This window comes from Miniopterus schreibersii (genome assembly GCF_964146895.1).
Source record: "Miniopterus schreibersii genome assembly, chromosome: 1".
NCBI lineage: Eukaryota > Metazoa > Chordata > Mammalia > Chiroptera > Miniopteridae > Miniopterus > Miniopterus schreibersii.
The window spans coordinates 7,609,760-8,186,475 of NC_138101.1; the positions used below are offsets into that span (position 1 = coordinate 7,609,760).

The 576,716-nt window shown below is 44.0% G+C and overlaps 1 protein-coding gene across 11 annotated transcripts; it reads right to left on the reverse strand.

Moving 5' to 3' along the window:
• Positions 1-54,133: 54,133 nt before the first annotated feature.
• On the reverse strand, positions 54,134-361,365 carry LDB2 (LIM domain binding 2). 11 transcript variants are annotated; one of them, XM_081148004.1, is made up of 9 exons: positions 360,823-361,365; positions 241,976-242,078; positions 119,642-119,814; positions 112,211-112,333; positions 109,520-109,603; positions 64,403-64,526; positions 61,040-61,185; positions 58,344-58,486; positions 54,134-55,408 (listed from the first exon to the last, which is right to left on the reverse strand). In XM_081148004.1, exons 1-8 carry the CDS (start codon positions 360,952-360,954, stop codon positions 58,382-58,384), a joined length of 990 nt encoding a protein of 329 aa, XP_081004130.1. In that variant the 5' UTR covers positions 360,955-361,365; the 3' UTR covers positions 54,134-55,408; positions 58,344-58,381. The 11 variants fall into 11 exon arrangements, with proteins under 11 accessions (XP_081004130.1, XP_081004131.1, XP_081004129.1 ...); XM_081148005.1 differs by having other exon boundaries at positions 54,134-55,675; positions 360,823-361,137; XM_081148003.1 differs by having other exon boundaries at positions 54,134-55,675; positions 61,034-61,182; positions 360,823-361,123.
• Positions 361,366-576,716: the final 215,351 nt, after the last annotated feature.

Genomic DNA, 576,716 nt, shown 5'->3' on the forward strand with positions numbered 1-576,716 from the left:
TATAACCTCATTTCTGAGGTTTAGATGAAAATGTTTTAAAAGCCCATGTTAGGATAAAAAATATGTTATTAAAAACATTGTATCAGCAAAATTTGGTGAAAATAAACATTATTTTCTAACCCTCTCCAGGAGTATCAGATTAAATGGGGTTAGTTTAAGTGAAAAAATGACAGGTGTGATGAATAGTTAACCTTTCTTGAATAGATATATGATAAAGCCTCTTTATATTTTTCAGAAACTGAAAAAAATAAATACCTCAATTGACTGAAAAAGTTTCTACAGGTCAAATAGTTTACAATACTTTCAACCAAATTGAAAAAGTCTCTAAGCAAGTTGTCAGCTGATGGATTATTAAAAATAATTTTTGAAGATGCTAGGTTGCTAAGTGACTTTTTACGTAAAACTTAGAAATAATTCAAAGAATCTAACAATTTTTCCATAACAATGTTTCTTCCATTCACACTTTTAATATCAGTGGGAATATCACTCTGTCTGGAAACTTTCTGGAATGTCCAAAAAAGTGGTAGCAATTCTGAGAAACCTCTGTTGGTTGAAGCCCATTTTGCCAGTATTATCTGGGGAGCCTGGGCTAGGAGCCATCTGGAAACAACAGAACCCAACTTCCATCTATCTGTCCTGAAACAGGGTTGCCTACCATTTCATCACCTGGCTTTATTTTCTCCTTTACATCCCTCTCTGTCTCACTCTTACAGAGAGAACAGGACTCTGTGAAACAAAGAGCCAACTAGAATGGCTTTATATTTGAATTTGCATTGTCACAAAGTTTTACCATATTTACAGCATGACTTATATCACAGTCTTTGCAACCATTTAAACCTCTAGTGAAAAATTTTAAATGTTTACTTAAGAACATTTGAGGGAATATTAGCTTTTCAAAAGTATTTAAGGATTGAGTGGAAGCTACACTGACACTCTCCCAGGACCAAACTGGAACTACAACTAAAATATAGAAAAACCATCCTGAATAATGAACTGAAGACTAGCTGGAGAGCACCCTCATAACCAAGGATGTAAAGTGGAGAACACATAGAAACTGGTAGGAAGTGTGAAAGCCTGAGAGGGCTGGCTGGGCTCCCACAGGCAGCAGCTGAAGGTCTGGAGGAATACCTCAGCTGTGGGGGTTTCCAACTGAGAATTCTGGGGCTTAAACCCCAAGCTGGGATTCCCAGCCAAGAGCACCAGAACTGACAAAGGTGGCCACATAACATCTGGCTGTGAAAAGCGGTGGGGTTTTTGTCTGCCAGGGAGAGACAGACTGGAAATGCAGGCATCCTCTTAAAGGGCCAACACAGAAAGTTTTGTGTGCAGTCACTCACCTTGGGCTCCAGTTGAGGGAGGGAAGAGTGGACTAGAGCTGTGTGGGAGAATCCAGAGGTGCTGGCTTGGGGGTTGGAGCTCAGAGGGCAGCTATCTGGGTTCCTGTGCTGAGTCATTCCCCCATACAGCAGAGGACATCTTTCTCAGGCAGACGTTTACTGGCCAAGCAGCCTTTGCCTGGGGGGGCGGGGTAGGAAGCAATTGCCCCACCCATCGAAAACCACTCACCCCACCTTGAGGAGTTTCTACAGCCTGAGGATCATTAAGAGACTGAATAACAATAAGCCACCCCACCCTGTGGAGTTTTTGCAGCCTGAGGCTCATTAAGAGACTGAATAACAATCAGCCTCTGGGTGCTTTGAGCCTTTGCCTGATTTGCTTCTGGACTCAAGGCTTGGAAAAGCAGATCTTTTTGTAAATCTTGGTTCTTTCTAAACACACCCAGCCCCAGCAGAGGGAACCAGAAGCTGCGGAGTGCAGAAAGCTTCAAACGGTACTCAAGTCCAGTCACAAACAGCATCTGACATTGGTCTGCACCAGAGACCATCCAAAAGACTGGGAGTCCTAGCAGATCTACCTAATACAGAGAAACAAATCCAAACAGGCAGCCAAAATGGGGGGGGGGGGGGAGACAAAAAAACAAGCCCCAAGTGAAAAAACAAAAGAATTCTCCAGAAGCAGAGCTAAATGAAATGGAGATAAACAATCTCTCAGATAGAGTTCAGAATACTGATTATAAGGATGCTCAACAGCATGAAAAAAGATATGGAAACTATGAAAAATGACCAGTCAGAAATGAAGAATGACATAGCAGAAATAAAGATACATTGAAAGGAATAAACAGCAGATTAGAGGAAGCTGAGGATCAGCAAATTAGAAGACAGGGTAGAAAAAATCACTTAATCAGAGATCCAAAAAGAAAAAAACAATTAAAAAACAGGAGGACAGTCTAAGGGAGCTGTGGGACAACATGAAATGTAACAATATTTACATCACATCACAGGAATGCCAGAAGATCTAGAAAATAAGTAAGGGTTAGAGAACCTGTTTGAAGAAATAATAGCAGAAAACTTCCCTAACTTGGTGAAGGAAAAAGTCACACAAGTTCAGGAGGAAAGGAGAGTCCCAAGCAAGAACCCAAAGAGGCCCACGCCCAGACACATCACAATTAAAATGCCAAAAATTCAAGACAGAGAGAGAATCTTAAAGGCAGCAAGACAAAAGTAATCTGTTACCTACAAAGGAGCTCCCATAAGGCTGTCAGATGACTTCTTATGAGAAACTCTACAGGCCAGAAGGGAATGGCATAAAACAAGGATCTGAAACCAAGACTAATCTATCTAGCAAGGCTATCATTCAAAGTAGATGGTGAAATAAAGAGCTTCCCAGACAAAACAAGGCGAAAGGAGTTAATCACCACAAAACCAGCATTGCAAGAAATGTTAAAGGAACTACTGTAAAAAAAGTTGAAATAGATCCCGGCCGGGCGTGGCTCAGCGCTTGAGCATTGACCTAGAATCCAGGCGATCAGGGTTTGATTCCCTGTCAGGGCACATGCCGGGTTGTGGGCTCAATCCCCAGTCAAGGGCATGCAGGAGGCAGCCGATCAATGACTCTCTCATCATTTATGTTTCTATCTCTCTCTCTCCCTCTCCTTTCCTCCCTCTGAAATCAATAAATATATATTAAAAAAAAAGAAATTGAAATAGAGAGAAAGAAAACTGTAAAATAATTTCTTTATTTCTTGCCTATAAAGAAATAAAATGGCAATAAAGTACCTATCAATAATAACCTTAAATATAAATGGATTAAATGCTCCAATCAAAGGACTTAGGGTAGCTATGGATAAGAAAACATGACCCAAATATATGCTGTCTACAAGAGTCCCACCTCAGAACAAAACACTCACACAGGCTGATAAAAAATACAAAAAAACTTCTGGAGGACTTTAAAGGAGAGATCAATAGCAATAGTCATAGTAGGGGACTTAAAGACCCCACTGACTTCACTGGGTAGATCTTCCAGACAAAAAATCAACAAGGAAACAGTGACTTTAAATGACACTCTAGATCAGGTGGATTTAATTGACATTTACAGAACATTTCACCCCCAAATTGCAGAATATACATTCTCCTCAAGTGCACATGGGACATTCTCAAAGATAGACCGCATGTTAGGACAGAAAACAAGTCTCTACAAGTCCAAGAAGACTGAAATCATATGAAGCATCTCCTCAGACATTTACACTATGGAATACTATGCAGCTGTAAAAAAGAAAGACCCCTTACCCTTTGAGACAGCATGGTGGGACCTGGAGAGTATTATGCTAACTGAAATAAGCCAGTTAGAGAAAGACAAGTATCACATGATCTCACTTATATGTGGAATCTAATGAACAAAATAAACCGATGAACAAAATAGATCCAGAGACACAGAAGCATGGAACAGACCGAGGAATCTCAGAGGGTAAGTTGGGAGTGGGTGCGAGGGAGAGATTAACGTAAGAATTTATATGCATATATGCATAACCCATGGGCGCAGACAATAGTGTGGTGAAGGCCTGGGGCGGGTGCAGGGCGAAGGGGATCGATGTGGGGGGAGGGAAGGGAGATATTTGTAATACTTTCAACAATAAAGATAAATTTAAAACAATGTTTAGTAGAGAGGCAAAAAAATAAAATAAAAAGCCCGAGGAGCATTGCCCTCGGGAGATTCTTGCGAGCACTCCACAGGGCTCATAGAAAAACATCTTTTGTGGATAGTAGCAAAATGCTAGAGAAAATCAAATGCCCATTTACAATAGAGTTAAGAAATAATGCATGAGGCATTCAAACAATAGAATTCCATGCAGCAATGAAATTTAGGAAAAGAGAGTTATATTTATTATCATGGTTCTTAAAATTGGGTGAAAAGAGCAAGTTATAAAAGAATGCACACAGAATGGTTTCCTTTATCCAAAGTTCAAAAACGGGCAAAAAATAAGCATATTGTTTGGGGTTTCCCATGGCAGGGTCATTTAAAAAGCAAGAGAATGATTGACATTGTATTTAGGATAACAATTTTTATGAGGTGGTTAAGAGGGTGGGCAATGCATTTGACATGCACAGGGCTTCACAGGCATTGGCCACGTTATACTTGTTCAACTGCAAAGTGAATACTGGGTTCTGATCTTCTTTTTATTATTATTGAAATTATAAACATGTATTTTATCTTTATATGTAAACTATCCTCTAGTATGTATAACATTATTATAAAATACAGTATTTTATTACATTAAACTCATATTGTTTCAAAATACTGTTAATTATAAAATTATAATTTTATTAATTATAAATTAATTTAAAAATATTATATCACTATTATTATAATATAGTATTTTTAGAAGAAAGGGGAAAGGAAACAGGACTATCTGAGGCTCAAAGACCACTGTCAAGGGAAAAGAGTGGGAGGGAAGATGAAGCAGCCAACAGTCTTGCAGACTGTGTCCTTTCTTCTTGGGGTCTTCACCCCGGAACCTCCAGGCGGCTGGGATGTGGGAGTCGGGAGGGTAGCAATGTTCTTGTTCTGCAAGGTCTTCCCGTTTTAACACTACACCCTTTTTGGCAGCTGGGCACAGAAGCAAACTTAGGGTTGGTGAGAGGGTCTGGCAGGAAGGAGGCGGGTCATCCCTGCCCGTCTCAGGGAACGTGACAAGCTTACCAGGAGTCCAGCTGGAAGTGAAGGCAGACGCAGTGGTGACCAGGTGCGGCGGGCTTCAGGGGACAGAAGGTGATCGCCAGACAGCTGGGGTCCAGGACCAGGACAGCAAGAGCACTTCTGGCTGCCACCACACCCAGATGGCCTTGCTTAGAGCCTGCTCAGGACCTTGGCTGTCAGCATACACCCTGGCTTTCGAAGCAAGCTGACCTCTTCACTCGTTAAGGTCCCCGGTCCATCCTCAGCCGTGCCTTGGACCCAATTCTTTTTGCTCCCAGAATTCCTTTTGTTTTTGTTCCTTGCTCACTGTTAGTGGATATCCAGGCTTGGAACCATTGACTTTTTCTACTGTTTCTGCTCCTCAAACTTGAAAACTGGTATCTGAATAAGACACCTTAGTTTCACCTTGGCCCTGATAGAGTCTCACTCCATCTCTTTCTCCACTGGGAAGCTCCACCTGGGAACTGAAGGTGGGTACAATTTACTGCAGTGACCTGAGGGACCCTCCTTGTCGGCTTTGAAGGACACTGAGGAAGCAAAGATGGGAAATAAATCCACATTGTGCAGCATTTTTGTCATGATGCCTAAAGTGTGTACTATGAGGACAGCTGGGGGCTTCTAGAGAAACTGAGCAAAGAACACCGACCCGAGTCATCCTTGGTGAAAAGGGAAAGAGGGCCAGAAGGTATTCTCCAGGCTCTCCCAAGCGATCTGCATGGAAATCATTCCTCCCAAGGTGCCAGGCAAGTAGAGCACTGACCACTGAAGAGCCAGTCCTCCGCCTGGGAGGCCCTAAGGCAGAGCTATGCTTTAAAGACCCCGAGAAGTGTTGCAGTGAAGCTGTTTAATCCTGTGTTTACCAAACAGAAAGGGCCACGGGAACTCTTTCTTTCCATCTTCTCTCTCCTCCCCTCTCTCCCGCCCTCCTCCCCCCTTTCTTTTTTTATTTCTCCTACCGTCCCAGTGGATTCTTCTTGTTTAGAATACACTTTGGCTGATGTGGCTTTATCAACACGGCCCAGTGCGCAACAGCCAGCGAGAGGCGGGCCTCGCCCTGTGCACCGACCAGCCGCGGACCGCAAGCCCCGGTGCAGTCCGGGAGCAAATCAGCAGACTGCGTGACGTCACTGCAAAGAGCACGTGGGAAGGTCACCCCGACAGATGTTCCACATTATTAGTTGAGTTGGATGCACTCATTATCCCTAATGAGAATGAATTTATGTCATTTTATTGACATAAATTTACCAGTAAAAATGTAGATCTCAGTAATAGAATGGCCCCTTTGCACATAGTTCTACAATCTTTCAGCATATTTCCATGATAAATGGCTTCACTTAATTGGCACCTTCTGTCATTCTGGTGACATTTTGCCTGCTGATCATATAACCGGTTCCTGATTATCGACATGCCACAACTGAATCACAAGGTAGACATTCTAACACATTGCACGGCCTTTAAATCATTTATATGTAATTTTCCAGTGTGCTCGCTCCTTCTACAAACATTAGGAGCATACTGAGATCGTGGGCCTGTGTTAAGTCAGAGGAACAGAGGGTGGAACAAGACCAATTTCACTTCCTTAACAGAAATTTTGAGACGCGCGCCTTCCACATGCAAAGCTGTGACTTTCCCACTTCTTGGGCATTTATTTAGCCGGCATCATCATCTTCATTTTGCAAATGTGGAATCTGAGACTTTGGGACAGTAAACCCTTCCAGGGTCATTTGTTTGTGAAGTTAAATTTGAGGGGAAAATCTAGGCTTCACATTTACGTAAGGAGATTTTATATTGTTTGGATCAGCAAACCTTATAAATCATGGTGATGCCAACTGGTGACTTTAAATAAGTGAGGGATGCCCACACCTCCCTGCCGACCGATGTACGGATCCTCGACAATGTCCCATCTCAGCAGTGCTGTCACTGAAGAATTTCATGATCCCGGCCAGATAGTCTTTGTGGCCAAATTTAATCTTCTTTTGGCTGTCGAGAGCAGTGGTTTTCTATATTTTTAAAGTAAGCAGTACTTGAACCCTGTCTCTAATTGAAGTAGTGCACAGATGCCTAATTTATCAACAGCTCCAGGAGGGGGCTCTGAGCCCCTTCCCTTCAGCCTCTCCTTGCCCTTGGCAGTGGTGGCTCTATCATGTCACCTTAAAGGAGAATAGGACTGTTAATCTGATTGTAAAGGGGGGCCAGGGACCTGGTCTTAATCTATAATCAAATAACACAGTTTTATTAGATGTAGGTTATTTAGGCTTCTATTAGATATAGCTTATTATTATTACAGGTCATTATAAATTGTGTTATATTATATATAATGTAATTATATGTAACACATGTTATATTACAAGTTATAGATTATGATAAGCTTTTATTAAATATGGGTTATTATATAGGTTATTAGATACAGGTTAGATGTGGAATTTTATTAGACTATAAGTTTTGGGGGATCCTTGTGTCTGGGCTGACTTATTAGAATACAGGTGAGTTAATGGTCCCTTCACTAAGGCCCCCACTTGGTGCTTTGTCCCCAGCCCCTCCACAGAACCCTCTGCAGCCTGGCGGGCAGTTTGGACAGCCCCGGTCCAGGGAGAGAGCAAGGCACTCAGCATTTGAAGGGGACAATCCCGTGACCTTGGCCAGCCTCTCCCGCCCCCTGGACACATTCTCTGCAGGCACAGGAGGATTTGGTGTCTTGCCCCCAGTCGGTCCTGTCGCCCAGGATTTTCTGAAGATGAATGAAATCAAGTCCACAAAGCTTGCTTTGTTTCCTGGAGAACAGGGAGATGGAGGAAACAGACGGTTAAATGAAATTCCTAGGCCTGGCCACCCTGGGACAACATTCCTGCATCCAGCCCGTGGGTTCGAGCCTTCGGTTCTTATTTGCAAGAGGACTCAGAGCCTCCGCTGCCCTCTGCAGCAGGGAAGAACTGAAGGGGATTGACAGCTTTGCCTTTCTTCTTGCAGCTCGTGGAACCCCCAGCACCAACCCCCAGGGAGATCTTCCTGGGGCAGGAAGAGGGCAGCGGGAGGAGGCGCGGTCGTGTGACCCACAGCTGAGCTCCCATCCTTGACACAGGCTTAGGCCATGATCCGGCCTAAGACAGGGATTGGGGCCTTGCTGTAAAGCGAAAGCCTCCTCTAAATGTTCAGACTCCCTGGCTCTCACCGCAGGCTTGAAGGATTTGCCTGTGGATGCTTCAGGAATCCTCCCCTCCCTGTTCTCCATTAACCACTGAGATGACAGTGTGCATTTAACAAGTGGCCCCGTTCATTTTCCGCCTGCACGTCCCGCACCGCTGCACCCGCTCACGTTACCGTCGGGGATGCCAGGCCAGCCGCTGTGCACTTGGTAACCGCTCATTTGAGCGTATGGAGTGAACATAAATACTCCAATTTGTACTGTGTCGACTCTCTTTAAGTCAGTGGCCCCTGGCAAAGAAGTAAGTGCCCTGACAAAGAGTGCACAGGGCTCCAGGGAGGTGAGGCGGAGGAGTGTGTGGCTGCCCAGGATGGTGACGGAGGCTCCCGAGGCCATGACGTCTGAGATGAGGGCTGCCTTTTCTCGCCGGGGCTGCAGAGAGGGCCCTGCAGGCGGCAGAGGCGGAGGCTGGCGAGGTTTTGCTGGATGGGTAACCACGAGGCGTTCCGGGACTGCTCTCATCCACCAGGCCTCACTGGCCACTCTAAGGTTTCGCATGTGTGTGAGGGGCGGCGAGGACCGGCGGGGGGAGGTGATGCTGGGGAGGCGCGCAGGGACCTGAGCGAGTGGTGGCAGCCTTTTTGGTGCACAGGAGCAGAACTTTCCCTAAGGACACAGACAGGCACTGGAACATTTTAAGCAGAGGTTTGATGTGGTCTGATAGCCCCCAGGTTTTGAGACTTAAGGACCAATCCGGCTTTCCAAGTCTTTCACTCTGACCCATGTAAATGGCTCTAGTTTCTGTTTGGTGCTGGCTGCGTGCAAAATGGGCATTCCTCTGAGGCGACCCCATGTCCTTCATCCGTCCCTTTCCCATGATGCACAGAGATCTTCAAGGAGTTGGTGTTAAGATCAGGACAACTGCTAATTCATGACCTTGCTCTTCAGGGGTTGACGCAGCTAACAGACCTGTGGGACAGCATTGTCCTCTTGTGACTAGAAAACAAACCTATGGTGCCTCAGTCTCTGTAATACCTGCATGCAGATAATGAAGACATGGAAAACAGTCTCCAGATAGGATGTAGTTTCAGAAAACATTTGGAAAAGTTCCTGATTTACAAGTGGTGATTTTCTGCAATAACTTTCTGAGGTCTTGGAACCGAATATTAGGGGACTTCTGCAAGTGGAGCGATGCCGCTCTGGAATGCATTAGACTTCAGAGGCCAGAGCGAGTTTGTTATCCTTCTGATCCCGGGATTTATGACATTCTTAATCAGGAAGGAGGATCTGCACGATTTCTTCCAATTTCAAATGAAGGCAGAATTTATGTGCGGCTGGGTGAATGGGTCATCTCTTTCTAGAACAGGCCATTTCATTTCCAGCCTTTATTTAAAGTTGGGATTGATTTATCTCCCTGGTTAAAGGCCACACAGTCGGTCCTTAACCAAGGTGTCTGTGAGATGTTTATTAGACTGGAGCATGATCCTGAGGGTGTGCCTGCCCCAGCGGGTCCCACTGCCCCTGTTCCCCCACCAAACCACTGCCAGGCTGCCCAGAGGGGCACTCAAAGCAGTGCCAGTCCCAAGCCAGGAATAAGTGCAAAGTAATTTAACTTCTACCAGAGCCTGTCCAAAAATTCCAAAACGGACTTGACCTCACTCACAGTAAAATATTTTGGAACCTGCTTTTTCCATCTTTGCCATATAGATTTTACTGGCATATTTTACCCCAACCTCTGCTTCTCTGGGCTCCCCATAAACTCTCCCTAAATGGGAGCACAGCATGTTCTCCCTGTTTTCTCTCTCCCCCTTGCCTCTTTCAGCTTACCTCTTTATTAGGTCAGCCCAAATCGCCCCCCACCCCTCATTATCTGGACTGAGCCAGACAAAGAAGAGCCAGGAGTGAACTTCCCCAGATTCTTCCTCCTTACACAAGAGGGTGTCGGGGAGGCCGGGAGGAGTGCTGAGGTCTGAGCACAGGCCTCATCAGGCCTGTGGCTTCTGTGCTCTCTGAGAACTCTGTCACAGTCACAAGGGCAAGTCTGGAAGCCTGTGGGGGATGAGAGACTGCGGGAAGCACAAAAAAGTCACGGCCACTGCAGCCATTTTCCACCGGCCAGGCCCCTGCCTGCACACCAGCGGATCACAGACCATGGGTAAGCTCCGCAAAGGTAGACTGAGCCTGGTCCAGGTCAGCAGGACCTCCCAGCAAAGGTAGACTGAGCCTGGTCCAGGTCAGCAGGACCTCCCAGCAAAGGTAGACTGAGCCTGGTCCAGGTCAGCAGGACCTCCCAGCAAAGGTAGACTGAGCCTGGTCCAGGTCAGCAGGACCTCCCAGCAAAGGTAGACTGAGCCTGGTCCAGGTCAGCAGGACCTCCCAGCAAAGGTAGACTGAGCCTGGTACAGGTCAGCAGGACCTCCTAGCAAAGGTAGACTGAGCCTGGCCCAGGTCAGCAGGACCTCCCAGCTGTCCCACAGAATTGTGACAATCATACATGGTTGTTGTGTTAAATCACTGAGTTTTGCAGTGTATTTTTGTTATGCAGTAGTATTTTTTCGTTTTTAATCTTTTCCCAAGGATATTTTTTCCATTGCTTTTCAGAGAGAGTAGAAAGGAGAGAGAGAGACAGAAACATCGATGTGAGAGAGACACATCAATTGGTTGCCTCCCTCACGTGACCCCCAACCAGGGTTGAGGATGGAGCCTGCAACCGAGATACGTGCCCTTGGCTGGAATCGAACCTGGGACCCTTCAGTCTGCATGTTGACTCTAACCACTGAGCAAACCAGCTAAGGCCAGCAGGACCTCCCAGCAAAGGTAGACTGAGCCTGGTCTTATGCAGTGGTACTTTGGCAAGTGATAGCTGATGACAGCCGTCTACCATCTTGAATGCATCATAATTTGGGTCAAGGTCTAACTTCAATCTCACCTCATCCCAAGGGGATATCTTTGCCTCCCCCAGCCTGCCATGATTTTCCTCTCAGCCAAATTTCTTTATCATACAAGTGAGCATCCATCTTAGCTTTGTGTTGTGACTTTTCCTAATTTTTTTTTTTTTGGTACATAAGAGATTCTTTATTGTAGGGGTGGAAATTTTCCCTTCTTCTCTTCTAGGTTCTTTGGATGGTCTAATAATTAAATTGACATAAGACAGGTAATAGAAGAAATACAAATCTAATCTCATTTATATGAGAGCCCTGTAATAAATATGAGACCCAAAGAAGTGCCAAAGCAGGAAGCTTTTATACCTTGTAGACCAGAACAACGACCACAACCACCAAACAGCAAATTTGTGAAGATTTGTCAAGACAAAGGGGCTTGGGGTTGGGGTAGTGAATTAGTGAACAGGTAACGAGGTTTGTTTATTCGGCCTTTCCAGCCCTAAATTCTCTCTCTCCAGGGATGAGCTCACCTCTCCCCTCCTGGTACAGGGAGGGCGCCTTTCACCTGGGAGATTTGTCTCCTACCTTCAGTGGGGACAAAGGAGAGTCAGAGTGTCCTTCTTGCTCGGCTGTTTCTCAAATAATTTTGATTCAAAATAATATGCCTAAGTGGCATATTTTGGGGTGGCACATTCTGTGCCCCTTCACTATGTTATCTCACCACCCTGCCCCCACGAAAATCCGTCCCATTGCAGCATTTCGTGATGTAACATCATCATGACCCACAGGAAAAAAGAATTTTTGAGCTGTCTACACAAAATCAATAACATATGCAGTTTGTTCTGTGGCATTGTCAAGCTGTCAACGTTTTTGACAAGGCAAGAGAGAAACAAAGAGCAAAGAAAACCATTGAGTGCTACCCGAGCAGGGACCGGTCCACCAGGCTAGATGGCCCGAGTCCCTCCCCTCCCCCTCCCTTCGCTGTGTCCAGGAAATCTGATTTCCCCACTAGATCCCAAGCTCCCTGAGGCCAGCATCCTTGGTCTTTCTCTTGCATTCCTCTTCAGGAGCACCGAGAACTTGGGTAATCTTGGCCGACTGCTCAGTGGAGGCCTCACGTGGGGTAGAAGCGCCCCTCCTGCGCCCAGCCGATGGGGACACTTTGCGTCGCCTGCTCTGTCCCCTCTCCTCTCTTGCCCTTCATTACTGCCCGAAGGGCTCCTCTACCCCAGCCCCAGGGAGTTTATTTCATTTCCTAATGATTTTCCCTGCTGGGAACTTTCTTGTCTTGCTGCGTCTACCCCAGACTTCCCCCTCTGTAGCTTCAGGCCACTGCGCCTTGGTCTAAATCCTGTGAAAGAAAGACTAATTCCCTTGATTAATTTACATTGTAGTCTCGGAGCTGTTTATACATCACGATTTCTGCTTCCCCGGAGCCTCTTTCTGCTAGATTAGGGGGATAAGTTTTCTTTCTTCGTTTCTTCTCGGTACCTAAATTTTTGGTTTACAAATCTCTAAGGTCCCTCTAGGTACTTACTGTATTGTGACATTTTTCTTTCTGGACTGATGTATAATAATAGCTCACATTTATTGAATATTTACTACATTTGCTAGGCAGTGGAGTAAACATTTTTACACAAATCCTTTTGCTTGACTCTCAGAATGAGGTGAATGCTGTCATTAACCCCACTCAATCCATGAAGAAACTGAAGCCCAGAGAGGTTAAGTAATGTTCACAAGCTCACACAGCTGATTAGAGGCAGAGCCAGGGCTTGAACTCTGGTACTAGTCTTTTCCTTCTAAGTGTGAACTCTTAATAATCTATTTACATATGGCCATTGCACATGGTCTTCTCAATGGTTCTCATTAGGCTGTCTAAATGACACCATCGTCTAATTTTTAGTTATTTTGTTTTCACATGCTAACAGAAATAAGTGCTCTTAAAGAGTCAGTTGATGTGGGTTTGCATATCAGTTTGAGCACACACCGACATGATGACTTTGGGCAGGTTACTTGCTAATCCGTGAAATGGGAGAGTAATCATGCTTATTGTGGTGTCCAGGTGAGATGATATATGTGAAGTTTCAGTGTAAACTTTGAATCTCTATACCCATCAGAACAACTTGTTTTATTACCCTGAAGGGTTTATATTTCTACCATTAACCTGCTTGTATTACTATTATCATTAACTGTTGAAAGTGAGAAACTGAAGAATTGGGAGCTTGATAAATCACGTAGTATCGAAACAGTCCATGGCTGGAGGGTGCAGCCGCCTAATCTGGACTTGGCTGTGCCCTCCGTCTGAAATGCCCTCCTTCCCCGGCCTCTCCCCTCACCAGGTTGGCTCCTCCTGGTCCCTTAAGCTCCGCTTGGGTGTCTCTTCCCCAGCGAACACTCCGGATCTGCACGCAACCTCTGTCCCCACTGGGATGTGCCGGAACCTGCCTGGTTGTCCCTTACTATTCTCTCTGTAGTTGTCGCATTCTAAGTTTCTCTTCATCTGCCTCTGTCAGTTAGAATGAGGCCAACGCAAACTGGCTTCAACAGTGAGGAGCTACCTGGACCCTTGCTGCTGGGAGGGAGGAAGGGGATTGGCTTCCAGATCGACCGAATCTGGGGGCTTCTGCTCTGTTTCTCTGTGAGCCTTTGACCCTGATGTTCTCTAGGTGCCGGTTTCATTTTCCAGTTGGACACATGATGGCTGTCACGGTTTCGCTACATAGAGTGGCAGAGAGCGATAGCGACCCTCCCGTTTACCTCACTGACCTCTCTGAAGTCCAGCGTCTGCCTCTGAACCCGTCCCGCTCCCTGGGAAGGCCACGCGCTGCCGGGCTCGGGCCTGGGCTGCTGCAAGGCTCGCGGGCTTCCCTTCGCACCGCCACGGCCAGGCCTCAGGCCAGGGCTGGGGTCAGCTGGTCCTGGGGGCCGTGGGAAGCAGAGGGCAGGGAACTGAACAATGGCGGGGTCCGTTAGGAAGGATGAAGGAACCACAGGTGCCACACAGGCCATCAGCGATGTCTCGTGCTGCGCCCGGGTCCATGTTAGATGGAGCTCTTGGGGGACAGTGACCTGGCCCCTTTCATCTTTGTACCCCCAACACTGAGCTCAACGCTAACCCGTGGTGGGCATTCAGGAAAAGCCTGTTGAATGACTGAATGATAATGACATTAACATATAACTTAGGAGGAAGACAATCTTCAAAGAAAAGACACACTTTGGCCAAATGCAGAAAATCAGTGTATACTTCACAGCACTTACTCCACACCCACATAGCCGAGCTCGCCTTTGTTATTCCAGATGATGTATGTCCTCTCAATTATAGAAACGTCATTATTAATGGTTAAAATGAAGTAGGTACCTCGTGGACAAAGGTCCAAAGGGCAATGCGTGCCACTGAAAATGCAGACTGACGGACAGCTAATGGAAAGCAGATGGGCCATGGTCGCCACCTTCCGCTGGGTGCTACTGATGGCAGTCGCTCAGTTTAAACACTGAAGGCAGAAATCCACCCAGTTCAGAGGATATCCAAATGTTCTGAAGCTGTTGAGTGCACGCTTCCCAGGAACTTTAATCACTGCATTCCCAGTCCCCCAGGGGACACGAGCATTTAGACTTCATTAAGATTACTTCGGGCAGTCTGCATGGCGCCCTGGGCCTGCGGAGGCTGGTGGGAATCTGTGCCGATCCTCTGTAGTCAGTCACCTTGTTTGAGCTAGTTTTGCTTACAAGGGACAAGAACCTCACCAGCCTGAGATTCTGAAGCTGCTCTCAGAGTCCAAGGAAGTCCAGGCCTTGGGAAGGAAGGACCAATCTGGGCACCTCGGGAACTAGGCGAGGGTCTGAACCTCACTGAGATTCCTTCCCTCTCCCTCTCGCTTTCCTTCTCTCTGCCTTTGGGCATCACCTTTCCCATCATTTTCTATACAAGGCTGGCATCCTGGCATCTGCAGCTCTTTGCTTTGCCTCTTCTCAGCCTGGCCTCCAGAGGTTCACAGGCCCTCCGGAAGTATCTGAATGGTCCACACCTGGGTGATATCCACGCAATCTGGACCCATTAGTGGCTGTGGGCTAAGGCCCAATTATTGGGCCAGCTTGGATTAGAGATCTACCCTTAGACCACGTGCTGTGTCCAGGGTGCTAAGTTCATGAGCTTCCCTTTGCCTCGTTTGCTGGAGAGGCCATGTGAAGAGGTAAACACAGGTCCTGGAGCTATTTTTCAACTACATGACCTTGAACAAATTATTTAACCCTTTGTGCCCAATCTGTTACTTATCTAAAAATGGAGATGATAACAATATGGAGAGTATGATATATTATATGATACATGTAAGAATTAAACACTGTGTGTATGTACAATGTTCATTTGTTCTCATAATGTCATAATATCCATATTATTATCACGCACAATGCTTAGAACAGAGCCTGACACATGTAAGTGTTACATAAATGTGGTAGCTTGTTAGCTATGAGCTGAGGTGGGGCTGGGAGGAGTGGTTCTCAAAAGAAGTCAGGGATTTGGGTCGCTGCTTAACCTTGCCTGTTTCTCCTACTTGTATTTGCTGAAACTGTGACCCAGATGGGTAGCCCTGTCTCTCAGGCTCAGATGCCTGCTAGTGGATCCACTGACACTGGCTGGATTTCAGTGCAGGAAGACTCAGCTCTGGGTCATCTGAGCCACTCTACTAGGGCATGTTCAGTCCTTCTGACTGGAATCCGGTGTGTGGGGCTGCACGTGCATGGAAAGTTGAGTGTTCCCTCTATTCCTCACTTGTCAAGGAAGCTATTGGCTCAACGTTGCAGCCCTAGGTTAAAAAGAAGCTCTTCATTCTCCAAATGGTGCACCAATGTATAATGTGAAAGGCCTTCTTGCCTCCTGTCCCTTGCCTAAAGGGCCAGGATTAAGTATACCATAAAAATACCTCGTTTTGTGTAGTTTCTTATACTTGGGAATCATTGCAGTAGGGGTCACTGTGGTGAGGCTTCAGTCATACTCTTTACATGCACTATGGACAGAATTGGAAGGACATGTTGACTCAACAAGCACATCTATGACATACCATTAGTTGGTGGAGGTATCTGACACCCCCCATTTCTATTTTCCCAGAGCGAGTGGCCTTGGGAGTGAGTCTCCCAGCTCCAAGGACTGAGTAATCCTGAGTTTATATCATCTTCAGCGGTTCCCACAGCTCTTGGAATAAAATTTGCCTATAAGTCTTCTGATCTTCACTGTTCGATATGGTGGCCTCTAACTCCATGTCACTCTTTAATTTAATTTAATGTAAAACTGTAAGTTGAGTTCCTCAGTTGCACTGGCCTCGTTGTACATGCTGAATAGCCACATCTGTTTTGAACAGAGCGGTGACACAGCGTTGTCAATATCTCAGGAGGTTCTACTGGGTAGATGGCGGTGTTTGGTATAATCTAGCCCTGACTACCTCATAACCTCACTGTGGGACACTTTCTTATAGTTCAGAGCATTTTTAATTTTTTCCAATGTATTCAACTCATTTCCACCATCATTCACACTTCTCACCTCTCTCCTTTTTGCCTAACTCATCAGGTTTCAGGTAAATGTCTCTTCTTCAGAGAGTTCTTCCATGATCCCCGCCTCCAATCCACACTAGGTCAAACTATTAGTGCCTCGCATAGCAGCCTGCACTTTGCTATCATAGTACTTAGATTTATGTAGGCATTTAGGTATTTTCGTTGGCATTGCCTCACTTCCCCATTAAGCTGTAGATTCATGAGGTCAGCCAGGCGGTAGTACTTTAACCCCAGTGTCTAACACATAATAGGTGCTCAATAAATATTTGGTGAATGAATGTATAACTGCATGAGTTCTCCATGTGCCATCTTTACATGGCATATTCTTTTTAGTTTCCAGAGAAGACGACCTTAATTTTCTCTTCCATGTTCATCTTCTTCCTCCCCTTACTCTGCAGAGGGTCACCTTCGGATTCCCTTGGAGTTTGCTCTTCCAAACCAGCCTGCTAGAGTCCCTCTCTGTGGTATGTCTGTGCCATAATGACATTACTGGGATGTATGGTTTCCCTGGGAAGAAGGAAGGTAAGTTGACAGAGGAGACTAAACTTGTCCATTGTCTATGGCTTGTTTATTTTTTATAAAATAATTGGCAGGGTAAAATATTTTAATTTCCTATATCTACATAATTAATATGTCCACATTAGAAATAAATTATCCTGGATAATTACCATTGGTGCTATGGCTCATAAACTGAACACTAGTCTTGCTAACGAACTGAATGAGACATAATTTCTTGTTGTTCAAAGAGATGATCAACTCTAATCAGCAGTAAATTCAATCAAAACTTACTGACATCAATTGAAATCATATTAGAGTTTGTAAAAATAGGATAATTATGCTCATCTTGTAAGTTGCAGGTATTGTAACAACTCTAAAATGTGGGCCTATTTGAATAAACGCTTACGTCTGCTGGCTCTACACTAGCAGATGCAGAAACATATAATCTGCATAAATAAATCAGGAGGCTTTTTTCTCTTCATAGCTCTTTAGTTTTGTGGGATTCAATTAATTCAACTTTTTTTTTTTTTTTAATTTAACAAGCTCAGAATAACAGGCTAAGCAGGTGCTGATGTGGAGGGCACTTTGGCAGGACAGCCCATGGGGGATAATGGAACTATGGGATACATTTCATTTAATAAAACCCAGGCCAGCCTTGGGTTGAAAGGTTGTGAGAGCCCTTGGTAGGCCTGGAGAGATGTTGAAAGATGCAGGATCAAGTTAAATTCCCTGTAAGCTCCCATTGCAACTTCAGTTTCTTCCCTCCTTTCTCAATCCTTGGGGGATAACATTGCTTTTCTGCATGGGAAACTCTAGGGGAAGATTGTGTTTCTCGGTGGAGTTTAAAGAAGACTGGGGTCTAACTTTACCTTTGCTCTTATCTGCAGGCAACAATAGAGATTTTGCAAGCAGACCTGCCTATCTTTTCAGACTGTAACAGAAATCCATGGAAATCCCCAATACCACTACAGTACAGGAGTTTTAGCAGGCGCCTTGGGCCCCAAGACTTCATTGCTTGTGCTTGCTTAAGTAGAGAACCCCTTCACAGAATAGTCTGATTGCAGAGAGTTGACTTTCACTGAAGCAGTCCTTCCTTAGAACACACTATTAAAAAGAATGTTTTTAGGAAGAATGGGTTAAATGGTACTCATTCATTGGAAGAGAGATGAATGACCTCATGGGGACTCCGTTATCTTTTAGAAGGCCATGGCACCATGGCCATGCTTGCCATTTTATTGAGCACCTACTTTGAGCCAGAACTGTGTAAGGCCATTTGCATTCATTATTTTACTGAATCTTCAGCATACTCTGTGAATTAGGTATTATTGTTCTCATTTTACAGATAAAGAAACTGAGGCTCAGGGAGGTGATGACTTGCCTCAGGGCACATGGTGGGAGTGTAAGGCTTCAAACAAGGTCTGTCGACCTTCAGAGCCAGATCAGGACAGGAAGCAGGACAGGATGCATGCCTTCTCCCCTTCCAGATCTAAAATCAACACTACTGATTCTAATATGATTTAGAAAAACAAACTTTACGAACCACCTTCCACTGACACAGTTTGTCACATCACAGTTCTCCAATGGGCACGCGCTTGCTAAAATCAGGTAAAGAGAACCATGAGGGACCAGAGAAGGCAGACTCCTTAGCAGCCTTCCCGAAGGACCCTGTTGCTGGGAACAGACAAATGTCCAGGGAAATACTAAGCTCGCAAAGGCCAACCACTTGGACTCACGAGACCAGTGAGCCACGCCGTGGGATCTGTTGTCCTCCTAAGCTCCTCCAAAGAAAATGACCTTTCCATGTAGTCACCTGGCTCCATTTTTTCACCTGGTAATCTCATCCTTCAAGAAGCAGCTAAATTGTGCCTACTTCTATGGTGACTTTTTGTCTCTCTCCTCCCTCACCACTCTAGGAAGACTTTATCATTCCATTGCTAAGCTTCTATAACATGCCCATACTTTGTGGCCTGCCCTTGGAGCCAGGACATACCCAACAGAGCGATTTTTAGTTGTTAGGAAGCCCTGGTCCAAGGATTCAGAGCACATGTGGGAGGTCCCCCCTCCTACCAAATGTGAGGAGCATAACAGTAGAAAAGCATATAACTGAACAGCTTACTTTCTTCCTTCACCCCCTACTTCATTTGTTCTGCCCTATTAGATGGGACATTGTATTTCTAAATGATCAGTGTTCTCTCAATTCAGAAAATGAAAGACAAATTTTATTTTGCTAATGCTTTGAATTTTAGCTGAATGGATTTTGCGAAGGGCATAGAGGATTGGTGCGGGGCTGACGGGAGAGGCATGGCAGGTCTTTGAGGTTAGGAGATGCAAGGGCTGTAAGTAGAAGCCCAAATGGGAGTGGGCAACTGTCCTGTTTTCCCCTGTTGCTTCCTGTTGAGTTGCTGGGATTTTGTGTTGTAGAGATGGAAACGTGGCTAGAAAGAAAGAAGCCTGAGAGAGGAGAGGGAAATACAGTGAAGGAAAGGGCTGTGGGGCCTTGGACTTTGAACGCATTTGAACAGAGTGTTGGAGAATTTAGATATAGATCCAGGTGGGTGGGGCTTGGTCGTCATGGAGACTAGAGAGAAGAAGGGCAGATAACTTTAAGAAACATGGAAATAGACTGTGAATCTGATGATCTTCAACGTTTCTAAAGAGAAGGACGACTGGAATCCCACCTGGCTGCTTTTTGCAGCTGGCCCATTTATGCGTGGCGCTGAGAGCAGGCTGGACCCCAGGGGTCAGGCGGCCTCTCTAGGTTGTAGGAGGAAGACGATGGTCTATGAGTGTGAGGAAGACATGGTGCCCTGCCTCTGAGGGGAGCGGCAGGACGAAAAGGCATGACTGACAGAGAAGCCAAGAGGCGGTCCAGGCAGCCGCCCACTGGTTTGCTTTGTCAGTGTGGGGTTCTGATGGAATTGGTCTTCTAATTTAAAGGCGTTTGTCTTTCCATGATGTAAACCCATTCTCCACCTCCCTCTGGCTCCCCTCCAGATAATCACTCACTGGATAGTGGCTCACCTTAATCTGTAGGACTTCATCTCAACTCAATTATGTCTACAAACACCTGATTTCTAAATAAGATCACCTTCACAAGCGCTGGTGGTTAGGACTTGAACACAGCTATTTGGTGGATGCAAGTCCACACACCACAGAGTTTAAACAATATTTTTAATGGAGAAAAGCTAAACCACGTGTTCTTAAAACAAGTTACACCTCCTTGTAATTCAGTGGCAGCTTTGGGTGTGCAAGAGGACTCAAGGTACACTTCCAGTGTCCCATTCCTTCTCAAGAGAGGAGGCCTCCATCACCCCACCTAGTCTTCTTGGTACCTACAGTACTTCAATACACACAAAAACCACAAAATCTCACCTTCAAGCTTGGGAGGAATATTTAAGAGGAGCACCATAGGTAGATTTTTGCCTCTGGTTATGCTTTAGTAGCAAAAATAAAACAAAAATACAGATTAAGATGAGAGCTCTTTAATTTTGGAGGTGATCTGAGTTGAGAAGCCCTAGCTGGCTTCTGGTCTCTACATGGTGCATTTGAACAGTCTCCATCTTGCCAACCAAGGTGACATCGTCTTTCAGTGAACTCTGCATTACATTTTTGCTTCAAGACCAAGAACATTTATGCAATTAAAACAGGCTGATTAAAAAAATCTGTGTCAGGCATATACTTGGATTTATACTTCTGGGCACAAATGACGGGGGGACATTAAAAAACTGCAGACCTGAGCAAAACCCGTCTTTTTCAGCACCTATTTTGAAGAGGAATGAGGATCCGGCTTTCCCAGGACTCAGCAGCCTGGCTTCCCTCCTCATTAGTCCACCGCAGAGCCGGGGCTGCTCCCTCAGGCCCTAATCAGCTTACTCAGAGAGGCTGCAGAATCGATCTGACAGCTCATGAAAGGGAGTTTGGAGACCGAGGGGAGCGCAGGGAGGGCTAAGACTTTGGGAATATGGACTCTGTGTTTGCAAGGATATCACCATGTTTGCCTAAAGTCAAGGACTGTGACATTAGCAGGCTCCTCTGATATCTGGGCCACAAAATAATTGTGACAAGGACCCTACAATGTGTGTGTGTGGGCTTGGAAACACTTTTTCAAAATGTGGGGAAGAAAGTTCTCTTTGATTTAAGCCTGAATCCCTCTGGCATGAAGAATGAAGGCAATCAGCATTTGTTGATCACCTACTAAATGCTCAGTGTTTCCTTTTAATCACCATCATAACCCCTGAGGTTGGCATTATTACCTCCTTGTACAGATGAGGACACTGAGGCTTAAAGGCAAGAAGGATATTCCAGATGTTTAACAGCCAGAAAAGCAGAGGCATAGACCATTTAGAAGCATGCTGGCCATAGGCCTGGCATTTCTGGGAAAAGCGTTAGGGGCAGTGGGGGGGGTGTCCCCCAAGGAAGCTTGGGGCAGCAAGTACTTATAATAAGTGCAAAAGCATTTCAGTGACTGCCAGAGCTTTGCCAGGTAAGCTGGGTCTGTGGGGAGGAAAATCAGCTTTCTAACTTTCCCTAAGATGAACAGCTCGCAGTGCATGACCTGGGATTTGAACTCAGCTCTCTTCTCTCCGAGGCGACGCTCTTCCCGATGAGCCCCACTCTGGTCTGCTCGCTCCAGCCTCCCGGTGAGGGCAGCGCCTGCCGAACTGCCTCGAAGGGGTCAGTGATGTCAGAGCCTTTCCCGTGAATATCTTTGTCAAAGTGACGGGGACATTTTCTAACCACCTGAGAAAGTGGGACATGAACCACGAGGTCGGAGACAGTATTTCAAAACGGAGAAAGGCCCTCAAAAGCAGACCGGGTGACTGAGGACAAATACTGCCGACGTCTGTCATTTGCCCCGAGCCAACACTCCCTTCCCCGTGGGGAACACGCCGGCCCGTGACCCAGCATGTGCCTGGGGAAAGGAAGGTCCCGATGCACTGCCTTGAGAAAACACCATTCATGCCTTCAACGGCTACGCTAAGCATATTCGGAAAGCTTCAGTTAAGGTCCTGGTTCTCCCCACGCACAAAACTGAGTTGGGAATTTTGCCGATCGGTAGCATTCGGCCGCCTTGTCGTCGTGGGTGGATCCAGGTTGCACTGAGACCCTCTGCCCCTTGTCGCATCCTGCTGTGTACACAAAACACCGTCGGTCCTTTCAGCCGGCAGTCCCAAGCCACCAAAGAAAACGCGAGGGAAATGAAAGGAGGCTGCCCTCTCCATCTGCTTATAACAGAAGAGACTTGCCAAATCCTTTTATTATTATCATTTCTTCAAGTGAGGGGAAAAGCAGTATTTCTCTTCAAATACAAATGTAAATTTACTCACTGGCTCTGAAAAAACAGGCTCAGAATGAACACATCTGCCTCTGCGGGGGCCAGCTTAGCTTTTCCATCTCTATTTAGAAACCTCGGAACTTCTGCTTCTTGCTGTGCTCTTGCGGTTTTTAATTGTGTCGCTCTTGCTGCCCTGTGTTTTCCTCACTGGGCTGGTGCCACGTCTCCCTTCCTTCCGGCAGTCAGGCCTCTTCTGTGATAATCACAGAGTTGTAGCCGAGGAAGGCAATTCCCAAAGTGTGGTCTGCATGTCCTCGAGGTGAGCCCGATGACCGTAGGTGACAGAGGGACCATGACCTTTCCTTATTTCAGTAGTTATGTATTTATTTTAATGAGTATTAAAACATAGACCAGGAACATCAAGCTATGATTACATAGGTATTATTGCCTGGGACCAGGCTAAGCTTCAAAAGCGAATCTATTTACGGTCAATGAAAATGTGTTATGAGGAAAATGGTACGAATAGTGTGAGCTCAGCAAAGAGCATAAACTGTTTGGGAGGCGGTTCTCCCAAGGTCTGAAGCGGCGTTCCCCAGCCTCCACTCTATTCTCAGCAGGTGGACAGCCAGCCTCTGCCCATGACGAAAGGAGGTGACCGCAAGAGTGGAGAGTTGGCTGTTAGAAGAGCAAACGTCTCTCCTTCCACGTGGTCAGTCTGATGTGCTGGTCTCCAAAAGAACTCAAGAGCCTGCTCCCTCTCCTTGCCCACGTAAAGCTCAGATTTGAGACTTAGATCTCAAGAGCTCCTTCTGCCTTGGAGAAAGAGAAGAATACGCAAGGGCCCTGGGGCAGGTCCGAGGGGGGCCTGGGGCAGGCCTCTGTGCACCGGGTGTGCCCAGGCTGGGGGAGGAGCGCATGGGGCTGACCACAGGCAGGTGGGTGCTCCCCAAATGTGGGAAAAGAGGTAACAAAAGGTGGAAGAAAAAGAGAAGCGCTTAGCTGGCCATAAATCAGCTGCAGCTGCAGTGGGCAGTGTCCTGTTTATGAATGTAAATTGCGCGTATGCTTATCTCAGCTGTGCCTTTGAGGAAAGGAAGACGTACATTTGTTAAGGAGTGAATTTGCACTGCATATTTGGTGTCCTTAACAATGTACTACTTAACACTAAATCATTTAGACCTTGGAAAAGGTAGAGTGGACTGCTGTGCTTGTTTGGGCCTGACATGGAGTCTCTTCTTAGTGCTGGACACAGAACAGGGAGGGATATGGAATCAACTTGTTCAGGTGCATAGACTCCGGGCCCAGCATATAGCTGATGCCAGAACTTTCCTCTCTCAGGATCTTGCCTTTGGGAAAACCAGCTGGATAAATGAACTCTTAAACCCACCTCAGGATCCCTCCTCCATTGTTCTGCGGTATCTCCTCATCTGGACAACTCTTCACGTAAGTGCAACGTGAATTACATTTTTTGTCTAATCCACTGATGGTGACCTCTACGCTATGCACAAGTCCAGCTCAGTCTTTTCCGTAGAACAGCAAACCAGAAAAATGGAAGTGAAATTGAAGAAAAGGGAAGAAGTTTGGAGATGGTGCCCAACTCGGCGAGCCAGGAGCACGTGGCCGCGGAACCGCGCGGGAGAGGGACGTACCCAGCCTGCTCCGCAGCAGTCGCCGCTGAGCCTGTGGCAGCCGATTCCTGCTGGCCGAGCGGGGGGATCCCAGAGTAAACGCCGCTGCTCCAGACAGAGCGGCTGCACGGTCGCCGCTGGACGTGCCGTCATCCGGGGCACGTCCAGTGGGCTACGAGGACACATCAGGCTACACCCCAAGTTCAGAGGCTCACATGCCCTTACCCGCTGAATTAGGATCTCGGGTGCTAACAGTTTTCACATCTCTGTGGCTTTTGTAAAAAGCTGGAGGGTTTGTTCACATGGTAATAAATGGCTGATGGAAGCAGGTGAAATAGCAGGTGCTTAGTTTAGGTTGCTGGGCACTCGGAAAAGGGGCAGATGACGTCATCCTTCTGTTGGGGTTCGAATGCTGCCTTTGACAAGCAATACCTGTGCCAGCCTGCATGAGTTATTTCACCTTTCTCAGGTCAGTGTTTTTCAATTAGAAAATGGGTTTTAAAACAGTTGGTCCAGTGCTCAAGAAGTAGTAACTGTTTTAATTACTACTTTAATGCTGGGTCTCACTTAACCCTGCATTTTGAGTGCTGCATCAACAGCCCCATTTTATAGAGGATGAGACCAAGGCAACGGAGGCTTGGAGAGCATAAGTAAAATGCCCACAGCCACGAAGAGGTGGAGGTGGATTTTGAATGCATGTCCCCAGGCCAGTGACTGAGTCCACTAACCCACACGGTGTCTATGACTATTACTAAATTATATTCTAAAACCGACACAGACATGCTGGGTGTGTTCCTTTGAAAAGTTGTCAGCTGCTGTTTCATTCCAAGACAGTGACGAATTTAACATGTGTCTCTGCCCCCTTTAGAGGGGTGCCGTGTTGGGTCAAAATCCAACGACTACTTGAGCAGTTATCTGGGAGCAGAATCACATTTTCTCTCCTGGCTCAATGTCTTGCCTGATAAACAAGGTCAAGGGGGTTGACCTTGGAAGGATGACTTCCCAGTTCTAATGTTCTGTGGAAACTACAAGGTGGAGGGGCTCCATTGGGAGAGAAAAAAATCTGCTTGTTTGGATCAATAAAAATGAGTGACAGGAGCAGGAAAAGAGTTCGAGCTTGATATATGAGGAAACTTAAGTCGTAATGTGGGTGGGGAGGGAGAAGGAGCCCAGGATGGGAAGGGAGGACTGTTGGATACTTTATCTAGAAGATTCTCCACAATTCTCAGAAAGCTTAAATGGTTTTTGAATAAAGAGGAGTGAAATTATTTGACTCAGAAAAGTGAACAGGATTCTCGTGTGTGTGTGTGTGTGTGAGAGAGAGAGAGAGAGAGAGAGAGAGAGAGAGAGAGAAATGATGGGCAGTAAAAGCTATAAACAGGAATGAGTCTGGTCTCCTTACTACAACTGCTAGAAAACATGAGTCTATTATGAGTTTAGGATTCAAGAGTATAAATGGGATTTGGATGGAGATCCAGGGTGGGTGGGAGAACTGACGAGAATATAATAGATAACTTGTTTTTATGGGATCTGATATGAATAGCTTAAGCTGTAAAAGCAAGATACGAGTCAGTCTCATTTTCTGTGATTCCTCCGGTTGCCCCCAGAGGGGAGACGTGATGACTGGGTACATCTATTCCAATAAATAAATAAACACATACATGTTTTGCAATGATTGCTTTCTGCCAATATTTAATGTACCTCCCAAGTTGGAGCATGGCTCACATTCCCTCACACCTCGCCTGCTCTCGTCTCCGGAGCACCTCTCCTTCCAGGCTGACAGCTTCGTTAGTCAGCTGAGGCTGCCTCCCACGTTATAAAAATATCTCCTTTCCCTCTAAATGGCTCCTCATTCCCGATTGTACTAGTGGAGCCTTTGGGGCTTCACACAGGGAAACATTTTTTGTTTCAATGTTGATGGCCTCAGAGATATTGCAGAATCAGTGGGGAGCTGAGAAGTGAGGGAGAAGAAACCTTTTTTTTGCCAATTTACAAAGAATCAGGGTGGGAGGCAGTGAGGAGAGCCCACTGAACTGCTAAAACCCTTCAACTGGAGTGGAAGGGGAGGGTTACCCTTGTCAACCATCCAGACACGTTTCCACAAGCGTTGAGCATTTGGACTAAACCTGGATCTTGGATTCACTTTCCCTCCAAATGGCCAGGGAGAAGGGAATGCACATTGAGTCCAGAGCAGAGAAGACCTGGCCCCCTGCCTGGAATAAAGATTTTACGTTGCAGAGAAATGATGGAGGAAGACTGATGGGTGAAATGCGCATTTGTTCAAGCTGCTCTCCCAGGCCAGCCTCCCCTGGGCCCAGCCTGGCCGGGCCGAGCCGGCTCACGGGGCCGCCCCAAGGCCTCCTTAGACGGTTCCTAGAGGATTTCACTTTGAAGAGTTTCTAAGTAATTCTGCTAATGCAGGAGCTGCTCCTATTTGATGATCAGAAGGCATTTGAAATCTAGTCTTTAGAACAGCTAAGAGCTAAAAAAACCAACAACACACACGAAAAAGGGCATTGATAAAAGTTAATTGACTATATGTCAGACCCATTCTAAGTACTTTAAATATATTAACTCATTTAATCCTCACAACAAACAGCCTTTGGAGGTATGGGCATTTACAATCCCCATTTTTAGAGATGAGAAGAACGGTAAGTAATTTGCCTAAAGTCACAGAGCCAGTAAGTGATGGAGCCGGCATTTCATTCCAAGCTGTCTGACTCCAGAGTCCACACCCTTAAGCGAACCGCTCTGAGGAGTAACACCCACCCCCCAGGCTGTTCTGGAGATCTGGTGGAATCATCGGGAAGGGTGAGCTGTCCTCACCTGACAGAGGAGAGCTTCAGGTATCTGCTGGTGCTTCTGTTAATGCTGCTGACGCACAAATCACACTGCAGGAACTTCCTCCCCCTCCCTCCTCCCCCCTCCTCCCTCCCTCCCCCCTCCCCCCTCCCTCCTCCCTCCCTCCCTCCCTCCCTTCCTCCCTCCCTCCCTCCCCCCCTCCTCCCTCCTCCCTCCCCCCTCCCTCCCTCCCCCCTCCCCCCTCCCTCCCCCCCTCCCCCCTCCCCCCCTCCCTCCCTCCCTCCCTCCCTCCCTCCCTCCCTCCCTTCCTTCCTTCCTTCCTTCCTTCCTTCCTTCCTTCCTTCCTTCCTTCCTTCCTTCCTTCCTTCCTTCCTTCCATATTCCAAAAGGCTTCTCAGTGGGATCAAGTACCCAGGCACCTGTGGCAGCCAATGGAGAATGGAAGGCAGGGAAGGAGGGAGGAAGGAAGGAAAGGAAAAAGAAGGAAGGAAAAGAGAGAGCAAGACGGCTCTCTTTCCTTTCCTGTTTCTTTCCCCCTTCCCTCACTCTGCCTCCTGAGCTCACACTTCCACATAAATGCCTCACACATAACAGTTGTCTCACACTCTACTTTCAGAAGGACCCTCCCTTTCTTCCTTCCTGATTCTTTGTTGTTGTTTTTTCCACAGTGATATTGATTTGTTTTTACTTAGATAAAGGAACATTTTGATCTTATTGAAGCCATCTGGTTGGGAGACCAAGTTCAAATGTGGCAGATTTGGGGCCAGTATCCTCTTGGTATTATGTCAGAGCCCAACAGCCCAGCACATGACCTTGTGTTCAATAAATGATCATTTAAAATTGCTCTACAGTGTGGGTTCAAAACATAAAGTGTAGAGTATACTTTTATATTAGCAACGTTAGGAAGTTATGTTTTCTTTTTTTCTTGCTTTTCACAACAAAATTCATTAATCACGTTTGCTCCTCTCTGTGTCTCGCTTCACAGGTGGAATTCCAGTAATTCAAGAAGACAGGAAAGGGACGGGAAACACTTCATGAGACAGCAATTTTGTCATGCCAGAGCCTCTATTCTCCCTAGCCTTGCCTCTCAGATCACAGCCGGAGGCTCACTGGCCCACTGATGTTTCCATCCCTTTAAATTCTTGATCCAGACCAACAGCCTAGCATGAACCTTTACCAGGAGAGACTCAGTCAGGGGACTCGGAGACAGCAGGGCACAGGTAAGAACGGCCGGCAAGGCTCTCACAAGCACGCACCGTAGAATGAAACCTCCCACCAAGAGATTAGAGGGGCTACATCAAAAGCAAAAGATGGAGATTTGAACAGAAAAACAAGGTGACTCACTGGCCGAATAGTCCACTGTGATATTACTTCTCAATTCACACAAACATGTTCCTATTCATATCAGTGTCTTAAAGCTGTGGTAACAAATGACAACAAATTGGGTGGCTTAAAACAAAAGAATTGTATGCTCTCACAGCTCTGGAGGCTAGAAGTCCTAAGCCGGGCATCGGCAGGACCAAGCTCTCTCCGAAGGCCCCAGGAGGGGCTCTGTGCCGCGCCTCTCTTGGCTTTTGGTGGTTTGCTGGCAATCCTTGCATTCCTCGGCTTGTAGCTGCACCACTCCAGCCTTTGCCTCCACTTCTTTGAGAAGTGCTCCTGCGTTTCCCCTCTTCTCATAAGGACACAAGTCACCGGGTTAGGGCCCGCTCCAGTTCAGCATGACCTCTCAACTTGATTACATCTGCAAAGACCTTATTTCCAAATAATTCACACTCACGGGCTGTAGAGGCTAGGACTTGAATGTATCTTCTTTGGGAGATATCATTCAACCCATTACACATTCTTCTGAAGTTGAACATGTGTTATGATGTTTTTAACTTTTATACGTGCCACAACACTTAATGTCTTCATTCACTGAGCCTTTTCTATGTCTTGAATTTTCTTAGGATAGATTCTCAGAAGTGGAACTCCTGGGCCAAGGTGTGCGGATGAGCATTTTAAAGTTCTACAAATTGCTGTGCTTCTTTCCAAAGCCACCAGCTTAAATCACCATTAGGAATACAGGAGGGTGTCTGTTTCACTTCACTCTTGCCATTATCTGGCATTTTTCATTTATTTTTTAATGTGCGCTGAGGCTGAACATTTTCTCAGCTTTTGTTTGTTTTTTTCTTCTTGGTGAACTCTCTCCTTCCTTCCTTCGCCAACTTATCCATGGGCATCCTCATGCTTTTCTTATCTCTTTCTCACATACGTTGAATTATTTTTCTTAGTCTTCTGGTTATCATTACCTTTCTGGTTTTGCCCTGCAAAATTTTTAATTAACATGCAATTGCCTATAAGAGTGATTTCCAGAATGTAAACAACAAATATAGCTGAGGCACAGATCCATCAGCCCAGGTGCTGTACCAGGCACGACCTGTTCATCTGTCCATCTGCCCCTCTGCGAATTACTTTAGCATCCTGAGAACAGAAAACTTTCTCCCTCCAAAGCAAGGGAATTAAGCTGGATCCTCTTCTAATTTGTATTTTGTATCTGCCATATTCTCTAGTTAATCAGAAATGGCTTTTGGTGCATGGAATAAAGTCATTATTTAAATATATTATGTTCCAAATTGTTAGCTGATTGTCTTAATCTTGCTTATTTGAGAAACCCTAGCTTTCCTGGGAATTGACTTGGGTTGCATTCTTTATCATATATTAGAATATGATATATAATTAGGGTCATTTTTCTGGGATATTGTCCCTGCTGCTGTTTTTGTACCAGTGTCACATTATTTAAAACTCTATAGCTTTATGAAATAAAGCGCAGTTCCCCTTTAAAAATGTTCTTAAATATCCTGTTTGTTTTCATAGGTTGACCTTAGAATCCTTTTGTCAAGTTGGGATTTTTATTAAAATTGTAGCAAGTCACATATTAAGAAGAATTTAAACCTTCGCGATACTCAGCATCAAATGTGGTTTCTCCCCTCACATCGGGCCATCTTTTCCATCTCTCCTCAAAGTCTTGTAGCTTTCTTTACACAGGTCCCACAGCTTTGATCAAAATTATTTATGATATATCATTTTTGTTGCTATTGGAAATCAAATTTTAAAAATTATTTTATGCATTATTTTTGGTAATCTTTATTTGTTTACCTTGGATTCAAACTTCTACATTTATTACATTTGGGTAATTTCTGTCACATTCCTCTGGATTTTATAGGTCTATAAATACAAGACCTATAAAGAATAATTGTTTTTCTTTTAAAATATTTATCCTTGTTTTTTAAAATTTATTTTTCCTTTGGTAAGAATTTCTCAAACAATGTAAATATAGTGATAAAAAGCCTGAATTTTTTTGTTCTTGATTTCGATATTTTACGTTTAAGTGACTACCAACTATTATGGTGAAATATATTTTCTTTTCGTGGTAACCAGCTTTTCATATATTCCTGCTTGAATTTTTAAAAATTTATTTCATTGTAGCCCGGCCGGGCGTAGCTCAGCGGTTGAGTGTCAACCTGGGATCCAGGCGATCTGGGTTCTATTCCTGGTCAGGGCACATGCCTGGGTTGCGGGCTCTATCAATGACTCTCTCATCATTGATGTTTCTATCTCTCTCTCTCCCTCTCCTTTCCTCTCTCTGAAGTCAATAAAGATATATTTTTTTAAAAAAATTTATTTTATTGTAGAGAGTATTACAGATGTCCCCCATTTTCTTCGCTTCACCCCCCTCCCCCATCTCCCAGCCCGCCCCAGGCCTTCACCTGTCTGTTGTCTGTGTCCATGGGCCGTGCATATGTGCTTATAAGCTCTTTGGTTAATCTCTTCCCACCCCCCTTTCCCCTTTCCCTCTGAGATCTGTCTTTCTGTTTCATGCTTCCACATCTGTGGTCCTATCTTGTTTGTCAATTTATTTTGACTTTTAAAATAGAAATTGGTCACAAGTTTTATAAAGTGGCTTTGCACCATTTATTTAAAATGATATAATTTGTGTTGCCTTTGACCTATTGCTGTAATATATGATAATAATAGCTGTATTATTTGCAAACCATTGTAGAAGGCCTGCATTACATCCTGTACAGCCCTTGTCCTGGTGAACATTAAAAAAAATACAGTTGCGGGGAAGAGGCAGAAGTGGAGTGGAGGGTGTCAATGAGGGACAAAAAAGGGGACATCTATAATATTTTCAACAATAAAGATAAATTTAAAAATACTGTTGAATTGTGCTTAACATTTCATTCTGTTGATTCATAGTGGGCTTCTCCATCATTAATTATGAATAGAACATTAGCAACTGTTTATTTTTGTCACAAAGACCTTACCTCTGTGTCACACAGACCCAGAGAGTTGGCCTGGGAGAACCCCCCGGGGCCATTCCAAGATGAAGATATTATCCATTCATTTATTTATTCTTCAACTTGGGCACTCACAGCTTGGATGTAAATTCACAAACATTTTCTGAGCTGTTCTTAGGCTGGGCAGGAGTACAGGTTCCAAGCTCAGTCTCTGCCACCAGGAAGACTTGAGTTCACATCCTGGCTCTGTGTTTGATTGATTCTGTGAACCTGGACAAGTTACCTAACCTCCAGAAGCCTCCAGTTTGCTCATCCGCAAAGTGGGCATAGTAAATAGCACCCGCTTGAGGCTGCGCGTGCAAATAGCATCTGTAAAGCTGCCAGTGTCTGCCCAGGCGGTCCTCAGCACGCACTGTTATGCCGTTACTGTTACATCCTGAAGACAAAGACAACAGGGTCGGGGCCCTCTGCTGGGTGGCAGGGGTCATGTGCCAACCGCTGAGCATCCAGCCCTCTCCAGGCCTGCACTTTCCACCTTGCGTGTTTTTCAGGATCTCTGGGTTGGAGTTCGTTCCTCATTCTGCACCTCCGTTCCCATCCATTCCTCGCCGTCCACTCCTCTCTCCGCCCCCACGTCAAGTCTGCTGGGTAAGAAATAGACCCGTGGGAAGGTTATGGAGGAAGCCTAAGGCCCCTCGCTAGGCCGCCTGCGCCTGGGAGCTCTTGGTCAGGGAGTTGTGAATATATTTAGGACAGCTTGCTGTTCAGCGTCCTATCAGGTCAGTGCCCTGAGCACGCACGTCCAAGGGTGGTCTCTCTGGCTTTTCCAGCTGCAGGAAAGAGTCAGAAATCCAAATAGCTTCACTGTCCCCAATGCTGTCTTGATGTCCCCTTATACAAGCTCAGTTCCAGAGGTCTTGGCCTCAGTCGCCTTTAACAAGTACCCTCTGCATCGAACACGCTCCATCAGAATCACAAAGGATGGCCGGCTGCTATTTTCCCGGCGGTGGGGGTGATTCATATGTTCCTTGCAAAAGTGACTTATTGTTCTGACCTCTCTACCTTTGGAGAAGCTTAGCTATTGTCTTGTCACCTTCACCTCAGCTCCAACCCTCGATAATAAGTCACATTTCAGAAGGCCCGCCCCCCACCCTGCCTTCCCCATGGGTAATTGAGATTTCTCCAGCTGCTGAATTGTGTCAGCCTGGGAAACAAGAGGTTTCTTATGCATATTGTGTCAGCCGCAGACATAACTCACTAAACCACCCCAGACACAGGATGTCACCCAGTGACGCTTCAATTTACAGCCTCCCAGAGCTCCTGTTGGCAAATAGCTCTGAGTGGAAGGGGGTGGGGATTTCAGAAGCTTGGGGCATAGTTTTTAGGCCCTTGGTTCCCCTCCATGTGCCTCCTTCCCCTTCTCCTTCCCCTTTCCATATGTGCTGTGTGCTCCCAGAATTTCTATGGCCAATTAGCAAGTTAGAAACTGTCAAGGCTATTGATTGACCTGCAAAACCACAGTGTTTACTGTCACTGTAATTTCTCATAATATTGAAGCTGATACTGTCCATCTTCACAGCTTTGTTCAAAGCCTACCGGCAAGAAGGCCATGTATATATTGTAATCAGAATTCTGGAGCTGAACTATTTTTTAATTATGGCTTAGGTAGTGGAAGTTGAGCAGTTTGGGAAAGGAGGCCAGTTGGGGGTTAGCATCTCTTTGATCACAAGGCTGAATGATTTACTTTGATCCTAGAGACAACTGTTCATAAAAGAGCCTGGTCTCTTCCTGAAATTTGCAGGTAAACAGGGAGATCGTTTGAAGCGATTAGGGAATGAACAGTTCAGATCCCAGACAATGGTCTTCTTTGAACTGGACTTAGGGGCCTTTTGATTAACATAGCAAAGGGGATCGGATGGGTGAAAAAATGTGACTTTAGTCCCTGGGGAAGGTGCATCAAGAGGTCACCAGCTCAGTTCTCTGTGGTTGAACTTTCAGGTCTCCAGTGACCCCTTCCATGGAGCCTGCATGGTGCTCAAGTGAATTGGTATAAAGATGAACACCACGGTGACCTTGAAGGGGAGACGAGCTCATTAACAAGAAGGCGCTTGGAACAGTGGAAAGCTTGCAGGCTTTGGAGCCTGGGGAACCCACATAAAGTCCTTGCCTTTCCACTTATTATGTGTGGGTCTGGCACTAGTTGCCCAAACCCTTCAGCACCTAAGTATCTTTGCCTGTATAAACTGGAAGTAAATACTTTAGTGGTTATTTTTAGGGTTTAATGATGTGCCTTTTGAGAAAAGAGTCCTGCGAGGTGCCAGGCATTTGGAGGAAGAAGAGAATACCGAAGTGTCCTAGAGAAAAACTGGAGAATCCTCGCCCTCTGTCCCAAAGCCACCAGAGGAAGTTCTGTAATAGTTTCTCCCCATGCGATGATCACTTTAATAGAACATTGATTTTTCCAAGCAAATTGTTTTAAAGTGGTATTTTGAATTGTGTTTTGAACACTGATATGCAGGAAATTTAACTTGTTTAAATCAAAGTGTTGGAGCCTTTGGAGAGTTGTCGTGGGCACTGCCACATGGGGGAACCACATAACTGCTGGTCAGTTTTAGAAATATTAGCTGAGCAGGGATTACACTGGAAGCATTTCAGTTCTGTTGGTTGTGACTCCGGAGTGTGTGGTTTGGTTGGTTCCCCTGGCATGACCTCTTAGCACCAGCCAATTGCCATTTGACTGCAACATAAGTCATTGAGATCTGATAGTCACTGTGAAAAAGACATTGGTCCTAAATATACAAGTCTCCTTGGGTGGAAAGGCAAAGGCCCAATGTCCCCTCTTAAATACTGGTCTGCCTTGAGACCCCTCAGACACTTGGTTCCGAGGGAGAGAACACCAACGGAGAGTGGGCCATTACACTGCCTCTCCCATGCTCTGCTTTTGGCTACTCCTATTTTTGTGTCGTGGCCAATGGCCTTTCATGGGGAGGGTCAGGTCACGGAGGTGAGGGAAAGGTGGCCATGTGTGGAGGGGATACCTAAAAATTCCTGCTACACCAGAACCAGAGGATGCGGGGGGGGGGGGGGGTGAGTGAGGAACTCCAAGTGTTTAAGGGTTCCAGGTGTGCAACGCTCTTCCATGCATTTCAAGGAGTCATTACCAAACACACTGTATTCATTTGCTCAGCCTCCATAACAAAATACTTCTTATTGGCTCCCAGTTCTGGACACTAGAAGTCCAAGATCTAGGTGCCGGTGGGGTTGGTTCCTCCTGAGACCACTTTCCTTGGCTTGAAGATGGCCTCCTTCTCATTGGGTCTTCACATGGTCTTTCCTCTGTGTGTCTGTGTCCAAATTTTCTCCTCTTATAAGGACACCAGTCATACAGGATTAGGACCCACCTGACTTCATTTTACCTCGATTACCCCTTTAAAGACCCTATCACCAAATGCAGTCACATTCCGAGGTGCTGGGGGTTAGGACTTCAGCCTATGAATTTGGGGGGCACAGTTCAGCCCATTATGCCTACTGTGTGTCAGGTACTGTGTTAGCACCTGGGGTGTAGTGTAGAACAGGCCCACTTACTGTCACTGAGGTCCCAGTTTCAGCCATTCAGTGACACTGCCTGCTGAAAGTCAGACAAGCGTCTCCATGTCCCATAGCTCACTGTGCGCTTGAGTCTGACTTCTCCCTTTGGCTCCTTTAGGAAATGCCGAGTGGACCATTGTGTCAAAGCCTTGTCCTCTGGCTTCTGAGACACAGACCATTCAGTCCAGTTCTTCTTTTGCCCCTGTGGCCATTTCATCTCTGTGCCTTCATAAACCGGTTCCTATGACCAATCGTTAAACACTGGTGTTCCCACAGGTGTAAATCAACCACTGCTTTTTCTTTGAATGTTCTTCCTCGGGGCCTCAAACATTCTACTCCCTTGCTACTTAAAAGATGGTCTGCACACCAGCAGCATCAGCATCACCTGAGAGCTTGTTAAAAAATGCTGCACCTCAGGTGCCACCCTAGATCCACTGAATTGTTATCTAGACTTCTAGCAAGATCCCTAGCTGATTTAAGTGCCCATTAAACTATAGGAAGGATGTTCTACTGATGTTGGGTCCCACTGCCTACTGGCCACGTGCCAGACTCTTATCTCCAGTGTTCAGCCTTCCAACAACTTCCCACACATGTACATAGCTGCCTGTCGGCCATCTCCAAGATGGGCATGGCCAACTCGGCATGCCCCACTGGGCTCCGCATCCTGTCTTCCTCTGCTCTCACCTTCCTGCATTTCTCCTTTCATGGGGTGGGCCATTCAGCCCCCCTGCAGACATGCAAACGCCTCTGTGTCCTGCCCTTCTGCATCCAATCAATCAAGTCCCGCTGATGTTTTCTTTAAAAAAATATTTCTTATCTCTTGTCTCCCCTCTCCCTTCCACTGCACTTGCCCTAGCCTGGGCTTTCATCCTCTGTCCCCTGGACCAGTTACAGAGACTTCAAGTAGATTTATTGGCATGCAGCTTTTTCTCCTTGTGCCTCCAATGCCTCTGCCTGTAACCTCTCCTTCCTCCTGTTGCCTGGCAACACTCACCCATCCTTTAAGACTCAGCTCAGGAATCCTCTCCAGAACCCTTTCCTCACCCCACGCTCACCCCCAGGAATTCTTTTCTTTCTGTTTCCTTAGTAACTCTGGGCCTCAGTGTCGCTACCTGTGAGATGGAATATATGGAAATGTGTTCAGGAATAAATGAGTTAAGTTCTTGGAGCAGGACCTGACACAGACTATATGTATAATGACTGTTAGTTTAGCAACAATTTAAATTTCCCACAGGTGATATGGAAATGATCTTTTCTTCTACCTGGACCACAGTTTTTGAAAGCATAAGCGGGTGACCACTGGCACCAGAGCCATCGATGGTGGGAAGAATCGGAGATGGTCTCTGGTCTGAGAAGCCCAGCTTGGACACTGCCTCCTGGAAGCAGGGCCTGTGTCTAAGGTATCTGGGGACCCAGACCCACCTCTACTTGCACCCCATTGCAGGTGCTCCTCAGATAACGATGCCCACCAGGTGACAGCTGGACACTTTAGGTGGAAGAGGAGGCAGATGTTATCCAGAGTATAGTGTTTTTCAAATACTAGAAGCCACAAATGGCTTTGGGGGCATTTCCTAATTGAGGAAGCTGAGGAGGAGATTGCTGTCAGCTTGGCTGATTTATAGTTTTGAAGTTGTGCCCAGAAGCTGTTTGTAGAGACAGTATTTTTAGAAATGTGAAAATAAATACAATTAAATTAGAGAGATGTGTCAAGTATTTTTTTTCCCTTGAATTAAGACTGTCCTCTGATCATTACAGCTTAGGTAATGACAACTCTGAATAATAAAGCTGTATTTCCTAATTAAACAATCAAGGCTCTCTAATCATTGGTTTAGTGAAATAGGGGTCAAAAGACTAGAACCTAAAAGAAAAGCAATTTTAAATAGAAATGGTGATAAAAATGGAAATATTTTCACTTGACCCTTTCTGTATTGTATTAACTCCTCCTGGCATGAGTAGATGTCTATCTTCACATTTAAACATCTTTTTGCCACTTGTAAAAGTCAGCCCGTGAAAGAAAACACACACACACACACACACACACATTAGAGTCAGGCAGAACTGCCTGAGTTTGAATCCTCCCTTACTACATCCTTATAGTAATAAGTAAAAACAAAACAAAGCAAAATATCCAACAAAACCAAGACTTAGGACAGACAGCTTACTACCCTTTGTATAATTGGGGAGGGGGCAGGTAGAGGTGTTGTGGAGGCAGCTTGTACCAGTTTGTGAGGTTTGATTGTTAGATTATCAGAGAAATTTTTCCAACCAATTGACATCCTCATGGGAGCTTGATATTGGCAATGCTACAAATATTTACACCATGGAAACTGGCACATATTGTATTGAAAAGATAAAAACTAATACAAAATGGTTAACTATGATAGAGGACTAGAAGATTTCTCTAGATAGACCTTTTCATTGTTTTGACCTTTAAGTCATGAAAATACATTGCCATTAAATTTTTTTTTAACTCTTAAATTGAAAATAAACCAAAAAACCTAACCATATGTCAAGTTGGCTGCAAAGCTACACAGAGAACACATTTATTTCTTAGTGTTTAGGACACTAATCTTTATGGAAAATTTTCTAAGGATGAAAGTAGCTGCAGAGTTAATCAACTAAATAAAGATTTTTAAAAAATGACACCTGAATTATTTTAAAGCCATCATCCTAAAGAGGCTGATGGAGCTACTGAAAGAATGTTCTTAAAAGCCTTTTTAGTCCTTCAAACATCCATCCATCCACCCACCCACCCATTCATACACCCACCCATTCATACACCCACTCATCTACCCACCCATCCATCCATCTATCCACCCACCCATTCATCTACCCACCCATCCACCCACCCATCCACCCATCTACAACATCCACCTATCCATCCATCCGTCCGTCCGTCCATCCATCCACCCACCCACCCATCTATCCACCCATCCATCCACCCATCCATCCACCCACCCATCCATCCATTCATCCATCCATATTTTCACCATTCTCTCTCTCCTTTTTTTAAACCATTTTCTTATTTTCCCTGTGTTCTGTCCCAGGAGACGCTCTATGGACATCTGAAACTTACCATTTAAACCAATCCATGGACATGTTTATAGACTTAGAGAATAAAACATTTCGAAGCTAGAAAAATTGTGAGAATTTTAGTCCACATCTCTTAATTTCCTTATGAAGACAAGTTGAGTAACGTGGGCAACATTTCATGGGTTCATGGGAATTCTGCAGTAATTTACGTAGGCTCCCTTGGTCTTGAATGCGGCGAATGTAAAGAGATAAAGGATTTTTCCATACTTGTATTTTCTTCAGGGAGAGATGATGATGACGGCGGTAACGGCGCTGATGATAGCTGTAGGCCTTCTGTTCGGCCCCTCTCACGTGCCCGACACCGTACTTCAGGTGCTACCTTATTTTATCCCTCACGAAGCCCTTTGGGGCTTAGACTGTGACTGTATAGATGAGAAAATGGAAACTTAGAGAGGCTGAGCAATTTGCCTAAGGCGATGCAGGTCAGAATTAGAGGAACCAAGATTTGCACACCATTTTGCTCGAATTCAAATTTGTATCTTTAACCTGTGCCTTCTGCTGGTCTAACAAGGCCACACAACGGTGCTGATAACGATACCACCAAATGCTTATTGAGCATTTACTAGGTGCCAAGCACAATTGTAACATTGTGAGCATGCACTGACACATTTAACCCTCACACCAACCCAATGGAGCAGCACCATTGTTATCCCCCATTTTCAGATGTGGCTGCCAAGGCACAGGGAGGAAGTTAAGGAACTTCTCCCACAGGTGGAAAGTGGTCGACCAGAATCCCAACCCAGGCCTTTTGGTTTGAGCCCTCACTCCCAACCACTGCACAAGGGCAGCCAGTTTTGCAAAGGCCAGGAGTCTTGTAGGCTGGGCTGTGAAGTGGGATGGAAGCAAGGTAGCAGGGCAGTTCTCATAGGAAAGCAAGTGCCCATATCTGGCTCATGAGATCATATACGAAAAGGCCCTTTGTAAACTGAAGCGCAATTGCCGTCCTCAGCCTCGCCTATGACAGGCTCAAGAACAGTCCACCAGGTTAATCACCAGCCAGGAAGACGGACTGGTTGTCCCTGGGATGTGTAACCGGCCCTCTGAGAACTCATAACCAGGAGACTGCAGGCCCAAATGCCCACAGGGGCCAAGGAAACAATGTGATCGAGTGAAGGTGCTACTTGAGAAAAGTAGCTATTGATTATAGATTAAACCTGTAGGAATAGTCTCTACTATAGAAAAAAAATGGCCATTCACATTTTTCTTGACTCACAAAGTGAATTATTTCTTTTAATTGTCAACTTTTGGAAGAGAGAATATTGGAAACATCCCTTTCTTCATAATTCTACCAACAGTGGACTGATAAGTAACAACCTATTTGCTACCCAGCCTCAGAATTTGGGAGAGGTAGGAGCTGGAAGGAAAGGGGGAGGTCTGGACCCACCGGAGGGGCAGCTCTTACAGCGATTGTTGGTATAAGTGCTGTATTGCTCAGGATCTATCAAGAAAACTAGGTCCAGAGGAACAAGATGGCACCACAGGTAACAGCTGCACCCGCCGCCTCCGGCAACTGCATCAAAATTACAACTAAAGCACAGAACCACCATCACTCAGAGCCTCCTGAGATCTGGCTGCACAGATGCCCTACAACCAGGGACCTGAAGCAGCACCGAGAGGGTAGGAGGGGCAGAGATGTGGGCAGATAGGGCTGAATCGGGGCTGAATCGGAGACGGGCCCACACCCGGTGCTGTGGTTGAAACCCCGGAGGGAATCTCGGCGGTGGGGGTTTCCCGGAGGAGCGAGGGGTCCCAGCCCCACAGGAGGCCCCCAGCCCCGGGCTCCAGGGCCAGGAAGAGACGTCCCCACAACTCTGGGCTGTGAACCCAGCGGGACTGTCCCTGAGGGTCGTGGAGGCTGCAGGAGCCCCAGCAGCTCCTCTAAAGGGCCTGGTGCGGACTCACTCGGACGCTCCCTCTGAGCCCAGCGCCAGGGGCAGCCTGAAGGGACCCGGGACACTCGGGAGGAACTAACCTGCCTGAGATCCCGGCGAGAGGCGGAGGGCGGCTTCCTCCAGGCAGAAGGGCTGGCGGAGGCCGTGGCTCCTGTGGCGAGTCCTCCCCGCACAGCCGGCGGGCAGGCGCCATGTTTGAGTCGCCAGCACCTGACTCACCTCTGGCCCCGCCCCGTGATTCCCGGAGGCCCCGCCCCTCCCCACCTGCAGCTCATCCGGGCCATTCCCAGGGGCTTTTCTGTGCAAGTGGCCTCTCGAGCCTCATGCTTAGGACTTTCCTAAAGTCTCTCAAACAAGCAGCAGCTGCCCCATACGGCTTGATAAGCGGCCCCAGGCCTGGCACTAGCGGCAGCTGCACTGGCTCATAGCTCTCCCTCTCCTGGGCACCTCCAAGCCCAGCACAAGGAGCAGCCAACTACGGTTTGCTGCATAGCTCATGCTGGGGGGCCCTGGGCAAGGCGCTGGCACAGGCTGACTTTGCACCTCCAGGGAGGCCCCAGAGACAGTGCACCTGGTGGTCAGACTCGACCGTGCTGGATTACAACCCTACCACACCCACGAGTGACACTCAAGGGGCACTTGGTGAACACCAAAGCCCCACTGAAGTAAATCCTGCTCCATAGGGGTGTCACCAGCACAGCAGCTCTCTGGCTGTGGTTGCAGTTGGTCCTCACAGCTGATTGGCCTGGGGGTCAATTCCTCCCAGTGACGCCAACAGCAACCAAGGTTCAACTATAACAGGACAGTGCACACAGCCCACACAGGGAAGCACCTAGAAGGCCCAGCTCAGGTGACTGGGGAGGCTGAGCCACTGAACCCTACAGGATACCTACTACACAAAGCCACTCTACAAATTCCAGGAGACAGAGCAGCTCCTAATACATAGAAACAAACACCTGGAAGCAGCCAAAATGTGGAGGCAAAGAAACATGTCACAAAGGAAAGAACAGAAGAAATCTCTAGAAGAGGAACTAAATGAAATAGATCCAAGCAAGCTAACAGATACAGAGTTCAGAATTTTGTTTATAAGGATGTTTAAGCAGACTATTAGGGAAATAACTGAGAAAATCGATAACATAATAAAGTACCAATTTGAAATGAAGGCTACAGGAACTGAAATGAGGAATAATTTACAAGGAATCAACAGTAGAGTAGAGGACTCTGAGAATCAAATCAGCAATTTGGAACATGAGGAAACAAAAAGCACCCAGCCAGAAGAGCAAAAAGAAAAAAGAATCCAGAAATAAGAAAATAGTATAAGGAGCCTCTGGGACAATTTCAAGAGGCCCAACATTCGTATTATTGGGGTGCCAGAAAGGGAAGAAAGAGACCAAGGAATTGAAAACCTATTTGAAAAAATAATGACAGAAAACTTCCCCCATCTGGGGAAAGAAATAGACTTACAAGTCCAGGAAGCACAGAGGGTCCCAAACAAGAGGAACCCAGAGAGGCCCACAGCAAGACACATCATAATTAAAATGTCAAAGGTTAAAGACAAAGAGAGAATCTTAAAAGCAGCAAGAGAAAAGCAGTTAGTTACCTACAAGGGAGCACCCATACGACTGTCAGCTGATTTCTCAACAGAAACCTTGCAGGCCAGAAGGGAGTGGCAAGAAATATTCAAAGTGATGAAAAACGTGGAACCACAGCCAAGATTGCTCTACCCAGCAAAGCTATCATTTAGAACTGAAGATCAGATAAAGAGCTTCGCAGATAAGAAAAAGCTAAAGGAGTTCATCACCACCAGACCAGCACTACAGGAAATGTTGAAGGGTCTTCTTTAAGAAGAAACTAATGAACAAAAGAATCTAAATAGACCCAGAGACATTGACACAGGCAACAGAGGGAAGAGGGAAGGGGTTGGAGGGTGGGAAGAGATTAACCAAAGAAGTTATATGCATATATGCATAACCCATGGACACAGACAATAACGGGGTGAAGGCCTGGGAAGGGGGTGGGAGCAAAGTGGAGGGGATCAACTGGGGGGAAAAATGGGACACCTGTAATACTCTCAACAATAAAAATAAATTAAAAATAAAATAATAAAATAAAATAAAAAAAGAAAACTAAACACATCACTCATTTAAATGTGGAGAATGGTAAAGAATGGGTAAACGGAGACTAGAGGATGGAAATGGCATACGGAGGACACTGAGACGCGCTGAGCTGGCCATGCTGGAGGGGGCTACACTCCTAGTGAGGGCAACGGGGCAATGGAGAATGGGCTTCTCAGAACCAGAGCTGCAGCACCCCGTATGGCAGCCGCCACCCCCATCTGCCTTTTGAGCACTTAAAATGTAGCCAGTGTGAACTGCGAAAGCTGTAAGTGCAAGATACATTCTCCACCACACGCGAATCATCCTTCATGATTCCTCCTTTGCCTTAAGCACCGGGAAGTTCAGACCCCAAATGGTAAGGTGGTCCACTTAAGTGTTATAATTCACAGCAAAATGTAAATAAAATGCAAAAGGATTTTGATATGACTTTTCTACTTTTCTTACATAAAAAACTGATGGAATAACCAATTGTGAATAAAAGTACTCTCTTTATTTGCTCTGGTTGCAAATTCTCTTTATTTGTTGCTCAGGTGCTGCTGGTTCCCACCAGTTTGTCCCCTATAACTTTTGTCCTAGGTCAGTGGCCAGGGTGTGTGCTTTTCCTTGATTATTGACATAATGTGAGATTGCAGGACAAAATCTTGATTTCTGCATACTGTTGTTCAAAAATAAGATTTTAAATATAGGCACTTGAAAAATATTTCTCGAAAGGCATTGTCCCAGGAACGGGTGCCCTGCGCTGTCCCACGGGCCTGCCCGCCTCAGTCTCTGTCGGGCCCCCGTCCGCCTGTCTTCCTTTTGAGTCTGGTGGGCAGTGTGTTTCCCTTCCACTCCTCCTGGTGATAGGAGCAGCCCTTTGATTGGGATCTGATCTGAAAATGGATTCCTCCTTTGAGCAGAAACTCAGATGCTATTACATTGGCTGTAAAAATGATTAACCATGGTTCCTTCTTTCCCAAACATAGCAGCTGGAGTTTTATTGTTTAACCACTTGGCTCCCACTCTAATGGGCTTTACAGCTTCATCTCCCTGAGCCTCAGCTTTTTCATCCATGAGGAACCAAATAGAGCTCCTCTGGCCTCTGAGTCCCTTATTTCCCCTTGCTTTGTTTTTAAGTGAGTCAGATATCCATGGAAACAACTGAAGATTAATACTCAAAATAAATAATCATCCATTTCTCTCTGAACAATACAAGAAAAAGAAAGATTGTGTTAAGAACAATCTGAATTCTTACAACAAATTATGAGGTCCAGTTGCAGAAGAGAGGTGAAAGGGAAGAGGCCACTGCTCTAAACAATTTCATAAGCATCTGAATGTAAAAATTATGAAAAACAGAGGCAATGCATTTATGGAACAAGGAAGCACCAGGTTCCATGAGCACTAGATCCTGTCATTTAATGAATACCTCCTAGGATTGGGTTTTGCTGGGCTTTAATGGAACTGAGATGTCATCCATGTTTTTATGACCGAGGTGACCCAGGTCCAGCTGGTCCTACTGTGACCTCAGCCCCCTAGTTAGAGCAGCGGTAGCTGGGTCGTAGCCTGCTCTGCTGTTTTGTGTTCTTGGCGGCCTCCAACAGCATCTGAGATTTTTTACTTATTTTCTTCCCCCTCCCAACTAGATTTCCTGGGAGCAATATGAACGGTCTGTCTAGATCGCAAGCCACACCCTTGGCTGCAGACAGCACAACCTGCTTTGCAATATGCCAATATTTCATCCAAAAGAAAAATAGAGGAAATAGACCATAGTTACTAGAATAAAAGGGATTGGCTGCTGCAAGACTAGAAGATGATTCACGTCAATTATAGTGAGAGAGGGAGCACATGCAGATGCAGAAAGGCTGCATGGAGTCATGACATAGGGACACTGGTCAGGGTTAGGGTTAGGGTTAGGGTTAGGGTTAGGGTTAGGGTTAGGGTTAGGGTTAGGGTTAGGGTTAGGGTCGGGGTTAGGGTTAGGGTCCGGGTCAGGGTTTGTAGGAAGGGCCCTGGAGTTCCTCAGGCTCTAAAATTGGGAGATGGAGTCTAGTTAGATGACTGCACCTGATATCTGAGATACAGGTAGATGGCTGATGTCAGAATTTGTATTTCTTTGATTATCAGTGGGTTGAACATTTGTCATATATTTATTAATAATTCATAGTTGTACACTTTTTATCATATTCCATGCCCATTTTTCTCTAAGTTTTACTATTCTTACAATGAATAAATGTTTCTTATTTTAATAACAACGATAACCATTTGCCTAGTAGATTTGTGATACTTAATTTTCCTAACGATTTCATTTTGATTTTCATGTTATGAAGAAGTTTTATCTTTTTTATAATATAAAACCAAACAATTCTTTCCCCTGAAATTTCCTCTATCGCTTTATACTTGGGAAGTGAGTCAACATTTCCGGCTCAGACATGTAACAGGGCTATATTTTCTTCTTAAAAGCTTTGTTTTACACCTTAATTCCTTGCTCCATGTTGGGCTTGCTTTTTTCTCTTGTGAGTGCTCAGTTTACAACTGTGCCCTCCTCCCATAGTTAGCTAATTGCGTAAACATCATTTATCAAATAATTTCCCCTCGCCTCGGGATTTGCGACGCCATTTATGTCATAACTGAAATCCTTAAACACACTACAGTTTGTTTCTAAGCAATCTATTCTGGTTCAACACTCTGTCAACTGTCGTAAGTATCACACTCTTTGGATTATTGATGCTTTACAATGCACTAAAATAGGGAAAACAGTCCTCACCAAGTGCTCTTATTTTTTAAAAGACTTTTAGCAATTGTGCCTGATTATATTTCTTAAAGACATTTTGAATTGTATTTGTCACAGAAATTATTTTGGGATTTTGATTGAATATTTATGTGAATTCAAGATGAACTTACTTCTTTGTAGAAACATAATCCTAGCAAGACTTGGTGTCTAATGGATACTTTTGATGTTCCAAAAGTGCTACATAAATGTCATCTCTTTTAATTCCCAGAATAATCTCATCGGGAAGGTACTATTATGGGATTCATTTGACAAATGAGGCCTAGAGAAATGATATGTCTTCCCAACAGTTACACAGCTGGTTAGAGGCAGAGTCAGGGCTTAAACTCAGGTCTGCCTTGTGTATGAGACTCCTTCAATCACTCTGTTCTTCTTCTATATCTTAGAAGAGTCTTGTTGTTATACAGATTTTGTACTTTTAAAATTAAGATTATTCCTAGGTATTTTATGTTACTTTTGTTCATTCTATTTCTCTATGGTTATTTTTGACATATATGAAAGGTGTTACTTTTTAATCTATAGTGTACCTGCCCAACTTAGTGATCTGTTAAAAATGTTCTCAGGTGATTGTATTGGGTTTTCACCAGCAAAAAAATGATAATTCTGATATTGTTAAGATGGCAATTCTCCCCAAATTGACCAACAGATTTAGCACAATCTTCATAAAAATTCCGGCTGTTTTTTTCTTTTTCTTTTTTTTGGAAAAAAGATGACAAGCTGATTCTAAAATTTATATGTAAATGCAAAGGACCTAGAATAACCAAAACAACTGTGTAAAAGGAAAACAAAGTTGGGAAACTCATGTTTTCTAACTTCTAACCTTACTACAAAGCCACAGAAATCAAGACAGTGTGCTGCTGACAGAAAGGTAGACATACAGATCAATGGAATAGCATTGAGAGCCCCTTGACACAAACAAAAAAAAAACACATCTCTCACAGTTAGGGCCAATTGATTTCAACAACGATGCAAAAATAATTCAACGCAGAAAAACAGTCTCTTTAACAAATAGTGCTCAGACAACCAGATATCCACACGCAGAGGAATGCAATTGGGTGCCTACATTGTGCCACATACAACAGTTTATTCAAAATGAATCGTAGACCTAAATGTAAGAGCTAAAACTATAAAACTCTTAGAGGAAAACATAGGTATAGATCTTTGTGACCTTGGATTAGGTAATGGTTTCTATGAATGATCAATGAGGATGTAAATAGCTCAATTAGCCATCAGAGAAATGCAAATCAAAACCACAATAAGTTAGCACTTTACACTCACAAGGATGGTCATAATAAAATAGATATTAACAAGTGTTGGCAAAGATGTGGAGAAATTGGAACTCTCTTACACCGCTAGTGGGAGTGTTAAATGGCGCAGTCACTTTGGATAGCAATCTGGGAATTCTTCAAGGATTAAACATAAATCCCAATATGACCTATTGTTTCTACTCCTACATATATACCAAAGAGAAATTAAAACATATATTTATACAAAAATCTTGAACATGTATGGCTATAGCAGCATATTCACAATAGCCCAAAGTGGAAACAACCCAAATGTTGATCAACTAATGAATGAATGATATGTATATCCATAAAATGGAATATTATTTGGCAATAAAAAGGAATGATGCACTGATATGTACATCAATGGTACGATCTGAATAAACCTTGAAAACATTATGCTAAGTGAAAAAAGCCATTCACAAAAGACCACATATTGCATGATTCAATTTATATGAGATGTCCAGAATAGGCAAGTCTATAGAGATAGAAGGTGGATTACTGGTTACCTAGGGCTGGTGGCGAGGTGGTTGGGGTAAAAGGAAACTGACTGCTAATGGATGTGGGGTTTTTTAGAGTCATGATAAAAATATTCTAAAAATTGACTATAGTTATGGTTGCATAATTCTGTGAATTTACTAAAAATCATTGCATTATAGATTTTCAATGGGTGAATTCTATGCTATGTGAATTATATCTCAGTGAAGCTATTATAAAAATGATTATTCTCTATTCTTTCTAATAGGTGCAGCTGTCATTTTCTGTTTCATTATAAAAGGCCACAGACACAGCATGCATTCACGTGGACACATATGCTTTCAGGAACACGGATCTGGTCAACACTGAGTGCCTTCTAGGATCGGATCTTGCTGGACGTTAATGGAACTGGGGTGCCCTCATGTTGATTAGCCAAAACTTTAATGATGGATAAACTTACTGTATTTTATTATTTTACAACTATTTTCTTTTACTTGTATTGTTTCACTTAATTTCCAGTTATCCGCATTTTAATACGTAAGCAAATTTAAAATGTTGAATAAAAAAGGTAGGAAGCCTAATGGTGGGTGTGTTAATCCTTATAAAAATGTGAGTTTCAAACTGCATCATTAGGGAGCAACAAAGAATGAAAATTAAAAAGTCAAGGTTCTACTCAATGAATTTCAAAAACACAGTTCAATAAAGATAAGGAAAGTGAAATAGAAAACACTAAAAAAACCAACATATATTAATTAATTAACTTTCATACCAATTTGAAATAAACTCACACTTCTGAAGAAAAATCATACTAGTGCTTTCAAAAGCACTCGGGTCATATGGTTTTACCTAAACTGTATAAACTATGGAACCCAGAAAAGACAGGACACTTTCAGGTTCGTGATAGTATGATTCTGACGGCATAACAGGGCAGAAACAGAACAAAGGAAGAAAGCCATTGCTTAGCTCTCTCCTGCACACAGACTATGCAGCATAAATGAAGCAATAGCAAATATAATATAACAGCACATTAAAAGAATAATTTACCAAGTGAGTTTAACCAGCAAAGTTAGGAATGAAGTCAACAAAATATATCTCATTTAAAGCACAAATGAGAAAGTGTATTTGATGATCTCCTCAGTTGTTAAGATTTAACTCTCATCAGTGATTAAAGAAAATATTTTAAAAATCTCAGAACATCGTTTCCTTTACATATTATAGAATGGACAATATTATATTAAATGAAGAGGCACAGTAGAATCAATTTTATCAAAACCAGGAGTAATAAAAAAATGCCTGTTAGCACCACCACTATTTAACGTAGTTTAAATTTTAGCCAGTGCATTAAGCAAAGACATAAAAACAAAGATGTATCTATTGGAATGGCAGAGAGAAAACTATCAATATTTACAGACAAATTGATTACATACTTTACAGAGCACAAGAGAATGGAATGAGAAACTATTAGAATTCATGAGAGATTTCAATACAGTTGTCCAATTAAGACACTGGTGTGCAGAAGCCACGGCAATAACCAGAGAAGAGAATGGGGGGAAGTTCCACTGCTCTCACGAGCAATGGTTTCAATTTCCTTATTTTGAAATAGCATGTACATATTAATTTTATGTTTCCTTTGACTCCATAGTTATTTAGGAGGACATTTTAAATGTTTAAGTGGTTCAGAGTATTTCGTCTACGTTTCTGTTAAACATTTCTGTGTTATTGCATCGTGATCAAAGTAGGCCCAGGATGCGCAGGGGTAAGAGGACAGAGGTGCAAGGCAGCCACAGATGTTCCCAGCGGCTCCCTGGCCTGAGCAAAACCACAGGCGAGCCGTTAAGACGGGCCGGGGTGGCCTCTGGTACAACGGGAAGGGGGCTTTTCACCAGCCAAGTGGAATAACCCCTGCTGCCCACAGTGTGCTCCTGATGCCATTTGTCTGAACACTTTCTCATTAGCCAGCTTCAACAGCGCACGGTGACTTTTTCCGTCAGCCGGTGGAGTCCCCCTAAAACTGAGGGAGTGATGGTGTGAGAGGCAGGGGTGCACCTGGTTTGTACGACAGGAGGGACTCTGGTTCCTCGGGAACGTTCGGCTTCTCACGGTCACGGATGCTTGATTGGCCTCTCAGTCCGCTGGATGTATGCACTTGAATAAGAGTTCAGGGCATAGGAGAGAAATCACAGGCTGTGTAGCCAGGCACGCCTAGGCTTGGATCTCAGCTCTATTGCTAGTTATAGCTCGAGGTCCTCAGGCATCTTAATGGGTCTTTGCCTCGGTTTCCCTACCTATAAGATGATGACGTTAAGACCTCCCCCCAGGGTGGGTGTGCAATTTGTGGAAAGCACCTAGAATACAAAAGATGCTTGATAAGTGAGTAGTAGCTACCATGATTCTGGGTAAGTCTGTGTTGCTACATGTATGAGCAGCTTTGCCTGGGACGGAGGAGCTTCCCAGTTGAGGGACACTGGGTGTTAAAACTGGGACAGCCTCAGGAAAATGGGGTCAGTTACCAGTTACACTGTTGTGGGGAAACCATTGTGAGAATCCCATAGGCCTCTGCCTTTGAAATGCTGGCGATTTAGGGTCAAGACAGCAAATGCGAGGAGCCTGAGCCCCCGCCTCTGCTGCTCTGGATGGCAGGCACTGCCAACAGCTCACACGGTCTTCTCTCCCGGTGAGCTGCTCCTCAGAAGGCCCAACACAAAGTCCCAAGTTGCCACTGTTGCTCAGAACTGGCAGAAGTATCCTGGGTAGTGCCTAGGTTTTTCCAAAATTCCCTCCTCCTACAAAATTTAAGTGCTTACTGTCGTGACCCTGCACCGCGGCCAGGCCACAGGGGTTAAAGCGATCTCACACTCACTTGCAAACTCTCACAAATTTCCCCTAAAGCATGAACACGTTCATGAGAATACGACAGAAGAATCTGCAAGCCCTCAAAGAGTAAAGAACTACTTTAGCAAGAATTAGCAAAGAGAAGACGATCTATTATTGGAAAAAAGTCCAAGATGCAGTACGTCCGCTCTGGAAGAGATCCAAAGAACTTCTGAACAGGTTTGCTTAACTCGGGATAAACGCTTCCCGGAGATTCCTTGAAGGCCGCTGGAAACTGAGAAATGTTTCCTTTGTCCAGGATAGCGAAGCTCTGGGATGAATAGGACAGAGGAAAAAGCAGGGCTGGGCAGGGCCACAGAGATTGTTTCGCTAGTCCCTTAATTTATAGTTTTAATAACCTTTCAGTTTTAATAACCTTTTCCAGCTCCGTGGCTTCAAGTGCGGAAAGAAATGCCTTTATGTAAAACCAGCAACAGTGCTGATGCGTTAGGTTTTGTTCAAAATCCACATTTTTCAGTATGCCCGTTGACCAGACAATAGTGCAGACTAAAGAGGAGGTGAGGCCAGAGAACAAACTGAGAGAAGCTGCCAGACACTCAGGTGTGTACATGCGTCAAGGTGCCGCCCCAGCTCGCCCTGCCCGAAGTCCCTCCTGCCAGCGCTAACCACAGCGCCCCGCTTCCCCAGGGGCTTCCTGCGGCTGCCCAGGGAACGCACAGGCTCTGGGGGGGTGCTGATTCCAACTGGACCTCTAGACTCCTGGAGCCTTTACTCCCGACGCTTCACGGCGCCCTGAGTGTGTTTAGCCTTAGGGGCTTGGGTAGCATGTTACGCACTTACCCTTTCCCAGCTGCACTGCAGGCCCCTTGCGGCTGGGACGAGGTACGGAAATCCCTTGCAATGCTCGGCATGGTGCTGGGCATACGGCAAAATGCCCCCAAAGTGAATTTTGATTTAACAAACTTATCAACCTTTGACCAGATTATTAATGATTATGGAATTCTAATGGGATGTAAATAAGGGAGTTGACCAGCTATAAATAAGTGGTTTAATACATTATGGTGTATTCTATTAGTGGGTCATTATATGGAAATCAAAATCACGTTTTTAAAGAATAGTTAACGAAGTGGCTCATGACGCTTTCTATGAAGGGGCAGGATATGTAACTGTCTAGTCCGTATATTACCAACATAGAAGAAAATACAGGAGGGATACGTATCAGAGTCTTAGCAATGGCTACACCAGGGCGGCCGAGCTTATTTCCTCCTTGCTCCTGTCCACTCAAATGATTTACATTGAGCATGTGCTATTGAACGATTAGGAAAAAAACTTAGTAATTGCTTGTTTTTTTAATGGAAAAAAAGGAGGAGATATATAAAATAAATTTCCCATGGATGCTACCGATTCTGCTTTAGGGAAATTGAGATCTTGTTGGCCTTGCTCCCACGACGTCTGTCCCATGTAATACCAGTGTGGGCTGTGTTAACCTATTGCAGTAAATGTTCACCTCAAGGGCAAAGAGAAATGGAAAGAGAAGGGATTTCCTGCAGGGACTGGGTCACTTATTTAGAAATACCCTTGTCAGATGCCCTTGAGGTCTCAAGGTCCTAGGGGGGGTGGGTCTTCCTGCTCCATCCATTACCAGGTGAGTGGTACATCTTGATCTCTGAACTACTCTGTGATGCCCCTGAAAATACATAGTGAATGGCAAGTAGGTGGATGCCAGGACCCTCTTGCCCGTCAGAGAACACCAGCAAATACTCAGCCTGCAGACCACACACCTGACAGTGACTCTAATCAAGGGGGTCAGAGTCCAGGTGACACGATGGTGTCACTCATGAGCTCTGTGACCTTGGGTAAACTGTTTAACTGTTCTAAGTCCCATCTGCAATGTAGGGGATGATAACCTGACCTTGCCCACTGGGATACTGCAGAGATTCGCTGTGGTCCTACTTGCCACACTCCTAGCCTAACTCACAGAGGATAACCACCCTTGTGATACCTATTCAATCAGTGGTGTGGTAAAAGGAGTGCAGGGTTTGGCCCCGAGGACCCAGGCTCAAAGCCCACTCCACCACTTATTAGCTATGTGACAAATAGTGCCAATTAACCTGCTTGAGCATCAGTCTTCACATCTGTAAAATGGGGCCCATAATTCCAACCCAAATGCGGTTTTAAGAAGTAGAGAGCAAGTGTATAACAGATACAGTTGTCCACAGAAGCAGGCAGGGCAAGTGAGTGACATGGTTTGAGTGTGAGAAACTGGAGAACGTCTAAGCAGGCAACCATGACCCCGTGCCAGCCAGCTGTTACCTTTCATGGATCCAGGAATGTGAGTCAGTTGTGGGGTATATCTGAATTGTCTGTAAGAGAAGGGAGAAATTTCAATGTTTATAGGAAATGGATCCGTTTTTAAATGCTGGCAAACAATTAGAAGTTATGCAATCAAGCAACGTTATGTAGGTCACCGTGATAGGTCGCATTCCAAGATGTTTTCTCACACCTTCTGCTGCGCGACTTTGCCAGAGTGTATTTCTCGCCTCACTGACATTGGGCTTGTCCCTGTGACTTGCTCTGGCCAACGCATGCAACATAAGCAGGTGCACGGGTGTGACTTGACCTATCATCTTTCACTCCTCCCAGGATCTGCCAAGAGGAGAGCATGCCCTGCAGAGCCACTGGCCCAGAAAGACCTGAAGGGCAGACCTGAAGCATAGTTGTCCCAGGCGACCCAGAGTCCCATGGGAAAAATAAAATGTTCATTGTCATAGGTGACTGGGATTTAGAGTGTCACAAAGCAAAACCCAACTCATGTGCCGCCCTTGGGTTCCCAGTTTGAGATCACCCAGGTAAAGCACCTAGCACGTGAGAGATACATAGTGTGTACTTAATAAATGGCTGCCCTGAGGATTATTCTGGGCCTGGCACATCTCCTGGGGTTTCTATAATAGAAATTAGGCTTAGGCCAGTGCCTTGTAAGATGTTTGTTTTGTGCTGACTTCTGAGAAACTTGAATACATCCATCTCTACATCCATCACGAGCATTATTTACCTGCAGGGAGAAATGTCACCCTGCATTGTGCCAAAGCATCGCGGACTGTTTGAAATGTAACCGGATGATGGGTGCTAAACAGTGGTTTTGTGATTTCTCATTTGGGCTTTTCTCACTATATCTATTCCACCAACATGCACGACATGCATCTGGAAGAGGCAGTGGGAATGATTAGATTGTTCAGGCCGAGGAAAATCTGTTGGGACAGCGAAGGGGATTCAACCATAACCTGTAAGGAATGTGCTAAAGTGGAAGCAAGCACCGAGTGCTCTTGGGCCCCAGGGAACAGACTCTGACCAGAGCTGCGGAGGCACCTCAGGGGACGTGAGAATCAAGCGGGGACTTTAGATGAACAGCTTTGGTTCTGTAAGAAGGTGGGGTCGGCATTCCAAGAGGGGAAGCTCATGTAAAGACACATGTGACATGAACACTGGGTGTGTTCAGAAAATTGGGAGGAGTCTAGGTAGATGGTGAATCGGGTCCAAGGGGCTAAAGATGCAACTGCAGGTGAGCGCGGACCAGTTGTGGACTTTGTTGGATTCTGTAGCTGTTTATTTCCAAAGACTTCCGCCATCAATGCCTCCCCTCCGTAGGCACATGCCACCTGAACATGGAGGAGGAACTGATCAAAGAAAACCTAAAACAGTGAGGTTGGGTTGGGGATAACCTGGAAGCTCTCTCTGCAGTGGGGAAGCAGTGAGTAGCTGTTTCCCTGTAATTTCTCTGGCTCTGTTGCTATTATACTATACCTTTTCCTTAAAATGCTAATATTCTAAGGGAGCACTGTGATGTTCTAGAAAGAAGCCAGGCTTTGTTGTCAAGGGAAATCCAAATTAAAATCCAAACTGTGTCACCCACGAGGTATGAGATGGGGCAAGTCACTTAATGGGATGATAGACTGTGTCCTGCCCAGATGCCCTCTCTGTGATCAACTCCCATGTGAAGATGCTATGACTGTTGCCTTCTAGCTGGTCTCTCTGCAGAAATGCCCTTAGCTGACGGGACCCACACTGCTCTGAAGGTACAATCCCCCGCACGCCCCAGCTTGGCCCAGCCAGGGACTGACTGGTACAGGTTCACAAAGCCTGGTGGCCAGCTCAGGAGGCGACACCTTTGCAGTGAGGCCTATGCTCAGGCCCAGGCCCAGGCCCAGGCCCAGGCAGTAGCTCCCTGAGTCCACAGCTCTCCTAGGCTCTTTCCTCCTTTTATTCTGCTCCCTTCACTCCCTTAGAGATATTTCCCCCCTGAACACTCTCTCAGTAAACCTTGTATCCCGGAATCCTGCTCTGAGGCTCTGCTGCCGGAAGTCGCAGCCTAAGACAGGTGTCCTCCCTTCACTTTATTTTCAAACCTTGTCCCTCCCGCCACCTTTCCAGAATTGGCCAAGATGATAAATTCAAACTGCCGGGCACTCAATGCACACTCCACACGTGCTAACAGGTTCCCTCTCATCTTCCTCATTGGCACGAAGTGGGAAAAATATGAGGAAAGCTCTTTAAACCAGTAAGTCCAGTAAATTTTCCATACTGTCTGTAGAGCAAATCTTTTAGAAAAATAGGCAAGCGAGGCATTGATTTTGAAAAATGGGGATATTCGTGCCTACTTAGTGGAATGGTGAGGATTGGCTGAAATAGTTGTTTGCTTCAGGGTAAGTGCTCAGCGCGTGGAACCTGCTGCCCTTCCACTCAGCTGCCTCCAGGACAGTCCCTCCTGCCTCACGGTTGTGTCCTCAGGCAGCACAGGGCCCCACCCCACACGGGGGACACACGCCTGCTCCTGCGCAAGCAAACTGCAGTGGGCAGGCAAAGAAACCAGACTGGGTCCAAGGCGGCACGGGTTTTCTAATTCCACTGCGTGCGGAGCCTGGGCGGTGAATCCCAGTTTAGCCCTTCTCATGATCGTGGGCAGATTTCTCTGCCTGTGCTCAGAAACAGCCCGACTCATGGCTTTGGTCATTAACACAGTTTATTATTGGCACACTTATCAGTAAAGCATACGTAAAATACAGCTGTTTGATAACACACGGAGCCACTGTGTCTTTACATGTGTAGAGGAACATATTAATATGCAAATGGAAAAATTAGTTCTCTTATAAAGTTTCACATAAATACACTGGCATTGCCCCCAAAGGAAAAAAGAAATCCCCATAAAGGAACCAGGCGAGGGCTTTACAAAATATTATACAAGAAATATATGCTGAAAAGAAACAACAGTCAACTCAGATACAATAAAAAACACAAAGGGGTTTCAGATTTATTAAACTGCCCACAAAAGTAATGGATTACATGGCTTGGAAAATATTCGGATCAACAGCAATTTTACAAATGCATAAATTCCTCAAGGGGGCCGAGTGTCTTTCTTACATAAAAAAAAAAACCTGCCTGGGTGTCTTTGATGATAAAAAGACATTTCTTGTTTCAGCGCTCGGGCTCGACTGAACCAACTCGGGCTGGAGAACCGATTGACACCAGCTTGCCCATCCGTCATCCTGCTGGGCCCTCTTGGCTGTTACCCAATGAAAGAAAAGGTGAAGCAGGAAGGAAAAAAAAAGGTACATTTAAATTACTTTCCAAAAAGCTGATTTTTTTTTTCCCTTTTCTTTTTTTTACTGAAACAAGAAACTCTCAGATGCAAGTCAAAAAAAAAAAAAAAAGCAGAAAATATGTTACAATGTTACAAAGTCCTCCGCCGCCGGGCTGGGCGCGTGGTGGGGTCCTGAGCGCGGAGGGGGGACAGCGAGGGGCGCGTGGTCGATGCGGGGCCGGGAGAGGCGCGCGCTCGCTCTCGCTGCGGCCAGTGCAGGTGTCCGCGGGGCCTGTGCGGGCCTCCAGGGAGGGGGTCGCGGGGGCTTATCTGGAATGATCCTCTCCATCCAAAAAATAAAAATAAAAAAATAAAAAAAAAATAGCGAAAGGAAGGAGCTAAGATGGCTGCGGTTTGGAAGCAGGGATCTGCGTGGACACTTTGGCGCCTCCCCGCCCGTCCCGCGGCGCGTCACTGGGAGGCCTGCGGCGGCGCGGTCTCGGCCTTGGGCTCGGGCGCGGCGGGCTTGCTGCTCCAGGGGCCGCCGTCTCCCAGCGCGGGCGAGCTGCGGAAGTCCTCGTCGTCGTCCACGCCGTTGGCCGCATCGTACTGCGTGTTTTCTAATCTAGTGATTAGCCTCTCGTCCTCGTCCCCAAACTCACCTCCCATCAGAGTCGGCTCTCCTACCACCATCACGTCCTGCGAACAGCAGCCGACATCATTACAGGGAACCTGCAGGGGGCTCAGCCTAACGCTAGCGGGCGGCGGGGCGGCGGGGCGGGGAGGCGCGCGCCCGGGGCGCACAGCGCAGCGCAGCGCGCACGGCACGGCCGCGTCCCCGCGCCGGGGCCGAGGTGCCAATTGGGTTCTACAGGAAATAAACATCGCCTCCCGACGCGCACCGGCCACGCGCGGTTATGTCCTGAGTGCGCAGCCTGACACCGCAGGGCGAGCAAGGCTAGCAATCTGCAGAAATAAAAAAATGGATTTTTCAAAATTAAAAAAATCCACGCTTTTAACTTGCCGACACCGGGGACTTCTGGGAGGGCTGTGGGACCTTCTGCTGGGTCAGTGCCTCCGAAAATGCGCCCCTCTTTATTTAGGGCCTTTATGAGGGGCTTTGGGAACTGGCAGCGGACATGGGGGGGATGCGGCTCTGCAAGGTGCCCGCCACCCGTTCCAAGTGGCGCTTTCTCTGTCCTGAGGATGGTGTGTAGGCTAACAGAAGACAGAACCCCTCTTTCCTCCACTCAGCCAGGCCCTTTCATGCCGCCAATATCCTCGACATTCTGCTACTTAATTATGGTAATTAATTTGGGTAAAGTTTTCGATAAAAACAATGTTCACACTGATTTGACAATTTGCATAGCTAATTAAGTCATTAGCAAAAACCTGCTGATTGCCAACAAGCCCTGAATTTACCATCTGTTATTTCATGGTGCCTGTCACCTATCCCCACACAGGCAACCCCGCCACCAATCTGGGCGGTGAAGAGAACCGGCCTGTCCAGCTGGTGCGGTAAAAAGGAAGATGAAGAGCTAATTATAATTACGCTGATGAAGCTGGTAGTTGTCAGAAATGGACTCGTGAAAGAAGAATCCATCTAATCCCTCCTTTAAGTACACATCGTCCCTCCTTGCAAACAAGCAGGCCACCTATTGGAGTGTCCTGGGGGCCACCGCTTGAGAGGCACGAGTGTGGGGCAGAAGGACAGTATACACGGGTGGCAAAGCTCCAGCCTCTTTGCTCAAAGGGGACCCTATGGGGTTGCTGGGTGACCTGGGCATGGGACAGGATGCCTGTCAGGTGGAGGCTGATGGGCAGGCTCTGAGCAATAGTCTCCTTAAGAGCGCAGTGACTCCAGGAGAGTGCCAGCTGCTCTCAGCTTCCGAGAGGCCGGGCAAGGCAGGACCGGGCCAGATGCTTTTGAGATGTAAGGGTGCAATCCCCAGGAGGGAGGCAAATTTGATGAAATGCCTAGATGACTGGGCAAACATTCTCTTCACTGGAGCAAGAGAGGGCTTTCCTGGGCAGTAGAGTGGAATACTGCCTATGGTCAGGCCACAAGCAGGGCCAGAGGCACTCAGATCCTATCTAGGTGCCAATGGAACAAACCCCTTAATTACTCCTGGATTATTTTGGAATGGAAAACTTTGTTTGATTGATGGACTGATCTCCCAAGAATTATGGGGAGAAAAATCAATAGGTTTCCAAACTGTGTTTTCTGGCTAATCACTTGTTGTGATTTGATAAATGTTGATTTTTAAAGAGAAATGTCCCAGATGAAGTAAATGCCTAAAATGTAAACTAGGTACACACTTGCAATGAAAGTACTGGCAGGATAATCAGATGTGTTTTTCCAAGAACGTACTTATGATGCAGCAAAAAACCAGGCATGATGCTGACATGTTAGGAGACTCATGAGGACGCTTAGGGTGAGATGCGAAAGACACAGAACGTGATTGGCAAGAAAGCTGACATGGTTATAGACAGATGGTGGCCTCCACAGAGGTGCCAGTGTTATCTGGTTAGCTGGGGAAGCTGCCACATGACCCACTGGGGGGGTTGTTCAGGGTAAAAAAGTGCCGCTTGGTTACAGGCCATTAGGAGAAGGCGCTCATGATCAGGATAAAGGTAGGTGGAAAAATAGGGCAAGACCAGGCAGAGGATGACATGAGGGGTAACCTCACTGCATGACTTAACGTACAGCACGCGTTGAAGGGCTTGGAAAACGCATGCGTGGGGTGTCATTGGGCAGGAGAATGTTAGAACCCACCACGTGGGTGTGCGTTAGTATTGTGCATCTGAGGTTATCAAGAGAGGCTGGGAGAGTGCGAGGGAAGCATAACTGGAAAAAAGAGAAAAATAAGAGGCCAAGGTAAGTGTGATATTAGGAAAAAGTTCCCAACACTCCAGACGCCTTCATTGTATCAGAAAATAAGTCATTCAAGAAAAGTACTATGAAAATAGTGATTGGAATCACTTCCAATGGGCTGATACAGGCTCATAACACGTTTGGTGGATCTTTGTTCTAAGAACAGCTGTAAAAGATGTCCAGGCACAGATATTTTTAAGCAGTCCAAATTTCAGAGAGATGCCAGTGGCCTTACTGACTGTAAGAAATGTCCTTAGCCAGGTACATAATCGTGTGTATGTGTGTGCGTGATTCATAGATGGCAAGCTGTAGAAGAGACAGGTGCTGAGGACTTCATATGTACACAGATACCCGAGGCCATTTAGTAATTCGGCACACGTCTCACCCTGGGTTCCCTAAACCCCTAGAGTGGGACAGTGGTTCTCCGCTCAAGTGATCCCGATTAGTTATTCTCACGCAAAGTGAATGGAGACATCATGCATGTTCTGGGTGGCCTTGAACTAGGGATGTTGGCAACATTTTCCCCACCCCCACATGTTTAAAAATTCCCCCCGACATTCAACAAGAGTGCATTTCCTTCCCATCTCTGCCATCTGTGTGTCCCCAAGAGGCAATACTGGTCCAGCTGAGAGTAACCCATATGCCCTTGGCTCCCCACGAGGCAGACCTCTGCTCCTCGCTGGAGGCCTGGAGATGCCACCAGCTTTTGCCCATGTCACATCTTCTCACTAATCAATCCCCCGTGCAAGGACCACCAACCTCTGAGGAGGACTGGAAGTGACTCCTTTCAGGGCCCCTCAATGCTTCTCCTTAAATTGGCCAGAAGGGGTCACTGCTGTTGAATGACACAGGTCTCCATCCCTCCCAGGGTTGAGGCTGCAGTTCGGGATCGCTCCTAGCCCCTGCTCATGGAGTGAGAAGCAGAATCCAAGGATTAAACCCTAGTCCTCGCCAGACACGCCCACTGCTGCCACGACAGCCACGCGGACCACGGCTGTGGTCGTGGTGACACATCAAATCTGTTTATGACTTTGGACGAGGTAGCCACGTCTGCAGATCCCGTTTCTACTTAAGCAGTCAAACTGGTGGTAATTCGGTGGACAGGGTAACAAGATGTGGTCACCACTAGCCGAGGCTTATCCTTTAACATCTGTTCGATTAGAGTGCGCATGGAAGTTAGCACCTTTTCCTAACCTGGTTGCCTTCTCTGCCTCTCTTGACCATCTGTAAGTTTTACATAATTAAAAAATCTTTAATTGCAGAGTGTGGAGATAGTGCTGAAATTCTATCCTCACTTTCCAGCATGTGCCTTGTTCTCACAAAGTCCAAAGGGTTTCAACTTATTAAAAATCCTCTTGACACTGCTATCTTCCACTAAGATCCAGTTGTTGGAGTGGAGGTCAGGGGCAGGATGGAGCAAAATGAACTGGGAGCTCTTTAAAATAAAACTGAAATGATTCTGACCAGGCCAGGTGTGTCAAAATCCACACGTATGCTGCTGTTCTACACTTGTGACAGACATCGCTGATGGGTGGCCCACCAAACCTCGCCCAGGCCCCGGAATCCTTCTCGATCCTGTACCCTGGGAGCTGATACCACCAGGGGGCTGAGCTGGCAGGAGAGAGGGAACCTCTTTGCTGTCCCTTGGTTAGATGTTGAGCTCCTTGATTATTTTATTTAATTTTAATCTTGGTATTGCCAATACCTGGTATAGAGTGGGGCACATAGTAGAGCTCAGAAATCACTGGTCGAACTGATCTGAATTCTTGCAGCCACTGTGCCTTTAAGTAGCTACGTCAGAGTCCCAGAATTCTCTGGAATGCACTTTTCCCATTTCTTAGATGAAACTAACAAATGTTAGTTTCTAAAACTCCAGGATTAGGTGAATAAATTAACTACTTATGTGGACTTCAGGGGGGATTTATTTATACCAGGCATTTTCTCTATGAGTTTTCCAATGTAACCTGGAGTGAGAATAACTTATGGGTACCTTAATAAAAAGACTCAATTCAGTTTTTCTCCTCTGATATTTCCCCCCTGACTCTTCAGGGGTGATAGCCCAGTTAAACCCCAGAGGTGACTCTGGCATTACTTAAGGACTGTAAATCCTAGGGGTCTTAAAATGAAAGCGGTACCTTCCCTACAGGCTGGCCCCTGGATCCACCACCCCTTCCTTCCAATGAGTGCAAACCACACCCTCTGCCTGGGAAGGACGGCAGAGTCCCAGCGGCCCAGGGATCTCAGGTGCCGAGGGGGTTGCTGTTGGCCAAAGAGGACTGACCGGTGGGAGGTGAGTAAGGATGGGTGGGGACGGGTTTGAAAGAGACATTTAGAAGTGGAGAATCGCCATGAAAGAAAGGTCTCCTCTCTCATGGAGAGAGAGGGGGCAGAATCAGAACACGAGGAGTGTGATAGCAGACCAGGAGGGAAGGAGTGAGAGAGGGAAAGGTGCGCCCGCGGTGGCTGAGGGAGGCGATAAATAGGGCGCGTTGCCGAAGACACGGTATCCAGAGGATCTCCACAAAGTGCTGGAGATCCACTGACAGTGTTGGGACTCAAGTGACAGCCGAACACCTGCTGAAGGCGACGTGACAAAGGCGGCAGAGAAGGACAGCCCACACGTAATCGTGGTGCGGAGAAGGGACAACAGATGCTTAAAGGAACATAAACAATTTAAAAGCGATAAATGATCTAATACTAGGCTGAGGAATTCGGAAGAAATTAGGCAGAAGGGACAGAACTGGGAAAGAAATTACAGAGGATGGAGAAGGTTACTGTACAGTCTGCACTATGTGGGAACACCCCTCAGCTGTCAGCTTTGGAGTTCAAAGACGCCCCCTTCCGAAGGGCCCATTTCCTTTGTCAAGACCCAGAAATGAAAGAGAGGGGTCCAGAGGTCAAGAGAGTGGAGATCTAACCAGGGCTGACCCCCCTTAAGCTGGGGAAGTGGGCAAAGTGAAATTCACTAAGCTGCACTTTCAGTGGCCTAGTTAATTACAAAGGTCTCAAAATAAGAGGGGCACCCACGTCAGGGAGGCCCAGCCAAATTACAGTAAGAAGCCTGGGCGCCAGGGGCTGATTTCCAGGGGAGCACAGGTCTCACTGATGGTGCCGAGAGCCCCTTATATGCCACGAGGCATGCCGCTAAGTGATATTTTAATTAAACCTTAAGTGACATATCTCCTGTCTGTGACTCTGATGGCTTTTTAATTCAGGTCCCACTGCAGCACAGACTCGTAATGCTCCTTTCCAATTCCCAGTCCGCGGGGGAAGGTTTCCATGGCAGAGTTCCTCCCCACCCCCCACCCCAGCCCTGCCTTCCCCTCCCCTTTCCCCACCCCAACCAGCCCAGCATGTATTAGTAGCTAAAAGAGACTGGAATGTGGGCCCCTGGACTTGCAAGACAGGCAAAGGCAGGATTTCGGGCCTAAAAGGAAAGCGAGACTTACAGGTACCTGACTGGACAGACTCAGGTTGGCGGCCGGCGTCTTCTTCTTGCTTCCAGTGCTGTTGGCGGTGTTGCCGGCGCTGCTGTTGGACGTGCTGCTGGTGGAGTTTTTCCTTTTTCTCCGTTTCGTTGTCGGCTGCCTTGTGGGTTCTGCTGCAATAAGGAAAAGGGAAGAAGGATCGGGTCCAGGACAACCACCAGACACTACCCCTCTGCAGCTGTTTTTGTAAATGAAAAAAAGTAGACTCTTTACATTGTTTCCATTTCTTTTAACTTGACAAAAAATAAAGGGAGACAGCTGTTGGCTGTTTTTTAGCACAAAATGCATGCAACTCTTTTCCTCTCTAGCTAGATAAAATGATTTGTACTTAATTGTTATTTCTAATTTCATACATATGTCTTTAATCTATTAATATATTTTAGGGGTGAGCTATAAATACTACTTTCATAGTTGATTTAAAAGGATTATTACCATTACAAAATTTGGGAAAATATTTTTTTTTCTGGTTTACCTTTTTTGTTATAACAAAAGGAGGGTTCTGGGATCCCTAGGGGGCCTCCAAGGTGCGAGAGAAAGTAGAAACTTGGTTATATTAGTGAGCCAGTGTGTAAGAGCAGCACCTACTGGCCAACTGTTATATTGCATCTCAGCTCTATTACACCTTGAAACGCTCAACTAAAAAGAACAGGAAGTGCCAGCTCTATCAGCCATGAATGAAAAACTCAGGGCGTCCCAAGCTTAATGTGGTTCCCAACTTCCATGGTTTATACCCTAATATTTAAAGAATGCTACTAATTAAAAAATTCCTGGGGAAATAAAGGACTTAGTGTGCTACAGCCAGCATATTAATGAAGGGAAGCTAGACCTTTTCAAGAAAGGCCTGTTTAGAAACAGAAATATTTTACACCTGAAGAATGGGTAGCATCTTAATGAAAATATAGGAACTCATGGTAATATATGATAAGAGGAATATTATGTATTCATTTATTATGCATTGAGCATTACTCAGTGTTTCCATATTCTTATTTTCTATTTTTAAAGTGATCTATGTCATAACTATTTTATATTCATAGCACCTCTTATTAACTCGTTAATAGTATCATCTTTGTCTTGTAAATGATTAGTCTTCGAAAGCCTTTTCTAGGCAGTTACTAAATAAGTTGGAAACGGCAGGTAAGAGCATCCTTTTTGCTAACCCTGCTGGAGACTCAGCTCTGATGGAGGGAAGATAAGCCAGGGCCATTCTGAAACTACGTGCCTTGTAGCTTCTGATGGGGAGAAGCTCCTTTAAGGCTCATTTCAAAGGTCATTTAGTCTACTAAGTAGACTAAGGGGTAAAATGACTTTTGATGAAGATGAAGAGAATTATGTTCCTAATTATACACCATTTCTTCTTTCAGAAATATTTTCTCTCTTATGCTCAAGTATTTTCATCAAAGGGCCCAATATCCCTGTTCATAGAGAGCTATGGGTGCTTTTTCTGAAGGTTAAGGAAACAAGGGAATAGAATTGTTTTAGCTCAGGGGGTTACAGAAGAGTTGAGTAGCATATTCTAAAGTCAAGCAAATATCCAGGTTTCCCCTGACAAGCATCTTCTTCCTTTGACCTCAAGAATTGAAATCTGATACTTTTTTTTTATATCTATACTTTCTTCATGAAATTTGAGGGAGATATACCTAAATTGCATACTCTGGATTATGTCCATTGATAGTAGGTAGCTATGGTAACACAGTCATGAACTTGGGAGACATAAAATCTATTGTGACACAGGCCTCCTTCGTTGATTAGTTGTGAAACTGATTTTTGGCAAACTTAAACCTCAGGCCCCATAATGAACAATGGGAATAACAATAAATACCTCATAAGGTGATATTATGAGGAGTCAGTAAGAGAATGGAAGGTCTGTGAGGGCTGGGATGGTGACTTTTATTCAGTGTTGTGCCCCCAGTGGCTGGAGCAGTGCCGCCTGGCACCTAGTAGGGGCTCAATAAATAAGTGTTGAATAAATGTCTGAATTAATGAACGATATATGAGTTGTATATGCATATGTTGGAAAATATAGGTGCTCAAAGCACTGAGTGGAATATTTTTTTTCTGTAAAGGCTTATTGATACTGAGAGAATGAGGCCAACTTAAGCCCATGTTATATATTTGAAAAATAATGTTCTAGCCCAGCCGGCGTGGCTCCGTGGTTGAGCATTGACCTATGATCCAGGAGATTATGGTTTGATTCCCAGTCAGGGCACATGCCGGGGTTTTGGGCTTGATCCCCAGCAGGGGGGCGTGCAGGAGGCAGCCAATCAATGACTCTCATCATTGATGTTTCTATCTCTCTCCTTTTTCCTTCCTCTCTCTGATATCAATAAAAATATATTAAAAAAGTAATGTTCTAAATGTGTAAAATTCCCCTAAGATGGGGATGCAACTATTCTGTGTAAAATAATGCTCATTTTCTCAGCTTGCTAAATATGTATGTAGTTATATCTGCTATGTTCATTTTATAGAAAAGCCCTGGCCGATTACCAGGGGAAGGTGCCATTATATTTTGTGATTCAAAAAGCTATATGCCTTGTGCTAATAATTACTCTTTAAAAAATAATTTTTAGCGAATGGATACATTTTGCTTTTATGATCAACGAGGCTCAACACATGCCTGGGAGTGAAAATGTATTAGATTGAAAGACAATTAATGATAACTTGGAGCAGTAATTTCAGAACCCCAGCAGGAGACCATTATCTACACTGCATTCTAGGGATGCAAGGGGAATGGAGTCTTTTATGCATTCTCTTCGTGGCCAGAGTGCCCTTTGATATTATATATCTTAAAACAGAAACAAGATTTCCTCCCTCCCTCCCTCCCTCCCTCCCTCCCTCCCTCCCTCCCTCCCTCCCTCCCTCCCTCCCTCCCTCCCTCCCTCCCTTCCTTCCTTCCCTTGCTTCCTTCCCTCTTCCTCCCTCCATTTTTATCATTTCTATCATTTCATAAATAGTAACAACGTTAACAATTGGCCATGAGAAGCCAGCAGTCTTGTCCAGTGGGAAAACCACTGAACTGAGAGACAGAACACCTGGGATCTGATTTCAGCTTTGCCAACAACCTTCTTAGTAACATTAGATAAATCACTTTACCTGCCTGGGTCTCAGGTCCTAATCTGGCAAGCGAGGAGATGGGAGAGGACTCCTAATGTTTGCCTTCCACCAATCCAATGCCTCTACATCCAAAATCAGTCCAAAATCCCGGTCAGCGTGCCCCCGGTGAACTCCTTTTCCTGATAAATTTGTGATCACTTCCTTCCTCTTCACATCTCCCTGTCCCCAGAAGAAGGCCCAGAAAGTGAAGTTGGAACAGAGGGAAGAAAGTGGTCGTACCTGGAGGTGCCACCATCCGCTGCCACTTCTGAAACAGGCAGGTCTTCAGGCAGTCTCGGGGGCTGAGGTTGTACGTTTTATGTCTCGACATCAGTTCCTGCATTGGCTCCAGTATTACACACAACTGCAAGAAGTTCAAAGGCGCGGGCGTTTCACTACTTGATAATATTATTCGCAATAAACAATGGGAGCAGCTGGAATCAATTAGGAAGCTGAAGGGTGCTTTTCTCTTACTCCCCCTGGTTTTGATTTTCTCGATACAAGTTTGGAGGGAAAGAAATATTACCAGCATTTGATAAAAACCCACTTAATTTACTGTCATTTATAATATCACATTATAGCCGAATGCGATTTTCACACGCACGCACATGTGCTCGCACACGCACACACAGTCTGTCCAGACAGTTGGGTGGCCATGCAGCTCTATTCTGAAATGAAATGATTCTCTCTGGTTAAAGAAGAAAGCTCTCTGCCTGGGAGCACAGCATGCTCTGATTTCTACTCTGCTGTTGTTCCTGTTTGTAAAACCACCCACTGTGAGTTACAAAGCTGGTTTATGGAGATTATGTGGCAGTGAAAGCTGTCTTTGAAACTTGACAGAACAAAGTGGCAACTGCGGATACTTTCTGGATCCTAATTCTTACAAAGGCCCATGATGAACACGAATATTTTTATGTACTCGTTTGTGTTTTACACATGATGGTGATGCCAGTAATATACGCTGGCATTTGCTCGGCGTGGGAGCTTTTTCCGTGGTTCTGCATGCGGTCACCTTTGGATAGATTTTTCAGCTTTACTTTTAGTCCAGGATATCTGATGACAAAGATTAATGAGTGAAACAAGAAGGTAAATCCATTTCGGATGGCCTCGGACTTTCCGAATTCCTTCTCGGTTGGAAACTTATCAGAATGCCGCTGCACTGAGTGTCTAAGAGGACAAAGGCCATGGCTTGGGATGAGCATCCATGGCGGCCGCGATTAGAGGGACAGAAACAGTGGCACGCGCCCTCCGCGTGCAAGAACGTCGCGTTACGAAAGGCAGGCATGCAGTCGGCCCTTCCCGTCTGCCCTTCCTCACCCTGACCACTGCCCTAGAGGCCCCATTGCTTTTTGTCCGCTGGGTGCCCTCTACCTGGAATTCTCTGGCCCCCTCCCGGTTAATGGCCCCTTAGCCTTGCAGACAAAGTCACTTCTGCGCCACCCTCCGCCCCGTGCAGGCTGAGCTCGGTGCCCCTCTTCGGTTCTCCCACAGCACCCAGCCCTTGCTTCTCTATGAACTTACTCATTAAGCTTTGTAACCATCTGCTTCCAAGTCTACCGACATTTCCCACTTGACCTTGAACTCTTTGAATGCCAACACTGTGACTTTCATCCCTGTGTTCCTAGGTTCGGCTCAAATGAATGGGTGCATTTAAGGAGTGATTCTTAGAAAGACTGGAGGATCTTTCTTTGCCAGGGTTCCTCAACGTGTGCTCTTGGGAACATCTCCATAAAAACCCAATGAGCTGATTATTAAAAATGCAGATGTCCAGGCTCCGCCCTTTCTGTTTCACTGGATCTGGAGGTGGGGCCCTGACTTGCATTTAAAACACACACACACACACACACACACACACACACACACACACACTTCCAGCTAATTCTGGCAAATGCTACTAGAGCTTGAGGTCCACTGTCCTACACTTGCTGGGCTTTATGACAGATGAACATAGACAGCAAGACATGCACAAATACCACGGTTTTCAGCTCAGATTTCACTCTCTTCTTACTCCCCACCCTTTCCATGCCTCTCCTTTCCTCTCAAGTCTATCCATGATCATCAAGATTTCCTTCATCTAGAAAAACCCCTCAGCCCTTTTTACTTGTGGATGATCTAAACTTTGCCAGACCACTCGCTCCATTTCAGCGCCAACTGTAATCTCCTTCCATGTGCAGCTTCTCTGGAAGACGAGAGCAAGATTCCCAAGCCCGACCAACACAAGCACAAAGTGAGGCAGAGACAAAGCCGCCAACAGCAACCTGTGAACCAGGCTGTGCGGCCACGAGCTAAGATACATCTTCAATCTTGTCTGTCTCCCCACTCCCCTTGGACTCCTTTTTGAAACCTACATTGTTAATAAGGAAAAGCCTGTGAAAGTGGGTGGATTACCGTGGAGTTAACTCTATAAAGACTGTGTGTGTTTATCCCTCTATTAAGAATCCCTCGCTGGAATCAAAGTATGTGCAAGGTACAGGCCAGCTGCCGTCTTCCCCAGCCACCGACACTGGGACCAAACGGAGTGAAGGATTCCACAGTCGCCTCTACAAATCGAGCTAAGAATGGATTATCCATCCAAGAAGAACCACCCCTAGACTCAGACAGCGTCAGACGATGTTTACATTTAAGCTGGGAGAGTAAGCACAGCTTTCAGAGAAAGTCTAAGGACTAGGAAAACATACTTTTTGATGAAAAAAAGTTAAAAAGGTTTTCAAACCATTTCCTTTTGGTCTAGTCCCTGCTCTTGAGAAATGAGCTTATGATGGATGGAAAGCACCTGGGTGGAGTGGGATAAGCATGGACTTCGAAGCCCAGAGGCCTAGGTGTGGATTTTGACTGTCACTGGGTGTGTGTCTTTGGGTAAGCCACTTACTAGGGCTGGGTGTCAGTGTCACCTGCAAAACAGTACCTATCTCGATGTGGTTGTGAGAATTTGAGATAATATATCCAACAAACAGTGACATTATGATTATGCGTTTGCAAGCACAGCACTGATTGCAAAACAAACCTAGTTTTTATTACTTAGATCAAAAGCATTCATTGAACTTCCTCCTAAGCGTCCAGCACCCCCTGGGGGCTGGAGACCCAATGATGAGACTGATGCACAGTCTCTGTCTTCAGAAAGTGTCCAGGTCCCTTCCCAATGACGTGAGCACACTAAGCACCAGCCGTGTTTACACTTCACGAGTCTCAGGAAATCCCACCTGTGGACCTGGGAGCCTCGAGCACACTGGGAAACGGGAGAGTCGCATTTATTGTGAGAACCCAGGAGCTCACTCTTTCTTTTTCCCAGGGCCTTCCCTCTCTGGGTTTTGGGCAACACTTTTTTTCAGGTGCTAATCCCCAGGATTTATCCCAGCTCCTTTCATGTAAAGATCTCTTCCCATGGCTGTAAGGCAGCCCAAAGGAATTCACATCTCTGAATACTAATCAGGACTCCCCAGCCCTTTCGGCCCAGTGGAGGGCTCGGGCTGGGTGGGCAGCTCTCCCGCATTCACACTGCAGAGCCTTCAGCTTTCTGCTGCGGAGCCCGCGGCGTTGCTGGGCTGCGTGCTGTAGGTGGCAGAGCTCACTCAGACAAGAGCCTGCCTTCTCAGCAGCCAGCCAGGGCATCCTGGCAACAGCAAGCCTGGGGCATTATATGAAATGAGATCAGGAATGGCTGGGGGAGTGGGTTCGAGCAGTCAGTCGCCAAGTCCTTCTGGAGCCAGGATTCCTGGTCTCCCTCCCTTCAGTCCCCCTTGAGAATCTGGTAAAGGCTCTGCAGCATGTCTTTTCAATTTTGTGCAAAATATCTGGAGGTTTATAAACCCTCCTATACCTCCAGCCATTGACTCCTGGTAAAGAGTCCCTGGTTAGTGATAGGTATGGAACAGGCTACAATATACATGCCTTTCCCCCTAAGACACACACACACACACACACACACACACACACACACACAGCACTCAAACACATAAAAATGGAACTAAACATAAAAACACAGGGTTCTTTAATTTTGAAGAACAATTTTATCTGCAAAGTTGGGCCTGCTGCAAAGTTCCCAGTGGCCCAGTCCCTCTGCCTGAAAAGAAAGGCCACAGACATGTCGAGCGTCTACAGCAGCCTCCGTGCACGGCTGTGGCTCAGTTCTGCCTTCCCTGTGGTGGGTGGTGGATAAGAGGAAGAATCCCAGGGCACTGGGAGCCGGCAAGCCCTGAAGTCTTTGATATGAAGCCCCTAAATGAATAGCCCCTGCCGGATCTAGTTAGGAAATGCCCCCAAAGCCATGGCCCATCTTGGCGAAGCTCCCACGGTGCCTGTTTGCAGACTTCGCGTGTTTTAGGCTGACCTTGCTCCCCCTACGCTACTGATGTCTTTTTTTCTGGGATTCTGGCCTCAGCACTGACTCTTTGGGTGTGAGACCAAAATCTGTAACCACAGCAGTGACTTGCTGAGTGAGTGTGGATGGATGGACGGATAATAGATATATTGGCCAGATTAATAGCAAGGAGTCATTTGCTAATGGCAGACAAATTAGACATTGTCCTGTGGGCTTAGAAGTAATGAATTTGCCCATTTGATAAATAATTGATTGCCTCCTCTGTGCAGAATGCTTTGCACAAATGCACGTGTTTATACCCAATTACTCCATGTTCTGGGTAGGCAGGGGGAGCTTAGCTCAGCCCCAGGACGTGTGCCTTTTCATAGTAACAAAGGGCCTAGCAAATGGAGACAGGCAGCTTTGCTCTGCTTTGATTTTATCTGACAATTCTCCTGGAGAGCTTGGACTCTCCTTAGCTGTACACACACACTATTCTTGCGCACCTCCGTCCCTGAACCTCAGGATAGGTGGTGCCTGTCACAGTTGGCTCTGGCCTAAAATGTGATGCCCAGAGCTTGGCATTTGACTAAATCCCAAACCTAGGTCTAGTCTACCATCAAGATTTTATTTCTATCTTTTCAGAGTGATGGATTACGTCCCCTGAACTTGAACTGCCTACTCTTTGTATACAGGCTTGTCCAGGATTACTGTCAGTGGCTGTTCTTGTTTTTTTTTTTTTAAATTTGATCTACAATTTCATTATTATTTTTTGGTTAATCCTCACTTGAGGATATTTTTCCCATTGATTTTTAGAGAGAGGGAAGGAAGTGGAGAGAGAGGGAAACATCGATGTGAGAGAGACACATCCACTGGTTGCCTCCCGCATGTGCCTTGACCCGTCCAGGGATCTAATCTGCAATCCAGGTACATGCCCTTGGCTGGGAATCAAACCCACAACCCTTCGGTCCACAGGCCGATGCTCCAACCACTGAGCCAAACCAGCCAGGGCTGTTCTTCTTACCTAGAAGACTGTCTTTCCTCCTTCCCAGTCATCTTAACCAAGGGTTGGCAAGGAATGGCCTGTGAGCTACGTATGGCCTTGCTTAAGTATCATCAGTAGCTGCTCTTTCGTTATAACGCCAGAGTTAAATAGTTGCTACAGAGTCCACGTGACCCACAAACCCCCAAATTTTTACTATCTGGCCATTCACAGAAAGGTTGCTGACCTGTGTTCTAAACCAATGCTACTCAAAGGAGGTGGTCTGCAAACTACCCATTATGTTTCCATGGCAGGGTAAGGGGGCTGAGGCAGAATCTAACCCAGTTCACTGCTTCCTTCATTGAGAAAGTCTTATATCGAAAAACTGTCCGATGAACTAGACAACGTGTTCGACAATGTAGTTGATTTCCATTCCAGAGCAAGTCAGCAGACCACGTTTGAGTCTCACCAGTATGACCTTAAGGTCCTCCAAGGTCCAGCTCAAATCTCACATCTGTCTCTGACCATCTCCACCCACAGGGACTCTTGCTTTCATAGTACTTACTATTAATCTAAGTGCATCCTGTGTTTTTATTTGCATTGGGAATTTTCCTTTCTTGTGGACTCGTTTCATCTCCTTATCTATAGCAAGTCATATTTACTTTTCTCTCCCTTTTATTTAACACCGTATTAGGCATACTCAAATATTTGTTGAGTCATAATTTAATAATCACTTGGAATATCTAACCTACGTCTGCTTCTGGAGTGTGTACCTGACATATATTATTATATCATTAACCCTCACCACCTCCTGACTCAATTTTACAGGTAAGGAAACAAATGCAAAGCCATGAAGTCACCTAGAGCTGATATTAAAGAGTGTGATGCTTATCACGTATCCAAGGTTATACAGTTTTTCAAAGGGCAGAGAAGAGGTTCACAGCTAGGTTTGCCTGACTCCAGCCCTGTGCTCTTAACCCCTGACTGCTGTATTGTCTACCTCTCTGAATGTGAGTGGTTAAATAACTGCTGAGATGCCAAGTTCAAAGGCTCTCACTGTCTTTGTATTGCTCCTTGCGTGGTACTGATGTATACACACAGAGGTGTGTTCTTGGCCAAGATTTTCAGCCACTCTGAATCTCAGTTTCCTCATCTGTAAAATGGAGATAGTAATATTTATTTTTGATGGTTTAAAATAGCATATGGAAATCCTTAATACAATGCCTGGAAGAAGATCATGCTCAGATGATGGAATCTGGTATTATGATAAATAAATACTGGCTGCATCCATGGCCCAGGCCCACTGAACCAGGAGATCAATGTGTGATGTGATTAGTTAGCTACTCTGGGAAGTAAATCACTTGGTCTCCTTGAGACTTAGGGAATCACTAGATATAATGCTCCAAGGGAGGGTCATCAGGGCAATGGCTTATGGCATTTTAGTAGCTAGTGTCTCTGATAATACCATTTTTAGAATTCATGGATAAATACAAATATTTAAATCCACAAACCACTGTCCTTTCTTTTTTAGTGTTTCAAGTAACTCACTCCTGTGGCTAAATATGAATTAGAAAGAAATCAGAAGGTGAGAGTGAGTAAGAAACAAACTCTTATCTAAGGGTGGAGTCTCTCCTAATTAAGAAACGCAGCACCAAAGAGATCTTATATTAAAACAATAGAACAACATAACACAGAATCTAAAAGGAAAACACAATACAGCAAGTGGATGATCCCAAGTAGAAACAGATACCAATGAATGACAAGAGGAAAACCCACTCTGCCTCAGGGGATGAGATGAAAGTGAGTTCCCTTAGAAGCTCTGCAATTTCTACACATCAGATTATGATTTGGGTTTATTTCCTGATAGGATTAAAGGTAGATTGGTTGTCAAATTCAAAACATCCTCTTTTTTATCTGAAGATTCAACCAAGGGAGCCTTCGCCTTCTCTCAATTGTTTCGCAAATTGATTTGTTGGGAAAGTTATCACATCCAACGGGGAGAGGAGAGTGCAGCAGCTGCTACTCAGGTGTTGGGGGGACCTACCTCCTCCTAGAGCGAGCAGGCCACGCATGCGCATTTCATACCTATGTCTTGATCTCAATTTTGAGTCTGCCAGGAAGGACGCCTATACATGACTGGTGAGGTCACTGGCTGCTGTTCTGACCCATGGGGACCCCATCAGACTAGCCAACTTTAGGGTTTCTGCTGTATCAGTTGGTACTATTGTAATAAGCTGATTGTTAATTAATCACTGGAAAGGAGCAAAGGGAAGCTGCAATTTAGATGCATGCCCAGTAAGGTCTGGGTGACGTTGGAAGGTAATTGCCTGTCAGTCTCACCTGGGAGCGAGTCACTGGCCAGAATAGGCACAGTCACCGCAAGGGTGCGAAATCTGAGGTTCATGAGCTGCTGAGCAAAGGGAGCTCTCGCTCTTGCTCTCTTAGCTCTTGGCCGTCCTGGCTCTCTGGTGCTCCTGGCTCGTGGGCTCGCATGCTCTGCACTTGCCGACGTGGCCCACAGCCATGTGTGGGCTTCATACAACTGACTAATGGGCTTTAACTAGCCTTACACTACATCAGATCTAGCTCCACCATGTAGCGGGAACTCTGGACACTGGCTTTGCTTCCAGCTCTGCTGAAGCCCCAGCTGTACATCTTCCAGGACTGGATTAAGAGAAATGGGACTTTGGAAGCCGAGGAACATAATTCCACATAAATAAAAAGCATTCACTCTCTTTTGCGAGTCTCAGATAATTCTTTTTCTCGAGATATCTCAAGAACCCCCCACTCCCACTAGCAACGGAGGAACCCCACTCGTGCAATCCTTTGATAACAACAGTCAGGCCTATGAAGAGACTGCTCAAGGCTTCTGATGTTCATTCTTTTTCCTTCCAACCTCATGGACTTAATTCCCGGCCGTGTCATTTGGTATGGCACCCCTTCCACAGTGCTCTGGTTATTGCCAGCTTGCTCTTGGACCCTTCTTCCTAGCTCTGTATTGCAGGGGACAGAGATCCTCCCACACACACTATCACCCAACGGTTTTGGGTGAGGTTTGGAGGCACTAGGGAAGACTGGAGGAAAGTGGGTTGAGTTAGTTTGCTAGGGCTGCCAAAGCAAAATACCATAAATTGGGGATCCTAAAACAACAAAAGTGTATTTTCTCTCAGTTCTGGAGGCCAGACGTCTGAAATCAAGGTGCTGGCAGGGTCATGCTCCCTGAAAGCTTTAAGAAAGAGTCCTTCCTTGTCTCTTCCAGCCCTGGGTGGCACCAGCTGTCCCTGGTGTTCCTTGGCTTGTAGCGCATCACTCCAATTCTACCCCCACCTTCACATGACCTTGCCCCCTAGTCTCTGTGTTCTCTCTGTGTAAAGACACTAGTCATTGAATTTCCAAATAAGGCTGCATCCTTAGGTTCCAGGTGAATGTGAATTTTCAAGGGACACTATTCAACCTATTACATGGGTAAAGAAATAAATAAGGGTGCTTCTTGTCCTCTCTGTGGTTCAGGCGGCCCCTTCAACATCTGTCACTATAAATCCACTATGGTTCCGTCTTCTACCAGGTGGCCTGACAGTAACACCTCCTGCCTTTTACCCCCGGGAGTGGCAGTTGGGAATCTTAGGGTTGCCTCACCTTCCCCTGGTTGCTTTTCTAGCTCCAACACTTTTATAAGTACTTTGCCATATTAAATTTCCTCTATTCAATTACCTAGTGTGGGTTTTGTTTTCCTGGAGAGACTCTGATTGAAACTCTGATTTATGAGACTGTTAGGCTACATCTAAAGCATTAAGGACTTTGGGTGCATGGAGGCATCCTATGTAGTGGTTAAGCATGCAGATTTGGCTTGGGTTCAAATTCCAGCTACTTATTAACTGCCAGACCTTGGGCAAGTTGCTCAGTCTCTTGGTGTTTAAGTTTCTCCATCAGCAAAATTGAGATAAAAATAGTGCCTAACTAACTGGGTTGCTAAGAGAAACAAACATACAAAAATCTGCTTAAAGTATGCACCTAGGTCTTAACATATAGAAAGTGCTCCCTACGTATTTATTATGAGGGGGGTGCAACCAAGCCCAGGGGCAGGGGCTTCATGGAAGACGTTTTGAAACTCATGAGGATGTTCCTATTAAAATGTTACAGGTGCTCCCTGACTAAAAATTAGATTTTGGTGATATAATGGACATCTAAAATGTTTAGTCACTATGCCTTTCCTATAAACAACTTGTGACTACAGGGCCATTGCCACAAATAACCTTATCCCATGTCTTCTATCAAATATCTCTAAGTTCTAGGGCACAGTAGCTGAAATGTTTCCAAAGGAAGGAGGAAACATCTGCCTGGAAATACCTCAGAATCATTAATAAACATCTAAGGCGTACTGTCTGTCAGCTAGACGGCGCTGAGCAAATTTCAGATAAATTTTAAAAATTGACCAATTATTGCGCCTTCAGATGAGGCGGGCCCTGAAAACGAAGGCTGGTGGGTCAGAATTCCTGAGTGTCCTCTGGCAGACACTGCCTTTTCATTGTATGTCACTATATGTGTCAGGGCTCTCTAGAGACACAGAACCAACAGGACATGTATGTGTGTGTTATAAGCATGTTAAGGAACTGGCTCAGGTGACCGTATGAACCAGCAAGTCTGCTGTCCATGGAGCTACCATAGGCTGGAAACTCAGGTCGGACTCAATGCTGCAGACTTGAGGCAGAATTTCCTCTTCTCTGGACAACATCAGTTTTGTTATTAAGACCTTCGACTGACGGGATGAAGCCCACCCAACAGTCATATGTTTTTCTTAGAGTCAGTTGATTATAGATGATACGCACATCTAACAAAATACCTTCACAGAAAAGCCTGGATTAGCATTTGCTGAAATAACCGGTACTATAATTTTTCTGAACTGAACTGCAGTCCCCTCAAAATCAGACCCCCAATGGGACTGTATTTGGAGATCGGGCATTTAGGAGACCATCGAGGTTACAGAAGTCATAAGGGAAGGTCCTGGTCTGATAGCCTGGTGGCTCTGTAAGAGGAAGAGACGTCAGAGATCTCTCTCCCTCCACCTGAGGACACAGTGAGGAGGCAGCCGTCTGCAAGCCAGGAAGAGGGCTCTCACCAGGAACCAAATCAACCGGCACCTTGATGCCGAACTTCCTAGCCAACGGTGAGAAACAAATCTCTGTTGTTTAAGGCCCCCAGTCTATGGTATTTTGTTACGGCAGCCGGAGCTCACTAAGACCATAGCCTGGGTAACCTGTCACAGAGAACTATCATGGTCTCCCCACTAGATTATAAAGAACCGAAGAGCTAAGCTGTGTCCTATTGTTTTATTTTTAATATTACTCAGCACCAAGCAGTGGATCTAACGTTTGCGGAATGATCGAATGCTTGAATACATGAATATCACAGAACGGAAACAAAACCAAATAGGTGAGCAGACATCGGAAAATGGGCCACATTTAAATTATAATTTTAGTGACCTGGGTACCAGGGATGCGATGGTGACACGGTAGACACAGCCTCCCCCCCTTGAAGCTGACTGCCCAGGTGGGAGACAGGTGACAAACAAGAATTTCAAATGGCTGTGCGTTATAAAGGAGAAAGGTAAGAGGCGTCAGGAAAGGTTGCCAGGAGGAAGTCATATTTAAGCTGAGACCTAAAAGGCTGACTTAGGAGCCAGCCAGGTGAAGGAGAAGACGGCTGGGACAAAGGCTGGGATGGACATCCTGGGCAGAGGGAATGGGAGAGAATGTGGCATCGGAGACTGCTGGGGAGTCGGGTTAGAGAGCAAGCCAGGGCGGGGGGCGGCAGCTTCCGTCCCCTAGAATAGCTGAGAGGTGCAAGCGAGGCAGGTAGAAAAATTCTGTGCATGACGAACCCTCTGCAAACGCCATTAGGATAAGCGCTGAATGGTGACTATCATACTGGTTTTTTCTTTCATGTATGTTTCCTGTGCATGAGAAAAGCATCATTGGCATTTTGATGTGTTTGGCTAAACAAAAGCACCGGATATCCCAAAGACAAACACTGGCTGCTCAGAGTCTCCAAGCAATGGAGAACCCACCCACGCCGCCCCCCTGCACCCCTCGATGAGTGGTCAATCACAGCGCTGGGAACGGAGGCACTGGGCCATGGTGGTCTCACTGGAAACAGGTAGCTTTCGGAGTATGTCGGTTATTTCTCCCAGGGAACTGAGAGGCTGTGTTCTTGCAGCGAGGCAACATTTAAACACCAGCGTTTATAAATGGGCCTTATGATTTTACTATTGCGAGTGAGGGAATCTGGATACGGTCCTTGGGAGCTGTCAGGGACAGTTTCCAAGGAGCATGGATCTTGCTCGAGCCGTTGTAATCCCTCCTGAACATTAACTGAGTGGTTATGCCTGCCTCCTGCCCTGGTGTAAACACCCACAGACGATTAAAGACGCACTGTGTTCTGGGGTGCGGGCCAGCACCCCCATGGCCGCTGTTTGAGAGCATTTCTGAGCTATGGTCAGGGTGGGGATATGCACTTCTCCTTCTGGGCCCTGGGAGCCCAGGGCACAGCTGCGCTTGGAGTGCCTGCCGCCTGCCTTCTGGGAGCTTCTGCCCGGCAAGGGCCCCCCAGCTCCACACTGACTCAAAGGAGGGAGGGATTTCTCTGCAATGGGGCCTCAGCTGCTGCAGTCCTCCCGGCGGCCCCATCACTGCCTGCCTGTGGAGCTTTATGTCAGTAGCTGCTTCCCTTCCTGGGGATAAAAGTGAGATTGGATAGAGGAGAAAAGCAGGACTCGTGTTGACAACGGCAACGCTTTATGAGAACGGAGTTGGCAGGGACTGGGAATGATCTGTTCATTCACTCATCCATCCGACACGTATTAATTGAATGTGTACTGTGGGCCCCATGTTTGTTCTAGGTTCTGGGGATGCTGTAGAAAATCACTTCTCCTATGGAACTATGTTTTGCTAAAGGAGAGAGATAAGTAAATTAAATAACCATGAGATAATGTGTTAGTGATGAGTAATAAAGGGAAAAAAGGAAGCAGGGGAAGGAGATGGGAAATGTTGGGAGTTAAGGGGGTTGAAAGTCTGGATAATTTGGCTAAATTCAGTGTTAGGAAGAAGAATGGATCTGCATGGATGATGTCCTGATCCCTCGAATCTGTGACTAGGCCAGGTTACATGGCAAAGGGTTTAAAGTTGCCAATCAGCTGACTTGCAGATGGAGAGATTAGTCAGGATCACCCAGGTAGGTCCAGTAAAGTCACAAAGTCTTTAAAAATGGATGGGGAATCTGAAAGCAGAGTCAGGAAGATGGCAGCTGAGAAGGGCTTAGCCTAACATTGCTGGCTTTGAGGATGGGAGGCAGCCATGAGCCAAGGAACCTGGGTGGCCTCTAGAGTTGGAAAAGGCAAGGGAACAGGTTCTCCCCGACAGCCTCCAGAAAGGAACACAGCCCTGCCACACCTTGATTCTGACACAGTGAGACCCCTGTCAGATTTCTGATCTACTGTAAGATAATAAATTTGTGTTGTTTTAAGATACTAAGTTTATGGTAATTTATCTTTCCAGCACAGAAAACTAATGCAATCACCCAGAAGGTGACATTTGAGTAAAACCTCTGGTAAGGTCACCATATTTAGCAAATAAAAACACAGGAGGCCCAGTTATATTTGGACTTTATACAATAAATAATACTTTACTAAAGTAATTAGTAAATATTTTCTGGCAAACCTAATCTCGGAGGAAGTTAGGAAGTGAGGTATCTGGGGGTAAAACATTCCAGGTAGAAGGAACAGCATTCTGAGCAGAGGGAATAGCAAGGGCAGAAGCTTGGAGGCTTTGAGAAACGTCAAGGACAGAATGCAGTTGGGGGGAGGGTGAGAAGAAAAGGAGGTGACATAGGAGGTTGTAAGGAGCTGGAACATGAAGGTCATAAGGGGGACGCTGGGCTTTGGTCTGAGTGGGAGGGGGAGTCATGGAGGGTTTGGGGCAGACCAGTGCCAATGTCTGGGGTCTCCTGAGAATGGAGAGATGCTGACTGTTAGCAATTTGAGGACAGGGTCTATGTATTTTTGCATTTTCCTGGGCCTAGCACAGAGGTAGGTATTTAAGCACATAGTACTGGGAAGGCTGCAGGCCTTCTAACTGGCAGACCTCAATGCTGTGCCATCTGCCAGCAGAACCAGAGAGGTGTGGGCAGATGGATCATGGAGAAGAGAAGACTTTAAGGGAAAAATGAAGAGAAATCTGAAAGCTGTAAGGTGATCTATAAATGACAGGGGTAAACAACAGCTGCATGGGGGCCTCCTGAAGGCAAAGGCATTATGTACAAAGCCAAATTTTACTCTGCAACGCAGGGGTTAGGGAACCTGAGAAAGATAGTGTCATGATTACTGTCGACTCCAGTTAATTCAGAGCACTAGAGTCTAAACCAAGATTTGAGGAAGCCATGTGTCAACTCTTCAAAGACATCATGGTTCCCTTGAAAAAGTTGCAGGAGGGAAGGAAACTATGCTTCCAAAGCTCTTTCAGCAGCTTGTTAATGACTCATTTACTACCTCTAATGGTGACCAGGACTTGCTGTTTACTGGGCACCGGGCAACAGGCTCAGTGGTCTCCCTGGATTTTCTCACTTCATCTTCCCGGCACCGGATGAGGAAAGGGAAACCAGAGAGCTTGGGTAACTGGTCCAAGGTCACACAGCTCTCAGGGACTTGTTAGCTTTGACTTCCTTGAACTTAGCCCCCAGGCTGAGGCAGTTACACCCCCTGTTAATTTTTACGCCCATGCACGTGAACATACTTCTATCATCCTGCATTATAAAGAGCCGAATAGATGTCTGCTCCCCTAATGAGATTAGGATCCTGGTGTCAAGGAGAGGGATCCACTTTTATATCATTAGAAACTGGCACTTAATAGGCAGAAAAGGAAATTAACGTTGAACGAATGAACGAACGAACGAACGAATGAATGAGTGAGTGAGAGAGAGAAATGTCCTCTCTGAACCTCAGCTGTAGATATTTCAGTGCCAAAGGACTGCGAGGCCAGGCTTCAGGAAAAGCAGGGCCGTAATCCTTCATCCTCGGCAGAACCGAGTTTGGCACTGAGGAGCCAGCCCTTTGCTAATTTTCTCTGGGGTTACGCGAACGCTTGACTATGCATTGCTTCCAATTTCATTGTGCCTGTTTCCCTGCAGAATATTAAAAGTCTAGATAGTGATCACGTTAGAGCTCTTTCTAAAAATTTTTTGTCCATCAATGTACAGATCCTCGCACTGGAAGCTTTCCTTCCTTATCGTTCTCTGTGTTTATCTCATTGCTTTTCCTTGAGTGTTCTGTGTTCTGAGAGCATCCCGGGCCCTTCATAGAAGATGTGTATATGATGGTAGAAAATTCGTTCCTGTTCTAGCCATTAAGTTGACCCAAATGCAGGGGCTTCAGGCTCTTTTGTGGTGTGTGTGTGTGTGTGTGTGTGTGTGTGTGTGTGTGTAAGAGTTTTATGGCTGATGCCGCCTCACCCTGCCCTTTTATGGCACTGAATCCTTAGCTATGAGAAAGAATGGGTGCCTCAGGCCTCTGAGGACAGTAAGGAGCTCTGGGAGAGCATCTTCGTTGGGTCTAATCTGCAGAACTAACTTGGGCGCCTTCCATTAAGACAGGCAAGAAAACACAACCTCAAGGTAACTCTAGGCTACTACATTTGAGTGGAGTCTCAGATTCTCAAATTATTGATAAAGCAGCAAGCAGATATTGCAGGACTCCCCAAATTACAGAACTGTGAAAGCTAGACCACCCTTGGACATTCTTACAGCAGTGGAGACTGCAGCTCACGGGGTTTAAGCCACTCTGCCCTGGTCTCACTGCAGAGTTGAGGTCAGTCCCAGATCTGCGGTCTTCTCTCTCCTTGCCCAGGGTCTGTCCTCTCCACCACACTGTGACATCTGGTGAGGTGGTCCCCTCTCCAATTGGACATCTGCTTTCCATTGGGTCTAGTCTCAGTCCTCTCAGCTAATTTTTGAAAAATTCTTGCAACCTGTTACTCTCCTATGGAATCCAGGACTTCCTGTGTGCAATGCTGTTATGTTGGGGGGAATCTTAGTTTGGCCACTTGTAGAAGGTAAGTTTCCCAAGGGCACACTGTAAGTGAGGTCCATCTCTGCACCCTAGGTCCTGAAGAGGAGCCAGTCCATTTCTGGTCTAAAATACATATTCATTTAGTATGAACATAGGTAGACAAACTGGGGGTCATCATATCTCCATCTTTCTGGGATTTTTAGCACATGATTGGTACTGGTCTGAGCCAGCACAAGGGGTCCTAACAATGCCATCACTGTCTTGGAGGGCTGGCACACACCTGGTCGCTCTGTTGCCGCATTTAAATGTCACAGTAGCTCTATGGCAGGTATTATTATCCTCACTTTATGGATGAGCAATCTGAAGCTTAGAGAGATTTAGGTGACTCACCATTCATAAATTATCTCATTTTATCTTCAAAACAACATTATGGGTTAAGATTGATGATTCCCATTTTCAGAGGCTGTCTCCCAAGCACTTTGTCCCCAGACCCATAGCTAGAAAGTAATGGCGCCAGATTTGAGCATAACTCCTATTAATTCCATACTCAGAAAGGTCTCAGCAAATAGCAGGTGCTCAGTAAACATCTATTGAAGAAATGGGTTATTCCAAAGCCCCCATGCTTTTCACTACCCTCTACGACTGCAACGTTATCTCTTCCTCTAGCACATAGTTCTGAAATCAAAGCTGATTTTAAAAAAGTATTCTGCCAGGTCCTCTTTTCTCAGGTCAGCTTTGGGCTGCCCCTGGCTCTGTTTCCTCCCTGCCACCCTTTGCTCCCAGCGGTATCTTTCGGAAGCAGCCTAGGAAACGACAATTTCCCAGTCCCCCATCTCTCTCTGCTATCTTGTGTAAAGCTGCAGAATGACATTTCCTTCCTCTTAATTTCTCCGCAGGCAAACAATGCATTACTGAGGAGCTTTGCTTCAAGCCCCAACACCTGATGCATCTGATATGCAAACCGGTCCCTCTTCTATTTGCGCAGACGAGGCGTTATCGCTCTCACTTCTGTGATGAAATGCGCCCCATCACTCTCCACCGGTGTCCTTGGCAGCTCCATCGGGTTCACGTGGCTTCTCAAACGCTATTTGTCTTAAGTTTCTTTCTGGCTCCAAAATAATCACAGGTTTAGAGAAATCATCACTGTTTGTACCTGAGCTCCCGTGGCTGAGCAGACAAGTGGACATGCTCAAACCAGGGATGCGGTTCAGGAAAACCTTACTGTTGGAATAATTTTTACTGAGGAACGTTCTGTCCAAAAGCACCCAAAGGGATGCAATCTTACAAGGCATCATATAAGGAAAGATGTCAATCGGTAGTGTTTCCACGGACACCGTGCAGTCCAAACGGATGGGAAAGCCGACTAGGACCCGAGATGAGTTCAGCACAGTTTCGTTGAGGACGACAGGGCTCTAATAAAAGGCCATTTCTGAGGTTTTGCCCTAGCTTAGCATGATCATTCTGTGCACTTTTAGAAACAGATCATGCATAGCTGAGGCTCTGGGAAAATAAAATCTGCTCTCTCTTTATCTTTCTCTCCCTGCTTTCCCTTTACATTTTTTTTCTTTTAATTTTCAGTATGCCAAAAAATAAGGTTTTCAGGAGCATCACAAATTAAGGGTTTCGGGCATTACAGTATTTTCTGTAGGAACACACACACACACGCACGTCCATGTTCCTGCACCGGGGCTAAGGCGTGTACGCGGCCTTTTTCGCGGGGCCACTGCTATTTTGAGGCTCAATCACAGGAAACGCGGCGCGTTACTAAGCGGCGGGCAGCCGGGCTCGCGGGCGTGGGCACCTGCCCACGCAGAAGCCAGCTTGGCCCTCAGCCAGCGAGCTGTGGCTGGATGTCGCAGCAAAGCGGGTGAAACGCTGCTTACAAAGAAGTGATTAATCAGCTGACAAGCCGGGCATTTATTGCCGCTCCGTAGTGGCAGCTATATTAACACCAGCGCGTCTCCAACTCTATCAGGACGCCTCGCAGCCCGGCGCTCTGGTGTGTCCTGAAGCGCTTCCCACACCAGCGCAAATCATTCGGAGAGGGGCGCATGTGATAGACGTGGCTTCTCGGTCTGTCCTCCTAACAGACCAAGTCTGTGTCGGTGTTACTGTGACATCTTGCACTGAGCAATAACCATAATGTTTCCCCAAATGTGATGCTGGGGGAAATCTAGTCCAACAGGGGTGTTGGCATCTGGCGGTAACTGATCCACAGGACGCTGAGTGTGATGTCCTGAGTCATGTTTGTTTCAGCGAAGTCCTGTCCCTTGTGGTGGCAAACTGCTCCCAGCTTGTGCCCCTTTGACATTCCTTGGATGTCAACCACTTGCTGGGGAGGGAGCCAGTCGCTAGGCTCCAGTCCCCTTTCTGGGATAAACCCACGGTCTAGGTCGTCAGGAAAGGTGAAGTAAAATAAGGAATTAGGGAATGGAATTAGGGTGACCAACTTGTTCTGGTCTGCCCGGGACTGTCCCAGACTTTAAAACCAGACATTCCACATCTCCGGAAACTCCTCAGTCCATTCAAATGAGATGCTTGGCCACTCTGAGGGGAGAGTCACCTACATGTTCCTGTAGGAAGCAAGGAAGAGGCTTGGGCTTTGGAGTCGGACCCAGGTTCCGACCTCAGCTGGGCCCCATGAGCTGGGCCCCAACACCTCAGTGTTGTCCGAATTGGTTAGTACAGCCCTGTCCTAGGTTGTTACGAGGTTTAAATAGGGTGAGATATAAATCGTAGAACACAGCGCCTTTCCTCCCCCACCAGCGCAGCGTTTCTGCAGCCACAGAGCCATTCACCTGTGTGATCATGGAAATGACGCCAGCTACCCCACGAATCGGAGCAGACAGAGGAAATCATGTTGGAGAAGTGTCGGCACGTGCAAGAGACAGTAAACTCAGGGCCCAGCTCAGTGGGCTCCAGAGTGGTTTGCGATGGGCCCTCCGGAGCAGACTCTCAAACCAGGGCAGCAAATGACACAGTCACATCACATCCTCGATGGCCTTCCCTTCCTTTGACTCTGAGCAGGGATTTGTTTTTGTCCATAAGACTGAGACTTCTCCCCGTAGAGCAAGACTGACAGAGAGGGGAGCACCTTCAACATCTACCTATCGCCACCCTATGGGAACATCTAAAAAGACCTTGCCCTCCACTAAAATTCCAATTGGGGGGTGACAGAAAAACAACAATTGCTGGGAAGTCAAAAATTTTAATTAAACGTATTGAAAGGGAGTACAGATTCATGCCTCTAAGCAAGAAAGTATTTAAGGTTCACAGGCTAGCTCACGCCTGCTGGAGCAAAAATCTCACTGGCAGCGACGCTTTTAAGTATTGATATTTCCTGCATTAATAATGGTCTCAATCACACTCGTAACAACATAATTAGCAACACAACTCATACCACGCAGCACGCGAGGACCCTGAATTGTTAATTATGCCCCACAGCCTTCGTGTCAAGAGCCAGGCGCTAATTCCAGCTTTCAGGGTAGATGATCCTAAACTTGGGGGTGCAGAAGCCCTGCAGAGCACGACACCCCTCATCAAGTTCACGTCCCTCTGCTGATCACCAAATGACAATGAAGGCCCTGCCCGCGGTGCCTTCTGCCTTAAGGTCCAAGATCGTGTAAATTTGGCTGCATTTCCAAACTTTGTGTGGGGCAAAATATGATTAATGTCCTAGCAATTTTTATTCTATCTCAGGTCCTGGCTGGGTAGCTCAGTTGGTTGGAACATTGTCCTGCTACGCCACGGTTGTGGGTTCGATCCCCGGTCAGGGCCCATACAAGAATCAACCAACAAAGCATGAATAAGAGGAACTGAAGTCCCCCCACCTTTATCTCTCCCTCTCTTTCTAAAAAAGTCAATAAATGAATTTAAAAAAAAAATTCTTATGCTATCGCAGATTCTATCTTAACATACACGGGACATCATGATACTTTCATGTGGATGAGGGGGGTTGGGGAGCTGGGTGAAAAGGGTGAAGGCATTAAGCAACCCCCCCCCCCAAAACCCCAACTCTTAGACACAGACAACAAACAGCACGGTGATTCCCAGAGGGAAAGTGGGGTGGGGGAGGAAGAAGAGGGGGAAGGGGGGATGAATGGAGATGGAAGGAGACTTGACTTGGGGTGGTGAACACACAATATACAGATGATGTCTTATAGAAGAGTACACCTCTTCTATATTTTATTTATTATTTTAACCAATGTCACCCAAATACATTTTTAAAAAAATTTTAAAAAGTTGAAAGGAGCTCCAGGTCACAAAGAGTGAAAGTCTTCGCCACTAGAGGACAGCTGGCTCTCTCCCAGTCACTACCTCTGTCCCTTATTTTGGACACCAGGAGAGGTGTGGCAAATATGCAGGATGGTCCTGTGTTTTGTTTGTGTAGAAGCAGAAATAACAAGCATCACCTTCCCTCACTGGCTGGAGGTGACCCCGTGACAGAGCTGCGTTGGGGAGACACATTACCCATGCCTTGGGGTGGGTGTCCCACGGCTGTGGCTTCCCACCACTGCCCGGGGCAGCCGGTGCCTCAGGTGACACAGAAAACACTGACAGCAGGTGCCCCCATCAATCCTGGTAAAAGGGAATTTCTCACTTCCGTGGCTTTATTTCCTGAAATCATACTTATATCTCACCTTTTTAGAGATTTTTAAGAAAGTTTATATATTTTTTGACCGTCTATGTTTTGTTTTGAGAGGGGCTTTCTTTCCCATTAGGTTCGCCCTTACGCAAGTGGAAAGACTGTTGTAAGAACTTAGTCTGGGAAATGTCCGCTTTCGGGGGGGTGTGCGAGGCCCAAGCCAGAAAACTGGGGGAGCTGGGCTGGGAAAGGGAAAATATGGTTTAGGTTTTACTGAAATTATGGTTTAGGTTTTCCCTGATTTCCTTTCCTTCAGAAGGAAGTGGGAAGATTTCCTTAGTTTCTTCTTGGGCATGAAGGCCTCGGCATGGACTTACTGCTTCCAGAAGGGTAATTCAGGGAAAGAAAGCAAAACCACGCTTTGAGTCCACAGTAGCCGGGGGTCTCCCACTCTTCCCCTCGGCACGGATGAGACCCTAGCTTATGACAGAGCCCAGGAAGGTGGTGGGAACTTGGGGTAGCAGGGTCTGGGGTCAACTCTGCTGCTTTCTTACCTTTTTTATGGGTGTGACTAATAACAGTTTACAAAGAGCTTTCACAGAGGACAGTTTATGGTCCCCAATGTCCTTCTAACAATGTGGAGTGAAGGGTCAATGAGGGGCCCCCTTCCTTCCGTTATAGGAACCCAAAGCAAGGAGGGACCTTTACATGCAATGCCCGCTCCCTAGCTGGTCAGTGCTGGACAGGACTGGAATCTGGGGCCTCAGCTGTCTGTTCCTGGCTCCTACTGGTGTCTGAAGCCCCGGTTCCACTTAGTTGCCTACAGTAAAGGACAGGGCAGTCACTTATCACTTACAGGAGTCGCCACCAAGGGCAAGGCAGTGAGCCTAACTGTCCCGGGCGGCAGCTCCCTTTCATTTGTGTCATGTCACTTTGTCTCTTTAACCATCAGGGCTTGGACCAGGGACTTGGGCATGGGTGATCAGTCTTGTAGTGACCCAGGAGCCAGATTGTGAAACTGGCTCCGAGAGTGCGGACTCAGGGAGGTGGTGCTCGGGTCCCTCCTGTCTTTGTGAGTCACACCCAAATCAGGCACTTGTTTGCCTTGTGTCCTGGGACTCCTGATCCCCCCTCTTAATGCAGCACAAGAGGAGAGTGCCATCACCCTCTGGTGGACCTGGAACTAATTTGTAAATGACAAACCCTGTTCTGCTTTCTCCGGGCATCAGGAGGTTTGAGAATCAAGACTGACTTTGTGAGCTGGGCTGCTGAGCGGGGTGGGTAACCTGTGAAATGAAAAATCCCTGCTCTGAGCCCAGAGGCTTCCAGTCCTGCTGCACAGGCTGTTTTCCTTCGCTGTCTGTTGGAAGGAAACCAAAAATGTCTAACCAGCAAAAAAAGGAGAGAAAAAAATCCCAATAGTGAAGATTCAGCAGGAGACAAGGGGGGCTCTCCTGAGGCTTCATTCAACGCTGCATTTCCCTCCCTCCATTCTGAGCAGGTTCATCGATTCTGATGCTTATTTCACCCATTCGTTGAGCACCTGCCCTGTGCTACATACAGACAGCAGTTAAAGAAGGAGTTCTTAGAGTCTGCCAGCTCAAACTAGCTGTGTGACCCTGAGCAAATACCTCCCCAAAGCCTTAGTTTCCTTATCTGTGAAATACCGCCTCCTGAGAGGGAGCCAATTAATCACTCACCCACTGATTCATTTATTCCTTCACTCACCAAAAATTTACTGAGCACCTACTATGTCCTGGGCATTATTAGGAAGCACTCTGCATGTGTTTTTTATTTCATCATAATGACAGCCTTGAGGCAGTCCCTTTTTTTTTAATCCTCATGTTACAGATGAAAAAAAGACAGGCGAGATGACTTGTCCGGGTCACACAACCAGTAAGTGGTTGAGTGCAGGTTGGAATTCATGCCATCTCAGTCCTGAGCCGGCTCTGGCGAGTGAAGCCGAAGAGCCAGTCCCTGAGCTGAGGATGTTCACAGCCTAGTGGGGGGACAGACATGTCAATGGTTAGGTGATATGGAGGCAAAGTTTCGGAACAGAGATATGACATAGGGAGGAACCCCAAGCTGTCTTAGAGCTGAGGGCAAGGAGGTCTCTATAGATTGGGGGGTTTTGAGTTTAGCCTTGGGCATTTTTCTGGGTGAAGGAGGGGAGGGGAGGAGAGAGAAGACATTCCAAGCAGAGGGAGAAGGGATCACCAAGGCATAGGAAAGCTCAAGCATGCTTGGGAAGTTGTCAGGAGCTCAGCAAGGTTCAAGTGCAAGGTACTTAAGAGAAAGAGAAGAAAAATAAAGGTAGAAGGATAAATAGGGGCTTTACTTCCCTCCTGTCACATACACAGAGCAGGGCATTCTCTGCCCTCCTAAGCTTCGGTAACCATGGCAATGACAGTGGTAATGATAAGAATAGATTAGCTTTGCACAACACCTAGCAGTTTATGAAACATAATCACATACATTACAGTATATTATTTGATCCTGTGAGGAAGGCAAAGGCAAGGAGTATTTTTAGCCCCATGTTACACAAAAATAGTTTAACTTCCAATTGCTTACACAAATTTGTACCAAATTTACTCAGAGGCAATGATCAAACACGGTTTTTCTCATTTGGAGTCCAGGAGTCCATTGCTATTTCTCTTATCCAGTAAGAAAAAAAAAAATTGATCAGATTTCCTACCATTACTCTGGCAGTTAGTGTTCACCAAACGGCCGTGGGCTCTCATGCACGTCCCAGCCTCCCTGGCAGTCAAGTTGAAGTCACAACCATTTAGCTCTGACCAGTGGGCTGGGAATAAAAGTGAGGTGTCCCTCAGACCAAGGTAGCCAATTGCTTTCTCCTCATTGCTTTTCTCTGACACAGCAACCTTGGGCACCGTGTTTTCCTGAAAGTGTGGTTTCAAGATAGAGTAGGGTGGCCAACTCAAGCTGGACTTTCAAAGCAAGAAACGAGTCTTCATTGGGTTAAGCCAATTGCAATTTGGGGTCTTATATTTACTCCAACATAGCCTATCCTATCTTGACAACTATAGTTTTCAACACACTGGCATCTCTTCCTTTCTTTCCCTGAGTCTTTATCTCAGAATGACACACACCTTGTGGACAATATAGAGAAATAGAAATATTCCAGAAAACACCATAGAAAGCATGGTAGTGCTAAAGTTATATTCCTGAAGACCAGCTGATAGCACTTCTCTTTCTTGCTCAAAAGTCTTGAAAGACTCCACAGGTTCATCAGATTATTTCTGAATCACTGAGTCCAGTGTGTAAGACATTAAGTAATCTACCTGTCTTTGTATTTTATTTTCCACCAGCTCTCCCTCCCCAATTTCTTTTCCAGCCTCACTGGACCACCTAGGTTCCCTGGGGACATAGACCCTTCTGGGATTATTAACAAACAGTTCCTCCTTTTCTACCTGATTGGAAAAGTTCCTTGAGAGCAGAGATGTGGCAATTACTTGGAAAAAGAAATTATTTCACAGGAAGAGCCTGGCACACAAAAAAATGTGCATTGGACTGACTATCACTGAATAAAGATGGGTGAGAAAAAACCATTTTGCTTGGGATACTTTTAGAGTTTTCCTGATTTTGGTAATAATATCATTTGATGTCCGATAATTCTCTGGCTAGGTTTTTCACTCTTAGACAACTTTTATATCTTTAGCCCAAATTAAGAAAACACAAACGTTTACAGAGAAGTGCCTTATCTTTGTTTAACACGAGTTCTATGCTTTACCTGAGAGGCTGGGTAAGCTATAGACAAAACACAGTGATGCCCACCAGACTGGTAGCATGAGGATTGATTAAAATGATGACCTATTAAACGTGAAGCTGCTTACCGCACAGGAGAACCTGAATATTTGCAGGGTCTCATGTGGGGCAAGGAACTGGTGAAATCCAGATGATTACCAGGGGGTCCTGAATCTTTTCTTCCTCTTCTGTGACAGACATGATGGATGACAGTCAGGTGTGTGTCACCCTTCCTGGGGCATCCTGGGTAAGGGCTGGGCAGCGGGCAAGAAAGTCTGTGTGACATTTACAACTCCTAGCACAGCAGTTATCACCTCCCCCCTCAGCTCCGTACGAAAGCTCATCAGAATCCGATGGAAGAGAAACAGGCAGCAAGGGTGACTATAAAGCTCACCTGATATATAATATATGAGGCAAATGACGCCCAGAGTCGGGTGTTTGGCTACCACACGTGGCACCACTCTCAACTGACGGTGATGCATAGGAGGTGATGACCGCTGCTCCACAACGGTGGGGGAGCCTCTGTTCGAAAGGTTTTGTCCAAACGAATGAAGATTCAGCTCATCAGGTTTGCTGGGGGCCTGGGGGTGCTGTTGTTTCCTTTCCAAACTATTTTATGCCTCAGTCTTTTCTACTTCTGGGAGTACTTTCTGGTAAGAACTGTGGTCATTTTATCTGTTCCCCAGGTGCCCAGCTCAAGGCCATGCACAGAGCAGTGAATCTGTACATATTCATCATCTGTGATGACATCAGGGGAGGACAGGAGAACACAGGGAAGGTCAGTGTCCTAGGAGGCAGCCTTATTGACTCATTCACTGAGCAAATAATGACAGGACACCTGCCATGTGCAGGCAGAGATGTAGGCACTTGGCACAGAGTGAGAAAGACAGACAGAGAAGGCCCCTGCCCAAACTGAGCTCATAATCTAGAGGGAGAAGGCAGAAAAGGGGAGACGCAAACAACAGCCTTTGGATGCGGGTGACTGTCATGAAGATAATAGGACAGGGTTAGGTAACAGAAAGTGCTTAGAGAGGGGGACTGGGGGGCTGGTGAAAGTCTTCAGGGATGACATGTGAGAAGGGCCCAACCATGTCACGATCTGGGCAAAGAGCCTCCTAAGTAGGCGGGAGGGAAGAAGGGGTTTATTTATTAGAGGGAGGCCGAGTGGTGGCTGTTGTACGTGGAGAAAGGGCGAGAGAGGCAGGGCCCGGTGGCGGTTTTCCTTATAACCCACACCAAGGTGCCCGGATCTCACTCTCAGTGAAAGGGAAGCCGCTGGAGGGTCCCTTCTGATCAGGACAATCGGGTTGAACTCCGAAAGAGCATCCCTTTCATTTGTCTACCCTGGTTACTGAGTTTAGGTAATTTTCTAAACAGTATTTTTTTTTCCTCTTTTTCTTTCTCAGTCATTCTTTTCTTTCTCCTATGGATGACTCAGCACCCAGTCTGTAGCAGATACTGTGCTAGGCTTTGGGGACACAACAGTGCACAAAAATTAAATTTCTGCTCTCCTAGGTCCTATAATCTAGTGGAGAGAGATAAGCAATAGACAAGCGAACATATATAAGTGGGGTAGGAAATGTTAAGCTCCATGAGGGAAACACAGACGGTCACCAGGAGATGCGCGGGTTGGGTGCGTGCTGCTGTTCTTGAGAGGTGACCGGGGAGGACTTTCCTGATGGGTAACTGGGGGACAGGCTGGAAAGGCGAGAACCCTCTGACAACCCAGGGAAAAGCAGTCGGGGTGGGACCTGCAAGTTCAGGGGCCTGTGGCAGGGAGCATGCTCAATGCACCTGAGCAAGGGCAGGTGACCCGACCACGGAGGAGAGCGGTGGGGAAGGATTGTTGGGGCAGCTGAGTCCAGACCTTGAAAAGCCCTCACGGGCCAAGCAAGAACTTAGGATTTTGTTCTGAGAAGAGGAAACATCGCAGAGCATTGAGCAGAGGGGTCGCGACATTATTCAATAAGCTTAAAATGATAAATCTGGGTTGTGGGTGGAGACCAGGCCGAGTGGAAACGGGAGAAGCTGGGTTGGCCTGGCTGCGGGGGAGGGGAGGGCCATCGGATTCGAGTGTGACGGTGAGCCAGCAGCGTTTCCCAGCAGAACCCATGGGGCAGCGAGCTAAGAAGGGAGGCAGAGAAAACGCCCCCGATGCGGGTCTGCGGTGCGGTGCGTGGGAGGCGAGCAAGAGGATTTGACGCATCTGCTGGACCTCCACGTGGCGGTGTCGAGCAGTGAGATGTGGGGGCTGGAGCTTAAGGAGAGGTGGGGGGAGCACTTGTCAGCCTAGAGATTGAATTAAAAGGCATGGGGCTGAAGGAGACCTCCTAGGAAATGGGTACAAAAGGAGACCAAAAAAAATCTATGCAGCGTCCTGGGGCAAGAGACCGAGAAAGGCCAGCCAGTGCTGGGGGAGGAAAGCCAAGAGATGTAAGTCAAGCGAAAAAGGTTTTAGGGGGAAACATGAGCTGTATTAAGGAGGGTTACCCCCCAGTGCATGCAAAGGCATAGCAGATAAAGACACAATCGCATCTGAGTACACAATGCACCCCTTGCACGCCGTGATTATATTAATAGCACTGCTGGTACATTCCTTGCAACTTCTCCCAGCAGAAAACTGCAAAGGCAATCCACGTCGAGGTTCAGAACTCTCAAGCTATGTACACAGCAGCACACGTGTCTCGTTCTAGATGAATCCACCTCAATTATATGTTGAATTCAGCTGAGAGCTCCCCAAAGAAGGGTTGTTCTGTACTCACCAGCAGAAGTATTTCAGGTACCCTCACGGGGGCAATGATTTGCCAAAACTTCATGCAACCTTTTTTTATGTTAATGCAGGAAAACTTGAAGGTTATTAAGTTCCTGCTTCTGACAGCCGCTGCAGTTACAAAGAAGGCAGCTAATGCGAAGAAAAACTGCCCTTACCGCCCTATTCCCAGAGCCCCAGCCGTCTTTCTGCAAGAATGCCGTGACGAATGGTGCTTTTCACCTCCCGACCAGGCCCCTCTCCGATTATAGATTTAGATGGATAACATGACTACAGGAGTTAGGCCCTGGAGCAGATGATCGCCTCTGGCACCCGCCGTATGCAATTCGGGTGAAATTTTCAAGAGCCAAATGAAATAATTGCAACAGGGTGAGTCTAACTCTGCAAGTGAATTTATAAAAATTAAAAGGTCTGAGAGGTAATGCTCATGGACCCATTTGTCTCATTTGTCCTCATTAAGATTTAATTGAAATGAACTCTGGGAACTGTAAGAAAAGTTACATTCTTATTTTAGACTTGCAGATAAAAGAAGGTAATTTTTTAAGCATCCAAACTCTGCTCGGGATCAGCTCCGTGCACTGTTTTCTCCACTACCGATACCAGTGCAAGCACACCAGTGAAACAATATAAGAAATGTCATTTAGTGCTACCAGGAACAGAGCCGAGTTGTGACATTTCAGGAGCACGGCATCTATGCTCAAAGGCACAATTACAACAGCCTCTGAGCAAACTCGAAAATGTGAACTGGCCGCCTACCACGTAAAACTAATTTAAAGGAAATGGGAAGTCAAAATATTGTCATCGAAAATAATTACCTTCTATAGACAAAATCATTCATTTATCTGCACTTCAATGTATCGTAGGAGAGGGTGCTAATGCAAAACGCACTTATGAATGCCTGAGAGGATGAGGGCGGGGAAGGAGAGCAGAATGTCCGCATTTGGGGTTCTCTCGGCTGCTAATGTGTGTAATGCCACTTAACAGCGCGCAGGTGATGTGACAGCATTGGCTCCCAGGGAGTCCAGCTCCAGGCCGCTCCCTTTTTCCATCAGCACTGCCAAACTGGAAACACACACACGCACACACACACACACCCCAAAATACTGTTCTTGCCAAGGTCACACAGAACCACCTCTCTGCTAATCCACAGTTGTGTCCCACACTTCTCAAGAATATTTGACACTGTGGCCCACGCCATTCTTTGTATATAGACTACACTCCCCTTGGGTTTCTGGGTTTCTCTCTTACCTACCTCTTTCTATGGCTGATGACTTCTCTTTGCTCGCCTCTCAGGGTTCTTCATTCATCTCCCCAAATGTTGGTCTTCTCCCATTATCCTGCCCCCAGTATACTTGCCTCCTTGCTCAAGACCTTCTAGCACAAGCTCCTCCACTACAGCAGTTTAAATAATGTCACCCCAAAAGATCTAAGTCAGAAGGCCCAGAATCTGTACATGCAAACTATTTGGAAATAGGGTCCTTGCAGGTGTAATTAAGTTAAAGACCTGAAGGCGATACCACACTGAATTCAAGGTGGATCTTAGACCCAATGGCGAATGTTCCTATAAGAAAAGGGAAGGACACAGAGACACACAAGTGAAAAGTAGCCACATAAAGAGGGAGGCAGAGGCGAGAATGATGCTGCCACAAGCAAAGGACCTCCTGGGGCCACCAGAAGCTGGAGGAGACAAGGAAGCATTATTCCCTAAAAGCTTCCAAGTGAGCATGGCTTGCTGACTCTCTGATTGCAGACTTTTGGCCTCCAGAACTCCGAGAGAATACATTTCTGTTGGTTTAAGCCTTCATGTTTGCAGTAATTTGTTATAGCAGCTTTAGGAAACTAATACATTCAACTCATAATGAGACCTCAATGGCCACGTGGAACCTAATGACTCTCAGTTCCTTAGCTCTAGCCCAGACGGCTCTCCTGAGTTTCCGATGCTCGGAACCTCATCACCTGTCTGGGACGTTTTACGGACACCTCCCTCTCAAGACGCACCTCCATCACAGGGTCCTGCCTGCTCCTTATTTATCCAGCTGCTGAACTGGCGACCTGGGACCTGCATCATTACTCAAGGACTGACTATGCGACCAAGCGCACCCTGCTTCAGAGGCAGCAGCGAGAGGCAAGAGCCGACATCACGGGCCGGAGCCGAGCGCTGGCTTGCGTCCTTGTTTGGGCACTCACTCCTTGTTTCCGCTCAGGCGCGCTTTCTAGCGTGTTGCCTCAGTGTCCCACCTGTCACACCGGATGATAATAGTACTATCCTCCAATGGGCATTAAGAGGATTAACTTGATTGCAACCTGTAAAGTGCTTAGAACACTGCCCAGTGCACAGAAAGTACTCTTCGTTTATTTTCAAATGAGTAAAATTTGAAAACCATGCAGAACCTTCCTGGCTTTTGACTGAAACTGAGGGTGAACAGCAAGGGTTCGTTTCCGCCCAGGGAGGAAAACGCAGGCGGCTCCGCAGGGCGGCTCCGCGCCCATCCGTGTGGCGCACCAGGAGCCCGAGCCACAGTTGGTCCTTGGATTCAAACTTAGCCCCCTCCCTGCAGGTGGCTTGATAATAAGATTCGCCCAAGGCTTCTAACCAGGGATCCACTCCCCGCACCTGAAATGCTCCCCCTCCCCCTGCTCCTCCCCCTCCTCCCGCCTTGCCCCCCGGCTGCGCTGGGCTAGACGCTGGCCACAGCCTCTCCGGACACTCTCCCTTCCCTCATCCCGGGGCTGAGGCGAACGGTGCGCTTTGTAATTTGTCTCTTCCATTCGGCTGTCCGCTCTTTGAAAGCAGGAATCCTGCTTTATTCCAATCTGCGCCTCAGACACTTGGAACGCGGCCTGCATGCAATGGAGATGCGGGCATTTTTGTGAAATGAATAATCATTTGTTTAGCAGCTTCTGCGTTCCTCCAGGGAGTGGATGTCAGGGTAGGCCTGGAAAAGGGTCTCAGCTACCAAACTATAGCCCTAGAATGCTCTGTTGTAACAATTAGCTGGCGGCCTTTGGGGAAATGTAATAGTCACTCACTATTTAGGCTCCTACAAAGCACACAACACCCCCCAGCCCACTGACTGATTGTATGCGGAGTGTACTTACAAGGAACACAGCAAGGCATGCCGGGGGCAGCGCTGTGATGCTGCGGAGATTTAAGGCCAGGGAACCGGATTTCCAGAAGATTAAAGGCATGGAGCAAGTCCCAGAAACATGTGCCTGGAAGCACATGAAGACAGAAGCACAGCATCCTGCCCGGTTAGGAGGTATCAGAATCTCAAGGCCTTGGCGAGTCCTGAAACCAACTTCATTCATTGTGACTGAGAACTGACACAGGAATTAATTTACACTATTCTCTTGTTATAGCTTCTTCTACATATCATGGAACCAAGGAGAAAACAATTTCTAAGAGCATCATGCCAGTTTAGTGTCTTTTCAAAGTTTTTTCTAGTTTTGTCTAAATGCCCAGTGCACAGCTTTAAGGGAGCTCAGTGGTTTGGTGTGAATGACGAATCGATGGCGAAGGCCAGGCAGGGTCTCCACAGGAGAAGACCTGTAACTGTGTCAGGTGTCTGCTCCTAACAAGACCACCTCCGCTGGTCCTTTGGGCACTTTTCTGAGGAGGGAGTATGGAGACAGGAAGGGACTCCCCTCTTTCTTGTAAAACTCACATACCTCTATCAGGAAAACTATAGATTTAGTCTTTAAAATAGAACGAGAGGACCATCTCCACTGCTAGCACCCTGGTCCAGCTCCATCATCTTCTGTCTGGATTTTTAAAAATATCTGTTTTTATTGATTTCAGAGAGAGGAAGAGAGAGGGGGAGAGGGAGAGATAGAAACATCAATGATGAGAATCATGGATTGGCTGCCTCCCGCACGCTCCCTATTAGGGATCGAGCCCACAACCCGGGCATGCGCCCTGACCGGGAATCGAAGTGTGACCTGGTTCATGGGTTGGCACTCAGCCACTGAGCAATGTGGCCAGGCTTTTGTCTGGATTTTTGCAGTCTTTCTGACTGGTCTCCCTCTTTCCACCCTTCTCCACCTTCCATCTATTCTCAGCCCAGCAGCCAGTGTTCCTGCTGAAACTAAGGGAGACCACAGCTCTCCTTTGCTGAAGCCCTTCAAGGTCACCCTGAGTCAGACGCCCAAGTTCTCTCAGTCTACAGTGTCCTTTACAACCTGCCCCAGGGAAGGATTAGAAAATTTACTCCCTTATGGCCTCAGGGCCATTAAGCTCAGATCTGAAGTGGGGACGTGGCGGACTCGCTGACATAGCAGTCCCTCTCTATAACAATCACAAAATATTTTGCTGACAGGCAGCAAAAAATTAATGGCAGAAGGGCTGAAGCCAACTGAAAATTCAAATGACGCATAAGTCAGACCAGATATCTGGGTGAGTCATCTTTTTGAGTGAGTCAGGCTTTTTGCCCTTGTCAGAGCTTCCCCAACCTGCATTCATGGGGCTTTGGTACCAACAATGTGGTGTCCTTGAGTGTGTACTGGTGTTAGAGCCAGAGATCTAGCTTCCATTCCTTCCTTCACCACGTACTTCCCCAAGTTTGTGATTAAACTCTCTAGACCTCACATCCCTCACCTGTCAGAGGGAGAGTAACACTAACTTCAGGGGATCATACTCATTCGTCCCTGTTGATCTTGAGTTCTGTAGGAAGATCACCCTCTGCAGGAAGCCTGCTTAGGCCTCTGAGAGATTCAGTCTCCTCTTCTGCAATTTCCTTCTCTACTTACCTGTGGAGGCACCTGCACTGCTGGGTAGGGAGGAGTACGTCTTATTCATCTTTATACTCTCAGACAAATCGGTAACACTTGTTGGATGAATGAGTGAATGAGCTCTCGGGTGCAAATGCAGGGGACATTTCCAGTTGAAAATTAGGCATGATTTTGCATTTCCGAGAGATTTTTTTCTTTTCGTACCCTGGTAAGGGATATCAGTGTACTAGAAGAAAAGGGACCACTGTAGTGCGAAGAGAGAAGGAACACAACAATGAGAAAGTATTTCATGTTAGTGTGACTGGTGAAAATCCCAATACCAACAGGTGACAAGGAGGGAGTGATGGGAAGGAAGTCTTATGCACTGGGTGGGGGAGTGAATTGGTGGAGCCCATTTGAAAAGTAAAACTTCAGACGCACATGCATTTTACCAACAATTCTACTCCTGGATATACACCCTTGAGGAATTGTGCACACACAAACAAGGAAACTTATTCACAGTAGCTCAATTTGTAATAGTGGTAAAATTGGAAACTATCTCAAATGCTCATCAATAGCAAAACAGATGTGTAAATTATAGACTATTCTTACAACGCAACTCCTTACGACAGTTAAAATAAGTAAATGAGAGCTACATATATTTACATAAATAAATCTCATCATCATGTTGCTGAGAAAACAGTTGTAAAAGGATGTGTACTGTATACCATCTATATTAAGTTTAAAAACAGAAAGTAAAGTCTTATATTATTTTTGTATACAAACATAGATAATAAAGTATCAAATTGTGCCAGTAATGATAGACATCAAATTTTGCATGGTGGGTGATGGGACTAGTAAAACAGAGCTGAGGAGAGGTCTTCTAATATAACTGTAATGTCGTTATTTAAAAAATCAAAGACTCAGAGAAGTGGGGTCTCCTCCTTTACCGACAAGTCTGTCTAAAACGTGGCTTACAGGCTCTGTGTCATCTGCCACCAACCATTACCCTCTCCCCATTCTCCCTCCTCCAATCTAATCTCACTCCACTCTCCATCTCACTCCACTCTCCAGCCATGAGTCTCTTCCTCTTCTTGCCGTGGAGTCTTTGTCAAGATTGATCCCTGAATCTGCAGTGCACTTTGGCTGCTCCACCCTAATTAAAACCAACTCATTTTTGAAACTCGGTCCAAGCATCACCTTCTCAGGGAAGCCTTCTGAGGTCTTTCCTAGATTAGTGTGTTTCCTTTATTATTGTCACTTATAACATTATGTTTCTTTCCAAGGTGGTATTTAGCTAGTTAGAAATTATATGCACATTTGAGTGTGATTTTTTGGTAAATGCCACTTCACTCGTAAGAATATGAGACCAGGAATGTAAGTGCTCCTGCTCATCCTTATCTTTCAGGACCTAGCATTGTGCCTGGCACATTGTAGGCATCCTATAAACATTTGGTACAAGAATGAATGAATGCCTGGCACATAGTAAGTACTCAGTATGTCTTGATTATTATGTGCTGCTAAGCTTGGTGAGAGAAAACAGCACACCTTCATTTTTATAATCCCCAGGCTTTAGAATACAGTGTGCACTCAGTAAGAGATGGTTTTGTGTTTTATCAAAGCTAAGGACTATTCTGTTGACTTCATCTAATAATCAGCATTTAAAGTATATCAAAAGTATTTTTCTCCATCATAAAACCATGGACAATAAAGACTTTTATTCACACAGTCATTGCCACAGCTAGAAATTGCCTAAAGCCCCTGGGAAATTAATAAGGAAATAATGGTTTTCAGAGGGGTGAAGGACCTCTAATAAAAGAAAACCTCAGTGAACATATGTAGTTAAAAGTTGAATCAACTATATGTAAATATAGTTATAGAAAACATCGTTATAACTTTTATTTAAATGAGAAGTTTCTTTACCAATTTTAGTTAAACTTAATAAAGTTAGCCTACCAAACATTTTTTAAGAAGAAAGAAATAATGTAAGAACATTACTTAGACTCAAATTTGGCAAAAGGCAGATTCTAGAGTTTTCTGGACAACTCTATGTACAGAAAACCTAAGCTAATCTTTATTGAATAGAGTTTTAAAAAGTAACTCTATGTACGAATATTATCATATTAAGACATTATCCAGAGAGTCATATTAAAACTGTGCAAACATTCCCTCCCATTAAGAATTTGCAGGATTTTATAAGCAGACAAACCTCTCTCAGGATTCCAGCCATTGGCTTGTATATGTACCTCTGAACAATAAAACCCTTTTGTATTAAAAACTTACATGTCATGTTTCAAGAGGCTCTTTGGGTATATGTTCCAAATTACAAAATACAGTGTTATTAAAAACATTTAAAAACAGCCTCTCAGAGATTCTAAATAGCATCACAGAAAGACCAGAAGGTAGTCATATCTCTTTAGATCTGACCTGGGACAGCAAATGTGAGAGTCCCTGAAGTCCCCAAGTCAGAGCTGTTGTTCTGGAGAATCTCCAGATTGTTCCTCTTAGAATCCACAGAAACTCTGACAAGGCATCCCAATGGGTAGCAAAATAGACCAAACACTGAAATGATGGGATTGTCGAAGAATGAACACTCCAGCAGTCTTATGGCTGGGCCTCAGCTCTCTTCTCCTCTGTGTTTCTCCTTTCTTCCTGGGTTTCATCCTTAATAATGATCCTCAAGGTTTTAATTACCAGATATTCAGAAAAGGGAATCGTTGTACACTACTGGTGGAAATGTAAATTGTTACAGCCACAGTGGAAAACAGTATGGAGGTTCCTCAAAAAATTACAAATATAATTACCACATGATCCAGCAATCCCACTTCTGGGAATATGTGCGAAGAAAACGCAAACACTATATGAAAGAAATTTCTGCACCCCTATGTTCTTGCCAACATTATTTACAATAGCCAAGACATGGAAACAACCTAAGCACCCATAGATGGATAAATGGGCACAATAAAGAAATATTCATAAATACATATGAATATTATCAGCCATAAAAAAGAAAATTCTGCCATTTGCAACAAAACGGATGGACCTTGAGGGCATTGTGCTAAGTGAAATAAGTCAGACAGAGAAAGGCAAATACTCTGTGATCTCACTTATCCGTGGAATCTAAGGAAAACACAACACACCAAACTCATAGAAAAAGAGACTAGATTTACTGTCACCAGAGGTGGGGGGTGGGGAGTGGGGGGAATTAAATGAAGGTGATCAAAAGCTACAAACTTCCAGTCGTAAGATAAGTAAGTAGTAGGGATGTAATGTGCAACGTGACGGCTATAACTGACACTGCCAGATGACATACGACATGGAAGTTGTTAGGAGAGTAAATTCCAAGAGTTCTCATTACAGGAAAAAAATATATTTTTCTTTATTTTGTATCTGTATGAGATGATGGATGTTAGCTTACTGAGGTAATCATTCGTTATATACGTAAGTCAAATCATTACGCTGTACCCCTTAAACTCATACAGTGCTGCATGTCAACTATAGTTTCATAAAACTTAAAAGAATTTTTTTTTTGAAAACAGGGCCATTTAAATATACCAGTTACCTAGAATAAATAAAGAGAATTTATCAGGAAGCTACCTTCGACACACACACAAAAACCCCAGGCCCACATGGTTTCAAGGGGTCTTAATAAAGGTAGTTTCATAAGGAAATTCTAAAAAAAAACTACCCACAACAATAGAAAAATTCAGTGACATTCAAATTATTCTAACAAAAGAAAGAAGAAGAAAAAAAGAGAGAAATGTTTCCAAAATGTTCATGAGGAGCCAATAAGACTCAGGAGACCAATAAGACTCACACTGACAAAGCTATCATAAAAAAGAATTTTAGCTGAATTTTTCTTTTGAATACTGATGTGAAAATTATAAATAAATATGAGCAAATGGAATCTGTGACCCAATAAAAGGAGGATGCCCCCTGAACAAGTGGGGCCTGTCTGGGAATGAAGTGTTGGTTGGTTATCAAGAAATCTATCCAGATGAAACTGCCTGGTGTTTGTATTCAAGGAATGTGTCCAGTCCCAGCTCTGCCGCTTACTAGTTGTCTGATCTTGTTCAAATTACTTAATCTCTGTGAATATGAGTTTCCTTAAGATTGGAGTGAAAATACTAATACCACCAAGTTCTAGATTAGGCAAGAACTAAATGAGTTGATACGTGTAAAGAATTTAGACTACTGCCTTGAATATCAATTGCACCAAACAAGCATCAATTATTCTCAATATGCTTAATCACAGTAATAAAAAATGAAAAATAATACCATCTCTTGGACACCAAAAATACATTGGATAAAATTCATTATCGATTTTTTTTTTTTACTTTAAATAGCTCTTAATAAAATAAGAATAGATTGATGTTACCTTAACATGAGAATAACCATAAGGAATCATCCTGCTTAATGAAAAATCTAGAAGCATTCCCATTAAAGTCAGACACAAGATAAGGACATTAATTATCCTCACTATTATTTAACACTTCTCTGATGGTACTAGTCAATATAATTAGACAAAAGAATAAAATATAAAATTGGAAAAGACTTGGTAAAATCATCATTATTTGCAAATGATAAAACTTAGCTGGAACACCCAAGAGATTAAACTAAAAAAAAGAAGTCACTTGTCCACGGTTTTATAGCTACTGAGTAATAAGTCAGGTTTCAAACCTAGTTTGTCCGAATCTGAGCCCATGATCCTAACCACTGTGCTGCGTTCCCCCTTCCTTGAATCCAGAAGGTCTCCTTCACTAAACCGTGGCATCTGTGTTAGCAAAGAATTACCACTTTCTTAAAGCAAGAAGACCACGATCCTCTGCCCTGTCCCTTCTTATGAGACAGTGGGAAGGACAAATGCATATTACAATAAAAATAAGTTACCATTTTTTACCTATAATACTGGAAAATAGAAAAATTTGAGAACCTTCAGTCGTTAAAAAGTGTGGAAAATAATAATTTTATATGTTGTTGGGGAAACTGAAACCTGGTACAACCTCTATGTTGACCAGCTTGAGACTATTTACCAAAATTACAATGTACATGTCTTTTTACCTGGCAATTTTATTTGCAGGATTTTCTCCTACAAATTTAGGATTTTAATTGCTTCTGTGCAAAATCAAATGGGAAAAGATACTTGTGCATCATCATTAATAGTAGAAAAAGATTGGAAACAACCTAAACGTCCATCAATAAATCACTGGCAGAATGTTATGGTCTCTCTCTAGAGGAAAGTTTCCACGATGATCTGCGGCACTATGAACTGGAAGGGGGTCACTCCACCCCCACTTTATTTCACAAAGTTTGGGAAATAGGCAGGAAGAAAAGAGGGAGAAAGTAGCTGTCTCCTTGGGGCGATTTCCAGTCTTATGCTATGATTAGCATAGAAAAAATTTTAAGATCAGAGGCAATGTGTGAGATGCTCACGAGCCCAGAAATATTTAGTATCAATCAGGGAATCTCCTAGTTAGAGACCAGAGTAGATCCAGGGATACAGTAGATGCTCAGTAATTGCTTGCGGGTCGAATGGATGTGAATAAGCCCTATAAATGGCATGCCAAGGCAAAAAGAGAAATGGAACTCACTGCTACACTACTAACAGGTAGGTAGGCTTGGGCCAGCCTCCATCCAGCTGCAGAGCCTCTTGGTCTCAGTTTCCTCATTTCTGGCCTGGGGTTTATTAGCATTTTATTTGTGGTATTTGTTAATATTTTTATTTTGCATTCCTTCTTTTTAGAATGCTTAAATAGACGTCTTTAGAAGTCATTCTTCACTTTGTTTTACCGATGAGGAACATTGGTCAAATAAAGTTAATGACATCCCTCCCCTGCCACCACAGACAAGGTTTTTATGAACTGCAGAGAACACCAAATCCTTAGAGGAAAGTGCCACAGGTGTTCATCTGTGATGTCAAGGATGGTTAACAGCCTTTATAGAAGTGTACTCAAGTGTTCCAAGGCAACACTTGAATTTTGGGTTCTATAAATGGTTTGCTCTTTAAAACTTCCAACTTTTCAAGGAGCGCGTCTCAGGTGGAGTAGACTTTCAATGACTGACTCTCTGTTCACGGCATATAGGGAGAAGAGGCAAGATTCCTGCTCTCAACACATTTGCACTCCAGTGGCAGGCACAAGAGGCAGGGAAAAGGAAGGGTAAAGTATGATTACGCAGGAGAATTCAGCTGATGAAAATGCCACAAGGAAATAAGACAGGTAATGAGGTGTGACAGAAACGCCTGGGATGGTGAGGTCACTTTATACAGGCTGACCTCTCGGGGAGAATTTACACAGGGAAGACCTCTTGCAGGAGGCGATGTGTTTTGAGACCTGAATAATAATAACCAGCCACATAAAACCCTGGCCAGAGAACTTCAGGTAATGGAGATGATGGTGATGATGATGATGATGAAGAAGATAATGATGCTGAAATAGCAAATATGTATTTACTGTGGGTCAGGCTTTATTCTAAGCACATTACATTCTAAGTATCATTTCATTTAACCCTCTCAACAATTCCTTGAGGTGAGGGGCTTTTATCCCCATTTTACGGATGAGAAAATTGAGGCCTTGAAAGTGTAGACAATCGCCCAAAGTTCTATAGCTAGATTAGTGGTTCTGCTACAGCAAGGACAGAGGCGCTGCCATGGGGAGGAACTTGGCACGTTGGAAAAGCAACAATGAGACCCGGGGGCTAGAGGCTATAGTGAGATGAAGCTAGGAGGTCAGATCCCATAAGGTCTTGCAGGATTTCCACAGGATAGTTTTAAGCAGGGGGTTTTAAGGTCTGCCTCAGAGGAATGACATGATGTGATCCATGTTTTGAAAATACAGGTTTAGGCACTAGGAATAGTGGTCTAGAAATAAAAATCTGGGAGATGAGTAGAGGCCTTGAGGCCCAGAATTTTGGAAAAGTCAGGGATAAGTGGGGATATGAGAAACTGTGGGACAAGCCTAGTCAGGGATTTGACCCCCTTGTACTTGTGTTCACTGTTCTCCATCCACTGCATCGGCTGACAATTGCCTGTTGACAATCTGGCAAAACAGCCTGGTCATCTCAGTGGAAATGACGGACCTGGTCCAGGTCTTCAACCCAGCTCTTGTTAGGAGGTGACATTTCTGCAGCATGACCCAGTGGTGATGGGATCCAGTCCCAGCCTAGCAGTTTGCCCCTGGATGGCGTTAGATGAGTCCCAGAACCTTACGAGCGTCAGTTTCTTCTTTCGTAAAAGGAGGTCATGAACACCTTCCTCCCAAAATCATGAGGATTAACCAAAACCAAGTTGGTGCCTGACTATAGTGGGCGCACGACAATACCTGGCGAAGGGTTTACGTCTTGCTGGTTTCCCCGTCACCACGGGTCACAGTGAGAGCCACTCCGAGCTCATCATGGAGATCGAGACCCGAGGCTTTCACCACATTTGCCTTCCCTCCTTTCACGGATTCGCTTGCTATTTACTATGTTCCCTTGGGCTCTGCTAGGGGTAGGTGATGAGGCCACACAGTCTAACAACAGTCGCTGTCTTTAGAGACTTTGAGTTTTCCTTGGGTAGCAGGACGGTGCTGTGCGAAGTCAGAAAGCAGCCAGGTGTCGGACACAGAGGGAGGCCTGGGGCCTCATCACCAAGCAGGGACACCCGCTAGCCCCGTTCCTATTTCCAGATACATCCCTGCCTACGATCTAGACTAGATTAAATTAAATCCAAACTCTCTCCCTGCCCCCTTCCATGCATTTTCCTGATACACTTTTTTTTTTTTTCTTTAACCATTAGAAAGGCTATTTCTCAGAAGGATGAACTCTGGGCTCCATCTTGTACTTAACTTTGCAATCCCTCAGCTTTTTGTCCCCTGGGACTGCCAATTTCCCACCCGACCATCTACCTTGAATTTCAGTGTCATGTTAAATAACAATTTCTTTCTCTTTCTCTACTGTCCGAGACTGGGAAATTACTTTCTTTAATCCAGGCCTCATTTTTAGTTTTAAGGGTAAGAATTGTAGAAGCATCTGGGGCTGTGAAATTGTTTTCAGTTAGAGCTTCTCTGTTAAAATACTGTTTTTTGCTTGTTTATGTGTGTGAGTGTTTCTTTTAATGTTCTGATAGACATTAGAACATTAATGTCTATCAGAACATTAATGGCTAATTCCCTCTGGCTTGACTTTTAGAAACCACCGTTTTCTAGACACTGGTCTATCTGTATGGATGGTCTGTATGTATGTAACTTGCTTCTTTGAGTTAACTGCTTTAATCCCCTTATCATGTCGCAGTATGTACTTTTCCATCTCCAAATGCAATTAAAAGTACCCTTTGGGTGTTCCGAGTCTTAATCATTCCGTGCGTGGAGCCGGGCATTCCCATGGCTCGGCAGGCCTGTCTCTGCCTCCTCGGGGATGAAGGCTTTCTTTGAGGAGGAGGAGGTGTGGGGAGTCAGAATGAGGTGTGACAGCTTTGTTTCGGAGGGCACAGCCCTCATTTTTGAGTCACCGCCTGTCCTGCATGGGTCCACACCAAGGAGCCAGTTCTCTCCACCTGGAGTGCGGGGCAGGCTTGGGGGACAAGCTGCCCCGAGCCCGAGAAGCACTGCTGGCCTGGACCAGCCGTGTGACCTCAGGCACTGACGAATCTGTATCTGTCAAAGGGGGTAATAATGCCTATCTCATCTTATTGAGGGCATAGAGAATTTCTTCAACACCTAATGGTATTATGATGATAATTGTGATCCTCATGGTCCTTGGACAGGCTGGAGCTCATCTCTGAGTCAGATGCATGTCCCATGCCCTCTGCCAGTGCTCATCTCTCCCTGAACTGGCCACAATTTCATCAGTGGGCGAGCCCACTGGGTGACATGGATGAACCTGGACGTCCTGGCAATGCCCAATTGTCCCATAGTTTTAAAGTTCTTATTTTCATTTTCTGGATTCCTAACAGACTAGCAACCAACAGTTGGTGAACCTGCAGTGACCCCTGCATGACACTTTTGAGGTCTATAATGTGCGGGCACTGAGATGCACAGGGGATTTGCTGGTATGGTTCCTGCCGCCCTCCCCACCCCGACTTCAGTGCTTAGTACGGGTTTGTCGCTGATCCGTCTGGATGCGTGGACGGTGAATGGTCTGCTCAGACCCCAGCCCGTTCTGATGGCCAGGAACTACAGTTGGTCTCCGCCTCTGGCAGGGATTCCTGTTTCCTTCTCAGGCTTTGTATTTAGGTGGGAAAGGGGGTTGCATTGTAATCCCTTCTCATGCTTAAGACCAAGGAAAATATCTTGGCTGGTAGTCAAAACCTTACAAAAATAAAAAATGGAAACACCTCACAGGATTCCAAATGCCGACCCCAGCCACACTCATCCTCCCAGAGGCCACTTCACTTCATACGGGGGGTGGGGTGCATTTTCCACAGCTAATTGCCCAGGTCTTCCAGGCACTGGGTTATACGACTTTGCTCAGTGGGAGCTACGTGCAGGGACCAATGATCTTTAAAGTATAGCAATAACAACAACAACAAAAGTGTAGGAATAACAACAACAACAAAATCTTCCTTCACTTGGGAAATTAAAGGTACAGGATCAAAAAACATTACTGTGAAACCTAAATGTTTTCAAGCCCAATAGATGCTGCTGCTTACTTGAAGACCTGAACTTATTTAACAATAACAACAACAAAAAGCTTATGGATAATATTGAAAACACTCAGTGGTAATGATTCTACATTTATAATAGCATTTATGTTGGGAAAAGGTGTCAAATATACGCACGTGTCCCAGACTTCCTCCTGTTACCCTACTTGGCAGATCCCATTAATCACTGGCTTCTCTCTTTTCTGATCTATCACATGGCTTCAGCATCTCAGTGAAGAATCCAAGGCCATGACCAATGTATGACAAGTGAGATGAGACTGACTTGGCTTCCTGTTGTCACAATTTAGGCTTAAATGTGTTCTTCACATGCATTATCATTCTAACTTTCACATGTGATGCACTTACCACGATTCCCAATGCGCATAATCACTCGTATATGAAAAAACAGGGGCTCCAAGAAATTAAGGCAATTGATCAATATTATATAAGAAGTTGCGAAAGGGAGAGTTGAACTCTGATCTGCTCTCACACAGCACAGGAGTGGACTAGTAGTTAGCATGCTCCTTCTGTGTGCCAGGGTCTTATAAATTCTAACTCATCTCATCTTATAAATTGCTCCAACCTGTGGAACACCATTCCTCCCAATATTCAGATAAAGAGAGGGGGATTCAGAGAAGAAATGACTTGCTCAAGGCCCCTATGAATAGCAAGGAGGATTGGATTTGAATCCGCAATCCTCTGAGTCCACAGCACGCTAGTTATTTTCCTTAACACGTGCCCCAGAGCTCAGTGTCTGCTTGCAGAGGATACCGCCTGGGGCAGGACACGGCAAAGTGCTTAGAGGAAAGGGATTCATGACTGCGGCCAACTGAACATCACTTCAGCGCTCGACACTTAGAGAAAAGATTAAATAAACAGTCACAGCACCGCACTGGAATATTTTGCAGCTATTATAGATGGCTAATAGCATGGCTATGTAGAAACATGCAAAAGTGTTTACCAAATAACATTAAGAAAATGCATGTATACTGATTATATTAATGCGGATACTATGCATATGCAGGGTAAAGGGTAAGAGGGAGCACAGACAATGTCTTCTGGTTGGGATACAGGATAAGATGCTTTAAAGTCACGTTAAACATAATGCATAAAAACGTTTACATAGCCTGGCCAGCGTGGCTCAGCTGTTGAGCATCGACCTAGGATCCAGGAGATTGCAGTTTGATTCCAGGTGAGGGCACATGCCCGGGTTGTGGGCTCGATCCCCAGCCGGGGGCGTGCAGGAGGCAGCCGATCAATGACTCCCATCATTGATGTTTCTCTCTCTCTCCCTCTCCCTTCCTCTCTCTGAAATCAATAAAGACATATTTTTTTTTTAAAAAAAAGGTTATGTATCCCAGCATCAAGAAAATCTGGTTAAATAAAATAGACAAAAATAATCACCCACTAAGAAAGTTGTAGTTCTATTGCATTTTGTTTTGTTTTGCTTTGGTTTTTGGTCTCATTTAAAATCTAGTCTTCCATTTACAAACTCCACCCACCAGCCATCCGTTCAAGCGAGGTTTACTGGTGCTTATTGTGATCTGGACCTTGTGAGGCTCGAGAAATGTGAAGTTATCGATCTGTCCTCAGGTTGCTCCGAGTCAAGTGCAGGAGACAGGCGAGTGGAGTGACAATTCTTATAGAGGATCTACCAAGAGCTAAGCGTAGGCCCAGGAGCGCTGGGCTCAGAAGAGGTGATGGGCCAGGGGCCCGAAGGTTGGGAAGGAGGTAGCCTGGAAAAACCAGATGGCAAAGAAGGGGAGGAACCGTGTTCTAGGCAGAGTCTTACTGCACGAAGGCATGAAGCCAACAAAGCATGACAAGTCTGGGGAACTGCAAGGGGTCGTGTGGCCCTAGGATGACAGGTGAGATGGAGAAGGGATGTGGGGCGAGGCTGGGGAGCAGCAGAGGCTGGATCGGAGAGGACCTGGTGCCCTGGAAACCAGAAACAGTCCAATTTAAGTCACCCGCTGAGACCATGGGGTATCCTCTTGGATAATAGGAAAGGAGAAATTTCTGGGCGTAAGTCCCCAGCTGAGGCCGGACAGTGTGAACCGGAAGCAGACCTACTTGTAAGAACATCTTCGGCTCCTTGGGAAAGGGAAAACGCCTTATCCATTTTCATAAACACCCTGCTTTTGTGTGTGGCACAAAGTAGATGTGGCCAAAGTGTCTCTGGGTTAGAAGATTGACTTAAAATTTAAAATAAATCCAGACTACCCCAAATCCTCAAAGAGGCAGGCTGCTGTATGGGTCAGGGGTGCCCACAAAGAGTGTCGAGCACGCGAGGATTGGTTACCACTATTGCTGATGGGAGAGGGTGGAGCTGCACACTGTTCTCATGGCCATCCCGGAGGTTCGTGCAGGCTTCCTTTAAATGCTTAAGGACCTGATTTCCGCAGGGCCCACCCTCTCATCTTTATGGGATGTGACATGAAATAGTCAGCCATTATTTCTTTTCGATTTAAACATCTTATTATTTAAAGTCATTGAATGAAAAGTTACTGCAAACAGTCAACATTCACAGATGAAAACTGCAGACAAGAAATTGGAAGTGATGGCCATTTCAAACCTTGACTTGGAAAGGCTTTCACATTGGTGAAGTGAAGGTGAAAATTAAGAAGGGTCCTGTTCCTGGGTGTGCCGACCCATAGGCACCCTTCTCATAAGCTCTGAACACTGAGAAACCCAATGAGCCACTCAGTTCTACCCAGTGGCCCTTAGCAACAGAGAGGTGGGACCTTCCCATGTATTTATCTCACTAGAATCCAGTGAGAGGGTGTGTAATACCCCATTTCCCAGATAAGGAAGTTGAGGCTCAGAGAGGTCAAGTAACTTGTCCAGGGTCACGCAGCTAGCAAGTGGCTGTCCTCAGATATATACTCTCATTGGTCTGGCCCTGAAGTCAGGTCTGAATGCAGAGCCTACAGCTTTGGGAGAACATAGCCCCAGCTATCCAGGCTGGGAGCACTCACCCGCTGCCCCTCTCCCCTGGGCAGACTTTGGTTTCCCTCTGAGAGCAACCTGGTTTGCGTCTGTCAAAACCGCGAGGGTACTGAAGTGAGGTGGGGGGCGAAGCTGACTGGCTCCTGCCATGCTTGGGTTTGGCTCTGGGGCACCTGGGCTGGATAGCAAAGGTGTCCTCTCCCTCTACCCAGGAAGAGGACCCTGCCATCCTCATATTTAATCCTTTCAGAGGCTCCTAGCCCAGTAGCCCGACCAGCCAGTTGCTCCAAGACCTGACCCCCAACTAGCTCTCCTGCCTGTCCTGGCCTCTCACTTCATGTCCCAGCATCATGAAACTGCTTGGAACTCCAGCCCCAAATCCATGCTCCTTCGCTTCCCTCTGGTGGGAATGGCCTCCTGCCCTTTCCTCTGGTTTGCCTTTATTTATTCCTCCACACTCAGAACAGGCACCATCTCCTCCAGGAGGCCTTCTCTGGCTCTTCTGAGATGTCTGTTTTGTACTTCCACGATTCCATCTGGACACCTCTATCATGGTATTTACCATATTGTACAAATGTTCTCTGCTTATGAGTCTGACCTTCACGGGAGTGAGCTTCCTGACGGCCGAGGCCATGACCTTTGAGTCTTCAGCATCTAGCCTGGCACCTGGCACATGGCAACGAGTGCACGAGTTGAAACCATTTGTCAAAATCACTCTTAACTGGAAGAAAAGTCTGGCCAAACCATGCCAGCATTTCAACATAGGCAAAAATGATCGTGAATACAAAACACATCTCCTAACCTGTGGAGTGCTTAAGGGTGAAGAAGTGATAGCACAGGCTTCAGGGTGGGGTGGGTGCCCTGGGGAAATGAACGTTACACATGGTAATAAAGGAACTCGGCGCCTCAGACGCAGGGGAGTGTGGGCCACGGCCACTGCCTTCTGGTTCCTTCTAGGGGCCAATGCTTGCTTTATGAAGGAAACCAAATCCCCTTCCTACAAGGGGACAAGTGCAATCCACTAAACACCGCTGGGACGTATGTTACCCTGTTAGGTAGACCATATAAGGAGGCATAAGTATTATATACTTAGAGAAAGTTTGCCTAACAATTAATTTTTTTAAATAAAAACTGACTTTATATGCAAACCAGAAAATCTGTTACATGTCACACAGATGGTCCCTAAGAAGCCTTAGAAATGCGTGTCTGTGTTACAGCACTGGTTGGAATTTCTTCAGGGACCCTCTGGAGGGCACACCGAGTCTCCCCGGGGGTGACGGTTCCTGGGCAGAGACGCAGAAGCCGTGAACTCCACATTAGAAACTTGCGACAACCAAAAGGGACACAGTACCAAAGCGTTTGATGACAAACACTGCCAGCCCCTGAATAATTCATTCCAGGAATGATAGAAATGCACAGAGGAAGCTCAGCCCCGACGCAGTCTAGGTTTGGTGCTTGTTAATTAAGTTCCTTCCTCCGTTGATCACACACACACACACACACACACACACACACACACACACACACACAGTGCTATATTACCTCCGTCTACCTCCTTGGTTCAAGAGACATATCAACCTCTCGAGGACTTTTCAGACTCACCAGGAAATATAAGCATTGCATTGGTCTTACCCTGAGGTAGTTGAGGGTGAAATTTGTTAGCCCCATCCTGGTGATGTTTTTGGACAGCTGATCCAGGACCTGAGGATCTTGTGCCTAAACAGGGGGAAAAAAATCGTATATTTTATGCCTGCAAGAGGATCTCAAGAGAGTCTCAGACTGTCCTACAGCTGCTGAGAAATGCAATCTTGACACTGTCGATTTTCCTCAGAGGGCCAGGTTGCTGGAGATAATTTAATTTACATTTTAAGACACGTGCATGGAAGGCTCAAGGACACTTGTGGATCAATGGTGTGGGACCTGCGGCCAGGGAGAGTCAAACAGAGTCAGATGTGCTTTCAGTCCTTGGGAGAAACAACTCTGCTTGCTCCTCGAGAGGCCCCGAGTCTTCAGGAGGAGGGTGGTTAAGAGCTGCCAGGGCACCTCTAGGTCTCCGGCACCCATCAGAAAGGGTGCAGCCTCTGCCCTGGGGAGAGCCCTGCTTTAGGAGGAGCCTCTGTTTCCTGTTGTGATCGTGTTTTAACAGCGTGGAGCTGAGGACTACATTTGAAAACTTTGTAACTGCCATGGCTTACGTATAAAATAAATTTGTGTATAAAATAAATATACATATTTATATTTAAGAACTCGAACTCGAACTCTCCTCCCCATTCAGCTGAGGCTAGATTAGACGTCCTCGACAATGTCATCCCGCAGGACCGCAGGGTAAGCACGACTCTTCCCAAACTTCAGCCCCATTTAAAGAGGGATGTAACTAACCTTCACGGGCCACCTCAAATGTTCTGTTTGGTTAGAAAAAAAGGAAAATTCTTCCTGGATATCATTTTAAGATGAATCTCTTGGTTGATGCTTTTCTTTCTGTTTATCTTCCTTCTTTCTTAACTGGTCTGAGCGGAATGGTGCTAAACAGAGGGAGACTTAAGTAACTATCCCTTTATCTCCGTGTCTGATTCATGAGACTGTCTAGGTTATCCTAACACTTTAATTTAGTCTTTTCTGAAGACTTTCCTCACAGTGACAAAACCAATTGGCTCTCTGTATATAAATAAAAAGACAAAATGTAGGAGACAACAGAATGTGTCACTTTTCATATCGGTTTCTGGAAAGGGGGTCCTCTCAGGACATGCGGCCAGTATTTATTGAACCTCCCGCGTGCCAGTAAGAGCTGGCTCTATATAGAGATGCATCAGGTAGTTGTGCTCGACCTCAAGGAGCTTACACTATAGTTGGACAACAGGACAATAGTAAATAAGGGGAAGGATGTGGTAGCTGCTGCTGCTACAAGCCAATCGCCATACTTACAGAGGACCTACTATGTGCCAGGCACTGTTCTATGTTCTTTAGATGCGTGAACTCTTAGTTCTCAGACCAATCCTCTGAGGCAGGCTCTGTGACTACTGATTTTATAGATGAGGGACTGGAAGCACAGAGATGTCATGTCACTTGGCCAAGGTCGCACAGGAGCAGGGATACAAACCTATGTGGTCTCATTCCAGGGCCAGGTTCCCGACCACTACCCTCAGTCTCTTTTGAGAATAATAACAGTGGCTACTCTAGGCTGCTTCAAGGAGAGTAGAGGATGTGAACTGGGCTTTGAAAACTGAGAAACACTTGGGCCACGGAGAGGCAGAAGCAATGGAGCAGGAGAGTAGGGGTCTTAGAGTGGCCACAGAAGAAAGGCCAAGGGCAGAGACTGGGTTACGCTGTCTGGAGGAGAGGGTTGGAGACAAAAGCCAGGAGAGATGGCCTGGAGTGGGGTAGTTAGGAGACAGTTGGCTTATCAGTCTAGGTTTGGGAGTTGGAACCAGCTGAGCTGAAACCTTGATTTTGCCACTTTTAGACTGAAAATCATGGGGCAACTGATTGAACTCGGAGCCTCAGTCTCCTCACTTCTACAACAGGAATAATAAATGATAACTCAACTCTCTAAGTTACTCTGGGGATTAATTATAATGGTCATACACTGTTTAGCACAGGCCTGGCATAGGAAACACCCAACAAATGCCAGCTACTGTTATCTTATTCGCTTTTGATTATATTGGGTCTTAAAAATCAGGCTCATTAAGGCTCAGTTTGCTCCAAACATTTTTCAGGGACTGTACCTGCGTAGTTCCCATCGAGTCTTCCCTTTAAAACATATCTCTAGATTGGCACTGAATCCACCCTTGCATCTAGATGGTGTTCAGTTAATCTGATGTGATTTATGTCCAGTGGAAACCAAGGGAACCCCAAACATTCCAGCTCATTCCAACACTGGTCAGAAAGGGCCAACTCCTGTTGACAGATCTGAGGCCCATGTGCCCCTGTCTCCTCGGATGGTTCTAATCAAAACTGGAAACTGTTTTTCTTTCTTTTTGTTTGATTTCTTCCCCCAGTTACAAATAGGTTTATTGGCCCAGGCAGAGCAGTACTGGATAATGATTGAACGGAATTAAAGAAAAGTACAAACTGTTTCCTGGGGTAACCTCGATTTAGAGTTTCAAATAATAAAGTATCAAAATAAAAAAAGGCCCAGAATTCACCACACTCGAAACAAAGGAGGAGGAAGTGGGCCTGTGGATTATAATGGTGAGGGAGAGACTGGGCATTGGAGTTGATCATGCGGAGTGTGAAGGCTGCAGGAGCTCTTCGCAGGGAAGCTGAGCTTTGGCCCTGGATAGAGGGGGGAACAGGAGGGAGCGAAGGAGAAAGGACGGCGCTTACGTGCATGGCGAGGATGCTGCGTGGGACCAGCTCTCGGTACTGTCTAATGGTAAAGTGCCAGGTTTTTATTCTCATGAGATCGTCGAAGGTGAACTCCAGGATCAGTCTGCCTTCTGTACACACCTAGAAGCGACAAACGACACACTCATTGGTAGTGCACTTTGTGACTCACACGTCAGCTACTCAACACCGTCTCCTTTACTATCTGGGTGGCTCTGGATCTTGACAAAATGGGACGCAAGTGGCTTATCCACAGCATATGAGGCAGGTACAAGCTCAAGAGTCAGTGGGCTCCAAAGGCAGTGCAGCTGCTTACTGGCCAGGGTTTGTTAGTGACCCTGCTAGTTACTAATGAAACTCTGTGAGCCTCTATTTCTTCACTTGAAAATATGGGCACAAAACCCACCCTACAGCAAGATTAGGTCCTAAACGTGTGGCATAGAGTATGGACCCCACAAAACAGCATCCTCCTACCAACTTTTTTTCCATTTTCATGACCCTTTGATGATAGAAGCTTGAGTTATTGTTTTAATTTTAGTTAATCCTATTTTGGGAGAAAGTATCTAACAAAATTAATTCATGTTGAAGTGTGAGATACTATAAGATTACTCAACCAGAGGTTCTCACTTCCAAAGAGAAGTTCCAGAGGGCGATGCTTAACCCAAGGATGTGGGTACCAGTTACTGACGTGTGGAAGTTAGAGGCATATTTAGAGAATATTCCTTAAATCGCATCATATCAGCAATGACAAATTCTGCTTGCATAAGGGGCCAGCCTTTTGGGGGGGTGGGTGGCAAATTTATCTTTCTAAGGAAAATATATATGTATTATTAATAAAAAAGAATTTCTGAGGCTCTCTTCCTTGATAGACTGATTAGTTATAGGGGAACTTTGTAATCTTTTGAGATTCAAATCATTTTTTGCACGTAGTTCCTATTTTATTTACCTTTCTTTTCACTGTTAATGACTTTTAAATGGAAGAAAACACTAGGCACTCACACTACTCAGCCTATTTTGACTATAAGACAGGCAGTGGTGGTCGCACGTTGGTCCAGTTTAAATCATTACAACTCATCATCCAGTCCATGCTGGCCTCAGAGAAAGAGTACAGAATAGTGGATGGAGGCTTTGGCATCACAAAGTACTGGATTCGAGTCCTGACTCTATTTTTCACTCATTTTGAAACTTTGGGAATGTCAAATTCCCTAAGTTCCAGTTTCCTCATCTGTAAAATGAGAATAAAAGTATCTTCAGGCAGGGTTGCTGGAAAGATATATTAAAGGAAATTTTGTATGTAGGTTGCCTAGCATTGCACTGAGCACATAATAGGCTGACAGTACATTAACAGCTCCACAGATAAAAGAAACTCAAGTGAACAACACAGAATTGTAGAGCAGTTGTGTTACTTGAGACCTAAGGATTCAGTAGAGGTGTCTCGGGGGCTCTGCTGGGAAGAGCTTGGCCTCCACCTGGACTCTGAGGTCCCTTCCCACCTTCTAGATTCCGCCAGATCAACCTCAGTTCTATTTGTTTTAATACATTGGGCTTCTGACCAAGCTTTTTTGGAGAAAGGTTTCCTATGCTAAAAACAAACACAAAACTTTGGAAATCACTGTACTATATAATTTTAAAAAAACATAAATAACAATAAACTCAATAGGGGATATGATCATTTCTAAAACTATAGCCCATGAAGATAATTAGCAATTTTTATCAACCTTTTATGAAATATTAATACTCATTTTCCCTCTGGGAATTTAATACAAAAGGCCACCATATTGAGTTCCAATGATATCCTAGGCACTGGGTTAGGTGCTTTCTGTTGACTCTAATTTAATGCAGTGTTTTCTTTAAGCCAGCTACAGGGAGAATTAGTAACATGAGTGGATAGGGTGCTACTTAAGAAAGAAGCTATTAATGCCTGCCATTTTCATTTTATCAGAGGTCTCAGAAGCACTGTAAGATAATTATCGATAATCTGGGTGAAGACCTCTAACTCAAATCCAATTAGCAGAATCTGTGGGTAATTTCAGGCATGTGGGCACCTTGCCCCCACACTCCTCAGTTGAGTGATCTTCAGAGCCTTGCTCCTGATTTTGGCCATGACAGTGGAGCACCCGAAAATGGGGAAGACTTTAGTGTCCCCGAACCACTCCTCTAGAGCATCTTAGCATTGGAATTAATTTACCAAGGGTTTCCGAAGAGCTGCATGGAGATTAAGCCACATAATTCCCTCTGGGTGTTAGCATAACAGCAGCCACCTACAGTGAAGGTTTCCACAAAAGGGGGGTAACTACAGCCAACCAGTGACAGGGAAATACCTTGACAATACAGGACAGAAATATCTGGATGCTATAATCCTGTTTTGATTTCTTTTAAGAGAGAGGATTATTGGATGTTTAAATAAATATTAGCCCAGTTCAATGTCATGCTTCTAATTTATCTAATCTATTTGTTTTATAAACCAGAGACCCAGAGCAGAAGGAGGTTCTGGTTCACCTCGACTGGAATAGAATGGCATAATGGGGAGGCCTGGATGGGGTCCTTCAGATGACTGACTGGATTAGAGCATCTGTAAGGTCCAGTTAAACTGTGTCCTTTGTTTTCTGTGAGATGGCACACCGGTTGAGGACACTTCTTGCGGTCAAACTGTCTTGGGGGCTACAAAAGGGACAGTTGCATCGAGCCTTGGGCTCCTCCTTTCTCAGCCCAAACCAAGGAGCCAGCTTTACCCAGGGCAGCTCAGGAGCAGGAGCACAGTCCCTGGAACAGAATCTGAGTTGCCTGTGTTGGGCGTTTTTCTAAAGGAAAGGCTGGAGGCGAATTTGGTCACTGCTGGTCCTCCCCAGGAAAGTGTGCCCATGAAGCCACTCCGCCCCCGCCCTCATCTTGGAAGTTAAAAGAAATTGAAGTCTTCGTGGTTTATTTTATATGCAACCATCAGCAAATGGAACAGAGGCACTTAATACATAGGGTGTCTCAAAAAATGTATACACACTTTGGTTATTAATTCCAGTGGGTTAAACCTGAAAATAAAGAAACATCAATTGGGCTATCAGAAAAAAGTGTGTATACATTTTTGGGGGACTATATATATATTCCTTGTTTGGAAATGGTAAAAAATGGGCATAGCTTATACAGGGAAATAAACGTTTTCTCTCTTCAGAAAAATTCTCTGCATTCCTCTTAATCAATACAATTAATGTAGCTTTTATCTAAAGTTCCTTTTTTTTTTTTTTTTTGAAAACAGCCTTTCACTTGGAATCCAAAATCAAAAGGGTCCCCAATTAAGAAAACATTTTCTGTTGTGCTGAATTCATGTTACCGTACCATGAGCTCTGACATTTTGTTTCTGTGGTAACCAAAATCAGCTGATTAGTTGGCATGGCAACAGAAAAGATGTAATCCCAGCAGACACACTCTAATCAATGCCCCCAGCACAGATGGTCTCCAGAGGATCAACAAGAAAGGGGCTGGCAGGCATTCAGCGCCTCACGTGCCAGCGGGACTAGGCCAGGGACCAGGGACCGGCAGAGAGCGTTTCTCAAACTAACCGGCAGCTTTTTAACCCTTCGCTCTCTGACTAATTGTGAGGCACTATGGGCCATGTAGTTACATGTATAATACAGTTCTCACCGAGCTTTTATGAAATAAAATGTGTTTTTTAGGTGTGTTTGTTTAATTGTCTTGGTCTTTATGCCTGGAACAGAATGCATGAAATAGTGTTGCTATTATTATTATTATTATTATTATTATTATTTTAGTTACTAGATTACTAGCTTATTATAAAATGACACAATTCAGAAACAGCCAGATGGAAGGGATGCAGAGGGGGGACTATGTGGGAGGGGCGAGGAGTTTCCATGCCCTGAGAGCTCCACTCTCCCCAAATTTCTACAGGTTCACCTGGTGCTTTTAGATGAACAGTTGCATAGTGCTCATTGTATTTTCCTTAGAGATACTGTACATGTAAATGCATATCTATACATATATTAGAGCAATATGGTTGTTGGTCGTGCAATAATTTGGTTAGTTAGGACAAGAGTAGGAATAGCACGTGGTGTCACATGCTCAGGTGAGAGCGATGAGCTGTCAAAGACAAGAGTGAGCGCTCACATAGGAAACTGGCAGGTGCACTGCCACGATACCCGGCTATTGTAGTAAATCATTTCATCATAAATAATTGAGGCCAGAAAAAAAATAAACCTGTGTTTATAGAAGGGACAAAGGTGTCCGTTAGTGGCTGGGATTATTTTTCTAGTTTGTGATACCTAAAAGTCAGCCAACATGTACCCCAGGGAGGACTCATCTCGGCATCCACCAGTATTCCCACCCTCAAATACAATTTGAGAGTCTATGATACCAAAAACCTTGGTGATTGCTCCTCTGATTATGAAGCCTTGTTTTCTATTTGATTTGAAATTGAATATAGAAAAGAAAGGCTTCCTAATGTGTGTTTTAAAACTCTAATTACATATTTATCCATAATCTATAATGTTGCTAGGATCAGGAAATTGCAAAACATGTACTGTGCTCCTGAGGAATATTAAGTATTACGGTTGATTAGGACTGCGGCTGAGTTTTGATTCACCAGTTGACCAAATTTTCATAAAAGCGACTCAGAACCACTGGCTCAAATGCCAATTGGGGAATTCGAGTTTATTGATTGTCTAAATTAGAGCGATGTGCTAAGAAATGCCATGTACTAATAGCTGCCCACCCCCCTGGGAAACAAAGCATAGGTCTCAAACTATTTCTCTCTGTGACACTGAAAGTTCATTAACCCACTGTTTTATACTAAATAGCCTGATTACTTTCTTACACGGAGATGAGCTATTTTTAATTAATATAAGAACAAAAGAAAAATGGGAACGATTCTTTGGGTTGTATAATAATCACTAAGGAGCAAAAAAAGAGAACACTTTCAAATTTTCTAAAAATAAATGTGCATAATTAGCATCTGGACTAAGTCCACATAGCTAAGCTATATTTCCCAGAAAGTAATATTTTTCATCACAGTGTAGAAATATTCATTATGAGAGTTGGCAGACTGTATTGCCATGGAGGAGTCAGATGGGTGATCTAAAGAATTGGAGATGGCCCTGCTGGTGTGGCTCAGTTGGCTGAGCATCGTTCTGTGCACCGGGAGGTCACTGGTTCAATTCCTGGTGGGTTGTGGGCTCAGTCCTCAGTAGGGGATGTGCAGAAGGCAGCCAATTGGTATTTCTCTCACATCGATGTTTCTATCTCTCTCTCCCTCTCCCTTCCTTTCTCTGAATTCAATAAAACCATATTTTAAAAATAGAAAGAAAGAAAGGAAGAAAGAAAGAATTGAAGCTTGAGGCCAGAATGTGCAGCCTTCCTGGGGGGTGCCCTGGATGCCTGGACACTGACCCTGCCATCTGCGGCAGGGCATTCCCCAACGAGGAAGGATGCAATAGAGAAAACCCCAATTTCTTCACTGGAATAAAAAAAGCCCTTTATCAGTTCACCAGGAGAATGGGATTCTTTCCTATTTCAAACCAGCCCTGAGTAGACAGCACTACATCTTCAGAGCAACTGACTATTGTCATTTATACAATAGATGGTGTGAGAAAGAGATTGAGGAAATATATAAAGGGACAACCACAAGATACAGTTTCCTATCAACGGCCACAGGATTTGTAAGTAGCTCCTTCATTATGGCAAAAGTTTTATTTAATCACCATGGATTTTTTCCCCCTTAAAGCATAAGGAATTTGTGTGCTTTTCTTGAATTACCTAAAAGTAACACTAAGCCTTGACAATAATAATAATAATAATAATAATAATAATAATAATAATAATAATAAATAATGATGATGATAATGAAGCAGCAGAGACGGGCTTTCTCTGCAGAGCCCAGGCTTTGTAGCCCTAGAAATGGACTGTGTATCCATCTGATCTACAAGGGGATGGAAATGTGTTATGACTCCAAAATGAAATGAGACGCAGACAAATTAAATCATCATCCCAGCGATCATTCCTTTCCACAGAGCACAACTCCCTTCCCAGCACCAGCTTCTGCACCCGGGGGGGATTCTTTGTGTCCAAATAACAGCCTTCCTCTCTGCGCCGTTGTCAGAGGAAGAAAGAGAAAACCAGCTCCTGCCCCATGTTTAAAATGTCTCTTGACCGAGTCAAGAGACCATATCATTTGTGGCATTTCACGATGTGCCTTTGCATTTTATGACCTTTTCCTTTGCCTTTGTTTTTTTTTACACAATCGTGGGCAGCAGAGAGATTAAACTGCATCAACAAGATCAGAGACTTCTTTAAACAATAAACATCTTATTTGTATTTTTTCGGCATATTGTGCGCAAATAACAGACACGTCTTCGGTTTTATCATTTGGGCTTCTGCAGTTAACCCTGATAATTCAATTTCTCTTAACTATAAAGAGAGGGTTATCGCTTGTGTTTTCAACGAGAAGAGACAGCTACTATCATTAATACTACAAGTTAGTTTCACATTGAGTCTTAGTTAAAATGCAATGAAGAAGTGTTCATTGAAAAGAAGCTTCTGCTTGCCAGATTCTGTGACTATTTGCTCTTACTGGTTTTACTACTGTGGAGAAGACATAGAGGGACTATCTGTAATGTTCCAGAAAGGTCTTTGCCCAGAGGGAGTGCTCCATACGGCAGCTACCTCTGCATGGGACAGGCCATAGGTGAGGAATGTAGAGAAGATGGGCTTTCTCTTTTTCATTTTGAACTCTTCACAGGCCTTGAATCCCTCCTCAAAGGTTGATCTGCCCCCCCGCCCCCCGTGTTTCTCATGTTCTCTCTCATAGCCAACTTGCTGACTGACCAGTCGCAGAACTTCTTAGAATTTGGGGAAACCACCTTTAAGCTCCAAATTCCCTAACTTCTTTTATATTTTTATGTTCCTTAAAGGTCATGGTTAGTCGAGTTGTGGTTAGTTGGATTCTTCCCTTGTCCTGTTGGTTCACATTGAATTTAGCTTTTAAAAAGTGTTTAATTTTGGTAACATATAGAATTTCTTCAGCAGGTAATAGTATTCTGATGATAACTGTGATTCTGGGTGGTCTTTGGATAAACCTGAGCGTATCTCTGAATCAGATGACCAACACTGGGAGAACATTCTTTTAGCTGTAGAAGATCCTTTATATAAAAAGCAACATGCTGATTCAGAGACCTGAGTTTAATAGGCAGCCAAACCTCTTACCCTTAATTTGGGGGCTCTATCATGCTTGACTGTGCTCCATGTCATATGCACACAACTGAGAACAGTGTTCACCAAGAGTCTAGCCATGTCCCAAACCAAAAAGATCACCTGACGGTGCCGAAAGAGTCTGAGGTGTGAGATATCAGCTCCGAGTTCCAGGAGAAAGCTTCTCTTATTTCCCTTAAATACACCGAGAGAAAAAGCCATGGCGCAGATGCCCCTCACCTTGGTAAACATGGGCTTCCCGTGCTGGGTGACCATCGCACACTGGTCGCAGTCCACCGTGATGGATGAGTTGTGGTAGGACTCCTTCGAGTGCTTGAGGATGTAGTACAGGTCAGTCACCCCTCCCTCAAACACTGTGCTGAAGTAGCGGGGAATGAGGGTCCTGCCGATCGCTGGAGGGAAACAGAGCAGCAAAAAATCAATGAAAATATCCACTGGTCCCACCCTCCACACCATCGCCAGACGTGCAACTGGATAAAATCATCTCCAGAGACCATGCCAGGAGGCCAGTTTCTCCTTATAAACAGCCACAACCCTTCTGGGTTATAGTTTATAAAATAAAATCCTCAGCTATTCAGAAAAAAAGTGTATGGTCATCTCTCCAGATTTTGTGCCCCTTGAAAGTCAACAGTGAAAGGGGTAGTAGTCTTAAGAGAATGAAGACAAACACATTGACTACTTTGGACCTCATGTATGTTCTCTAAGGGAAAATATTTTCCAAAAATAAAACACATCCAGCCCACTCAGATTTCGTAATGGATTGTGTACAGGCTAGTTTTCAGTCATGCTTTAGTAGTAGTCGTCACAATAATATAAATTCTAATAATGTAGCGCTTTGTAGTGTGTGAAGGATTCTGGCATTCTCTCATTGGATCTTTAGAACAACCCCAACAGTGCGGGGGACCGCGACCCAAAAAGGTTATGAAAACAAAAAAGAAAAGAAAAGAAAAGAAAAGAAAAGAAAAGAAAAGAAAAGAAAAGAAAAGAAAAGAAAAGAAAAGAAAAGAAAAGAAAAGAAAAGAAAAGAAAAGAAAACGGTTGTTAGGAATGCTTTAAAGTCACATAACTTGTGAGTAGAAAATTAGGGTCTCTCACTCCAAATCTGCAAACACCCAGACACTCTTTCTAAATCTGTGTCTCAAACCGCCTTAATGAACGGAAATCTTTAAAAAGTGAACCATATCTGCACATACGGGGATCCATACCTAGTCAACGCTGACTACTCATCTGTCCGTTTCTGGGGTTGGATAGGGTATCTTTCTAGCATAAAAGGCCCATTTTAAGAGAACTTGGTACCGTCCCCTTGCTCTAAATTGGTCTCTTTTATTCCATGTGTCTGCCCTGCCCCCTTTCAATTGGAGCAATTGCTAAGTAGCTGGGTCTCTCTGATATATGACGCTTAGAAACAGCTAACAAGCCCTTGCTTCAGCAGAGATTTTAAATCCTCTTACACTGAAAAATCCAACTCATAATATCAGGAATTTTGCCTATGTGCAGATTTTGAGGCAAAATACTAAAGCACCCTCAAGGGATCCAAGGTTTTTAATAAATCTCTTACATTCACTATACAAGGCCTCCTGAAAGACAAAAATAATATTTAAAATAAATACATCACCAAAGAGAGCTTCAGTGGGAAAGATCATGCAATCTTCACTTGAATGTTTAAAAATATTTAATTTCAGTTTAATAGAATCAGTGTTAATCTATTCCATATGGATCTATATCTCTTTTGCACATGGATTGGGGGAAAAATAACTATGAAAAGAATATTCTGCCAAAGAGTTTTCTGAAACAATCTCCAAAGAATCCTGACATGGACGACTGGTCTCTGAATAATTTATAGAGTTGTTATTGCTTCATATTTACTGCAGTTAAAATCGATCAACAAGTGTGCTCTCCATATCCCAGGATCTTCGGCAATTCCATCTTAAATAATCCTTATACACACACTTCCTAAATCCTGCCTGATCCCCAATAGTGCATGTTCATTCACTAAATATAAAATTCAAAGGAGAGTAATTTGAGTCCACCATAAACATACGCATGGCTTATATTGTAAAGAAAACTTTGTCAATGTGCAAAATCTTATTGTACTTTGCTAAAGAGATAAAATTAATTTTATGCATTTCAAATATCCTAACTTAGAGCTAACTACCACAAAACAATGCTAGTAATTTGACATTTTGGGAGTCTGTACTTTGGAGAATAAATATAAACCACAAAAACGTAGATGTAGAGTGAAATATTTCACTGCTATATCCAAGGAATTGTCAGAGTAAAAGGTTCCTGCAAATAAACATTACTAGATTAGACACACTGCTATTTCTCCATCATGAATTCTGCACAATTTAATTCCTTTGCAGAAGTGTTTGCTATGTATTATCATTTTCATTCATAATGTAAGAGAAATTGAATGAGAAAAAGTTTGAGATTCCTTAACTTTAAACCTAAATTTTTAACTAGCTCTTTAAGTCTAGAAAATGTACAAACTATATGGTAAATATACTTAGAGGGAAAGGCAGTTTCGCTTCATGGACCACTCTCAAGCACTCTAGGAAATGGCTGCTATGGAGACCTGAGGTTGGTTCCAGCCCTTTTCCTTTGCGGGACTGTCCCTACCCTTTTCCCCATGGTCCCATTTGGGCCATCACTCAACACAGCTCCAGTATCCACTGTGGTAGAATCCTACCCTGGTCCCAGTGAACCATGACGCAGTCTCCTCTGCTCAGATACGGGCTGGGCCCTGCAATCTTTAATCAGTAGAATGTGGCACAAAAGACCGTGTCTAGACTAGAAGCTTCCACATTGTGCTTGGGGGCAAGTCAGTTCAAGTCAGTTGTGATGTACAAAGTTTAACTGCTGTGAGGCCATAGCCCGAGAAGCCCCACCTAGCCGCGCGGAGCAGTCACATAAAGAGAACTGTGTCTTCCAGCCGACAGCCAGCACCAACTTATTTGTGGGAGTGGGGCCCCCTCGGAAGTGAATCCTTGAGCTCCCTCTGCGCTGCCTCAAGCTGACGTCACCTGGAGCAGAGATGGGCTGTCTCCCGTATGCTTTGCCCAAATTGCAGAATCATGGGAAAATAAAGGCAATGTTTGTATTTTAAGCCAACAAGTTTTGGAGCATTCATTTTTAAATGTATCAATGAATAATCATAGTGCCCTTTCACAGTGCTAGGCTACAAAGATGGGTAAATCAGTATTTTTCCCTGAAAGAAAGAGGCAGTTTTTGCCACTAAAACACATGAATATAGAATACAGAAGCTCACATCCAGAGGAAAGCAGAGCAGAGAGACCGAGGGACTTTGTGGGCTGATTTGGGCCTCCTCTTAGCTGGGACCGAAGCCAACTTTAGTCCTCAGAGGTCCCATTTTGTGAGATGTGCCTGCCCCTCTCTTTTTAAAATTATTATTTTTTAAATTTTTGTTTGAGGCCCTGTCCTGGTAGCTCAGCTTGTTAGAGTCGCCCCAATACACCAAGGTTGTGGGTTCAAGAATGGTAGGGGGGGCCAGGCAAGCACGTACAAGAACCAACCAATGAATGCATAAATGGGTGGGGCAAGAAATCACTGTTTGTTTCTCTCTCTCAAATCAATAAAGAAAAACTTAAAAAAGGTTTTGTTTGAATGAGTTGGTATCAGCTTCCTGTCCTTTGCAAACAGAGGCACCCTGATCCACGCCCTGTTCCAGCGTGGACATAAAGTGAGGAGCATGGGAATCTGCAAAAGCCAGGACTGTGTCAGAAGCTGAAAGGGAGACAAGGGGGGGTCAGCGGCGGGAATAGTTTCCTAAGGCCACTGTAACAAAGGGTCACTAACCGGCGGCTTGAACTCTATTTATTCGTTTATTTGACACACTGTTCTGACAATCTGATGCGGGCCTTGCTGGGCTACGAGTGTCGGCGGGGCTGCCTTCCTCTCTAGAGGCTCCGGGGAGAACCCGCTTGCTGAATCTTTCAGCACCTAGGGGCTGCTGGCACCTCTCAGCTGTGGCCCTTCCTCCAGGGGCTGCTGGCACCTCTCAGCTGTGGCCCTTCCTCCAGGGGCTGCTGGCACCTCTCAGCTGTGGCCCTTCCTCCAGGGGCTGCTGGCACCTCTCAGCTGTGGCCCTGCCTCCAGGGGCTGCTGGCACCTCTCAGCTGTGGCCCTTCCTCCGGCCTCACAGCAGCGTGGTGATGGGATCCACGCAGGGCATCGCTCTCGCTTCCTCTGCTGCCTCCCTCTCCCGTGTTTAAGGACCCTTGGGACCGCCTTGGACCCACCCAAATAATCCAGGATCGCCTCCTATCTCAAGGTCCTTAACTTAATCAGGCCTGCAGAGGTCCTTTGCTCTGCGGGGAAACATAGGCACAGGCGGCCGGGATTAGCACTGGCCACCCCTGGGGCCACTGTTCTGCCTTCACAGAACAGCTTTGCCAGAGAGCTCCTGTTCTGCAAGGAGAAGAGTAAAAAATATAACGTGCACACGCGCGCGCACACAATGAGCAATAGCGTGCAGTGAATGGGACAGACACCCAGAAAGAACATCGCATGTGCTTGAGGGAGCCACTCTGCAGCTCATTCACTGATTTCCTCCGTAAACATTCACTGAGCCCAGAGTGGGTGCAAGGCTCCTGGGTGGGCGCTGGAAACACAGACAGATTTTTGCCCCATCTTTCAAACATGTCCAACAAGAGAGTTAATGAGTACCTAAGTATCTACAAAGCAATGTGATAATAAATTAGAAAAGGAATTTGTGATTTTGAACTCTTAGTTTCTTCTGACTCTTGAATTCAAGGTAAAATTGTATTATTTTTGAAGCACTGAGAAGGTTAAAGTGTCCTTTGAATTTCATAAATTGTGCAACCACACTGCGCAGCCTAATATAAATGACTTTAAATCAGTGGACATTTCAGATTTAGCTCTGGCGATCCCCTAAAACTCATCAGTCACACTAAATCTAAATCTATTTAAATGTTACATTGTCACATTCATATGCTAGATATACACTTTGCATTTATACTTTAATTCTTGGAATTAAAAATAATTTAAATATTGGTATAACTAAATCTACATTGTGTTTCCATGTAAAGAATTATATCTTACGAATATTCCTTAAGAGAGATTGAAGACTACAGTAGATTATAACAGAGATTCTACTTTTCTAATACATTTCATTCAACGCTCCAAAAGTTGGTAGGCTGATGGTGCTTTGGAGGCAAGATCTAACTTCTGTCTTTTCTCGTAGGCGTTACTTGTGGATGTTAGGAAATGTACAGGATACGCAGACATAGTAGCTGATTTCCCCCATTTAGAAACGAAATGGTGTACATTGGGAACTTAGTCATTGAGAAGATGTAAACTACTGTGCACCTGCCTTTTAGGACATTTCATTCTATTGTATCTTATCCGTTTTAGAACATTTCATCTCTATTTATTTCTATGTCACTAAGAAATGCTTTTCTTTAACTCTTAAGAATGTTTATAGGCAAGTCACATGAAAGGCATCACAAGTAGAAAATAATCTAATGGGGAAATGTTCAAATGAGTAATCAAAGTATAAATTAAAATAATAAAAAGATTAAAACATAAACCTGGTGATGCTGTGGTGAAACAGGCATACTCAAACACTTCCAGGGAAATCAATTATTATGCCTTATCTGGAGAATCTGTAATTCTAGTAGTTTATTAGGTGGGACTCCAATCTCTTTGTAAATGCTTTTGCCAAATTGTAATTCTAATGTTCAGATCACAAGTGCCCTGAAGTTCTTCACGTCTTAATGCTAAGACCTTTTCAAATGAGATTATCATTTACTATTCTAAATGCCTGTACTTTCTATCTGTCAAAGGCAATTCACTTCAAAAAGTAAAATAAAATAATAAAATAAAATAGTTTGAGAATTCTGACAAATGCAGAACAAGAGGAAGGCTTACAACTAACGATGTATTAGTACCACCACTTTACACGTGGCAACTATTTAACTAATGATTCTCCTCACTGACCAGAGAACACTCATAACCACATATTTTGTGTTTTTAATTTAATTTGGTGAAGTTAATTATAATAAAATAATTGATTAATATGGTTTTAAAAATTTTTTGTAAACATGATAACGGATAAATTGGTTATCTGAATCCAAGTAGTTTTATACAGTCATTCTAAAGTTGCAGGACTTCAGCAATCCAAATGGAAAGTCTACCACGGAGGTACTTAATAAACACAAAGATTCACTATGCTTTAGACTTATCAGTATTCAGAAATCAATGAATGCATTATGCTAACATGTAAATGGTGATAATGCTCCTAGGAGTGAAATAAACACTACTGATGATTTCATTTATGGTAAATAACCATCATAATTAGCCAAACAGTGGAAATAAATCTTGCTCAAACTCTGATGGGGGTGATATGGGCTCAAGGCACATTCCTTTGACTTGGTGAAGGCAGAGGAAGTCAAATAAACTTTATTTTCATGAATTGACATTATTTTCAATCTAACCTACCTTTTCCTCTTTTCTCAATCAAAGCAATTTGACTTCAATAATAACCTCTCTTGCTATTTCAAAGACTTGTTCATTGACTATATGCATCCTGGAGGTAAACAGCAGGCAAGTGGGGAGACTGGCCACCGTGGAAGGCTGTAGTGAGGAGGTGATGATGGAGATGATTTCTGATCGAACGTGGTCATGTGAATATCCAGGAGTGAAGAGGTCCAGGCCCAGGGAAAAGCAAGGGCAAAGTCCCCAAGACAGGAATGAGTTCGATCTGAATGACCTTGGTATGTCCCAGAGGGAAGGCAGTGTGGCAAGAGCAGTCAAGAGATGATAGATGAGCTCAGAGAAAGACAAGGACCGGATAATGTGGCTCTTCCTAGACCATGGCAGAGGCTTGCATTTCACTCCTGGTGCAATGAGATAGCAGTGGAAGGTTGAGCCAGTGATATGACCTGATGGACCTATTCTAGTCTTCTTAAATGTAGTATGCATCTGCCAACAGGGTCCCAAAACCCCACAACATTTTCTGATCCTCCTAGAAATCTACTAGACATGTTTTCTTCCATTTTCTACTTACCAAATTTTTAATAACTTGACTAAGACTTCAGCCACACCACCTTGCACTAGGTGGCAGCTAGAGACAATGATGACTGAGGCAGGCCCCATCCTGTGCTTAGGGAGCTTTCCACCAAACAATTCTTAGAGATATTAATTCATTAATTAAGGACAAGTGACATGTGTGCCATGGCTCCATCTGTTTATCCATTGCCTGACACAATAAGGATCCAATACATATTTGCTGAATGAGTCCATGCAAGCCATGAATGGGTTTACAGTTCCAAACTGTAGCAACTTGCATGTGAGCCTGTCTTGTTTCATCTCATTTAACCAGTGCTTTGGCATATTCAGATAATTCTGGATCCTGATTCTGTCAGCCATCCCACAGGCGATTTTCATGATGGACAACATTCCTTTTTCCCTTTGTCCAAGATACTGACAATAACATTGTGCAGGAGGGGTCCACAGCCAGGGCTGGACTCTACCCATGAATCAACAGCCTTTCGGTATGAAATTGAAATCCTTGACTAACTTCTGGAATAAGTCCAGGCTCTAATCCTTGATGCCTCATAGAAATAATGCAGGATCAATGGGGAGAGAGTGAGATGTTAGAAAAAGACCTAAGTGGAAAGATGAACAGACATCAATCAGGCACAGGTGACCAGGGGCAGAGAGTCGTCAGGCTGAGGGAAGAGCACGTTAGGGAGCACAGTGCGTTTTCCATGACTTGGGCTGCTGTCTTGACCGGCTCTTATGTATTTATGCCCTAGAGGAACTCACCTGGATGAACTACTCTGCTCCATAGAGCTTTCTCACTCTCTCTTTATGACAGTACAGTATGTTTCTTTTGTTATCCAAATCTTATAATGTAGTTCACACCTGGTAGAATTATTTCTGTCGCCTGTATTTTAACATTTTCTCAACTACTATATTTATTCTTCAAGATGAACCTTAATATAATATTTTCAAGTCCCTCCCTCCAAAAAAGTGGGAGGAGGTTGATTTAAATTTAATTTAATTTATTAAGAAAGAGTTGACAATGCTAAGATGCATAATCTTTCCATTCAAGAACATGAAATGCTTGTTCATTTGTTTGTCTTTATTTCTACATCAAAAAAATTCTGCCATTTTTTACATAGAGATACCTAACATTTCTGGTTAAGACAATCCTTTCATACTTCAGTAATGCTGAATGGTTAATACATTTTTAATTGTATTTCTAGTTGGAACCCAGACAATTAAAGTTTTTATTAATTTTAATAGTTTTTTTAGAATTTTTAAAAAGTTTTATAGATAAAGGAACCTATCATTCCCAAATATTGATAATTTTTTCTTTCTTTCCAATGTATTTGTATCATCAGTTTCGCATCTTATTGCAATGGTTAGAAGAGAACTTCCAGAAAAATAAGATTAAATAATGAGAGAAGTTACAGAACTTCTTTCCTTGGTATTTGTTTAGAAAATGCCTCCAAGATTAAGGAAATACTGTATGTTGATTTGACAGCATATTATTTATCATGGAAAGGAAAGCAAATAATTTTTCTAATCTTTGTTTTTGTGATTTTTTCTTTTTTATCCTGATGGATGTTTAATTTGATCAAATTCCTTTTTAGTAACTACTAATGATCTAATTTTCTTTAGAAAGCTATCTATTAACATATTTTCAATTACTGAACAATTTTTCTACTCAATATAAACCTCTCTCTTGTGCACACGTATACATTTTTGCATAAATTCAACTTATGCGTTCATTCCTTTAACACTACCCATGAAAACTGTGTTCTATATGAGGCGCTACCTTAGGTTCTAAATTCGAATGACAGTCAGAGAAGACCCCAAGTTCAGTCCAATGATTACCAAAGCATTCTGTAACCCCAGTGGGTTTCTGAAGATCTCAAAACACAGCCCTAGCTAGTTCTTATTTTTATTTTTTGTTGAATTTATTAGGGTGACATTGGTTAATAAAATCAGATAGGTTTCTGGCATACAATTCTATAATACATCATCTGTATATTGCATTATGTGATCACCACCCCAAGTTAAGTCTCCTTCCATCACCCCTTATCCCTTTTTTACCTTCTTCTACCTCCCTCTACCCCCCTTCTCCTCTGGGAATCACCATTCTATTGTCTGTGTCTATGAGATTTTTTTTCTTAATTCCTTCACCTTTTCACCCAGCCCCCAAACTCCCTCCCCTCTGATAGCTGTCAGCCTATTCTCTATATGTGAGTCTGTTTTTATTTTGTTTGTTAATTTTGTTCATTAGATTCCACATATAAGTGAAATCATATGGTTCCTGACCCCTAACTGGTTCTATACTTTTTAAAAGAATTGTTTAAAAAGGGACATGTTTAGCATGTTTCTCTGATTCGAGTAGGAATGATCTCAACTCATGGTACTACTGATTAGCTCCTGATTAGTGATTATGAATAGCACTTAACATATATAGAAAAATATAGTATAAAATACTAACAATTATTAATAAGTGCAATTAGGTTATCCATGATTATATTCAACACCCTCATTTTACAGGAGAAGAACCTGATGGCCAGAGAAGTAAAACTGCATAGCTACTTGGAGGCGTGGTGGTGTAACGCAGGACGCCTGTTGTTTTAATCAACCATCATTGGTTTATTTCTATGCCCAAATTTAATTTTTATTAATTTTTAAATTATGTAAGTAATACAAGTGCAAAACACGAATACATTACTGCCACAGAGACTCACTCCCGGTTCCCTAGATCTGACTCCTCATTCCAGGCATGGGCTGGACCTCACGTCCTCAACTGCCTTTCAGCGGATGCTGCCAGGTAATGGAGTTGTGACCAATGTCCAATGGACATGTGCATTGTTTTTATTTTTTCAACTAAGCAGACATCAAGAAGAAAAATTGACTGTCAGACATGATATTTTTTTTTTACCCCAAACCCACACATTTGGCTAAAGCAAGAAAAAACTGCTCCCAACTAGAGGAGCGAGAAAGTTCCACTCCTTGGTTTTTCAGAGGTGCCAACCTTCAAGAACGCTTATGAAATTATTTCAGTGTGATTTATTGGGGCTTCTCAAACTTAAAGCCATGGGAACACCACAATTCATTCCATTTTGTGTTTTAATATGAGTACAACTCAACTGGGTTAGCAAAACGTCACCAGAGAAACAGAAATATGCGTGTGATTTCAGACTTAATGGAAACCAGGACTCGGCACCCGCAGCCATGCCAAGCATGGTGAGTGAGCCGACTTCCCCTCTGGAGCAGAGGCAGACGTGGGTAAGACTGGGCCCTCCCCCAGGCCTGGGTGTTAAGTGGTCACTAAAACAGAAGCTAATAAAATATAACCCTTGGCAGTGGATTTTGAAGTCAAAGGAAAGGTTTATAGAATTAAAATAATCAGCTGGCTGCCCCACCACCCTTCTCACATCTCCATTTCTTTTTTTCTTTTTTTAAAAATATGTTTTTCTTGATTTTTGAGGGAGAAAGAGGGAGAGGGAGAGAAAGAAACACTGATGTGAGAGAGAAACATCAATTGGTGGCCTCCTGAACAGGAGTCGAGCGGGTGACCTTTTGGTGCACAGGATGATGCTCGCCTACTATGAGCAGGGCTCTCACCCCCATTTCAGTCTCACCCGCATCCTCAGTGTTTCCATGCACTGCGCTCCTCAAGACTTCTGCTCACGCAGCGCCCTCTGCCTGGGGGGTTCCAGTCCCACCTCGTGGGCTTCATCCCAAGCCTCAGCATCCTCAGATCTCAGCTACGGCACTATCCATCCCCTTGGCCGAGCATCACGCTTTTCCACTTCTTTCCTCTATAGGCAAAGTGATTATAATCTTGGGTGTTGCAGAGAAAGCCACAGATGCATGCACTGGCTGTGCATTTACTTACTCTGTGACCTGGATTGATGTTCTTTAAACCTGTTTCTTCAGCTGTCAAACGGGCATGGGATAGTCACTAATAACGAGCCGTTCCAAGTATTAATAAAATCCTGCGTGCGAAGTGCTTACACAGAGCCTGACTCCGCTGAGCTCTTAACGCACATCATTGCTCCCGTAACACCCTGCATATGTACAGGCCACGAGCCTTACCCCGCTGTATTGTAATAATCAGCTTTATTGTCTTTCCTTCAGTGACTGTCGTTCCCTGATGGCGGAGAACATCTCTCGATCATTTCAGTATCACAGCGCATCTGTGATGTAAATAGCTGCTTAAGAGATGTTTGGCAAATGGATGAAGGTGGACTTGGCACGTCTGTTTGGACAGCCTGCCAACTTCACACTGGTTATGCGTGCACGTGGGTTTATAACACAGAGCTCAAGCCACTCTCACAGTTCAGGGCCAGGGAACCAAGACCACAAGAACAGAAGGTTTCAGGGGCCCCATAACTTGGATTTCCAGAGCTGAAATTTCGAGTTCAGATCATTAAAAATTAAAGACTAATCATTTTGAAAGTTTCATCTTGGGATTCAAGTTAATTTTGATTTTTCCAAGTAAAAAAAGCATTCTATCCAAGACTCCTTAGTTTGAAGGGCTTCTCTCTTACTGTATCTGTGTGCATAATTCACACACACCCAAACTTCATAAAGAAAAGCATTCTTCTTTCAAAAGAAGAATGAAGGAAAGAGAGAAAGACTCTACATGCAGGCCAGGTCAGCATTCCGGAGGCACCTTGCTGGGAAGTAAAATCCCTGGAAATGAACAGCACTAAGAGGGTGAGGTTCTCATTCCCCAGGCGTCTATTGGGGGCTGTGAATCAGACCCTAGGCTCTGTCTACAGGAAAAGGAACCAGGGCTTCCTTTTCAATGTGAGTTCAATGTTTCCTAGGATTTCTAACAGCAGGTCCTCAGAGCCCAACTGAACCCACACAAGTGTGCTAAAAAATGTGTGGGTGCCAGTTGTTGGGGTGCCAGTTGTTGTCTGACATTCTGTGTGCAGATTTTCAGAAAAAAACCTGAGGATTTTGGCTGAAGAAGGCAGCCCCTGGGCCGTCTGGGGGTTTGGGGATGAGTCTGACTTGCGTGAGCCTTGCTCCCTGGTTACCAGTGCTTGCACATACCTGCTGACATGTCTTGTGGGTTGAACGATATAAATGCCCCTTCACTTTCCACCACTATCTGATAGTCCTTTCTGTGAAGCTGCCTCATGTCCTTTAAATGAGAGGACCATAGCTGCATTCTTCGAGATGAAAGGACATCCTGGCCTCTGTCTGCACTTCTCCAGGAGGACAAGTGACCCTCTTACTGGGAACACCAGACACCCACTGGACCACATGAACCAGGAGCAAGGTCACTGCTTCTGGATAGGTACTGCTTGGGACTCTCTGGCACCCCTCTTTCTCCTCTATCACTATTAAGAACTGATAAGAAGGTCCAGGAACCCTCCTGCCTTGCTCCTCCTAGGCCTCAGCAGGCTTGACTTCCTCCCAGGAGAGAGCGATTGGTTCGAGAGCATTGACCTGGGAGCCACCCTGCCTGGGCTTGAATCCCAGCTCTGTCCCATAGCAGTTGTGTAACCTTGGGCAAGTTACTCAATCATTCTGGCCTCCAGTTTTTCATCGGTTAAATGAGAGTGAGAACAGCACTAGCCTCAGAGGGATGTCACCCAGAGCACCTAAGACCATCCATGAACTGCTCTGACCTTGGCTAAACTCTATCCTGTACCCTAATTAAGGTTTCCTCATAACATTTGTCACTACCCATATTACGTTACAGTTGTATATTTTATCTGCTCCCCTAGAAAAATACAAACTCCAAGAAGGGAGCAAGTGTCTGTCAGCACCTGGCTATATTCTCAGGACCAAGGGCAATGTGGAGCATGCAATAGGCACTTGGTAAATATTTACTAAATGGCTACACTTTGTATTGGTGCACATCAAGGCATTGAAAACAGTTATTTTATTATTCTATCATTATTACTATTAGCTTCCCGTAATGATTAGACAGTATAGAATATACCTGGGCATTGAGTGTATGTTCAATACACAGTGAATAAAAACTAGAAAGAGAGAGAGAGAAAGAGAAAGGTGGGAGGGAGGGGGGGAGGGGGATGGGGGACGAATGGAAGGAAGGGAAGAAGGGAAGGCATACTGGCAAATAGAGGTGCTGAGAATATAATCAACTACTGTGGGGAGCCCATGAGGGAAAAGGGCGGTGTTAGGAGAGCGAGAAGATGGGCCAGGGCCCGTAAATCCTTGGCCAAACACCCGTCATGAATGAAGCTTGTAGGTCCAGGAGACAAGGCCACCGGGAGAAAGCTGGTTGGGTCTGAGTGACTGCTGCATGGGGGATCTAGAGGCGTCTCCTGTGCAAGAGACGGTACCTTTTGCTGGTTCCCAGGACTGCACACTCAGAGGAGGCCGAGCTGCCTGCTGGGGTGAGGGTCCCAGGCTCCCCCCAAAGCGAGTGGTGCTGTTCACCCTCCTCTTACTCGCTAGGTCAGCAGCGTGCAACCTGCTCCATCTCCTGGCACATAAGCTAATTACTAAAATTCTGACCAAAAAGTGGGTGTAACCTTGATTTAGTCACACCAGATGGCTACTGTTGCGTTGGCTGTCATCATTTATTTTTATTTGACAATCTAGGGGAAAAGACATCAATTCTTGCAGCACACCTGTTGAAAAGCCACTGTGCTAGGTGGCTGGAGAGGAACCAGCCTGGGTGGTGGGAGAAACGCAGGCTGTGGAGTCAGACAAGCAGGGCCAGACCCCTCTTCTGCCGCCACAGAGAGCCACAGAGAGCCACAGTGAGCCACAGAGAGCCACAGTGAGCCACAGAGAGCCACAGTGAGCCACAGAGAGCCACAGAGAGCCACAGTGAGCCACAGAGAGCCACAGAGAGCCACAGAGAGCCACAGTGAGCCACAGTGAACAGGAACGGGCTTCCTAGTCTTTTTAATCTGCAAAGCCCCCGCCCCGCATCAAGGCTAGTGATTATGAACCTAGGTGGCTGGCCATATGCTAGTTACGTGGGGATGCTACTCCCCTTTGTCTAGATGACCTTGAGGATTGACTGAAACAGAAAAAGCACACTGTGTGTCTAGCCAAGCTCTCAGGACACGCCAGAGCCCCAGCGGCTCCACTAGCCAGGGGTGCAGAGCTGGGGCCCTGCACACAGCAAGTGCTCAATAGCTGCCTCCTGAGGGCAGGAACAAAGGCAGAAACAGAACTGCGTCAAGGACCATCCAAACCATGCCTACACGCCACCGTCTACCCAGAAAAACAAGGTCATTGGAGGGGTTTTCATAGAGGAACCTGCAAGGTGGCCGCCTTGGAGCGTTCAGAGAGAACAGAGCCATCCCCACCCCGCTCCCTCCCTTCCTAGCAGACCCCAAACTTGTCCAAGCTCCCCAAGAATTAAAAACAGCAGGGCAGGGTAATCTAGGCACCTTTCTCCTGCTAGTCTGTTATTATTTTCTCAAACCTTTGAAAGGCTCTATATTCTTTTCACATTGCATTTGAATGAGGGCTGCTATGTAACTTGTTACTTTAATAACATCTCTTCAAAATTCTTCCTCCCTCCCTCCCTCTCTCCCTCTCTTTCTCCCGCTCTCTCTGTTTCTGCCTTCCTCCCAAGGCTTTTGTTCCCCAATCCCAGCCCCCCCTCAGAAGGAACATAAAGCAGCCTGGGTTTATGGCTCCCGTAAAGAAGAAAGTTTGAAAGGCAAAACCAGAGACGTGATCCCAGCTTTATAACAAACTCCTGTCAAAACATAACAAACCACAGGCAGACATGAGCCGCGGTGACAGAATGCAAGACCATAAAGATGATGGAGATCGGCCGGGACAGGCACTTTACAGAAACAAACACCTTCCTTGCAACAGACAGCGCGAGAGCAACACTGAAAAACCCTTCCTGGGGAAAGAAAGGAGCGCGGGCGCGAGAAATAAGGACAGAAGCATAAAATTCAAATGACAACGCGGCCCGAGGAGATAACCCAAGGCGGACAAAGAATCCAATTTTACTAAATCAAGCTGACACCTCCTCCTGACTTTAATTGACCTCAGAAAGCCGGATCCCGAACAAACATAGAATTAAGAAGGGGGCGCGCCCGGTGCAGGAACGGAGCGTGGGCGTAGCTGGCTCAGGTTGTGCTCTCTGCTCGGTCTCGGTTCTGCATGCGAAACGCGACATCACCCGCTGCACCGTCAGCGGCCACAGCACCTGGCGGGGGGCGGGATTCGCTGTCCCTGACTGTGCCGCTTGCACGCGAGGTTCCAGCCTGAGGGCAGGATCCTGCAATGCGTCCGAACACCAATGCAGGTTTCCCCGCAGGGTCATCACTGAAAAGCAGCGCAGGAAGCGAAGCAAACCACGCAGGCAGCGTATCTGGAAGCCGGGGACCCGTCTCCTGCCAACTGGAAGTGGCACAAACGGCGGGAGCGCCGCACTGGGCCCTATTTGCCGGACTCCCTTCCTTCCTAAGGGTGCTATGTTCGGAAAAACTTCCCCTTAATCTCGTGCTTTCCTCTCCTGGACACTCTCTCAGGCCCTTTCTCCTTCATTTCTTCTGAAGAACTTCTCTTTAGCTCCCAACTTGGGAACTGCTTCCTCCAGGGTGCCTTCTCTGATTCCCACAGGGTGAGCTGGTTGGGTGCCTCTCCTGCAAGTTCCACTGACAACCTACGTCTCTGTTACAGTATTTATCGCATCACAGTGGTTCTCAAACAGACTACAGTGGGGGAGCATGTAGAGATCAAGATTCCCAGGCCTCACCCCAAGTAGCATCTGTGTCAGTGGGACTGGGATGGGCCCGGGTCTGGCATTTTTAACAAGTATCCCAGGTGCTCTGGATGCAGGTGTCCCCCAGGCCATATTCAGAGACACGGCTCCACTTCAATTGTCTTTATGCCTTTTGAGTACACAGCTTCCAGAAAGTCACCATCTGCCTCGTTTCAGACCCAGCGCCAAGAACAGCCACCCCCATAGAGAGCACATGTACATATGCATGTAGGTGGGTGAGTATATATGTTCGTATGTGTGCATATTTTGCATGTATGTATAGTTGGTGTATATATTGGTGTGTACATGCATTTGTGTGTGTGCATTTGCCATTGACTGGACGTGACGTGGAGTGTGTTTGGTATGCTACAGAGTTTGCTCTGTCCAGCAGAGACGAGAATGATTGTGGCACAGAGCACTGGGGCGTCTCACAACCTCCAGCTGTCCCAGGTCTCCTCCACGGGGAGCGGCCAAGACAGTGGATGGGATTCTCAGAAAACAAAATAAAAGCAAAAACTCGTGTTTACTGTTAACTCGAGCCACACAGGTAGCTCGCTGCCGCCTCTCTCCCGCCAGGCTTACCCTGCTGATTACCCCAGGGCGCAGACTCTGATAAAGGAGCTCGATGCCACCAAGCAGGAACCTCCCCTAGTGGCTCTCTGCTGAGAGGCAATTTCAAACACCCAGGACTGCAGTGGGGCCACGTGGTGAGATAATTGAGGAACCAGATCTGAAAGGTGCAGTCTCTTTTCTAACATTCCTAACAGTTGTATTTCTAGACCACTGACACTCCACTTAACGTGTTAGAATACAATTGAGTGCTGAGCTTTACCCGAGGTTCATTATAGGGGACTTTGCACGATGAATTTGTTGAGACGAGGGATTTCTAACAATCCAAGCAGGTGATTCCCAGAGCCACCGGCCATTGTGAGCATGCACGACTTGATAACCAGGGCGATCATTCGTACACTATCAGGCCGTGGAGATAGGAACAGTATCTCGCTAGTGGATAATATCGGTTGTCAGGCATATGTTTTATGGACCCCAGAACTCCCTCTTGCTTTTACAAGCTGCTGGTGGATAGCTTTGATTTTTTTTTTTTTTTGGCTGCATAGAACTTTGGAAAGGTTTTATTCTCCCCACCTCCCTTTATTTACCAGAGAAGTTAATTATACAGAAAATTTAACAAGAAGAAAATCAAGATAGCAGATAAAACCATTATAAATAACCATTTCGGCAGCACTTTAAAAACCACTGGGACGATTCCAGATGCATATGTTAAGTATCTACAGCCAACTCAGGGAGGATTTTGCAGATTTCAGAGGCACCGCTTTCTCTGCCTGAAGAATTATCAGGCTTGGGCCCGGCTGGTGTGGCTCAGCGGTTGAGCATCGACCTAGGATTCAGGAGATCAAGGTTCAGTTCCCGGTCAGGGCACATGCCCAGCTTGAGAGCTTGATCCCCAGTTGGGGGCGTGCAGGAGGCAACCGATGAATGACTCTCTCATCATTGATGTTTCTCTCTCTCCCTCTCTCTGAAATCAATAATAAAGATATATTTTTTTAAAAAAGAATTATCAGGCTCAGGATGGAATCGTCTGCTCCATCCCTCTAGCCTCTGGTTGTCCAGAAGTCCCGTAAGGGAAGGGATCATATCCATCTCTATCACCTCTATATCTTGAATGTTCAAAACAGTGTCTGGTACAGTTGCACTTAATATTAGGAAAGCCTTTTGCCTAGATGTAAGCCATGTTCTCCAATAACTGTACCAGAATTACAGATGGTGTCTTTTATATCTGCCATGTTCTTTGTCTTATTTCCCAATCAGTTTAGAACATGGGTTAAAAAAATGTATCACTTACTGGAATTTTAATTCACCAACAAATAGTTGGCAGGTAGCAAACAAATTTCAACCTAATTCAACTTCACAAATGCTTTTCACATATCTCCTATGTGCTCAGCACCATGTTGCATGTCAGAATGATTACTGCAGCAGCCAAGACAAGATTTCAGGCCGGGTTACATATGTGACCTTCTAGGCTCCAGACAGAGGAGCATGTCTCTGATGTCATAACAACTGATTCACTGACCAAAGGTATCCACACTCTAATTAACCTGGGTCTTTCTGCAGCTCCAAATGCATCTGGTAACATGAGCTCCTTGAAGGCAAGAACTCTGCCTGAGTCTTAGTCCCAGGTCTAGAAAAAGGCATAGCACAGAGCCTCATGGGCTAGATGGTTGGCTGGCTGGCTGGCTGGGTGAGTCCTGCTGAACAGCAGATGTACATTAAGAAGACAGGAATCACCTCCACCTCAACTGATCAGAGTGACAGGTTAGAGGGGGTTTGAGCTCTCCTAAATAAATCCTGTAAATTCCTACATAAATTGTGTAAGTTTAGAAAAACGCTTTCAAAACTATGATAGTGGGAATTTTTCCTAGATTAGGAACCATCTTTCAACAGTTCGAGTGAAGGTGCTTTGAAATAAAGACAGATAATGGCTGCTGGGTGTGTGGATAACAAATCTGTACAAAGGGGCTCCTGTCTCCTCCTTCCTGAGTCTCCTTCTTCTCATGCAGCCAAGAGATGCACAGGGGAACAGTGAAACTTGCTTTCTGATAGGGAAGGCTGCTTTGATTTTCTAGATGAGTGGGCCAGTTATCAGTTGGAGAACCAACAGTGAATGCTTATTTAGGCTCAGAGAAACCACACATTGGATTATATATTTCTTGGGGAACAAATAAAGTGAAAAACAGGAACTATGAATGCCTGGTCCATCGGAGGCATTCAATAACTAATAGCTGAATGATATAAATGAATCAGACATGTGTTTAAAAAGAGAAAGCCAGACGGGTACAAGTCAAAAATCACTGAGATGAGGCAGTGGCTCAAGTTACGAGCAATAGCTTTTGTATAATTTTCCCTCCACACCCAAGATCCCTTGAGTTTCCAGGAGGCCTTGGGAATTAGAGAAAATATTTCAATAACAACAGCTATTGGCTAACTTTGTGTGACAGTTTTGAAAGGAAAGTTTAGAGTTTAGCTTTCACTCTGCACACAGACGTTATTAAAGGGGTTGAGCAAGGCAGGAGCAGGCGTGGATTTCAACATTTCTTAGCTTTAAATTTTTAAATTTGGGGGATACAGTCAGTTGTGCTTAGTTTTCTCTGTTAATATTTCTGTCGAGTCATTGAGAAACTAAAATGGAATTTTATAGATCTGGTATGGGGTGAATGCATGTGTTAAAGAAGAAAACCTACTTTAAATCTCTACGTGCAAAAAGAGTTATTTGTATAATTTTAGAGCCTCAATGAAAACCTCTACAAAAACACTGTCATACAAAAGCCATTGCCCTGAGGTCTATGACCCTGTTTAGTAGCCTACATTCTGATTACCTTATCGGTCTACTGATATCTGATTTTACCAGGTTTGTTTTTCTATACCTACCTCTAGACACTTTTAACCAGCTCTCAAAGATTGTCACTGTTCTGTTCAAAAGCCAAACCTGTGGCTAGGATGCAAGTCCCAAGAGGGAAGGCCCTTGTTTTGCTCATTTCTCTATCCCCAGCATCCAGCCTATTTTCTGGCGCAGAGCAGGCACTCGATACATATTTGTTGAATAAATAAGTAAATGATGACTGGCATGAATTTAGCAAAATAGCACTCATTGCGAGTAACTGGAGAAAAGTGAGAGGGGAACAGGACATGCAACATAAATAAAGAAGACAAAATGTTCTGCAAGGAAATGCTATTTTATGCCTTTTGAACATGCTCTTTAATATCCATGACTTTCTAGTGCTAACAATTGAAGTGATACTTGGAGATACTGGAATAAATCAATGCAGCCACCTTTATAATTGTCACATGGCATATATATGTGTGTATATATATATAGTGTGTATGTGTATGTGCATATATACATATATATATGTGTGTTTAATACCCCATATTTTCTCCCACCACTGGACTTTCCAGTATTCATCTGTGAAGCAAATTGTTTTTGGTTCCATTGAGAAAGAATTTCATACTAATTCAAATTACCATGATTTTGAATTTGAGATGTCCAAATATTAAAAACATTCTTACAACTGATAATGTCATGGCAGTAGCAGCCTCTCATTGCCTTTGCCCCAACCCTTTCTGCCAGCAAACTGCTACTCTACTACTAAGAATGAGGTGACTAGCTACCTGAATTTAAGTTCTTATCATGTGCCAGTCATTGGATTAAGTTTTTAATTTTTTTTTAACCTGTGCTATCTCCTCCAATGCTCTCAACAACTTTACACAATAGATATTATTATTATTCCAGTTTTACAGATAAAGGGACTGAGGCTGAGACAGATAAAGGTCACACATCTAGAGCATCAGACCCCAAGTTCCATCAATCAATAATGTATCGTGTGCAATCTTTTTTATTGCTAGGACAGTTATGTGTCCCTTGCATTTTTATTTAGCTTCATGCCCAATCGAAACCCCCACCATATCCAGCATAGTGTCATCCACCTAATAGACAATGAAAGTTTTGCTAGAATGTCGTTGTTGTATGAGTAAAAGCTTACAAAAGTACAACTGGTTATTTAAAAAATACTAAAAAGAATTGATTTTTGTGGATAGCATTTCAAAGAGAATATATAAGTATCTGTTTGGGATACTTTCAATATAGAGGGACCTTGAAGATCACCTAGTCTAACCATCTGCCAAAAGTATCTGGCCACGTTCAATAGTCTTTGAAATCTTTCAATGGCTGCCCCCGTTACCTTCAAGATGAAGTTTGGATTCTTTTTTTGATAATGTTTTAAAATTGATTTTAGAGAGAGAGGAAGGGAGAGTGAGAGAGAGGGGTTAAGCCCTCAACCCCTGCATGTGCCCCGGCAGAGAGTCACACCGGCTAACTCTCAGGGCACTGGACAAGGCCCAGCCAACTGAGCCACACCGGCCAGGGCAAGCCCAGGCTCTTTAATGTGACCTGCAAGAATCTTCTCTGACCTGGTCCCTGCCTATCTCTTTAATCTCATTGCTCTAACCGTTTCTCCTCACCCCCCTGGGTCCCTGTCACCCACCTCACGTCACAGATAGAAACACACCCTTGACTCTAACGGCACAGAGCTTCTTATAGCTCCTCGGACCCTGACAGCTCCCTCTTGTTCCGCATTTTAGTTCTCGAGGTTCCATGTGCTTGGAATGCCGTTCCCTTCCTCTGGCTAACTTGCCCTTTAAGAACCACCCCAGGACATTTGGAGAAAGTGTCTCTCAGCGGCACTTCTGCCATTCCTTCTGCTCTTTGTGACGCGGCACATCTCACCCTGGGGCGACAGAAAGCTTGACTCCCCCGAGATCGTTAGCTCTGACAGTAGGGACCCCCAGGCTGTGTCCCCACTGTACCCCCAGTGCCAGGGACAGAGTCGGCTGGGTATGTGTCCGGTGAGGAAATGAGTTAAACGCAGAAACCAGGATTTCTGATGCACACTGAGTGCTTTTCTAGGAACAATCGGCTTATCAAGCGGGGAAAGCACAGAAGCAGTCAGGTAGGCCCCTGTGCAGTCAGCCTTCTGAATACCGGCCAGAGCTCCCATGCGGGGAGCAGTGCCAGCCGCCCCGAAAACCCGCAGGGCTAAGCCGCAGCCCCGCAGCCTCCTAGCTCCCCTTCAGCAGCGGGAAGCGCTCCTCGGGGCGGGCCTGCTCTTGCCCCGGGGACAGCGGGGACAGCGCTGTCTCGGGCTCCCCAGGGAGGCAAGGCGCCCCACTCCCACAGCAGCTCAGGAGCCCTCGGCCCTCTGCCCCGTGCCAGGTGCCAGGTGCCAGGTGCCAGGTGGCTCAGTAGGAGGGTCTGTGGAGACCAGCCTGCCCAGCACTCCCTTCCTGAGGCAGGTTGCTGTAGGAAGGGGGACGGAAACCCTAAAAGCCCACCGGGGAGCAGGCACACACTGTGTTTTGGACCCAAGGTTTTGTGCATGATCTTAATTTATTCCCAGGGCACCTTATGAGGTAGGAACTGCCATTAAGCCATTCGTGCAAATGAGGGAGGCGAGGCTTAAAGATGACAGTGGCTTGTCCAAAGTCTAAAGGCTAAAACATCTGTGTTCTAGCTCCATCCACTACTCGGAACCACCGCGCTCCCGGCAGGGTCACATCAGTCACCAGACCACCCAGAGGAGGTGAGGCGCGCCCTTCCTCACCGGCTGGAGCCTGGGTCTCCATGTGCAGCACCTCACCTTTCCCTCACGTCCTGCAGTCGCACGTCGCCAGATGTCATTGTACTCATTCTCCATGCCCTGCCCTGGGAGACGTGTCATCAGAAAGCCGAGCGTACGAAATGGGTCAGGAGTGACCAGCATGTGTTGGCAACAACTTTGAAAAGACCTGATTCCTAATTCCTACTAGCTCTGCACTCTCACCCCACACACCCGAAACCTAGCCAGGTCCTCAGGGAGAAATCAGGCGGGCACAACATGTACCCTTTCTAGGGCTCTGCTCTCAGGGCAAAGCTTCATTTTATTGCAAGTCATCACAAGCATCTTTTCATTTACTAGCTGTTTGACCTTGGGTGAGTTGCTTATCCCTGATGTGCCTCAGTTTCCTCATCTATAAAATGGATTGATAATGGTGTCTAGCTCAAGTGGTTGTTGTGAGTTTTAGATGAGATGACTTATGTAATGTCCTCATAAGTGACTCTCAGTGAAGGTCACTCTCACCTGCATTTAACACACATGAGCCTCAATAAAATACCTTTCCTGCTCTCTTCGCTGAAGAGATGCCAACACCTGGGTGAAAATGCTGTAGAAAACTGGTCCACATGGATGGTGATACACTGAGACTTGGACTATGGATGGAATTCTCCAAGAACGGTGAGGAGACAGCTGGGGAGCTGCATCTTAGCTGTATTAAAGGCCGCTGCTATTTAAGGAAATCCTCCTGGGGAAGCTATATGAGGAGCACCCACTCTCTTCCCTCCTCCTTCCCCAGTGGCTGCACAGTCATAGTCAGGGCTTCTTGGCAGTGAGACGCTCCAAGCATGAGTCACATTGGGAGGCCAACGACTAAGGAATTATTCCCTTGAGTGTCATGCCTACCCCACCATAATTCCGCTTTCCATTCTCTACTTTATGTGCTGAAAAAGCTTCTGGAAAGGAAACAATAACTGAGGGTACCAGATATATTTGTGGCAGGTATTGGCCTGGTCCATACTTAGGGCAGGGAACTTCTATTCTTCAGCTTGATAGAAAGTGAATGCTACAGAAATTAAACTCACCTACCCAGTGCACCCTTCCATACAAATGACCACCCGCGCACATTGGCACCTTCCTCTACCTTCTGAAAAAGAGGAAAGGAGAGCTAAAGGTCATCTTATCATCATCATCATGATTACTTTGGGCTGTTATTTATTACATATCAGTCCTGTACATCACCTATCTCCACTTTATGGAGGAGAAATCAAGGCTCAAAGGGATTAGATTATTCCCCCCAATTCACACAGACAGTAAGGGACAAAGAGTTGGGGTGCCCAGTGTAGTAGGCAGCCTCCAAAAATGGCCCCAAATATTCTTGCCTCCTGGTGCTCATGCCCTGTGTAATCCCCTCCCCTTCAGTGTGGGCTGGATTTAGTGACTTGCTTTTAGCAATAAAATAGAATGTGGTGGAGGTGATAGGATATCACTTTCAAGATCAAGTTACAAAAAGACCGTGGCTTCCACTGTGGCTGCCCTGTGTCACCTGCTCATCCTGAGGAGAGCCAGTTGCCACGTTGTGAGCTGCACTATAGAACATGTTTCCAGTCTGCAGACTCCAAGGACCCAAGTCTGCTAACTGTCATGGGAATGAGCTTGGAAGCAGATCCCCCACTCCCATCAAGATTGAGATGAATACAGTCCCAGCTGACATCTTGATTACAACTTTGTGAGAGACGCTGACGCAGGGGCACCTAGCAAAGACATGCCTAGATTCCTAAACAGCAGAAATGGTGAGATAATAAATGTTTGCTCCTTAAACTATGACATTTTAGGGTAATTTGTTACATAGCAATAGTTAACTAATATATCAATTCATTTTGGTTGACTCCAAAGCCTCAGTGTTGGGCTCTCTCTAGCATGCTACATTGACCTTGGGACCCTCCATCTTTATCATGATGCTGCAAGACAATGTTCTGGGGACCCAACCCAAGTTTGCTCCTCCAACCTCATCGCAAAGATGGCCCACCATGGGGCATGATGCAACAGGGCTGGAGCTGGGAAGGAGAGAAGGGTGGAACAACATTGGTTCAGAAATCTCAAGGACTGCCCTTTCTATTCTGCACCACCGCTGGGCTCTGAAGAGGATCCCAGATGTGCACAGTCAAGAACTGAGAATGAATGTGTTTAGTAGGTAGTGTAACAGTTCTTTGAAGCTAGACTATAGCTAGGGAATCACATACAGTTGTATAGTTTTGGCACTGCACAAAGGAACCAGACTCCAATGGGCAAGAGTGAGCTGAAAGTGGCTGTGTACACCCAAAGAGGATACTTCCTAAGTCACACATGGGCTCGCAGTGGCCGTGGCTGCTGCTATGTCTTACTCATGACAGGTAGACTAGGCCAGACGTTGTCGAGCCTAGAAACAGCGCCAATTACAGTAGCACCAGGAAGCTGCACCGTGTCATTCAACTGGGGTTCTCGACATAGGTAGGCCTGAGAAATGTTGGTTGTCTGAGCACCCCTACAATTTCCACCCAAGGTTCTCACCCTACATCCTGGATCCACATCCAAGTCCCACTTTGGTTCTGAGCCTCTGAGCTTCCTTCACAGAATGGGCCCCACCAGCTGCTCAGAGCTCCATTTTGGTGCCTCCGAGTGGGCCGCAGGAGGCCCTGCATGACCTGGTCCAGCAATATCACCAAGGGTTCCCTGCTTCCTTAGGTTGCAGTGCATTACCTGTGCTGTACCTTCCACCAGGACTGCTCTCCCCCCCTTTTTTTTTAAATGTTTTTATTTATTTCAGAGAGAGTTAGAAACATAAATGATGAGAGTCATTGATTGGCTGCCTTCTGCACGTCCCCTACGGGGGATCGAACCTGAAACCCAGGCATGTGCCCTGACCAAGAATTGAACTGTGATCTCCTTGTTCATGGGTCGATGCTCAACCACTGAGCCGTGTCTGCCAGGCTGCTCTCTCTTTCCATCCCCCCTCTTCCTTCCCACAATTATTAACTTTCTGATGAACTCCTATACGTATTTCAAGACCCAGTTGACAGACTATTTCTTTCAGGAAGTCTTTCCTGAGATCTAGTGACCTACCTGCACCCTAGTATCCCAGGCTGGGTCACAGGAGCCAGCATGGTCCTCCCATAACGCCAGATATTCCCTCTCACATAACGTGCATTGCACTGCATCATAGTCATCTCTATCTACGACTTTTTCTCTATTAACTGAGAGAGCCTGAAGAGCAGGGCCTATAGCTTATAATTCTAATTCCCAAATGCACAGTGAAGGGGCTCAAAATATATTTGAAATGAATAAATAAATGTGAGAGAAGAGCATGGGAGAAGCAACCCCCTGTAGGAAGACAGAATGCTTTGCCCCTGGGACGTGGCTCCACAGGAGGCATGGTGCTCTCTGGCCCTCTCCGTAAATCACTACACATTCCATGGGGCGGAGGGAGAGGCTGACTCCTGCAGACTGGCCTGAACAGCCAGCCACTGCAGGCATGGAGGGCCAGCAGCTGACATGCAATAAACATGCACCAGCAGCTTATGAGCTGGACCCTGCCCCTTCCCACTGTGTATACAACAGGAGAGGAACACAGTCGATCCCTGTGTGGATAATACAAACCCAGAGAAGATTAGAAAGGTTTAAGAATGGGCCAGAAAGGCCCCGAGCTTTGGGTTAAACACAAGGAAAGGAAAGTAGACTGTTTCAAATGTCTTGGATTTAGTGGAACTGGACGCTACATCTTGCCTAGCACCTCTTCATCTAACTCCTAAACCCTCATAAATTCTATGTGAATCAGAAACATATGGGTTGTAGTCCTCTGACTTAATTCATCAAAGTATTGTTTTGTAAGGATTATGTGGATTCTGGGGAACCCTTGAAAATGGCATTCCTTTATCTCATGCCCACAAAGCTCCAAGTAGGATCCCTGCAATATGGGAGGGTGGCATTTGACTTAGAACCTTGCCAGGGGTGGCTCAACCTGCTGTTGGCTCCTTTGGAAGCCCTGGCCAGAAGTAAATGATTCTACCCCAACTTGATAGCCAGTGAGTGTGCCTCAGATCGATTTGCCACGCTCCATCGTCCTGGTGGTTTTAGGATGAGAAAAGTAACTTCAGGAAAGGATCCATCTCAACTTTCTTGCTGGAAGAAAATCCTACTCATCCTTCAATGAGTCACACCTTTTATACCAAATCTCCCATTAGAGAAAACCTCTTTTAAATGTGGTTGTTCATGTCCCTGTCCTTTTAAACAGACACCACTTACATGGAGATAGTCAATGGATTTCAGCTCATGGATTCAGCTGAAAAGGAGTGGTAGGCAGTGCCTGAGCACTGTGCTGAGAAAGATCTGGAGCCATTATCATCAATGAAAAGAGCATCAAGATTCATTTTCGATGTCTGCTTTGGACACGGGTGGAGGGAGTGATGGGACGCCACGCATTTGCCAGTCCTGGTTTGTGCTGTAATGCAGCCATGCCCTTAGGGCTACTGGACGGTGTGGGGATGCTTACTCCTATGCAAAACCATCACAGAGGTCATACTTTTGCATTCTTGTGTTGGGGAGAAGAAAGGGAAAGGAATAGAGCTGTGTCTCCTTTGTTGTATCAGTGTTGGTGTGCCAGCAGGAGCAGCCCACTCTCCTTTATCTGTTCTTTTTAGTCTCCCACCAATTAGCTAGCCAGGCAACCTAGCGTACTGGGAAGTGTGGAGAGAGTGCACGTGGCTGCATCGGGCTCACAGGCTCCGGCTGAGTGAATCCAAGAGCTCTGCTGCACAGCATTTATCACTCTTCTCTTGGAGGCTCTGGTCTTCATGTCCCACGTTCTCATTTCTCAGTCATGTTCCAGACGGGAGGAGGCGCTCACTAAGAAGTGGCCCCTGGGGACCGGAAGACGCATGACCATACAGGCGGCCAGCCATTGAGAAGTGCTGCAGGGTTTAGGACTGTTTCACATAACGGCATATGCAGCATAGAACATCATCACGAATTACGAAAGCCCCAGGTGACTTGCACTGAGGGTCAAAGCCGAAGGTCATGATGATGTAATTCCCACTCCACAGGGGAGAACACCAGGGCTCAGGGAGCCCTCCTGGGGGCAGAGCCGAGATCCCAGCCAGTCTGGTCCATGGGGAATGTCACGCTGATGTAAAAACACCTTATCGCTCTCCTCTGTCCCCGCAGCCCTGCGCTTGGTTGGCCCTCTTCTCCCAAAGCCATTAGACCAACTGGGACTGGAGAGGCACAGAGATCATACCTAACAGACCACAAACCCGAGGTGTCATGCCTGATGCCAGTCTGTGGGTGTCGGTGTGGCAGTCTAGGGGCTGCCCTGCTTCTGGTGGCGGTGTTTGGATCATTAGGGAGATAAGCTAATCCCCAGACAAGCAGACTCTGTAATTCACCTGAAGACTCTTCTAGCCGCATGACAACTTCCCTTTATGTACCTTGTTTTCAACCCTGCATCTTTCTTCTTTGAGGTTAATAACAGGAATCATTTTATTACGGCAAATCCTCTTACATTTGGATAAAGGGAAAGCAGGGGGAGGGGACAAGGGGGCAGCTTGAATTGGCGAGGAACCGAAACACATCATGATTTTAGAGAGACGCCATGGTTTTGAAATTTATAATTTATCTGCCAGCTAAAGCAACAAGAACAAAGAGTTCCAAAGCAGCTCGGGGTATTAAAGCTCCTATATGTCAAAGCAGGTCAAACAGGATTTGCAAGGAGAGCTGAGAAGCCAGTTATAAGGAAAAGCAGTGTAAGAGCCCAGGACTTTAGGAAGCTCTGTCTGTGCTGCAGGAAAGTTGACTCTGCAGTTGGCACTCCCTGAAAGCAAAGACTTTCCCGACCGAGGGGAGTGGAGCTGGCTCTGCTCTGACTGAAAGCGGAAGTCCCATCTGATCACAACAGTTTAGGTGCTGAGGTCCCTCAGGCCATTGCTCTAGGACAGCAAAAGCTCCTACTGTCTTGTGCTTGTAAATTACTGGCTTTGAAAACTCTTCAGCCCGGTCCAGCCCAGGCCAAATGTCCACAAGTCCTACATCTGTGGAGTCTGAATGAAGGAGGGTCAGTCACAAACCTGGGCTGTTTTTCTCAAGCTCACAGGGGAATCCCAATTCTCCGTGACAAAAGTCCAAACGCCCTACTGAAGCGCTTTTCTAGCTGATACCTCCCCCTTCCTTACAGGGAAGGTGGCTCTTGATTGAAAGAGCTGCTGCTCATGTAAACAATTCTGTGGGTGCTTAAATAATAAAATGTGATTGCTTTATAAAGTTAATGATGCCTTATTCATTAATTCCACAAATATTCATGGAGTGTGTACACCGAGCCCGCTGTGGGGCTAGCTACAACATCAACCAAAGGTCCCATCTGTCCTTGTGGAGTTTAAAATCTGCTCGACAATAACCAGATAGATGGTCACACAAACCCATGTGTAGAATACATTGTCATAAAAGCTATCAAGGGAAGCCCTGGGTGCACTGTGCGCTAATGGGGAGATTTAATTAAGATGGCGTGGGGGTCGGGGTGTCAGGAGAAGCCATAGAAAGAAGCCTGGAAATAAGGTAGTAGAGATAATAGCATGAAATGAATTATTCTTTAATATTTTAATTGCGGAGCTTTGGACTTCCATCCTTCTACTGAGAGCCAGCCAGGAAGCAGTCACCATGGCAGATGCTTGAGATAAAAGTTGAACAAGCTACGCCCTCTGTCAAAGAAGAGGGAGCAGAGCATCCTGGACTCTGGACCCTGGTGCAGGGTTCAAATCCTGACTCTGCTACTTACCAGCTGGACAGCTGGGGCCAGTGTGTTCAAGAATCTCTGTTTCATTTCCTCTTTTTAAAAATAAAATGTTAACAGCACCCCCTCCAGGGGATGATGGGCTTATAAGGATTAAATGAATTAATACACACTATGTGCTTAGAACAGTCCCTGGCACTTGAGAAGGGCTCCATGTTTGCAAACATATGTGGATTTTGCAGCCTGGAGGGAGGGACAGTGACATCAACCACTAGCTGAGGGAAAGGGCTTACATACCTGCAGCTCACGTGAGTGGATTCTGTTAGAAAATGTATCTATAAAAGGCTCAGTTTTGCAGAGAAAAATACATTACGCCACGCAAAGAGCTCTGTTCTTTGATGCTGCACCTCCTGACTTCCTCACAACCGCCTCAGACGCTGCGGCTGCTGCAGGTTACCCAGGGAGAGCTGTCGAGCAGGAGCACAAGGTGGCCTGCAGGAACGCCCCTGAGATATTTCTTGAGCGAACACAGAAGCAGAGCTCAGGAAGTCACCTTCCCCAGCTCAGCCGACTCCAGCTCAGGCTTGCTCAGGCAGCGGGAAACCCTGAGAAAGGGAAACCTCGGATTTCAAACAAAACGTAAAGAGCTCCCTAAATGAGGAGATGGGCTCCACTATGACGACAGCCATGTACCAACCTGTTCTCTTATTTTCAAATTATTTTCTATTGCTTCTGTGTTTTGCCAACCCTTCCATACTGCACTTTTAAAGTGTGCATCTCCCTTCATCTATTCATTCTTTGGCAAACACGTATCCAGTGAATTCTGCCTGCCAAGCACTGTGCTGGGCATCAGGGCCTCAGGGCCTCAGGGCCTCAGGGCCTCAGAGCATCAGGGCATCAGGGCATCAGGGCATCAGGGCAGACACCTTGCATTCCCCGCACACATGGTCGTCTCCAGTACTCGACACAGACAGGGAGGTTGTTCCTGTGGGACAGAGCATGTGCACTGTGACAGAAGCCAGCACAGGATTTTGGGGAGCACAGAGACAATCCCTGATTCCCAATCTGTAAGAATTTGTAACTATTAAATGCCTATTTCCTCAGGATGTGAAAGCACAGAGTAAACGCGGGCTTGGATTCTTCAATTTTGGAAAAAGGCGGTGATTTTCAACCTTTTCCATCTCACGGCACACAAAAACTAATTACTAAAATTCTGCAGCACACCAAAAAATAGGCTTTTGCCTATCTGACAAAAAATAGATATAATTTTGATTCACACCAGATGGCTATTGTTGTGTTGGGCTGTTGTCATTTTTTTATTTGGTAGTCTAAGGGAAAAGAGGCCAGTGCCCCTAAATAGTCAGGTATTGCATGTTTTAAAAATTCTTGCGGCACAGTGGTTGAAAAACACTGGAATAAAGTTTCAGAGAAGTGTTTGGGAGCTTTGAAAGAAATTGATAAAGTTTGCAGCAGGAGGAAAGAAAACTAAGGAAGAATTATCAGCCTTACTTGGTTTCAGATTTCTCCCTTTGAATAATTACATGTAGAATTAATTCTAGGCAAGGAGTTTCTGGCATTGTCTGGCCAGAAAAAAAAACCCCACACACAAAAACCTCCCAAATCTCTGTTGCCATGTGAAATAATTTAAAGGTTAAAAAGCTAATTGTGCTCAATGGGGTCTATAGAAATTTGGCTTGGGCATGACTTGGCTTCTGAGAGACTATAAAACAAAACCGAAGATAGGTGTAACATTCTAAACACAAACCCGGAGAAAATAAATCTTTTAATGAAAAAAGGATAACAATTATGATGAAAGAAAATAAATATAGAGGAAGGTGAAGTCAAAGAAATTATTTTTTCAGACACTGCGTGTAGATCGCATTTCACATTAAATTAATCCCTTCTACAAATATGGAACCAGGGATCTAGCTGTGCTAGGAGTGGGGGGGACAGAGGTAGCTCTGCCTCCAAGGCACTGGCACTCATGCAAAACCCCTTGGCAAAGAGAGACGACAACCAGCATCCATTATCCATCCATTTCCAAACGACTCCGCAGTGTCTCACTTTGTTGGGGTTGGTCAATCCCCAAACTTCTATCTGTCTATCCTTCTATCTATCAATCATCTATCTATCTATCTATCTATCTATCTATCTATCTATCTATCTATCTATCTATCATCTATCTATCATCTATCTATCTATCTATCTATCTATCTATCTATCTATCTATCTATCATCTATCTATCATCTATCTATCTATCTATCTATCTATCTATCTATCTATCTATCTATCTATCTATCATCTATCTATCATCTATCTATCATCTATCTATCATCTATCTATCTATCTATCTATCTATCTATCTATCTATCTATCTATCTATCTATCTATCATCTATCTATCTATCATCTATCTATCATCTATCTATCATCTATCTATCTATCTATCTATCTATCTATCTATCTATCTATCTATCTATCTATCTATCATCATCTATCATCTATCTATCTATCTATCTATCTATCTATCTATCTATCTATCTATCTATCTATCTATCTATCATCTATCTATCATCATCTATCTGTCTGTCTGTCTACCTATCTCTCTCTATCCATTCAATCATGAATTATTTGTTAAACATCTACCATGCGCCACCCTACTTCGTATATTTTTGTAGCACCCTAGATTCCTTCATGGTACTCATCTCAATGGGAACACACAGTGTATTAGTGTAATCACCCTTATTCTGTAAGGACCATGAGGGCGAGGATTCTAACTCAGGGGTCTGCAAAAAAAAAAAAATGCAGAATGAACAAAGAGATGAACTGAGAGACGAGTGAAGAAAGTGATGGGTAAATAGAGAATGGCAATATAGCCTAGTAAGTGCAACGACAGAAACTCTTTAGATGGTTAATGGGTTATAAATGGTCAACGGAAATGCAAAGGCCCTCCTAAGTGTGCCGGGCTGTCAGAGAGACGGCCCTGGCTCTCCAAGGAGAGGGAATAAGCCACGAGGAAATATTAGAAAGATATTCTCAACCCTCCCCCCTCCTTGTTTACAGATCCACCTGATAAAGGAAATAATCGTCACCGCTATTACTTACTAGCAGCATGCACCCTTAAAAGCACCTGTTATTTGCTAGTTAATTTAATCCTCAGCAGAGTTTAGAACAGAGAAGGTAAGGACAGCACAAAAATCCATGTCTAAGATGTATAAATAAATAAACAAAAATGTTCTGTAAAATCTCCATGATATAGGACAACCTGCTAGGAACATGAATTCACATAATCTAGTGGACTCAAGGGTTCGGGGTGGGCTGCTGGTTTTATGGCTCACCCTTAAGTTTTGCTCAGCAAGCAAGAGCCTCGCTCAGCTCACCCCACCCCTCTTCTGCTGTGCTCCACTCAGCTCACCCCCTCCTCTCCTGCTGTGCTCCACTCAGCTCACCCCACTCCTCTCCTGCTGTGTCCCACTCAGCCCACCCCTCTCCTGCTGTGCCCCTCAGCTCACCCCCTCCTCTCCTGCTGTGCCCACTCAGCTCACCCCCTCCTCTCCTGCTGTGCCCCACTCAGCTCACCCCCTCCTCTCCTGCTGTGCCCCACTCAACTCACCCCCTCCTCTCTTGCTGTGCTCCACTCAGCTCACCCCCTCCTCTCCTGCTGTGCCCCACTCAGCTCACCCCCTCCTCTCCTGCTGTGCTCCACTCAGCTCACCCCACTCCTCTCCTGCTGTGCCCCACTCAGCTCACCCCCTCCTCTCTTGCTGTGCTCCACTCAGCTCACCCCCTCCTCTCCTGCTGTGCCCCACTCAGCTCACCCCACTCCTCTCCTGCTGTGCCCCTCAGCTCACCCCACCCCTCTCCTGCTGTGCCCCACTCAGCTCACCCCACTCCTCTCCTGCTGTGCCCCACTCAGCTCACCCCACTCCTCTCCTGCTGTGCCCCACTCAGCTCACCCCACTCCTCTCCTGCTGTGCCCCTCAGCTCACCCCACCCCTCTCCTGCTGTGCCCCACTCAGCTCACCCCACTCCTCTCCTGCTGTGCCCCTCAGCTCACCCCACCCCTCTCCTGCTGTGCCCCACTCAGCTCACCCCACTCCTCTCCTGCTGTGCCCCACTCAGCTCACCCCACTCCTCTCCTGCTGTGCCCCTCAGCTCACCCCACCCCTCTCCTGCTGTGCCCCACTCAGCTCACCCCACTCCTCTCCTGCTGTGCCCCACTCAGCTCACCCCCTCCTCTCCTGCTGTGCCCCACTCAGCTCACCCCCTCCTCTCCTGCTGTGCCCCACACTCAGCTCACCCCCTCCTCTCCTGATGTGCCCCACTCAGCTCACCCCCTCCTCTCCTGCTGTGCCCCACTCAGCTCACCCCCTCCTCTCCTGCTGTGCCCCACTCAACCCACCCCACTCCTCTCCTGCTGTGCCCCACTCAGCCCACCCCATTCCTCTCCTGCTGTGCCCCACTCAGCCCACCCCATTCCTCTCCTGCTGTGCCCCACTCAGCCCACCCCATTCCTCTCCTGCTGTGTCCCTCAGCTCACCCCCTCCTCTCCTGCTGTGCCCCACTCAGCCCACCCCACTCCTCTCCTGCTGTGCCCCACTCAGCCCACCCCACTCCTATCCTGCTGTGCCCCACTGGAAGACAGTTTCATTCCAGAGAAGAAACTCTACTTGGGTTGTTCCAAGATGGCAGCAGATTAGGTGGAAGCTACACTCACTCATTCCAGGACCAAACTGGAATTGCAACTAAAGTATAGAAAAACCATCCTGAATAACCAACTGAAGACGAGCTGGAGAGAAGCCTTATAACCAAGGACTTACAGAGGAGGCCACATCGAGATTGGTAGGAAGTGTGGAGGCGCAAGAAGGCTGTCTGGGCACTCATGGGCAACAGCTGAAGGTCCGGAGGGATATCTCAGCTGCGGGGTTCCCCCTGACAAGTCTGGGCTCTAAACCCCAAGTTGACTTCCCAGCCCAGAGCGCTGGAGCCAGGAAAGGTGCCCACATAACACCTGGCTGTGAAAAGCAACGGGGTTTCTGTCCACCAGGGAGGGAGGAATAGAAATGCAGGTACCCCCTTAAAGGGCCAATGCAAAAAAATTTGCTTGCAACCATTCACTCTGGGCTCCAGTGGAGAGAGGACACTGTGGACTAGAGCTGCGTGAGGAGAGTCTGGAGTTGGTGGCTCTGGGGAGAGAGCTGAGAGGTCAGCTGCCAGGATCCCTGTGCTGAGTCACTCCCCCATACTGCAGAAGCCATCTTTCTCAGGCAGAGCATTCCCCTCCATACAGCATCAGCCTGGGAGGAAGCATTAGCCTCACCTGTTGGAATCTCTCTCACCCCAACCTGTGGAGCTTACACCCTGCAAAGTACAGCTGGAAGCTCTTTAAGTGACTGAGCCTAACAGACAGCCTGCAAGCAGAGGCAGATATCTGGATGATTTGAGACTTTTGCTGACCTGCCTCTCAACCAGTTGCTCCTAAAAGCAGACCTTGGTGCACAGCACCCAGGCCCAGCAGAGGGAGCCACAAGCTGTGGATCGTTGATAGCTCCAAAGAGGTTACCCAGGGCCAGTAACAGACAGCATCTGACATTGGCCTACACCAGAGTCTCTCCAAAGAGGCCAAGAACCAATGTACCCAGTGGCCAGCTTCAGACAGTAGAGCAGGATCCAATAAGCTTCACAAGCAGCATATCCACAGGGAGATCTCAGCAGGCACCAAACACAGCTGAGGCAAATTCTGCTTTGTGCTATCAGCACCTGCATAGCAGCTTGCACGATGTATTGACGGTTGAACCTTGCTGTCATCCAGCCTGAGGGTTGATCCCACGCACAAATGGGCCAATAGCAACTGAGACTCAGTTAAAACATGGGGGGCCCACATAACGTGCACAAGGGACATTCTTAGAGCACCCAGCTCAGGTGATCAGGGAGACTGTGCCACTGGGTCCTACAGGTCACCTGCTATATAAGGCCACATTCCCTAGACTGGGAGTTGTAGCTAATATACCTAATATATAGAAACAAGCACAAAATGAGGAGACAAAGAAACAGGCCCCAAATGAAAGAACAAGAGAATTCTCAAGTAATCTAAAAGCTTGGAGATAAGATGAGAAAATACCAGAAGGAGATAAATAAAAAATTTCCCCCCCAAAAGGAAGTCTAACAAAACACATTAAGGAATAAAGTAACAGTGTTGGGGAACTAATAATAATCCATTCAAAATTATTTTCTATGAACCCAGAGTCAGGGTCTGTTTCCTCCTCAATGCCAAGGACTCTCCTACAGTTGGCTATGGCCAACAATTTGCAGGTGGTTCTTGCAAGGAAACCCATGGACCTTTAGTCTATATTGTAATTACGTGTTTAATTATTGCACCACCTAGACTGTGAGCTCCCGGATGGAAGACATTCTCTTACTACTCGTTGCTTCCCCATGGATGAATACAAACACTGAGTAGACCGACAGTGAATACATGTTGAATGCATAGACGGGTAATTGGTATCAAGACAAATGCAGGGTTTCACTCAGGCTTAAGACTGAATAAAAAGGAAAAAATGGAGAGAGATGAGAAGAACTTTCTCCTCTTTATTTTTCTTGGGAACCGAGAATGTTCTGCTGCCTGAATTGGAGAACTGGTAAAGAGCCAGGCAGAGCCACCTCCAAGGGGCCACCTTTCATATCACATCATGGACGTCATAGACACTTATTCCAACAATGTCCCGGTAGATGGCAGTAAGCCGCCTCAGTCTATAGTTTATTACAACACCTTTCTAACAGATGGAGATAAAAGTACCTTGAGGGAGGGGTACCTTTTCTAATTCCCATGGAGACTCCATCTGGGCTGACTGCAGTGCCCAGGGCATGAATTCAGACATACCTATGCTCAAATCCTAATTCCACTGCTTACTAGCTGCATAGTCTGGAAAAAGTAATGTAAGTCCAAATTCAGATTCCTTATCTATAAAAAAAAGTTTGGTGAAAGTTCCCTCTCATAGAGAGGTCTTAAGAAGTCATTAAGACAATATAAGTAAAACATTCAGCATGGCTAATGGGGACAAAATAAAGCCTAAATGTTATTTGATATTGTTATTATTACCATTATTATTACTATTGTTAAATGGTGCTAAAACCCTGATTTCTTTGCATGTTCCAAACTAAGAAGGTAAATTATTCTCAAAATAAGTAGAGTATGCAGATCGTGCCTGAAAATATAATAATTATTTCAAACTAATGAGATACATTTCATATTTTAAGCGCTTCAGAGTATTTTGTGTATTCCAAGTATTTGCATATAGACATCTAAAAATAACTTCTATATTTTGGTCTTGGGTGAAGAGTAATTCGTGATTGTAAAAAAAAAATAGCTGTCCAGTAATTAATTGTACCTCACAAATAAGTTGTAACAAACAATACATTTATTATATCGTAGTATATGATATTACTTACTATCTTCTTTTCTTACATAGTCTTTTTTAAAAAAATATCTTTATTGATTTCAGAGAGAGGAAGGGAGAGAGAGATAGAAACATCAATGATGAGAGAATCATTGAACGGTCTCCTCCTGCACCCCTCCCCCCATTGGGGATCGAGCCCAAAACCTAGGCATGTGCCCTGGCCAGGAATCAAACCTCGATCTCCTGGATCCTAGGTCGATGCTCAACCACTGAGCCACGCCGGCCGGGCTCTTACAGATAGTCTTGAGGTGCACGCTGAGAAATAACATTTTAGTGCAGCGGCAAAAATAGCATCTAAGTTGCTCCTTCTCTGTTTCTTTGGTATCTCCTAAACAACAAACAACCTTTCCAAGAGCTGCTTCTTGAGTAATTGTTCTCTGTCAGTGTTTTGCCAACTTGTCAATTGCTCACACACAGCTCACGGACATTCTCACGGCGCAGCTGCCTGCGCTCCGACGGAGAAGCCCATCCCTCTGGAGTGCCGTTGAGCGTGGAGCCCATCTGAGTAAGCTCTGTTTAGGCCTGAGAAGAGAGAGAGCGTTCATGGGAGAATTACTGCAGCCCCTTTGGCAGGATTTCTTTGAATACAGAATGCTGACCAGTGTAGAGACCCAAACGAAGGGTGCCTTCATTAGTTCATCCCAAGCTCTAGGCGTTTCCTTAAGGAAGAGCTGATCTAAAGCCATCAGCTCCTACCCCACCTTTCACTAACAATCTCATCCTTAGGCCATGTCATGGAACTGACTTGCACTTTCCCATAAGGCTTTTCTCTTGTATACTTCCACCTTTTAGATTCCAACAGCCCTCTCCTGTTAAGCTGCATCTTTTCCGCTCACCTTCCCTATCAGATATTCAGGCTAATCAACCTTCCTTTCCGCTGCTTTTCCTTCCGTTCTCACCATCTCTCAGTTACCACCAGGTACCTTCTGATAATCTCATTTGCATCCGGTGGGCCACTGATATAAGAAGTACAAACACTTAATTTGGGAAAAGAAAAGAAAAAAAAAAAAATCCTAGCAATGTTGAAATGAACCAAAACAACTCTGCTCTATGTATCACCTGCATTCAATTTAGGCTGTGGCAAAAGGGAGAAGCACGGACAGCTAAAGGCCTTTGAAAAAGCTCCAAACCTTTCAGGCGATGGATTAAACCCCCGTGAGCCACACTCCACCAATTTAGGACCTAATTCACATGGTAGTTAACCTTTCCTTTTACAAATGCTGTGATTGAAAATAAGAAAGGGGGGAATGTTTTTCCTACTTCAAATTAAAGAAAAACTAGGAAGAATGAATAAAAGGAGGTAGATTCTGGTTAAAAGGGGCAGGTTCAGAATCAAAGCAACCAGGAATTTTTCTGTCTGGAAGCATCCAGGGTTGTCGCTGAGCACATGGGCTTTGGAGTCAGAGCTCCATGTTTAAAGCTCCAAGCAGCTGTGACTTTGGCCTTGATCTTCCTAAGACTCAGTTTCCTTGTTTGTACAATGGGATGGTAATGACATCTACATCAAGGGCTATCTTGAAAGTAAGTAGAACTTAAGTAATTCTTATGAGAACCACTCAGGATGGCTTGCACAAGACCACGCTGTCTCAGAAAGTGGACAACATCCAGTTTGGAGCCAGAGATTCTTTTAGCACTTTTTAGCGATTGTACAGATAGAATGAGATGTCCCTTAAGGTTCTTTCCATCCCCCAATTTCGTTATTCTATGAAGTAACAAAACATTTGAGGATTCGTTGAGCATTGAGCTGGGATATGTAAAATCAACAGGCTAATTACAAATACCTTCACCTTTTTAATGCAGTACATCTCTAAAGAATGGCTTCTAAGTTATTATGACCTCAAATTTTAATTTTTTAAAAAATATGCTATGATTTGAAAATCTTTCTTCCCTTTCTTTCATTTTATATACTTCCCTGCTTACCAACTTGATTTAGAAAAACTAGTTTAGAGTACTGTGAAGTCCATGTAGACTATAGAATTAGCTCATTCTTCCTAACTCTTGACTCTATCCCTGTAATAGAATTGGGTAAACACACACGTTGCTAATGTAACACTGAAGAACCTCCCCACCAAATAGAGCAAACTTCCCCATGCCATTGATTTTTGGACTTAGCTGTGACTTGCTTTGGCCAGAGGAATGTTGGTGGCTCGACACAGCCTCCTGTATGGCTGACAGCTGCCTGGGTAGCCACTGGTCCCTAAAGGAATGTGACTCGCAGACTGCAGTCAAACCCTTCCCATCCTAGCAGAGTGAGCCGAGTTACAGCTGACTTGTAGCCCTGAGAGCAAGGAATAAGTATTTGTTCTTGTGAGTCACAGAGATTTGGGGTTTGCTGTGCAGCATTATCTCAATCGTAACTAACCCTGGACTGTCAAACTAAAAAGAATGGAACTGAACTGCATGCCCTTCCCCTGGTTGTCTTCCCCAGTTCACACAGTTACAAGTAGTAGACAACACATCAGGCATTAGGCAAAAAAAAGGGGGGGGATGGTGCAGCCACTTTGGAAGAGTCTAACAGCTCCTCAAAAGGTTAAACAGTTACCATGTGATTCAGCGATACCACTACATCTACACGAGAAATTAAACCATATGTCCACACTCAATCTTATATATGAGTATTCTTAGCAGCATTATCAATAATAGCCAAAAAGTGGAAACAACCCAAATATCCATCAGTTGAGGAGTGGATAAAAGTGTCATATCCATACAATGGAATAATATTTGGTCCCCAAAAGGAAAAAATTACTACTGATGCATATTATAACATGGATGAACCTTGAAGACACTGCGCTAAGTGAAAGGAGTCAGTCACAAAAGCCCACAGTACGATTCCCTTTATGAAATGTCCAGAACAGGCAGATCTATAGAGACAGAAAATAGATAAATGGTTGCCAGGGGTGGGGGAAGAAAGTAAGAAAAATAACTGCTAATGGGTGTGGGGGGGGTGAAGAAAATGTTCTAAAATTGATTGTGGTGATGGTTGTACGGCTCAATGAATACAGTAAAACCACTGAATTGTGTCCTTTAAATAGGCACATTGTATGATACTTCAAGACAGCTGGCATATAAGAAAAACTAAAAAGGAAAAAATATACCTGAAGAGTGTGCACAGTAGGAGATACACAGCCCCTGGTAAGTGATCAGTTTTGCAGAACAATGGGTCCCAGGGTCCACACTGTGATGGCCCCCAGTGCCTGCACCAGAACTGATCCCACATCTCGCCTGCTTGGGGCCCTCAGGAGAGAGTTCATTTCCCTGAAAGGTGAGGTTCCCCTGCTGGGACTCAGTGCTTCAGCTCAACAATACCAGTCATTCCATTCTGAGTGCCCCCATGTCTTTGCTCATACCACTCCTTTCCCACACCCATCTGAGAGAATTCCAACTCAAATACGAACACTGCTCAGGTCCTCTCTGTGAGTCCTTCCCTGACCCTTAGGCCCACCCGGAGAAGAGAGGAATGCATCCAACCTTTAGTATATCTGCAGCCAGTAAACCTTACAGGCTTACTCAGCTTTCTCCTACACTAACCCTCTCCTCTACTCATAGTTCTATTGTTTCATTTCTTACTACAACTATTGCTCACTAGTCTGTCTTCTTTAGTCAAAGGTAAATTCCTTGAAGTAACTCTTGCTTATACCCTTAGCCCTTCACACTATATCACAACACATAGCAGGCATTCAACGTATGTCTGAAATTAAAGCAGCTGATTGCACAGCAACCATAGAAGGTAGATGTTTTCTTGCCTTATACATGAAGACCTTGAGTCTCTGAGAGGGCTGGCAATGCTGGAGCCCCATAGCCTAGTAAGTGTGACAACCAGGACTGAAGCTCAGAGCCGCAACCTCAAACCCCAGCTGCTCTCCACTCCTTCATCAGAGCTGAAGACATCTCAACCAGGTGTCCACAGCAGATGAAAGTGCTTCCCAGCTGTTCATGCCACAGACTTTTCTGAGAGGGACATATAGTCTAAGGTGTGCTCTTAGGCAAGCAGGCACTGCTCATTCATCTTTGTCACTCCCCGTCTCATCCTTCTCAGTTCCCCAGCTTGGTGAGTCTTCTTGCCAATTGGTACCAGGAAAAACTGTATCACCCATCATGTGGTCATCGCTTATGGTGATGAATGTCCACAGCCTCCCTTCACGTGTCTGTACGTCAAGTGAGAAAGATACTCAGAGTCTGGTAAACACTGTTCAGTTTTTTTCACTTTGACAGTAGAGCTTATAAATGGGTTTGCAGAATCTTAGGAATAAAGTCTATGTACCATGTGAGCCCAATATTTTCATGCAAAAAGACTATATTATATTTAATCGGTCCTTTCAACTTAACTTCTTTTTTCCTTCCTTAAAATTTCTCAATTTTTTTTTAAAACTGAAAACTCCAAGTTGCTCTAGTTTTTTTTTTGAACCCAGACATGGCTAGAGCAATTTCATTTATATTTATAGTTAAATTCCAACTGCATATACTCCGCACATGATTAATTCACAGATGAAGGGCTCTGAAGTTTGAATGTCTGAGTAAGTACAAAGCAGGGCAGAGTTTAAAAATGGTAGCTGAAGCCAATAATTTGAATTTATAAAAAAAAATCAGAACTCACAGTCTCTGGTTTAAAAATTTATGATCCCTTAGAAAACTAATTTTTTATGTAGAAAAGGAAAATATTAATCCTATGTTAACTAGATGGTGGCAAGAAGCCAAGTCTCAGCTTCAAACTTTACTTCTTTATGTCTTCTCTTGGCATAACCCTAGCAGGAAGGCTACTTAGAACCCTCTACTGTCAAGAGGTGACAGCAATATTTGGCCATTGGGGTCAGTGAGGTAAGAATGGCAGTTTTGGCTAGATTTATACTGAGAATGAAATGCTTCCATTCCTCGAGAGGAAGTATAACTTTGTCCAAAATGTTCTCTGTTAAAATACATGACCAAAGTCTAATTGCTCTAATGTGTTATAAACTTTTCACTTTCCTTAGGTTACTGAACACACAGACAGGTTGGCATGGATTTTTTTTTTAAAGTGCTTAACAGATTTGTTTTACACAAAGAGCAGCAAAACCATAACATACCTTCTACATTTTGTAGAGTTAGTCTAAATTGTACATTCTTTTACTCTGTCTTCATTGCACGTGCTTTAAGACCTACTGGGAATCATGGGAGCTGTTGTATATCCAGACTGCCTGGATGCCATCCACTAACTCTTAACTTCTGTGCCTCAGTTTTCTCATCTGCAAAATAGGCATGCCCATAATTGTGCCTAGTATGCAAATCTATGTAAGGGGCTTAGAACAGTGCATGCCATCTAGAAAACATGGAATCATATTAATTCTTCTTTTATTATTGCCAGAACTTAGAGCCTGGCACAAAATACTGAACATTAAACTAATAACGAATGCTGTACTTTCAAAGTACCTCAGAGGTGAGGTCTATTTGGAGCAGTATTTTAATGAATTTATAAAGCTGGTTGGTAGCTGTAACAGAAAAAAATTTTGTTTTAAAGAACATTTATATTTTCCCTTTACTCTGTGGATACCTGGGGATGGGGATGGGGCTCTCACTCTGCTCCCAGTTCTGCCCCCAAGGATGGTCCATTCCTGGCTCTTTTTGCGATTGCCCTTTAACAGAAGAAAATGAACTGTTCCCATGAGATAAAAGTTCTTTGGAATCTCACTCTCTGAAAACAACATGCCTAATTTCCAACCTTGGCACCACTATTGATAAGCTGTATGACCCTGAGCAAGTTTATTGACCTCTCTGTGCCAGGTTTCCTCATCTGTAAAATGGAGACAATGAATGATAGACCAGACTTGATGGAGCTATTCAAGGCCTCATTGAGTTAATGCATGAAAAAATTTAGAAATGGGCCTGCAGGACAGTAAACTCTCAACAGCGCATTTGCTATCATTATTACATACCTTCTCCAACTACATGTTGGGTTCTTGCTGTGTGTCAGGGTTACAAAGAGTCTAAATTCAGAACAACTTCTTAAGACAGATATATGTTCAGAAGGAGAGTGTTTTCCCCATATTTTTTTCTGTAGTCATTTATACAATTTATAAACAATATTTTCTGAAACTCTACACTTAATAACTGTAAACAGATCTGTGTCTTTGTTTTAAAATACCAAACCTGCAATGTGCAGCAACATTGGGCATCTTCCTTGGAGCTCTGCATTATGGCATCTCTCTACAAGTGGGCACATTGAAAGACACCCCGTGATTATCAGAGCCATCTCAGATATGGCTTCTCCTGAAATTTTAATTCAGATGTTCCTACAATATTGTGAAATAAATGTTTACTCTCCTTTCTCCTAGAAGAAACCACGCTTCAGTCTCAAGTCAAGATTCTACTTCGCAAACACAAATCTAAAAACTCTTCTAGAATTTCAGTCCTTCGTTCCCAGTATTTATCGGCTGTTATATTCATGGGCAATTCAGTTTTTTGCCAACTTGCCTCCCACTTTCTTCCTACATCTCTATATTCCCCAAAGTGTCATACATTCATTTTGTCAATGCAATTGAAATACAATCAAATTGTGTCTGAAGACTTTGGTGGGATTTTAATATTTGCATTGTCACATCATTTTAAGAATGACTATGTCGTCTAGGTTCTTTTTAACTCCCCACCAAGAACCAGTCATTCATTCACTCCAAGGTGTTTGGCATCACCTGTGAGCCAGGCACTTGTCTCATGCTGGTCCTGATGGGTCAGGTAAGGTTAGGGTTAGATACGACAGCACCTAAGACCGTTGTCAACTTTACTAGGACTCTGTTGCAGCTCCAGTGTTGGGACTAATCAGTTGTGTATTTCAAGGACAATTCTTTGATTTCACTTAAGTCATTAGTGCTCAGGAATAAATGAAAATGCTTTAGATTTTTCATAACGATTTTTATATGCCCCTCCAGGAAACAGATTTCAATGTTTGCCCTGAGAACCATGGTTGGAGAACACAGCAACTCCCAGAAGGAGCTTGCCCCACTCCCTCCGCGCATCCTCTTAGACCACGGGGTTGTTTTCATCGCCTTTGTCTTTTCTTTAATAATTTTTCTATAATAAAATATGAAAGCTGGAGATATTTACCCCAACTAATGGGATTTAGAATAAGGATGCCGTCTCCCTTGGCTCGGCCGTGGCTGGATCTAACCGTGGCCTGGTGTTCACTTTCTCTTGGCCGCGGGAGCTGTGTTCCCCAGTGCAAGTGCACACTAAGCCCTGACCAGACACTACCAGCAAAACACGTGCTTTTCTGGTGCGCCACAGTAGGGCACTTGCTTCCCCAGAAACCTCCTCATTAGCCACTCTGCCCAAAGAACGCTATAAGGGCTGTATTTTCTTTATTTCTCGAGTCAAAAAGAGTCATTTATTTTGCATGTTAGCAATACACCCTGGCTTCTGAAACTAATGAACCTTGAAGAAACAAAATACCCTCTTCAGATCTTAAAAGCCACTAACAGATTGATCTGCTCCAGCACCAAACACTGGAAAGTCAAGTTTGAGCTCGAAGACAGCGACTGGCTGCTGAGAGAGAAACCCTGAGCCATTCTGAACGCATGATGTCCAGGCTGGTGGACTTTTACCCAGGTCCTCACGGAGCCTCCTACCCTTCCTGGGGACTGAGGGGGCACCAGCCGGCACAGACACAGATCCAGAGGGAGATGCTGAGATGCAGTGGGCATCCAGCCAGACTTCAGGTCCCCAGCCAGACCTCGGGCACAACGTCCCCACAGCTTTAATGAAGCCACACCCCAAATCCAGCAGGTGTGAGGCCGGGAGCCTTGGGAACTCTAACTTCCAGGGAAACGGGCTACCTCGGTGGCACCTGATTATACTCAGCGATTCACACAGCTCCCGGAGGACAAGGTTTTGATTTTTAGAGGAGCCTCTGCTTGCTGCCTGTCGCAAAGGGAACACTCAGGAGGAGCTATTAGCAGTCACTTGTTTCAGTAAACATTGAATGTAACACATGCCTCTCAAGTAATGTGTATCCAAACATACAATTTACAAATAATTAACATCATGTTAATTAGTCACATTAATTTATGCCACTTTGTGGAGTTATTTCCTCGGAGTGTTTAGGAACGCTGCCAGGAGCTGGAGCCAAGCAGTGTGAAATGCGCTTGAAGTTAGCTGTCGTGAGTGCCTGTGAACACAGCTTGCGCAAGCTGTCGCCTTCGCTGGGCCCGCGGCCGGCGGGAGGCTGCCTGGCTCCCAGCTGCCCTGCCTCCTGAAACGCAGCCTCGCCGGCGGTCCCCTGTCCTGAGGCGCACCCCCCTTTCCAGTTTCGGGCTCCTGCCGAGTGTTGCTGGGGGCCTGCCCTTCCCACCACCAAACATCCGCGACCAGGGCCACGCAGGTGGGTACAGCCGGCGACCCGTGGTGAGACTTTCCACGCAGTGACAGTGTGCTGACAACTGGTGCTGGGTATTAAAAACAAATCAAAACAAACCCTGGGAATTATTTTCTGTAAACGAAGCTCTGAGAATGGGAAACGGTGCAAGTGGAGCGTCGGTGCTCCACATAGAGGGGCGTCCCTGCAAAGTCATCTGTCTCCGAAACGCTGGCCCCTCACGCGGATCGCCCCCCTCTGCTCAGGGCACTCGCACCAGGGATCGGGGCCCTGAGCCAGCCCAGCAGCCAGGCAATGAAGGGAAGACGGCAGAGAAAACAGGCCTCGGGGATGCTGCAGACTGAGTGCGAATTCAGCAGGGAAAAGAAACCACGCCAGGCAACAGCGTGAAGTCAGGGTAGCAGCCCGAATGGCGATGGGGCACCGGGCTCCTTTCGGTGGGTGAGTCCCAGTCGGGCGGGACAGCTCCGGCCCCGCCGCTCGGCCTCAGCTGAGGAGCCTGGGGCCTGCGCCAGGCTGCCCCCCCTCACAGCTGCTCCCCGCTCTCAGGGAGCCCAGAGCCGACCGGTGTAAGGGCTGTTTTGCTGGGTAACAAGCTGATCAGAGATGGAATTCAGAGCCCTCTTCTGAAGGCCACAGTATAAGTTCCAGAAACCCCCAGGCAAGCTGAGCGACCCCCTCACCACTGTTCTGAGCGTTTAATATTCCAAATGGGTCGACGCTCCTAAATGAAACACAGGCAGCGAGACTCAAGTCCTCGGACAGGTTCTACTCCCAAGGCCCAAGCACAGGCGCAAAGGGCCCGCGTGCAAATTTAAAGCAGACAAGCATCTGAGTGGGAGAACACTGACCAACACGAAGAAATTATGGGCAACAGAGGTAACAGGAACCCAGAAATGTCTCTCGGGACCGCACGTTAATGAAAACAAGGTTAGGGCTGGTGATCAACATGATAACTTCCCTCCAAACCCCTGTCTGATCCTTTTACCCGCACGACGGGTCGCCCCATCCGAATCCCGGGAAATTTAGGTTAAGTCAAGGGGCAAAATGATGAAGGCTCTAGAGGGTGATGGATGGAGGTGCCCTGTGAGGTGGTAACACCCAACATCAGCCCGCCCCCAGGGGCTTCAGTAATCTCATAGGAGAGAGAAGCGTGCGCATGAAAAACGGTACAAAAATGATACCAGTGCCAACAAAGGATGATATAAATGCCAAAAACGAGGCCCAAAAATGTGCTATGTGACCCAAAGGGAGTCATAATCCATTCAGAAAGGTAGAGGAATTTAGCCCAGAGAAAGTTCCTCTCCTGAGATCTCTTCCTAGCCATCGAAAGAGATCGAGCCCCAGCTTCATTTCCATGTGGCCACGTTCATACCTACAAGCGGAGGGCGTTTCTTTCCCCCTAAGAAACCCCTGGCTCATGGGCATGAGAATCACATTTAGTCTATCACTTCCCCCGAAGTCTTGATTAATAACAACACATTGTAAGTGTTGCTTTTAAATTTTATTTAGGGCCTATTTGATTCACTTTAACTATGATTCATTTCGGTTCTCTTTAATATTTATCCAACGGTGTTGCAGAATCCAAAAGATGTGCTACATGAAAGCTCTCCCCTAATGTCCAGGGGACCAGTGAGCATATGAAAGCAGAAAAAAGTCATCCCAGGGTTTAAGGACGTTCTGAAACTTCAAAAAGATTTGCATGAAATCTGCACCTATTTTGCCCAATCTGAAATTGGACTCGGCAGGAGGAGCGTTTCTCCCCGTGCAGGAGCCTGAAAATGCATTTGAAAAAAAATAGGTCCTTATTTTAATTAAAAGGGGCCATTCCAAGCCCAGCGTGTGGAAATGTGACATTAATATTTGTGACACTAGCCACGGGGGACGGGGGGCAAGGAGGGTCTCGCATCAGCAGTGGGAAGTCAGAGTTGAGCCTTGTTGAAACCCAGATTCTCACAGACATGAAGGGGTCTGCTTTTGCTTCAAAGTGCTACCCAAAGACACGGCACACGGATGGCGGGTCTAGAGGCTCATTGGGGGAGAAGGGGACGGCGGTGGGATCAAAGTTGAGGCAGGACAGTGCTTGTGGAGCACAAAAATGCTCGTGGATATAGACGAGCGCAGGACTGTGTGCCTGGGGGGGGGGGGGCAGCAATGATTCCGTGCCAATCACAAACACACATGAACAAATGTCAGTCCACAGTTACACAAATTTTTAAATCAGTATAATTTGCTCAACAGACTTCATATATGTTACAGTCTTTGAACACTAAGGCACTTATTGGCATTATTTGTTTGATGGAGGACAGCCCCATATTTGGCATTTAACAGAAACCCACATAGTCAGCCAACGTGTGACAGCAACTCCTCAGGGCCACAATGTGGGCACCGGCGGCCACAGCGGCTGCTAGCCAGTCCCGCTCGCCCAGTGCTGCTGGGGTAACGGGCATGTATATTTAAAATGTAACAGTTTAAAAAATCACGTTGGTGTGCGTGAGTCGATTTTTCTATGTTAAATGGGTCATTTCCTTCTCTTAAAGAAAATGCTCATTGTTCTGTGAGGAAAACGTCTTTTCAAATGTAATCTGGTTCCTAAGGGCTTGGTTTCTTATTGACATTCAGTTTGGTAACTGAAGCCATAAGCACGCCCTGATATTCAGTGTCGGGGACCAGGATGGAAGGGCAGGGAGTAAGCAGGAGAGGACGGCCTTCAGGGCTCCTGTCCTCCAGCCCCTTCTCTGCTCGGTGGGGACGCAGCCGGGAGAGGGCAGGGTGGGGCCGCTCAGCGGAGAATCTCCCTGGAGCTGCACCATCCCCTGGGGCAGCCACCAGCCACCAGCCACAGGTGGCTACTGAGCACCTGAAATGTGACCAGTGAGACAGGACCTGAATTTTAAATTGCATTTAATTTGAATTGAAGTAAAGTTAAATTTAAAAACTGAACCATTGCAAAATACTTTTCCATCAGTCACATTTATGATGTTGGTAGGATTAGCTTTCCAGGTAACTCTTGCCTCACAGAGGACAATGCTGCCCTTCTGTGGCGCGAGTGTTGGGCGTGGGCACCATGTCTACCATTACATGTAACCACACGGAGCAACACACGTGGGTCCCTGTCCACAGACTCATTCAGCCTGACTAGTTTTTTCTTTTGCACCACATAACCTTGTAATGTGTATACTTAAATATTTTATGCAGATAGCACAAGCTACACTGACTTGAATCATAATTGGGAATTAAATTAAAATGATTGTTCTAATTATAAATTATTAGTTTCTGGTTAAAACAAGTAAGAACAGACAGATTTTAAAATGTAAAATGATAGCACTGATGCAAAAGCGAGGGGTGAGTCACATTGTACAACGGAAGTTAAGAAAAAAGAGGTAAGAGGGAGCATCACAAGTTTCAGGAGGAACGTCTATTGCAATTTATGTAGCAGAATAAAACAAAGGTGTTTATTGTGTAAAACAAAATTAAAGATAATTAAGTGAACAATATAAAAAATATTATCAGCAAAGATCAGTATATTTGAAAAGAATCTGTTCCTCTCCCTGGCCGGTGTGGCTCAGGGGGTTGGGAGTCCTCCTGAGCTACAGAAGGTGCCGTTTCAAGTCCGTCCGGGCTGGATGCCCGGTAGGGGGGTGCGGGAGGCAGCCGATGGATGTCTCTCTACCATCAATGTTGCCCTCTCTCTCCCCTTCTCTCTCTAAAATCAATAAAAACATGTTTTTTTCAAAAAAAGAAGTTCCCCAACACGAAAACCAAAAATGTTGCTACTAGAAAATGTGGTTCCTGGAATGTGGTTGCTAGATAATTTATAATTACACATACTTGGCATTATAGATCAGTTGGACTGAGTCATGGTGCCAATAGATGCTCAGTCATTAAAATCTGTCCCAAATCGGCCCCCACCACCATTGTCACCCTATAGGTATCGCCAGTCACCTCTCACTTGCTCTAAGTAGGTCACCACCTAACTGGCCCCCTCACCGGTCACTCTTGCCTCCTTTTTTGTAACTCATCCTTCGCATAGTGGCCAGTGGGTTGCCACATCCCTGTGTATGTCAGGGCTCTCATTCCCACCACACTTAGAAAATACACAGAGCCTGCCACAAGGCCTGCACTACGGGCCCTGCAAAAACTGGCCCCCGCTGTCATTTCTAGTCATTTCCTCCCCCTCTCCCCGACCACACTGGACTTCCTTCTGAGATAGGAATACCCAGCTTATTCCTATCTCAGGGCCTTTGGACTCACTGTCCCCTGTTCCTGGGACCCTCTTTCCCCAGCTCCGTATATACCTGTTGATTAAATAAAGAAATGCATGTGGGGGGAGGGGTGGATTAGAGTAAATGTTGACATTTCACCCATCCATTCAATGTTTTACCATTTATCCATTTATATCAGTGAACAAACCTGACTTAGTTCCCACTACCTGCCAGGCATTAAGCTAGGAGTTGGGAAGCCAGGCTTGTTTTACAAGCCTTCTCTCCTTAGGAAATAAAAGGGAAAATGGTTTCTGTTTGTGTGTTTTGTTCTCTTAAATTTTAAAACTAAGTCTATCTACACATAAGTCATTGCAATGACTTTACGTTATCAGTATATAAAAAACAAACAAACACTAGGGCTCAACTTGTTGATGTTGTAAGCAGAATATAAAGCATTAATGGTGTTATGACTATCAACCTGGGTTGGAAACAGAAAACAGAAACTCCAATCCAATTGACAGGATAGAAGAGGTCAGCAGGCAGATTCCTCTTGGGCAGGGGCTGTATATGATTAAGTTTTGTATCCTCGGTGCCAGGTCCACACTAGGAATTCAATAAATTCCTGCTAAATTGAAATCATCACTTACAATGAGCCCTTAATAAGACTGAATTCCTTGAAGGCAGAGTCTATGGCTTTGGGTCTCTGTGTTCTTGAGTCCTCCTGTGTGACAGAGTCTCTGTAATCATTTGTGTGCATTGTGGCTAAAACTTTAAGCCCTAAACATGTCAGATACATGACATAATGTGTGAAGAAAGCCAGGTATTGAGACATCAGAGAGTGAGGGAGATGGTGCCCCATGTACAGGGGTCCAGCATTGACAGATCTTATGTTTTCCCCCCCAAAAGTCTGAAATTTAGATTTTTACTTGTAATATCCAATTTGTAAACACTGGTAATTAATTCAGAATGTTTAAAAGCACCTTGCATGACAAACACATATGCCGGCCACAGTGGGGCCACTGGGGGAGTCAGATTGTGGCCTTGATGGTAAGAGAACAGGAATAAAACCCTTCTAAGCCTCTATCCACATACTGAGCACTACACTGGGAGCTTCCCATTCTCCATCTCCTTGGATCTCCAGCCTCCCTGCGCAGTGGGTTAGCTCCATTCATAGAAAGGAACAGAGGGCTCCGAGGGTTGGGTGGTTTGCCCACGGTCACACAGCCAGTACGTTGGTGCGGTAGGGACTGAACGTCAAAACCATTCACTGATCCTCCCAATACATTGGACTACCTTTAATTACAGACAGCAGATCAATTCTTAAACAGAGCGAGAAGGCAAAACAGTTCTATATAATAAGAGACCCACGGATGGTCCTGAATTTTAGGATGGGGTCACCTGTGAAACATGAGCAGGAGCACCAGCTGGGAAATGCCCTCCAATGAAAGACACATTTTTACATACATCAAGGATCTGCTGTACTTTCTTCAAGCACGTGAAGACCAAGACTGCCTTTAAACGTGGATGTTGTATGTAAAGATAAAGCCTGAGATACACGGGGCAGTTAGGTCTTTTTGTCTTTGGCTTGCTAGGGCTCATTTTGCAGACATGTGTTTTTGCTTAGAAAGGCACAGAGGTGGATAAATCACTGAATCGGGTCCCCAGAGCCAGCTCCATTAACTTTCTTGGCATGATCTCATCACTTAAGTCAACATGACTTAAGAGTTTATATAACATTTTATTAGGCTTTAATTCCATACTTTCCCTGAATTTCAATGTTCATCTGTTGGGCAGAAAATAAAGGTTACTCGTGACTCAAAGTTCGAAGTTTGCTAACTTTAATTTGTTTTTAATTAATTTACTTAGCTAATTTTAATTTCATGTAGGCTGGCGGGAGGGATTTACGAACACTTCTGAAGGAAAAAAAGTATACATTTATATAAAATTATACATTTATATAAATATATAAAAAGTTATATATTTATATTATATATTATATATTTATATAAAAAAGCAGTGGTCAGGAGTTCAAAGTTTGGTATAAAAAGTGGGATTATTTTCCTGTGACTATGAGCCACGTGAATCTGGTGATTATATTGACTGGCATTGTCTTCTGACTTCTAACCTCTTGCTTAGTAATCCTACCAGACTACAAATAACTACATCGCTCAGTGTTCTCATTTTAAAAACAAGGAAAAAATAATACCACCAGGACGCAATTAATTGAAAATTAACTGTTCGGACAAAATCGTTAAAGTGGTAGGTCTCAAAAAGGGATGATTTTCCTTTCCAGGGGACAATTAGCAATGGCTGGTGACCTTTTTGGTTGTCATGATCTGGCAGAGGTGCTTCTGGTGTTTAGCGCATAAATGCCATGCTACAGTCCACGGGGAACACAGCCCACAGAGGACGACATAAGAGATGCCCTGAGGATAAAGAGCCATGTAGGCACCTTTCACCTCAGAGGGGAAAGCATCCTGTTCCTCTGATGCAGAATTGTTTTTGCAGTTGGACATTGACGATGCCTCCCACAGTTGTAGAGAAGGCACAGAATTTGGGAAGTCTGAGCCCAAGATTGTACAGGCCGCCAAATGGTCTTAGGCAAAGTCGAGGGCATTGAAACTCAATTTCCTTACTTATACACGGGCCGAAGATGATGAAGACGACTGTCCATCTGATCTCACACGATACTGAGACAATTAAATAAGATAATGTCTCTTAGAGTGTACACAGATGTTAGTTACCACCACCATCAAGACCACCATTTTATCCAGGAGAATTAAAAATATCCACATGGAAGTAACACACTTTCCTTTTTCATTCACTTATGTTTTTATTTCACTTATTTGGCAGACATTTACTGTGTATCTGCTGCATGCCAGGCATCCTGCTAAATTCTGGGGTTGTAAATATGAGCAAGATATCAACACCTTATCCCCTTACTCCATCAATTTCTACTGTTCATTGTCTTCTTAAAGTCACTGGATAGAACAACAGAAACCGATTTGGGAATAGATGACCCGGACGAGCCCTTGGTTTCTTATTTCAGAGGCCCTTTTATAACCAGTGACCCTCAGAGGACACAGGGAGATTAGGGATGGCTGGATACATGTGTTGGGCTGGAGCCTAAGAAACAGATTGCATAAGTCAGAGTTTGGCCCAGTTGGATCCAGGCACAGGCTCACCCTTTCCCAGAAGCACCAGGAAGACCGCTATTGTCCTACACGGGACCATGGAGAACACTTCCACGCGAGAGCAAGGTTCCCCGGGATGCTAATTTAATTCTCCTGAGGATCTGTAAATAGACTCCTGGTTTTAAAGCCAAATTATACCGTAACCTTTCCAATATTTCTCCCAACACCCAGAGAGAGTTACTCTGCCCACCTCCCAGCACTCTCAGTGCCCATCACCATGCCTTGAACGCGGCCCATCGCGTGGTGCATGGGGTGCAGGCGTGTACCCACGTTTGCATATTTAATGTGTCTGTCCCCACTGCTAGACGGTGAAACCAAGGGACAAAAGTAAAGCCAACAGCTCTGGACAAACAGCCTACCGTATGTCAGGTACTCTCAGCACACCCATGATTTTCAACTTGAGAGATACAACGAGGCCTTTCGGGAACCTTAACCGGAGCGTGGCAGCCGCCCTGCGCAGAGGCCAGGAAGCAGCTGAGTGGGCGGACGGCAGCTGTCACTTAAAGCTACGGGCGACCCTGGGCAAGTCCCTTAACCTCTCCACGAAGCAGTTTCCCCACCTTTGGGAGGGGGCGCTGAAGTTGCCTACATCACAGGGTCGCTGTGAGAGCTAAATGAAGCGATTTATACAGTAAGAAGGGAGCCTGACGTCGCCGGCGAGCTCGCTGTAGCAGCTGTTACTACCACAGCTGCTGCTCTAATCACTATCACTGTCGGGGTCACCACCTTTAAAGGCACCCCCAGCCCAGATGCATCCTATCAGTCTCGAGCAGCTAGGACCCAGGCAATAGCATTTTGAAAATGGTTGAAAGCCCCTGACTTAGTATGCAGTCGGCACTCCATAGTGGCTGGGGAATGAATGAGCCGTCGGATGACATGAAGACCGCACGCCCCAGAGGACACTCAGAGCAAAGCGAGTGAAGAAAGAACACGAGCCGGGGGACCTCTTGCTTGGAAGATGGCAGGCCCTGCGGGACCCTGGTGGAAGAGCTCTCAGCATCTTCTCCTCTGGGAACTTAATTAATGGGGCAGGTAACATTCGTTCTTGGAAGGCTCGCACACAGATCCTATCTGACCTTGAGCCAAAGTAAGCCCTTGTTGGTCTCCTTCCAGCCTTTCAATGATTTATTTCTCTTTTCTGTAAGACGCAGGTAGAAGGGGAGAAGGTACATGACTGCCAGAAAACCCTGGTTAATTCTATACAAGTTCTCTTCGTGAATATCTTCCATCTGCATTCACCCTGCAATAATTTGGTGGCCACGACACTCAGGACATTTACCACCACTGTGCCCATTCATTCAGTAAACACACATTGGTCTCTGGCCCTTCATACATTGCACCTACACCTGGGAATTAGTATCTTATTGACCTTTGCCCCAAACCCACCACATGAGACGCTCAGTAATCATTGTTGAAAGGTTAAGATAACCCAAGCAAAGCTAAGTGCAGACGGCAGCTCAAAAATAAGTATGGGACCTAAACTTCTGTATTCCCTGTCCTCCCTTTCCTGCTCTGTGTCAAGTCCACCACCTCCCACACAGTGCCCTGCATAAATCAATATGTGGTTCAAAATACATAGAATCCAATCATAACAAACAGTGTGGAATATTTTAAAATTATACTTTACACTTCATAGAACATTATAATAAAATGCAAAAAAAAGGAACTCCCTCCCTCCCCACGATCAGCTACTGACTTGCTGGACCCTGGGAAAGAAATTGAACCACTCTAAGCATTTGTTTTCTGGAGTCAAAGAATAAAGAAAATAAGGCTTATCTTTCAGTGATCTCAAAGCACTTCTTTGTGTATGCTCTCTCGGGTCCTCACACATTCCTTTAAAAGCATGTGTGGTTCTTCTTACTGAGACACAAGAGGTGCTAAATGGCTGCCTCTAAAGTGAACTACAAGTCAAAATGAAAGAAGAAAGCACTACTCTGACTTTGGTGGTATGCTGGTAAATGTGTAACAGCTGGCTCTCTGGAAACTAAAGAGGCCCAATTTGTAGTGTTCACCGATTACCATGGTGTAAATACTCCCACGGTGTAACTGAGGACAGAGCTAGGAGGAGAAGCTCATGATCGGCTGTTACAAACTGCTAGCAGTTGGCCCCAGCACACCACTCTCTGATTTCCCAGCCCAGCACCTCATCACTCTCAGAGATGTCAGAGGGTGGCGACTCCTACCTCCTCTGTATCACCTTAATGACATGTACAAATATAGCTCCTATATTTTGAAGGACAGTGCATCTTACCATGAAGCTCCTTAAAGGTAAGATGGCAGCCCTTTGTATCCACAGTGAAACTGGTCATGCCAGAAAAGTAATTATCATGCCAGCTTAGGTATGTTCTGATTGACTCTATTTCATCCTGATATATGATCCCAGAGTGTCAGGTTGATAGGAGTCAATTCTCAGGCAATTCCAAGGAGTAAAGTCCTTCCTTAGGGACTATACAATTTCTCAAGAGACAGCTATCATCCTGGGAAAGATAAGTCCAAGCAATGACCGCCACATTAGCACAGATGGATCGGAGCTATGAACAATGTTCTCCGAGCACCCTTGGCAGACTGGTGGGGCTGGAGGGGCAAAGCAATGTTAGGTTTTGATGAAAGAGGGAAAGGCAGTGGAACTTGGAAAAGATGTGGAACACTAAATTGAGGCAGGGGTGGGAGGGCGGGGGTGGTGGGATATTTGAATGAGTCAGGAACCAGGAAAAGAAGAGCTGGGTGGGAACCATGACCCTCATTGTTGATCTGAACTTGAAAAGAGTTCTTGAGCTTCCATTTCATCTGTTACCAGGGAGGTATTTTGTCTGTTTGTTTTCAATCAAGAAAGACCACCCAATACCTCATCATGTTCACAGATGTGATTTTTTAAAATTGCTACCATCCAAGTTTGCATTCCTGTGGTGACAGTCCTTCCACAAGGCATAAAACAATGGCCCATATTTAATTCTATTCTACCTTCCCCGACCTTCCAAGGGCCTTCATAGTAATGCATGCAGAAGAGACACACACCTGTACTTTCTATATGCTTCCAGAAACTCTAGACTGGGTGCTTTGCAGGGACTCCCAATCTACTGTGCTGTGACCTCCTTATTTTTGTTAGTGTAGGTGAAAATATTGGGAAGACTTCACTAAAAGAATGCTCTAAGCTAATGTATGTATCTCGGATAGGCTGTTCTTTTTACTGTTGCAACTTAGGGACTAATGCAAAAACTACATGGCAATGTGGGTGGGAGATGGTAGGACGAGGTATGTGCAGGGGACAGAGCTGCCAGAACAAAGAGATTAAACGGGACTGTGATTGTGGGCATAGGAAATTGGTAAAGAGATTTCTTTGGAGTGGGCTGCTGTCTTCATATGAGCCTTCACCCCTTTTGCAGGGCTTGGGGAGTTTACCACCTTTTGACCCTAAGCCCACAGAAGGAAGCTTCAGGGATATGGAGATATTTGAGGTATACTTCTGGCTGGCAGGTAGGAGACACAAAGGACTGCAGGATGTCCCACACCTGAGTGAGTTAGAGAGGATCAGGGATTGGAGTGTGCATGCTGAGAAGGGGCAGCCAGGAAAGGATGAGTGGTTAAACTGAGCCTGTATTCTGGAGGCTGTGGGGTAAGTGCCATGTGCATGCTCCCTGTAAGCCAGATGTGCAGAGAGAGAGTGAGAGCAGGTCTAATAAAGCCACTCTACAGGCATCAGCTGAATGCCAGGGCTTAGGACCAGATACACCCACCTGGTCAAGGGGACTACAGGAGAAAGGGCACCCATGGGAACACACAGGGACCCCAAAGTCTTTGTGAGAGAACACATCTGCTTTCCTCATTGGCTAGGCCTCTCCAGGGTCTGCCCTTTAAATATTTGTGGGGTCCAGATAACATGAGGCCACTCAGCCAAGTGTGAACAATCCTCACATGCCCACATCACCCCCCTTAGACCCTGAAAAAGAGTAAACGAGCAGGAATGAGGGGAAGGCAGGAGGAGGTGAGTGGAATAGAGCAGAAGACCAGTGCCTTCCTCTCCTCTGCAGTCTTCCGGTTTCAATCAGCTCCAAACTGCAGGAGACAGAGGATCTAACTCAAGTCCAAGCTTTGGCCGTTGTGACTCAGCATTAGATATTCTAACTACTAAACCGAGATCATGTTTGAAATGTAGAGTGGCTGAATCCAACCCAGAACGAGCAGAAAGGTGTGACCAGCATTCTCCAGGGATACGGAAGAAAAGCCCCTGCGGTGGGTTGAAAAGCAGCTCCCAAAAGCCACGTTCATTTGGTCTCTGGAAATGTGACCTTATAGGATCTCAACAGTGGATCATCTTGGTTTAGGGTGGGCTCTAAATCCAATGAGAAGTAAGAAGGGAAAGAAGCGGTGAGGAGGGAAGATAGCCACAGAAACACAGGGAAGGAGGCCGTGTGAGGACAGAGGCAGAGATTGGAGTGATGTGTCTACGACGCCAAGGACTGCTGGCCGCCACGAGGAGCCAGAAGAGGCAGGAGACAGACCCTCTGAGCCTCACCAACCCTGCAGCACCTTGATTACAGACTTCTGGCCTCAGGAATTGGGAGGGAGCACATGTCTGTTGTTTTGAGAGACTAGGTTTGCGGTAACATGGCAGAGTAGGTGCAGGAAACGAATCCCACCCGCCAGGAACTTGAAGAGATGATGGAAAACAAACTAAGGCCATGTGCTGTCCTGATCCTCAGGACCAGCCTGAGCTATACATGGATTGCAGGTGGCTCTGCTCTCCCTGCTGGGGCTCACATGGGACAGTCAATAAGAGATGAGGCCTCACCCAGCCCTACTGTGGCCCAGAAGGCCGCCCCAAGAGGAATCACAAGGCCAAGGACCGGGCTGAGGACAGGAAGCCTCGAGTGCCTGGAGCTGTCCCCCAAGCTGGAACCCCACCACAGGGTCCCTCCCCTAACCCTAACCCCACAGCAGGGTCCTGACTCTAACTCTAACCCCACCCCTACCCCTTACCTACTGTCAGGTGACAGTTTTATGGAGACAGGCCCTTTGGGAACAAATCCACAGTATTCTGCAAAATCTAAGGAGAGGACAGACTTGGGATTTCTCACAGCAACAGCTTGGATGTGCGCCAGCCCAAAGCAGCGCGGCTGTTTTGCCTCGACTCGCCTCCCACAGAACACGCAGCAGCTGCTTTCTGACAGAGCCTCACTGTGCTTTTAAAAACGGAGGGAAGGCAAAGAAAAGGACCTTATTCCACCCAAACTGGTAGCTCGGGACTCCCTTTTGAAAAGCGGGGAGGTCTGAGGGGTGGGCATATGCCGAGGCAGTTCATTAGTCCCCTGAGCTCAGATCATCACTCCAGGGTATCTGGGGACGTCAAGGTCACCCAACCCCATTTAATTCTGTTTGTAGAGGAGTAAAGTGAAGCCCAGAGAGGGTGAAGGATGTGCCAAATGCCACACAGAGATAGGGAGAGGACTTGTGTCACAGCTCAGCTCTTCCATCTCTAGGCTGGCCCTGCTGAGTGTTCTCAGGGTGACCTTGAACTAGCATCTCACAGAGCTAAGAAGAGGCATCTCCATCACACTGGAGGCGAGGTCTCCTGATTTTGGCTGAGCAGCAGTGGGGGGGGGGGGGGAGCATTAGCATTCCTGGAGCCCTGGCAGTGTGCCAGCCTTGGCCACATGCTGTACCTGGGGTGTCCACGCTGTCCTGACAAACCCAAAGGTTATCATTTTAGGGCTGAGGACACTGAGGTCTAGAGAGGAGGAACCATTTGGCTACTTTCCAGCAGACCCGGGATCTCCTGATTCTCCATTTGGTGCTGTTTCTGCGACACCTGCCCATCCTGTCCCTGCAACATGGATAGGAGGCAGGAGTAAAAGAATCATCGAGGGCTTTGGAATCAGGCAGAGCTGGGTTGCAGGCTGGACAGACTTTGACCTTGGGCACCCCCCAGAGCCTGGCTTCCTTCGTCTGCAAGGCTGACTCATGGGTGGCCAATGGGTTTCTTCATGGGGAGCAAGGGTCTAGAGAGGGCTTGAGAGGGATTCAGAGGCCACGTGCAGGCCTGGAGAAAGAGCAGGGTGGGGCCCATCAGCAGTGACTGCCTGGACGAGGTGGAGGGAGCACTGGTGACGGTCCCTCATACAGCTGTCCCCGACTGGCCTCAGGCTTCGCGTCCTGTGTGCACTTTTATATTGTGGAAGCACATTGCAGGTCACAGCCTGGCTTTTGAGGCCAGTTCCCCCCCCTCAGTGGGCCTCTTGGCCTTTTGCACCATCTGGGCCCATGCAGGATGACAGCCAGAGAACTGGTAGAAGACAAGGGTAGTTCAGTGCATCACTGAGGCTCACGTTCAGACATGCAGGGCAATAAACCCAGTGGGAGCCGCGGTGCTCTCGTAAGAAGCACCTGAGGCTCCAGGACATTGCCATCTCGTCACCCCCTAACTCCTCGCCTTCCTTACCTCTCTGCGTCTCTCCTTCTTACCCATCCTTAAAGGGTCTTGCACTTTGTGAAACCTTTCAAGGGAGTCCTGCCCTATCCCTTGCACCCGACAACCCATCCTATACCAACATGACATGTCTCATGTGTGGGCTATTTCAGACGCCCTCCAGGTGGGCTTCTGTACATGATATAGCAGAAGGGACTCTGTACTTAAACTTGGGAATGGATCTTGCCCTTTTAATTTATGAGCTCTGCAACCTGGGGGCATGTCTCGACCTCTGTGAGCTTGCTTTCCTCACCTATAAATGAGGTTGTGTATATGACTAAGCAAAAAGGTAGATGCGAAGAGCCTTGAATATTGCCTAGCACATAGTAGGTGCTCATAAATGTTATTCAGCAACAGTGCATCTGCATTAGATGGCGATCTCACAACACTGAAAATAAAAACAACAACAAAATCATGGTGATGAAATTATTACAGGGCAGATTCATGTGAAATATCTGCAGAGTGAAATATTCAGGGCAAGGAAGATTCGACTCATTTAAAGTACTCCTGAAATCAGGGAAGCCAGGAAGGTTCAGTGTGTGCTGGGTGGAAAGACCCAGAAAACCCGGGTTCTGACTCAGGTTCTGGGGCTTGGATATAAGGTTGGCAAGATGTTATCTTACTTAACCATGATTGCAGTACCTGGAAAGTGGGGACAACTGCACCTGCCTCTGAGAGGTCTGAACTAATTACGTGAAATAAATCGTATTTAGTGTCTGGGACAGAGCAAGCATTCAGTAAATTAAAGCTACAGGCGTTGCTAATTTTTTATGCTCTCTACTGGACAGTTTACTTTGTTAAGTAAACCTATTTTCTCATCCTTAAAGTGATAAACATGATATTTTTTCTATCTGATTCAAATGAGATACATCGGCATGCAAGTTTTTGGTGGAAATCAAATTCTGGACAAATCTGAACTAGTGTTATGAAATGTCTTCGTGTCCATCTGGTTTAATGTAAATTCCTCTTCTCACATTAGGGCCATGACTAGAATACAGTAAGAGACTGGCCAATCCATCTTTGCCAAATGTTGAATGAACAATAAAGATATTAACAGCTACCACTTGCAAAGTCTCTACAAAGAGCCTAAAACCATCTTCAAAACTGAATAGTCACCTTTCATTCAGTCTCCCAATGACCATACACCCTGTGCAAGCTGTGGATGATGTTTTCAATGCCCATTTAGCTGCTGAAGAAATAAATTAATATGCACCCAGCACTTACTGAAGGCTAGGCTCATGCCAAATATTTTACAGGTATTGTTTTACTCTCTGGCCCTAGGGTAGTGTCATGATTAACACGCAGATCCAGGAGCCAGTCACCCAGGGTTTGAATTCTGCTTCCTTCATCCCACTCTAGGCAAATTACTCAATGTTTGGGCCTTAATTTCTTCACCTATAAAATAGGGATAATAATAGTACTTACTTTATAGGGTTGTTATAAAGATCAAACAAGTTAATACAAGTAAAACTCTTAGGAAACTCCTGGCACATAGTAAAGGCACCATAAATGTTAGTTATTATTAAGATTATTGTCTTTCGATTAATAAAATATCCCATGAAAGCAACTGGTAACTAAGGGGCAAACTACATGAGTTCAAAAAACCTCACGAGCAGTCTCTAAAACCTGCTTCAGGACGAGCCTGAACTCACACCTCAGTGCCAGGACCCTGCACGCCGGGCACTGCGCTAAGTGTCTTACACATTCTATTGGGCTGCAGCCTTTAGTGCAAGTGACAGAAAGACAAGTCAAAAGGACTTGAGTAAAATAATCTATTTGCTCACGTGACTGAAAACCCAAAGGATTCAAGTGCAGCTCAATCCAAACAAAGTCGTTGTAACTCTGTTTCCTTTGTTTCTGTCCCCTCCACTTTGTTTTCTGTTGATCTTCAACAGGCTGACTTTGCACATGGCACTCCCAGCAGCTAGAGACCTGCATCCTAGCTGCCCTCTGGAGCAGGGAAGGAGAAATTCTCTCTTAAGAGCTCCAGGGGTAGTCCTGGGCATGGTTCTCATTGGCCTCGCTTGGGTCACATGCTCATCCCTATATCAGGAAATGGGGCCAATTCCACAGAATGTCATAGGCTGAGCTCAGACTTGGATGTGCTCAGAGAAAACCTAAGACAGGGAATAAATGTAGAGCAAAATAAAGCAAGAGCCACCTACAGGGTCCTCAAAATTCTGTAAGCAAGATGTTGTTCTTAGATGTGAAACTGAAGGTCAGGGTAGTTATGTAATTTGACTAAGATCTCATGGCCAAGAGGGGACAGAGCTGGGACCTAGTCCAGAACTCCTGGTTCTTGTCCTGCGCCCACTGCCGTGCTTCTTTGACTTCATTGATCTTCCAGTCCAGGATGGTCTAGCCTATGGACCACCAGGGCCCTTCATCTCCACTCCCCACCTCAAATATGCAGACGGATTTGCAGCTGCCTTGGAGGGACCAGACCACGTGGCTAGTTCATCCTGTGCTTTCTCAGTCAACTAAAATCTGGACAGACTTCAGTTTTTAATCAAGTCCTTCCAGCTTACACTCCTGTTGACTGCCTTCTCAAAGATACCTGGAGGAGTGAAAGAAGCCTGGCCGTTCAGCGGTGTTCTCTGAGCCAGTGATGAGGACAGGAGACGGCACCCCAAGCTCACTGCCGGGAACGCAAGAGTTAACAGAACGAGAACTGAGAACGGTGCCCTTGTTTACTCGTGTTCTAGTTTCTTTTTCCAACTGTACAATAGGGAAGGACTGCAAGACTTTCCTGCTGCTCATTAGCAGCTACAGCACAAAGGCGGAGGGATATATTACGAGCAAGAAGGAGCCACGCTGCAGGCAGGCCAACATCAACAGAGGCAGGGCTTGGCCTGGGCCTGTCAACAGGCCTCAGGGTCCCGCAGGAAACATCCTGCCTCTCCCAGGGTCAAAATAAGGAACAAGAACCTTTCTCATTCCCTTCGATAACAGGGGAGAGAACTTCCTTCAGGGGAAGAAAGGAGCTACTGCCTCGTTCTTCCCTCCCTCCCTCCCTCCCTCCCTCCCTCCCTCCCTCCCTCCCTCCCTCCCTCCCTCCCTCCCTTCCCAGATCATCCTCAAAAATTCTGGTTTGTGACCAAAGGAACTATGGGTCTGCAGGAGGGTAGTATTGCCACTTTCCCTTTTCAGGGACAAAATCATGAATCCGACTTCACAGGAGAAACCTTCGTTTAAAATCTATAAATGTAAAGTTGGTCGTTTTCTTTGTTTTTTTCCCCCCCGGTGTGATCTGCCTATAACACCAGACCGACTTCTTCCTTTGGGAGACGTCTAGGTCCCCAGGGCGGCAGGGTGCACAAAGCACTCGTTCCACTAAGAGAGCACATTGAAAGCCCTTGTGGATACTCAGTAGATAATTATTGAGTGAATAAGTAAATATTATAAGTAGGAGAACTCGGGAGTCCAGATTAGTCCTGTGCCCCGGGGTCTGCCCTTGGAGCTGGGACTGTGCACAGCTCTTAGAATAGGAAGCGGGGGCGAGGGCTTGGGTCTTCTCACAGCGCCCTCTCGTCACACACACCCTGTGTTTAAGGCTCAACTTTAGCTGGCTCTGAACACTGGTCCATTAGGTTCTTGGAACTGTCAGGACTTTGCGGAGTTTGGGATTCCTTATGCTACTGAGTGTGCTTTTTCTCTTTGCTGTTATTACACTAAGTAACTTCTGGAACATTCGGCAATGTCTGGAGACATTCTGGTTGCCACAGTGGTGGGGTGTAATGGCACCTAGGGGGGGGGGGGCAGGGATGCTGCTAAACATCCTGTAACACACAGGTAACCCCTCACCCCATCCTGCACCATAAAACCATCCACCCAGAATGCCCCAGGGCCGAGGGCGAGGAATGGGGTCACCTGACTGGAGGTTCTTATTGAAAAGGAGGGGAACCACAGATATTAAGTGAGAACATTCTTCCTCTTTTGCGTTTCCCCCCATTTTCTGGAGGCCCATTCAGTTCTGTGGGTTATCTGTGCCTGGGGCACAGAGAGAGCCCGGAGGGAAATTAGAGCAAAGATCAATAACAATAATAACAGTAACGACTCGCATGTGCAGATCACTCCGCTGTTTACCAAGCGCTCTCTCATACATGAACTCAACCAGAGCTTCGCCGGGAAGGACGCCCGAAAGATTTCCCTGAGAATATTTCCCACTTACGCATTTCCACAATTAACGGTTTCAAACAAGTTACAAACAGGTGAAGCGAACGACCTGTGGTCAAACAGAAAAGCAACTACCTGATGGGAAACTGTAGTCATCTATCAGCGGCATCCGCTCGCGCATCCCGGGCTGGCTCGTTCCTGCGGCACCTGCCAGGGGCGCGCCAGGGCAGAGAGGGGGCAGTGCCCTCCACCTCTGAGATGCCAAGGTAAGAGGGGTCCTCGTGCCGGAGGTGTCAGGAGAGGGACCCAGGTTTCCCCAGTGGTAATTCAGGGGAACCTTTCATTCACTGAGTACTCTCGGATTGGGCTGGGCTGGTCCTTGGGTGGGGGCTTACACACTGTGATTTCATTTCTGAGCACCATCTGCCAGGTAAGGATTGTCTCTCACCCGCACCTGATGGATAAGAAAGCTGAGAAGGAACACAACTGCCCCAGATCGCACCAGATTTGAACCCTGGCCTGTCTGCCCCCAGGGCATGCATCCTCTACGATGTCAGTGGAGATCTGCCAATGCTTGGTCCTTGGTACATAGAAGATACCAAATCTGCATTTGTTATTATTGTCATTTTCCTAAAGAAAATTAAAGAAGCAAAATCCCGAATATTTACACACACACACACACACACACACACACACACACACACACACACCCTTCTTGCTTCTTTGGTGAACTTGTCAATGGAAACAAAGTAGCACGTGGCTTCTGTTCCTATTCACCCCTATGATACCAAAATATCTGATTTATTAACCAGGAGCTGAAAAAAAAAACCCTCATTTGCTCTCATGTTTACATATGCGGGAGCTCTGCAAACAGTGGGATATTGACGTGACTAGCTTGTGTCCACAATTCTAAGTATTGTCACTGAACTTCCTCTGTGCCTTGGATGTACTCATTTTAAAAACTTTTTTATTTTGGAATAGCTGTAGGTTCACTTGCACATGTAAGAAATAATACAGGGAGACCCCAATTCCAAACATTCTTCACTCAGTTTTCCCCAATGGTGTCGTCTGGCACAACCCTAGGACAGTATGCCAACCAGGGGACTGTTGTTGCCATTGATACAGTTGCCTCGCCTTACTTGAATCTCACCGCTTTTATTATTTATTTATTTACTTACTTACTTACTTATTTATTTAAATCCTCTCCCGAGGGTACTTTTCCCCACTGCTTTTCAGAGAGAGTGGAAGGGAGGAGAGAGAGAGAGGGGAACATGATGTGAGAAAAACCCATCCACTGGTTGCCTCCTGCATGCGTCCTGACCAGGGCCAGGGATCGAGCCTGCAACAGAGATGCAAGTGCCATTGGCTGGAATCGAACCCAGGACCCTTCAGTCTGTGGGTCGATGCTCTAACCACTGAGCCAAACTGGCCAGGGTCAAATCTCACCACTTTTAAATGCACTCTGTGTGCATGTGTGTGCGCGTGTGCCTAGTTTATATAATTTCATCACACATGCACTCTTTAATTTTATCGCGTGATAAGTAGTACTCTTTTAACTTCAATATAAATCAAATAATAGTACTAAACGGTGATGAGGCACCTTTCTAATGCAGATAGAGTAATCCAACTGATTACTGAAGATATGCCAGGCACTTTTATAAAACAAAAAATACTACACAGGAAGAGAAAGAAAACCTGGCCCCTGCTGCCATGGAGATCGGGTCTCCTGGGAAAGGCAGGGATGCAGATAATCATAGGTGACTTCGAAATGAAAGAAGCCTTTTAATTAGCTGTAAAAATAATCAAGATGAATAGAGTTATATATTTTGGTGATTATAATATTGGCTTTGATCCCAAAGTCACTGAAACTCTTAACACTATATATGTCAATATATTAATAGCACTCATGCAACATATGTTCAACATTCTAAAATATTAGCTCTAATGATCTGTCAATATAGTGTCTGTGTATCTTTTCCCATTGTAACAATCCGATTCAATATGTTGAAACATAAAAATAAATCAACTCCAGATTTGAGTGATCCATGCATAGATTCCCCCTTCCTTCATCATAAGGTCATTTCAAATTCCATAAAATACATATATCTGCCTGTGCTTGATGAAACAAAGATGCTTGTCAGATGAGAAGAGAATGTTTGGCATATTGACAAGTGCCCTTTAAGCTTTTATAAATGATAAGAAGAACAGTATTTCATACCCACGCGAAAGCCCATACGGGGAGAAGCCGGAGGAAACGTGGTTTATCGCTGGGTAACCTCACGTCCACTGACCTGACGGTCAGGATCCCATGGCTGGGGAGGGGCGTGCTCAGCAGGGTGTGCATTTGTGTGTGAACCGGCCTCACCTACAACTGAATCCAAATGCATGTTTTTCTTTGTTGCTAAATCTAGCCCACTTTCTCCTGGAGCCCATTCCCAACTCAGTGCTCACGAGCCATGAGAAAACCCTGAAAGATGCTGATGCAGGAGAGCAGGACAAGACCGCAAAGCATTCCGTCTCCTCTACTCCGTCCCCATCGTTGCTAGAGAGCAGAGAGCGACTCCTGGGAAGGACCTGACATGCACGAAGGCGGAGCCTCCAGGCCAGGATCACAGCGCTGGCTGCTGACCTCTGAGCTGGAGCGTGTTCGTGGGCTCCTGCTTAGTGCCCGGCGCAGCAGCAGGTGCCATGGGCTTTCACGGAGGAACGCCTGTCCACCAGGGAGCGTTGCTCATGACCTCCTACTCACATGCCCAGGGCTGAGTTCCAGAGACACAGTCAGCTCTAAGGAATCAGCTCTACCTTAGAGAAGTTTACAGTCTAGTGAAGAAGCCAGAAATGAGCAGCATTTCAAAGGGGGAATAAGAATAACAAAATACCTGGCTTTTAAAAAGCATGTGGTCTAAGCTATAAACACTCTAAGAAAAACAAAAGGAAAGGAGGGGCCTGAGAGCCAAGTCAAGAAGGGGCTCTTGGCTATGGGGGAGTGTGCATTTAGTGCTGATGGCAGGAGGAGCCAGGCACCTGATTGAGAGGCCAGAATGGGGACCCTGCCTTTCGGTGTCTGAGTCAGACAAGCCGAGATCCGGCTCTTGGCCCCTCACTTACTAGCAGCGAGTTTGAGATCAGGATGACAACCAGCAGTGGACAGACAGAGCATACAGTGACTTCTGAGCACAGCCCCAGATCCGAGTCCCCAGGCAGGATGGCCGAGCCTGCGAAACAATGGCACCTGGAGCCCAACCCGTCGCCTCTTGGCTCTGTAGCTCTGTGGGGCACAGATACGAATTGTTGTGACATTCAGCTTCTCCACAGCAACACTGGAAAGGTTGCTGCAAGGGTTAACGTCTCTTGAGCAATTTTATGCCAAGCCTGCTAGGAAATTCTCTGTTTAACAGTAGAATGGAAGTATAATTGAATAAAGTGAACAGAACATATCACTGATTTGGGGGTGTTCTTACTCTCATTTGGTGATTAAGTGTCCAATCCATGCGTCCCCCAAACCTATGGTGTGCGCAGTGATGTTGGGCGCTGGTGGGGTTTCAGGGGTTCGGGGGCACCTCGCCCTGGCCTTCAGGTTTCCAAGTGGGATGAGCGTCGCTGGAGTCGGGCTCGGGCCTCTCTTGGGCCCCTCCCTCCCTCGGTCTCAGGGAACGTGGAATGGGCCACTTGGTAAATTCTGGAGGAGCCGGCGACTCATTTAACCCTCACAGCAATGCTGTAAGGTAGATACCACCGTGTGTCACGTCCATTTCAAAGGTGGGGAAGTGGGGCAAACAGAAGTTAGTGACCTGTTTGCAGTCACATCATGACCAGGGAGGATTAGGGGCAAGATGTCCATGTCCCTGGGCTGCCTTCAGCCCCTGTGCTCCGAACCTAAACACTCTACAGCCATTGCCAAGGGGTCGCTGAGAATGGGAGGCCAGGGAAGGAAGCGAGGAGATGGGTGGAGGAAGGCCGTGAGAATGTTCCAGAAAGAAGAGCTGGTGTGAATAAAGGGCCAGAGGCCGAGCAGCCAAAGGACTTCCCCCAGGGCCCCTGACAGCCAGCCTGGCCACAGCGGAGGCCTGTGCAGGGAGAGAAGGCACAGATTAACCCTTTTCTACTCAGAACATCTTTCTCTTCTTCCTTTCCCTCAATCAAAGCTAATTTCAACTTTCTCCTTCCTCTAGACTCGGTGAAATGAAAGGAGGGAAGTATACTCTGCTCCTGCCTTACCTTTCTTTTGCCAACTGCACTGAAAGACCACCTCTGGGAATGGGTACCAGTACTTGTCTTCCTAAAGCTTACAGAGCGAGCAATGAAAATAATCATCACCACTTACAGGATCCTTACAGCATGCAGGGAACCACAGCGAGGACTTTTCTCATTCACTGCCAGCAAAGATCGCCTAGGAAGGCACTGTCTCTCATTTAGAGGCAGGAAATGGGGCTCAGAAAGGCTAAGCAGCATGCCCGGTGCCACACGGCTAGCGAGTATAGAAGCAGGGACCTGAATCCTGGTCTATCCCACTGCGAGGCCATGTTCTCAGCCACTGTTGTATACTTGACTCTTCACTTTTTCAATGGGTAGCAGAGGGCACAGAACTGGGGAAAGGACTACTGCAAATGAAAACAAAAACAAAGGACCAGCCCTCATGCAATCCAACATATCTGCATTCTCTTACCTTACTATTTAGAATGAATGGTTCCTGATTCTTATACGGCCAAAAATGGCAGAAACATCTACACACAATTCAATCAAGTAGTAAACTTGGGACTTCACCATTAAGCTGAAAAGTCATAAGGAAATTGAACTGCGGTGGGCAGAATTCTAGGATGGCACAGCAAGACTCTAGCTATTGGCTATTCACTATAATAATAGTCTTGGTGCAGCTGTGGAGAGATTTGGCAGATGTAACTGAAGTCCCAGGTCGATTGTCCTAAAATAGGGAGATTATCCAAGTGGGCTTGGCCCAATCACATGAGCCCTTTAAAAGCAGAGAATTTTCTCTGGCTGATCATAGAAGAGGAAGTCAGAGAGGCCCAAAGTGTGAGAGAAATTTGAGGTGAAGGAAGGTATGATTTGGAGGGGATTCAAGTGGCCTCCAAAAGCTGAGAGCTGTTCCTGGCCAAAAGCACGCAAGAAAATGGAGACCTCAGTCCTACAACCACAAGAAACTGAATTCTCCCAACAACCTGAATGAGCCTGGAGCCCAACCCAGCTGATACCTTGACTTGAGCCTTATGAGACCCTAATGCTGAGCCCACCTGGATGTCTGACTTACAAAACAGAGAGAGAATGCATGTTAAAGTAAACCATTAAGTTCGTTGTAATTAGTTACACAGCAATAAAAACGAATACAAAAATTTCAGTGATAATGGGGATTGTTGAAATGTAATCTATCCCTCATTTTAATAAAATATATGCACCCCAGTTCTGCAAACTTTAGAGCTGGGGAAATCTACTTTCAGTGGCGTTAAGTTGAACTGCCTGGAGACATAGGAGATGGGTGCCTATTTATAAGTGAAGGATTACAGTCATATGCAGAACAGACTGTTTTCCCAGGCGACTATGTACCTTTTAAAAAGAGTTTTAATGTCATTTTGAACATTATTCATCAGGGTGTTTATTTTATAGAGACAGTGAGAAGACAATTGTGTAAGATAGTTGATGGGACTTAGTCTTAAATAAGTAAAGAGTGTATGTTCCCACATTATGATGTTTTGAATCCATTAGGAAAAAAGCAAAGCCACAGAAACGAGTCAGAATGTAACTTGACAAAGAAAAGACCCTAGTTTGGAGCCCACCAGCCCTGAAATGCAGGCTCTTTCATCTCTCTGGAGAATAAGAAATGAAGAAAATGGACAATAATGCTCACAGAAAGAAAAAGGGTGGCTGGGCTCTGCCAGCTGGCTCCTCCTTCAGTTTCAACCGAAAGCTCTGCCTCCTCACTTACCATTGAGCCTCATTACAAGATGGTATGAGGACAACCAATGTGTGTTGTAAAGCACTCAAAATAACGAAAAGTCTTGGTTGTTTCCCAATAAACATACATTCTTGCCCTCCCCTTGACTACCCACTGGTCAGTTAGGAATGCTGCTTCCTCCTCCTGATGTTTCTTTCCTGTGACAGCAGCTCGATTAATTTAAGACCCTTGGTGTGCTTGGCTCAGCTCCTCCCTTCCTCCTTCAAAAAGTCAGCTGTCCTTCCAGGGGCCAGCTCAGTCCCTAAGGAGGGGCCTACTGAAGGCCAGCTTTGCACCCAGTTCTGGGGTTCAAAATGAAAATCCCACCTGGGCAACAGACCTCACGCCAACTCCTCCAATAGGGTGATATTTCACCCGATCTTTAATGTTCTGTTTTAATTTTCTTCTTGTTCAAAACCAAGATGGGAAACAGAGTGCTGGTTACTGGAATTAGTCTTATGAGCTCCCAAGAACATGCCCAAGAATCAATAACGCATCTCCATTTTATTTTGAGGTACATGACTGAGCTACCAAAAGCAGACCCTCTGATCCTAGGACATGTCCCTTAGTGGATGTCCCTTCTTTTTTCAAATCCTCTGATAAATTACATGAAGTAGCTTTCTGCCTGACAAACTCACCCAACCCAGGAGCTCCCTATTCCAGAGATAAATGAGAAGGAAACTCAAATAAATGCTGATGGGGTCCAGAAGATAATAATGTCACTTTAAATAATCTATTACAAAGCCAAAAAGTGTATTTATCTCCAAATATATTTCTGTTTTGGAAAATTCCACTTGGAGATAACTGTGCAGCTGGAAAATCTCACAGAGGCCTACTTCCTGCCTTAATACTAATATTATGTTTTCCCCACCCCCAAGAGCTAACATCATTTCAAGTATAAACTAACACGGACTAAGACAAATGCCATGGTGATGTTCAGGAACACTCAAACTGAATTTGGGGGGAATTAAGACACCTGAGATGTAGAGCTAGTGCTGCCACTGATTAGCAATGGGGCCTGATCAAATCACTTGATGTCATTGATAAACTTTGGTTAACTAATCCGTAAAAGCAGTTGTTAGGACTGTAATCTACAGAGTTCCTTCCAGCTCTAAAATCATGTCCTTCAAAGTGCCAATTATCCAAGAACACAGGAGTAGAATTCATCAGAAAGGTGGGGAAGCATCCCCCCCGCAGAGGGTGAGTCCCACTGCCATCAGAAATTGTTCACATCAGGGAGGTGCCGTGATAGAAAAAAAGTAGAATGATGGGTTAAGTAACATTAGTATTAATTCAAGTAGCATTAGCTGCTGGAACAGATAAAACTCCCAAATCTCAGTGGTTTAGGACAACTGATGAACACCCTGGTGTGAGGGAGTTCGGCAGTGACTGAGGACCCCAGCCCCTCTGTCTTGTGGCCCTCATCACCCTTAGGGCCTCTAATGCTTCGATTCCATCCAGTGCAGAAACACAAGAAGGCACCTCTGCTTCTTAACCACTAAGCTCAAAAACAACACAGGTGACCTCTCTCATATTCTGTTGGCAGTAATGGGCCACAAGACTCGCCCAGACATAAGAGGGCAAGAAAGAAGATGTGGAACAGCAATGACTTTCCTCTATGGAGAATGGAAATCAGTCTTTGGGGAGCAATCGCCCCATCTTTCGGAGTTAACGTGATCTGCTCCTCATGGATACAAACTTTCTACTTTCTACTGTAACTTTCACATGAGCAACTGATCTTTGCCTTATCTGGTTTTAATTATGGGACACAAGTGTGCCAGATACAACAGCACCGTTCACGACTAAAATCAAGCTGACCTCAGCTGAAACCCAGGGCATGTTTTGCTCTGTGTACCTTTGCATTTGCGACGTGTGTGAGCAGAAACCCAAGCCAGAAGCTGCCAGAGGAGAAAACGTGACCGCAGTTCTTTCTGCCTAAATGTAATAAGGCATACGCACGAAGAATGGCTGGATTCAGACGGAATTCAACTCATCAAGAATATTCCACAAAATATGTATATATTCCTTGATTGCCCATTCATCATATTTTGGCTTATTGAGCTGTTGACAGAGTTATATTTCTTGTTTTTTGGGGGAGGGGAGGAAACACTTCGAAAAATTGTCATGTTATTATCTAGATAGCTGAACCTTGTTAAATTTGTTTTCTAAGGCACAGAAAAGTCTAGATTTAGTACATGTAGTTTTGAACTTGGTAGAAACATTCAGACTTTGGATTTTGTGCTTGATCACATCTCCACCACACATGACTATGTGTGAGATAAAAACTTATTAAACATACAAATTAAGACCTCCAGGCCAATAAGAAATATCAACTACAGCAAGGGTTGGAAACTCTTTCTGTAAAGGGCCAAATAGTAGCTATTTTAGGTTTTATGAGCCATGTAGCCTCTGTCCCCACTACTCAGCTTTGCCTTTGCAGCAGGAAAGCAGAAAGCAGCTAGATTTCATATGTAAACAAATAGGCACAGCTGTGTTCCAATAAAACTTCATTTACAAAAACAAGAAACATACTGGATCTGACCCACAGGCTGTAGTTTACAGATCCCTAAACTAGAGACAAGATGGCAGAAAACCCAAAATGGAAAACTCACCTATGACTGGGAGAGAGCCTCAGTTTTCCTCTTCCCTTTTGTAGATGGATCTTCTAGCTTTGTTTGGAACTTCTTGTGAGAAATAAATAGTGTTTCCATTATAAGCAGCTGATAAAGGGGAGAGGGATTCACCAGCTGCTAATGAACAGAGTTGGAGACCCAGGAGACCAAGTTCTAATTCTGGTTCTGCCAGTACGGGGCCTGTGAACTTGTCTGCCTCATTGAACTTCAATAGGCTTTTGTTTCTGCTTCCCTAAAATCGGGGAGTTAGGTGAGATTACCTCAGATATCTTTTAGATCTCTCAAGTTCTTTTTAGACTGGGAAGGAAGCTAACTGTGCTGGGAAAATGCTTCCGACTTGGACTCAGGGGGCACAGTTCTACAGCTAGCTAAGGATGTCACCTTGGGCCAGTTACGTAAACTCTCTAAGCCTCAATTTCATCAACTGGTCGATGGATCTCATACTCCTTACCTGACAGGTTGAAAGGAAATGAAACATGTGGAAGTAAGTGGGGGGAGGGGGCCACAGAGGCAGATTGCGTTTTGCAATGTGAGCCTAACCCAAATGGGATTCCATGGCGGGTTTAGAGAAACTTTCTTCAACCCATTTATCCTAATATAACAATCAAAGCTGCCCCTACCCTCCTTAGACTCTAGAAACCTTGTGAAGCAAGAGGTCATCAAAAAACAAGTAAAAGTAAGTGAAGCTATAAATGTGGCCTATCAAGGCTAAGCACTGGGTCTCAAGAACTCAGTTCCCACAGGGCAGAAAGCTCCACGCGGGATGCGGCCGCAAGTGGGGACTCACCCAACTCCCTTCTCCAGCACTCGCAGAACCACCGTCCAATCCCCCTTCCTTGGGGTTCTTCATCACAGACCAAGCCAGAAACCCACATCCTGAGAGAGGGCTGCCCAATGCACAGCTGGGACGGAAGTGTAGTGCCCCCACTGTGCCAGTCACCGTGCTGGCATCGTAGGTCCCCTCCTCTCTGTTCCTCCACAGCCTCTCTCTGCAGCGGGTGTTAGGGTTCCTGTTCCCACCGAGACAGGGGAGCGAGCCCCACAGGCTGAAACGACGGAGCCAAAGGCAAACCGCACAGCCCCACAGACAGGGCTCTGGCTTTGAGCATGAATCTCAACAGAGGAGAGGATCTTTGGGCAGAAATGAAGACTCACAGAGGCAGGGAATCTGATGTTGAACTTCCTCGTGGACCTGAAACTTAGGGGCTGTTCCCCCCAAACCACTGGCCTCTGAGAAAGTGGATAAGGCAGGGAGACAATCAGAACCCAAGTCACGGTACCAGATTGTTGTTCCTGACCTTGGAATAGAGCCGTGCACAGGGCAGGCAAATACCACGTGTTTATGAATGAATGAATGAATGAATGAATGAATGAATGAATGAATGAATGAATGAGTGAAGGACTGGCTTACATCCAGGTTGCCAGTACCATACTGCTCCTTGGATAGCAATGACTATCGTTTTGATTTTTGGATTTTGTGCATGTCTCTGCTCTCGCTACAATCACATTTTCATCCTTACACGCCCAGCTTTCACCCTTCCGAAGCCTGACCTCCGCTTCTCTTTGGCGTCACACATTTCTCTGGCTTCTGCCTCCCACCCGCCTTCATCTTCATCCCAAATGCTTTCAGAAAAAAAGCTTGAGAATAATTTTTTCACCAGTGGAATGTGGGGTGAAAGGGGAGAATTCCTTGTTTTTGTGTACACTTACATTGTATACCTTTCCTCCATAAACTTTTTAAAAAGCACTAATTTGAGTTCATTAATGTAATGCCATGTGCTTCTTGCTAAGAAACCTACTTTCAGTCTTGGGAATGGCGACAATAAGGGAGGGGGTTAAGGAATGGGTAAGCTAAGCCTGGGTTTCCTTAGAAACTAAGCAGCAGCAGACCCCATAGGAGGCTGTGTCCACCGTGATGGATGAAATGTGCCCTCGTTTCTACAGGGAACTCCCACCCCACCCCCACCCCAGCATCTCCCTCACGCGGGGCACTGTGCTAGGCCTGGGTCACACAGGAATCTAGGAAAACAGTTGAAATGTGAGACTAGGTCGTTCTAAGAACTGTCTCGGGAGTTTTCAGGAGAGAGAAGTTAGCGTGCTTTGGAACTGGAATTAACTTCGTTCGTCATAAACAAGGAGGGGAGGAACTGCGAATGAGCCTTTATCCGACTCAGCACACAGCACAGACAGGAGTCCCGGGAAACTCTCACGCTGAGTCAGCATCTGACAAGTGTCAGGCCCTGGGCTAGGTTTCTTTTTATATTAAATTTTAGCTTCAGAGCCACTTTAAGAGTCAAATTAAAAAACAAACAAACAAAAAAACAAGGCATAAAGACTTAAGCGAACTATTCTAAGTTACAAGATGCGGAAATGCATGACTGGGATTTGAACTCCAGTCTGTTGGACCCTGAAGCCTTTATTGCTTTTGTTATACACAGGAGTGGCCTCCACCCAGTAGGAAAAGAGCAGTTCAACAGTAGTCGGATGGGGAAACTTGGTAAGAACACAAAGGAAAGATCCATGAAACAAACATCTTTTGAATAAAGTGGGTTTTTCAGCGGAGATTCCTCTCCTCACCTGACTCAGGCAGATGCTTATGTAGCCTGAAGGGCACAGGAGGCAGGTCCCTGGCACTGTGGGCAGCTGCCTGAGTCACCTTGTGGCTCTGTGGGGTGTCACGGCCAGGACACTCACAGGGTCAGGAGCAGGGAGGACTCACCTAACTGGCCGAAGGATTAGTGCACTTACCGAGTGTTTGTAGTAACAGCTCCCGGTTCATAACTGTGTACCAAGGGCCAGGTATGGTGAGTTTTGCTAAGCACTTTGCATGTATAATTTCAATTTACCTGCATAACCCTTGGAGGAGGGACTATTATTCTCACTTTTTAACTTACTGTTATTAAACGAGGAAATCGTGGCCTAAGAGTTTGCTTTTCAAGGTCAGTTGATCAAAGAGCCAGGATTAGAGCCCAACTTGGCCTCCTATTAGAACCTGTGCTCTTAATCTTTAAGTTCTCCACTCATAAAAAGTTGCATTTACTGAAACCTGATAACTACTCACAATTCACATCAGCCCAGATGTGCACAAATGATACATGTGTCTTTAGTGAGCAGGTTTCAGTGGGATGTGAGCTGGGATGGGATGCAGAATGGAACCCACAGAGGATGGAAGGACCAGGTGCCACACAGGGTCCAGGTGGGACCAGAAGCGACACCACAGCAATTTGTAAGAAAGGATCAGGGAGTTGTAGTTAATGCACAGATCACTTTTGTGGAATATCATCGCGGCTTTCTCTATATACTGTGCGTGCACGCATGTGGGCGCGCGCACACACACACACACACACACACACTGCACCGAGATACAGATACAATCCTTTTCCACGAATATTTCTTTGTGTGGATATCACCTATTAAGTTGTAAAAACCCAATCAAATATTGACAAAGAGATATGCGTGGACTGGGACAGACCAGCTGAAGTGCAAGCACATAGCCATGGCCAGGAGAGCAAGCACGAGCACTGCACTAGCTCATTGAAAGGGGCACACTTCAGAGTCCATTACGGGCCTTCTCCAAACCACCAAGGCCCCTCACTGACTGCAGGGGCTGGGGTCTGAATAGGTCTGTTAGTGGGTATTTCTTTTGGGAAGACATGAGGCAGACAAGAGGAGAAAAGTAGCAAAAGAATGACATCTTAGTACCTCCTGAGGAAGTTATGAAGAAAGAAGAAACCCATTATTTAAGTCCAGAAGAGGAAATCCAGTCAATTCTAGTCCTTTCTGAGCAGGGATGAGAGCTGCTTCTCCATCGCCTGCAGGGAGGGTGGGAAGGTGCCATAATGCTGCTTCGAGGAGGAGGTTCCACTTGAGCTTAAGGGACACATAAGTGTTTAAGGCTGCTTAACCAGCAGAGAGTGACAGAGGCCACAGGTGACAGCTGCCACCACTGCACACACACCAGACAGATATGAAATTACAGGTTCTTGCTTTCCTTTTTATTCTGTTTTCTTAATAAAGCAAATAATGGCATTTTCCTCTATAGCTGTAATTACTATTATAGCATTAGTTTATAATACGGGATCTGATAATAATTTTTAAGAAAACATTATAATGTAGCTTTGCTTCTCTCAGTATCTTGAATGACTTGTCCAGGAGCCTTGGTTTGGGATTTTTAAATTTAGCTGTGTTTAAAACAGATAATGGGCTGAATTTCAATGAGATGCTCACACTATGTAAGGTTCTCTAAACCAGATCTGCAGGCTCCATGTCGAGAACAAACAGGATCTTGTAGCCTAAATTCAGAATCTCTACCTTCTTTTTGGGCCTCTAGCAATACTCTCTTAATGCATATGTTCAGGTCCCAATATGTTCTTTCCAATGCAGGTTTTTAAAATGTGAAACAATACATCAGTTTTATAGTTTTGGATTCTGCATCAGGCAGGGTCCAGTCAAATAAACAAAACCATTTTAGATATTTCAAGCAGAGGGAATATAATACAGGGAATTATTTTTGCAGATGGTGAAGGAGCTGAGACCACAAATCAGGGGCAGTGAGCAATCTAGAAATTACCCACAGCAGGAAGCTGTGCACCCTGGGGCTTCATCTTGGGGGAGATGGACCCATCCTGAGTGGGATCTGGAGGAAAGGGCCACCCCAGGAGAGCTGATTGTGGAAGAAAACCGTTTCTACTGGAGAAACAGAGGGCGGAGGATATGCTAGCTTCTGCCCTCCTTCTCTCTTCAATTTTCTCTCTTTTTTATTTCTTAATTTAAATATAATTGGTATATAACATTGTATTAGTTTCAGGCATAATGATACGATATTTGTATGCATTGCAAAATGATCACCACAATAAGTGTAATTATCTGTCACCATATGTAGTTATACATTTTTTTTCCTGTGCTGGAAAACTTTTAAGATCTACTCTTGGCAAATATACAGCGCAGTATTATTAACTATAGTCACCATGCTGTACATCACATCCCCATGTCCTATTTATTTTATACCTGGAAGTATGTATCTTTTGACCCAACCTTCATATCACTTCCCCCACTCCCACCCCTCACCGCTAGCAACCACCAATCAGTTCTCTGTATTTGTGAGCTGGGTGTTTATTTGTTAGTTAGTTTGTTTATAGAGTCCACAAATCACATGGTTCGTGGAGTCTTTCCACGTGAATGGAGATGTACTCCATTCTGAAACTACAAGAACAAACATGACCCAGAGCAGCTTTGCAAATGCAAATTTCCACAGCCACTGAACAGTTCTCTGCCCTGCAGGAAAGCCGGCTGTTTGGTAAACAAGGACTGCGGGCGCTATCACAGCATTCACAGGATGCATCCATCAGGCGGAGGAGACTTGCGGACCACAGGACAGAAGACAGGAGACAGGACACGGAATCAGAGGGTGGAAAACAACCACTGTTTCTTGCGCTTAGGAGCAATGCACTCTCCCCTCAAGAATAAGACTCTAGCTGGCATGTCCGAGATCAATCTCAGCCTGGCCAGTCGGCATTGGCAGCTTTGCTTTCAGACATTTGCTTTGGGGAACAGAGCAGTCCAACATTTTCTAAACTCCACTTCATCCTAAAATGAAAGGGAGAAGTTAACCCGTTTCCTTTCGGTGATGATGACCATCACAGGGAGTGTGGATGCCTGACACACACAGGTTTTCATTTCTTCTGCCAGGGGCCCCTCTCTGCTTACACTAATGATCCTTCGAGAGGTGCTGCTCCCTGCCCTGAACTTGATTGACATCTTTTTTTCTGCCAGCTAATTACCAAGGCTGTCTGTGTTTACATAGAGTTGGTTCTCGACGTTTCCTCTTTGATAGGCCTGTGACTTTAGTACGGCATTGGGGGCAGCCCGAGAGCCACAGTACAGAAATATCATAAATACAACGTGAAAGTGGCACCATTTGCTTCACCATGAGAGGGAAGAACATGCACTTGGAGGGAGAAATCCTACCTGAAAAGAAGCATCCATGACTATCGAAAACACCAAAACATACAGGTGTCTTTAAACTTACGTAATTATACACCGTAATTTGATGAAGTAGAATTTAAGTGTAAATACATTTGACTCGTGCCTGGAGGACCCGTGCGTGGCTGAGACCTTCCCCATAAGCATAGTTGACGTGTTCTATCAAGTCTCTTGCTACAACACACAAACAAAAAGCTGCATGCGAGCTGTCCTCAGGGATATACAGGCTCTAACCCCCACCAGCAGCAGGAAAAGGGTTACTTCCAAGCCAGCCTTGCAATGTGGAGGTACACAGGTACTGTGCCCTGAGCATGAAATATTTATGACAGTCATACAACTTTAATTTTCCTTCTTTGCTGTGGAAAAAAAAAAGAATACTTCTTTTCTTTTTTTTTTTTTTTGTTTTTTCTTTTATGGTAAAGCTCAGCACTGCAGGGGGAAGGAAAACAGAACCTGCTCAGTTTGGAATTTTCCACCGCCCCATCCGTCTAGTGAGGCGAGCACAGGGGGACACGGAGCCAGGAAGAAGGGCAGGGACAGTGGTTTGTCTGGGTGAGTTTCAGGAAGGCCCCACGGTCCACGAGTTTGATTTCACGTTGGCTAAGTTAATGATTATGCCTGACTCACTTTTGCATTCTTTGTGGACACGAATAGTGGCCATATGTGGACATACAGTACGTGGGACTGACGTCTGCTGTAGAAACCCAAGGCAACTTGATCCCTGCTGTGAGCATTTGCATTCACTCCTGTCTTCCTTGGGGTAGAAATTAGCACAAAAGCCTTTACTCCCCAAATCTCCTCTCCTCCCTCCATGTTCCATTTATTTTTAGAGTGAAAATTAGGTCATTATCTGCACCAGGCCCTCTGTAATTCGTATTAAAAAGCAAGCAAATAAAACAAGATTCAGAGTCTTTGTCAAATGTAGGGCGTTGGCAGCAAGGAGACTAAAATGTAAATAAAAGACCTGTATATTTATGAGTCATGATTGTATTTGAGCTTTGTGAATTTTGGTACCTCAGTCTTTATAGGGAAGAACCAGGTGACTGTTGTAGCTCTAAAATTTTCTGGTAGGGCTGTGACCTTGCACTATGGGGTACCTGCTTCACAGAGCAGCGATGCTTACACTTTGTATGGCTTGAATCCGGGACTTGGACAGAAATCTATAGACCCTGTCCCCACAAGATGCACAAACACACAAACATATTCAAAAGTGTATATGTTTTCAGGGCACTGATGGGCCCTGGAAGTGCCCTCTTGGGGTTCCTTGGACTTCAAGGCTCACTTACTAACCACCACTTGCAAAATAATAATAATAATAATAATAACGACGGGGAGTTGAGAAGGGGAAGGCAGATAGAAGGGAAGATACAGAGATTCCTGCACAAGGAGTTTTTCTTCCCCCATCCAAACTGGTGCCAAAAAAATCCACGCACTTTCTGCACTAATAAAAATAAGAGTTATGATCATAACTCTCTAGTGTCCTTTAAGTGCTGATTATATGCCAGGCATTGTCCTAAGTGTGTTGGCTCTGTCAGCACTTTCAATCCACAAAGCAACTCTGGAAAGTTGGACTTTGTGTATTTGTAGCAGCTGTGCACAAACTGTGGCACAGAGAGAAGAAAGCTAAAATCTGAGCCATGTGATGCTGGCACCTCCACAATAAATAAAGATGCAACGTGCTTTTCCTACACCCCCCTCTGCCGCAAGTCGCAATCCAGGTGCGCCCTGCAAAAATTCAGGAGGGCTCTGAGGGGAGGGTGCCTTGCAGGAGGTGGTGCCCACGCCAGCCTGAGAAATCTTCCCCAGATGTGGATAACTCCGATTCCTAATATAGTGTTATCCTTTTTCGTAGGAACACTCTTGGCTAAAATAAACACAAACTGCGATGGCTACGGCTCGTCTCTTTCCCAGCAGTATTCTCTCAGCCTCATGCCCCACCGCCAGCTGTGATCAGTCCCTGCTCCCACATCAGAGGGGACAGAAGTGTGGAGAGGAGGGGCGGGGGACACAGAGAAAGCCTCCTCTGAGTTTCTTCTCAAAAGCAGAGGGAAGTGCGAACGTGCAAGTCAATACAGCGACGTGTTTGCAAAATGCAGTTTTCACAAGCAACTATCGGGGTCAGGAATCCATTAAAATCCTCCCAGTAAGTTATCCCAAATGTGCGGGCCAACGCCAGGCTACAGCAGCTTCCTCGCGGTGCGGGCCTTCAGCTGAGCTCGGTGGCTCCGAGGGGGAATGAGGAGCACAGGCCCCAGGCTGCGCCACAGCCCAGGGCTGGTCCCCCCGCTGCGGCCCTCAGCTCCTGCTCAGACCCGGTGGCACGAGGGGCCCAGCCACGAGGGGCAGCCACAGGCAACTCACGCTGCTCAGAGTCTGAGCGATTCACTTTGCCTAAATACTGAAGAGGGCTTAAGGTTATCCCCATAAGTTTGCACCCCAGTTTGCTTCCTTGAGAGAGGAGAAAAGGCTGGTATGTGAGGCCACTGGCTCCAATTGTCCCTCGCCCTGGTTAGTATTAGCACCTCAGCATAAGAAGAAAGCATGTGCTAATGGGAATCGGGGCTTCCCTTTTCACCAGGGCATGAGCGCACCAGGACCCGCAGGTTGCAGCCTCAGAGTCCCCGGTGTGCCTCCCCTTCCTCTCTGCAGTGATCAGGGCTTGTCACAGAACCAGAGACACACCGCAAAAGGTGATCAGATCGATTCAGCAAGAAAAAGTGAGCAAAGCCTGTAGAAGAATAAAAAGCCTTATAAAACATTGCCAAAAAAAAAAAAATTATACCAGAAAACTCGATGCTTTAAAATACATTTAGTTTTTAGCATGCGCACCATCTAATCTGAATGGATTAAACTCAGGATCAGCAAATCTCTTCTATAAAGGGTTTTATAGTAAAGATTTTAGGCTTTGCGGGCCTCAAGGTCTCCGTGAAGGCCACTCCCATCAGCCCTTGCAGGAGAGGAGCCATAGACAGCAGGTAAATAGTGGCTGGGTGTGGCTGGGTGCTGATAAAACTTTCTTTCTGGTCACTGGAATTTGAGTTTCTGATAACTTGCATGTACCATGAAATGTTACTCATCTTTTAATTTTTCCCCCCAGGCATCTACAATGTAAAGCCTTCTTAGCTTGCAAGCCACACATGGAGAAGTTTGGTCTCATTGAGCCCTGGGGCAGTAGTTTGCCAACCCCAGGATTAAATCACCCCCATAAGGCTGTAGCAGAGCAATAGACCAAGGACTTGAATCTCAGGCAGCAATGGAGCGACTCTGGAACATCCAAGGCCTCAGGGAGGAGGGGAAGGAAAGGACAGTGGGACTAGGGCATTCGGTGGCCTGCTCCTTAGAATAGGGGCTCTGAGCCCCTCAGCCCTGAGAGGGAGAGGAAACCTTGCTGCCCCCTCCTCGGCCCCCAGCAGGGCTGTGTCTGATGAAGAAAGGACTCTCGTGCTGGGAGGCTGCAGGGCCTAGAGGCAGGTCATCTTTGTCCAATAGCCAGAGCAGCCGATGGTTCAGTGCCAGACTAATGATTAGTCCGATCGATAAAATTAACAGAAATAACCGAAGTTGCCACTTACAATTAAGAAGCTTTTCTGAAGGAATTAGTGTACGTGTGTGTGTGTGTGTACGTACACACATCAGCCTCAAGAATCAGACTGGTTGTCTCTCCACAGCCTGGCTTTGGGCCTTTGGGAACCCAGGCTACTCTCTCAGGGTGAGGAAGGGCTGAGAAAGTGCGAGTGGGCCAAAGGCATTTGAGCCCACCGGAGGACAACCTTTTCCCTCTCTATTGTAAACTGGTCATGGAAGGAGCTCTATTTCCCATTTCTGCACATCAGGGTGTCATTGTGTGCAGTCTGTGTTTATGAAAAGGAGTTTTGTTAGAGAGGTTATCAAGGCCACTCCAGGATGGGTCTAAGTGACTGCTGTCCCCAGGCTGCCAGCAGGTGGTTCCCACAGTCCTAGGCACCTGTATTCAACTCATTGCGGAGTTTTAAAAATACAGATTCCCAGGGTCTACCCCTATTGCTTTGATTCCATAGATCTGGGGTGAGTGCCAAGGAATAATCATTAAAAAAGTCACCCTGGTAATTTCAACATCTTTCTGGTTTGGAGCTCACTCCTTTAGTCAACAGGCCAGGTAACTTGGTTTTGGAATGGAGGGTGGAAATGGTAACGTAGAGGCTCCATGGATGTCACAGTGGCCAAGCACCAAGTAAGCTTCAAGACTGCGAAGTGCTATATTTCTGTCTTCAGTAACACTGAATTACAAGTTCTTCAAAAATCTTGTCTTTAGTAAACCTACTGCACCATGTGTCTGTCCCAGTGGAACTATACCCTTCTAGAACATATTCATTTATTCACAATTTTCCCCAAATATATGACATTCAATTTGAATATCAAAAAGTGCCTGTTGAGCATAAACTGTGTACATGACTGACAGCTGCCTGTGGCCTTTGTCTGTGACCTCAGGTGACCTGTTTTTCATGTCCTTAATCTCATGCTACCAAGGAGAAGTTCCTGATTGCATCCCCAGGAGGCTTTGCACCTCAAGGCTAGAGGCATGCAGCTCGCTCTGCCCTGATGGATTACCTCCTCCATCCGCCAGTAAGGATCCACTATCTATCCTTCCGAGCCACCTAAACAACTGTATCCCAGGGACCTCTCCCCAGGCCCACCAGCATCTTTCCTGGAGCACAGCAACGGCCTCTGACTTAATCTCTGCTGCCCCTCTGCCTCTTGCAGTGCATTCCCGACACAGCAGCTGGAAGGACTTGAGAAACACGTAAGTCAAGTCATCCCTCTGCTTACAACCCTCCCTATTAGTGGATGAAGCCAGCTCCCCATCATGGCCTCCAAGACCCATGGGATCTGGCCTCTGTCCCCTCACCCCCACCCCCATCTGCCCCCTACCTGTGTCTCCTTTGCTTTCCACCTTCCACCCTCTGGGACCTCCCTGCTCCTCGCAAATCCACCGCCTGGGGCCCTGCCTTGGGAACCTCGCACCTGCTTCTCTCTGCCCGAACCCTCTACTCCATGATCCTGATGGGGCTGGACTTGGACCTGTGTCCATTCCCATCGCCGACCCACAGGGGCCTTCCTCGATCCGCCACCCCAGTGTTAGGTGGGCAAGACAGACCAAGCTCTTGCTCTTACCAATTCCGCACTCTAATAGGAGAAGACAGACAGAAAACAAGAAAGACATAGGCAAGACTGACTCAGGCAGCGATAAGAAAATAAAACAAAGTAAAAACAAGATGTGATAGAAATTCGTTCACCATGGCAGTGTCAGCACCTATAAAAGTCCTTGGAACACTGTAGGCATTAAAATAAGCATTAGTCAAAAAATGAATTCCTGTTCACCTGTGTGTGTTCTTTCTTTATATTTCAACAAAATGGATCATAATTTATGCACTGCTTTATGTCCTACTTCTTTCGGTCAACAATATATCTTGTAGAGCTTTCCACATTAGCACATGCAAACCTATGCTATTTTTTATGGTTTTCATCCGATTGACCTGCACAAACAGTTTAGTTACCCTGTTACTTGGTGACTGATCATTCCCAGTTTTGTTTTTCTTTATTTTTTGGTAATTATAGACAATACTTCACTGAATAGTCCAGGATATATGTCTTGATACATTGGGCACAACTTTTTAAAGAAAATTCTTGGGGGTTAGAATTATTGGGTCAAAAGGATAGGAGCAATATCATTTTGACAGATACTGCCAAACTACCCTGAAAAATGATGTCACCGTTGGAGCTTCCATACTGATGCTTTCCTCACAGCTCACAGGTCCCCCCATTATCACACATCTTGGTAGCTTGTGGATCTGATGGATTTCTCCTATTGTATTTGATCTGTGCCTCTTTAATTATGCATACAGTTGAGCATCTTTTCATATGCTTATTGGCTATTTGCATTCCTTTCTGAACTGTCTTTTCTGTGGATTCATTGTAAATTAAGGAAATTTGCTTCGTGACTCATACGGAAATCATTCCTTCCTGTTTGTTACTTTTCACTTACTTATTTATATTTATTTATTAATGTATTTTCATACGCCATACAGAGAAGTTTTTTAATTTTTATAAATGCAGACTTATTATTTTCTTTTATGGTTCCTAGGCAATGATTTATTTTTCATGTAATAAGCATCTTAGGGGTCTTATCGTGAACAAAGTTATTGTCTGGTCCATTTCGGCTGCTATAACAAAGTCCCACAGGCTTGGGAGCTTATAAACAATGGAATTTATTTCTCATAGTTCTGGATGCTGGGAAGTCCAAAGTGAAGGTGCTGGCAGATTCAGCATCTGGTGAGAGCCCTCTTTCTGCTCATACACAGCTGTCTTCTCACTGTGCCCTCACATGGTGGAGGGGCAAAGGAGCTCTCTGGTCTCTTTTCTCAGGGCACTAACCCCACTTACAGGGCTTCACCCTCATGACCTAATCACCTCCTAAAGGCCCCACCTCCCAACTACCATCACATTGGTGATTCCTTTTCAACATATGAATTCTGGAGCACACAAACATTCAGTGGATAGTAGTTATATAGAAGACAATTCCTGGAGTCTTGACCATAAAAGAGCTCTTGGAGAAAACCAAGGGCAAGTGACCAGTGACAGACTCTCTTCCTTGATATCTCTGTTGTAAGATCAGCCAGCTTCTCTTTCAGCCTCCACAGGAACTGAGTTTCCTACTTTAAGAGTCAGCCCTTTATATTGTTAAACAACGTTTTATTTATTTGTTCAAATAAGAGGTAGGGAAACCGTGGTCTGGGCAGGGGAGCAGCACACGCAGAGGCCAAGGGCAGGAGATGATAGTGTCTTCAGGGCTGCACAGTCTTCACCATAATGGGAGCGAGTTCCTCCTACTACAGAGCCAAAAGCTATCTCTTAGCATTTTATCACGGCTTTGTAATACAGTGAACATATTTGAAATAAAAGATTCCACCAATCTTTTCGATCCATGCTGCAAAATTCAAACCAACACTACATGATAAGGATCATCACTAACTAATTGCATAATAAATCCCGGCACAGATCTCATTGCCTAGTGATATTATCAAGTAAAAAGTATTTTTCTCCCAGTGCATGGGAATAAGATGGACTTCTGTGAGTCTGCCTGTAAACTAAGTTCCGTATATCAATACCATTTCCCACTGACTTTTATAATGTAATTAGGTATGTGATGGCCTTGTATCAACATCCATTATGTAAATGCAGATCTGTTCCCGTGCAGAATATTTGAGATGGAAAAGCATACCAGATATCTAGAAATATAAAGAAATTACACTAAGAATTGTGAGAGAAATAAAGCAATAACTCCAACCTCCCAAAATTAAAACTATAGAGAAGAGGAACAAGCGGGGGAAAAAAGGCCAAAGACAGATTTATAGCTTAAAATGATCATGACTCCAAGGAAGGACTTTAACCATTTATTGCTCATTTCTCTCTCTGGGGGGGAGCAGCGAGTGCTGAGAGGTAGCAGTCCCACGATGCACCCTGTTCCCGACGGCTGAAGCTGCATCCACTTAGAACACATGGGTGGTAGGGTTGTCAGACTTCCCAAACAAAAATACAAAACACCCAGTTCAATTTGAACTTCAGATTTTAAAAAAAATGAATAAACTTCAGTGTAACTCTGTCTCAAATATTGCACAGGGGCCCTGTATTTTCTCTGGCAAGCCTAATGTATGGCCAAGTTCTTATTTGCCCTTTGGAAATTCCAAACTCCAGAAACATGGCCCTCGAGGTAACTCAAAACATACAAGCTCTTTATATTCAGCGTTGAGTACACTTGGTTGCCATGTAAGAAGAAGACAGCCTTCCCCTGAGAAGTTTCAAACATCTTAGAAAACATCCAGTCACGTATGTCACCTGTACACAAGCACATTCTGACCCGAGAAACAATTGCCACTTGCTTTCCCGCTGGAACTTCCAGCGGGTTAAAAAGTAATCACCGTATTTGTCCTGTTTCGAGTGGCGTTCCGTACCCAGTCACATCATATCTTCAAAGATGGCCTTGACTTGGAGCAAGACGCCTTAGGCTGGGCAGAAGCCAGGCTGTGTGGGGAGAGGCCCATGGAATCCTCTCACCGGTGTCTCCTCGTAAATACACAAAGTGGGAGGACTTGATGTGAAAACAAGATCTCATTGGATTGTAAGTAAAACTGATCACTTCTGACATCTCCTGGACCAGTGTGAAAACAGCAGTTTAGGTGATGACTTCATAAAGAAAGTTAAAGCTCCCTGCTGAATAGATGAGAATAAATGTCTTCATCAGCTAACCCAAGTAAAGGGACAAATGAGTGAGCAAACCACAGCCCAGATTGAACAATACTAATAAAAACAGGTCTCATTTTGTGTTGTGTTATATATATATTAACTCATTTGTTACTCAGAATAGTCCAGTATGACAGGGACTCATTAACTCTACGTTGCTACTCAGAAGCCTAAGTGACAGAAGAGTTAGACAACGAGCTGAGGTTACACTGCTAAGAAGCGGCCAAGACGGGACTCAAGCGAAGGCAGGGGATATGATGTTTCCTTCCTATGATGCACTTGCCCTCAGATTAGCCAATAAGCGAAAGGCAAAAGCAGGTTTTGTTAATAGCAACGTTGAGCAAATCCAGCGGCTACTCCAGAGGGCTCGTCTGATTCCACCAGAGTCTTCACTGAGCAGTCTCAGTCTCACAGCAAAGACCCAGCTGTGCAGTAGACGCCCTTCCAGCTGATGAGCATAGAGCTAGTTGGACCAGCCCCACCACCCATTACTCCCCAGAAGTGAAGCGACACGGATGGAGAAAGAGTAGAGAGGACTGAATGTGTGAGAGCTGCCTGGCACCATGTGACTTTGCACAGGCCACAGGCTTCAACACTGTAGTGGTTTCCTCATCAGAACAGAAAATGAAAAAATGGTAGGTGGTGCCAGGCTAGACTGAGCCCCCGCTAGTGTCGGGCACAAGGCTGGGCACTTAGTAGACACGATGCCAAGAACACTGTGAGCATAGACCCCGTTGCTGTCCTTGCCTTGTCGATGAGGAGACTGGGAGGCGGAAGAATAAAGTCACCCTCTAGAGGTCACTCAACTAATTAGAAGCAAAGCCAGGAGTCACATCAGGCCTGCCTCACCTTCTGGGGGCAGCCTGAGCTAAGTGCACAGGGTGTGGTAGCCATGCTGCCTGGGGCCTAGTCCTGTTCTAACACTTAATTTTTGCTGCGTGATTTTATGCAAGTTATTTAACTTCCCTGTGCCTCATTTACGTCACCTGCACATTGGGGAAAATAGTCAAGTTTCTGGCTATTACTATTACTTTGCTCTTACTACTTATTCCCTTCCTATTTCAATACATTGCCTCTGTCTCATAAAAGAGAGGATTTATAGTTCAAAAGGCCCGTAATCCCTGAAGTTCTAGAAATCTGGAAGTGAGGGGAGGGGAAAAGAAAACAAAGACCAAAGTTTCTTCAGCAGAAAAGAAGTTCTTATGCAGGGCTGCTGGGAAAAGATCAAAAGGAGAAAATATATGAAATACCAAATCCTTTGAGTTTCAAGTGTTTTATTCCCATTGGGTCTGCGATATTCAAATGCCAACCCTTTGTATGAACTTGGAAAGTTCTCTCCTTGGTTATCAACACATTTCTTAAGAAGGATCCATAAAATGAAAAATTCAGCTACACGCCCTGCCATCTCCCTCACCCCATCACTCCCTCATGGGACAGGCACATCTCCCAGAATCACCTGAATACCCATTGTTTTAAAGTAAGCACCTAAGGTCCCACCTGTCCCTCCTCCTGTCTTCTCTCTTCCAGGGTACGGACTAAATTAATTGAAGGGGAAAGATATTGCTGCTGTGTTTTAGGTTTTGTTGGAATTTATCCCTTGCCTAAGTGCCTCTCCTCGAACCCCCTATGATGTGGGTGCGTGGCACCCTCCTCTTAGCTATTTCATTCAGTGGGAGACAGAAACGATGGCTGCTGAGGTCCAGAGGCCTTCTCAGTCTCCATGGGATCAATGAGTGAATCCCGATGTCACCAGCATTTATTTGCAGACACATGCTCATGGAGAAACACCAGCAACATGACTTACGGGACAGCTAAGGACTTCCCTTGATGACCTCTCATGCCCTATCCCTCCCACTCATCCATATTAATTGCTCTAGCCCTTGAACGCCCAATGCACTCTCCCTCCTCTCAACCATGTCCCATGGCAGCAATTCTTCTAAATGGAAAACTCTCTTCACTCTCCTCCTCACCTCTACTCAATCTAAGTGGCTAAATTTAAACGTGGCATCCTCTAGGAAGCCATTTCTGATCACCAAGTCTGGATGAGTTGTCCTTCTGTGTATCTATACCCCAAGTGTCAGTCAACCCACATTTATTCAGCGTCTTCTATGTGCTAAGCCCTGCTCTACGCAATGGGGAAAGTACTGCTAAATAAGTCAACATGGGGAGAGCTGCTGTGTTTCCTATAGGCCTGTGATTCTGTCTATGATTTTATTGATTTCTATTGGTTTGTTTTTTTTTGTTTTTTTGTGTGTGTATGAGGATCATTGGATTAAGGGGAAAATTTACCTACCTACCCTATAATCTTTAACTTAAGCTTCACACCTCTATAACAGAAATAAAATGACTTCTGTTATTAATTATGAAGCTATTATGCAAGTTCTCATGATTTACATAAATACCATCATGGATAATTGACAAAGTTGTTGTAAAGATTAAACACAGTCCTGTGCCTTTCCTGAATCAGTGTCCACACCTCCTTATGCATTTTAAATAATGAGTAGAAATAGCTGAGTAAGAAAATTGATAAAAATAAAATAGCACCTACATCAACTCTCTGTAGACACATCCTGGCAGGCAGGATAACAAGGATTCCTCGAGTGGGAAGTGGGCTATTTCTGCAAAGCTTAGACTTAGAGCAGAGCATGTTCCCTCTGCCTTCACTGACCACAATTCAGTCCCCTCCGCACCCCGAGCCTCTAGAAAAATGATTATTTTCCTTTTGGGGAAGTAATCCAGGATGAGACAATGTCTGCAATACTTTTAGATGAAATAGTCACAAGACCAATTAATTCGACTTTCGTAATAAAATTAATAATAATTCGGTTGTACTTACGATGGGGAAGAGAAGCTGCCAATGAAGTCTTGGAACTAACTCAATGAGGCGAAATCATTCATTTATGAATTATCCCACAATTCAAGAGACAATGTTTTAGGTCATTTTAAGTCATTGAGAATTTCACCTTAACACTTGTGACATATATACGACTGCTATCTTTCTATTGTAAACATTTTGGCAAATAACTGAGCATAATTATGAAATACAATTCTAATTTTGTGCTCCAACTTTATAGAGGAAGGAAAAACCCCTATAATTAAAATATTATACCAAAATGACCAAATGGACGTGGGGATACTGTAAAATAAATCTCGGAATTTAATGAGCTTTTTAATCATCACTAGTTAAGACAATTGGTTGGGCCTATTATTTTCAGTAGCAAGCTAAAATCATTCCGCGTAATAATTTCGAGGGTTAATTGTTGCAGTTTATTTAATGCAATCTTCTCCACCAGCTTTATTTTTATCTGCCAGGACACCAATTCGCCATGATTAGCATAAATTAAACTAAATGAATTCTGTGGGTTACTAAATTATTTTACACTTTTTTTTCCCCCTCTCCAAACATTTACAGGTTAGGGATGGGTGAACAGTTTGATGGCAAATTCCAACCTCCAGCTGCTCAGCCTCAGCTCGGAAAGAAATGCTTAAAAACTGGATGATTGATTTTCAGAAATCTCGGGTAGAAAAATACATTGTGAGAAATGTCATCACACAAGATGTTGTATCATTATGCGATGACCTTTTACAGAGGCCCCCATGGCTCACGGCTGGAAAGCAAGGGACTTGACATGCAAAGTCAGGTAACGCAGAATGACAAAGATTCGAGAGGGAGCCTCAGCTGAGCGATTTCCCCTGTTCCAACTGACACGCAGGGACCTTGGACGGCTCTGGTAACATTTGTGCTTAGCAAAGGGAGCTTTATCTAATTTAGAAACGGCGTCGCTTTAACCTTGCTTTGTGGGTGGTATCTAATCTTTCACTGCGAAGCTCAGCAGGACCTCTTGCCATACACCCAACGTCAGAGGGCAAGTCTCTTACAGACGGTCAGTCCACTCCAAGACCTGCTTTCCGCCTGCCTATCACCGTCCGGGCCTACACTCCGCCAGGACCCCCCTGCCCTCCCCGCCGTCGGCCCACAGGCACCCCTCTTCCTACCCAACGTGCCTCCCTCCCCCCCCTCGCTCTTGAGGGAGTTCACCTACCATTGACCACCTACCCTTTTCTCCTCTGAAGTGTGGCCCTGGAGGAACTCTTCTTTCCCGGCAACAGCACTTACTATGCCCCTATTATGTGCCAGGCTCTGGGCCCGGTGCTGGAATACAGTCTTGGACAAAGTAACAGTGGCCTCAGCTTCACAAAGCTTGGACCCGACAGGAAAGACAATCATTACAATGAAGTCATGGACACACTACACTCAGGAGAGTAGGGACCTGGGAGAACAGGGAGCAGCTCTTTTCCCTCCTCAAGTTTCCCGTGTTTTCTCTGGAGGCTAAACCTCCATCCATATCTCCTTCTCTCCTGAATGGGCGGGTGGGATGGGCAACACGTTGGCTTTCATTGGAAGGCAAAAATTACACTAACAACATACTCCTCACTCTACAGATCTTCATTCCGCAGGGCACCTCCTTTTGCCCTGGTGCCCTGATGCGTCTAAACTCTTTGGAGGCAAAAGATGACCAGTTCTTCCCGACTGCCAAGCTAGGGGCTTTTACTCAATGGCAGCTCTTCCTTACGCTGTGTGCCCAGTGTTCAGGCCCCTGTGGAAGGCTCTCCATGATATGAGAGCTGTCTCTTCTGCCCATCACTGAATTCCCATTTATTTTTCCAGTGCCTGGTTCATCACAGGTGCTGGTGAATATTTCTTGAATAAGTTAAATGAATAAATATGTGTTAAATTAATGACTTGTTTTAGGAATCATGATGTTATTCACATATGGCGGGTGATGTTTGAGTAGAAAGGTATGAACACACTAAATTATTCTGCGGTTAATAATGACATAAAGAAGTTCAAAATGATCATGAGTCTGCTTCAAGGCCTGATAGGAAACTCAGTCTATCATTTGTGAACCAAGTGATAAACACAAAGGGGCCTAAGTCCTAAATGCCTGACTAGAACTGCCAAGTCCACGAGTCCATAGGGTCTACCTCACCCAACAGAATCTCTTTGCTTAACACACACCTGAGCAGAAAAAAGTGCTCAATTAATACTTGACTATATTAAATAAATGAGCTAAAACAGCGTTCTGACTCACAAGGCTTTTGTATGTTAAGAATTTCTGTATAAGCATTCACCAGCTAGTGGACAGCAGAGATGTTTTGTTTGATCTCAGCATTGTTTCTCTAAATTTTGAATTTTTTACCAACATAAAAAATTTTAATATAAAATGACATTTAAAAATAAAAATATAAAAAACTATAAATAACTATAAAATATAAAAAGCATAAAAATATAAAAATGACATTTAAAAATAATGAAATGATATTTGTAATTTTTGACTTTTATATATTTTTGAAATATTAGAGGATCTGGAAATAGCGTAAGTGGGAACAGCACGAGCGGGAATTCATCTGTTTCTGTGGGACTGTCGTGTTTGGATGGATGGAGTTTGCACTCCCCAGTTCACCACAGTCCCGTCCAGGCCAGTTTCACGCATCCATTCACCCCTGTAGGTATTCGGCTTTGTGGCCTTGACCTAAACAAGCACATAAGGAAGAAGCAACAGGACTTGTTTGAAATGAGGAACCGTAAGGCTCCTTGAAATCTCAATAATTTGTAGTTTAAATCCTTTGAGACTGTTTTTTAAGAGAGAATGTAAAATGGAGAGAGATGGGAAGGGGGAAAAAAAAACAAAAGGAAACAATATTTCTGCCTTTATAAATTAAACTAAAAATACTCCCACACCAGCCAAGCACGCGGAAAGCGGCAGGGTGGGGTCAGTAACTTGTTTTCCACATATTGTCTGCTGGCCCATGAGGAAGAGAAGGGAGAGCCATGAACGCACACAGTCTAGAAAATGCCAGAAGAACGCCTCGTTTGACAGGAAGATCAACAGGCGCTTTAAACACTGGAGTGGTCTCATTCAGAGTCTGGCACCTGACAGTCAAATTACTTTTCCTTGGGTTCGCCTCCTCAGGAACATAATGAAGTGAGAATGACTGAGAGTCCATGGAGAATGCAGCTTCCTGCGAAATCTGGAGTTATTTATGTGGGGGAGAACTCTAGAAGGTGACATCAAAGACAAATAACAGCTATTGAGATGGAGAAAATAAAGTCCAGGAGGAGAAACCTTCGAACGCCACCCCCGACAGCTCACGAGGTTTCCCGAGCGCCCCATTCGAGGGGAAGAAGCACCTCCAACGATATATATTGGTTCGCACGGGGACATCGCACCCAGCGATCTGTCCCCATGCAGCATTCTGACTGAGCTTTATCATGATGCCAAGAGCTGTTCTTATTCGTTTTCACTCTTCTTGTTTCCAGTCCACTGTTTATTGGCCCAGATTCACAATAATAATTTGAGTCAACAGGGAAAGATGCAGAGCTGAGGGTGGGAAGTGTTGGGCTCAAGAAATGGCCAAAGGCAACTGGCTGTGTCCTTACTGCCGCAGGCTGGGAAGCAATTTCACTGCGATCAGCGATGGGTCCACACTCCACAGGGCTTATGAGGTGTCCTTGGCTAAGGAGTCTTTTTCTGAAGAGCTCTAAAAGACATTTTCAAAATACGCATTTTCCCACTCATTCAACAACGTTATCAAGTATCAGGCGTCGTAAGGACCAATGCTGAAGCTGTCACAGTCTAGGGGGATGGACAAATGTACAAATCCATAATTATAATATAGCAGGGTAAAGGGTATGCAAAAGTACTTCCAGGGAACCTAAAGTCATGGCAACAGGGGAGGATTTGAACAGAGAAAAACTCCTGGTCAAGCAGCTAAAAAAAAAAAAAGTGGTAGAGTGGTGTCCAGGCAACAAGCACAGTATTTATGGTTTGTTCACCTTACACACCGGCAGCCTTTGTGCCAGGCGCTGTGCGTGGCTCCAGGCCGGGGTGCTGGGCTGTGGGGCCGGGAGGTGCTGAAGCGTGTGACACCCCAGGGCAACGTGAACGCCCAGTCACGCTGGAAGGAAGAGTGTGCGTGAGCGGGCGGAGGTGGGGGCAACACCGAGAAGCTCAAGTCTAGGCTTTTCCCAAGGCTGGAGCAAACGGAAGGCTATACACACACACGGCAAGTCAGGTCTGGGCTTTAGAAACATCCCTCTGGATGTTGTACAGAGAACGGACTGCAGAGGCGGTGAGTAGAGGCAGGGACCAGCTAGGAAGGTGGTCTAGCAACCCAGGTAAGAACAGATAAGGACCTGCCTCCAGCCCTTATAGAAATTACTGCAAAGCTCTAGGAATAAAGAGGGTAGGGCTCTTACATAAGGACAGACATACAGCTCAATGGGATAGAACCGAAGGACGGAAATAAATCTTCCCATTTACTGTCAATAGACTTTAAATGAAGATGTCAAGACAATTCAATAGAAAAACAAAGTCTTTTCAGCAAATGGTGCTGGGGAAACTGGATATTTACACAGAGAACGATGAATTTGAACCTCTATGTCACTCCGCTAGGATTAGACCTAGGAGAGCAGGAGATGACTCAGCAGGAGAAACAATAGCTCTGGTAATTCTGAAAGCCAGAAAAAGCAGGCCTGGCGAATTGGGTGCTAGCTAGAGAAAACGGGATTGTTATCTTGAGTACAAAACGTGTCCCGACCGGGCCCTGCGCACACTAGATACGTCCTGGAGAAGTCCTGGGCAACGCAAATAGCTGCCTATAGCGTCAGTCTTCACTGACCTGCTTACGCTGGCAGGGAAGCTTTCCCAAAGGAAGAAAAATGATCCCAAACTGTGATTAAAGTGCATACTTTAAGGATCTTAGTAATCGTATCAAAAAGCCTTCCGTAGCTTTCAGTGCATGGCATTTAGCTACCACACGGCCCTGCAAATGGACAATGAACCCATGTTCATCATTTACAATCAGTTGCTACATGTTTCTATTATATTCAAATCTCTTACTGGATAAACACCTCACCGCCTTGGATGGATGGATCCTGTTGCTTGGTATTGTGCCCAAATGATGCAGGGCTGACTCCTCGTGTGCATTTGTCCCCTTTAAGTATTCCTGAAGGTGGTAATGAGGGCCAGGCCCAAAGGGCCTAAAACACATCAGATTTCTCCCAAAATATGTCTGCCACGATTAACACAAATATCAGGTTTCTTTGCTTTAGGAAGGAATTTTAGAAACTTGGTGTATGTAATAACAGTGCTTATCTCCTGTGATCAGAAGCGCTATCTTTCAACAGCAAACAATGGGAAAACAAGTTTACTCATATGTAATAAATGCAGTTTGGCAGATAAAAATCTTTCAAAATGTGGAAATCTGGGAGAATTAAAAAAAGATATCCATGTAAATTTAAAAATGCAAATAAATAAAAAGCATGTCCTCCCTGGAAAAAACCTGATACAATTTTAGGGGACTAGGGCTGATACTGGTGCATATCAATCTACCCACCAGAGAATTATTTATTCAGCTTCTTCCGAGTGCTGGGCATTGTACCAGCTACCACGGAAATAGAGGAAATAGAGGGAAATAGGACATGGGTCCTGTCCTCAAGGAATCTCCATTCTAGAAGGAGAAAAATGTTAATATTTCATTATACACATATAACATATATGTTTGCATATATATATTCTTCAATCTGCTTAATAAGCAAAGTCTAATGCAATGAAAGGGAGAAATGAAAATAAAAAATTTTTTTCAAGATAAATTGGAGTCTAAGAGTTTTAAATGGCTTTAAACCAAATGTTATTCTGATAACTTTTACTCTTGCCACTATCTTTAGACGTAAGACACATGGGTAAAAAATGAGGCCTGCATATTCAAGGCAGCCGATCTGTGCATGTGCAGTCATTGACCTAATGGTTGCTCTGTCATTTAGCAGAGCATATTCTGCAGATTATCATTCCCTGAGGAAAAAAAAAATCAGAGAGTGGAGGGAGGGGAACATAATCAACTTAATTTGGGAATCACTGGATTCTTTTCCTCCATCTTAGGGATTCATGACACATCTTCACACATTAAAAGCTATGAGGTATTGCATTCAAGAACCTAGTTTAATTTATGAGAACCAGTCTTTCCCAAACGTACTTGATCATGGATGGATATTTTGTGTGGCACCTATTGACATTCCATGGAATTAGTGCTCCCAGAATGTTCTCTTGGAAATGCTGCAGGAAAAGATAACAAACATGTATCTATTGCTCTTAAAAGAATATTTGTAGGCCACTTGTATTATTGACCGCAGCGATACTTTACAGAGATTAAATTGCCAAACCCTGCTGTGCACATTTCCAGAGCCTAATGTTTATACATTGAAGCAAATTGTGGACATTGAAACACAAAATAAGTAGGTATGTAAGAAGGAATAAACTATAATATGGAAGTTTACGACCAAATGCAAAAAATGATGACAAAAAAGGCTTTACACAGAGCCACCAATCTGCTGTTAAACGACCTTTATGAACTGCGTGGTTTTCCTTGTTTCTTCGTGACATGAAGGCGACTCAGCTGTTTGCAGCAATTCTTACACGGTCACTTTGTTAGCTTCAAGTTGTGGGTCACCCTTTAGAGAAGGCTGAAGTAATTCAGCAGAAGACGGGTCAGCCCAAGGGAGTCGGGCTATTTGGTTAGAAAGAAAGTGCCTACATAGAGCCATGGGAGTCCCTTAGCTTTGAGGGGATATATTCATAAGATCAATGAAATTAGTCAAAATGACTTTATTTCTACTATGTTGGTTCCATAGTGGATGATAGCCTGGGTGGGCCTGCTTCTAATAGTCGAAAGGCCTGAAGAGCAGAGCTGATGCTCCCCTGAGGGAGGAGACATTCTACCTGTGGACCACAGGCTGTGCTGAAGCCTGAGAGTTCCAGCCTGTCTGTCTGGTGGGCCTGCCCTGTCATTTTTAGATTTGCCTACCCAGTCCCCACCATCATGAAAGACAATTCCTTGTAATAATTTTCTTAATACAAATCTCTTACTGATTCTGTTTCTTTGGTTGAACACTGACTAATACTCCTAGATTCAAATCTCTGCATCTAGAGGCAGAGTTCAGCTCTGAACTATTGCCATCATGGTGACCATCAAAACTCAACTCTTTAAGATAAATAGGTCTTGGCTTCATCGGATCCCCATTGACTTAATTAAGCAGCTTTAACCTTACACACCATCATAAATAATGTGAATGTTCTTTTATTTATCTAACACTGCCTTTCTTCTAATTATAAGACAATACAGTAATGTAATAATAATTAACATTTAGTAAGAAATTACCACCTTCCCACAAAGAACCAAGATCTTTGCATTCATTATCTTATTTAATGGGTATACATTATAAAGAGATAGGAATCTTCTCAACACGAGAAAGAATTTCCTGAGCAAAGAACATCCTAAAGATCACCTGAGCTGATCCAAGAGATGGAAAACTATCTGTCAGGGTCTATAAGCCCAAGTTCAAGTCACTTGACAGGGACATTAGGCAGAAAATTCAGCATTGGGTAGTAACTAAAGATGACAAACACAAAGCTTCCTTATTCCAAAACACTGTCCTCTGGCAATTTACAGACTTAGTCTGTATCATATCATTTTTAAACTGCTGATAAAACTGTTTCCAAATGACAAAGTACATGCATGCATGGGCTTTTTTTTGCATAATTATAAATAAATCAATGAACCTTATCTTTTCTTCTGTGGCCTCCCACAAGGGTGACTACAAAGATCTATAACAGGCACTCAAAAAATGCAAGTTAAATCAGAGTGAATTCTTAATTGTCCACGTTGGAGTAAATGGACAGACAATCCAAAACAGTATATAAGGGCTAAAAAAATTTTTACATTTGGCCTTTAAATTCTGCACCCCATTTGTTCCATGATCAAAAGGTGACTTATGGCTAAAAAAGCATCCATTTCCTTGATAGAATTCTGGTCCCCCCTGTTTTTAAATCTCTAGAATGAATTTATTAGAATTCTTAATTCTTAAATAAGGATTAGCATCCATATTTTTTAAAATGCCTGTAGACTCTCTAAAATTCAGACCATCCAACTAAAGATCTGAGGCAGCAAAGGGCAAAATTATTACACACAGATTTTTCCAAAGTACATGGATTAGCAGACTTAAATTGTGAAGGCGGCCTTAGGGGGTAGCTTCAAATAATTTTAGGGAACTAGAGATAAAGTGTGAATCAACTGCATTCATTACTTAAGCCATGAATCATTGCCCAACAAAATGAGAAAAAGCTTCATCTTCATTTCTCTTTTGTTTACATAAAAAATAAAACACCGAAAACTAGTTAAGAACAGAATGGCTTAGAAGTAGCCTCTGTTTCCTTACCATAGCGACAGCAACCACTTGTTGAAAGCTTTCTTACCATGTCGATTGCTCTTCTAAAAGCACTTTTATATTTTAACTCATAGAATCCTCCCTCATAAACTAGGTGTCATGAGAAGCACCATTTTACAGATGACAAAAGTAAGGCCTAGAAAGTAACTTGCCCAAGGCAAGATCATGTAGTGGGGTCAAATAAGGTTCCAGCCCACGCAGTTCACATCATGCTATAAACTCTCAGCTGGGACATCTCTGTTTCACATACTCACCACTGTAAACCTAAGTTTGCCAAGCCCCTGTATATAATTTTTATGTGTGTGTATATATATCTCATCCTACACAACCAATGAATTATTGTTTAATATTTTCTTTAAATATATTCTTTATAAAGAATGTTTTAATTAATTTCACACGTCTACCTTAAACAGAAAAATAGTAATTTTCTAATATGCTCTAAAATAAAGGCCTATTAAGTTAACCATCTAAAAACATTTTACATCCTATCAGTATTTAGCGGACGCATCTTGGTTACGCGAGCAATGAGTTTAGGAGTAAAAAACCCCGTGTTTGAATTCAGCTCCACCACTCACCAGCTGTGTGCCCTCGAACAAGAGATCTAACCTCTCTGAGCTAGGTGCTCGCCTAACAAATGCCACTAATACTCCAAACAGCAGCGTTACGGTGAAGATGAAATTCTGTGGTACCTGTGAAGGCGCCAGCCACAGGCAGGCGCTCGGTAAAGTTGTACATTTTAGCAAATGCAAAGGAACAGGAGGCAAAAGATGAGAAAAACGGCAGTCACAGGATGAAGTTCCTCGAATTTGTTCAAATCCAAGTGAGCACCTGGGACACGCCGCCAGGAAATGTCCATGCACGTTAAGCAAAGGGCTGGCCCTGCGGAGCTCTCCCAAGCACCTAGTGGGACCTCAGGGGATTATCTACAGGAGGCTTGAGGGGGGTCAGCCAGGACCCTTCACACCAGCCCTTAGCCATCCCGAGTTCAAGGCCCCTCGGGCGCCTTTCAGTGTCGGTCCCAATCAAAGGAAAGAAAGAAGAAGAAATGTTCAGCGGATGACAAAAGAGCCCGAAACCTATCCCTGCACGTCTCTTTCCAAATAGGCCCTAATAGTTAAGAAATCTGGAACACAGAAATTACACATGTACATTAGAGGTTTGTGTGTGTAATTATTTTACATGGAAATTACATATGTACATTAGAGGTGTGTGTGTAATTATTTTAGATGGAAATTACATATGTACATTAGAGGTGTGTGTATAATTATTTTACATGGAAATTACATATGTACATTAGAGGTGTGTGTATAATTATTTTACATGGAAATTACATATGTACATTAGAGGTGTGTGTGTATAATTCTTTTTTAACAATGTTTACAGTAATGTGGGTCAGGTCGCTTTAGAAAAATGGTGTAATTAAGGTGATTTGATGGCAAGTTATTTGATAAGTGACTGCACAGATTAATAAATCAACTGGAGTACATTTAAACGATGGGCAAGGGTGCCCAGGTTCCTCTGGAGGTAGCTCAGAGGCGGAACCAATAACTAGGATAGATGCTCCAAGGGGCAGTTTCCTAATTCATTGACCCAAAGAGGAGGCAAAGTGCCAGGTCACCAAAAGACGGAAGAGAAGGGGTAGTGGTACCTGGGGGTTCCCTGGGGAAGAGCAGGGGAGCGCCTCGTTTGCAGAAAGAAGACACCACGCTGGCAACGTCCAAGCTAGAGGCTGGTGCACCAGGGTCGACTTTCTAAGGCAGGGCCTGAGGCTGGCTGTCCTTCATGGGGGGCTGCTCCACAGCCCTCCCTGAACTGGGGAGACCAGGGGGTGGGAAGGGCAGTTGAGAAGCGTCTCAGAACCTCTTTCTTCAAGGCACTCCTCACCTATCGTCTCCTCTCCCGTGTCCTGAATTATTTTCAAACACAAACATTTTGCTTTTAAGGAGAGATACCTTCCAGCCGCGTATGAAATATCTGCTTTGCCTTACCAATACCACGGTTTTCTTACATATCTCCCTCAAGCTAACTTTCCTCCAGCAGCCCACTCCTCCTGTCCTAACACGAAACACCCTTATTTCCAAAGTTTGGTTAAGTCGTCACTTCTCATGTCTTTGTTTGGCTTGCTAGGACGGAGGCAGATCCTATTTAGTGAAGTGGATGGACGTACAATAACGGAACGTAAATGTGGGGAGGAGCCCTGGCTGTTACTTAGCCCAAGTTTTACACACAAAGAAACAGCAGCTCACGGAGGTTTACTTTCTACACATTCTCAAGGCCGCAGGTCGAGCCATTGACAGGCTGTACTCATTTTACTACATCCTGCTGCAGAGCTGAGCAAAGATTTCCCCTGGGGGAATTTAGTGCTCTATGGATTTCTGAATGTTGTGTTTGTTGCTTAATTTTGTACTTAAGAGCAAGAAGGCTTAATTAAAGGAATCGGGAGACGGGGTGGGGCGGGGAGAAGGCAAAGAAGCATGGCGTGGTATGTTGGAAGCCGAATAAATAAGAAAGCGTGTCGAGTAGAAAAGCAAGGGAACGCGGGGACGGAGACAGGGCACATCCTTCGTGTGAGAAGACCGATGGGAAGTGCAGCCGTCCCTCAAGAGGCCTAAGAAGGCAGCTGACCCAGAACTTTGCATTTCAGTGTATGAGGGGGGGAGAGAGAAGGAATTAAACAGTACAGTACAGTACCAAGTAGCAGGCAAAGCATTATTATGGACTTGACATATGTCCAAATAGTCAAAAGCTAGCAAGGTAAGAAGGCACAGACTTCTCAACAATTTTGTTTTGCTTATATGAACATCTTAATAACAGTCAATGATATATATCTGCATTGTAAGAGTCTATATAAAAACTATATATACATTGACTATACATTTAATAGTCAATGATACATTAATGATTTAAGCATCATTATCAAATAGCAGAAGAACTAATACAATGTATCTATCTGTCCTATTGATGTACTTTGTAGCAGAGGCAACATGAAAGGATCTTGGCACATCAGTTTCTATGGATGTAGAAGGGCCTCTTTTTGAGGGCAGGGGCCCTACCATGAGCATCTCTGTCCATCAACAGGTACAGCTTTGTGCAGGATGTGAGCACAATAAACATCTGTTAAACCGTGGAAGGAGGGAAAGTGACACTCTCACTGACAAATCAAGGAGGAGAGTACGAGTTCTAAAATGATCGTCCCTGCAGCTCTCTCTGCCCCGGCAGCTTGCATGCAAATAAAGTGCGAAACCCCGTCAAGAAATGAAAGTCACATTTAAAAATCAAATGAGATCCCTTTTTACTGCTAGGACTTGGGTACGATCTGCTAATGCATGAGATCACCCGTGTTAATATCAGCCAGATCCTGAAAATACAGATGACGGCAAGCCCCCCGATTACACAGAAAAGGCAAAATTCCTGGCCTCACTGAAAATCCAAGCGCTTCCCTGTTCTTACTGTATTTCCGATTATTTCCGATTTCAAAGCACACTTCATCTTTCATGTTAGAAACACAAACCCTCTGGCCCTTTCTGTTCATGCTGTGAATTATGCTTCTCATATTAAAAGAGGCTTCATAAGTTCAGCTTTTATTTATCCTATTATTTATCATAAGGCGCCGCTGTCGAAGGGAAACACCTATTTGCTTACAGAGGATCGACCCAGGCGGGGGGGCTGGGCTACATGAAATCCAGTCCAAAATTCAAGTTTGAAACTTACCATTTTCTCTTGGAATGGCAGCCGAAAGGAAAAACACAAAACGCACCAGCTCAGCCGGGGAGCAGGAGGGGGAGGGGAGGAATTAGCAAATCTCAGGAAAATAAAGCTACATAATCTGCTATATTTCAGGCCGCTTCATCCTCCAAATCCCCATCTTTGTTTAAGCTGCAAATGGGCTCCATAAAAATCAGCTCACTGGCCTCCCCTATTATACACCTCCCTGCACAAATCAAATGAAGTTTGGGTTGAAAAGCTGATTAAAAAAATTTAAAAAAAAGACACCTCCCCGACACGGGAGCACGCTGGTGCATTTAAAGAGTGGTTATTGTTTCTAATTCTTTGCTGCTCTCCCGGGCACAGGCCGGCCTGCGGAGCACACGGAGCACACGGAGCACTCGGAGCACGTGGAAGTCAGGCCCAGAGCACACCTCACCCTCGCATTTGTTTTGAAAAGGGATTTTCCAGAATCACCACTGCACAGTGTCTCATCATTAGCACTGACTTTTAAACCCTGGGAGGGAAGGTACAGCGTCGCTGCTTGCTATCACGGCATCCCCAAGACCACCCCCTCGTGTCTGCTCTCACGATCCGGTTTTTCCTGCAGAGGCGCGATCTCTCCTGTTGAAAACAGCGTGCGCGCTGCGTTGCCCGGGTACTTTGGGACTTCTCTGTTTCTTTTTGCTTTCATTTTTGTTGTGTACAGTGCATTCTAGGTTCTGACCGGTAGCCTCGGAAAGATGCATATCCTTCTTGGCTATTTTTCCCTGGCTTTTCTCCTGACGACCAGCATCAGAGGGGGATCCTGAGATGCCCACAGTCCATCTCCTTTGGGTCTGCATTACAGGCCCCAGCCCAGTCTCAGTGTCCCCTTGACACAGCCCCATAGTGACAGGCATCTCTGTGTCCCAGGCGTCGGCACAGAACAAGTGTACACTGTTCAGTGTTCGGTCGGTGCCTGTCTCCTCTATGACACTGAATTCCATGAGAGAAAGGACTGCTACTCATCTGCCAGTCCCCTACGCGCGGTCCAGGGAGCCATGTGCGCTCAAGACTCAGAAGCTGTATCAGTTAGCGCGTTGTAGACTTTTTGTAATAATAACATTAGCTAATATTTACAGAGTATGAACTACAAACCGAGCACTTCACAGGCACTCTCTCATTAATTCCCCCCCCTCCCAACTTGGCTTCATCATCTTAGTCTTTAGATGAGAAATGGAGGCTTAGTGAGGCTAAGTCATTTGCCAAGAGAGTAAAGCATGGGGTAGAGTCAGGGTTTAATTTCACATCAACTGACTTCAGAGCACAGAGCCTGACCCAACAGATGCATCTTCTGTCATAGCTGCTTCCCACGCTGGGCCAGGAAATCACCAAGACAAGACAGTCATGTCTCATCCGTCGCCGTAACGCCTGCTTCCAGGTACTAAGCTCCTTGTTCTGCGACATTCCTAATACATACAACAACCCCGCTCTATTAAAGTATTATCATTGTTTTTCTCCCCATTGACTGTCAAGAGCACTGTGACTTAGAGTTCGAGGGACATCTCTGAGGCCTATGAAATCTAAGAAGCAGAGCTTAAACACTTGTTTGTTGGACAAAGCTTTCCCAGTGCCTCCACCAAAGAGTTGGAACTGGAGGTGGGGAAGGAAAGCAGAAAGAAAACAAAAAATTTTATTTTGGCCACCAAAATGAATTAGATAGGAATAGGCAAAGGATATGCATAAGAGAAGGAAGAAAGCATCAAGGAAACAGTAAGCTGTGCTCTTCGGTGGACTCCAGGAGGCATCTGCTGAACTAGAGTGGGATGAAGTGGAATGCAGTGGAGGGGAATGGGCTGGGATGGAAGGAAGACATACGGCCGACTTGCCACTTGCTGCAGGCCTATTCCAGTTTCTGGCATATAGATTCACTCATGGCTGTGGACGGAATTGTATCCCCCAAAATTCATATGTTAGGGTTTCATCGTCATCAATGTGATGATACTTGGAGATGGGGCCTTTGGGAGGTAATTAGAACTATAAGAGGTCATGAGGATGGGTTCTTCGTATTGGGATTAGTGACTCACCAGACAGCTTGCTAGCCCGTTTCCTCTCCTCCTACTGTGTGCGCGCAAATACGAAGAGGGCTCACATGTGGGTCACGTGAGCCCACAGCAAGATGGTAGCCACCTCCAAGCCAGGAGGAGAGTTCTCACCAGGAACCAAACTGGCCAGAACCTTGATCTTGGACTTTCCAGGCTCCAGAACTGTGAGAAAATAAGTTTCTGTTGTTCAGGGCACTCAGTCTAGGGTATTTTGTTACGGCAGCCCAAGCTGACCAATGTACTCATTCATACTTTCTTAAAAGGTCTTCAGGGGTCTCCTCAACCTGCGTTGGTTTCCAAATCCTTGGTGCAGCCGAGCCTGTCTTCAGCTGGTAACATCCTCTGAGAATTCTGTTTTGGTCCATTTGAGTCGGCTCACTTCCAATCTAAAGCAGCCACTTTAGGAAAGCAAACCAATACAAGTCCAAAGCGATCTGAGGCACATTCGACCCCTTTTTCAAAACCCACCCAGTTGGCCTTTCAAGCTATGGGTGAAATTCTGAGAATGTGCCTGCAGGAATTCAGAGGCCTTGCCTTGAAAAGTAGATCCATTCCTCTAAAGCAATTTTGTGTAAACAATTTAGTTTATCAATCTCGAGTAGCTCAGATTCCAATCTGTCTTATTATGGATTCAAACCCGCTGCACAGAAGAAAACACCCTCCCTCCCTAAAGAACTGTTGTTTCAAGACACCCAGCTTTATGATTTCTAGCCCCCAGCCTTGCCTTTTCAAAGGAGCTTGGTGTGGTTGGAGCTTTCTTTTATAAATGCAAATACAATTATTACTTATGCATTTCAGTACATCCTAAAATGGGAAAGGACAATACTGTGGCACTCACAGTAACAATACCTTCCTTTTTATCCCCTGCCGAGCTCCAAATGTTACTTCATTATGTGGATTTGCTCACGATGCTCTTTGCCACCATAGCTTCTATTCCAGAGCCCAAGGAAGCTGCAAATGCTATATAATGTATGACTATTAACCTACATCAAGCAAATCGCAGTGGCTCAGTATACTGTTTTTCTACTAATTCAGTCCTTCATTAATAACCTTAATTATTTGCATGAATAGAGTAGGATTTGTACAGTACAGAAAACCTGAAATTGCCGTGGCAAACTCATTACCATTTCCAGCTATAGTTCTATACAGAAGTCAGATTGGAAAATGTGAGAAACTGCCTAATACAGGAAGTTGTATTTTGAGATGGTTTCTCTCATCTGTTTGGACAAATACAAACATCTGAAGTATCAGCTGTTAGAAACCAGGATGTGGGGAAGAAACGTGGGATGCAGTCTTCCCTGAAAAGGGGTTTGGCAACAAAGCAAAACCAATGTAAGTTAAAAATGAACACTCTGCACTCAGAAAACCAAATTATGCAAATCCACCCACTTTCTACTTAGCTGACGTTGCCCTGCACCGGCTGACTTTGTAAGGCTGGGAAGAGAGGCAGAGGGGGGTGCGTAATCCTCAGGCCTAGCTGCTGATGTGACACAAATCTCAGCTGGGGGGACCAGCCTCCACTGGAACCAGACGCACGTTTTCAAAAACTAGCAGAACAAAAAGAATGCAACCTTGAACCGAGGAGGAGCAGCAGGCTCAGGCCCCCGGCTAGGTGGAGCGTTCGGGTGAAATTTAACAGCACGACAGAGATGGTCCGGGACCAAGTGAGGCTGCTTGTTCCCCCCATACGGTGGATTCCCTACCCTTAACAATAATGCAAGGTAGGAATTATCGGGATCTCATCTGGGCGCTCACAGCTACAGGGTGACCAGGAGTGGCATAAAGCTTCAACCTGGGGAACATGCCGTGAGCATGTTCAGAGCGTCATTCAGAGGAATCGGAACAGGTACCCAACCATCCTACGGGAACACGCGGCGTCTGATTCCCGCACAGCACTGGGAGTTCTGGACAAATACAACGTGCACAAGAGTGTCTAGGAATCGGTCTTGGAGTCAGGGATCTGGCTGCTGACAGAGCAGGTGAACGACTGGGTTATAAAACCAAACATCAACAGCTCAGGGTTCAATACATCTGCCCCAAAGGGAAGCTCCGGGGTACAAGGACACGGTGGGAGAGGAAGCCCTGTGGACACAGCAGCACCGTGGAGAAAGGATCTGTGTGGCGCCAGGGACTCCGGCCTTCGCTCGTCTCCCAGCCACCCGCTGATGGGACGCGCGGGGCCTTGCGGGAAGGCAGGCACGCAGAAGGGCCGCCTCCTGATACGACTCCACAAGCTGTCTTAACTGTTGTACACAAACCACCCCAGTCATCAAGGCAATAATTAACTTCATTTTGATGTTGCCTAATTACCATGTTTACTTCTCACACTATCATCACATATTGGCTTATTTTTTTAAATATTGTTATTAGTGGTAACAGATAAAATAAATAAAAATCTCAATCCTTGGGAGAGATGAGCTGCAGACAGACAAGAGACTTTGTTTTTAGGGAGGTGCCCGGGCACTGCGGAGAGAAAACAGGGTGTGGGTTCAGGAGGAAAATAACAAGACTTCAAATTTTGACATGGCCTTTGCTTTTTCATCTGATACGTGAGGAGAAGAATCCGTATCCTTTTAGAGCTGTCCAGCCGATTAGCTAGATGAGGTGCTTTATGTGATATTCCTAACCTACCCTGTGGCACACAGTAGGATCTCCTTAAACGGCTGTAATGACCATGATGATGGCTGGTCGCGTCAGACCTTTGGAGCAAGATGCTTGAAAACTCAGGCACTGACGCAATGCATCCAACAACTGTATATTTACTCCTGTTGATTAGTAAGTAAATGAACAAACGAACGAGTGAACGAATGAATGAAAATTTAAGGAATATGCCAACACTACTAATTACTAAAAACCTAAAAATAGAATCTGATTCCTGGAACAGCGCCTTGTGCTCAGAATTTGTTGTATGAATGAAATAAAAGATATTTTTATGAATTTCCAAATAAACACTGTCATACTGACGGTCACCCATACCTGGCCCTCCAGCGTCACCTCATCCTGACCAACCCGGTCCTCTCCCTCGGCCGTCACAGGTCCTCCTCCTCCCCTGCCTTCCCTCTGCCTACTGTGTGCATGTGATATGTCCCGTTTTTCTCATTTCCCACCAAAGATGGGGAAGAACTGAATCTTGTTTTCTGAGGACGCGGGCTGTGAAGTAAAATGTTGTAACTTGGCTACAAAGAAATGAGGACAGTCATAATTCCTCATATCTGGGGCTCGATTATGTATCTAGGTGGGACATCAAACTATGACTGCCTGTCCACATAGATGCCCCAGGCCACCCTCCTCTCCCGCACCACCCTGCCCGCGGCCCACTGACGTGGGAGGAGACAGGGAGGGGGAGGTCTGAAGGTCCCGCAGGACCTGAGAAGATAATCTCTAACTGCTTCCCCACGAAGCAGCCGCTCTCGCCCCTGGGCCAGCTGAGCTCTCCTCCCTGCCCCTCTGCATCTCTTCAGTCCTTTTAAGAGAAGAGCTGTCGTCCGCGGAGCTGGACCTGCAGGCAGGTGCAGGCACAGCGGCCCGGCCCTGGGCAGCAGCCTGTGTGTGTCCAGCAACACCAGCCACGGCAGGTGGAGGCCAGGCCCGGCCCCCTGCTCCCTGCCCGCGGCTCCCTCTGCCCTCCCCTCTCTGCGCCCCTGCGCCTCGGCTTTGGGCAAGAACGGTGCCCTCTACCTGCCTCTCCTCTGGCTCTCAGACAAACGCGTTTCACACACCCTGACTCACACTCAATTTAGTCTACTAGTTAAGTTTAACAGTGAATGTGGCAGGGACAGAGTCAAAAGCACATGATTTAGGGGTTCCATTTAGAAGGCCCAACCAGGGGCACCAACATCTGACGCAGTCGATGTATAAACGGAACATGTCGCTCGGGTAAAATATCAGGCATTTCACTAGCTCTGTCCTTTGACCCACCACTGTTCCCTCACCCTGATCCCCACCACCCAAAGGGAAGACACAACTTTCATCATGGAGAGAACGAAATAATGACAATATGGTCGTATTTTTTAAAATGAAGATGAGAAAGAAGGAAGAGTGCTTAATGATAAAATATACAAAGAACTTCGAACACTGGAAATTATCTTTCTGCAGCCTTCATAGGATAGGTTGCCCAAGACCAGGCACGATCTCCCAGTCTGGATGGCCTTTGTATATTCCTACAGTACACGAAATTAATTTGTATTTTGCTACACAACATCCATATTTATTTATGTAAAGTGGAAAGACATACTTTTGCTTTTGCACTGTCTATGGAGATTGTGTTTTAAGGCTACCGGAGGCGTCCTCGGACAAAAGTGAAATCTGGTCCATACGTATTAAGTACCAGACAGAGAACATTTGGCAAATTAATGAACAAATGTTAGGAGTGTTAAGTGTCGAATGAGTAAATATGAGAGTAGGCAAAATAACATTTGCAGCCCCATATTGAGTAAATTCTTATCATGGGTTGTTTACCCATAGTTTATGGAAATCTCTATTCAAGCTGGTTGACATTTCTAGTGATTTAGGATCATTTAATAAGGGAGGTGATTGAAAATTCTAGACCCAATTGTTCTAATTTGGGAAATCCTTATTATTTTGGAGTATCTGTCCCAAAATCTTTGTGATAGAGAAAAAATTAAAACTTAACTTAGAAAGCGCCCTGGCCAGGTAGCTCAGTTGGTTAGAGCTTCATACCAATAGGCCAAGATTGCAGGTTTGATTCCCGGTCAGAACATGTACAAGAATTAACCAAGGAATGCATAAATCAATGGAACAACAAATTGACGTTTTTCTCTCTCTCTCTCTCCTTCTCTTTCTAAAATCAATAAAAAAATGTTTTAAAGACTAAATTTAGAAAGAGAGAGAAAAAATAAACAAGAGACTGCTTTCCAATTCCTCCAAATGGAATTTTCAACTGGGTTTCCAATTAATTAGACCAATCCAGGGAACCTTCAAAATAATCTTCTTTCAGAATCTTGATTTTTGACCTCCCTGTCAGTTTCTGAAGCTCCTTTGGATGATATAAATATTTTAAATTTCCTTTTGCAGATAATTTTTTTTGGAGAAAGAGTTGACAGCAAGTACAAAGCAGAAAGGAAAAAAGGGAAAGTTGTTATGGCTTTAAAGTACACTAAAGCAACTTATTTTTTCATGAATTAGATTGCATTTTACATCTGAATTCAAATGATCATACTTTTAAAAATTATAAAATGCCTTATAAAACCATGTGTTCATTTGTTGGATTATATGAGAGAGGTTCATTGAACATGAAATTAAAGAATCATTTGATAATATTGTTCATTTCACATGATTAATGGAAATAAGAAATTTAAAATTTAAAACTTGAAATCGAAGTTCAGAGATACCACAGATTTCATTATAAGACATCAATAAATATTTCTTGGCTTTATTTTATTAGCACTAAACTATGACATCTTCCATTTGAAACAAATCGGCTTTGTTTTTGATTCTCTAAGAGACAGTTTTCATCATTTCATCTCCTGGCAGATGCCCAACTGTTTAAACTCTTCTTTAATCTCGTTGCATTTGGTTACACTGCCCCAAAGGCCACTTGTGAGCCTTGGAGGTTTATAGGTGTCCGTCATGATGCATTTTCTGGTAACAGTTGCTTAGCTACACTGCAGATCTTTTGTTCTTTGCCCATGGATCAATCCCACCAGGCCTCCAATAGCGTGAGCTGGTCTTTAGATTGTCCCTCCACAGCCCTTGTCCTTCCTGCTGCTAAAGCCAGCATGTCAGGTACTAACTCATGAACTCTCTGCATCGGTTGGATTTTTGTATGATGTTAATGTGAGCCTGTCTAACATAACTCACGGGCTTCTGGGGCATACCCGATCCTTAGGCTTCTCTGCCACTGGAGAGCTGTGTTCTCGATGCCTTTTTATTGATGTGTACGAATATGTAATCTTTCTGCTACACTACATGACACAGTTATTCTCACTGTCCGATGCCTCACTCTGTCCTACAGGCGTATTTTCATTCATAGTTCCATAGAGATTTCAGTCCTAATAACTACTTGGAATATCTCATTCATGTAATCTCTGTATCTTATTTATAGTTTAAAATCTCTTACCCTCCACACCATAAATGTAACATTCAGTAATGAGACCACGATGCATAGCACATCCCAGGAATGTATGGCCAGGAGAGACTCTCCCAATCAGAAATGCTACTTGCAAACCCAAATCAAGCCCTTGAAAATATTCATTAACTTTCTCAAGCAATCAAGATCAAAAACATAATTTGATAATTGGTAGCAGTTATAATCAAGTTTTTCAGATTCTATTTTAGTTCACATTCAGATACACAGAGTTATGGGACTTCTGTCCCCTCCAAGGACGGCGAGCTGTGCCTCTCACGCCGAGGCAGACCATTTCATGTCATTTCACCGGTGCTCTGGAAGATCTTCCTTTCAGAGCGTGACAGTCTTTCCACATCTACTCCCATCACCGCCAACGAGTCCTAGTTCATTCATTCAACAAATGTTATTTAGTGCCAACTGTGCTGCCAGGGGAAGTATTAGGGGTTGGAGATAAGAAGACGAAAATGCTATAATCATTGTCTGAGGACATCCTCAGGGACGTCCTGGCTGGGCATCGTGTACACCATAACCATGAACTAGGAGAGCTATTCCACAACAGATGTGAGTGCCACATGTTGCAAGCACAGAAAGAAGGGTCAATGAATTCTCCAGAGAGATGTAGGGAGAGGGGTGGGCTGTGAAGAATGACAGCTGGTACACCAGGTAGAAAAGCCACGAAAGCATCCAGGTGGATTTCCTTCTTTCCCAAACCTGAAACATCTTCACTCTGTCTGCCCAATAGATTCACCACAACTCTGTGTTCACTTTAATTAGTCTCTTCTCCCAGGTACATTTATTTCCCTAGATTTCTTCCCCCTTTGTAACTTCCTCAGGTAGGTCTAACTTGACCCCCTTTCACTACCACCTCTGTAGAAGTTGGTTTAAGCCCCTGATTTGCCCTCAAGGAATCCCATATATTTTGCTCATAACACTTATCATAACCGAAATTAATTAATAATGAAAGTAGATTCACTATCTTGAGAAACTAAAGTCTAAATTATCTATAATTCTCTAGAACCTAGAGTCCACATTAGAAACTTCGTGAGGGCCAGGACCGTGTCTTCTCAATCACTGTGTCTCCAGAGCAAAAGCAGGTTTACGGGCACAGAGGAAGGAGCCCAGTGCGCACCTGCTGAATGGACACATGAGTGAGAAACTGCACCACCTCTTGTACAGCGTGATTTTGGATTCTGTTCCCTACAACAACCTCCAGCTGGTTTAAGGTGGAGCTTACAGAACTGAACCCATGTTTCCAGACTTGTCCACCCTACTCCTAGGTCCAGGAAAGAGGCCTCCAGAGAACGGTGTTGTAGCCACAGAAGCCTCAGGATTTGGAATTGTCTGTCACAAAGAGTGGAGAAGAGAAAACTTTTCCAGGGTGCTGAAGGGTGAGCGGATTCAGAGCCCCATAAACAGAGGACACGTGGCCAGACTGGACTCTTCCTTCCTTGACTAATGAGTGCATTAAGACGCAAAGAACATTCATGGAATCAGACAGTCCTCATCACATTTTCTACAGGTTTCATGTCCTCAAAACCCAACAGTCTCTTAAAAACCATGAAACAATTCCTTAAAGTCAAGTCCCAGCCAAACCAAACCACCAGCCCTTTCACCAGATACCATCCTTGGCTCCTTGGGATGTGCCTTCTCTGTTCTTTCCTCCTTGCCCCAGTCATCTCTACCTCAGTCCCCCCAATTCTACCAACTGTCCTGCCATGCCTCCCAAGCCCCTCACAAGAAAATAACCTACCTTCTTAAGGTCACAGGATGCTTCACACTTGTTTGATGACACTTGTCACAAAGTCTTATGTCAGAATGATGTACTTGTCCCGTGTCGCTGGTAGACAGAATTCTAGGATGGCTCCCCAGAATCCCATCCCCTGGTGTAAACGTCCTGCATAATCCCCTCCCTTAGAGTGTGAGGAGACTCGTGACACTGCTGAAATGTCACTCCATGATTAGGTTACATTAAATGGCACAGGGATTATGCAGATGTAATGAAAGTCCCTAAGATGATGACTTTGAATTCATCTAAAGAGAGATTATCCTGGGTGGGCCTGGCCTCAACAGGTGAAAGGTTTTCCTGCTGCCCTTGAAAGATGAAGCTGCCCCATGATGCAGGGAACCACATGCCTGGGAATAGAAGGAGTCTCCCAGGAGCTAACGACACTCCCAGTGAACAGCAAGCAAGAAAGTGGGGACGTCTGTCCTACAGCTGCAGAGAACTGAATTCTGCCAACACCTCTGTCTCAGATGGAATCACAGTTCCAGCTGACACCTCGATTTCCGCCCGTGAGACTGGGCAGGGGATCCAGTTAACCGGTGCCTGGATCCCGACCCACAGAAAATGCAAAATAATACACGTGTGTGGTTTTCACTGCTAAGTGTGTGGTAATCGGATATGCTGCCGTAGGAAACTAAAACATCCATCAAGTAGGTTGTCTGCAATTTTTTGCACATCACTGAATTCGATGAATTTAGTGACACTTCTTATTGCACTTGGCTCTGAAAGATTTTGAAGGGAATTCAAAGAACAAAATTAAATAATATACAGTCCCTGGGAACTATGTTACTTCTAGGCTGTATGCAATAAAAAAAGGAGACCGCGCTTTGAGCTGGTCGCTCAGTAAAGCCTTGTGTTTTATAAAGAATTGAGATACGTGAACTCAAATCCAGGCTCCGTTACTAACTAGCTGGATCGCCTCGGACACATCAAAGCCAAGTCAACGTCTTGGTATATTAGGTATAAACAATCGTTATAACAGCTGCCACTTGTTGATAAACTCTCATGTATCAGGGACCATATGTATGTTATTTACAAATATCATTAAACCACCCCCAATAGATGTGTTCATTTTACAGATGAAACTAGTGAGCCTAGGAGAGATTAGGTATACTAACCAAGGTCATGGACAAGGGCATAATTTTGAAGCTGGGCTATTTGCCGTTAAACTGAGAGGTTACTGTGAGGTCCTCTCTGATGGGTCATTCTGGAAATGCAGATGGAGCATGCGATTTCCACAGCACAAAGCAAGGGGGGGAAACCCCTCCCTTGCACCTCAGACGTAAGTCACATTTGAGTTCCTGGCTGTGCAGACATGTCCAGGTTGAGTCAGGGACAGACCCAGAGCCCAGGCAGGGTGGCTGCATGGATTTAAGGACTCGCTTCCTTAGAGCAGTGGGAAGAAAGTCAAGTGGGAACTTTCTGGGCCTCAAAGATATTCTCAGGGTCCCTTTGGGAATAAGCATAAATCTTCAAATTTATCCGAAGTTTAGCAAATTCACAATGACAAATGTAACAGTTCCTCTAAATTGAAGTTCATCTCTTGGCAGTTTGGGAGGCTTGGAGAAAATGCCAGCAACAAGGACTGGGAAGGAAATAAATCTTTAGCTTCCCTGAAAACATAGATAGTTTTTGCGAAAGACATATGGAGGATCCCATACTGCGCTGAAAAAGAAAATTTATAAATGTCAGCTCGGTAGCAGCAATGTTGGAGGGATTTAAGCAAACCGCGCTTAACCGTAATGAAAAAAATATGCTGTGAGCACACACTTGCCATTAAGAACTAATTATTCTTAACCTGTGCTGTTTCCAGGAGGAACAGACCAGGTAAGAAGGCAGGAGAAAGCTCTGGAATCCAGAGCAAGACAGATTTTTTTTCATCCAAACAGGTAACATTTAAAGATTCTCTGTTTAAAAAAGCTGCTGAGCCCTGGCCAGTGTGGCTCCGTTGGCTGAGCATCATCCTGGGCACCGAAAGGTCACCCGTTCAATTCCCAGTCAGGGCACATGCCCGGGGTTGCAGGTTCGATCCCTGGTTGGGGTATGTGGGGGAGGCAACCAATCAATGTTTCTCTCTCACATCGATGGCTGTTTTTCTCTCTCTGTCTCTAAAATTAATAAAAACATATTTTAAAATATATTTTAAAAATCAAATATCAAAAAGCTACTGAGAAGTGGGATGGTAAAGAGGTCACAATAAGGGCATCTACTGCAGGAGAGCCGAGTCCTGGGTCTCTAAGTACCTCACTTTCTCCATGTCTTCAACACAAACGGTCAGTATAACACCTGCTTCTGGGCTCACAGTGACCATGGAATGAGACGGTGCCAACCAGACCACTCAGCGGATAACCCCGGGCCTCCTCTCCACCCCTCACCGCGCCGGGCGCGGGGGGACCGGGGGCGGGGAAGCCAGCCCTGCCCCCGCGAGCTTACGGATGGTCCTGACTCTGGAAGGGATGCTCTGAACGGCAAGGCACCATCCGGACGCTTGTCATCTTAACTCGCTAACCCACCACGAGCTTATTGTTGGAAACATTTGAAAAACGGCCAAGCCTTCACTATGTATCTGACTCATTTTTTTTTTTTTTCAGTTTAGGATACTATAGCAAGAATTACCCATTTTGGACTAAGAACTGGAATCTGTAACTGTGTTTTATTTTGGACAAAACCACAGCTACTTTTGGAGGGTCTTGTAAAACTTTTTTTTTTTCTTTCCAAAGGGAAAGGAGTAACAAATTAAACTACAATCTAAAACCAGGGAAGGTAGAGAGAAAGGTCAGGCACCCCGGGCGTTCACCATCTCCCTGGGGATGGGTCCCCTCCTCCTGAAGGCTCCGAGTGGGGGTCATGCCAGTTGGACACACTTTGGTTGGCAACAAGGCCAGAGCTAAGGACAGGCGGAGCCGGGGAAACGCCAGCTGTCAAGACACATAGAGGGACCCCGCAAAGACACCGCAAACGCCTCGGAAGAAACGCGGCTTCTTCGAGCTTCCGCTAAGTGGCAGGGCCGCGGGGGCGATGCTGAGGGCGAGCGGGCTCCGTGGATCTGTGCTCCCCACGCCGGGCTGCTTGCACGGGCCCGACGACCATTTTCTTACATGAGGCCCGGCGCCGGCCTGACATCAACTGAGCAAGGTCATTCTCAGGTGAGAAACAGCTGCCCCACGACCGCGAACCTGAGCAATAACTTTCCTAATTACTGATTTGGGGCCCATCTTTTTAAAAAAATACTAGGGCCCCACGTTAAAGCAGCAGCATAGTGTGGAGACCCGAGGGCACCACCCGCGGTCTATGCGCATGATCTGCTCACGGGGGCTGGGCATTTATGATTCTACTGGAGAGAAGCAAATGAGCGAGGAGACGTAGTTTTATGCAGGCGACCCTGAAAAAGTTGATTATCACTGGGTTCTTTTTTTAAAGCTTGAAAGTTGAACTTTCCTAAATGCCTCCACTGAACAAGAGCAGCCGACTGTATCGAACGCTAGTACTTCATACCGATGACAAACGTTTCCAGAGGAAATTGTACATCTCTCAGGTAAAAGTTTGCATTTTCAATTTTGGGCAAAGCTTGCATTGATTCTGCAACACACACCACACACACACACACACACGTCAACGTTCTTTTCTGAGACCCATCACAAGTGGTTGATGTTTATCTGGAACCCGAGAGTGACACGGACATGCCACGTGTGTCTATGAGGAAGGACTTTCCCAAGCGCCCCCAGCCGCACTTGCCTCATGATTTGATTCTGGAAAACCCCTGCGGTTTCATTGTTCTCAGTGTAACTAACTCATCCTGGCAGAGCAGATGATGAATTTTTCAAAGGAAAACAAAGATAACCAGATTGCAAATAAGATTATTGGAAGGCAGGACTAAGACCTGTATTTTTAGAAAAGTCATAAAAATAATGTAAACCTCTCTTTGTTCCAGATGCTATGCAGAACCTGTCCCATACCTTGCTCACACGTGACCTTACTTCCTCCTTTCACAGAATTTCAAAATGAATATGAGTGTCGACTGTCAATTTCAACTTCTCCTGGCCTGTTGAGAAGTGAAAGAGGCTTGTTGCAGCAGAAGGGTTCCCATCAAAGAGTATACTGAAGGTAGGGCCAATGGGGAAAGGGCCAGCTTCATAAAAATAACCAAGCGTGCTGTAATTGTTGTGTGAAGCCAATTCTCTGGGAAAGGATAATAAAGGCACCAAGTTCTACACGGTCTTGAATTCAAATACTGCAATGTGACTGCCTTGATGAAACACTAAATAATGAAACCCATCCGGATGGGTGATTTTGTCATGAGGCCTCCACGTTCTTCACTCCATGGAATCCACTTGAATGCTGCCTAGTACAGTTGTGGAAGAATGCTAATTTACACTGACTTCAACAAATGCTTTCTTTTACCCCATTTTCACAAATAAGGTGCATTCACATCCTGACGTGACACCAAAGTAAAACTTAAGCTATCCACTGGTTTGCAGGGAGGAGACGTCGCATCAGCTCACCAGTATCACAAACCAGTATAATGCAAAGGAAACACTGCAAGCATCTTAGCTTAAACTGGTTTTTCAAGATGTTTTTTGTTAAAAAAAAAAAAATACCAATGTTGCATTTGAATAGAGAGTCTAAAAATCCAGGGTTGGCATTATTTAAGAACAGGTTCATCAACCAAGGCAGAAGACATCAATATGAAAAGATCTGGCCAAGATTAAGTCCTAGAAATAACGGCTCACTAGACCTTAAGCTCCTCCAAGGCAAGAGACTGTTCATTCATCTTCTTATCGCCAGGGCACAGAAGGATGACACATGGGTTCCAGAAAACACACACATGCTGTCCATTTCCTGGTTCGTGTTCACTCAGACCTCAGCTAAGCTTTTAAGGGCAGCTATAGGTCTGACTTGCTCAAGCCTATATATTTGACAATGAATTTTACCTTCATGAGAAACCCAACAGTCCTCCCAGATTTCTTAACAGATTGACTTATAACGGGATACAAGAAGTCATAAAATCATAAAGATCAATGACAAATATGGTGATAATTATACTTTCAACTTGTATAGCACTTCAAATTCATTCACAGTACTTTTATGTCCATTACCTCCTGTAATTATTAGTGTGGTATTTATTAGCAATGAGAGAATGGAATGTCTGCTCGGTCTATTGTTATGGCCAATTTGCAAGGCCTGATATCATCCATTGGAACCACAAATGGGAAGAGGTTGCGTTTCCTTCCCCCCTTTAGAAGTCTGGCAGCCCATCGATCAGTTGTAGGCTTTCTCTCAAGTCTTTTTTATAACTAGTCCCAGATTTGGTATTAATATCACAAGAATATTTTCTTTTTGAGCTACTTAGCTGATTATGTCAATTTAAGGTAAGAGTTTTAAATAAAATGAAATAGAAAAAGCAACTGGGAAAAAACTTGTGAAGAACGGCCTTCCTCTCAAGGAACTGTCTGCCCCACTTTGAGGACATTTGACAAACAGCAAGAACTCCGTGAGTTCTGAATGAATGAATCGAAGAACGCGTGCAGGAGCAAGTGAACTTCAAATGGTAGTGTGCTTTAGTCCTAATTTAATTCACTCCAAATCTCGCCAGCCTAATGAAGACTGCTCTGGAGAAGGGTCACTTACTAAAACCACAAGTTCAGAGGCCAGAGCCACCCAGAAACCATTTAGCGCAGCTCCATGGAAAGGAAATCATTTTCTGGAGTCATCTGAGACTAAGATGTTTATGTCATTATGCAACGAAAATGACACAATCATCCACTAACTAACCATCAAGGACTGCTCTGAGACGGTGCTTTCATGCCTCTAAGATACATTTTTGAATGCAACTGAAGTTCATTTCCTCTCATTGGGTCCTCAGTAAATAAGACGCCAAGCCCAAAGGTGCCTAGAACGGTGGCCAGCACTCACTAAGTGTTCACAGGCTTCTTGCTCTCTGAGCAGAGTAGGTGATGGAATCCTAACCTTCTGTTGGACAAGTGTCATCATTGTCGTAGTTTGGGACTTGCTTGTTTAGATCACCATCTTCCATTAATATCAGTTTTTCCCCCAATTAGTTAAGAATTCAATTCTTAAGGTGTCCATATTGAAAGAAGTCAGGTGTGATCTGGCTTTGCCCAAAGTCAGAGTTTTTCCTATGTGGCAAACGACTAAACGAATAATGGGAACTGTCTTCTATTTTTTTTTTAAATATATCTTTATTGATTTCAGAGAGAGGAAAGGAGAGGGAGAGAGATAGAAACATCAATGATGAGAATCACTGATCAGCTGCCTCCTGCACACCCCGGACTGAGGATCGAGCCCGCAACCCGGGCATGTGCCCTGACCAGGAATTGAACCCTGATCGCCTGGATCCTAGGCTGATGCTCAACAGCTGAGCCTCGCCCGGCCGGGCGGGAACTGTCTTCTACTTTAATCCAAGTGACTGGCATATCATAGGTTTAACCCATCCTCTCACTAATTCACTAATTCACTCATTCACTCATTCACTCATTCATGCAGTAAATACTTATTGTGTGCTTTCCATGGGCATCACTAAGTTAAGGCTACATGTTACTTAATCTTCACAAATTCCCTATGATGTTGGTGTTATTACCTCGAGGTTACACGTAAAGAGACTGAGGTTAAGTGAGTTTAAGCAACATGCCTAACGTCACACCACATGCCTAACGTCACACAGCTACGGTGGAGCAAAGACTCAAAACACATCTGTGTGGATCCAAAGTTTATGATTTTCATTTCTACTCCCACAAATGAAAAAATTAAAATATCAATGAGGAATTTTAAAGGGAACAAAGTTACTTTCTGGAGGAAGATCCCCAGGATGAGCTGGCATATATCTCTTGAAGAAGATCAGGGTCTTCAAGCACCGGCCACACAAACCTGAGCCTTTCCAGACATCAGGTGGACTCTCCATTCACCCGCACAGACCTGGCCTTGCAACCCTTTCTCCCCTGTGCCACAGTGACATTCTTTGCATGTAACTTTTTTAAGTGGCCACATTCATGCCACAGTGGTTAATAAGGGTAGTGTCAAAGCACCTGTGCATACACTAAAGGAGTGACTTCCCCAGAAATCTATCTTTAATCATGTAATAAATCAGACAGAAAAAGAAAATGGGGGAAATGCTTTCAAAACCTCTCTACAGCAAGCACAGTAAAATCATTTGGACCAGGTGAACCAACAAAAAGCAGAAGAAAAGTAGTAACCAGAGATGGCGAAGCTGGGTGGGCCTCATAGAATTGCTCTATCTTCAGGGGACACATCTAAGTACACGGCACATAAAAACACATATTACAGGACAAACTTGAAGAGCTTAGGCAATACTGCAAGGCTATCAGAGCTGTCCAAAAACAGGGAGGTGGGGAGAAAATGTAAAAGAGAAATGAGTGTGGAAGTGACTCCACAGAGGGACCCATTTGCGGTTCTTCAAACTATCTAACAGGACCAGATGACCAAGATAAACAAGAAAATAGTGCTATGAAAAGTGATGACATGTCCTAAAACAGCTTTCTTTTTCTGGAGAGTGAAATGTCCTCCAGCAGCCACAGAGGGGAAGGGAATGAAGAGTCTGGCTAGTGTGACCATGAAGCTGTGAGGTCACGCTGGAAATCCTTATTCCAGACAGAATACAGAAGTCAGTAACAAGTGCGTGACAGAAAATTACCGGCACTCATCAACCCCGAAACTCCGAGCAATGGTTAAAGGATTAATGACAACTGTATCTGAATGGCGCTGGGTCTAGAGGCCTCAGTGTGCTCATTGGAATTCAATCAAATAACAACAGCTATTTATGGAGCATTTCCATGGTGCCTCAAACTCTGCTAAGGACTTTACATGCATCAGATCATCAAATCCTCACTTTCCCATGGAGGCCGATGATGCTTAGAACGTGATTTATGCCAAATCACACAGGTAGTAAAAGACAAAGCTGCAATTGAACCCAGGTATCCAACCAGAGCACCTGCCTGAAAAACATGCCTTTCCTAAAATGTAGGCCAATAGGAAGTGCCCCAAAACAAGATGGCATTTTAGTAGTTATATCATTTCTCACTCTAATTTCCTAAGCAATGCCAACCTAGATGTGTTTAACCAAGTGTTGAGTCCTTGCCCACCAAAGCACAGAGCCCCAACATACTCACCCATCCTTTGCCTGTTTCCCTCCTGCATGCAGTTACCCACCCAGCACAGAGCTGGTTTCGGGGAGGAGGGCATCTCTTCAGTGTGCATGTCAGGAGGAACTGCCCACCAGAGTGGTCCTAGGGGCTCCCAGCTGACCAGCGGGGCTCTCCAGCAAGCTCTACAGACTGAGCACACTTGCTAAGCACCTGCCAAGTGGTAAGCCCATCCACTGATGCACAAAAGCTACAGTGATGCTGAGACCGTGCCTTGTTATCAATAACAATAGTAAATACTGACAACACTATGCTTCAAATGATCCAAGATTTTTCTTAATGGATTATCTCATTTAATTTTTACCACGAGCCAGTGATGATAGTATTGTGCCCATTTTACAGATGAGCAAATGGAGGCTCTGTTTACCAAACCTAGCACAGATTAAAACCCAAAAATGTTTGCACTGAACCCTGGTGCCCTTTTGGCTACACTGTGTGGCTTCCCAGCCTCTCCAATGCCATGGGACTCTGGAGAATTTTCTCCATGTATCTTTCTCAGCAAAGAACTATTCCCTGAATGACCTGGGAATCACACATGTCCTACTGATGAAGATCATGGTCAACGTGGACCTGGACACAGCCTCAGTGTCCTGAGGGGGCTTCCAGCATCTTTATCTAAAGGGTATCTGTGATGGTCATGAGGACAGAGAGAGTGAGGGTCACAATTCTGTCTCGTGTCCAAAAAAGGACGAGAGGAACATCAGTACTTGCTTGAAGTTAACAAGGAGCAATCAGCATAAGAATGGCTGTTTCTGAGCAAGACGATAGGAAAATCACACAGGAGGCCGGAAGGCAAGTGTGCCAATCAATGTGTAGAGGGCTTTCAGGACTCACTCTTCTGCTCGCCTTGTCTCTGTTGTGTCAGGCACGGTAACTATTCGTGACTTATGTTCCTGGAAATGTGTGAATTGATGAATCCGCTCCTGTCCCATTAGCTATGGGACGATGTAGGGGGCGGATGGGGGCAAGGGAGGGAAGGTACCCTGACTTTGACTTTGAATTCAGTCAACTAGAGGCCCAGTGGCTCACCAGCTGGGACCCTCTGGATCAAGTTTCCATTTTCAGAAAGACTCTTTTCAGCTCAAATGGTCTTTTAGCACCGATCTGCTGACAAAGAGAAAGTCACTTACCTTCCTACCCCAAGGAAAAAACTACCTCCCTGGAACTGCCCATGTCTCCAGCTGCTGGAGAAACAACTCCCTGGTGCTCCACAGGGCAGGGACTGGCAAGTTGCCATAGTGACGCACAGCAGATTTCTTACAGGGTCCAGTAACGGTCTATCTGGCGGTCTCCTCAGCAGCCACACCCAGCAGTCTCCATCTCTCCCAATCGTATCCCACCTGGGGAGGGGCTCTCACCCCCATCAGGAGAGTGGGGACTGGGGTGGTTGGTACAACACAACCAATGCAGAGGAGCTTTCTGAAAGAGAGATGCACCTCCCAAGGCATAATTATTTCCTGGATTATTACACTGCTCCCTTGCCCCACTTAAAGTAGATCAGACCATATCCTAGAGCTTATTTGAAAAACACCAGCACAGCCCTGTAGTTTCAATTCCTCCAATTACAAAGGTCCAGAGATCTTGGTAAAGGGATTATTTTGCCGACATTCTGTTTGATGATATAAACTTTCCCCCAAATGTCAATTCATTCATTCAATTATTCATTCAGCAAATATTTACTGAGCACCTATTATGTGCAAGTTCCTGTATTCACCTGAGAACTGGGCAATAAATAATATGAAAGTCCTGTCCATGTGGAGATAACATTCTAATAGGGGGTGACAGCGAACAAATATATAAGCAAACACATATTAAGGGATTCTCCTAGCTTAGAGATAAGATATCATAGAGCCAGGGGGACCCTCTGAAAACAGAGCGATGGGAGGGAGAAGAAACAGTTTTTTCTAGTAAGGGCTAAAGATACCTCATCTGGAATATTTCTTGGTACCTCGAATGAAAATAATGTGGGGACATTGTTTACATATATAAATGTAACAGCCCAGTCTAATATTCTTCCTTGGAAATACAAGGCCCTTGGCTCCCTGGGAGGCCTCAGGAAAGAGCTACAGCCTGCAGCCCAGGGCCAGCAGGCGTGTTCCCAGCCTGGCACAGAGCTCCTGGACCACGAATGGGTTAAGGCGGCAGCGCTGGGCTGGGAGCGCCGCATAAGCAGCACGCGTCAGGCCAGGCTGTTCTACGCCCGCTTCATCTTCCCGTCTCCCGGTCCTGGCTGTCAATCAGCTGTCACTCGCCCACACATCAGCAGCGTGTGCACATCACCAGGCTGTCAGCAAAGCGGCTGATGAGACCTGGCTCCAAGCTGTCAGTCATCTTTGTTTCTCTTCCCCACTCGGGAAATATTTTGGCTCAGAGAAACAAAGAAACCTGGGCAACGGCGGCTCAGAGCCGGGCATTCCTCCTGTGCATGGACGTGAGATCTTAAAGAGGCACTGAGATGCCGCGTCCCCACATGATGCGGGGTGGGGGTGCACAGAGAAGAAGGTCGGGGATCTGTTTTTTTAGTACATGCTTTAAAACTGGAATTCTAGCTCCTGGAGCAGACCCTGATGAATTCCAAACCAGAAAAAACACACGTAGGAACAAGAAACATAAAACAATGATACCTTGAAGTGATCTGAGCTTATGCCTCCAAAAAAAATAAATAAATAAGCTTCACAAGATGGATGACTGCTCGATTAGAAATTATTCACCACTGATCAGGCCGAGTTCAGGGGAGAGAGTAATTGTTGGATTGCCCAGTTCATTTATCTCCCAGGCTCTCTGGAAACAGCAGCTTCTAAGCCCAACTCTCTTGCTGTCTCGGGCATGTCCGGGGGCATCAACACTCAGGAAGGTCAGTTAGCTCATCAGGACCCCCAGGAAGCGGACTTACCTGCGCCTGCAACAGGAGCCACTATGCTGAATGAAGACACTCTAAAACAGCCCATTGTCTGACAAAACAGCTGTGGCTCTCACCAAAAATATTTATTGGAAATGTCCCACGCCTTCAAAAGCCCAAAGTACACAAATCGAAAGAGATGCTCTTGGCAATGAGTCTCAAAAGGGGAGCAAGTCCAAGGTGCTGGGCTCTCCCCAGTCTGCCACTTGCAAATCACCATGCATATGTCAGCATAATTAATCAATTCATCATGCAATAGATCCAAACACTACTAAGTTGTCTGAAGTCACCAAGTTTTTTTAAGAAACCAACTTGTTGTTCCCTATGACTTTGAAACACATTTAGCCACAATCAGATCTTTCCCTCGTTTTTATCAAGAGTTTTGTTACGTACAAATTGCCCAGTGCTCTGGATTGCCTCGTTCAAGCACACTGTGGCTGGTTCCATCACCACTTCCATGTTTGTGACACGTGGGATGTTTTACCCTCTGAAAGATCCTTTCATACGTGCAGCCCTGATCTCTAGAAACACGTCTCCCCCTGATCTAAACGGACATTAATTGCCTTTGTGCAGACGTATCTGCGCCTCTCGGGCTTACAGCAGAACTGGCAAATCTGATCTCCGACAAGTTGGCTGAACCCAATCAGGACAGATCAGCTGCTGCCCGAGGTGCCACGGGCTGTAACTGGAGGATCCTTACGGAGTTATCACTCACCAGAGAGACAGGGAACTGTAATTCTGTCAACACCCATCCAAAACTGTATGTTCAAAGCAGCTGTGGCCTCCCCCCACCCCCGGGAAAGATCAAGCCTGTCCAATAAATACCTGAGATAATTGATAAGAGGAAATTAGAAGAATGCTGCTGATACAGTAATTGTGAGCAATTTTTTTTTAAGGGACCTTCAGAAGCAGAACATTGGGCGTGAAGTGTAAGCTGCTGTCAAGGATAGAAGGGGGTCACAAGGAGGAGACAGATGGGAAGTCTCCACAATTCAGCTCCCACTTATCACTGAGTGACTTGGTTCCTATTTGCCTCGCTTGCTAAACAGGCAAGTGTCCAACAGTCTACGCCTCAGAGGAGAGCTCTCCTGGCCAACCCGGCTGCCACCCCTTGACAAGGCCTTGATCGCAAGCTAGAGCGACAGCAGGAACGGAGGCATTACTGTCAGGCTGTGGGCACTGTGCTAGTCCCTGAAGACCCCTGTGGTTTTCTTAGAGACGCAAGAAGAGGAAATATCAGAAAAACAAACTTTGTTCTTACTGTATCGCTTTGGTCCATCTTCCAAACAAAATGAAAGGGTTAATGTGGCATCATCTTCAAAAAACTCGGTGGCAAATGCGTCCCACCAGAGGTTGTCGCTATCCTGCAAAGAGACAGATCATTTATTTAACAGGCGAGAGTGGAAAATAGCTCCGAGAGAGAAAAAAAAAAAGAAAGAAAACCCAGTCACTGCTAGCATATGTGCGTGGGTGTTCTAGAAAGAGGGTGGGTGGGTGTATGGTCACTCTTCAAATTAATTGCCTCGAATGGGGACCGAATTCCAATTTAACAAACAAGTTAATGCAAAACGAATGAAAATTAATTTTGCAGGACATATTTGGGAAGATTTAATAAATTTACTCTGGAACACAATGATAGTTTTTAACAAAAAGGTTAGTATTTAATGTAAAATACATTCAACATTTTCTCTCTTTCTCTTGGCTCTTTTAGGAGTCCAACTTTACAAACAAAACCCACAAGATTACAACTAGTTTAAGGAGAGTAAATTTTTAAAACATAATTTATTCAGAAAGGGGTGTGTGTGTGGCTTACAGAGCTAACCTATGCAAATATTCCTGTAAGAGATCCAGGTGTGGCTGCTCCAAGGATATATGTATATAACTAGATGCGTTTCTGCACAAGCTACCATCACATGCATATGGATTGCTCTTGAGGACTGTTTTTAAAATTATAGGCAATCACTAGTTTGTTATTCAAACAATTATTAAAAATGAAGCAGTTCAACAGAATGCAAACCATCCACATGAATTCTGTTTGTTTGTCTTGGGTTGAGTGTTTCCCTTGCTCATCCAGAAAACACTCTGAACTTGGCCCGGTTTAAGGTAGTGAAAATCACTGCTACTCTCCAAGGGCGGTGGGGGGGCTCTGGTAACAGGAATTAGGAAGGTTACGCCGAGCGTCATGTTTAAAAGGGGGCCTCAGGCTCTGGATAGTGGCTGATTTACCCCCAAAATTCTTAAGCACATTCTTTTTCGAGAAGATTGTTGGCCGGTGCCAGACCTCAGGCCTGAGATATTTCGCAGCTGCCTGTCAGAGGGGGGTGGGGGGGCAGGAGGGGGCCTGCTGCTCCCCACGCAATAGCCCCACTGCTGCGGCCCTGGCCCAGACATCACAGGCCTCTCTCCTTCCCATTAAGTTGTTCTGCTTATGACAACATTAAGTTGTTGTCACTGGCAGGCTGCGGGAACAAGCCTGCAGACCTGGTGAGAATAATTAAGGGGCCACTGAAGATTGATGCTGTCTTCTTTCCAGAAAAAAAGAAAGTCAGACAAATGAATTTTTTGGGTCTCTTTTTCTCTGGCCTCCTCCCAATCACCACACCAAAAGCCAACACTTTTCTTAGCAAAAACACAGTAAATATAAAACCACTCAAGGGCAGTTCATGGAGCCACGTACAAACTACCCCCTTTTCTCCTTCTGAAAACAAGTATTAATTGAGCACTTACTATGTGCAGGCCCTCAGAATACACACCTGCCTGAGAGATCAGTCCTTAGTCTCAAAGGGCTCAAAACCCACTAGCAGGAGACCACCAAGCGAGCCCGTAACACACAGCCTCACTCCATACCTGAGACCGTGGCACAAGGCCTGGGTGCCATGGAAGCTGTCAGAGCTTCTAGAAAAATCAGTGGCCTTAGAAGGGGAAGAAGCAGCTGTGGAAAGAAACCCTATTTGGCAACCTGGATGCTTTGATTTATTTTATTTCAAATTGCTACACAGATGGATAAAGAATAATAGTTAACATTTATTGAGTGCTTACCACATGCCAAGCACTATTCTAAGTACTTTATGTGCATTTTCCCACTTACTTGTCACTACCTCCCTATTACTTGTGTGTGTGGTTTTTTCCTCTCTAGTATAACTATAATATCATTTTCTTGTGAGTAGGGGTTCTATTTTGCTCACTGCTCTACCTCCCAGGCCCCCAAATGGAGTCGAGCCCACAGTATCACTCAATAAAAGTTGTTTACTGTATGAACAGCGCTGCTCAACTTATTAGCCCTGCTTTACAGCTGCAAGAGCCAAAGTTTAGGTGTAAGTGTCAGCTGCCCAGTACACTCAGCCAAGAACTGGTGGCGCTGGGATTTCAGCTCGGACTTGAACATCCGAGACCTGCCCCAGCTTCTTGGCCTGACTTATTTCTCTGGCAGTCTTTGGGGAGGCAGGAGTTAGGGTTCACCTAGGAGGGAGGGAGAGCTGAAAGGGGCTCTTTTGTCTCAGGTGGGTTTTTCCTTCCAGCTCCCTGCTTTACTGCGCTGCCCCGTGGCCAGGACTCACACCCAGGACGCCCGGCACTGCCCGGTACAGCAGGTGGTCCTACCTTCCTGGTGGAATTCACTCCTCTGGGCAACACTCAGGCCTCGCATGATCCCAGCTACATGAACTTGGACAATTTATTTCACTCCCTGAGCCTGTTTCCTTTCTGGGAAGCTGAAGGTAATAATAAGAGTAACAACAGCAACAGTCATAATTGTTTTGCAGAGTAGATATAACAACAATAACAACAACACCTTGCCGGGTAAATGTGAGCATTAACTAAGTGAGCGGGTGTAAGTTGCCCAGCAGGGAGCCAGAACACACTGAAGATCAACCACATGCCCCCTCCCGCCTCTTGCCACCTCCTCCACCATCTCAGCCCTTGCTGAGGGCTGAGGCATCTCACATTCTGAAGAACTGCCTCGAAGGGACTTGATAAAACCGTCTGTGCATAACCAAGCACGTTTCCCTATCACGTCAACTGTTTGTAACCCATTTGCGGGCCACAATACCTATCTACAACACGGTGAAAGCTCCGAATGGAAACCCTTCAGCTCTCTGTGGCCCTGCTGGTTGCTCAAAGGCCCAGTAACAAGTGGAGTGTCACCTCCACTTTCCTGTAGTCTAAGTCTGGTTTCTAGCATTTCTGCTAGAAAATGGAGCCGGGAAAGGTGAAAACCCACAGAGAACCCAGGCTGGTGTGAAGCTGCTGAGAGTAAAGAATGGAGTCAGGCGAAAAGGGCGAGAATTGCCCAGGAGCAGCCAGGCGGGTCCCTCGGCACCCAGGCGGGGGAGTGTCTGTCGCGTGGGCAGCCGCTGAGACAGGCTGGATGATCCAGAAGGGGAGAAGCCGTTGGATTCAGACTAACTGCAATGGGTCGTGAGCTGAGTTCACGTCTCAGAAAATGTCAAGATACGGTTGGCAGAAGGTCGCTTCAGATAACTATACACACACAAAAATCAACAGGCCTTGGTCACAGATCTTGCAAGAACATTCCAAACATAAACGTGTAATATGTAAGTTCACAGCGCCAGACACATTATGGGTATATTAAAAAATATTTGAGGCTAGCAGAACGAATAAATGAAAAAACAAACAAACAAAGAAAAAACAAATGAGTGAGTGAATAAAATTCCTCATTGTCCTACCACAAAACCAACTCGAGAAAGTTGCTCTACAAAGTTTTCGAGGGATCTTGATTGTTGGCTCTACTTTTCTCTTGGCTGATATCCTTTAACTGTCATAAAATTTGAATGATATATTTTTAAATAATAATTGTCAACTTCCCCCTAACACACACACATATAAAGCTTCTGCACTGGTCCTCAGTTACGAGGACAAGTGTTCACGTAGGAGGGGGAGTAAAAGAAGCGGTGCTTTAAGAAAACATCGCAGGCGCCGCGTGCGGCTCGGTGGGAGTATAGTCCCCTAAGCCTTCGGGGTATTTTTCTTGTTCTTTTCAGTGAAACGTGGATTAAGTTTACTGATCTTAACTTAAGTAAATGAGGTTTTACTTTATTAATTTTTAAATATCGAGAACAGGGGATAATATGATGAAGACCCATTAGATGAAATTCACAATCATTAAAACATATTATTTTGCTTTTTAGAAAAATTAAAAATTTTAAATAAAAATAAATGTCTTGGGTCCCCATATCCTGCTCTATTTTTTTTCCTCTCCCCCAGGACTCCATAAACAGCTGTCCCATGAAAATCACATGGCCCTTCCTAGCCCATCTCTAGTATTTATGAACATGTATGTACACAACCCCGCTCATTGACAGTCTTATTTCATGTTTCATTTCAATTGTGTTCCCTTCTTTAAACTTGCTTTTTTTTCATTCCACGCTGTCTTTTGGAGACCTATGCATTTTATATATTGGGGCCTCTTTTTTTTATAAGCTACACTGTAGTGCACTAAATGAATGGAATATGGTTTATTTCAGCATTGTGCTACTAATGATCTCTAGACAGTTTCAAATTCTTTGAGATTACAGAAAATGCTGCGACAAGTACTTTGTAGTGTTCCCTTGTGTATAGGTATGTGTGAGAATTTTTGCCAGGGGAAGTGCCTGGGTACAGGGTTTGCACTTGCCTATATCTGGCTCTTCCAAGAGGATGTCCCTGTGCTTCCAGATTGAAGATTTCTGATCTGACTGATGCATGGATAGAAATGAAAGAAAGAATATTTCTAAATGATGTATTTCTAAGTGGGATCTAATAGCAGGATCAACATAGTTACAAAGCAGAGTCCAGTTCTGCCAGGAGCATCTAGAAGTCCAAAGAAGATGCAATAAGAAAATAATAATAGTATTAATAGAAGGTGGTCTACCCTTCTCATAAAGGCAGAGTGCATTTCATGGGCTTCATTAAGCAAAAGGGGGAATATTTCTTGACACTGGCACAAGAAAAAAAGCATAGGTTCTTCATGATCCTCTCCAATGGCTTATGAGAGGGAATAACTGAACCCCAAATGCCCCAAATGCCCTAAACTGTGGGAGGAGGTGGGAAGTGGGGAGGAACCCAGCTCTCTGCATCCGGCCACAAGGCTCCCGACGGAGGCCCTGCCTTTCCCAAGCACACGGGTCCTTCCCATCCTTGCCGTTGTTTATGATCTGAACAGTGCATGATTAATGTTCAGTGAATATTAAAGGGAAAAGTGAATTCTTTTCCCAATGCTGGGAAGTAACAATAGCACAGAGCAGCCCCCAGGTAAATGAAGATGAAATTAACGCAGCCTGCGCACAGACGGGGCGTGGCGCCGACCATTCCTGTCTGTGTTAATTAGGTAAAAAGACCGCGGAAGCCCCTCCACTCTAAAGAGTCCCCTGGATGCATCGCTGCGATTGAAACCCCCGGTCCTTTTGTCCCATCTCACAGGTGAGCCCCAGTGCCACTGGCAGCCAAACCATCTATCAGGAGGAGAGACGCACCCGGGTCAAATGGTGGGAGAGAGTCGAGTCTTAATTATATTTAAAAATCCACCAAAGCATTTTGCATCCACCCCGGATTCTCTCCTGTCCCCATCTCTCTGTCTCTCTCCACCAAAAACAGGATCCTGGTGCCAGGCTGCCCCCGGCATCTTTAACTTAAGCACTGACAGGTTATATGGGATTTTTGCCAGAGTAATTATTTTTCAATTCGACAATAATGAGAAATTACCATGGCAACCGCTTGTCACGTGGCGCCCATACACCCCCGCCAAAGAATGAACCACACATCAAGCATCTATTCCTTGGAAAATGTGGGTTTGTGGTTTTTTTTAAAAAAATAAACTTAAACAGGTCAAAGTGGAAAGAGCGTGTGAAGAGGTCTCACACCAAGAGGGTGGGAGGGCTCTGAGTTTCTTCATTTGCTTGCGGTTCTGGAACATAACGTATCTCGTCTCATGGCCCACCTCCTTGCACCGCTCACACGCACACATGGATCGCACTCTGTGAATTCGGATCTGGCCACTGCGGTCACCCCCTTTGCACACACCAGCTAACTTCTCTCAGAAGACACCAAGGACGGAGCGAAGGCACCTCCAGGACTCGGGCAGAAGCCCACTTGGCCACGTTGGCGTCCCTACGTCTCTGCCTGTCACACCCGTATTATGAGACAGGAGACAATGAAAAGCCCAAACCTCATGCCTCCCCTTTTCATGCAGGTCGCCTCCACCGGAGGGAGTGCAGGTCGTTTATTTTCCTTAACCACAAAAAGTCTTTTTGCTTCTTTCATCTCTTCTCCAAACATGGGAGTCTCTTATCAAACCATATTTATTCGGAATGGGCGACACTTCATAACAATCAACAGTTGCATAGCACTTACTCTGTGCCAGCCACCAACCTGAACTTGAATTAATATAAATCCCTTGAAACCTTACAACAACCCGATGGGGTAAGTTCTATCATTTACCCCATTTTACAGATGAGAAAACTGAGGCCCAGAGAAGTTAAATATTTGCTTAAGATGACATAGTTGTCAAGTTGCAGAGAATTCAAAAACAGGGACCCTGTCTCGAGTTTGAGCTCTTATCACCACTCTAAACTACGTTTCTTTATCCAAAACAATGTCCCCCAAATACTTATTGTCTTCTTAGGTGTTTTAACATCCAGTCAATGCTAAGCACACTGAATATTTGGGGTAGCCTCTCCCGAGGGGACAGTCCAAAGCAAGGCTTTCCACCCCATCTATGGAAGTCTACATCCAGACACAGAAATAAAAGTAACAAGTAGTAAGGGAAGATCATTTGGTCTCACCAGCTGGCAATTGCACGAGCAGGCAATGGACACAGGGAGAGAACTTTAAATCCCACTTTTTATTTAGTGTTATGGGTGTGTGTGTTTTTAAATCTCATTCCCAGGGATTGTATTTTTCCTCTCTCATTCTCAACTATGATTTTTATTCTTGGCTAAATTGCATTTTATTTAACAGGAAACGTTAGTTATCATTTTAACAGAGGAAGTCTAAAACAGCGTGCTACCAAGACAGTCCATGATGCGTCTATAGAGAAGGCCTCAGAGTTTCACTCGGAGCCGCCCTTTCCGAGAGCACCCTGCGCACCGCGCCCCAGCGCAGCGGTGCTGGGTGCTGCCCGGGAGAAGCGCGTCAGACAGAGAGAAAGACCAGACAGATGCGGCGTCCGGCAGATGCGGCTCCTCAGCAAACGGCACGTCAGTGCATTTTCCCCAAACACCTGGGAAATCCAGGTGTTTCCATCTCCAGCCCTGACCTGTTAAATCGGTAATTAATTGTGAGGATTCCTGAGAGAGATGTTATTGACAATAATCTACAAATAATGACTAAACTATACACATGTCTAAATGTCAAAATCTGAGCTGTTCGCCACTGGACTTCTCACAACTGTGATGAAAGAATAATTTTTTTAAAAGGTTGGGTTCCTCTAAGCTTTACGAGGGCAGGATCTACTCCCACGTGTCCTGTGTTTTTCATGTACAGCACCCAACACCTGGCAGGCACCAAACAAATAAGTAATTGAAGTAGTTGATTATCTGATTATTTAAATAACTTAATTTCTGAAATAAGTATTTATTTAATGAAAACTGGACTATCCTCAAAACCCTGAAGAAAAACAATGCTTTTGCTTTCCTAATGGCTGAATGCTTCCACTCTGTTACGTATTTAATGAGTAAATCAATGAACGTGCTAAGCTATGTGTTTCATAATAAATTATTTCCTAGTCCTCACAGTATCCCTATCAGGTCAGTACTTGATCGTTCCAAATTAAATGGGGAAACTGAGGCCCCCAGGAGGCCAAGAAAGGTACCCAAGGTCACCAATCGACCGAGTAAGAGACAATTTGGGGATATGATTTCTGAGTATTTTGATTCCTGAGCGTTTGTTTCTATCCTAAAGCTTCCCTGCGTAGTCTACGTCATTCTGGTATGAGCGAGAAAGAGTTTTCTTCTAATTAAATCTCATGTTAGATACTCCAACACAGAGACATGACTCTCACATATTAAAAATAATATACCAGGGAGCCGACGCAGACCCACTCGGAAAGTGATGTAGCAAGGCGCTACTCCTGAGGCGCAGGGCTCCTGGGTGACAGTTCCTGGCGGTGAGCGCCATGCCTCATATGACATCACGCCATCGAGGTGTGAGAGGTCCTGAGGCGCAGGGGAAGGCGACGAGGCAGCAGCTCATACATCTTGAGAAAAGCTCACCGTAAAGGCAGGCACTACTCTTCCCTTCCAACATAAACACAGCAGACGAGGGAACATTTCTGCAAAAGCCTGCAACAGGCGAAAGCTTGTTTCTGTGATCTGCCCAATTGCATCTGAGTCAAATGACAGGAATAATTCTTAGAGTCGCCACTAAAATCGGAGGACGGTGCCAGGGCTGAGAGAGGCAACAGGGAGCCAGTAGGAAAGAAAACCCAAGTTTTCCCGTCTTCCCACTTGAGAAGAGGAAAAAAGATTTTTGTTCACAAAGATAAACATAAGAACCCGATCTATTCTCAAAACTCCTAGGGAACATAATAGGGTTAACTGGACGATGGTTGAAGGCTTCCATTCTCTTTACTGTTTATACATCTGATTATATACTAGGGCACTGAGATTCTCTCGAATTGGCCAGTGACACCCAAGTCTCTATCACAGCGCCCAGCTTCTCCCTGGGACCCCAGAGCTGTGGCTCTGGCAGCCTCACCGACTTCCCCACTTGTTAACCAAAGAGGCATCTCAGGCTAAACACGGCCAAAGGCAAACCCACCCCCAATTCCACCCACCCCAAGCCTATTCTCTGCACTCTTTTCCATCTCAACAATGGAACTCCAGTTTCCCTGTCACTTAGACCATCTTTTTAGGACACATTCTTGACTACTCTATTTTTCTAACTCCACAGCTCCAAGGCATCAGCAGTTCTCAAGAACCTGCTTCATACACATAATGGAACCCACCCACCTTTCTCTCCCTTCAGCCCCACCCCTGGTGTGGGCCTCCAATAACTCCAGCCTGGACAACCACGACTGCTTCCCGGCCCTTTTCCTACAAGCACCCCTGGTCCCCTGTAACCTGTGCTCTGCAGGGACGCCTGCATGATCTTTTCACAACACCCACTAGATTGCAACACTCCCTGTTAACCCCCTCGCTGCGACTCCCCATTGCTGCTTTTCCCCTAGAGTGCACTGCATGGTCACCGCATGGTCACTGCATGGTCACTGCATGGTCACTGCACGGTCACTGCACAGTGGGGCTTGGTCTCCCCTTTGGCCTCAGTTCGCCTCACCCTCCGCACAGACCCTCCTTCTGCCCGGAGGCCACACTCTGCTCCACCACCTTCGCACTGGCTCTTCCCCCAGCCAGAGGATGCCTTGCTACTGCTCGGCATGCCTTTCCCTTCCTTATCATGCAAATCTCAGCTTTCCTGTCACTTCTGACCAGCCACCCACAGGAGCCAACGTGCGGTTGTGTCAGTCTATGTTCTTCCTCCGGGAAGCGCTTAGCACTGACTGTGTTTAATCAAGGTCTCCCTCCTCCTAGAAAACATAAGTTCACTGAGCCCACAGGGTCCTGCTTCCTGCTTTACTGGGCAAACGGGCACACAAGAGGTGCTTAATCAATGACTGCTGAATAAATGAGTATCCAAAAAATGTGTTAAATAAGAAAAAAGAAAAGTTAAATCCAGCAAGGAGGCTGCATTAATTTCTCTCTTGAACTTCCCATGGTAGCCAGTCCCAGATCCAGACTTGTCCCAGCCCTGTAGAGTCCCAAGAACTTACCAGAATCTTTATTTGCTTAAATTTTTAAAATAAACATATGCCATGAGTTAAAAACATTAAAAATATTTATGCCCTTTGACTCAGTAATTCTATTTCTGGGAATCCATCCAAAGGACATAATCCAAAAACATGTAAATGCTTTATAAGCAAAAATATTCATGATAGGAGCATTCACAACAACAACAAAAATTTTAAACCTGGGGACAATGTGCTTGCTGCCCTACAAGACAGGAATGATTCGAGAAACCATGATATGTCCACTAGAAAGAAAATAGAAATCTTTATAAGTGATGTGTAGCCATGATTTATAATAACACAAAGGCATCTTATAATGTAAAGCAAAGAAAACAGGATGGAGAAACAGCAGGACAGACGGAGGGTGAGACATGGACAGGGGCACGTGTGGGGGCTGAGTATGTGACGGAGGCGGCCTTGCGGGAGAGTGGGGTGGGAGGGACTATTCGGTAAGTAGTGTTAGGACAACTGGACTTTCAAATAGGAACAATAAATTTGATGCTACCTCACATAACCAAACACATATTCCAGATGGATTAAACTTTTAAATGAAGAAAAACAAAATTTTCAAACTGTTAGAAGAAAAGGTAGGAGAATATTTTGTATGACCTCAGAACAGGAAAATTTTTTTATAAACAACACGTTAAAAGGACAAATCATACGAAAAACAGTGAACCATTTGGATCCATCAAAATGGAAATATTTCGCTTGACAAAAGACACAGAGGATGCTGCCGCAGGAAGCTGACAAGCTGGGAGGGGAATAGTAACTAAAATACAGAACCAACTTTTACTAATCAAAAATCAATAAAAAATAAAAGAGCAAAGGATGTTCTTGTAACGTTTCCAGAAAATGGTCAATAAAGTTACGAAAAGATGTTCTATTTTGCTTGCAATCAATAACAGGCAAATTAAAACTAAGTCGTTGCACAGCCATGAACTTGCCAGAAAACCAAAAGACTGAGCAGCACCACCTATGTTGCTGGGAAGCTGGGGAAACGGAGCCTCACGCACCATGGCTGCTTCTCATCGCGGCCTGAAAGGCCAGAGCTCGAAGGGGGCAGATGCCAACACGCTTCCCCACTCGTGGCCGACCACTCTCCTGACATCCTTGCTGCCTGACCCATGCTTCCCTTCAGCCCCCCATTGCTCCCCCTGCGATGCATGACCTATTTCAGTTCTGAACATTACCAGGTAGCTACTACGATTATCTTCATTTTAAAGGTGAAAAAAATAATAATAAAGCTCAGAAAGGTTACTTCATTTTCTCAGTCTCACAGCTGGTCCATGTTGGAGTCAGAGTTGAAACCCATGTTATCTGGCTCTAGAGCTGACCCATTTAAACTACTATGGGGGGGGAGGGGTTGTGGGCAAATATTAGTAATACAAGGTCACATATAAGACTTCTGCATGAATGTTCATAGCTTCATTTTTCAGAAGAGGCAAGACATGGAAACAATCCAAGTGTCCATCAGCTGATGGATGGGTAACCAAAACACGTCCCCCTGTAACGGAATACTCCTGGCAATGGAAGGAACAAGGCACTGATAAATGCTATCACATGTGCCTCGCAAACGTTGCGCTAAGTGAAAAAAGCCAGACGCAAAATGCCATATTTTGTGTGAGTCTATACAAAATATGAAATACCCAGGATCTTGGCTCTACCACTTGCTAGCTGTGTGATCTCAGGCAAATTACTTAAACTCTGTGCTGTTTCATCATGTGTAAAATGGATATAATAGCAACCTACCTTTCACGGTGCAGATTAACTTAGACAATACATGGTCCACGGATTGTAACGGAGTAACATTCAGTAAAGGGCACTAAATTAAGTGGTGAGGGAAGGTGTCAAGGCCAGAGTTGCTATGGACATGAAGCAGCATCCACCAGTAACGCATCTTACAGTACAGCCCACACACCTGACAACCAGACGGCAGACAAGGTGCCAGACCAGCACTTCTCTGCTCTGTAACTGGGCGAGTTACTTGACCTCAGCTGCTTTCACTGTGAAATGGGAACAATAATAGAAGCTGCCTAGTAGTGCTGTTTTGAGGATGAAACGAATTGATATAAAGGGCTTAGCGCAGTGGCTGGGACACAGCAAACACTGGTTAATGCTTATCCATCACTATCGTTCTGGCCATCGATTTTAGAGGACATGAAAGATGCCCAGATGGAGTTCCCTGTTCTCAAAAAATGTATAAGCCAATTATCTGGTTGGTGCAGGCTCCGCTGTCTCCCTCAGGAGGTGGCAAGGCCCTAGAGGGTGGGATCGGCATTTTATTTTTCACTGTGTCCCTGTGCCCTGCGCGGTGCCAGCCTGGGAAAGAGGAGGGGGTACTGTCTACCAACGTGAGTGTCAGCACAGCCCCGCGGAGGCACAGCCTCTATTTCACACGCCACCATCGAATCCACAGTCTTACGTGGCTCAGCTAATTTGCACCTCAGCATCTCAGAAAGCGCTGCAGTCTCGATGAACAGCTCTCTTCTCACACAAACCTTAGCTATTCTGTTTGTTTGTTCATTTGTTTGTTTCTCTTAAAGTATATAGTTGACATTCATTTCCAGTGCACAACATAGTGGTTCAACATTTATATACCTTACCATGTGATGTCCACACTAAATCAGGTAACCGTCTGTCACCACTCAAAGCTATGATGTTGTGGACTATTTTCCTGCACACTACATCCCCGTGACGTATTCATTTGATCACTGAAAGGGTGTCCCTCTTACTTCCTTCAGCCTTAGTGTCCACCCCCCTCCCCTCCCCTCCCCTCCGGCAACTGCCAGCTTGGCCCGATCTGTCTGGCCTTCCTGTCTCTCGGAAGCCTGCCACAGCCCGAGGGCAGTTTACTGCGGGTTTGGCTTTCCTATCAGAGCCCCTGGGCCCTCCCTGCCTCCCATCCCCTCCCGCCCCAGGCCAGCGGGGCCTCTGTTCCCAGGCCCCGTGAAGCTGCTTCCACTGCACCTCCTGGACTTTTACCCTCCATCAGTAGTCTTCACTGGGGGCAAATATTTCCACTGGGAAGCCAACACAAAGAGGTCTCCTTGCTTAAATACTTGAAGGTCTTCTATTTGTATATTAACTGTCAGTCTTGTCATGGGAATGTGTTCTAAAACAATCAACTGTCACCTCTGAGGGTCATCAAACCACAGCCCCACCCACCTAGTGACAACATACTACTTTCTTCTAAGACTATGATGCCTGCATGGTTCCTCTACCTGTAAAGCCTTTCCCCCAATATGTGGTCCAGAGAATTCTGGCTAGTCACACCTGCAGGAGCTTCCCTCTGCACCCCTCCCTGCCACCCCAACCCCTTCTCCCGCCACCTTTAGCAGCAGTAGCCCCTCCTCCTTAACTGGGAGTGCCAGGGCCTGCCGGGGCCTGATTCTAAGCAGTGCCCCCTCCCCACCCAAGTCAGTGTTCTTTGGAGGGGTGGGTGCCTGCCCAGTGACGTCACCTACTGCATCCTATTGGTCCTTACACCCAGTCGGTGGGATTAACAGCGTAGGTGTCCCGCATGTGCGAAAACCAAGGCTGGGAGAGGTTGAACAATTTGCTGACAGTTACCCAGGAGGCAAATATGAAAACCATAAACTACATATGAATCTTCTAACTTCTAGTAGTTGAACTTCTATTTTGAGTAAAAGAGCCATTTGCCAAAACTGTTTTTAAGAGTTTAGACCCAAAATATGCAACCTAAATATATACACAAAAACATTGCTTATATGGTCCTGAACTTATTGTGATGGTCACAATAATGAGGCAATAGTAACAAAATAAGTAACAATTATTGTATATTATCTCTGGTCCGGGTCCTGTCTAAGTACTTTACAAAACTATTTAATTCTTGCAACATTCCTACGAGAAAGACATTGCCGTTTCCAATTTACAGGTAAAGAAAGGAAGACTCAGAGAGGTTCACTAATTGACCAGGGCCTCTTCCCTGGTGAATGCTAAAGGCAAAATTCAATCAGAGGTCCTTGTGGTGGTTAACTTCACGTGCAAACTTGGCTGGGCCACCAGGGGCCCAGATACTTGGGGAAACACTATTGAGTGTTTCTGTGTGGGTGGGTTTGGGATGAATTTAACATTTGAATCAGTAGACAGAGTAAAGCAGAGTGTCCTCCCTATTGCGGGGAGACGGAATCCCATCAACTGAAGACCTGAGCAGAACAGGAAGGCTGAGTGAGAGGGAATCGCTGGCCTGAGCCGGGCCACCAGTCTTCCTCTGCCCTAGAGCTGGAATTACAGCACTGGTTCTCCTGGCTCCCAGGCCTTTGGACTTGGACTACGGCTCCATAACAAGTTCGCAGGGGTCTCCAGTTTGCCAACTCACCCTGCAGGTCTTGGGACTTGTCAGCCTCTCTAACTGTGTGAGCCAATTTCTTGTAATAAATCTCTTTATTATAAACATACATCCTATTGGTTCTGTTTCCCTGGAGAGCACTGACTAATATAGTGGTAAATGCCTAAGCGCTAGGATGTTACCACTCTCTGTATTAAGTAAAAATAGAATTCCTTTTACTCCAGGTGGAGATGAAGCATTAATTATCAAGAGTATGTAGCAAGGGACTCACTGGAACATTTCACTGGATGTAATCTGTTTTGTTCCAGCATCTCAGAAGCAGCTATTTTTCCCTCTCTCTTATAGTTTAGGAAATCACACTACAGAGGGTCAGGGAGATGGCTGGCCCTGGATTTCCAGGTTCTTGGTTGGCATTGTAGCTCTGCACACTCTGTACAGATGACCTTGGACAAGTCATTTTACATTTCTAAGGAGTTAAAATGTGGATCACTTACACCCATGTGCCCCAGAGTGAGTGAGGCTTAAACAAGATCAGGTATGGATTATTTCTAATTTCATTCTTTCCCAAACCACACAAAAAAGTTAGCAAGCAAGGACAACCTCTGGTTTCGGGAGCAATGCACCATTCGAAAGAGATACTAATTCTATTTAATCTGACTCTTGTCCAGTCATCTTAAATAGAGGCTAGAAATGATTCTGCAGTAATAAAGGGAATTATAATACATGATTGTAGAAGCTCAGAGAGCAATTCCACACAGAAGCAAGTGATTATGCATAGCAACAAATTAAAAACTCAGAAAAAAAGGGGACGAGGGGGAAGGAAACCAAAGACAACTCAAATCCCCCAAGAAAAGCTATCTAATAAAGCAAACTCTATTTTCCATAGAATTCCAATCAAGGAGCATTCTGGCCACATGGAAGCAATTAGAGACATCTAGGATTTAATGAAAATGCAAAAACCAAGGACAAACAAAACAACTGCATAACAAGAGGCCTCTTCTCGTATCGCTGCCACCAAAGGACAGGACACAGAGGAGTGGGAAAGCTTGTACCAGTGATGTTCAGCTAAAAACAGCCAGAATGTGGCCTCCCAAATCAGATCTGCCTTGCGTTTTGCTAGAGCCCAAAGAAAACGAAGCTTTAAACAAAACAGAGGCCAGGCATGGGCCACACCAGGGAGGGCAGCCTCCGCGCTGGCCATTCCGACCCGTGATCTCATGAGGAGAAAATGTGAGGTCTGGCTGCTCCTCTCTTTGGCTTTTGCAAAATCCTAGCCCTGGTCCTCATGCAGGATTTGCTCATCCTTGGGGATCCCGTTTGCCAGCCATAAGCATCAAATATATTTTTGATTTTAAACAACTTTCCTCACCCCAGAAACACGTTAAGTCACTCTCCTATGAACTGGAACTCTCCTGGCTTCAGACAACGCAGGAAGGGCCACATTTGCCTCCTGACATTGTCCCCTACCTCTCGGTCCCCGTGGCTTGCTCACCAGCTTTCCGTCTGTTCTCCAAATACCTCGTGTTAACTTCAGCTTCCGAGTCTTGGTGGCTGCTGTTCCCTCTTCCTGGGAGGCTTGTCCTTCAGATCTTCCGAGGCTTGAGTCCTCCTGTTAGTTAGGTCTCAGCTCAAATGCAGCCCCTGGAGAGGGCGGCCTTTCCCAGCCAGCTGAGCAAACTCCAGTGACTCAACCCAGAATTCGCTCTGATTTTCTTCTGAGCACTTGTTACTGTCCGAAGCCACCTGCACTGGTAATGTGCCTGGGCATTTGTGTTTGGGTTTCTCCCATTGCCTAGTCCAACCTCTCCTCCAGGTGCTAAGCCTGAGAAAGCAGACACGTTGGCCTTGGATTTGTTTACCGCTGTGTTCCCAGTCTTAGCATGGTTCCTGGCATACAACAGGCCCTTAATAACATCAGCAGAACAAAAGCACAAAGTGGAGGGTGGCTTGGGGTTTCTGAGTCTTTGGAAAAACTGCTTTAGCCAAGAAGTACCTATTTTTATTTGTTCATCCTTTCAACTTTCATTGTATGTTCCAGGAGCTGGGGATGCAGCGTGGAGTTAAATCTGGGTCCCTGCCCACAAAGGACTCGGGGCGGAGATGGAGAGGCGGAGGGGGGTGGCCTCCTGCAGTGGGACAGGAGGGCAAGACCACGGCAGGTGCACAGGACTGGCTGGCGCTCGGCGGCTGGTAACGCTGCCTGGCCTGAGGTGTGGGATCTGAGAAGTCCTCATTGTTAACCAGGTGAGGGTATTAGTTTCCTGCGGCTGCTGTAACAAATGGTCACACAGTGGTGCGTTAACACAACACACTTATTTTCCCCCAGTCTGGAATCCAGGTGTGGGCAGAGGTGGTTCCTCCGAGGGCTGTGAGGGAGATTCTGCTCCATGCTTCCCTCCCAGCTCCCGGCGGTTGCTGACAACCCTTGGCACCCCTTGGCTTGCAGCTGCATCCTGCGATCACATGGTATTCTACCTCTCTCTCTATCCGTGTCCGTCTCTGTCTCCATTTTCTCTTTTCATAAGGACACAAAACAATGGATTTTCCAGCAGGAACTTAACTAATTACACCTATTTCCAAGTAAGGTCACATTCTGAGACTCTAGGATTTCGAGGGGGACAGTGGGGCGGGGGACAGACTACTCAAGCCAGTACAGTTCGTTGCACTTCAGTCTTTGATTCTGGGAAATAGATTTACTTTCAGGAGCCCAGTGTGTGGCGGGTTTGGGAGCACAGAATCTCGCTCTCTGCGGAACACATGGGTATGCCACGGTGTGAGGAGCACCCCGCATACCTTCTCTCCCCTGACCTCTTCCATCTACCAGAGGGAGAAGAGAAAGGAGGCCCGTGCCTGGCTGCCGACTGCACTCACGGCCCGAGCCTTCTCCCGTGCAGCCCCTCCAAACTGAGGCTCCCCCTCCTCCATTTGAGACTCGTCTGGTTCAGCCAAAGCAGCAGCATAGCCCAGGGACATGCTCCCTCTTGACACTCTAGGAAGGCTCACTCAGAAGCACAGGGAAGCTGGCAGGACTGCCGCAAGCCAGAGCCTAACCCCAACCCCACAAGCCCTGGCCTTGCCCCAATGCTGCCCACTCCTGTTCTTTAGCCAGGCTCCTGATCCATCGCTGCCTAGTCCCATTCCACAGACATCTCACTGTGGATCCTTGACCTTCTTGGTGGCCAATGCCTCACTGAAGTCAATCCCTGCCCTATAGGGTTAAAATATAAATTAAATTAAAAAAAAAAAAAAAGAATGCATTTAACACAGTTCAAGACACATGGAATATACTCAAGAAATGTGTTTTGAATTATACTAAGAAAATTTAAATTCCCAATATAGAGCTAATAAAGTTATGAGAGGCAGAGAAAGTATACTAGATTGAAGTCCAGAAAGAAACACATATATTTTCATTGATATACAAATACAGATTTTCCTCCATGGCGTCTCAATCTCCAGGTAACTTAAATGTCACCTCCTCAGGGAGGCCTTGTTGAGCCAGCTTAATATAAAACAGGACATCTCTCCTCTATTTAGTCTGATCCATTTCCCTTACCCCACTTATCACAAGTAATGACTGGGGGGAGGGGTAATTTGCTCCTGTGTTTATCATCTGTCTCCTGCTCTAGACCCTTTGCTGGATGAGGGGACCTACTACGTTCATCCTGCTTTCATCTCAGTGCCTGGCGTAGGGCAGTGCACGCAATAAAACTTGTCAAGAGAATAAATGAGTAAGAAATGTCCTGTTACAACAAATGGAGATGCTGCCATATTTTTATTATTTTAACTGTTTAAAAAAAAAAGGGCCTGGCCGGGCGTGGCTCAGCGGTTGAGCGTCGACCTGGGATCCAGGCGATCGGGGTTCGATTCCCGGTCAGGGCACATGCCCAGGTTGTGGGCTCGATCAATGACTCTCTCTTCATTGATGTTTCTATCTCTCTCTCTCCCTCTCCTTTCCTCTCTCTGAAATCAATAAAGATATATTTAAAAAAAAAAAGGAAAAAGATTGTGCATTTTGGAGAAGAAAAGAAGTCAAGATAATTTCAAATTTAATTTCTACCAGAGGGATTATCATAGCAAGTTGAAAATGGCAGGAACCTTGTATATAATCTAAAATAAGCATGCAACTGGTGCCTGAAATTCTTGGACATTCCTGGCCATTGTGTTCAGTCACCTGAACAGAAACTAGGGGGTGACGGGAAATTAGCTTGTGCTATGCACCCAGTTCCCTTGACTACTCAGCATTCAGGCTGATTCACCACCCAAGTGTATTAAATATTAGTCTCTTTCTTTTTTTAAAAAGTGGCCTTCAGCCATGGCCCCAAGGGCCTCCCTCTTCTCCATGCTAATCATCCTCATGTCCTTCAACTCTTTCTCAAAGGACAGGGTTTCGTGGCCTCTTATCATCTAAGTTGGTGGCAAGAAAGTCAAAGAGACATTCAAAGTGCCACCCCGTCTCCTTTCTGCGTGGATAACAGTGTGAGTGGAAAGAAGACAGGCAGAAAAACCCGGGCCATCCCTGCTTAGAAAGTGCATTTAGATTTCCATAAGGCCATGAAAGGTTTCTGATGACACATATGCTTCAGAAAAGACAGATTCTTAAATGAGAGCGATTTCGAGATCAGCCATCCTGTGGTGCGCTCAGGGAGGGGAGGCAAATTGCATAACCATTGCTCATCTGAGCAGCGGGGAGAACTCCTGCCAGCAGAGGCACAAGTTCAAATCCCCAGGCCACCTGAGCCAAGTTCTGCAAAGAGACTCTCCCCTTCAGCTCAGCACCCCCCAGGGCTGGATGCCAGGCTAACCCGTCCATTCCATCCCACTTCCCTGAAAAAAGGAACAGAAAAACAAACTAAGTTGAGTTTTGTGAAAACTATGCATTTGTCTTAAAATTTCCCTCCTCTGAATTACAGGGAGACAATGAGATTGGGATGGAAAAGTATTGGCTTGGGAATCGGGTTTGATAGGTCTTAAGTTAGAACTGGAAGGTCAATTAGACAGTTCAAATAGTCTAATGTTACATTCAAGGACATTGAAACTTAGGCCCCCTTCACTATGTATTTATCTGTCTGATCGTAAGCAAGTTGCTAAGACTTTACTGGCCTCAATGTCCTAATCTGTGAAATGGAGATGGTGATAGTATTATCCACCCTTTAATAGGTGTCATGACTAAATTAAATGGGATAAATCACTTGATGTGCCGGGCAGGGAGAAAATACTCCATAATGGCTAGATATTTCGACTTTTCATTCAGCAGATAGTAATAGGACTTCTGCTATGTCAAACACTGCCCCGAGTAATGAGGCTATAGCAATAAATGAGATCAACACTGATCCGGTCCTCCTGAAGGCTTCTGGGAAGATAGACATTAAACCACAAACTCAAAGACACTCTTGATTATAGCTGGATAAGACCTGGAACTAGAATTCAGGTTCACCAGCTCGGAGATTTTTCACTTTCACAAGGGCTGTTTCCATCCATCCCACCTTCCCCACCTGTACCACGAGGGAGCAGGTGAGATGTGATGGCAGGTGTCACCCAGAGAGTCCCCTCTCCTCAGTGTTCACGAGCCTACTATGAGCACTAACTCAGTTCTGGGAGCCCTCCCCTCCCAGGAGGTGTGGACTCGATCTGAGGACCAGGACAGAAAACCAAAGGCAGATGAGGAGCTGTCTGGAAGTGGGAGAGGAGAAGAGCACTGGTTTCAGAACCAAAAAGACCTTGCTTCACCCGAACCTGATGATACTGTGACAAGCTGTGAGACCTCTGACCAGTTACCAAATCGGTGTCAGCCTCAGTTTCCTCCTCTGTAGGCTGGGGCTGGTAATTACCAAGGATTAAATAAGAAAGTGAGCATAAAGCACTTAGAGTAATAGTGCATGTGATAGACATTCAATACACGCCAGCTGCTATGAGAAGGAAGAGAGGAGAGTTAAACACAGGGGCTCAAAGCACAGATCACGTCCCCTCTCTGCTCAGATCCCCCCGTAGCATCCCCATCAATGGAGAGGAAAAGGCACCTTCCGAGCAGCCACGAGGCCCTCAGCAATCCAGACGGTGGCCGTCACGTTTTCATCTCCTTGCCCCCTCCCTCCTTCGGTCCCCAGCCGTGCCTCGCGAGGCCCTGAGCACAGCCGTGGCGGGCGCCCGGTGGCCCCGAACTTGCCAGCCCCCCTGTAGACGGCAGGTAGCACGGCTCTGAGCAGGAATCACCGCGGGCAGGTAAGCTCGGGACTCGCCACCCCCACAACAGCACCAAAATTACGACGACAGCAAAGAACCCCCGCTGTCGCCCAGAATGCCTGAAGCCCCCTGGATGAAGCCCTGCGACTGGGGAACGGGAGCAGCAGCAGTGGGGACAGGGAGGAGGGCCCACCGCGGGGCTCGCCGGTCCAGCACCCACGCGGGGCCGTTTAAAATCAGGAGGCTGTCCGGCTGGGGACGTTTCCCGGGGAGTCAGGGGTCCCAGCTCCACACCAGGCCCCCAGCCCAGGGTCCAACACGAGGAACAGAAGTCCCCACGACTTGTGGCTGTGAAGTCCAGTGGGGACTGAGGCCGAGGGAGGCTGAGGCTCTTGGGAGTCCCAGCCTCTCACAGACAAGTGGGTGGAGGCCGGAAAATCTTTAGTGACTTAAATCCCCAAACATTATGGAACAGCCAACCTCGATGAATGAGCGAGTATCTGTAAAGAGCACAGCATGTCCCTGACAGGGCTGATCTTACTTTTCTTTCCTCCCCTGGCCAAATGTCCATCCCCTCTGAACCAGGCAGAAGGCGAGGGAGAGCCATGCCCGTGTGCACACGCGTGTGACCACAGGCACAGAAGGGGCTCATCGGGGAGGCCAGGCTGCTGGGGCCCGGGCTGGCAGGTAATCTCTGCGTGGAAGTATTTTATTACTCACTCTGATAAGCAGGTGGAAGAACAGGGGATGGTACAATGTGCTCAGAGGCAAAGCTGGACATGCAACCTCTAAACAAACTATGTCCTAATACTACTTGAAACACGGCCACATACAAACAGAGTCCTATTTCTCTACCTGGGGGTGAAAGAAATCAAATGGGGAAATCCACTGCAAATCAAAGAGGCCAGAGGAAGGACAGTACTTCTTCATCATGACCCAGTCACAAAGTGCCCATGGCTCTTATTAGAATGGGTACAAAACCGAATTATTTGTTTGAAATTCCTGCTTTCTAGGGCCTTGTAATGGAAAATGTTGAATTGGGAGGATTATGAGCAGGAAGGGAGATATTCTTAAGACTGGGTTTTTGGGCCAGTGCTCATGACTTAAGATCTGCCTTTTACTAGCACCTTGACATTAGATTTTTATCAACACCACTAACGCTACATTATCTCCACTACAGGAATAATAATTTGGCTTGAGAACTAAACAACACAATTAATGATGGTGATGTTGATGAAAAATAGTGATAATAGTTGCTATCACCTGAACCCTTTTTACATGTGCCAAACACCAATGCTAAATACTTTACATGCTTTGTGCCATTCAAACCAGTCAACAATATTGTGAGACAAGTACTCTATTGTCCCATTTTACAGATGAAGACACTGAGGCTTGGAGAGACAGGCATCTCACCCACAAAGACATGCTTTTATAACCCATTGCTGTTTTGCTAATTTGTTCTACTCCCTGAAACTCAGTTTTTGGACTTGAAAATGTGGTTATGCAACAGATACGGTGACATCTAAAGGAGCATGATGGCAGCTTCTAGACTCCCAGGCCACCAGCCAGTACTTAGAAGAAGATAGGAAACATGACCTCTTCCCAGGGTCTCAGAGGCTGGTCCCATGCCTGAGGGTTATGTCAACAACCTCCGTGTCTCCTTTGCCCTTCCATCATGAGCAATGGCTCAGAGCTCAACAATCATTTCAGAGGCAGAGGTGCCCAAGGCTGCGTGAACCAAGAACACTATGCATTTCCTTAGGCCCACACCTGATGCTTCTCTGCCCTGGTCAGCATCTTGGACAAAATTCCTACCCAGAAAATAAAGTTCAAACTCCTCAGTACTCCACTCAAGGCTGTCCAAGATCCAAAGATGATGGGCCACTGGTAGCCCATCATTCCTTCCGACTTCTAACATTCTACTCCCAACCTATTACACACACGTGCCTGTTTTATTTTCCATAAAGTAGGGACAGAAAGCATCCATTTAGCAGCCCTAAAGCAGGTTAAAGCAGGTAAAGCTGAAGATATGGCTGTGTGGGGGGTTCCCCAAAATCCATATGTTGACACCTAATGCCCAATATGATAGCATCAGGAGGAGGGGGTCTTTGGAGGTGATTAGGCCATGATGGTGGAGCTCTCATAAGTGGGATTAGTGCCCCTACAAAAGAGATGTCATTGAGCTCCCTACCCCTTTTCTTCCTTCTGCCATGTGGGGTATAGTGAGAAGACAGCATTCTGCAACTGGGAGATGGCCCTCACTAGAACCTGACCAAGCTTGGACCTGATCTTGAACTTCTAGTATCTGGAACTGTGAGAAATAAATTTCTGTTGTTTATAAGCCACCCAATTTATGGTATTTTGTTAGCAGCCCAAATGGACTGAGGGAATGGGTATTGCTTTATAATTGAGAAAAAGGGTTATTTTTCAGTTATTAATGGCAGGGAAAGATGCTTCTCACATAATAGTGAACAAAAGAAGCACCATATAAAGTTACACATATTGATGTATATGTAAATTTAACAATCCAATACTGTAAAAAAACACAACATTTTATTTTTTAAAAGCTTGAAAGAAATTTTCTGAGTGGTTAAACTGAAGGTTACACAAACAGAATGCCTGCTGGCTTGATAAACATGGCTCCGAGTCCCGAAGACCGCAGGCCACAATTACTCCAATGCCCAGGAGCAGCAGGGACCGAAGAAAGTGCCTACCAATTCCATCCTTTCTCAGACTCTTCCTGGGTCCCAGTTCGACCACAGGCCAGTCAAAACAGAAGAGGTCAAGGTCAACTCCTGGGAGAATCCCCGGTGCTCTGCTGAGACACCTAAGGGCTTTGTGGTGAGAACAGTTGCATCACTATAATGCCCAGTAGAGACTGCCCATTCTGGCCAAAATGCAGTGTGGCTTCAATGGCAGGGCAGCCACTGCATCGGGCAAAAGCAGAAAAAACAATGTTCTAGAATGTTCCTGTGACAATAAGTTCTAGTCGAGCATGGGAAGTGGTTCCTGAGAAATGCCTGAGGGACAATTAGGGCAGCATGGAGAACACACTTGCTGGCCCGTTTGCTGGCTCACACTTACAGGTTGCTGCTTCCCCCTCACCCTACATACCCACACCAGATGGGAGAATAGCCTAGCTCCTCCATCATTTCTCAAAAAGTCCACATTTCAGGGTCTGTTCCTGGAATCTCACTAAGTATTTTTGCTTATCCAGAAAGGTTAAAAACTCTGATGACCCCAAACCAGCTTCATTTTTCTCCTCAAGTTTCGAAAGCAAAACTCAAGGGACTCTCCCCAAAATGAATTATGCAGAAGATATGATGAGATTCCACCTGCTGTTAAGGGACTTGCCTTGGAAAAATGTAATCAGATATTCATTTCCTGATATTAACCACCACTAAAAGGGAGCTGTGATTTCTGGAACAAATACCTTAGGAAGAAAGTTTGAATGTATACATTTTAATTGAATTTCTTCCCAGCCAGAATATAATAGACAGAATCCTATATCTATCATGATCCACAGCCTTAAGTAACTCATAAGTCAGCCCATCTACTAGCAGGACTTATCTAGGTTTTTAATCCTCTTATCAACCACTCAAGTTTCCAAGGAGACTCATTAGCAGAGTTGGTGAATGCTGTCATTGGCATCAGTATCAACCACAAAAGTTTTAAGCATCTGCTCTTCTACATGCTTTTTTGTTTAGTGTCTGTCTTGCCCCAGGTTAGAATGGGAGCAGAACAAGGTAGATGTCTTTTATCTGTTGTGCTCAATGCTGTAGCCCTGCACTGCCATAGCCCTGCACTGCCTGGCACTTACAGGTCCCCAACACATATTTGCTGACTGTTGTTGGGGACCAGGATATGCCACCCCAAAATATATCCCTGTGGCATGAGGATTATTTTGAGTTGAAGACAACTGAGAGGAAGCAGATAAAAAAGCTCTCTGCTCTCTCCATTTGCCTAAAAGCAGGCATAATTTTGTAAAAGATCCTCCCCCCACCACCACCAGCACGAGACACAACTCTAGGCCCTAATTATCCCAGAGATGGCACCAGAGGAATCTACATGACAACTTTGCCAACTGGCCCTTATCTTCCATTAATTCCCTATATATTTACCTTCCCACAATTTGCCACTCCTAGAAATTCAAGGTTCTTTTCCTATGCCCTGTCACTGCTCTACAAATGTATTGTTCTCTTGTTAAAATGTTATATAAGCCAAAGTTCTAACCACCTCTTTGAGTTACTCATCACTGACTGCTCCCATGTGTAGGCGTGATGAGCATGTTAATAAACTTCTCTTTGTTTTTCTCTTGTAAATCTGTCTTTTGTCAGCCTAGTTTGTAGGCCCCAGCCAGAAAACCTAAGATGGGTAGAGGGAAAAGATTTGTCTCCTCCCCTACATGATGAATCTCCCATGTACTTAGAAACTGAAGCCTAGGGATACAAACAGATTCCACTGTAAATGAACTTTTAGTCTGCCTAGCTGGGTGGCCACATAAACACACATTCAAACAGAGAAATCATGACAGCAGATTCTAAGGGCCAAGTGGTTGGAATGAACATTAAGGGCTCAGGGAGAGGAACCATGTATCAGGACATAGGAAATTTTTATATTGCACTTTCACTTACCCCTGTGTTGACCTGAGATTGAGAAACTAAGATTCTTTAAATGGCTGAGCCGTCCTGTCCTCGAGAAATTCCTGGGTCTCACCAGAGACCAGAGGCCTCCCATCCCCACACCAGATTGGACACCAAGTCCTGTGGACTCTACTCCCAAACCATTCACAAATGCACCCTGCCACTGGCAGAGTGGTGCCCAGAAGTTGAATTGTCTTGAGGGCCCTGGAAGGGAGGGGACCCATGGTTGATGTTTAAATAAAGTAAGTAACAAAATGGAAATGAAAATCTTTCCTGCAAAAAAAGTTGAAATCTTTTTTTTTTTAAGGCTGCTATAGAGGACAGAGGCCTTTATTCATTTGTTCCCTTTTTTATTCAATAAATGTATAATAAACAGTAATCCTAAGACAAGGATTGTGCTAAGGGTTGGGAGACACGCAGGAAACCATAAAGACACAGCCCTGCCTCAAAAACCATATAGCCGACAAAAAGAATACACAATAATAAACAGTAATAAGAATGGGGTGTGACAAGATCTATTACAAGCAAAGCACAGGGAGCTATAGTAGCAAAATAAGGGCAAATCTTCATCCAAACCCCAGTTCTGCCACGTGGAAGGCATATAGCGCAGCCAATTCTTACTGTTCAACCTTGGCCTGTTACTCAAAAAGTGGGAACCCTTTTACTGCTTTGCAGAATTGCTGTAAAGATTCAACACACTTCCATGTATAAAGGGCTTAACAAAATACATGGGCCACTGCAGGCACTCACTATACCATAAATACTATCATTAGAAAGGGTGATGTCAGGACCCAAATTCAGATCTGTTTCCCACTACTTAGGTTTGAATGACACCAAGCCCAGGATAGTGTCTCTCATCATTCCCCATCCTCCAGGCTGCGGAGATGCTTCCCTCCTCTGTCCGAGAAGAGTTCCCTGCACAGTGTTGAAGTGTGGGCATCAAGACACAGGTGCATGTGTGCTCTCTGGCTTCAAGTAAATTCCAAGAGTGTCCTCAAAAGCCTTTTACCTATGGTAAGAGTGGCCATCATTTGACTAACATGAGACTTCAGGATGCCAAGGATTGGCTGAAGAGGTGGTGATGGAAAGAGGGAAAGGGTGCTCTTTGTAATCTACATTAGGTTCCCCCAGCTGGGGAAACCCAAATAAACAAAATCAAAGTTAAAAAAAGAGAGATTATTATGCTAATTCTTCAAATGCGGAGCTGTCCTATCCCTGGGAGACCTACAGGGTGGGGTCTATCCAGGTGTCCAATCAGAAACCAGGAAAAACCAAGGAGTACCTTAGATCCTAGAATAGTCTTCCCAAAACTATAGGCCCTCAAGCCACTCACCCCCAGTGGAGACCCCTCTGTTCTCTGCTGTAATTCTAACACTCACCATAGTGCCTGGCAAATAGCAGAAGCTAGATAAGCATTGGTAGAAGAACAAAAGAATGAATGAGCGAGTAAGTGAATGAATGAATGAATGAATGAATGAACGAACAAATAAAGGAAAGAAACAGTTTGGGATTTGGGACAGCCTTTGGGTCAAATGACACTAACAGTGAATCCCGTGTAGGGTGGATGTTATCTTGACATTTCTGGCAGCAAGGGGCGCCACTGCACTATTAACTCTTTCCAGGTCAAGCTAGTGGGAAGGGAGCAGCCAGGAAGCACAGCCATTACGCTAACAGCAGGGGGTCCCCAAAGCTGCTAGACCGGATTTCATTTTGGAATGCACTATATGATTTTTTTCTGCTGCTCCAGCAGCAGCAACAGAGGCAGTAGCAGATTTACTCTCCTAATTATGTTTGGCTTTGGTTAAATTAGTTTGCATTCCCTGTGCACACACTGGTTGGGGGTGGGGAGCAGGCAGGGGAAGGAAGTGGCCTGAGAAGATGCTGGGAGGTGGAGAGAATCTTTTCTGAGGGTGATGCACACAGCAGAACAGTCCATCAGGCATCAGGCAGAGCCACTCCCTGGTGGTCCAGGGACCCCAAAGGGACAGAGAAAGTGGTGTTCTGCCTGAATCCTCTATTGATTCTTTCATTTATTCATTCATGCCACAAATATTTATTGAGTGTACATGATGAGTCAATCATCAAAGTAGGAGGTGGAGGAAACTGCAGGGAACTAGAGAAGTGAATGCTCCCTGACCTCATGAACTAACACTCCAGAAGCAGGGTGACACAAGAAACAAGCAGAGATACGCGAAACTTTCAGATGCTATGAAATCCATGTAACAGAGTAAAGTGAAAGGGACTATCTAGGGAAGATCATTACTTCATTTTTATAGGTCGTGGTAGCCTCAAGCAGCAATAACAAAAACAAAACAAAAAATGTTAATTCATCTACTCAGTGGTTACCACATTCCAGGCACACAGCAAACGTTTCATTTAATTGTCATCAAAACCCTATGAGATGGGCACAGTTATTCCCGCTTCACAGAGGAGAAGCTGAGGCTTAGAGAGCTTTAGTTTTCCACTCGAGGACACCTGGCAGGTGACCTCAAATGCAATGTTGTCCCTTATGCTTTTTCCAAAGTTCTACCATCAGTAACAGTAATTAAAGCATCCACTAAATACACACATGGAGTCCTTAAACCATGTCTTCAATGTCAGCTCTTATAGTCGCATTTTACGAACAGAGTCCAGGAGAGCTTGGTTGGTTTCACCAGCATCATAAAACCATGCTGGGGCAAAGGCAAAATTCACATTCAGGTCAGTGTGGCTCCTCGGTCACACTGCACCCCCACACACACAAAATAACACAAAGCCTCCTTGTGGAACTACTATTTTTTTCCCTTGATAGCCAGGTAGAAAGTTCCAGGTGTAAGAATGGAGTCGTAGTCTGTAGGTTCTCTGGATGCTGGCACAGGAAATGCTGGTCCTCTGAGCTGTCTAGTTCCCGGTAACTTCGAGCTAAGCTTAACACTCTTGCAAAATTACTTTGGAGAATGAACCAGAAAAAGAAAAATGCCTAGAACCCAAAGCAACGTGGCAACTAGGAAAGAGCTTCTTGTTAAATAGCGTATCCTCAGCAGGGGCATAAACAGGCAACACAGGGCTTGGTACTCTCTGTGGATAAGAGCTGTGCATACCTTTGCACCAGCCGGTTCTTAGCATCCTTTCTGCCCCTGGGCTTCTACTTTCTATGAAAACCCAACTGCCTGGCTCCAGAAAGCTATTTACATAAGTGCCTGTCACTCTCATCTGCTGGGCTGGCTCTCTCCGGGCACAGCCAAGCCAGCACCTCACACCACAGCCACCGTTAAGGGCATTTTAGAATTTCCCAGAGAGAACCTGCTCTTTGCGCTTTAATGTCTCGCCTGGTTTTCACAGTTGTAGTGAAGGCGTATCTGAAAGGGGGATTGTCAAATCAGGATTAAAAAACAACAACAAAGTGCCATTACAAATAGAGGCAGCTGCTTTTGATTTATAAACACTGTAATCTTCCCCAGGCCTTAGATATTTTTTTGACAACATCCAGATCAGAACCAATTTAATTTGAAAGATAGCTAATCAAGTAATTTGTTGCAGCACCTCTCTCTCTTGCTGTTGCAAAGGGGGCTGGGAGCTGCATAGGCATAAACCAGCACTCACTTTATTGAAGATTCCGAATGGACCCTTCAGCTATCAGGCGGTGTTTGCCTTTACTCTCCAGAAATGCAGTAACTTCTACGCATTCATTTCGCCAGCCAACTTGAGCATTTCAGCGAGTCTCACGGGCTGGCGTACACTTACACGCTAAAAACTTGACGTTCCAAGCATTTTTTATATGCAGTAAGTCTCTCTTACACTTATTAATTTTTTTAAGAGACTTTTGTAGATGAATTCCAAATTTGGAGAAGGGTTGAACAGTGTCAGTCCTGATCCTACAATATTCTATATTCCCAACACCTTACCATATACACGCTTACTGAGAAATAAAATGAGCACAGATTTGAGAATTTTACGTATTTTGAGATCATTATAGTCACTCTGAGTTTTTCATCCACTAAACTTTTATTGAGCAATGACTACATAACAGGAATACGTGCTACCCTTGGAGCTCATGTACCAGTAAGAACCACCAGACGACCCATTGACTTATACTCAGAAATACTTATATTCCTACTATGTGCCAGGCCTGTACTATGTGCTTTATAAATATTTAATCATTCTAATAACCCTGGGACACAGGTACTGATCTAACCTCTTACTTTTTTAATTCTTTCAATTTGATATGGCTTGAGTCCTAGCCATGAAATTCTATTTCTCTCTATCACGTGGGAAAGAAATATTCACCCCATCACACAGGAAAATTCTTTAAGACCCAGTTCACATTCTAAAGCAGATGCAAAGTGTCATGGAGTTAAAAACTGCTGCTGATCTAGTCAGTCTCGTCCCCAGAACCAATTATCTAATTACTTTTTCCAAGCAATTTTCTCATTTCATTTCAAAAAATGTATCATGATTGTGGGGAAAGTACTGAGCCTGCAGACATGGCCCTGCCAACCCGGGCAGATAAATGTGAACACCTGGCATTCCTCCCAGGAGTCCATGTCCCTGTCCCCTTCCACCTACTCCAGCCATCTCTGCAATTAAAGCAGCTCTCCTTGCTCAGTGACTTGCAGACAAGAATTATGAAAACTCCTGCAAGAAGCCCTAACAGGAGGAAAGAGAGAAAGAAAGAACGTTAGGAGACATTCAATGAATGAAGTTTGAAAGTGTTTTCCACTGGCTGTGAAAGAAATAAGAATGGGTTTGGGGGTTCAAATCCCAGCTCTCCCCACACTTACTGTGTGACTTTAAGCAAGCTACTTGACTTCTCTGAGCTGTTGCCTTGTCTCTAGAAAGCCTACTTGATAGGTTTTTATGAAAATTAGATACAATTGAATTATGGGAAACAACAGAAATAAAATGGACCACCATGGTCCCTTCATAAATGATAGGTCCCTCCTTCCTTCTTCCTCCTTCCATGTATCTTAACCTATTGTGTTTTCCTAGGACAACCTGCTACTCTAAATGCCACTTAATAAATGACAGGTAAATGTTTAAAAAGAAAAACAAGCCTCCCCACCCTGAGGCCCTGGGAGGGATATATTGTTCCTATTTTATGGATTTGTCAGGCCCACCCATTCTGTCCCACCCTGCTGCCTCTAAAGGAGCCACTACTGATTTTCTCACATATCTGCAGGGGAGGAAAACAGTTCCCTCCGTGCAGGAGATGAAAGTCCTGATTTTCCCACTTGAGATGGCAAGCCTTGCTCACACCCCATAGGAAAGGAGTTGAATCCCAAAGACACAGCCCCGCTTGACCAAAGAGCATTGTAACAGGATTTAGGTTTTATAAGCAGAGGTTGGAGGTGGCCATTCTTTTTGTACAGCTCATTGATTTTTTAAATCAGGAAACTTTATTTCTAAATGTGCTCAATAAAATCTATAGATTTCCTTCAGCTGATTACAAAGGAAAGCAGCTGAAATGGACATATGTGTTGCTTTTGTGCCCCCTTCCTGGCCCTTGCAGTTTAGATTATGAGCAGCTCCTACCCGGGGGCAAGAACAGTATCAAAGCACCCCCAAACAAGGGCAGGGTGATCCTGTGACTTTAGAGCCTCAACTCTGAATTGTCTGGCTTTGGTGGGTTTACATCAGATCCTCAGTGTTCCTTCAGGTGGGGTTTGTGCTTAATTATACTTAGTAGGTGGAATTGCATTTGAAGCCCAAGCCATCAAGCCACCAGCTCCCGGGGTTGTCATTTCAAGCTTCTTATTTCTAATTACCTGGGTCTTTATCCAAGATGTGTTTTTACTCAAGTTAAAGGGATTTCTGTTACATAAGCAGTCATACACACAAAAAGAAGAGTGTTTTGTTCATGGAAATAAAAACCCCTGAATAGGTCTAAATCCTTCATGTAAATAATTCACATATTATTACAAAGGGATTTGTAATGACTCCTAGTTGTAAACTCTCTTTGCAGTGCAAGTCACTCCACTGGGCAAAATATACAACATATTTTTGGAGCAAGAGGTAGTGGAGCACCAATCTGAACATGGTATGGTGAGAATCTGAACATGGTTTGTGTTGTGAGAACCTGAACACGGTGTTGTGTGAATCTGAACAGTGTGGTGAGAATCTGAACATGGTGTGGTGAGAATGAACATGGTATGGTGAGAACCTAAACTTGGTGTGGTGTGAATCTGAACATGATGTGGTGAGAATTACCATGGTGTGGTGTGAATCTGAACATGGTGAGGTGAGAATCACCATGGTGTGGTAAGAATGAACATGGTGTGGTGAGAATCTGAACATGGTGGGGTGAGAAACCGAACCAGAGAATGGTGAGAATTATCACATGGACTGGAAACTGATGCAGGGGGGCCAGAATGAAGTAGAGCAGACAGGCCATATATCCATTTTACAGATGTCAAAGCTAACTGAGGTCTCTGAGAGCTACCTAGGACCATCAGAACAGTGAAAGCACTTATCTAGGACCTCAGTCTCCTTTCCCAGCTTGCTCAGTAAAATCTCAGATTTAACAGCGAACGGCCATAAAGTTGCACTGCCTCCCAGTAAGTATTACCACATTCAAAATCCATTTGCACGCTTCCAGGAGAAGGGCCTTGGCAAAAGGGAGAAGCAGCCCCCTCTCTTGCCAGAAAAGGGCTCTTTTGGAACCCACAAAAGACCTTAAAGCCCAGAGCAAACAGCCCAAATGTATGGCCTCTCGTGGGTTAGGCAGTGGAGGGCTGTCACCTTGGAGAATTGCTGGAATTGTTTGGCTTTAAACTCTATGAAATGGCAGGCTATCATCTATATGTCCCGAGGGCACCTTGGTTGGCACAAGATAGGGGCCAGGGGGTACTCTAAGGAAAGAGGTGTGATAATCTCACCTGAAGCTCCTCCAAAGCCATCACTTTACCTTCAGTTTGCCCAACAGATTTCTATGAAAAATGCACACCTCCTACTCTGACAACCTCCTTAATGCCCCTCTGTGTGCCCCACCCTCCTTGCTTTCAAGATGTTGGCTAGGGTTTTAGAGTTCTGAAGCAGATATCCTGGGCTGGAGCCCTGGCTTTGCTGCTGGGCTGTGTGTCATTGGGTCTGTTATTTAACTTCTCTGTGCCTCAGTTGCTGCATTGGTCAAATGTAAATTTGCTGTATCTACCTATTTAGGTTGATAACATCAATAATTACTGAATGCATGTAAAGAGCTTATACACATACTAAGTGTCCAATAATGTTAGGTATAATCAGGGTGACTCTTATAAATCTAAGGGTCAACCATTTTTTACTTAAGAGAAATGACAATTTCATATGATTCAACCTGTTATTAAAAGTCCTCAGCCTTACTGAAGCCTCGTATTTTCTTCTCTTGATTTAATTGGACTCAATCATCGCCTGCTCCTAGAAGCCTTCCCTGAAGCCCAGTCTGAGTTCATCCACTCACACATTCATTCACGCATTCACTTTCTCAACAGCACAGTATTGAGCATGAGGACCAAGTGTCAAGCACTGGGAATTAAGAGTGAGCCAGGTTGCTACGGTCCTTCCCTCAAAGAGATGAAACCCAGACGAAGAAGACAGTCAACCAAGTACTGACCATCAGTGGACTAAGAGCCTCTCTAGGCAAGTGGAGGGCGCTGTGAAAAGACTCGCTTGAGAACAGGATCCTGTTGGAGAGCAGGAGATGAGGACAGGAAATCTTGGAACATAAAACCTTTACTCAAAACAAGCAGAATGAGTAGGGATTGGTTAGATGGAGAGAAGAAAGATTGTTCCAGAAGCACAGACCTTTCCATGAAGATGCAGAAGTGAGAGAGAGCCTGGGGAAGAGAAGATGTTGGGTGTGGCTACAGAGAGAGAGGCTGTGGTGAGGGCGCAGTTAAAGAGACCACAAGTAGCAGAGACTCTATCATAAAAGGCATGTAAGTCACCAAGAGAAGCTGGGGCAAGATTTAAGGAGGCGCTCGCTCTCAGGGCCATGCAAGCACAAGACAGCACCTGAGAGCAAATGCCTCCTTAATATCTGCCCCCTGGGCACCTTGCTCATCTCACTCTAGTCCTATCCTTGTCTGGCTCTATCTTGAGGCCAATGGGAAGCCCTTGAAGGGATGTTAAAAGCAGAGAGACACCACCCTAGCTGCATTTTAGATGCTCACTTTGGCTCAGCTTGGCTGATGGAGGGAAGGAAGGGGAGGGTGGAAAGCTGGGGTAGTTATTCGGGCAATGGGGGCCCTATTTGGGTCCCCCGAACACACTGGCTTTCTCTCTAATGTATCACTATGATGCCGATGTCTAATTGTTCCTTTATTTTCCACTGGACTCTGAATCCCTTGAGAATAGGAACCTAGAAATCTATCCTACCACCCTAACCTCAGATCAGTACTGTACTTAGTACAGAAGAGGTAGTCAGTAAGTGGGAACTATTATCATTATGACTATTGTTATTAATACTTGTTGAAATCTAGATACACAAATGCTATTGCAATAGTACCATGTGGTAAATGGATTCCATGGAATACTAATGTTCTGAGAAATGTTAAGCAATATTTTAGGCATTTGCAGGGAGGCCCATATTCAAAGAAGTTTGGGAAACATTTGATTAAAAACAGTAAAGGGTTACTATACATACACGTATTTCCAAACTCTCTGCTGAGAGGATCTAAAAGCAGTAACACCCTGGTAGCAATGAGCACACCCATCACCTAGATTCTCCAATAAAAGGAACCAGGGATTCTTGCAAAAATGGCTAATTTTAAAGCTGGGGCTGCGGATGTATAAGAGGAGTCTGAGTATCTTGTGGTGTCAGAAAGTAAGGAAGTGCTCTCTCACACACACACACACACACACACACACACACACACACACACTAATGGGGCCATGGGACACAAGAGCCATCTGAAAGAGCTTCCAATGGTCAATGGTGGAACAATTTGAATAAAAAAGCATAGTTTTGTAATAACTATGCATGGTGCCAGGTGGATACTGGAAATATCGGGGGCATACTTTTAAAGTGTATGATTTTCTAACAACTATACCTTACACCTGAACTAATACAAAATAATATTGGCTGTAAACTGTAATTGAAACAAGTAAAGCAATATCTTAGGACACTGCAGTCAGTATATTTTATACATTAAACTTACAGTTCCTTTCAATACTGTTAATGATCCAACCTATCTTCAATTTTATTGAAGCAATTAAAATAGAACATTACTCAATAAAATGAATAATTATGAAAAAGAGAAAATTAACATAGTATTGGGTTATAACCCAAAGTATACAAGAAATATCCGTGAATCCATACCGATATAAATAAATGGTTGAATAAATAAGTGGGGGAGAAGAGACAACTCTCCCATGCAGAATTACAAATAATTTATGTAGATAAATCCTTGCAAAAGGTGGCGTCTAACCTCCCTTAAGCCTGGGTTGTGCCTAGTGACTTTTTCCCAAAGAATATAGTACTGAAAGAGGAAAAAATAGTATTTTTATGATGGGGAAACCTGACAAATATTACTTCAGCCAGGTGATCAAGCTAATATCATCACTAATAAACCACGTTGACAATATATATACCACTGATGTGATGTGATGAGAATGGCACTCCTCACCTGTGGTCTTTCTCCCCCAAAACAATAGTGCTTGTCTACTATGAGAAAAACAACAAACATACCCAAATTGAGGGGCATTCTGCCAAATACCTGACCAGTCCTCTTCAACACTGTCAAGGTCATTAAAAACAAGAGAAGTCTAAGAAACGGTCCCAGCCAGGAGAAGCCTAAGGAGACAGGATGACTCCACTGACTGTGGGATCTTGGATGGAAACCTGGGAACGTTACATAAAAGCTGAGGAAATATGAACAAAGTATGAACTTCAGCTCATAATAATTCATTGATATTGGATCATTAGTTGTGACAAATGCATCACACTAACATAAGATCTTAACAAGTTCCATGTCACAGGGTACATGAGAATTTTCTGGACTATCGTTGCAACTTTTATGTACATCTAAAAGTATTCTAAAAATGCTTGAGTCTGTTTAAAAATATTATAATATTTAAGAATAATAAATATTATTCTCTGACTTCTCGAATACTCTAATATGCTGAGATATGCTATGAATCTTCCCAAATTAATATGACTAAGGAATTGAATAGCTGTTACATCCTCTTGGACACTAGTGTTATGTAGAATAGCTAGGAAAAATAATAATAATAATAATAATAATAATAATAATTAACATTTTTCAGGGAGGCTCTGAGCATTGTGGTTAATAATGTAGTCCCATGAGCTAGGCAACCTGTTCATATAATAGTATCAGCACTAAAAAGCTATACAATCTTAAGCAAGTTAATTTAAGCATGCCTTGGTTTCCTTAGCTGTAAAATGGGATTAATAATGCTACCTCTTTTGCAGGATTATTGTGAGAATTCAGTGTGACTATACAGATGGCGTGTGGTCAGTACATAGTTGCTCAAGATAATACCTTCATTGTGACTTCTTGAGGGCTTTCCACATGTAGTTTCTCTGCAGAGCAAATATTTTCATGTAAGGTAGTAACCAGCTACCATTTTATAGAGAGAAGTGAGAGTTAAGGAACTTGCCCCAGGTCTCACAGCTAGAGAACCATAGCATCAGGCCCATCCAGGGGAAAGCTCAAGGCCAAAACACAAGACTTGGGATCCTGGAAAGAGGCAATAGGACCTTGACAACCGAGATTCAGGGAGAGGGAGGGCCTTCTAAGAAATACGAGAGAGAAACCAAAAATATGAGGACGCACCTACTAACCTCAGTCTCTTCTGCAATTTTCCAAACACTTTCTTGGCCTCTGCTAAAGCCATAAATACCCAATCTCCTCTCCCAACATCTCCAAAGGGCCAGTGCCTAGCATTTCTCTGCCTACCATTCTCTGTAAGGACAGAATGTGGCCCTGAATGTCCAGGCCCTTCTAGAACATTGGAGCCTCCCCGCACACGCTCCTTCCCCTGCCTCTGGCCTGGGAAGCTGGACTCTGTAATGTGCAGTCACTGTCAATCCAGCAATAGAGATTCTACCACACTTACTCATCGGAAAACTGGGGTTTATATTTGCCAGCCAGCTGCACAATTAGGGGGGAAAAAAGTTCAATACAAAACTATACAATATGAATGATTTAATGCTATGAAAGTCTGGAAGAGCTGGAAATGGGTCCACCCAATGCACAGTGTCCTGTGAGTCCCCAAACACTCAACATGGGGCCGGAAGCACCTGCTGGCCTCCAGCAAACATATGGTACCCTAAGGCCCTAGGGCAACCTGTGTGCTGAGGATGGAACTCCTCTCTAAAGTCAGTGACGAGCCACCCCTGTGACACAACTCCCATGCCCAGTTTCCTCTCCCATGACGAGCAAATATGCATCCAGTTCATGGTCTATAACATTGAGTGGGAGGGAGAGATCGGGAAATGCCCTCCCCTGGCTGCTCCCCTCCCTTTCCTCCTCCCCTCTCTCCTTTCCTTCCAGAATGCAGGTTCCTGCCAACCTGCAGCCTACGTCCCACTTCTGTACGGAGTTTGTTCTCAACCCTCACATCTCCCCGAGGATTTAGGACTAAGCAAACACCGATCAAAACAAAAGCAAAACCTTAGGAAATGGTGCCTCCGGGTTTTGGAGTCTTCTCTTCTGGATTCTGAATACAAGAGTCTACACCACTTGCCTGGCACTCAGGAGACAGGCAAGATTGTCAGATACAACACAGGTTGCTCAGTTGAATTTGAATTTCATGCAAACTAAGACTACTTTTATAGTATGAGTAGGTCCCATTCAATATTTGAGACATACAAAAAAGTACTTGATGTCTATCTGAATTCAGATTTACATGGGCCTCGTGTGGTCTTGTTTGTGAAATCTGATAGATGTTTTTCAGCAGATTGCTTTCTTTAAATGGTATCACACACCGATGCCCAGTTTGTGAACAAATTAAAAGGAACAGACTGAGGTGCCAAATGGGAAAGTGACTGGACAGCTCTGGGAGCAGCCTTCAGAAATAAATGCAGGCCTCCAGAACCCAAGACACACATTGGGAAAAATTGTCTACTGTCAGGAAAAATTGTAAAAAATTTTTAAATGGGCAAAAAAGATTCAGGAGTTTCCTGTCCACATGGGCTATCTCACTTTATATTGTTCTGAGCTCTTCTACAGCCTGCACACTGTAGAAATGGTAGTAATGTATGACTTTTGTATTAGTTGTATGAGGTTATTGCTCTACGGAAAGGCCAGCTTCTGCCTCTATTTATAAACTTATGTCAGCATTCCTCTAATGCATATTATAAGGTTCATTATTTCCCATCTTATAAACCATTATCCTTTGGCAGTTTGTCATTCTTCTCTGGACAGTGGAGACTGTGCCTAAGTCATATAGTCAGCCATGACACGAAATGGACAGGATAGAGAGGACCAGAAGGGGACACACTTCCAACACATCAATCTGATCGTGCCCCTCCCTGTGGGAAACCCTCCCAGACTGTGCATGCATGACCCTGAGGACAAATCAAAACTCATCTTGGGGACAAGGATCCTGTCCACCCAGGACTTTGCGCATTCCAGGAACGTGTTCCACCCCCTCCGCCTCCAGCCCTCAGGCTGGTTCAGATGGATGCCCATCCTATGGCTCCTGCGAGCCCCTTGGGCTTCACAAACCATAGTACTTCTCTCATTGTGTTGCAATTACTGCTTAATTGTCTGTAGCCTGCATTAGGCTGCACTTTGCGAGGGCAGCGACCAAAACTGGCTTTCGTTTGTTTACTTGTGCATTTGGAACTCAAGGGAGCGGGTGTTGGCTCACAGTGAGGCCCCCCAAAACTGCCAAATGAATAAATGGAACTGAGAGCATAATCAGATCACTTACATACATAGGAAGGGAAGCTAAGGGGATAAAAAAATACAGGAAGGAAGGCGAGCAGACTCATACTAGCTGTATTTTCTTAGAAAACCCTTTTGGGGACAAGTCCTAGGCCACCTCCCTCCCCCAGGTCCTGATTCACTCTCACCCAGAGACTTCTTTCCATCCACCTACATGGATCTAATTATATTATCCAAGAGCACGGCACAGTAATTGTCATCACTCTTCATATGAAATTGAATTATAGAATTGGACAGGTCCTCCTAAAATCTCACGTTTTATCATCTTTCTGAAAAAAAAAACCATAAGTTCCCTATTTGAAAAGAAAAGAAAAAGAATATATTTTGAACCCCATCTACCCACAATCTGGAAAACAAAGCCAATCCATTTAGAAAAGGTGCTTCCAGGAAAGAGGCAGGCTCCCAAATCCTTTCTAATGCATTGCCCCATCACTACCTTCAATTACCAATTAAAAGCTCCCAGAGAATTCCAGGATCCTGTAACTCCTCTCATTCCCCCAAGGCAGCTGGTTTCCAGCCCTCCCTCCAAAGTGCGCTGGCTCCGAGGCTGTGGTTTCCATCTGCAGAAGCAGGTTCCTTTACTGCACACACAGGTGAATTAGCTGGATGGTGTTTACTGTGCTCTCAGCTCGCATCGAGACTGGTGCTTACCTACCACCCACTCTCCCACCACCCCGCGCATCCCCGCTGCAGTCCAAGCCGATTCCTCCCTGTGCATAAAGTGAGCGGAGACCAAGAGCTGCAGGCTCCGTCCCACCTACACTTCTCTTCTGACCAGGCCCAGCTTGCCGCAGAGGGACAGCAGCCACTACTGAAAGCCTAAGGTCCCTTTGTCCTCAACAGCTATTGTTTCTTGCCCTCCATATAAATGCACAAAGCCTTCTGGCAAAAGAAATTTCAGAGAAAGAGGCAAAGGCCAGGCTGCAGTCAGGATGGGGTGTGACCCTTCCTGAGGGAGAGCTCAGGGCGGTGCACCTGTGTGGGTGGCCCAGGGTTGCTGGGTGGATGACAAGGACAGAGCTGGGTGCAGGCCCCGTGGCTCATCTTACTGGACAGCTGCATCCCACTGTGACTCCGATGTCCACCTTTCAGGAAACAAATTAGATCTGTCTGAAGAGACACACTCAGGTATGAAAAGAACAGGAGCAGAAAAATACACCATTGGCGCACCTCTGCGCCAAGCACTGTGCTGAACACTTCCTGTGAATCTCTTATCTACTCCTCACCAGGAGGTAACTGTTTCCTTGCTCGTTTGAGAAATGAAGAAAATGGCTCTTGAAGGTGCTGTGAAACCTCCCCGAGGTCTTATAACAACACGGTGACAGCAATAGAATTCAAACAAATCAGACGTCAGGGCCCAAACGCAGCACAATTAGGATGGATTTGTTTGAAATTAGGGGCTAGGGTTTTTATTTCTGCCATCTTATCTATCTCCTGACAATACTCTGAAGTATTTGATTTCCTCACAAAAAATAAGGAATGTAAGGAACTTGTCCCAGGCCACATAGCTAGGAAATGAAGGGCAGCTTTGATGAAGGGCCTGCCCCTGAGCAGCCACCAATGGAACCAAAGTGGGCATGGTGGGGGCGGGTGGGGTACCAATTCCAGGATTTATGGAAGAGGCTCTGAGTGCCAGTGTTAGCTCCTGACCACCAGGGGCACTGATTTCAGGCCTCAATTTTGGTTTTTGTGTTTTGTTTCTTTTAAAATATGTTTTTATTGATTTTTAGAGAGAGAGAGAAAGAAAGAGAGAGAGAGAGAGAGAAGAAACATCAATGAGAGAGAAACATCAATTGGCTGCCCTCTGCATGCCCCCTACTGGGGAGGCTGTTCGAGGCAGCTATGATGCACTCTCGGGACGATCCTGTCGACCTCGTGTATCAGGGGTAGCAGGAGTTACCTGTGCATTGGGAAAATGTGACTTTGTTTTGATTTAGAAATCCCCGACCCCATTCTATTGGTCCCTCCCATTGTTTACTGGTCTCCTATCCCCTTTTCAGTTTAAAAGTCCCTAAGCTTACATCAAGTCATTGATTCAAATGACTGAATTCATCCATTTATTGGGAAATATTACTGTTTTAGGAGGATGCTGACTTCCCATGAAAGCTGCAACGTTTAGAAACACTTTGTAAGAGTATTTGTGTGGGAGAGGAGAGCAAGTGTAAATCATTTAAGAAAAATGGGTCAGAGTTCAAATTATAAAGGAGGGTTTGACCTTGGGACAAAGTTTGTTCTTATTTTAAAATTAAATCAAAGCAGCATCCATGTTATTAGATGTGTGAACCCACCAACCCGTTAACAATTAAGGAAAAAGAAAATGCATATATCTCACCTTCACACAGAATCAACAATTTACAACCACATAATCACGAGAAATGGAACCAAAGGCATAAGAATTGGGCTGGAGTAAGAAAACCTAGGTTGCAACCCTACACTTATTCTTATTGTTGCCCAGCCTCCCTGCATCTTGATTTTTTTCATCTGTAAAGTGGAAATAATAAGACTTCTTTTAGGTTTGCTCATGTATTAAATGAGATAGAGGGAACAATGAATTTTGCACAGTTCTTAGCACACTGTTGATGTAGATTTATTGAGACTGATCATAAATTCACATATACTACTCTATTGTTTCATTTATACAATACAAGCAGTGGTTCGTCTTCAATGAAGTATGTTCCCAACAAAAGGGTGATTCTCACTTGTCTTGCAGGCAACGTACAGGCACAGCCTGCCAAGCATAGCTGAGGGAGGCATTAGGAACTACTGAGGACTGTGGCCAACTGCAGGTTCCAGTGGAAGAAAGGCGGCCTCTCCTCAGCTCCAGGCAGTTGTTGCCATGTGGGAGGGAAGCCACGTATTGGTGAGCTTTCTTTGTTTATTTTATTTTGTTTGTGGTTTACTTCATTTTCTTTATTCTTTTTTTCTCTTTGCTTAGGAGCTATAAAGCTGGATTCTTAATCAGGTCGGGCCACCCTAACAAAATACTATAGATTGGGTAGATTGACAGAAATTCATTTTCTCATAGTTCTGAAAGCTGGAAGTCCCAGATCAGGGTGCCAGCATGGCCTGGCTCTGGGAGAGCTCTCTGCCCGGCTGCAGATGACTGCTTTCTTCCTGTGTCCTCACAGGTGGAAAGGTGGGGACCTCTCTGGTATTTCTCCTATAAGAACACTAATCCTGGCATGAGGGCGCACCCTCATGACCTCTTCTAGTCTTAATTACCTCCCAAAGGCCCCATCTCTCCAAACCTTCAACATATGAACTTGGGGGGGCGGGGGGAGAGACAAACAGTTTATACTCCTGTATTCACATATTTCAAATGCAGGGTAGGCCAACAAAACTCACTCTGTATCAGTGTTTATCTGGCTCAAAGTCACCAGATAAATTCTACCCACCAGGCTTCACCATATTTTATCACTTTAAAATCACAACACACACACTCACACTCACACACACACTCACACTTCTTTACAATCCTGTCCAATGCTTATGCAGGGGGTTCACCCTCTCTGGGGGAGGGAAGGGTGGAAACTAAGGCACAGAGTCACAGGCAGCTGGCTTGACTGGAGTGGAGAGGAAATCAGGGTGCGGTGAGGGATGGGGTGAAGCTGTTGGGTGCAAGGGAGGGTTGAAGTCTGTGATCAGTTTGATTCAAGTGGATTTGAGAGGCAGTTGGGAACCACTTCCTAGGCCTCAGGAGGGAAAACGCTGTGAGAACAATTACGGCAACGAACGATGGCTCCTCTGACTACATAGAAGCGACTAGAGCAGGAAGAGCCTGCGGAGAGACAAGGCAGGCGGAGCCGAGTGCCACGCAGTGTTCTCAGGACTGTGCCGGGGGAGACATTATTCTGAGGCTTTGCTTATGCTGATTCCTCGGTGGAAACTGTCCTCCTGCTCACACACTCCCTTCCCTGCGACGACCTGCGTCAATCGCGGTGCCATTGTGAAATCACAACCTCCGTGAAGCTTCCAAGATGGTTATTCTTGATATCCCTCTTCTCAAACCCTGGCTATGGGATCGGTTTTATAGAGTAAACCTCCTGTAACCCTACTTGGGGGGGGGGGGGATTATCACCCACATTTGCCAGGGTGAGAAAATGAGTCTCAGAGAGGAAAAGCAACTTTCCTACCACCTCCCAGCTACACATTGACCTAGTCATGACTTGGACCCACTCTGATTTCAGTTCCTGAGTAGCCAGTGAATACCCTACTTGCCTTGACCCATATAGTTTTGTTGTGTGTGTTTTTGTTTTTTGTTTTTAATATATCTTTATTGATTTCAGAGAGAGGAAAGGAGAGGGAGAGAGAGAGATAGAAACATCAATGATGAGAGAGTCATTGATCAAGCCCGCAACCGGGCATGTGCTCTGACAGGGAATCGAACCCCAATCGCCTGGATCCCAGGCCGATGCTCAACCTCTGAGCCACGCCCGGCCAGGCGACCCATGTAGTTTTAGCCCAAATTAGTCCCTCCCATCTCTGGCTCAAAGAGGACATGGTTCCTACCTCTGCTGGAGCACGTACTGCAGACAATAATTACCTGATTCCACATCCCCCTCTCTCCCCTTGAGGCCGAGGTCCCCTTGAAGACAAAGACCAGGGCATCTTCATCTTTGTGTCTCCCACAGCCTAGTGCCTGGCCCACGCAATATGTGGCCGGTGAATGTACGAATGAGTGCCCACTGGGCTGGGCTGAGTTCAGAGTGGGAGCGGCTGGACACTGGCCATCTGGGAAGCTCCTCTGCCTTTAAAGGAGGGGACTGTGACTGAGGAACTGCTTTAGGGGTGATTTTATTTCCACATATCTGAGAACTCATTCTGCAGACTTCGTTAGGACTCAGGAGAGAAGATTGATAAGTCTTGAATCTGAACTCTGGATCCTCAAGGCCATGGGGCACCTTTAAGAATCTTGCACAAGTTTTGGAAATTATAGCCGTTTGGTGTTGAGAGGAAGTGTTCCCAGCTCCTCCCCTTACCAGTTAAGTCCCTAAGAGTAAGCTGCTTACCCTCCCCTTGTCCCTACTTTCTCATGTACATAACAGTGCTAATAACAGGACCTGTCTCTTAGCATTGCTTTGAAGATTAAATGAGTTCATATATGACAAGTACACTTAGCAAAATGCTACGGATGTATTAGCTCTTATCAGCATTATTCTATTTCAAATCTCCTTGGTAGAAAGAGCAATGGATTGGGAATTAAGAAAACTGCGTTTTGGCCTGAATCAGCCCCACCCTGGGACTACATTAATAAGCCCCTCTTACATGTGGCTGTGTCCCCGCTTTAAGTTATCACCTCTGAAATATAAGCCTAAAATGTGTGTCATTTCACCATCCCATCTGTAGAATGGGTTGTAAATTCCCATCTTGCGTGAAGTACACAAAGTTAAAACGGAATGTGATCGTGCCTTTAAAAAATGTGAACAGGTACTATCTTATTACTAGTAGTATATTCACAAGTAGACTATTTCAACAGCCATGTGGCCTTAATCAGCCCTGGATAATAACCGCAGCATCCTTCTAGCCGGGAATACTGCCGGGTCCTGAGAACAGCCCACATCCAAGGAAGAGCGAACATGAACGTGTGGGACACAGGACTGTGCCTCGGCCAGGACGCGGAGCACCCGGCTCTCACTCTTTCCTCCCTCCTTTCAGACGCCACCTTTCTTCTTCCTTCCTTACTATTCTAGCCTTGCCTGGAATAAATTTCCCTGGGGAATAGGAGCTAGTGGCGAATCACAAAAGATTATTGGCTTCTTACAGCTGATGAGCTATTCCATTTGCTACAGTGCAGAAAGCCCCCCAGACCTTTCACTCGCCTTCTCAGGGCCAAGTGAGCTGGAGGGAAACAGACCTCCCCGCACCGGTGTCCTCTTCAGAGGCTGTGTTTGTAGAAACCGCGATGGCTGAAAACTGAGACAGAGACCCGTGTCCTCTCCCCACATCCAGGCTCGGTTCACCTGTGTCCTTCCAAGTCACCAGCCCCGCACATGAGAAATTGACGCAGACTTCACAACATGGCAAAGGACTGAAGACTGCTTAGGAAGCGTGTGTCCCGCCAGGGGGGAGCTTTCCTCCTGAATTGAAATATTTAAGTTTACCTACAAAAGGTGATGGTAGGTTTTCTTCAAAGCATTTTATCTTCTCCCAATCCCAGCTTTTATGCTTAAAAAAAAGAGTGTTAGTGCACAGAACAGACGCCTATAAACAATCGATGCAGTTTGTATAATCATTAAAGAAACAAACGAAGGAAAAGCTTCAGCAGGAGGAGGAAAGGAGGGAGGGAGAGAGGGAGGGGGTAGGAGGGAGGCAGAAGAGGTAAAAAGAAAACAAACAAAAACCCTCAACAATCCTAAAGTTAGCAGATACCTCTTTCTTTAGATGTGCCCCTCTGGAAAACTCTGGGATCTTTAATTACAGCAAAACGCCAGCAGAAACTTCCCTTTGTCTTTGGATCTCAAATGCGACTCTGGGTAGAGCTCCCCAAGAGAGCGATAGATATAATTTTATTAGTTTCGGCAAGACACAGACATGGCTGTTCAGCAAAGATTTTTATAAGAGGCAGAGAGAAGGCGGCTAGCAAGGAAAGCCCTGAGACACGTAGAACTGCAGGCGGGTTTTATTAATGACCAGTGGAACCTGGAAGCCTGAAAGTTTAGTGCAGTCACCTCTTTTGAGGTTGTATGTTCTTTTAAAAAGGGGAAATGTGAGCTGATTATAAACGCCTTACTTCTCAGCATCCCCTGAAACTGCTTCATTGCTGCTGATAACAGAACTTACAAAGGAGAGACTTAAGAGAGTTTTGATGGAGCAACTTTTCTGCCAAAAGCAGAGGCCCATGGAAGCCCATAGAAATAAAGGTGATCATTATGTAGAGGGTCTTACCAGTGAGATTAGCAATAAAACAAAAACTTGCATAAATTCTGCTAGCTTAGGGCAGGTGGACTGTCTCCCCCATTTGCTAGCAAACTTTGTGGAGTATCACAACAGTGTATTTTTCACATCTTATTACATATAATTAACTCTGAAGCAAATTTGGGCTCCCCTTGAGCAGAGGGGGATTGTCACTAGGAGCTGGCCTACCTGGGACAACAGGGACAAATCTCTTTTTGCATCTCGTGGCCCTGTTTTAAGTTCTTAGACTCTAAGCCTAAGAGATAAGTGTCATTTCCAGATCAGGGCTTTAAGAAATGGGTGTGTTTCTCTTCCTCTCTTCTCTTTTTCTACTTCCTCAGGCTGAACTAAGATCACTCAGACACTAGAGGATGTCAGAGCCACAGCTGGAAGGAGCTCGGGTCCCTGAATCATCATATGGAGGACAGTCACTCACTGTCCAGAAACAGCCACACTGAACCACATATGACATGGCAGATATTGACATTTTGAGGTCGGTTTGTTACAGCAGCTATACTGATGTTGTGTATGAACTTAAATTGTGGATACTTCTGCTTAGCATGAAGGTTTAATTCAGCTCGTATAATAAAAAATGTGAAGCAAACCTGTTCAACAAACAGGTATTACGTGCGTTTGCTAAAAGCTGTTGAATAAGGGGAGGAACTGCTGCGAAGGCCTCACGCTCCCTTTGGGGTAGAGAGGAGTTGAAGGTCCGGCAGGCACAGGCAGAAATGACTACGCAGAGAGTCTAACTCCTCACTTCATTTTGAAGGTGGCTGCGTCGCCAGGACTATCAGTGAGTGTCTCTCTCCCTCGGAAGGGATTTACGAAGATTCTTTGAGCAAAGGACTTTAACCAAGGTCGGTGCCTCCAGGCACAGTGGCTACAAGCCTTGCACCTAAACCAAGGTGGTTCTCTTGCTTTGGGAAATGACCTTATACCTCTGCTGGCCCATCAAAAAAAGAGGCCTGCATGGGAATCGCTGATAAACTGGTATTGATTTTCCCAGATCAGCCTTGTCAAAAGGATTTATTGATGTGTCGATGCGTGTTGTTGAGAGGATCATAGCATGACAGCTTTGAAGGATTTATAAGAAATCTATGGGCTTTAATACACTCGGAGGTAAATAGCTAACAAGTACTGCACGTATTGATTCTTGTCATGTGGTCAATGCAATCTTTAGCCCACTAATTGTCAGTATTGACAAACAGTTCATGAACTAAATGAGCAGCTGGACACCGTTCGGAATGGAACGTTTCCAAGGGGCGTTTGCCTTGCTGTGCTCAGCCTAATGTTCACGGAGCAGCAGCCTTGCAGGTAATCGGCTCCAGGGAGAGAGAAACCTGTGGTAATTAATTCTTCCTCGCTGTCAAGTGTCACTTTAAAAAGGAAGAGGGGAGGGAGGGGGAGTCTGGTCGCAGTGCACAAGGCTAGGACCCAGGTCCATGACCCAAGAACAGTGATATCCCTCAAGGCACCTCTCAAATGCCTGTTCCTAAGAAAAACCCTCCAAAATCACACCACACACAGGGTTTTCTACCCCTTCAAACCCTATACCATTCCCAGGTAATTAATCACACAGTATCTTTGTTGAACTTTATTTATCTGTGTATATTGAACGTATTTATTGTGTTACGGCTAAATCTTGGCTTTTTAATTGTATATGAACTTTTTAAATTTGGGAGGAAGATACAGGATCTCATTATGAATTTCACTGAGAAGATAATAAAGCTATTCATAATCTCCCTCAGAAGACTTACAATCACAATTGGAAAAGGTTTTCAGGGGTCACAGATGGTCTAGGGAGTCCATGAACCCCCATAACAGGTGCAATCAACCCTGGGTTCAAATTCCAAGCCACTACCTCCCAGATGTCTGACCTCAGATAAGTGTCTTAATCTGTCAGTCTACCCATCCTTAATATAAGAATAATCAGCTACAGCTCGGGTGTGTTCTAAAGATGAAGTGGACTGAGATCCATGGATGTGCTTTGTGCATAGTATCTGTTCTAAAAAATCTTCAATATCATTCAAGATTTCTGAGCTCACTTCTTTTCTTGCAACACTTGTTGAGCAGTAATTAGGAGTCCGGTATGGAGCCACTGCTATGTCCCAAAGTTGATCCATCCAAATCAAGAACCCCTTGTTTACCATAGTTGCTCAATTAATGCTTTTTAATAGTCTAATTAGAATCCTTACCACTGAACAAAACAGCCTTTAAATCATTCTATATTATTTTAATCAAGTATTCAAGTATTGCTACTGACTAAACATTTTAATACTATATTACAAGCTTCTATTGTACACTCATTAAACTTGAAATGAATCCGTTATAAAAACGGCATCTATCGTACCATACTTTCTATAATGATCACCCAAACTATCCATACTGTGGAATTGTATCATATTTTCAATACAATTTACCCATCCCAAAATGTACACTTGCTCCATCTTAAACATATGCCTTTAATAACAGAACAAGCATTTCCTTTACGTTATAATATAAACACACCAACTCAGGCCTAGATCTGCTGCGAAACATTTAGCTCTCCACTGGGGAGGAGCGCCAGGAAAATGCAGTGAGTACATACAGGTGAAAAGAGTGAAACCAGTGTGTGCACAGGTAACCACACTCCATCTCTGAAGGTGTTTTTTAAAACTTGGAAGACCAACACAAAGGATATTATATTATTCTAGTGGACAAAATTATCCAAGCTCATTCACAGGCTTACCAACTCTTTTCATCACTTTTTTCCCTAGGCTCCCAATCCTGCCCCATCATGCCTTCATCTTGCTTTTACTAATGGGGAAACTTGGGATTAGCACAAATAATCTTACACTTTATCACCTGGATAGAGTCTTCTGTCCCATCTTTTATAATTTCTCACGCATTTCCTGGTGATTGCGGTTTAGCGCGTTGCATTAGCCACGGCGCGGAGCCCCTGTGTCTGCAGACAATGACTGACACTCCGTGGTCGGAGACGCAGCTTCTTAAGGAAGTGATATCTTGTCTGATCTCACAAATGTCTCCAGTGTCCAATTATCACCAGCCATTTGGGTGAGTGACAAGATATCAAGGGGAAATTCTCTGCAGATCACTTTCTCTCCCGCTCTCCTTTCCTTTTTCTCTTCGCACAGGAAGGGCTCCTCATTACGGTCTCAGGAGCATGGGCGTTAACACTGTGGCTGCAGTTTCACTTTTAACAGAAGATTGCCTGTTCTGTTCCCCCAAATCCAAATTTGATCACCTGCCCACCAGGAGAACTACCGCTGTTCTTTGACCCAGGGTTTAATCTCTTGCACCCCCAGGGCTCTCACCTTCCAGGGAAAACCAATTAAAATGATAAATACTTAAGACTGGAATCAATAAATATATATTTATAAAATTAGGAGGAAAAAAATGCAAGAAAGAGTAACTACTCTGAAATCTTTGGCTTTGAAAATAAGTTGATGGTGGGCAAGGATTAGAAAGATTAATTAAAGAGGAGAGCATAAAATACTGTGATATTTCATATTTCATTATTAGGAAAATGCACAACAATAATTGCATTCACCAGACGCTTTCTTCCAGGGAACACTAAATATTATGCCAACATCTCCTCATTAATCTTCTTCATACCCTTGCAAGATGGTAAGAAACAAAATTAACATTCAAACTTCGCCAACGGGATGCAGAGTATAAAATGAGATGTTGATGACGGATGCTTCTGAGTCTTCAGTGTGCCTCAGTTTATTAATTTGTAAGACAAGAATAGTCATAGTGCTTAACACACAGGGTTATTGTGAGGAGGAAATGAGTTAGGACTCGGAAAGAGGCTTCGGTGAGCTCCCAGCACATCATGAACACAGCGAACGTGAGGGGACATCACTGTGACTATTGGAACGCATGATGCAGGTCAGAGGAAGCCACCTCCACGCTTCCTCTGGAAGCTCAGCTCTCAAGAGAGAAGTACACCTCTCAGCTGCGTTCAGCAAGCACCCACCCAACAGGGTGCTGCTGGCGTCCGCGGGTCCCCACCTCTCCCAAGCCCGATTCTCAGCCCCTGAGCAACCCCTGCAACCCTCCCATAAATTCTCTTCTTAAGTGAACTAGAGTCACATTTTGTTTCCTGCAACTCAAGAGCCCAAGTGATGCAACACTCCTATCCCTTTGTTTCCTGCCCATTCCATCAGCAGACACATTGAGGATTTACCAAGTGCCACCTGCCAAGCTAGGAATTAGGGTTTAAAATGTATTCAGGATGAAAAAAAAGCAAGCACTTGTGAGGGTTAAATTGGGGGGTGCAAATTATACACACACACACACACACACACACACACACATGCACCGAATGATGGGCATCAGAAAACAGGCCACTCAAAGCCAACTCGAGAGAGCTGGGAAGCTTCCTGCTGAAGGCGGGGCTTCACCTGGGCCTCCCCGGGATTTGCAACCCATTGGAGCATGTAGAATCTAATAATGGGAAGAAAAAAACTTTGGTGCTCCATTCGAAAGCAAATTTATTTTCCTTCTAAGAAGCAGTGACTGATTTACGACAAAGAGCATTTGGGGAAATACAATTCTATATATTCAGATCATTCAGATGTACTACTTAGCATTTGTTCCCATCAAGCCTAAACATTATCAGGGAGCAGAAGAACACGAACTTTAATGAACATTTTTAATTGCGAGTCCAGAGCAAGGTATTGTGTTTCTCATCGCATCCATCAGATTTATCACTGGGATGACAGTGAAAATAAATCCCTGCTGTGTTTAGAACCAGGTTTCCCGGCTGAAGGCTGTACCGGTGCCCTATTGCTCGGTACCCCGGCTAGGCCAGATGCTTCAGATTCCATAGTCGCCTCTAAACTCTCCCTGACACTAGGGACACCGTGGAGGGGGTGAGGAAACATCAAAGAGCCTCCTTTAATTGTTTCTCTTAGATCCAAAGAGCTTTACACTATCCCAAATATTCTACTGGGGTCTTAAGTACCTCTGAATTTTTGTTGGCGTTAAATAAAATAAATCCGAAGCATTTCTATCTAAGGTTATATGGCATTTATTGGAATCCAGGACCCCTTCCAGCAAATCCTGTTTTCCCCCAAAGCCTGTCTTGTAAGATCCTCCTACCACAGGGCTTTGTGCAGGCTGTAGTTTCTGGCTAAACCGCCCTCCCCACACCCCTTCTCTTCCGACCAATGTGGTCCATTCTTCATGCCTCGAGTCAAGCACCGTCTTTCTAGAGAACTTAAGGCAGCCCCTAAATACTAGATCCTTGTTTCCCTTTCACAGTTCATTTTGCTTTTTCTTTGTAAGGTGACAAAGTTATGACTGTATACTGGCACAGATGTCTGATTAAAGGTTCCCCCCACCTATCTGACAGCAAGCTTTGGAAGAGCCGTGACTATGTGTGTGTTTTTAATTTTTTGTTATCGGCTTCCCTGAATGGATAAATGAACAAAAACAGAGTTCTAATGTATTTGGCTTATCCTATTACTTCCAAAGGTAATGCAAATGTTCCATATGTGATGCCAATGACATTTGTTTTCCTTTACTCAATGTATTTTTCCCAACTTCAAAAATTTTTTTTTCTCCCCCCATGGATCACTTTACTTTAATTATGTCTCGATTTTTAATTTTCATTCTCTCTGATGACAGCTTGTAACTTGTCCTGTTTTCTCTTTTTGCCCTTCACAAAAAGAAGGGAACCGCCAAATCTGAGAGCGGGCTTCTATTTTCTTGCGCTTTATACATATAGTCTCAATTTCCTATTTATGTCCCTAGTTTCCACATCTTTTGTTTACGTGTCCATTGTTGTACACATCAGCCCAGGTAGAAGCATTCACGCCCCCATCTGTACGACATCTGCACCCTGTACATTCCTTCACTCTTGCACCCATCCTCCTGTGTTATTTTTATTGGTTTCTGTCTGCATCGCCTATAGGACTGTGAGGTCCTGATAGGGAGGGACAGGCCTTGTTTGCCTGGGAGTTCTCATTTTTGAGCTCAGTGCCTCTCCTGGCATGATTCAAACCTTCTGCGGTAAATACTTGTTAAACTGAAACGCTTCAGATCTTTTTTTTTTGGAAAGGGTTGGTATAGCGACAGATCCAACTCCAGATCTTGAACCTGACTGCATTTCACCTTCCTGTTTCATCTTCCTTCCTACTGTCTCCTGGTATAGAGATGTGATCCCTGTTTTCTCTTGTCTTCTACATGATTCATGTCACAAACATGATTAATGTGCTGCTGAACCTCGTGCCCACATCACTAATAACAACGTTAAGAACAGTGTACCTGTTACTAAGTGCCACTCCAGCAAATGTCAGGTCTCTCTGCTCCTTGCTTACGATTCTTTATCTCTTTTAGGGCCCATGGGGATATTCCTTTCTATGGACAATTTAAATTTTTTGCAAGTCAGATTCCCAGAGACCTGAAGACCCAGAACAAAGGCCTATTCACAATCCAAAAGCAGTAAAGCCTGATCCCCTAAGTTGTAATTTAAATCAACATTCAAAATTAATTTTCCTTGCTCTAAAATAATAACACATATTTGCATAGCACTTCCTGTGTGCAAGGGCCTGTTCTAATAACTTTATATATACTAGTATTAAATATATTTTTATCCTCAAAGAAACCACATGAAGAGGGTACAATTATTATCCCCATTTTACAGGTGAGGAAACTGAGGCACAAAGAGATTTAGTAACTTGTCTAAGGATTCAATCAAGGCTGCCTTGCCCCAGAAATGATACTTTGCTATACTGACTCTAGGAAACTGCTTATTTGAACTATTTGTAGCAGCTCAAGTGTTCTGATTATCTGATGTTGTATTAAAAAGCTACCCTACCTGGCTGGCATGGCTCAGCAGATGAGCATCGACGAGGATCCAGGAGATCTCCGTTCAATTCCTGGTCAGGGCTCATGCTCAGGTTGTGGGCTCGATCCCCAGCAGGGGGCGTGCAGGAGGCAGCTGATCAATGACTGTCATCACTGATGTTTCTATCTCTCTCTCCCCCTCTCCCTTCCTCTCTCTGAAATCAATAAAGGTTTATTTAAAAATAAAAAATAAAAAGCTACCTCAAAACTTGGTGGCTTAAAACCACCACCATTTTGCCCTGGCCAGTGTGACTCAGTTGGGCATAGTCCTGTGCACTGAAACGTTCCTGGTCAGGGCATAGGCCTGGGTTGCGGGCTTGATTCCCCAGTAGTGTGTGTGCATGAGGCAGCCGACTGAGGTTTCTCTCTCACAAGGATGTTTCTCTCTCTTCCAATCTCTTCCTCTCTCTCTAAAATTCAATAAAAAAAAATATTTTAAAAAATGAAGAAAAAAAAAACACCCCACAACCATTTCATTAAATCTCATGATTTTGTGGCTCAGTGGCTTAGCTGGGTGATTCTCTGTTCAACATAGGATCAAATGGGTTCAAAGAGGATGGGTTCGGCTGGAGGCTCAGCTGACCTGGAGGGTCCTTGAGACTTTACCACCTGCCTGTCCCCGTGGTGGGGACACCCGGAAGGTTGGGTTCTTATGAGCCCCTTCTTCTCCATGTGGTCCCGGGCCTGTCCACGTGGTCCCTTAGCATGCGTGTCACACTTCCCACAGGACAGCTCAGCACTCGGAGGAGCCAAGGTGAAAAGTGTCAGTCCACTGACGACCGGCAACACATGGCTTCTGCATAGGTTCTGGGTCCTGCGGCCGCAGGCCAGCCTGAGCAGAACAGGGAAAACAGCCCGCCTCTCCATAGGACTGCCCACCAACCTGTGGCCACGTTAGTCAACCATGCCACGTATTTCAGAGAAAGCTGACTTTTAGGCAGTTGAGCCAAAATACAGTATTATGTATTTTGTTCCTTATTTTTTGTTTTGTTTTTTTAATTAACATGATTTGGGGGAGTAAGGTAAAAAAAAAAGGAAACCATGAATTCTATCAGGCTTTTTCGTCTATGTTACAATAACCACCTAGCAGAGCTATGCTGAGGCTCCTTACGGTGAGGGTTTAAGTCCCTGTATAAAAAATGAGTTCACCAAGGCTCAAAGAGGTTAGGGAACTTGCCCACTGAGGACCTGGACTTGAACCTGAGAAATACGTTGTGTGGTTTTTTCCTTTTTAAAGAAAATGTAGCTTCTATTTATGATTTTATAGGCTCAGTGATTGGAATGAAAGAGAAGAAAGTAAGTTGCCTAACACACCATGTAGCAACAGGATTTCTTGAATTTGATATGAACTGGGGGATGTAGGGCCTCCTCTCTGAACTTCTATCTTCTCATTTGTAAAGTGAATGGTTTGGACCAAATTAGTGTTTTCCAAATAATGTGTCTTTAAATCAGTGTATAAAGGCAAAAACAACCTTATTTAAATAAAGTGGTATAAAATGAAGGGTAGAATACATCTTATACAGGGCGGGGCGTACTGTGAATCTTTAGTTTTGGTTGTGCTTGCCTATTTGCGTGCATGCGTGTGTGTGTGTGTGTGTGTGTGTGTGTGTGTGCTGGATCATACAAAAAAATGTATTTCTTACTGTACATAGGAAAGTTTTAGGTTAACCTTTATGATTTCTTCCAGACCAAGAAGATATGATTGTGGGAATGGTCATAATTTCAACCATAACTTTGTATAAAACAGAGGCTATATCTAACTTGCTTTGAACAAGACCCTGAATAAGATGATTATTTGCTATAATAAATATTCTTGACATATTTATCAGCTCATATATTATTATTCAAACTCAAAACAACAACATTCTCTGCTATAGGTCAAATTTTCATTTAAAAAAATCTCTTCCCAGCACTCAACCTTTCACCCTCAGAACAAAAATCTCTGCACAGCAAACATTCCCAAGCACCAGCTTCTATATTCTGTATGCATGTCAAGCAGTATTTTTTTTTTTTAATGGAATTTTACTGTCTCAAAAGCGTTAGGACCATCCTTCCAATTTGGAATATAACATGCACAATTCACTTTTCATGAAATGTAATGATGTCTAGCAATTAAACCTCAAGAGAATATTTTAAAACACAAGTGTGAGCAATATCATATCGATGCTAAATTAATTCAGAGGATACAGTCTTAAAAATTAAAGAAGTGATTTAGGGATACAAGTGTTGGATTTGGGGCCTGAATGTAGTGAATACATTTCCTTTTATACTGGAATTCCATGATTCATCAGTTCTACAAATGTTGACAAGTACACATTCGGAAGTATAAAGGGTCAAGGTGAATTGTGGGTGACCTTGTTTCTCTGACCCGCGGGATTCTGTTGGCCAGGATTTGGGACCTAGTAATTTTTCTACTCTTAAATAGAAAACAATGCAGACTCTTCCCTGTATATTCTGCCAACAGCAAAACATATATTTTATTCTAAATACAAAGGCACTTTATTTTGGAAAGCATTGATTTTCTAGACTTCCAGAAATTGGCACTTATGTAAACAGTACATAAGAAGTAAAGTTAAAATGCACGTTGGGGAAAATGCATATTATTTGCTCAAAAAATTAGAGCCCCAGCCCAGTGGCTCGGTCAGTACACTACCAGGCTGCAGGTTCAATTCTCCATAAGGGCACATACCCAGGTTGCGGGTTCAATCCCTGGTTGGGGGGCTATGGAGGCAACCTATCAATGTTTCTCTCTCACATTGATGTTTCTCTCTCTCTCTCCCTCTTCTTCTCTCTCTAAAAAAAAGTCAGTAAAAACATATCCTCGGGTGAGGATTTTTTTTTCTTAATTAGAAATGACTAATTTTTTTTCTAATTTTCAATTTCACATAATAATATATTTACAGACCACTTTACTATTTTTAAAAGCACTTTTTTTTATTCACTTATTCATAAATATTTATTGGGTGCCTACTTTGTGACAGGCAATGCTCTTGGCAGTGGGGACCAGACAAGGTCCCCTGAAGTTTACAGCTCAGCAGAGGGGGATTACAAGGAACAAGGGCACAAATAAAGGAACCAGACCACTGCAGATTGTGGTAAGCGTTATGAAAAGGGGGAAAAGCCAGCTCGCGATAATCAGTGATGACTTCAGACAGGCAGGTCAAGGCAACCTCAAAGGAAGTGACATTTGAGCTGCGATCTGAATGGCAGGAAGGAGTCAGCCCCTTGCAAACCTGAGGGCAGAGTTTTCCTGGCAGTGAACTTGCTGGGATAGAGGTTCTCTGGAGGAAATTGGCCTGGCTTGCTCTCCAGGAGCTGGGGAAGGCGCGGAATAACGCCTCTCACGTACCCAGCTTCCTTCCCATGCGAATGGGCTGCATTTAAAGAGTCTGTTCTCAACCCTCCTAACCCCAACCCCCATTCATTTCATATTTTGAAGAAGAGAGAGAGGGTTGAGGAAAAACATAGTAAATTTTTTCTGCACAGCACATACTCAAAATAGGCTGACAATTTATGTGTCTTATTTTAAAGTCACTTTAGGACAAGGATCCAGCGGGTCATATGTGACTGTATGGAAATATTTTTCTTTCCCTTGAGCCTGATTTCTCTAAATGCCAAGTTTCCATTAGCAGTAGTGTTCCTGTCATGTTCTAAATATTTATAGGGGTTTTTGGGGTTTTTTTTTTTACTTCTTAATCATTATTTGATAATTTAAAAATGGGTTGACTAAATCACCAAATACTTCACAGCTGCAAAAGAAAAAAACAACTTTTGTTCATGTGCAAAGCTGGAGTCGATTTTCTCCAAATTATTTCACTTGTTTGGCACCTTCCCCCTCTCCTCTGTCACCACCCCCTCCTTTCCAGGCAGCAGGGATTGGGAACGGTCAGAAGTATGACTTGAGGAGGCACTGACTTGGCAATCCTGGGGTTCCCTGCACTGTTTCCATATTGGGAGTGCTGTTCTTTTTTCTTTCTTTTTTTAATATATCTTCATTGGTTTCAGAGAGGAAGGGAGGAGAAGAGAGAGATAGAAACATAAATGATGAGAGTCATTGATCGGCTGCCTCCTGCACACCCTCCCCTGGGAACGGAGCCAGCAACCCGGGCATGTGCCCTGACGGGGAATCAAACCGTCATCTCCTGGATCCTAGGTCAATGCTCAGCCTCTAAGCCATGCCAGTTGGGCAGGGATGCTGTTCTTGTTTTTGATTTTCAAAAAGGCTGAAAACAGACCACAGCCTTTCAAACCACATGGATATTTGAAAACATTTTACTTGGTACCTAAGAAATAAAAAGCTTCCTAATGCTAAAAAACAAAAACAAAGCCATAATAAGGAATTTAGGAGTAAAAATCACCAGGCAAACTGCCCAAGTTCTCTGAGCCTTGTTTTCCACAGTGAAGCTCATGGCCTCTGTTATTAAATAACACAACACGAGGGCTGGAAGGAAGGAAGCCTAGAGCAAGTCCCACTGTCTGGAGGCTTCACATGCACTTCTCTCTCCCTGGAATGCTCTGTTGACTTTTTTTTTTTTCCACCTGAGAAACCACTGAAGAGCTTTCGGATGAGGTGGCTTTGGCCCAAAGAGACCTGGGCTCAAGTCTCAGCTCTCCAGCTTCCACTTTGGGGATCATTTGTAAAATGGGCATAAAAGAGGATTTATTTGTTAAAAAAAGAAAGCAGTTAAATGAGACCATCTATGTATTAATGTGCATGCAAGCTGAGCTGCTATCTGTGCCTAAGACCTGCCCCATGAATATTAACACTTATTTTTACAGGAGAGTTCTTTAACCTGGTATAAGAAGGCTCGATAGTTGGTAGGCTAATAGAACATGGGTCACAGCAGAGGTAGAGTGTCCACTGGCATGAGCTTTGAGCATCAATATGTTTTATAGAGAGAAGGAAGCATGTCAGCTAGGCTCGGGAGCATGTTATGTGGGAGATATCTTATGATTTTCCACTTTTTTTTCCAGCATTCAGTTTAATATTTCCCTTCAGAGGTCTGGTTTTCCCATGCCATCTACACAATTTTATTTCTCTCTGTTCTGTATTCCCACAGTAGCAACTAGTATTTACTGAGCACATACTACATGCCAGGCAATATTTCACGTACTTCACAACAGCCCAATAAATAGATGCTGGTGTTTCTTCAAGATCACGCAGCTAGAAATGTCAGCGATGGCTGTGACACTGGACAGTCCAGCGCTAGACTTCATGTGGTAAGTTTTACGCAGTCCTGCTAACCCACCACAGCCCTCACCCTCTCCATCAGGATCCTTGCACACTTGGTCTATGCACAGTCCATCTGTCTTTCTGGGCAGCTGAGCTCTGTGGGTGAGAATCAGCAGAGTCTGATGCGTAAGGCACTCAGTACATCTGGGGACTGGCTATTTCCAAGCCAGCGTGTTTACAGATCAGAGAGTGAGGTCAAGAGAGGTCAAGTGACCTGCCCAAGGGCACAACCCATCTTAGGATGTGGCTCCCCTCACTCCACAACCACTTTCTTCAGGAAGCTACTGCTGGGGTTGGTTTCCTTGCTCAACTTCTGACTCATTTGAAAATCACAAATGAAATCACAGCCCCCAGTCCCTTTCCCAGCCAGGACTTAAATTCAGTTTCCCTGAAACTGACTTAAGTCTATGATACGATGAGTATTTTAAGTACATCCAAATAAAAGGCATCAAATACTAAAACATCCAGATAGAAAGAGAACACAGAGCCTAGATCCAGCCCAGCGGCTCTCTGTGCCAGCGATGACAGAACCAGGCTTCATAATTAGCTCTCTGGCTGAGGTTCTGCCAAGTCGTACCTTTAAACTAAAAAAGAAAAACAAATAAATAAATAACTAGCTCTGCTGATTAGCAAGGTATTGAGACGGCTGGAAAAATCTCCCACATCTAACACCTCATCGTATCAGCATCCCTGACGTTGGCTGCTCCTTCCAGACAAGATGGAGAGAAACGGGATTGTGCGTCTCGCGTACAATGTTACCTAATTATGCCCGCTGATCGCTTAAAAGGAATGTTTGCACACACATCGGGAAGATGCTTACAGGAACCAGCTGCTTGATAAAGGCTGTAAGCGAGGATCTGATTCCTCTACAAAGAAGTGTTAACTGTTTACATCTATTTTTAAATACCGCATCACAACCCTGGTTACTGCGCCTGGCGTGGGGAAGCAAGGCTGGACTCGGGCTCCACAGGGTGGGCAAACTTCAGGGTGACAGTCCCCACTACTCAACCTGTAAGAAGCATGACACTCCCATTCGCCTCTTTAGGACACCCCTTGAAGGAGGACGGACTCTTGTCTTCTAGTTTTTAGACACAAGTGAAAGATTAGTGAGAGTTAGCAGGGGACAGAACGTGTGTGTGTGCACGTGCGCACGCTTATGAGCAGGTGTGCTTTCTCCCAGAGCAGAATGGTGCACGTTAATCACCTCCAGCTTTCGGACATAAAAGACTGAGTTAGGGGATCAATGGGGGGAAATAAAAGGGAACGTCTGTAATAGTTTCAACAAAAGATAAATTAAAATAAAAGACTGAATTAGAATATTGATGATGCCACACTCTGCCCTCTGGCCTTGGTCAAGTAATTTCATGGGCTGTTGAGATAAGTCCATGTGCTAAGAACTATCCTTTTTAAATTTTTTTTCTTTTTCTTTTTTTATTTTCCAATTACATTTTACTTTCATTATTATTTTGTATTGATTTCAGGTAAGAACTGTCTTAGTCCACATAATGTTGTCTTCTTTAATCTGCATAACAACCTTACGTGGTAGATTAGCATCATCATTTTCTTACACTTGAGGAATATTAAGTGCCTCTGTCCGAGAGGCAATGTAAATTTTGAACTTAAACCTCTGTGAACTCAACTTTGTCTGAACCTAAAGTCCATGTTTTTAACATTAACTCCCCTTTTTGACTCTCCTACTCCCTTACAGGCCAAAGCTTTGGCATCTTTAATCTATCTAATTTCTGAAGCATTTACTCACAGTATGGTGTTCACCCATGCTTTTAAAACTGAACGGGGACTCCCTTAACTGATAGTGGTTAAGTGCCAACCATGTCCCAGTATGTGCCTGGGTGCTGGAGATATGAAAGGAAATAAGACAGTGGGGCTCTCATTCTTAGAGCCACTTGAGGGAGAAACAAAAGAAAGCAAGCATTATGCTATGGAGTAATAAAGGCTAATGGCACCTATATGATACTTGGCATGTGGTAGGCACTGTGGGATAACAAAGAAACGTTGGCAATGCAGTGGGAGCTGAGATACCAACTATGTCTAAGAAGTTCAGAGAAGGTGGGCTTCCTGGAGGAGGGGCTGTAGAGAGACCCTTGAAGGATGAGTAGTTCACTAGGCAGATGATGTGGGAAGAATACTCCAAGCAGAGGGAAGAGACTTGCTTCATGATATAATGAGATTTGTTAAGAACTTGGAGTAAGCAGCTCCAATTATTTTTCTAAGATATGAACCCTAGACATGGCTCATAGATTCAAAGATCTATAGACCACTCATTGAGTGAAGAGATAAACTAGAAAGAACAAATAATAGTGAAAATGATAACTGTGAGATAGAAGTTAGGGTTTTCCAGGTTAATGATCCAAAGTGTGAGGAACGATCAAAGACCCTGGCCTTTCCTGAGACTTTGAATCCCCGAGGCAAGCATGGCACCTTGAACACCCATTTACCACATCCAGTCTGTGATCCATGGGGGTTTCTGGGTGAGCACATGCTATCCAAAACAAGACCAGGGCAAAGCCTCCTTCCCAAAGGAGATGAGGGTGACATATGACTTAGCTCTAATTCTATTCATATAATGAGTTGGAGGGACCACAATTCATCACATGTAACTGGGACGGCTACTCTTCTGTCCCATCCCCATGGTGGACATCATTGCTTGATCCATGGTTCTTCTCTAGAACAGAAGTTCCTAAGGGCAGGGAACTCAATCTATTTCTTCTCTGGTATTTTCCCAGTACCTAGAACACCAAGCACATTGTAGGTGCTCAATATATATGTGTGGCATGAATGAATTGATCAATACTTTATTTATTAATCAAGCCCAGGGTTACAATGTCTCCCACAGCCAAGCCAATCAATAGGCGGGGCCTTGTTGAATGAACCTGCTTGACCTCTCTATGAAACAAAAAACACTCTGGGCCCAGCTCAGCAATTCTGGGCCATCGCCCTCGCTCTCTGTGATTTTGTTTTCTCATATCTGCATCATGGAGTTGTTATGTGAATTAAATGATACGTGAGATGTGATGTATGGCCAAATTCTCTCCTACAAAGCTTAATAGATAGCAATTTTCTTTTCATTTTCTTTAGAAAGCTTTAATATAATTAAAGCACTCCAAATTTAGTTTATTAATCATCCATAAAACTAATTTTATATGTGTGTATGTTTGTGTATATGATGCACACACATATATACTCATTACATATAGTATCATATATAATCATTATATATATATATATAAATCATTAACATCAGTAAATTGGTCTAGCTCTAATGTTCTACCTAATCTATTTATGGATTATGAATTAGATAGAGAATTTTGTAGATAGGAGTTAGACAGATGGTAGATAGAAAGATAGACAGCAAACTACCTAGCTATACTATTAAGACAAAAACAAGATTCACATCATAATTGAGCCGACTGATTTTAAATCACACACTCAACACAAAACAGAAGTCATCAGGGTTCCTCTCTTATCAATAGTTCAGTATCCATCACCTCCAGGCTTTATTTCAGTGTATACAAAAGCAAAGGACAAAGCTGAAACTCAGGTTCGGAGATCCTGGCCATTTAAAACAAAGAAGCAAATACCACATTTACCCAGCTCTGTTCTACGCGGACCCTACTTCCACAAATTTGTAAACACTGAAACTGCCACCCCCAGCACATGACTATTCACCAGCAAACAGGTAGACTAAATTGTTATGCAAAAGGCACTGTCTCTGGTGCACTGCAATTCCCTGGCCGCACGCGGGTGAGCAAGGCTGCTCCCCCAGAAGGTCTGGTAAGACAGACAGTCCGTCCACAAGCATTTCCAACACTGCTAACCTGAGCTCTAATGTACGCCGTGAACAGGGAACAATCCTCTCTCTAAGCCCAGTTATGATTTATTAGCTTATTCATTTGACTGCAAATGCTTGAAAAAACCTGCTTTTTTCAACAAGCTTAAATATTTTTGTGAAGGGCCTGGACAAAAAGGGGGAGCGGGGGGGTGGGGAAATGTAACAGAAAGGACAGAAAAGGTATGTTAAATGCAAATGGGAAGAGCTTAGGGAGGTTGCAAGACTGGCACTCGAGCTGCAGCAGCTCCGCGGGCAATGGGAGGTTGATGAAATACAGAACGAGGCTTGATGGGGGCAGAGGTTCAACCACAGTCAGGATTCAGAGGCAGAACCCAGGCAGGAGATGCCCTGTGAGAGCCCCAGGTCTGAAGAAAGTGCCAACCAGGCCCACAGAACCGGCGTTGAGAGAATTCTCCTTTGCTTCCCGTCTTTACATTCTGCCCTAGGAGCGCTCAGAAAATAAAAACAGGGCCCCCTATGCCAGCAGGAGACCTGAAGCCAGAACAGCAGTCGGCCCTTATGGAATCTCCTTGAAGGCACCACCTGTCCCTGGTCGGCAGAGCAGGGGGCTCTACTAGGGGCAGCATTGCAGAGACGGCTGGTGGACAGTGTCAGAATGAAAGGCAATGTGGAGAGGCTGGGTGCAGGCTGATATTTTTAAAGAGAAGTCAGAGTTATGAAAAATGAAAGAAATAATTACTAAGATGCATCAAGAAGATGTCATTCGTTCTTTGCTCTTAAACACAATTCAGAATTTTCCTACAGGTTAAGAAAGTACACAATTCTGCCATGCTTGGCAATAGGCTTGCGAGGCTTTCGATTTAGTCCATAAGATTTGCAGAGCAGATTAGGGCTGGAGAGTCTTCATTTTTTAAAATGACCAAAAAAAAAAAAAAAAATCTGGAATGTGAAAATGCAAATAGATCATGAAGACTCTCTTGTCGGAATACAATTCAATATTCACATTTTGCCCAGACTACAAAATCAACAACATTGTCTTGTTTTTCTTACTCCGAAACTTTACATGCATGTCTGCTTTGATAACTGCAAGGGGAGGAAATCTGAGCAGGAAAAACGAAGATTTGTTATTAGCATCTGGATGTCACCATGTAAGTGGACTTGCCTTGGCTGGGCCAGGCCTCAGGGACCTTCAGTGACTTTCCGGCCTCTCATCTCTTAACTGACACAAACTACTCCCACCAGGCGGCCAGGCCCAGCTGGACTCTCCTCTTCGACCCCTGGCTGTTGCCATTTGGCACTTCTAGTCTTTTCCCCAGAATCTCTCTCTTGCCCAACCCCTCACTTCCGTCAAACCGCCTCCTTTACTTTGCATCCCAGAGCTTCATTCCCTTCCCTCTGCCAGGACGTTTCCATCTGTCTCTCTGCTCTCCAATCCTTCCCTTCCAGGAGCTCCACCTCAGTTCTCATAAACGCTCTTTACACCGTCAGCTTGTAGGATGGCAGTGGCAAACCATCAACTTAGGACAAAATACCCCAACCTCTAATCACACATTCAAGTCCCGCCTCCACCTGGCGCCTTGCGGGATTTGTATATTAATACTGTACTTCCTCCCACACATGCCTTTCCCCACACCAGGCTGGAGGACCACTGCTTCTCTACCCCTGCAGTTCCCTGCCTTCAGGATTTTGCTCTTAGCATCCCCTACTCCTAGATTCACTGGCCTCCACTTCGGGTCTCCTTTTCTACCCTTCGCCTGTGAACTCGCTCTTGTATGTGAGCCTGAGCCTGTGCCTGTATTGGAGGTTGCAGAATCTAAGGGCATGGTTTCATCAGGGCTAGATTACGAGATACTTGAGGGCAGAATCCCTTGAAGGTTTTTCTTGGATCCCTCTCAGAGTTTGGACAGACTGTGGTAGATACCGAGTGGCAGCGCAAGGATAATAGAAGGACCAGGCCTAGAAACTTCCTTTGACAATTGTGGCAGGACCACGATCATTTTCTCAAATTGCATCAGAAGAGACAGGGAAGGAATAGAAAAGGTGTAGCTTCAGGGGTCAAAAGAAATGGAAGAGGGGAAATCAATGAGGTATTTCTATGAATTCTGGGGAGATAGAAATTGAATGAAGTAGTAATATCTTTAACCTAGAACACAGCAGCCTGCATGAAAGGATGCCAGAGAGGAGTGAACCGGTTTATCCTACAGGACCCCAGAGAGGCCCAGACGTTGACGTGTGGCTGAAGAAAAGGAAGGAAACAAGGAATCAGAAATAGGGGTTCTGCTCACCCCAGAATTCTCCTACCTACCCAGAGCTCCACGAGCATCCTCGCAACAGCAGGGCTCACATCCCTAAGCAGGGAGCTGGCAGGTTCTTTCTGGAGAAACTTGCAGTAGCCACAGAAGGGACTCTAGAAACCCGCGTGAGTCGCTGCAGTGAGAACACCAGCTGGCTCCCACTCCCCCACCCCCAGGGGCCCTCCACTAGGCGAGGAGCCTTCCTCGTGCACTCAGAGCTCGTAATTAACCTCTAGCAGCACACGTTGAACAGGACAATATAACCAAGGGTGCTCAGATTTAAGCAGCTTTCTACACAAAACAGAGAAATGAACACAAATAAACAGGAAAGAAAAAAAATACACAAAGGCAAGAGACGATGCAGGAAGCAGAAAAAAACTTTTTAAAAATTTGATTTTTTAAAATCATGTGTCTATATGCTGCTTTGGTAAAATATATGTCAATATAAAAATTTAAAAAGATTCTTAAGAGTATAACAGACTCGGGTTTAAAAAAATGATTCTCATGCTCCAAATCTATGTGTGATATTAAAAAGGAATTAAATCTCTGATCTGAGTTTTTGCATCTGTGAAATTACCATGGTAACATCCTAACTCATGAGGTTGTTTGGAGGATTACAAGGAGCAATGTAACACAGTGTGTGTATATTCTGTGCTAGAGAAACGATAGGCATCTAGGGAAGTTTTTATTACCCGTTCTCACTGTGTTTGGAGCATCAGACCCCTTGGAGAACTTGATAAAGACTCTGTATCTTCTCATTGGAAAAGTAAATGCATGTACGTATACAGATGAGATTTCACACATAATTTCAAAAGAATCTCAGATTCTCTGAAGCCTAAACAAACTGCCCCCCTTCTCAGGTTAAATAACTGCTCCAAATGAAGAGGTCCTTCAGAGCAAGGGTGTTCCTTTTCATTCCTCTAAGTCAACTGCAGTGCTCGGCGAAAGAGGCCCCTCAGTGAGTGGGGTGAGAGCGGTGTCTGATTTTACCCGGCCAGACGGAGATGATGCGGCCCGAGGGGCAACAGAAGAGTCCACTGTTCTGCGCAGGGCCAACCTCTGCTCCCAGAGAGAGTCATTCCATTTGGTCCGTGAAAGGGAGGTGGCTGGTCCAGTTAGCCTGTGCTGACCGAGGGCCTGCTGAGGCTTATTTTCTATGCTACAAGGGTTAGGGTAGAGGCTCCTAATGGGTTCGGGAAGAGACAGAACCTATAAGACATTGTATTCTCCTGCAAAAGGACTTGTGGATCTCTTAGAAATACTGAGAACTGGTAGAATTGGTAGAAAGGTCAGAACTGACTGGTTCTATGGGATCCATCGTGGAGCAATCCTGCATTCACTCAGCATTTGTGCAACTGGCGTTGAGTAGAACGATATGGAACTTGCCGTTAGGCTGACCTGGTCTGGAACGCTGGCTCCACTACCTCTAAGCTCCATGACCTTGGGCAATTCACTCAGCCTCTCTGAGCTTGTTCTCCTATTTTAAGTCCAAAGAGCTAAAGAAAGTAAAGACAGACAACTTATTTTAGGAGTACAGGAAGAGTAGCAAGAAGGCTGGTGTGGCTGGAGTACTGTGAGGAGGAGTGAAATAGAGGTAAGTCATATAGATCCCACAGGGCATGGCAAGATTTGAGAGTTTCTTCTGAGTAACATGGGAAACCATTGGAAGGTATTGAAGAGAAGAGAGGCATGATTTGACCTATAGTTTCAAAAGCTTACTCCGGGGCAGAAGTCTCATTGGTGGCTGCCACAGTGATCCTAGGACAGAGGACGGTGACTTGGAAAAGGGCAGTTGATGGAATGGTGCTGGCGATAAGAAAGTCAGATTCAGGATGTCCAAGGTGCATTCTTTTTTTTAATTTTAATTTTTTAATTCATTTTTTATTTTTCAATTACTGTTTACAAGTAATATAATTTTGTATTAGTTTCAGGTGTGCAACATAGTAGTTAGACAATTATATACTTTACAGAGTGATCTCCCTGATATTCTCAGTACCCATCTGGCACTATACATAGTTATTACAAAATTATTGACTATATTTCCTATACTGTACTTTACCTCCCCATGACTACTTTGTAACTACCAATCTGTACCTCTCAATCCCTTCACCTTTTTACCCAGTCCCCTCAAATCCCCTCCCCTCTGGCAACCATCAGTCTGTTCTCTGTATATATGAGTCTGTTTCTGTTTTGTTTGTTTGTTTATATTGTTCTTTAGATTCCACATTTAAGTGAAATCATATGGCATTTGTCTTTCTCTGACTGGTTTATTTCACTTAGCATAATATCCTCTAGGTCCATCCATGCTGTCATAAATGGTAAGATTTCTGTGGCACATAATCTATACAATGGAATATTACTTGTCCAAGGCATATTCTTAAATGTTCTAAGATAAAAAAAAAACAAAAACTGAGGAATCCAAGTAGCTAGGACAACTTCATAAAAGAATATAGCACGTGCTAAACATGCTAGTTGTCTCCTTCTTTCTCAATAATTGAACCCTAGATTTTAGCCAAGCACAGGACCACTCAGAAAAAAATTGGCCTATGTAGACTAGTCTCTCTGGCAACTATGTGTGACATGTGACTATGTTCTAGCCAATGGGATGTCAGAGGACTGTGTGCACTCACTGGGAGATGTCATTAAAGGAAGGCGGCACACCCTTCCTTTTCTATTTCCTTTCTTCTTGCTAATACAGACATGACCAGCCCTGGATTGCCTGTGTTCCTGTGTACCCAAACTTCCAGCTTGTTTAAAATACTCCGATTTTTGGTAATCTGTCACTCACAGTTGAACCTAATCCTAACCAAATCAAAGGGTTATAAAAATAATAACTATTAATGTATATATTAAATTCTTACTGTGTTCCAGGTAATGTTCATACTTTACACCACATATCATGTTCTTCAATCCTCACAATACCCAACTGGAAGTACTATTGTTATCACCGTGTTACAGAAAGAAAGCTGGTGCAGTGAAAGGTTACAAAGCCTGTCTAAGGTCCCTTGCCCATTGTATAGTTAGGAGAGCCAGGGTAGCTGGGACCTGACTCACGGGAGAAAGGGGCAAGGACAGTACTGGTAAAATTCTAGGAAGAGAAGCTCTTAATTATTCTCATCTAGCTGCATAATATTTTGACATCTATAAACAGTGAAATATAAAGGAATTCAGGTTATATTCCTCAGACTAGATAAGCTTTTAAGGTATAACATTCTTTAAAGAAAATGTTTATGATGTGGTTATTTGCTAAGCACATTGAAGCTAACTCTACTTTTACACTATAACCTCAAAATTCATAGTGAAACAAAATGACATGCCCTAAGTCCTGAAGTTGATTATAACAGAGATCAGTAGCTGGTTTTGAATTTTTGAGCAGCATTTTAACACTCTCTCTATGATGCTCTGAGGAAGGCTACTCCAGATTAGGATTGTCAGATTCAAGGGATTTTCTGTAAGTGACACCAATACTGCTGACAAATGGGGACATAAATGACATATTTGTTGGGTGGGGGTCAAATTGAGAACCTCTCACATTCCTAGAAAGCAAAACTGTAGGGAACCCACAGGCTCTAAGGATGGCTGAGTTTGAAATCATGCGCACATCTTAGTGGCTCCCAGGTCCCAAGGCAGTCCTTCCACATGGCCCTGTTTGCCAACTTGGCAAATTTACCTCCTCTGCCTGGACATCAAGGCCCTCCAAACCTGGGCTTTATCTTGTTTTAACCATTGCTGCTTTCTCTGCTGTAAACTGGAACCTCTCACAGCTCAGTGGTCAAGGTCATTCCTGCTCTCAGATCTCCTCCCCCTTTCCAGCTTTGCGCTCCTTGCCTAAAATACCTCTCCTTTTTCCTCCATCATTTCCCCTACAAGTCACTCATGCCCGCCACTTATTGAGCTCCTTCCAGGTACCAATCATTGTTGTGCTCAGAAATTAACATACATGGAATCATTTAATTCTTAGGACTGTATCCCCGTTTTAAAAATGAGATCACTGAGGATCATAAAATTTAAATGAGCACACACTATAAGTAGCATTACCAGATTCTAAACTTAGTTTTTTATAACCAAAGCCCGATGCTTCCCATTTTGTTGGAAGGTCCAACTAAAATCCCTAGAACTCACTGAACACATTCCTGAATTATTAGGCCTTATGGCTGAAAAAACTTTTACACAGACTGAGCTGCTGCACAACCATTGCCTGCCCCAAAATTCCACATCTCCTCTTTGTTTCCCAAATTGCTGCTAGTCCAGACCTGTGTCTTTATAAAATAGGCTGTGCAGTGTTAAAATCCTGGTCATTTCCTCTTTGTATGACCTTAGGCAACTTAACTAACTTAAAAAACTTTGGAATAATAATATCTAACTTGAAGAATCATCATATAGATTTAATGAAGGAGTATATTTGAAGCATCAAGCCCCACACTGGGCACATAAATGAGGTGCTAAACAAATGAAATAATAACTGTTATTACTTAGGTCACAGCCTGTGTGGATTGTCACAGTAATGGTCCCAATCAATGAGGCTTCCTATACTCATGTCTTGGCATAGTCTCTTCCATGTTGACTCTGGGCTTGGCTACATGACTTGCTTTGTTTGGTCCATGGAAAGTTAGTAAATAGGATATAAGTAGAGATGTGAGAGTCACTTGTACACCTAAATTGCTTTCTTGGAATGCTGCCTGACCACGTAAAAGCCTGGTCTAGACTGCTGGAGACACATGGCCCCACCAACACCCAACACACAAGGCCACCTGTGACCATCCAGCCCCAAAAGAGCTGCCAGAAGACTGCAGTCACATGAATGATCCCAGGAGAGACTAGCGGGAGGACCACCCAGCTCAGTGCAGCCAAAGTTATTATGCACTAGATGAAGAACAAATAAAGCGATGTTTGTTAGGCAGGAATGTGTTTTCATAGCTGAACTTCCCAGCACTTAGCACTCTAGTTCATGAAGGCTTTTGATGTGCATTCAGCAAGTTCTGTAGAGCAGAAAACTTGTGCATGGGACTCTGAGATCTCTGATGGCAGAAACAAGGCTTCGTGCTTCAGTCTCACCTCACATAGCTTGAGCACAGAGAAAGTATAAACTAAGATTTTCTGCAATAAAGAAAGCTTGACCCCCCTCCCTTTAAAGAAAATCAAAGCCTCGTTTATATGAACAGGTAAGAATTTTAGACATCTTCTTGAGCAACGACTTCTTGCACAACATGGACTTTCTCTGACACAGAAATATATAAACTAAACTTCTCATTGAAAGGCACATCCCAGGGCCTATGCTGGAGGAAGCTGCCTTCTCCCTAATTAGGGGAAGTGAGAAATGGAGATGAGCAAGCAACAGATGCAGGGAAACAAACTAACCTGCCTTTCCTCCGTTCAGACCTCCCACCCCAAATCCCTGGGCACATGACCACAGGGCGCTCCTCACCACAGCTGTGCTCACATTTCTGTAGCTCCACATCTGGAAAGGCAACCTTTCAACTTGATTTCACAAGCACGCTTGTGGCTCCCTTTTGGCCTTTAAAGACACAAGCTCCACGTCTGTGAAACCTACAGCTGAGCTTCGCGCCAAGGCCTAGGAAGGGCTATGGGGATGTTAGTGTAGTCCCTGGCGAGTACTTTGAGAAGGACACCCAGAGTGGGCTGTCACCCTTCAGAGAACACCCCAAGGGAAGCAGCTTGCTGCAGAGCTCCAGACACACACTGAAGCCACAAACTCGGCTCAACCATTTCTCTGCCTGGCAAGGCAGGCGACTTAGTGTGCGGGCAAAGACATTAATCTGTTGTCCATTAATGCTTATAAATGATGCAGCCTTCCGTGCACTGAGTAAAGAATTCGGGTGGAGAGCACACAATAGAGTAGACAGATGTTATAAAGTTGCACACCTGAAATTTATATAATGTTATTAACCAAAGTTAGCCCAATACATTTGATTTATTTTTTAATTTAAATCTAAATTTTTTAAAAAATAATAATGAAAAGTGAAAAGATAGTTCCACGCATTTTGGAAGAACTTACTCTAAATGTCCAGTAGGCATAGCCAGATCAATGCCTTAGCCTCAGAAGGCTCCAATTGCCCTTGTTGTTAAGCCTCCCTCCCTGGGATCTATGAAGAGTTGGCACCATGCTCTGTGTTAGTGAGAAAGTCCCAAAAACCCAAGAGCAGGGTTCCCAAATGCTTCCGCAGGCAGGACTCCAACATGCTCCCCAGTAACGGACACGGAGGAAGGAGGACAATGCGGCGTCTTCTAAGCTCCTTGTGCTCCAGGCCCTTAATGCACACGCTTGTATTTAGGCCTAACCATGCCCCCGTTGGTGGAAATTATCTTCACTACACAGGAAGCTGAGGCTGAGAAGGTTCAGTAATTTTCTCAAGTTAAGAAATGTTACAACTTAAGTAATTTGTCCAAGATAAGGAATTTGTCACAATTCGTAGAAGGCAGGGGTGGGCAGCTAATTAATGGTAGAACAGATATTCACAATAATTCAGCTTATGTGCTTTATAAACATTTTTCAGCTGAAAAAGATACTACTGTTACCCACGTGCCAGGTGCTGTGCGATGAGTTTGCACCCATGTTATTATTTAAGTCATGAGGAGATTATTACTCTTGATGTGTGAATCCAGCTCTCTGTGAACAGGTCTGTTGATGAGACACACACACACACGCATGCTTTGGGGGCTCTTGAAAGTGTCCAACACTTTCACAAAGCTTACTAAGTCTTGGGATTTGAAAGGGACCTCAAGAGTCCCCTAAATGCCTGTTTCTAGTAACATACACCTACTATTTCTCTACCCTCGTTAGCTTATAAAGCTCTTGCAGACTCATCATCTCTTTCTATCTTCCCAAAAACACTATCAGGAAGGAAATATGATCACAGATGAGGAGCTAAGGGTTGAAGAAGTTGAGTCACTTTGCTCTAACTCACCAGCCAGTGATGGCCAAGTCAGGCCCTGAGCTCAATGGTCCTCAGTGCCAGTGGAACCTTTGACTTTCAGTGATGACGTGTAATCTAAGTTTATATCTGTACATGATCACAGCTACATAAATATATATACACACCTCACATTATTTGATGAATGAGCCTGATTTCAAATCGGTGCAAAAATGCAGACTAGTATTTTCTATCACAACTTTCCCAGCCACTGAACATTTGTCCCTGGAGCCATTATAGAAGAAAACTCAAACAAAGTCAAACCTGGAGAGAGGGAAGGACTAACGAAGGAACACCACATCCACCACCTGGCTTTAGCAGCACATCCACAGCAGGGAAACTGTTTCAGATTATGTGGATGGCAGGATGGTGCAGTGGTTAGACCATGACCTCTGACCTCAGGTGACTTATTTGGCATCTCCCAGTCTCCGACAAAGAAGCTCAACTCACAAAAACTGTCAAATGTAGTATAGCACTTGACACAGTATGTACAACACACAGAGAGTACTGAGAGAACAAGGGCTCTTAGTAGAACAAACTGCTCAACTTCCTGTCTCAGAATGGACAAGAAGACCTCTTCTTCTACTTGAAGCAACTGAGCTCACAGTTCCCTGATCCCACTCCAAGGAGACCCGGTAGGGGGTTTGCAGAGGCAGCCAATCGATGTTCTACACTCATATCGATGTTTCTCTCTCCCCTGTTCCCTTCTTTTCTCCCTCTAAAAAAATCAATAAAAATATATATTAAAAGAAGAGTATCCAAGGGTATCTGCTTGGCTACGGCAGCATCCCCCCATTTCTGCATGCACACCCAACCCAGGTTCCACGAGAGAGACTGCATCTCATGCAAACTCATAACCTGTGAAATTGTGTTTTGATTGGGTACACCACATATGCCCGCCCTTATCTACCCAAGTCCCCAAGGAAAATTATAGAATACCATTTTTTTCTTAGCCCCCGTAGAAAAAGATTCAGTTATTACATTTTTTAAAATTCAGAGCAGGCGTAACCATAGCTAGCCTTGACATTTCTGAACAGGCCTGGATTTCCAGAGAAAGCATAGCTAACAGGGCCAGTATACTAAGGTCTATTTTAGAACATAGAAAACGTGAGTGGATTCACAATCTCCCAGAAAAATCAATATTGTCCCTTAAATATCTAAAGCAGATGAACGGAATATTCAAATTAGATGATGACATGATTTAGCCAAATTCTCCAACCTGGTGAAACCACTTTTCAATGGCATTTACATCATGTGTGCACTTCCTTAACAGGTGTTTGATAATCCTCTAGAAGATGTTGGATGTGAGTAAGATTCTAGTTCTCACATAGTTACCTTTGAATGAGAACTTTACTTTCCATTTGAAAGCAAACAACATAGAGAAATATCAGGTGTTGCATACTCAGTACCTTACCTAGATTTAACTGGGAGTTTTCCCCCCTTTACCCTTCTTTAAGACAGAAAGGGGTGAGTGAAAAAATGTTTTGTCAACTCTGAAGCCCTACACAAATATCGGTTGCTGTGCAATAAACTTTGCATTTATCGTAGACTCAAACAACGACAAAAACCTCAGGATTGGGAGGAAACCAGGAGGTCACAGCATCCAACCTCCCATTTTCAAGCAGGCCCCTGCAAATGAAAACCAGATGACATTTTCAACGGACCACTTTCAAATTAAATGTCTAATGTGTATGATGCAACCTCAGACATCATAAACTCTCAAAACACAAAGCTCTTCCCCCTTCCTCCAAAAGGCCATCGAGACCCACGTGGAATTCGTATAGTCCTCCCAGAAGTCCATAAAGGTATATTGCTGGGCACCTCTTAGGGAACTCATCTATTTTCATGGCTTTGGTGAGCACGTTTTAAGGTTATAATCCTTCCATGTGTTTTTAAGAGTCACCTTTGTCATTCTTCTACGCATATTATTTTTTTACTCAAAGTCAACAGATAGAAAGCGTAATAAAGTAATCTATAAGCCCAGAATCCCAATCCCTGGTTGGGAATTTAAACCTTTGACTAACAAATATCTCCCAAGTGCAAATTATGGTAGTTTCTTGACCTTGAAGGGCCTCGTTCCATGAAAGGAAAAAAATCAAGAAAATCATGCAACTTGAGGAGCTGAGAATGTCAGAGAGAAAGGGAGGAGCACAGAGAAGCTGGCTCAGCAGAAGAAACTAATTTCCCAAACAGACCTTACTCAATACAGTTTTTCATCAATTAAGAAAAAAAATTCATGTTCTAAACAGTTATTTGAAATGCATAAACTAGCTGATTTACATTTGTACACATCAACAAAATATATAGATTTTCATCAACTGAGAAAAATTCATGTTCTAAACAGTTATTTAAAATATATAAACTAGCTGATTTACATTGGTTTACATCAACAAAAATGAGTTTCAAATTATTTAATAAGGTTTACTTTAGAACATAGAAAATGTGAATTGATTCACAGTATCCCAGATTTATATACAAATTATTAAGACACTTAAAGATATTTTGAATATGCACCATAATTGCCTTTTGAATGGAAATTTAAAATTTACCCAAAAAGTTCACAAACATGATTGCATGGGGTGGGCAAAGGTAGGTTTACAGTTGTCTGTATGGAAAAAGACATGCAGGTTATGATTATTACAATAGCTTTATGAACTTCATAAGTGTGAAGCTACTTTCCCACCCCTGTGTTTGAGACTTTCTGCAGTGTATTTGAATCTTTGGGTAGCAGATATTACTAAGATAGCCGTCATATCAAGACATATAGGTTGAGCTCTGGAGACCACAGCTCTGATTTGTATAGTTAAAGCCAGACAGGTTTCTCTCTTTGAAGAACAACTGGGCAGACTTTAGGAGTCAGGTTCTGAAACTGGAATTCCTGGGTTTGAGTCTAAGGTCGACACTCCCAGGGCCCAGTTTCCTCACCTGTAACACGGGGCTATGGTTCGGGTTAGACAAGCGAATGTACTAAGTTCAGGAAAAGTAAGTTTATCGCCAGGGAAACTGTTACCATTATACTTCAGCAAAAAGGTAATATTGCAAAGGGCAAAGGAAAGTCCACCATAATCTCATCACACAATCATTTTTTTGGGCTGTTCCTTTTTCTTCCCTCATTGTTAGCATAATTATAATCATTCTGTATATACAAATCTGTACTCTTCCCATGTTTACTTAGCATGACATAAACACTTTGCTCACAAACACCATGTTCAGTATCTAAAGCCAGTAAATTTATTACAGGTAATCATTGGCCTTAACTTTTAAACTGTGAGGCTGTTTCCAATTTTAGTGTTAAAAATAATGTTGTAATAAATGTCTTGGTGAATTTAGCATTTTCCACATCCTGGGTTATTTCCTAAGAATGCACTTTTTATAGGTACGCTTCCTAGGGGCAGGAACCCTGTCTTTCTGTTTTATTGTTAAGTCCCCAGAGTCTAGCAGAGAGTCTGGTTCAAGAAATCATTGACAAATGAGTGAATGAATAAATGAATGAATGAATGACTTTAACAGATTCTTGTACGTTAAATACTGGGTGTAAGTTATACAGGGTGGGGCAAAAGTAGATTTACTTTTGTTTGTATGGAAAATAGATACAACAATTAATAACTAATAATCCAAGAACAAACTCTGTTTCTCATTTTGCCCACCCTATATATAGTTCTTGTATGTTAAATATTGAAGTTCATTAAAATGTAAATGCCAAGTGCTAAAAAAAATGACTCTAATTCCATACATTATTGGACGCACTATCAAATGGCATTAAAATAGGGCCATATTATTATTATTTTTTTTTATTTCTTTAAAAACCAAATTTTAAGGGTTTGCCTTTCCAACGAGGAGCAATTAATAGTGGGTCTGCGAGCAACAGGTACAGAGGTCCAAACTGCGCGTCTCCCTCCTCGCCGCCTCCCTGGGGCCTCATTCCAATTCCTTGGCCAATGGCATCCTTCCGCTAGAAGGACACATCCTTCCACTCGGGCTGTATTTACATGTCTGAAGCTCCACATCTGGAGAAGACACTGTTCAAGTTTATTTCACAAGGACACTGGTGGCTCCCTCACGGCCCTCAAAACAGTAAAGATGGTAAGCATGTGTCTGTTATTTTGCTGGTAAGTATTTTTTTTCCTAATTCAGCTTTCTTTTTTTTTATGTTGTAATTGAGATGTGTCCTTGAGGCACAAAAGCTTTTAATTTTTAAGAAATCAAATTGACTCTCTACATTGAGGAAAATATTCCCCCTGCCTTCCCTCACCTTGAGTCTTTCTGCCAATGACTTCTGAAGACGGGCGGTGAAAGTGCTGCTCCCCTGGTCTTATGGTTTCCTCACAACATTAGCATATTTTTCAGAACCGCTGAAAATATGGCTTTCCTGTGACCTGCACAACTCCCTGTTTTCTTTCACCTGCATTTGTCTGGTGTCAGGGTTGACACTGTATTAAGTATAAAAGCAGATGCAATGTGGTTTGTGAAAGGTACCAGAGGGAAAACCACGTGGTCTCGTGTTTCTGCTAATGGTGGGCCAAGAGTAAACCTCCACAGGGGGATGAGGAGGGTCCACACCCACTGGGGGAAAGTTCACTCTGGCTCTTTAAGAGTCAATAGAGTAGAGTGGCTTCCTCAGATTTGGGGTCTCAATTCCACCATGCTAAAACTGGGGGTAGGGGTGTACCAGGTCAGCAGACTTCACTCTGTGGTCCCTGAAGATCTAGCAGGCTTAGAGGAGAGAAGTGGGGTGCAAAGGTGTGAGCAGACCCCTACTCCCAGGTTTGCACATTGAGTCTCCATAGGAAAGGGCAGCTTTGGTAGCCAGGACCACAACTCTACTGGGTGCCCAACATCCCTTCTCAGCTCTGTCGTGTGACCCTTCTACGGCCACACCGATTTTCTTTGAGCGATAGTGGGTGTGTTAGCCCTCTCAAAGAAACCCAGACAGCAATGGCTAGGGCTCACTCTTCTCTCTTGCCTTTCTTTAGCAGGCACACGGACCCGATACATGTTAGGTGCTCAATAAATGTTTCTTATGGTTGCTGATATTAGTTATAATATAGGCTACTTACAAAATGTAAGATTATTTGTTATCCCACATCCACTGTACCTTCTTCCAGCAACGTTCTGCAATAGTAAGAGATTTAGGTGATAACAATGGTACCAATAATAGCAACAGGAGGACTTGTGGACATATGGACACATGAGGACTTATGTATCAAGGCCCAGGCACTCCGCTAGGTGGTTTATATCTATCTCAGTTAATCCTCAATGGTGAGGCCAGGTAAGTATTACTAGTCCTAATTCATGACATTGGGCATGAGGAAGCTGAGTGCCAGAGAAGTCAAACAGTTTCCATTAGTAGTACAATGGATTCTAAGTCCAAATCTTTCTGACCCCAACTCTTAGACTTTTTCTGCACACTGTCTCCAGGACTTTGCCCCCTTCCTGACACTCTTCATATTGCCTTAGATGGTCTGCCAATCCCTGTGAGTTAACAGATGAGAACCCTCACCTCCAACAAGGAAACCCATCAAGATGGCCAACTTACCTTTAATAACTTCCAACGACAAGTAACAAGAGTTTCAGGTTTGATAAATAGAAGGCAAAGTATGTTCTCTTGTGCACTGCAGGTGAGTGAGAGATCAAACTCTAACAGAAGTAGCTGCATTTTAACTTATTGGAAGTGGGGCTAAAGATTCCATCTATATATTTTTTATGGCCTACGTGCATAGAAATCAGAGTTTTGAAGGATGTTTTGTTACCTTCTGCGGTAGCTTGAGAGAATATTTCTAGAGTTATAAAAGCTCTGAATATGTAAATCTTGGAAACACTTACATGTTAAAAATACCGAAAAGCAACCATGTGTAAGCATTGCTCAGAGCAGGTAGAAGGAGAGGCCATATTTGCAGTACCCTGACTCCCCAGAGCTCTTTATTAATTCTATCATGTCATTTACATGAGAAGGCAGCCTTCTCTTTGTATTAAGACCCTAAAGCCATATCACAGGGACAAGGCCAATGAGTCAGCAAAGAGCACTTTGTCATAAAAATATATAATTTATTTCAGCAGTTTCTGTGGATTTTTGATATCAAAGTCTCTTTATGACTCTGACAGTCATCAAGCGGATGTTTGTCAAAGTACATTTCCCAGATGTCTAAATAAAACAGTTTTTGCTTTGATGAGTTTTATACTGAGAGCTAGAGAAAGACTGTGCTCTATTTGAATTTCTCTACTTTTAGAGAATGTGTCATATATTTCTCTTTCCAATTTTCCTCTCACCCAAAATCTGAATACTTAACGTTCTAGTTAGTTGGACTCCGGTTCATAAAAAGTCTCCTATAAATGTTTTTATACCAAGATAATGGAGGAAATAACGACGAAAAGGGCCGCAAAGTGTCAAAAACACCAGATTCGATTGACAAATGGGCCAAAGTAAGAACAGACAATTCAGAAACAAGGAGATTTAATGACTAACACACATATAGAAAAATACTCATCCTCACCAGTGAGCCACAGAATACAAACGAGATCATCAACACCAAATAGATGTTTTTCCTATCAAATCAACAAAGGTTTTTTTTCATGATATCATTCAATGAGGCCTGAATGTGGCCAAACTACCACGCACATCCCTCCTCACAGGAGGGTCAATCACTTCACCTTGTGGGAAACTCAGTGTTGTCACTGTGCACAGAGTCCACAATCTGAGGATGTTACTCAAGTTATAGAAAAATCCTTACGATACAATTTGTCCACCATTGTGGCATTAAAATAACAACAATCATTAAAATCTAGGAATAACTTAAGTCACCTTATGGACTGACATACCCAGCAAGTGTTGTGAGAAATATTCTTTGAGAAACCCTTCAGAAGCATTACTTTTAAACATTTGTTATAATGCTAATGAAAAAAGCAAAATATGCATGCATTGTACAAACACCATCCCTTGTGATAAAAGTAAAAGAAAAAATACTGAAAAAAATGAGCCAAATACTTCACTATCAAGGTCTTTGGTGGTGAGATGCCAGATGGCATTTTTTAAAATCTATCTACTTGTCTCTATTTTTCTTACACAATAAGCATATACTAGATTAAGACTAAGTACAAAGTGAATTACAAAAAGCAAAAAGAGAGAAAAGAATTATGTGAAGTGTCTTGGGGACAAGCCATCATTAACGGCTTAGCCCTTCATTTGGAACTCAGGCTACATACCATGGTTGCACACAGATTTCACAGTCAGCTAGGAGAAACCCATGTAGACACACTGTGATCTAATTAATGGCATTTTTACACAAACAAATTTGACATTTTAGTGTGCTAAAACAATGTCAAAAATCTTGGTGTTCAGATCTTTGGCAACACTCTCTGAGAAGACAGCAGATACTTTCCATGGTTTCTAGCGAAACAAGAACGTACACGTGGATGGAAGGTGCGCGAGGCAGTCTAGATTAGCCCGTGGAACCATTTTTCACCTCCAGGGACACCCAGCAGAAGGGTGGCCAGCTGAACCTCCCCAACGTGGACAGGATTTTAACACAGGCTGCAGGGCCATGTGCTTGAATGTAGAAGTCATTTCCGCCCTAAACTCTCCCACCTCCATCTGAGTAATCCCTGTCTTTGTGAATGGCACCAATGCCCACACAGGTGCTAAAGGCAAATATCTAAATCTGCTCTTTCCTTTGCCACTCACAGCAAATCCATCAGCAAAACACGTCTCAAATCCACGCACTTCTCCCCGGCCCCACTGCAGCCACTCGGGTCCACGCCAGGCCTTGTCTCCAGAGCAGCACTGGAGGAGCCTCCTGCAGTTCCCTCTGTGTGCAGCTGCCAGAATGATGCATCTACGGCATAAATCGGATTAGGCCACTCCACGGCTGTCCCCTTCCAAAACCTTCCCAAAGCACCGCAATTAGATACCAAATTGCAACTCCTCTTCCTGGTCTACAAGGATGAATCTAATCCGGTTCCCAACTATCTCTCAAATTAAATCTTCAACTATATTCACTCATTCTTGATCCCTCCCCATGTCCTCCCTCCTCTTCCTCCTGCTGTTTGTCACTGGCTTGGGCCTGAATGTCCTCTCTAGCATGTTTACAGGGCCATGTATTCTTGCATATAAGTCTTCGTTTAAATATCAAGTCCCCAGGGAAAATGTCCCTGATACTCCCATAAAGTAGCCCCAAACCTGTTCTCTGCCATCACTCTTTTATTTCTTCCTATTACCTAAATCACTACCTAATATTTTATGTTTCTTAAATTGATGTCACCCAATGCAACTCCACAGGAGAGAAATCTTGTCAACTTTGTCGGCTGCTCCATTCAAAATGCCTGGTACATAGCTGTTTAACTAACACAGAGGCAATGAACATTAGATACACTGAATCAGGACCACTTCCCACATTGGGAGGACACTGTCTAAAGACACTGTGACTCACGGGAGCCTTCTTGGAGCGCTGTGTGACCGCCTCAAATCCCTCTGGCTCTGATGATGTATTAATTCTTTGGGAGGCCTTGAACAATACAGTGACTAATGGAGTCTCAAGTGACACTTCATGACATGACTGTTTCCTGATTATCCAAACATAACACATCCTTTGAAGGGTAGCTATTAAATCAGCTACAGAGAGCACAGGGGCACTTGCTTCTTCCCCTCCTACCACTTGGACCATTTATTTCATGGGTCGAGTGCCTGTCTCCTATTGGACAGCCTGCACCTCGAAGGGAGGAACCAGCTCTGGCCTCTGTTACATTTGATCCCTTCTAGTGGATGAGCTAGTCACATAGTAGGCTTTTGCACACTGGTGCCTTAAAAAACTTCTGAAAACCATGCCTTTACCAATGTCCTCCAAGAGAGGGCAACCCTTTCAGCCTAAAAACTCCAAAAAATATTAATGAACTTTGCACCCACCCATCTGGGTATTTCAATGAGTGTTATACTACATGGGTCCTTTGGCAGGAAAGTGAGGTGTTGGATGTGGGAGAACAGGGTGGCAGCACTGAAAGGAATGAGGACCTTGGGAGCTCCTGCATAGGGGTGAAGGTAAGAGGCCCTTTCTGTGAGCCTGTCATCCAAGTAGCCAGTGACCATTTTCCTGCACACAGACACACCTAGCAAGAGGCAGAGAGGAGTAATGAAGAGATCACAAGCTTTGGAGTCCTACAGGCCTGCCAAAATCATGGCCCTACCACCTACTCCTTGTGCTCCATGGATGAGCTATTTATTTTAGCTAAAGCTCAATTTCTCTTGCATGTAAAAAATATGATGGTAATATCTACATCATAGAAACATTCAGGAGATTAAGTAAACTTATGTATGGAAAAGCATCTACAACTCTTGGCACCGCCCAGCCTGCATGTCTCAGCGGTTGAGCATCAACCTAGGATCCAGGAGGTCACGGTTTGATTCCCGGTCAGGGCACATGCCCGGGTTTCAGGCTCATCCCCAGCAGGGGGCATGCAGGAGGCCGCCGATCAATGACTCTCTCATCACTGATGTTTCTATCTCTCTCTCTCCCTCTCCTTTCCTCTCTCTGAAATCAATAAAAACATATATATTTTTTTAAAGTTTAAAAAAAAATAAAACTCCTGGCATCTGCTAGATGCTTAATTTACATGAAGTTATTTCCTCCCTTTCGTGAACACAGAGGAAAATGCTATTTTCACTGCAGAAATTCGCAGGACCGGAGAATCTCAGATTTCCCACACTGTAGAAATTTGAACAGTCTAAAAAATCAAAAAGAAACCACACCATTATCTAAAATCATTCCCCTCAGGTTACCACCCAAGAGCTAGCTCCTAGAATGAATGACCATCCTGTTTAACAAGGTCTTCTTGGGCTCAGCATGGCCAAGGAAACAAGGTCACACCCAATTTCTTGACCGGTGGAAGATGGAGACAGTAAGTGAAGTGGGGGACACAGGAAAAGAACAGGATGGTGAGTTCCGTTAGGGTGTCTGTTAAAATGTGCATTTTCAGGAACTGTTTGAATATACAAGTCTGAAACTTAGGAGTGAGTTTAGGTTTGCAGATAGGTACTTAGGGTACAGGTGACAGATGTATGTCTTTGTGTGTTGGCGGGGGCAGGGGGGAGATATCATCCAGAAAGAATGTGTCGAATGAGGGGAAAGCTGGTTAAGAATGACTACCCTAAAAAATACTCACATTAATGGGGGGTGGGGTAGAGGCATTGGGGTGCTGGTGAATGTTTAATGCTCTTGGGGACGAAGGAGGGCCAATTTCTCTTGTGTAAAATACAACTCCATAGCCAATTTCAAGCGACCAACACAGCATCAACAGGTTCACAAAGTTCTTGAAAAATTAAAAACGGACCTTCACAAGCAGACAGGAGCCCACCCCAGCACAGCACAGCACGCCACACATGGCAGGAAGAGGGGGTAATAAAACCTGACCAAGAAAATGCTCAGGGAGGTAGAATTAAAACACTAGGACTACAGCACCATGAACTGCAAGAGCCTTGAGTTTCTTGGTAGGAACCGCGGCAATCACAACAGAAAGCTCCAGTGAGCAACCTCGAAACGTATCCCTTGATGTGCCAGTAGGTAAGTGAGTGATGCTTCTGAGAGGCAGGCTCAGCAACGGGAGGAGAGGGGGAGCCAAGCTGCGCGGCCTTGTCAGGGACCAAATGGAAGGGAAGTGGGGACAAGTTTAGACAGTCCCTCCTAACACAGGCGTAGGGAGGGCAGGAGAGAAGTAACACGATGTCCACAGTGGAATGCAGGTCAAGGTAGCTCGAGCATAACCTGAGAGGCACGAGCCACTAGGTGGAGAAAAGAAAGCAGCCAAACAGGACTGGGGACAATGGCCACCGTGTCCCCCGTGTCAACAGGGCGAGAGCAGGTCAGATGGTAGGGGCACCCCTGTGTGCTGGAGAGAGAGCACTCCTGGGAACGTTCCTCTGCCTGCTCTGTTGTTTCCATCTCTAGCAGGAAAGAAACAGCGATGACCTGGCCTGATTTCTAAGGTCAAAGACAGTTGGGAGCAATCCCGATGCTGTCACGGTCTAGCTTTGTGATCTCAGGCAGGACTCATTTCCTCAGCTGTGACAGGCAGATAATAACAACTCACTTCGCTAGTTTTTTATGAAGATGCCGTTGATTAGCCAAACCATGGAAAGGGCCTCCCGGACTCCCTGGCATAGAGTAGACCCTAGGTACATTTTAGTTTCTTTGCTCCATCCCTTGCCAAGGCCTTTAAGGCATTTAAATGAAAATGACAAAGGTATCCTGTGCTCTACCCGTGACAGGGAGGAAGGAAGTGTTCCTTCTGCTGGGTAGGTCCTGCAGCTCCCGGGGCGTGAGGGGATAAACAGGATGGACTGTCCTCCACACACACACACAATCTACAGGACACTGACGCAGTCCACTTCTGTACACGTGGGCTGGGCTGGGCACTGCCATGTGGGGGAAAACCACTCGTCAAGCACCGGGAGAATCATCTGGACAAAAGATGGTACATGAATATCGATGGTCATTCAATTACATGTCCTATTGCTATGAATCATGGGAAGATATGAATCATGGGACATATGAAGTACATAACCTAGCAAGATAATACCTAGGGAATTAACTTGCTCCAGCTTTTCCTAATTTGACATCAGCTATTTTTAGGATCTCATGATCTCATTTCTTATACGAACTCCATGCAAGAGTAACATTTGTTTTAAATCCCTTAAATGGTGCCTTTGGGGCTAAAAACTTAACTTTATTTATTTTCCTATGGTAAATATAAGAAAGTTAGGCAGTCACCGAAGTGTAAAAGTCAGTCACTAATATTTAAATCAAACAAACTGGTCCAAATATTTTAAGAAACAGTGGTTACTATACCCTGGATTTTATATAAATATTGAATTAGGACTATTTATATTAGCTGGTCAGAATTTGGAAAATAGAAAAAAGAAAGGTCACTTTAAGTTTAGCAAAAACTTTGGCCCAAGGCTCCTTCACAGTGGAGTAGGCATCCCTTCTCAGTAGGGGCAACCGAAAGAAAGCCCTCCAGCTTCCAGAAAACACTATGATTTTTCCAACAGGCACACTGTCAGTCTTCCGAGCACACATGAAACTCCTGTTCCTCGTGTGCTGTTATTCTAGAAGGACCAAGAAACCATGTTTCTATACTTTTTAAAAAGTTATTCATTTTAGTTAATTAATTCATAAACATATTCTCCCTGTAAAAGAAAATCAGATACCAAATAAATCAAAGGCACAATCAATATAACTCCCTGTTGTGGGTCCTGCCTCTCCATCTTAAATAATTATTATCATTTTGTGTTATAATTTGGGTGTTTATCCTTCAAGATATTGTTTATCTTCCTGTGCATTTAATATACATATTATATATACACATATATGTTCTATATACATAACTTATGTATGTATGTATGTATGTATAAAACTGTTTTATATGTGTGATACAATTTTGTGTATAGTTATAAAACAACTGTTTTGTATAATGGAAAGGAATTTGTAAGTAATACATTACATTTTCTGAAATTTGCCATTTTTTTACACTAAACAATATCTTTTAGGCCTTTCCAGGTTAATATATTCTGTATTATTCCATGCAATGCGGTGTTTTACTATGTTGGATGCACATAATTATTTAGGCTTTGCCCTATTGGTGAAGAAATATTTGCAATACATGTGTCAAAAAGCTCTGTTCTCAACATATACATCACTTCTAAAAATCAATAAGAAAAAGACAAACAACCCAATAGAAAAATTGGCAAAGGATGTGAATAGCCAGTTTGCAGAAGAAAACACAGATAAAAATATGCCTAACCGCAGCTTTATCTAGGGCAGCAGTCCTCAATGGTCCCCAAGATCATTTTAGGGAATGCATGAGATCAAAACTATTTGCATCATAATTTTATGTTATTTTCCTTTTTCTCTGTGTTGACATTTGCGATGAGAGTGCACAGCAATGGTGGAAAAAAGCTGCAGAGCCTTAGCCCAAAATCAAGGCAGTGGTAGCAAACCATAGAGGAGTGATTGTATTCTTCACTGCCATGCATTTGGAGCAGAAAAAGAATTCCTTGATGCGGCAGTAAAATTATACATTATATTACATTTCCACCATTGAGTCCTTGCCTTTCTACTAGTCTGTGTAACAAAATAAGCATGAATGCCATCCCTAGGAAGACACTTGTGTTACTGCTGTAAGCCCAACTAGTGCCTTATTTCATTCAATACCATTTTAGTTGAAAGGACAGCAGGCAAACTGCAGTTATTCAGATGTATATTTGTCAGACGTTGTCTCAAAAATGAGCAAAGTGAGCCAATCACTTCAAGAAAAACATCTGACAGTGTTTGTGGCCAATGATAAACTTTGAGCTCTCGAGCAAAAATTTAGTGATGGTAAACTTACATCTCCCGCTATCTGCTCAACAGCTTCCAGATACTTAAAATTTTTCTGATGAGATTGATGGTGGTATTAATAACTGTGATTTTTTGCTCTTGCATAATGAAAAGTGTCCAATTTGGAAGATTTGCAAAATCCAGTGAACCAATATTTTTCAAGTAACCAATGCATGATATTACAAATTCATGAGTGGGTAAAAGATCCATTCAAAGTGTAAGATAGACTAATGAATTTTAATATTACGGAGCATTAAAAAGTTCAATGGTATGGTTTCAGATTCTACATTGAAAGTTATCTTTAAGAAATTATCACTTGCTGCCCGGCCAGTGTGGCTCAGTTGTTTGAGCGCTGTCCCATGCACCAGGAGGTCACTGGTTGATCCCCGGTCAGGGCACATGCCCCGGGTGCAGGCTCGATCCCCAGCAGGGGGTGTGCAGGAGGCAGCAGATGGATATTTCTCTCTCATCGATGTTTCTCTCTCTCCTTCTCCCTTCCTCTCTCTGAAATCAATAAAAACATATTTTAAAAAGAAAAAGAAACTATCACTTGCAGAGTTTTGGTATAGGGACAAAGAATTGTTTCAAAGGCTATCAGAACATTCCTGTTTTCTAACCACAAATGTATATGAGGCTGATTTTCTACATACTTTCTTCAACCAAAACAACATACCAGCAGATTGGATGCAGAAGCTGATGGGAGAATCCATCTATCTTCTATGAAGCAAACATTAAAGAGATTTGCAACCATGCAAAACAATGCCAATCTTCTCACTTAACTCCTAATTCATTTGAGAAAACATAATTTTTTAATTTAAAAATGTCATTTATGTTAACACGTAATAGGTTTATTGTTGCCATTTTAAATGAATAGTAACTGTTTATTTTAAATTTCTCAGCTTTAACTTCTAACATGGTGAATCTTGACAGCTATTACCCAGAAAAACAAAAGCTTTTAGGAGTCCTCAAGTATTTTGAAAGAGTGTCAGGGGGTCCTGAGACCAAAATCTTTGAGAATCTCTGGTCAAGGATATGCAAGTTCAATTTAGATACCATGTTTGATGCAGCAGCTTGGCTAAAATTTTAGAAATTAATAATATCAAGCATTAGTTGAGCACACAGGAAGTGAATATTCTCATACTCTGATTGCTTAAGGGACTATAAACTGGCATAGTCACTTTGAAGGACAATTAGGCTGTGTCCATTATAAACTTTTTCTATGAAGACCAGAGAAAAGGAGGGGGGAAAAGCCATATTTATATTTAAGGCCTTATTTATATTTAAAATGTGCATAGTCTATGATTCAGTTACTCTACCTACTGTAAAGAAATGCTCATGCCTATAAACCATTTAATATGTGCTTGGCACTGTTCAAATCACTTTAAATATATTAACCCACTTAATTCTCACAATAGTCCTATAAGGTAAATACTGTTAGTTTCTCTAGTTTATAAAGGAAGAAATTGAGGCCCAGAATGGTTAACTAACTCACCTAAGACCACACAACTAATATACCAATGTTTGCTGCAGCATTACTTTGCACAGCCCCAAACTGGAAATAATCTAAATATTTGGAGACTTTAAGCATTTTGTTTGGTCTAGTGGATGAAAATTAAGTGGTTTACTGCCTTCGTTTCTTGGCCTATTCAGATTTTCCTGGGAATATCGGAAGTCCCACATTACCCTTGAAGCTTTTGTTGACCACGCCAGCTCGTGATGACGTGTGTTCCTTAATCCCCATAGAATGTTATCTCTGGAGTTTGTTTCCTTCGTGTGTCTTCTGTCCCTGGGTAGACCAGTTCTTTAAGGATGGGGAATGAGTGGATGTTAGGCTCTGTTTTTAGTCCTTTCAGTCCATCACCATCTCCACCACCTCCACTGCTACCAGCCCCGTGCAGGCCACAATCATTGCTCATCTGAACTGAGAAAGTATGCAGATCGATGTCCCTGCTCCTACCTTGACTATCTGTGACCCGCTCTCTCGGCAGGATCCAGGGTGAGCTTCAGACAGAGTTTAATTCCTATCCAACATTCGGCTCAGAAGCCTCCCAGGGCTTCCCAATGAATAACATGGCAAATCGTCAGCAGGATCTGCACAGCCTGATTCCCTTTCGCCTGACCTCATCTCTCACTGCTGTCCTGGCTCATTCTGCCCTGGGCTCCCAGGGGTCCTTGCCGTTCCTCATGACTCACTGAGACACTCCTACTGCAGAGCCTTTGCACAGGCTGTTCCTTCTGCCTGGATACTGTTCCCCGAGATGTTGGTGCGGCTCATTTGTCCACTTGATGAAGGTCTCTGCTACAATGTCGCCTCAGCAGGGAGATCATCCCTTACATCGGCTCCTTTATGCTCTCTGCCTTTTCTCAGCTTCACCTTCATATAACTCGCCAGAATCCAGGATAAATTATCATGATTTATGCGTGTGCTTGCTTACCATCTCTCCTCTCAGCTCAGCCTAAAATAGAGCCTGGGATATGGATTCTCAATAAATATATTAACAGAATGAGCCTCAGCCTCTCACCTCCAAAATGGAGGCAATCCTGTCCCTCACTGGATTATTATTAATAATAATTAATATTTATTTGATTATTAGAATATAGTAAGTAATGACAGGCATATTGCTAAACACTTTGCCTGCATGATCTCACAGAATCCTGACAGCAACCTGGTGAGATTGAAATGATCATTGTCTCCCACTTTACAGATGAGGAAACTGAGGCTCAGGTTCACAGCCCTGCGGTAAAAGGCAAAGCCAAGAGTCGCCCCCAGAGCGCCAGGGAATGAGGGCTGTGCGCACACGGAGCTCGCTGTGAATGCAACAATCCCTGTTTGCGTCTCCGCTCCCCAGGAGGGCTGCGCGGTGCGATGAGGCCGGAGGCAGGAGTGAGGTGCTGATGTGCCAGGTGAGTGGAGCCTCAGCGCGTCACCGTGACGCAGAGGGACTGCTCAGGTGGAAAAAAGGGCTTTTTCCTCACAAGGGACTTTCTTACACACCGCTCGGGAAGGGTGTTTGCTAAGTGTCCATTTTCTGATCAGATAACAAGTTGACGCTAATTACTCTATTTTCAGCGGGCACCAAACCCGACTTTATCGCCCATCGGTTATCTGTGTCGCCTGGAAGGAACTCCGGGCAAGGTCCAGGAAAAAGGTGCGGGTATTGTTGGGGCTTCCTGCTGGCCGGCACTCTGGCCTATTGTTGCCTTTATTTTTTTAGACTATCGCATCACAATTATTTCGGCAACATCCTTTTTTCCATCCTGGACCTGATATAATATTTATTGACTTATAGAAACTGCGTCAATGCACAGTTCTCTCTGCGTTGTTGTCCACATTTTTTTAGAGTATTTTTAAATCCATTATACGATCTTGCTAATGGCCATGTAATCAACTCACCCTCCAAACTGGAAATCATAAATTTTTAAACAAAAAGAGGCCTTGGAACCTTGCTCAAACACTATGTTTTTTAAAACAAGTAACAACAAAATTACAGTTCTTGAGGTGACCCTGTGTCAGGCACTACACAATGCACCATCTCATGAAAGACCTGCCACACCCATGACTGTTCAGGTCTCTCATTTCTCAGATGGGGAAACTGAGCTGAGAAAAGTGGTGCAATGACACTATCAGTAAGTCACAGGCATGCACTCTAACCCTGGGGAGGCGTCCTGTAGACTTCTGATTACACTGCAGATAAGACAAAATGTCCTGTCCTTGACACATTTCACCACTGGAACTGTGATCGATGGAGTTCCATGGAGTAAATACAGAGCAAGGGTCCTACTCGTGTTGTCAAGACTGGTAGCATGTGTGGGTGGGTGATTCACTGGGTGCCATGTAGTAATAATAGCCAGTTAACGAGATATTAAACGACATTTTAATCTCTATGGCAATACTGAAGTTCCCCCAATGCCTGACTGTCTCCTTCCCCCTACTTATTTCTATTTGATGAGGGGGTGAGACTTCATAACTGAATCCTCATGGTGAGAAATGCTCTCTGCATCCTCAGTAGGTTCACACCACTTGTCCTTACCACTGTCACTTTGGATTCTTTCCCTGCGGTGTGACGAGAATCCCAGACTCAGAGACTCAGGACACAGAGAGTGTTGAGTTAGGAGGGGCCATTCTCATTTCCTTCAAAATAGGAAGCTGAGGCCCCTCTGACGGGAGGGTGAATTTTTTGGGGCCACACAGACCCCTGGAGATGTTACTCAAAAGAGAGAGAGAGTGTGGCTCAGTGGTTGAGCATCAACCTACGACCTAGGATATCGAGGTTTTCCATTCCCAGTCAGGACACATGCCCTGGTTTCGAGCTCTGTCCCCAGTGGGAGGTGTGCAGGAGGCAGATGATCAGTGACTCATCACTGATGTTTCTCTCTTTCTCTCCCTCTCTCTTCCTCTCTCTGAAATCAATAAAGACATATATTTTTTTTTAATGTTTTAAAGAGATAGAGAGAATATCATTGGTTGAAAACCTGCTATGTGCCAGACACATTTCACAGTGAAATAACAATAATAATAGCAATAATTTAAAAAAATAGACAATATATATAATAAGCTCTTAAAGTGTGTCCAGTACTATGCAAAAATACTTAATGCAAATTTTAAAATAATTTAATCTTCTCCAACTTGGAGGCAAGTATACTATTATTATCCACATTTGACAGATGGAAGACCTCTGAAGAGGTAAGTCAGTCTTAGAGATAGGATTCAAAGAGCCAGACCTATCTTGCCACATGGTCCTTACTTTACTGCAAACAAAACAAAGTGGTTCTCTTAAATTTGCAGATAGGCAACCCTCTCATTTCAGTGAATATCACTGTATTAGACAGGACCTAAAGACCTCTATCTAACTGATCCAGCTCTGCTCAGACTGAAAGGAAACAATGCGAGGTCATCAACTATGAATACAAAATGCCAGTGTGGTGCTGGTAGTCTGTTTTCAGTGCCTATGCCCTTATACACGGGGCCTAGAGGCTGCTGCCCATCAGCTGTATGACCTCAAGCAAATCCCTCTACATCTCTGGCCCTCAGTTTGTTCATTTGTAAAAGTACAGGTGGTCTCTTCCATCTGAATGCTCTGTGGCTCCTTGACAGTGTTCTAAGACAATCTCATACAATGAGCACTTGTTTCATGACCAGCCTGTTCAATGAGAGACTCTATAATGCTGAAGCAGTCTTGGCAGTGAGCCACATTTGTGGACAAAGTCACAGTTGGTGAATTTATTTCATAGCTAGCAATAGACTGACCTTGGCAACACTGTAGTTTTTTACCACCCAGATCTATACCTGCCCAGTGGGAAAAAACTGGATACCCCAGAGGCATACCTACAGCTACCAAAAAAAAAAAAAAAAATTCAAAGATAATTTGCCCAAAAGGCAGGCATTAGTCTTGAAACAAGGAATTTTCAGCTTAAATACAATAGATGTGTTAAGTAAAGGGAAACTCCCAAAGCAGTTTGCTTCACTGGGGTATGGAGGACTTTTTCCTTGCTTGATTATGAGTCCATAAAGAACGTAGCACCCGGCTGGCGTGGCTCAACAGTTGAGCAATGACCTATGATCCAGGGGATCACAGTTCGATTCCCAGTCAGGGCACATGACCAGGTTTTGGGCTCGATCCCCAGTAGGGGGCATGCAGGAGGCAGCTGATCAATGACTCTCATCATTGATGTTTCTATCTCTCTCCCTCTCTCTTCCTCTCTCTGAAATCAATAAAGACATATTTTTTTAAAAAAGAAGAATATGTATAGGGTGTCCCCCCAAAATTTATACACACACTTTGAATAATTATAAAGATAATGTTTATTAAAACACATTTCATTTTCAAAATTGAGTTATCAACTGTTAAAGTGTGTATGCATTTTTGGGGACACCCTGTATACAAAAATATCATCGGAAAATGCATAAAATTTTTTCCTCCTACTGCTCAATTATTTTTATTATGTTTGTATATCCACTGTACAGATAAGGAAACTCAAGCACAGACTCACTAAGTTGATCAAAACGGGTAACAAAGAATATGAGGATTGTGATGGTCAGTCAGAGCCTAGCCAGTTGTACCCAAATAGCAGTAGATCAGTTATGGTTTCTCAGCCTTGGTAACATTGATATTTTGGGCCAGTTATTTCTTTGTTGTGGGGGACTGTCCTGTGCCTGGTCTGATGTTTAGCAGCATCCCTGGCTTCTACCCATTGGATGTCAGTAGCTCTCTCCTCTAGTTGTGACAACCAAAAATGTCTCGATAATGACAAGTGTTCTCTGTGAGGCAGCCTTGCCCCCGAGCGAAAGCCAGTGCTACCAATAGATGTTCAGAAAATACAGAATGGACAACATCTCTTCAGCTTCCCCTGAGGACTGAAGTCTAGCTCATTCACCTCACCTCTTTCCAGATAACTCCATTCACTTCTAACTTTCTGGCCAATACCAGCCCTCCTTGTAATCACAGGTATTATCCTGCTGAACCTCTGCTGTAAAGCACTCAATCCTTTTACCTCATTGGCTACAGAACTGTGTGGACAGCTTGTGTGGCCTCCAGGCATGATTTCAGCCCAGATCTATCATTCCCACCACGTGCTAGCAGCAGACTTCCCCCAGACACACTGTGCATGGCCATTCCTCCTTTGCACATACTGTTCCCTCTGCCTGCAATGCCATTCCTAATGTCCCAGACAGACACTGTGTGGATTCTTAAACCCATAAATGTGTTGTGGACATTCCATAGGTGCCCACAAGCTATCTGAATTGAACGGAATGGAACGGAACTGAACTGAATTGAAGTGAAAACTCCTTGCTCAGTTTCCCCAGCATCCAACACAGGTCAAGCAACCCAACCACCTTACACTTCAGTTTCTTTATCTGTAAGATGGGCACAGTGATGCCTTTCTCACATGGTTGCTATAAGAAATAAAGGATGCCAGGAGGCTTCCCATAAGAAGTTCTCAATGAAAAGTTCTTTCCTCTTGCTTTTCACAGCTCTTTTAATCTATGAAGATTATTTTACCAGAATGGCTCCCTGTCTGGGCTGTAAGACCTACATATGTTTGGTATACAGAAATAGAACTAAAAAACATAGTCTCTTTCTTTTGAGCAAAATACCATTTTTTCCTTATTTGGTTATTAGATTCTCCCCCTAAATATCTGGAGACAGGAATACGAGTTTGATACCAGTGTAACTATAGAAACGGGCCTCTCCGGTGCGAATCAGAGAGCCCTCCAGCTCTGGCCCTGGGTGAGTTCTCTCCAAACAGTGCTATCTGCAACCCGCACTACTTGCAACCCTCAGCAGTGTTTAAAGGCTTCCAGGTTCCCACAGGAATAGAAGGAAATTGGAATTATGGAGCCAAACGATAACAGGACAGGAACAATGGCAACGTCCTCCGCCCCTGAAGTCCGGCAAACTTGAAGTTCTTTGTGTGACGCTCATAAGGATGCCAAGCCCCAAGGAGACTGGTCACCAGGAAAAGGAAGAAGGTGAGGAAAGGGAAGAGGGTCCGAGGGTCATGGCCGCTAAGCCGAGGAGCCATCCATCACCAGCGCTGCCCTGGCAGCCTGCGTGTTCCCAGGCACAGAGGGCACCGCTCCAGCCCGCCAAGGACACGGCAGAAAAGCAACCTTGGCTTTGCTTTATTAGTTAAGTGAGCAGACTCCTTAAGAGTATTGATGTGTTGACTAATGATTCTGACATCCAGCGTGCTGGGAGCTTACATGTTTAAAGGGCAAGAGTTACAAATCAACAAGTTATTAATTTAATTCCTCTTTGAAAAGGTGCCAGAGGTAGAGAAAGCGCAATGAGAGGAGCATTGATCATGTTTTTCCTTCAATAAACATGATTAAATAAATATCATGTTTATTTCACCCTCTACTTTCTTAGTGAATCTTAAACCTCAGGCCAGGGTGGCTTATGAAAATGCAGACCCCCAAGAAATAAGCAAAAAAATGAAATAAAACAAAATTCAGATCCCTGGGCCCCACGCTCAGCTATTCTGCTTCAATAGGTCTCAGTTTGGGTCAGAGAATTTTCACTCCTAGTCACCACCTGTCACCCCAGTGACTGTCACGCAGGTGAGCAGCAAGCACTTTGAGAAACGCTATGTGACAGCCAATATCTGAGTTCCCAGCAGCTGAGCCATGTATCCGAGCTCTGTCTAGGAAGGTAGAAGTGATGTGTGCCACTTCCAGGCCTGACTCAATACCCCTGCCCCACCTTCACACACTCTATGGCTGCTGGCTGGTTGGATGCAGAGGACCCAAGGGAAGCCATGGTAGGAAGGCAGAGTAACTGCTACTTGAGGAGGTCCCTGAATGATCAAGTGGAACAGAGTCCCTTCCTACTCCCACCAACCCCACCCTGGACCATCACCTGAGTGAGAGAGAGGGAGGGGGAAGAACACCAACTTTATTTAATGAAGGCACTGGGCTCCTGAAGTTTTTCTAACAGGAGCTAGTCTAACCTGGTGAATATACATGATTTTTTCTATTCTACGATTTTATTAGATCTATGATTTTTAAATCTATGATTTTAGATCTATGATTTTATTAGATCCAAGGTAAATGTTTTAAGGGCAACACTGGTACACAAACGCAGGGGTAAGTCCAAGAGTGATTCATCCCCTCAGAACCCAACCCTACCTTCAGACATGAGAATGAAAACTCCTGAAAACATAATAGGTCTCTTGGACTTTCTTTGCACATGCAAGATTATGCCCGAGATCTCTGACCCACCTGGGTGCCAAGTTAATAAAGTAAATGTTAGACTCGGGTACAATGTAAAGACTAAAGAGTGGGGTTGGTAATTATCTCCAGCATATTAAAGGCCCCTCCCAGGGCAGCAGGAATACAAATTCATCTGCTGCAAAGATAGGAACTAGGGAACGAAAACCATCTCTTAAAAAGTGGTCGGTGCCTAAAGTTCCCTTGGCCTTGCTGAGACCTCTGGGGGCTCCACTGACCAAGATTCACAAAGAGCTGCCCTCAGCCCTCTTGCAGGAAGGAAGAAACTTGCTATGACTGGGCTCGTGTTTCTGATGTGTAAGGACTCAGGACTGGCAGGGTGCAGGCTCAGCTCCACAAGCCCTGCTGGAGACACAGCCAGGGAGATTCCACAAGCCAGCCCCAGTGACAAGCAGGATCCTGCAGCCTCCAAGAGAAGGGTCATTTTCCGTCTGGTAAATGTGTCCTTGCCCATATAGCCAGCCCTTCAGATGGAGGGTAGCATCTCTAAAACCCCTCTTTCTCTTTAAGCTAGATCAGCCCCACACCAGACGAGCAAGTGACTAAGAGTATATGATTCAGCACTCTGCTACATGGCTGTCCAAAGTCGCACTGGGGATGATCCAATTTGACTTTGGAAAGGAGAGGGCAGGAGCATTTATTCATCTCAGAGAGCTCAGGAGTGGAATCTTCCAGTCATGCTCCCAGCCACATGGGCCTTCTCACTGCCCCGCCAACAGTGCAAACTCATTCCCACCAGTCTGCTGTCACCTTGAATATTCTTCCCCATCCTCACATGGTTCAAGCATCTGCTTCCTGCAGGTGGCCTCTGTGCCACTGTTCCCTCGGACAGACTTCCCCTCGTGGCCTTGTCTAAATCAGCTACCCCATTCCAGTCACTCGCCAACCCCTTGTCCCATTTTATTTCCCTTCAAAGGCCTTATCTCCACATGGAAGTATAAGAATTGTTGTTCTGGCCCAACAGGATATCTACAGAGGACTGGGTGATAAGAGCTTGAGAAAGGAAGGTGATTGTGCAGATTTTTTCCTGAGTGCCATTTAAAAACAATCAATACATGAAAAGGTATCAGAATGGAAAATGCACATGATATAAGATTAATGAAAATATAGGTTACAAAGCAGCACACTTACAACTACCTTGGAAAAGACTGGGATAAATTTCACAATTATGAGATGTTGGTGATGGAATAATAAAATTCTGTATACTACTTTATGTTATTTTTTAACTTTAAGAATGTATGTAATAAATAACATAAATACACAAGTAAATCAATCAACTAAATCCAATAAATAAACCAAAGACTATTGTGACCTAAAGGAAACCACAAGGGTACCGTTCATTGCCTCATCTCTTGAGTTTGGAGCTGGTCATAACCAATATACAGATGTTCACTCTCCCCTGTGATATCTTTAGTCATCCTTCAACACAACAATCTAAACAATACCCAGCTCTGCAGTCCCTATTTTGGAAGTGGTCTAGAAGATCAAGGTGGAGGTCCAAGAACAGCACTCAGCAAGCTCCTGGAGTCTCCTTCCTGATTTATAGCCTTGGGCAGGCATCTCAGTCACCGGGGAGGTGCTCATTCAGAGTGAATGACATGAGCTGATGTGAGCACTGCCCAAGTTGGAATGCCAGCCAGCAACAACCCTGGAAATGAATGGCTGCCCTCCACCATCCCCAAACGCTTAACTGGAAAAAACAAACCGCTGGGTTTTTACACGAAAGCTGCGGAAGCAGGCCACCAAGTTCAGAGGCAAGTAGGAGAGGCTGGAGATGCAGTGGATTAGTGTTTGGAAAACTAACCCTAACCATAACAATGTGTGGGGAAAAGCTGAGAAAGCCCAGGAGTCTCCACAAAGACAGTCGAGAGGAGCGGGACCCACTGCATTCATTGTAGGAAGAGAATTCGAAGCCTTAGCTAGGTTCAGAGATTGTTAGAATTTGAAGGAAGCTTAAATGTCACACATTAGTCCAACTTCCTCATCTTAGACAAGCAAAGTGATGGCCAAGAACGCAAGTGGCTCCTTCAAAGTCACATAGCTCATCAGGGACTCTGCATCTCGGCTGAGGATGGGTGTGAGCGGGGGACAGCCTCACCTGGTGATTATGGAGCTCTGGGGGTCACTCCCCATCCCCTTAAAGTGACCCCTCCTCAGGCACAAAGACCCTTCCTGGTGTGACCCCACCATTTCTGCTGCCCTCCCTCCTCATGGCCACTCGGTACCCACTATCCTGGCCTGTCTTCCCTCTAACATACCACGCTGCTCCGCCTGAGGACCTCCACGCACACTGCCTGGAGCCCCTTCCCTCCGATATCCACGCGTCTCTCTGCCACGAGCTGCAGCCGGCTCGGATCAGCTCTCCTCCTATTGGGAAATTCTCAGGACTTTCCTGGCAGTTGCTAATTTACAGGTAAATAAGTTGTATTAAAAACAGGTCGTAAATACTCCAGACTTCCTGGCTATCTCGCTGTGTCGCTGCTATCTGTGTCCCTGGGGTCACCTATGCCTGCTGCGTCTGTGCGGTGAGACTATCCCTTACCGGCGTGCGGTCTTCCCAGCCCATGTTCAGGGACTGCATGCTGGTAGCTCGGAATTGGCCACAGTGAGAATATTTACGCCACAGAAACTGGAGGGTGCTACAAATCAGGACTTGAATTCCTTTGTTTTTTTGACTGCCTAGACTTACAAAAGTAATGAACGGAACTGCTAATAAGGCAGATTAAGCATAAACGTGCGCCGTGTCTGCAGCTACTACATCGTGAATAGCACAGCATTTGAGGAAACGCTTCCAGTGCCTGACAACTATCCCCTATCCCGGAGAGAAGTAACTCAGGCCATTGATGAAGGAGTGAACTCACATGTCCATATCGGCTGTTTCACTTTCTTCTCTTCATTAATGTAAAAGAAAACATCGGCCAACGTCCATGTCAGAACTACTCTTGTCAATTAAAATTACAGTTTGGCTATGAATACAAGAGTTCAGCAAGAATCAATGACAGCATTTTGGGAGAATTAATTGGCTACATAGAATTTCTAATAAAGAGTATTGGATATTTTATTATTATTCATAAACTGTGAACTATATATCTTTCTATCATTAAAATTTATAATAAACTCATGTATATATATATGTACATATATATGTATATATATTTTTTTATTTTTTATTTTTTAGAGAACCAGTTAATAGACAGTTACCCACACACCAGTGGTTTCACTCTTTCACTCTATCTAGGTCTCTAATCAAATGCCATCTCCTCCGAGAAGTCTTCTGTGATTACATTAGTGCTGCCCATCATAGCTCCCTCTCACCGACACCAGTTTATGTTCATGGTATTTGATCACTACATATTACTCTATCACACATGCATCTGTGTACTTGTTTGTTTTCTGGTTCCTCCACAGAATTTTAAGTTCTAAAATGGCAAAAACAAACAAAAAAAGCCTTTGTTTTAGACACTGCTTCTTTTTCCCCTGTCCTGAGAAGAGATGCCTGGTACATAGCAGGCACTTAAATATTTTTAGAAAAGCGAATGAGTGCAATAGGTCTTCTCAGATTCTTAGGTAAATTTACAGCATCTTTTGTTATAAGTAAAGGTATGCAGGACTTCAGACCCCTCTCATAGTGTTACAATCAAGAACATTTGCAAGTAGTCTAGAGGCCAGTAAAAGAAGGGGGAAAAAAAAACAGAAAAAAAGATTTTACAGCTTCTGGTCAGTGTTGTATAACTAGCCTGTGACTGTTACTTAACTGTCATTATTTTTCAGCAAAAGATGACAAATCTACAACTATGTTTCTTATGACCTCTGTAAACAAACAGAGAAAGCAAAAGACCCACCATGTTCAAACCAAGATAGCCCAGATCACCTGTGGGGTGACGTTCCTGCTTCTGAGACCATATTCTAAGATCCCCATTGACAACACAGGGGCAAGGAAAGCAATCAGGAGATGCCCGTTGTCCAGTGGGGAGTTAGACAAGTTAAGAGGCAGGCTGGTAAAACGCTGTGAAGGAGGGTGGCACACATGGACATCTCCGTGGCACCTGAAAAAGACCTGGGTCCCCTGGGACTATTTAGCCCAGCAAGGACAAGACCTAGAGTCGTGGGCTAATTAGCTCCCAGTATCTGGAAAGCAGAGGGCTAACTTACAGAAGAGAATGAACTTGTTCTGCACAAGCTCAGAAAATGACCTACAATTGAATGGGACTAAATTTTATATTACTTTTAACAATTGTAATTCTAAGACAGTAAGATAAATTGCCTCAATATGACGGATTTTTTAAAAATACATCTTTATTTTTTAAACATTTTTGAAAAATATATCTTTATTGATTTCAGAGAGAGGAAAGGAAAGGGAGAGAGAGAGATGGAAACATCAATGAGAGAGTCATTGATGGGCTGCCTCCTGCACACCCCCGACTGGGGATCGAGCCTGCAATCTGGGCATGTGCCCTGACCGGAAATCGAACCCCGATCACCTGGATCTTAGGTGGATGCTCAACCACTGAGCCACACCCAGCTGGGCAGAAGAGGGATTTTTTTAGTGGTTTTATTGAAGTACATATACTATGCAAGGCACAAAATTCACGTGTTTTCATTTTTAGTAAATTATCCAGTTGTACAATCATCTCCATGACCTGTTTCAGCACATTTACCTCATGTCCATCACAGGGACACCTGTCCCCACCCATCCCCACCCACATGATCATAGAGCATATGCTCTTTTGTGACTGACTTTGTTTATTTAGCATATGCTTTTGAAGTTCACCCAGGCTGTAGTATCTATTAGAATTTTGTTCCTTTTTCATGACTTAAACGTTACCCCATTGTATGGATATACTACATTATGGTTTACCCATTTACCAGTCAAAGGACATTTAGGTTATTGCTGTTTTTTACTATTACAAACAATGATAGAATCATTTTTAAATATCTCAACTCCTCACATAAACCAGAATTGTGCAAAAAAAAAAACCATGGAAAACATTTACAACAATATTAGGTGACAAGACCGAAAATGCATTGATGATACCCATCATCATAATAAATAGGGTAGGAAATCTGCAGGTCTTAAAGTTCAGTTTTATATAATGTTTAATAAGAGGATGTCTGAAATATATTTTAAGGTGAGAAAGCAGGTTACAAACAAGTGCAGTAAAATCCCAAATATCTCTTTCTATATATAATTTCATTAATTCTAACATGCACATTTCCCCCAGTATCAATGGCTCTGGGTTCTGAAGTCTCATGTATGTTTTATAATAAGATTTTAATTTACCATCTCTGTCAAGCCATCTTTGACACTGCGCATTGGCAAATATTAAAAACAAAGCATCAAAATTTGCAGAATGGGTGTGTATGACTTAGGAAAGAATGGGAGAAAGAAATGGATCACTCCTTAACCTCTCAAAATCAAATGTTTCATGCTATGAATTGGGGAGGTTGCACATCCAACAAGATTAGCTACATTCCTGAAAACTGAATTTAAAATTTGGCAAGCTCTACACAACACAAAGCCTGCTCGGAGCCCAGCACCAATGGCTTTTTTTTCTAATACATTATTTTAAAGAATGCTGTCTCACCAACGGTTTTAGTGGCAGGGAATTTATACTCTATGGAAATTTTTGGACAGCTATGAATCAAAGAACAATTCTGAAAAGTTAGGTCCTGAATATGAAAAGTCTTAGGAACACCTAATCGATTTCTCTCATTCATATTCCTATTTATGTATGCACAAGAGTGAGAGTGGGCTAATAAAGTGTCAACGTCTGCATGGGCTTTTTCAATAAGTATACAATAAAAATTCTATGTGATAAGAAAAGGTGATGTGAACTCTAAGACACAAGGCAGGTGGGACAGACCACCGACAGCCATGAGACATGCACGTTTCAGAACCTGGACAGGAAGCAGCAGCAGGAATCCTGGCTCCTCTGATGGACCAGAAAATAAGTGAACCAAAAGTAGCCAACGGGTAGTCACTGGCAAGTGAGGCAGGCTGAATTTGAAATAGGGGCTCAAACTTGAAGGGAAAACACCAGAAAGTTCATACCAAAAAAAGCCCATTAATACTGTACAAGGAAGGGGGTTATGAGTAGAACAGGGCTTCTGGGCTAGTGGCAAAATTCTGATCTTGGTCGGAGGCAGATAACCTCATTCTAACACCTTAAGCTATACAAAATTAATTGATTGATTTAAAAATAAATTGTTAGAAATCGCCATGGTTACTTCATAAAAAGATCCTGTGCCCTACTCCAGATCTTCTATGTCAGAGAACAAAATCAAGGAAGCTAAAAACCATTAAGTTTTTTGGGGGGGGGGGGAGCTTATGATTAATGTTACTTAAAATTATGCCCGGCCGGGCGTGGCTCAGTGGTTGAGCATCGACCTAGGATCCAGGAGATGAGGGTTCGATTCCCAGTCAGGGCACATGCCTGGGTTGCAGGCTGCAGCCGATCAATGACTCTCTCATCACTGATGTTTCTATCTCTCTCTCTCCCTCTCCCTTCCTCTCTCTGAAATCAAGAAAGATACATTTAAAAAAAAAGGAAAAAAAATATTATAAAAAAATCAACTGCATTTTAGAATGAATCATATGTTTAGTCAGTACTAACATTTCTTCCAATTTTATAAAAGGAAATGTTGTCCAGAGACTGTACGCAGAGCCATCTCCTGATCTAGACTGATATGAGAAGGCCTGAGACTGCTGCTTGGCATGACTCAGAGCCCTTGACCAGACGGCCGGGAAGGCCTTCGGAGCAAGGAGACAGCCTGTTATGGAGGCACATAGCCAAGGACAGTCAAAGGCAGTCCACCTTTGGGGATGGTGCCCACCTTATGAAGCAGCTCATCCACATAGAAAGCCTCAGGGCCTACAAAGTATTCTGCATCTTCCTCCTCCCAGTCTGATCTGAGACATCAAGAGTCCTTGGGAAGAGGTGAGGGATGCATTATAGGAGGAAAACAGAGTTCACCAAGGGAGGTCCGATGCACAGGAATGCAGAGCTGGGGCTACAACCCATGTCTTTGCCTCCAGTCCCACCACCCCCATATTGGACCTTTCCACAACCAACTCACATCCATGAAACCACGTTGCATTACCACGTTTTGATGGCACTGAAGGTTTGGATGAACTGCCTATGGAGACAGACATTCTTCTTAAGCACCCACATGCAACAATTTCATAAGTGTTTAGTATTCTGGATCTATTTCCTTCTCTGAGGCACCTACCGAGTTGATTGATAATTTATGCAAGAGTGATGTTCTGCTGCATTTAAACCTAGGGGTGCACACCTCTGCCCTGACGCTGCCTCCAGTTTCTCCTGCCTCATTTTCCTCCAAGGAGTCAAAACTTGGTAGATGCAAAAGGGTTACAGGAGCTAAAGCCTGAAGTTTAAGGAAAAAGAGCTTCCGGGGTCACGGAACATATCATGTTGCACCTGATCCATATAGCATCTTTCTTTACTGGTAGACGATTAAATGTAAATCCTAACGTACATTCCATTTTACATGCAATATGGGTTAGTTACTGTTGCTATGGAAACCTTCACTTTTGCATTTACTGATTTTAATTCTGTGACATTTGCTGACTTTAGTACAATGTAAAGTTTATAAATATAATGTACAGGTTTGTGGAGGGCTTTTTTAAAGTGTTCAATTTGCATAGATAATTCCATCACAAATCTCTAAGTACATTAGGGGGAAGGCATTAAACTGACTCAACTAACAGCAATCAGCAAACAACAGGCTATTTCCAGAAATAACTAGTTCCATCAATCCTCAAAAACCTCCTTCCACTAACTAAATGCCCTACCTATTGTATAAGACTCCTAACCACTAATTCAGTGATAGCTTCCCAATGTGGAATTTTAAAAGTAATTTTATTTACTCAAAACACTTTTAATCTGTTACCTCATTTTACCTTTAATGTTAACCTGGTGACAGAGACAGTCCAGATTGTTTGCTTCCAATCCAGGGCAAACAATCCTTTGACTTCCAACTTGAGCTTCAAGGGGTTGTGACAATCGTCCTCTTGTCCCTACTATTCCAGTCTGAGTCACCTTTGCATCTTTGGGATCTAGCACAGTTCCCATATGTGAGGATAAATATATACTCTCCAAAAGTCCCTACATTTTTTGTATTCCCCGATCATTGTCACTTAACAGATACAGAACCTGAGATCCACATCCATTATGCAAAACCATCAAAAGTCATCTAGCAGCTCATTGGGAAATAAGTATCTCAGTAAGAACTGATGGAACTGATGGACATTTTATGATGAGCACCCAACACTTTTGAGGGTACCCACGCATGCAAACACCTACCACACTGATGTAAAACCACAGAGGAGTAAATTATTTCATGAATCTTCCCAGGGAAAGCATGAATTCAGGTAGCTGGGCACATACTGACACGATATACTGATGTAAAAGAGAGCATGGACAAGAAGCATTTTAAGTTTCATCAAAGTCTGCACATTCAACAAAAGGAACAAATTCAACCAATATTTATTGAGCTTCTATCTGGAGACACTGCTAAGCAGTCTTACAGTCGTGAAGTGCCTGTAGTTGTACCTGAAGGAGGGGAGGGCATGAAGAAAACTCTGACCCATACTCAAGGCTTCGAGGGAGAAAGAAGACAAACCAACAAAATGGCCAGTGGGCTTAAGAGACTCACAAGAGCTTTTCGAAGACAAGAGGCACTTGAGAGAAAACAGGACCGCTAATAACCAAGAGAAAACAGAAAAATAATGAGGTTCAGACAAGAAGAGAAGGAACTCTTAATCAGTCTTTGCTTTAAAAAAAATAAAAAGAATGTTGAACTGGTAAGTAATGAAGATGCTGTGAAAGTAGAAGCTAATCAGAGGAGGAAGGGGCAGGTGCTTGGGAAATGCACAGCTCAGGGGAAGGGGGAGTTTGAGGGAACGGATGGGCAGGCAGGATGCTGTTCAGCTAGTTCAGGTGGACTCTGGGAAGCAGGTAGAGTGAACATCATTAAACTGTACATTGAACTGGGGCTTGAGAACACAGGTACATGCTGTTGACATGAATGGATAGAGCTGAAGCCTGAGAAAAGTCCCCACCCTTATTCCAGTAACCCTAAAGTGAGGCTGGAGACCTCCCCTACCCAATGCCCTTCATAGCGAATCATCACCAACCACAGTCCCATCCATGCTCATCTGTCCCCCATGATGGGCTCCAGGTTGATCCAATTCATTGTCATCTTTTACCTGGAAAACTATAATATTCTTTTCTAACTCGTCTTCTTGCATCTGTTATTAAAATCCTTCCAAGTCATTCACTCAGCAGCCTGAGTCGTATTTTCAAAATACCCATTTCATGATGTACCCTCTTTCAAACCTCTGTCAAAAGGAGCACACTTCCCATTGCTCTTAGGATAACTTTCTAAAACGCCAAAATCCTTAATATAGCTTATCCACAGTCAAACATAATTGGCCTCAACATGGATCTCCAGCCTCAGATTGCATCTTACATCTCCTCCTTGCTCTCTGCCCTCCAGATAACTTGGCCCCCACCTACCACAGGACCTTTGCACTCTCAGTTCCTCTTTTTAATGCCATCTTGGCACCTATGTCCCATTTTTCTAATTAAATCTCATTTGTTCTTTAAATCTCAATTAATGTTTCACTTCCTCAAAAAGTCTTTCCTGGCCATAGCTTTCACCAGTGTATGTCGGGGTTCTTTTTTATGCTTTACAGACACATGCTGGACTCCTCTAGTGCATTTATGTACTGTGTTGTATAGTGCACATTTCATGGCTGTATATCTCCTTACTTGGTTGTCAATTTCCTACAAGAAAGGCCCATGTCTGTTTTTAAAAACAACTATATTCTACACACCAGTCCTACCCAATATAAATGCACCTAATGAACAAATGAATAGGATTTTAATGGATCTATTCAAGAACGTACAATGGTTTCCTGTTGCTATAAAGTCACATCCAAACTACTCAACCAAGCATTCAAGGACCTCTAACACTACCCTCCGTTATGCCTGAGAAGGCAGAATTTTGGCAGGAAAGGGTGTGATGGTTAATCTTATATTTCAATTGGACTGAGCCATGGGATGCTCAGATTCTGTTTAAGCGTCATTTCTGGGTGCATCTTTGAAGGTGTTTCCAGAAGAGATTAGCATTTAAATTGGTGGACTGAGTAAAGCAGATGGCCTTCCCCCAATGTCATGGGCACAATTTAATCAGTTAAGGGCCTAAAGAGGACAAAAAGGTGAGAACATTTGATTTAACTCTGGCTCTCAGGCCTTCAACTGCACCACCAGCTTTCCTGGGTCTCCAGCTTGCAGACTGGAGATCATGGGACTTCCCAACTTCCATAATTATGTGAGCCAATACCTTTTAATAAATCTCGTCCTAGACACACATATCTCTTATAGGTCTGTTTCTCTGGAGAGCCCTGACTAATACAGAGAGAGTAGGGAAAGAACATGTCTCCCCAAGAAATAAGAAGCCAGTTTAACAACTCCATTTACATCGTATTCTAGGGACTTGGGTTCCAAGCGTAGAGTACACAGAGAATGGAGCCTCCTTCAGGTACACAACTCTCTTCACACCTGAAGACTTCCTTGAGTAGAGGTCATCCAACCACACCCAATTCCTGCCCCAGACCCGTGTGCCCGGTGGCATCTCATGCCTTCTTTTCCCCCTCAGCAAACCCCAGTCCTATAAACCCTCATAGAACCAATTCTCTTCCAACCTGCTCCTCGACACATGGCCCAAAACTCTGTTGTATTCATTGTATTCTAAAGGCAGAAAACAATTTATTCTTATGTGTTCAATTGATATTCGGTGAATATCAACCAAATCCCAGGTCCTTTGTTAGACTCTGGATGACTAAATTAAATAAAAACAGTCCTCCTTGTACAGTTGGGTAGTTTCCACACTGCACAAAGGCAGCTGGCCAAGGGAACAGGAGGGAGAGGGCTGACATCCAAGACACTTTGCCAAGCCCTTTGGGGCTAGTGTCTGCCAAGAAGACCAGAGAGCCTTCCCTTCGCACAAAAGGCCTGTAGGCTCCCAGACAGGGTACCTTTTACCCCCTCACATAAATATGTCCTATAGGCTGCCGTGACTAGAAAGACAGACCCTGTGCTTGTCCGTGTGGAGCTTACAGTTAATTGAGTTTAAGTTCCTGGACCTGCTACTTTCCTCATATTCTTCATTCACTCAAGAAAGGTCTAGAGCATCTCCTCTGTACCTGGTTCTGTGTTCTGTGTTGTTCACATAAAGATGAGCCAGGCATGGCCCCTGAGCTCAAAAAGGCTGTAGTGATGCGACACTCACAGTGGATTCTCAGTGTACACGTGCTGGTTCCATTGAGGAACCAAAGACCAAGTCATCAACCAATGAGGAGGCTTCAGTCATGCCTTGAGGTATGACCCAAGGCCTGGTTTAATCTCCCTCGACCTCAATTTCTCCAGCTGTAAAATGGGGCACTGTCCAGAGACTTCACAGAATCTAGATGTGAAAATTAGCTAGGAACTTGGGCACATTCAAGTTCAAGACGTGGTGAACCCTGCTCACTGTGAAACCCTGGGCTAATTGCTAAGCCTCTCTCTGCCTTAGTTTCCTCATCTGAAAAACGGAGATAATACTACTGATTCCCACACTGGTGGGCGGTTTAATTGCTACAACGATGTAAAGCACTGACCTGGGAGACCCGCAAACAATCAATAAATATACAGCATGAACATCACTGTGTCTTCTCTTGAATTTTCGAAATTCTGCTTTTTTTTCTCATCAAGCGCCCTTCCTTCAGCTTTATGGATTTCTAACTATTCAAGGCTTTGTATGATCTGTTTTCTTCCTAAACTTCTCTCAGTATTATCTAGCTATAAACCATAGTTGTAGGAGGAGGATTTTTTTAAAAGATTCACTAAGTAGCAACCTGGAAGTTTCACAAAAATTGCTCTTCAGCTCCTAGGTAAGTATGAAATTTTCTACCCTATATTCAGACAATTTCTCATGGCCTAGAGGGGAAAAAAGGATTATTTTTGCCATATCTTGGCTTTTAAGCAGGCTTAGAAAAGAGTAGCCTTTTTTCTTTGTCCCTCGCCCACGGTTTAGATTACAATAGGTTAAAGGACCTGGTTGCAGCCATCGCCGGGGAATTAATGCTGCCTGGCTGTAGCTCCCTGGTTTTGGATATTTAAGCAGCTTAATTGCTCTAAAGATCACCAGATATGCAGCATCATCAAAAAGTTGGCAGTGCCCTAGATTAAAAATACTAGGAATATTTAGGTCACAATTTACTCTATAACATAAGCAATTTAGAGCATGAGTGTACATGTGTGTGCACATGCATGCACATGTGTGTGTGTGTGTGTGTGTGTGTATCAATACCACAGTTTCTGCTAGGGCACCTTCCATCCTCAGTGCAGTAGACAGCCCGGGCTTTCCCTTCAGGGTGCTTGTCGCCTTTTGCCATAGTGCCTGTTTAGCAGGCTGTCTCCCCCACTAGGCTGTGAGCACCCTGAGGGCAGGGCACTCTTGTCCTCCAGCACTGGGCACGTAAAAAACTCAGTAAGTTACTGAGGGATGAGTGAGCAAATGCAGTCCCATTGTGGGCACCACAGGGTGCCACTGTGGAGGCTACTTCTTAAATGGTTTTAAAATCAAAGCCATAATAAAAGTAACAGAACAGTCCTTTCTTCTTTCCTTTTCCCCTGCCTCCATAAAAAAAAAAAAAAAAATCACAGGAAATAGAGAATTAGGACTGGAAACCATTCCCCATCCATTCTCCCCCTGCCTCCCCCACCCTCATTATACCAACAGTATCTGGTATCCCTTCAAGGAGTTCTCGGGAGACCTGGTAATATTATATATGGTTGGGCTCCTTGGAAATACAATGGAGTGAATTAAAGCAGAGATTTCAGTTTCTAACTATAAATGTCTTGACATAGTTTCCGTTCAGACAAATGCCTGGAAATATAATAAACTATGTTTTAATGTTTATTTGTTTCAAATACAGTCTTTTTTTTAACACACAAACGTGAAGTTTTGAGTCTGGAAAAAAATAGGTTTAAATCACCATCGCAGCAAAACAGTTTTTAAAATAGTACACACAAGTGATCGTTTCCAAGCAGTTAAACGCACTTAGCCAACAGGCATTAACAGTCTTTTCGGAATCACCTAATGCCTTAAGGTTATTTTCTAGTCTTGGTTCAGATACATTTTAACCTTTTGAAAAACAACAACAACAAAACTGACCATCCGGGCACCCACTGAACTCTGTAATTTTAGTACATCCTGCATTTGCATTCTGAGGTTCTTTTATGATGCCAGGAAAAAACAACCCCGGGCTCCTTTCATGTGCAGGTTGTAAGACAATGGTGCACAGAGCTCTAGGAGGCCGGGGCTGGGCCTCTAGCTCCAGCCGCTTCTTGTGTAAAAGCAAGATGCTGTGACTCAGCAAGATCCCTTGCCACAGAAGGAGGGAGAGAAAGCGCTGGAGGATGGATGGATGGAGCCCGTCGACAACGCGTGATTTACCTTGATCTTATTTTTAATGTGTAGATTAAAACAGAAACGAACAGTCCACCTAATGGGAATCGGAGACGCTGGAGCCCACGAGAGAACCTTGCTCATATCTCATCTAAACCAGAGCCATCAGAAGAGGAAGTAGGCCCAGGAAAGGGAAAGATTTATCCGAGGCCACAGGCTCAAGTTTAGGGAGGGAGGAAGGTGTGAGAAGAGTTCAGGAAATGCCGCTAAAATGAACAAGAGTCTGTGGGCCTGTGATGCAACATGGAGTATCACATAGGGAAGGGAAGGGCTTCTGGTCTTGGCAGTTGAGCTCCATGGTCTCATTTACTGTTCAAGATATTCCTCTGATGTTGATATACTGTTCCCATCATGGAAACTGAGGCTCAGAGACGTATGCTGCGTGTGCTGGAGGGGTAGGACTTCACCTCCCTCTGCCTCCTCTTTTCCACTCAACCTTTTTACCTCACTCCCCACCACATCACGTTGGGGTCCTGGTGCCAGGCTGGCTGCCAGCTAAGGGAGTTTCCCAGCAGCCACAGCCCATCACTCTGGCTTCCCAGTTCTGTCTGGGCCGGAGGCCCTGGGGATCCACTCTCTAACATGCCTACTAAAAGTTTCATGGACCACACCTGGTGGGCAAATAAATCATCCCTGGGCAACTTACATAACCTTGGCTTACGGTAATTTTGCATCTTTAAAAAAATGCCATGAAAATCCATCCTTTGCTTCAGACATACAAGGCTAAAAATAGCTCAGTCAGCCAGTAAATGTGTGCAATTTTTCCTCTGTGCATCTCCCCATCCACCGATTCCTCCCTCTCAGCAGTCAAATATGCTCCAAGACACGCCACCAGTCCGCCCTCCACGAAGTGACCAGGGGGATCTGCTCAAAAGCAGATCAAATTGTTTTGGGGCCCTGGCCAAAAAAATAAAAAATAAAAATACCTCCATCAGTTCCCTTTTCCCAATAGTAGAAGCTAATGGTGATTGAATCCTTACAACATAATAGTAAGTAAGGTACCTGGACCAGGTGCTGATCTAAGGGCTTTAAAGGACTTGTCTCCTTAAAGTCCCTAAAGCAACCCTATGAGGTGAGGGCTTCTGTCGTATCACTGTCCAGAGGAGGAAACCAAGGCACAGAGAAAAACAATCGTGCCAGGGCCTGGTTTGACGTTCAATAGTCTCTAAAGGGTAAAGGCCAAAGCCTTCACAACCTGGGCCCTGCTTCCTCTCCAGGTTATCTCCTACCTCCCCCACCAACCGGGCCCTACACACATCTGCACACTCTCATACATACACCCCAGGCCCGGAGCCACGGCCACACCCAAACCCTCCCCTTCCTCAAACAGAACGCCACCTCCCAAGGCTCGGTTTCTTTGCCCGTGCCGCTCCTGCCAAAACACACCCACGCCCTCAAACGGCGAACTTCCACTCAGCCCTCAAGACCCTCCCGCCCTAGGAGTCCTCACTGTGTGCCCTCACTAAGCTCTTGCAAGGCGGGGGTGCTGCCCTCTTCCTCTCTAGACCAGGAAGACCACGTATGGTAGATGTTCAGCATCCGCCAAAAAAGCCCTAAAAGTTACAGTTAACTACAGGGCGTAGGCACTATGCTAATCACTTTACAAGAATTATCTCGCTCCATCCTCATAAAAACCCAAAGACATGGATTCTATCACCGTCTGCCCACTACCCATGAGGGCAACCTGGGCACAGAGGTAAGCTGACTCACCCAGCTCGCACAAATGGCAAGCAGAGAGGTAAGTCTGCGCGACTCGGGAAGGTAATCACTTAGTGCCGATGCCGTGTCGCGGGCCGTCCTACTGCACAAATGACTGCGCTGTAAGAGAATCACCTGTGCGAGGCTTATTTATAAAACGCACACTACCCACAGAAAAACTGATCACTCAGAATCCAGTGACACAACGGCTGCCTCTGTGAAATGAGCTTTAAAAAAAGACGGCCACGGGCCACAGAGAATGTCAACTGTCACGAAGGATGCGAACATGGATAAGATAGAACCTGACCCCAAGGATCTCTTCGATCCAATGAGAAAAATAAGACAACATTGCATATACCTCGTGACACAGCCCACTTTATGAGACATCACTTTTTTCTTGAATTGAAGATATGTCCTTTAAATGGGGTCATAAATTAACTTGCTCTACCCCAGCCTACTGGTTCTATAGGTTGTTAATTTTCTTAAATATAAACATATATGTGAATAATTCAGGCAACTCAAAATTGTATTTTGAGAACACAGTGAAATACTCATAATTTTAGCTAAAAGAGCTGGTCTAGAGGGTGCTGAGTAAGTTCCTAAGCATGTAAACGTTGATGTAGATCTTTGTGTGCTTAGACTTATATACTAAAATGCTAACAGCACCTAGCCAGTGTGGCTCAGTGGTTAATTGTCGACCCATGAACCAGGCCATCAAGGTTCGATTCCCAGTCAGGGCACAAGCCAGGGTTGTGGGCTCGATCCCTAGTAGGGGGTGTGCAGGAGGCAGCCAATCAATCACTCTCTTTCATCATTGATGTTTCTATCTCTCTCCCCCTCTCCTTTCCTCTCTCAGAAACCCATAAAAACATTTTTTTAAAAATAAAATGCTAACAACAATTTTTTGCATAGAATTCAAAACAATTTGTATTTACCTCTTTGCACATGGTTGTATTTTACAAATACTCTATATTGGAAATGTACCATGTTCTAAAAGTCAAAAATATATTTAAAGCATATGCACCTTTATATTAAATAAATTGGCAAGGAACACAATCATAAATTCAAAAGCAACAGAGGTTAGTGATGTGTTTTTCAACATCAATAGCATGATGCTAAAAATTGATACCATTTGAGGCAAGTGGAAAACTGAAAATTGACAAAGGGGTTTGAAACATAAAAGATTTTGTAGGTTGAAGTACAAATTAGTGATTGGTAAAAGTGTTTAATTTGTCCAGTTCCTGGTTATTACCTTGGCAGCTGGTGCTATGATTTGGAAAACCTAAGACCATTTCTGTATCAGCAGCACAGCATAGTGCAGGTGAGCCCTGTATCTGATTTCTGGACTTCCAAACTCAGGGGCTTGGGCTAGATGATCTCTCATGTCTACTCGAGCCCTGAGATTCTAGGAGTCTGCTAATTTGGAAGACATCAGCTCCATCAAATGTTCTCCATCAGAACCTTTCAAAAGCAGGTGAGAAGCACCAACTGCTTAATTTCATTTCCAGCAAGAAATTTCAGCCAACTGCAGGGTCATTATGGCTAAAATTATAAGGTATAAGAAGGAGGGGGGTGGGTGTGTGTGTGTGTGTGTGTGTGTGTGTGTGTGTGTGTGTATGTACTGTCAAACGTTCAGCCTTGTTTATTAGTTTGGCTTTATTTTAGCTTTAGTCTACACTGATTTTCAGTCTCAAGATGAAATCTTCATGAATCCTAAGATTCCTGACCCATATCAGGAAGCAAAATTTAGCAAGCACTACCCTCTCCCCCCAAAAAATGTGTGTGTGTACATGCAAACAGTTTAATGTCTGAGCTATGTAAGATAGTTCTATAGAAAGGTTGATTAAAAAATTTTAATGTGGAACTCTAAATAAAAATCTTGGGTGACCTGGTCAATGAAATGAAGTATAGGAAGGTATATGGGATTTTAAAACTTCAATTTGAAATATCAAGGAGGCTCTACACCAAAATTAGTGGGACAAATCAGACAGCTTTACTACCCATCGACCTGATCCCTCAGGCTAGAAAGATGCCGCAGGGTGCCATTTGGTGCCGTTCAGCACATCACCTGTTCACCCATGTGCCTTTTCACTGCCTTAAAGAGTGAGCCACAAGGTGTCATAGCAGATCAACTGGCAGGGCTGTTATCAGTCCAGACACACAGGGGGTGCTTCAGGCTCTGACCAGTGCTGACACAGCTCTCTGGGAGAAGTCTGAGCTGGGCTGCATATTGAGATGTGCGCCTCTTTAGACACAATGGCCAGTCAAGGCCAGCAGGCCTGTGCTCCCCAGGCCTCCCCTGTGGCCCCCTCTCAGATGGCCCTGCAAAAGCACTGGGGCAGGGGAACGTGTCAATGCTCAGTTGTCTCCACTGAGTTCTTACACGGGGCAAATGGAAATATAGCATTTCCCAAAAAGAATGCAGTGCCAGTGTCCCATATATTGGTCAATTCTTAATAATTTTCCACAGGTATGTCTAAGAGATAATGATAGCCTGGACTTTGGGGGAGAGCATGGCCACAAGAGGGTATGTGATCATTGTGTTATCATGACTACATGAAGGTGGGAATCCCTGATGGCATTATCATATCATGAGAACACCAAACCCACAAGTCCTATAACACATCACTGCGAGTTTTGCTTATTAAACTGAATATGCTACTGCAGGCCATGTAAAAATATTTTAAAGGCATTTTTCAGAAATCTAGCAAAGTTTTACATTACTTACAGTACTTAATTGGCCTATAGGATGCAGAGTAAGGACAGCATATCATCACAGCAGCAGCAAGAGCACATACTGAACACTCGCTATATACCAGGCATTTCCATGCATTAGCTACTCACTCCTAACCTAAAACTTGGGTTAAGGAAACGAAGGTGCAGAAAAGTTAAGAAGCTTCCCTATGATCATACAGCACCCAAGAGGCAAAACCAGAACTTGGATCCAAATTTTGACTTATTTTAAGTCATACTTCAGTCCGAATCTTTACATTCCAGGCATGTCACTCTTTTCACTCCCATGGAAAAAAACACTGGTGGAAAAAAATTGTGCATATTTCCCAACCATAACATGCACAAACACATACACAAACACAACCTGACTGGAGTGACCGTAGCTCTCTCTCTCTCTCTCTATCTCACACACACACACACACACACACACACACACACACACACACACACGCCACCATTACCACCATGCAATTAGCAAACACAAGGTTACCATAGACCACAACATCATATACTAATATAACATCCCATATTTTGTTGTGCAAATCACTTCAGATAAGCTAATTAATGGTCCTGAAAGCACTTTCCTAAAATGCAAAGTGCTCCAGGAAATGTAAGGTATTATCGTGAGTCTTATCATAATTCATGGCTATGGGCCCCCAGGTAGATAGATCCAAAGAGGCAGGAGTGGTAGAAACATCAAGTGAGAAAAGAACACTAGAATAAGTACAAATATTTTTAATCAGAGCTCAGAGATTCCCGGGGGATTCCCAACCTGCAGAGGGCAAACTCCTCGGGCCAATACTGCCTTCCCCGCAGAAAGTCTCCTCCTCAGGCTTCCCGGCCTGCAGGCCTGACTGAGCTGCATCAGTGAAGACTCGCCGGCTGCCGGGCTCACAGATCCCCTCCCAACTCTAAGTGTAGGTAACTGTGGGTAAGATTCAGGGCAGGTCCCACGGTCAGTCTGGATGGTGCTGGTACAACTTAATTTGCTTTATTTCACAGATATATTTTGCATATCAAGTATGTGCTGTGGGGAGACAACCTGAACCAGGCCAAGGAGATCCCTGCCCTCGCGCAGCTTACCTTCCATGGACAAGCAGACGCTTAAGAAATAAACAAGCAAGCAAATGTCAGCTGGCTGTAGTTTCTACGGAGGAAAGTGTCAGGGATGTGATAGAAAGGGATGGGTAGGGGGCTAATTCTAACTGTGGTGATCAAGGAAGAAGGGCTCCCTGGGAAGGGGACCTTTCAGTTGCTCCCTAGAGCAACCACTAAGCCCTGGGACTCAGCCTCGCTGCTATTATTTTCTTCAAGATATTTGATTACCTGCAAATAGCGCCAACACCATGCCCACATGGGTTACTATGGAAGGATCCGTGTGTCCCTTCTACCACTGAGGGCACAGGTGTTGAGATGTGAATGAGCTTGGCAAGTAATGTGTCCAAAGCAGGCCCCTGTGACTGGAGTCCGGTGGAAAGGCTGCAGGAGATAAGACTGGGCCATCGAGGGTGAGACATAAATGGGACCTTAAAGTTAGAGCAAAGAGTTTGGAACTTATTCTAGGTGCAAAGGGAAACTAGGGGGGGTGACAGGGTCTGCTTTGTGCTCCACGAACACCACCTTGGCTGCTTGTGGGGAGTAGAGGGTGGAAGGAGGGAGCGCAGTTAGAAGGCCATCCTGAACCTGAAGACCAGGTGGGGCTTGTGATGTCACCACAACAGGGCAGGTCTCCTTTTTCTTCAGAGGGGTCTGCCAGACCTTTAATTCTAAGTCTTCTACTTTTAACTGGAAGACTAAAACTACAAATTAGGCCGGTCAAGGTGGAGGTAGAGAGGGGGCAGGGTGCGCTGTTCAGTTTGGTTTGGGGGAGAACACTGAGTGGCAGAGTGAGAAGATCCAGCCTCTAGGGATGTCCACGCATGGACTCAGTGCACCTCCCTGAGCTTCAGTCTCCTTGTCTGTTAAAGAGAACCAGAATGCATGCCTCTTGGGCTTAGGGGTGAGTCAAATGAGGAGACCCATCTTATCTCCAGTAGTCGGCAGGTATTCACAGTCACTGGCCTCACAGGTGGCTATAGGGTAGAAAGGGAAGCATCACCCCCCCACCCCACCCCGCAGAAATGCAGAGACACACTGTGTGGAGGGACTGCCTCTCCAGAAAGGATCAGACCAGGAAAGTGGGAGCCAAAGCATGCTGGGAGCGCTTTTCCCGCTGTGCCTTTCTTTCCTCTAGATTCCTAATTGATTACCTGCAAAGGAAGCCAACACTGCACCCAATTCCAATTCTAGTTTCATCTCACTTACACGTGGAGGGGGCGGCACCACCAAAACGAAATAGTTTTTATAGTCATCCGACTACTGTTTAAAACAATGAAAAGGCCATCTTCCACAGAGCACGCCTGAGAAGAGTGAAGAGCTAGATGGAAATCGAAGTACTGTTTAAGTAAAATAATTAAATTTTTAGATGATTATGTGTAACACTCCGTAGCAATTCCAGTGACTCAGATAATGCGACTTCGAGGAGTATTAAAGGTATTCGTTCTTCAATAAGGAGCATCATTTTGGTTCTTTTTTCAATAAATAGCATATGTGTTCCATCTCTGGCTCTAGCCTTTAGAATTTCCCATGGTTCTTTTTGAAATTAGGGCTCTGAGAGACAAATAGTCTAACCAACTTCGGTGGATGAGGTCAACTTCCCAGCCACTGCCAAAGTCAGCCTGTCCCAGGAAATAAATGAATATTTACCTAACAAATTTCCACACGTGAAATGAGAATCCTAGCTATTATTTCTTATCTCAAGAGAGGTGCTATAGCAGCGTAGTTAAGAGCACGACCCCTAAAACTAAACGACCACCTGTGTGACCTTGGACAACTTAGGTCACCTTCTCTTTCCTCATCAGTGAAAATGCGATGTTAACAGTACCTGTCTCTCGGGGTGGTTATGAGGGTCACTCGAGCTGGCCTAGAGGAAGCCCTTGACCCATGGCCCAGCACACACTAAACACTCCGTCGACGCTAGTTATGGTCACCACGACTACCTTTCAGAAACGTGTGCACACCCACACTGCGCTGCGTATTGATCTGTCACAGCACCTCCCTGTGAGAGCTGGTTTGCGTGTCTCCATTCGTTACCGGCTGCAAGCTTCCGGGTGACAGAATAGGTCTCCATCATCTCTCTGTGTTCAGGCTCTGGTATTGTCATTGCCCGAAGTATGGGAATTCTTGGGCAATGATGGAATTTTGTTGTAAATGTTAATAGTTGCCTATGTTCAGATGCGTGCTGCTAGAATTTAAACTTTTTTTAAAAAACACACACAACAACCTAGGATCAAACTAATCAAAAAAAGAAGAGGGGGAAGGAAGGAAGGAAGGAAGGAAGGAAGGGAGGGAGGGAGGGAGGGAGGGAGGGAGGGAGGGAGGGAGGGAGGGAGGGAGGGAGGGAGGGAGGGAGGGAGGGAAAGGGAACAGCAATTTCTTGGTCAGAAAATAGCACAGGTACAATATCTACATCAGCGGAATGTTTCTAAAGCTCTGCTGTCTGACACTTTCAGAAAGAGAGTGTTTTCCCAGATCGATTATATTTTGAGACCCACCAACCAAATCCAAATAAGTGAGTTTATGAATCTTGTTCCTGACGACCTGCAAAGTCGAATGTTTGAGGCTGTTTGCTTTATGTGTTGTTAGCTTGTTCAGAAAGGGAGTGTTCTGTGTTCCTCGTGAAAAAGGAGTTCACGTGGACAAATGTAATAAAAGGAGATTTATAGCCCCGTTCTCCATACAATTTAAATTAATTTTTCTCTGAAACCCAAACAAAAAGCTAAATGTGCAAAAAATGCATAGTGTTTTATACCCTATATCATAATTCACGCACCAAAAAGGGAGAAATTTGAATGTGCATTGATTTTAGGCAGATGAGAATCTGTGTTGAATGTGAGTTGAGAGGGTTTTTTTCCCTCTGTGGCCTCCTACGAATAGTTAGTTTGCAGCAATTTTTAATTAAAAACAGTTCCCATAGTAAGAAAATGGAAAGAAGAAAAAAAAAGACCTCAGGAAAATAAAATCCGGACAAGAGTCCTGCAGTGTGTTTTCCGAGGCCATGTAGAGAGCTTGAAAAATAACAGTTTGCAAGTTCTCATTTTTAAAACTGCACTTTTGGTTTCATTTAACATTTTCAAAATAGCTTTCCTTACCACTACCAATCCCCCTCCCCCCACTCCTCCCCAACCCCCTTCGCAAAACTTGGAAAGTTCTGTGTTTAACACTGAAAATCATTCATATGCCTGAGAGTAACAGCAGCATTTTTATTTCTAAATTTCTAGGGGGGAAAAAAATTTCCAAGTTATCACCAAGCATTTTTCATTTTTTTCCCACCTATCCAAAATACCTAATCTCATTTTAACTAGACTCCATCTGAACATCAAGGATACTGAGCTAGTCCATGAATAAACATGATGTTACAACTTGAAACCCTGTGACTGAAGTATATAAAAATGTAGCTGAAAGAAAAGACTGGGAGCCCCCACCCCCTTCCACCCCCTCCCCGGGGACTTCAAGAGTTGAGCTGAGAAGGGGTGAAAGGCAGGGGATTTAAATTTCAAGGTCTTCGAACATTTTTAACGTTCATATTAAACCCTATAAAACTAAACACTGAAATTCTAATAAAATCCTTGCTTGCGCAGCTTCCAGTTGTGATCACATTGCTCTGTTGGAGTGGGGCGTGTAATGGTGATAAAAGGAAAAAAAATCTCAAAACAGAAGAAATGCATAATGGAACCCACCCTTCCCTGATGTTTGTGGTATTTTATTAAAATAAGCATCCTGATATGAAAATATTTACTTAAAAACATCTCCATTAGAATGGAGACTTTTTTTGTCGTTTGAATGAGGCAATAAGGTATAGGAAAGTTCTCAACAACAAGGATATAAACAAGGATTTTTACAACTTGATAAAGTTTCTTAAATTCTGCAGCAACCCAACATTAGTTAAAACCCTTCGCTGAAAATGAAGGAAGGTCCCTATGATGCACCTCGTATTTTCCTTATATTTTCAATCCATAGCACAGACCTCAGGAAATGAAAAAAAAAAAAAAAAAGTTTTTGTTATTTTTTGAAGCTTTTTGCAGAACAAATCCTGAAGTCCTTAGAGCATATTTTCATACCCTATCTGACTGCACTCGGTGTGCAGTGCTGAACTGTATCTGGTGCAGTTGTGTTCTTCCGAAACCCACTGGGGACAGCAAGACCTTTCAAAAGCTTGAATTTGGGGAGACACCAGGTCAAGTCATGGTGGCACACACCATGGGAAAAGACACCCCTCCCACTGCTTGGGAATTGCAGTGACCCACAGTGACGCAGATCTCAGAGTTCCTCTTAATTCCACTTAAAAAGGGGGCCAACACCCACACGTTGCTTTAGGAAATTCCACTGAGATTCTGACGTTGCAAAGATGTTTTTTGCCAAAACAGCCAACAGCATTTAAAGCATGCTTTGGGGTTTTGTTTGCTTTGCCACGCATCTATATTCCTTGAAAAGGAGATGAAGTTCTAAAATCTCTTAGACACTAAAGTTAAATTACCTCATGATGAAATAAATGTGGAGGATGTTGAGGGAGCACTTTTAGGGGAGTGGGAGGCAGGTGCCCAGAGCAGCTTCGGGGGTACCAGGCTCCCAAAGGCATTAGGATTGTGTTTCTCAGCAAAAGTACTAATTTCAAAGATATAGCTCTCAAACCCTCCCCTTCCCTCTACTAATTCAGTGGTCCATGGGTTAGTTAGCGAATGTTTATTGAGTACCTACTTTGTCCCAGGAATTCCTTGCTCCAAGAGCCAGCTTTGAAGAAGAGTGGCGGGGCCTCTGTTTCAACATTTCCTCCACTGTCACCCTATTATCTCGGCACCATTTGTGAATTTGAATAAAATACCATTAGCAAAGAAAGAATGTCCACTTCGCTCTAGTTCACAGTACTTTCTCATACCAAAGCAAACCATTCCCAGGGCTCTAGAAGGATCAGAACTTTTAAATTCACAGGCATTGCAGGTAATTTGCAGATGAGGGAACCAAGGTCCATACCAACCAGTGAGTAAATTATAGAAACAAGTTAGAAACAGGACCACTGCCCAATCTAATGCTCTTTAAACACAACCACCCCGAGCTTCTGAAGGGCTTTGGTTTGACTTCACTGGAATAAGTGCATAAATCCCCAGGAGAGGTTGCCCAGGGTCAGCAAGTGAGTAGGAGTAAGCACCCACCAGGGCTCTTCACTACCCTCTTTCTTTTCCATAAAGAAGGCAGGCTCTAGGAAACGTCCACACACTCGATTACAATTCACTCATCACAAAAGGACGAGCTACAGTTCCCTTCTAGCCAAGTCAATGTTGAAAAAGGAATGGGAGGTTGAGAGTATTGCCCAGATGTGCACGTGGGGGTGGTGTTCAGAAATGACACGGTGTAATACAGGACCCGGGGCCAGGAGGGAGAGAGGAGGAAGCTGAGTCTCTCTTGCCCAAAGTGGTTGGACGCATTAGTTAAGTTCTAAAAGTAACTGCACCACAATCTACAGGATTTTTTAATGTGAATAAACCGGTAACTCCTGCTGGGTATTACTGTATTTTATCCCAACCAAGCCCTCTCTGGCTCCGAAGAACTTTATCATAAATAATCATCGTTGGTAAAGGCGCAATATAACTTTCTCATGAAAAGTTATTTTTTTTTAAATATTTTCTTTTCCAGTTACAAACTAGGATCAAATTTAATATTTAATGTGACTATTTAAATATCTTAGGAGTGCCCTGGCCGGTGTGGCTCAGTTGGCTGGGTGTTGTCCCAGTTACAGTTACGGTTAAGGGCTTGAGCCTGGGTAGGGGGCATGCAGGAGGCAGCTGATCTATATTTTCTCTCTCATTGATGTCTTTCTCCCTCCTTCTCCCTCTTTCTAAAAATATCAATAAAGTAATTTCTTATTAAATAAATATCTTAGGAGCAATTATATAATTCTCTCCTTTCATAGGGAATGAAAAATAATAATGTTTGGCTTTGGGTTTGTGACATTATTTACTACTCGGCAAAGAGAAAAGAAGTGTCAGGGCAATTGTTTGGTTAATTAAAGAAAAGATTTAATTAAGGGAGGGCATGTATGAGGTTGGCTCTAGAACACACCAGAAAAAAGTTCAGAGTGCTTTTCTGTCACAGAGAGGTTGACATAGAGTTTTAAGATTTGTCCTAGCAAGCTTTCCACTCCAGGTTCTTGAATTATGAAGCAGTTCCTTTCTACTCAGGGAAATCTTAAAAGTAATGCCCCATAATCCAAAAGTTAGGAATATCTGAGTTTAGCTCTCAGAAAGAAAGAAAAAAAGGTAATAATGTGTCATTTTTAAGAAACATTCCATGAATGGGGGACTTGTGAAATAAGTGGGGACCCTGTGGCATCCTGCAGATGTTTCTGAGGCCAGGATGGAGGCGTCCCCCAGGCGAGCCTCCTAGCTCAGCACTAGCCAGGTGATAATGAAGGGACACAAGGAAGTGAACACAGCTTCCAGAGAGACCTGCCTGCTCGCCTAACCAGGGAGGGTGGGAGAAAACCTCTTTCCACAATCCTCAAGAACTTTCCAAAATATAAAGTGGACACAGGTTATTTTTAAATCCTGTTGCTCTTCAAGAATGGAGCCATAATGGCCCCTGGTCTCTTTTTTAGAACTAAACATATTTCTAAGACATTTTTACTTCAAATTTACATTGCAATTAATGTGGGCATGAACCATAAGACATTTCATATACTCTTAATTCTGAAAGCAAGCTATGACAACCAATAGTTCATGTAAGAACTTAAGATTCCAACACACAGCGGCAAAGGTCTGAATGAAATGTACAAACTGTAACACACAGTTACACACACAACACCACACACAAGTGTCATTGGCTGCCAACAGCTCCCCACTCTAAGCAAAACAGTGTATGCCTCTGTAAAGCTACTGACTTCTAGGGAAAGCAACAGTGTCATCATTTATATTTAACGTCTGTGGAGTTATTAGCATATAAAGAAAATAGCAGTGACAAAGACAACCAGTTTATAAAAAACAAAAACATCAGTCCTTGCCCAGCAGTTAGCCAATCAGAAAGCAGGTCACATCTCGTTAGCTGTATTAAATACAGTAAACGTCATGAATTCGCCATGGTGCTGTTGACAATTCAAGCAAGTGTGTTTTATTTTATCACACAACCTTAGCTGAGTCACCCTTCAATCTAAAATTCCACCAAAGCTGGTTCCTAAAATCTCTTTGCCATCCACCCTCCGGGTATTTGATCTTTACAGAGGAGACTGAATTCCCAGTGATCTCTACTTCCTAAAGTGACTTTGGGGCACCTACCAGGAACTCCTCCTCACAACACTTCAACACAAAGCCCCAACCAACTTCCAGGCAGGGGACAGCCCAGGAGCAGGACCTGCCAGCTGAGCCAGCACAGAAAAAGTCAACTGGCATTAAATATTTAAATGGAAGGAGGCAGCCTGGAGTTTTGCATTTACAAAGTTCTGAAAGTCCGGTTCTCCCCTCAGCTCCCAGAGTAGCTGGCCCCGTGGGCTGGGGCTCTGTCTCCCAGGCACAAAATCACAAATATGCAAAACCTAGGGCTGGCTTGAATGCTGAGCCAGCTCCTGAGGAAGGTAGACCCCTTAGGAGACACTCCCATCCACAACCGGAGAAAGTCAAGAGCCCCCTCGCCCCAAGCAACTGGTTTCAGAATTTAAGAAGGAAATCTACAAGCATGTCCCCCCAGGGCTAGTTCTGAAAAGTACTCGGGGTTACTCTTCTGCCCCCTTCATCTAGATTTTGATCACTTTAAAAAGTGAATGCAGGTCAAAGCAGAGCTCTTCTGGGATTTGTTTAAAAAATTATTTTGCCGGATTCAAATGATCACAAAATCCCTTGGAATTCTATCTCACGCGCTCGCGGGACCGACTGGGCGCCTGCAAACCCCGGAGGTCTGGGACAGCAGCACCGCTGGAGACCGGGTTTGTGAGGCAAGTGCTGGGCTGTCTGTCTCAAGATTCCAGCAGAAACTGTCCCCAGCTCCAAGAGTTGCTGAGCCTGGAAACCCAGCGTTCAAACTAGTGGGTTCTTCCCGGCGCTCAAATCCACATAGGTGGTGGTACCTAGTGGGACACTTCCCACCGAATTCAGCCAGCATCCCTGGCAAAAGCCCAGACACAGTTTTCAAGAAACGTACACAAACACACGCCGGGGCTGGAGCACTCACCTCGGTGCGAGACTGCAGCCTCTTGTTCATCTCGTAGATTCGGTACTCTGGCTGCACCATGTAGGGTGTGTGTCTCCTATAAAATGGGCCGAACGGAGAGGAATAGAAGGGGTCGTGTGGCGTGCTGGACATCTTGCCTGCTTGTGCAAAATCAAGCTGAACAGAGTATCAGTAACGTCCATGCAGAGCACATGGGCTGTGTTCCTCGCAGTACAAAGTAGACGCACGCACACGCGCTCACACACAGGCAGCAGGCAGGCAGGCTGAGCACACTGGCTGGGATCTGCTCTCGGAGCCCTCTACAGCGAGAGGAGAGGGGAGCGGGAGCAGAGGAGGGAGCGGGAGGGAGGGGAGGAGGGAGGGAGGGAGGGAGAGCGCGGAGAGGGAGAGAGCAGGAGCCGGGAGAGGAGGGAGGGTGCCGGGAGGGAGGAAGGGAGGGAGGGAAGGAAGGAAGGAGGGAGGGAGGGAGGGCAGGGAGGGAGAGGAGGGAGGGAGGGAAAGGGAGAGAGAGGGAGAGAGAGGAGCTGGATAGCTTTAGGCACCACTGCTTGTTTTTAAAGAAGCAGTTTGTGGAGAGGTCATTTCCTGTCCACACTGTAGACTAGTTCAAAAATATAATTCTCCTCACAGCCTGACAGGGGTCTAAGGTTTGGTTTTAATTTTTTTCCTCCAGCCAGGACCCTTCACAACCTGATCGCTAAGCATGTTAGCATATAGGTGGTTTAAGGGGCTGCCTGACCACTCACCCCTGACAGCCACACTGCTGTAACGTATCAGAAATGTGATTACCACAAAACAGGGAAACAGAGCACCCTGGTCCCCCACAGGGGAGCAGGCGGCTCACTGACATGCAAAGATTTCCCCCCAGCTCTCATCTCCCTCTGTAGTTTTGTTTGTATTGCTGTAGTTCCAAGAGCTCGTCCTAGTCTTTGCATCTCAAGCCTTCCTCACTCTCAGGCCTCCCCAATCACTGCCCCCCTCCTCCTCCCAAGGCTTCCTCCAAGCAGGTCTGAGGGGGCCTGGATTCAGGTTGCCTAAGCATTTTCAGCTACAAGCAATGATTGAGAATGTTGACTGCCTGAGATACATCCATGGAGCAAGGGCCTTTTTTCCCCAGGAGGAAAAAAACCTAAAAACTTCCAGAAGCAGACTTCCCAACAAGATAGAAAAAGCAAGAAGGAGAACACTGCCACCAAAACGACCTGGAAAATTCAGTTGAGTGGGAAATGCAGATACCGAATGGCTCATCCCCAAACAGCATGCCCAACTCTGATGGAGATGGGTCTTTATTTTGCAAGACTGGTAAAGTACATAAATCTTTTCCCAATATGTGCTATATGATAACAGGAAGAAAAGAGCCCATGGGAGGGGAAAGAGTCTCTACAGAGAATAAAATGATCTATATGGCAATCAAATTCTGCTGGAACCAACGACTACCAGATATAGACCCCTTAAACAAAGCTCAGACCCAGAAAATGTAAATGTAGGGAGCTAATACTAGCTAGGTCAGTGGTATTAAGGGAAGAAAGCAAAGACCACCAAAAGCAAGATGCATGCAAGACCTGAATGTAAATGCATGCAAATGAGACATTTCTTCTTTTCAGTAAGCAGATTAATTAACTTTCTGCCCCACTCCTGGCTTGGGGTATCTCCAAGTCACTAGCCAACAGGGGATAAGGTATTGCTAATTCTGCAGTTTACACTCTTAAGAATAGTCAGACAGACAAAGGCCTCCAAATCGCTGTCCTCCTGGGTCCTTTTCCATAATTGCATGAAACGTTTGCAGAGTCCACCCCAAAAGTCCATCGCAGCCCAACACAATCCTGGGACTTGCCAGGATGAGATTAGGGAGGCACTGCACTAAGGCTGCTGGGAACTTGTTTGAGAAGACCCCAAGGCAGGCCAGCGTGCTTGGTTTCAGGTTTCATTACAAATCCAAAAGCTGGATCAAATTTGCTGCAAGGTTTGTCAAAACACACAGCCTTCTAAAGACAGGGTTTCAAACAAATTTGGCGTGATTTATGTTTTGGAATGATGGCCACTGCAAAACCTAACAGTTCCTTGTGTTTAAATTCCCAAACTAAAGACGTTGGAAGGGCTCGGTGCCTGCCTGAGTGTGCGTGTACCTGGCTCTCTCCCCGTAAGAATCAGGGTAACACCCAGCAGGTATGTGCAGCCCAATACTGATCAAAAAAGGAAAAGCTCGAAATTCACTTAGGGAACCTCTTTCTGAATAAGTTAAGTTTTTCTTTCATTAATTCGTTCGGACCATTCCAAGTTATAATTGTAAATACTGCTTCCTGTTAATCCCTAATCCAAATTCAGAAACATCTGAAACTTTATAATGCTTGGTCCACACTGTTTCTCAGCCCTCCTATTTCATGAGTCTCCAAACTGGTGTCCCTGCTCACAGATTCACCATTCACTTCTAACCTGTGACTCGTCCCTGTTCCCATCGGAATGCCGACTGTAGAAAAGGAAAATTGATCATGTCCCATGTTTCCCTTCAGGGTTTTCCTGCTGCATGTAGGAAAATGTCCAAACTCCTCGGCATGGTTCACAGGGCTGGGTAAGACCCCCCCCCCTCCCTCCCTCTCCCTCACTCTCTCTGTGTGTCTCATTCTCTGTCTCTCTAGCAAACACATCACACACACACACACACACACACACACACAATTAATTAGCTACACTTGATCTTCCTGAAGTTAGAATCTCCTTCCACGATTGTTTGTGTTTGTACTTTTGTCCCTTGTTTACCTGCAAAGTCTACTCATCCTTCTATCCAATTAAACCCTCTCCTCCCCCGTGAGCCTTTTTTCATTTCCCATTCATGAATTCATGGGTTCCACAGATATTCCTTTCCCAGCGGATGTGCGCACCAGCCCGGAGCACATTTCCACCCTGCTTCCACCACTTACTTGCCCTTGTGAATTGGAGCAAGTGACTTGACCTCTCTCCTCCCTGTATCTCAGTCCCATCATTTCTGAAATCAAGGCCGAAAGTAACAATCCACAAGACTGTTGCAAAAAATTAGATGCAACAGGACACTAGAATGTATTAGAACCCACACATATAAATGCTCAAAAAATGTCATTATTCTTACTTTCCTAATACAGTCAGCCCCAGGAAGTTGAAAATCTGTATATAATTTTTGACTCTACAGTCAGCCCTTCACATCCACCAATCCAACCAGCCTCCGATAGAAGACAGTATTTTTGCATTCACAGCTGCAGATTCACAACAGAGGATAGAAAATACTGTTTGGGAATCTGCAGATGAGAAGGACCAACAGTATTTATTGAAAAAAAACCCACCATGTATAAAGGCACTCATATTGTTCAAGGGTCATGTGCAGGCTTGGGTGCTAAAGAACATCAGGAGGTCAAGGTGGGTACAGCACATAGACTCCCTGCCTTCCTGTCCCTTGCAACCAAGGCAGGGGCGGGGGGACAGTATAGAAATAATAAGCCTCTGGGAACATAGTTTCAAATTGTAGTGTGTGCTATGAAGGCAATAAATAAAAAGGGAGAGATGGAAAATTATTTATCCCTTTGGGTCACCAGCCTATCTTCTTATTCTTCTATTAGAGAGTCTACGTGCAAACATGATAATTTTTGTCATTTGTGAAATATTTACTATGTGGCAGACACTGTGCTGGCTGGTTTCCACAAATATTCTTCCTTTCATCTCACAATAAACCAATGTGATTAATCCAATTACTCTCCCCATTTTATAGATACGGAAACTGAGGCTTTGAGATGCCAAGGAACTTCGTCAAGGCCATGCAGTTAACAAGTGACAGGGACAAGATTCACACCAGTCAGCCTGGGTCTTAAGCTCGGATCATCCTCATCTTTGGGGCATCTCTGTTCTTTGTCCCTAGTGGCCAGCGTAGTACTGGGCCCAGAGTAGGCGCTCAAGCCATATGTACCCAATTAAATGGAAGAAAAGGCAAGAGTATGAAGTGGCTGTTGTCACCAGGGTTTTGTTCTCTCTCCTGATTAATTTCAGACATCCACTGTCCCCCTGCCCCCTCTTCTACCCCTTCTCCTCGAAGCCTCGCCCAACTGCTCCCACCAGAATCTTCTGGCACATACTCCCAAAGCTGCACTGTTAGGTGCACTGGGCTAACTGGTTGGCTTTGCCACGTGTCTGTCCTGCTTCCTTGCTTCTTGAGGGACCGCCTCTGACTCGTCCTCTTATGGCCCAGGACTGAGCCTGAGAAGAGAAACAAATAAAGGGCTCATTTTCAGCCTGCCAATCATCGCTTTTGGGGAATCATAGGGAAATTCACTAGGCAATATCTGTGTGCCGCACAAGAACCAGCAGGCCTAGCCCCAGTGTGACGGTCCTCTTACCCCCAAGATTGAGCCACGCGAGTTTACATATAATTTTGCATGTTGCGTACTGAACACACTCCACAAGACCTCGTTTTGCTGTATTCAGCTCAGGTTCAACCCAGTGAGTGTTTCTTTTTCCTTTAATTTGAAATGTCTGCCAACAGTTTACAAAACTCAAGAATTTCACATAAAATTCAGATTTTCATCTTCTCTTGAAAAATCATAAGCACTGGGACCTGACCCCACCACGGTTTCCATCACTCTGTGGCCTTCACCAGCCAACATCCCTAGTTTTCCTTTACCTGCCTGGTCCCTTTAGGCATTTAAGCCAGTGGCCCTTTCCTTGGTCTGTCCAGCTGTGCCCTCTCCAGTGCCTGTTGTGGGTTCTATCTGCTTCTAAAGCTGGTCTTCTTCCTTCTCTTCAACCCGCAGCCCTCCCTTGCCTGGTCTGTGCCCTATATTTTGCTTTCTGCCTGTTCATTCAATAAGCACTTCACTAACAGGTATGTGTAAGATGTGGCAGGGAGATAAAGATAACATATAGGGCATGGCCTCTGCTTTCAAGTGACTTAGAGATATGCAAAATACGCTGTCTGCACCCACAAGTATATTCTGAGCCCTTACTTTGTATGAAGCACTGTGCCAGGTGCTGGGAATATAGCCTCAGGAATAAAATAAAAGTAAACACAGAACTAACCTCCAACCCCAACCCCCAGGGTCTTTACAGTCGAGAGGCAGTTCTAGAATAATCTTCTAGAGGACAAATTTCAAAGCCTCACTGACTGGGCTTGAATCCTGAATCTTGCATTTAGTAGTGTGTCTTGGGCACTAACCCTCTCTGTGCCTTAGTTTTCTCACCTATAAAATGGGGCTGATGACAATCCTATGGTTTTTATGGGAAATAAATAAATTAATACATGTAAATTGACTAGAACCGTGCTTGGCATTTAGTAGTGTCCATAGCTGTCATTATTATTAGGAGAGGTGATCGGCATTGCCAGTCTCAGAAACATATGTAAAGTGAGACTGAAGGTTGGAGGACAGGCTGGGATAGAAAGTAGGCATTAGCAGAAAAATTCTAAGGCAGAATATGTTAAGCATCTTCAAACTTATAAATGCAATGCTAACTTACAAAGAGCCTTCGTGTAAGGAAGGAATTACTCAAACCAGTTAAATCAAGGAATGCTTCACAGAGGAGTTGGCGTTTGTGTTTATCCTCAAACGTGTCAAGAGACAAAAGTCTGAGAAAGGTTATGCTGAGCAGAGCAGGCAACACCAAAATGGACATGTTTGACCTCAAGCAAAGCCAAGAAACTTTGCAAAAGTTGGAGACAGTACAATATTAAATACAATAACAAGAAGTGTGGGAGGAAACAAGATGGCGGGTAGGTAGCAGCTACACCGCCGCCTCCTGCAACCACATCAAAATTACAACTAAAACACAGAACCACCGTCGCTCAGAGCCTCCTGAGATCTGGCTGCACAGAAGCCCCACAACCAGGGAGCTGAAGCAGCACCGAGACCGGGAGGAGGGGCGGAGATGCAGGTGGATCGGGGCTGAATCGAGGAGACATGGCCGCGGGCCCACACCCGGTGCCGTGGGATAAACCCAGGAGGGAATCTCAGGGCGGTTTCCCGGAGGAGCGAGGGGTCCCAGCCCCACAGCAGCCCCCAGCCCAGGGCTCCAGGGCCGGGAAGAGACGTCCCCACAACTCCGGGCTGTGAAACCAGCGGGGACTGTCCCTGAGGGTCCTGGAGGCTGCGGGAGCCCCAGCAGCTCCTCTAAAGGGCCCGGCACGGACTCACTCGGACGCTCCCTCGGAGCCCAGCGCCGGGAGCAGCCTGAAAGGACCCGGGACACTCGGGGGGGAACTAACCTGCCTGAGATCCGGGCGAGAGGCGGAGGGCGGCTTCCTCCCAGGCAGAAGGGCCGGCGGAGGCCATGGCTCCTGTGGCGAGTCCTCCCCGCACACAGCCGGCAGGCAGGCGCCATGTTTGCGTCGCCAGCACCTGACTCACCTCTGGCCCCGCCCCGTGATTCCCGGAGGCCCCCCCCCTCCCCACCTGCAGCTCATCCGGGCCATTTCCAGGGGCTTTTCTGTGCAAGTGGCCTCTCGAGCCTCATGCTTAGGACTTTCCTAAAATCTCTCAAACAAGCAGCAGCTGCCCCACACGGCTTGATAAGCGGCCCCAGGCCTGGCACTAGCGGCAGCTGCACTGGCTCATAGCTTGGCCTCTCCTGGGCACCTCCAAGCCCAGCACAAGGAGCAGCCAACTACGGTTTGCTGTGCAGCTCATGCTGGGTGGCCCTGGGCAAGGCACTGGCACAGGCTGACTTTGCACCTCCTGGGAGGCCCCAGAGACAGTGCACCTGGTGGTCAGACTCAACCACGCTGGATTACAACCCTACCACAGCCACGAGTGACACTCAAGGGGCGCACTTGGTGAACACCAAAGCCCCACTGAAGTAAATCCTGCTCCATAGGGGTGTCCCCAGCACAGCAGCTCTTTGGCTGTAGCTGCAGCTGGTCCTCACAGCTGACTGGCCTGGGGGTCAATTCTTCCCAGCGACGCCAACAGCAACCAAGGCTCAACTACAACAGGACAGTGCACACAGCCCACACAGGGGAGCACCTAGAAGGCCCAGCTCAGGGGACTGGGGAGGCTGAGCCACTGGACCCTACAGGACACCTACTACACAAAGCCACTCTACCAATTCCAGGAGACACAGCAGCTCCACCTAATACATAGAAACAAACACCTGGAAGCAGCCAAAATGCAGAGGCAAAGAAACATGTCACAAAGGAAAGAACAGAAGAAATCTCTAGAAGAGGAACTAAATGAAATAGATCCAAGCAAGCTAACAGATACAGAGTTCAGAATTTTATTTATAAGGGTGCTCAAGCATATTATTACAAAAACAACTGAGAAAATCAATGACATAATAAAGTACCAATTTGAAATGAAGGCTACAGGAACTGAAATGAAGAATAATTTACAGGGAATCAACAGTAGAATAGAGGATGCTGAGAATCAAATCAGCAATTTGGAACATGAGGAAACAAAAAACACCCAACCAGAAGAACAAAAAAAAAAAAAGAATCCAGAAATATGAAGATAGTATAAGGAGACTCTGGGATAATTTCAAGAGGCCCAAAATTAGTATTATTGGGGTGCCAGAAGAGAAAGAAAGAGACCAAGAAATTGAAAACCTATTTGAAAAAATAATGACAGAAAACTTCCCCTATCTGGGGAAAGAAATCGACTTACAAGTCCAGGAAGCACAGAGGGTCCCAAACAAGAGGAACCCAAAGAGGCCCACAGCAAGACACATCATAATTAAAATGCCAAAGGTTACAGACAAAGAGAGAATCTTAAAAACAGCGAGAGAAAAGCAGTTAGTTACCTATAAGGGATCATCCATACGACTGTCAGCTGATTTCTCAACAGAAACTTTGCAGGACAGAAGGGAGTGGCAAGAAATTTCAAAGTGATGAAAAAAAAAAAACTACAACCAAGGTTACTCTACCCAACAAAGCTATCATCTAGAGTTGAAGGTCAGATAAAGAGCTTCACAAATAAGAAAAAGCTAAAGGAGTTCATCACCACCAGGCCAGCACTACAGGAAAAGTTGAAGGGTCTTCTTTAAGAAGAAGCTAATGAACAAAAGAATCTGACAAACTAAATAGATCCAGAGACATTGACACAGGCAACAGACAATCATATTTCAGAGGAAAGAGGGAAGGGGGGTGGAGGGTAGGAAAACATTAACCAAAGAAGTTATATGTTTATGTGCATAACCCATGGACACAGTCAATAATGGGGTAAAGGCCTGAGGAGGGGGTGGGAGCAAAGTGGAGGGGGTCAATTGGAGGGGGGAAAAATGAGACACCTGTAATACTTTCAACAATAAAGATAAATTTAAAAAAAAGAAGAAGAAGAAATGTGTGGTCCATTGTATAGGCACTGGAGAATCAGGAAATGACAAAATGAAGTCACTTACAGATACAGTCAGATGGGTTGAATTCAGACAGACCCAAGAACTGAACTGTACTTTGGGAAGCGGATTTCAGACCACGGGATCAAGCCCCAGCACACATTTGCTCAGGGACTTCTCTCTGGGAAATACGAAGCAGAAGACCCAAAACAGAGAACAATAATTTTCTTATTGCTCTTAGCTATCGCCTGGAATGAAAATGGCGGGTGACTTTGTGGAATTCTGAAAGGCTGTCTTCTCATTAGGGCCAGTTGTCATTGGTCAGGCATTTAAAACACACACGGAGTGGGTTGTGGCTGAGGAGGAGTCAGCACTGCAGACAGTCCCGAAGAGCTAAGGGGTCTGTGTCACACTGCAGCTCAGGAGGCATCTTGGCTTTACCTTCCCGTGGTGCTCACAGTCATTCTCCAATGTCCTCTTTCCTAAACCAACCTACTAAGTAATTGTAATGACTACCGAAGGCCAGAACCACTGACAACAGCTCATTTCTAAAGCACCAATAGTAAAATCCACCCCATAGCATGGACCATCTGATTTTTTATCTTTATTGTTGAGAGTATTACAGATGTCCCCTCCTTTTCCCTCCATTGCCCCCCTCCACCTGGTTCCTGCCCCACCACAGGCCTTCACCACCCTATTGTCTGTGTCCATGGGTTATGCATATATGCACATAGGTTCTTCATTTAATCTCATCCTGCCCTCCTGCCCCCGTTCCCTCTGAGATCCCTCAGTCTGTTACCTGTTTCCATGTCTCTGGTTCTACCTTATTCCCCAGTTTATTTTGTTCTTTAGATTCCACATATGAGCGAGATCATGTGATATTTGTCTTTCTCTGCCTGGCTTATTTCACTTAGCATCATACTCTCCGGGTCCATCCATGCTGTCCCAAAGGGTATGAGATCCTTCCTCTTTACAGCTGCATAATATTCCATGGTGTGAATGTCCCACAGCTTTTTATCCACTCATCTACTGATGGGCACTTGGTCTGTTTCCAGATCTTAGCCATTGTAAATAGTACTACTATGAACATAGGGGTGCATATGTTCTTTCTGATTGGTGTTTTGGGATTCTTAGGATATATTCCTAGAAGTGGGATCACTGGGTCAAATGGCAGCTCCATTTTTAATTTTTTTTGGGGGGAACCTCCACACTGTTTTCCACAGGCGACATCCTTTAATCATCTCACGGGTGTTCACTGAGTGCCCGCCATGCCCTGGACCCCCTCTCTCAGACTCTGTTAGCTGCCCCTCCCACCCTTCCAGCCACCTCTGCGTTTCCCTTACCTCCCATGACACTCCTGGCAGTGCACTCCCAGGACACAGCAAATTCTTCATCTAGATTCTGGAACCCTCCTCTCTGGCATGGCTAGATCTTCCTTAGCCTTCAGTTTTACCTCAAGCCGCTCCCTCTTTAGAGAGGCCAACCACAACCAAACTATCTAAATACCTATGAATGCTCCATTACCAAATCCCGCTCTCTCTCTCACACTGAGCACTGTCTGTGATCACGTCTGGACCAGCTATTACCTGTATAGTCCCCGTGTCCACTGTGAAACTGTAAATTCGTGAGTGCTGCTGAGTGTTGGTTGTATCCACCCATGTACACTCAGAATCTAGCGTGCTGTTTCACATATGTGGGTGCTCAGTGTATTTTTCTAAAATAAATGGGTGAAAACTTATCCGAATGAATCCCAGAAGCTGACCTAGCAATTTACATTCTCTAATTCCAGGCCAGGTTATCCATACAGGGGTGGGCTAAAGTAGGTTTACAGTTGTTCATATGGAAAAAACACAGTTATTTATTTATTTACTTTTCCGTATGAACAACTGTAAACCTATTTTTGCCCACCCTTGTACAATAGGGATGTATAAAAGCTCTTTTCATTCATTTGTGCATTCATTCAGAAAGCATTTATTGAGTACTTACAACAACTCAGGTACTATGCTAGGTACCAGGCAAACAAAAATGGGCAAATTTGATAACTTGAGAGACTCCCTTTTTAGGCCCCTTTTCTCTATAATGCCCTTTCTCATCACTGACATTAGCTTTAGTTTCTTTATAAAATGACGATAATAGTGCTAATTTCATAGAGCCATTATGGGCATTAATGAGGAATTCTTTCAGCTCAATTATGATGACTAACTTGATGTAGCTGTTACCAAATGTCAGGCACCTTTCCAAGCATTTTGTAAATATTGACTCATTTAATCCTTACAACAATCCCATGAGATAAGTACTGTTATTGTTCCTGTTTTATAGATGAGAACACGTAGGCACAGAGAGGCTGAGTAACTTGCCCAAGGTCAGCCAGCTGGTAATTGGTGGGATGGAAACTGGACCCAGGCAGTGTGGCTCCTCTCTGTTGATGCTCTCAACCCAATATGCCCACAAGCGCTGTATGTCTCCACGCTTGGTCACGAGCTGCTGGAGAGCAGAGAACAGGCCTCTTCTAGTATATGGTCACATACACATGCAACACATTTTGTCATGAACAAAAAATATGTAGAAATGAGAGGATATAGTGTGTCATTTGGGACTCTTGTTTGCAAGTAAAAGAAAACTTACTCCCAGTGTCATAAACTAAAAAAAAGAAAACAAGTGAATCTATTGGCTCCATGTCATTGGAAGAGTCCAAAGTGTCTAAATTCAGGTACAGGAGGATCCAGGGGTCTGAATTAAGCCCTGTGGGCTTTCTTCACGTGCAGGTAGGCTTTGTCCAGGTGGTGACTGTGGCCAGAAATGGGCATATCTCTGTCCAAGCTTGCCCTGCAGAAAGAGAGGCTTCCTTTGCAGGAGTTCAAATAAAAACGCCAGCATCGGATCGCATTGCCTGGTTTGGACACAGATGCCCACATCTAAACCAATCATTGTAGCCAAAAGAGTGGCCAGTCCTGAGTCACATGTCCACCTTTCCAGCCGGGTCAGAGTTGATCTTTCAAAACCTAAGGACCTGAACAAAAGGCAGGGTTCTTACCAGAAGGTAGATGTAGTGAGTTAACCTTTGCTCCCCATAACATAAGTTCAAATTCTAACTCCCAGTACCTGTAATGGGACCTTATTTGTGCATGGGGTCTTTGTGGATGCAGCCAAGTTAAAATGAGGTCCTGTTGGATCAGGATGGATCTAATTCAGTGGCTGGGGGCCCAGGGGCACAGACACGTAGAGGGAAGATGACCCTGTGAAGAGGGAGGTGGAAACTGGAGCGATGCTGTTACAAGCCAAGACACCAGAAGCTAAGGAGAGCCAAGGGAGGCTGCATAGCTAGGGCCTTCGGAGGGTGCATGGCGCTACTGACCCCTTGGTCTTGGACTTCGAGCCCCTAGAACTGTGGGAGAGTGCATCTCTGCTGCCCTAAGCCACCCAGCGTGGGGAACTTGGTTCCAGCAATTCTTGCTCTCTGTCGAGATGGGAAATGCACCTGGTATGCAAAGCCTTCCAAACCTAACCACCAAGATGCCAGCTCAGCTCAAAACAACAGGAGTTGGAAGAGAGAGTAAGGGATCCCTATGTGTTGTCTCTTCCTATACTAATAAGAGTAAGAATAATAAAATAACAGTGTCACTTACTGATTGCCTACTAATTGCCATGCAAATGTAGAGTCTGGTGCTTTACATAAAACTATACCTTCCACAGTGCCCTGCTGAGTTAGAGATCTTTTTCTCTATGCATGAAGAAGCTGCCATACTCAGAATTGGTCCCCCTTCTTAAATTATGCATAAGATCCCTGAGGGCAGGTTCTATATTTTACTAATCTTATATGACACCCTCCCCCCAATCGCGCGCGCGCACACACACACACACACATACACACACACACTGTGCCACACCACGAAACTGTGATCATACCAAACAAAGTGGGTGACAAATATTTCACAAACACTGTGCTAGCCAAATCTCTGGCTAGTGCACACATGTTTTTCTAACATACTAAAATTATGATCCACGATATCACATTTTCCTCCTCGCACTATTTTCTGACTTTACTTATAAACACTGTCCCCCTTTTGCATGATTCCTGCCTCCCTCACTCTGGGAGGCTTGCAGGGTGGCTGCTGTGACCCCAGGACTTGTCAGGCACCCCAAAGGCTGGAGGAAAGACAGTTTGACTGCACAAAGTCTCCCTAAGCCTGCCGAAGAGGAACTTCTCCTGCACACCTTGAACCTGGACAATCATGGGCAACAAAGGAGCCCCCCAGTGCCTGTGCTTGCTCGGAATTGACTTCTGAGTCCCTCTATTATTGGGGCTGACACCGAAGTGTGTGTGTTTTTTTCTTTCATAAAAGCCCTACCCTAATCCAAGATCAAACAATTTATTTTGGAAAATAACTGTACATTATAGTACATTTTCCAGAACTGGCCAGTTTCCCCTGTCATTTGCCACCGCCTTTGAAGTATGTAATAGCCCAGGTAACTTGGAGAAACTACTGTTCTCCGGAAAACAGCACTTCCGTCTCCACTGTTTGCTAGGGGCTTAGCATTTACCCGCTGATTTTATCAGGCCACTCTCAGCTTTTATCTTCTTTGTTTCCCAAGTGAGTTGTCATTACCTGTTTTCTGCACACTGTTTTTAAGGGCTGTGGAGGATTGCCTATGTGAATGGACCTTAACTGATCTAACTGCCCCCTAGAGTAGATATCTGCATTATTTCCAATTTTCTCTAGTGCAAGAATCTTTGAATGAATATACTACTACCTGTTTTCTGCTTTATTGAAGTAAAACTGACAAATAAAAATTGTATCTATTTAGGGTGTACAGCGCAACGATTTGAGATATATATATATATATATATATATATATATATATATATATATATACACACACACACACACACACTGTGAAATGATTACCACAATTAACACATCAATTCTCACAGTTACATGGGTGTGGTGATCTCATATCTTTTCATAGACCTGCATTTATCCACAACAAAATTTTAAAAGTAAAATTATTTTAAGGCAAAGGGTATGTTCCTTTATAAATTGTTTAGTTACCAAACTGCCCTAGAAGTGAGTTAGACAGAGATAATCCCACCGGCAGTTTTTATGTTGGTTTTCATGTTGGTCAGCATAATACATACAGTACTTAGGAAGGAAATTCACATCATATTTCAAAGTATGAAGAAAAGCGTGGACTGCACCTGGCTTTCTCCACTGCACACACCGTGCAGAAGGACCCAGCAGCTCATCCCCGTGAGCGTGGGTGCCGGCCCACAGCTGCCACATCCACTGGGAGCTGGGAAAGAGCTCCCACTATGTGACAGATGATACTGTGGGTGACAATTATCCCTTTGCTAATTTTTCAATGTGGGAAAAAAACAAGGCAAAGAAGACCTGACATTCATCCTTCGGTCTGGATGTAAATGCCACTTTCTTAGGGGGCCTTCCCTGACTCCCCATCTATATTTCAACTGTTTCTTTAACTCATTCACTGGACTAAGAGGCCCTGAGCCCTCTGCATAGAAAGTAGCAACCACATGGTGTCTTGTGCTTAACACATCATGATGAGCTAGCCTGGATGCATTTATCGACACACAGAAAAATTTCAAAACACAACATATTGTGAAATTGCTATTAGTTACAACCTAATTTCAAAATGAATCAATATTTTATACACTCAGTGACCTGTATGCTCAGTTAAACTGAACAAATACTTGTTGGCATCGTGATGCATCAGGTACTAGGCAAGACTTGGGGACTATGGTGGTTAACTTCATGTGTCACCTTGGTTTGGCCACAGGGTGCCCAGACATACGGTGAAACATTATTCTGGGTGCCTCTAGATGAGATTAACTCTTGATTTGGGAGACTGAGTAAGGCAGTTTGCCCTCCCCAACGTGGGCAGGCTTCAGCCAATCAGTTGAAAGAATAATTGGATCCCAGGGTGGCAGTGGCCAAATAGAAGCCTTTCAACTGCCAAAGGCAAGGTGGATGTGGATGCCATAGTGGGCAGCAGAGTCAGCTCAGCAGTCAGAGCAGGATGCCTTATTGGTGATAGATGATCCAATTCAATGATCCAGGCTAGTCTCAACCGCCTGCTGTGGTCAGAGCTGAGCACTAAGTATTGAGAGTAACACAAAATGAATGCCCTCCAGGAGCTTACAAGATAGTCTGTGCCTATAATGTGATTCGCAGTGAGAGCTGCTGAACGGTCAGGGTGGGAGTGGAGGGCATCGGGAGTACAGAGTAATTCATCTAATCCCAAGGAACTCGGAATTCTCCCCCTAACAGCGAGCATGACTCCGGGTCATTTCACGGAGGGATCATCATGCCTCACCCTCTTAACTAGTTTATTCTACTAAAATGCCCCTTCCTTTCCTGAGAGTTACACAAGCATTAGTCAAGAGTTACAGAAAGAATCACGTGAGATATCATTTGAAAATGTAGACAATGAAATAGAAAAATCCCATAGACATATATTGATATGTCATATTTAAATAAAACTGAAGGAGCAATCTATTAAGTTGGGAAGTAGTTTCCTAATTATAATTGTAATAATGATTATTAGAGAAAATTTTAAAAATTAAAAGATGATAAAGAGGAAATTAAAATCATCACTAACATTTTGGCATATTTCTTCCTAGGAATTGTTTATGTATACATAGAGGATTTTAAATATGATTGTGGTACGATTATATAGAAATTTTATATACTTTCACTTAATATTATATATATTACTATTTTCTTATAGCATCACTGTTAAAAACATAATTTTAGATAAAATTATGGTATTCTAGTTTATGGGGATACCATGATGGCCTTAACCATTTTATTGTTGGATTTTTAGGAAATCTTCCAACATTTTGCTCTTTTGAAAAATACTATGATGAATATTCATTGCAAATCTTCAGTACTACTTTTTTGGCAGATTCTGCCCTAGGTATTTGTACAAATAGCACGAGAGGACACCAGCTCCATGCAGACAGAAGCTCGGGGATCACCCCAGTCTTTCTGTCCTCACATGGGCAGACAGAGGCCTCAACTGTGGAGCCTTCCTGGGGGCCTGGGCACCTTGGGGAGCCTGAGCCTGAGCCTGAGCCACAGCCTGGGTCTTGGCTTGAGCCTTGGGCCTTGGACTTTGGCCAGCCGAGCCTGAGACCCTTGGTAATGCGGGCACAAGCATGTTCCCCAAATTTGGGGTAAGCAATATAGGCAAGTGGATTGAGCTTGCAGCTGTTGCCCTTTAGGATCTTGGGCTTGCCTCCTTGGGCTTTACAAGGGCCTTGATAGCCTCAGCACGTGTGCTCATGGTCTTGGCACTGTTGGCCTGCATCTTCTTCGGGCCCTTCTTGTTGTGCTTCTTAACAAAGCACATGCTCCTCAGGAACTTGGGGTGCGCCACCTTAAGAGACTCAGATCTTGATGATCAGAGTTTCTGTGCCATTTTCGGGAATGGCTGTATGTGGTGTGTGGTGTGGTTCTTGGACTTGGCCATATCTGCACCGAAGCCAGTGGCTCCCAAAGCACCTGGGACAGGGAGGGAAAGAGCTTCAGCACTACTCACTAGTTCCTTTAGAGATACCTTAGGACAGGTCCTCTGAGATGGAGACACAGGACATTAGAAATGCAAGAGATTTATTAGGGAAAGTGCCTGGGGGGAAAGTGGGAGGGAGCTGGGGAGGTTGGAAGAGCTGTGCCACCATGATGCAGGTCTAACCCTGCAAAGGAGAGAGGAAGGGAGAAAGGTTGGGTGGAAGAGTCTTAGACTGAAGTGCAGTTCTAAGGAAAGTCCTGAAGTCTGAATGGGGAGATTCAAGCTGAAGTCGCCCATCAGAGGAGCCCTGCATCTCCTTGCAGGAGCATCCTGCCTGAGCATCTCTTCTGTGGTTGGCCCCTGGCTGCAGCACCCCAAGGCCAGAGTGGCTTCAGCTGGCTAGCGGGGGTGCATTCCAGAGGCCAGCAGCTGGGGCTCTCAGTCCATTATGTTCCTGGCATTCAGAGCTCTGAGAGGCGCATTTTTGTGACCACCATGGGAGAGATTGCCGTCAATGGGACTCTAAGTTCTAAAGGCAGAACCAATTTTAAGGCTTTTGAATAATATTAAAAATTCCTTTCCTATTTAATAAACATTCTAAAAATTATGAGTATTAAAATTTTTAATTAAAAAAACAAAACCTTCACAATCTCTCTAATCTTGGGACCATCTGTTCTTTCTCAGAGACAACCCTCTCCCCCCGCCATGGTTGGGTTCTCGATGCCTCTTATGAAAATCTTTGCAGTCGTCTGGTGATGATTCTCTGCTTCTGGCACCTCATCTTATTATCTATTCTATACTCCACTGCTAGAATAATTTTTCTAAAGCTCAATTCTGACCTGCCACATCTCTGCTCAGAAATCCTCCAAGGGTCAAAGAAATAGAAACTCAATGTGGGATTTTCACTGTATAGTACTAACGCAGATTCCCCAAAACATTGCTAATTATTGGATGTGCTGGTTTCCTCGGGATGTGTAGTGCGTGTATTTAATTACATATGTATGTTAATTATTCATATATACTACATATGTATTTTTTTCATGTTACAGTGTTTTGAAATTTAAAAAACCTTTCTGGTCTGGGAGAAACTAGCTAATTCTTGAGATAATGAAGAGCCCAGACTGGAGCATGTCTGATAGCAAACTAACCAACCCAGAGCCCAGACTCCACTATGTGGCCCATGCTCCCTAGGAAGCAATAGTCCTGTGTCTGACTCACCCCAGGACTGGTACCAGGAAGCCGGAGACCAGCTCCACAGCTTAGAGCGCACCAGGCTGTGCGAACTGGCCAGTCCTACGCTGCTCCCCCGGCCCTGCCAGGGCTTTCCCTCAGCAACACCAATAAAGGTTGTGGCCCAGGCTCTACCCTGCCCGTGTCTTCTGCCTCCTGACCTCCTGGTGTCTCCCCACGTGGCCCTGTGCCCTGTGTGTGGCTCTGGGACCTGGAAGTATAATGAACTTTGTTTCCCAGGCCTCTCCTCTGTCTCCTCTTGTGGCTGCATCTGACTTACCATCTTATGAAAGAACACAAACTATGCAAGTACCACAAAACTGGGGGGCTTCAAACAACAGAAATGTATTTCCTCTCAGTTCTGGAGGCTAGAAGTCCAAAATCAAGGTGCAGTCAGGCCTGGCATCTTCTGAGGGCTGAGGGAGAAGCCTTCGCCTGCCTTTCTCCTGGTTCCTGCAGCCCCATGTGTGCCTTGGCCTCTAAATGCATCTCTCTGATCTTTGTTTGTGCCTTGCACTCCCCCTGTGTGTCTGTTCTCACGTGGCCATCTTCTATAAAAACAGCAGTCATGTTGGATTAGGGGCTCACCTACTCCAGTATCACCTCATCCTAACGTAGCTGATTCCACTTGCAGTGATACTCTTTCCAAGGTGACATTCGGAAGGCCTGGGGGTTAGGACTTTAACTTACCTTTTTTGGGGGGAGGGGACATAATTCAACCTGTAATGCTGGGATACTTTACTGACGTCCCCAGTGAACAGTAAGAGAAAAAGACAATAACATAGATTTTAAGTAAAGCTAATGGTTTCCATTTAAAAGGATATTACTTTTGAAGGGGGGCAAAAAAGGAGGAAGTGGGGACATCTGTAATGCTGTCAACAATGAAAAAATAAAAATAATAAAAATAAAAGTATATTACTTTATTCTAACACTGTGTCCTTACCCTTGTAGTATTGAAATGTTCTTTGCTTTAGTAAATGATACTAACAGGAAATCATATAAGATTTCTTAAGGAAAAAAATGAAAAGCTGGAACCTTCTGAAAACATCTTTGAAATTGTAGCTATTAAAATAAAATGCACTCCACGGCCAGTGTGGCTCAGTTGGTTGAGCTCATCCCATGCACCAGGAGGTCACTGGTCTGATTCCCGGTCAGGGCACAGGCCCCGGGGGGCTGTGGGCTCGATCCCCAGTGGGGCTGCTCAGGAGGCAGCTGATCTATGTTTCTCTCTCCTCAGTGTTTCTATCTCTCTGTCCTTCTCTTTTTTTCTCCCTGAAATCAATTTTTTTTAAAAACTATAATTGAAGAAAATATTTTAAAAATGCACTGCAAAATTTTTTGTCTATATACATTCTTATTAGGAAACAAAGTAAATTAAATAAGTGCCTTTAAAATGTGTTTATTTGTTTATTTTTAATTTGTACCTGAACATTAACTATTCCCAAAATAGGAGTTTTAAAGGATTAGATAAAATAAAACAAATAACATTTTTTAAAATTTCTTTAGGATATAACTTTGAAGAAATCTTACTAAAATTATTATAGATGAATACTTAGTGAAAAGAATGGGTTTGATCACCTTTATTATTTTTGTTTAGCACAGGAATATAGTATTTGCAAACTAGATTCTAAGTTTAATTTATTTCTATACTTGATTATCATAGTTGTCAGGACTGAAAAATCACCTTGGAAAAGCACACATCAGGTGATATGTACTTAAGAAGACATTTATGGTTATTGATAATGGATATATAAATTTGTATTTTAAATACCTTTCTTGGTAATGTCAAATTTGGAGTTGGGCACATCAGCAGTTTTATTATTTTTAAACCCTATATGTCTATCTTGATTTATAGAGTCAATGAAGGCAATGGTATAAATCCAATTAAATATTAGTAGAGCTCAACTCCCCTCTTATTTTTTTTATGACACAGACATCATGTTTAAGTAGAAAACACCAGGGGGGAAAGAAGTAATATCACTAAAAATATTGTACAACTTCAGGTGTTTCCTCCAAATTTGCTTTAAAATGTTTCTCTTATTTTTTGATAAAATTAGAAAATCACCATTAGGCAAATACCACAGCAGTTCTCGTTGTGGAAAGGGGCCAGTGGTGCGTGCTAAACTTCACAGGCAAAAGTAAAATGAGAATAGGTGATGTGCATAGTTTTAAATCTCTCCCCATCATAAACATTTTAATCGCTGGAGGAAAAAATAGTAACATTACAGTGGACCCTGCAGGTGCCTTATTAACCAATGATCAACATTAGCATGACCAGTAATAAAACACATTGACATCATGCACCACCTGATAGGATGATGCAATGAGAAGGGCGCTTCTGTGAAGTTCTTGCCAAAAAATTCAGGACCTCAGTTAAATCATGAAAAAGCATCAGACACACCAAAAGCGAGGGGCGGTCTACAAAATAAGTGACCACTAGTGTTCAAAGATGAAAAACCGAGATGGAGGAACTATTACAGATTGGATGAGACTAAGGCAACATGACAGTTAATCAATGTGGGATCCTGAATTGGATCCAGGACCAGAAAAATGATGTTAGGAAAACTGGCAAAATTCAAATCAGGTCTGTGGATCAGGTGATGGTGTTGTATCGTTGTTAATTCGCTGGTGTAGACCATTGCAATGTGATTATGTAAGATGTAAACATCAGATGAAGCTGGGTGAGGGTATGTGAGAATTTTATGTGCTATTTGTGCACTTTTTCCGTAAGTCTAAATTTTTTTCATAATAAAAAAATCTTAAATATACTAATAGAATTCATAGTATTATCTTCTATGCCCTGTGGGTCTTTGAGACCCTGCTCTGTAGGGTCCTCAAACTGTAACTTCTGCTCCAAACTGCTCCCTGTTACTACTCTTTTGCTTAAGCTCTTCTCACCATCAGAAACCCACCTCAAGTTATTTGAGGGCCTACTGTGTACAAAGGCAACTGGTGTCTACAATTGTTGAACTAAATGCAATCATTGCCAACCTACCTCTCACTATCGTTGCTGAATAGCCCTCTAAAATGTTCTTTCAGAAGTGTGATGATTCCAGCTTGATCTTGTCAAAACCCAGAGAAGGACAGATGCTCTATTCTTACATTCCTTTAATAGAAGAGAACTTCCAGTGTGTCAAGTAGTTTGAATACTTTGAGTAAATGGGCTCAAGTATCTCAGGCTTGCCCTTCTCTTTAGCCATGTTTCCAGATGTATTAGATACAAAGTCACCCTTCCTTGATGAATTCTTCTTGCTGCCCAAGCTGGGTTGCGTGTCTCAGACTCAGTGCTGAAGTCAGCAGAGAAGACTGGGCTGAGTGTGTTCTCCCCCAAGGGCATTCTCTATGAGTAGGTTGTTCTGGTGGTTAACTTTATGAGTCAGTTTGACTGGGCTATGAGATATCCAGATATTTGATCAAATATTCTGGGTCTCTGTGAGGGTGTTTTGGATGAGATTAACATTTAACTTGTTGAACTTTGAGTGAAGCAGATTGTGTTTCATAATGGGGGTGGGCCTCATCCAATCAGTTGAAGTCCTGAATAGAACAAAAGACTAGCCTCTCCCAAAGGAGAGAAATTCTCCATCAGGTTGCTTTTGAACTTCACACACAACATCAACTCTTCTTGCCTGATGGGGATTTAAATATTTGCATTAGTCAGGGTTCTTCAGAGAAACAGAACCAATGGTATCTATATCTGTATCGGTTCTGTTTCTCTGGAGAATCCTGACTAACACAGTTGTCCTATGTGTTTCTAATATACGAGGGTTCTCTCATCATTCTCTTGCTCTCAAGAGTAATTTTGGGGAGAGGACAGAGGATAGCATAATTGGGGTATTTTCAAGTCTGATTTCAATTATCTCACAACACTCTATTGATTAACTTTGAAACTTCTACTTGAAAATGTAAAATACATTTCAGCATGTAGAGAAATGGCTGGAATATTGACCAAAGTACTTTAAGTACAAACTCCTCTTGGACTTTCAGAAATATATGAGCTATATACATACGTATTGCTTGCCATGTTTAACAGAAATATGTTTATATCTTTGCTTTATTTAAAACGGAATCTTGGGGTTGTCATTTATTTCTCCAGCTACCGGATATTCTATGGGTTGCCACCTCTCTCCCAATCATCAAGTAACTTTACCTTTGGAGTATTTATTAAAGCAGAGTATTTCCTAAGACAAGTTAAAATTCCCAGTATCCCTTTTAGTCGCTATATAAATGGCAACAGTGGTGTCTTAGAATTCCATGGTGTGTCAAGCTTCAGTAGTCACCATGGTCGGTGACCCAGATCTTAGATCACATTCCCTGGAGAGGAATATATTTTCCTGAGCCTAAAATATTGAAGACACTGCTCTTTTGCTATTAAGGTCTTCATACCTGCTCCTTTGTTTCAGCTTCTGCTACATTAAAATCTAAGATACAATCCCACTTATTTTGCTATATATGAATTCTGATACATCTGTTTCAGTAGTTTTAAAAATAAGTTTGTCATCTACTGGAACCTAATTTGACTGCCCATTTTTCTTTCCAATGTGTTTCCTATAAGGGGATGTGAGCCATATATTTTTTGCTATTTATAGAATTCTGCTTAAGGTAACGGTGAAGTTGGATATTTACCCAAGATCCAGGTTTGGGGGTTTTGGAAGGTGTTGGTGGCAGTAACCTGGAGGTTCCTGCTTTGGACGCTAAACAATGACTCTAAGGGGAAGGGAGTATTTGTTGGTGGGGTGAGTAGGCATTCAACATGAAGTGACCCACTGACCCCCATATCTGGAATATGACTGCTTGTTTGGGATTAAACAATGAAAACCAGCAAACACATCCAACGGCTTGAGCAAATATAAGGAAGGACTCTGCCAATCAGAGAGGGTCATTAACCATAGGATGAAGGCCTATGGTTAATGACAGTGTTAGCCATGTGTCGGTGCTGCGTCAAGCATTGCTGGTATCATCTCATTTAGTCCTACAACATTAGGAAGCGGGAACTGTTCCTCAGCATCCAGTTTTAGAGAAAGGAATGTAAGACTCAGATAAAGCGTGATTTGCCCAAGATCACAGAGTTAGTGGTGAGCCACAATTAGAACTCACTGGAGTCACTGCAACACCTGCTCTCTTAAGCAGCCTGCTAAGTGCCACCTGCAGCCAAGAGTAACTGAGGCAAACACTGGTTGTGCCATTCAGGAGCTTCCAGCAGAAAGGCCCCACCCACAATTCCTAGCAGCTGTCTCAACTATGAAGATCAGAGCTTGAGCATTTTCAATGTTCCTCACTCACCTCCTTTTAGTTATGCTCCGCTCACTAACCACGTGGCTGGCAAAGGTGTGACTTCCTGGTTTGTTTTGTGAGGGGAAAGACAAACCAGGTGTACCTGCCTATCCGAGGGGTTCTTGGTGTAACCTGGTGCGTGGCCATCCCGGCTTACAGATGCCAGTCTCTGGACGTGGCTGAAGTAGGTCAGCCTCTCTCATTCCATTGCTTTGGAAACACTGATAACACATCCACGTCCCAAACTTGCAGGGCTGTGGGCCAGACCTCTTGGAGGGGCCACCAGAGTCCCCACCACCCTGTAAGGTTTGCATGGCCACCTAGGAGCCAGCCAGCTGGTCAGTCCTAAGGACGTAATCTTTCTTCAATTGCTACTGGAAATAATCTTGGAAATATATCTATTAAATATCCATTTCAGACCAGCCTTCTTTTAATTAGAAAACGTTTCTGGCCTCGGTCCTTAATCAAGCACAGCCTGGTCCCTTTCTGGACATTTCCTCCTCTTTACTCAGTCATAATTGAAGGTGATTTCCCCAGGGAAGGATGTGAACTGGGGGGCTTGCGGTGACTGCCCCCTCGCCTCCTGTCGCCCTCTAGTGGCAGCTTCGGGGATGGCAGGTACACCAACGTAAATTGTAAATCAGGCCGCAAGGCACCCTCGTTTAAAATCTTCCAATATTTTCTCACTCCTTAGAATAAAACCCAAGTATTTACCAGCTTTGTGAGGCCAAGATTATCTGGATCCTGCTCACCTCACTGACCGCTTCCACTGAGTTCCTCCTCACAATACGTCCACCTTCATTCTGACCACATACATCACATTAGTGCAACCCTTAGGCCCTTTGTACTTGCTTCTGACTCTCTAGGATTCTCTCCCTCTGACACTTTAAGCCTAGCTTCTGCTCATGATCCAGCTCTCAGCTTAAACATCACCTGTTCAGAGAAGCCTTCCCTGGTCACCCAGCCTACAGAAACCCCCTTTCTTCATCGCATTTCCAGGATTTATTGTTTATTCATGGTACTGATCGCCACCCGATATTTCCTTGTTTATCTGTGTGTTGGTACCTTTTGCAGCTGCATTGGAAGCTCCATGCAAGGACAGTGCGTGTTTGGTTCTCAGCTCTACATTCCCAGGGTTTAAACTAGTGCCTGGCACGAGTACAGAGGGGTTCAGGATGCACTTATTAATGAATGGATTCTGCCACTCTCCCACCCAACACCCATGGCAGATAGAATCAATCAATCGTGGTGTTCTTTCCACTGCACGTTACCGCATTGAGAGAACACACGGAAAAATAAATTTTAGAAAGAGTAAGAGCTCCTGTAAAGAAATATGAGATAGTTAAAGGAGAATATTCTTATAATATTGCAATGGGGGGAGAGGGACCTCACTGGAAAAGATGTTCCAAAGCTAAGCATAAGCCCCAGAGGCCATTCAAGAAAAGATGGGCAGTAAAAAGGCTAACTGTTTCCAAGACACAGTAAACCAAGTTAAAAGGTAAGTGAAACATTTAGTGAAAATATTTGCAAAATAAGTAATCAAGGATTAATAATATTAGTTTTTATTTACCTTTAGAAGTCAGTAAGAAAAAACTAACAATACTATAGAAAATGGACATCAGATCTCCACAAACAATTCACACCATACAGATGGCCAGTGAGAACGTGGAAAGGCATTCACCTCACTGATAAGCAAGAAAATGAAAATCAACATAGAATTTTTTTCTATTATGAAAAAAATGAAACCAGAAAGATCCAGAGCTGTCGTGAACGTGGAGAGATGGCCATTGTTGTCATGGCAAAGAGTGTAAAGAGTACCACCCTTTGGAAGGCGATTTGTCTAGCTACCAAAATTTATACTACATGTGTACAATAATTTCATATTTAGCTACTTCAAATAATTGACATACCTTTGAAAATGAGTGAGATTAAGTACGTCTCATGTTAATTGCTCAGCTCTATATTTTTCTATTCTGAACGTGCCAGTTTATGGCCTTTGCCTGTTTTTCTACTATTAGGTGGTCAGCTGGCAAGATCTGCAGATGCAGAGAAGCACAAAGGGGGCACTGAAATGGACTTTATCATACAAGGACTATTGAACTCTTGCATCATTTCACTTTCCGGAGTGGAGCCACTTGTTCCAAACAATGATATAATTACGATTGTTTCTCAGCAGTGGCCCCATCCCAGAAACTTGCATTCCTCATTACTGGCTAAAAGGATGTAATGATTGCATTTATAGTTTTAAATGTAATTTATTATGCATTCTTTAATTCAGTTAGCAAACATTTATTGACTACCTGCATTTGCCAGGTACTGCTTCAGGCATCCTTCCTCAACCTTTTTGATTTTACTTATAAAATATGTACAACTTTTTAAGAAGCCCTGGCAGAGGGATCAAGGCTAGCCGTCAGGGTCCACAGAATAGATCCCCAAGTTTGCACACCATCACATCTTAGCCAGAGGGAAAATTCTGTTGTTAAAATTGTAAAAGGCAGAATCTCAAAAACTTTCCATGTATTGTTAAGTTAGAAAAACAAAAGTTAACAAAATACTATGTATATAATGTCCCCACTTTTGCTAAGAAAAAAATATATCTACTTTTATGCATATTTATATATAAATTTCTGGAAGGGTATATTCAAAACTTATTTTCTTAAATGGTGGAATTTCAGATTTTTATTTCCATTTTTCTTATTTTTGTTTTCTAAATTTTTCGCTACTAATATGTACGACCCAATAATCTCAGAAAGGAAAAATAATTAAATACAGAATAGTTAATGTAACTCCAGTTAATAGCTAAATACAGAAATGTAATAGTTAGAAGTGGGCTCTCTAACCAAATGTCCAGTTTCCTTTCCATTCTATTCTGTCACTTTCTAAACTTATGAATTAGAAAGTCAGTTTTTAAAAGTTACTTAGCTACTCTAAGTCTCAGTTTCTTTACCCAAAAACAGTGAAAATAGGTAGTAAGTACCCCCACTAAGTCCTTGGTTAGAATTAAATGATACCAAGTAAGAAAAGCCCCAGTGCAGAGCTTCACACTTAGGAAATACTTTCAGTGTTAGCTCATTTATTTGTTTCTTTCTTCTTATACAGGCAAATGTTAAAGTCAGTTAAACATTAGGGAGTCTATAAAAGCCATAACTATATACCCAGGACTTGTCAGGATAGTCTCACTTCCCAATATTCCATTCTATTGCCAGACTACCCATGATTTTCATCAGGCTCATGTTCCTGTGGTCATCTTTTCATTACGTCTAGCAGTTTTGAGCACTTACCAGGTGCTACCCAATCTTCTGAAATTAGAAAAATAGCTCTGAGAGTCTGACATGTGGCTGTCTGCAGCTTTAAGCCTCTTCATAGCCAAAACCTCTTACATAGTTAACTGGGGTGGTACTTGCCTTCCTTAATGGTTAGGCAACTTTAGTTCACTGGAATGGTAAAAATGCTTCTCAATAAATATGCATTTTTCAATCCCAGTGATTTTAAGGACTAAATTTTTTAAAACTCAGGAAAAGTGCTAAATACATTTTATAAAGCAAAGATAACATTGATACTAAAAGTTGATAAAATTTCACCAAAAAAAAATAAAACTATAGGGTATTTTTACTAATAAATGTTTATGCAAAAATCTTCAAAAAATATTAGCAAAAGCCCATTTAAAAAATGTACATTAAAACCATATGTGCACTTTTTTAGGAATGCAAAAGTGGTTCAATATTAGGAGCTGTAGTTGTATAATTCATCATGTTAATAGACGTAAAGAGAAAAATCCTATAATCATTTCCAGAGATGCAGAAAAGGCATTTGCCAAATTCCATTCATGAATTTTACACACTTATATAAAAAGAAAACAATAAAGTAAGAGTTGATGGATACTTCCTTGACATATATAAAAATTACATATATAACATTAATAACAATGAGAGATATTTTTTCCCTAAAATTAGTAATAAGAAGAGTGATTGATGTCCATCACCTCCATACAAAGATGCTCATGAAATTTATTGCTTTGTAACATCTGCAATGCTTAATACTTTCAACAAAATGCTACATAGCAATGAACTTCACCCTTCTTATTTCTGATTTTAGCAGAAAAGGCTCTGGCTTTGTTGTTAAGGTTATATGCAATTTTTATATTAATATAATAAAACAGAATATTAATTAACATGATAATTAATGTAGTGTAATTTTCTATAGTTAATATGTATCAATATGTTAAAGAAAATTCCTGCAAGACCCTGAATTAGAAAAACAAAAGAAAGGCATACCCTGTTCCTGGGAAGAATGACTCAACATCATAGAGATGCCAGCTTTCTCTAAGTTAACTTATAAATGTAATGCAAGCCCATAAAAATACCACCAGATGTGTTTTTTTTTCTCAAGCTAGACAAGTGGATTACAAAATTCATTTGGAAGTAGAGTTTATGAGCAAGAATAGCCAGAACAACCCTGGGAGACAGGAACTAGGAGGGACTCTAGCCCTGTTAGATATTAAAACACTCTGCCAAACTTTTGTCAGTATAAAACATGGTGCTGGTGCATGAATGGACAGGCAACCCAATGAAACTGAAGACCAAACAAAGAAGTAGACATGATTACAGTTGCAAATTTAATATGATAAAGGTGTCTTCTCGAGTCAGTGAAGAAAAGATCAACTTTTTGTTAAGTAACATTGGATAACTGGATGGTCATATAAAAAAGATAGAATGTACTGATTTCTTAAACCATACACCAAGATGAATTCCAAATGGGTAAGAGATTTAAGTGTGAAAAATTAAAACACAAGTACCAGATAAAAACATGAGTGGATTTTACTATAACTTAGGGTTAGAAAAAATTTCCTAGTATTCAAAATTTAAAAGAACTATAAGAAAAAAAAACAAAAAAACTAAAAAACAAACAAACCACTTTTGCCTGGAAAAAGCTACCATAAGCACAAGGGAGGAAAAATCAAACTGGGATATTAACACCTTGTACAGCAACAAATTGTGTCACTAAATATCCCTAACATATTGAGGGCTTCAAAACTGTCTTAGAAGTTTCCAAAATAGTGGCAGATTGAGTGGAAGCTACACTGACACTCTCCCAGGACCAAACTGGAATTACAATTAAAATACAGAAAAAACATCCTGAAAAATCAATGAAGATGAGCTGGAGAGCACCCTCATAACCAAAGACGAAAAGTGGAGACCACACAGAGACGGGTAGGAAGTGCAGAGGCACGAGAGGGCTGGCTGGGCTCCCACAGGCAGCAGCTGAAGGTCTGCAGGGATATCTCAGCTGCGGGGGTTGCCACTGAGAACTCTGGGGCCTAAACCCCAAGCTGAGCTCCCCAGCCAAAGCACCAGCACTGAGAAAGGTGCCCACATACCATCTGTCTGTAAAAAGCAGTGGAGTTTCTGTCTACCAGGGAGAGATGCCGGGAAATGCAGGCACCCTCCTAAAGGGCCAATACACAAAGTTTTGTGTGCAGCCACTCACCTTGGGCTCTGGTGGAGGGAGGGCAGGGTAGATTAGAGTTGTGTCAGGGGGATCCAGGGATGGTGGCTCAGGATATAGAGCTCAGAGGGTAGCCATCTGGATTTCTGTGCTGAGTCGTTTCCCATACAGCAGAGGACATCTTTCTTAGGCAGACATTTACCATCTGAGCAGCTTTTGCTTGGGGGGGGGGCAATTGCCCCACCCTATGGGGTTTCTATAGTCTGAGGCATATTAATAGACTGAATAACAATCAGCCTCTGGGTGCTTTGAATCTACCTGATTTGCTTCTGGACCCAGGGCTTGGAAAAGCAGGCCTTGGTCCTTGTCAGCTGTGGAGTGCAGAAAGCTTCAAACAGGGTACTCAAGGCCAGTCACAAACATCTAACATTGGCCTGCACCAGAGACCATCCAAAAGACTGGTAGTCCCAGCAGATCTACCTAATACAGGGAAACATCCTAACAGGCATCCAAAATGGGGAGACAAAAAAACAAGCCCCAAATGAAAGAACAAAAGAATTCTCCAGAAGAAGAGCTAAATGAAATGGAGCTAGCAGTCTATCAGATATAGAGTTCAGAATACTGGTTATAAGGATGCACAACAGCATGAGAAAAGATATGGAAACTATGAAGAAAATTAAAAATGACATAGTAGAAATAAAGAATACATTGAAAGAAATAAAAAACAGAATAGGGGAAGCTGAGGACCGGATCAGTGAATTAGAAGACAGGGTAGACCAATCACTCAATTAGAGGACAAAACAGAAAAAAACACACACCACAATAAAAAAACAGGAGGACAGTTTAAGGGGGCTGTGGGACAACATAAAATGTGACAATATTCATATCATAGGAGTTCCAGAAGATATGGAAACTAAGCAAGTGTTAGAGAAGCTGTTTGAAGAAATAATGGAAGAAAACTTCCCTAACCTGTTGAAGGAAAAAGTCACACAAGTTCAGGAGGCACAGAGAGTCCCAGCAAGAAGAACCCAACAAGGCCCATGCCCAGACATAGCATAATTCAAGACAAAGAGAGAATCTTAAAGGCCGCAAGAGAAAAGCAATCTGTTACCTACAAAGGCTCTCCCATAAAGCTGTCAGCTGATTTCTCATCAGAAACTCTACAGACCAGAAGGGAATGGCATGAAGTGTTCAAGGTAATGAAAAGCAAGGATTTGAAACCAAGAATACTGAAATAAAGAGCTTCCCAGACAAAATAAGGCTAAAGGAATTTATCACCACCAAACCAGCATTGCAAGAAATGTTAAAGGGACTGCGTAATAAGAAGTTGAAATAGAGAGAATGAGAATCATAGGCATAAAGCATTAAAATGGCAATAGATAAGTACTTATCAATAATAAACTTAAATGTAAATGAATTAAATATGCCAATGAAAAACATGGGGTAGCTGAATGGATAAGAAAACATGACCCAAATAAATGCTGTCTACAAGAGCTCTACCTCAGAATAAAATACACAAGCTGAAAAAAAAAACTTCTCTCTTTAAAGGAGAGATCAACAGCAGTACAGTAATAGTAGGGGACTTTAACACCTCAATGACTTTACTGGATAGATTTTCCAGACAAAAAATCAACAAGGAAACAGTGATTCTAAATGACACACTAGATCAGATGGATTTAATTGACATTTACAGAACATTTCATCCCAAAGCTGCAGAATATGCATTCTCCTCAAGTGCACATGGGACACTCTCAAAGATAGACCACATGTTAGGACACAAAAGGAGTCTCTACAAGGTCAAGAAGATTGAAATCATATCAAGCATCTTTTCGGACATTTATACCAGGGAATACTATGCAGCTGTGAAAAAGAAGGATTTCTTACCCTTTGAGACAGCATGGTGGGACCTGGAGAGGATTATGCTGAGTGAAATAAGCCAGTCAGAGAAAGACAAATATCACATGATCTCACTCATATGTGGAATCTAGTGAACAAAATAAACCGATGAACAAAATAGATCCAGAGACACAGAAGCATGGAACAGACTGATAAATCTCAGAGGGAAGGCGGGGGGGGGGAGGGGGGACAGGGAGAGATTAACTGAAGAACTTATGTGCATATATGTGTAACCCATGGACATAGACAATAGTGTGGTGAAGGCCTGGGGGGGGCGGCGCAGGGTGGAGGGGATCAATGAAGGGAAAAAGGCTACACTTGTAATACTTTCAACAATAAAGATAAATTAAAACAAACAAACAAACATGTCTTAACTACCAATAATTGTATAGCAAATGGACTGGAGAATAACAATAACAACAACAAACAATCAGATTTAAAATATAGGCAGAGGACCTGAGTAGACACTTCTCTGAAGAGGACATATGGATGGCCAAGAGACATATGAAACGATGCTCAGTATCACTAGTTATCAAGGAAATGCCAATTAAAACCACAATGAGATATCACCTCACCCCTGTGAGAATGGCTGTCATCAATAAATTCACAAACAACAAGTATTGATGAAAATGTGGGGAAAAGGGAACCCCGTGCACTGTGGGGCAGCAGCTATGGAAAAAAGTGTGGAGGGTCCTCAAAAAATTAAAAATGAAGCTGCCTTATGACCCAGCAATTCCTCTCCTGGGAATTTATCCAAAAGAAACCAAAACACTAATTTGAAAAGATTATGCAGCCCTATGTTCTTATATATGACATATTGCAGCGTTATTTACAATAGCCAAGATAGGGAAGCAACCTGAGTGCCCATCCATAGACGAATGGACAAAGAAGAGGTGATACATAGACACTCGGCTGGAATTATTACTCAGCCATAAAAAAGAATGAAATCTTCACATTTGCAACCACATGGATGGATCTAGAGGGAATTATGCTAAGTGAAGTAAGTCAGACAGAGAAAGGCAGATACCATATGATTTCATCTATGTGTGGAATCTAAAAAAAAAAGTAAATAAAAAAACAAAATAGAAACAAACTCATAGATACAGAGAACAAACTGATGGTAGATGGAGAGGGACTGGGGGGCTGGGTGGAAAAGGTGAAGGGATTGAGAACAACAAATTTGACAGTGTGGTGGTTACCAGAGGGAAGGGGGGGTGGGGGTTGGAGGGGACCTAATACATGGTGACAGAAGATGGTTTGACTCTGGGTGGTGGGTACACAGTGCAATATACAGGTCATATCATAGAAATGTACACTTGAAACCTATATGACCCTATTAACCAGTGTCACCCCAATAAATTCAATTTAAAAATGCAAACGAACAAAAAAACCCCAAAAAATTCAGTTACAAAATAGTCACGGGGAGGTAAAGTACAGCATGGGGAACACAGTCAATAATATTGTTATAACTATGTGTGGGGCCAGGTGGGTACTTGAACTATTGCAAGGGTCACTTTTTAAAGTATATAAATGTTTAACTCTTATGTTGTACACCTGAAACTAGTATAATACTATATGTCAACTGTAATGGAAATTTTTTTAATGTAACAAAAAATTATATATATGTATATATATGTATGTATATATATATGTATATATATAAAGAGAATGGATTAAAGAATAAACAAATGGTTCACAGAAAAATAAATTTAAATGACCCAATCACATGAATATTCTCTTACTTTAATTCATAATAAGAAAAGGTCTGCTTCAGATTGAGATGTCACTTCTCACCTCTTAGGTCACAAATCCAAACTATCATATTAGTTTGGCAAAAATCCTGTGGACAAGGCTTTTTAAAAGCAAGTAAGCACCTTCGTATATGGCAATGGAAATGCAAAACGGTCCAGTCCTTATAGAAGGAAATTTGGCAGCATCTAACACAATTAGACGCGCGTTTAAACTTCGATTTAACAATCCCACTTCTAGGAATGTATTCCAAAGGTACACTGGCAAAATACAAAGGAAAGGAAGGAAAGACAAGACTATAATTTGAAGGTTATTTATTGCAGAATTAATTATAATAGTAAAAACATGGAAACGACTCAAATGCCCATCAATAGGAGATCGGTCAAATAAGCCCTGGTGCGTTCCCACAGCGCAGCAGCAGGCAGCTTCGTGGAAGGACAGAAATAGCTCTATGTGACACCCTTACGGAGTGATGCCCACGAGGAGTTATGTGGAGAAGCAAGGTAAGGAAAAAGCGGGTAGTGTGCTATTTTTAAATAAGGGGAGTATGGATAGATGTATGTGTCTGCTTATATTAATAAAAAGCAAAGGATGGAAGGATAAACCATGAAATTAAAAGAAAACGGGCCCTGGCCGAGTGGCCTGGTTGGGTGGAGCACCGCCCCTGCCCCACTGGTTGCGGGTTCGGTCCCAGGTCAGAGCGCACCAAGGCTGGGGGTTCTGCCCTGGCCCGGGTGTGTTCAGGAGGCAACTGATGGATGATTTTCTTTCTCATTGATATCTCTCTTTATCTCTTTCTCTCTCTCCCCCTTTCTCTCTCTCTAAAATCAATAAAGCATATCCTGGGGTTAGGATTAAAAAATTAATGAAAAATTTTTTGGAAAAAAAATAAAGTACTTTTAAGAGTGACTGGTACCTAGATTACACTCAGAAAATTTCAGCAATCATGTTTATCATCAGCCTGGGCAGTGGAAAGAGAGCGAACCTAGTTTAGATCTTCATCCTTCCTGATGAACAGGGGACACGTTATTTGGTGCCATTTAGAAATACATATGAAAGCGCCTTCTGTGTGCTAGTCCCAAAAAACTGGGTCACTGCTCTTGAGGAGGCAGCAATCTGCAGTCTGTTTCCCCAATTCTAAAATTGTCATCCTGATACTCACAGATCATAACGCCTTCACTGAGCTGGTTTGCAAATGCAACAAAATAGGTTCCAACAATCTAAACAGAAAAGCCCCCAAAGTGGAAATAAAAGTCCATGTTTGCAGCACCCCCGCTAAATGAAAATAGCCAAAAAGAACCTTGGACACTTGCTTTCTTCTTTGCTCAGCACGCTGACTGTTGGTGTTCATTTGTTCTCTGAAAGGACCTACCCGCTGCCCTATGTTCATGAACTTCCCATGTTTCCTATTAAGCTAGAAGGAATTGCATTAATTCAGACATTGTAATTGGGAATATAAACCAGGCCCCAGCCCATCTCTTTAAATGTGAAATGACCTCCAGGAATCCATTCACCTTTCATTTATGTGTTGATTCAATAAGTAGTTTTGAGTGTTTACTAATGTGCAAGGCTCAGAGCTAAGACTTGGGACAATCACTAAAGACAAACACAAAGGAGCTTATATTTTAGCAAGAGGAGAAAGGAAAAAGCAATATGCTTTTCATTATTATTACTTTTTTAAGTTCATTTTAGAGAGAGAGGAAGGGAGAGAAAGAGAAACATCAGTGTGACAGAAAAACACCCATCGGTACGTGACCTGACTAGGGATCGAACCTGAAACCTGGATGTGGGCCCTGACCGGGAATCGAACTTGAGACATTTTGGTGCATGGAATGATGCTCCAACCACCTGAGCCACGTCAGCCAGGGCAAAAGCAATACACTTTTAAATGAATAAATTACATAGTATGTTAGATTGTGAAATGTGCCGTGGAAAAATTAAAGAGCAGAGAAGTGTTAAATAATATTTATTGATTTATTTATTTTTTATATTTGATTTTTGCTGGCTTCTGTAAATAGTTGACTAGGACACTTCCTCCTGAAACTTCACAAACAATTGTTTCTGCAGACACCCACGTAGTTTAGCAATACGCAAAAATGCATGGACCCAAGGGTGTGCTAAGAGTTCTAGAAGAAGAGAGTAGGAGTGTGAGTGGGGAATTGGAGCAGAAGAAACCAAACTCCTGTTATGGTTTGGTCTTCATTTGAGTCCCTGTTTTGAAGATTCACATATTAAGTTAGTAAAAGGTTATGTTTTGGGGAAAACATCCCAAAGTTGGAGTTCATAATATTAACATGTGTTGTCTTCAGTCTTTTTTGCAAAACAAGATACCTATTGCTTCAATAGGGTCCAACGAACTCCATATTTCCATATTGTATTGTAAATGTTTCTTCAGTGAGTGCTCTAAACCCGTGGTAGATCATAGCTTGGGTTGTTTTTTGTTATTTTATAATTTTCTTTCATACAGAGCACATGCAATATGTTGCCTGCTAAAATTTCCAAACAAGCTCTGAATATGTGGCCAGAGTTCTTCACTGAGCGCACCAGGATTGTTGATGCCCCTGGGCCCAGAGAGATGGGTTCAATGCCTCCCTCTGGAGCTAGGTGCTCCTGGATGCTGGCTGATCTAGTCTATTGGTCAACTCTGCACAACCTGTGAAGTAAGCCTGATTCCTTCCCAGCAGCCTTTGCTATGGAGGGTCTCTTTACTGTCATAGCTTGCACCTCTCTACTCATGTATGACCCATTAAGGGGACTCTGTTCAAAAGTAAAGAATCCTCCTCCCCTTTTGCAAGGCTGCTGAGGAGTTCGGTGCCCTCTCTTAGCATTTAGCCCATCCTCTCCCCGCTGGACCATCTAGTTGACTTCTCCTTTGCTTGGGTTAGCTCAGTTGTTTGCGAGGGGGTTCAAAATGTGCCACCCCAACATATTTCACTTGAGCATGAAGATTCTTTTGAGCTGAAGGTCAATTAAGAAACAGCAAACACAAGAGGGGCTCTCTGGCCTTGTTGTTTCTTCCTAAAACAGGGCATAAATCTCCCTTTTGCAAAGGAAATTCACTCTTGTCAAGTTGTCCAGGGAGAGGAAATAGGCTCAGGAGACAACTCCTATCACTTGAGAGGACCTGTGTCTGCATCATCGACCTTACTGAGCAGCTCCGTTTACCCTACATTTCCCAGTCGCCCCCCAACTTACCCTCCCTACAGAAGCCCAAACCTTCTCTTCCTCTGTCCAGTTTCTTCTTCACCTTTCCTTTGTGAGGGGGAAAAAATGGTATATAAGTTCTTGGGTCTAACTGTCATTTTGGGGTGTTCAGTTCTTTTCTGTGATGTTTCCATCTGCATGTAAAATTAACCCCATTAACTGTCTTTTCTCAGTTTAATTCCCCAAGATTAATCAATAAGCCTACGGTGGTAGAAGAGAGATATTTTGTTTCTGGTTTTGTTTTGCCTCTCCAACATTTGCAAGCTTGGTTGCATTAGAATCACCTGGAAATTTTTGAAAAAATAGTGCCTAAGTCACACTTTGGTGAAACCATATATGGATAAGGGCTGGGAATCAGTATTTGTAATGGTCTCCCATCTGGCCTCTGTGTGCAGCCAAGAAGAGTGAATCAGGGGTGACAGCTTTGCAGTGAGGTGACATGTGCTTGTGTTGTTTCTGCTCTAGCACTTCCGACCAGTTTCTTTCTTTGAGTCACTTTTATAGTTTTCCAGAATTGAGGACCTGCCATTTATTCATGAATTCCCCTGAGCATGTGTCACAATTATGCCTCCAATCATTAATAAGCAAAAAAGTCCCAAGGTAGTCAGCCATGGGCTAGACATCAGGCAGCTGCCACTCTGGAGCTGTTGGCTGCCACTGTTGAAACCAAGGGGCCTTATGACTGATTAAGTTTATCTTTGAATCCTAACTCTAGAAATCATGTTGTTTTCTTTCTACACCCCTCAGAGACCCAGCCTTTCCCCTGGATAATCAGCAGATGACAATAGAGTGAACCTGACTAGTGATCACAAGGTCTGGCCTCTGGCAGGCTACAGGTAACATCTTGACCTAAGTTATGTTTCAGCTCCTGAGCCCTAAGATGGAACAATCCCCTGGCTACTTTCCCATGAGACAGGACAGAGGGACACCTGGAAAGACCTCAGAGAAGTCCTCAAGACCTGAAAGAAATGATTTATTACCCTGACCTCACTTCCAACCGATCAGCTCCCAACATGACTTTGAACCCCTTAACCCACACTGCTTTGTGATTTTGCCTGATATAACCGGTAACCTGCAGGCCATCAGGGAGTTGGGTCTTTCAGAGCACTCGCGCCCTGCACCCTGGATTGGCCAATTCAATATTAAACTATTTTCCTTTCCACACTGCAGACTCCTGCTCATGCATTTCTTTGGGCCAGTGAACACAGGCAGGCGGACTCAAATATTGGGGTTCGATAATACTACAGCTTGATTGGCATCACTGAGCAGTGTAAGGAAAGGAAGATACTATTTTCTGCATAGTCCGCAGAACAGTCTTTCTCTGTTCTTTATATTCTGCTGGATTGAGAACCTGCATGTTTCCATGGTTACGAAGGCCACTTACTAGGGCAAAGGGCAGAGTAAACATGGCATCGGAGTATCTAAAATGACAAATGTCAAGCTTTTGTCTGGGGCCACATGCTAAGGAATCAGAACAGGACTTGTGAAGTCCACATCAGGCTGGGAGGAGGATTTTTGGAAAGTCTTTTCACACAAAGGTGCTAAGAACTACACACAGAGCTGAAAGCCTCCCTCGATGAAAATCCTTCCCAGGCTCGCCATTGCTCAAAAGATGAAGTCCAAATTCCTTCGCTTGGCATATTAGGCTCTGTACCACCTGTTCCCGGATATTTATGTGTCTCCTCCTTCAGACATGCAGGCCCTTGGCTCCGCATGCCCTTCTCCACTCTCTCTCCTTTGATTGGCAAACCCTACTTTTCCCTTCAGAGCCAGCTCATGTATCTTCCTTGCAGCCTTGATGCCCCTATCAGATTTATATCCCCACCCAAACCCTCCATGGCCTTTATACGATTTTATTGATTGGTTTACATGCCTTTCTCCCCTATGAGACTGCAGGATCCTGAATGGCAAGACTATGACATATGTTATTTACCTTGCAACACCCAGAACTGAAAACATAGTAGACACTAAAAAAAAAAAAAAAGCTTTTCAAAATAAATGATACCACCTATGACGTATTCTTGCTTTAAAAATGTTGAACATGAACGAGAGCCTTTTAAACCTAACTTCTTGTTCAAAGAAAAGACAGAAATAAATGAACAAGCAAATGATACTATCAGGAAACAATCACAATATGCGTTCTTTGGCTATCTGATTTGGCTTCTTTAATAAGGCATGGGAAAGAAGGGAGAAGGTAGGATAGAGACTCTTCTAGAATAAAAGAGACTTAAAAATATATTGCAAGGAAATTCAAGGTGTAAACTTCTTATAAAGATTTTTTGGGGATGATTAGGGAAATCTGAGTATGGAGAGAGTATTAGAGATATTAAGTTATTATTGCTCATTAGACCTGAAAATTTTATTTTGGTTATAGCTAAAATGTCTTTACTTAAGAATAAAATTATGTGACCTAAAGAATTTTCTTTAAAACACTACAGCAAAATAAATTTTAAAAGCTGCTAAACATACAAATAAGGCATTCTTGGGGCGTGTGATATAATAAAAAATATACATCTGGTCTTTGTCCCTTGTTGCTGGCACAGAGCTCCTAAAGCTCTTGGAATTTCCTGAGTACAGGACTCTTTTGTTATTCATGAGTCCCTTTGACCACACAGCACCGGAGTTTATACTAATGAGGTGATTCATGGCAGTGGCCCCAGTTGGCTTCAGGATGGGGGCCAACCCTGTGACTAGAACTTTCAGGCCCACTCCCATCCTTTAGGGAGGGAAAAGGGACTGGAAATTGAGTTCAATCACCAATACCAATAATTTAATCAATCCAGCCTATATAATGAAACCCTAAACAATATTATATAAACCCCACATAAAAACCTTGAGCAATGGAGGAGTCACACACCTGCAGAGGCCATGGAGGCTCAGCTCCATCCGTCATCCACACCATCCTATACATCTCTTCCAACTGGCTGTTTCAGAGCTGTGCCCATTGTAATAAAATGGTAATGGTAAGTAAGGCAGCTTCCTGAGCTCTGTTTGTCATTCTAGTGAATTATCACACCTGATGTGGGCTAGCCTGAGAACCTCCTAACTTTTAGCTGACCAGGCAGAAGTTCAAGTAGCCTCATTTATAGCTGATATCTGAAGGGGGGGGGGGCAGTCTTGTGGGACTGAGCCTTTGACTTTTGGGTCCATGTCCACTCCAGGTAGTTAGTGTCAGGATTGAATTGAATTGTAGAACACCCAGTTGGTGTTGGAGAGTTGGTTGTTATAGAAAAAAAATGACCAAAATGTAGATAATTGTGGCAAAATGCAGATAATTATTGAATCTGTGGGATGGGTAGATGATAACTTATTACACCATTCTCTCCACTTTTGCGTGTTTCAAAACTTTCCTAATGGGAACATTAAAAAACTTAAAGGAACATTCTTTCTAGATTCATTTGTCTGTTTAAAGAGAACACTTGCAAAATGTAGACATCCTGGTAAAATGTGGCCATATCTCAGTGCTTTTAATTTGCATTACTTTTATAACTGATGGTGTTGAATATCTTTATATGTGTTTTTGTGCATTTGTATATCTTCTTTTGTAAAGCAACATTCCAAGGCATTTTACCAAGGGAAATGAAGACATCCATCCACATAAGGACTTGTGCAAGAAGGTTCATAGTGGCTTTATTCAAAGTAGCAAAAAATAAATAAAGGGCGCATCCCAAATGTCCACCAACAGGAGAACAGATAAAGAAATGGTGTCATATTATGCAATGGAATATAACTCAGCATTAAAAAAAAGAACAAACTATTGGGACATGCAATAACATAAAATGAGTATTAAAAACACTGTGTTGAATGAAGGAAGCTAGATACCAAAAAAAATGCACATTGTATAATTTTATTAGGAGTTTTGAGACCAGGAAAAATTGATCTGTAGGTATAGGTAGGTTGTCAAAAGATGATGAATGAAAAAGGTTAGGAGGGAGCTTTCTGGGTGAAACATATTCTATCTTGAGTGGGCTATACACAGGTGTCAAAACTCATCAAATTCTACAAATTCTAGATTTAAGATCTGTGTATTTTACCCTATATAATTATTCTTCAACTGAGAGAGAGAGGGAGAGAGAGAGAAGAAAAAAACACACACAAAGGAATGCATTGTTAGTAGGGGAATTTTAGGCATTAGTAAGGGAGGTATTTTAAGGTGGAAGGACACACCTTCCTGGTCTCCCTGCCAGGGGTGAACGTGTGATTCAGGACTCTCTGTAGTTACCCTGAGAAATCCGAATTCCCCTTTGCTTGGGGATCAGTGGAGAGCAGCCGGCCACCCCTGAGATCTGAGCCCCTCCGGCTGCAGCCTCCATCCAGGATTCTTAGTGTGACGCCATGGAAACGGCACTGGCTTTCTCCACAGGCTGCACCAGTGACCCTGCTGACACCCTCCTTGGATGAAGACAGGGAAATATTATCAGCAATAAGTGGGCTCTATCTGACGGCAAGGAACACAGTGGCCAGGCAGACGGTACTCCTCAGCTCTCAGAGTTTATCCCAGGGGGTTCAAGGTCCTCAGTTCATATAACTTAGAAACGAAGGCTCAGGAATCAGAAGGGCTAGGTAAAAAGCAAAATTGTTACTTGAATTTTGAGATGACTATTTATTTTGGTGTTTATGCACTAGAAATACACTGTATTGCTAATGTTTGTTTAGAGCACACACAAAAATGTGTTATTCCTCCCCACGTATGTTAGTTTTCTAGGGCTGTCATAACAAAGTACCACAAACTGGGGGTTTAGACAACTAAAATTCCTTTTCTCACAGTTCTGGAGGCTAGAAGTCCAAGACCAGGGTGTCAGCAAGGTTGATTTCTAGCTGAGGCTTCTCTCCTTGGCTTGTAGATGGCCATCTTCTCCCTGTCCTCACATGGTTTGCCCTCTTCATGTGTCTGTCCTAATCTCTTCTCATAAGGACACCAGTCATATTAGATTAAGGCCCACCCATACTACCTCATTTTAACTTAAGTAGCTCTTTAAAGTCCCTATCTCTATATATAGTCACATTTTGAGGTGTTGGGGTTAAGAATTCAACATATGAATTTCGGAAGATGTAATTCAGCTTATAAAACCAGGTAAAGTGGGTATTGTCCCCCCTTTGATCATAAGAAAAATGACCCTCAAGAAATTAAGAGACTAAATCAAGGCCATTCATCTGGTAAGAAGTAAAGGTGGGACACGTGGCTTGGGCCTCACCACTGAATGCAGCCCGGCTGACTTCCCACTGCCAGTGTCTGACCCTCCCCCCGAGGGGCTTTCTCTGAAGGTTGGAAGGACACTTTGCCTGCCTCTCAGCAAGGGGCGCCTTAAATTGCCAACCCCAAGGAGTAGCCCTCAACCATCTACTGATGGGAGCAGGTGTATAAATACCCCAGCCCCACAGAACAAACTGCTTGAAATTGTGATACAGCTATATCATATAATTCGACTAAATAGTAGAAGTATATATATGTGTGTACATATAAGTAACCACATGAAAATGCATGCACACAAAAATACAGTATGTACATGTCATATAAGCATAACATACTTTTTGTAATGGGAGAAGGCTGCCCTCTTGATCTTTTTAAAGCAAAAGTCCTAGTGTCTCCCCTCTTCGCTAAATTCTTCAGTTCTACCACCACCGTGGTAAAATCCAAGTTCCATAGAGTGATATCAGGGTCCCCTTACTTTCTGGCTCCAGCCTTTTCATCCTGGCTGTCCTCTGCCCTCTGTTTTGTCTTGATCTTACTAAACAGCTTAGAATTAAATAGCAAAAGAAAAGGAAAACACTGTCCTATTTCACAAGCCTTTGTTCTCCATCTTTCATAATCTGACAGCCAGACACTTTTCCTCGGCCCTCTCTTCCTAGGTGGAACGAGTCCAGCCCTCCCAGGACAATCTCTTTACAGTGGATATAAATCCATGATTGTATTAATCACACTCAACTACAATATTTTTATTTGCTTGACTGTCTCTCTCTCAGAATGAAAGCTGCTGAGACCTGGTTTTGATCATCTCTGTCTGTCCAGCATTTATCACAGTGTCGGGTGCATAGTAGGTGCTCGCTGACTGTGGTTGAATAAAGATAAAGTCAGGACTTGAACTTTGTTAGCTAGGCTTCAGTAAAGCATTATGCAAAAGGTATGTGGAAAATGTCTATTTCTTTCTTTTTTAAAAAAAATATGATTTTATTGATTTCAGAGAGAGGAAGGGAGAGGGAGATAGAAACATCAATGATGAGAGAGAGTCATTGACCAGCTGCCTCCTGCCCCTATTGGGGATCTAGCCCACAACCGGGCATGTGCCTGACCGGGAATCGAACCTCGATCTCCTGGATCTAAGGTCGATGCCCAAATGCTGAGCCATGCCCGGCTGGGCGACAATGCCTATTTCTTTACATTACATAGTGACTATGTATTCAGAAAACAACAATACAGACCTGTGACCTTCTGATAACATGGTCCAAAAATATTTGATTCAAAGTATTCTCAAAAAATGGAGTTATGCCAGAACTGTGCAGTCTGATGTCAGACCGGCTGGGTTCAAACTGGCTCCACTACTCACTTGATCTATGACCTTGGATAAGTCCTTTTAACACTCCTGTGAGGATCGTGAAAGAATTCACCTCTGCAAGTTACTGCAAAGATATTCCAGTCCTAGTAATGAATTTAGGCTATAGGTAGGTAGTATGCTAGCAATTCTACAACATTTAACCTGGGCTTTAATGCAAACACTGAGCCTCAATCTTCACATCTATACTCAGGGGGTAATTCATTAATTAATAAATATGTGTGTATATGTCAGCCATGCCCAGCACAGAACTGCCTCGGGAAACAGCAGTGATGAAGATTGACCCAGAACTTCTCTTCATGGACTTTCTTGTCTAGTGAAGGAAAAGCAAACACTGGCAATTGTGTAAAATGTTTGGGTCAATAAAGAGTCTCATGGAAGCCCATAGGGTTGATAATGGCCCTCAGCTAGGGGCATGGGCATGGCATGTGAATGGAGAGCTGAGGGTGAGCTGAGTTAGAGGAAAGGGGAGAAAAAATGTCTATTTCTTTCTTTTTTAAAAAAAATATGATTTTATTGATTTCAGAGAGAGGAAGGGAGAGGGAGATAGAAACATCAATGATGAGAGAGAGTCATTGACCAGCTGCCTCCTGCCCCTATTGGGGATCTAGCCCACAACCGGGCATGTGCCTGACCGGGAATCGAACCTCGATCTCCTGGATCTAAGGTCGATGCCCGAGCAGCTATGTTAGAAAGTGTGGAGGCTTCATTAAGAGCAGCGGGTTTTAACTGAGAGAGGAACAGGGTCTGCATGCATCCTGGTGGGATCCTTCAGGGGGCCTTGTGCAGAATGAAAGTTGGTGGGAAAGCAGAGAGGCAAGGCGGCAGCAAGCAGGCCTCGCAGGCAGCTTTTGTCGCTGGGCATCGGGGCCAGAGCGGACGGGAGCCTGAATAAGACGATGAGAGTGGGCGTGTGCGTTCACTTCCCAGGCCCGCCGTAACAAAGCACCAGCAACTCTTGGCTTAAAACAACAGAAATGCATTCTCTCGTGGTTCTGGAGGCTCGGAGTCCAAAATCAAGCAGTTGGCAGGGCCCTTTTCTCTCTGAGGCTCTAGGAGAGAATCCTTCCTTCCCGCATCCTAGGACTTTGGATACTCTACCACATTGCATATACTGCATCTCTAAAAAATGTGTGGCAGTTAAGACCATGGAAAGCTTTCACCACATAAGATCCTGAAGGCCAGCATGTCATAAAATATACTTGGGAAAAATCATTTAAGTAATCAAAACGGGTGAACATTTGCCTAATTTTGAGACTCAGTATTTAATTTTAATATCAAGGTATTTTCTAATATGTGACTTAAATTTCAGCTTCTAGAATGCAAACAGTATTCAGTGAAAAAGTATTTATTGAGCATTTCCTATGTGCCGGGCACTGTTCCAGGCGCCAGGCTTCTGAAGATATACATGTAAGTCATGAAGCAGTCCACAAAGGAGCATGCCCTTTCTAACATTCAGGTCTTCTGCTCGCCAGCTTTCTGAATTCTCCACTCAAGCATTGCAATTCTCCCTTCTCCTCATATAATTAATCTGAACCTGCTGCCCAATGCACTTTGTCAGATCAGCGTTCTCACCGTAAATGAGGAGAGTGAGACGTGAGATGAACTAACTGGTCCGAAACGACAGAGGTGAGATCAAACTCAAGATAACTAATCACCTCATTCTCACTCCATCAGCCTTTTTTCCCCCCTCAATCCTGAGCCCTCAATGAGTGACTCAACCTTGGGTTATAGAGTTCACTTACTTAAAATGTTAGCTTTACTAATTCTTGATAAAATGCAAGGAACTGCTTGCAGTCCCAACATCCAAAACTTTATCCATGAAAAGTGGTTAGAATGGAGTCAAGCATGGATTTAAATCATGTAACTTCCACTAACTAGCAGTAAAAGTTGGGGCAATTTTTAAAAAATTCTCTAGGCCTCAATTTACTCATCTCTTAAATGGGTGCAACACTAACAGCTAGTATGATAATAATGAGGTTACCAAAATGAAATACTCAGCTTTAAGACGGTGCTCAAAAAATATTGTTAAAACTAAACATTCATCAGATTATTCAACAAATCTCCTAGGTTTCATCTTATCTCCAATGACCCAAATGGTCTAAGGCACGCTTGGCCCATACTTGGCCTGCGGGCTCTTCTCTCTCCTCAGCAGAACCCTCCTTGAGACAAGAAAGAAGAGAGGTTTCAGGCAACTCTGGGAGGAGCGAGAAATAGAGTGAAAACAAGACACAAATTAACATCTCAACAAGCTGTCCCATTGCACGTGTACCACATATGTTTGTAGCTGTACACATATCTTATTTTTAAGCCCTTGGAGAACAGGGAATATGTTTTGTGCCTTCTGTATCAAGCAAGCACATTACATAAAGCAGTTCTTAATACAGGGCCTCCCATGTGCTAAGCACTTATTGCCCACTGGCTAGAAGAGGGAACAAGTAGACGGATGAATGGGTCCAATGGCGTTTTCACTCCGGGCCCTGCTCCAGTTCCCCTCTGTGCTTGCTGTGGTCTTAGAACTAGAACCCCCACCTGCCTTTCCATCCCCATCTGCTTCCATCTTCTATTGGGCAGCTTTGGTTTGCTCCCTGACTCAGCCCACCGGCACTGAACCAAGACCTGCTCCAAAACAGTCCAGCCAAGCGACCCTCGGGCAAAGAGTTATCCACAGCATCTTTTCAGATCCCCGCCAAATAAAGCACACCATGCACTGGGCAAAAAAGCAAGACTGGGACTATATCTCAAGTCACGGTGACGAGCGGGGCTTTGAGATAAGAAGAAGGGGAGAGGGGAAACTACACACGTACACTGCAGGCCGTTAGGCCAGAAACCAGGCCACGAGAGTGATCTGTTGGCGAGGGACCTGACACACCGGGAGTGCCCGCTGTCAACGAAACATCCAGCTTCAGATCAGACTGGTGGCGTGAGAGGGAGGCTGCCAGCCCCTGCCATCTGAGCCTCGCCACTGCCACCCGCACGCTGCCTTCTCTGCTTTATAGTTGATGGCAAAGTCTCCGGTCAAAGGCCTCCGGGACTTGGGCTCTGAAGACACGCGTCTGCAATTCCTCTTGTCGCCTCCCGGGAAGTGAGGGAAGGCGTGCTGTGCTCACTGCCAGCAGAACTGAAGCAGGACGCGTCTGTAGAGAGATGCGGGCAGGACAGACATCGGTGTTTACAGGCCCGCGGGCACTACAAAGAACAAGTCCGCTCTTAGGAGATCTTGCTGGACCGAACCCCATCCTGCCGGTCATTCCCTGCCACACACTTACACACTTGGCCCGTGCCAGGCCATCACACCTGTTTTATTGGCCCTGGTTGTGTGTCTATAGTTCACACCCAGCGAGCCCCACCGCCTCCACCAAGCCCTTCCCACAGCTGCCCGAAGCATGGCCCTGGGTGACCTCTGATAGAGTCCAGCCTGTAGATGTGGGATTTTGGACTTAAGAGTCAGGAGAGCTTGGATTCAAAGTGCAGGTAGGCCCAGCACTAACCATGTGATCCCAGATGACACATGGAACCTCACTGAGCCGCCCTTCCTGTACCTGTGGGGGACAATCATGTTATGCAGACAAAACACTTCGTGATATCATGAAATGACTGGAAACAATCCAAATGTCCCCCAGGACCTGGTCATGTAAATTCTGACACATCTCTGATAGGGAGAGCTTCGTCCCATTTCTGCTACTTCCTTTGATGCAGAAGGAGCTCCAAGAGCCTAATCTCCCTTTCTCCCTATCCCAAGGGACAGGAGGAGTGACATTTCTCACTGGTGAGTTTGGGAAGTCCTCCCCTCCTAGCTCTTGGGAATAAAGACGTCTGCAGGGGTCCTTCTCCGTAAGGTCAGGACCTACCTGTCCAGCACTGCCTGGGCTGGATAAAAGATTCCGGGTAATTTTGAGGTTCAGTATTAGGAACTCTATCAGTTTTCAGATATTGCTGTGTCTAATATCAGCTTTGTCAAGGATGAAGGTGACACTTCTTTCTCAAATAGTTCAGCACCAGGGTAGCAAAGATGGTGGCTATTTTGCAGGGGTTCTCAAAGATTCAGCATAATACCCTGGAATATCATGCTACAGGTTTAAAATAGTTTAATAGACATAGAATTAGAGAATGATGTTTGTTATATACTGTTAGGGAAAAAAAGATTAGGAAATAAAATGCACACAGTGAATCTGTTTTTTTGTTAAAATACATATATTTACTTATATTTAACATTTTGCGATAGAAAAAGTCTGAACTGGCAGCATGAACATTTCAGAGCCATTATCTTGGAGTGGTAGGATGATGGGTGTTTTTTAATATTCTTCTTTAGATGGTGTGCATTTTAAAAGAGTCTACATTAAAAGTACATTCCTATTTTATTGATAAAAATGCCGAAGTTATTTATCTGCTAAGAAATTTTTTTAAAAAGCCTTTCTCAAAATTGTCAAAAATACAAATGTTTCACAATTACCTTTTCATGAGTTCATTGCTTGGTTTGTTAGCTCAAGTCAGAAGTAATTATATATTTGGTTGGGGACCATCTGGTGTCACTGACTTTACGCGGGCAAGTTTCCACAGGCTGTAAATTCCTTTGAGTTTCAGAATAGTAAAGAGGGAAAAAAGCTACTTCAAAATTTGAATAATGCTCTATGCTTGGTATGTTTCAAATAAAAGGGAAGGGATAGGGTGATTAATAAACAGATCGTGTAAGAATGTAGAATCTCCTCCCTGGCCGGGTGGCTCAGTTGGGTTCAGGTTCCAGCCAGAGCCCATGGGCAGGTTTCGGTTTCCATACCAGGCTGGGGCGCATGTGGGAGGCAGCCACTCAGTGTTTCTCTCTCACACCAATGTTTCCCTCTCCCTCCCTCTCCCTTCCTCTCTCTCTAAAAAACAATCAATAAAAGTGTATCCACTGGTGAGGATATTTTAAAAAGTAGAATTTCTAGTTAGAAAGAGACTTAGAGTTGCTCTAGCCCCCTGGAATCTGCTGAGCATGGCAGGCTCCTGCCCTCTGCATTCCCCACACAGAACTTTGGTAATGGGTGACGACCTTTCTCTCTGCGCCCATGTGTGTCTCAGTCACACCCTCCACTCCAAGAAGACGCCACACATCCTTCAGCTTTAACAGGACAAATGACACCTTGGGCCCGTCTCTCCCCTCACTGACCCATTTATTTCACAGATGAGCAAACTGAGACATGAGGCAGTTAAATGGCCTTTGGAGAGTCACACAGCTAATGACAGAACCTGACACCCAATCTTCAGTTCACCCAACGAAAACACTTTTACTGAGATTTTTGCACAAGCAAATCACTGTCCTAGGATATTCACTTGCCCTCAAGAAGTTTAAGTGTACAGCGCCCCCACCCTTCATCCATGAGGGATGTGTTTCGACACCCCCAGGATAGGCTTGAAACGGCAGATAATACCAAACCTTGTGTATACAGTGGCCCTTGAACAACGAGGGTTGTGGGCGATCCCCATGCAGCTGAAAGGATTTCAACTTATGACTCTATAGTCAGACCTTTACATCTGAGGGTTCAACCAATTACACATCAAAAACAGTATTTTTTATCCTTTTGGGAACCCATAGTCGGGAAACCACAGCTGGGAATGAGAAAATACTGTTTTTCACCCATGGTTGGTTTACTAATGCATGTGAAACCTGTGGATATGGAAGGCCAATTGTATTTACTGAAAAAATCTCTGTATAAGTGGATCCATGCAGTTCAAACCTGTGTTGTTCAAAGGTCAACTGTGCTGTTTTTTCCTATATGTAAATACCTATGAGAAAGCTTAATTTATAAATTCTGCATAGTGAAAAATTAACAATAACATAACAAAATGGAATAATTATAACAATATGCTGTAATAAAATTTATGTGAATATAGTCTGCGTGTGTGTCTCTCTCTAAACATCTTACTGTACTATACTCACCCATTTTTTGTGACAACATGGGATGATACAATGCCTGCGTGATGAGATGAAGTGAGGAGAGTGAGACATTGTGAAGGGAAATGTGGGTGACTTGAACACAAGCTCTACTTAAGTCAATGGTCTACCTCTTTCTGAAGTACAGCGAGATCTTATTTTCCAGGCAGAGTAGATCATGGGAAAAGCATGTGAATAAATTGTCAGAATATTGAAACTTCCTTTAAAGGTGCTCAAAGTTCAACAATTTATCATTTTGCTCGAAGTTTTTCTTAAAGAATCAGATATCCCCAGCCTTCTCCAACACACCACCCTGAACAGATTTGCCTTTTCTTTGTTGTAGTTGCAGGTCACTAAGTGTGAGTGTGTAAGGTTGGATCTGTGCGCTCAAACGTCTTCAATGTATTGAGATGTAATAGAGGGCTGTTAACTTCTGTTTTAAATTCTCGCACATCTTCGATGGTGCCTGAATTCCTCAGCCAGATTATTCTAGTTGTTCTGCCTGCCTCCTCGCTCTCAGGGTGCCTGGTACCTTCATGCTGCTGCTTCTCTGCCTGCTCGTAGCAGACACTATCCTTTCCCACCTGCTGCTTCTAACGTACAACTAAATAGGAGCTCGGAAAACTAAGCTTGTATCTTTAATTTCTGAAATAAACAAGAGCTCGGCCTTCTAAGAGTCTGTCTTGTGATAACGTGTGTAAGTGTTTGATGCATCGGAGACCTGTGGCTTATGCAAGGGCCGGTGGGCTGATGACCGGTATCTGAAATGATCTGTTTGTCCCTCATGCTCCGAGCTCTCTGAAGACAAGAGCTGTATCTTAACAATAAAACTGAAAATAGTCATTATTTAATGTGCACCTACTATGTGCCGGGCACTATGCCGAATGCTTTACAAATCTCGTTTAATACATACACGCGCACACACACACGATAGTTATTCCATTCCTAATTTTATAAAAATGGTAAGGAAAATATCCCTTGTTCAAGGTACGAGGCCACCCTGTGTTCCCTGTGAATAATATGACTCCTGGCACGTAGTAGGTGCTCAGCTAATGGTGTTGATGAGATGACCATGCTTCTCCACGCCTCTCTCCCAGAGGACAGGCCATGCAGAGCGCATTCGGTGGTAGAGTGCATGACATGTAGTATCCAACTCAAATGTCTGCGAAATGAAAGACCAGAATGCTGCCTGTGGCCGCATGTCGCTCCCTCAAAGACGGCAAGGAAAGGGCAGAGCCTCCCTCCGCAGCTCGGGTTCCCGGGAACAGAAAGCGCTAACAAATGTATCTTGTTAGTCTGTTGTCAGGAGCAAGATTTTTATCAGGGATATTGTATTTCTGAAGACACCAGAATAATTTCCATCTTATTTGGAGAAACTGAGCTTCTGCCAGGAGCTCAGAGCCTCCCGGGGGCAGGGCGGGGGCGGCTTTGAAGGCAGAATTAGATGTTTGTGCGCGGCACAGGGTGGTGGCAGGACCCGCCATCGAGGCACACGGGGCATTTCTGACACCGCACGGAAGCACACAGGGGTTCCTAGCACCCTTCTGAAGGGACCTGAAATGCGGCGCCAATAGGCTTTCTTCCTCCAGCAGAGGAGGATGGGTTTGCCTGCCAGTTCGTTCTCGTAAAGAGGAAAGGAAATATTTCCCTACATCCATTTCAGATTTGATTCATGGAAGCCTGAGACACGGTCAGTGCTGCATGGCTGTTGCTTTCTCTTTCCACGTTGGGGTTTTCCTGTAAATTCTCCACGTGCACTAGCGCTCAGTCCAAATGCTTCAAGAAAACACACCCAAGAAGGGGATTTCTGGAGGCCCTCGGGGGTTAATTCTGCAGAGGATATATGCTGACCATAGGTTTAATTGTTTAAATGCAGATGCATTTCTTTAAATAGATAAATAAGCTCAGTCTCTCCCTTCTTTCCCCTGTTTACAGCTTCTCCCCAATTTTTAATAAGAAGTTGTCTCAGATTCCTTTTCCTCCTTTTACTGATCCTAAATTTAAACTCCAAATTCTTTCCTTTGCTCCCCAGGGATCACCAAGCATGCTCCTTTGAACAACAATGAATGCAATGAAGAGAAATGGTGTGGATTTTATTTTCTTTCAAAAATACCATTTGGGTCTGGGAACTAAGCCCCTTTGAGACTGAGAGGAGCTCGGCACCTTCCGCTCAGAACTTCCCGGGGAAGGGTGAATGGCCATCTCCATGATGCATAAAAGTTAGCGTCAGGCCACAAACGATTGGAGCCTATTAGGGTTTTCTTTTAAGTAAATGAAGGTTATATATCACAGTCCTCTATGAGGCCTGGGTGCTTGGAATGCTCCAGATTAAGGGAACCTTTAAGATTTCCTAAAATCTATCAGTAAATATGAGGAGAAGACACGGCTGATCATTACAAACACAGCTTCTCTTTTGTGGCAGACTCACTTTTAAAAAATAATGAAAATGAAATGATGGATCTTATAACTGAAGGGTTTTCAGCAAAGAATAGGGATCACATGGTTAGCAAATCATACATCACAAGCTCACCACCAATTCTCTAACCCATCAGGTCACCAGGAAATTTAGGCAAAAATGCCAGTGTGTGTGTCTTTGTGCATGTTTGCACATTTGCGTGCAACTGTATGGATGTGTGCACCTGTGAGCATATACATGCATGTGTGTGCACACATGTGCTCGTGTGCATGGTTGTGGGCATTCATGTGTGTGTACATGTGCAAACATGCATGTGGGTGTATTGTGTGTGCACACATGTGTGTTCCAAGCCACATGAGGGCAATATTTCCTCCAGACATGTTCCTTGTATGTTTCTCATGTAGGTGTTCCATGCTTATGTTCCATGTATATTTCTTCAGTAATCCGGTTTAAGCTGAATTTTATTGTTTTCCACATCTTTCAAGGAGGATGTTGATATTAAACTCCAGTGTTCATGCACTAGTGAGGAAATCTATACATTACTGCCCAGCACAGTAACTACGCCTCTTACATTTCATCTTAATTTCGTAAATATTTTAACTATGTTCAGATAGAAGGGCTGTTTTCACAGGGGGAGTGCCCGCCTTCTGCATGTTCTCAACCCCTTGGCAGTGGCTCCCTTCCAGAATCATCTTCACTGTGTTCTCTTGCATCCCAGGCCCCCATTCCACTGTTGAGGTCATCGAGAAACATGACCTTCTGCTTGTGGTTCAAGTTTCAGTTATGAAAGGGAGATTGTCCCTGCAGCCGCTCACCCATGGCAAAGATTATTCTAAAGGAAATGGGGGCAAGTACAGCCGGGCTGCTCTCGGCTCCCCCAACCCCTCTCCCACCCCGACTGTTCCGAAGCCCATGCCTCATGGGCTGCTGCCCAGCCCTCCCAGGACAGTGTCAGGAACGAGCCCTGGGCTGGCAGTAACGAGGCCGGAGTCCCCTCGCGGCCTGTCACCAGCAGACAGAGCTAAACGGGGGCCTCACCGGAACTGGGCACCAGGCTTGGCCCTCTAAGCGCATTAGCTCATTTCATCCCTAGGATGCCCTCGCAAGTGGGCCCCAGTACTAACCCTGTTTCAGATCATGAAGCCGGTGCTCGCAGGCGGTGAACGCCTTGCCCAGTGGGGCAGGTAGGTTTAAACCCAGGCATTGGGCCCGAGGGTGCTGATGTGGAGAGGTCCACCCAACAGCCCCAGTGTCTTTGCTGCCAGAGGGGTGACGGTTCAACCTCATTTCTTCATTTTTCCAGCTCTAATCTTTTATGATATTCTCCGTTTCTCTCATTTGCCTGTCAACTTTTAGAAAAGAAGCCAAAGAGCCCGTTACCCTAGGAAGAAGCAGCTCCATGCTTAGATTCTCAGTGGTTTTATGCATATTCTCAGCATAAGATGTTAACGCAAATCCTAAACAAAATGTGAGATTAAAAATAATGCTCTGCCCCCAACTGAAAATATTAACAATGGGGTTGCAGATGTTTTTGTTCTGAATTTCTGCCCGCTGAAAATGTATGCCACGTATGTGAAATGTGACTTTTAAGCGTCCTCCCTTACAGAAGTGTGTGTAGTACTTATTCACTTTGCTAAAAAAAATTTAAATACTTAAGAAAATAAAAATCTGGAAAGATATATAGCAAGTTGTTGACATTATCTTTGGGTGGTCAGGAGCTTAAAATCCTTTTTATTGTTGCTGTTGTATCTGACTTTTTCATGAATTTATATGACTTATTTAAAAAAAAAAAGAAGAAAAAGAAAGAACAATAAACTAAAAACTAAACAAAACAATAAAAACATTTCCTCCCCCCTCTCCCATCTAAAGCCCCTGTCATTTCAAACTGAGGAAGGACACCCGGGCCGGGAGTGGGGGGATGGGAGGGCAGTTTCCCTGAGACTGAATCCAAATTGCTCAGACTCCCGGTGCCTTTAATTGAGGAGTCCTGTGATGGGGAGGGAGTCCTGGAGAGACTTCTCCCCGGGATTTCTCCAGGGATTTCTTCTCCAGAGCAGCTGCTTGCCTGAAAATGAGATTATAGGGCCTGTAGGTTCTTTTAATTACACACTACAGCTTCACAATCCTTCTCTGGAGTTCTGAAATCCAAAACACTGGAAGTTGGAAGCTTTCTTCACAAGTCTGGCTGCGAAACCTAACCGATACTGACGGTCTCTACCCCGCTTTGGGTGTTAACAGCTTTCCTGCGTGAGCAGCACTGCTGGAACACCCGAGCCTCCAGCAGCGTCTGCCCTGGGAGCATGCAGTATGCCTAACGTCTGCACTGAGCTCCCTTCCTGACACTCAAATTCTGAATTCCAAGGCACATCTGACCCTAGTGACCTGGAGGAGGGCTCGGGGGCCTGCTGTTCAAACCTCACAAGGGGACCTGGTGCATTGTGCACACGCAGCCCACCCTCTATCTCCATCTCCCCGCTAAGGTTGATTTGTGGAAGGAGAGCAGAGCACAATCTTGGGTGAATGGGGCTAGGGAGAGAATCCTTTTGGACACAGTAAAATTTTAAGACAAGTGGAAAATAATTGCCAAATGAACTTTTTTTAAAAATCTCTTTCCAGAAAAATAACGCAGCATTTTAAATCAGAACTGCCCCTACATGCTCTTTTTTCAAATATGTTTTCCTCTTATTGATGATTTTGTACATGGATGGGATACACATCGGGGATGACAGAGCTGGGCAGTTTTACAGATAGGAGCTCTAACCTTCATGAACATTCCAGGCGATTACCTTCACTGGGATGCCGGAGAACAGATGGAGACGAGAAATCACTTTAGGCATCCTAACTGGGGCAAATAAGTCTCTTCTATCAAATATTCATTTTTTCTACCTTGCAATACAAATAATGTAGTAGAAGAAAGATGCTTCCAAGTTGGTATCAATACAGGACAGGCTGTTCAAGGAGAGGTGGGCATTTACCTTGGAGTCAAAACCTTTAATGAAATGGAGCTGCCAAGTACTTGGGCGTTTTATCCTATCCGAGCACAAACCCATCGAAATCAGTTTTGGTCTCAGGTGCAGATCTAGCCAGGAGGGCCCCCTGCTCACCTCGATGAGCTCTCTGTGGATCAGGACAGATTTGTTTTTGCACTAAGCAAAGATCTGGTTTAAATGACTGAGATCAGCCAAGGGGACTGTTGTGGACTGAAAGTTTTTGTCTTTCCCAAATTCATATGTTGAAGCCCTGACTCCCCATGGTGCTGTTATTTGGCCGTGGGGCCTCTGGGAGATCATCAGGTTTAAATGACATCATGAAGGTGGGGCTCCCAAAATGGGATTATATGGGATTAGTGCGTTTTTAAGAAGAGGAAGGCAGAGCAGAGCTCTCTCTTTCCATCACGTGTAGACGGCAAGGAGGCAGCCCCTGCAGGAGAGCCCGCCCCAGGAGTGGAACAGGCCAGGATCTTGATCCGGATCTCAGCCTCAGAACTGCAAGAAAGAAATGTCTCTTGTTTAAGCCACTCGGTCTGTGGCACTTTGTTATAGCAGCCCAGGCCGACTAAGACAGGGACCCCACCTTCAGAAAAAGACTCATACGTTGACCTTCTGCTGAGTAAAATTTGTCAGTGTGATTTCCCGAGAGTTCATTGTCTTGGTCTTTTCCTCGATCCTGAATATCAAGCTCTGCAAAGGCAACAACTGGAAAACAAGCAATCCAATGAAAATCACCTCTTAGCTCCGATGCTGGGTTTCCAGATTTGTTAGATTTTTGTTTGGTTTGGTTTTTTGACTCCGACTTTTCGAGCTCAAGAGCAAGGCTTCGGTAGAAAGTCTTGTGTGCACAGCTCGTACGTGCTCAGCACAGCTGGGCAGCCGCAGAACTGTGGTGAGAAAAGAAGGTGAGGATGAGAGAGTGTGGCTGAGGCATCTTCAAAGAAAAGAGTGTCCACGCAGAGAGGGCAAGGGCAGGGGCACTGGAGTCGGCAGGCCTGCCTCCCAGCCCTGGATGCTGTGTGTCCTGGGGCAGGTTACTCACACCCTCTGAGTGGTTTTCTCGTATTGAAATAAAAGTCCAGAATTGCCTGTTGATGTGAGCATTAAATAGGATCATGTGTGTACGTAACGAGCTGAGCGACGTGCCAGGCATGGAAGTAAGAACTCAGTAATTGTAGATGTATTATTCCCCCTAATGTCCCAATCTTACCTGCTCCCCCACACCTCCTGCCTGGCACTTTGAAGATGAAAGAGGCGGCAAATCACAGTTTCAAGCTTCCATTTGTGGGTAAGCAGGGCTGTCTTTCCACGATCCTTGCAGAAAGCCTCACAATTAAAAACTAAAATAAAGCGTTCCCTCTTCAGACTTTATTTGAACCAGCCCACAAAATTTTTTATCCATCTTTGCCTCTCAGAAACCCTGCAGCTGATGGCAGGGAAGTCAGACGAGCAGCCTTTAGATGTCTCAGACTCTTGGATTTTCCACTGCTTATTAAAATTCTGTCTCACCCATCGCCTGATCCCACAGGACCCCAGCTGCAGAGCCCGCAGAGCAGACCCGCTCTGGTTTCATTCATTTACTCATCAAACATTTATTGAGCACCTTCTACATGTCAGGCACTGGGCTAGGCTCGGGACCGGTGGCGAACGAGGCAGCATTTCTCTTCTCGGAGAGCTCACAGTCTGGAGCGGAGTCAGACACATAAAAAAAATTAATTACAATGCAATGAAGAAATTGCAATGATCGAGGTTTATCAGGAAACAGAGAGGAGAGAACTTGTAGCCCCTGGTGGTAAGGAGATAAGAGAGAAAATGCAGGATGTCGCTCACTCATTACACGGCTCAGAGAGACAAGACTTGCCAAGATGCCCAAAAGTGCAACCCTCCTTCTCTCTCCCTTTTTATCACTTATTACTGTTAATAGTCACCTCTCCACCCTTTGTCATTCACTGCTCTACCTGTAGCACCTTAGGACAGTGTCTGGCACAAAGGAGATCCTTGTTATGGGCCAAATTGTGTCCCCCACAAATTCATATGTTAGAGCCCTAACCCACAGTGTCTGCTGTACTTCCACAGGGCGGAACATACCACTATTAACAAGCTCCTCAGAAATGTTGACTTGACTATTACTACTGTCGATTGTTTAAAATGTACCTCAAGTAGCTGAACTTGGCCCCCAAACTCTGGCCATGTTAATTTCCCGTCTATATCCCGCCTCCCAGACTCTCCTATTTTTGAACACAGAGCAATTTTACTAGGTTCCGTTTTCTTCTGCTAATCTATGCCCTCAGGGTTTTATCCCCAAGAGGTTAATCAAAGGATTCTCCTAAATAAATCAAGTCTCGCCTAAGACACATTCTAAGGGCAGGTGTTAATATCGCCTTTGTCCACCTGCTCCAGAAGCATTCTCGCAAGTGCTATCGTTTCTGTATGAGCATATCTGCTTTGTTACATAAGGGTTGGCCTCAGCTTAAACTCAGAAGAAAGATAAAACTTCTTTATCTTGGGGATCTGATCTGAATCCCTCTCTCGTTCTCTGGCAATGCAGAGAGAAGCCTGGGTTCCTGCAGAGTCTGGGAGCCCGACCTGTGCTTCTCAGAGGAGTCTAACCGCAGCCTGCCATGCACAGTGACCTGGGACAGAGCAGGGCCTTAGCAATGCCCAGGAGGAGACAGAAAAGCAAGAGCTGGCTCTGGCTGGGTAGCTCAGTTGGTTAAAGCATCATCCCCATATGCAAAGGTTGTGGGTTTCATCCCAGGTCAGGGCACATACAAAAAGCAACCAATGATGCACAACTAAGCGGAGCAATAAATCAACCCCTCTCCCTGACTTGTCACAGCTTCTCGCCTTTAAACCCATTCTCCACTCTACAGTCAGAATGATCTTTCCAGAATTTAGATCACTGCCCCAGCTTAAACCCCATCGCTTCTCTGCTGTGCCCCAGGATAGAGCCCCAATTCCTTCCCTCGGTGTGTCAGGCCATATAGGAGTCCTCGTAAAGACCTCAGACTGCAGGCTCTGCAGAATCCGGCTCGCAGATGAATTTTGTTCAGTGCATAGTGCCCTAATAATGTATTTCCATTTAAAGGTGCACATTGCCAGTTTCTCTTGAGTGAAAACACAAAATAAAACAGAGCTCAACCAGTGAATGCCAGCCACCATTAGTACTGTGAAGGCCAGTGCTGCAGTGGCCCCGGTCAGCTGGAGTTGAGATGTGGGGGCCACCGAGGAGAGGCAGGAGGGCTCCAACCACATCCCTCATTCCGGCTACCTGTTTGAACCTCCGAGATGTTTGAGCTTGTGTCCCCTGATAGAGCCCCGCTCTGTCCCCAGGCTCCATTGTCTCTGCTTCCTGCCTCATGTTTTCGAGCAGCACTAAACAGCTTAGGTTTCCTCCATATGCTTTTACAGCCTAAATCTGAGCTTCACTCATTCATAACACTTAAAACATGTACTTGGCCTGCTGACCCAACCGGAACACAATGCCACACCCCAGGCCAAGCAGGGACACCAGCGTGTGACCCAGTGCTGAGCACGGGTTAAAGCTCATCAAGTGTTTTTAGAAATAAATTAAACTGAGAGGGCTAACACAGAGACTCTATCGACACAGATTTATATTCTGTCCCAGCTTCTAAAGAGCCTGTACTTTTAGAAAAGAGCTTGAGAGTGGAGCTAAATCAAGTTGAGTTCAAACCCCAGCCCTGCCACTTATTTGCCACCTTGGGCTGGTTACATAATCTCTCTGAGCCATAGTTTTCTTACCTGCCAACAGGACATAACAACTATTCTCTGCAGTATTGTGAAAACGTATGTCACACACTTGCATGTAAATATTTACAACAGCGTCATTCACAACAGCCAAAAACGGGGAGGAAAAAAGTGCTCATCAATAGGCGAATGGTTAAGCCAGCTGTGGTGCAACGCATGCGATGGAACACTACACAGCAATGAGAAGGAATGCACCACTGGTCCCTGCAACAACGAGAATGAACCTCAAAGGCATTATGCTCAGTGCAAGACACCAGATGCATGTACGAGTCCATTTACATAAATGCAGACCAATGCATTGTGACACAGTGCAGTTCTGTGGCTGCCTGGGCTGCGTGGAAGGAGAGATGAACTCTACAGGACCTCAAGGAGTCCTCTGGAGGTGACTAACGTGCTCTGAGTCGGGATTGTGGTGGTGGTTTCATGGGTGTGTGCCACTGTCCAAGCTCATCGAATTGTACACATTAAATACATGTAGATTATTGTGCAAAAAATATTCCTCAATAAATCTGAAAAGGAAAAAGTGATTAAAACCATAACCCTTGCAGTGTTCGGCAGCATTTGATAATAATGGAGGAAATTCCTCTGCTTTTTTTTTTTTTTTTGCAGTGATTCTTATCTTAAGTATGTAAAAGAGTTACCCTTAAGACCTGTTGCATTAAGGAGGAACTGTGTAACTTTATTTCTCATAGCAATTATTTGTCACGTCAATGCAATTTTGACAACATCCATTGTAATTTTCAATTTGGTACACCAGTATTTATATATACACTCGCACACATGTGTGTAGGCGTATTATAAAAATATTTGATAACTGCCTTAGTTGACCATGAAGAGAAGTGCCGGCCAGAGGCTGCCTTGTTTGGTGGTTGTGGGGGTAAGCCCCTGGGGCCCCAGGAGAGGAGGGGAGGAGGGGAGGAGGGGAAGAAGCTTCTACAAGAGTGGCCCATCATTACCAACCAGTGGCAACAGGGGCAGCCCTGCAACCCAGGAATCCTCATCGCCTGCTCACCTCTCACTTTTGCTCCTCACATTTTTGGGGACCTAAAGTAGGCCTTCCCTTTGGTGTGCCTGGCAAACACTAGCGTCATCTCTTACTTTTCCAAATGACTTCCGAGTGTCTAGAAGACAAGCTTTCCCTACCAAGGACAACAAGCAAAGACCTCATCCTAAGAGATAAATGAGGAGAGTAGGGGAAGGGTGGGAGTGGGCGCCTCCTTTATCTTACCAAATACCTGTCTCCCTCCGTCTGCTCTTGACCTCTTTCTGCAATTTCATTCAGCTTTTCGATCATTATCTTAATAGGCATCTACCCATCATTTACCAAAATGCAGTAAGCGGGGTGATCATTTTTCTAAAGATAAAGATAACATGCTCATTCGCTTTTTCTCTCCCTCTTAAAGCTGATGCTTGTCCATCATTTTAGCTCTGGCTCTTTAGGGCTCACTAGGATGGCTCGGTTCTTTGGCTTTGTTTGTAAAAGTTGGGGAGACAGAGAGTTAAAACATCAACCTAGAGAATTTGATCACTGCAGACCTAGACTCCTGGTAGTTCAGTGCAAATGAAAACAGCAAGTTTCTTTTAGCCTTAATTATCTGTGTAATTACCTTTAGCCCAGAGAGACACAGGCTCAGAATTTCAAAAAAGGTGGATTTTTTTCTCTCAATTCAGTCAGTGACATTTATTATGTACCAACTGTATGAGACAATTCTGCATTAAATATTGAGAAGAACCAAGGGACTTATTATAGACGCTGTTCTTGAAACCCTGAACAACCTAACTACAGAGAAAAGATTATTGGAGTACCTGATGTGTATGGGGCAATATGTCAGCAGCAAGGACACAAATATATACAACATGTGGACTTAAGGACTATATAGCCTAATAATAGGTAAGAACAAACAAGCCAGTGGGGTTAGAGGGTCAGTGCAATAACATTTCTGTGATATTGACTGGTAAATGTAGCAGGAATTTAAGGAAAACAGTCAAGGTGCAGGACCTGTCAGCCATCATTTAATGGACACTTACTCTATGCCAGGCACTACCCCTTAGACTTTTGCCCACAAGTCATGGCAAATTTTAGAGCTCAAATACCACCCCTTCCATGAAGCATTCCCAGCACCCTCGACAAAAGGAATCACTCCTTACTTGGTGCTCCCAGTGCATATAACCAATTGGCATTGATATCATTCTCCCCAGTGTGCAAGTGAATTGTTTGCAAGTCTGTTGTGACCACTGGATCCTTCTTGAGGTTTAGAAGGCTTATCTCATTCATGTGGTTATCCTCCAGAATACTCATCACTGTGACTTGACTTGCAAGAATAGTTTTAATAGTTCTTTATAATAAAGAGATGAGATCAAAGGTGATGACCTTGACTCCCCTCCAAGGAGCCTCACCAGAAGGCTTTGTCTTGATGAACTTACATTGGCACTTTGGGTTCAAAATTTTGATTTAGATAGTATCATTGAGAGTGAGAAAATGATAGGTCAATGAACTTGGGGTCTTGATGGAATAAAATAATTGCTAAATTAAGAGTATGGAAGTATGTATGTTGGAAGGACAGGGATGATTAGAGACAGATGCTTGAAGTGAAGGCTCTAAGAAGGTCTAGACCATAATAATGGCAGAAGGGAGGGTAAGATGGGTGAAGAAAAAAATCATGGAGTTAAAAATGTTGAGAAACCAAGAGACTAAGAGGTATGTGGTCCATGGGGATATTGAAGACACTCAAAATGGGACAGGATTATGGTAGAAAAGAAGATGGTGGAAATCAGTTAGCAATAAAATGCTTTGCTACTTTCATATGTCATATGTAAAGACTTACATAGTCTACATCAGATAAACTTACAAGGAAAAGTCAATGGAATCAGAACTTCACCAGCCTCTAAATGATCCCTTTGACTCCAGTTTTCCACTTTGTGGCAAGAGTAATCAACTAAATAACCTAATTTGTCACCTTAGCGTATTACCTAAGGTCTTCTATACTCCCAAATGCCATCAGGATAACACACAAATTCTTTAACATGATTTACAAGGCACCTTAATGTATGGTTCCTGTCACCATGTCTATATTCAAGTGTTTCTCCAAACTCTTGGCCACATATCTTTATCAGAAAAATAGATTTGAGCATACACTGTTAATGTACATTTACTTTATATACTATTATGTTCATATATTGTTTTACTATAAACATGTACTAAAGTAAAACTTAAATAGATAAGAGAAGTTAGGAATGAAAATGCAGAAAGTCAAAGGGGACTGTTTGAAATAGATTCACAGTTATAGTTGGAAACTTCAACAACTCTCTCAATAACTGATGGAACAACTAGAAAGATTATCAGCAGATATTTTTAAAGAACACAACACTATCAAACAATAAGATCTAATCAACATTTATAGGACAATAGCACAATACTCATTCTATTCAAGGGCCCAGAAAACAAATACCAGGAAAGACCATATTCTAGGGCACAAAATAAACCTCAATAAACTTAAAAGGAGTGAAAACATACAGAATGTGTCCTCTAACAGGAAAAGCTCCAAACACTTGGAAACTAAGCAACATACTTCTACATAACCCATGGGTCAATTCAAGTCTTAATGGATATTTTTAAAATATGTAAAACTAAGGGTCCAAAATGGCGGTAGATTGAGTGGAAGCTACACTGACACTTTCCCAGAACCAAACTGGAATTACAACTAAAATATAGAAAAACATCCAGAATAATCAATTGAAGATGAGCTGGGGAGCACCCTCATAACCACGGAGGATAAGTGGAGACACCATGGAGACTGGTAGGAAGTGTGGAGGTGCAAGAGGGCTGGCTGGGCTCCCACGGGCAGCATGAAGTTCCGGAGGTCATATCTCAGTTGTGGGGGGTTCCCACTGAGAACTCTGGGGCCTAAACCCCAAGCTGGGATTCTCAGCCCAGAGCACCAGAACTGACAAAAGTATCCACATAACATCTGGCTGTGCAAAGCAGTGGGGTTTCTGCCTGCCAGGGAGAGACAGCTGGAAATGCAGGCACCCTATTAAAGGGCCAATGCACAAAATTTCGTGTGCAGCCACTCACCTTGGTCTCCAGCTGAGAAAGGGCAGAGTGGGCTGGAGCTGTGTGAGGAGAATCCAGGGATGCTGGCTTGGTGGCTAGAGCACAGAGGGCAGCCATCTGGATTCCTGTTCTGAGTCATTCCCCCATACAGCAGAGGACAGCTTTCTCAGGCAGACATTTACTATTCAAGTAGCTTTTGCCTGGGGGAGAAGCAATTGCCCCACCAATTGAAAACCTCTCACCCCACCCTGTGGAGTTTCTACAGCCTGAGGCTCATTAAGAGACTGAATAACAATCAGTTGCCCCACCCTGTGGAGTTTCTACAGCCTGAGGCTCATTAAAAGACTGAATAACAATCAGCCTCTGGGTGCTTTGAATCTTTGCCTGATTTGCTTCTGGACCCAGGGCTTAGAAAAGCAGACCTTAGTGCACATCTTGGTCCTTTCCAAATGCATACAACCCCAACAGAGGGAATCATAAGCTGTGAAGTGTTGAGAGTTTCAAACAGGGTACTAAAGGCCAGTCACAAAAAGCATCTGACATTGGCCTGCACCAGAGACCATCCAAAAGACTGGGAGTCCTAGCAGATCTACCTAATACATAGAAACAAATCCAAACAGGCAGCCAAAATGCAGAGACAAAAAAACAAGCCCCAAGTGAAAAACAAAAGAATTCTCTAGAAAAAGAGCTAAGAGAAATAGAGATAAGCAATCTATCAGATATAGAGTTCAGAATACTGATCATAAGAATATTCATAAGGATGATCATACTGATCATAAGCATAAGATATGGAAACCATGAAGGAAATTAAGAATGACATAATAGAAATTTAAAAATACATTGGAAGAAGTAAACATCAGATTAGGGGAAACTGAGGATCAGATCAGTGAATTGGAAGACAGGGTAGAAAAATCCCTTAATCAGAGAACCAAAAAAAAAAACCAAACAATTAAAAACACAAGAGAACAGTTTAAGGGAGCTGTGGGACAGCATGAAATGTAACAATATTTATATCATAGGACTGCCAGAAGATATAGCAAGTAAGCAAGGGTTAGAGAACCTGTTTGAAGAAATAATGGAAGAAAACTTCCCTAACCTGGTCAAGGAAAAAGTCACCTAAGTTCATGAGGCACAGAGTCCCAAGCAAGAAGAACCCTAAGAGGCCCACGCCTAGACACATCATAATTAAAATGCCAAAAATTCAATACAAAAAGGGGATCTTAAAAGCAGCATGAGAAAAGCAATCTGTTACCTACAAAGGAGCTTCCATAAGGCTGTCAGCTGATTTCTAGTCAGAAACTCTACAGGCCAGAAGGGAATGGCATGAAGTATTCAACATGATGAAAAGCAAGGATCAGAAGCCAAGGACGATCTATCCAGCAAGGTTATCATTCAAAATAGATGGTGAAATAAAGAGCTCCCCAGACCAAGAAAAAGCCTAAAGGAGTTTATCACCATGAAATCAGCACTGCAAGAAATGTTAAACTGCTGTAATAAGAAGGTGAAATAGAGAAAATGAGAAATATAAGCATAAAGAATTAAAATGGCAATAGGTAAGTACCTATCAATAATAACCTTAAGTGTAAATGGATTAAATGCTCCAATCAAAACATAGGGTAGCTGAATGGATAAGAAAACAGGACCCAAATATGTGCTGCCTACAAGAGACCACCTCAGAGCCAAAGACTCACACAGGCTGGAAAAAACCAAAACTTCTGGAGGACTTTAAAGGAGAGATCGACACCAATACAGTCACAGTAGGGGACTGTAACACCCCACTGACTTTATTGGATAGATCTTCCAGACAAAAAATCAACAAGGAAACAGTGACTCTGAATGACACACTAGATGAGATGGATTTAATTGCCATTTACAGAACATTTCACCCCAAAGCTGCAGAATATAGCTTCTCCTCAAGTACACTAGGACATTCTCAAAAATAGACCACTTGTTAGGACACAAAATAAGTCTCTCAAGTTCAAGAAGATTGAAATCATATGAAGCATCTTCTCAGACATTTATACCATGGAATTCTATGCAGCTGTAAGAGAGAAGGATTCCTTACTCTTTGAGACAGCATGGTGGGACCTGCAGAATATTATGCCAAACAAAATAAGCCAGTCAGAGAAAGACAAGTATCACATGATCTTACTCATTTGTGGAATCTAATGAACAACATGGACCAATGAACAAAAGAGATCCGGAGACATGAAGGCATGGAACAGACTGACAAATCTCAGAGGGAAGGCAAGGGTGGGGGGTGGGGGTGGGGAGAGAATAACCTAAGAAATTATATGCATAAATGCATAACCCATGGACACAAATAATAATGTGGTGAAGGCCAGGGGCGTGTAGGGTGGAGGGGATCAATGGGGGCAAAAGGGGGACATTTGTAATACTTTCAACAATAAAGATTAATTAAAATAAACAAAAAGCAAAACAAACAAAAATATGTAAAACTAAGCCCTGGCTGGTGTGGCTCAGTTGATTGGAGTGTCACCCCATACACTGGATGGTGACGGGCTCTCCTGTTCAGGGCACATACCTAGGTTGCAGGTTCAGTCCTTGGTTGGGGAGCGTAGGAGAGGCAACCAATCGATGTTTCTCTCTCACATTGATGTTTCTCTCTCTCTCTCTCTCTCTCTCTCTCCCCTCCCACCCTCTTTTGCTCTCTTCCTCTCTCCAAAATCAAAAAACATATCCTTAGGTAAGGAATGAAAAATAAAAGTAAAATTCAATGAAAATAAAAATACAGCACATCAAAATTTGTGAGATATACCTAAAGCAGTGCTGAGAGAGATATTTATAGCACTAAATGTAGACATTAGCAAAGATTAAAAGTCTCAAATAAATAATTTAAGCTCCTCCTCAAGAAACTAGAAAAATAAACCCAAAGCAAGCAGAAGAAAAGTAACAATAAAGAGCAGATATCATTGAAATTAGAAAGAAAAAAATAATAATAAAGAAAATCAATGAAATGAAGAAATAGTTCTCTGAAAAGATCAATAAAATCAACAAAGCAACAGACAATCAAAAAATAAATGACGTGGTGATAGGTATAAAGGAGAAAAATAAAGCAAGAGAGGATATGAAACGTAAGGCGGGAGTAGGGTTGACAGTACCATCTGGGGCTTATAGAGGGTCTCACTCAGAATGTGACCTGGAGCCAAGACTAAAGGGGGCTTGTGAACATCTGCAGGAAAATTCTTCTAAGGAGAAGAAAGATCATTGTTGCTGAGGGTCAAGGACAGAAGCAAGAAGAGAAGAGCTTCAGAATAGTTTTCAGAGTCAGAGTCCACAGGTATTTCTTGCAGATGGATGAGATGTGAGGGATGGGGAAAGGGAGAAATGGACAGTGACTCCCAGGTGGCACTTAGGAGGCTGGGGAAGAGTGGGAGAGCATGTCGCGTGTGTGGCACACCAGTCAAAAGTTCATGTTTAACATGATAAAGCTAAGTAAGTAGTGTACGGTGGTCACCCGTATCAACTCTGAGGACACTCAGGCCCAGAGAGCATAATTAATTTGCTGCAGTAGATCATCAATGCCACCTCTTTGCAATGTGACTCTGCAACACCTCCCATCAAGAGAGGGAGTCTATTTCTCTGTCCTTTGAATGTGGGCTCAGATGTGTGACTTGCTTTGGCCAAGTCAGGTATTAGCAAATGTGATACAGGCAGAGGTTTGGAAAGTGTTCTTGCGGATACCATCTATGACCACCGCCATGGGGACAAGCTGGACCTAGCCTGCTGGAAGACAAGACATGTGGACATCATTCCAACCACCAGACACATGAGTGAGGTTACCTTGGACCATCCAGCCCCATCAGAGTCTGCTCAGACCAGAATGTGAGAAATAAAAAATGTGTTTGAGTCACTAAATCATTTCAACAAAACCTAATTGGTACACTTGCCCCAGATTCAGAGCTGGTGAGTGGCCAAGTCACAAATTGTGGCTATCTTCTCCTAAAGTCACTGTTTCTCCAGCATTTCAAAACTAATACCTTCAACTATTAGCTCGTAGAATCGGAACCAGGAGCATTCTGGGGCCATGTCCTCCAAGCTGGCCTCCTAAAGCAAATGCGCTTTAAACCCCGCTCCATTTGTTAACTGCAATCTCCCCCTCTCTCTCTGCCTCTTTCTCTCTCTCTCTCCCCTTGCTGAGACAATGTTGCTGTAAAAGCGACCAAGAGAAATCCAATTCAATCTCTGGGGAAATTTATAGAAAAAAAGTCTTGCTATGCCAGTGCTTTTCCATGGCAATATGAAGCATATGGGATCTCAGAACAAGCATCTATCACAATATGTTGCATTGCAGAGCAGGAATTGGCATTTTCTCCAATTTCTCAAAGCATAGCTAAGAGCAAAATAAATGTAAAGGTATGAGGGAGTCCAGGCTATGGCTGACATGCTGTCCCTTTCAAAGCATTCTACTGGTTAAGGAAAAGAAATGCAAAAAGCAAAAAACAAAAAGCCAAGGCGCCTAAATATAGGGCACTGTTGGTTCCAGAAGTCTCTGAGCTGAAACCCAAACCCAGAGCATATTGGAAGCTATACATAGCATCCTGGGGTCCAGCCACTGCAGCCCAGACAAAACCCAGGGCTGCAGGACGGCGCTCTGGGGCCCCAGATGGAGTGGGAAGAGTGTACAGCTCACCAGGCTGGCTTTAGCAACGAGAAGTCCTGAGCTCTGGCCCTTGCTTTATTACCTCCTTACTCCAGCACTGTGGACAAGTCTCATCCTCACAGGGATGACCCAGTAAGTCACCATTACCATGACACTTCAGCTGAGGACTCTTTAAGAGCTAGGGGTGAGTATAGGGCAGTGCCCTCAGGGAAGGGGGGACACTGGGCTACTATGCGTAGATGTGACAAGGTGAGAGACATGGGTGTCTTGAGGCCCCTGAGAGCAGGAGGAGCCAGGGTATCTCTAATTAGCCAGGGAACACAGGGAGCATGTTGAGTTTTTGGAATTTAGATGCTGAAAGGGAGGACAGTGGACTTGGAGGGGAGCCTTAGTGCTGGTAGTGCCACTTAGCAGTGGGTGACCCTCATGAGGTTCACATGCCTGGTGACAGGTGCCTTTACTAGAATCTGGGTTAAAGCTGACCACAATGCTGGGGTGGGGGTGAGTGCTACTGGCTCCACTTTACCAGTGAGAAAACTGAGACAGAAGGTGGTCTGTGACTCACTTCAAACCCACGGCCACTAAGCTTTGGAACTTAGATCTAAACTCAGGTCTGTCTCTAAACCCTGTGCTTTCATCATCTTAATTTTCTTGGAATGTAAGACTTAAAAGTAATGCCTATGAATATATTCTGAACTATCATGGGGAAAATGACATGGTACTCTGGCAGGAAAAAAAGGTAGTTAGTTATAAAACACAATTGTAAGTGGTGAAATGGATTCCCCTCTTCTGGTCCCTCCAGGGGAGCCGGCTTCTCTTTCCTCTCCGGTTCCTGGTGGTGAGCATGGGAGAGGGAGCAGAAGTCCTGGGAGTGCAGCCCAGCATGTTAGGCCTGCTTGGGCCCCTCAGTCGTGAACATCTCAGTAAAGCAACGATCACGATGCCTGACTGCTTCCCGGGCCTGCAAGGTCAGTCCTGAGGCTTCGACAACAGGAGAGCAAAGCCCAGAAATGGTCTGGGATTGGACATGATGTTAAAGAGAAGCCTGCCTCTGGCTTCTAAAACACTTAATCTAAGTTCTATTCCTAAACTTTTAATTAATATTTGACATTAGGTGAAATGGTTTAATTCCACTTATGTGTATGTGTTTTACATACCTCAAATTAAATGAGAATCCACAGAAACATTACTTGAAATGAAAAGGCTATAAATCCAAGAGTTTTCCCCATCAAAAATAGTAATTCAGACTGGGGGAGTGGTGGGGAGAGATTAATCAAAGAACTTATGTGCTTATATGCATAACCCATGGACATAGACATTGGTATGGGGAAGGCCTGGGGGTGGGGTGGATGTGGGGTGGAGGGGATCAATGGGGGGGAAAAGGGGACACCTGTAATACTTTCAACAATAAAGATTAAAATAAAATAGTAATTCAATTTGTATCCCTAGGAGGGACACACATATGGGACAAGCAATGAGATGAAAACCACTTGGTGGGCGCTGGCTGGATGGCTTGGTTGGTTTGAGTGCCATCCTGTACCCCACAATGTTGCGGGTTTGATTCCCCAGTTGGGGTGCATACAGGAGGCAACCAAGTGATCTTTCTCTCTCACATCTATGTTTCTCTCTCTCTCCCTTCCTTCATCTTTCTCTAAAATCAATAAAAACATATCCTCGGGTGAGATTTCAAAAAAACAAAAACCAAAAAAGCACTTGATATAACTAGAGGCCAATCAGTACCCAAGGAGCAGCTCTGATACGTGCTGGGATCAGGTTGGGTGCTGGGAAGATGGGGAGGGGCAAGACGGAGTACCTGCCAGGAGTTCCTGGAAACGGCAAGTATGAAAATACAGGAGTCCCCCTTGCCCACTGGGAATACAGTTCAAGGCCCCCAGTGGGTGCCTGGAACCCTGGACAGTACCAAACCCTATATATACTATCCTTTGTGTACACATGCATACCTCTGATAAAGTTTCATTTATAACTTAGGCACAGTAAGAGATAACGACTTATAAAAAAATAGAACAATTATAACCACATACAGTAATAAAAGTAACATGAAGGTGACTTGGACCCAAGCTCTGAGCTGATGCCGAGACAGTTGGTCTCATAACCGAGTCTGCTCCTAAGTGACCAACGGGCAGGAGCGCCTACAGCTTGGAGACGCTGGACAAAGGGATGACTCACGTCCCGGGCAGGAGGAGCGCAACAGCACCAATTCCATCGGGCTGCTCAGACAGCCGGCATCTAAAACTGAGGAATTGTTTACTTCTGGAATTTAGCCTTTTCTGGCTGGTTGACGGTGGGTAACTGAAACCTCAGAAAGTGAAAGCGTGGATAATGTGGGCTATTGTCAGGTGAGGTTGGGTGAGAGTCCTGAGACAAGCTTTACTAGAGAGTTCGGGGGAGCTCCAGCTTTGCACTTACCAGACCTGTGACTTCAGGCAACTGAACCTCCTCGAGCCTCAGTTTCCCCCTCCTGACAATGTGGAAAACAGGTTCTCACTTGCCAACGGAATCAGAGACACAGTGAGATGATGCTGTTTTCTGAAGGGTCACCCGAGGAGCCTGTCCAAATATAGATCCTCAGGACCCTTGGCAGAAGCTCCTGGGGCCTGGACTGTGCTTTCAAAAGTCATCTCAGCAGCAACAAAATCAAGAGAAGGGGCTGAGATTTTGTCTGGACTGTCCCCTTCCCCCAGGACAAACTTCCATCCTAGTCACTCCGAATCCACGTAAATATTTTTAATTCTTTTAACTCTTCACTTTGACATAATTTCAGATTTACAAAGAAGTTGTAAAAAGAATGGTACCATGAGCTGCCTTACACTCTTTACTCAGCTTGCCTAAATATTACCATTGTCCCCAACCATCACAAGTGAGCAAAACCAGGGCATCAACACGGACCCAATACCCCATCCACAAATTCAAAAACCATATTTAAATTTTACCAGCTGTCCCACTAACATTCTTTTTCTGGTCCAGGACCTAACCTAGGCAAATCCAAATAAATTAAGTATGGTGTTCTCACTGGGCACATGCCTCATCTAGACAAGTCCCCAGTAGCCCTTCTACACAGATGGACTCTCACCTTCATCTCCTGAGGACACTCTAGAGCTGCCACTACCCCCCCCCCCCCCATATTCCTTATAATCAAGAAATTAGGCTGAACACTGAGAGGATGATTTTGATCTCTTGGCACATGTGAGTAGGACAAGCAGAAGCTCACTCAACACACAAATTTCACATTCGAATGGAAGAGATCCAGAAAAGGGTGATGAAAGGCAGGCAGACGCTTATGCAGAGGAGAGCTTGAGACACTGGCTCTTGTCCTTGCCTTTCCCTTGAGCAGCGCTGTCCCCGGCCGTAACCACCAGCGCGACCCTGCCCATCAGCTGCGGTTCATTGAGCGAGAGGATACGTGGAAGGGACTTAGCTCCGCGAGCGCGCGGGGAGGGCCCAGTGAAAGTCATTCATCATTTGTGTGACTCCTTCCAAAGCCGCTCTTTCTGAACGTTCCCTCCACGTGTGATCGCCCCAATCTCCAAACCCCGTCCTGTGCTCTGAATCCCTCGGTTGGCTCAGAACCATCCTGATTTATACTGTACTTATCCGGGGGCTTCTTTATCTCAGGGCCCCTATTGGATTGTAAATTGCGATCCTTTCATCCCCTGCGGAGGCTTTCGGAGCTTCCTGTGGATCACGCAGCCGGGAGCTGGCCTCCCAAACACGGGGCACCCATCCCGCAGATCCTCTGATTTAATTTACTACCAGCACTTTAGGCTTGAACTTGTTTGGAGCATCTTCGGAGAAAGCTGCCAACAGGGGGAAGGAGGGCACCTGTTTGTTCTAAACGAGCCTCTTAGGAGAGTTTTCCCCTCTTCAGGAAAAAAGAAGCACCCCTTTTCAGGGGCCAGCTTATTGATAATGAGGACTTGGGGCAAGGTCTGTATTTTGGGTCCTGAAAGTTGCCTTTAGGGAAAAGAGAGACAAAGGAAGTTGAAGGAGGTGGATGATACTTCCTAGCACTTGGGTTCCTCAGATCTTCACACAGATCAGCTAATGTTCACTTCATCCCACAGCATGCGGGCCCCCTCAGGACAGGAAGGCCCTGGGCCTCCATCCTGCAGCCAGACTTCAAAGAGCCTGCGCAATTGGCAGTTAGCAATTGCCTTTATGATGGCCACTTCCTACAGGGAGACAATCAGATCTCTTGCCTTCCACCGAGTGAGTCCTGGCCAGATGTTTGTTGATTGACTAACTGAATCAGACTGATGGCCAACCATTCAATGAGACCCTTTCTCTGTCCTCCGCCTTCCTGGGGTCTAATCAGTGAGACACTGGCCAAGTTCATTCCAGGAAGTTCTTTTCAATGCTGAAATAAGTCATTTGATGTAAATGTTTAGGGCCAGGAGTCCCCTCTAAAATTAGATGGACGTTAGGGAGCTCAGCCCTAGGAAAATTCTAAGCCACACACACCGCTGCAAACATCTGCATGACTTTTCACAGCCCCTGTGAAGCCCAAGTTAAGACTGTTTGAGGGGTTGTTGGGAGGTGGCCTAAAAAGAATCACCTACATCTAGGTTTGGGAGAGATCATTGATTCTGTCAAGAATATTTTGGCTTCACTGGTTTGAAAGCGAAATTTGGAAGTGTTGGCTTTTTTCAGATTAGGCATCATGAATATCTTTAAATGTTATATGAATATGTTTCTTGTTAAAATTATTAAATGAAACTGTGCTTTCTTGTCGCAGCCATCAACAGTGACCTTAGGAACTCGTGGTTTTTTTGTTTGTCTGTTTTCTTCTTAGGCTCATTTAATAACATATTCTTATATTTGGGGAAATAGAAAGTGTATGGTTTGTCTTCTTAGCAGATGTGGAGTAATAACCAGGGAAGACTTTTTGGAAAACTTCTTTGCAACACCAACAGTGGTGTTAATTAAATTCTCTGTAAATACCCCCAACAGAGCTAAACAGATCGTGTTAGGAAACCCTGACACCCCACCACTTAATTCCCAGCCTTACTGAGAATCAGGAAGGAAATCGTTTGTAGGCAACTGATGGAAAAGGGCCTCCCTTTCTAGAAGAGGGAGCGTTTGGGGAAGGAGGCTGGGAGAGGGAGGGGATAGATCAAAGGCAGTTTGAAGCCCTGGGAGTGGCCCTCCAACAACCAGAGCTTGCATGTCAATGGTCGGCCTGGAAATGCAGAAAGCGAAGCCTCCTTCTGAAAAGACCTGTGATAGTGAAAACTGCGGAACCTCACAGAAGCTGAGGTCGCTTTATTGAGCGTGAACACAGTTTCACTCACATGGCACCAGGGGATGGGGCCTCACTTCCTGGTGCTGTTTTCTGGGGAAAGGGAGGAATTAGCAAGTTTGGGGCCAAGAGAAAGGATTCATGAATTAAAGCCAAGGATCAAAGGGGTTTTCACACCGCTCACAAATTGATGTGCTAATTTGCACTTCTGTTGGCCCTGTGTCCCTAAATGACTGAGGGGTCTAGCTGTTTCAGATGTAACAGAAATTTAGGAGTTCAAATCCTTGATTCTCTTTTTAGGCTATTTCATTTTATTATATTGATCTGAGAGAGAGGAAAGGAGAGAGAAACATCTATTTGTTGTTCCACTTATTTATGCATTCATTGGTTGCTTCTTGTATGTGCCCTGACCGGGGATGGAGCCCATAGCCCTGGCATATCAGGACGATCCTTCAGCCAACTGAGCTACCCAGCCAGGGCTCCAAGTCCATGATTCTTAGCTAAATGCTCAGATAAGACATAACCAGCCACCAGGGTTTGTCTCCTTCCAGAATTTCATGTCAAGTGTCCTGGGGTCCTTCTGTTGGCCCATCATTTCTCTCCTGGTTGAAAGTTGCCTGAATCCAGTGGCTGTATGAGGCTCCACCTGCTCTTTGCATAACTAAGGGTAGAACTGCAAATATGTCCTGCTCATCTATCCACTTGGCTTAGCCTTGGGGACCTTCCTTCTCTGGGGCACAGTGAGGCAGCGGGAAAGGATGATGCTGAGTTCAGTTCCTGCCTCAACTTGAACTTGTGAGTCACAGGGTTGGATTTGGGTTTGGATCCAGGCTCTGCCACCTCATGGCTCTCAGAGGCAGGGAACTTACTTAAACTCTTCTATTTTTGGCTCCTTCATCGATAAAAGAGGCTACAGTGGCCATTTCATAAATCTGTGGTGAGGGCTCAATGAGATATTTAAGTAGGTAAGTATATCCTACTTCATTCCACACCGGGTTTGCAGTGGTACCCCCCACGACACACACACACACACAATACACACAACAAAGAAAAGAATTAAAATAAAGAATACTAACTAGAACTTTAATAAAATATACTTTTCAATAAAAATCGCATACACTCACTTAACTTGAGTTTGGGGAATATGTTTATATTTTAGAAACCAGTTTGTTTTAAACTTCAGAGTAAATGTACAGAGGTTGGAGAAAAAAACAAGATACAAGCTTTTAAATTCAATTTCAATTGCTTCCTGTCCCTAGACAGGAAGCTGAGAAATCACCTGTCTGGTTCCACCTCCAGGATGGTGACACCCAGGTCAAGGTGCCAGAGAGGGAAGGGAGGGGTCAGTCGATGCCCCGTTAACCTCACTAGTACCAGATTCCTCACATCTGAGAGGAACTTGGTAAACTCCCATGAGCTACAAGGCATGGGAATTTTTATGCCCAATCTATAGATGAAAAAATGGGTGTGGAAGGAAATAAACGGCTTCGCACCATCACACAGCTATTTAGTGGGGTTGCTAGCACCCTGCCCCAGGGCCCCGGCGCAGAGTCTGCACAGAGCCTTGAAACTTGCGAATGTTCTCTATTTTGTGTGGCTATGGATAGAAAGAAGCACACAACATAATGTTCAGTACTATTGCTAAATATTTTAATTTGTGCTTGGCTATCTATACCTACCAGTCCCAGCCCATATACTTGAGAAACAGTAACTCTACCCCTGGCTCTCCAGGGTCCTTGGCTCAGGCTAAGCTAATTCATGTAACCCCATCCCTTTCTAGGGAGACTGGTTCTGATAAAGGCACATGACCCAATTCATGCCAATGAGATGTAAAAAGGGGTTGGCTTGGGCCTCCAAGGGGAGAAATATTAAAATTAAAGCTTTCTGGCTCTTCTGAGAGAGCCTCAAGAAATAACTTTTCTCTCTGCCTAGATATGGACATGTTAAGTCTGTAGCCCTGGGGATGTCAGCAAGTCATCCTGCAGCCAAGATGGGAAGCCAGCCTTAGCAATCACACAATGAACGGCGGAGCAGAGAGAGAAGCTAGACCTCTGATAACATTGTTAAGCCACTGAATCAAATCAACCTTGAACTTAGTTTTTTCTCTGAACTTCCAGTTATATGTCAGCAAATCCTGTTTATTACGCAGGACAGTTGGAGTTTGGTTTTTGGTAACTTGCAACGAAGCATATAAGGAAAATCAAGGAGCAAAAAAGATGACATAAAATGCATTACCCATTTGTGTTAAAAAATACACACACACACACACAATGCATCTATACAAATGTGCTTGACTGTGCACAGAATATTTTTAGAAGAAGATATAATAACTGTTCACCATGAATATCTCTGAGGAGTGGGTCTGGGAGCTCTGGGGTAAAAAGATCTTTCTTCTTTTCTTTCTTTCTTTCTTTCTTTCTTTCTTTCTTTCTTTCTTTCTTTCTTTCTTTCTTTCTTTCTTTCTTTATTTCGATTTGAAATTGTTTAATTGATTGCATGTTATTTTATTATTTCTACTTTTAAAATAGAATCATTAGTTCTGCTTATGCAGAAATAGCTCCACAAAGAAATAGCTGGGATCTATTTAATAATTGTTAGTCCAGGAAAAAAAGAAATGGCCTTTCTTTGGGTCACATCATCTGCATCAGGGTGGGTGGCAGGGAGTCACCAGACTCTATACCCGTCTCGGTCGAGTGTCATTCAGGAAAGACAGCCGGCTCCAGCCTTACACTGTGGAGGCTGCTGACAGCTGTCTGTCAACAACATGCCCTGCAGTTCAGTCGACATCACACCGTCAGGCTCTCTGGAAGAAGTCTGGGGGCTGTCAAAGGAGGAGTCATGGCCTTGAGTTCCCGTTTCTTTACGCAGTTGAAGAACCTTATTCTGTGTCTGAGGCTTCTGGAGGGAGGCCAGGGGAGACCCAGGCACCATTCGCTTTTTCCATCAGCTTCCCCAGTGGCACCAACTTCAAAGCAGATGGTGAGAGCCAACCTCTTACAGTGTTCTTCCTCCCACCAAGCGCCGTCAGTCACCACAGGAAACCTTGCCTGGCTTTGTCGCCCTTCCCTGCCCTCGTGCTTACTACTCCCTCTGCTGTAGATGCCACCACCGGTTGGGTTCCTGGGAATCGGGCTGGATGACTGGTGAGAGGAAGCTCAGGAAGGGCTCCTGCAGAAGTGGGCAGGGCAGCTGGGGCTGTGGTGCTGAAAGGGACACTTTCCTGTCCCTCTGACTCTGCGCTGTGAGGAAACTACACTCACACCACGTGGCTCTGGTCACCAAATGCTTGGGGTTCCCACACCCCGTAATTCTCTGACACAGCTGGGGTCCTGCAATTTGACTCAGTTCTGACACTGCCAACCTGGGGCAGTGCTGACCGCGGGTGGAGAGCTCAGTCCCACTCGAATGTCCCTCCCAGTCCACTTCAGCCACCTCCTGCAAGTCTGGGTGTCACCTCAGCTTCTGACCGAGCACCTGCAAGTCAGAGGTGCCCACAGCCTCCTCCTCAGATGCAATAATTTGCTAGACCAGCTCGCCAACCTTAGGAAAGCCGTTTACTCCTTAGTGCTGGCTTATTGGGTTGCAGCTCAGGAACGCCAGGGGAAAGCTGCCCGGGGCAGGGCAAGGGGCGTCTGCCTTCTCTGGGGGACCCAGCGCCTCCACCAGTCAGAGAGCTCCCCAAACCGCCTCACTCAGGGTTTCTATGGGGGCTTAACTACAGAGGCATAATTGGTCAAATCATTGGCCATTGGTGACTACTCTGAGCCTGGTCCCTCTCCCCTCCGCAGAGGCCAGGGGGTAGGGCTGAAAGTCCCAGCCGCCTGCTCACCCAGTTGGCTCCCCAGGCCACCAGCACCCATCCTGAGAGTGTCCAGGAGCTCCCAGCCACCAGTCACCTCGTTAGCACACAAAGGACATCATTACCCCAGAAGACATTTCGCTTCCGAGATTCCAAGGGCTTTAGGAGCTGTGTGCTAGAAAGCAGAGGGAGAGGGCAGAGACCAAGAGCGTGTTTCTCACGTGTCGCAGGTGCAGCCAACCCAGCAGGAGCTCTGAAGCCAGGATGGCCCTGCAGAGTTGTCCCAAATCAGGGTAAGGAACTGAGCCTTTGTGTCCCCACATCAGGCAGTCATAGGGGCCGGGGGCCCAGGGATGGGGGCCACCTTGGGTCAGGTGGCTCTTCACTGCTGAGGGCTGAGAGCTGTGACAGCTCTCCTAAGCTGGGGGCCTCAGTCCTTCAGGCCTGAAGGGGCCCTGGGGGGGCACAGCATCCCCCGCAAGGGTTCCCCATTCTCGGGCTTGCCAAGTCCCCGCTCATCTCCTGCCTTGCAAACTCCCTCCAGGTGAGATGATCGGTGTCGTGCTGATTTCAGTGTCCCGTGTGCCGGCCTTTTCCCTAGAGTTTCTCTCCTTATTTCTCATGTGCGCCCACCTCTGTGCTGAGCCCTTCATCTCATCATTTCCTCCCACAGTCCAAACGACCTTTGCGGTCAGGACGGTATCGCCTCCGCTTAACAGATGAGGAATCTGACACCCAGCCAGGTTAAACCATCGGCCCCCGGTCACACCTGCTGATCTCTGTGCATTTAACTTGCAGTCTCACAGGAAAAGAAGTCGCAACAGGGCGGTCGGAGGGGACTGTGGGGGAGAGAGTGGCCCGTCAAAACGGCAGCTTCTGGGAGTGGTGAGGACCTGGGTGTTTCCAACCATGTCCATTAGCCTGTCCCCAAACCACGAGAAACCTCGTAGGCCCCAATGAAAAGACACAACCCTCGGTCATTCCTCCTGTCACCACTCTTAAGTGTCCGAATGTGGAAATCTTTGATCACCAGCGGCCAGACTCACGCCTGCCCTTTCCCCCATGGCTCTGAAGTACTCAGATGCAGAAAGCCAACTACTACTCAGATTCCCGTGGGTCTGCCCCATTCCGCTGTGTCCTGACGACTCTCCCTCTGCAGTACTATTTGAAAAATCATTACTACTATTGCCATTAAAAAACAAACAAACAATGAGCCTATTTGTAAAACTAGAATATAGGGAATAGACTCACTCCTGCCTCCCGGCTCTAGCCCAGTCGTTGAGTTCAAGGGGCTAAGGCAGTGGTGCCCACAGTTTCTAGTCACTGCACTTACTGTTTTAAACGAGAGAAAAGGGAAAAAAGAAGCCTAAACGACGCTATTATGTCGGCTAATTAAATTTCTTCTTTGCTGTTACAATGCATTCGTTTTTGAGGATCATTACTTTTCGTGGAGCTTCTTTCAAGAGCTTAGTTTAAGTTGGGAGTGAAGGGAACCGCAAGGCAGGGCTTAAAGCCACCGGGCCACGCTCGCGCCACTGGCCACGTGTGGGCTGCTCGGGGCGCTGCAGGGACAGTGTGATTTCGGAGCTGCCGTTTCTCCCGAAGCCCACGAGCCACAGAGAGGGGGGCACAGCTGCTTTGTAGGAAAGCCAGTGAGTTTAGACAGGGGTGTGTTTGCAAGTAGCCTTTAGCTAATGTTCAAAATTCAGGGTGTTCGTTTCCTACTTAATATTCATTTATTCACAAGAAGACTTGAGTTGCCCTAGGGGAGCAGACACTCTGATGTACGTGGGGAAAGGGGGAGGGGGGGCTCAGAGATGGCTCTGGAGGACAGGCTGCCCACGAGGGGGACCCAGGGGATGGATCGGTGTGCTGGAAGCCCTGCTACCAGCAAGGCCACTGAGTACTTTACTTTCCAGCTCTGTTCAGCCTCCTTTTGTTCAGAGTTTGAAATCGGCCATCGTGGGATTATTTTCATGATGGAAAAGGCAAACACCGCAATCGAGCTTCCTACCTCACCCTTTGGAGAGCCAGTGTCCCAGCACCGCACCAGCTGGGTGAGCTCCTCTCCCAGGTGAGAAACTGAGGCCGAGAGAGGAAGGGTGCTTATTCTTAGTTCTCAGTAAATCAGCACACTCTTCGGCGCACTGTAGGTGCTCAGTACGTATTTATTCACTCGCTAAAATGGGGACACTCTCATTTCCTTTCCCCTCCCTGAGCTGTTGATAAATGCATGTCAAAGTATGAAAGGTCACATAATTGTGCTAAACTAAAACGTAATGGCAGAAATACGGATGAAACCTCAGAAAACACAACACTGGGAGTTACAGAGAAAACACGTTTCTAACATATTCCGCTACAGCAAGCTTCAAGTGCCTTTTTTTCTCATCAGATTAGGCACTTGAACATGATCCCTTCCAGATCTGCAGAGTGTGGTCCAGATCTGCAAGGCCGTTTGGACTAAGGCTCCCCATTTTGAGCAGTAAAAGATTTCATTCACGGCACAGGCATCTCAGGGGCTGAACAAAACATTAATCCCAAGTGAGAGCTGATGGTCTGTACAGCCAAATATTTAGGTAAAGGCCAAGTCCAATTTCAACAGATGATACCTGCAAGTTAAAAAAAATAAAAATCTGCTGACATTTGGAAATGTGTGTTGGCCAAAGTGAATAATAATAAAAGTATGTTTTTCATTAGAAAAAGATAGGAATTGGATATGAACCTCAAATGAGAAGAGGTACCAACCCCATTAGATAGCTCATTTTCAGTCTTACCTTTTCTAAAGTGCCCCCCCCAAAAGAAAAAAAAAATCTGTTAGTGATATGGAAAAACAACACAATAGCCACCCACCAGTGTTGTACTGCAAATGTTCAATTGGAATCAAATTACAAAAACCAAAAACCAATGTGAACCCTCAATATATAACTTACATTCCTCTGTCCACCACCCCATCCCCCACTTCCTCCCACCTCCGCTCTGGTAATGATATGAATGCTCAAAAGTCAAGACTGGGTTAAGAGGGGACCAAAAAGAATGTTTAAGATGAAATCAGATGTGACCCCTGGAATCAGAAGCATTTGCAGAGCCTGGCTTTAATTATGGGGCTCAGCCAGTGCCTGGGTACCACTGGGCCGCAGCTTGGCTCACCTCTACAAACGCGCCCGGCCGCCAGCCTGCCAGCAGGCAGGGTTTATGGCCTCGCACTCCATTAAAAAATAAATAAATCAGAAGTCCCTGAGGCAGTCGCATGTTTAGAAGCAACGAAATGGCAACCTGTTTACCTCTTCTTAGGCATTTCAATTCCCAGCCCAGGCACAGCCTTACAAGCAAAGACTGAACCTTGTTGTGAAGGAATTAAAATTCTTTTGCTCTGATGCAGTCTGGCTTATGGCATATGGCCCGTAGCTGAGGCCCGAGGGTTCATCTTGTGTTTTCTGAGGTCTCATAAAGTTGTCCAGAACTGATGGAAGGAGTTTTGCATCTTAAAAATATGCAGGTACTTTTTTCCCCCACCATCATTTATCCACTCTATACCCTCCTCCACCTTCCCCCACCCCCCTCTAAATAGCTATTAAAAATTTTTTTTTTAATGTGTAAGTACTTCATTACAAACCCAAGTTGTTTAAACAGGGCAGGCATTTGAACTCCAAGATGCAAATGAAATAAAGGTGATAAATGCAGGAGTTTGGATATAATATCACTGGGGGGAAATTTTCTTAGTTACTGGAAAGAAATATGTGAGAGAGCTGAGCACTGAAGGCAAAAGAAGAGTCACTAGCCATGGAGTGGGAAGGAGAATCTGAAAATATTTAGCTTTGAGAAAGAACAGTGTCAACCATCAAAATTTTCCCCTTTAGAGAACTGGTGTTGGTGTGATAGTTAATTTTATATGTCAACTTAGCTAGGCAATGGTGCCCAGTTTTTTGATCAAACACCAGTCTAAATATTGCTGTGAGGTATTTTTTTAGATATGATTCACATTTATATCAGTAGACTTTGAGATAAGCAGATTACCCTTGAGAACATGGGTGGGCCTCACCCAATTAGTTGAAGGCCTTAAGAGAAAAGACTGAGATCCCTTGAGGAGGAGAGGATTCTGCCTTCAGACAGGTATTCAGACTTGGAGCTGCAGCAGCAACTCTTCCCTGGCTCTACAGCCTGTGGCCTGCCCTGTAGACTTCAGACTTGCCAGCATCCATATTAGTGTGAGCCAGTTCCCTTAATAAATCTCTACATATAAATACATCCCATTTGTTCTGTTTTTCCAGAGAACCCTGGCTAATAGTTGGTATATGAAGAAACAAAAAGAGAACAAATGTTTGGGGGTACGCCATACATTTCTTATGATTTTCCATTCATCTCTTTAATCCTTGCAACAATCTTGCCTGGCCGGGCGTGGCTCAGCGGTTGAGCGTTGACCTAGGATCCAGGCGATCGGGGTTTGATTCCCGGTCAGGGCACATGCCCGGGTTGTGGGCTCAGTCAATGACTCTCTCATCATTGATGTTTCTGTCTCTCTCTCTCCCTCTCCTTTCCTCTGTCTGAAATCAATAAAGATATATTTAAAAAAAAAAAAATCCTTACAACAATCTTGCAAAGTAAGCAATTCTCCCATTTTCCTGATTAGAAAACTGAGGCTTTGATCTTGCCCAGAATCACAAAGCAACTAAGTGGTAGATCATATATTCACTCAGGAATGTCTGTCTCCTATACCCATGTCCCTTCCAGGACATCACTAGTCCCATGAACAAGGCTTGTTCTGTGCTATGCCAGAAAGTAGAGCAAGACCTTGTACCTCTACGTGAACAAGTCAGTCTCGAAAAGGGAAGCTGACCTGTAGAAAGAAGTCAAGGTGAGAAAAAGTCCTAATGGCATTCAAGGCCTTGGCCTCAGTGCTTCCTGAGGTCAGTGCCACCCTGCCCCTCCACTGCCAGGTATATGTTTTGTTTAGTTCCTTACATACCTTCAATGAGGTACAGTGGACACACAATAAACTGTGAACATATTTCAAGTGTACAGTTTGATAAGTTTTGACATCTGTGTGCATCCACGAAACCAACATCACACACAAGATAATGGACATACCATCACCACCCCCCAGCTTCCTTGAGCCCTTTTATAACATTTTCTCCAGTCCTGCCACCACTCCCTTCTGCCAGCAACCACTGATCGGCTTCCAGTCACTATAGATTACTTTGAATTTTCTAGACTCATATATAAATGGAATCATATACTATGTATTTTGTGGGGGGTGGGCAGGAGGATCTGGCTTCTTTCATACAGCATAATTATTTGGAGATTCATGATGTTGTATCAATAATTCATTACTTTTTATTCCCGAGTATATTTCATTGTATAGATATACCACAGTCTGTTTATCCATTTATCTGCAGGTGGCAATGGGGTGGTTTCCAGTCTGGGGCTATTACAGGCGAAGCTGCTATGAGCATTCTGGTCTTCACATGGACCTCTTCAGGGGGTGGCAGACTGTGGCTTATGCTGTGCCTCAGCGTATATAAGGGAAGCTGGCTCGAAGGAAGTGGGACTTGAGTTGGGAACTTGAAGGACAATAGCAGAATGTCATATTCTGTAAGGTGAAGAATAGATTTGACATTCATTATAAAATGAATTCTGTGGCTCTCTATAAAACTTGAAATTTCCTTGTTGATCAAAGGATAAAAGTGCTTGTTTTGTTGTTCTGTTTTCTCCACTATTAAAGTCACATACACTTAAGAAATTTGGAGGGGGGGAGACTAAATGATAGAGAAGTCACCTGTGTCATTATTGTCACTAGGTGTGATTCCGAATAACACAATCTACATACAACCACTATAGACATTTTGGTGTTTTTCTCATTTTTTTCCTGCATATCAAATATAACCATTAAATTTTATATCCTGACCTTCTCTTGACATTCTCCCCAGAATTTTCTATTTCATTATGATTTTGGTCGATGCAATTTTTTAAAGGTCTAATTGAGTGACAATAATAGTTCACTTTAAATTTTCCCTATTGTTTTATATCTAAATTATTACCCATTTTTCCTTATTAAAATGTTTTGCCATAGATAGATTTTTATCAACTCTATATTTATGATTTTAGTGTTTTATAGGTGAGAGGAACTTTTAGGGATTATCAAGTCCAACCACCTCAATTTTCAGACAAGAAACTGAGTGTATGGGTAATTAAGTTTTTCTGAGCCATGCTTCTCAATCTTTAATGTGGGGGGGGGTCACCTGGGGATCTTATGAAAATATAGCTCATGATTCAATAGGCTTGGGGGGGAGGTCAATGTCCCACATTTCTAACCAGCTCCCAAGTGATGCAGATGATGCTTAAAATATGATTCATGAGCCAGGTGAAGGATTGGAAGCCGAATGTGTCTATCTACAAAGCCCAAGCACGGCCAACAACTCTCTGCTTCCTCTCTTACCCGGATAAAGCTACAGTGGCTAAGTAGGACCAACAGGTGCAAGCTTCCTATAGTAACTGAAATATAATTTCATGATCTTAGTTTAAGGCCATCTTCTCCACCAACCATGAGAGTCACGTAAGCCCTGGCTGAATGCCCTGCTGGTGGACAGTTTTAGTGGAAATTCAGTGATGGAGGGAAGCATCTATCGTCTGGAGACTTTGAAGGGCCTGCCAACCCCAAGGTTAAGGTTTTATGCTAATTTGAATACTTTGAATGTTTATCTGAACGGCTAGCTCCTCAGCCATTTGAGATTTAAGAAGCCATTTTCTGATAGAAGTTGCATTGCCAGGCATAAAAACCAAGCGAAATTAGCACCTTTACAAAAAATCAGGCTGGGTGGGAGTTAGAGACCCAGGAGATGGCCTGAGTTGTCACAAGAATCTCCCCCTCTCTCTCCGAAAAATGAAACCTCCCATTTGAGAAAATTTCAGAAATATATTTTGCATTTGAAGAAAATGTCAGAGTTATTTAACACAAGATGGGGAGCAAAATGAAAATACGAGTGGTTGGGGTCTCTTTACAAAAGGAGGATAGTGTCGCTCTGAGCACAGACGCCTCCTCCTTACCAGGTTTTCACAGGGTACTGTGCTCCTTGCAACCGCGAAGGGCCTGAGCTGTAAACTTCAAATTCTCGCTGCGTGATGAGTTCCAGCACAGAGAGGAAGGCTTGCTTGTTTCCTGTGTAAGCCACATTAAAACTCCTGAAAATGCACATGGAAATGCTGATTTTACTTCAGTTCTCCAAACCCTGGAGCCCCTGCTTGGTGATACATTGGGGCGTGGGTGACAGAGACAACGCCTTCAAGGTGCCACCTGTGTAGCTCGTGACCGTGACCTGCACCCGTGCTATGGATTCCCATCCCCAGGGACCTGTCAGACTTCTCTCCATGGATTAGACACCCACTGCTCAGTCTGTCCAAAACTAAGTTCATTGTCCACCCTTTCTGCCAAGCCAGGTCCTCTGTCCAATTCTGAAGGAATTCATTTCATGTCACTCTCCTCTTCTCAAAAACACAAATCAGATTCTCTGACACTGATCTCCATGCTCACATCAAGACTTGTAGGCTCCTCTGTTCTAAATGGGTCAGAAATGTAATTCCTGCTCCTTCCTACAGGTTCCTGCAGCCTCAGCCTTTCCGATGCACCCTCCACAGCGATGCCAGGTTACTCTTTATCATGGACAAATGCTATTCTTTGTAAGGGCCAAGTCACTCTTGTGGGGAGTCTTTGACTGACTAAGGCGTAAAGGTCACAATTCCTCACCTGGTATACTAAGCCATCTCTCAACTGCTCCAACTTCTCCATTCGCCTCACTTAAGTGACAGTCTAGCCACACAAAGGAACATGCCATTCCTGGAAGACACATTTAGGAGGTAAGTTTGCATAGTGGTTACGAGACTTTGCACGCCAGTCCTTTCTCCATTCTGTCCAAGCTGCGTGAGATCTTGAGGTTAACTCCTTGCACTATAATCAGTGCAAGGATTCAAGTTAAAACTTAGAGCAGAACTTCCAGCTTCTGCTCAAGCAGGTAGAGTAGTCAAACGAGCATTGTTCCTGATCTTACAACAAACGGGGCAGAACAAATTGCAAGCTTATGAGTATTTCTTAGCCAAAGAGCCGAGATCACAGGGCAATGGACACACCTGAAATCTAAGGAGAAACAGTCACCTGCAAAGAGCGACAGGACAGGAGCCCTTGCCTACCTGGGGCGGATGTAGCAGGACACCAGTAAGAAGAACCCAGTTAGAAGAGTTCAAGAATGGAGGCTGATGAGAGCATAGAGCCTTTAGGAGCCACAGGTATTAGGGGAGTTTACACACTTTTGCAGGCTTTCTCTCCACAGACAGCATTTGGACAGAATCACAAGAAAGTGTCCTTTATGGCTCAGGCCTGGGGACAGCAGTCACTGCAAAGTGGACATAAAATATCACCAGGACCTTTGTACAAATAGGAGCTCATTTATTGGATGGCATGATCTACTTTGCTTTACACAGAGGTTACACTTTTCACATTGAAATTATGTATTTGAAGGCAGGAATTTCTGGCTTTTTTTTATAGACGGAAGATCATATCAAATCATTTCGTTTCCTTCCTAAGGACAAAGAAGTTTCTTTAGAGGTAGTCCCAAATTCCTGGTCAAGTGCTTTTTCTATGAGTCTACTTCCTGGAGTTGGTAGGAAAGATCTAATCAAACATGAGATTTTTATCAGACATAAGCTCATTCTCTAGGACTTACTGCTATCCAGTTACTTAGACTAAAGTAGGATTAATAACCCCATTGTACAGATGAGAGAATTGAAGCTCAGAGAGATTAAGGCTTATCCCAGATCAGAGAGCAGCATCGTTAAGGTGAGGCTGGAATAAAAGAGCTGGGGGGAGTGGGGAGGGAGGCAGGCAACTATTAGGGCCTTACCGTCCTTGGAGATTTTATCCCATGAACAACTTGAAACTGTGGATGTGTTTTAAGGACACACAGATATGATCTGGCGTGGGTTTTGACGTCAGCCTTTCAAACCATGAACCCCCTTTATAGCACACCTTTATGTTTAGCCACCCAGCGTCCACCCCCTCTTCTTGCTGGCAGCCATCCCTGCTTCGGCTTTGAGGGTGCTAACCTCCCTGGGTAGGAGCATGTGCAGGTCCCATGCCCTGACCACTGGCGGGTTCACCGTGGGCCACTTGTCCTGTGTAGGCTCAGTGGGGGCCAGTAAGACTTGATTCTCAGGTTTTTATTGGACTTTCCCTTTCTATGGCATTGATGTTGAGGGGACATCACATGGAGAGGAGAAAGCGCCCAACTCAGAAGAAGCCAAATCCAAAAACAAGTCCTAGCAATGTTTTTGAACTTGTTTTAAACTTCACTTAAAAAGAAATCTACCCCTGGCACTTTGCAGTTACATGACCTGTCAATCTCTCCCTTTCTTACTCCTGACTTCTTTTCTTGAATTATCTGAGTTGGGTTTCAATGGAAAGACATCTAACTAGCATACCCTTCCGTGGCTATTAAATTAACAAAATTCTAAGTATAATGTTGACCAAAATTTGGTAAGAGTGTGAGAAATAGACTCTCTCCTACACAACTTATGTAAATATAAATAGGCATAGACATGTATATATGTATACATACAAACACATACTATATATAAAACTTAAAGGTGTGCATACTCTAGCACTAAAAATTTCCACTTTACAAACTTTATCTTAAGTAAATAATTAAGAATGTGTGAGACAAGTTAGTTGGAAGGAGTATCCACAATTGTAATTCCTAACGTCAAAAAACTGGAAGCAATCTAAACATATTATAATAGGGGATAAATTAAATAGTCATATATCAATACGACACAGACTAAGCAGAGTTTAAAATGATATTTTAGAATAGTGACATGTTAAAATGTTCATAAAATATCATTGAGTAAAATATACACTAGGAATTATAGGAACAGTATGATTTTATTTTTGCTTGTAATAGTGTAGATTTATATGTATATAGAGAGAATGGGGAGGCTGTACCCCCAATAGAGCATCATGTTTAAAAACATGTTTAATTATTATGAATTACAAAAATAATTTCTAAACAAAGTTTTTCTGAAAAAATAAATATTGCATTACAAAAAAAATAGAAAAAGAAAGAAGGCCCCACTCATAACCCTGTCACTGTAACACAGTCACTCCCATTCTCGTGCAAACAGATACTTTCTTTTCAGACTCTCCCGAGTTATTCTTTCCTTTCGGTTGTAGCTATTAGAGTGTACATACAATTCTGCATCCTGCTTTTGTCACGTAACACTTTGTGTTTAATATTCCTACCCAACATTCATAATGGTAACATCCATGTTGAATAGTATTCCATGCACCTATTGTACTTTATTTAAGCATCCTAGTTTGTTGGACATATCAGCTGCCTAATTCTTCAAAAAACAAATTGCATTCGTGTATATTTTGGGTGGTTTCCTTAGAAGAAATCCCAAAGAGAGGACCCTTTTCACCCATTTTATTGTGTAAAACGACTCTTCCAAAGGCGCTGTTCAAATGACAGCGAATTGCACAGCAGCCATCTCCTGTGTCGCCTGACTGCCTCTCTCTCACCAGAACTCCTCTAACTGCAGGATCTTTGGGGGCACTCCCTCTGCACAAGCCGCTGCCAGGACCAGCCTTTCAAATGCAGGGGATGCAGAGAGCTTCTGAAGCCCTGAAGGAGGCTGGGACCACGCCAAAGGCTTGCTGCGGAAAAGCTAAGAGACAGGAGTGGGATAAGATCTTTCTAGTTACTCTTAAGTGCAACTTAAAGCTTAGTGACCATCAATTGAATCAATATCTGACCTGGAGCCTGGTTGACCGAGGCGTGGAGTCATTTCCCCATGTCCAAGGCTAGAAAGTGGAGACTCTGTAATGCACAGGGAGGCCCGTGCCCGGCAAAGGAGGGAGTGTAATGGAGGGGAGTCGGCCTTGGGTCAGGAGCCACCAGCCAAATATGTGACCCTGAGAAGGTCTTCCCGACAAAACGGGGCCAATAATACCTGGCTGCCTGGAAGGCTGAGACTCATCACTGAGAAAATGGATATGAGCGTCCTCTGTAAACTCTGGGGTGCGGTGTCTCAGTGAGGAATTAAGGCCTTCCGTGCTTGATAAGGGAGGAAGGTAACAGGATGCTTACTCCTTATGCTTAGTGCCCAACAGTAAAGGGGGTTGTTTCTTCATTTATTCCACATTGATCTAGTGCCTACTATGTGCCAGGTCCTATTTTAGGCACTTGGGATACAACAGTGAGTAAGACAGATGAGGCCTCTGAAGGAACTTCCCACCCCAGGGGGTGGAGACAGACAGCATAGTAACCAATTAGGCTAGATCAGAACTCGGTGTCAAGGGAAAAACAAAGGAGCGATGTGACAGAGAGTGCAGGAGTGAGGGATATAATTTTATTCTGGATTGTGAACAAAGAATCTCCAGGAGGCGACAAGTGTAATGAGGCCTGAGAGGCGAAAAGGGAAAAGTCACCAGGCAGAAGGAACAGAGAGGGCAGGAGGTGGGAACGAACTTGGAGGGTGCTGCGGACTGAGTGTTCGTGCTCTCCCAAATTCACGTGCAGAAACCTGACCCCCAGTGATGGCAGGAGGGGGCGGGACCATCGGGAGGTGATTAGGTCACGAGGGCAGAGCCCTCATAAATGAGATTAGTGCCCTTGTACTAAAGAAGAGACACTATTAACTAGATTTACTGTGGTGATCATTTCATGATATGTACATATATAGAATCATTATGTTGTACACCTGAAACTAATATAATGGGGAAAGGTCACCATGAGTTGATAATTGATGAAGGAGGGTCATGGTTAATATAGCAACTTACATATGCCATTCGCTGTACTCTGGGATATGCTTCAAATTATACAACATTTAAAATTTAAAAATAAAAAAAATATATATATATATATTTTAATATATCTTGATTGATTTCAGAGAGAGGAAAGGAGAGGGAGAGAGGGAGATAGAAACAGCAATGATGAGAGAGTCATTGATCGGCTGCCTCCTGCATGCCCCCGACTGGGGATCAAGCCCACAACCCAGGCATGTGCCCTGACTGGGAATCGAACCCTGATCACCTGGATCCCAGGTCAAAGCTCAACCGCTGAGCCACGCCCGGCCGAGCTAAAATATTTATAATATGAAAAAAAGAAAGAGAGGCACCAGAGCTGCTTCTCTCTGCCATGTGAGGACTGAGTGACAAAGCTGCCGCCTCCAAGGCAAGAAGAGATTCCTCACCAGAACCCAAGCACGCTGGCACCTTGACCTTAGACTTCCCACCCCCCAGAGCGGGGGGAAATCAATCCTGTTGTTTAAGCTCTCCAGACTATGGTGTTTCCTTATAGAAGCCAGAGAGACTGAGACTCACACAGTGAGCCCATAGATCTGCACAGGATGGTTTAAAGCCAGTCTCATTGTTCCTTGGTCAGCAAACAGTCTTCAGTGAGGCCATGCACTGGCAACAGGGGTGATATGGCCCCCAGGGGAGCAAAAATTGGTTCCTGAGGGGGAGCACACAAAAATCTTACACGTTTTATATATGATGCACAAATATATATGTAGTGTATATACTAGTAAGTCTGTATTTTTTAAATTTCATGGGGGAAATTGACTAGGGAACAAATATGTAAGAGGAGTCCTTAGAGAGTCGAGAGTGAAAGCACGTTGAGAAATACTGAGATAGATTCAGTTGGGGCCGAGCCTGGGTCACTCAAAGGCGAATGACAAGTCTTCCTTTTACCAGAGGAACCTAGAATTCCAAACCCTCAGATGCTGTCCCTCCACCACCACCTACCATGAGCCTCCAAGAGTGACGTAGAGATAACCGGTCTTGGAGATGGAGCTCATTACTAGCTCAGACTGGTCACCCCGGCTCAGCTGGGTCAGAAAAGGCCCCCACTCCCCAGCGCGTCGGTGTTTTCCTCCCACAGAGACGATCCCAGGAGTAGGCGTCTAAGCCCAATGCGGCAGCTCCGCAAGGACCGTGCACACTGGTTCCTTCCCCAGGGCCTGCGAGTGTTTGCTGAAGCTCAGCCATCAGGTCTGAAGTCCATGGAGCTCAACGGGGGGGGGGCAGAAGGCACACGCCTTCCCATTGAGGACACTTCCCAGAACTGGCACACAGCACTTCCACTTACATCCCATTGCAGGGCTCGGTCATGTGACCCCACCTGGCTGCACAGGAGGTTGGAAATAAAATCTTTAGTCTGGGCAACAATGAGCCCAACTCAAAGTTGGGAGAACTCCTATTAAGCAGGAAGGAGGAATAGCTGCCGAGGGGCCGCCAGGAGTCTCTGCCACAGTGCGGGAACCCCACGTGGGCCCTCTGTCCCTGGTGAGCTCACATTTTGGTACAGAATCAGGAAGATCCCCTTGACCTTGACAAACGGGCCTTCATGGATTCCTCTCTGGGTCCCCACCCTGGATTTTCTAGGGTGGCAATGAAACAGTGAGAAGAGATGTGAAGGGCATGGTTTCACTAGAAGAGGGACGCCCAGGCGCCATCTCAATTCAGACATGGGGGGGTCTCCACAGGTCTTGTGGACCCTCCACGCAGGGACTGGAGCAGGGGAGGACAAAAAGAGGGAAACATTTGATAGACCAAAGAGAGGATGTGGCAAAGAAGAAAGAGCCTGACCTGATAGGACACACCTGCCGCTTCTGAGAGGCCCCTGGATGGAGGGCTCTGGAAACTGAGAAACTAACCAACCAACCAACCATCTCCTCCCCCTCTCACTCCCATTGCTATGGCAAATCCATTCTCCCCTCCTCACAACGCCTCCCCTAAACGCCACCACTCTTAACTGTAAATACTTCCATAAGTGCCCAGCACATAAAAGCAGGAGCTCCCCTTTTTTACCAGCCGTATTTTGGAAATAAAATTAATTTGTACAATGTACCCAAGTGAATCTGTCTTCAGGCGGAGAAAGCCAATGTCAGCGGGCCGTGGCTGGCTCTGCCAGCTCAGACAGCAGGGCCCGTGGGCTTGGGGACTCATGATTCCAGCTCTCATGGCACAGAGAGGCCCCGGGACACTGGCACCCTGGGAGCCTTACCTGCAAATCTAAGATCCTTTCCCGTCTGAAATCCTCACAGAGGGCCTGGGTCTGAGCGGCCAGTGGCTGAGAATGATCCTGCAACCGTCTTCGGTCTTGAGTGGAGCACCCAGGGGCCCTGCTTCTCACCTGATGGTCCTGGAAGATAAGGGGCGCACAAAGAAAATCAGTTATGGAGGGATTTTGCAGCTCCATCAAAAGATCTTCTTATGCCCAGCGGCCTGGCTCAGAGGTTGAGCGTCGACCTAGGATCCAGGAGATCACAGTTCGATTCCCGGTCAGGGCACATGCCCAGGTTGCGGGCTCGATCCCCAGTTGGGGGCGTGCAGGAGGCAGCCGATCAATGACTCCCATCATTGATGTTTCTATCTCTCTCTCCCTCTCCCTTCCTCTCTCTGAAATCAATAAAGACATATTTTAAAAAAACACACACAACTCCTCACATGGCCAAAAACCTCATTCTCTTTTTGTCTATCATTTTTATCAGAAGAGTATTTATATTAGTAATCGCTGATGTTTGTAAGCACTTATTCGGAGTCAGGCACAGTTCTAGAACTTCTGGTATTTTAAGTCAGTTCCCCCCACTGGAGACCTATAAGTAGGTGCTGTAATCTCGCCATGTTATACAGCACAGGACACTCAGATACAAGGGGTTTAGTCGCTGGCCCCAGATGCTCTTAGCCACTGTGTTCTGCTGTCTCTTTTAAAACAGCGAGAGGAAAGGGACTTCACTGAACACCAAGCGATCATTGACCTGGTCTCAGAAAGCAGGACCTCTGAGGGAGAGCCCTCCGTCCCTGCTTCTCCCACTGTCCCCTCCCGGCCTGTCCTGGCTGAAACAACAGCGTCCCACGGCACTCCTGAGCCAGTCAGTTGAAGAGTCACACTCGTGGGTACCTCCCATTCAACATCACACAGCTGTGAGTGCAGATGGTAAAACTGTCCCTTCCTCCTCTCCATGAGACCAGTATGTTCTCATTCCTGGTCCAAGAGTCGCTTCACTGAACCATGGCAACTGCTCACAACTTCCAGTCACACAGTGGTGCAGTCAACCAGAGTGTCTCCAGGAGCCGCGGTCAGTCCCCACCCTGTGTCTGTCATCCTGTGCAGAGTGAGGACTGAGCGGGGTGACACAATGGACCCAATGTCCCGAAGCCCCACTCGACAGAACCAGGATCCAAATCAGTCAGATGAGGCACAACTGGGCTCCGCTGCAGCTGAGTCAGATGCCGCACAGCTTCGCCTCTGTGTCACTCTGACTTTTCTCCAGAGAGATAGTCTCAGTCCTCGTGGAGCATGGAGAGCAGAGGAAGCTCACGTCACATGCGCTCCCCCTTCCTCTCCATCCCAGGGGCTGCTCCTGCGTCCCTGCTGCTCTAGAATCACGCTGTCCAACTTCTCATATGGAAAACGAGCCCTGCTGCATTTAAGCTCTGCATGGCCAGCCCTAGATTGCTTGATCAGTGCCTCCACTCAACCCTGATTGAGAATCAACTGCGTTAAGACTCAAGATTTGGCATTTTTCAAAGAAGAGTTAAGGCCATCCCTCGATCCTGAGACCTGTTGGGTAATGACAGATCTCTGGCAAGAAGGAAACGTCTTGGAGGTCTTGTTAAAAGAAGTAGCTTTATGACTTCTTGGGGGAGAGTAGAGTGTGCAGGTCTGAGGTGGAAGCTGATGTGAAGCCCTCCCAGGTAACTTGCCGTGACCACTGTCCGGCCCCATTGCTCTGGACCTCCTGGATCAGCAGGTTCAAGGGGTCTCTTTGAGCCCAAGGTCACGCCCAGGCCTTTTGACAATCTATTCTTATCCAGGGCCAGTGTTACTCTCTTTGCAGTCTTTGAATTTTCTTCCCTTCCCTTCATTCCTGGCAAACATGAGCTTCATTTTATATATAAAAAATGACTCAACATTGACTCAGGCTGTCTTTCCAGCCCACTCCCCATGCCCAAACTAATTGGGGCTCTTTTCATCTCTCTGGGGGGAAAAAGATGGGTAGAAAAGAGGATTTCTTACTGGGGCTTCAGCTCCTCAGTTTTACACACACACAACAAAACTCTTCTTCTAATTCTTTTTTCCACTTAAGTTCCCTAAGTCAAAACTCAGCTCCTTGTGTAAGCTGAATACATATTAATCTGCAAAGCAGCCTAACTATAACATGATAAAATTCCAGGGCTAATGTTTCCCACTTCTCTTTTTCCTCCAGCTTTCTGCAAAGGGGAGCAGGGCCACCCCTTCACTATTGTGGCCTCCAGTGCATGATCGTATCCAGGACCTCGGCTTGCTTCTGGACCTGTCTCTCCCCTGCATTCCTGCCCTTCCTTTCTAATCCAGAGCTGCTGTTCCTTTGGTTCCAGGCTTTTGGTTATGTTGCGGCACATTTAAGGCTCAAATGCAATAGACTCGGGCTCGGTGGCATGTTCCCTACAATGGATCCTTCCCTCCAGCAAACAATACTCAGAGAGGAGACGCCATGGCCCAGGAGCTCCAGATGCGTGCTCCTGAACATATTCCGTGTTTCTCCCTCACAAGAACCCACGTTGCCACACTACCCAATGCTCCCTCAAATTCAGAGAACTGTCCTTTCTCTCTGGGGATGAAACCTTCTCATCTACCTTGCAGCCAAACATCTCTCTCAGCTCCAATGTCCTCTCAGTAATCATGTCCTGAGCCCATCCTTCCAAAGGATCCCCTGACCCCTCCAGTTCCCTAGGTACCAGAAGGAACAAACTAGCTTCTCCCAAAAGCCTGTTCCCCTTCCTGGCCCACTCGTTTCCTCATAAGGTTTTTCCTGAAGTCCTCCTCTTTAAACACATGCCCTATGCCCCTTCCCCAACACAGATGACCTGGGACAATTGAGTATGCCCCTTTATACAGTTCTCGAGGTACAAAGCAGGCCACGCTGAGCACCAGTTCAATAAACACTGAATTAGAAGGAATGCCCTTAAGCATAAAGTTGTCTGAAAGAGTAAAAAAAAAACAGGCAAGGGATTATATTCTTTTAATCTGCACTACAATGATTACTTTACAGAAAATGCTTCAACAATGATAATGCACAATCTTTATATATAACTTTCCAGAGTAAATTCTTCTCCCAACAGTGTTTCAGAAAATTTTCTGCAGTAAAAAGTTCTGAATCTGAGCCTCTGCCCCCTTTACCTCTTACTAGTTTATTGAACTTGAGCACATGGCATCATCTTAAAAACTCAAGTGTATTTAAGAGTCTAGACATTATACCCTGTGTATGAATGTACATTTTAAGCCCATGGTCTCCTCTAAGACTCTACCTTCCATGAAGTCACCTGGTAGAAGTGACAACTTTTTCTTCATGGTCCTACTGTGCATGATCTTATCTCCCAGCAGGCAGCATTGAATGACCCCATCGAACCTGTATTAATTTCTTATTAATTTGTATAGTCTCTGAGTCTAGCACTGTGCAGTTGTTCAATAATGATTTACTTTAAAAACAGGAGAAACTTTTAGCAAATGTGGTCATTAAAGTTATATTTACATCTCTATTTTCAATTAAAAATTCTTCATTTGAGCTGGGGTCTCCTTTCCTAAGTGGGTCCTGAACTCCGATCAAAACAAATGCCCTGAATTTTGTAAGGACACTCAAAAAACATCCCCACGTGTTCGCTTAGACATTTTCTCTTAACAACAACAAACATGTATAAATACATGTATGTATGTGGAGTAATTATTCTGAGAAAAACCGGGCAGGGAACTGAGTCAGGCTAAGAAATAATGATCCCCTGTTGCTGAACTAACAAAGAGCAGATAGCTAATCAGTTTGCCAAGGAGGCATTCACGGCTGGAAATGAGCCCGAAACTTGATCTGTAATTACAACACGTGGTAAGATGAAGTATGAGGCTTTGCTTTTTCTTTCAGGCATCACTGCTGGTCCCCTCCTCCTTCCAAGAAGTCCCCTAATTCCTACCCAGGTCCAGCTCCTCTCACTCATTGAAATTTACTATTTGAGGCCCGCCTCCGTCCATAAAGCCTGCTTGTCACTGTGGCGGAATAACTCACAGGGGCGGTGGGTGCAGGGGAGAAACCGACTGAGAAGAAGCCAGATGAGAAATGTAGCTGGGGCGCAACGCGGCCCGTCATTTGCAAAGCCTGTGCCCCCGCGGGATGCCCGAGTGGAAATCAGGATGCTCAGTCACTGGCTCCTTCCAGCTCCGCGGAGCCAAGCGCCTCACTCGCAGCTACTCACACCAGTTGCCTGCTGACCTTTTATGGGTTGCAACCCTCGTGCCTGACACGCTGATTTGTTCCAGCTGCCGCTATATTTTCTACCTTCCTTGTTACTTAATTGATCCTGGCTGTGCCTGGTCCTGCAAAGAGGCCTTCCTGGGCCTCGCAGCACATGCTGTATATCCTGCGCGCACTCCTGTGTTCTGACAAGGAACATAAAAATCAAGGATGGCAGGAGACGAGGGGAGGGAGAAGTCAACGGGGCAGAATGAATGCAAGTCCCTCCACTCCCCTCCTCGGGTCCCTCCACCACTGGTCACTGCTCCCTGGACCAGACTGACTCCCTTCCTACAGACAGAACATCTCTTGAGACTCAAGTTTTTCTACAAACTTTGAAAACTGCAATCACCTACAGACCTCTGAAGAAAAACACAGACCAACAAATGGTTCCCTTCCTCCCTTTTTGTTCTTCTAGCCACGTGTATTAAGTTCCTACTAAGTAGCTGGCGTTGTGCGAATTAGAGTTTCTGATCTGCTGTGGCTCAGCCTACAGGGGACAATGACAGAAGAATAAATAGCTAGAATAGGATGGGACATGCCTCACCCTACATCAGCAGTTCTCAGTGTACGGTGAGGGGATCCTGAGTGTCCCCAAGACCATTTCAGTGTCTGTAAGATTCAAACATGTTTAATGAAAAAACTAGCATGCTATTTGCCTTTTTCACTCTCATTCTCCTGTGAGTGTCCAGTGGAGTTTTCCAGAAGTGATACAGCAAGGACAGTCACAGCAGCCTGAACGCAGGGGCAGACAGGCCCACCCCGCCACTTCCTATCCATCTAGACACATTCTCCTTTCCTTTGACTCCTCTCACTACCCCCACTTCTGTTTAACCAAAATGTGAGACCCATAAAGGAATAAAGCACGTTCCCTCACTGTTTTACTCGTCGGTTTAGCATTTATCGAACATCTGTCGCTTGCTTGTTACTGTACTATGTTCTGCGAATAAAGGGATGAAGCCTAATGCTCTGGGGGAGCCGAGTGTGAGCCAGGGTCCTGGCAGGAACGGACTAAGGGACCACCCACAGAGCAGCGCCAAGGGACCAGCAAGAGATGCTGAGGCATCCAAGCACTAGCAATGCGAAGCCAGTATGACTCCCAGGCCTGGGGGAGCAAGGAATGGTGGGATCTGAGGCTTTGAGCCCGGTCACCCACCAGGAGATGTTGTAAAGGGACCCAGCCGTGGCCAGGCCTCTGGCACTGGGGTGGGTGGGAGGATACAGGAGGCCATGCCTCCAACTCTCTCAGCAGCCTCCCATCTCTACTCAGCACCTGCCTTTGGCCAAAGCCAACTGAAAGCCAGAGAGGAACGGAGGCCTGGGAGGCAGGTGTTGGTCCCCAGGGCACAGTGTCCCCATTACTGTGTTCTGTATCCAAAATGCAGCCACAGTCAGTGCCGACCTACATTCAGGTATGAGGAACCTGAGTTAAAATTTTTCAAGACAGATACTAAGTGAAACACGGTCTTTAGATAAATACTACAAACATAGGCAAATCCCATTAAAATAAGCCTCAGGTAACAACCGGGTGGTTTTCCCATATTTTGCTTTAACGTGTATTGCCAAAAACCACCTCTTAGTGTTCAGGGCCTGGATCACTTCCCGGGGTATTTATTTGATTCAGCGACTGGTTTACAGGGACAGAGTTGTTTTCTTCCATGATAGTGTCTAGGGGAGGGAAGTTGAGTGAAATCATGTTAATGGAAGAACAGAAGATACAGAAGAAAGACACCTGTTGAACATTTGCTGTTTGCCTGTGATCTCACTTAATCCCACAGCCACTCTAGTCCTTTCTACACCGTGAAGGAGATTCCATCGCAAGGGCCTTGTGTGACGAGTGGAGCCAGGATTCAAGCCTGGGTCTTTCCAACACCAGAGAACATCTTCTTTCACACACAAAAATCACAAAAATGTGTTTGTTTTAACATGCCACGTGGCCTTACAAGCCAAAGGTCCCTGTTGGAAAACAGGAAAAAGATATAAATATATTTTTGTCTTCCTCCCTCTTTCCCTCCCTCCCCCTTCCTTCCTCCCTCCCTCCCTCCCTCCCTCCCTCCCTCCCTCCCTCCCTCCCTTCCTTCCTTCCTTCCTTCCTTCCTTCCTTCCTTCCTTCCTTCCTTCCTTCCTCCCGCTAAATTCCATGGATCACAGGCAGCATCTTTTTCATCTCCTATCTTGATTCTTTCTTCAGAAAATTAACCCTATATGATAAACAGTAAAACCTTGATTTTTAAATACTATTAAATAGGTCAGCACTGCAAAAACACTTTTCTATATGGACCATTTTCTATATGGATTTCTTTAGCAAGATACCAAAAGCCTGCCTGTACAGTCTCCTAAGGAAGAGAGTAGCTTTATTATGAGAAGTGCCTTCTTCTCAGGGCTCCTACCCAGGAAACATGACCTAAAAAGAACACAATAGGAGGTATATGAATTCTGTTTCACCTGTTCTGGTTCAAGGGCTATTCGAGTTTTAAACTCCGGGAAGATTTTAGCCTCTCCAGATTCATGTTTTGCCATGGAATCCAATTCTTCCTCAAACGCTTCAACTGAAAACTCATCAGCAGAACTATTATGGCAACAGGCACAATCCCCAGGACCTGGTGACTCACGGCGACACAACTCATGCCGAGGGAGCCCAGTTCTTACAGTCAGCTTAGTGTTAAACAGATCGGAGAGTGAAGACCAGATGTTCCCACAGACTTTTCCTATTTCTTCATTCGCTGAAGTCCACACTTGAGGACCATCTGAATTTCCAGGAACTCCATGAAGCATTATCTACTAGGCAGACTCCTACTGAGCACTTCTTAAAGCTAAAAATTTTAAAAACAGACCTAAGTCAAGGACTCAGAATTGTACCCATAACATCACAGGACACCCAACAAACGCGAGCCCTTCTTGTCACTACTTTACTTATCACGACAGGAAAAAAAAGAAAGAGAGAGACTCTAAAGCCATCTCTAACAGTTGTGTCTTCTACCTAACTAAACACTTATTTCAAGTCTCATCACATTTCTTTGCTGTTCTGCTACACTCATTCACTCAGTCATCCAACACTCACTTAGACCCCCCAGCTCCTTCCTTCTCCACACTCATTTCCTGGAATTCCCATGTCAAATGCCAGCCATCCTGAGCCACCGTGGTCCTCAACAGGCCCATGCCTCTCAGTATAATTTTTAGTCTTTGTAGCATGTATCAAAATATAATTTTGATACTCTCTGAGTCAGATAAGTTGAGATCACCGATTTGATGAAGTTGAGACGGTATTAATGGTGCACACTGGCACAGCTGGGGAACAGCAAAATGCCTTTTGGATTAGTGCTCCATCAAGTGTCTGAGCACTTACAAAGTTTCAGTGTCATCTTTGGCCCTGTAAATGCCTCCCTCCAACCTCTTTCACCCAGGGAACTCAAGTCTCAGCTAAGACCCAGCTACCTCCAGGAATCACCTTTCTTTTCTTTTTCCTCTTTTGGAAAAATTTGAACATATGAAAAACTAGAAAGAATATTGTAATAAACCCGCATGTACCCATCAACCACGTTCAATATTACCTCTGTTCAGTGTTGCTTGCTCTGTGGGCCTGGCAGCAGGAAGCAAATGGAGAATGAACCACATTCGAAGGTGGGACTTTACCTGAAGGACATTAGGGACCCTCGATGGATTTCAAATGGGGAAAGAGTGTGGTCTGATTTGCTTTCCACAAAGATCACTGTGATCTTGGAAAATTGATTAGAAAGGGGCAAAACTGAACTTGAGGCTACCAGGGAGGCAGGCATTGCTGGAAAAATAGTAGAAACTTAAAACGTGATGGGGGAGGCAGCCCCTGCCCAGACATTCAGGATGAGCTTGGTTGTGTGATGGAAGGCCCCACTTTACCAGCAGCAGGGTGTGGGGAGGAAAAGCTCCTACCCTGGGAGTCTGAGAAGACTTCATATGGACTGGTACGGTTTGAGTTTGTTCTTAAAACTAAATTTAGACAGGCAGCTATAACTGTATTCCAGTACAGAGTTTACCCAGCAAAGAACATTGTTTATGGTGCATCGACAATTAAACCCGGCCCTGCATTTACTGTGCTCCACCGACCTCGGTTGGAAGGACCTAGCATGTGTGTTTTGTTACTCTAACGAACAGCACTTCCACCACCGCCACCCCACACCAAACCCCAGCAAGGCTCTATGGCTCTTTAAGAGTCATTACAGTGGGCACTCACACTTCCAGCATAAAACCTGGCAAAAATGTTCCTCACGACCACTGCTTTCTCACTGAGGCCCTTCAAATGTCAGTGGATTTAACACTGAGCTTAACCTTTACCCATTTGCACCAGTTTCAGAAGCACAGTCTGTGCTGGATTTCCCGTACGGTAGTGGGTGGGAATGTTTTAGACACACAGTTATCGGCCAAGAATTCTGGCAGCGCCCTCAGACTGCGTTTGAGACATCATAGTTGCTTGAGTGCCGACAGTGAGGCAGTGGTCCTCCGTCACTCAAATGCCAAGCACATCACAGTCATTTGTTTACTCACTCATTCAAGAAAATATTTACCAAGGGCCTGGTGTGGGACAAGCACTCTTGGAAACAGCGAGAACGTGAGACTGAACAAAAGGAAGCGCCTGTCTTCATGGAGCTTATTATGTCCTAATGGAAGAGATGGACCATTAAACAAATAACGAACCAGGTGGTGATAGTGAGCTATAAAAAAATTAACCATGGTAAGAAACTAGAGAGCACTGAAATGACAGAATCTATTCCCGTGTGAAGCTGCTGCAGGCATCTTGCATGTCTCCATAGAAGAAGCATTGCCAACCCTGTGGGGTTGGCCAACTGGGAAAGAACATGGTCTGATGACACTGTTGAGCTATAGCACCCTTAAAACTCCCTAGCTCTGGTAACAAGTAGGCAACTGCCCTTGCTCTTTTAATCATTTTTTTGTTCAATATCCTGTTACTTGCAGCCAAAGGCATCCTAAACGACATAGCTCCAAAACTCACTCCAAGATTTTTTATTCCAACAACACACTTGGGTTGGCTTCTGTGACTGGGCCTCTTGCATTTCCACAGCCTCCAGCACCATTTCATATCTCTCCCTCTGGCTCTAGCTCCAGAGTTTCTCTGCAATTCCCCCACCTCACCAACCAGACATCCAGCTTCCTTCCTGAGGGAGCCGCCAGACATCTGGGAAGAATTGTAGAGCTCAGACCACTAAAAGAAACGCAATCCATTCTCCAAGTCATATAATGTTGAACTGATTCAGCAATCATTCATTTTCATTTGTTCATCAAGCATTTATTAAACACCTATTTGTTAAGTACCAGGAACTGTGCTTGATACAGGAATATAATTGCAAATAAAAATGTTCTCTGCCCTCAGCGAGTTTATAGTCTATTGTAGGATTTAAAAATCACACAAATCAAAGTATAATTGCAAACTATAAAACGGAGTATGCAGAAAAGCAGAGAGTGCCTAGTGACAAATAAGGAGGAGGAATGGAGAATTCTATAGGAGGAACGGCTTTTCCATCTGGGCTTAACAATTTGACGTGGGGGGCAGTGCTAGAACTTAGACAGGAAAATATTACAGCTTTATTTTCACTACCCTCTAACAGAAATTTAGCATTTCCTCCAATTTATAAATGTGGCCAAGAAATACAGTAGTATTATTGTAGTTGCAGAGATCTCAAAATAGTGTTTACACTCATCACTACTTTGAAATTACTATAGTTATTATACCTTCCTCTAATCCTGATATTCAATGAATTAATAAAGAAGTATATATGTTATGACACTATAATTTAAAAATATTTTGATAACTTAGTTCAATAGAATTGTAGTTCTGTGTATTTTATGGATTTAAACACATTATTCTGAGAAGGGTATAAATAGGCTTCATCAGACAGCCAAAGGGATCTTTGACACAAAAATGATTAAAAATCCTTTTTTATTTTGTTTTCAAGTGATGAAACTAGGTGAATTGCTAAGAAAAACTGGTGTCAGGGTCCTCTTCCCCTACTATTACCTCAGGTCTTCACAGTGTTTCCAAAGGCCCATGCCAGAGTTGCTCCAGAGGAGATGGGACCCAAAGGAAGAGCTTGGAGAGGTAGAAATAGAAATAACTCACTCTGGGAGAGGGACAGAAGCCCTAGTATTGGGAAAATGATCGGTTTTGCATGGTTCCTGCCAGTAAAGGCAGCAACACTCCTTTTGCTGTGCCATAGGGAGGTGCCAGGACCTAATCTCAACGGGTAAACAGCTGGGCAATGTGCCCAGGGGCTGGCACCAGGCATGAAAGCTCCCAGTCTCTGCATTGATGCCCATGCAAAGCATGGCACAGAGAGGGAACCTTCTGAGCTTGGACAGTAAGCATTGCAGCAGTGACCTTGACGTTCTGAAGACCAGAACTCTGGACACTGCCTAACCCTGTTCACCAAAAATTTGAAGAAAGAATGAAAACGGAATTTTTAGTCTTCCTAGTGAGCTGGGACTTTCAAAAACATCTTATTTTTTAAAGTTAATAATATGCCATTTCTTATACCAAATGTAATAGTTGAATAAGATTGAGATTTGCTTTACTGAGAGCTGAAGGATGCGTAAGAGTTAACCTACTAAGGTTGATAGGGACAGGGCTGCTCTTGGCAGAAAACAGAACATGCAAAGGCCCGGGGATGAGCAAAGGCATGTCATCAGTGAAAAGAAAGGTCAGTGTACTGGAGAGGTGAGACGGGAGAGAAAGGTTGGGGTCTGTGACTTCAGAGCCTCTCTTACTATAGGCCACGTTAAGGAACGTGGCCTTTCTCATAACAACCTGAGAATGGTTGCAAGTATTTAGGCGTTAAGTATGTGTTTAGAGTGGGGTGAGCAGAAACCAAGGGTGTGCAATGATTAAATTTGCATTTTACACAAGTCCGTTTGGCTGAAGCGTGGAGAGATTGTTGGAGAAAGATAAGAGTATGTAAGCAGAGACATCTACTGCAACTGTCCATGAGAGGTGATGGTGACTTGGACTAGAGAGGAGGTAATGGAGTGAAGAGGAATGAAGGGGTTCAAGAAAGAGGGAATAAACCTAATTAGATTTGGGAAGGGATCAGATCTCCAGGTGAGAGATGCCAGAGTGCCTGGCTAGTGAGCATGATGGCGGGGCACTCCTCAAGGTGGTGTCATTCCTGAGATAAGGCTCCCCCGAGGAGGACCAGATTTCTGGCAGGCAGGGGAGAGGAGAGAAGTGAGGAGTTTGTTAATGATAATATTGAACATGAGGTGATTTTAGACAAATCAGTTGAGCTGAATAAGTAATTGAATGTATGAGTGTAAGAGATGAGTGTCTATTAGCTATACAGATTCAAGCAAAGATCTTTAAGTTTTCAGATTTTAATCCACTCTATCATTTTTAGCCCTTAGACAAGATGATGATGGTGATGGTGATGGTAGTGATGGTGATGGTGATAATGATGGTGGTTAGGATGGCTGTAGATAATGCTTATTGACAATTACTTTGTCCTAAGTATTATTTTATTATTTTAACAACACTCTATTTTTATTACTGTTTCATTTATGGTTGAGAAACTGAACCCTAAGATTACATAGGAAGTCAGTGGCAGAGGTGTGATCCAAACTGAAAATTTGTTCCATAAAGTGGGGACATTAATCATATTCGCTTTATAGGGTTGTTGTGAAGAATTGAATTTTAAAATGATAATAACTGATATTTATGAAGCTCTTATTATTTGCCAGACACTGTTTTAAGAGCTTGCATGGATTAACTCTTCTAACTCTTGCAACAGCATTATGATGTCAATGCCATTATGATCATCCTCATTTTAGAGATGAAAAAGTGGAGGAACCGTGGGCTTAAATAATTTGCTTGTAGCTAAGTAAGTCAAAGTCAAAATTAGGATCCAGGAAGTCTGGCTCCAGAGTACATGGCGTTGACCAGCATGTTCTACTGTTTTAGATTCACAAAGTGTTTAAGACAGTTCCTGCTACATGGCAAGCATTCAATGCACTGTTCAGGAAATTTAAAAAAATTTGTCTCAGGACTTAACCAAGGACATTGGTGCTTTTCAAAAAATGAGGGGCTGAACTCGTGTTTGCATTAAAGGCTAAGGGCTGAAATGTAAGGATACCTGTTGCGAAGTAAATGTTCAATAAATATTTGTTAAACAAATAAATGAATGAACAAACTCTGGGTAAAGTAGTAAACTAATCAAAATATAAGACTTGCTCTACCACTGTCTCTTGGACATGTCTCTTCTCTTCTTAGGTCACAGTTCACTCATCTGTAAAATGTGTTGATTGAACTATTAGAGAGAGAATGTATATGTGCCACCTGCTCACATTTCCTACTCCTACTGGACAGACATTGCTAATCAGTCACAGCACTGTTTCCCATGAGCCCAAGCCCACCTTCAACACTGAGCTCTCAGAAATCACCAAGGACACCGCTCAAGATTCTACCCCTCAGCAGACCCTGGAGCTCCATGATGTCTAAAGCGCCCCCCAGCTCTGACCTCTCACCACTCTCTGAAATGAAGTCCTGTTTTCTTCAGATCTTCTGCATCATCCTTTGCTTTCAAAGCTTCCCCTCAATTCCACGTCTACACCCTTGGCTGGCTTAATAGGCCTGCATTCTCCTCTGGACATGGGGGGGGAGCACAAACCACGTGCTGAAAGGACTGTGATGTGTTCCCACTTCTCACTGGTGACGTTAAAACTGCCTCGGTGACTGGGGGCCACGTGCGGCTGTCAGCAGCCTCCTTCGTGAGAGGCCTTCCCACGTTTCCGAGGCATTCCCAGAGTCCTCAGGGGTAATCAGCTTTCTTCTTTCTTTTTTTTTTTGCAAGAATTCTGCTCTTCTTAAATTTGTTTCCCGTCAGCCTGCTCACAGCTGCTGCCTTCCAGCACCAAGCAAAACAAAACGCAGGGGCTACTGACTACACCCTCAGCCTCCCACCGCGCAAAAATGGGACTTCACGTCCTGCTGGGTTGTTGAGCCATCTCTGCCTTCTCTGTGCAGCTGTGCACCGGGACTTCAGGAAGCACTTTGATGGGTCACACATTTTAAACAGCTTTGGAGCTATTTTTTGCCATCTGTTTTTAAGAACCGAAACCAACAGCAATGTCTTCGAGCATCATTTTACATTTCTCCCAGCCTTCTCCAAAAACCGAATCACCAACCCTAATTTGGGCTAGGGAACAACAAAATTTATATATCATAGGATTCTATACACTCGGACACCGACCAAACCCAACAGCTGGAGCCTGCCACCAACCAGACCCCAGCAAACCGTCAACCTTTCTCGAACCTCAGGCCGAAGCAGCTGCCGGCACACCTGAGCCACTCTGAGCTACCTGGGCAGTAACCGGGACCAAGTGGCTGCCTCCTCCGCTGCTGGGACTTAGACGCTTGGCTGAGTGGAAAGGGCTGGGCAGATCTGGGTCACTTGCAGCTTCCCAGGTAGGTGGCTCTGATCTCTCTAAGCCTCAGTTTCTACCTCCACAAGATGGAGGCTAAAAATACCACCACCTTTCAGACTCGCTGAGTAAGAGACAGAGAGAGGAAGAGAGAGAGAGAGCGGTCTGCAAAACGCCTACCTCAGCATATTTAATAAAGAGGAGCTATTGTTATAAAGTGACTTAATCCATCAGTTGGGCCAGTACAGGGATCCCCCTCACCTAGTCCCAGACATGCACTTCACATATTTTGCATATTTTGCGTGGCTCTTCCCCCATCATAGGTCCCCGAAAGTCTTCTCTTTGTTTACCTTCAGTTAAAAGATAATTGACATTGAAAAAAGCTTCTTTTACCATTTGGTCATTGAGGGTAAAATGCAAAAATAAATTCACAAGTAGGTTAGCATAGAAGAAGTACTCTCGGATCAAAGCAGCCGTTCCCAACCAAGGGACATTTGGCAATGCCTGGAGACAGTTCTGGTTGTCATCGCTGGGGGATGCTTTGGCATCTAGTGGGTTGAGAACAAGGATACTTGTAAATGTCTTACAATGCATGGAACACCCCTCTTCTTCCCCACCCCACCCCCTCACACACAGCAAAGAATTATTCAGCCCAAACGTCAATAGTGCTGAGGTTGAGAAACCCTAGACTAGAGATGAGGAGATCTGAGTCCTGGTCTTAGCTCTGCCTCGAATAAGTTTTGTGATAAATAAGCACATAACTTATCTCAGCTTTGGTTTCCTTATCTGTAAAATGAAGACTTTAGCTTAGATCTGCCTGCAACAAGGTAAAAAAAAAAATTAAAAAGTTGGAGCAAAGTTTTCATAAAGCTAAATGCATTCACTTTGAAATACTGTCCTTTCTACTGATAGTATGGTCTGTTTTGCTGGAGAAGGGTGTTAAATGTCCTTTCTTTTAAAAATGATTGTGATAGACAACTTGAAAAACATCAAAGTATTCTTAGCAAAATAAAATTTGCAAGTACCATCTCAGTCTCACAATTTTTAAAAATTTTGTCAATGAAATCCAAATTTCGAGGACCTATCAGTTAACATGATCTCAAAGATCTTTTCCAGCTTCAACAAACTATGATTCTGTAAGAAACAATGGAAAGAAATTGCCAGAGGGCTGCTGCTTCATGAACTGTTGCACTTTTCTGAAAAGTATATGGTATTAACCAAGGTTCCCTCAGGAAACCAGAAGCCACTCTGTGTATTCCAGGTATAAGAACTAAGGGGGGTGTAAAACTGTCGGAAGAGCTGGGAAGTTAAGGACAGAAAAGCCACCCCTGAAAGTCACAGAAGCCAACACGAAGTCCGTGAATTTCACCTCCATGAACACATGTATTCCAACTGCCTCCAAAAAATCATGGGTTCTGCTCTCAACTTTCCAAATCTTGTACAAGTGCCTCTCACAGGCAAATTGGAGGCAGGGGATTTGGGAATATGTAGCCTCTGCCCTGCCCCTGTGATGTAGTAGAGACCTTAGGGGGGATGCCAGGCTGACCAAAATCCAACACAAATGCTAAATAGACCCAGGTACCCCCCACGCCTCCACCCACAGAGGTGCCAGCAGCAAAACAAACCGAGGCCTGGGGAGCTTGCCTTCCAACGCGCGCTCCTCTATTTCAGAGGAGAGGAATCTGAAACAAAGGAGGCTACCATGAGTTAAACAAATCAACATTGTTTACCAAATGTCTGCCTTTTTGAGTAATTTCTGGCCTGATTTGCAAAGACCGTTGGGATGCTTTTTGGAGTTTTCAACTCCCCATTAGCATTCTGTACGCCAGCAAGTCTCTGAGGTTCAGATCCTGTGACCACTACGCTAGGCTATGAAACCTTGTTCTGCGCTGCGGTGACTGCCTGACTCGGCTACCTGGTTTGAACTCGTGCTTGTATCAAGCCCACTCTAAGAAGGCATTTGGCAATCACTGTGCTGTCCACAGAAACTGCCCCTCGACAGAACATGTATTCCAAAGACGACTTTCTATTTTTTTGCCTTTAAAACTGAAGCTTGCAAGCCCAATGGCAGCCGAGAGCAACAACATATGCTTATAATTATGATTACCATCAGGGAATTCAACCTTACTGAGGGAAGGGAAGGAGGCCCACCGAGGGGGAGCACGAGAGCTCTGGAAAACAGCAGAGAAAACAGGCCCCATCGGCTTGGCTGCTCCTGGGTAGTGGCAGAAACCCGACTGTGGAAAGCCCCGCTGGTTTCTCTCCAGGCTCTAAAAGAAACGTGGCGTGGGGAGAACGAGAACTGCTGACAATCAGTCAAGCTTAGGGGTCTGCTTGACAAAGGCCAGCCCTGTCCCAAGCAGCTGCCCCGGCCTGGACCTTCAAACCCGGCCACCGCTTGCTTCAGCCCCGGGTGACCACCCCCCGGCTCTGCTCCCAGGGGGTTCGAGCCCCCGCCACTCTCTCCCACTCGGGTTCCCTATCGCATTTCTGGACTCCAAGCATGAGTTTGCAATCAGAGAGGCAAGTCTTTGAATTTCAGCCCTCGTGCCGCAGGATTTGGGCAGCAGAGGTAACTTCAGCCTTTCCGATGGGGTGAAGATGCCCGCCTCCCTGAGCCATTATGAGAATGAAATAAACTTGGCCATGTGAAGGACGCCAGGTGCCCACTGGGCGCTCTATCAACAGCGGCCACTGTTCCTTTTCTTTTACTTGGTTGGCTCCTGAGCTCCTTGGTATTGGCTACTTTTTATGACTCCATGGTTTTTTGTTTGTTAAGTAATTTATTCAACAATATTTATGGAATGTACTGTGTGCCGGGCATACTGGAGCCACAATGCTATGCAGGACAAATATGGTCCCTGTTCACTGTCCAGTGGGAGAAAGAGGTGAATTAAAAGGACATTGTAATAAGTTGGACGGGGGAGATCAGGGTGCTAGAGAAACACCTAAGAGAGAAATTTTATTCAGGCTTGGGGACCAGGGAAAGCTTCCTGGAGGAGGCAGCTTACAAGTTATACTTGAATCATGTGTTGGATCAAGTCAGATACAGGATGGTGTGGAGGAGAGAGAGAGAGAGAGAGAAAGACAGACACATAGCTTCAGACCACAGTGGGCACAAAAGCCTAAAATGAAGGACAGCAAGATGTCCTTGTTAACTGACACAGTTCCTTGGGGGTAAATGGGACAACGGATGTCTAGAGAGAGATCATGACCAGCCCGAGTCACAATGCTGGCTAATAGGCAAGCAAACTTAGGTGTCCCTACCCTCTCCTAAGCATCCCCTTTAAGTGCTTGGTTTTTTGTTTTTGTTTTTAAATATATCTTTTCTTTTCTTTTTTAATATATCTTTATTGATTTCAGAGAGAGGAAAGGAGAGGGAGAGAGAGAGATAGAAACATCAATGATGAGAGAGTCATCGATCGGCTGCCTCCTGCATGCCCCCGACTGGGGATCGAGCCCGCAACCCGGGCCTGTGCCCTGACCAGGAATCGAACCCCAATCGCCTGGATCCTAGGTCAAAGCTCAACCGCTGAGCCACACCCGGCCGGGCAAGTGCTTGGCTTTTGGGGGTACCTCCCTTCTCTCTGACCCTCCATTCCCTGGTATTCTCATCATGAATCTGGGAGAGTCTTGTTTTGTGACTTTGGGCAAGTTGTTTCATTGTCTAAGCCCACATTTCCTTGGCTATGATGAAAGGATCAACTATCACCCTATTAGTAACAGGAGTCTGAAAAATATGAAGAGAGTGACCATGCGGAGGCCAAATGCCTCTGGCAGTGGGTAGATGGACCATGGAATTCGCTGTCCACTAAATGTGTCCAAAGTTCCAACAAGATTGCTCAACCATTTCCGCAGACCCTTCTCACTTCCCAGAGTCACTTCAGTTAATTCTCTTATGCTGTGTGAGGCAACAGGGTCTATTGCCTTTACAATTAGATGATCTGGAATTGAAACACCATCCATGGAGAACCAATGTCAAGTTGCTTAACCTCTATGAAGATTCCTCATATGTATGACATGATTAACCTCACACATAGTAGGCACTAAATAGATGTCAATCCCCTCGTTCTTGGTTCTACAGTAGGTGAGCCAAAGAAAATCACTCAATACACAATGTCATGCATAGTGTCACCTTTGAATTCACTTTCTCCATCATTTCCCCTAATGAATTTTTTTCTTCCCCCTCCCAACTCACCATAATCTCCAGTGTAGATGTTCCATTTAGCTTTGCTGTTTAGAAGAGCAGAGTTTGCTCAGTTTTAATGTGAGAAATAAAAGGCTTATTAAAATTGTTCTTTAGCCTGGCCACGCATGGCTCAGCAGTTGAGCATCGACCTAGGATCCAGGAGATGGCAGCTCGATTCCCGGTCAGGGCACATGCCCGGTTTGAGGGCTTGATCCCCAGTCGGGGGTGTGCAGGAGGCCGCAAATCAATGACCCTCTCATCACTGATGTTTCTATCTCTCTCTCCCTCTCTCTGAAATCAATAAAAATAAATATATTTTTTAAAAGTGTTCTTTAGAGATTAAAATGTAGGAATTTCGACTGTTGAATCAGGCACGGTGAGAGAAAGCAGGCCTCAAGAACACAGGAAGAGAATTTGGAAAATAAATGGCCTTTCAGAATCCAAAGGTGCTCAGCATCGTCATTTCTTGCCCACAGAGGACTTCACTGATCATCTCTTAGACCTCAATCATGATCATAACTTGGTTTACCCTCTTGGTCTCTTCATTCCATGTGTCTTTTGACATCTTTCTACCAGTTGGCCAACTCTCTCCATCTCAAGTTCTCCTTTTTAAAAATTATTTTATTTTATTTTTCAACCACAGATTACATTCAGTACCATTCCACACCAGTTTCAGATGCACAGCAATGTGGCTGGAAAACCATGCACTCTGCAGAGTGGTCTCCCCACTGCCCCAAGAACCCACAGGGCCCTCTACCCAGTTATTGTGACATTATTGACTATATTTTCCATGCTGCTCTGTGACTATTCTGCAACTACCAATTTGTCCTGCTTAATCCCTTCACCTTTTCACCCAGCCCCCTAAACCCTCTCCCCTCTGAGAGCTGTCAGTCTGTTCTCTGTCTCTATACGTCTGTTTCTGTTTTGTTTGTTTATTTTGTTCATTTGACTTCACATATAAGTGAGATCATATGGTGTTTGTATTTCTCTGACTGGCTTATTTCACTTAGCATAATACTCTCCAGGTCCAGCCATGCTGTTGTAAAGGGGAAGGTATCCTTCTTTTTTACACTGAATAGTATTCCATGGTGTAAATGTCCCACAGCTTTTTTATCCACTCATCCACTGGTGGACACTTGGGCTGCTTCCAGATCTTAGCTATTGTAAATAACACTGCTATGAACATAGAGGTGCACATATTTTTTCAAATTAGTGTTTTGGGTTTCTTCAGATATATCCCCATAAGTAAAACTGCTGGGTCATAAGGCAGTTCCATTTCTAATTTTTTGAGGAACCGCCACACTGTTTTCCACAGTGGCCGCACCAGTCTGCATTCCCACCAGCAGTGCACTAGGGTTCCCATTTCTCTACATCCTCGCCAGCACTTGCTGTTTGTTGTTTTATTGATGGCAGCCATTCTGACAGTTATAAGGTGATATCTCATTGTCATTTTAGTTTGTATCTCTCTGATGATTAGTGACATTGAGCATCTTTTCATATGTCTATTATCCATCTGTAGGTCCTCTTTGCAGAAGCGTCTATTCAGGTCCTTTGCCCAATTTTTAATTGGGTTGTTTTCAAGTTCTAACTCTTAATTAGTCATTGTAGCCTCTGTTGGATCCAGCTTTCCAGACAGACGCCCTCAGAAATCACCCTTCAGCTAGAGATTGACTCCTCTTGGGACCACTATCTACTCCAAAATTCTGAGGCCAGAGTGCAAAGATCATGGTTCTAAACACACCAACTCATTATAGTTTTCCTGAATCTCTCCTGATTTTGGCATGGAAAGCCCTGTGTTGTGCAATTTGTATTCGCCATCTCATCCAACCCTAAGAAATCGGTTGTATTAGTGTTATTTCCATCATTTAAGGATAAAACAAAGGCTTGGAGTAATTGCCCACTAGTGGTTAATAGTGCAACTGGAATTAGCACCAGTTCCGTCTGACCCCAGAGCCTGAGCTCTTGACCACTGTGTAGAGAAGCTACCACATGACCGGGATTTGTGCTGAGCTCTAGAAACAGCAGGATGACAAAGCTGGGGTCCCTGTATCTATCAGGGACCTGGCAGGAAACAGAAGGCCCACACATACTTGGTAATTAAGGAGACTGATGAAGGGATCATTTTCAAAAGTATAAGCAATAGCAGGGGATGGTATGGCACCCTGGGCTAGCAACAGTGGGGAGCGGTTACCTCCTGTAGGTCTGAATAGACAAGAGAAGCCAGTGGTCACTAAAACCCAGACAGCAGGTAGATCTATAGACAGGAGCTGTGGCCTCTGGTAAGGAAAGGCAGAATCACCCAATGCACAGCCTGGTTGGGGGTGGGGGAAACTATAAGAAAAACACCCAATCTCACTGAAACCACTGGGACAGCTGGGACAAAAGATCTCATGGATGCAGCTCCTACACAGTCCTGGACACAGATCAGGGTCGAACAGTGTAGACAATAAATCTGAAAAGATAAATAGAAAATATCCTGCCCCTTTCTGTTATCCCCAACTCTGAGTATAATAGGAGAGTGAAACATGTAGACACAATGGCAGCCCGGGGGATGACGTCATCGTTAACACACACAGAGAGGAATTCAGCACAGTGGAGGGACTAAAGAGATCATCAGCTAGGAGAAACACTTGCATCTTACCTGGAAGGATGGTTAGATCATCGCTTAGGCAAGAGGAGGAAAGACGTGCTCAAAGAAAGATTTCTCTGGATGGGCAAAGGTATGGAGGTCTGAACCAGTGTAGGGAACTGTATTTAGTTCACCAGGCTCAGTGCAGACTCTCCTGGGGAAGCTGCTAGTGATGAGGTTGTGGAATCAGACTGGGGCCAAGCCATGGAGAGACCTTCCAGGGCTTATTAAGTAAAGAGTATTTTGTTCCCCTCAAGGCAATGGGGAGACATTCAATAATTTTATGATATGATTTTAATTTAAGAAAGTTCCTTCTAGCAGTTTGGAAAATAGGTTAGAGAAATATGATTCGGTGGCAAAAGATCTGTTAGGTTTATGGAGCTGTTGCGATGGTTTAGGCACGGACTAAGGAGGGTGTAGTAGGAAAGGACCCGATGAGACGGGGTGGACGCAGAGGAAGGGCGTGTAAAGCCCTGCAGATCGCCCGCTGAAGCAGAGCCAGGGCCACGTAGGAGGCGGGTGACACCACTGCTAACAGCTGGTGGGGACACACAGTTCTTAGATTCGCAGTAGGTATTGGGCGTTTGAAAAGGCAAACATTTCCCAGCACCATCACGCGGTAAGACAGTCTCTTCTCATCTCCTGAGAGAGGTCCTAAAGAGAGACTCTTCTTAGGTGGATGTTGTATTTGGGCATCTAAAGTCTAGATGACCTCAGATTTATAAAACTGTAAGACCGGCAGGAAAAAGGAAAGCGATTAGATGCTGGACCAAGATATAGTGAAGCAAAGTTAACTACAGGGGATGAACTTTAAGTTGTGCAGAAACGCTTTGCGATTTCAAAAGTGAATGCTGAGTAGTTGTGGTCCTATAAACACTGAAAGGAGGAAGCTGCCAAATTGACCTAGTTTAGGGATTAGTTGTTTATTTAGTTAACAAACCCTGATGTAGCACTTAGTATGTGCCAGGCATTGTCTATTTATTATATTAATTATATTATATTATATTATATTATATTATATTATATTATATTATATTATATTATATTATATTATATTATATTATATTATATTAATTATATTATATTATATTATATTATATTATATTATATTATATTATATTATATATTATATTATTATACTATTATGTTATGTTATATTATATTACATTATATTATATTGTTATATTTATGAGGACCTCCTTTCGTCCTCATAAAAACTTTATCATTATTATTATAATCTCCATATATAAAAGGATTCTGCTTCTCTTTCCTACCTCTATCCCAGCCAGATTACCACAGTGACGCAGTCTGCACACTGCCCAAATAAGCCCATCTTAGGGAATGAATCGGGGCCAAAATCCCCCACGACACTGTGAAACCTGGCTCAGGCTGACATCCACCGAGAGGAAGAAGCATATTTTGCTTTCTTCCACCCAGGAAAGTTGCCTTTTTCCTAATTCATACAAAGGCCAGAAGCTGACCCAAGTTCAAAATACCATTGAAATCACAGCCCTGTCCAGGATGCTGACCAGTTGACTAGGGTCTCCACAGCCTGACTCTTTCTTGTCAATCAGGACCCTCCCTTCCAAAGTTCCAAAGTGGGGACCTAGTCTCCTGGCTTCTGGTTGACCTTCTGCTCTGAATGGACTGATTACCCCAAATCACAACCTGATCCAGGCGCATATGGTCTCTGCTACCCTCTTGGAGCACTTGTGCCACATTAGGAGAATCCGACATGCCTTTCCTGTAGGATCTGCTAAGTAATAAGTAACATACATTTGAAGTAGTCCCCTGGGTCAAGGGGGATAGATGAGAGTAAAAGTTCAAAACTTTCCATCAGAAATTAAAAATCTAAGATCATTTTGGAGGTGGGGAGTAGGGTATTACCCATGTAAATCCACCAACTGTAGTCTTACTTTGACCCCCCTCGTCCTAAGTTGAAAACCTGAAGCTAAGAGCCAGGCCATAATTCTCCATAGAACCTGAGGCTTCCCAGGACCATTTTTGTAAAGCCACCTTCGCCTCCGCCTTGGCCTCAATCCGTACTTCTGCAGCCCCACCCAGGAGCTCTGAACCCTTTCTAGCTAACCCCAAATGTCAGGGAATTTGTCTCTGGTAAAAAGGACTCACTCTCTAATGTTGATTCCAGGTGCTTTTTCTCAGAAAAAATACTCCAGATCAAAATATTCATTTTAGTTGCATAAAAAAAGTTAGTGGGGAAACGAGTGAAATCCAAACAACATGGTTTGAAGGATCAGATAGTATTAAATTCAAGGCTAGAAGAGTCACTTACTAGCTGTGTGTCCTTGAGCAAGTTATTTCACACCTCTGAAATTGAGTCTCAATTTCAAAATATGTAATATTGAGGCTACCGATAATTTACAAGGACTGTTGTGCCGATGAAAATAGGACCCCCTATAAGGAGTGCCTATTGTAATCGTTGACAAATAAGAAGTACTTAATAAGATACCTGGGAGAAACTGGAAGGACTGTTTCTGTCTGGTTTTCTTCCATACCCAAAAAGAGCTTTTTCTCAGGTAGCAGGATAGGTGACACTGTTGAGAACTCATTGGTGAATGTTTACTCTGACCTCTCTCGTCCAACTCTAAGCTATAAAGGACTAACCCTGTTGTATGTGCTTGAAGTACCAATCACCATCAACATAAAAAATCTCCTGGATCCTAAATTCTGTATTTAGACCGACTTACCCATCCTTACAGAGTGGAGAAGACCTGGACACACTTAATTTCAAAGTCTGGCTCTGCCTCAGGGAGCCATGTGACGTTGATTCAATCACTTCTCTCTTTAAGCCTCAGTTTCTCCTTTTTATAATGGGTCCAGTAATCACAATTTTGCAGGGCAAACAAATTTTTGCCGGGAACACACGAGATTATTTATATGGGCTGCAACACATAGTAGGGCCACCACACGTTGGAATTCTCTTCCTTTCCCTCAGACACCAGATTAACACTGCCATACATAGAGCTAGATGGCACCAACTGTACCTTCCATGGTTATTTCTCATATTTTGTTCTTTGGTACGTTTGGGGGAAAGGACTTGTTGATATTTGGACAAGTTGACAACATGGTTTTGTTTTATGAGCTGCCAACACCAAACATCATTTCCATGCACGTCCATGGTGTTTTCACTTGAGCTTTCCTATAAACTTCGCTTTCTGTTGATTTGACCTTTTTCAAACCCTGTTCGCTGAGCGTTTGAGACAAGATGAGGACATGTAGAGTGATGAAGCTGAACTCACGCCTCTGTAAGTTGAGAGGAAAGAGAGTCCAGGCAAATGGCTTCTATGCCAGAAAAGCCTATTAAAATATTAAATGAGGAGTTAGTGACAGGTTTAACTAGCCTCCTGTGGCATACCTCCAAATCTTAACTTAGTAAGGTTGGTTTTGGCTGTGACAAACCAGCTGTCACAAGCTGTGCAAGACCATTAATTATGTACGAGAGCACTGATAAATGAATGCCTAATGGCTGATAAAAAACCAGGAGTTCTTGTTTGTTTAGTGCACCCTCTTCCCTCTATTCCAGAAGTCCCATAAGAAAATGACATTTAATTAAGTATATGGAAGTGTGAAAGTTGAATAAAATGAACAGTCACAGATGCACAAGTGTAGATGTCATGACTAGAAGCTGGATGGTGTTCATAATACACAACTCTTGCAACGAAGCACCTATCCTGCCTGTCACAGTGCTGCCCTGGGACACCACTCTTAATGGGTTGGACAGGCTTATAATAAGACCTTTTTTGTACTTTACTAATCAAAGAACTTTGGGTCTGTTCCAAAATATAGCATCTCATTCTGAATATCTGCACTATAGTGATAATAGCCACCATTCACTGAGCACTTAGGAAGTGACAGGCAATTGAAGAGCTTGGAGATTATCCTACTGATTAAAATATGATGTTAACAAGATATAGGAAATAAAATAGTACACTAAGGCAGGGTGAATTAGACTTGAGAGACATAGGGGAGGAGAGGAGAAGAGTTGGGGTATTTCAGTCTTGTGCCCGATGCCCCAGAGGGACAGCTGAATTTGAACCACCTCTGGCCCCTTGAAAGATCAGAGTTCTCAATTAGGGATAAAAGAAAATGGTTTCTTATACTTTTCCCCGACTTATTACTAGAGATGGCAGCCAGCTGATGTGTGTAGACTATAAAACAAGCTGGGTACAAACTGATTTCATGGGAAAATGTGGAGCCCATGGTGGATTGATTGTAATAAGGGCCCCTTTTCTCTTTCCTCAATGTACCCTTTCCCCTTGCCATGAGACTTTGCAATTCTTCTCACTAATGAGGTGAAGCCTGGTTCCCCACACAGTGCATGTGGTTTGGCCTTGTGACTTGCTAAGCCCAACAGAAAGCAGCAAAAGTGACCGTGCTCCAGTTCTGAGGCTGGGTCTCAAGAGGCTTTGACCATTTCTGCTGCTTCTTACAATAATGCAGCTGCAATGAGAATGTGTCTGGCGTGTCCTAGAGGAGACGCACAAAGCAGAGCTGAGTTGCCTCTGTTATCCCAGCCAACAGCCAGCCAACCCCCAAATGTGGAGTAAACCCAGCCCAGATCAACAAAGCCATCTCACTGACCTGCAACTGCAGATATATGAGCAAATTCAGCTGAGATCAGCTGACCACAGCCCAGATAAGCTGAACCCCGAAGACTCACATGTCATATAGACATTGTCATATAGACATTTATTGCTGTTTGCCACAGAGGATTTATGGTTGCTCATCATGCAGCATCATTATGGCCATGGATAAATTATACAGAGCCTTCAAGACGCCACTGCTTCACTAGATTTCTAAGAACAAATTCATTAATGAAAATATTTTGTAGTTCATGTCATAGCCCTTATGGTAGAAAGTCAAGAGAAGGAATCTTAAAGCTTGTTCAGCCTACCTATTCAATCTTTTTTTCCTGCCCGGCCGGGCATGGCTCAGCGGTTGAGCGTCGACCTAGGATCCAGGCAATCGGTGTTTGATTCCCGGTCAGGGCACATGCCCAGGTTGTGGGCTGCAGCTGATCAATGACTCTCTCGTCATTGATGCTTCCATCTCCCTCTCTCCCTCTCCTTTCCTCTCTCTGAAATCAATAAAGATATATATATATTTTTTAATTTTTTTCAATCTTTTTTTCCATTAAATTTATTGGGGTGACATTGGTTAATAAAATTATGTAGGTTTCAAATATACAATTCTATGAGACATCATCTGTATATTACATTGTGTGTATTCAATCTTAAATAGAAGTTCTAGAATGTTCAGTTCCACTCAAGTGACAAAGATTCACTTTGACCAAACTTCAGTCAAGCCCCTCTGAGCCGTCTGCTCAACTAGACCTGATCTTGGGCTTCTGTCTCTGTCCTCATAGAGACCAATTTTAGCCAGAATCCTGCTATTAGTTTAGAGAGAATCTCCCACCCTCAATATCCCATTACTCTCAATATCTCATCAAATTTCCTCATCCCTCACTATCACCCAGGTGATGTCTGAGCACCCTGGCCTGCCTTCAACAAGAATACCCTGGAGTTGGTTTAGCAAGACTCTTCCTAGTCTTAATGTTTCCTCTTAGTAATTTTCCATCTACTGACTGCTGCCCAGAAAAAGAAAGACTTTCCCACCCTGGCCAATTTTTCTCAGTGGTTAGAGTGTTGGCCCACTTCTGAGTGTGATACTATCAATTACTTTTTATGGATTTCTTCTGTTTTTGCTATGAACAAACATCTCTTTGTTGGCTAAATATCATACTCGAGTAGTTTTTTCAAGAAGGGTTCATAAGAAGTATACATTCAAAAATATTTTTCTGATGTTTTTTGTATCTGAGCTAGGTATAAAATTAATGGTTATTATTTTATTTCCTTGAAGATACTGACACTCTTAAACTTTGATATTGGAATTTTTGATGTTATATAGAGAAAATGTTTTTTGGGCAACAGAATTCCCAGACTCTCAGAAATTAAATCCACTAAACTGATCACTCCTTCTCTAGGTAGGTTGAAACCAGATATAAGTGGTTTCTTCCCCACTTATATTCTGTCATCTGCATCCAAGCCAAGTGCTCCTTTCCAATAATGTCAAATGATTTTGCTTCACAAATTTGCATATTCAGTAGTAGTTTGTTCCTTTTAATTGCCCATTTTTTAATTCAGTATTTTCCAATCAAAGCCATCTAACATTGGATTCATATTTACTCATTGAATGAATAAATGAGTGAATTACCATTGTTCATCTGTTTTTGGTTATAAACTGCATTAAATCTGTTTCAATAAGGACCTTCCTCCTATCTGTCAAAGCCTTTACTTTCTACATTAAAGTTTATAATTCATCACTCCCCTACATAGTCCCTCTGACCCAACAAACTTTACATTCTCTCCCTCACTCCATTCCTAACTGGCTCTGTAAAACCCCATATTTGATCTAATGACATTGCCTTTTCCCTGACTCCACATATCTTGCAACCAAAAGACCCATGTGTATAACTGCATGCTTAACTAAGGTAGAGCCTGGCAGGAGTCTTGCATTTTTTCCCCTGATGCGTCTGTATTTTCACACCTGTGTTGCTCTTCAGGGCTTCTCCAACTGGTTCCTTGGCTTTCATTTTCCTCCACATCTCACTTGTTTCCTTTGAGTAGCTAAATGACTGCTTTCCTTTCTTCCCTGGAAGGGAAGAGCTGATTTAATTATTCCATAATGAAATGCATTTTCTCTTGTAAAACTGATTAATTTCTCTACTACATTCAGGAAATGGAAAAACAGATGTCCCTGGCAGTTATTACTGAATGGCCCTACTTCCTAGGTCCCATTCTGGGATAGAAAAAGGACCCTGACACTGGAGAAAAATGATTCAGTGTTGATCCTGACTTTATCGCTTGCCCATGTTTCCTTGAGAATGTCCACCTTCTGAGACTTGATTGCTTCATTGGAACTAATAATTCCTGTCTCATGTGCTTCACAAGGTTATCATGGGAATCAAGTGAATTAATAAAGGTGAGAGCTATTTCAAAACATTGATGGATTATACAAACAATAATTCTTATCATATAGAAAAATTCAAACCAAATTTGTAACTCCTGTCTGGTCTTTTCACCAACGGTTAATTTTTTAAAATATACTTTATAAGCACTATCCTTCCAGCAACAAAATATGTGACAGAAATGCTAAGCATACCACTGTCCATTTGCTTCCTCAAGTATATATTTAGTAATGAGTTTCCTAGCTGTGGCCTATCATAAGATGTGTGGCTAGCTCTGGATAAAGTTCTACTCAGTCTTATCACAGTGGGGCCCAGGAAGTGGGTGTAATTTATTTTCTGTTGGTTTCCATCTAAAACTCCAGTATTGAACCTTGGCTTCTTTCATTTGATAATGGCAATTCTAGTTAATGATAAAAATTATTATTTTTAAAGTTCTTCTAGAGCTATATATTTGTAAAAAGCAAGGCTATTTACATGTTTTAGATTTGAAATGAATGGCCCATGACCCCACTGCATACAACCTTAGATGTAGTTAATTGTCCCCTTTGGTGCATGCATTAGAATCACCTTATTTTGATATAGAAAACACTCTTTTTCCTTTCTTTGTTAGTTTCTTTTAAACTTTCCTGAAATTATAGTGATTTCTTGATTGATTTCCAAAATGTAAATATTCATTGCATAATATTAAAAATACAAAAATATGAAGATCCTTAATAATATTTATAATCTTAATTTTAAAAATAAATATTAACATGTTTATATATGTTATTCCAAATAGATATACACATCTGCACATACATTTTTTAAAAATAAAATCTATATTAAATCCTTCACCTGGGACTTTCCTCTTTTTTTTTTTTTTCTATTTTAAAACAAATGTGCATTTTTTATAGAAAATTTGGGAAGAAATTTAAGAGGTTTTTAGTTATCCATCAAAGAGACTGAAAAAAGGTAAAATGAATTACCAACTAGAAGAATGCATTTGCAACAAAATTAATTGACAAGTGACTAGAATAGAGGATATATGAAGACCTCCTTTAGATACATAATAGAACGGCAAACTGCTCAAATGAAAAATGGATTTGAAAAGTGTGAATGGGGAAGAAATAGAAGAAATACAACTTTAAAAATAATAGAAAGAGATGCTTAATCTCCATAGTAATTTAGAAAATGCAACCAAGATAAAAATACACTCTCCCTGACTCTGTGATTGTTTAACCAGATGAATACAGTAGAAGTGATGCTATACCAGTTTCTAGACCTAGGCTTTCCAATATGGGCAACCTCTACTTCTTTTTAAAATACTCCTTGCCATGCTATGGGGAAGCCCAAGTAGCCATGTGGAGATGCCCATGTGAAAGAACTGAGGCCCCAGCTGGCAGCCTCAACCAATCTCCTTGCCAATAGCCAGCATCAACCTTCTGGGGATTTGGGCAAGTCATCTTGGTAGGGGATCATCCAGCTCCATTCAAGCCACCTCAGCTGATGCCACATGAAGCAGAGATGAACTGGCCTCACTGAGCTCTGCCCAAACTGCAGGTGTATTACACTGCAGTAGAAAACCAGAACTCCTACTCACTCAGGCTCTGTATCTCAGATATTATAACCTAGGTTGGTGCAAAACACTTCAGAAATAGGGAGCCATTGGTTCCATTGGATTCTTGCTATCAGGAATTTGGAAAAGAGGGAGAAATAAGTGTTGGCATACCAAGAGGAGTTAGAAGTCCATGAAATTGAGAAAGATAAGGCAAGAGGAGTCATGAAGGAACTAAGGGAGTCCAGTTCAGTCCTAACCAATCCCCTATTCTGTCACATATATGTTTATATTAAGCTTCCTCTATCTAAACAAAAGTGTGGGTTTCACTGGTAGTCAGCATATCAGAACTCTGAGGACAAAAGTACCCTGAGTACCACCTAGTTAAGAGGGGAAATAACTTGTCATTTCACTCATTAGTGGTTTATGAGTATCTCTGTAACTAACAAAGAGTATTTGAATTTTCTCAAATCAAGACAAAGAAATTGAGACTTTGGTAGGTGTGTTAGTTTCCTATTGTTGTGTAATGCATGACTCAGTGGCTTAAAACACCAGAAACTTGTCATCACACAGTTTCATTGGATCAAGAGTCTGGGCCTGGTTTAGCTGGGTTCTCTGCTTAGGGTTTCACAAGGCTGCACTCAAGATGTTGGTCAGCCTGAGTTTTTATCTGAGTCTCAGGTCCTCTTCCAAACTCACTGGTTGTAGACAGAATTCATCTCTTTGTGGCCACATTCTGGGGTCATCGTTTCTTCCTAAGAGTTTTCTAGGGCCTTTTCTCAGGTCCTTGTCACATGGGCCCAGCCACAGGCCCTCTCACAAAACAATAGTCTACTTCTTCAAGACCAGCCAAAGAATCTCACTCTCTAAATCTTTTTTTCAAGAAGGCACAGAATCTTTTAAGGGCTCACCCAATTAAATCATACCACCCCCTTTTTATTAACTCAAGGTCAACCCATTTGGGACCTTTAATACATTTGCAAAATCCCTTCACTTGTCACATAACCTGATCATGGGAGTGAAGTCCCTCATATTCAGTTTTGCCCACACTCCAGGGGAGAGCACATTTACCAAGAGTGTGTAATTCCTGGTGGCCATCTCAGAATTCTGCTTACCATAGCAGCAGTGTCAGATACAGGACACCAAGTTAAATTTGAATTTCAGATAAACAACAAGTAATTTTTTAGTACAATTATCCTCAAACTCTAATCTTTGGAGTATTTTAGTGTCTAAAATGGGGTCACAAGATCACAAGGACCGGACAGGTGACGTGAGTAGGGCAGGCAAGGTGGGAATTCTGGCAGACTGGAGGGCTCAAGCCCCAGATATGGGAGACACAGTTCCACAGCTCCAGCTGGCTGTTGCCATGAGCACTCACAGGCCAAGTGGCCAGAACTTCTGGCTGTTTTTCAAGAGATAGCACTTTTACTTGAATTTCTACTTGAATTCTCCCACTGGTGACAGTAATACAAAATTTTGAAAAACATTTCACAAACTATACAAACCATGTCTATGGACTGTATTTTGGCCCTTGGAAGCCAGTTTGCAACCCATAATCTAAGGTCTGTGGTCATCAAAAGAGAAAACTAAAAACCTTCCTTCTCCCAGGATGCAAATAGGGCTTCCAATGGCCCCATTCCTGACACTCTTCCGTCTAAAGCTCTCAGTATTTATGTCCCTTTACTTCTCCAATTCATTTAGCCACTGAGCTTCATCTCTAAAACAAAATTGATTTGTCACACCAGAAAACTGATTTACAGGCCCTACCAGGCAGCCATAATGTCAACAAATCAAAAGCCAGATTTACAAATCCTCCAAAATGTACTATAAATGCCAAATAAAAACTTTTAATTTACCAATCTTTATTTGTAGGAAGCATGAATCAGAGATGAGAATGAAATGGTACTGGCATTATTATGATTAAGTTTTGAAATTCTGAATTTTTTGTTCATATTTCCTTTCAGGTTTGAGCTTCTCTTTTTAAGTGGACTTCTGATTTTAATGGCCATTTAAAAACAATAGCCTTAGTTGCAACTTATAAAGGGGGCTCAGCTGATGGAGACTTGGATTGGGTATTAAAGCCATAGTAGCTTTAATTTGGAGACTCCGTAAGACCTTTCGGAGATCCTTTCTGGCCAATTTTCATAAACCACGAGGACATCCTGAACCCCAACTCAAAGCTGTTCACCTTCCTTGGTTTGTTTTTTCATGGTATTTCATATTCTCTCTGTTTTGTCATGGGGCTTGACTTTAAGGTGGATTTCCTTTGGAGAGAATTTCCCGTCTTTGGCTCAGAGCCATTAAGGACCTAACTTGTGCTCAGGGCAAGGTGAGAACATTAGAGGTGATGGACACTCCAGGCGGATTTGTAGCTCTGGGGTAGGGACAGGACAGGCACACGTTTATTTTGAGGACTCCACTGAACCTCATAGAGCAGGAGCCTTCAGTGTTTCTGCCTCAGCTATCTCCCCATTATTAAAAATGGCTAATGTCCCGGCGTGTTGGTCATTGCCAGAGCCTGGGGCAGCCTATGATATCAGCATTGTCAAGGTGAAGGGAAATGGTGGGCAAAGGAGATGGGGGGCACTCAAAGCAGGCCTTCCCCACTCTCCCATCTTAGGTACCTCACAGCTGAAAGCCCAGAACCTCATGGCAAAGAAATCACAAAGGCATCTAGCCCACTTTTCTGCTCACGGTGGCATCTCAGACCTCCTCGGTGGCATCTCAGACCTCCTCGTCTCTGTTGTCACATCAACTATGTGGTGAAGGGAGAAAAGGACTTTGGGGCTGAGACTGAGAAAATGAACGTAATTGAAGCATCAGGATTCTTGGGGTGAGCGGGGCCAGGCAGGAATCTGCAGCAAGGAGAGGAGCAACAGGCAACAGGGCGTGTGTTTAGAACAATGGGTCCCAAACTTCCCAGGAGAAAGATCCCCTCCTTTCTGTACGAGGGGGAAGGGCACCCTTTTTACATTAAAAAGAAAAAGCAACTTCTGTTCACTATAGAAATGGAGACAAGTAAGAGAAGCTCATATAACCTACCCACTCAAAGAAAATAGCTGTGTGGACCCTCATTAAAGGGATCATATGTGCTAAAGGGATATAATATTATATATAATTTTATCATGGCATGCGCCCTCACAAAAGTTATTTTGTTATTTTTTATTGATTGTAAAATTCACAGTGACAACAGCTGCTGTGAATTTAGCATCAATACACACTTGAAATGTAGTAATGGGTACATATAAGTGACTTAATCAGACTACAGAGTTAAGTTTTGTCAAGTGTCTTCTTACCTTGCAATATCCCCTCCCTTTTTACCCCTTCCACACAACCAGTTATTGCAAGCACACAATCGCCAATACATAATGCAATAACTTATTTAAAATATTTACCATGCATCTACTATGTTTAAGGCACTGTGCCCAGGTACTGGGTCTGTACTTGTGAAATTAAAAGGAAAAAGGCAGGCACAATCTTTGTTCTCTTGGAGTTTTTATTTCAGTCGGGGAAGACTGACACAGTTGTGAGATGTCTCACATGGTTTTTACTGGAGCCCAAGTTTTAAAATTTGCAAATGATTCTTTTTTTAAATAACAAATTACAATGGATTCAACTTTACTCCTGTGGTGATATCACTCTCACTGTCACTTTGAATTTGTTGACTTGGGTGAGAAAGAATGGGATAGAGTTATGATTAGCATTTCGGAAATTGTGGATAATAACCTTATGTTTCTCCAAAGTAGAGTATTGACTATATGAACATTTTCTGTTGTTACTCTCTATTATAACAAACCGGAAAAAAAGCAATAAGCACTTCTTTGTAGAATTCACACAGGTGGTTCTGTGGGCAGACACAGTACCCATGAAATGAGCTTTGGACCTTCTGCAAATACCTATGTGTTGTAGTTCTTCAAAGTAAAATGATCCCCATTGTTACTGGGGGGCTATAAATGGAACAGATGTGACTGAATGTGACTACAGTAAGTACAGCAAACCTTTGCTGAGGCGGTTCTTGTGCTGGGCACTGGGACAGAGATCTAAATCAGATTGCCCCCTACCTGGTGGGAGGTCATGGATGGCACATGGTTAAAAGTGGGCAAAGTAATCCACAGACATGGTACAAGACGTCCAGCTCACAGTTTGATGAACTATTTGCAGGAATAATAATCACTTCGCAGAGTGTCACTAAGGAGCGAGTATTTAGGGTAAAGATGGTTTGCTCAATAAAAAAAGAAGTAGAAGGATGTCATTCCTGGCAGAGGAACAGCATGTGCAAAGCCACACATGAACTGTGAAGAATTCAGGGACTAAGGACAGCAAACTGGAGAACAAAGCCAGAGAGGTGAACTGGGGCCAGACTAAGAAGCACCCGAAACTGTGGTATGTTTGGATTCAATCCTTAGAGCTATTGTCCCCAAAAAAGAGCATTATGCCCATGTTGGCACACCGGATCATTTCAAACACATGCTGAAAATCATTATTTCTTTAGTTTAATTTCCATTCATGTTTAATGGGGAAAAGTCTTAGCATATAGAAATTGAAATTTAATGAGGATTATTGCATAGACAGGGGTCTCTCTTAAAAAGGGGGGGGGGAGGTAACTGAATTCCAAGAAAATATTAAGGAAAGAATTGTGAAGATGACACAAAAATATAGGCCCCCAAAATTCATAGAGGTGGGAGGCAAATGATGGAAATGTGAGGAATACTGTTATAAGGTTAGACATGGGAGCCACAGGGCTGACACGATGGAATTTGCCAGACACTGTGGCCTGTGCTGTGCCTCCCAGAAAGTCACTCGGGCCAGAGTGGAGGGTGAGCTAAGGGGAGGGGAGGGGCAGGTGGGGCTCTGGGTTGGGAGACCCAAGAGTGTCCAAGAAAGAGGTCCCAAGGACTGGAACTACAACAGTGACAGTGTTGACAGACACGAGGGACACACTGGAATACGCTTCCCCTGCTTTCTGTCAAAATAGAGCCCAGCTTGGCAAACAGGCAGGAAATGAGGAGGGGAAGATGGCTTTTCATCAGATTATTATCATTTATGCTTCCTTTCCCATTTATTGGCATTAAAGTCCTAATGTCGCGTGATGGCCATGTTTTCTCCCGGTGCCCGGAAGCTGCAGTTCTAAGTGCTCATAAATACCTTCGGGAATGCATGAGCCAGAGGATGAAAATGGACTTTCGGAGTTCGTCATTGCAGCATTTGGGCTTAACTGCCAGCCACTTATGACTGGCCACATGCAAAGAAATGCCACTTTGAAGTTCATTAGTTGCCAACAAATATAAAAGAGGAGCCAATTTATACCAGGTACCTAGGCCCTTTGATTCCCTCTCTTCGTGATGGCTGGAGTAACTTAAGATTCAACAGTTCCAGCAAACACTGGCGATAGTGGGGAGGCGAGGAGGGAGCATGGCAGGCACCGTTTCAACTTCTCCTGCTTGGTATCTATCTTCACCCCACCCACCCCCTCCCCCATTAAACATAATGACAATTAAACTAAGGAAATAATGAACTTTAAAATGTTTCTAAATTGATCCAGTTTGCCAACAAGGGTATACGTGCTCTTCTTTGGGGATGCCAGCCCTAAAGATTGAATCCAAATACAACATGGTTTTCAGGTTCTTCTCAGTCTGGCCCCAGTTCACCTCTCTGCACCCAATTTTTCCTGGAAAAGCTACCCTTCTCCCACTTTAACCCTTGAATGTGGATGGGTCTAACCCCACCCCTTGCCTTCCAGCCAGATACAAGTCTCAGGTTTGGTCAATTAGAATATTCCACCCCCATGGCCAGGGTCACTGGTTCATAACTAGGCACATAGTACAAGTTCAGTCATGGAGACTCAGTGCCAGCACATTTTGCTGGAACTACTGATAGAGAGGTACTTTCCCGGCTACTTAGGTGTAAGCTTGAAGTGCTGGAGGGCCACTATGGGGAGGGAACAAACCCCACCCAGACAGAAATGGGCCTTCAAGAGACGAAGCATCTATATCTTGATGTCATTGTTCGGTTCTTTAGTTTTCCTCCCTGAATTTGTCAGTTTTGTAGGAAAATATACCCTCCCTCAGGGCAATTTTAATTAGGTTTCTGTCACTTACAACTAAAATTCATTACGCAGTCCCCGCTCTTCATATCTTAAAGAGCCCAGCTTAGTGAGTCCAAATGTAACAGGGATGGGAAGGGGGTGCAGCAGTGGAAAGGAGGCCAGCATTGTGGGGAAGCGATGAAGGGGTGTCTTAGTGCGATTCTGCAAACATCCACTGAGGACTTGTTATGTGCAAAGGAGTGTGTTGGGCAAGGTCGGGCAGAAGAGTAAGGATACAAAGGCTTAAGAAAATGGTCTGTGTCCTTGAAGTGACTAGAATCCATTCAGGTCAGAGCAAGAGTAGTGCTACCTCTTGTCTTTGCTCTACCAAAGGCCCCTCCACTGCCACCTTCTCCCTCACTCTCTACACAGGATGCTCTCTCCCATCCCAGCAAGAAAAGTGACACCATCAGCTGAAAGCTTCCTCTACACCCCTGTCATTTTTTTTTTTTAAATATATCTTTATTGATTTCAGAGAGAGGAAAGGAGGGGGAGAGAGAGAGAAACATCAATGATGAGCGAGTCACTGATCGGCTGCCTAGCCCGCAACCTGGGCCTGTGCCCTGACCAGGAATCGAACCCCAATCTCCTGGATCCTAGGTCGATGCTCAACAGCTGAGCCACACCCAGCCAGGCCATCCCTGTCATTTTATGCCCAATGTCTCCACAAAGTTAGCCACCAGGGAATTTGTTTTGTAAGTGTCTATGAAAGAACAGAACTAAAACTGCATGCAGACCGAATGATAAACTATGAAGACCTTCTCCATGGAAGGTCTGTTGTGTTTGTCCCTCTGGCAATTGTATTTTACCTCAAAGCAGAAAATTGAGCACTGCATGAAACATCTAGAAGGAAAGAAGAAAAGGTAAGAAGGTAAAAGGAAAGAGGAAGAAAAGGAGGAAGAGAGGAAGGAAGGAAGGAAGAGAAGGAAGGAAGGAAGGAAGGAAGGAAGGAAGGAAGGAAGGAAGGAAGGAAGGAAGGAAGGAAGGAAGGAAGGAAGGGGGGAAGGGGGAAAGGAAGGAAGGAAGGGGGGAAGGGAGGGAAGGAGGGAGGGAGGGAGGGAGGGAGGGAGGGAGGAAGGAAGGAAGGAAGGAAGGAAGGAAGGAAGGAAGGAAGGAAGGAAGGAAGGAAGAAAGGAAAGGAGGGAGGAAGGAAGAAAGGAAAGGAGGGAGGAGGGTAAGAAGGGAGGGAGGAATGAATGGGTACTGGCTGCCTCTTGGAGTTTGTTGGCATGGAAACATGATATATCTCACTCTGAACAAAGATTCCAATACAATTGCAATACTATTGCGTATCAATCCAACAAAACCACTGGGTAGGGATCACAAAATATTACCAAAGAAATACAGGTTTCACGGGGAGCCCGGGTAAAAAGTTGGGAAGCTAGTCCCTGGAAATCCACAGAGAAGTACCCAGGCTGGAGGCTGAAGTCGCGAAGCCGAGTCCCAGCTCATCAGGGCAGGGGCGGCTGCTGTCGCCTTCTCCCCACATGCTTAGCCAGCAGAAAGGAGGTCGTTTGCAGACCTCGCCTGCCCTTCTATCCTGGAATAAGGGATGTGTGGCCATTTGTCATTTCTGCATGGGCTGAGGGCTCTCCTCCCCCTTCTCCTAAATGGAGGCACCAGGTCTGTATGCGCAGTGGGAGCTCAGCATGCAAAACACCAACACCCTGGGTCCCTCTAGATTTCGTGGCTCTGCGCCTCTTCCTTCCTGCCTTGGAACACCTTTTCTCTGACCTCCCCTGCCCGGCTGCTGAATTTCTAGTGTGCCTTCTCAAATGGAAGGACACATTTATGGTTCTTCCTCTGAAACTAAGATCCAGGAGAGGTAACGCAAATGGGGAAAGGCGGAGTCTTTCCATCTGAAACATGCTGCTTCGTGAGTCAGCAAGCAGCCTGGTTTGAGGGAAATAGTCTGAAATGCCTGTGAAAAGCAAGAGTTGGGAAATAAAATAATAAAGCTTACAACGCTCATTAGGATTATGACCACCACAGGAGCCCAACATGGACCATCCTGCATTTGCAGCAGGGAGATGGGGATATGTGTACATGTGAGTGGTGATAGACAAAAACACACAGTTGCTACATCAAATGCTTTTTTTAGAAGTAGGAACATGTAAGTTGTAGATTGTATTAAACTCAAATTTACACCTGCTTTTATTAAGACTCATCAGGAAAACTACTGTAGGAGTGAGCCCAGACAGACAAAAGCATTGAATCACTACAGACCGACCACCCCTGGGAATGGGGTGCACTGTCCTGTAAAGAATGTGTCAAAGGACAGCCACAAGGTCCACAGAGCCTGGGAGGGTGGTCAATTCAGGAGGGAGGCAAAATCCTGGGTGGGAACCACATGGGCTGTTTGTGAAACGGTGGTTGATCCAGGGACCAGATTAAGAATATGAGATATGAGGAATGGCAGAGAAACCAAAAAGGTAGTCTAGGGTCAGGTGATTCTATTCTAGGGAATTTGAATTTTATTAATAGGCAATGGGGAGCCATGGAAGGTTTTGGAGCAGGAATTGCTGTGATCAGGTGTATGCTTTTTGAAAAGTTACTTTTGAGACTAAATCTTAGGATGAAACCCAGAGTGAACGTGTCAGAAAATTAACCTTTCTGAGACAACGTGTTGTAAGCTTTTAGGAGAAATTGGTTATTTTGGGTATGAGAGAAGCACCAAGACACCTTCAGAGAGAGGAACCCTTGCCTCCTGTTCTCATTCTCCTGGCTTCACTGCACTGGCCAAGCTTGTCAGGAGACGGGAGAGGTCTCTTCTGGTGTAAACCCACCTTCAGAAGAACCTCAGCCGTGCCCTACGGTTCACCCAGACTCCTCATCTGGAAAGAGCTGTCAGCTCGTGATACCAGAAGCTCTGATAGCCATTCTAGAGAAATTATACCTTCCTCCCTCTTACAGCCCAGACAAGAGGTAGGTCAATTGATAATAGCATGAAAAATTGAAATTAAAAGAAGAAATAAAAATCAGCTGCTCTTTGGTACATGCTACAACATTGCTTAGGAACAGGTGATAGCTTTGCAAACTCCCTTGCTCCCAGGCTCAGGATCTTAGCTGTCTTAGTCAATTCAGGCTGCTGTAACAGAATATCACAGACTGGGTGGCTTACACAACCAGCATTTACTTCTCACAGTTCTAGAGGCTGGAAAGTCCAAGATCAGGGGGCTGACAGATTCTGTGTCTGGTGAGGGCCTGCTTCCTGGTTCATAAATAGCTGTTTTCATGTGGTGGAGAAACTAGGGAGCTCTGTGGGGTCTTTTATAAGGGCACTAATCCTATGCATGAGGGCTCCATCCTCATGACCTAATCACCTCCCAAAGGCCCTGCCTCCAAATACTATCCCATTAGGGATTAGGTTTCAACATATGAGTTTGGGGGTGAGGAGAGACACAAACATTCAGTCCACAGCACTGGTCAGACCCTAACCCTCTAGTTCCTTGATCTCCTTGACAATGGTGAACTCCATCTTACCTCACTGAAGGGACCACTATGATGGCCTCACTTTAGTCCCCAAACACAATGCTTCTGTGCCCTCTCCTCTCTAGCTGATGTTCCCTGCCCCATTTCAAAAGCTCCCTCACTTACCCTCATCTTCCCTCAATTACCCTTGTCTGTCCTTAACTATCCTCACCTACCCCTGACTACACTCATCCACCAGGGACCATCCTTACCTCCTTTGCCAAACCTTTAGCATTCCTTTCCACTACCATATGTGTCCCCACAAAATAGTAGCAACAATAGCAATCATGATGCCCTCTCTGACAATGACATGTTTTCTGCTAAGAAATATCTTTGGCATGAAGAATTACTATAGGTCTTGTAATCCTTTATGTTTACTAGCAATTTAGATCTTTAAAGTCATTTTTCATCATTGTCATTTAATATTCATATGAATCCCCCAAAGAATGTGAGATTTTCCCAGATGAAGAATTTCATGGCTTACAAAGGTGAGGTTACACCTAAATGCAAAAAGAATGCCCAGGGATGTATATCTTTTTCTGCTCCCAATCGTAGATGAATGACCACTAGTGTGGGGGGTCCTTCATACGTGTGGTGTGGCATCCTCTCAGTCCCAAGAGGAAAACATCGTACAGATAAAGAATCTGAAGCTCAGGGAAACCCAGGGGCCTCCCCAAAGCCATGAAGCCAGGAAACTGGCAAAACAGACCCAGGATCCAAGGTCCTCTGCCTCGGAGTCTTTCTTTGTACCAGAAGTAAACTTGTTCACTCTCTGTCATGTACATCTCTTCTTCATGGACATTTGCCTTTTAACAGAGAAGTTCATGTTCAAGCTAAAGAAAATATTTTCTATTGCAAGAATTATCTGAAAAGTTGCAACAGAATGATTAAAGTTTTTACGGTGCCTCAAGTTATACTTGCTCTTCTAAAGTTGTACCTGTTTCTAACACTGAAGAGAAAGTAGGTCAGATATTAAATTTCTCTTCCTTCTACTACATTCCCTGCTATTTTATGCCTCTTTCTACTGCAGAGCACATTTAGCTCTCTTGAGTTAAGGGACAAGAAATGGGAGATAGTTGGTTATGCAAATCACAGGGGGAAGAGTGAGCAGGGAAAAGGCAGAGTCTGCTGTGGAGAAGGCTCTTGAATCACTGGGCTTTAAGGTAAACAGAAAGATTAAGCCGTGACCTAGTTTGACCTCACAAGCAGATGGAAGACTCTTAAGAAGTTGTATTATGAAGAAAAACTAGGGAGGAAAAGGGAACTAGCGTTGGCAGAGCTGAATGGCACAGTTGTTAGGGAAGGCATTCTGGTTCCAGCCCCACTTCCTCACTGTGAGACCAAGCCCACCACGTCTGGGAAGAGTAATAAAAATAGCAGCCACCTCACATGGGCAGGGAGGAGGCAAGGAGTTGAAGCACGCAGCATGTTCTGAACGGGCCCCGTCACGTGTTAAGGGGAGCCCGAGGGATAGACAACCATCATTAGAGAACACTCTCCTTGGCGCTCTTGGGCCACTCCCGAGGCCGGGTGAGTTGGACTGCTTGTCTGTATGGTGCAGGCTCGTTAGGTTCGGGCGAGAAAGACGAGTTTCCCACAGAGTGCACAGGGAATGAGGGAGAACACTGGGCGCCCGGCCAGACCACACAGGGGCTGGAATACTGTTCAGCACACGGGAAGCACTACCCTGAGCCATCTGGAGACAGTTGTGAGTGAACGGAGAGTCTACCGTTCCCGGTCTCATGCTCCACTGCTAGGACAATGAATTTATACTCTTTGCAGTATGTGTCTTCAGTTGCCACTAAAAAGAGAATCTCACTGGTCAGTGAGCCAACATGGGTCTTGGCAGTTAAAGTTCTTACTTAGCCGTTGACCACTCAGGCTCTTGTCAACCTGTGAGTCAGCTGCCGGTGGGCCTGACGATATACTCCCCAGGTGGGAGGGGGAGACCCCAGAGTCACTTTCCTGTGTGGGGACCAGGCCAAGGCAGGCATACAGACTACAGTAGATCCCCATCGATACAAACATTATTTCATTTTTCCCATATTGTTAAGTCCTGTGTTTCCAAATGCATCCCTGTAAGCATGGGTTTTTTCAAGGTTGATGGTTAGCCAGGGACTCCAACGTTAAGACCCAAGGCCAGACATTTTGTTGAATTTAAACTTGAAAAGTGTTTGAATTCTCTAAGGGACTCTAATTCTGATGTGTTTTCATTTCGATAATCCTTAAATATGCAAAGCAAGAGAAACTTTGTAGAAATGGTTATGACATTTTGATTTTTACTATGTGTTCTTGATTTATTGTCACCTTCCCTGCCGAAGGATAAACACACATCATTTAAGAAAAGAAGCTGGGATTCGGGGAAAAGGGAAGAACTGGAAAAAGCATTTACAGCTGGGCTTCCTCAAATTAGGTGCACATCAGAATCACGTGCGAAGCTTGTTTTAAAACAACCTTTACTAAGGTATAATTTACATACCATAAAATTCACTCATTTTAAGTGCATAATTCAGCAATTTTTAGTAAATTTACCCAGTTGTGCAACTATCACTACAACCCAGTTGTGACATATCTGTCACCCCAAAATACTCCCTCTTGCCTGGAAAGCTTTTAATTTTGATTTGACTTTAAAAAGTCTTCTCAGATGACAGAAGGAACCACTGTTGGCGGCATGGGGTCCATTTTTCAAGCGTTCATCAATGCTTTTATGCACTTCCATATATCAGTAAATAATAGCTACCCCCATGTGTTGGGTTTCTTTGTTTTAAAATAAATGGCACATTCCCTTCCATGGCCTGCCTCTTTCAGTTCAAATTCTGTCTCTGAGATTTTTTAACGTGGGTTTGCTTTTCCATTCTCTTGTAATGTCTGCCTAGTATTCCCAAGTATAAATAGAGCATAAATCATTTGGCCACCATTCCCCCTTTTGATGAAAACGTAGGTTGTTTCTAATGTTTGCTTTTTACCTTAAAGTGGCAGAACATCTACGGACTACATCTCCTGCATCTCTGCACTGCCCCTGGAGGACGACTCCCTCAGGGGCGATGCCCAGTGGGATTTCTTTTAAACCAGGCATCCTAACACTCTTCCTTTCCTTTTTAACTCAGTCCACCAAGAGATTTGAATGAATGGATCTGGATGGCACCCAGGAATCTGTATTTTTTAAACCAAATACCTGCCCTGGAGATTCAGATAGAGGCAGCCTGGCACCGTGTACAGACTGTCATTGTTTTAAGGCAAATGGTGACATTGTAGTCAGAGGAATGTAGGTTCAATCTCAGCTCTGCCACTGCGAGTGTTATAACGTCGGACACCATTCATTCTTGCCCATGCACCCATTCATTCATTCTGCAAAGTAAACAAGCACTGGGTACCACTTGTGCATGAGGCCTAATTCTCAGTCAGGGGGTGAGACACACAGGTAGACAAATGAAGACATTAAAGTGTCACGGATTCTGTAAAGGGGAGGCTAGCCTCTTGTATATTGAGGGGAAGGATGCCCGGGAAATCTGAAAAGATTGTAGGAAAAGGAACACTTAGGGTGAGCCCTGATTAAGGGGATATTCCGGCCCACTGACCAAGGACAACCTGGGCAGAGGGAACTGCACGAGCAAAGGCCTGGAGTTGTGATGCCTCAGAATTTTGTATGGTGCTGGGTGGGGGAGGAGGCCAGCGAGGAGGCTGGAGAGGAAGACAGGATCATGGCAGACTGTCGGGTGTACAAGTGTCCTCTTGGAGGGTTGCAACAGAGGGTGTTCCATGGCAGACTCCCATTTTAGCATAACCTTTCCAGCAGGATGTAAAGGAGGAAGGGGCTTGGGCTGAGAGACTGAGGTCAGAGATCCTGTTGGTATGGAGACTTATCATCCCCCAGGCTAGCACTCTTTGCATAGTTCACACAAGACACCAGGGAGAAAACACTTTAGAAAACCAGTAGGACCTCTGACTATTGTTGCCTTTCCCATCTGATCAGCTGATCCTTCTTAGCCATGCTTCAATCCAGCACCAAGCCTGGTATTTAATGATCTTTCAGCAACTGAACTGTGGCAACTACAAATTCTGAACTGGAAGCCAGGTATTATGGTTAATTTTATTCGTCAATTTGGCTGTGATGCCCAGATATTTGTACAAACATTATTCTGGATGTTGCTGTGAGGTAATTCTGGATGAGATTAACATATAAATCAGTGGGCTTTGGGTAAAGCAGATTGCCCTCCATAATGTGGTGGGCCTTGTCCAATCAGTTGAAGGTTTGCACAGAAAACATGAATATTGACTTCCTCCAAGGAAGGGGAAATTCCACCAGAAGATGCCTTTGGACTTGAACTGCACCATTAGCTCTCTCCTGGGTCTCCAGCCTGCTGGCCCACCCTGCAGATTTTAGTCTTGCTAGCTTCCATATCTGCATGAGCCAATTCCTTAAAATAATCTCTCTCTCATGCAAGGGCTATATGATACATTAGGACACAATCGAATCTTATTCTTTATATCTGCCACATCAATGGCATTACTTCACTAATTCATTCATTTATTTACTTATTTATTTTACAGGTAGGTTTGTCTAGCAGCTTTAGTCTTGCTAGCTTCCATATCTGCATGAGCCAATTCCTTAAAATAATCTCTCTCTCATGCAAGGGCTATATGATACATTAGTACACAATCGAATCTTATTCTTTATATCTGCCACATCAATGGCATTACTTCACTAATTCATTCATTTATTTACTTATTTATTTTACAGGTAGGTTTGTCTACCATATACTAGGCACTATGTTAGATATATATAAAGATTAATACAATATGACATATTTTCTGCCCTATAGATAAATGAGATGATTGATGTCTCTTTTCTCCTTGAACGTCTGTAGAGATAGGACTTCCCTGGCTGCTCCATATAGCCAGTTCTTATTCACTCTCTCAGTGGGTTAAGTGCTTCTTTTGGTTTAGCCACAAACTCTCCAGCTTTAATTTGAGCACCTATCTTCTTCCTCAGCTGCCCATGAACCTGGCGAATAAAGCTCAGCGTCGTCCTCATAAAAACCCTTCATAAACTTAAATTCAGTCATTAAGTCAAGGAAAAAGTTAAGCCACTTTACCTGTGCCAAAGATTTTATTTTGGGATATCTCTGTGGGAAGGAGTTTGGGATTAATTGAGCTTTCTGGATATCTGCACTTGAGCCCTGGAGTTTTATATTTAGAACGAGAACACCTGATCATAGCACCTGCAAAGGAAATGACTCATTTAACCTCCCAAATTCCAATCAGAGAGAGGAGGGGCTTCAGCCTCTGATGGAGGGTCCCATGGCTGGGAAGCAAGTCCCTGAGGTAGGGTGTAGGAGGGGACCTTCCAAAGATTGCATCTCGGTTCTCTTCTTTCCCTGTAGCCCCCTCCCCTTCTTCCTGGAAGTCACTCATGCTCTGCTTAAGACTCACTCTCAGGTTAGGTTCTCACTCACTCACTACTGCATGTGCCTCTGTCCAATGGCTCCAAATATTATCTTCTATGACATTTCAAGGGGTTGGTTTTCCGGATTTTTTTAAATACCAGAAAGAAAAATCTATTTATCTTTTTTTCCTGCCATCATAAAGTTTAGAAAATCATCGCCCCTGCAGAGGTTTAATAAATACAGGCAGACCCCGGAGAGATTGCAGGTTTGGTTCCAGACCACCACAATAAAGAGAGTTTCACAGTAGAGCAAGTCGTCGTCTTTTTGCTGGTGGAGGGTCTTGCCTTCAACTTGTAAAACACACAATGTTATGAAGATCAATGAAGTGAAGCACATAAAATGAGGTGTGCCTGTACTCCCCTCTCCCTGCATTTTTAAAAATGCAATTAACTTTAAGTCCCTGTTCTAAACTCACATTAGCAGAGGGCTTCTATGCACTGAACACACACACCCTCATTCCTGAGTCCCTCTTGCTCCTCTCTTCCTCTTAGTTCTTAACATCAATTGACTTCTACCTATTTGCGAATGTTTTTTAAAATTTGTTGTTCCCACAAGAACTGGGAATTTGTTTTGTTTTGTTTGCCAAAATTTAAATTTTTTTTTCATTATAGTGTACTTTACATACAATAAAATTTATCTTTTCCATGGCCAGTGTTGCTCAGTGGTTAGAGCATCGGCCTGCATACCAAAGGGTCTTGGGTTTGATTCCCAGTTAAGTGCATGCACCTGGATTGCAGGTTTGATCCCCCCTGCGTCAGGGTGAGCAGGGGAAGCAACCAATTGATGTGTCTCTCTCATATCGATGTTTCTCTCTCTCTCTTCCCCTCCTTCCCTCCCTCCCTTCTATATTCTCTAAAAATCAATGGAAAAAATATTCTCAGGTGAGGATTAACAACAACAAAAATATTCATCTTCTATTTTAGTATAGAGTACTATGAATTTTGACAAATACATAGTCATATGACCACTACCACAATCAAGATCACCCCCCAAAAAACTCCCTGTGCCCCTTTGAATCCAGCCCCACCCTAACCCCAGTCCCTGGCAACCATTGACCTGTTGTCTGTGTCTCTAGTTTCATCTTTTTCAGAATATCATAAAAATGAAACCATAAAGGCTTCTTTCACTTAACATAATGCATTTGAGAGTTATTTGCTGCATATATAATTTGCTCCTTTTTAATGCTAACAAGTATGACATCGTGTGAATTTTACCACCATATATTTATTCATTGGTTTAAAAATGTTTGAGTTGTTTTCAGTTTTGGGTTATGACAAATAAAGCTGTTATGAATATTTGCATACACATTGTTTTGTAAACATAAGCTTTCATTTATCTTAGGTAAATACCTAGGAGTGGGATTGCTGAATCATAGATTAAGTGTAGGTTTAGTTATATAAGAAAGAACAAAGTTGTTTTCCAAAATTGCTGTACTACTTTGCACTCTCAACAGCAATGTATGAGAGTTCCAGTTGCTCTACATCCTTGCCAGCACTTGGTATTGTCAGTTGTCAGTGTTTTTGTTTCGTTTTGTTTGCCATTCCTGCAGGCAGGCGATGGTATCTTGTTGTGGACTTAATTTTTATTTCCCTAATGACAAATTATGCTGAGCATTTTTTGTGATTATATCTGCCATCCATTTATGTTCTTTGGTGAGATATTTATTTAAATTCTTTGCCAATTTTTCATTGGGGTATTTATGTCATTATTATTATGAGTTTTGACAGTTCTTCGTATATTTTAGACACAAGTCTTTTATGAGATATGATTTGCAAATATTTCCTACCAGTCTGCAGATTGTCTTTTATTTTCTAAATGGTGTCTGTCAAATAGTAGAAGCTCTTAATTTTAATGAAATCTAATTTGTCAGTTATTTTTATGGATTGTCTTGGTGTTGTATCTAATAAATCTTTGCCTAACCTAAGGTTATAAAGATTTTCTACCATGTTTTCTTTTAAAAGTTTATAGATTTAGGCTTTAATTTTATAAGGATAATTCATTTGGGGTGAATTATTGTATATAGCACAGATATAAATTGGGGTCTATTGTTGACGTTCAATTATTCCAACATCAATTTTGACTAGAAATTTGTTTCTATACATTTCTGTATCCATTGCTTAGGATTGTATCTGGCATGTAGCAGACATCTGATAAGTATTTGGCAAATAAATACATCTAATTAATTTAATTTTTAATATATATTTAACTCTTTAATTTATCTAGAATTTGGTTTTTTATACTGTGAGAACTATGAGTTTATTTATTTATTTCTAACATTTTTAATTGATTTTTTTCATCACCATTTATCCCCCCATACCCTCCTCCACCTCTACCCACCCCTTTCCCCCCCACTATCACCACACTGTTGTCCATATCCATGAGAGAACTATGAATTTAAATGGATTTATTTACCAAATTATTTTCATTATGCCAGCATTAGGTATTAATTTAGACCAAATATTCTTCCTTGAAAGAGAAATTATTTAATCTAATTATTTTATTCACTGTGTATTTTGTTCACCAAACTTTGAACAAGGTTAACTGAGTTAGAAACTAAGACAACAATTCTTTTTTCATTTTGGTGATGTCTCTGGATTCCTCTCTCAGAATAATATATTTAAATGCATAAAATAAAAACATAGACTACAAAGGAAACCAATTACATTGAAATACAGTTTTCAAAATACTTTTTAGAAATTGCGACAGTAATATATGTGTTTCTTCATTTAAACATAACATAGTCTAGCAGCAAGTCTAATAGCTACTATAGTTCCAGAGTGGTGATGAGCCTAAGATATTTCGAGATGCCTGGATAACCTGTAATGTGACATAAAAACATCTGGGATTTCTATCGGTGGCAAAGTCACAGGTGCTATGATTCTGCCGTGGGTGTTCCCTACATTCATGATTAAAGGACATGCTAAATTTCTGTTAGAGTTAGTGAAAATAAAGATTTTTCTATTTCTATTCAAATTCCTAGCCTCGTGAATTTCCGCCCTGCTTTAGAACTCCTGAGCTGCTGGAATGCACAGAAGAATAAAATATGGACCCTGCCCCCAAAGAAATCACATTCCAGTGAGAGGCAAAAGACACAAAAGCAAGACATTCCATGAGATGCCAAAATGTGCTGAACTGGCTAAGAGAGTATGGCAAGAAGTTTACAAAGAAGGAAATAATGTAAGTCAGTCATAGAAGGACACACGGAGTCCTGCTGTCACACAGGGATGAATAACTAAGCCTGTGTAGCAGAGAGAGAATTGGGGGGAAAGGAGAGAAAAAGAGATGAGCACCTCAATGACCAGTATAACCTCTCTCCTACCTCCACCACTGAATAATCAGAAGGAGCTTTGCTTTAAAAATCTTGGCCATTGCTAAACATGGAAACATTGGACAAGAAGGCCATTGTCCAGGGTAGGCGGTGCACCTGACAAATACGTCTTTTTCCCTAAAGAATGAAATGATACCCTGGAGTTGTCAAGTGAAGTCTGGTCCCCGGCCCCCACTCTTAGGACTTAGGCTGGTGAGAAAGGCCACATACTGTGATGAGAAACAGAACTTTGCATCAGACAGAAGTGAGCCTGAGCTGGTCACTTTCCTGTATGTTTAGGGTAGGTGACATATTCTGAGTCTTTGCTAAGGATGATGATTTTGATGTCACTACATTAGTTTCCACGGCGGAGAGGAGAGTGAAAGTCTGGGGTAAGGACAGTATTAAGTGAAGATTTAAAAGTTTGAGAAAATCCACTTGACCCATCACTGGTGTCCTTCAGCAGGGATCTAGGCCTTCATTGCTCCCTCTTCCTCTTCAGAATAGGGCATAAATCTACCCCCCCACACACCCACCACTCCCCCCCCACACACACACATTCTCTTCCCTGGAGCCCTCAGCTGTCTGGGGCTGGCCTTGGGCCTGGAACTGGGGGAATGAGGGAGGTCTACAGTTGTTTGTCTGCTCTGCCTGTTGTGGTGCGTCTGCATCTGTGTGTGTGTGTGTCACAGTGCATTCAGGGGTCAGAGATCACACCAGTTATTTGAAAAGAAGAAATTTAATTTAAAAAAATTGTTAACAAGGTAGAAAGTTGTTACCTAGGAAACTGAAAAGATAAAAGAGAACTCAAGAGTATCACAGAGATAGCAATTGTCAGAAGCAGCTATACCAAGAGGGTTGGGGGAATGGGAGGAAGAGATTGGAATTACTGAAATTTGGGAGCTTGGAACTGGGACCCAGACCTCCGGGGAGGGTCAGCTAGGCTAGTGGTGCTGAGGAGGGGAGTATAAGGGGTGAAAATGTGGGGTGGGGGAGTGTGATGGGGCTGGTTCTGCAAGCTTTGAGAAAGCTGCGAGCTAGATTCAGCTGCTGCTGTAGGAAAGCCCTGCCACTGCCGGGATGGAGAGGCCAGGCTGAGTCATGCTCACAGGAACAGGAAGGACACAGGAAGCCAAGAGACGGGCTTGTCCTTCCTGCCTCCTACACTCTCTCTAGTGGCCCCCGTTGGACAGTTCTAACAGGGAGCAGCTGACAAAGCAGGAATTCAGAGCTCTAGCATCACAGAACTGAATATAAAAGGATGGGTTTGGAGCAAAAAGACAATAGCATGTGTGTGTATTGAGTGTGTGTCCATTCATGAGTGTGTGTGAAACAGCAGTGGGAGGTAGGAAGCTCACTCCTACTTCTAGTACAATTTTACCACTGTGAAGGCTTTTGATTCCTAGGTGACCTCTGTGTTTATTTCTCTATTGGTTAAAAACTCAAAAGCAAGAAGAGTCTTATTGATTACACCCATCGCAAACTCCAAGAGTTTCTTTACCTGAAAATTGATTGCTGTGAGAAAATTACTAAAACACATAAGAAAAATGCCTACTACAATTCCTTGTGCATAGTAGGAAGTCAACAAAAGAAGGTTCTCTTTTTTTCTCACCCCATTCCCCCTGTAAAACTGATACACCAGATAGAGAGAAAAACTTCTGCCAATAAAATGATTATTTGTGTTAATAAAGAATTAAACAATCAATAGAGTTAATGTTTACAAAAGGTTTCACATATATTCCATGTAACCCTCACAATAGTCTTGTGGTCAAATTTTTTATTTCCATTTTATAGACAAGAAACGCACAGCTCACAGAAGTTGATGGGGATGACCAAGGTAAAGAGCTGAACTGCATACTTAACCCTGTACCAATGTTTCTCAAGTGTGGTCCTTTGGCCACTTGACTCAGAAACACTTCTGGCTTTTGTTAAAATCCATGTCTCTGAATCTTGCCCTAAATTTATGGATTCAGAATCTCTGGGCTTCTCCAGGACTTTGTATTTTTCACAAGCTCCCCAGATAATTGTGATTCACAATAAAGTTTGAGACTCATTGTCCTACCATATGTCTCTCTAACTGGTAATAAAGATATATTCTCACAACAGCCATTTAATTGATTCCCTAATGGTTCGGATTCTACTCCCGACAAGATTCTTTGTGATGTCAGTATCCGTGTAGATCAGTAATTCTCATGGCGTCCTGACAGAGCAGCATCAGGATCCCATGGGAACATGTTGGGAGTGAAAATTCTTGGACTGCAGCAGACATGGGGGAGGTGAAGGGATGGGGAGCCTTCCTGGTGTCAGTGATGCATGCTAAAGTTTGAGAGCCACAGTTGTCGATGAGTCTTTCAGTGGACTTACCTCTGAATTGCTTCACCTACTCTCCTTGGATGATCAGTTCACCCACCCTAACTCCTCACACCACTGGTTATATCCTCCTAGACCCTGTCCTTACCAACAATTGCACAGTCACAATTTCTCTATCCTATTCTTCATGCACTAATTTCTAAATTTCCAGATGATTCTCTCTAGTACTCCAACTCTTCAACTCTACGGAAATCTTCAATCCACCGATCCCATCTCCTTTTTTGTTCTTCTTCACCCTCATGTATGGCTCCCCAAGCTAGATGCCATAATCCATAATTAAATCCTTCCCCTGGCATATTCCCTTAACTCTCTTGTCTACTCTCCTCTCATTTTCTTAAGGCTGGCAAAACCCCAGTGCTCATTATATCCAGCGCTCTGCCTACTCTAAGCTTGCACCCACATAGCTGAGCGTGCCAAGAGAAAAATATAACCATGCTGATGGGTCTCACATTAAATTCATGGCCTTGAACCTCAATGAACCGCTAATGCAGCCTCCTACTTCCCAGCTATGCTGATTGTGATGAGACATGGGGGTTCCTAAGGGAATGTTGGACAGACATCGAGGTAGAGATCAGCACTGTGATGGAATCTCAGCTCAGCAGCTGCTACTCTTTAGAAAATACTTTCCCTGATTCTCAGTTTCTTATCTGTGACAAAAAAGAGGAGAATATCTTAAGAGTGTTGAGGTTAGATGAAGGAATGTACACACAAGCCCTACTACAAGGCATCAGTACATGGTGGGATCTCAAGGAGCAATAGCTACATTCATGATTAGAAAGTCGATCTAGAATCCAGAAATTCCAGAACTGCTAACTGACATTTTCCTGTTTTACAATTCAGGAGAAAGAAGAGCAGAGAGTCAGGCAGCACTTAGTTTCCTTCATCCCACTTTCCACCCCACTCCAGTTTGTAGACCCTTCCTGATCTTTGTAAGGAGAGATTTAAGAAATGTTACCCAGGGTTCTAGGACCTGATACCTCACTGCAATGGGAGGTCCCAGCCCTCTCAGATTCATTCAGGTGAACTTAATATTTTCCTCTCCTGAGATGTGACATGGAGATATGATGTGCCTGAGATTACAGAGCTTCACTTTATAAAAATGCATTATTCTTTGCACATATTGGCCAGTAGTATGAAGGAAGGTGGATGTTTTGGTGAACTAATCAAGTGATGAGTTGAGCACACATTATGCAATGGCTCCAATCTTGTCTTGCTGTGTCCCCTGGAAGAAGACAAGCAATGAGCTGGTAGAATGATGATACTGAGGTGTGTTAGTATCACTTAGAAAGCTTTTTAAAAACACCCACATCTGAGCTCCAACCTAGATCAAATGAAACAAAATATCTGGGAGATGGGGTTCTAGCATTGCTTTTTTATAATTTCCCAGGCTACTTTAATGTGCAGCCAGGATGAGGGCCATTGTAGTGGACCAGTGGTTCTCAAAGTGTGATTTCTTGATAAGCAGCAGCAACATGGCCAGGGAATTATTAGAAGTGCTAATTCTTGGGCCCCATCCCTGACCTACTGAATCAGAAACTCTGGGGCTGGGGCCCAGCATCTATGTTTCAATAAGCCTTCCAGGTGATTCTGAAGCACGTTCAGATCTGAGAACCCTCCGCTGCAGCAGTGATATGAAGAGAGACTATATTATATGTATGTGTGTTTCCAGGGGGGTATCCACAGACACCAAAGTGCCACCTGCCCTTAGAACACAACACTGGTCCATCTCTGGGCCTTGTATGCTCCTGTACTTACATTATCCACCTAGGAAACTGCATTTGTAGAGATACAAGCACCCACTGTCTAGAGCAGGAAAGGTCCCTCTGCCCTACAGTCCCTTAGGCAGAGCCCAGCACTGCCTGTGTACACACTTGTATACAGCATCCATCTGGCTTCATTAAACCATCTGCTCATGAGTCTTTCTCAGGCCACTGGGCCCAGACACTCTCAAGGGCAGAGATAACATCTTACACATTTTGATGTTCTAGCACCCAGTAAGGATCTGGCAGTAAAACAAAAGTGGGTCAATAAATGAGTGAGGAGATAAATGACTGATGAGTAATGTTCTTTCAACACAAACATTATAGTCATCATAATTGTTTATTGACCACTTATTCAAGGAGGAACACTTTAATTATAACATGACACCATGACCTATTTAAACCCAATGACCCTGAGGCATTACTGTCCCCATTTTACAAAGGGAGACTTAGACAAGTTACCAAGGGCCACATGACAAGTAAATGACAAAGCTGGGGCTGGAAATCAAGTGTCTATAAAGTGCATTTCAACCACTGCACTGTATCACTGTTGGTATTAAAGAATTAGATTCTAGTCCTGGTTAAGCAATCACTCTCTTGGTGACCACGGACAAGTCATTTCTCTCTGGGTTTCAGTTTTGCCATTTGCTCAATGAATTTGTCTGATCATATCCATATGGCTTTAAACATGGGTCCCCAATTCCTGGAAGCCATGGAATTATTATTAGAAATTAATAAATCCATCTGTATACCAAGCATTGTCTGGGGACCTGTGCCTACATGCAGTGCTATTTTCAAATGTACGTAGAAAATGAGAATCACTCATTTCTCAACAAATGGTTGCTGAGATCCCATTGAATCTCAGGCCCTCTGCCAAGTGCTCAGTGTACAGAGAACAGCGATCCAGTCACCAGCCTTTCCTTCAGGGACTTATCACAGAGAGCAAGAGACAAAAATGAACACATAGGTGATGGAGAAATAAAAATTTCTGGAAGTGCTATGAAGAAAGTCATCCCTCTATGAATGAGACTAAGGAATGGGGAGTCTGTTTTATTAGATTGGTGATCAGGGGAGGCCTCTCTGAGGTAGCGATGATTAAACTGAGACCTGAGAGATGAAAAGGAACCAGCCAGCTGTGTGGGAGAAATGTTCCCAGCAGGGAAAATGCCCTGAGGCTATTTAAGCATGTTTATTCTTAAATACTAAAAAAGAAAAAACAAACAAACAAACTACTACTCTTTTGAGGGCCAGGAATAACTTTTAAAGATTTTTTTCCCAAAGCTTCTACATATGTGTTTCAGGGTGAGTAATCTTAGTATCTATAATAATCCAGCCCCACCTCAGTGGCTTAATATTGTGTTCATTTATTCCTCACTCTTATCACAATCAGATGTGATTCAACAGGGGTCCTCTGATCCATGCAGTCATTCAGGGACCCAGGACCCTTACAACATGCTGCTCCATGTGTTTCAGGGTACACCCATTCTTAACCTTCACCCTGGAAATGATACCCATTTCCTCCACCCACATGCAATTGGCAAGAGAGAGCCATCAGCCCAGCTTAGAAGCAAGAGACCTAGGAAATGCTATCTGGCACATTATTAGAAATGTCTGCCTCAACCTGTGACCTGACACTTTGCAAGAGAAATACAAATGGTCAATAAGTATATGAGAAATGTTTATCGAACTTGAAAATCAAGGACATGTGTATTAAGATAAAAATAAGTTTTCTCATTTATCAAACTGGCCAATTTCAAATGTTAGAAATAGTGAATATATGAAAGCTCAGTGTCTATTAATAAGGAATCATTTTGGAGGAAACAAGATGGTGGCGCAGGTAGCAGCTTTACCCTCCACCTCCCGCAACCATATCAGAATTACAACTAAAATACAAAACCACCATCACTCAGAGCCTCCTGAGATCTGGCTGAACAGAAGCCCCACAACCAGGGACCTGAAGCAGCACCAACACCCATAGGAGGGGCAGAGACGAGGGCGGATCGGGGCTGAAACCAGGAGATGCGGCTGCGGTCCCACACCCAGTGCTGCAGGATAAACCCGGGAGGGCATCTTGGCAGCGGAGGTTTCCCAGAGGAGTGAGGGGTCCCAGCCCCACAGCAGGCCCTAGCCCAGGGCTCCAGGGCCGGAAGAGAGGTCCCCACAACTCCAGGCTGTGAAACCAGACGGAACTGTCCCTGAGGGTTGCGGAGGCTGCGGGAGCCCCAGTAGCTCTTCTTAAAGGGCCCGGCACGGACTCACTCGGACGCTCCCTCTGAGCCCAGCGCCGGGCAGCAGCCTGAAAGGACCTGGGACACTCGGGGAGGAACTAACCTGCCTGAGATCCGGGCGACAGGCGGAGGGCGGCTTCCTCCCGGGCAGAAGGGCCGGCGGAGGCCATGGCTCCTTTGGCGAGTCCTCCCCGCACACAGCAGGCAGCAGGCGCCATGTTTGAGTCGCCAGCACCTGACTCACACCTTTGGCCCCGCCCCGTGACTCCCGGGGGCCCCGCCCCTCCCCACCTGCAGCTCATCCGGGCCATTTCCAGGGGCTTTTCTGTGCACGTGGCTCATGCTTAGGACTTTCCTAAATCTCTCAAACAAGCAGCAGCTGCCCCATACGGCTTGATAAGCGGCCCCAGGCCTGGCACTAGCGGCAGCTGCACTGGCTCATAGCTGGGCCTCTCCTGGGCACCTCCAAGCCCAGCACAAGGAGAAGCCAACTACGGTTTGCTGTGTAGCTCATGCTGGGTGGCCCTGGGCAAGGCACTGGCACAGGTTGACTTTGCACCTCCCGGGAGGCCCCAGAGACAGTGTACCTGGTGCTCAGACTCGACCACGCTGGATTACAACCCCAACACATCCATGAGTGACACACTCAAGGGGCGCACTTGGTGAACACCAAAGCTCCACTGAAGTACTGAAGTAAATCCTGCTCCATAGGGGGTCTCCAGCACAGCAGCTCTTTGCCTGTAGTTGCAGCTGGTCCTCACAGCCGATTGGCCTGGGGATCAATTCTTCCCAGCGACGCCAACAGCAACCAAGGCTCAACTACAACAGGACAGTGAACACAGCCCACACAGGGGAGCACCTAGAAGGCCCAGCTCAGGTGACTAGGGAGGTGTGCCACTGGACACTACAGGACACCTACTACACAAAGCCACTCTACAAATTCCAGGAGACATAGCAGCTCTACCTAATACATAGAAACAAGCACCTGGAAGCAGCCAAAATATGGCGGCAAAGAAACATGTCCCAAAGGAAACAAAAGAAGAAATCTCTAGAAGAGGAACTAAATGAAATAGATCCAAGCAAGCTAACAGATACAGAGTTCAGAATTTTGTTTATAAGGATGCTCAACCATATTAGTAAGAGTTTTACGAAAACAACTGAGAAAATTGATGACATAATAAAGTACCAATTTGAAATGAAAGCTACATAAACTTAAATGAAGAATAAGTTACAGGGAATCAACAGTAGAGCAGAGGATGCTGAGAATCAAATCAGCAATTTGGAACATGAGAAAATAAAAAACACCCAACCAGAAGAACAAAAAGAAAAAAGAATCCAGGAACATGAAGATGTATAAGGAGCCTCTGGGACAACTTCAAGAGGCCCAACATTCATATTATTGGGGTGCCAGTAGGAGAGGAAAGAGACCAAGAAATTGAAAACCTATTTGAAAAAATGACAGAAAACTTCCCCTACCTGGGGAAAGAAGTAGACTTACAAGTCCAGGAAGCACAGAGGGTCCCAAACAAGAGGAACCCAAAGAGGCCCACAGCAAGACACATCATCATTAAAATGCCAAAGGTTAAAGACAAAGAGAGAATCTTAATCTTAAAAGTAGCAAGAGAAAAACAGTTAGTTACCTATAAGGGATCATCCATACGACTGTCAGCTGACTTCTCAACAGAAACCTTGCAGGCCAGAAGGGAGTGGTAAGAAATATTCAAAGTGATGAAAAACATGGAACTACAACCAAGATTGCTCTACCCAGCAAAGCTATCATCTAGAACTGAAGGTCAGATAAAGAGCTTCACAGATAAGAAAAAGCCAAAGGAGTTCATCATCACCAGATCATCACTACAGGAAATGCTGAAGGGTCTTCTTTAAGAAGAAGCTAATGAACAAAAGAATCCGACAAACTAAATAGATCCAGAGACACTGATGCATGTAACAGACAATCATATTTCAGAGGAAAGAGGAAAGAGGAAGGGGGGTGGAGGGTGGGAGGAGATTAACCAAAGAAGTTATATGCATATATGCATAACCCATGGACACAGTCAATAACAGGGTGAAGGCCTGGGGAGGGGGTGGGAGCGAGGTGGAGGGGGTCAATTGGGGGGGGAAACAGGACACCTGTAATACTTTCCACAGTAAAGATAAATTTTAAAAAATAATATTAAAAAAATAATAAGGAATCTTTTTAAAAGATTGTGGCACACCCGTTCTGTGGGATACCATGCAACTGTTCAATGAATCATCTGTACATACTATCATGGGGAAATGTTTGCAATATATTGTTAGTTGAGAAGGGAAAGCAAGCAACAGAGTGTATATATGTCTGATTCCATTTGTGATCAAGTACATACAATGTGAATGTATAAGAGCATGTTCTGAAGCAGCCCACCACGTTTCACCCCAGGTCCCTCTTGGTAAAGAAGCAGGGTGGGGGAGTCAGGGGAAGAGATGCAGAGGAGGAAGCGGCCTCTGTCCTTTTTCTCTCTGTAAATCTCTATATATTGACTCGTTGTTTTGGTTTCTGTTCGTTTTTAATATGAGCATGTATTGTTTTGGGAATTAAAAGGTGGGCAATTGCAGAGAAATTGTCATTATCATATACCACTGGTGGAAATATAAAAATTGGCACAATATTTCGGGAGACAAACTTGGGAATATATATGTACCAAAAGCTTTGAAAACAGTAATACTACGTCTAGGAATTTAATCTGAGGATTACACACAGGGTAGCCTCAAGCAATAAAGAATAGTTTTAAAAGATTATGGCACCTCCACTCCGTAGACTACTATGTAACTGTCCAAAAGAATCACCAATGCATACAGTCATTCCGAGATGCTTGAGATGTAATGTGAAGGGCAAACAGGAGAGCAAGCAATAGAGTACAGTGTTTGTAAGAGCGATATCTAACAGTAACTTATCTAACAGGACACAAATATTACTCTGGTATTTAATGTAATGTTATCGTAGAATTTCTAGTGACATATAGTTTCCATTAATGGAGTAGGTTCTAAATTAAAATCTTGTTTTTGTTTAAATATAGCTGTACAAAATATGTATATAAGATACATTTAATATGTCTAATGGCATACACATTTTGTGTGCATGTATTTGTGTTTGTGCTTGTGTGTGTGTGTGTGTGTGTGTGTGTGTGTGTGTGTATACACATATACTCTAGAGTGACATGAGTAAACTCATGTCAAAAAGACTGAACAGACAGAGATGAAATACGGAGTTTGGTCACTCCTAGTAATGGGCTTTTGTAACAACCACTTTAGCTAAAACCAATGTTTCTAAAGACCAGTTCTCTAAATACCTACAAGTAGTTTGATAAATTATTTCTCATTCAGATGCTTCTTATTATTTATAAAACATCACAACATTGTAATTAGATATATAAAAATCAGTCAACATTACACTTAGACTATGTTTTTGTTACTTAAATGCCAAAAAGATAGAAGAACAAAGAGTGAGAGCCAAGAAGATGCAAATGATACTGAATTTTAGACAAATGTGTGAATTAGTAAATGATTCATGGGCAAACTTGTTCGTGCCAAACCAGATTTAGGCAAATCGATCTCTTTTCTTTTTTTTTTTTTTTTACTCTACTCTTCTTTCTTTCTGTGTTTCTTTTATTTCCTTCTTTCTTCTTTCCTTTTTGCTTATCTATACTTCTTAATTTTTCTGCAGAGATATAACTTTAATAATGAAGTGAAAAAAAATGAAAATTATTTTTTAAATAATAAGGAGATTCTCATTCTCATTAAAGGTGGGCATATCTGGACTCTAAGATGCATTCCAACTATGCCATCCTTTTTGAATTCAACAAGCATGCTCCATTCAGTTCCTGCTGGGTCATTGTCATCTGAGTACTCTCTTATTGCCACCAAGCCCAATGTGAACACAAGAGTGGCGGACCTGCCCCACTGTGCTGAGGTCCTGGGGAGTGCTCAGTTTGCACAGAGCACCCATTTGGCTGGCAGCATGCTGGCTCCCACAGCTTCTACCTGGAATCTGGGAGTCACTACACATCCCTCATTGGCATTGCAAAAGCATCTGGTGGTCATTACAAAGCAAACGTTACGTATAATACATTAGGCCCTAGAAACAATTAACATCAAGATCTAGTCAAAATCTTCCAAATAAGGGAATTCCCAAATAACAGGCAGCTTTGCTTCTCCCTTCATCCCCTGAACAGAGAGAAATTATGAGGATGCTGTCCTGTGGTCTCCAGGTGGTGCCTCCCACAGACTCAGTCAGCGCAGTTCAGAGGTCACTGTCCAGATGGCCGTTCTTTTCAGATTCCATGAAGTCAAATTTTTTAAACTTTTGGTAGTTGTGTTTGTGAGTGGAATATTTCCATTTCCCAGATACCCTGAAAACGCCTAATGGGGACACAATTGCACATGCCCCTAGTTGGCAAGCCTTGGTTTTTACTCTGGAATTCGTTGTATTCCAGTTGAAAAAGCTCTAAAGTAGGAATCATCGGTACATTGTATCTAGCTCAGGGCAACTTGTTCTCTTGTGATCCCAGGCAAGTTGCTTAACTTCCAGGAGTCTTTCCTCTCCTCTTGTGAATAGGCCATCTCATGGGGGATTTTACCTGACTCAGGTTGTCAAGCTAGTATAGGATTTATTAATGGGCTAGTTAGGAATTACAGTCAATAGGCCGCTCTTCATTTGCCTTCCACAAAGCATGAGGACTGGTCTTGAGAGAACAGTTTGCAGCCTAGTGTATTTAATGACACAATCCAGGGGGCATTTCCCAGCATTCATAGTATGGAACGTTCAAATGAAGATAACTCACCCCGTGTCAGACCTGTGCTCTCCCTTTGTTCTCTAGACTGGGCACATGTGCCAGTGATCTCTTTTGGGGTATAACTCAGTGTGAGGACACTGGGCAGACATCAGGCTTGACTCAGGAATCCCACGCCTAGCACTTAAATCTCCCAGCAATGATGTGGGACAGCATGTACAAACGATCGCCAACCAAAGAAGCTGAGCCAAGTCGGTGTCCAGGTATTTTATCGGGGGTCAGTCAAGTAGGTTAACATTAGTCATGGGGTGCTCATGTGACTGACCTTTATTCAGCCTTCAGAACCCCCCCGAGATCAACCCCCCGGGCCTATCCTGATACAGGATAAGTCCAGGAGAACAAAGCCAGGTTTTACCATAAATACATTGCTAACATAAGCTACCTAAACTATCTGATAGGGCCAAGGGTCAGGTACAACAAAAGCACTCTTACTAGGCAGGATATTCCAAGGATTCAGAGATTAGCTCCCAGGAGCCAGCTGAGGATCAGTCCTTTCTTTGGACTGTGCAGGATGTGAACACCCTAAGTCTTCTGAGCTAGCCCTTTACCACACATGGAGATAATAACCTTTACCTTGTAAGAGCCAGACATTTATATTCTAACACGTAACAGGCAATGAACATAAAGAAAGCTTTTATTATTCTCTGAATAAAAGATACCTGTGTTCATGTTTCTTTTATATGATTCCACAGCTTCATAAATTTTCCTTTCCTTATGCCAATCCAGCTCTTTCCCATTGGTTAGTGCTCTCTCTTTAAAGCCCCTCTTCCAAGAAATCTCTCCTACCGACCAATCCCGTAGAAGTCTTTCTTATTCATTCTATCAGTCTTTTGCAAGAGTCTCTCAAGGATACTATTTTTTTTCTTAAAACATGCTATTATTTTTTTGTAAAAATAATATGTGCTCATTGTGAATTCAAACAATGCTGAAAAATACAAAAAACAAATTAAAATTTTGCATCCAATTAATCCAACCCAAAATGAACCATCAATATTCTAGGTGAATATCGTTCCATATGTTTCTTGCTATAGAAACATAGATAGATAAATACATGGTTTTCTAAAAATAAAATCATCCCATAAGCACTATTTTTCATTAAAAGTGCTCAATTTTATTTGAATTTACCCAAAGAAATTAAAATGAAATAGGAGGAATTGCTCAACTTGAAATGAATACTTACCATACTAGATTTTTAAAATGCTGTGATGTTAAGAAATAAAATTATGAAGATGCTAATTAGAGGCATTAGGTGTTTTTAAACTACAAGTTTCAATTTTAGGCAGCATTGATTGACTCCCATGAACGATGGAGCATTAGCACTCACACTTCCTCCCACCACCCCTCCCACCATCTCCTGATTTTTGTTAGTTAGAGCATCATTTTTACACTGTCAGTGTTTGTAGCATTTGCATCCTGCTTTGTAAGAATAATTCCCACCATTATTTAGTGTGAGATCTGTATGGAAATTGACTCAATGCTCACTTTCACCGCAACCTCCATTCCTGAGTTCTATACTTCGATTCATCTCTTAAGTGCGTTGATTTCATTTTCAATTAATTTTTTTCCAGTAAGAGCTCAGGGGTGCAATATTTCCTGAGTTATGTGAGTTATTTAAGAATATCTGCCTGTTGCCCTGTTCTTGAACAACATCTTGGTTATATCTGATAGTCTTGAATCACATTTTCCTCCAGAAAATGTAGACACTGGTCTGTTACCTTCAACTATTGAATAACGCTGTGGTCAGCCTTCTGTCTCCTTCCTCTGTGACTTACTAAGTCTTCCTGGATGCCTGAGAAGCTCATTCTTTATCCTTGAGCTGAGCCAGGATATGTCTGTGCATTGCATACTTTCTGCTTTGGTGCTTTGCATCCAATTTTCTTCAAGCAGAGCAAGTTCCCCTAATCTGCAGAGTCATGGACTTTTTATTTCATTATATCCCTGAATAATTTTTCTGTTCTATTTGTTGTGTGCTCCATCTCAAGGACTTTGCCTATGCACTGACAACTCACACATTTATTTCTTTAAGCCAGATCTCTTCTTGGAATTCCAGAACTGTACACCCAACCACCTCCTTGTATCTCCTCTTGAATTAAGAGACAAACTGAACACATCCAAAACCAAACTCTGGTTCCCACTGCAAATCTGCTCTATCCCAGTCCTTCAATCTCATAGATGGGAACTGTGTCCTTCCAGATGTTCAGACCGAAAGCCTTGGAGTTCTCCTTGGTTCCTCTCTTGTTTCCATGCCCCATATCTGATCCTTCTGAAAATCCTATTATCTCTACCTTGATATAGTCAGAATCTGAGCACTTTTTCAGTCTCCACCTCTACTCTGATCTAATCCAGCATCATCTCTTGCTTCAACACTGAGAGCCTCTGAGCCAGTCTCCCTGATTCTACCCTCACTCTGCAATAGGCTATTCTCAACAAATCAGCCAGAAGGATTCTGTCCCTCCTCTACTCCAAACAATCTACAGAATATATGCCCAAACCTCTCTGATGGCCTATAAGGCAATGCAAATCTGACTTCTCTGGCCTCATCTCCTAGCATCCTCACCATTGATGACTTTATTCCACTCCTACCAGCCCTTTGCTGCTCCCCAAACATATCAGGCATGTTCTCAACTCGTGGCCTTTATGCTGTGTTTCCTCTCCCTGGAACGCCCTTCCTCTAAATATCGTTGGAGCTGGCTTCCACGCTTCATTCAGGTCTCACCTCCAGGGTCACCATATCCCAGAGACCTTCTCTAACCATCCTTAATAAAATATCAACACCTCCAGTACCATACTTACCATCCCTTTGACCCTGCTTTCTGTGTCTCCCTAGCACCTATCAACATCTGACATCCTGACTTATTTACTTATTTATTGTCTGTAAAGGCAGGGAAGATAGGGACTGTCCACATAGATGTGTCCACAATATTTGTTAAGTGAATATGAATAAATGTGAGATTTATCTTTTTCCGCCCTCCCGAGCTAATAGCACCTATCTGATCACTTTCTCTGCCCTTTGTAATCTGCCTCTACTGTGTTAGTTTCAAGTCTTTTCACATTTTCAGTAATTGAATTTTCAGTGATGTCTCTTCCCTTCCTTACTTTTTAAAATTTTACTTTTTAGGTCTGTAATGAAAATATTTTATTCAACCATTTTTCTTCCTTAGGACTGCAATGTCCCTTTTCATCATGTTCGATTGCTTTATCATCTCATCTTTGAGCACTGCTTTTTATTGAATTCATACTATTATTAGATGGCTCAATAACTAGAAATACTGTTGGGGAATTGCCGCCTGTTCCTTGGGTTACTTTTCTAGACCTAGTTCTCTGCCTATATTTTTCATGCATTTTTCTTTCTCTTTATTTTTTCTGTAGTTTGTGTAGTTGCCACAGTCTTTTATTTATTGCTTGTTTGTTTGTTTAATCTGCTCTTACTAACTAACTCTGGACAGAACTTCTCTTTGCTCTGATATTTTACTAGTGACTTTTAATTTTTTACTCGAAGGCATCCACTGAGAATCACTACCAAATGTTCCTGTTGGTGTCTTTTCAGCAGCCTGAGGCCTTGGATGCTGATGGGCAGGGATTAGGGTCTGGGTTAGGGAGAGAGGGAGTTCCCCCCCTATCTGCAAACTTCGATGAATCATTTTCAGAATTCCAGGTGGCTGCTTACACTTCAGAGATCATGTAAACATCTTCTTCCTGTGTTTCCTTACTTGAAAGGGAGCAGGGATAAGCTGTCCCAGGAAGGTAGGACATGCCTTTGCTTCATTGATCTGATCTGGCATGGAGCCCTGGAGTTTTGTTTCATAGAGCCCATTGCTCTCCCTGATTCCTATATTTCTCATGACTGACCAGTCTTATCCTAGCAGCTATTTCCACTAAATTCTAAGTTCCAATAGAAGAATAACAGTATAAGGTTAAGTTTGCTTCTCCCTAGATTTGGGTGGTCTGTGTAAGAATTCTTACATTAGTTGCTAAGGCTGCTGTACTAAATTCCATAGTCTAGGTGTCTTAAACAGCACATATTTATTTCCTCATCATTCTGGAAGCTAGAAGTCCAGGATCAAGATGCTCTCAGGGTTGGTGTCTTGTGAAGACTCTTTCCTTGGTTTGCAGAGGCCGTTGTCTTGCTGTGTCTTCACGTGGCCTTTCCTCTGTGCACGAGCATCTCTGAGGCCTCTTCCTGTTCTTACAAGGACACCAGTCAGACTGAAATGGCATCATTTTAACTGAATCACTTCTTTAAAGACCTTATCTCAAAATAAGGTCACATTATGGGATACTAGGGGTTAGGGCTTCAACGTATTAATTAAAGAGCAGAGATAGGGTAGAATGGGGGACACAATTCATCTTGGAACAATTCTCAAGATTTAGTTGACTTCATGGTCACAGCTCTTGGAGTAAAACCCCAACTAGGAACCTCACTGTGGTGGTCCCCCAACACGACTGCCCTCCTGAGCTTCTGTTTCGTTCTTCGGCTCATGTCATTGGGCTGAGGTTGAATTGCTTTGGCAATCTGTTCATTTTGCTAGGTACCCATGACGTGTGCAAAGAAAGATTAGGCACTGTGAGTTCTGATTCAAGCTTTATTTTCTGCTCCAAATCTGCATTGAGCACCTACCATGGACCAGGCCCTGTGCAGTTATGTTAGGTGCTAGACCACAGCACGAAGACCAGCATATCCCGACCCTTATCAACCACATTCTGCCTGACATCTTCTTTCTCCAATCTGATCATGACCTATTAAATGGAAATTTTCACATCTATCTCTTATCCACCTCCATGCCTAGCCCAGATCTTTGCTTGAAGTTGTGGATATTCAATAAAAATCATTTAGAAAAAGAAATGCATGTGAAAACCTTAAAAGGGACTGCCACAATGTTATTTGTTCTTAGCCCCAAAGAACAAAAGGAAAACGCCTTCCCAATTTCTTTTCTGATTTCAGAGGAGAGTGAAGGAAAGAAAAACTCACATCTGGCCAAGTTTTAGCTCTGAACAGTTTGCATAATCAGTTAGAAACCCTTTGTTAGTGGGCCAGATGGCTGCTGCACCCCAATAGAAAATTAAATATGTAGGCTGTGGCAGATGAAGGGAGGAATTAGAAATTCCTTTCTAAAGAGAAAGGACTTTGGAGCTGCCCTGTAGGTGTGGTTAATATCGACCATTGGTTTCCTAGCAACCAAGCCCTTTCCCTTTCAGAAGTATTTCCGCACTGTCTTCAAATGTGCTCCATAGACACTGGAGGATGCACCCAGCACCCATAATGCTTTTCAGAGGAACTGGAAAAGCCCAGACTAATGAGTGTGGGAGGAGATGACCCTGCCCTCATAGCCTGGTTTACCTGATGCCACTGATGCTTCCACACGTGGGACCAGCCCCCACTCATGGTGTCACGGAGTCCCACCCTGGAATTCTTCCTGGCACATAAAGAGTTTCTAAGGCAAATCCAGGAGACTTCTATGCCCATAACCCAGAGTCTACCCTAATCACAGTTTGTCAACCTTCAACATCTCTTCTGAATTACTGCAGCCACCTCCTCACTGATTTCCTGCCCCTATGTCTTTACTTCCTCCAATTCATCCTACTCATTGAAGTCAGTCACCTTGTGAAAGAAAATTCTAGCTGTGTCTGTCTGTGTCACTAATTTCTGTCCCACAGGCCTTTTGTGACCTGGTTCTTACTTAACTCTCCAGCCTATTCATTCTTCCACATGCACCCTTGGCTTTGGACAGACCATACTATTTTAGTTCCCAGGACACACTAGACTATTTCACACCTTGCCCTGTGCCTTAGAACATGCTTTTTCTTCTGCAGATTATACCCTAACCTCACTTAAAATTGAGCAATTTTATATTTCCTCTTTGTCCCTCAAGATTCAGCTCCCATGTACAGTAAGTCCTCACTTAACATTGTTGACAGGTTCTTGGAACTGCAGTGAAATGATATATAACAAAGCCAATTTACCAAAGGCTAATTGATATAAACAAGGTTTATAATTGATATAAACCTACAGCATCTCATCTGTGCTAGAATGAAGCAACATTGAACAAAACGGTGTTATTCAAGGACCTGCTGTAGTCTCTTCTGGGAAACTCCGTAACTCTCTTTCTGTCCCTAAGTCTGCTTGGTATACTTCCCCTGCAGACTCTGGGTTTACAATTGTCTTATTACTACCAAAAACATGCTTTAATTGTTGAGTTACTTATCAGTGTCCACAACTAGATGTGCAATCCTCAAAGACAAAGGGCTGTGTTTTGCTTTTTCCCATGTTCTCCACACCCACCACAAGGTCTAGTACACAGTAGATGCTAAGTAACTGTGCAGTGAATAAATGAGTAAATAGTGAAGCAGACAGTATCACTTGGCATGTGTCTCAAATTTCCTATGTTTCCACTTCCTTTCTAGACTGACGTTCTGTTTTTATGAGATATCAGCAGAATAGTATGGAAAGAAGTATATATATATATAATGGCTTAAACCTCCAGCATGTCCACATAGAAAACTGTATTCTAATTCCTTTGGGCCTTTGGTCTAGAAGGGATTCATCAACAGGAAATAACTAAAAAATTCTAGAATGTGAGGTTGTTCAAGAAATTTAAGATATCATCTGAAACAATATCTCACCTAGAAGGAGAGTGGGCTCTTTATACATGGTCCCAGAGATGTGTTTAAATACCTTCCGTATCCATGAGCACAAGACCCATTCAGGAAACCCATTTCATTACTGACTAGGCATGCCTAATTCAAGCCTAAGCCAAAGAATTTAGATCTTTATTATAAATCTAATTTGTTCATATACATTAATTGCAGCTCTATGTGGGTAAGAGTTTCTCCTTACCCTTTGGCTAAAACTCGCTTTGATATCAGACGTCTTCCTGATATTGGTTTGACCTGTGTGTGTTGTAGCAGCCCAGGCAAAGGGCATTCTTTCTTCTGTAATGCTCTTCCCAGAGTAGACAACCATTGTTACTCCCTCTTAGCCTTTTGTTCTCTAGCCTGAACTCTTTGGAGCCCTTCAAATGCTCCTCCTGAGATGTGGTTTTCAGATATTCATCATCCTGGTCACCATCTTTATTATATATAATCATACATATTCTGCCTAATCAACAACAATGTACCAAATGCCAATTGTCAAGACTATAAAGGTGAGAGGTTTTACACTCTTTGCAAGTATACAAGTTAACCTGCTACAGTTTCATGGATGGTGGCAAAAGACCTAAGACTTCTGGGTCAGAGGCAAGGACAGCAATAGTCATGGCTATAGGACCAACATTTTATGTACCAGTTCCTTAAATCTCATTTCCTCCAGAAAGACACAAAAGAGGACTGACCAGGTAACACCTGAGCTCACAGTAGGTTGCATTATAGAAGAGGAACCAGAGATTAGGAAACCCCACCTTTTATAATGAGGTGCAAGCAAACTTGCTCAACTTTGCTTCCAAAAGAGACATTATCTTTATCTTCCAAGGTCATTTGCTATACAAATTTGCTCGGAAAGAGTTCAGGACAAAAGACTGTCAATGCCTCTATTTGCAAGATGTGCAGAAATGTGAGAGTTCTGTGGAAAGTTGTCCCCCAACACCCACTGTAGATACCAACACACAGGAGATGAACCAGTTCTACGGCTACAAGTGAACCATACAAAAGAGAGCAAACAGCTCTGGTCTCTAGAAACAACATTGTGAGCATCACCTTCAGGTACCTGGAGCAGAAGGACTTGTACCTCAGAGAAGCTATGGCCTTGAATTACGGAGGACGGTAGCCAATGAACACGCATCCACTTATTCATTATTTGTGAGCACTTTCCTTTCCCCATTTAAGTGTGAATTTGGCAAAACAGGAGTCAGAACCTATGAAACTCCTTAGCAGTGAATTCTGGGTCCTGTGTGATTAGTGACACTTTTATTTATTGCTTTAATTATGCTTATTGTAACCAGTGCACAAGACCAAGCAAAGGGTGTGTGTTCATGAAAAATGGGTTTACTATGGAATTGCTAGCGATTTTTTGTGAACGTAACAGTATCAAGCCAGCTTAATCCTAAGAACAGTCATGAAATTATGACAACACATTTTGCCATAATTTCCAGACCCATTCTGTCAGTTACGTGTCTCTGGGCTTGAGAAGAACTTAGGTTTCATTCATTTATTTATGCAACAGATATTGAACAGCATCAGGCACTGTTAGAGGTGTGAAGGGAGAGCAGTGACAAATACAAAACTCCCACGCACCCACATGGAGCTTGCATCCTGGCGGGGGAGACTGCAAAAGCAACCTGATGAGCACATAGATGTGTATCGGGTGGTGGCAAGTGCAATGAGGAAAATGAAGCAGGACAGCAGCTTAGAGAGCTGGGGAGGAGGGTGCTGGTTAAGCAAAGGCCTTGTGAGAGAAGATCTGAATAAATGGGGAACACTTGCCCTGACAAAGCTGAGGGAAGAATATCCTAGCAGGAAGGAACAGCAAGGGCACTGAGGTTGGCTCGTCTGTCACTCAAGTGGAAAGAACAAGATAAAGGATTGATAGAGACAGGAATTTGCCTTTCTTTAGAACAATATGCTTTATATCACATGGGCAATCGAGTTCTTCCTGTGATGGAGAGAAGACTTATTCCTTTGTCACTATACCCATCCTTGCGAACAAGCTTAAAACATGAAAAAGCATCACACTAGAGCAGGAGATGTTTTATCAAACTCTACATTATTCTTGTGTTTAAAAACTTTTCTCTGACTCCCCATTAATTACCACATACATAAAAGCAAATGCCTTGGTATCTCATGCTAACCTATTCGGGCAATTCTCCAGCCCTGCCTTTCAAGTGACACCACTGTAGATACCTTAGGGTCCAGCCCTAAAGAAGTCCTTGCACACTTTACAATCAGCCGCCTGCAGGCTTTTCTTCCTCATGATACCTCTTCCCAGGGTGTCTGCCTTCTCTTCCCCCATCATCTCCCAAGACTGAGCTTGGGCATCACAGCTCAAGAAAACCCTACCTAAATACCCAATCTGATTAGGGATCATGCTTTGGTCTTGAGAATAGAAAGATGTATTTCTATTCTCAACTGTAATTGCTGACATTGTGTATTATATTTGATGTTGAGCTCCTTGAGGGGAGGGAATCTCAAATTTCACCTCTATGTTTCCAATTCTTAACACAGTATGTTCCTCGTGGTAAGTGTCCAATAATGTTTTTGGCAGAATATTTAAATGAATGAATGCATGAATGTATTGCATTTGAGGACTTTCTCTATTAGCAAGAAGCATTTGAGTGCATTCCTCTGGACCTCTAAGCAGCTGCTCTAATCATGCTGAACACATTTACATTTAGGCCGCTCAGAATCTAATTCAATAAATTGTTTTAAATCTATAATGCATTAATCAACCACATTTCAAAAAGTTCACACTGTTACTAGCCTCTAACAATCTCAGTATCACTGGAAATCATCTTCTGGCTCCCTTTTTCTCCTAAGAATTAAACCCACTACTGTTATTCCAGGAATGATTGTATATTTCATGGCCTGAGAACCCTACTTAAGAGGGGTAAACAGGCCCTGAAACCCCTAGAGAAATATAACCCTTCCTTGGGTAGAATCGTTCTTGGGCTACTTTATAGAGAACTTAGGTTAGATCTTTGATGTCTGTGATCTCACTTATAAGTGGAATATTTTTTTAAAGCTGAAATCAGTAACAGAGAGTAGAATGGTAGTTACCAGAGGCTGGGGAGTGAGGGAAAGAGGAGATTTTTTTTAAAGTAGAAGGGGAGTTGGTAGGGCTTGGGGGAAGGAATCATGGGGAGTTATTTTTAATGGGTACAGAGTCTCAGTTTTATAAGAGGAAAAGAGCTCTGGAGATGAATGTGGCGATGGTCGCAAGACAATGTGAAAGTACTTTATGCCACTGAACTATACACTTAAAATGGTCAGGATAGTACATTTTATGTCATATCTATTTTATCACAATAAAAAAGAAAAGAAATTCAAAGTCCTTGGCCAGTCTAGCTCCAGCAGAGTGTTACAGGTTAAACAGAACAGCCCTGAGTTAAGGCTGCTCAAACAATGTGTAATGCTTGTTTTAATTTTGGTCAGTTCAGAAGCAGACCCTGGGACAAGAATTCGAGTGAGACAGTTTATTTGGGATGTGCTGGGAATCCCAGTAGGGGACCAGGGAAAATAACACAGAGAAGAGAGGTGGTCGACAAAGAGTGCAATTAAGCCAGCTACCCTGGTGGGTGACCGGAGCTTCATCCCAGGGGAAACTCTGGGAAATGACGCAGAACATGCTCGCCACAAATATCCTGCTGGAGCAGGGAGGAAGCTGGGCTATCTGTACAGACACACCCAAGATTCATGGATTGAGGGGTGCTCGGGGTGGTTAATTTCTGGCCACCTCACCAGTGCCTCTCCCTCTGACGGTGGCACCTGGGAGAAGGGGAAAGATTCCAGGCACAGAGAGGGATGCAGGTACTGGCAGACAGGCAGATGGAGAGGGGACAGACAAGGCACAGACCTTGTCTACTATAGCACTAGTGCTCAGCACTGTCTTCCCTGGCTCTGAGCGATACAGGGGTTTGTTCTAACCTTCCAGCTCAAAGAGCTCTTCTATTCAACAAGTGAGCATAAATGCCCACCCACTTCAGCCCCACATGGCAGGGAGCTCAGGACCCTGCACTCGGGCCATGAGGGGCTGTGACACCAAGCAAGCAAACGAAAGCCTTCCCCAGACGTAGCAAGAAAAGCAGGACCCAGAGTTTCCACAGACTATATCAAAGACAAGCAAAACTGCAATAAAAATTACTGATAAAGACTCCGAATGAAGTGAGCAGTGATTAACCACAGAAGTAATGACTGAGAATAAAATCAGTGGGACAAGGGGGCATAGAGCAGGCACCTGGAGCTCCACCGGAGGAGAGGTAGAAGCAGCGAAAGGAACTGAGGCCAGGCCTGGGTCAGAGATGCTTTCTTGGTCCAACTGGATCAGGGTTACCTGTAGCTCTTTACAGAGGAAGGCCTGCCTGTTGATACTAGAACATCATTGTATTAACAGCTGCTGTAATTATTTCTGTCTAAACACTTGTACTTGGTTCTCTTTCCATCATAAAGGATTAGACTTGCTCAACTAATCCTTTTATCATCTTTATAAAATCCCAGAGTAAAGAACCTATCCAGGCACTGCTGTATTCAGCCATCCGCCTGGGAGGACCCTACGTGACTTCTGCTGGGTCAAGAGTCTAGCACCCAGAAGGTGTAAACCATGAGAGCACACTCCTACCCCCACCCCACCCCCATATACACATGTGGATTTTTTCTGCTGGATATGCTGGCTGCACACCACAAATTTTCTTCTAAACAGCAGGAATTTTAAGTAAATCGGGAGAAATCTAATTTAGCCTCAATTGGCTGGCCACAAATGGTGTTAAGAGTAACAGAGATTGGTCTGCAATATGGATGGTTGTGGAAGGGACAGGCTCAACACATTGACCACTGTAGTGAAAAGTGATGTTGAAGGCTGTGGAAGGGGGAAAGCCTGAAAATACTAATCTGTGATATTCTTATTATAGAAAGAAGTGTATTAGAAACATTCCCTCCTGAAACTGATTCCATCGAAGGCACAACAAATACTGGAGGTTGCTCCCTGATGACCCTGGAAGGAAGGGAGAGGAGAGAGGAGGGCAAACCACTATTACTTGTTGAGACTGGGAGAGAAGGCGGGAGAGTAACCCAGCTTGGAAGGAGGGAATGATAAACATCTTCTCCCTCTTCTCATCCAAGCAGTAGACTCTACTAGGCTGAGGAGAGAACCTTGGATAACAGGAATGAGAGGATGACCAAGGAGAATTACAAAGGTCTAGCAAAAGGACAAGAGGGTGAGAGAGTTGAGGATACCAGCAAAGGACGTGCAGTTGTGCACCGTGGGATCTAGATCAGGCAGGGAAGAAAGGGAAGCATTGAAAAGGGGGCAGTGGCCATGTGGCAAAGGGGGGTTTGAGAGTATAGTGGTCTTAACGTGGTAACGAATCAGAAGATTTATAAAGAAGGAGGTTAGTGAAAAGGAGGGACATTTAGGTCATTGTGGGATACAGAAATTTACATCTTATTGATGGAGCATTCTTGGCAGTAACCATGGGCGTAGGTGGTTGAGGGGAGTAAGGGTCGTGGGTAGTCACAGAGAAAAGGAGTTCCAAGGTCTGGCTGTTGGGTGGTTCATCTACATGGATGTTGCCCATGACAATTGGAGGAATTGGGGTGGAGAGGAAAATAGCTCTGCAATTGCCAAAGTCTTCAGTGGAGAAGGGAAGAGGCCGGGGTTAAGCAAATAAAAGCAATGAGAAGTAGCAACCGTGGCATGGATGAGTGTCATTAGCCGCAGAGGAGGAGGGGTTTTATTCCACGCAGATCAAGGAGCACGGCAATGGAAGCAGCTAGGAGGACCCCCACGCCTGCGTCTCCATGAGACGTGAAGTGTGGGAGAAAACTCAGGCTCCAGGCAAAAGGGAAGGAAGTGCCCGCTCAGGTCCAGCTGCTAGTTAGGTAAAGCTGTGCCCCAGTTGTATCCTACCCAACAGTAGCTCCCCCAGATGTTAAAGAAGCTCAACCAAATAATGTCAAAGAAAAGGTTTCATGGACAGATAAGTTTGAGATATACTGAGCGATATACTCTTCTCCAAAAGAATCGTGTTACTAGCTTAAAAATTCAGGAAATCCTGTGGAGTAGAAATATGTTTTATCCTAATGTTTTCACATGTATTTCATATGTATTTCATATGAATGCATGGGGGTAGGTCTAGTAACATCGCAGAAAATAGGTGTTTTATGCTGAGGGGGAAGCTGAGTTAAGAAGGAAAAAAGAGGCTTCAGTGAAAAGGTAAAGAGGTTGGATATATAGAGATAGAATATGGGATCCAAAGTCAGCCTGCCTGGTTTTGAATCCCAGCTCAGGCACTTTCCAGGTCAATTACTTAGGCAAACTACTTGCTCTGTATGCCTCAGTTTCCCTACCTATAAGAGAGAAGAAGGAGATCTATACCGTAGGGTGATGGTGATGGTCAAATTAACACAGGAATGTTTAGAGAAACGCCTGGTACGTTATGTATACCCCCCAAATGAGAGTTGTTATTACTGAAAATCTATTTGCAATGAAAGGAGGGTTCCAAGTGACAGACAAGTTCCAAACAGTGGAAGCTGCCAGGGGAGGGTAATCCCAGAGGAAGAAGGTAAGAAAGGTAACTCTCCGATAAACCTGAATTGGGTAGAAATGTGGATTCCAAGAGCACTTCCCCAGAAATGTGATTAAATATCCTACCCACCTGTACAGCTTAAGAGCTTCCAGTTTCCCCATTTCATGCCCACAGCTGTGTGGGCTACACAGACAAGATGAATTCTTCCTAGTCTGTTTGCTGTTGAAATTTCCTCCAGTGTGACTTTTCATTCATTTTTTTTGCCCATTTATATATCAAGGTCTTAAATGAGTTCTTTCTCCAAATATAAAGGGTAGTCCTCCCAACCTCCCTCTCCGCCTCTTTCTCTTTGCCAGACTCAGAAAAACCCTGAGCTGGTTCCATTCACACCAGGCATGTCAATGACCGTATCATTGAGAATATAAAGAGGTATAATCAATTCATTTTTAATAAGGATAATGGGTGAGAAATACAGAGGCCTTTTCTGATCGAAGCCCTCGCAACTATTTTCTTTCTTTTCACTCAATATCTTTTCAAATTACTAACCAAAGACTTCAGTCCTCTCTTTTTAGCTGACAGTTTTGAATCAGGAATATTGTGCCGTGTCCACATCTCTGAAATCTAATAAGATAGAACATGCTTTTCCTGCTCTGTGAGCGTGCAGGAAAGCACGTGGAGGAGAGTGCTCTAGGCCACCATCACGGAGCCCTGCCTCTTCCAGGCACCCTCCCTGGAGGAGATGACAGGGACATTAGCTTCTTATTCAGCGCCCAGCCTGAGAAAGCATGTGAGCCCGATGGGACGGAAAAAGCAGATTCCAACCTTCACAAGCTTCTTTGCTGGTGCCTCACACCCATGCAGGACCCTGGTGTTTACAAAACCTTGTCACCTTCCCTTTGGTTGTTCACAACAATCCCACCCCCATGGGCAGCTCTATGTTGATGAGGCAACACCTGGTGTTGGTATGTCTAAATATAGGAAAATACTGGAAATGGAATCATTTACACCTTGAGAAATATTCCAGGAATGTCATCCTGTGTTAGTCATCTGTCCTTCCCCTAAGGGCAGCATGGGAGCCCTTTTAAAGTGGAAGTGGGAGGAAACCATAATGAGAAGAAAAGGAGAGTGTGGGAGAGGTCGGGGGGGGGGGGGGGGGGGGGGGGGGGAGAAGAGAAGCGAAGGAAGGTGTATAGGCCAATTCCTACGCTTCTAGAAATGACGTCCTCAATCCACTCCTCTCATCCTTACTACACATGAAGCCAGCTCAGCTCTTCTAAGCCTATACCCCCTTCCCAAGGATATTTTTTTAAACCAGGGCACTCTGTCAATTTTTCTTTCTTACAGTTACCTAGGTTTTAGACCCTGGACCTTTCTCTCTACTGGTTCAAGTATCTATCCAGGGCAACCATTCTCCATGGGGTGACCTCAAACTCCAGGCTGCTGGAGATACCACCATGCTATATAGCCTTCTTGGTTGATTCATCAGGGAAGAGCAAGACTAGATAATTACATAATTTTACTGCTTCTACTCAGGAGTGATATCTTTCACTTCTACCTACTCTTCATTGGCCAGAACTAATTACATGGCCTCACCTACATGGTTGCTGATGGATGCAATACTCTGTACACCAGGAATAGGAAGAGAATTGAGCATAGATGGACACTGGTATGCCTACCATGGGAGCCTCTAGAGAGTTCTCAGTAACATGCCTCTCTGTATAGTGATTTACTAGGTAATCCACAAGCACCCTTCCCTGAAAACTGCCTCGTACCATCCACTGAGGGGTATGAGCTGATACGATTGAATTCATTACACTGTCCCAAGGTCTCTTTTTATTGGGCATGGGGTCCTAAGTTCCCTGACCCAAGAAATACCATTCTGATTCTCTCTCTCAGAATTGGAGCACAGATTTTGGCTGTCTCTGTATGTATCCTTTAAGTAAATCCCACTTTTCTATTTAAGCGAGCTCAAGGTTTTTTTCATGTTCTTCATGGCCTCCATATTGATAAATGGAAATAACTGGCTCAGATTGATTAACTGACAGGCACAGTGTTTGGGTAAATTAAATATGGTCTGTTTATTTTAAAGAGTCAGGAAAAAAGTTAATAAGGTCAAGATTCACAGTAGACAGATTAGCAACATTTTCCAGGAACAAATGAGATACAAGCTTCTAGAACATAAAGTCCTCCTTCTGGATCCCCAAACCTGAAAGAGGGTAAGGATCTCATCAGAACCTGTGGATGTCCAAATATATCCCTCTAAAGAGTCAGCTTTGTATACATGAGCAGTCCTTTGTGTGGGACTGGGCTGGATGCATGCTCAAGACCCTGTCATCTAAGGCAGATTCAACTCATTAATCTCAGTGTTATACAATAGTCACCATGCTCACAGGGTGCAATCAGCTCTGTAAGATCGGGGAAATAGCCAACTGCCTCTGAAGGGGCCCTGTTCAGCCGGACTCATAGGACACCTAAGTCAAGCAGGACTTTTACCTCCACGAACACAGACACTTGAATTCTAAGGGGCAAGAATGAAGCAGAAGCCAGGGTTACATTTCCAACGTCAAAATTATTTGCTAAGCAAAGTGGGGTCAGGTCCTATGATAATCCAAATGCATGAAGTTCTTTTCCTTCCTTCTTTTTTTCCCTTTAAGGACACTTGTGGTTGAGAATGGAAGGGAAAAGGTTATATCTTAAATCTCTTCAGTGACAATTGCTCACATGCCTTCAGAAGATACTTAACTCCATGTGTCCTTCCCCGTGTCTACTTAAGAGGAGTAATGCTATTGTAATCATGATTCAGTCACATGAGCTGAGCACCATCTTATTGGGATGGGATGGGAATTGAAGACTATCACTCAAACAAAAGCTTAACAATTTCTTCTGCTTATGGGCCTGAGCAAAGGAGTACAGAAAGAGAGAGAGATAATGAAAAATGGCAAAGAGTAACATTGAAAGAACATTCCTTTCTTAAAAGATCCAAAAATCTGGGCTTCAAACAGTTATAGATATGTACTATACATTTACCAAGGAAGAGAAGAGATATCCAACACATTTCTTTGTTACTGTTTATTTAAGTGTAATAACTTGATTTTTTATAGCACTTACTTGTGTGGAAAATTTTTTAAATGCAGAAACGGAAAAAGGAGAGAATAAAAAACACTCATAGTCTTGCCACTCCGGAGATTCTCTGTTGACTCTACACATGCATATATGCATCTGTCTATATCTATCTGTACACACACGTACACACATAAGTTTTACCAACTGTTTTGTCATTTTATGCTCCTACCAGGACATCTGCATGGTAAGCAATACTATTATTCATCAATATCCAATTTCCCTCTACTTCCAGGCCACTACATGACTTACTTCTCTGTCCTTTGAGATTGGATACGACCATTGACTTTGTCAAGTAAAATGTAAGTTGAAGTGACATATGTCACTTTAGGGTGGAAGCATTTAATCTTCTCTTCTTCTGCTGTAACATGGAGGTGTCATAAGACGGAAACATGCTGAAATGCTAAGCCAACACATGGAGAAGAGCTGCCCTTGACAGCCACCAGCTCTCTACCGGTCCTTGTGCAAGACACTGAAAACTTCAGGGCTGCTACTGCAGCATAATCTAGTTTATCCTGAGCATTGTCCTGACATTAAATATTTTTCTGAAAAATCACCAAAAGGCTGAATTACATTTCATCATAATTTATTCAGCCAGTCTCTTATTATGGATGTCCAAACTACTTCCAATTTAGAAGCGATAGTGTAAAGAACATATTTTTAGTTAAATTTTTTATCATATTTATGGTTATTTCCTTAAGGCGCAATCATAGAAGGAAAAGTCTTAGCTCAAAAGATATAAAACAATATGTAAATTTTTACAAATATAGCGCCAAGTTATTCTACAAAAAGATTGTTGACAGGATCATCAATGGCGTAAGAAATGGATAATTTCTCTACCTGATGTAAATATTCTATTTATCTCTTAAGGGTGAAAATAGTGCCTTAAGGTTTTTAATGGCAATTCTATGAGTTAAATACGGTTTCATATTTATATAGGTTATATGCATTTCTTCCTTTTTTATTGATTTTAGAGACAGAGAAAGGGAGAGAAACATTGATCTGTTGTTCCACTTATTTATGCATCATTGGTTGATTCTTGTATGTGCCCTGACTAGAGATCAAACCCACAACCTTGGCCTATCATGATGATGCTCCAACCAACTGAGCTACTTGGTCAGGGCACATTTCTTCCTTTATGGGTTATCTTTTCATCATTTTATTATTGATTTCTTAAGGTCCATTTAATTATGTAATTATTGATTTTCATGAAACAATGATACATGCATTAAAAATCAACCTTTGTCATATGCATGGCATACCTTTTTTTCCAACCATTAATTTGTTTGGAGACAATCCAGTGTTATTTATATTTTAATGTACACGTTTTGATTACTGTTTTATTTTGCAGATTATCTAATCTATTAATATTTTTCTTTAAGCTTTTTGCCACTAGTAGGATGTTATAAATATCTTCTTCATCCCCAAATGTAGATACGCACATATTTCTTCTAGTACTTTATAATTTTGTTTTTATATTTAAATCTTTGCTCCATATGGCATATAAGTTGTATATGACATAAAGTTCAGATCTATTGTACCCCAGATGGTTGGATTTCCTCACATTGCTTATTGAATAATCCTTTCCATACAAAATTTAAATGCCGCCCGGCTGGGTGTGGCTCAGCGGTTGAGCTTCAACCTAGGATCCAGGCGATTGGGGTTCGATTCCCAGTCGGGGCACATGCCCGGGTTGCGGGCTCAATCAATGACTCTCTCATCATTGATGTTTCTATCTCTCTCTCTCCCTCTCCTTTCCTCTCTCTGAAATCAATAAAGATACGTTTAAAAAAAAAAAAATCTTAAAAAAAAAATTTTTAAATGCCATATTTTTCCACATACCCAGTTCTCAAAAATACTTGGGATTGGACTTCCGTTTTGTTCTATTGACCAATCTGTCAACGTCCAAATTGGCATCAGGCTGTTTTAATTATTGTATCCTTATACTCTTCAATATCTCACATAATACGTTGCTATTCTTTTTTGACATTTTCTTGTCTATTTTTAAGTACATATTTTTCAAGCTCAACTTTAAAAAATTCCACTGTCTTTTTTTAAAATCTTTTCCAGGAATGTTATTCAAGTCTTGTTTAGTGCCCTTTCTTTCATTAATTTACTCATCAAATATTTATTAAGCACTTCCTGTGAGTCAGGAATCATTCTCAGTATTGGCGATACAATACAGAACAAACAGAACTCCTTGCCCTCATGGAGCTTAGATTCATTCTGAGGAGAGAACAGAAATCCAATGAGCAAGATAAATCAGTACAATGGAGCTTGTTAACTAGTACTAAGGGCTAACCAGATAAAATAAAGCTGGGAAGGGGGACATGAAATATCATTCCTGGTGGTTTTCAATCAGGTGTTTCTTAAAGCAGATGCTAAGAGAATCAGACATGTAAGAGGTTTATTGGGAAGGAAAGCTGGTGAAGGGCAAGGGAGCAGGAAGGGCAGAAGCACCTTCAGACACCAGTGGAAATCTGACACCCATAAAAAGAGTGAGAGCAGGAGAAATGGATTAGTGCATTTCTTATTTATCCATAACTATTCTATAATTTCTGCTGCTCTGAATTAGGGGGTTTTTTACATGTCATTTGAAAATGAACAACTGCTGATATTCAAGAAACCTAAATTGTGGGTATTTATTTTCATGACCTACCACCTTGCTCAATGCCTATTGACGTGGTTCTCGTGTTGAGGTACTTACATTGTTAAGAACGTTATCACACATGGTTTTGTCTCCTCCAAAAGTTCTGTTTTGTTTCTTTTCCTTAGTGTCAAATCGAGGTTGAAATACAGTGACAATAGTGGATATAATAACGTTCTTGGGACCATTTTTTAAATTTTATCCTTAAGGATTATGCTAGATGTTCTATGCCAAGACATGTAGGGGAAAAAAATATTTCTGAATCAATTTTCTAAGAAAATCTAAATTACCAAAATTAACTTAGAAAGTTGATCTAGGAACACTGTTTTCACATGCCTCACAAAAGGATCGCAGATCGTGTACTCTGATACCTTTTCTGCCTCCTCCCTGCCTGTGATCATATCTTTGATCACTCTTAGTGTTTGTGGCTATGCTTTTATTTATCCTGTTTCTTCATGAGGATCCAAGAAATTTTCTTCTTTCAGGGGTCTTTTCAAACAATCAGCTCTTGAAGTATCTATCATTTCTGCATCTTTTTGTTTTCTAATTTATTAATTTCTGCTTTTATCTTCAGGATTCCTTGACGCATTCCTTTCTCACTTTTATTTGTCTCTCACAGGCTTTTAAAAGAGAAAAAAGTGATATCTGATTGTTTCTTTGGTGTTAATGCCAATCTAGCCACATTTTTAATCATAATATTAATGATCACAGGCAGTAGGGGATCATGACCAAAGATGTAGACTCTGGTCTGGTTGCTAAATGCCTGGGTTCATGTCCCAGCTGTAGCTTTGCCAGCTGTGTGACATGTACGAGCATTCCCACATCTGTAAAATGAGGATTGCTGTTAAAAAAAACTTACCACATAGGGTTAGTGTGAAGATTACTTGAGCTAATATTTCTAAAGCTGCTGAAATGGGGCTTGGCTCACAGTTACTGCTATGTAATACATGAATAAATTACATTTATGCAATACTTTATCCTTGACAAAGCATTTTCACATTAATTTTCTCCCTTAGTTATCACGACAACCCTAGGCAAAAAGTTGTCATCTCTACATTATGTATGATAAAACTATAACTCCAAGCTGACTTGCAGGAGCCCACAAGTTAGTGTATGAAAAAGCCAGGTCTTAGGATCCTGTGATCTGTGTGTGACTGAAGCCTAACTGACCTGTTTCGTTTGGGGAGATTCGGTGGACACAGACAGAGAAGTCCAAGTTTGGCCCAACTTTAGGCCACTGGCAGCAGTTGTAGATTTTGAGCCCTTTGACTGGATGGAAAACTTTCCAAAACTGGGACTAGCAATTGGGTCATCTGTCAAGTTTTGGGTCTTCCAGCACTGGGGCTTCCAGCAGCAGGTGGAGGCCAAAGAAGACCTGACCTAGATGCAGGAGATTTGGGTTCTAGTCCTAGTCCTGCCTGCTCTTACTTGTGAGCATGAGCAAGGTAGTTTGCTCTGCTGTGCCTCGATTTTCTCAAATGCTAAGGAAAAATAAGATCTGCCCAGCTTGCTTCACATGGCCACTCTAGGGTTCAAAATATATGAATGTCAATGAAACATTTTGAAAGATTATAAAGTTTCCCACATCTGCCCTACTACTTCCTTTGCTTACACAACTGAGAAGTGAAAAGCAGATGTGGAAGCAGCTCCCAAACATCAAGCCAGCTCCAAATTCATATGTTCGAGAAATATCCTCTAACTCTTACCCCACCAAAAGCATCGTTATATTTTCACTGAAGAGGGGGAAAAAGTCTATACATATCTGAACATAAATCTAATTTCCAATTGGCTTTCCTTGGAGTGAACCTTGGGTAACAGAAGAACACAACAGAATTTTCCACAGGCACTGTTTTCCATGGCACACCCAAAACCAAGCAGGAAAAAAAGGAACCAAAAACTTCCTTTGGCATTTAGCTCTTCCTTATGTTGTAAGAGCGTGGGCCACCTGGGGAAAATAATCATATTAGGAAGGAAGGAAACAAATCCAGTTCTGGGTCACATTCCCAGAACTGTTTCTATAAATATGTATTTCTCCGGAATCTAGAAACTGTCCATTGAAATATTTAGACATTTTAATTCATTGCATTTAGGTTTCATTTTCTCCAACAAGAGCTGATTTGTTAACTACTTAGTCTTTTCTCAATAAATAGCCACTTTTGATTTTCTGGAAATTTACAGGATGGAACCTGGAAGGAGAAGTGCAAATCGCATCTACAAGATGTGAGTGCGGGAGACTGCAGCTCTCATTCATGCTCCAAACAGAATCCCCCTTAAGCTCAACAAGGAGATGTGAGCAGCTAGATGTTAGAGTCCTTCCCGCTCTGCAAGTGAGAGAGAGTTGTTTTCTGAGGGCTGGCAGGCTATCGTTCCTATGTTTCATTCCTCCCTTGCTGTATGTGTGGGGGAAGGAGGTGAGGAGGGAGGGATTAGAAGAGAGAGAGACAAAGAAATCAATACCCAATGCATGTACAGGAGACGGACCCTGCTGGACTCACAATTTGAGCGCTGGGCAGCAATTGTCTGTGGCCACCCTTGGATATCAGCGTGGCCCCACTCAAGCCAGGAAGGACCTCCAGGGCAGGAGAACTATTCCCTAAAAACTCTTAGGCTACTCTTAACCTAATTTAGTTTATCTTCACGATTCTTTGATTCATTCCTTGTTTAATTTTATTTTAGTTTTCATTGGTTCCCTAATGGTGAAGGTGATATCAGGCCCAACTGTTCTGCCCTCATCAGACCACAGTGGAGCCGGGCACCCCTTGAGGGCCAGCAAGGGGTGGGAGGAAACTACTAACTAATGGGTATTTCAAGTATTAGACACTGATTCATGGAGAGACACACACACACACACACACACACACCTCATTTAAGTGACTAGAAAGTTCCATGAAAGCAAAGATTTTTGCCTGTTTTGTTCACTGTTTTATCCCCAATGTCTTGCACATGGCAAGTGTACAAGAAATATTTATGAAAGGAATGCATGAATCTTTACAACTCAATGGGAGTGGAATAATTATGAATTTTGTTTTAAGATGAGAAAACTAAGTTTCAGGAATATTAAAAAGTAGGTGAGGTGGAATTCAAGCCCAGGTGTGTCTTTCAGGATTCCACATTGTCCTCACAAGGAAATCGCATTCTATGTAGAACCATTGAGGGGCTGAAGCATTTAAGTGAGAAAAGGAACACCTCAAGCTAACAAGCTATGGAGGCCCCCTCCCCTTTCTGGGCTTCGGTTCTTTACCAGTGAGATGAAGGGATTAGATTAGATCAGAGCGCAAATAACTGGTACATGTGCCACTACTGTCCAGTTCATCTCCTGTGACAAACAGTACTCATTGATCATAGCATTCTTTCCCACTGACCCGGACACAACTTCATAAATATTCTTGACATGCAACCCCACCCATTGATTAAAGTTGGCGTGCAGGAGGAAGGCTCTTTGACTTCTCTAGTCTAGATAATCTCTAACGTCTCTCAAATTTATTTCTGTCCATAAATTCATCACTGTTTCTATCTTTCTGTGTATATGTGTAGCACACCAAGACACCATGAGTGGCAAAAGCTTCCAATGTGCTCTGAAAGCAGGAGCAGAAAAATCAGGCCACCTGGCAACTCTGGGTTTATCCTTACAGAGCCCTCTATTGATATTTCCTTCCAGGTGGAAAAGAAAGTGTCTTAACTACAAATCATCTAAATATTATTGATAAGAGGTTCCCTTTCCTAAGACTAAAATAATACTTATTACAAGACTGAATTCCACAAGGGAGCAAAGTGAAAAGTTGGGACAGATCTTAGATTGAACGTATTAGCCTCATGGATTAGCTTATAGTCAACATTTTCTTGAGTTACACATGCAGTGAAGATTGCCGTGAACTAAGATAACATTATCTGATAAGTATCAAGTCTGGATTTAGCAACTTTAAAGTTATTTTTTTATGTTAGCCTCACTGCTGGGTATCTGGCTTTTAATAGTTTAGGAAGAGAGAGTTTCATATTGATTATTTTTTCAAGTTTACTTTTTAATAACAAATAACCCTGAGTAGCTCATGCGGAATTCCACCAATGCTATGAAAGTATAAAATTTAAATTTGTTGCTTAAAAATTTTAACATTTGTTGTTCTACCAGGGTCATTGATTGCAAACAACAAAAATCAACGCTGGTTGATGTACATAGGAAGGGAATTTATAGAAGGGTATTGGGGCATTCAAGGAATGCCTCTGAAGTCTAGAAAAGTAGGCTCAGAAAGTACTAAAGGAGACCCGGTACGGCCAAGATACTGCCCCATCGCCTCAAGCCACGTGTCCCCCACCCCCTGCCACAATGTTGGACTCAGTTGCCCTGAGCACTCTCACTCCTGAACCAGTAAACTCTTGAGTCCAGCATAGCAGCCATGAATAACGTCTAATGTGCCTGTCTCTTTCATCATTTTCTGAGGAATAAAAGTCCTGGCCAAAAGCTTCTGATTAGCCACATACACAGTTTGATCCAGGATCTAGTAATTAGCAGGTAGAGACCAAAAATACCTGCCCCCTCCTTGGACTTCTGCCCAAATAGGAAAGTGTTCAGGAGTCGGGCAACCACAACGTCCAAAGCCCATGACACCTGTTACCATGCAATGCCCTAATGGATACAAAGTGATTTTCACATCAGTGAAACACCCCAACAACAAATAACTAGAATTTATTGAGCAGCTACTTTCTTCCAGGCAGTGCACTGGGTATTATATATAATCTCCTTCACTTTAATCCCTCATAACACCCCTGATAAGACAGGCATTATTTTCCTCACATCAGGGCCAAGGAAAGCATTCTTGCCCAGGATCACACAGCGAGTCAACACAGCAGCCAGAATTCAAAGGAAGGCCTTTCTGAAGCCCACAGTGGTGTAGTCCCTTGATCATTAAACTGCACTGACTGTCCCTGAGCAGTGCCACGGTGGCCTGGCTCACACCAGGTAGATGATGAATATTTGTTTGGACACTGCCCTCCACCAGACTTCCGTTCATTGAATACTTACTACATGTAAGCCACCATCGTAGGCATCATGGGGCAAATTTAATGTGAGCATAGCACATGTCAACCTCTAACTACAATGTAGAGGCTAATGAAATATTTGCAAGAGACAAATACAAGGTAAGTCACACCCTGCAAATCCGTTGAGGGAGAAGGCTGTGATTTTATTATCCGCTCTGTATCCCCATGCTTCACAGTGCACTCTCAGTAAATCTTTAACGAATGGAGGAAAAGAATAATGTTTAATAAGCACTTACCATGAGCCAAGTACTATGTCAAGCCCTCAAGAGATGAGTATTATTATCTCCACTGTGAACACTGTGGCTCAGGGAGGTACGTTTGCCTCAGATGACAGGTAAGTGGGGGCATAGTTAGGCTAGGAGCCCGTGAAGCCTGCACCTTGCTAGGCCTGAGGGTTTCATCTCCAGGTTGACTTTGCTCCAGAGAGCCTGCAGCTATAGCAATCAGGCCTCCCCCCCTCCCCCAACTGCCATAGGAAGAGAGGGCATCCTTTTCGATGGTTGACCTAGAAGAGAAGAACTGTCTCCCAGAATCCTCAGGCAGACTCCCTTACCCCTTTGCGCCTAATTGGCAGGATTGGTCACATGCCGTTCCTAACCTGATCCCTTTCGCCAAAGGAAAGATGCGAGTTGCTGGCTTTGGCCAAAGTGGCCAGAGGGGCTCGTGGAAACAGCAGGGGCTGTGGAGCATAACCTTAACGGGTTCACACCCTGCATCTGGAGGTAGGCTCAGCGTCCCCTGGACCATGCAGGCTATTGGCAGGTGGGTGAATTCCTGAAGGGTAATTGGGGTAGCCTCAGGAGGGTGGTGATCCGCGGGCAGCTGACTATGCCCACTATAACCCCTCCTTTTTAAAACCCCACAGTGCTCCACAGCTCTCAAGGCAAAGTCCAAGAGCTTTAGCCAAACACACAACCGCCCTCACCACCGGCTTTCAACCTGCCTCTCGGGGCTCACCTCCAGCCACCACATGTCCCGTGTCACTTCTTCTTAGAACTATTTGCTCTTCTCTGCAAGCACGATTCTGCCCACCCCCTGCCTTTGCCCGGGGCCATCCTGTGCCTGGAAAGCTCCTCAACGCTCAGTCAGAAAGGCGGCTCTGGTGGGAAGCCCTTTCTGAGCACCACTACCCACCACCCTCCATCAGAGAGGGGCTGCTGCGGCTGCGACTCCCCAGCATCTCCATCGCCGGTGCCACGGGACTGTCTGCACAGACCCTGCCCCCTGCCCCAGGGGCCGGCCCAGCTCCTGGAAAGTGGGCTGCTCCAGTCAGACCCTGCCCCCCTGCCCCAGGGGCCGGCCCAGCTCCCGGAAAGTGGGCTGCTCCAGTCTTGAGAAAATAAGGAATGAATGAATGCTAACGTGATATACTCTCTCAACTCCCAAGCTTTTCCTTTCCAGCCCTGATTACAAATTACATATTAATTGATATAATCATTTGTTTGGTGTCTGTTTCCCCATAAAAATAGAAGCTGTGTGGGGGCAGGGACCATGTCTCTTGTTCACCTTGGCACCTATCACAGTATCTGACACATTCCAGGGGTATAATAAATATCTGTTGAACGCATATAGCTTTGGGGTTTAAAGGTGCCTAAAAACTGCACACACTCTATTTCCCCATCATATGTATCTCCTTCATCGAAGACATAATATTGCTCATAGGAACAGAGAAGGAATCTAGGCTTCATTCCAGCCATCTTTTCACAGCTTCGGTTGCTAGAAAGAGGCAAAACCCCCAAGTCACACGGTTTTGTATTTAGAATATTAATTTTCCCTAGGTCATGCAGAAAAAGCGATACTTTCCTTAATGAAATGCTCTTGTACTAATTTCTATTTGTATGCAAAAGACGTCGTGGGTTTAACACCTGGAGACACTCTCCTCCCGCCCCCCTCGCGCTCACCCATATCTGCCTAGCAGAGGCAGGGGAGAGGTTTCTGATTTATTACATATAAACAAAATGAATAATATAACATTTTATTAGTTAGAAACCATTATAAAAACAGCAATAAAATGAGGCAGTACAAGTGGCAGACGCCCTTATCAATAAATCCTCAGAAGTTTAGGACCTTGGCGCGTGGTGTGATGATAAAAAAGATCATTAAAAGGATAGAATTGCAGAACTGTATCATTTTATCAAGAAGCAGCCTGATAACAATAGGAAACATCGGGGCAGTGATGGTCTGTGCATCTCTTACTTTCTCGGAAAAGAAAAGTGTTTGAGGTTCTAGTTGTTTTAGCTAATGTGAGAAGAATCCATTTTACAGGTTGTGTCCTATTGACATGCCAATCCAGGCAAGAAATGTCTCTCCTGTAAAATCTGTAGCGTTTTAGATCTTGTTTCTGGTGGTGAGCAGTAAATGGTTTTATTAAATTAGCCGGGCACAGCCTCTCAATTAGAGTTGATATTTTAACTAATAGCTATAGGTGACAAAGACAGTTTTGTTCAAAAGACTCTTGGTATTTCTTCCCTTGACTGAGAATCTTCATTTCATCCTAGAAAATCCTTACGACACATGGCAAATACTTTTCATATAAAAGCATCACGGGGAAACACAGAGACTTCAGAGGTTTTCATTTCCCAGAAAGCCACAGTCAGTTTTTAGAAAGTAAATTGTGTCCCTCCCCTCCCCCACCCTGGTCAGTTTAATATGAGCCACTGCCTGGGCTTTGTTCTATGCAATAACATTTTCTCCTGGGAGCCCGATCATGCAAAACACTCCCCGCCGAGGGAGTGGAAATGTACCCTGGAGGGAACCTGATCAGAATGTTTAAAGACCTGACGGCCTGTTCTACTTAACTCCTCCCAAATTTCTCAGGAAAGGATAAGTAAACCCCATATTTACGGTTTATAACACCCCATGACAACAGACACAATGAGATGCGGTCCAATTCAGAAAGAAAACTGAAACCGAGTAGGTTATTTCTGATATTTCTTCTGCTCTGTCTTTCACCACAAATTCTGTTCTCCCTCCTTTCTATTTTGGTTTTATTGTCACTCTGTAGTCATTGAGCTGAGCTGATCGATGCATCAACTTTTTTTTTAAACAACTGCCAGATCCTCAATAACTTATGTTTTTGCAACATTTTTATAAACTCAGATGTATTTTCTGTAGTGCAAGTGGCATCGATTTACCACTAGAATAAAGCATGTGTTCATAAATGGCTTAAATCAGGAGAAAGCTTGGTTGTGATTTCTTTATAAAAAGTCTTGAAGCAAGCCCATTTCTGTAACATATACACACATATACATAAGGTAATTAATAATGAATAGAATTCACTACTAATGCAGGCATGTATACATTCTGTATATGTGTGTATCCATGCTCATATATACATTTTTGTAATCCTCACCTGAGGATATGTTTTTGTTGATTTTAGTGAGAGAGGAAGGGAGAGCGAGAAGGAGAGAGAGAGAAACATCAATGTGAGAGACACACATCAATCAGTTGCCTCTGGCATGTGCCCTGACTGGGGATGGAACCCGACACCTGGGTATGTGCCCTGACCGGGCATCGAAACTGCAGCCCTTTGGGGTATAGAACAAGGCTCCAACCAACTGAGCCACACCAGCCAGGGCTACATTTTTTTTTTTTGGAAAGAGTAAAGCTGATACCACTGTAATAACCTAGGTATGAATGACTGGGAAGGTGCAAAGGGGAGGCCAAATATTAGATGCATGCCCAGTAAAGTCTGGGTGATATAGTACTTGCCTGTCAGTCGCACCTGCAAATGGGTCATTGGCCAGAGTAAGCATGGCCACTGCGAGCACGAGAAGATCTGAGATACTTAAACTCCTAAAAAAAGGGGTTTACTCGCTTGCCTCTTGCGCTCCTGACTGCGGGACTCACACTCCTGAACCTGCCCACGTGGCTCATGGCCATGGGGACCCCACACAACGGACTGATGGACAACTAGCCTGATGCTAAACCGGACCCGGCTCGGCCATGGAACAGAAACTTTGGACACTGCCTTTGCCTCTGGCTCTGCTGACCCCAGCTGCACCTCTTCCAGGACTGGGTTAAGGGAAATGGGACTTTGGAAACTGAGGGATAAAATTTCACGCAAATAAAAATCACCCATCCTCCCCTGCGAGTCTCAGAAAACTCTTTTTCTTGAGCCATCATAAGGACCCTGCCCCCAGCACCCAGTGGGGAAAGGGCTGCCCCATTCCCACCAGCAGCAGAGAAAGGCCGCCGGTGCATCTCTCCGATAACAAAGCTAATGATTATGGAAAACATGGCAAGTAGCCCAGCCCAAGAACTTCGCTTCTCCTCATTAACGTTTACCAAGTGACGACGCAGAAAGACTGCAACAGTTCACCCACGGCAGCTCCCCCCCAAGAGAGGGCCCTGGCAGCGCTGGCAACAATCGGCTGACCTGAAACACCATCTGCTTGATGAGGCCAAGGAGCAGAGGCCTGATGGCCCCCGGGCTCCACAGTTTGCCACCTTTTCCTATTATTGAGAACATTGTTATCTAGGTTTTCAAAAGTGCACTCGTAATACACTTTACTAAATAGTATGTAGAGTTGCACAATGTAGGCCTATATAAAAACCCTATTAACATTTTCAAAGTTTGCAAACTGGGAGAGTAAGTGAGTGGCTCATTTAATTTATTCTAATCAGTTATATCAGGAAAATGCAATTCTATTGAAGGGACCCCTTTGCAGAAGCAGAGAGCAATTATGTTTTGCGCACAGAGCACTCTTTTTAAAAAAGACCATGTGCGCAGCATGAAAAAAAGCTAGGCGATGTCAATCATCTTGATTTCAAATTCCTTCAGTGCGGTGTTTAAACAGTGCAGAAATTAGAGAAAGCAAAAGCTATTTCTCTGAAGATTCTGTGCAGCTGTTTTCTGCAATGCTTGAACATTCTCGATATAAACGCGTTTTCAGAGGTACCTGTTGGTAAAAGCAAAAACCATGGCAGTAACGCTCTTAACTTTGCTTTAAATAGATATTGTCACATCATATCTTAAAGAGGATAACTCACCAGAGGCCCCCTGAGTGAGCTAAACTTGCACTAAATTTAAGTCAGAGGGTCCCCCCCAATAATTAACATCACATTATGCAGATGGCAGCTTCAAGGTGAGAAGTTGATGGCAACGGTGCCAAACGGCAGCCTGTTTAAGGGAAATTTATTCGACTGTTCAAGATATAGTGGGGAGGCAGGTAAGAAAATTTTGCAACAAGTACCGCACTTGCAAACACACACCTACGTGCTTGCTGTCCCTAAGGAGAGCAGAGATCTCTGCTTTCCTGGATTTGGGCAGCTTTTAAAACGAAGCAAATGCATTTCACGCGTAAAAACAATCATGTTTCCTCTTCCACCTAATGTAAGTAAATCAACTCTGAGCTCAGTACGGAGTTGAAACCTGCTAAGATGTAGTGACTTACAACCTGTCCCCACACGATTAGCAAAGACCTTTGATTAAAAATGGGACTGGAGATGGCTTGTGACAGGTAAGTCCCTCGAGTTGGGTGTGCAAGTTTCCATTGTTTCATGGACTCAGATTCGGGTCACTTTCCGAGCTGTAGCAGGGGAACTTGTGTAGATTTCATTATGGTGAGAAATTCCACCAGCAGGTTGAAACTTTGGACAAATACTTCAGGTCTCCGGGAAGAAATGAGTGACCTGGAAGCACAGTGCCGGTTTTGCGACAGTGGCCGCCCCAGCTCAGACGTGGCCGTGCTTGGAAAGTTCACGGGGAGGCAGGTGGGTCAGCTCAGAGCGCATTTTCCCGCAGAAGCAGTTCCAGCTGGCGTGGCTGGATTCTTAAGTTAGGAAAAAAAAAAATCCTATTTAACTCATCGTGAACCAGAGGTAGGGGTTACCACTAAAGCAGCATTAAATATATCAAAATATATCGCTCGCCCGCTTATGATAGTGTAATTGACAAATTACTGAGCATCAGGAAGGTCCGGTAATCTGCCTGGATAATACGAATTTGTTAACTCTTGACAATTCTACCACTACCGAAGGAGAGGCATTTTTAAATGTTATTCATTCCCCATTTATTTTGCACCAGATAATAAAATGATAAATGATTGCATATCGCACTACTCATGAGCTGTGCGACCCTGGGCAGCTTACTGTTCTCTCTGTGCCTCAGAGGGTTGTGTGGAAATAAATGAGATATTCTGCAGGCGATGTTTGCTCTTTGCCTTATGCAGTGTCCACTCCTCTTCAAGCTATATCCCTGGTTCTCCCTGGAGAATGCCCTCTGCACCCAACTCTCATCCAGATGGTGAAAGTGGGGCTATATTCCCACCCCGGGGGCAGAGCCTCTGACCTGGGCCTGCCAATCAGAGCTGGCTTCAGGTATGGCTTCCAGGGTGAGCCACCTACCTGGGCAGGTCCCACAAGCCCTCACAATGGTTTTCCCTGGGATGCTGAGGCAGAAGTACTTACTTTTCTCTGCTGGGTTTGAATCTGGAAAGATGTAGCTTCAGGAGCCCCTGGCAGTCATCTTTGTTTATCCCAGTGGTTCTCATGGGAGGGGAGGAAGGGAGAGCTGTTCTCCTCCCACCCAGCAGGGGACATTTGACAATACCTGTAAACACTTCTGGTTGTCACAACTCTGAGAATGGGGGTTTGCTATTCTCAGCTAGACAACAGAGGTCAGGGATGCTGCTAAATCTCCTACAATGCACAGGATGGGCTCCCCACAACAAGGCATTTTCTATCCCCAAATGTCAGTAGTGCTGAGGTTGAAAACCCTGCTCTAACTACAGTTACACCAAACAACATCAAAGAAGTGGAGCTGAGAAATGGAGAAAAACAGACTCCCGGTGACACTGCTTGAATCTTGGATTGATTCACAGCTCACTTGATTTTCTGTCACTTCCACCCAAAAGAATCTTAATTAACAAAATTGGTAAGTGTGGAACATAAAGCATGATGTACAGCAGCCACCCAGTAGGTGGTGGGTACTTTCATTCAAGGTTATCACTCACATGAGACCAGGATGGGGGACTCCAGGAAACCAACTTGTTTATAGCCAGGTGCTCATGGAGCAGATGCTATCTACATGGGAATTATGTTTCAGCTCTTCACACGCCTAGGCCCTCTACTGTATTCTCAATGCATCCCACATGTTTGATTCTACTCAAAAAAAAAAAGTAGATCCAACAGATAATGCCATTTCTGTCCAGAATTCACAGTTTTCTCTGGTCTAGATCTCACATTTTCAAGAAGCACATGCATCTGATAGGAGACTGCAAAAAAAAAAAAAGAAAAGAGTAAAAGATTTCTACAAAACCACTGTTTTTCTTTTAAAAATGACTACGGTCTGTCCATGTAAACCAGGATGGCGGTTTAGAAATTGCTTCATAAAAAGATAGCATTTAGGAGCAAAAGAGATATTGGCCTATATTTTTCTTTTCAGTTCTTGTGCTTTTAGAATATATTGGGGAAGTGGACTGGGTGGTATTGTATCCTCAACTTATTGACAAGAAAAGTTGAAGCCTTTTTATTATTATTATTTTGATGTTGCCCCTTTCTCCAAAGGTGCTCGAAAAGTATATAGCACTTAGATGTGGTAATTATGTATTTACACTGTTTGACTAACTAAAAATAATTATCATATTTCTTGATTCACAATTCTATAGTTTTAAGGGCATATGTTTCACAGTGTTTTCCTTCTATTAACAGTTTTGTGCATTTTCATTGCTCTGTAAGATATGAATATATTATACAAGAGACATTATATAAATGAGGCCATTACTCAAAATGAGAAGCTTCTCCACTAACAGCATCACTATTTGTAGCATATAAGACTAAATAAATGTCTCCCATGAGTGACTAAATGCAAAATAAAAAGTAACCACTCAACTTTAATAGTTTAAAAAATGCTATTAAACATAATGGCTTCTTGACATTCAAGTAGCACTATGTTTTAAGCGATCTTCATTTTTTAAGAACTGCTTTATTTTCATTTTAAATATTGATGGCGAATCAAGGTCTCCAGAGTGAGGAACCAGAGCAGCAAGCTTTCCTGAGAAAATACATTCCCAGGGCTCTGGAGTTCCGAGGTACAATTTTTTTGTTTTGCTTTTGTGTTCTCCTGAGGCTATGTAATAACATCCCATCAATGAACAACCTGGAAACTGGCAGAGCAACTTCTGTCTCAACATTTTCTTCAATCTCTGCTGGTAGATGCTCCTGACCACATCCCTGCCTTCCTCGCTTTCCCCTGAAGGGGGAGCTCCGGTCTCCCTCCACCAAGGGCACATGAAGGACACACGGCCCAGTGGAACAGCCCTGGAATGAAATCCCGGTGAAAGAGATGAGACAGGCAGAGGAGGGAGAGGCGGAAAGTGGGGCCTTCATAGGAAGTAGTGACCCCTTTCCCTTAATATTCATCTGCAGGTTAGGGCTGGAATCAAGCTCTAAGGGAAAGGAGCAACGAGGAACTGGTGGGCCTTCCCAAACCTGATTTTAGCCTCTGATTATGTGAGGGCCACCTTGGAGGTCTGGCTCGTATCCTACTCCAATCTTTCAGGTTAAAAGAAAAAAACCTGGCTAGGAATCGTGGGGAGGGAGGCTGGCATTCCTTGTGCTATATGGCAGGAACTTGGTGGTATCTGACCAGGTAAAGATATGGAGTGAGGAAACACAGGAGCATAGCTCCAAAATGAGTCCCATGTCCAGGTGATTATAAAATGATGCCAGAGCAAAGGTCCAAATCTCTGCCTGCTGGACCCTAAGCTCTCTGGGCAGGGCTAGGTGTTACCCGTCTCTACGATATTGCTTGGCACACAGCAGATACACAACCCATCAACCACTTACAACAGGAAAAGCGAAATCAGTGCTTGCTGAAAGACTTTAAGCAACCCATCTAGCCTTCCTGGATTTTAGTTTCCTTGCTACCAAAGATGTAAGGGATGAAATCAATGATTTATCTGGTCCCTTATATAGCCCTATGAAACTATGACATATGCCTCTAAGATTTAAGCATAACAATCACAAAATTTACAGATGCATGTCCAGAGATATGACAGCCAGCTGCTCCTTATCTGCATCACTTGAAGACAGTTGAAAAAATAAAATAAAAAGACATGAAGTTATTTATCAGATTAAGTATTTCTGTCACATTCAAGGCAATATGAAGGCCCGCCCCATACCACCTCTAAAGAGATCTCCATGCTGGCTACCATCCACCTGGGGATATTACAGCATCATTATTGGTCCAGAATTCTCAAAGATTTCATTCTTGGCTCACTGAACAGCCATATTTAATATTGTACAACAGGAAAAAAATACCAAACCATGAAAGTCCCATGAGAACAAGTTCCCTTTGAGTGGCATGGCAGCCAGATGTGCACAGGTTTTAGAGTCAGATCAACGAGAACATGAACTCCAATAGGATACATGACTTCTCTGAACTACAGTCTCCTCCTCTGCGATGTGGTAACAGTCTCTGCATCATTGAATTGGGAAGATGAAATGAAATGATGTATGTGAAATGTATGTCCATAGTTAACTCTCAATTAATAATAGCCAGTGTATTATTTAAGGCCCCTTCACTTTTCTACTACATCAAGAAAGAAATGATTTAAAGAATAAAAAAAGTAAATGATGAGCTGTCTTTGGAAGATGGGAAATTGAAAGAACTGAGAAAGAGACTAATTTAGAATAGAAACTCTGGAACACCTCTCCTATTTACAGGGTGTATGATCTTGGACAAGTCACTCTCTCTCTCTTGAATCCAGCTTCCTCTTCTGTAAAACAAGATGAATGTGTGCCCCTAAAAAGCACTCTGTAAATTCAAAAGTGCTATTTTAATATTTGGTGCTAATGTCATTCTTACAGTAGACAAAGTGGGTCAAGGACACACTAATAACACAGACTTACAAAGTTGTGTCACGTCTGTACATAGACAGGAAACAGTGGCTAAGAATTTGCCACGTTGACATTCTGGAACTGGAGAAAGAGTGATCTTTTGGGGGGAGCAATCGGGAAGCAAAGGCAATTGAATTAGATTGCCACTGGTTGTAGCTCCTTCCAGAGTGGCGGCAGCCTCACTAAGATGGGGTAGAGGGAATGAAACATGCTTGTATTGTACTATATTCAGAATTATTTCCTTAGATGCAGCCATACCATAATCTCTGATTTCAAAAGAAGCTCTTTTGATGATTCCAAAGCATGTTATGTCCACACACACATAGAAGAAAGTCACATAGCAGAAGACAAGAGAGCAAAATTCAACAGTAGAGAAATTCATCGTAGGCCCCTTTAAACCATCACACTGAAATGTGGAGTGGAGGGAAGCAAGCTCCTTTGTACACGTTGAGTGTATCAATGTTTACCTCTGCGGTTAGTTAGGAACCTGTCTTCATCAGAGATGTCAATATTGTCACAAAGTTTTCAAGAATCCACAAATCACTATTCGCAAACCAACCCTCACCAGCTTTGACAAATACTGACATTCCTCAGCAAACCAGAGTGAGACAAGGGGCACTTTTCAGGGGATGAATGACAAGTTGGGAGGAGTTGATGGTCCACTGGAGGGGCAGTGGAGGGCCATTAAGCCCAGCCAGTCATTAATCTCCAGGAAATGCTCAGAGCCAAGGTCGTTATTGCTATTATAAACTAAAAATGAAGAGAAAAAAGAAGGCACGTATTCTTTTTTTATGGGTGATACAGTTTCAATTGGCACTATTGAGCATTTCTAGAGATTTAATTAAGCAATCAGATTGCTTGAGTGGTCTCAATATTCAGTGCCTTTTATAGAGTTCTTTAATGACTATGCATAGAATTATTCTGGATACTTTATGGACCATAGCAAGTGAAGTTTTATGTCTTCCCAGGAATACAGTGAACCTTGCCACTATTTCTTGAGCTTAAACAAAGGTTTTTGTTGCCATTGTTGTTGTTGTTTTGGGGCGGGGGGTTCTCAGGGTTGTGTCTAGAAAAGTACAGCCAAAAGAATCAGAGTGGAGATCATTTGCTTAAATCAAAAAGCATTTGACTTTGTTTCTTCATAATTCATTCCAGTAAATGAAATACCAGTGAAATGTAGCACCAGTGTCTAGTAAACGAGAGGTGGCAGTGCCCTCAATACTGTAGTCATTCATTCATTTTCTAGGGCACAGGGACATGAGCAATATTTGGGGGATGGGGGATGCAGCAATGAACAGAATTCATAAGATTCGTATCTGCATGTAGAGCAGCGTAACAGTGATTAAGGAGACTGACTTTGGAGCTGACTAGTGGGTTAAAACCTTCACATATTCACTTACCAGCTCTGAGACCTTGCGCAAATCTTAACTTCTCTGTGCCTCAATCTTTTCATCTTGACAATGTGATTAAAATAGTTTTTTTCTCTTTGGCTTTTGTGAAGATTGAGTAAACACACATGAAAGCACTTATAACAATACACAGCACGTAATAAGAACTTGGTAGGCGTTAACTATCATTATTGCATCCTTACGCACAGACACAAGTCAACATGCAAAGGATCAAATCAATCAATAAGGCTTTTGTAATATTGATAAGTAGTATCTAAAAATAAAACCATGCAAAATGATTGGAGTAGGGGTGAATTTATTGGGAAATTTTTCTCTGAGAAGCGAATACATATGTTCTTAGCCCTGAATAACCATTCCCCACAGAAGAAATGGCAAATGCAAAAGGCCATAAAATGGGACTGAGTTTGCTGTGCTTTGAGATGAAGAAGCCCAGGGTGGCTGGAATGTGGCCAGAGAGTGGGGAGTGGCGCACTTGAACTTGAAGAATGTCAGGGACCATAGAGGGATGTGTAGACCAAACTAAGGAAGGAAATCTAGTTACATGCAAATAATCATCTGTAATTCCTATCAGACCTTTTTGAATATGTCTGGTGATGTATGTACAATTATTGTACTGGCAAAAGTCTAGATATGAACCTTCTGAACTCAGAGCATGAGCAGTCCAGAAGGTTCGAGAACCAACACGTTCTGAAAAAACGAGATGGGTTTATTAGAACCCTCGAGCCAGCCTGGATGCCAGCCTGGGTGCCAGTGCTTTACAAATGTTTAAGCAAACCCACTGGTCTGCTCTTGCACTTACTAAAGTAAGAATATATGCCATTTTTTAACATTACCATGCAAATTGGACCAGAGATCAATACGCCAGCTAGATATGGTAGCAGCAGCTAATACATATAGTCTAGCAAAAGTTAATGCTAGGAGACCACAGTTTTTATATTTTAAGATAACTTTCTTTTATCATGTAATATATGTTCATAAGAGAAAGACCAAACATAAAAATTAGCACAAAAATGTACTAATAATTGCCCCAAATGGAGATTACTCTTCATATGTGAGTAGATACTTTTCTGTCTTTTTGCAAAATATAAATGCCTTAATTAAAATTGAATAATACTGTTCACACACTTTTTAATCTGCTTTTTTATCTAACAATATATGATTGTCACTTCAGGTCAAAAAGAGTGTTTCAGCAATAGCACTGTTTTTAATAGGAATTGGTTTTCTGTCATATAGATAGCCACCATGTATTTAAACATCACCTGTTATTGGAAATAGTTATTTCCAGTTTTTACCAATTGCAATGCTTATGACTAAATCTTCGCTTTACTTGAAGAATTTCTGGATCAAAGGATATGTAAATTTCCTTCCAACTCTGATATACAGAGCCCAAAACATTGCACTAGGTTCATCCCCACCACCTGTCATAGGTCAGCTTGACTGGCCAAGGGGTAACGGGATTAAATATTGTTTCTGAGCATGTCTTCGATGGTGTCCCCAGGTGAGATGTTTGAACCAGTGACTCAGTAAAGTAGATGGCCCCACCTAACCTGGGTGGGCATCAGCCATTCCACTGAGGGCCCCAACAGAACAAAAGGTAAAAAAAGGAGGAATTCACTCTTTGTTTCCTGCCTCACTGCTTGAACTGGGCCATCTCATATCTTCTCCAGCAATCTGCACCACTGGCTCCCTGGCTTTTATATACATGAATATATATATTGAATATATATATATATGGTCTCCTACTGCATCTGTTTCTCTGCAGAACCCTGACCGATATTTCCTCAGTATGTGAGAGGGTACATTTTCCTCTCCCCCCTTAGATAATATCGCTGTCTGTATTTTTTGAATTTTTTAGATTTTAACTTAATAGGAAGGAAAATTTTCTCCTGTTTTGCAGTCCTCCATGGCAGGGTTACTTAGCCCTCACATCTTTTCTTTGGGATCTGTCTGAAGCAGTTTAAGGAATCCTAGGTCAGCGGCTTGGAGTTGGCACCAGGTCGAGTTGAGCTGCTGGCCTTATTTTGCTTCTTTCTGTGAAGCAAAACTGAGCTTCATGAAGCATGAAGTGACCGAGCCATGAGACTAAGCTCTCCTGATCGACCCGAGCTCCTCTCCTGCCTCCTCTAGCTTATTCCCTGGTGAGACAGCCTCTGGTTTCAGACCTGTGGGAGTTGAATACTGGTCCCCCAAAAGATATGTCTACAGTGAACTTGTGAATGTGAGTTTATTTGAAAAAGGGTGCTTCCACAGGTAATTGAGTTAAGTATTTTGACACGAGACCCTCCTGGATTTGTGTGGGTCCTAAATCCAATGGCAAATGTTCCTATAAGAGAAAAGAAGGGTAGAAGACAGACAGGAGAGAAACACACAGAGCCAACAGCCGTGGAAAGACAGAGGCGGAGACTGGAACTGCAAGGCTATAAGCCAAGGAACACCTGGCGCTACCAGAAGCTGGAAGACGAAAGGAAGGATTAATTTCAGGCAGTAAATTTCTGTTGTTTTAAGCCTCTAAGTTTCTGGTAATTTGTTACACCAGCAATACGAAACTAATATAGCACCTTAAAGAGGGCTCCTATTCAGAGCCGCTCTCTCGGTCACAGAGAAAGTCTTTAGAGGCAAGTGTCATAGGAGCTGGTGGGCCAACTGTTTAATATTCTGTCCCATTTATTAGACAAACATTTATCAGACACCTACAATAAAGCAGGCCTTCTTCTAGGTGTTAGGTGAAAACAAAAGCAAAGACACAGTCCTTGCCTTTGAGAGGCAAACATTAAATGAAAACCTACCGTGCTCTCCACAGGACTGCTGTGGGCAAAGGAATAAGTTGTAGCCATATTATAAAGTGCATCATTGATGAAGTTAGAAGTTTGGACTTTATCAAAACATGTATCCAGTAGATGATGGAGCTCTTAGGGAGTCTTAAGTAACTATTACCCATACCCAAGGCTCCTCTGATACTGGACTTCCCTGATATCTGTTATAGGGCCAATTTGGACACCTGCCTTTGTCCTGCTGCGGGTCTACCTTGTTCTATACCTGCTTGCCCTGGCTTTCTCTATGACCCATGCTCAAGTTCCTTCTATTGTCCATCCTCTAGGCCTCTATAGTCATGGCCACTGCCCCAGGGTAAACAGCTTGTCTTAGCTCCTGGACTCAGCTGATCTTTCAATTGGACCAGGATGTGCTACATTAATTGATATATTCGTTTATTCAAGAATTATTTATTCAGTATCTACTATTTTCCAGTTCCTGGTTGTACAAAAATGAGTAAAAGACAGTCTTTGTCCTTAAGATGCTCAACATCCGTATTGGTCTACTTAGGCTACCATAACAAAATGCCACAGACTGGGCAGCTTAAATAACAGAAATTTATTTTCTCATAGTTAGAGGCTAGAAGCCCAAGACCAAGGTACCAGTATGACTGGTATCTGGCAAGGCTTCACTCCGTAGGTTGTAAGGTGGCCACCTTCACGCTATGTCCTCACATGGCCTTTTCTGAGTACATGCATTCTCCTGGTGCCTCTTTCTCTTATAAGGCACCAGTCCTATTGGATTAGGGCCCCACCCTTATGACTTCATGTAACCTTAATTACCACCTTTAAAGTTTCTGTCTCCAAATAGAGCAACACCAGGGATTAAGGCTTCAACATATGAATTTTGGGAGAACACAGTTCTGTTCATAGCACCATCTAAATGAAAAAGGCAATATGCACAGATGATTGCCCTGTGGTGGAGAGAATACTATCAAGGTTTTGTGTATTTCCAGGGGTGGATTCTCTAACCAATCCAGGTGGGTATTCAAAGAACAGAGGGGTTATTCAGGTGAACTAGACAGAGCACCAAAATCCAGGTGGTGAGAAGAGTTTTGTAAAACACGAAAACAGCACGTCCTGGTGGGTGGATGGCAGGTCACTTAGGATGGCTGAGATATAGAGTGATGGGCTGGAGAATCATGGAAGCGAGACTCAAAAGTCACGCTATAATCTCATGGGAGCCCCTTTCTCTCCTCTCACCTGCTGTCACAGTCTTATTTCCCATGCTATAGTCAATGTACCCTCCCTCCTCACTCCAAGCAAAATATTACTATCCTAGGTCTCAGTCCTAGAAACATTTAAAATAATAGCCCCTTGATCTTTTGTGTATCACTTTGCAGTTTACAAAACATCTTTACCACATCATTTGGTAAAACTTCCCACAGGAGAACAAATATTATTATATCTATGTATATGGTGAAACAGAGATTCAAGTCATAATAATAGTAATAGTAATAGTAATAGTAATAGTAATAGTAATAGTAATAGTAATAGTAATAGTAATAAATAGTAGTAATAGTAATAGTAGTAATGGTAATAGTAATGGTAATGGTAATAATAGTAATAATAATGGTAATGGTAATAGTAATGGTAATAATAATGGTAATAGTAATGGTAATGGTAATAATAGTAATAATAATGGTAATGGTAATGGTAAAAGTAAGCAACTGGCCCAAGTTGGGGCTGTGTTAGAGTTAGTTTAGAACCTGGTCCGTGTGCAGCTGATCTGGCATCTTTCTTGCAATGCCCACTTTTTTTCTCTGCTGTTTGCCTCATGTGTCAGATTCCTCCAGTAATGCACCTACATTTTGACAGAGCTTTCTGGAAATAATGTGTTAACCAATAGAAAAAACTCTCAGAGTGGGAATGTTGGGCCTGCCAAGATGGTTTTTTTTGGCCAGGCAGACCTGTCAAAGCTCATCGAATCCCACATCTGCCTCACGAAGGGCCAACCCAGAGCAAAGCCCACGGGGATACTTTGCCGAAGGAGCAAATTAAAGCACTTCCAAGTCAGGAAATGCCAAGATAGGTTTTTCTGTGGTGTTAACTTACTGGGCCAAAGTAGACCAAATAGCAATTTACCTACAGCCTAGCCTGTTACCCAGAATCCTTCACTGGACCTTTGTCAGTGTTGCCAAGGCAACAACAACTCTCACCACTTTGGTAAATTTCAGCTTCAGTCACAAATTCCACATTGACTTGGCTGAAAGTCTGATGCAGCAAGACTTTGACTCACTGGAATGCACACGGAATAGTTCTCTAAGCTTTCCACATTGAGCCTTTAAACACATCCATCATTTTGGATGGAAATATCTCTAAAATTCTTTTCTTGGTCTATGTCTTCCTCGCATAATCAATGGAGCATAATTTAATTGAAGCATTTCTGGGTGACTCATGTGTGAGAGTGGCTTTTCCAAACCACAAAGCTGACTCCCAGATGAAGTCTAAACTCTTCGAGTTTGGGAAAGGGCCTTCATGTCCCCCCTAACCCACCTCTCCGGCCTCACATGCTCTCCATCTCTTCACATCCTTTATAAGGGAGAAACACAGAAGTAATCATTACTTGCCGGGCATTCATAGAAAGCATCGTGCTTTTCTGGTTTGGTTTAGTTTTGGTTTTTTATCACTGAGTATTTATACACAGGGTGGCCCTTCTGGGCCCTTCATTCTGTTCCCTGCTTAGAAAATTCTTACTCAGCCTTGACTATTGAGCTAGACCTGCATCTTCAACATAAAGCCTACCCCCAAATTTTTTCAAAATCTCTTCCCTACTGCAATCCCAGAGCACTTTGTACAGACCCCTTTATTATAAGTATTTAAAAACCTGACTCCCTCACTTCATCTTTGTGTTCAAATGTCTAGTTAGCACAGCCTTAGCTCATGGAGGTGCTAAATACCTAATTATCATTACTACCAAATAAACAAGTCCTTAACTCTTTCATAAATACCATTTACTTGGTGTTTACTACCTGACAGACACTGTAATAGGGACTCTCTGTGTATTTCTCACTTAGCTCTAATGGCAACCCAGTAAGTCCAGAGCTGAAAATCAAACTCGGCTCTCTCGTGTCCCAAAACCCAGGCTTTTCCTCTTCACTATATGGCACAGCACATTCTGAGCAAATCAACACACTAGCCTAATGGTTGTTAATAAACAGGGAAGTGATCTGTATGTAGCATCAATGCCATGCCGAGGCTGCATAGCAGAGGGGCAGGGCGGGCTGCGGAGACCAGGCCCAAAGGTCTGGGCTGGGAGGAGGGTTTGAGCTGCAATCAAAGGTCAGAAAGGCACTGCGTGGGGCAAAAAGGAGGGAGCTACAGCTGGACCAGGCAAACAAGTCTTAAAAATCTAGAGTCTACAGAGAACAGACTGATGGTTGCCAGAGGGAAGGGGGTTGGGGGGCTGGGTGAAAAGGGGAAAGGGATTAAGAAGTACAGATTGGTGGTTACAGAATAGTCATGGGATGGAAAGTACAACACAGGGAATATAGTCAATAACATTGTAATAACTGTATGGGGCCAGGTGGGCACTGGAAATACCAGGGGGAACTCTTTATAAAGTATGTAATTGTCTATCCACTATGCTGTACACTTGAACTAATACAAAATAATACTGAATGAAAATTGTAATTGAAAAACAATTTTTTTTTTTAAATCAGGAGTCTATAGTAGGAGTCATATATTAAATTGTTTACAGGGCTAGAAAAGCAACACAGAGAATGAAAGCAAGACAGACCATTGCCACCAAGAAATATTCTGTTTTTCATTTCTACTGAGTCACATGGGTCTCTGGGCCTAACTTCAATTTGACTGATTTTGATAGCCATATCCAGGCATGCCTCACTTTATTGCTCTGTGCTTTATTGCGTTTCCCAGACATTGCACTTTCATCAATGGTAAGATTCCCATCCCCCAGCAGAAAGATTACAACTCGCTGAAGGCTCAGGTGATGGTTAGCATTTTTTTTTTAGCAATAAGGTATGATTAATTAAGGAATATACAATATTTTTTTAGACATAATGATCTTTCACACTTCACAGACTACATTATAGTATAAAAATAGCTTTTATAGGCACTGGGAAACCAAAAATTCATGGGACTCTATTGCAAGATTCACTTTATAGCGGTGGTCTGGAACCAAGCCCACGATCTCTCTGAGGTCTGCTTATATGGACAAGAAGGATTTTCCATCCTCCTTACCTCCACTGCAGTAAAACAATGCTGCCTGATGAAAACGGCAGCTGAGGCTGGACCTGCATGCAGACCATCACAGGGCAGGGCTGCTGGAGACGCGGGCAGCCCTGGATCCCAAGAGGGAGCTGGGGCCCAGCACTTCCAGATGATATAACTTTTCCAGGGGTTGTGTTATTATGAATTGCCTCTTATTATTATAAATTGTCTATTATGAATTTATTATTGTACACTGAAAGTTGTCTTACATACCCTTTAAGGCTTGTCTTGAGGAAGTGCTTCAAAATAAAACAGGGGTTAGATATCAGACCTCCAGTAAAGTCCTTACACCCTGGCCTGAGACTAGGAAGAATTCACGAAGCCAAACGATGAATGTAGAATTTCTTGGAAATCAGAGAACCACAAACATGATTAGGAAATGGGGTAGAAAAGAAGAAAACGAAGGGCCTGATCTAATTTGGCTTAGAGACATAAGGTCCAAGTGGTAACTCACTAACAGTCTTCAAGCACAGGTGGGGAATTCGGGAGAAGGCGGTTAATGTAAATGCAGTATTTTTAAAAATTGAGATTATTAACAAACTCTCAAGTTCAACCCAATAAAAAACTAAGCAGCTGTTCTCTGTTTCCACTGAGGCTTGGCTAATATAACCCGAGCATCCAGAACAGCGGGAGGTTGGAGTAGAACTCCCGTACCTGAGAGCTGTGCAGATAGGCACTCACTACCGTGGGGCCCTGCTGGGTTCCTACCACAGGGATCTTAAAAGTCAGGTAAAAATGATAGACTCTGAGCACATCGAGGGACCCATCTCTCTGCCGGTGCTTCTCAAAGTACAAGACTCAGACCATGGCTGGTAGACAAGATGTTTGGATGCTGCAGAGACACAGAATTAAGTAACTCTGGATCACAAAGAGGAAGGGGTACTTCCTTTTCAATTCTCTTTCATTACTTGGTTGTGTCAAGGAGAATGTCTCCCTAAGGTGCTTTCTTTCCCAGCTCATGTCCACTCCCCACTCCCTTTTTAACAGAAAGAGAGCAGGTTCATGTGTGAGGGTTGATGGTCATTGTCTTCCTTCATTATTTATTGTTTTTTGTTTCCTCTATGGACAGTCATGGTGGTTTTCCATTTAGGTAGTGATAGAAAGCTTCCTTTTCTATACATCTACTTAGGAAGGCAAAGTCCACTGAATTATAGAGAAATATCAAGCAGGGGATACTGATGGATGATGGCCATGGCCACATTGTGCAGATGGTGTACGTAGGATGATGTTTCAGAAACACTGATCAAGCCTAATGAAGAACTTGCAGGTGGAGCTGGGACTAGAGACAGGCTTGGTCAGGAAGAAGGGATGGGAGGCTGGGGCTTGCATCGCCCGTGTCTGAAGCATCCTCTGCCTGGCATAGTCCACCCTGGCTTGCAGCACACGCAGCCCTGGGTGAAATGGGCTATTTTCACCTCGGCACCATGGCCATCCCTCTGTGTCACTTGTCAACTGAGACCTTCTCTGTCACCATCTATAAGTGAGCACCTAATTCAGGACATTACTGAGCCCAAGATGAAGTATGGACTACACATGATCATACCTCATTAAGCAATCAGAGCTCTCCAAATGCAAAGAAGACGAAAAGTCATATCCTTCCACTACTCCTCACAATGCCCTAATATTAATGTTTTAGTGGTTGAAAAGCAATAGCATTTGTCTCGTTGACCTTACCCTAATTTAAATAAGAAGGGAATAATTAAACGTAGCTCACAAACATTCTATGTTTTCCTGAATTGACCCTCATGCATAAACTACTGTTCAGCAGGGAGCTAAATTATATAATATTTTTACAGAACTGCATATTTATTTCTCTCAAGCATACCAGGCTTTCCTCATTAAAAAGGCAAGAATGTGTCATAATTAACACACCCAAACACCAGCCTTGGCGAAGATGACCTTTGATGATGTTGTCGGGAGGCAAATAGGTGTTTCATAGACTTAAGAGCAGATTCTGGTTTTTGGGAGATGTGCATTGTCCCTGAAACTGAGTTCCAGCTATTGTATGATTTAATCCCTCTTTCATGTATCACCAAAGGGTGGACTTCAACCCAGGCCCCATCCACATAATCACAGATTCCTAACAGCCAAATTTACAAGAGTCTGCTATAAATATATGCCGTGATATTTGGTTGATGTAAATGCAGCATTTTTAAAGATTGAGATTATTAACAAACCCTCAAATTCAATCCAATAAAGAACCAAAAAAAAAAATGCATTTGCAATCAGCCTGCTGGAGATATTACAGAAGTGAGTGATTTCTAACCTCTGAGAACTCAAACCTGTAACATTCGTCGTATTGCACAAATAGATCATTCAGAAAGGTAAAGGTTGCTTCCAGAAATAATAGTTGCATAAAGGTGCTCCATTCCCCAGTAAATTAAAGACGCAGCCTCACTCCTACTTCCCTCCCCGCACAGAACACTATAGGAGCCTATTAATAGCATCGTTAGTTTCAAGGAGGCAGCTTACATGGAATTTGGATCTTCATGCACAGAAATAGATACTCATCTACTCTCCCAGCAATGCAACAACCTTAATGGAATAATCTTTTCAAAACGAAAACTCTGCCCTAATGAAAGTCCCGTTTTTCACAGAAATGGGAAAGTGAGGTAACAAAGGCAGGGCTCTGCATTTACATGAGCGATCTCTTAGCCTCACCAGAAATGTATACTTAAGCCTGGGGATAATTTGTTGGAAATTTTAATGTTAAACTACCTGCAGAATGCATTTAGCTGTGGATAATGCAACCCAACAGACATTTAAAAAAGTTATTTCTGAAAATGAAACTTATAAATATTTATTTTAAAGGATCAACAGAGTAAGTTTTCTGTTGCCTAAGCAAGTTTACTACCACCGTGTAAAATAGCTAAAGTTAAAGAGAATCTGTATTTTTGAGCTTATAATATTAGGATTGTTAGCAGAATTTTAGAATAGCAGAGTTGACTTTCATGTCCCAGAGTTTATTGTAGACTGAGCTGCCCTTGGGATGTGTGTGTGTGAGTGTGTGTGTGTGTGAGTGTGTGTGTGTGCGTGTGTGTGTGTGTGTGTGTACAGCTCTCATCAGGTATCTGAAGGGCATCCTAAGAAAGAATTATGGGATTTGTTCCCTGTGGAACAAAATTACAATGTAAATCCTGCCTCCTGTAATTGTGTAATCTATAGCCTGTGCAACTACATGGGCCAAGAATGGAATCAAGCCCTGATGCTTCCAAAGTTGGAAACTGACCACCCCTCCCTGTGTCCATGCACCTTTGCAATGAGACTCTGCAGACTCTTCCACCAAAAGAAGGGGTCTATTTCCTCAATCTTTGAATCTGGGCTGACCTCACGACTTCTTTCACAGATAGAATTTCTCACAGTGACATCAGGCAAATTCCAAGCCTAAGACTCAAAAGCCCTTGCACACTTCCCCTCTTGTTCCCGGAACCCTGTCACCATGACAGGAACAAGCTCAAACAGCCTGCTTGAGGATGAGGGACCCACAGGGAGGACGGCTAGGCCACTCCAACAAAGATCATCCTAGACCATCCAGACCCCAGCCGATCTTCCGGCTGACCACAGTTACACAGGTGAGCCCAGCCAAGATCAGCAGAACCACCCAGCTGATTGATTTAAAGTAATGACTAATGGTAGCTGTTTTAAGCCAGTAAGATTTGGGGTGGCTGTTTATGTAGCAAAATCTGTTACTTCCATGATGACTTCTGAGCTATAAGGAGTCTTGCTGCTTACATTTCACATCAGGCAGATGGATAGATTTGAGGCATAGAACCTCAGAAAAGACAGATATATGTCCGAAAAGATAAAGTGTAGCCCTGAGTAAGTAGAGATGTTTTCTTTCAAAAGACAACAGGGCCTATGCTGGTAGCTGGCCCAGTGAGACACAGCAGCAGACTACATGAGAGAGACTTTGCTCCAGTGTGGCCCAGCGGCATCAGTAGGGCAGGGAGGAGCCTGTGCTTACCACACAGCAGTGAGAGGTAACTGCAGAGGACATGCACAGGACAGGCTCTTCTTGCTTTGGAATCAGAGCGGGATGGACATCCCCTGGAGGCTGTTCAGTCTCCCAACATTTGCAGGAAGATAAATGAAGGTGCTCAGTTCTCCAAGGGAGCCCACTGGTCCTCTTGCCAATCAGAGGGTGGGATTAAAGCAAGTATTAATTTGGATTAATAAAAATGCTCACACTACAATTATTGTAGAGCGTTCTTATGAGCCACATCAGAACAAAGGATCCTTCTGTAGCCCATTTAAAGCTGTTGGTCTTGAATCCAGTGGTACCAGTATTGTTCCTCTCTCTTTCTCTCTTTCTCTCTCTCTCGATATAAATATGTTATTCTTGTTTTCAAAAGCATATAATGTAATTGTATTTAAAAATACACGATAACCAGAAACCACAGACAGAGATTTCTAGGGTAGGGCCTACACGTCAGCACTAAATGTACCATGTAACGTTAATGTACATCCAGGGTTGAGAACTGCTGATCTAGAATTCTTCTATATCCTACCCAGTGGGCAAAATCTTTGGCATAGATTGATTTCTCCTCTGCACCACCATTTCCCCCAGGTTTTGTAGAAAACACCTGGTATTTTACTTCTTTCAGATTTGTTCTATTTTTTTTTTTTAACATTATTCTTCTTATGTTCTGGGAATCCTTTCCATTTAATTTCAGCCTCATTAATAACAATTACTTAGGCACAATCATGAGTTCAACTGATTCCTTTGCTCATCAGTGTGTCTGGTAGTCAACCTCCGTTCTATGGCATCTCTCTGCCAATCGAGATGTTTTCAGCCACAAGGAACAGACTCCTTCCCCAGCTGGAGTTTGCAGAGTGGGGGCATTTTGTCTCTCATGACTAGAAACCTGGACATAGGCCCCTCCAGGGTTGGTTGATTTATTGGGCGCACCATGTCATCAAGGTACCTGATGTCCTCCCTCTTTCTGTTCTGCCAGGCTCAGCAACCAGTGAATCCTTTTATGGGTTTAAAATGGTAACAGCATTTCTCAGTGTCACTTGCAGATGAGCAGCATCTGGGACAGAAAAGATGTCTCCTCCTGCAGAACTCAGGGAAAACCTTCTCCAGAAGCACCTCAGCTGTGTCCCTTCTCCCATCACTTCAAGGAGAAGGGAGAGAAGAGAGTGAGGAAAGGTCAGATGGAGCCAGGTTGGCCATGACTGTTTAAACTGGGTGATGGGTGCTCCGTAGTTACTTACTCTGTTCTGTCAACTTTTAGACGTGCTTGAAATTCCCCATAACAAGTCTTTTGTTGTTGTTTTTTATTTTCTTCAATAACAAGTCTAATTTCAGTCAGATTCCAGTTTCTTGGCAAGCAACGGTGATGGTTAATTTTATGTGTAAACTTACTAGGCCAAGGTGCCCAGATATTTGGTCAAACGTTATTCTGGATGTTTCTGTGAAGGTGTTTTTTGAATGAGATTAACACTTAAGGCAGACTCAGAGTAAAGCAGATGAGCCTCCCTAATGTGGAGGGGCCTCATCCAACCAGCTGACGGCCTGAAAGGAACAGAGACGGACCTCCCTGGAGCAAGAAGGAATTCTGCTGTCAGGCAGCCTTTCGACTCAGACTGCAGCTCTTCCCTGGTCTCCAGCCTGCCAGCCTGCCCTGCAGATTCTGGACCTGCCAACATTTCAAATAAATAAATTGATAGATAGATGATAGATAGATAGATAGATAGATAGATAGATAGATAGATAGATAGATGATAGATAGATAGATAGATAGATAGATAGATAGATAGATAGATAGATGATAGATAGATGATAGATAGATAAAGATTAGATAGATAGATGATGATAGATAGATAGATAATAGATAGATAGATGATAGATAGATAGATAGATAGATAGATAGATAGATAGATGATAGATAGATAAAGATTAGATAGATGATGATAGATAGATAATAGATAGATAGATGATAGATAGATAGATGATAGATAGATAGATAGATAGATAGATAGATAGATAGATAGATGATAGATAGATAGATGATAGATAGATGGATGGAGGGAGAGAGAGAGAGAGAGATGATAGGTAGATGATAGATAGATAGATAGATGATAGATAGATAGATAGATGATGATGATGATAGATAGATAGATAGATAGATAGATAGATAGATAGATAGATAGATAGATAGATAGATATAGATAGATGATAGATTAGATAGGCAGACAGATATGATCAAATGAATGGACAAACACCATTACATCCTGTTCGTCCTGTTTGTCTGGGGAACCATGGCTAATGCAGCAACCTTTGTTGTTTTTATTTTGTTTTGGTTTTTGTTTTCGGGAAGCTTACAGCCCCTTCTCCTCCTCCTTGGCATTCCCAAATTTCACCGTAGTCAGTCTATGGCAGGTGACTTTTTCAAAGGATGCCTTTTCTGTTGAAAACAGGGAACCCTTCCTCTGGGAGAGCTTTGCTCTGCCTCCGATTCCCTCCTGATGACTGTCTCTTGGGTGTGTTGACTCCATTCCCGGTGCACAACTTCAGCCTTCACTTTCTACGTCACTGTCATTTCCATTCCTTCTGGAAGACGCCCTCACTTGGTCTTTCATGGTCTTCAGGCACGTGTGTAATCATGTCATTATCAGGCCTATCTATGGAGCCTTTTATTTTGGCCATCCTATTTTGAAACTCTAAAAACTACTGCAAATTTAGTCTCTGCCACTTACAACCTCTGTGACCTTGGGCAAGTTATATAACCTCTCTGTGCCTTAGTTTTCTTTTTTATTTTTTTTTCCACCCATTGAAGAACATCTAGGTTGTTTTCAGTTTGTGGCTATTACGAAAAAAGTTACCATAAAAATTTATGTACAAATGATTTTGTTGGTTTGTTTTACCTTTTGACCCCCTTTACCCATTTCTCCCACCCACCACCCCCTTTAGTTTTCTTATCTATAAGATGGTGCTCATAATAGTATGTAGTCTATAGAATTTTTGAAGAATTAAATAAGCCAGAAGACGTGGGGACACCCAGTTGTCCAATATGAGTTACTATCATATTTCTTTCTTTGTAGTTAAACTTTATCTATATTATTTTAATTGTTCAACTCTGAATGGGAGGTTTATCTTTCATCTCATAACCTCTTTAACTTAGGTTTCTTATTTCTTCAGACCTTTTAAAATGTGTTTTGCATCTCACTTCCTACTCATCCTTATTTCTCTCCCCCCCACCCCCCAGGACACCCAAGAATTAAAATAGCTTTACAGTAAGTCTTAAATCTTTTTCAGAATTGTTTTGGCTATTACATAGATCATTTACCTTTTCGTGTAAATTTTAAAGTCAGTATATATATATGAAAAGGTCTGCTTGCCACAGATATATCAATTTTATAGATCTTTTCAAACAGCCAGTTCTGGTATAATCCTTTTTTTTTTTTTTTACTGTTTTCCTCCTTTTTATTTCAATGATTTTTGCTCTTATTTTTATAATTCCCTCTCTTTTGCTTAGTTTGTGTTTATTTTGCTCTTTTTTTCTAGTTTCTAAAGTGGAAGCTTAGATTATTGACCTAAGACTTTCCTAACATAAGCATTGAATGCTACAAAGTTCCCTCTCAGCATTACTTATATGCGACCCAGAGATTCTGATATGTTGGGTTTTTGTTTTCATTCAGTGCAATATATTTCCTAATTTGTTTTAAAGCTTGCCTCTTGACTCATGGTGTTTGGAGATTTTCCTGTTACCTTTCTGTTATTTATTTCTATTTTAATTACATCAGGGTCCAAAACATACTATGTATGATTTAAGTTCTTTTCACCTTAATTATCTATCTTGAGGAATATTCCATATGTATTTGGAAAGGACGGTGTGTGCTGCTGTCACTGGGTGAGGTGTTTATAAATGTCAATTAGATCCAGTTAGCTGATGGTGTTGTTCAATCCTATATACTTGAAATTTTTTCTCTTATTCTATCTGTTACAGAGACGAGTTTTTACGTCTCCAACTAGAATCACAGAAGCACCTTTTTCTCCTTTCAGTTCTGATGGTTGTTGTTTTGCATATTGTAAATCTCTGTCCTTTGGTGCACGCACATATTTAGGATTTTTATGTCTCCTTGCCAAGTTGATACTTTTATTATTATATAATGTCCTTTATCCCTGCTAATTTTCTTTGTTCTGAAGTCTACTTGTCTAATATAAATATAGCCACTCCAGATTTCTTTTGATTAGTGTTTACATGGTATATCTTTTTCTATCCTTATACTCTTAGCATAGCTACATAATTATATTTCAAATAACTTTCTTGTAGACAGCATACAGTTGAGTATTGCTTCTTAATCAATTCTGACAATCTCTGTTTTTTAGTTGGTGTGTTTAGACTATCTCCATTTAATGGACTTAATATTTGAATTTAATATTACCATTTTATTACATTTTCTGTTTCCTCTATTTTTCTTTCTGTTTCTCACTTTGTGCTTTGTTTTGGGTTATATAAATATTTTTTAGTATTTTATTTTAATTTATCTGTTGTCTTTAAATATTTCTATATTTTTAATGGTTTCTCTAGGGAATACAGGATACATACTTAATTTTAAGTAGTTTACTTAAAATAAATATTTTATGTTTTCATGTGAAATATAGAAACCCTATCATCATATAAATCCCTTTACCCTCTCCTTTTTATGATGCTTATGTATTACATCTACTTAACATTGAATACTCCCTCAGATGGTGTTATAATTTCTGCTTTAAACCTACAAACATTTCAAATAGCCCAAGAGGAAAAGATTAGTCTATAATATTTTCCCAGGTATTTCCAATTTCTGTTGTAATTTCTTTATTCCTGATGTTCCTAATTTCCTTATGATATCATTTTCCTTCTATCTAATGAAATTCCCTCAGCCAAAGGAAAAATGGTAACATAGTCAGCTACATCTTTCTCAAATATCAAAGTATACTCGTCCTTTAAAATAATTCAATTTTTTCACAATACTAAATGTTAAATGAGTAATAGGGAGTTCTGATTATTACAGTAAATAAAATGTCTTCCTTGTCAGCATTCGTACAGGAAATACAATTGAAAGATGCTAAGAATTGTTTCTTATAGTGTATTTCAATAGACACCGAGATAACTGAAAGTTATAATTAAAAATAATTCAATGAAGGAGATTCTATGAGGGGCCAAATAATATATTGCAAGTATGTGACTGTCTTATGATTTAATTTGATCTTAAGACAAAATGCTAAATATCTTGATAAATGCTTAGACTGTAAATCCTTCAAATAATCTGTTTATTTCTTCACTCAGGCATTTGATAGTGTTTCATGGTCTTCCGTTCAATCCTTTCAACAACCTGAGATAATATTCTTATTCCTACTAAATTACATTTGAGGAAGTGGAAGCTCAGAGGAGTGAAATGCTTTGTTGAAGGTCAAACAGCCAGTAAATGACTTGGAAGGGACTCAAACACAGGTGTTCTGATTCCAGATTAACAAACTGCTTTTGTTAAGTACTTATTGTGTGCTAGGCAGTACTCTAGAGGCTGGGGATAGATAGTGGAATAAACTGTAATCCCTGCTCTCAGAGAGCCGTAGAGAAAACAGATACATAAAGACATGATCTTCCCTAACTTAGCCAACACTCTTTGCTTTCACTGTTCTGGAGCAGATTGTTTGGGAACATAAGATTATGGAATGAGAATAAATACTTCTGGACTCTCTTGCAGATCGTACTCTATGTTATATGATATGCATTTTAAAAGGTTTTTTTTTTAATTGATTTTCTTTTTTAGAGAGGAAGGGAGAGGGATAGAGAGATAGAAACATCAATGAGAGAGAAACATCATCAATAGGCGGCCTCCTACATGCCCCCTACTGGGGTCGAGCCCGCAGCCCAGGCGTGGGCCCTGACCGGGAATCGAACCGGTGACCTCTTGGTTCATGCGTCGATGCTCAGCCACTGAGCCACACCAGCTGGGCTATACGATACACATCTGCAAGCATTGAGGTGAACACAAACAGAAAGGACTAGGGAATTATTCCATGGAGTTGCTGAGGTTTTTTGGGACAAATCAGAAAGAAAAGAAATAGGCATTCCATCTCTTTCCAGAATTATAATCATAACTATTATTGGTCATGCTGTGAAATAGCATTTGTTGATGGGATATAGTTCTGATGAGGAAAGGTTTCCATAGGCAGGTGGGGCTATGTTGGCCCAAATATTTCCAATGCTGAGAAGTAAGGCATTTTAGAGGTGGTGGTGGAGGTGCGAGTGGGGATTTTACGTAAAATGACAAAGTCATGAGTGCCCCACCCTGGAAATGGTCCAATGGAAACAATGACTGTCTGTGAGGAAGGCCAGGAAGGCTGGTCTAGCATCAGTCATTGTCACTCATGGTTTACAAATAACAAAATTATTTTTCAAATCAACTTTTAGGTGAAACTCAATATACAAAACAGATCAAAAGGGAACTGCTCTCGCTGACTGAAACCAGGATGGGGCACAGGAGGCCCGTCCACCCTCTGTCCCCATCACCTGCTTAGTGACCAGCCTCCTCGCGATAACGGAAACACTATTTGAAAACTGGTCCTGCCAACTCAAAAGGCCAGTGCTCCAAGGAATCTACAAAATAAGAGATAATGGTTGCTTTCTGTCAAATGGCAACTAAAGAGCATACTCTTAGCAGCCTTTAGGGGCGTGCCAATAATTTCCTTTTTTTTTTTTTCTTTTCTAGTTGGTCATTTCAGTGGTTCAAATGCAGACAAAGCAAGCAGACTCTGAGAGCTATGATTAAAAGGAAAGTAAAAAGGAAAGTAATGACCCCTCCCAAGAAAAGACCCAGCAATCTTCCAGCTACAGTAACAGTAATCCCAGCCCCACTGCAGCATCTAATTGAAATATTGATTCTTCGGTTTGGTCTGTAACTTAAAATTCCAGAGCAGAGAGCTCCCCACCCCGCAGACACCCCCTTCACAGAATCACATCACCGAGCACACAGTGTTTCCTTAACATTAAGCTTCCCCAGGCTTTCATTTCAATTAGTCATAAAAAAAGATCAAGAAGGAAAGTATTGTCGGAAAGATTCCAGTCGGTGTTTTATTGCCTGAAACAGTTCTCAGGATTAACCATTTCAGAGCAGAAAGAAATCCGGCACAAAGAGCAATGCTTTCTCCTTACAGATGGGAAGCTATGGATAAAGCAAGAAAAACAAAATTGACTTTCTCCTAAGTGATTTATACAACATGTTTGCATTAAACGATCTCATTTGTGGCATTAAAAATTTTTTGAACAAGCATGCAATTTATGCCAAGAAATGATCACAACTCCAACTTTTGCTATTCTTATATTTCCATTTAGGTTCTAAGGCAACAAAATCCCTCGACATTATTATCTCCTCTGAATACTAATTATGTCACTACAACTGGGTGTCTGCTAATCTTCCAGAAAGAATGTGAGAATCACTGGAATGTGAGAGGAACAGAATGGTATTAGAAACGTATTTTGTGAATTTGTCAAAACTGCCAGCTTCCTAAAAGTGGGGAACATGCACATCCCCAAAACAATTCTTTCATAAAGGGACAAATTCCCACCACGAAGATAAATGATGATTCCTAACTCCACACTCTGAGCACAGACCCAGTAGCCGGAGCAAGGCCGGCAATCTGGAGGTTCTTTGATTCTTACAAGAAATTTAAGCCACAGTACCTAGGATTTTCATCTCAGGGCGCCAGCTTCGGCCCCAGATAAGGCCTGTTTTTAATCACGCCTAATGGGCCTGGTTCCTAGGAGAATGAGAGTGAAGGTGGAAATCTCTCCAGCGGGGCTGAGAATGAGCTCGCCTGGGGACCAGCGCCTATCCCTCCTCCCTGAGGAAAGGCGACGTTTCCTCCAGCACCCTGCCATCCTGTCAGTCTCGAACAGTTCTTCAGTGTATGACCCGCAACGCCATTGTACTCTGCTCATCCTGGGCTGGAAACAAGAGAATCAGAAACTGTGGCGCCTGCAGGAAGCTTGCTATCATCTCCTTCCTCTGCCCCATTTTGCAGATGTGGAAGCCGAGGCCCAGGTTTACCAGAGGCACACGCGTGGCCATGTAGGGCATAGGTATCCATATCTATTTCCCAATGCTCGATCAAGGCTCTTCCACAGAAGACAAAATCCTACATCATCTTCAAAATGAAGTCTTTGGGATGGCTCAACGCATCTCCTTCCCCCACCCTGGGCCCCCTGCAATGGTCCAGACACGTATCACCCTTTTTCTGGATGCCAGCCGCCGGCTCCAGCTGGTCTGTGGGGTTTCAGTCTTGCTCACTCTGATGTCTCCACAGTCCTCTCAGCTTTTCCAACCATGCTCCAAAGGCCTTCTGCCTACCCCTGCACTGCCTCCCTCCCTCAGGGCTGAACTGCTCATAGTGTGAGGGCGTGTGCATGCACACATGTACACCCACACACGTGCACATGCCCCAAGTCCATTCACCCATGCGTGACTTTTTGTGGTCTGCCTTGGCTGGTCTCTCCATCCCACCCATTTGGCTGGTTCCATTCCACGCCATTGTTACCTCCTGTCACTGCTCCCCTGCCTTGCGCACCCCACACCTGGGCCTGGGTTAGTGACCTCTACCCTCTGATCTCATGTTTCCAGGTCTCTGTTATTATATCTGCACTAAATTCTCCCAGTCACTTAAGCAATGAGCATGAAGGCTTCATGAAAACCAAACCTGTTCACAAATAGGTGGCAAGCAGTTAGGGAGTGTTTAGACAACCTTTGTGCATTTCTAGGAACCAAATACTCTGATCTCTTTGGTAACACAGCAAATTATTTTGAATGCAGGGCACTGGTGCTCTTTCTGATATTCTCATAAAAACAGACCAGAAATTTTTGACATAATTCTGTTTCTATCTTTTAAAACCTAGTATCAGTTATGGACAACTATGTGTTTTTCTTTAAAGAGTTCTATCACTGGGCTCACAAAATGTTGTAGCTGAGAAGGATGAGATTCTTAATTGTGCTTGCGCTAAAATATATGAATAAATAAATAGAACACATTAATATTGTATTAATAGCTGTGCTTGTCTTCGAGAATGGTATGTGCTATGCCAAATGCAGCTGATTGTATCATAAGTATCTTTTTATATGTTGTTTCCCACACTTCATTCCAGGCTAATTGCCTGACTCAGATTGTGTGGCCAGAGCCCAGCATAGTATCTGGCATGTGATAAAAACTCAATACTTTTTGAATGAAACATTTATGTAGCCCTAAACTCTCTGGGATCACTTGACTAGGTGGATATTTCCCCATGAACCACTTTTCCTAATATTCCTTAAAAAAAGTCAGTTCTCAGTTAAATTCAAGTCATGCTATATTATTAAAACTTTGTCTCCTGTAACATCCTCATTGCCTACATTGTCCTCTAACACCAAAGCAGAATAGCCCTGACCTCTCTTCCAGATATTTAAAACCACGATCACATCTCTGCCGAATCTGCATTTCTCCCGGCTAATATGTCCCTGTTCTTCAGGCATTTTCCAATGCTGAAATCAGGGCTTAACTCTTCTAAGCACACTCTCGAGATGCTCAATCTTGCACTTAACTTGACACACCCAGGAGTGCACACAGCATTTCCTGGAATATCCGGCCAGATCACAGCTCAGGAGGATGTCACCTCCTTGGATATTAATGCCATGCCTCTGTTAATAAGGCCCAAGTGCATTAGTTTTTCTAATAGCTACTAAACTGGAATCAAGACAAGCCCACACCCACTCTTTCCTCCTTTTCTGTCTTATAAAGAGACATTCTTCCCACTGCTTAAGGTCAGTCTCTCCCTTTGGATTTCTAACCCCATCTCATTCTGCCTACAGCTCTTCTTACTTTCTATACAACCACTTCCTGTCTCAAGTCCCTTCCCAGTGATGATAGATAGATAGATGATAGATAGATGATAGATAGATAGATAGATAGATAGATAGATAATAGATAGATAGATAGATAGATAGATAGATAGATAGATAGATAGATAGATAGATAGATGATAGATAGATGATAGATAGATGATAGATATAGATAGATAGATGATAGATAGATGATAGATAGATAGATAGATAGATAGATAGATAGATAGATAGATAGATATAAATAGATAGATATAGATAGATGACAGATATAGATAGATATAAATAGATAGGTAGATATAGATAGATGATAGATGATGATAGATAGATGTAGATGATAGATAGATAGATGATAGATAGATAGATAGATAGATAGATAGATAGATAGATAGATGATATAGATAGATAGATAGATAGATAGATAGATAGATAGATGATAGATAGATAGATAGATAGATAGATAGATAGATAGATGATAGATAGATAGATAGATGATAGATAGATAGATGATGATAGATAGATAGATAGATGATAGATAGATAGATAGATAGATAGATAGATAGATAGATAGATAGATGATAGATAGATAGATAGATAGATAGATAGATAGATAGATGATAGATGATAATCTTCAATATTATGTTTTCACTCTAATCACTTTTTTACAAATTCTCTTACCATGATCACAAATGAGTTCTGTTTTACTAAATCCAAAGGACAATTATTCTTGCCTTCAGTTTTGTATTTTGCTCCATTTCACACTATTGACAGCTCCTCCTTCTTAAAACACTGTTTCCTTAGCTTCCATGACATGCGTCTTTCTGGTTTTCCTTCTGTCTCCGGCCACACCTTCCCACTGCTCTTTGTGGGTTTCTCTTTCTAAACTCACCCCTCTATTATTTCAATTACCATCTAAAATCTAATGTCTCCCAAATTCTGTCTCCATTCCCGATCTTTCTCCTAAGCTTCAGACTTAAAAAAGAAAGTCACCGTCTACTCCCTACTCCCATATTTGCACATGGATGTTTCCTGAGTCCCTCAAACGCAACACCGGCAACCTTAGCTCAGGTCTCTCTGTGACTCTCTCCCCCTCCTGTCCTTGTACCTGTGAAAGCCAGGACCGACCACCCAGCGCTCTCCAAGAGGCCCAGGGGAGAGGGGGTGCCGCCAACTGCAACGCGCTGAGCAGGGGAGGCTGGAGGTGCAGCGGGGCAATGGCCTGATTCCTGCTCCCGCACCAACACCGACACCGACCCCACCGCGTCTGGTTAGAGCTCCCTTCCCTGCCCCTCCTTAGAGCACATTCCAAGCTCTGCATGTCTTTTGAGCCCCTTTCAGCTGCAAGAGCGATCACACTGAGCTCTCTGTGGCTTCCTTCCAGGTCCAGCCTCTTTTAAATCACAACTTCAATCTCTTACCTCATTCCCATCTCCTCCAGCTCTCACCCTGTGTCCCCTTACCACCCGGCCCAAGATGGGGCCTCACTCATGGGCTCTACAGCACAGGAGGGGGACAGGCATTGTCTTCTTTCTTTACTTTGCCTCCCTCTCCCTCTGTGGCCTCCGTGCGTCACTCCCTTCATCGGGGAAAAGTGCCTTTAAGTCACAAATGTCTCTGCATCATTAACAGCAGTCACTGGGCCTCAGTTTCCTCACAAAAAATGCGACAGTTACAGGAATGAGCTGCCAGGGCCCTTCCACATTTAATACGGCAAGATTCTAGAGTCTCTTTCTCTGACACAAACACCAGTTCCCTTGTTCACGTTGCTTGTGAAAGTCTGAACTCCTAAATGTCCCCTTTCTCTACAAGGAAGCAGAAAACTGTGGACCCATTAGGCGTGTCATTGCCTAAAAGGAAGCCACGACAAGGCCGTGCCACTAGCCTGGGGTTCCCAGACAGTAACATCAGCAACTGTCCTGTTCGAGTCCCCATCTTTACACCATCTCTGAGGCTGGTGCAGCATTTTTCATTCCATGTCACAAGTGGGCCACATATATTTTTGTTAAATCACGATCACACTTGAGGAAGGTAGGTTTACAGCTTTACAGTGTCCTCAGTGTCCTCAGCAATAACTGCTTCATTTACCCCTGGAATTGTGACCCATGGTTTCATGTTTCTCATCAAAACATTTCCATTCAAATTTCTTAACTGTCATGTGAAAATCTGTCGGCTTCAAATCCATCCTCTAGTCTTACAACAAATTTGTGCTATGAGATCGCAAACATGAGTGATGTCCTTGATCAGAATTTGTCAGCAGTTGTATGGTTTCAAATGTAAGACTCTCGATATCTAAGTGTTTGCTCGAATACCTTAAATCACACCCTCCTGCGTGAAAACATCTCTTTCAAGGTGACAGCAGCCACAAACTATAAATGTGTGTGTGCATCCGGGAGAGAAACCCACACAGTTAATGTAATCTTAACAGGAACAATGTGGGGACACAATTTAAAAGACAATAACAGTCCCCTACTCCACCTTTCTATAAATTCAAGACTCCCAGCGGCAACATCTTTCAAGTCTTTTAGCTATTTCTTCTGGAATTTGATTCAACATACAAAATTCCTAAGCATCCTTATAGCCCCCATTCTTCATTGTCCAACTTCAGACATTATCGTTTGGTTTCTCGTTTAGGATTTAGGTTTGGATACTGTGACAGAGACCAAAATGGCAGTGCCTTAAAACAGAAGCTTTTTTCTCTCATAAAGGGCAGAGCATCGGGTTAGGAAGCCCCTTATCCACCTGATGCAAGAGAAGATGGTGATGGAACACGTGCACGGGAGGGGGGGGGGGTGTGATTTACAAGGGTAAAATACCCTCATTTTTCACCCAGTGGGGCCGGGAGAAGGGAATGGGGGAATGTGTTCCTTCCCAGTAAGGGAACATCCCAGAAAATGTACTATCCCTCCCACTGTCCAGAACTCGGTGTCATGGCTCCCACAAGGGAGGCTGCAAATGCTAGTCTCTATTCCGGTCAGCCACACTATCAGCTAAAATTCTCTCACTATGGGGGGAAAGAACATATGTTGATGGACAACTATCACTTTCTTCCACAATTCCCTATTTTGGAAGAAGGGAATTTTACCCTTGTAAATCTCACACACACCCCCCAATGCACACGTTCCACCCCCATTCTCTCAGCATATTATAGATAATGCTTAAACCCTACATTTGGTGGTGGGGTCATGGTGTTCATTATATTACCCTTTTTTATAACTTGCATATGTATTAACTATTTAAAATAGATTATAAAAAGCAAAAGGCAAGATTGAAACAAAATCCTAGAAATTAAGCCAAACACATCAGCAACCACAATGAAAATAATTGACTATATTTGCCAATTAAAAGATAAAGACCGTCAGATAAGATTTTTAAAAATCTAGCCAAATGCTCTGTATGAGCATACCTAAAATAGAAGAACACAGGTTAAAAGTAAAAAGATAGAAAACTATACACCAGGAATATATTAAACAAAAATCAACCTCTGCCCGTTGTTCCTGCAGCCCAGAGGTGCTGGCTGTTTCCTGATATTGTCAGTCTCTAAGTTTTCCTCACTGTCTCCTCTCTGGTTTTCCAGGTCTTCCACTAGAGGACAACCCAGGTGCAGATGCTCCTCAACTCACAATGGGGTTACGTCTTGATAAACCCATCTTAAGTTGAAAATAGTCATGTCGAAAACGCTTTTACTGCATCTAGCCTACCAATATCATAGCTTAGCCTGATCTACCAGCTCTTTCCTTTTAACACAGAAACTATCTGTGGTGATGAGGCAGGTGCCCAGCAAGCCCCAACAGCCAGACCAGCACGCCCAGCAGTCAGGTCCCTCATGAGACAGCACCAGGCTTAAACGGGTCAAATGCCTGCTCCGGAAACATTCTGCCAGGCTCAGGGTTTGCCTTGCTCTCCTGTTTCCCAGCAGCAGAGCTGTGCTGCTCTGGCGAGCTATTTATAGATCACCTGAAATATGTTTAAAGATAGTTCAAATGTGTCTCCTGCAAAGTATTGTGGGAGTAGTTCCTTTTCCAATGGCTAGGGAAAATTCAGGGGCAAAAGGAAATAAAATAGCTGAAAAAACACAATGCTTAGAGTGTTTGGAATCTGTTTAAAGAGCAATGTTTTTCTCTTTCCTTTTCTCCTTTTAACATTTCTATCTAGTAACTGAATGTTTGTTAAAACACTTGGCAAAAGGCAATATCTTATTTAAATAAGGGTCTTTAGGAAATGTACTATTTTATAAGTATTACACAAGCTTTCTCCCTACTCTCTTCTTTTTATGGTTAAAGAAAAGGAAGATTCAGAATCATCGTTTGAAAAAATAATAAAGAGCTTGGTAGCATTTCCTCAACAGTCAGTTTCTGTTATGCCAAACTGTCTTCTCTTTAGCTAGAAAATTGCAACCAAAAGTTTTAAAATAATTATCCTAAACCAATAATAACTACACTATTGTATATCAACAACATCATCGGCTAAGAATGAAATAGTGACTCCAGCTCATAAATGCTAGAAAAGATCAAGTACGAAAGACTAACCTAGAAGATAAACCATCATTTCTTTGGCATCTTGTCAGGCATGGTAAGGAATAAAATAAAGAAGAAACCATCCAACACTGCCTTAAATTGTCCCTCAAGAAGAAAAGGCAGCACAGGCACACGCCAAACTCGCGGAACGCCACAGCTCGCCCACGCGCAGTGGAGGAAAGAACTCTAGAGTAGGGTCAAGGAGACCAGGAGCCTCAGTCCAGGCTGCTGGAACAGGATACCAGAGCCTGGGTGCCCCTCGCTCTCCACCACGCTGTGCTCCAGGCTTACTGTGTGTTCACCATCGCTCTGGGCTACAGCAGCGCACCCCACTGTGGCTTGGCATAAATTCCCCCACTGCAGGGGATATCTCTAACTCGCCTCTTCATCTAGAAAAACACTCTGCACCTTTCAAAGCCCATTCCAAAGGCTTCTTCCTCTACAATGCCATCCCTGTCCCTGCCACCGCCCTCCTCTGTGTCCTGGACAGACCTGGCAACTAGCTCTCCCTGCACTTAACCTTGTGCACATGGTAGCACGGGCCAAGGTGATCGTGACCATCTGTTTACAGGTTCCTCCTCAGGTCTGTAGGCTCCTGAAGGCAGGGCCTGCCTCGCTGATCTCTGCCCTCAGCACCTGGCAGAGCTGTTGGCACTAGGGAATGCCTGGTGAACCATGCTAGGCACTCAGTAAGGAGCAATCCGCCAATCTATCACTTCCCGGAAAGATGAACTAACCATCTGCATCAAGGTCGTTCTTACCCAGGACAAATAAAGAGCCTGGGAAGCAAAGGCAGAGCTCTCCTGCCTCCTTCCTTTGAGCACAAGGGTCATCATTCTGCCCTGTACCTGCTCCAGTCCTGTGCCATCTCCCGCTCCACTCCCACCTGCAGGAGCTACTTCAGGCCACAGAGCATTCTGCCACATACTGGCATAGTGTCTAGGCTTGCAAAGGACTTTTACTTACATTATCCAATTTAAGTAAATTCTCACAATAGCCCTATAGAGTAGACATTGTTATTGTGCCCAATGAATAGATGAGGAAACTGAGGCTCAGAAAGTATAAACATTAGCAGTAAAGGCTCAAAACTTAATAGGAAGGATGCTGGGGTTAAAAAAAGATTTATGGGGAAAATCCAAATTTGAAGAAGAGAATATTGGCCAAGGCCATACGGGAGTCAGAGGGAAAGGACTTAAATTTGTCAGAAAAGACTGACATAATGGTGACAGGAAAGGGGGTTATGGTTCTATGTGTAGAGGGGTCCAGGGCTTTGATTCTGAGAAAGAAAAACTGAGAAAATGACATAATTGCATAAAACTGACATTAGCAGAAAAAAAGCTGACTAGGGGCTCCATGGTACCATACAGCTGGGGTTGGCGGAACTTGGGACTTATTTCAGATTAAAAGCAATATATGATCATCACAGAAAATTTAGAAAAACTAGAAAAATAATGGAAAGAAAAAAATTTTACTTAAGAACATTTTTGTAAACCACTCTAAAGTCCTGTCATATAAAGTCAGCCTTTCAATCATTTTCAACATGTTTTATTTTAAGGGATTTTTTTTTTTACATGGTTGTTATCTGTTAACTCTCTTCTAATCAATGAATGAGAGTGATCATTTTATTACACCTTGTCAACATTAGATATTACTTCATTTTGAATATCAGATGATTTGATGGGGAAATTTTGAAAAGGGAAAATAGCCCCACTATTGTTTTCATTTACATTTATTTGGTTACTTAAAAAGTTAAAAAATTTTCCCCCAGTTATTTACCAGTATATTGCACATTTGTCCTTTGTCTATTTATGCCCTTTCTCCATGTATTTCGTAGGGTTTGGTATTTGTATTATTGAATTTACATGAGCATTATACTTATGAAAAAGAGTTACCCTTTGTGGCACTTCCCACAACATTATCTCTCCTTTTGTTGATTGCTTCTTAACCTTGGGGATTTTTTTCATGTACAAAAGTTTTACATTTAGTCAGATCTATCAATCACATCCTTTGTGACTTATTCCATCAATTCTAAGCTTAGAAAACCCTCCCCCTCAGAGGTTTGATATCTCCATCTATTTTCTTCCAGGTTGTCTAACAGTAAAGATTTTTAAATATGTAACTCTTTAATCCATCTGGAACATATTTTGATGTTCCTAGTGAGGAAAGAAACGTTCAAAATTCTCCTAACACTAACACCTCACATGTTTAGCTGATATTAGCATAAACCTTGAAGGCCAAGGGGTACGGCTTCAAAGGCTGCAAATTTCTCAATAGAGTTTCGGATTCCCCCCTGAGTAGCACACGGGAAAAAATCCGCATACTTGCCAGCCATTGCTCCAAGTGAGTTTATCAGCAAGCTGCACACCCAACATATGCTCTCCTCTTCATTATTAAGAAAAGCGAGTAATAACTAAGAACCGGGGCTCCCACCAATCATTAGCAAATCCTCCAAAGAAAGTTAAGCACATATTGGAGCCTCGTCTCTAATGGGCCTGTGCAATCTCCCACTGAATCTTTCGCCAAAGCCAACTTCCCTTCCTCCCGGTCACGGCCTCCCATTACAAGTACACAGTGACTCATTCCGAAGAGCACGTGCAGAAGAAGCCAGAACACACACGGTTGCTTTCTCTCCACACTGGGGAAACATCCCGGCCTCTCCCTGTCTTCCAGCCACAGGCGGCCACGTGGTCAGAAGCTGCACTGAAGAAGATTTGTGGCTGATTGTCCTGATGGACGCCAGAGTAATGGAATCGCTCTGTACTTTGTCCTGGAGAGGCAGGCCAGCCAGGCATCGCGCTATTGATGGCTCGCATTGTAATGGAGAAATATTAGGGGGCTATTTCTATAGCCACCCAGAGGAAAAACAGTAGCTATAAGAATGCCACAGGCTGCTTCCAGGGAGAGTAAAAGGGATATAAAAAGGGGGGGAGAGGAAGGTATGGGGATGCTTCAGGGAGAAAAACAAACAAACAAAAAAAGCCACTCAGAGGATATATGTTAATGCAAAGCCTGTTTGCTAGGCTGGTTCTGGAGAGAAGGGCAGTAAGGATCCAATATGTGAACTCCACAATTACAGCATTATTAATTTATGCAGCTCTGCAGACCACACATGGGACTTCATGGTAATTAAGTTACAGTTAAAGTCAGAATATAAACAGTTGTGTTTAACACACACTCAAGTAAAAACTGGTAGATTTTCAACCAAAGAATAGTGTGTGCTAAGCATATATATGTTAGGCAGAACCTGTCAGTAAATAATGTTGTTTTTTAAGTATCACCTAGCAATAGATTTAACAGAGAAGAATGATGGAGGCAGCCAGTAAACCACTGTTAGAGAAGCGACTGGAAGGTTGGAGGCAAGGGGCTTAATGGGTCCCTCCAATGAAACCTGCATTAGCAGTGTGCAAAGGCTTCAGTAGACACTGAAACTGAGGATATAATTCCTTATCCTGATTACTTGGAATGGCCAGAAATGGATTAAACCAAGACATAACCCTTAAAAAGTGGCATACACTGGACCCAAAAATTTTACTTCCAGAAATTCATTCTATGTAAATAACCATGCTCATGGCTAAATTTTTTTGCATCAACTTGACTGGGCCATAGGGTGGCCAAGTATTTGGTAAAACATTATTTCCAGGTGTCTCTGTGAGGGTGCTTCTGGGTGAGATTAACATTTGAATTTGTAGACTAGGTAGACTGCCCACCCCAGTGTGGGTGACCTTCATCCAATCCATTGAAAGCCTGAATAGAATAAAAAGCTAAGTAAGAAAGATTTCATTTTTCTACCTGGTTGTCTTTGAGCTGGGATATGGGTCTTCTCCTGCCTTCACACTGAGACACGGACTGAAACAGCTTTGGCTTTCCTGGTTCTCAGGCCTTTGGACTCAGACTGGAACTGTATTATTTGCTCTCCTAGGTCTTCAGCTTGCCACCTTCAGATCTTGGACTTCTCAGCCTCCACAACCACATGAGCAAATTCCTTACAGTAAATATATAAATATATCTCATGTTGGTACTGTTTCTCTGGAGAACCAAGACTAATATAATCATGGATGTGTGGAAAGATTTTGCTACAAAGATGTTCATCGCAGTATTGTTTATAATAGCAAAAATTTTTAATCCATTTGCCTTTTCACCTAACATTTTACTATAAACAAAACTCATGTCTATAGATAGATTTGTGACCCCTCATCTTGAATGAGTACAGAGTCTTCCATTGATTAATGCATCATAGTTAGTTTAATCAATATATACAAGGATTTAAGAATGATGTTACATAAGCTTTTATTTTGTTCATGAAATTGAAAAGAGCATACTAAACAGACTTCATAAATATTGTATGATTCATTTTTATTTTATGCTTGCTGAATCTCTCAGGAGCACCTTCTCCAGCAGTTCCAATAAAATTCTTATAAACTTGTCTTATTATCAATAAAATGCCTACTCACAATGACCTCATTTTATGCCAGATTCTATCATTTATGTCCCTGTGAAATCCACATATCAAATATATGCTCAAGATATATTTCTCAAGGTTGTGAAAAATATATACAAAAGTAAGGTCATGGAGGGTATACTATTACACCTAAGAAAAATGTTGAGCCCAGCCGGGTGTGGCTCAGCGGTTGGGTGTTGACCTAGGATCCAGGCAATTGGGGTTTGATTCCCAGTCAGGGCACATGCCTGGGTTGTGGGCTCGATCAATGACTCTCTCATCATTGATGTTTCTATCTCTCTCTCTCCTTCTCCTTTCCTCTCTCTGAAATCAATAAAGATATATTTTAAAAAAAAGAAAAAGAAAAAGAAAAATGTTGAGCTATTATGTCAGTTAATTACCTATTGCTGCATAACAAATTATCCCAAGATTTAGTGGTTTAAAGCAACAAACATTTACTATAATTTCTGTGGGTCGGGATTTCAGCCATGGGTCAGCAGGGTCCTCTGGCTCTGACCTCTTATAAGGCTACAATCAAGGTGTGGGCCAAGTCTACAGTCAACTTAAAGACCTCTCTTAGTTTTTGTTAGACCTCTAGAGGACAGGTCACAGCATGGCAGGTTTCACCAGAGTGAGAAAGTGAGAAGGGATGAGGAGGAGTACACATAGGACAGAAATCACAATCTTTTATAGGTAAAGCTGCCATGCTTAGCAAATAAAAATACATGACACCCCAAATAGTGTTAAGAGGGAAATCTATAGCTATAAATGTCTACATTAAAATAAAAGGCAGATCTCAGAAATAGAAAAAGAAGAACTAAACCCAAAGCTAGCAGAAGGAAGGAATAAAGAGAAGAAATCAGTAGAATAGAGAACAGAAAAACAATAGAGAAAATCAACAAAACCAATAGTTCATTCTTTGAAGAGATTAACAAAATTGACAAAACTTTAGCTAGCTCAACTAAGGAAAATAGAGAGAGGACTCAAATCAGAAATGCAATAGGGGAAACTTCAACAGATTTTACAGAAATAGAGGATTATAAGAGAATACCATAAACAAATATACACCAAGAATTATACCTAGATGAAATAGACACAGTCCTAGAAACACACAACCTACTAGACTGCATCATGAAGAAATAGAAAATCTGAACAGACTTACACCTAGTAAGGAGATTGAATTAGAAACAAAATACCTCCCAACAAAAAAAAAGCCCAGGACCAGATGGCTTCACTGAAGAATTCCACCAAACATTTAAAGAATTAACACCAATCCTTCTCAAACTCCTGCAAAAAATTGAAGAGGGAATGCTTCCAAACTCACTCTATGAGACCAGCATTACCCTGAGACCAATATTAAACAAAAATACTACAAGAAAAAAAACTATAGGACATATTTCTAATAAATATTAATGCAAAAAAAAAAAAGTAGAATGGTGGTTGCTAGAGGCTAGGGAGAAAAGAAAATGAATGTTTTTTGTTTAATGAGTATATACTTTCAGTTTTGCAAGATGAAAAATTCTGGAGATTGGTTGCACAACATGTGAATATACTTAACTCTACTGAACTGTACATTTAAAAATGGTTAAGATGGTAAATTTTATGTTATGTGAGGTGTGTGTTTTTTACCACAATTAAAATTAAATTTTTTTAAAGTAGGTCATCCAGTTAAATTAAATTTCAGATAAACATTGAATAATTTTTAGCATAAGTATGTCCCAAATGTTGCACAGGACATACTTATTCTTTAAAAGGTTCATTGTTTAGAGTCCAAGTTGGCATATTGAGTGGAAGCTACACTCACTCTCTCCCAGGTCTAAACTAGAATTACAATATAGAAAAACCACCCAGAATAATCACCTTCAACTGAAGACTAGTTGGAGAGCACCCTCATAACCAACAACATAAAGTGGAGACTGTGTAGAGAGTGCTAGGAAGTGTGGAGGCACAAGAGGGCTGGCTGGGATCCCACAGGCAGCAGCTGAAGGTCCAGAGAGATATCTCAGCTGTGGGGGGTTCCCACTGAGAACTCTTGGGTCTACACCCCACACTGGGCTTCCCAGCCCAGAGCACCAGAACTGAGAAAGGTGCCCACATAACATCTGGCTGTGAAAAACAGTGGGGGTTTTGTCTGCTAGAGAGAGATGACTGGAAATGCAGGCACCCTCTTAAAGAGCCAACACACAAAGTTTCATGTGTAGCCACTCACCTTGGACTCCGGTGGAGGGAGGACTGAGAGGACTGGAGCTGTGTGAGGAGGATCTAGGGGTGCTGACTTGGGAGATGGAGCTCATAGGGTAGCCATCTGGATTCCTGTGCTGAGTCATTCCCCCATACAACAGAGGACATCTTTCTCTGGCAAACATAAGGTCCAAGCAGCTTTTGCCTGAGGGGGAAGGAATTACTTCACCCTGTTGGAAAACCTCTCGCCCCACCTTATGGAGTTTTTACAGCCTGAGGCTCATTAAGAGACTGATAACAATTAGCCTCTAGGTGCTTTGAGTCTTGCCTGATTTGCTTCTGGACCCAGGGCTTAGAAAAGCAGGCCTTGGTGAACATCTTGATCCCCTACAAACACATTCCGCCCTAGCAGAAGGAACCACAAGCTGTGGAGTGCAGAAAGCTTCCAACAGGGGACTCAAGGCCAGTCACAAACAGCATCTGACATTGTCCTGCACCAGAGACCATCCAAAAGACTGGGAACCATAGCAGATCTACCTAATACAGAGAAACAAACCCAAACAGGCAGTCAAAATGGGGAGACAAAAAACAAGCCCCAGAGGAAAGAACAAAATAATTCTCCAGAAGAAGTGCTAAATGAAATGGAGATAGATATAGAGTTCAGAATACTGATCATAAGGATGCTCAACAGAATAAGATGAAGGAAAATTAAGAATGAAGGAAAATATAAAGGAAATTAAGAATGACATAGTAGAGTCCAGCTGGCATGACTCAGCAGTTGAGCATCCATCTATGATCCAGGAAATTGTGGTTCGATTCCCAGTCAGGGCACATGCCCAGGTTGCAGGCTCAGTCCCCAGTAGGTGGCGTGCAGGAGGCAGCCAATCAATGACTCTCTCATCACTGATGTTTCTGTATCTCTCTCTCCTGCTCCCTCTCTCTGAAATCAATAAAGATATATTTTTTTAAAAAAAGGAAAGAAAAAAGAATGACATAGTAGAAATAAAAAAAAACATTGGAAGTAATAAACAGCAGATTAGGGGAAGCTGAGGATTGGATTAGCAAATCAGAAGACAGGGTAGAAAAAAATCACTCAATAACAGTACCAAAGAGAAAAAACAATTAAAAAACAGGAGGACAGTTTAAGGGAGCTGTGAGACAACATAAAACAAAACAATATTCACATCACTGTAGTGCCAGAGGAGGTCGAAAGTAAGCAAGGATTAAAGAACCTGTTTGAAGAAATAATGGCAGAAACATTTCCTAACCTGGTGAAGAAAGAAGTCACACAAGTTCATGAGGCACAGAGAGTCCCAAATAAGAAGAACCCAAAGAGGCCCACACTCAGACACATCATAATTAAAATGCCAAAAATTCAAGACAAAGAGAGAATCTTAAAGGCAACAAGAGAAAAGCAATCTGTACCTACAAAGGAGCTCCCATAAGGCTGTCAGCTGACTTCTCATCAGAAACTATACAGGCCAGAAGGGAATGGCATGAAGTATTCAAGGTAATGAAAAGCAAGGATCTGAAACCAAGACTACTGTATCCAACAAGGCTATCATTCAAAATAGATGGTGAAATAAAGAGCTTCCCAGACCAAAAAAAAAAAAAAAAAAGTCTAAAGGAGTTTATCACCACCAAACCAGCATTCCAAGAAATGCTAAAGGGTCTGCTTAATAAGAAGTTGAAATAGAGAGAATGAGAAATATAGGCATAAAGAAATAAAATGGCAATAGAGAAGTACCTATCAATAATAACCTTAAATATAAATGGATTAGGTGCACCAATCAAAAGACATAGGGTAGCTGAGCGGATAAGAAAACAAGACCCAAATATATGCTGTCTACAAGAGACCACCTGAGAACAAAAGACTCACTCAGGCTAGAAAAAAACTTCTGGAGGACTTTAAAGGAGAGATCAACAGCAATTCAGTCATAGCGGGGGAATTTAACACCCCACTGACTTTACTGGGTAGATCTTCTGGACAAAAAATCAACAAGGAAACAGTGACTCTAAATGACACACTAGATCAGATGGATTTAACTGACATTTACAGAACATTTCACCCCAAAACTGCAGAATATACATTCTCCTCAAGTGCACATGGGACATT

What these genes read in the sequence shown, in the direction of transcription:
- LDB2 (XM_081147995.1), bottom strand. Translation starts at nt 360,954, where the DNA reads ATGTCCAGCACGCCACACGACCCCTTCTATTCCTCTCCGTTCGGCCCA. An exon ending in GGCTGCAGTCTCGCACCGAG is followed by an intron (nt 242,079 to 360,822) that starts GTGAGTGCTCCA and finishes GTCTCTTTGCAG; the next exon opens with GATAGCGACAACCTCTGGTG. An exon ending in GGAAGCCCATGTTTACCAAG is followed by an intron (nt 112,334 to 119,641) that starts GTGAGGGGCATC and finishes TGTCGCTTCTAG; the next exon opens with GTGTGTACAGAAGGCAGACT.